Raw genomic sequence first — 576716 nt, forward strand, 5'->3', positions numbered from 1 at the left:
AGCATTTTGTGTACCAAGCCAGGCATGTTTACAGCTATTATCTGTGTAAATAACTGACTATAAAGACTACTCCCTAGATATCATATTTCATGCTAATTCCATGTTAAACATCTCTTTTATTTATTGTAGATAGCTTTTAAAAGGGCACATGGCGCAGACATTCAATCTGCGTTCAGACTGATGAATTGCTTTATGACCACACCTTATTTTATGGCCTGGATTACTGAAACCTTTTTAATTATCCTATTGCAATTTCCATTTCTGTTAAGCCCTGGTATGACATACATCACAAGGACTGTATAATTATCAGAGCAGCTCAGTACCTAGAAACACAATTAAGTCGTAGAATTTGCTCAAAACTGTTTGATTTGATGTACAGGTATCACGTTATTTAGATATGGCAAATTACTTGCAACTGCACGTTGATTCCATTTAAAGAGACAGAAAAGAAGTCTGTATTTTGAGTGAATTTAATTGAGAAACACTAGATTAAACCCTGTTCATAGCACCTACTACGTAAGATTCATCCATTCACTCCTGAGTTTAGCACTAGCTAACTCCAAGATTCCAGTCTCAGCCCGCTCTTCTACCTGTAGCAGCGGCCTTTGGCTTCGGGTGGAGCACTCCGCTACTCCAGGGAGAGAGTTCTGGACAAGCAAGGGAATCAAAAGTATATGGAAAGGACGGAGAAGCAGTTAGTATAGTCAGGAAACAGGCCAGGTGAAACCACACAAGCAACGAGGTCTCAAGGCAAATAACAAGAGCAAGGTCGGGTTCACAGGCCAAGGATCGATATCGGGAAGAACCATGCAGTACCAAATCAGAATAGTGGTCGTGAAACAGGCAGCAGGAAGGCAAGGTCAGGAACAGGCAAGGGTCAATACACAAGAATAGTAACCAGGAATAAACTTAGAACGTACCCAGGAACTTGGAAGGAACCTTTACATTGAGCACTGACAATTGGCGCCTCGTATTTAAATATTTAAATTTTGTGCGCATGCACAATGACGTCACCCGCTCTGCTCGCTTAAACCTGGAAGCGAGTGGCACAGTCAGCCCTTTACATTGCGCATCGGTGACAAAGAGGAAGGACACGGTGGGCGGGCTATTGTGCCGAAACGCTGGGAAGGAACAACACTGTACCAAATCAGAAGAGTGGTCGTGAAACAGGCAGAGGTCAGTTCAGGCAGCAAGAAGGCAAGGTCAGGGACAGGCAAGGGTCAATACACAAGAATAGTAACCAGGAATAAACTTTGAACATACCCAAGAACCTTTACATTGAGCACTGACAATTGGCACCTGTGCCTTTAAATATTTGAATTTTGCGTGCATTCACAATGACATCCCCCGCTCTGCTCTTTTAAACCCAGAGGAGAGCGGCGCGTTCAGCCCTTTACATTGTGCATCGGAGCCAAAGGGGAAGGAGGTGATGGGCAGGCTATTGTACCAAAACGCTGGGGTATTCTCATTCTCCGTTGATCTGTGTTTTTGTTTAAAAAATGATTTGCCATATTTTACACCTACATTTTGTCCTTGTCTTTACAAAAATGTCACACTGTCCTCTGTGAATATTATTATTAGTAAAATGAAGAAGTTGAAAATAGGTGTTGTGCCTGTGACAGGCCTTGCACATGCCGCCACAGTGTAACATTAATGCTGCAATGCTTAACCTTGTTATTAACACTGTATTTCAAAGTTAAACTGACTCCTGTGCTATATACTTTTGAGTACCTGAATCATAAGTTGAATTGGTAATTTCAACTGCATACCTCCTTCCTAAATCACAAAACAAAGGGGGGTGTTTTGAAGAGCTACATTTTAATCCAACATTTTATTTAATTAATCATAATGCAGGAAGGAAAATACAGAAGATGAAAAGTTCTTCTAAGAGGAGAGTGACAGATGACGTAGTCCAACTTTACTTCCCTCTTTATTTTCTCTTTAAATATTAGAACCCCCCCTTTTATTTATGGAAGGGGCTCATTAGAAGGGTAGAGCTCTTAATGCCTTTTTGCACTGCCCGCACAGGGATAATGGGTTTCTGCACGATAGTTCCAACAACATCTCTAATATTTCCATGGGATATGTCCTTACTGTAAAAGTTTGTAGTAATAAAGTGCTACCTGCTAAGGAGATGATTAGCCATAAATGTTCATAGCCGGTTACCTATCATGTACTGAGTATTTATAGTTTATCAGCAGGAGTGGCTGTGAGTCACTTACAGCTTCATTTCATCCCGCAGAGCTTCCCATAATTTGCTCTGTATGATTCGGTATTTGCACTCATTCCAGTGTTTTATTATAGATACCATTTTATTAGCCTGTTTTTATCCACACTGGTTATATATAGGGTATGGGGGCCCATAAATATCAGTGCGCATAAAGTGTATGCATACTTAACATTTTTCTTGTCTATTCATCATGACTACAACCCAAGTGTCCTACCCCAAGAAATTGCGAGCAAAAAGTAAAAGTACAATATTTTATTAGTTAAATAAAGTTAAGCTGGAGGAGAGAAGGAAAAGTTACTTATACTACAAGTTTTGCTACCCTCTTAACCTTTCTGATTTTTAACCAGGCATCACATCACCAGAGTAACACAGTAAACCATAAGGTTGTAATTGTCACGCATACTCTGGGGGCTTATTTATCAAAATCCAAATTTTTCTGACTATTTCAATAAAAAAAAGTCCGACCAAACTAGAATCCACAATTGGACCTTATTTATTAATAAAAAAGCACAATTTAATCAGATCGGCGATCTAATTTTTCCGCACTTTTTCCTGAAAAGGCCACATTTTTGGGATTTTTGCTAATTCCAGCGCAGACCACAGAAACTTCCAAATAGGATAGGGACTTCTCCCATTGACTTACATACAACCGTGGTAGGTCTGAGATGCTGGATTTTCGGATTCAGACTTTTTCCATCTTCAGGGTATAAAAAAATTGTGAAAAATGTTCCACTAAAAATTCGGATTTTATTGTTAAATATAGCCTCAAATTTTTGGTTACGGATTTCGATAAACAACCCCACAGTGTTGATATACAGTACAGACAGATACAGAACTGAACTCACACATTCTGCACCCATTAAGGATATTGTGTAAACTATAACGTGAATATCACATAGTTTATACTTCCCAACATACCTTGGATATTGAGAGGTTTTATGCCATGTCACTAAGCTACGTTAGTTGCCAGCAATTTCTCAGTAAGGTCCATTACTCGGGATGCATGATTAGGAACGATCCCACCTACATAGGAACAGTTGAGAAGTAGCCTACACATTCCGAAAGAATAATAGGGTGAAATTAATCCCAACTGCAGCACAGCAAGTGTAACCAATGTGTGTAAATAATACCATGCACGTAGAGCCAGCCAGGTAATTAGGCAAAGTAAAGATGAACATTGAAGTAGGAAGCACAGTGAACCGAGAGGCTGAATAAAATGTTACCCAGTGAGTAAGTGGTTAAGGCGGGGGGATTAATGCTGCCACCCAACTATACGGTTTGTTGTTACAAGCTAAAGTATTTCCAAAGGATTAATCTGTATCAGGACTGATGTACAAATTAAAGTAGGGTGTATTTTTCCTGAAGATCAATTTATTAGGGATTGTGAAGTCAGAGTATTCCTAGGACTTCAGAGGAAAGTGTTGAGGCAATTAAAAATAACAGTAAATAGAATGCTTTCTGTCTGAAACTCTAATGAAGATTTCCAACTTTCCTTTTCTTGAGCTATGGTGGATTTCTGAAAAAGTAATTAATCTATCAGGCAGGACTCACTGGCGTAGAACACACTGGTGCATTGATGTGGACCTCTACTGATAGGTCTGCATAAGATTCTATCTTTTGTCTGGAAGCCAAACAATCAAATCAGATCTCAGTAATGTAACTAGAGGGGGGTGGGCCCTGGCGCGGGACGTGCAGCCGGGCCCCCGGCCCCTCTGAACGCCCGGAAACGGCCGAAGAACTCAGTGGCGTGCGAGCTGCCGGGGGGCCCTGAGGGGGTGCGGGCCCTCGCCCAATCGCACCCACTGCTCCCCTGGTAGTTACGGCACTGTCAGATCTAATTTGGAGTGCAGGGCTGCCATTAGGATGAGACACAGGGGGCACAAATGTACCGGGCCTGGTAGTTTAGGGGGGCCAGGGCGTCTGTTAGACTTGCCCCCTAGTCGCCAAACGCCACCAGTTGGACCTAAACGCAGCTGATTGGATGCAAAAGAGGTCGATTGAGCCTGAGTGCCGCCGATTAGACCCGAGCGCCGCCGAAAGTCCACAAATGGATCCGAAGAATAGGAGAAGCTGCCAAAAGTCAGCGAATAGATCCGACGAAAAGGAGAATGAAGAAGACCTTTAAAGGTAAGTTCCACTGGAAACCTATGGTCTATTTTTTTTAACCCCTGGCCACCAATTTCTTTTTAAACTTTTAGGAAGGACCCTGGCCACCAATTTTTAAAAAAACTTTTTTAACTTGTGGGGGAAGGGTCTAACCACCAAAAACTTTTTATTACTCGGGGGGCCCTCGCCATCAATGTTTTTTTTTTTTAACTCATAGGGGGGACCCTGACCACCAAAGGCTTCTTATAACTTGGGGGGGCTGGCCATCAAGATTTTTTTTTAACTGGTAGGGGGTGGCCTTGACCATCAAAGGCTTTTTTTTTACCTTGGGGGGGGGGCCTGGCCATCAATGTTTTTTTTTTTAATTTAGAAATTCATTTGGTCTTCCTGATATGCCTCTTGAAGGGGCATGTTTGGTTCTAGATCATCATCTGTTCTAGAACCATCTGATGATAGGTCAGGTGTAAGGAGCTGTCCACGAGCGCCTCACACTACACAGGTCTCAGCCGAGGATGAAACACAGGGCTGGTGAGCTGAGTAGATGATAGGCCAGTGTACCAATTGTGGTCAACATATCCAGGACTGGGAAAGCAACAGAGATTCAGTACAAATTAATCAGAGAGGCCACAATCAAGCAGCAGAGATCAGGAATAAAACTGAGTCAGCAACAAGAGATCAATCCAGCAGTTCCAATGAGAAATTAGTTCACTATGGGATCCCGAGATATCCAAGCAATAACTCAGGCTTGTGGCATCCTTTTAAAGGAAAAGCCCATTGAGTACACCGGTGCTACAACTTGTGCAATATGGGCCAAAAAGTGCTATTGATTATATCACAGCATGAACAAACACAGTCCAGCACTTCAGAACCATGTGCACAGATGTAGTGGAGATTGCAGCAGAATAACCTTACACTAATGCTCAGAAATACAGAGGAATGAATGATTAATTGGAGGCAAGAGATGGGAGAAGAATCCACTACAAATAATTAGTTCCTGCTCTGAAATATATTTTTCTTTTTCCGGAAAGAAACATTATTCTATAACTCACCATTTAATTATTCTGTTTAAAACCATTAGCATGCTACACTGTACCTATATTTTCTCTCCCACTTTTGACGCATTGTTTATTATTCCTTTGAGATGCAGAGCCTGCATGTACTTTGTTTTTGTATGTGAATTGTTACTGCCATCTACTGACTATATTGAGTTATACACCTAGATTTGTTTGCCAGATAATTATGCTCTAACTCAGAGACTTTCTGTCTTTTTAATTCAACATTTGGGGTTATATTTATCAAAGAGTGAAGTCTGAAAATGCCAAAGCCCGCTAGAGTGAAATTTTTATTGGGAATTATGGGAATTTTAAAAGAGTATTTATCAATCGGTAAAATACGCCTTTAAAAATGCCATAGAAATAAACGTTGAGAGGCCGAATTTCACTCTAGCGGTCTGTGGAGATCTCTAACTTGATAAATATACCCCATGTTACAAAGTACTGTAGTAAGCATCCAAGTAGATACAATGTACAATGTTAGGCTGATCTGCAAGGTTGTATAACAAAGTATCAATTCAATAGAAACAACTGGAGTTAGGACAAAACACTCAAATAGTCTGAGCATAGGTTCTACCAGCAACCCAGTTCAGAATGCCTGTTTATGTGACTTTGGACTCTGATCCAGCACAATACCATAAAATATAACTTTTAATGGAAATATTAATCAAAATATACCATGCACCAAACCCACTGCGTTTAATAGCGCAATGCTGGACCGTGTCCATAAAATACATATAGCTAATAACTGCAACAGGTGGACAGGTGATGAGACCTTATAAGTATATGAATGTAACCTGAATGTTAGAAAAGCCTTTACATTTAGGCAAGTGACGAGCCATAGTGGGCTGCCCCCCTCCCTTCCTTTCTCATATGGCGCAACCCGCCTGTCTACGTTGGGAGCGATAGGAGCTACTCTCACCACCATCCATCTATGCCGCCTTGCCCTAGGCGTTTCGCTGCGTGAACGGCTTCCTCAGGGTTTGTTAAGGTGTGGTAAATTGTTCACGTTTGGTGCATTGTATATTTTAATTAATATTTCCATTAAAAAGTTATATTTTAGTCCGAAGTTGTCACATAAACAGGCGTTCTGAACTGGGTTGCTTGGAGCTAAATATACCCCATTGTCTGGAACCTCTTAGCTCACAACAAACTTACAAAAACACTATTCTATAACTCATTAGGCTTCAATAACATCTAAGGCAGCAAATAAGCCTTCCCCCCTCATTTCACCGTAAATGATATGCAGTATGAGCTCCCCTGCCACTGCTTCAGGACTTTACTTTTTTAAATTATTTGTACAATTTCCTGTTCAGAATCTATTACCCATATATAAATTCAAAAATTCGGTGCCTCAGCTGCTGGTGGCCTATTGTGATTTCTTTCAGATATTGAATATCAATTTTGTTTGGTAACAAAAATTCTATATCGATTTTATTACAATCATTGTGCTGTTTCTGTTGCCCCTAATCCTTCTTACTTCCTATTAATGTCCTCCTGTCACTCTAAAGGTGGCCATAGACGCACCGATATCATACAAAACAAACTTTCATACAATATTCGGTGGGTGTATGGTGGGAGACAAGACGACCGATATTGGCAGAAGACTTGGATATTGGTCGGCTCGTTGGTACCCGGACATCGGCCATTGTTAGTGCTGAATTGTCAGATCCAGGTAGAAATCTATTGTTTCTCCCTGTATATATAACGGTTCTGCAACTACATGTCTGTGTTGAAACAAATGAACTTTTCCAAGAAAGATCGAAATTGTTATGGCTATGGCCACCTTAAGGGCTAAACTACACAGAAGATTTTTGTAAGATCTTACAAGCCGGATGTAGTTGCATTGGGTCAACATATAATGGAGCCGATTAAAAAAATTTGATGTGTAAACTACGTGGAAGACACAACACACCTTTTTGGGAATGCTGCATGGTGCCCTTGACAATCAAGTTAAAAAAGGGTGTTTTACTACCACTAGTGAAGTGAGCAAAGTGCAATTTTTAGCTTAGACATCGTTTTGCCAAAATTGCAAGGGGGAGTGCAGCTGACAGTTGCAGCCAATGCATAAAACCAGAGGCAATTGTGCTCACATATTGTAAATCAGATGCAATTACAAATCTGCTATTTCCAGTGTTCGCTGTGAGAGTAAAGTGTGAGCCGTTCTTTCTTTAGCAAGTGCGCTCCTTGATGCAGGGTGCTGAGGGAACCCTGGATCTACTGTCTGGTCCCGAGGTAGCTGCAGGGTAGTTCCGCATCAATAGCTGCAACTGTGCTTTGAGGCAGGAGGGACTGAGCAGTGTTGAGCTCAACTATTTAGAAGTGCAAAAAGTGTATTTTGAAGCAAGTACTTTAAATGAATGGGGTTTTATGCAAATGGACTGTAAATGTAACTGGACTTGTGTTTGTAAATCACCCTTAAAATCTGAAAAAGTGACAGGACAATAGAAACAAGAAAAAAAAATCCTGTGACCTTTGAGTGCACAAAGTAAGATGAAATGTAAAAAGAGTTCATTTTCCATTCATAGCATGTACTGTACATGCCCACATTCTTTACTTGTTCTATCTAAAGTGGATGCCATAGTGCTTGGAGACCATAGTGCCAGAAATGTCACCATCAAGGAGAGTGAGGACGTTTATACAAGATTTACATATAATTCTCTTTTGCATGACACTGACAGTAAGCATGCGAGTTTAGTAACAAGCATGGGAAATGCACAACCTAAGAAAATAAGTGAGGTGCCAATCCACTGGAATCAGCCCAAAAACAACCCCAAACCAAAAAAAAAAAAAAAAACAACCCCCAAAGGATTGCACAAAATTCTTTATTCAAACATACAAAATCAAAGCACATTGACCAATAATATTCCTGTACCCCATGTTTTATTGGTAGTTCATTCTGTGCAAGGACATATATATATTTTAGTTCTATATTGATATTTTTCATAGTCTGGCACCTCCCTTCTTGGTTGCCTTTCTTGGGAAAAGTGTCTTCCAACCAAAATTAAGAGAACAACAAAAACAACAATTTTTAAAGCCATAAGACCACAATTATAGGGATGAGTATGGGGGACGCTACAACCACTTCTGGCCAGTGAACATACAATGGGAAAAAGTCATCGTTTATGAATATACTTAGAACTACTTAGGAAACCAGTACCTCAAAATTTTCGAAAGAAGTTTTGGTTAAGACCTTACCCTTCTATATGAGCATCTGCAGGGAGAGACCATTTATTTGCATCTTCCAAAACTCAGCTAATAGTGGATCAGCAGGTTTAATTTTCAGTGGCTTTTTTTAGCATAGTAAAAATCAAAGGCTAGATCAAATTGCAGAGATGGGAGCTAAGAATAAGGGCTGGCAAATGAGATTAGTGGAACAAGGATAAAGTAATTTGTCCTTGTTCTACACCAATCTGCCCCTTTTAGAGTATTGTAGAGTCCAAAATTATAGTACTCTGGTTCTTAAACCTATCCTGATGCTAGTTATCCTAGCAGGTTTATCACTTCGTTATCTCTAGCTTAAACTTATTGACCAGAAAGACTGCATATACTTTCCAATATAAGCCTCTTAGCCAAATAACAATTTTCTTTACATACAGTGGTGTGAAAAACTATTTGCCCCCTTCCTGATTTCTTATTCTTTTGCATGTTTGTCACACTTAAATGTTTCTGCTCATCAAAAACCGTTAACTATTAGTCAAAGATAACATAATTGAACACAAAATGCAGTTTTTAAATGAAGTTTTACGTTATTAAGGGAGAAAAAAAACTCCAAATCTACATGGGCCTGTGTGAAAAAGTGATTGCCCCCCTTGTTAAAAAATAACTTAACTGTGGTTTATCACACCTGAGTTCAATTTCAAAGGTTATAAAGCCATTTCTAAAGCTTTGGGACTCCAGCGAACCACAGTGAGAGCCATTATCCACAAATGGCAAAAACATGGAAAAGTGGTGAACCTTCCCAGGAGTGGCCGGCCGACCAAAATGACCCCAAGAGCGCAGAGACAACTCATCCGAGAGGCCACAAAAGACCCCAGGACAACATCTAAAGAACTGCAGGCCTCACTTGCCTCAATTAAGGTCAGTGTTCACGACTCCACCATAAGAAAGAGACTGGGCAAAAACGGCCTGCATGGCACATTTCCAAGGCGCAAACCACTTTTAAGCAAAAAGAACATTAAGGCTCGTCTCAATTTTGCTAAAAAACATCTCAATGATTGCCAAGACTTTTGGGAAAATACCTTGTGGACCGACGAGACAAAAGTTGAACTTTTTGGAAGGTGCGCCCCCCGTTACATCTGGCGTAAAAGTAACACAGCATTTCAGAAAAAGAACATCATACCAACAGTAAAACATGGTGGTGGTAGTGTGATGGTCTGGGGTTGTTTTGCTGCTTCAGGACCTGGAAGACTTGCTGTGATAGATGGAACCATGAATTCTACTGTCTACCAAAAAATCCTGAAGGAGAATGTCCGGCCATCTGTTCGTCAACTCAAGCTGAAGCGATCTTGGGTGCTGCAGCAGGACAATGACCCAAAACACACCAGCAAATCCACCTCTGAATGGCTGAAGAAAAACAAAATGAAGACTTTGGAGTGGCCTAGTCAAAGTCCTGACCTGAATCCTATTGAGATGTTGTGGCATGACCTTAAAAAGGCGGTTCATGCTAGAAAACCCTCAAATAAAGCTGAATTACAACAATTCTGCAAAGATGAGTGGGCCAAAATTCCTCCAGAGCGCTGTAAAAGACTCGTTGCAAGTTATCGCAAACGCTTGATTGCAGTTATTGCTGCTAAGGGTGGCCCAACCAGTTATAAGGTTCAGGGGGCAATTACTTTTTCACACAGGTTTGGATTTCTTTTCTCCCTAGAATCCTAGATCATAAAAACCCTCATTTAAAAACTGCATTTTGTGTTTACTTGTGTTATCTTTGACTAATAGTTAAATGTGTTTGATGATCAGAAACATTTTGTGTGACAAACATGCAAAAGAATAAGAAATCAGGAAGGGGGCAAATAGTTTTTCACACCACTGTATGGTGCAGGAAATGCAAGATATTTGTTGTCTCTGTACATATATATTTACATTTAATAGTAGATACCAAGAACTATACTAGAGGCTTCATATGAAAAACTTTTTTAGGTTGTACTTTTTTGGGGAAATCCTATATAATAAAGTTGAAGTGTCTCTGCGTCCAGTCCCTGTGTCCGTGGGATTGTGCTACTGCGCATGTGCCCCACGGACCGTCTCTGGCGAATTTTCTACATATGTTCTAGCGCCCGTTAATTTAACGGGCTTAATGTCTAGTATTGAAATAATTTTCTGCATGGATTTGAACACATTAAATCCATTGACTGTTAAAAGGCAACTAGAGCCCAACTAGACTTCAGCCTGTACATTATTTGAAGGACAGTGTTATGCTTTCCCATCCCCAGTTGAATAATTTTCTGAAGCATAAGAGCATATTTAGTTTATACTTATTCACTAATGACAAAGTGATTGTAATATCCTTTGATAAGATTGTCAACATTATAACCAAGGCCAGTCTTATTCTTATATATAGCTATGCAATGTGTGTGTGTCCCTGGTAGGATTGTGCAGCTGTACTGGCCTCCTTATGTCTATAAGTGATACTACAAGTTGCATGATGTTTACCATGAGTTTTGCAAGAGTAAAGGGCATGTAATGGCAAAAAAATGGCAAAATAAAACATCTTTATATAGTTGGGTGCGTTTGGGCCGCCCAAACGCACCCAACTATATAAAGATGTTTTATTTTGCCATTTTTTTGCCATTACATGCCCTTTACTCTTGCAAAACTCATGGTAAACATCATGCAACTTGTAGTATCACTTATAGACATAAAGATAAAGATATTTTATATATTGAGGCATTTTCCCATTAGAAAAGAAAAAAACACTTTTCACTTGCAACTGAGGTTCTCTCTATTTAACCATGTCCTTTGAACATTTGTCGCTTCCAAACACTGTTAAACATTTGCCCAAAAAATGCCTTACACCTGGCCTGCACTTGTGAATCATTAAAGGGGATCTATCCTATTTTGGCATAAACCAAAATAATTAGCTGATTTAAAGTTAGGGGCAGATTTATTAAAGGAGAATTCAACACAAAAGTTAAAAAAACCCTACCCCCCTACCCAATATAGACCCCCCTCACTCCAGCCTTGCTGCCCCCGGGCAAATGCCCCTTACTCTTTACTTACCCCTCCATGCAGATTCTCTCCAGCGGAGTTCACAGGCACCATCTTCTTCTCTTCGGTAATCTTCGGAATGATGCTGGCGTATCGACGCATGCGCAGTTGGAGCAATTTTCTGTTTTGCGACAACAGCGCATGCGCTGAAACTCACGAAAACTGCTGGTCTCATTAGGAAGATTAACGAAGCGGCTGAAGATGGCGCCCGTGAACTCCGCTGGACAGAATCTGCACCGAGGGGTAAGTAAAGAGTTAGAGGCATTTGCCCGGGGTAGCATCTAGGCTGGGGGGGGTCTATGTAGGGTAGGGATTTTTTAACTTTAGGGTTTAGTTCTCCTTTAAGCATCAAATTATCCAAACTCGAATCTAATTATAATTTCAAGATCAAACCAATACCCTGGTAATAATTTAAATTCAACTATGCACCACCTTGAACCAGCCAAGTTCATGTATAAGTCAATGTGAGAGGTCCAGTGACCAATTTGAAGATGTTATTAGCCTTCCTGTAAAAACTCAACTTGAATAAATCAAATTCGATTCGTATCTTCAGGTCGGTAAAATTCGTTAAAGTTTTAGATATCTGATTTTTTTCTTAAATACCCTCCCAATCGAATTTTGAGTATATTTGAATTTATAGCAGTTAAAAAAAAAAAAAACCTCACATGAATTCGATAAATGGGCATCCCTAAGTGCTCCTCTGACTTTCAAAGACTGCTGTTCTGCAGAATGCCCTGTTTTAGCAGTCCCAAAGTTAAAAGTCAGGGAGGGTCTATGAGAGATGGTATTTAAGGATTAAAAATAACTGAGCTATCAGAGATTGCCTATGACTAAGTGCTAGGTAAGCACGAAACGTGTTAGGCTCCATGTGGGGATTGTTTGACATTTTAAATTATGTAATAAAATTATAGTTTTTATCTTAAAAAAAGCATGCTTTTGGGATTTGTTGTACAATATGAGGCTATACCTCTATTTGGTCACTAGAGGACCCCAGCATGCAATTAAAATATTTACATATGTCTACCTCCAAATAATCCAATCACAAAGCAAATGAAAGAAGTACTCTTCACATGGTCACATCTGCCTACTACAGGCTCCTAAGACAACCAAAATATATACGGTTTAGAATATAAAGCAGCACATTGTGTGGGTCACTTCCTGATATGGGATGAAGTTCTCACCTTTGGGAGACTTGACCTTGCTATGGCAAAAAAATGAATTTTTTTGTCATTTAATTCTATATTGTACAGCATCCGGGAAACATAAATCATGGTAACGACTGTTAGAACACAGTTCTCAAAGCCATATTCAATGGCACTGTATTCATACAAAATGTCAACTCAAAGATTCTCTGGAAATGCTTCATAGGTTCACTTGGCTAAATCCGGGCCTTATAGCTGCCACACGCTCAAGTCTCGACTGGACCTGTAAAAGAGCAAAAGTCAGAAAGTATTTTCTGGTCATTTTTTTTGAGAATATATATGTGCACATGTTGCTTTGCCTCAAGTAATGTCGTATTATTTCTAAAGGGCTATCTTTACACTGAACTGTCGTTTCAGCATAAATGTTAAAAAAAAATAATTGTAAATATGATTTTCACGTGACATCATAGAATGAAACGGGTGTAATTATGAAATTTTATTATAAGCTTCATCATACTGAAATAAGACATTTTCTAAATATAATTAATTAAAAATGGGTACAAATTCTGAAATCAAGTTTATCTTCATTGTCCCTCTACCAGCATCTGTTTCTCTTCATTCTCTCTTCATGCAGCAGTTGGGTGTCAGATACTGAATGACAGTTAGATCCAATATATCTTATGGGGCTTCCTTTCCTAGCAGATGAATTAGAGCTCACTCAAATAACTGATTCCAGTACAAACAAAATCTATTATAACAACTGCCTTTTGCACAAATTCTGCATGTAGAGAGACATAATGTCTGGTGATTTTAATAGAGTGAGCTCCAATACATCTTCTAGGCAAAAGGAGCCCTCCTATAAGATATATTGGATATAACGGTCAATGAATATCTGACACCCAACTGCTGCATGAAGATAGAATGAGGAGAAACAGATGCTGAGAGGGACAATGAATATAAACTTGATTACTCCAGAATTTGTACACGTTTTTAATTGATTATATTTAGAAAACGTCTTATTTCAGTATGATGAAGCTTATCATAAACATAATAGATGCTGAGAGAGGAATAGTGAATATAAACTTGATTATTTCAGAAACAATACACATATTTTTTAATTGATTATATTTAGATAACTTCTTATTTCAGTGTGCTGAAGTTTATATTACATTTTTGCAATATTTCCCCTTTAAGGTATGGAGATCCAAATTACGGAAAGACCCCTTATCTGGTAAACCCCTGTTGCCAAGCATTCTGGATAACACCTGTATTTAGCAAATTTCTTATTTTAGCCTGATGAAGCTTATATAAAATTTTAATTTTCACAATAGTTCCCCTTTAAGGAAGGAGCACTAGTAGTCTCTGTGGTCGGATTCCTGGCTGTGAATATAAAAGAGAACACCATGAGCACCAACAACTCACCTCATTGAAGCTTTTGTTCAGTTTTTTAAGGGCCACATTGTGTTCTCTGACTCGTTTGGAATGTTCTCCCAAAGCAGCTGCTTCGCTGGTTAGCTTTTCTTTAAAAACAAATATTGGCAGATTAATGGGGTTATTTATCAAAAATCTAATTGGTGAGGTTTTGGGAGTTTTTGCTAACTCGAATAAACTCAAAATTCAAAAAATGTTTTTGAATGTCTGCTTATTTATTAAAAAATCTGAATCTAAAAACCTTGATCGAATACAAATGTGAATAAAACTAAAAAAAAAAAAAAAAAATAATTTGTGTGTTTACAAGTAGGGATGGGCGAATTTTTTCGCCTTGTTTCGCCATGGAAATGACGGCCATAGACTTGTATGTCGCCGTGCAACAAAATTTTTTTGACTTTATGGGCGTCGGCGACAATTTGCCAGCGGCGAATTTTTGGTGAAACGAAACGGCTCAAATTCGCCCATCCCTATTTACAAGCTCAAAAAAAATATAAAGTTAAAAAAACCCTCAAAAAAAATAGCTGCAATTTTGCCTAGGATAACTCCCATTGACTTCTACATGAACACGCGAGCTTTTAGACGCAGACGTTTTACATTCAAGTTTTTTATGCTTATTAAATACCAAACATTTTGATCCAGTTAGTCTGACGTCAGCGGAAGGAAAGCTTTTTGAAGGGTTGTTAAAGGATCAGATACTGGACTTTATAGCAAATCATAATACTATGAATGTGTGCCAGCATGGTTTTATGCGTAATAGATCTTGCCAGACTAACTTAATTTCTTTTTATGAGAAGATAAGTAGAGACCTCGATTCTGGGATGGCAGTGGATGTGATTTACTTAGACTTTGCTTAAGCATTTGATACAGTGCCACACAAAAGGTTACTGGTTAAATTAAGGAATGTTGCCTGGAACATAGTATTTGTACCTGGATAGAGAACTGGCTAAAAGATAGACTACAAAGAGTGGTGGTAAATGGAACATTTTCTAATTGGACCAGTGTTGTTAGTGGAGTACCGCAGGGCTCTGTACTAGGTCCCTTGCTTTTCAACTTATTAATGACCTGGAGGTGGGCATTGAAAGTACTGTTTCTATTTTTGCAGATGATACTAAATTGTGCAGAACTATAGGTTCCATGCAGGATGCTGCCACTTTGCAGAGTGATTTGTCTAAACTGGAAAACTGGGCAGCAAACTGGAAAATGAGGTTCAATGTTGATAAATGCAGGTTATGCACTTTGGAAAAAATAATATAAATGCAAGTTATACACTAAATGGCAGTGTGTTGGGAGTTTCCTTAAATGAGAAGGATCTTGGGGTTTTTGTAGTTAACAAGTTGTCTCATTCTGGGCAGTGTCATTCTGTGGCTACTAAAGCAAATAAAGTTCTGTCTTGTATAAAAAAGGGCATTAACTCAAGGGATGAAAACATAATTATGCCTCTTTATAGGTCCCTGGTGAGGCCTCATCTGGAGTATGCAGTTCAGTTTTGGACTCCAGTCCTTAAGAGGGATATAAATGAGCTGGAGAGAGTGCAGAGACGTGCAACTAAATTGGTTAGAGGGACGGAAGACTTAAATTATGAGGGTAGACTGTCAAGGTTGGGGTTGTTTTCTCTGGAAAAAAGGCGCTTGCGAGGGGACATGATTACACTTTACAAGTACATTAGAGGACATTATAGACAAATAGCAGGGGACCTTTTTACCCATAAAGTGGATCACCGTACCAGAGGCCTCCCCTTTAGACTAGAAGAAAAGAACTTTCATTTGAAGCAACGTAGGGGGTTCTTCACAGTCAGGACAGTGAGGTTGTGGAATGCACTGCCGGGTGATGTTGTGATGCTGATTCAGTTAATGACTATAAGAATGGCTTGGATGATTTTTTGGACAGACATAATATCAAAGGCTATTGTGATATTAAACTCTATCGTTAGTATAGGTACATATAATTTATATGAAAGTATGGAGGGGTGTGTATGGATGCTGGGTTTTTATTTAGAGAGGTTGAACTTGATGGACTTGATGTCTTTTTTCAACCCGATTTAATTATGTAACTATTTAAGTTTTTGAAAATATCATTTGAATTTGTGAGCGGATACTTTCATTTTCCATCCTTTTGATTTTGCAGAGCATTTTGAGCAGGAAAATATAGTTAAATTACCAGTACAGAGAGAAAACCCCTACACAAAATTAAAGGGGTTGTTCACCTTTAAATGAACTTTTAGTATGATGCAGAGAGTGATATTCTGAAACAATTTGCAATTTTTATTAATTGTGTTTTTATTCAACAGCTGTCCGGTTTGCAATTTCAGCAATCTGGTTGCTAAGGACCACATTACCCTAGCAACCACACATCGATTTAAATCAGAGACTGGAATATGAATAGGACAGGGTGAATAGAAAGATGAGGAATAAAAAGTAGCAATAACAATAAATGTGTATTTGTTTTTAGATGGGGTCAGTGACCCCCATTTGAAAAGCTGGAAGGCGTCAGAAGTCAAATAATTCAAAAACTATCCAAAAAAAAAAAAAGGAAAGAAAATTGAAAAGTGGTTTAGAATAAGCCATTATATAACAAACTAAAAGTTAATATAAAGGTGAACCACTCCTTTTAGGGCAGGGGCACACGTTGAGATTCGGGGAGATTAGTCGCTTGGCAATAAATCCTTCTTAGGGGTGACTAATCTCCCCGAACTGCCTTCCCGCCGGCTAGAATGAAAATCGCTGGCAGGATGGCAATCGGTGCACTTAGTTTTCCGAAGTTTTCCGAAAGTTGCCTCATGAGGAAACTTCGGGCGACTTCGGAAAATGAAGCATTCCGAGTGCCATCCCACCCGCGATTTCGATTCTAGCAAGCGGGAAGGCAGTTTGGGGAGATTAGTCGCCCCGAAGAAGAGGAGATTTGTTGCCGAGCGACTAATCTCCCAGAATCTCACCGTGTGTCTCTGCCCTAACTCTTCTTAATCTGTAAAACAAAAGTAAACACAACTAGGAGGGAATCTAGGGAGGGGCTTGTTTAAACAGAGATCATCTCCCTCTCAGCGATAGTCAGGGCCCAGCAGGGACGGGGATTAAAACAAAACAATGACCAAAAGCGCAAACATGGAGCATAAGGGTTGTCTTTCTCTGTCACTCAGTAAATCCCTAATCTTCCTATGTAGAGGCCCATGAGCCTTCTATCCAGATCATACCGCTGACATTGCTTCCTCCTGTACATTACCAAAGGCAGCTGCCAGGCCTCCGTACACTTTGACGGTCTCAGCGTCCAGCTTCCCTTCCATTTCGAAGTACCCGCTTAGAACGAGATGACGTCACCACGTGAACCAATCAACAGCGGTTATTTCACCGGCAAGAACTATTCAGTAAGTCAGCCCGGCGTCACCTGCTCCCACCTCCACCAATAACTAATCAGTAAATGGACTGACGTCACCACACGTTGCGCCTTTAGAACGTCCACCCTCTGTAAAGTCAGCTGGAAAACCAGCTTCTGATTGGCTGGCTTGTTGCCGTGGGGAGAGCAATGACAACAGAAGCTGGCGCGGCACTGGCAGCTGCAGTACAGAATGGAAAACGTGGGAGATGGCTCGGCTGCGGCTCCTGTGGACAGTTACAGACTGACAGAAGAGATACAGCTAGAAAAGAATAAGAAGTGAGCCCCGCAGCTCTTATAGCAAAGCTTGGGTGTTGGGACTACTAAAGCGTCTGTTAAATTGATGAGGAGCTCAAGGCTTAATATTTAATTTAACCAAAACTTTAATTAATGATATAATCAATATACTTGTCCCTGTGGTGTTCCTCATGGTTATACAGCAGTGTAATATGTGTATTTTATACAGGTATGTCATCAAGAATGGGGTTTTCTGGATAACAGATCTTTCTGTAATTGGGATCTTCATATACTAAAAATCATGTAAAAATCAAATAAACCCAATAGGTGGGTGTTGCCTTCAATAAGGATTAATTATATCTTAGTTGGAATCAAGTACAAGCTACTGTTTTATTATTACAGAGAAAAAGGAAATCGTTTTTTAAGAATTTGAATTATCCGGATAAAACATCTATGGGAGATGTCCTTCCCGTAATTCAGAGCTTTTTCGATAATGCGTTTCCTGATAACGAATGCCGTACCTGTACTATAACACACGTAAATAAATAAAGAGAAAGGTTATATATAAATATTTTTTACATAGGGAGTGCTGGTCCTGAGGTCACTTTTAGATATACCAGTAAGTTAATTTTGTAGTATGTAGTTATTAGGGTTGCCAGCGGCTAAACCCGAACAAAGGGGGCGGGGCAAATAGCATTGGGGGTGGGGAAGTGATGTTGGAGTGGGCATGATGACCTCAGAGGAAGGCACAGTGATGTCAGAGCGGGGTTAGTGCATCACTTAGACACAAATGGGTTGAATTCTGTTCAGCTTTCTGAATATTTTAAACCGGACAAAAGTTTTTAACAGGCAGCCCTTTGATAAACTGAGATGTCCAGTTCAAAACCACAGGGTAGCAAATCTATCTTTATCTCTGCCTGATGAGTATTTACAGGTATGAGATCTATTATACAGAAATTGTTATCAAAAAAGCTCTGCAATACAGATATGCTAATTTAGAAAAACAATTTCTAATTTTTGAACCCAACTCAACTATGTAACTATGATTTGTTTTTTTTTGTTTCTGTAGTAATAAGAAATTAACTGCACTTGATAATAACTAAGTCATGTTAAAGGGGACCCGTCACGCAAATCCAATTTTATCATGTTAGTCAAGCAAAATAAACAGTAATAACTCTGTATCAATTATTTGAATTTTGTTTCCATCAGTCTGGGAAATCATTTTAGCAAGCAGGCAGGAGCCATTTTGTAAACACTGTTATTAAGACAAGTCTTGTATCATCTCAGAATCTTGTTTGTACACCAGAATGGGGGACCTGATGTCCATCCCCATGCCCTGGTTACATAATTAAATGGTGAAGAGAACGGGGGAATATGAGGAGAGCAGTGACATCTAGAAAGTGCTGAATGGAAAGTGAAAGTAATTGCCTAAGGCATAGAGGAGGGACAGACAATATTTGATTGACAGCTGAGATTTTTAAATGAGTTTTCAACAGCTATGAATCCTTTAATAAAAAAATTATTCGGATTTCATGTTTAATTCGAAAAGGACTTTTATTATAGAGCTTTTTATGTCTGTGTGACAGGTCCACTTTAAGGTGAGTATCTTAGTATTGAAATGTTTTTATTTATCGGCCAAATTATTGTTCGGTTTCACAAGGCTGAAAACCGAACAGAAAGTTGAGACCCAAACAGGCCTTAGAAAAACTGAACTTTTCAGGTCAAAACCGAACAGATGGCAACCCTAGTAGTTATAGTCAAGATTTTTATTTTCTTTTTACTAGCAGACTGTTTATTGTGGTTATACAGTGTCTAATGTCTGACAAGACATTTCTGTGCCCAATCCTCTCTAGTTGGTTGTCCACAGAGGCCAGCATTTGGTGTTTTGGGCCATCCAACTAGGTAACTTCTTAGCACCAGAAAGCCCTCAGTCATGCCCAGTGTAACTGGCGATTTGCTTTTTTACTTTCCCCTACTACCCGGCTCTGCAGAAATTAGTATTAACAACCAGAGATCTTGGCTGTGCTGGGGCCAGGACAAATTGAGCCATTGCTTTAACCTGGGTCATCAACTGCTATACGAGCCGTAATGTAGGGCAGACCTTTGACTATAATAAAGTTCATCCTTGTTGCTACTTCCCCTTACTTGTGCATATTGTGGTTGCCAACAGACTACTAGAAAACCTCCAATTGGGCCTTCAATTTAACCCACCCATTTGCTTTATATACCATGGACATTCCCCATCAGAGGAGAAATAGAGGGAAGGATAGATGATAGTATGTAAAGAGAAGACTAAGAAAATACGTTTGGTGAGAAAGGACGAAATATTTTGAGTGTGCCTGTGTCCTAAGATTTTTTGTTGGGCCTCTGGCACCTCATTCTGACAATGGTTGTAGCGCCCCAAATAGCTGGTACCTCTTGCTGTACCTTGAAATAGATACCTTGTTCAAATGCCATCTAGTTGTATGCCACTGTTAAGGTTCTGATTTATAGACAAGTATTTTTATTTAAGTTTTTAAATATCCAGTCCTGGATTTTTATCTTACTGATAGCATGGGCAAACAAGCGCAAAGTTTTCTGCAACCCCAAATTAATTAGAAAACACTCCTTTTATTAAAGCAGCCCACGGGTAGCCAACATCCATAAACAAGGCTTTAAAATCTCAGGAGAGATTTTACAATAGGGCCCACATATGAAAAAAAACCCAGATATTTAGATACTTAGGATATTTAGATATTTAGGCCACGTTAAGTAAAATGTTGCTGTCATTTAAACATTTATAAGAGCCAATAGGCAGTCAAGGGTTTATAATAGTTATGCACCATATCCACTATTTTGGATTCGGCCGAACTCCCGAATCCTTCCTGAAAGATTCAGCCGAATAACGAACCAAATCCGAATGCTAATTTGCATATGCAGATTAGGGCTGGGAAGGGGAAACAATTTTGACTTCTTTATTTTGTTACAAAAAGTAAGGCGATTTCCCTCCCTGACCCTAATTTGCATATGCAAATTCGGATTCGGCTCGGCGGGGCAGATGGATTTGGCCGATTCCTGCTGAAAAAGGCTGAATCCTGTCTGAATCCCGAAACGTATCCTGGATTTGGTGCATCCCTAGTTTATAAATTCCTTTGTAATTTAATGTTTCACAACAATATAAACAGTATTAGATTTCATCTTATGTTTATAGCGAAATTGGCCTTTTTGTATCTTTTACTGTCCCTTTAAATATTATATCTACACCCTACTCAGGGAAATGCTGCAGATGTCAACATTTGAATTGAAGAATACAATAGCTGAACTGGAACAAAGACTAAATAGTGTGGAAGATGAAGGTAAGGCAGAAAAACCTCAAAACTTAAATGAAAATGAATGCATTTGAAGCATGTTATATTGTGTGTTTCACTATAGTGGTAGGATATAGTTGTATGATTTGTGATTTTAGTCCCTGTAATGTAGACTTTTTTTTTATTCTTTCTTTATTTTTAATCAAGTTACTTTAGTAATTTTATAATACTTCAGATTTCACATACTGCCCCAGTAGTGTATCATGTTTTTCTAACACAAGTTGTAGTTGCTGTGTATATTTATCTCATTTAATATTGCATATAGTTAGGGGGTTATTTACTAAAGTCCGGTCGGGCTTTTTGGTGCAAAACTCAAATTTTTCGTTTTTTTTTTTTTAAACTCAAATTGTATCCAAAAAATCCGAAAATCCACCATCTCAGACCTGCTGAGGTTGTATATATAAGTCAATGGCAGAGGTCCCTTTCTTATTTGGAATTTCCTGTGGTCTGCGCTGGAATTAGCCTGAAAATCCATCTATTTCTGGCTTTTTGGGCATACATCTGAAAAATGTGGGCTTTTCGGGAAAAAGCCTGGAAAAAATCGTACGATTAGGCAACAACCAACAAAAAAATTCGTACAATTCCCTTGATTTTATCAAGTTTTTCCCTATCCAATTAAATCGTGCTTTTTTTCATAATAAATAGTCAAATCATGGATTCTAGTTTGGTCAGACTTTTTTTAATTTAAAATTTTTTTTCTAGTTTAAAATATAATTTTTCACTATTACTAGCTGCAAAGCAGGAAGTAGTGTTTTGGCTAATATATTAGATATACAGTAACTCTGGTCTTTATACATTACATTGTCTGTATTGAAACGCTTTTATGTTGCACAGCCTATCTTTTTAACCAGTTTTTACACTGAACAATTCCTGTAAAGAATTTGAAACAGCAGCACTGCTTGCTGGTCATTTAGGCCAACTGGACACATAAGAAAATTAAGTCGGTGAGAGAAGTTTTGTGATGTTGCACCACTCAGAAAATGAAGTTAGTGAGTCATCTGATGTTTTTCTGGTCAGTTATGAAAAGTGCAACATCACAAGACTCATTAATGTAATTTTGTGCCAACATACATACCTCCCAACTGTTCCGTTTTCAGCGGGACAGTCCCGCTTTTGACAGCTCTACCCCCTGTCCGGCGTCTGCACTTTAAATTCCTGACTTTCTGAACAGGGGGGCGGGAGCCGGAACCTACAGAGTGGTGCTTTAGACAGTGTCTGAAAGACGTGCCTGGATGGGCTCTTTTAATTCTAAACTGTGTGTGTGTGTTACTGTGTGTGTGTTACTGTTTGTGTGAGTGATTGGTACATTTGCTGCTGTATGTGTGATGCCAGCTGTGCCCAGACTCATGCCCCTTATCCCCACTCTATTCACACAGTGCCCAGGCAATAAACTCACTCTGTTTTACCATTGGTCTGACATAAAAGTTCCAGGAGCAGGTTCTTCTCTCTCCCCACTAGCCCTGGGCCAAGGCTGTAGCTCTCTGGGTGTTGGTGCTGGGAGTTTTAGTTCAATAAACTGTGTAGGGAAGCCAGTTGCACTACAACTTACTACATCTCCTTAGTAGGGACTGACATACAGCTCTCCCTGCCCATTTAAAGTGGGCAGTCATATTTGTAAAATGGACATGGTAATCAGGGGGTGTGGCCACAAAATGGGCGTGGCCAAAAAAATTGCCATGCTACGCGCAGCACATTATTTTTCCCCCTTTTTTTTATTTACAAAATGTTGGGAGGTATGCAACAATAATAAACATTGGGAGGCTGTGTTGTTTCAAAAGTATTATATTAGCAGAGCGATCATTACTAATGTCTCTTTAAAAACCACTCTGAGCAGTTGTACATTAATTTGATTTTAGGTTTTACATGTGATTGCCATTAAATGACTGTATCCAGTTTGATTGCATCTCCTACTTCTACTGATGGTATTTGAAGAGACCAAATCAAAACTAGTGAAAAAATAAATGAGGTTTGATATTTAGTTACACTTAAATGTTTAATATAATCTACGGGGCAGATTTATCAAGGGTCGAATTTTCGAAGGAGAAAAAGCTTTGAAATTCGACCATCGAACGTAGTATTTCATCCATCGATCCAACGATTTTTCTTCGACTTCCAAAAATAGTAGAAAAATGCTCTAGAAGGTCCCCATAAGCTAACATAGCACTTCGGCAGGTTTAATTTGGAGTTTAAGTTTTTTAAAAGAGAGAGTACTGCGATTATCGAATGGTCGAATATTCGAACTATTTTACGAATCGAATAGTCAAATTTTTTTACTTCGAAAATTCCCTCGAATTCACTTCGACTCTTGATAAATCTGCCCCTACGTGTTGAAACAGGCATGATAACGGGGGATTGGGGCTACATGGTTCCTACTCTCACCTACTTTGCCCTCCCTTTGGCTTAGGGCCCGCAATATAAAATGGGCTGGTTACTCATCAGGCAGGCAATGCATAAAGATTTACCAGACAATTATAGCTCTGCTAAAAAAATAACAAAGATACGACTTGTCTTGTGACAAATCCTTCATCATGTTATTAGTATTATTACCAGTGTATCCTCATGGGGAACTTTATAGGCTGTAAAGTTCGGATGTGGCTTTTGCTTTTTTTTTTTTTTTTTAAGGAACAGTAACATAAAAAAAGTGAAAATGTTTTAAAGTTCAGTAATTAAAATATAATGTACTGTTTCCCTGCACTGGTACAACTGGTGTGTTTACTTCAGAAACGCTATTATAGTTTCTGTCTGCTGTCCAACTTCTGTGGTACCAAGGGCCAAAATTTTACTGGGCTATGTGGTGGAGGGCCGATAATAGAAGTCAGTGTTGGCCACTCCCCCTTTTAAACCACACCCACTGTAAACCACACCCATGTTACCACAAGAACTTTTAAGATCATGTCAACATTAACGGTGTTAGCACACCAAAAAAACAAATGGTTGGTGCTCACTGCAGGGAAATCCCTCATCGCTCATATGTGAAAAATTCAAGTCATGTTAAAACATACCCTTAAATCCATATGGGCAAGCACAGAATGGCAAACACAAGTAGCACTGGGCAAGCAGAGAATAGCACACACAAGCAGCACTGGTAAGCAGAGAATGGCACACCCAAGCAGCACAGAGTAAGCAGAGAATGGCACACCCAAGCAGCACTTGGCAAGCACAGAATGGCACACACAAGAAGCACTGAGTAAGCAGAGCATGGCACACGCAAGCAGCACTGGTAAGCAGAGAATGGCACACCCAAGCAGCACCGGGCAAGCAGAGAATGGCACACCCAAGCAGCACCAAGTAAGCAGAGCATGGCACACACAAGCAGCACTAAGTAAGCAGAGAATGACGCACACACAGGCAGCACTGGGTAAGCAGAGAATGGCATACACAAGTAGCACTGGGCAAGCAGAGAATGGCACACACAAGCAGCACTGAGTAAGAAGAGAATGGCACACACAAGCAGCACTAGGCAAGCAGAGAATGACACACAAGCAGCACTGGGCAAGCAGAGAATGACACACAAGCAGCACTGGGCAAGCAGAGAATGGCACACGCAAGCAGCACTGAGTAAGCAGAGAATGGCACACACAGGCAGCACTGAGCAAGCAGAGAATGGCACACACAAGCAGCACTGGGCAAGCAGAGAATGGCACACACAAGCAGCACTGGGCAAGCAGAGAATGGCACACACAAGCAGCACTGGGAAAGCAGAGAATGGCACATCCAAGCAGCACCGAGTAAGCAGAGAATGGCACACACAAGCAGCACTGGGCAAGCAGAGAATGCCACACACAAGCAGCACTGGGCAAGCAGAGAATGGCACACCTAAGCAGCACCGAGTAAGCAGAGAATGGCACACCCAAGCAGCACTGGGCAAGCACAGAACGGCACACACAAGCAGCACTGAGTATGCAGAGCATGGCACACACAAGCAGCACTGGGCAAGCAGAGAGTGGCACACAAGCAGCACTGAGTAAGCAGAAAATGGCACACACAAGCAGCACTAAGTAAGCAGAGAAAGGCACACACAGGCAGCACTGGGTAAGCAGAGAATGGCACACACAAGTAGCACTGGGCAAGCAGAGAATGGCACACACAAGCAGCACTGAGTAAGAAGAGAATGGCACACACAAGCAGCACTGGGCAAGCACAGAATGGGGCACACAAGCAGCACTGAGTAAGCAGAGAATGGCGCACACAGGCAGCACTGGGCAAGCAGAGAATGGCACACACAAGCAGCACTGAGTAAGAAGAGAATGGCACACACAAGCAGCACTGGGCAAGCACAGAATGGCCCACACAAGCAGCACTGGGCAAGCAGAGAATGGCACACACAAGCAGCACTGGGCAAGTAGAGAATGGCACACACAGGGACGGAAGGCAGAACAAAGCAGGAGACAGGGAAACCTATCATTCTAATATGTACTACATACAGTGACACAGTGCTGATGCCCCATTAGCATTTTGAATAAACTGTGAACAGGTGAACAATGTGGGCAGTTTCAGTCTGGGTCTCAGGTGTGAACAGTACAGGGCTTTAGGATATAAACAATAGAGGTGTCACAAATGGGTACAATGCAGGGGGATCACAGGTGTGAACAATACAGGGGATGAATTTGAGGTTTAAACAATGCAGGGGCCAGTTAATCTCTGTAGTGATACCTTTTAAAGTTTACATATGGTAAACAGCCACAGCATGTGGGGGGGCCACAGAAGGGGGGGTGCGGCCTGTGGGCCACCAGTTGGACAGCCCTGGTTTATGTAAATAAACCTCTGTGTAGGCATGGGGGCAGCCATTCAAAGCACAGGTTACAAAACTGTTGTACTCCCATTGTATTCTATTACAGATCTTATCTGTTATCTGCTAAGTAACCAATACCTTTTCTCCTTTTTTATCTTTAATGGCTGCCCCCAGGTCTACACAGTAGCCTATTTACAGAGACTATAGTTGTCTTTCTAAAGCAAACCCATATCTTTTACCAGTGCATAGAAACAGCACATTATATTTTAAGTACTTTAAAATGCTTTTATTTTTTGGTGTTACTGTCCCTTTAATGTAACCAGTGTAACTAATTTTGGGATCAAGGATCTAATGAGATTTTCTGTAATTATTTCCCAGGTAATGAATGGAAAACAAGATATGAAACCCAAATTGAACTCAACAAGCAGTTAGAAAGGCAGATTTATATTCTTAGAGAAAAGTCTGAAAATATTCGTGGCAATCCCACAGGTGAGACTATATAGATTACCAAGAAAGTTTAATGTTTTCTATGTCTTGCATTATTTGTCCCTAATACTTATATTCATGTAATAAAGATTACCATCCTTGGACTGACATGTGAGGGCTACAGAAATAAAATATAATGTTTCTCTATAATTTCTCAATTCTTTTTATTGCTTTTCTTAAATTGAAGTATATGAAACATTAAAGTTTTAGGGGGCTCATAGTTTCCTTGGTCCCAACTAAGGGGCAAATTTACTAAAGGGCGAAGGGACTAACGCTGGCGAAAATTCACTAGCGAAGGAAGTAGACTGTAGCGCTACCTCTCACTCTAACGCCAGGTGAATTTTCTCTCTGGCGAATGGACGTAACTACGCAAATTTACTAAAATGCGGATTTTAATGAACGTTACCTCTTGCACCAGACTTGCCTTCGCCACCTCAGACCAGGCGAAGTGCGATAGAGTACATAGGAGTTCTCAAAAAAAAAAGATTGAGAATTTTTCTGAGTCTCAAAAAACGCTGGCGACTTTTCAGGTTTTTTTTTAGGGCACCCAGCTTCCCCCCCTACATTTCCTTACATATGGCACATAAACTATACACTGGGCACATGTGTAGGGCAATATAACAACTCTATTTTCTTTTATTAAGGTTCCTTGGGCTTGTGTAGTGTAATGTATTTGCTGCTACATATACGTCCATTGAAATTTAACTTCCCGTCGTATACAAATTAGCCAACTTTAGCGCAACTTCGCTTGCCGAATTAACGCTAGCGAAACTTTGCCATCGTTTGACGCCCTGGATGCAACTTCGCATTTTAGTAAATTAGCGTTGTCTTGGCGAATTTTCACCTGGCGAAGTGTGGCGATGTGAGCTAAGCAGTCACTGGCGAATTCCCGGAGGTTAGTGCTCCTAAGAGAGAATACAATTCTGTGTATGCAGAATTTCCCAGAAACCCCCCTGACCTGACCTAGCCTTGGTAGTAGTACATTGACTTTTAGGAAGAACCATCTCATTGGTTATTTGGGCAGTTCATTGTTTTTCTGTGCTGTGATATCTCTATGCTCTCACAATGGTAACACCCTTTTATGCCTATAAATTCATATATCATAGGTTCTTACATTTATAAAAACTCTGTGATTTCTTTGTTCAGGGCTCTGACTCTTTGTGAGTTCAGAATCCATGGAGCTTGTGTCAAATAAACGTTATCCTTTTTAACCTTAAGTAATCTCTGCTATGTGAACACCACCATTGGGATCTTCCATCCCCTTGATTATGAGAGGTTGTACAGCACTCCCCAATGAAACAAATTCTAAGTCAGCACAGCACTGGTGCACATTCCATTGTGGAATCCACTAGATGCATTCACTTCAGCAAGGGAAAGACCTTATCACGAGTTAAAAAGCCTTTATTATTTCATTGCTTAGACCAAAGCAGCAACGTTTCAAGCTGCTCCCCAGCGACCCAATAGTAAACATTACTGTTAATTTTCAGGAAAAGATTAGAGACTAATGAACAAGATTCCTTTTTGGAGGTATCTCTTACAACTATTGTATTTATGTGTGTATAAAGTTATTGTATAGAGTTATTGTAAAAAAAAGTATTTGACTGTCTGATATGTGTTCTACAGTGTTGTGGTGGGGGTTACAGTATACTCATTTCTTCCATAATAAAATTATATTAACATGCTGATAATTCTCTGATGTTTCAATTTAGATCGACTGTCCTCCATCCGTTCCTTAGATCAGATGCCTGTGGTAAGTTCTTTCTTTACTTTCACTCATTACTTAAAGGGATTCTTTCATGATTTTTATGGTGTAGTTTTTATTTCTAAATTACACTGTTAACACTGCAAATAATTCAATCCACCATGTAACATTTCTTTCGTAACCCAAAAAGTGTATTTTTTTTTTTTATAATATTGGTCTGTAGGCAGCCATCCATTTAGCCTGGTCATGTGCTTTCAGAAAGAGCCAACACTTCAAGATGGAACTGCTTTCAGGCAGGCTATTGTTTCTCCTACTTAATATAACTTACGGTGTCTCAGTGGGACATGGTTTTTACTATTGAGTGCTGTTCTTATATCTACCAGGCAGCTGTTAGCTGGTTACCTTCCCATTGTTCTGCTGCTGGGTGGGGAGAATGGGGGCAATGTCACTCCAACTTGCAGTGCAGCAGTAAAGAGTGACTAAAGTTTAGAAGAGCCCAGGTGACATGACTGGGGGTACCTGGGAAACTGACAAAATGTCTAGCCCCATGTCAGATTTCAAAATAAATATAACAATTTTTTGCTCTTTTGAAAAACAGATTTCAGTGCAGAATTCTGCTGGAGCAGCACTATTAACTGGTGCATTTTGAAAAAAAAACATTTTCCTATGATCCATAACATAAACATTTAAATAATTCGCATTTAGAATCTGCAATTAAAACATTTCTAGACAGCAAAAGGTACAAGAAGGCAAAGAGGCCCAGCCCTGCCTCTGTTTATAAAATATGCATATATATTATTTTTATCATATACGCAAAGTGGTAAAAGAGAGGGGGTTGTTAATACAGAGCTCATTATATCTCTTTGAACTAACTTGGCATTGTAGGAAGAGAGGAGGGGCTTTAGTTAAGGTAAAAGAAAAATGAACATGGCTAGATTTTAAATAAAACAACAGTACTGTCTTGCTTCGTTGCTGGAATTGTAGATAAACACGATGGTTCATTGGAACATTACCTTAAGGGTCCACCAGAGAACCTGATATTTAGTGCTTATTCTCACCACAGTTACATAGTTACATAGTTAAATTGGGTTGAAAAAAGACAAAGTCCATCAAGTTCAACCCCTCCAAATGAAAACCCAGCATCCATACACACATCTCTCTCTACTTTTAATTAAATTCTATATACCCATACCTATACTAACTATAGAGTTTAGTATCACAATAGCCTTTGATATTATGTCTGTCCAAAAAATCATCCAAGCCATTCTTATAGTCATTAACTGAATAAGCATCACAACATCACCCGGCAGTGCATTCCACAACCTCACTGTCCTGACTGTGAAGAACCCCCTACGTTGCTTCAAATTAAAGTTCTTTTCTTCTAGTCTAAAGGGGAGGCCTCTGGTACGGTGATCCACTTTATGGGTAAAAAGGTCCCCTGCTATTTGTCTATAATGTCCTCTAACTGTTCTCAGATGTAAATAGCGTTACATATTGTAGGTGTTATATAGCATTATGAAAACTTCTGGTACTCTGGCATTCATGTATGATCCTGCTAAGGTTTACAATGATTAAGTCACAAGGTCAGGAACAGAAATGGTAAATTTGAAATACAGGTATTGGTATTGGCAGTTGTGAGACATGTGGGATAGACATCCTGGATTCTGGACCGAAAATGCAAATTAAAGGGGAACTATCGCCCAAATGAAAATTTAATATAAGCTTCATCATATTGAAACATTCTAAATACAACCAATGAAATATTTTGTACCGTTTCGGAAATAATCAAGTTTATCTTCACTAGTCCTCTCTCAACATCTGTTTCTCCTCATTCTGTCTTCATTCAGGCGTTGGGTGTCAGATGAATGATCAAATATATATCATAGGGGGCTCCTTTTGCCTCGAAGATATATTAAATTTAAATTTTTGCATTAGTTCCCCTTTAAGAAAAATAATTTGTCTGGGTAGGGCTTCTGTACTTAGGTGTTGCTACAGCAGGTCTCAAACCATATAATGCTAGATTATGGATAGTGAAAATGAGGTGCACAGTCTGCAACAATAGGGGAAGCAGGAGTATATTGTGCCTAGTGGAGCCCTGAGTGTTATTCTGAGTGATACCACAGTGACTATAGTAGTTCTTCTTTCAACTTTGGATGGTCCTAAAATCTAATTGTAAAACCATTACTTATTATTCGGAGAAGAGGAAACAGGATTTGCATAGGCTGTTATTACTGTGAAGTAAAAGGAAATTAGTCAATGTTTTTAAATGTCCAGTTGCTACAGTAATTATGTTAAGGGTAAAGTTGGTAAATGCAGGAGTAGATGAAAGGGAGAGGCATTAAACATGATTGGCATATTTGTCTAATAAGCACAAATGAAAACATAAATGTATTATAAAGATACAGGGATGCTGATCCCAGGTGCAGCCAAGCAACCCAGTACTGGTTGGGAGCAGTGAAAATTAGAAAATGTCTGGCCTTGAATTATAAAGGGTTGTCCAATAAAGGGACACATTTACTTCCCTTCGAAGTTGCATCAGTGTTAGCTTTGCCGTACTTCCCCAGGCGAAGTTTCACCAGGGCTCTGCTAATTCACTAAAATCCGAAGTTGCGATCAGGGCGGTGAAAGGTAGCGAATTTGCACTAGCGTTAATTCGTCAAGCAAAGCGAAGTTACGCCAGCGATGCCTAATTTGCATACGGCGCCAAGTACAATGGACGTATATGAAGCAGCAAATATATTACACTACACAAGCCTGGGAAAGCTTCATAAAATAAAATAGAGTTATTATTTTGCCCTATACATGTACCCACTGTATCGTTTAGGTGCCATATGTTAGGAAATGTAGGGGGGGAAGGAGGGTACCCCCAAAACAATTTACGATCTTTTTCAAACTCAAAATGTAAAAAACCTTGAATGTTTGTGTGTTCATAAAAAATATGAATGGGAAAAAACTTGAGTGAATACAATCATGAAAAAAACTTAAAATACCTCGAATTTTTCCAGTTTATAGGAGTAAATAACTCGAATTTGTGAGTTTCCAAACTTAAAAACTCAACATTCTCGAATTAAAAAATTGGCTTGAATTTTGCCTAGGACAACTCCCATTGACTTCTACATGACCTCGCCAGCTTTTAGATGCAGATTTTTTTACATCCGATTTTTCGAGGGTTTTTTTGCTTAATAAATACCAGACATTCGAGATTTAATTTGAATTATAAAAATATAATTAAAACGTGTTCATTTTTGTGCAAAAAAATTTGAATCATGACAAAAATTCAAAATCACCCCCTATGTGTACTGTATATTTTAAACCGTTCTTTAAGCTCAGTAAGTGACAGCAGCACAGAGCATGTGCAGTGAATCAGCAGAAAAGAAGATGGGGAGCTACTGGGGCATCTTTGGAGACACAGATCTTTACTGCTAAAGGGCTGTGGTTGCCTTGGGCTGGTACAGAAGCCCAAAACATAATGTACAAAATTTCTAGCTACTTCTTTAGTTAAGCTTTAGTTCTCCTTTAACGCATTGGTTGTCAGATTTTTCTTGGGTCAAGCTTGTCTTTATGGCCAGAACTAGGGGTAGGCAGAAGAGGCACTGGGCATGTACCATTTCCCTCCACTTACCCCTAGTTCAGGCCCTCTTCCACACACTGGGGTCATTTATCAACACTGAGCAAATTTACCCATGGGCAGTAACCAATGGCAACAAATCAAATAGCTGCATTCATTGTTCTACTTGCAACTAGCTTTAGAAAGCTAATGACTGATTGGTTGCTATATGTAACTGCCCATGGGTAAATTTGCCAATTGTTGATAAATAATCCTCACCATTTGTATATGTGAGCTGTCTGGCATCCCTGACAGGAACACACATGCACAGTTGACGTCAGCACACAAAGGAGCTTTTGCACAAGGGAGGTGGCCGCCAGGTAGCTTTGGGTGCCTGGCCCGCTTGGCCAAGCTCTGCTTGTCTTGCAGGACTGATCCTTGTTCATGGCCTCCTTAGCTCATAACAAGAACACACATTTAGGAAAATCATCAGATCAAGAATATCTAGGGGAGCATATGAGTGTTTACTTCAAACCGTGGCTTTTATCTGGCTTCACTGTATCTAGGAGAGCAAATAGTCAGAATCTCAAACTTCAGGCTAAATCCCCATGCTTATGTTCCGTATCACCCCCCCGGGGGGGTAACTCCATGATTTGGAAAGTTTTACAATAAATAATTGCTCTAGGGATGCACAGAATCCACTATTTTTGGATTCAGCCGAACCCCGAAATCCTGGCCGAATACCAACCCGAATCCTAATTTGCATATGCAAATTAGGGGTGGGAAGGGGAACATTTTTTTACTTCCTTGTTTTGTGGCAAAAAGTCACGTGGTTTCCATTCCCGCCCCTAATTTGCATATGCAAATTCCGTTCGGTCGGGCAGAAGGATTCGTCCGAACCAGAATTCTGCTGAAAAGGCCGAATCCTGGATTGGGTGCATCCCTAAATTGCTCCCTTATGAAATGAATGCCATTCCAACACAAACACTGGGGAAATAATGTGCACTGCAATTTGTATGTGGTTTATCAAACCGATTGTAATTTGCCTCCTATTTGTGTATTGTATTCAAGTTGTGGTAGATGTAACCTAGCATTTGCCCACAAATATAAATGTGCGCTGTCTTCATAAATGAAGCATTAATCATCTTAATTTTACTGGTTATGTAATGGCATGATGAGTCCCATGGACCAATGTTAGGCACAATTCTTGTATAATAATAATAATTCTATGTAGACCCCTTTCTTGATGTGAGAATTTTAGGAAAGTGTTCATAATAATGATAATTCATTGTAATCTTTTGTTGGGGTTTAGTTGCAGGTAGCCCACTAAGTTTTACAGTTATTGGCTTTTTACAATTGCGGCAAATAGCTGAATAAACTTCTCCTCTGATTTAATCCGACATCGTATTCTTTTTCATAAAACCTGAGCTGGTGTAAATATAAGTACAGACACAAACAGACAAATAATGAAATAACTATCTCATTCTGTTGGACCGTTTTACTGTAGCACATTTATTAGGCAAAGCTTCAGCTCCTGATTGTGCCGACAAATGGATTCCTCTCTCGGTACAGTGATAAGGTATGATGTAATTGTAATGGGGAAAAGACTGACTTGTACAAGGAGGATAATAGCCTGCACTATAACCCTCACAGCTCATACAGCAATTATAGCAATTATAGCACTGAGCTTGTGCAGCAGTAAGGTCACAGAGAGGAGAGCGGATATATTAGTGTGTGTGTACTTATTTCTGTTCACTACTCACATTTGCTCCATTAACAGGATGTCCTTTTAGACCATTGTTAAATAATTCCACATGATTTATTTAGGTGTAGGTAACGCCAGGCTTGTATTACGTTAGGTTGCATTTAGGTGATTGGTCACCAGGTGGCGTATGTAAGCCCTGCATGCCACAATGTATTTTTCAAGAGAAACACTGCAAGTCCAGTTGATTTGACTTATTACTACAGATATTATTATTATTATATTATTATTATTAAGATTAATAACATTTATTTATAGAGCACCAACATAAAGTAAATGTGTTTATACAACTAAATCACATGAATTGCATACGTAGAACATATGGAGTTACATACATCACAACCAATACCAGTACAAAAGGTGAGGAAGGCCCTGTGCAAAAGGGCTTACAATCTAAATGGAAAGGAATAAGACACAAGGTATGAGAGTGGATAAGATCAGAATGATGTGGGTGAGAGATGTAGTACTGTATGTGGTATTGCGTTTGGTACTAAGCAGAGTGAGGGTAGGCTTCTCTAAATAAGTGTGTTTTAAGCAGAAAGGTTGGGAGAAAGTCAGACAGACCATGGAGGAGCATAGTAAGAGGTTGGGTGAGTATATATAATATAATATATATATATACATGACCTAGATGAAAGTGAATCTTCACAAACGTATTGTACAGCAAATGCCTAGATAATAGTCAACTACAAAATAAAAAGAAAGCAGTACAGGTATGGAGTTGTGGACAAATCAGGCTAAAAAAACGCAGAAGTTTTGCTGCAAGGTTTATTCAACACAACATGTTTCGAGCATTGTGGCTCTTTTTCAAGTGTTCACACTTGAAAAAGAGCCAAAATGCTCGAAATAGTCTACTATAGTACTATTTAAACATTAAATGAACCCAATAAGATTTTTTTGCATCCAATAAGGCTTAAAGGGGAACATTAGTAGAAATGATTCCTCATGCCAAAATAAGAAAGTTTATATTCACTATCCCTCTCTCAGCATCTGTTTCTCTTCATTCTGTCTTCACGGAGGAGCTGGGTGTAAGCAGATGAATTAGAGCTCACTAACTAAAAATAACTGATTCCAGTACAAACAAAATCTAACAAAATATCTGCCTTTTGCACAAATTCTGCATGTAGAGAGACATTATGTCTGGTTATTTAATAGATCTTACATCTTCTAGGCAAAAGGAGCCCCCTATAAGATATATTGGATCATTCATGTGACACCCAACTTCTGCATGAAAACCGAATGAGGAGAAACAGATGCTGAGAGAGGAATAGTGAAGATAAACTTGATTATTTCAGAAACGGTACAGAATTTTTTTGTATTTACAAAGTTTCTTATTTCAGTCTGATAACAGACATTTTAGTTTTGACGATAGTTCCCCTTTAATTATATCTTAGTTTGGATCCAGTACAATGTACTGTTTTATTATTACAGAGAAAAATCTGGATTATTTTAATAGAGTCTATGGGAAACAGCCATTCCGTAATTTGGATCTTTCAGGATAACCGGTTTCTGGATAACGAATCCCATACCTGTATTGCAATGTTTGCGCACACATTTATTTAATGGATTAGATACATATTTATATAGGATGAAATATGCCTTGTCTAATGTGTATCATGATAACAGATCGTTTTTACTGCTTCTGAAAACATATATGGGGTGATGTTATTAAAAGTTTGCTCAGGAGCAGTAACCCATAGCAATCCAGGAGCAGTAACTCATAGCAACCCATCAGCAGGTAAAATTTACTGATCACCTCTTTAAAGCAAACATCTAATTGGTTGCTATAGGTTACTGATACTAGGCACACTTCATGACTTTTATTGCATATGGTGAATAAAGGTATTGGATTTCTGATCCAGAAACCTGATATAAAAAAAAGCTCCAGTTTGCAGGAAGGTCATTCCCTTAAGAGTCCATTTAAGCAAATAAAGTTTTTAAAACGTTCCTTTTCTCTTTAATAATAAAACAGTAGCTTGTACTTGATGCCAACTAAGATATAATTAATCCTTATTGGAAGCAAAACCAGACTATTGGGTTTATTTAATGTTTACATGATTTTGTTGGTGAAGGAAAAGCAAATTATGGAAATAGCCCTTATCTGGAAAACCACAGGTTTTGAACTTTCTGCATAACAGGTCCTATTATGCTGAAATATATAAACCCAAGTATATCATCTTGGCTAATTGTAGGTAATGAGTTCCTTGGTGTATTTATTCTGTGTTTGACTCTTGGTGGGAGATTCACTAAGATTCGTAGTTGCGCTCAGGGGTAGCGTAAGGTTGCGAAGTTGTGCTAGCGTTGATTCGCCAAGCAAAGCGAAGTTACGCTATCGATGGTTAATTTGCATACGGCGCCAAATTCAAGTTACAATGGAGGTATATGTAGCATCACTACACAAGCCTGGGAAACCTTCAAAACAGCAAATAAAATGTTTATTTTGCCCTACACATGTGCCCACTGTATAGTTAAGTTGCCATGAGTTAGGAAATGTAGGGGGGAAGGAGGGGAGCCCCAAATTTTTTTTCGATCTTTCAGCCTATCACCCATAATAAAGAAAAAACGCAAGAGTTTTTTGCGACTTTTTAACTTTTTATGAATCAATCCCTATCTACTCTATTGCGCGTCGCCTGGTCTGAGGTGGCGAAGGAAGTCTGGCGTAAAAGGTAGCGTTCAGAACAATGCGCGCGTTAGTAAATTTGCGTAGTTACGTCCGTTGCGCAAATTCGCCAGGCGTAAGGGTGCGAAGTAACATTAGCGAAGTTACGCCAGCGTCCGTTAGTGAATCGGCGAAGTAACGAAAATGCCCAACGCTAGCGAATTCACGCTAGCGTTAGGCGCTTCGGCGCTTAGTGAATTTGCCCCTTGGTCTGTTCCTGATTACTATTTGTTTGCAGCCTTCCCTGACCTCTTGCCTGACTTTGTATTATGTTTTTACCTTGGTACCTTGATATTGAACTGTATGCAATTCCCTTCTTCGGTTTCCTCCTAAGTCCTCACATCCTAGTCCTGATGGCTTTGTAGTCTGGTTGCTAGCCACCTAATGTGTTATAGTTGCAAAGCACAGTGGGAAAGAACTTAAAGAAGAACTAACCCTTAAAAATGAAAATGGCTAAAAATGTCATCTTTGGAGGCACAGGTCTACCCTGCTAAAGGGCTTGTACAAGAGTCCCGAACATAATGTATAACATTTCTAGGCTACTTCTTTAGTTAAGCTTTAGTTTAAGCAAATGCTGCTTTCAGTATAAATTGGTTTTTAAAATAACTTAAAAGCGATTACCGGTACATTTTTTAATAAATGTATTATGGTAAGTTGCTTAGAATTATGTTTTTTTTATTAGGCAAATTTTTATTTTAATCTGAAGCATGCTGTGCAACTGGCTGGCAGATGCTAGAAACTAGAGGTGTATTGTTTAAATGGGTGCATTTTTTCCAAATCGGCTCCCGAACAGGCAACAAAACCAACCAAAAGTTCCATTCAGCTGATGCAGGAATCGCCAGATCCATGATGGCTGCATCAAGTAAATGCACTAAAAAGCTGAAGGAGGCATTTTCATTCACTTTGGACTGTGGGTTTTCTGCAGTTGTGCACTGCCATGACATCATGGTTCTCCTGTTTTTAGATAAGTGTTTTTTCATCATTTTGTACTTGCTCAGACCCACCCAACAAGCTACATACATGTTCTGCCAAAGCTAAGGGTTTTGCCATACTTATTCTACAAAGATTAGAGGAAAATAACAGACATGTTGTACTGTCATTATATCAAGGATCTGTAAATCATCTATATATTAAACATTTTCTGTGTTATCCTTATTGATATCAAATGAGTTGGCAACACACTTAGTGCTTAGAGAAGGAAAGGTTCCTGAAGAGCTATGTGTAACGTATGACTAATGAATGCATTAGTCCAACTAAAAGGCATAGGGATCATTGTACATGTACAGTAAACTTGCCAATATTCTGTGTGCTGACTTGATTCTAATGTATATGTTGTGCCAGCGAGTGACCTCACAGCACTTAAGCACAGCAAGCATCTGATTTCCACAATTTCATTTGTAATCCCTAATGCAAGCCATTCACATACAATATGAAATATTTCTCATAAATGGACTTCTGGAATCCCTTCAAGGAGGCAAATACCTGAATGTGGGAGAAGTATGCCTAGTACTAGAAGGTCTTTTGGACAATGTTCAGCTTATTTGTAGTAGGGGTTCATTTAATATTGCATAGGGGCAAGTGTTAGCTTGTAAACAGTCCACAATCAAATAATTAGTGCCTGTCCACAGTGGAAAGTGCATTCTGCTGCTAAAGCTGGTTGTTTCTTTGTTTTCACAACATGTGCAAGGCACATCGAACCCTAAAATTAATGCCCTCTGGGCACTAAAAAATTAGTGCCCAGAGGTTTAAAAAAAATGGTGTTCGGCATGGTTCGGCTCCTACTTTGGTGCAACTTGGCTCCTACTTCAGCGCAACTCTGCTCCTACTTTGGCGCAATTCAGGTCCTACTTTGGCGCAACTTGGCTCCTTCTTCGGCGCAACTCGGCTCCTACCGGGGGCGACTCGGCTCCTATTTGGGCGCAACTCTGCTCCTACTGCAGTACAACTCGGCTCCTACTTCGGCCCAACTCGGCTCCTACTTACAAGGGGGGGCCTGGCTACTCCAGGAAACACAGCACTACCGGGCCCCCTTAACATATACAGTAGAAGTCATCGGGCCCAGAACAATTGTCCCCCCCAGTGCCCCCCTGATGGCAGCCCTGAGTGTGCATGTGCATGCCCGTTGGATACTCCATGTGTTGCCCTTTATGTACAGTAGTTAAAAGCTGCTATTGCCAGAGCATCATTCTATGCCAGATACAAATCTTTGTGCCCCATGCCCAAGGTGCAAAGTGCAAAGATAGGCTTCTTCCAGTGAGTGGTCCAAAAAAAGGGACCAAGTTGAATTATGATTAAAAAAAAAAACCCCATGAAGCTTTGTGTCTATTTTCTTGCAATTAGCCCCCTTTTTTCAAGTTTTTTTGCTTTCTTGTTTTAAATTTGTATATGTTTTGGTAAATCCCTTGCAAGTGGCATGTAGGAATGGCATCACACACAGAGTTAATAATAGTGCTAGTATTTACCCAAGATCAGTTGACTTGCAACAAATGAATGGAATTCCAGCGTTATAACCGATGACGTCACTAAGCACCGTTTATAAGGATATAATTTATAGGATATACATGGCTATTGTGTATTATATACGAATAATATATAACGTAATCATTATATTTAATTGATTCCAAGTATTTAAAACTTGATTACAGGGCAGGTGACTGTCATAGTTTAACTGGCAGTAAGCGACAAAGGAGCTACAAAGGGTGTTGGTACAGTAAATAGAGAACAAAGGAGGTTTTCAGTAAAGGCCCAATTAGTAGGACTTATGTTGGTCATAACATGTTTATTCCATATTAAAGGAAAACTATACCCCTCAAACAATGTAGGTCTCTATAACGATATATTGCATAAAGCAGCTCATATGTAAAACCCTGCTTCATGTAAATAAACCATTTTCATAATAATATACTTTTTCATTAGTATGTGCCATTGGGTAATCATAAATAGAAAATTGCCATTTTAAAAAAATAAGGACAGCCCCCTGAGATCGTAGGATTCACGGTGGACACAAACAAACTATATATGTTAGGTCACATGAACCAGTTAACAGACAGAGTTGTGTCTTTTGCTTCCACACTTCTTCCTGTTACACTTAGAGCTGCAGTATTTCTGGTCAGGTGATCTCTGAGGCAGCACACAGACCATCATGAAATGGTGGTTCAAGGCAAGAGATGTAAAAGGTCAATATTTACTTATATATATCGGTGTGACAAGATTCTTTAATATGCCACTTAATTTCATATAAACTATCTGTATTCATTAGTTTTCCTTTAAGTGTCCTGTCTCTTATTATTATTACAGATATAGGATCTGTTAACCGGATACCCGGTATCCAGAAAGGCTCCATTATAATGAAAAAATCCTAATTTTTAAAAAAGATTTATTTTTTCTCTGTAATAATAAAATGTTTCCTTGTATTTGATCCAAACTAAGATATAAATAATCCTTATTGGAGGCAGAACCAGCCTATTAGGTTTATTTAATGTTTACATGATTATCTAGTAGACTTAAGGTATGATGATCCAAATTACGGAAAGATCTGTTAAACCTGGAAAACCCCAGGTCCCGAGCATTCTGGATAACAGGTCCCATACCTGTATAAGATATTACATACTAATACATATAACATACATTATACACGTTCATCACAGTATTTTAGAGACAAACCATTGCAGTTCTGTTATTGAAACGCTGTTGTTACCAAACAACTTTCTTATTCCAATTTCTCTATATGTGTTTATGTCTCTATAATATGCTGGCTAATCACTTCAGCTGAATCCTTGGTCTCAGTCTATTAACTCCCAAAGTCCCCGGTGATTGAATCTAGGTAGGGGGGTCTGTTTCACTGCTCTCATGCCCCCATCTAGCAGCACTCTGTCACAGGCACATTTTATCATTGAATACAGAGGCAAACTAACAGTCTTATCATTCATAATAATAGCTTTGTTGAATGCAGTTCAGAACAGTCTAAAAGGCACACACGCAAAAAACAAATACATTAGCCATCTCTAGGTGAAGAACATTCCATTTCTTTCAGCCCACCATACATTTCCTACATTCTCAGATACAAACCCAATGCAGCTACGTTAATTTGTCTTTTTATTGCACCAATTAGCCTTTCTAAAGCGTTACACCTACTTACAGAAGGCTTTTACCATATTAACATTCTCTCTTCTATACTTCCTAACAGCTCTCCCAGCAGCAACAGTATGATAATCTGTTCATTTAATCCCATTTATACTTATACTCAGGGTAGCAAGATTCACCTCTCATGTTCTTCATCCTTTTAAGCATATGATTAAACTGTATTTTACTATTAAAGGGGACCCGTCACCCAAACAAATTATTTAAAATCCTATTTTATCACATTAGTCAAGCAAAATGAACTTTAATTACACTATATAAATTAATTGAATCTTGTTTCCTTTGGTCTGGGAATTTATAATGATAGCAAACAGGCAGGCGCCATTTTGTTATTAAGACAAGCCTTGCATCATCTCAGAATATTGTTTATACACCAGAATGGGGGACCTGATTTCCATCCCCATGCCCTGGCTACACAATTAAATGGTGAAGAGAACAAGGGGAATGGGTGGAGAGCAGTGACATCTAGGAAGTGCTGAATGGAAAGTGAAAGTAATTGTCTGCCCCGCCTAAGGCATAGAGGAGGGGCAGACAATATTTGATTGACAGCTGAGATTTTTAAATGAGCTTACAACAGCTATGAATGCTTTAATAAAAAATAAAAATTGGAATTCATGTTTAATTTGAAAATTACTTTTATTATACAGCTTTTTGTGTCTGGGTGACAGGTCCACTTTAATGCCCTTTTATATTGACATGGAAACGTACGCTTTTAGCATTTAGACCCAATCCATATCATTTCCCAGTTACTTGCTGGGCTTCTTTTGATAATATGTAGAATAATTGCATGATTAGAGCTGATATCATGTGATAAACCCTCAGTGCTTTCTTCTAAAGTAGTTCTCCTTTACATTATATATTTTAGTATGATGTAGACATTGATATTCGGAGGCAAGTTGCAGTCGCTTTTCATTTTTATTTTCTTGTTTTTATTTAATCATTTATATTTTGTTCAGTAGCTCTTCAGTTTGAAATATTAGCAGCAATCTGGTTGCTAGGGTCCAGTTTAGCAAGTAGTTTGAAAGGACTGAAATATGAATATCAGGGGGGCTAAAAAGAAAGATAAGTAATACAATAAAATGGAAATTGTAGCCTCACAGAGTAATTGTTGACTGCCAGGGTCAATTACACTCCTTTGAAAGATGGAAAGAGGCAGAAAAGAAGGTAAATTATTAAAACACTATACTATAAAATTATGACCAATTGAAAAGTCGCTAAGAATAGGACATGCTTCAATTTAACCACCACTTTAACCTATGAAGATATTGGTTACAGTTACAACTTTTCTTAATCATCTTTCTGCACATTCATATCTGGAGTGGAAGCATCTCTCGTATCCTGGTAGAGATATTCTCTGAAGAACCACAATTACTGAAGAATCTACAAACTGCTGTTTTTCTATAAAGTATTAACTGACAGATTTTTTTGCAATCATGAATGTGTCTAATTTACCCAAGTGGGTTCAGGTGTTGTTCCTACTGCTAACATTGGTGCTTGCTGGTGCTTTCCACATAACATTGGCTAAAATCTTACTCTTATTAAAGGAAATGTGAACCCATAAAACAAATTAATGTAAAATTGTTCTCTTCTGAGCACCTTCGTACTTGCACTTTACCCTAATTATGTTTTTGAATCTAGTTTTGAAGGTATTAGTAGTTTTTACACTGGTAATATAATTCATTGGAAACAACAGTGCCACTTGCTGTTGATTTTGGCTGAAATTTATGTGAGAAGAGGAAAGTCACTCTCGTCAGATGACTCTTCTCTGTTCACTAATTTAATTTTATGAGCAGAGAAAATCACAAGACATTTCTTTTCTCACTAATTGAATTCTCTACCAACTCTGGTTGGCGGAAATGAAGAGCAGATGGTGATTTTTTTAAATTATATTAGCAGTGTAAACATTTCTAATATCTTAAAAACTAGAATTTTTTTTTTATAAATTTGAGAATGCTCAGAACAGCAATTTAACATTAAAGGGGCAGTATACCCCCTTGTTCAACATGAGTGCAATGAATAGGGCTTGTGCTGAACATACTCTTTGCCTAATGTTTTAATTATTAGGCAAAGAGTATGGAGAGAATTCCAGAGGAGGGGTGCAGCCCTTGCAAAGTCTTGAATGTGAGCATGTGAGGAGGTAATGAGAAGAGTTGAGTAGCAGGTCAGTAGAGGAGCATAGTATGCGGTTGAGTGAGTATATAAAGATGAGTTCAGAGATGTAGGGAGGGACAGAGTTATGAAGTGCTTTGAATGTCAGTGTCATTAATTTAAATTTTATTCTGAAAGGTAGTGGAAGCCAGTGCAGTGATTAGCAGAGTGGCATGGCAGAGGAGGAGCGGTTGCTGAGGTGTATAAGCCTGGCGGCAGTGTTCATTATGGACTGGAGAGGTGAAGGCCAATTAATAGAGAGTTACAGTAGTCTAGACGTGATATGATGAGAGAGTGAATAAGAATATTGGCGGCATCTTAGGTGATAAATGATCGTATTTTGGACATGTTCCTTAGGTGGAAGTGACATGATTTAATAAGTAACTTGATATGAGGAGTGAAGGACAGCGCAGGATCAACGATAAACCCAAGGCACCGGGCCTGGGGATATGGGGTGATAACTATGATAGATACTTCTGGGATATTACGGGTATTATTTGGGGGAAAAAGAACCATTTCTGTTTTAGAGAGGTTTAATTTAAGGTAGCGTTGTGACATCCAAGTAGAAATAGCGGACAGGAAGGAGGGACAAATTACAAAAATCATGTATTTTTTATGATTAAAACAGTGGGCAAAATGGGCAATTGTGCTCCTTCTTCATTGGACTAATGTTGAACAAGGCATTTTTCTGCCACCTCAGTTTGTTTTGAGAGTTTATGTTTCCTTTAATTTCACTTTATATCATATTTTTTATAGCAGTAAACCATAACTGTTTATTACAATAACTTACATACTTTTGTTTTTAACCTTCTTTAGGGAGCCTTAAACCAGTTTGTTAAACATCTTGATGACGAAAAGATACTTTTGGAAAATCAGCTGAAGAATTTTGAGCTCCGAATAGAACAAGAAGCAAAGGTTTGTTAATTCGATTTTTGAGACAAAAATAATATATAAACCGGTATGGGATCTATTATCTGGATTGCTTGCGACCTGGGGATTTCTTGATAAGGGACTGTAATTTGGATCACCATACCTTAAGTTTGCAAAAAAAAAATTTAAACATGAAATAAACCTAATAGAATATTTCTTCCACCAATTTGGATTCATGCAGCTTGGTTACCCTGAAGTACAAGGCACTGTTTTATTATCACAGAGATAAAATAAATGTAAAAATGTAATTAATTAAAATGGACTCTATGGGAGATGGACTTCCCGTAATTCAGAGCTTACTGGTAATAGGTTTACTGGGAATTTTTTTATTAGATCAAGTTAAAAAAAAAAAAAAAATATATATATATATATATATATATATATATATATATATATATATATATATATAAGTTTCAGAAAGTACCTGCACTTTAACCCTCTCAGTTCGTGGTGGGTGCCCGGTCAAGTGGTATTATGCAACTTGTCAAGATGGACCAGCACTCCAGTTTGTTCAATCAAACGTGAATATTTATTTGAATAGTCACTCTCGTGTCCAACGTTTCGGCCCACATCTGGGCCTTTATCAAGGGACTTGATAAAGTCTTGATAAAGGCCCAGATGTGGGCCGAAACGTTGGACACGAGAGTGACTATTCAAATAAATATTCACGTTTGATTGAACAAACTGGAGTGCTGGTCCATCTTGACAAGTTATATATATATATATATATATATATATAATCAAAAAATCGCTTAGTTTCCCGAAGTAGCCCCACGAAGAAACTTCGGGTGACTTCAGAAAGCCGAAATGTTCCGAGTGCCATTCCACTGGTGATTTAAATTCTAGCCGACGGGAAAGCATATCGGGGAGATTAGTCGCCCGAAGAAGAGGAGCTTTGTCGATGGGCGACTAATCTCCCCGCAACTCTACATGTGCCACCACCCTAAAGTGATTGAAAATTTTAATTAATCATCCTTTGCATGTGTAGAATTTTAACCATCTCTAGGCCTTTTGTAATATATATCTTGCCTCTGAATTTCAGGCATACTATAAAGTTAACAATGAAAGAAGAATGTACATCTCTGAAATTGCTCAGGTATGTTACAGATACAGTCATTTGCACATTCAAACCTATGCAGCATGTATACTCAGCTTATTATTTCCTAAGGGCTGATCATATGTCTATGTATACGTTATACATTTTTTATTAAGGTTTCCAGTTAATTCATAAATTTGATTTTTGAATCTTAACACTTAAAGGTCCTAAAGGAGAACTAAGCCCCTGTTAAGCGAAAACCCTCATACCCTTCCCTCTATTGGCCCCACTCCCTGCTTTTTCCCACCATAGTACCTTTCTTGAAAAATATTTCCCTGGCATTAGCGTTAACATATCCATGCAGAATAGCGAAGTGGAGCTTATGGGCGCCATCTTCAGTATCTTCAGATTTCTCGTGTCAATGAGCGCCGATACTGAGCTTTTTTCTCACTCATGCTTAGTCAAGCTGGTATTTGTGCCGTAAAGCTCAGAAAATTGCAGAAGAAAACGAGGATCTGAAGATACTTAAGATGGTGCCTATGAGCTTGGTTATGCTACTCTGCATGAATATGTCAACGTTAATGCCAGGAACACTTTTTTCAAGGAAGGTATTATGGAGGAAGAATGCAGGGAGGGGGGCCAATGGAGAGAATAGGGTTTTAGCTTTCCTTTAAAGTACTTTATCCAAAATCCCAAATTATCATTGGTAACGGCAGCTAGAGTCTTGCAGCGGGTCGTGTATCCGTGGGTTTCCTGCAAAAAAAGCAGGTACCCTGAGGATCGAGGGTAGGCTTTTTCAGGTGCGGGTATTGATACGGGCCTGAGAGGTCATGGGTCACTGTCGGGTTGCGGGTCTCTTCTTGCTGCAGCTCTCTCCCAGCAGTGCGCTCCTGTCCCTCTCAGCTATCGGGCACTTTTGATGATTTCACACCGGTTTGCAGCAACACCACTTCCGGTTTGCAGCAACATCAGTTCCGGTTTGATGGTCATTGGCGGGTCGGTTGCGGATAAGGCAGTTGCGGGTCCGGGTCGTGGATCAAAGTGAGTAAATATGTGGGTTGCGGTTCGAGTCGCGGGTTTGGGTCGGGTCCGGGTCTTAGAAATTGGTTCCGCGCAGGACTCTCATTCTGTGACAGTATTCTTATTTCTTTAGAAAATAAAAGATAATTCACATCCTGTTAAGTGCTACCAACATACTGTACTGCAGCTGACGGGGACATATAATTAAGTAAACCAAATAATTGGTTTGACAAATGGTGAGCAAATTACAACTTCCTGTGTCTTGCTAACTGAGGAAATTTGGAGTCTGGTACCATTTCATCCATTTATAGCATAAGGGTGACTATCTTTGGCTATGTCTCTATGGCAGATATTACCTAGGGCTGGAGGTGATCTCCGGGGTCAGGTATGTTTATGTTTTCATGTGCCACTGTCTTTTACTTTGTTGATTTCACCTGACTACCGTCTGCTCTGGATTAAAAGTGGTACCGAAGGCTAGTGTGCCATCCATGTTTCTGTATTTTCAATATTCAGTGTTTCAATTGTTGCTGCCCTAGCTGGGACATAGAACATATTAAAAGAGAATTAAATGCTCATTTATGAACACACAAGTTCAGTCGTGCAAAAATGGACAATGCCAGTCATTCACCCTTCTTGCACTTGCATGTTACTGTTCCAGGCCTCACTGGGCCGGCCCAGTCTGTCTGATGTATCACATGGTAGTGCGTCTATTGGCTTAGGGACCTTGGAGCTACCTCCACCCTGAACATGGGAGTAATTCTAGAGTTCCCACTTGTGCCTAAAGAATTGTACAGATGTGTTTTGAGATTTGAATGCAGAGCACTGGACATGGTGATATCCCCACTTTTTGTCTTTGTAAATGGTCCCTTTCATGTTGCAAACAAAGGGGCAAATTCACTAAAGGGCGAATTTTCACCAGCAAAAACAAAGGGGCAAATTCACTAAAGGGCAAATTTTCACCAGCAAACGATCCACCACACTTCATGCCACTTCACCAGGCACAAATTTGCCACCACTACGCTAATTCACTAAAATGCAAAGTTGCTGACTGGCAAACGAGGTAACGTGAATTTGCGCCGTAACAACCGTTCAGCTGAGCAAGAATTTGCCTGCCGATAGGGCGATAACTGCGCTAGCAACAGTCTTTTTCGGAATCGTCCTCTTCGTCTGTTAGTAAATTGGTGATGTCTCTGCGGATGAGATTTCTGGCAAATTTTTACTAGCGACGGCCACTTCACCGTTTAGGAAATCTACCCCAAAGTCCTTATGGTTTCAGGGCATAGCACCGCTGCTTTACTTCCCAGTTACAACAAGTTTAAGTTAATATTTAGTATTTTATGGAAAGTTTGCCTTTTTTCCTTTTTAGTTGGCCTGTACTTCCTCTCTCCAACTTTCAAATGGAAATGACTGACCCACCAGCAAAAAATCTAGTGTCTCTGTAGGGCTACAATAGATTTTATTACTTACCTTTCTGTTCCCTCTCCTATTCATCTTCCAGACTCTCATTTAAAGCACTGCCGGGTTGCTAGGATAAATGGGACCCTAGCAACCAGACAGCTGCTGAAATTCTAAACTGTGCACAAATATGGACTCTTATTTATTTAATGTGAGTAAATTATACATTTCTCAGCAAGAGCAAGTGTGACTGCTGTTTCTTGTGTTTTTTATAAGTTATATTCATTATTAAAGGGAACCGTGGGTAAATGGACTGATTGTTGCAGGTGTAATGGCTAATGCTGCATTGAGTGCATCAAATCCACATCTGAAATAAGACAGCACAGACTGAAGAAGCATGTTTATATATAAACTGAATCTATGATACCAGTGTCAGACTTGGGGCCCAGGACCCACCGGGCTTCCAGCCTCAGGGCCTCTGCACCCAGCCGCGGTCTTCTCTTCGCTAGCGCCTCCCTCTCTCCCCAGCGCGCACGTGTGTGTGCATAGATGTCGCGTTAGGGATGCGACTGGTATCAGGGAGGTGAGCATAAGGAATCCAGGGAGTGGGTCTGGGTCGACAGAGCCCCAAAAGGGCACACCAGGTTTTTCCCGGTGTCCCGCTGGCTCAGTCCAACCCTGTATGATACCAATAGAGATGAAAAAGCAATGCCCTACTTTCCACATGTCCAGTTCTTGTATCATTAATCCTCTGCTTTTTTTGTTGATCACAGAGTAAGCCGGATACTTGCGTTAGTGGGCATCAAATGGAATATCTGTTTATCATTGTTGCAATACATGTTTTTTGCTGCAAAAAAAACTTTTTTTTACTGCCTAGAACAAAAAAACAAAAAACAAATGAATTAAAATGAAATGATTTACATCGTAATTTGTATGACCTTCGAAAATCCTTAAAGGGGAAGGAAACCTCCTCGGCGCTAACCCCCACCCCCTCCCGTGTATTGCCCCCCCTCCCTCCTCCCCCTGGCCTACCCTCTCCGCTGGGCAAATGCCCCTAACTTGTTACTTACCCTTCTGCGCAGGTCCAGTCCAGGGAGTTCACAGGCGACATCTTCTTCCACGCGATCTTCTTCCTCCTTTGACCGGCGCATGTGCAGTATGATCATTTCGCCGGTACGATCTACTGCGCATGCGCGTGACTTTTGGCGCATGCGCAGTAGATCCGTACCGGCAAAATGCTCCTACTGCGCATGCGCCAAAACGCCGGTCAAAGGAGGAAGAAGATCGCGTGGAAGAAGATGTCGCCTGTGAACTCCCTGGACTGGACCTGCGCAGAAGGGTAAGTAACAAGTTAGGGGCATTTGCCCAGCGGGAGGGGTAAGCCAGGGGGAGGAGGGGGGGCAATACACGGGAGGGGGTTAGCGCCGACGAGGTTTCCTTCCCCTTTAAGTTTAGTTATTAAATGTTCAATTTACTAAGAGAAGGCAAGAGATGCTGCAAGCTCTCAGAATAACAGGCTCCCTGCTGATGCTAATTGCCTTTTACTATTTAGGAGACAAATTGGTTTGGTAACTACTTCTTTGTTTCCTGTGCTGTGCCCTAAGCAGAGAGAAGCATCGTCTTTCCCATGTATCCCAATATTGATATTTTACTCTGCAACATAATCCTCATCTACACATTTATGGGCAGATTTACTAAACTTCAAATAGTAAATTAAAATTTTTGCATTTTTTTTGGGTCAAAACTCACAAATCCGAATTTAAAACTAACAACTCGAATTTGAATGTGAGATTTATCACACTCGACCCTTGAAACAGTCCTAATTCGACTATTCTCCACCTAAAGTTGAAAGTTCTTTTAGAAGTCAATGTCAGAGGTCCCTTGAACTATTTGAAGATGTTAAAACTAGTGATGAGGCAAAAAAAAAAAATTCACTTTGAAAATGACGCCCCATAGACTCCAATGGGATAAAAAAATGTCGTGTGTCAAAAAGCGACCGGTCAAAAAAAAAATTAATGTCCAAGAGATGAGGGTTTTTTTCTATGGATTTCTATTCCAGTTTTCGGGTTGGGACTATTTGATAGAATTTTAGAGCTTGAATTTAAAATGCACATTATTATTATTACCCCCATAATATAATTTATTTGGGGGCTTGATAAAAATGGTATGTTTATCTGTCTATTTACAGTAAGTAGGGTAGAAATTTTGTAATGGTACAGTGTTATTTATTTTTGATGGAGGGTGGGTTGGGTTGGAGTGAAAAATAATGAAAGAATTCCCTCCAGTTGCACATATATAGCATGCCAAAATCTCCCTGGAAACAACCTAAAAATGGTGAGAGGTAAAAACTATTTACATGTCCAGCTTTAAAGCTGGAGTGACTGGATGTCTAACATAATAGCCAGAACACTACTTCCTGCTTTTCAGCTCTCTTGGTTTCCACTGATTGGTTACCAGGCAGTAACCATGGGTCGCATGGGTCATATCTGTTGCTTTTGAATCTGAGCTGAATGCTGAGAATCAATTGCAAACTCGCTGAACAGTTATGTCCCATGTGGCCCCCCTTAAAGTTGCTGACTAACTCAGAGTTAGAGAGCTGGCTATTATGTTAGACATCCAGTCACTCCAGCCTTTATACATTTTTGGCTAACTAACTACATCAGAAACATTTTTTATTTTACACAGTTTATCTATTTACCCAGTTTTTATTTTTACACTGAACAATTCCTTTAAATGTGTACTTTTGAGAAAAATGTGGTGTTTGCTGTGCATGCTGAGCCTCTGTGGAGCTTACAGTAATCTTGTCTCTTCAATTTTAATTGCAGACTTCCGTAACTCAAGAAGCTGCTAAGAAACAGCAGTCCGATCCAGCACACGCCACACGGGAAAAGCCAGCTTTTAAGTAAGCAGGTTTTTTTCAACATAAAAATGATTATAATTTTTCCTTAACACTTTGCTCAGACCTTAAAGACATGAAATAATTTGCATCTTCATTTTATGGCCTCATTAATTGTGCTGCATTGGGCAGAAGTGAAGGCATTTTTTGATACGTCTGTCCATGAGTTTAATAATTGATTTTAAATACTGGAAAAGCATTTCATTCTAGGCAGGAGAAATGACAGAATCAATTGAATTCAGTGAGAAATTATTTCTACAGAAGTTGTTTGTTTTTTGTTTATTTGCAGAGCAAAGTATAATGGTCCTGCAAAAAGAAGGACAATGACCAAAAGAAGAGGGGAAATGACAAAAGGAAGCCACCCCTCAAATATGAAGCATTAACTTGAAGAAAAGCACTCTGTTTGTAAATATTGGCCAGCATTTTCTATTACAATTGGTTAAATATCTAATTTCCTTTACGGTTGTCCATGAAATTAAAGATTTTTGTGAAATTTCTATGAGGAGAAATCTAAACCATAAGGATTATCCAACTCATTGCTAACGGGTTCCTATTTTATTAATTGAAAATATAAATTTTTTTAATCAAATGAAAATAGTTGACTTTTTTAGTCAAATTCGAATTATCGAAACTCGATTCAAGTCTTTTTTAAAATTCCAATTCGATTTTAGAGATTTATCAAATTCTGGCCCTTTAAGAATTCAAATTCAACTATTTGCCACCTAAAACCTGCCAAATTAATGTATAAGTCAATGGGAGAGGTCCAATGATCAATTTGGAGATGTTTGTAGCCTTCATGACATTTGAGGTTTTTTTCGGAGAAAAAACTCGAATTGAGTTTGGCTCCAATTCGAGCGAGTTTTCGTTTTGGTAAAATTAGTCCGAGTTTTAGATACTCTATTTTATTACCAAATAACCACCCAGTCGAATTTCGACTATATTCCAATTTAAGCAATTTTTAAAAAACATGAATTCGAAAGTCGACCTTTGATAAATGTGCCTCCAACTAAATCGTGCTGCAAGTGAAATAACTTATGTCTGAAATGCAGCAACTTTCCTATGAAGAAGGAAGTGGAGGACACATCATTTTAATACATTGAAATGTATTAATCTTAATTGCGCATTGCCCACTTTTAAGAAGTGTTTGAAGGTGTCGCAGTCTTTTGGAGCAAACATAACTTTTTCAGTAAGAAGTTTTATTCCATTAACCACGCACTGGGCAAACTATACAATTTGCAAACCTTGCACTGTTGGATGTGGTCGCTAAACAGATTCCTGGTTCGCAAAAGCTATATTAAGTTTGCCAGCGGAAAATTTGTTCGCCCAAAGGCATAACTTTTCGCATTGCGAATATTTTTTCCATTATCGACTTTTATTATTTTCCCCCATAAGAGACCATGTTAGGATCAGACAGTGTAGACAGTTGAATGCTGGGTGATAATGTGCCAGGGGCACTATATTTGGATCTTTAGGGGGGGCTGCAATGTTACTGTAATGTAAAATATCCAAAAACCAGAGCTAACTCCAAGGTTCCAGTCACGGCCCACTCTTCTGCCTATAGCAACCGCCTTTGGCTTTTGGTGGAGTCCTTCGCTACTCAGATGCCGCCAGGTCTTATTGTGGGAAACCAGGGAGAAATATGTACCAAGCGGATATCAGAAGCAAGGTTGGGGTCACAAGCCTAGGTCATACACAGATAAGTAGCGAAGTACCAATCGGGATCCGGAGAGTAGTCAAAACAGGCAGAGGTCAGTTCAGGCAGCAGGATGGCGAAGTCAGGGGCAGGCAAGGGTCAAACACAGAATCTTAGACAGACTAGAGCAGGGGTCCCCAACCATTGGGCCACAGACAGTCCTGAATTGGGGCGCTGAGCCTAGCCCGTAATTAACGATGGCGTGCAGAATTAGATGCCTGGCATTCCCTGGCAATAAGGTTGTAGACAGAAAGTTCCCAATTCCCTGATTGTGCGAGCAGTCTTCAAGTCCCTGCTTGGGTACTTGGGATGGTTGCAGGTTTGAATCTCCCCACCTCTTTGATTAAAAACAAAATTTCCCCCTTGATCTAGTTGAGCTGCCTCCAGAGTGACATCACTCCTGGTCAATGGTGATGTCACTTTTTTGTTTTGTGTATCTCCAGGTCAGGTTAAAGGTGAAGGTAGTGTCGGGTAGCAGGGCCAGGGTGGGTATATTGTGGGGCTGGCCAGCAGGACCCACTCTGACTTGCCCCATCCACACAGAGTCAGCAGCTTATTGGAATATGAATATAGGCCTGCTAATGGTCATTAAAGGACAAGCATTTTACAATTGGTGTGCCAAAAGTTAGGTACCCCCAAGTGACTATTTTTACTTACCTGACACCCCAGGCCGGTGCTCCAGATCAGCAGAAACCCACACCGACCCAGGGTTTTTCTAGTGAGCACCACTGTGAGATCCTCTTCCTGCTTCATCGGTTTTCAAATTTCCTGGGGCAGACACATGCGCAGTAGAGCGAAATAGCCAGATTTTTCGTTAAAGTCCGGCTCTCTGCTCTACTGCGCATGTGCAACTGCGAGACGACCCGAAGAAGCAGGAAGAGGATCTCTCCATGTTGGTCGCTAGAACCCCTGCAGTTTTCTACTGATAGGAGCGCCGGCCCAGGGTGTCAGGTAAGTAAAAGTAGTCACTTGGGGGTGGCTAACTTTTGGCACCCCAATGTGTAAAATGCTATTCCTTCTCCTTTAATCAATATACAGCCACAAACTGGCCATATTGGGCAGAGATCTGCTTTATTATTGTCCTTCTCTCTATGGCCAAATTGATCATCAAGGTACACGGCCAGCTTGTGCGCTCAACATAATTTGATATTAGAACTGTTTGCCAACAAGAATATCAGGCTGGGAATCGCACTCCGGTAATTACATTTTCTCCTCCGGAGAACTAAACCCTGAAAACTAATATGGCTAAAAATGTTGCATTTTATACACTGAACTTATTGCACCAGCCTAAAGTTTCAGCTTGTCAATAGCAGCAATGATCCAGGACTTCAAACTTGTCACAGGGGGTCACCATCTTGGAAAGTGTCTGTGACACTCACATGCTCAGTGGGCTCTGAGCTGCTCAGTGGGTCGTCACTAATTATCAAGCAGAAAATAAGGTTGGACTGTAATATAAGCTGATGCTACGCTCATTAGAAAGCTGGAAAGAGTCAGAAGAAAAAAGGCAAATCATTCTAAAACTATAAAAAATAAATAATGAAAACTAATGGAAAAGTTGTGTAAGATTGGCAGTTCTATAACGTACTCAAAGTTAACTTAAAGGTGAACCACATCTTTAAAGGAAGGTCCCATTGGAAAATTAATTGGGGGTGATTTTGTGTGTTCTGTTCCTTGCCCATGGAATGCAAAAATGCAGAGTAATATCAAAAATTTGTTAAACTGTTAAGTGCAAAATACAGCTAAAAATATGACTTTGAGTACCGTAATGGACTGTTTTTCCATCTGAAATTGTCTACAGCTCATTTAGATTTGGCCTGTCCTTGATTGACATTTTATTCAGGCTGCAGCACTGATCTCTGGGAAAGCAATTTGCAATCCCAGAATGACTTGTATTATAGTCACATGTATAACTTGGCTTTGATGTGTTCCAGAATATTCAGCTTTGCACTTATCCCTGATAATGTTATTTTATTACTGTATGATGCATGTTAGATTACAAGTTTATTGCAGGGTCCTATTTATAAAATCAGCTTCTTCTGCCCCCCCCAGCTCTAATTATTCTTTCTTTGACTTAGGAAACATTGGCCTAATCCGAGAAGAAGTGATCATGGGAAGCATACAGTTATTTGCCATTACAATACAGTAACATTAGGCTTGAATATGTCAGGGATTCTGCTTCTGCTTTAGAAGGTGAAAAATGAAACATTGTTATCTTTGTCCCTGCTGAGCTGAATCCCTGAGTTTCATTAAGGGCAGAGACACAGGCTGCTATTTCGGAAGATTAGTTGCCCGGCGACATATTGCTTCTTTTCGGCCGCCTAATCTCCCCAAACTGCCTTCCCTCCGGCTAGAATGTAAATCGCTGGCGGGATTCATTTTCCGAAGTTGCCTCACGAGGAAACTTCGGGCGACTTTGGAAAACCGAATCGATCCAAGTGCCACCCCGCCGGCGATTTACATACTATCCGGTGGGAAGGCAGTTTGGGGTTATTAGCCACCCCGAAGAAGAAGCGATTTGTCGCTGGGTGACTAGTCTCCTGAAATAGCAGTGTGTGTCTCTGCACTAAGGGCTGGCATGGCCGGCGGGGAGATTTGTGATCCATGGTAAAATTCACTGCCGCAAGCGACAATTCTCTAGAAAATGCTTTTACCAATAACTGAAGTAACCGATAAAAACAACAAAGCGTGTAGGTTTTGCCACCAGCGATTTCAGTTATTGTCGATGGAGAAGCATTTTTGGGACATTGTGGGCGACAAATCTCCCTGTCTGCCACAGCCCTAAAGACAGCTGTTAGAATTGATACAATAGTTGCTAATATGCCACAGATACTGCTGAGAAATGTATCAACTAAATGTAGCAAATTGTAACAATTCGGAATCTGCTCCTGCATCACTGAGCTGCCAGACTCCAACACCAGAGACATGAACACCCCTAGCTCCGGCCCAGTACCCCATGAACCTACCTCTAGTTCTGGCCCTGATAATAATCATTTACTATTTTCATACTAATTGATGAGAAGTCATGTGTGTGTGTGTATGTGTTATATATATATATATATATATATATATATATATATATATATATATAATATACCCCTTCCGAATATTTCGGCGGAACCTCTTTTCTTCTAATCGAGAATGGGTGACCTTGTGTCAGCTGGAAAGACCTACTGGTAAATAAAGCATTAGAGAGATTATTATATGATCCCCTTATATATTTATACATTAGTCATCATATCACCCCTAAAGCGCCTCTTCTCCAGCGTGAACATCCCCAATTTGGCCAGTCTTTCCTCATAGCTAAGATTTTCAATACCTTTTAACAGCTTAGTTGCCCTTCTCTGTACCCTCTCTAATACAATAATGTCCTGTTTGAGTGATGGAGACCAAAACTGTACGGCATATTCTAGATGGGGCCTTACAAGTGCTCTATACAGTGGAAGAATGACCCCCTCCTCCCGTGACTCTATGCCCCTTTTAATACAGCTCAAGACCTTATTTGCCCTTGATGCTGCTGACTGGCATTGCTTGCTACAGCCAAGTTTATCATCTACAAGGAGTCCAAGGTCCTTTCCATAATGGATTTGCCTAGTGCAGTCCCATTAAGGGTATAAGAGAGGGCCGAAACGTTGGAGATGAATTTGTGAATAAAGCACATTGATTTATTTTACCAAAATGAAGGAGTGCGGGTCCATTTACTGAAATATATATATATATATATATATATATATATATATATATATATATATATATATATTATATGTATAAATATGCTACATAAAAACTGACAAAAATTCTGCTTGTTGTCAGAGCATAATTTATATAGAAGGTCCCCATAAGCCTGCAAATTTCCTTCATGGGGTCCAAAGCACTGGTGATTGGCTCACAGAAAATTTAAAAAAACTATCAAATCTGGGCCTGCTTGTTTTCAATTTTATTAATAGGGCAGAAAAGGTGGCAAGCAACCCTAGCTGCAAAAAGAAGGGAGAAGTCCTCTTCTCCCTGGAAAATGCAATATTTTGTACAGAAAAAGCCAAATTTAAGCATTCAGTTAGTAATCCCACGTGTGCAACCTTTAGCCGCCCAAAACCAAAAAAATCACTCCCCGTCTATCAGCAGATGGCAGTTTGATGGGTGCTGTTATGCAATACTTCACAGTTTCTCCTGCTCATGTACATTTATTATTACTGTAGAGAAATACACAGTATAATTTATATCATACACAGGAGAAAACCATGGATTGCCTTTCCAGTCCAATTACTCACTTGCCACCGATTTCAATAAAGTAGATGCCATCTGGCAGAAGTTTGAAGATTCAAAAGGCTGAATGCAATAAAAGGAAAACACTAATGAAAAATGTTAAGTCTTCAGCTTCTTAGGGTTAATTAGAGTGGGTGGAAAGGAGGAGAGAATAAAGATTACTAGGAAAAGACATATGAGTATGTATGAGTGACTAGACACTGATCGCTACTTCTCTGGCAGTTTTCAAAGGCAAATCGCCTAAAAGAAAAAAAAAGTCAAACGAAACTAGAATCCATGATTTGACCTTATTTATTATTAAAAAATCTTGATTTAATTGGTTTGGGTAAAAACGCGATAGCGAAAAGTTTTTTCCCAAATTGCTAGGATTTTTGCCGAAAAGCCAGAAAAAGTCAGATTTTCAGGCTGATTCCAGCGCAGACCGCAGAAAAGTCAAAATAGTATAGGGACCTCTGACATTAACTTATACACAACCTCGGCAGGTCTGAGATGCCGGATTGTCGCATTCCGTTTTTTTTGCTGCATTGCACTTTAATAAATCTCAAAAAATACGAAAATTTAGAGTTTTGGCCGAAGAAGCCAGACCGGAGTTTAGTAAATAACCCCCTTAAACACACAGCATCCTATTCCTAGTTCCCACCCCCCAAAATACATTCTACCGCTCACAATGCCCCCGAAGCCTCCAAGATAATTAAAGGGAACACTGAATACAGGTACAGAATGAAGAGAGAATTTTTTGCCTGAAACTACTTCCAAATACAACTCCAAATCTAACTGGAGAATCAATGGCTCTGTTGTAATTGTAAATACTATATACCCGGGCCTACAATAATCCCCTGCATTCTTACATCATTGTGTTGAACTTCCAAAGAGAAAGTGTAATTAGCTCTTATATAATAAGACATCTGGGTGGAAGTGATTAGCAGCCATACAGTGCTAGCAAGCACATTTTCATCCATGAATTTTCAGCCAGATCTAAATCCAATCTGGTCAGTTGTGCTTGAATTAATCTCATCTTGTTGCTTTCTGTGAACTATATTGGCTAGAAGTCTAAACAGGCAATAGGAAACCGATGCAGATAATATTGGCTATGGGTCTGACAGACTGGATGACATTGCCGTGAGCTTAGGAACTTGTGTCATACATTTTTGATTACAGTTTAATGTGAATTATTATTATTGATCCCTGTGCAGTGGCATTTGAAGACGTGAAGAGCAGCTTTTCATTAAATCTACAGCTTCAGGCCAAACCACCTTGGTTCATATAATGAGGATGAGAGTTAATAGATATTCATCCACCTGCTGCACGGATAAGATTGCCACTTTAATATATTTACAGTCCTGGCTGGCCTACACACAACGTCTCAAAGGATGTTGGCTGTGGATACATATCGACAAACTTTATTTGTCCTGTTGAATGCATGTTTAACAATAGACTTTCTTATGAGAACGGGTGAGTTTAATCTCCCTTTGGAAGCTCCTCAATTAAATCATAAATATACAATATAACAAAATAAACCTGCAGCCAGATAATAAACAACAGAATGCAATAAGTTGAAACTCATAGCAACCAATCAGTAAGTAGTCTTGATCAGGCCATATGATAAAAGCAAATTGAGTCCCTAAGGCAACCCAAAGGCAAATGGGTGTTTGAATATATCATATGCTTAGTCTCACCTTACTAGGAAGACAAGAAGAGTCACCTCGCACACCCTGGCCGTCCGTATTTTGTGAAACCTGGTGCTCGATGCTTGACAAAGGGGTACGCCCCGAAACATTACATCCGTAAATAACGAGCAAGGGTTTTCCTGCTAGAAATATCCTGTTGTGCCGGTGATTTTCTACTTCTCAGTCTCACCTTACTACATCTACATGTTTAAAGGGGATATATTGGACTAATTTATATATATATATATATATATATATATATATATATATATATATATATATATATATATATCATCATCATTTATTTATATAGCGCTGTCAAGATACGCAGTGCTTTACTGCAGTTATAGCAAACAGGGAATAAATGGTGGATAACAGACAAGGATTACAGAGTACAATAGGGTTTACAAACTAAAAGGTTAGGGTACAATTGAGACATTAGGATTATATAAACACTTTGTCATTTTTGATACAGCAATGATTAATTAAGGTACATCGAATAGGCCTCTTTAAACAGATCGGTCTTTAAGGAGCGCTTGAAAGTTTGGAAGGAAGGAGAAAGTCTGACAGCTTGTGGCAGAGAGTTCCAGAGAAAAGCAGAAGCCCGAGAGAAGTCTTGTAGACGAGAATGGGCAGAAGTGACCAGAGGTAAAGTGAGGCGAAGATCAGAAGCAGAGCGTAGGTTTCGTGAAGGATTGTATTTGGAGATTAGAGATGAAATATAGGGAGGGGTTTCATTATTAAGGGCCTTGAATGTGAGTGTAAGTAATTAGAATTTGATTCTAGAAGAGATTGGGAGCCAGTGAAGGGACATACATATGGGAGCAGCTGATGTTGAGCGGCGAGCTAGATGAATGAGTCTAGCGGCCGCGTTTAGAATAGATTGGAGTTGTGAAAGGTGACTTGTTGGAATACCTGTGAGGAGTAAGTTGCAGTAATCAAGGCGGGAGATGATGAGAGACTGAATCAGTGTTTTAGTTGATTCTGAACTGAGATAGGGTCGTATTCGAGCAATGTTGCGCAGTTGAATACGGCAAGATTTTGCAAGTGTTTGAATGTGTGGTGAAAAAGACAGATGAGAGTCTAAGATGACTCCTAGGCAGCGTGCCTGTGTGGTGGAATGAAAGGTGGTGTTGTTTACGGTGAGTGATATCTGAGGGACAGGGGAAGATCTTGGAGGAAATATGATGAGTTCTGTTTTAGAAAGGTTCAGTTTCAAGTGGCGCTGTGACATCCAGGAGGAGACAGCAGAGAGACAGTCTGTGACTTGGGAAAGGACAGAATTAGAAAGATCAGGAGTAGACAAGTAGAGTTGGGTGTCATCAGCATAAAGGTGATACTGAAGTCCAAATGACTGAATGAGTTTTCCTAGTGAAGTTGTATAGAGCGAGAACAGCAGGGGGCCAAGAACAGAGCCTTGAGGAACTCCAACAGAGAGTGGGAAAGTAGTAGAAGTAGAGTTAGAGAAGGAAACTTTAAAGGAACGGTCAGACAGATAAGATGTAAACCATGAAAGAGCAGTGTCCCGAATGCCAGAGTGTAGAATGTCAAGGAGGAGTGTGTGGTCAACTGTGTCAAAGGCTGCAGAGAGATCTAGAAGGATTAGAGTGGAATAATGACCTTTAGACTTTGCCAATAGAAGATCATTGGTTACTTTGGTGAGTGCAGTTTCAGTCGAGTGTGATGGGCGGAAGCCAGATTGCAATGGGTCGAGAAGGGAGTTGTGAGTGAGATGCTGGATCAGGCGTTTGTAAACAAGCCTTTCTAGTAATTTGGATGCGAATGGAAGAAGGGAGACCGGTCGATAGTTAGTGGAAAACTGGGATCAAGGGAAGGTTTTTTGAGGATAGGAGTGATTAGTGCTTGTTTGTATAATGATGGAAAGGTACCAGTAGAGAGTGAAAGATTGAATAGGTGGGTAAGTGCAGGAGAGAGTGTATCAGAGATACGAGAAGGGAGAGAGGGTATGGGGTCAAGGGAGCAGGTGGTGGGTTTTGAGCTGGCTAGAAGTTTGCTAACTTCATCTAGAGTTGCAGGGGTGAAGGAGTGCAAAGTAGATGTGAGTGGACTGCACGTTGGTCTGAGATTGTTGTCGGATGGTATGCTCAGCCTAATGAGATCGATTTTTTCATTAAAGAAATGAGCAAGGTCTTGGGCGGTAACATTAATAGGTGGAGGAGGTGGAGGGGGGCATAGGAGTGAGTTAAATGTGGCAAACAGCTGCTGTGGTTTGGAGGACATAGTAGATATTAGATAAGAGAAGTATTGTTCTTTGGCTAATGATAGAGCTCGGTTATAGCAGGAGAGCATGAATTTGAAGTGGATGAAGTCAGGATCAGTTCGTGACTTTCTCCACCTCAGCTGATCTACCGTGCCGTGTTACACCAGTGTGCCAGGGTTGGGGTTTAGCGGGCCGGCTGTGACGGGTGGTAGAAGGTGCAAGGGAGTCAAGTGCTGTTGAAAGGGCATCGTTGTAGAGATATATATATGTATATGTATGTATATATATATATATATATATATATTATATATATAATATATACAGTCATATGAAAAAGTTTGGGAACCCCTCTTAATTCTTTGGAGTTTTGTTTATCATTGGCTGAGCTTTATAAGTAGCAACTTCCTTTTAATATATAACATGCCTTATGGAAACAGTAGTATTTCAGCAGTGACATAAAGTTTATTGGATAACCGGAAAATATGCAATATGCAACATAACAAAATTAGACAGGTGCATAAATTTGGGCACCCCAACAGAGATATTACATCAATACTTAGCTGAGCTCCTTTTGCAAATGTAACAGCCGCTAGACGACTCCTATAGCCTTTGATTAGTGCCTGGATTCTGGATGGCGGTATTTTTGACCATTCATCCATACAAAATCTCTCCAGTTCAGTTAAATTTGATGGCTGCCGAGCATGGACAGTCTGCTTCAAATCATCCCATAGATTTTCCATGATATTCAAGTCGGGGGATTGTGATGGCGAATCCAGAATATTGTACTTCTCCCTCTGCCTTTGTAGATTTCCAAATGTATTTAGAGTTATTGTCTTGTTGGAATATCCAACCCCTGCATAACTTCAACTTTGTGACTGATGCTTGAACATTATCCTGAAGAATTTGTTGATATTGGGTTGAATTCACCCAACCCTCAACTACACTTGTAAAGGATCCTTGTGATCCGAAACATGTAGTGATTCAATAAATAATTATTTGCGGCAGAGACTGCGTCTTATGTGCTCCATCCATACCTTTGTTTGCTGAAAGTCCCTGAACTAGCTCCACAGCCCCACAGCATGATGGGACCTCCACCGAATTTTACAGTAGGTAGCAGGTGTTTTTCTTGGAATGCGGTGTTCTTCTTCCACCATGCAAATCGCTTTTTGTTATGACCAAATAACTAAATTTTTGTCTCATCAGTCCAAAGCACTTTGTTCCAAAATGACTGTGGTTTGTCTAAGTGAGCTTTTGCATACAACAAAACCTGAGCAACTCCCTGTAACTCCTGGTAACTTTTGTAGTTCCATGTAGCAAAGGATACAGTCACAGATACAATATGTTTTCTTGCAGCAAAATAACTGGTCCATTAACAGTAAACAGTTGAAATGAAGGAATTTACAGGAACTTTGATATACCGTATATATATATACCGTATATACTCGTGTATAAGCCGACCCGCGTATAAGCCGAGGTACCTAATTTTACCTATGAAAACCAGAAAAACTTATTGACTCGCGTATAAGCCTAGACACAACTCAGAAAAGTCTCAGAAATATCAAACAGTCGGTTTAATGTTAAAAATCAAGCCATGATGTGGGGAAGAGCGAGAGTTGTAGTTGAGGAGGAGCCACAGGTTGCAGACATGAGGCATGGCCTCCCCATACAAATACATTGTTCCTACACCCAGGCACCTTCCCCCTCTCTTACTTCCACCTCGGGCCCTGGGGATTAACAGTACGAACACCGGGACATACCGTACTCACAGCTCCAGAGCCAAGCTGCGAGCACGGACACTGGGGAACCCGCACTCACTGCAACATGGCGAGGGAAACGACGGCGACCCGAGTGTTCTATTCTCCCTCCTCCCGCTGGTGCGCACTGCAGCCTGGGAAAGACTGGCACCTCCTCACTGCAGCCGCTACCTGAGCCTAGCGCCATAATAAACCCTCTGCACCTAAGCAATAAAGTAACAGGGTAATACCATGACTTCTGAGGAGGGGTGGTAGGAAATCATCAGGTGCTTGCTACCCCCTCACATCCCAGTATCCCCTTGGCACCCCCCCCCGACTTTGCCGAGATCCACAATAAACCAAGAGCACAGACCCACTACTACACAGTAGTAATAAAGTCTCAGGGACATACCATGACTCTTTGGGGGGATGTTTAGTAAACTGTAATGCTCAAGTGCTGGCCCTTTCTTTTACAATCCCCCCCAGGCATCCCCACTTACTTTGCTGAGATGAATTCCACCTCCAGCATTTAGCGCTCTCCCTGCAGCTATTGATTCCAAATGGAATGTCCCATTCACTTGGCTTCATTCATCTCCAGCTGCAACAATATTACTTTCTATTTCGCACAGTGTATGGGGACTGATTTGAAGGGGCGGGGCTGGGAAGCGATGACTGACGGCGCACCTCAAGCACGGGTGGGCGTGGTCGAGTTGGGTTCCTCGTTTCCTCCTAATAGGTCGGGTTCGGCGGTGGGTGGACACAGTGGAACGGTAGAGGCAGGAGCTGTGGATGTGAGAAGCGAGCGGCTGACGTCATTGCCAACCAATCGCAAGGCTCCCCCAGCCAGACTAAGCCGGCGCGAAGCAGCTGCTGGGTATTTGCCTGTTGTGAGGGGATGTGGTGAGGTCCCGCTGGCAGTGTGTGCAAAGGGCTTGTACTCCTCGTGTGTCGTTGTTGTACTGACTGACTGACACACGTCTGATACCACAACCCACGTCACAGCTTCACCTTGTTGAAACTTAGGTGCAAAGTCACTAAGCGCCAAACGCTGGTGCGCACTGCAGCCTGGGAAAGACTGGCACCTCCTCACTGCAGCCGCTACCTGAGCCTAGCGCGTATTCACTTCCTGCTCCTCCCCTCCCACTTATTGTTATACCTCCCACAGACCGCGACGCCTCCTAGCGCTGTTCTCTCCTCGCTGCTCTTCCAGCTACTTCATGTGGGATTCATCAGCAGCTGACCCGCGTATAAGCCGAGGTAGGATTTTCAAGCACATTTTCGGTGCTGAAAATCTCGGCTTATACGCGAGTATATACGGTAATTCAGTGTAATGATAGAAAAATCTCTACCAGTGGTGAAATAAGCAAAATATAGGTTACCGCATTCCTGGGGCAATTCCTCCCATTGATTAAAGCTTTGTGTATAATTATCCTCAGCCTGGGGTCTTGTATTTTAGCACCCTGAGTCCTCAACTCACCCACTGAAGTCCCTGCACTAGTGGTGGTCTCACCACGGGGTCCTAACCCCACTATTTCTCCTTGTTGGAGTGGAAGCTGCTCAGTATCTTCCCTGAGCCTGCCTCTTGCTCCTAGCGCAACTATGACAAAACTTACTAGCACTATAAAACTCTATCTAACTTTTACCAAAACTGCAGCCATGGGCCTGTAACACCTCCCAGAGAAGTGAGGTCCCAGGAAAGAACCTGAGCACATGGGACTATACCCTTTTAAATTCTGCCACCTATTGGTCAAACCATGAAACAATATGGACCCAGGAAAAGGGACATAGCTGCCTGGGTTACTAAAGGACCACTTAGGTGTCCAAATACAAAGGGGACTGCCGGAGTTGCTACACCTAAAACTCAAGGTCCCTACAGTAACATGATTTGTGTACCAGACCCGTGTAAGTACAACTTTGTCTCTGTACATAGCTTTTAGGATTGCAGCAGCCTCTGAACCCACTTTTCTTTGCATTTTATTTAGCTACTATTAATACTTCTTGTCTAATATTAATACTACTTGTTAGCAACCGTGACATTGTCACACACTGTAACATTTTGGGCCTACAACACCCAGTGTGTAAAGTGACAGGCACTTTCAAAGTCAGTTGGTATCTACTTGGAAGGGGGGTGTAGTGGCAGGGGACATTTTCCCACTGGTGAACGTACCAACTGACTGACTGCCACTGTGTAAACGGGTGGATTTCAATACAAAAATGCACACAGGCAGCAGCAATCCACTGGAGTGGCATGGAGCAAGTACCTGCTGGTATAAAAACATCTTAAAGAAAATGCACATTAGGGGTTATTTATGAATACAAGTGCAAAGTGCAATTTTGGATGCAAATTGCCATGTTTTACCAATTGTGTCTGATGGGTCAAAATTGACACTATTGGGTTCTGACAACAATTAGGTTCAATTTCTGTCACAGTATTTTCAGAAAGGGGGAGTTTCGTTACTTCTGGAGCGTTGGCTCCATGGATTAAATGATAGCTCCGTCGACACCTGAGATGATCACAGCGTCACGTCAGATGCGCCGATTAAGTAAGTATAGAATGTCAGACGTTGTCGCTGCATGATCGACGGGCGATGTCGATGCAAATGATGTGCGCTATCCAACGTCGTTGGTCCGAGCGACAGCGACATTCCTATCTATTTAGATCGCGCATGCGTGACGCCTCGATCATCTAGGGTCGGAAACCGAGCTGTCACTAACGCCTGTGAGTCACCTTAAGAAGCCAGAGCAGATTGCCCAGGTGTACACAGACAAAAAAAAAAGACATTTTTAATGTTTCTGAAGTGCAACTCTGAACATGCATCTGCCAATAGATGACTTCTGGGCGACGAAGTTCACAGCAACTGAAGAGCAGCAGCATTGGCGTAACTAGATATTACCAGGCCCCACTTTAAATTATTTTTCAGGCCCCCAAATTGTCGAGAGGCAGGTCACACATGTGATCTGGGATTTTCTCTGCATTACGCCTGTGTTTTTTCTGCTGGTATTTATATAATAAAAGCAGAGCTGGGATTATGTAATTGTACTTGCTTTACCCCTGCAATATACAGTGGCAAGTCCCAAATCAAATTACATGATTATTATATCAATCCCCTTCAAGTGCACGTGTCCTGGTTGTGTTGTGACTTGGGGGCAAAATACGCCAGTTATTTATAATCCAACCTGCAGCTCTTTAGAGGATTCCGGGTGCTGTAGTTTTATCAAAGACTGGCAATAGTGTGTTAAACAACCCTGATGTACAGTACATGTGTAGCCTCCCTATACTCATTATGCTACAATTACAGCTTATTCCCAGCATGAGTTTATATACTGTCCCTCTGTGTGCATCTTTGGGGACCCCGTTTAACATAGAGCCCAGTGCAGATCCCCATTTCTGCAGCCTGTCTTTCCTTTAAAGGGAGAAGTAAATGCATGGGTACAATGCTCTCATTAGTATTGTATGGGTTTGTATGTATGTCAGTTATGTGCAGGGCTGCGGAATATTAATACATTTTATAAATGCAATATTAATAATAATAATACTAATAATGGCTGTTTGGATGAGTGCTTGGGACAAAGCTGAGAGCTGTGCAGGTCTGCAAAGGCTCCAGGTAATTCCCCATGGGCCGGGCTGAAGGCAGAGCACATATGTGATGCAGGAGATAGTAAGGGGGTGGGATGGGTGGCTCACAGAGGACATGGTGGATGGTGCTGGTGTGAGGAGGAGAGCAGCAGCATTTCAATGAGGGCCGGGCTAATGCAAATCACTGCAATAGCAGCAGAAGGAAAGCAGCTGCAGCCTCCACTCAGCAAGATCAGCGGCAGCTCATCCAGTCAGGGGGCCAGGAGATACACAACAAAGACCCTCCAGCCTGTCTGCCAGCACAATACCATTAACTACAATCACACAGGAGACATTTACTGCCTGAGCCCTTTAATATACTCAGAAATCCAATCAAGAACACGCTGACTGAGGGATCCCTAGGAAGGCAAATTGGTAAGTCTATTTCTAGTAACCAGTTGGGAGTGTTACCAGTCATCTCTCTCTCTCTCTATATAAATATCTATACAGCGCATATAAAATGCACTATATTGGGATTGTCCTAATTGGTGCAGCAGCAAGTCACTGTATAAACTGAATGGGGTTGAATACTTTCCTCCTTGTCTCATTCTACACATTGGTGACTGCACCAAAGCAGCCAGGAGCTCAGCATCTAATGTGGGTCTCTAAGGGCTGCTCTCCTCCCCGATTAACCCATCCATTCATTCCGCCAGCCTGATTTAAATGCAATTGGGAACTGTGCCTGTTTAGCCCGTGTAACATTATGGTAGTGGGGGGATCTTGCATTGTGCCTCGTGTGTCTGCTCATTCCATAGGCACGAGTGTTATTATTATATTATATTATAGCGCAGCCATATGTAGCTTTCATTTGAGGTGGCCATCTATCTTCAGAGCATCTCCCATCAAAAGTGATAATGTATCCAGGATGTGGGTTTATTATGTCCAGCCTCCCCCCCATCCTCGTGAGCAAGTAATTGCTCCTGGTGGGTTGGTGACTGTCCATATAATGGTACAGAGCAGTAAAATGACATAGAATTCATTTTCACCCTAATGCACAACTATAGTTAGAAAAATACTGTATAGGTCTGTGCTAAATATTAGGTGCATCCGGGTGTCTCAGTAGCTCCTGCAGACTTTAACCCTTGCATGCCGGGGTGATCATCATGTTATCAGCAAGCCTACTGGCTTCTTTACAACATGGCAGGAAATCAACCGTCTGGGTGCAAAATGCTGACACCTTATTCTCCTTAATGAGCGTCATTTACTTGGAGCAATGTGTCCGCATAGGGTGCAATTTAAACAGAAGCGGTACAGTTGCAGTCCTTCCTGGGCCAAATAGGCTTCATGTGACTTCATAACAGGTCCTGTTACCTCGAGGGGGGGGGGCAGGTAGAAGAATGAGATCACTGCTATATTACTGTGTTCCATATTTTGGCACACTTTCTAAATGTAGATTATGACTGTATATAGGTATACTGGGAATACGTGCAGTTTCAGGGCTGAACGTTTGTCTGCTGTGGCATTTACCTGGGGATGAAAAGTGAGCAAGAAAAAAAGGGAGTTGTCCTGTTAAGCTGCTCTATTTTCTCTGCACCCGTGCCATGCTCTGTATACTGGCTCTGTGCTCATTCCAACTGAGGGAGACAGTTATTGACTCTCATAGGGATTGACCAGACTGCCTCAGTAACAGTGTCTGATACCCAGCTTGGAACAAGGGAGCCCTATTCATTCTGCTCAAGTTTTTGCAGAATTTCCATTCTGACATATTGGCTGCTGCAGGCTCAGCATATTCCATTGAAAATGAGTCTGTATAGAGCAGGTGCTGCTGCCTCCAATAATGTATTCATTTGCCCTGCTTCCCCTGTTTCTTGCTTATTATTTAAAGGACTGTCAACCTAGTGCGTATTTTTTGGGTGCCATTAGGCAGTATTGAGCTAAAATATCTAGGATTTGTATTTGATGAGCATAAACAATAATATGGCTATTTATACTGCCAGTTGATTTACTTAATTTTATCAATCTATATTGCTAAAATATCTCTATATCTACAACTCCCAGAAGCCTCTTGCAACCTGACATGGGAATTCTGTCGTTTTTTTTAACAACCAGAGTGTCAAAGATTGTGCATCCATGGTCTAGGTTAAAGGTAATAAAGGCTGTGAAGCTGCCAATTAATGCATGCTGTCCATTGGAAATCAATTACAGTGCTGGGCTGCAGTTCCAATATGCTGTCCTTGGGTTAGACATCAGGTCTGTAAGTTGTTCTGTCACAGACAATGGGATATGGAGAAGGGACTTGTTTAGTGCAATAAGCGTGTGCTCATTTTAAGGACTTTGATTTTCTGCAGTCATTGGCCCAAAGAGCCTTGCCCACAATCCTCATTTATAGGCACATACAGTATAACTCAACTATAACTTCTAGTATCACCTTGTCAGCTGTTGGTTGGGACAAGGGCTTTGGGATCTGCAGACTAGCAACCGCTGGAGGGCGATAGCTTTCTAGGTACTTAGGGTCTAGGTTTATAGGTCTCTTATTTTAAACCATACTTTTCGCACACTTCTCAGTTCATGTCTGGTGTGTTCTGCCATGACTTGCTGCCAAAATAAAGGAGTCATCTGCTACTTTGATTCTCTATTATCCTCCCAACATATAAGTTGGTTTCAGCCAGTGTGGTTGTGTTTCTTGGATCAATATAAATAATATGTATCCAGTCTGCAAACTCCAGCTGGAGGGCCCCATAATGTTCAAGCCCGACCCAGATCTATCTCTCCTGTGGAACTGGATTGTCCATGTATGAATAAGTATTCTGTTAGCAAAATAGTCCTAAAGGCAACAGTAGGACCAATGTAGGGGATCTAAGCTCATTCTATTGTAGTATATTAAAGTGTGTCATCCCAATTCTTGCGGCTGTTGACCAACAATGGTGCAAGTTTCAGCGGACTGCACATATTAGCGATGCAGCTAGTATTGGCTTGCAGAGTATCTTGATTGTGGGAAAAAAAAGTTTCCGATCCTTGAGGAATGGATCTGAGATCCGCTGTTTTTTTAGAAAAAATATTCTGATATGCTACTTGTCCATAGACTGTTTCATAGAACATCTTTATAATGTCATTCAAATTAACCTGTGTAGTGTATGGGCAGGTTGGGGGCCATAAAATACCTTGGACTGTTCTGATCTTGGACTGATCTGACCCATGGGCCTCATGGTGGACAACCCAGATGTTGATCATGCCGAATTCAAAGGAACTTAGTTCACTGCAGATCTTCCAGACGCTGATTTGTGCTGCAGATAAGTTTGGTACCTTTTTACCTGCTGCAATTATCATACAGGAATCAGGTACTTACAGTCTGGACATTTAATAAATAATTTAATAAATGGAATAAATGTTTTGCAGGCGACCTGCTGGAGTTCATTTTCCTTTTTTATTTTTGCATGCTGTGATTAAATGTACAGGTATGGGACCTGTTATCCAGAATGCTCGGGACCTGGGTTTTGCTTCCAATAAGCATTAATGATATCTTAGTTTGGATCAAGTACAAGCTACTGTTTTATTATTACGGAGAAAAAGGAAATAATTTTTAAAAATTTTGATTATTTGGATAAAATGGAGTCTATGGGAGACAGCCATTCCGTAATTCGGAGCTTTCTGGATATTGGGTTTCCAGATTAGGGATCCTATACTTGTACAAGCTTATGGGTTTATATACCCGATGCTGTGGTTGCTCTAATTTGCTAATCAATGTTTTCATGACATGATACGGACACCAATAAACAATTGACCTTAATAATTACAATAAATAAATAACAAATCAGCAACTTGCCAAAATTCATGAGACTCTTCAATGTTTGTGTGAATAACTCCAGTTATCCGATGACAAATGAAACACTTTAGCTTAAACTTGCATTTGGTGTTACAATAATTCATGGCATTGATCGGCCACCATTTCTCAGTAATTTTAATCCCCTTTATTTAGTAATTGGATCCCTCAAAATGCATCCTTCTTTTGTTATGTAGCTACCTAGTCAATAGGCTGAAAATAAAAGACATGTCAATCAAGTCCGTCAGTTTACTGACAAAAACATCTTCGTCTCATCAGCCAGTCTTCAGTGAGGCATACAATAACACTTGCTTTCTTTAGGGATAAATTGACCTTGAAATTTGGTACTGGAGGGATAGCGTCCTTTAACAAACCAGCTGTTTTGTGTGAATAACAGCTCTAAAGGGATACTGGGAATTGTAGTTTTGCAATACCTGGAATAAGTGTTGTGCAAGCCCACCAAGCAACACTCTGAGTAGGCCCAGGTGTCAGTAGGCCCTCCTGCTTTCCCAACCATTTGGCCATATGCACCAATACTGTAGGCATTCCCTATTTCTTTATGAGAACTGGAGCATACCATAGATGAGAGTGTTTAAGAGAGAGAGAGAGAGAGAGAGAGAGATGTGATAAATAGAGAGATAGATAAATAATTAGATAGTTAGGTAATGATAGAAAGATACGATAGATAGATGATAGATAGATAGATAGATAGATAGACAGGCAGGCAGACAGACAGATAGATTAAATAGACGGACAGATAGATACAGTAGTAGATGATAGATTAGATAGATAGACAGACAGACAGAGAGATGATAGATAGATAGATAGATGATATATAGAGAGTTAGAGGTATAGATACGTGATAAATAGAGAGATAGACAAATAATTAGATAGGTAATGATAGAAAGATAGATGATAGATAGATAGATAGATTGGCAGGCAGACAGATAGATAGATTAAATAGACGGACAGATAGATACAGTAGATGATAGATTAAATAGACAGACAGACAGACAGACAGACAGACAGACAGACAGACAGACAGATAGATAGATAGATAGATAGATAGATAGATAGATGATAACACATAACACAAATGCAATGCTTATAAAGTAATCGCTATTAAATCACTACCTATCTGTCCCTTTAATGTTCCTTGCCTTGCCGGTTCTGATCCAACCAAGATTCCAGTTCCCACAATGCCTTGCATGTTTCTTTGATGATTATCATTACAGATCCATTTATCAGAGAACATGTAAGGCAGGCATGTCCAAAGTGCGGCCCGGGGGCCAATTGTGGCCCTTTTTCAAATTGACACCGGCCCTCAGCCTCCATCATGAAATTAATAATCAGCACAGTGCGACAAATTTGTGCGATTAGCCGCCGGCAAATAAATTTGCGAAACGCCCGTGAAAATTCCCTGGCAAAAAATACAGACCCAGCATTTAAAACAGACGCTGGCATCAAAAACAGACGCCGACGTCGAAAAAACGGACACCTGCGTCAAAAACGGATGCCGTCGCTGTTTTGCAATTTTCTCAAATTCGCCCATCACTAGTCAATAGTATAGTAAACTAAAGAAGTATGGCGTCACTATGTGCCAGTACATGTCTATTACTAACACCTTCAGCACACAGGCAGCAGTATAGAACAAGTGGCAGATCATTTCACTAATGTGCCCAAATATTACTGCTACGTGATTCCTGTAATTTAATGTTAATGGTTCAAAGAATGTCGGGCTGAATAGTCGGCCCCCACACATTGTCACCTCACCAAATCGGGTCCTCGTTGCAAAAAGTTTGGGCACCCCTGATGTAAGGTGTTGTGGAAACAGAAGTGTAGGCTGCAGGAGAACTGAATCTCAGTGCATAGTTTCAAGGGAATGTGTCAGCAGGGCAAGAAGTAACAGTACAGTTTGTATAGGCATGTATAATTGTTATGAATCTGTGCACCTATTACATTTCCTTATTTATCTTTGCCATCCCATATGGAAGCATAAAAGCACCTGGTTATATTGCTCTGTTGTGCCAGGTGCCCTCATGGTGCCCAGAGACCAATCAGAAACCTCCAGCATGTGCCACTATGTGTTATATATTCTGCAGCACATATAATGCACATTGTACTGTGTTCCACACAATCTGCCAGTGATTTAACACTTTCATTCTACCATATTCTTTGTTAAAATTGGTAAAACCTACCACTCCAGCAAATTGTGTGTTGCCCTTCTCTGTTTAAAATTTTTAATAACTTAATTTCTGAGCATATTACTAGGATTCGGTGTCCTCTTGTACAGCTCTCCCCCCCCCATCCTCCATATGGATCCCCTAATGCTTCCCTTTTCCGGCTGCACTTTCAGCTCTAAACTTCCCTCAACTCCTTTATTTATATCTGTCATATTTTACATTCCTTTCTCACCCTCTCTGCTCGTCCCACAGCTCGTGCATTGCACATTATTCATGTAGCATGCTATGTATTGAGATTGTGTAACGGTTAGGAACTGGGTCTCAAGCAAAATAACCTTTGTGTCCTCCTTGTTTATAATTTAATGTGAATCTCTTTAACTGTTGCAATTGCACTACAACTCCCAGCATGCCTTTGATATCATATTGCCTTACTACACCCTTTGTAGTACTTGTTGTTGCAGAAAAGACATACATAACTTGCTCACAGAGTCACAGCCATGCAGATATTCAGTGTATAATACTCTGAAACATAATTACTGATCCTTATGGGACTGGCCACACTGGAGGAGATGTCAGATGCAGATGGCCAAAGGAATGGGATTGAATAGACAACATTAATACATGTGCATCTTTTCCCCACTGATACATCAATCTGCAATTGTGATCTGTTCATGTTTAGAGGCATATATCTTCATTCTACATTATTTCTGAAGAGACCCAGTGGCTGCTGTCTATGTAAAGGACACCTATGTGCCGTCTCCTATGAGAACTGTATGAAACACATGCTAAGGCAGTTACCATGTGAGCTGCATCGTATTGGCCCTTGTTACTAGATGCTAGTTACTACTACCCAGACTACTGATACTGATATTTATAAAATGAGTCTATGGAGCAGCATGGCAAAACTCTAAATTCAGTTGGCTGATTAGTAGACTGAGCGGTTAGCAATAGGGAACTATTTGTGGGGCATAAATGTTACCATTCTTCAGAGCTCAACATTAATGAGTATTTTTTTATTGTAACTAGTGGTGCATATGGAACATGGGCTGTTTATATTAACAGGGGAGTCTCTGCAGAGTCAGTGTCAGAGGAAATGGAGATTAAACAGATCAGAATCCCTCTTCTTAATAAATGGGACTAATTTATAAACACGGGCGAATTTGCTCCTAAACAGTAACCTATAGCAGCCAATCTGTAATTAGCTTTTTTTTTTACAGCCAGCTGCAGGTTAAACACTGTAATCACCTGATTGGTTGCCATGGGTTACTGCCCTTGTGCAAATTTGCCTGGTGTTTATAAATGACTCCCATTGGGTCTAACCTGATGAGTATGTAGGGAGTACACACGCAAAAACATGATAGCAATTTAGTGGGTGTTGTTGCACCAAACCAGCACCAAAGACATGTAGGCAGCGGTACAGCTTGTAGTGTGAAAGAGGAAAATGACAGTTTAACTTGAACCTCAGTTATAAATAACCCCCCCATCTTCACTTTACTTTTTCTCAGTGTTCCTTTGCTCTCAGCACTCGTTTGCAGTATTCTATAAATATACAATATTATTGTTTAATGCGATAATATCCTGGAATAGACTTGGTTATTATAGGGAAGAAGATAAGATATTTCTGAAAGGAGAAATGCTATATATAATATATATATATCACCCCATTCAACCAAAAGAAGGCCAGATTTGTGCACTTTTGGGTTATAAGACAAAAGCTAGTAAGTGTAGGTAAATATATAAACTAAAGGTGGCCATACACGGGCCGATAAAAGCTGCCGACAGTCGGCAGCTTATTGGCCCGTGTGTGGGGGCCCCCGACGGGCTTCCCCGATCGAGATCTGGCCGAAAGTCGGCCAGATCTCGATCGGATGGGGTTAAAAATCCCGTCGGATCGCGGCCGCATCTGTTCGTTGATGCGGTCCCGCGATCCGACCGCCCGTTTGCGAGCGTGAAGGATCCGATCGTTGGGCCCTAGGGCCCACGATCGGATCAGCCCGATATTGCCCACCTCAAGGTGGGCATATCGGAGGGAGATCCGCTCGTTTGGCGACATCGCCAAACGAGCGGATCTATCCGTGTATGGCCACCTTAAGCCTTTGCAGGGCTTGCTAATAGAGTTTAAAAGCCTCTAGTTACAACTCATTCATGAAAGAATTATAACTTGTGAATAAACAATGAGGAGGCAGGTGAGTGCATATATTTTATGTATCAAGGGATCGCAATCTGATCATCATAACGCTGCATTGTTGTAAATCTGCAAGGCCGGTGCCAACACAAATTTTATATATGAAATAGCCACATTACGGAAGAATGTAAGCATAACGGAGGCACCTATAGAAAATAGACCTGAAAACGAAGGTGTGTGTATAAAAAAAGTGTCATGCACCAAAAGAGTCAATGCTGTCCTTTTATGCTCCTTATTTACTCAGTGTGACCCCTTCCTATCATGCCAGCTGTAGTGCCAGCTTACTAGCATCCCTCTGTGCACTGTAGGTCATGACTTCTGGCAGATTTAGCACAGGAAGCTGCATGCACTGCTGCAATTCTGCCAATAAATCACCAATTCTGCAGTGGCAAAGATCTCTTTTCAAAGTGAGGGAATGTGCAGTGCAGTTGCAAGTACATTGTACATTCTGGATGAACATCACCGTAACTTCAATACAGGTAACTTCAATCCGTTATCCAGAAAGCTCTGAGTTATGGAATGGCCGTCTCCGATAGACTTCTTATTATTCAAATACAGGTATTGGACCTGTCATCCAGAATGACGTATATTAGGTCTACTAAAAAATCATGTAAACATCAAATAAACCTAATATGCAAATTTTGCTCCCAATAAGTATCAATTATATCTTAGTTTGAACAAAGTACTGTTTTATTATTACAAAAATTACATTAAAATGTTGGGTTATTTGGATAAAATGGAATCTATGGGAGGCAGCCTTTCGTAATTCGGACCATTGTAGATGCAGGTTTCTGGATAATGGATCCCATACCTGTAATCCAAATTTTTAAAAATGATTTCAGTACCTTGTACATGATCCAAACTAAGATATAATTAATCCTTATTGGAAGCAAAGACAGCCTATTGGGTTTATTTAATGTTTACATGATTTTCTACTAGACTTAAGGTATGAAGATCCAAATTACAGAAAGATCCATTATCCGGAAAGCCCCAGATCCGGAACATTCTGCATAACAGATCCCATACCTGTACATAAGGGGTGCTAAAGATGAACATCTGTCACTATCACTGGATTATTTTGTAGTCTGATGCCCTTTTGTTTGGGATCCCAGTGTTGTGATTGTCTCCTGTGTTGCATTGCTGTCAGTGTTGTAAAGTGCCATGTACGTTTTGCCATATGTACATATGATATTTACATACATATCTGCCAAACACTGTATAATATTCACAAGGAAACTTTGCTTTTTGGTGGGAGTGGGTCCTAATAATATATTTATAATCATAGGTTAATTTACATCTATGCAGTTAGTCACATGGGACATTACAAGGTACGCAGCGCTACAAAATATGTTGGCGCTATATAAATACATGTTAATAATAATAATAAAAGGTACAATAACTTTCTAGGACAAATATAAGAAACTGCAGTGTTATATGTACCATTATCTTGCTGGGGTTGGTGTCTCTGTTTTGTTTATGGAAATGTAATAAATATGGTATAAAGGCAAGGGTGGGTGGTGGATCCAGTAGGCTTTTGTGATGGACCCACCCCATTTTATCATCACTTGGTACAGAATATAATCAGAGCCTTGTCATAGAGTGGTTTTTAAAATAGTTAGAAATGTGAACATGATTAGTTATTGGTACATCACAAAATCTATACCGGTGCCCAATGCTTTGCCTGGTTTAGATAGAATTTTGATATTTTCCAGTTGTTGCTTTGCATTATGAGTAGCGATGGGCGAATTTGTCGCGCTTCGCTAAAATAATTGGTGGAAAACAGCAAAAAATATGCGAAACACGAATTATGACACCTGCGTCAATTTTGAAGCTGGCGTTAAAGCCAATGAGTGTCCAAATAATGTTGATGGGCGGCAGTTTTGACGCAAGCGACTTTTCCAACATGAGTGAAAAATGTTTTGACGCTGGCAAATTTTTGCCGCCGAATTTCCGCGGCAGTTTCGTGAATTTATTTGCCGGCAGTGAGACGCAGAAATTAGCCGCAAATTCACTTCTGGAGAATTTATTTGCACATCACTAATTATGAGTAAGGAAATCATTTTTTTTTATCTGTTGATATTTAGTGATGGGCGAATTTATTTGGCAGTTGCAAATTTTTTGGCGAATTTGCCTGTTTCGCCGCCGGTGAATAATTTTGCGAATTTGCGGCAAAAATTCGCTGGAGAGTATTCATCGGCGTCGAAAAAAATTTGATGCCGCCGATGGTTTTGATGCCGCCGATGGTTTTGACGCAGTTTTGCTAATTTTTCGCCAGTTTTGCTAATTTCACGGGACATTCACAAAATTTGTGGCAAAGCGAAAGTGGGGGAAATTCGCCCATCACTACTGTTATTTCAATTCTCTTTGAACTGTACTTTATTGTGCATGCTGTCAGTGTACCTATTGTGAGCTTCTTCCATAAGATCGGCCAGTCCTTTATACTTTCTTCTAAGGTGCTGATCCTCTTCCCAAGTATGTCCAGTGATGCATATGCACCAGCCAAGGGTGTTATACGGGATACTGGGGGAAAAGAACAAAGTGGGCGGTAAAAGAAAGTACGCAAGTCTGGTTGAATATTTATAGAAGAGGTGCACTGGCAATGGCAAAGGTTGAGCCAAACAAATTGCCACTCTCTCCAGCGGTTTAACATTTAGTTCTTCTTTTTAAAGGGGTGGTTCATCTTCAGGTTCACTTTTAGTATGTCATGGAAAAGCCTATTATTAGCAACTTTTCAACTGGTCTTTATTTGTTTTTTTTTAAATAGCTTCTGACACTTTACAGTTTTCAGGTGGGGGTCACTGATTCCAGTAGCCAAAAAAAATATTGTTATGTAAGTCTACAATTTTATTGTTACTTATTATTACTTATCTCTCTATGTAGGCCATCTTCTATTCATATTTCTGTTTCTCTTTCAAACCACTGCCTGGTTGCTAGGATAAATTGGACCCTAGCAACCAGATAGCTGCCAAAATATCAGACTGCTGAACAAAAAGCTAAATAATTAAAAAAAAAACTCAGATAATAAAAAATGAAGGCATGGTATATCTAACGTAAGTCATTCTAAAACCACTGGACTTGCCGAGTAATCATTGAAATTGAAATTCAGTGATTACTCAGCAACTCCAGTTGTTTTAGAATGACTTATAATACACAAAAGCCATGAATATCCTGTAAATTATATCCTTATACACGGTGAGTTCTGATGTCATCAGTTATAAACGGTGAGTTCTGATGTCATTTCTGTCACATGACTCATTGAAATTTGTGTATTATAATAAATAAAGTACCCCAGTTGTAAAATATGAGGATATTAGAACTTACCTCGGAGTTCCATGACCTGTATAAAAACACTCGGCCTTCGGCCTCGTGTTTTTATATGGTCATGAAACTCCTCGGTAACTTATAATATCCTTATATTTTACAAAAGGGGGTACTTTATTCACTATATATTAGATAGTAAATGAAGACCTGTGATGGGCGAATAAATTCGCATGGCACAAATTTGCGGCAAATTTCAGTGTTTCGCTGCCAGCGAATAAATTTGCGAATCTCCCACGAAAACCTTCAAATTTCACTATTTTTATGTGAAATCCTTTCAAATTTCCCGATTTTTTAGTGAAATCCTTCAAATTTCAAGATTTTTTATTGAAAACGTCCGAATTTCAAGTTTTTTTGTGAAAACGTTCGAATTTCACGAATTTTTTGTGAACTTTACAAATTCATGATTTTTCGTGAATTTTTCGCTGTTTCGTGAATGTTTCGCCGAAGCGAAACTGGAGCTATCCGCCCATCACTAATGAAGACCAATTGTCTCAGAATAGCACTTTTTACATCATATGAAAAGTTAAATTAAAGGCGAAGAACCCCTTTAACTTAGCACTTGCCAGGTAGAGAAAGAAGAGACATTTCAGGTATTTGCCTTGGTCTCATACAAACCTCTAACAACAGAAAAAGCTTAAACGGCACAAGTTGGATGAGCCAGGTGTACAGACCCTAGAAATCTTCTGCTGAGGACCAGTAACATAAACACTAGCTGTATCTTCCATTACATGATTTGTACCACCCTGGATGGAAGGACGTGCCCCTGAGAACTCGATTATCTTCCACCCATGTTTATAATTCAGCATAGAAAATCCATTATGGGCATATAATGCAGGTAGCCGTTTTGTCTTATCTTAATGGATTTGCTGTGCAATTGCTGGCTTTATTAATGCTACACACCGTGTCCCAGCTAGTTAGGAAAATCCCTCTGCTCCCCAGCCTGAAGACATGATAAAGAACAATAAAATTCACTTGCACTTCTCATATAAAAATATGTCTCACCCATATTAACACTCATAAAACACACATACCTGTATTAACACACATAAAATCTAAATGTGTATATATATATATATATATATATATATATATATAAAACAATTTAACAGTCACTCAAAGGTTAAAATCCAAGACCTTAAAAAAATTATTTGTATATCGTTATCCTTAAAGGGGTGGCTCACCTTTAGGGTAACTTTTAATATGTTATAGAATGGCCATTTCTAAGCAACCTTTCAATTGGTTTTCAATATTTATTTTTTATAGTTTTATAGTTATTTGCCTTTTTTTCTGACTCTTTGCAGCTTTCAAATGGTGCGTCGCTGACCCCTTCTACAAAGCAAAAGCTCTGTAAGGCTACAAATGTATTGTTGTTGTTACTTTTTATTACTCATGTTTCTATTCAGACCATTCATATTCCAGTCTCTTATTCAAATGAATGAATGGTTGCTAGTGTAATTTGGACCCTAGCTACCGGATTGCTTAAAATGCATATTTAAGAGCTGCTGAATAAAAAGCTAAATAACTCAAAAACTTTACATCATAAAAAATGAAAACCAATAAAAATTGTGTCAGAATATCCCTCTCTACATCATATTAAAAGTTATCCCAAAGGTGACCAACCCCTAAGTATCCAAATGTATAACCTTATCCTTATACATAATTGCAAAAACACACAGGATCCATAACCGTCAACTAGTGATGGGTGAATCTGTCCTATTTTGATTCACCGGAAAAATTTGCAAAACTCTGTTAAAATTTGCGAAACAGCGAATATTTTTGCGAAACGCAATAATTTTGATGCGCAAAATTTTGACACTGGAAATTTTCCACTGCCAATTTTCGCCGCTGCTTTGCGAAAACATTTCCGGGCGGCGAAAAGTGGAAATTTCCTGCGAATCCATGGCAGGCGAATAAATTTGCCCATCACTACCATCACCGTAAACTTCTACAGAATCTTCACGGATTTTGTTTCTATGTTTATATCTATAATTTTGTGCATTTCCAACTGACATTCAGACGCGACATTCAGAAAAAGGATGACAATCTGGCTGTTTAGGTGAAAATGTCAAATAACATTTTTAAAGGTTCAAACACTGACTGAGAGACGCAGATATGTGAAATAAGTGAGATGAAAAAACAAGATGCAAATTTATAAATAAAAGATAAAACTCTGCTTTATGTAAAAAAAAAAAAAAAGGCTTTGAGAGGGGACTATGTGATTAGTGTGGGGTTTTGGTAGATAATAAATCTTGCAGCAGCCTTTGCGCTTGATGAAAGCCTTATCGGGGGTTGATGAGAGGGCAGGTAGCCCAGTGGGCTCATATAAAGCTGAATGGAACATATGGCAGATGCACAGATGTGAGCCTCTAATAAAGACAACATCCATTCTGCAAGTGCCAGTCAATAGGAATGAGGCATTGTGAGCTGAGCAGATGTCACAGGGATCACACTATATAAAAATATATCCTTTGTATGTGTGTGTGTTTAGGGGGGAGGTTGTTGTCCCCTGTTTTATTGTTTTTATCCCCTACTTCATTTACACATTTGCTGTGTCGTGGCACCAAATCAATTCCCTGCTAAACATCCATTAGCATTTTAATGTGTTCAGCGGCTCTAAACCATGTTCTCATTCTAAGTCCAGCTTAACTGTTATTTCTAGGGATGGGCGAATTTGACCCATTTCGTTTCAACAAATCCGCCACCAGCGAAATGTCGCTGACACCCATAAAATTTTTGTTGCGCGGCGAAATTGCGCATCTTTTTTTTTTTTTTGACGCATGACGCCATACAAGTCTATGGGCGTCATTTTTGAGGCGAAACAAGTCGAAAAAATTCGCCCATCCCTATTTTCACTATCCATTCAAGATACAACTAAAAACAACTACAATTTCCGAACGATGCATTAAAAGAAAAATCTAAATATACTCAATTAGTTGTAAATTTGAAATATAGCAATGCATCTTGAGTGTACGTTTTTAACATAGAATATTCTTCTTTTTTAGGGATGCGCCGAATCCAGGATTCAGTTCGGGATTTGGCCAGGATTCAACCTTTTTCAGCAGGATTTGGATTCGGCTGAATCCTTCTACCCAGCAGAACCAAATCCTAATTTGCGTATGCAAATTAGGAGCGGGGGGGAAATCACGTGAATTTTTGTCACAAAACAAGGAAGTAAAAAAAATGTCCTTTTCCCACCCCTAATTTGCATATGCAAATTCGGATTCAGTTCGGTATTTGGCAGAATCATTCTTGAAGAATTCGGGGGTTCAGCCGAATCCAAAATAGTGGATTCGGTGCATCCCTATTTTTTTTACCACTTTGTATACTGTGGGGAAAAGACAAAAGATGCTTCATTAATATACATTAATATATGATGCTCCATATTGTTGTATTTAATGGATGCCAGTGCTGCTAGATGTAACTTTGCTCACTGTACTGCATTGTGTAACTCATACCTCCTAACTGTCCCGTTTATCGTGGGACAGCTCAACCCGCAGTCCCGGATTGTTAGTTAAATGTCCTGGTTTTCTCTTTGATCTCCTGCACTGAACAGCTACAACATTTCTAACTTAATTGGCTTTTGGCTGAGAGCCCAGAATAGATACTTAGATACTTTTGTAACAATTTAAGATAAACAAAGAAACACATGTAACAATTTAAGATAAGCAGGTCTCTTGGGGAAACTGTGACTTGCATCTTAAAGGGCAATTTGCCTTCAAAACTGTAATAACACATAAAAAAACAAAGAAATGTGTTCAAACTTTCTTAACCTGCCAAATTTTGTAAAACGAACATGGTAATTAGGAGGTGTGGCCACAAAATGGACGTGGTCAAAAATGTAGCCTCGCTGAGCGCAGAAATTTAGAGTGAAATAGAGTGATCAAAGATAATTGCTGATGAATGGGGGAGGGGCTGAATAGGAAGAGGAGTAATAAAAAGCCGCAATAACAATAAATGTGTAGCCTTACAGAACATTTGTGTTTTTAGATGGGGTCATCTAAATATAAATAATTGAAAAACTATTAAAAAACTAAAAAATCAATTGAAAAGTTTTTTGGAATTAATCATTCTATAACATACTAAAAGGAAACTTAAAGGTAAACCACCTCTTTAAGCGATAGACAATTATAGGGCTCATTCATGGCTGCAATTGTAGTGTGAAAGTGCAAATGTGGACACAAATCACTGTTTATTTAACCAAAATGCAGCATTTTCCCCATAATTCCAAAGTAATTGCATTTGCATGGGGAGTTGCACCTTGCACAGTTGCATCACACAGGTGTACCCATCAAAACACTCATGCAGTCGTGTAACTAGATATTACATGGCCTCACAGCAAATTAATTCTAGGGCCCCTACAATATCCAGAGGTTTTTCTTTTTTTACCAATACATTGCTCATTATTTAGGGCCTTATGGGGCCCCCTATACCTCCTGGGCCCCTGCTTCCTCTGTAGTTACGGCCCTGCACACATGAATGTGGAAGAAAATAGGAGTTGGATGTTAAAAAGAGATTTGCATGAGATTCTTTTGGCACATCTCACCTGCACCTATTGATGCAGCCGCTATGAGAATATTATTGGCATGTTCAGGGTTGGTGGTAGCTCCAGGGTTCCACATTGTTATTAGGAATTCTTGAGCACGATTCAGCAGAAAAGTATGGATGCAATGGCACATAGCACAAGCAAGTGCGAGGAGTGTGTTGGACACAAGTACCAGACTTATCATTTTCTTAAATGAGTTCTTATGTGTGAGTTTTATAGTTCATTTACTGAATATTTTAGAGGATATTATAGGCAGATACTGTAGCGGACCATCTTTTCCCCAGTAGAAAAGAACAAAGAACCAGGGCCCACCCCTTCAAACTAGAGGGAAAGAACTTTCATTTGAAGCAACGTAGGGGGTTCTTCATAGTGAGGACAGTGAGGTTGTGGAATACACTGCCGGGAGATGTTGTGATGCTGATTCAGTTAATGCTTTTTAAGAGTGGCTTGGATGATTTCTTGTATACCAGAATGAATCCAGACCCACACATCCTGGCCTTCAGGTTCTTAAATGCCCGGTGCTCAATGATAGAGGGATCGTCACTCTCCCAATCCAATAGGTAAGAAAAACTTTTTGTCCAAGAAATCATCCAAAAGGTAAGAGAAATTCACTGGCACACATGGCAAATGCAAGCATGGCCAAGCCCTTGCAGTTTATTAGTGAAAATGCAATGTTTCAGGGTAATATTCAAAGGGGTGTTACCCAGAAACATTGCATTTTCACATATAAACCGCAAGGGCTTGGCCATGCTTGCATTTGCCATGTGTGCCAGTGAATTTCTCTTACCTTTTCGGATGATTTCTTGGACAAAAATATATTCCAAGGCTATTGTGATCTTTATATCTTAATATCTATAATTAGTTTAGTATAGGTACGTGTGTATGTGTGTAACGATCGCCGCCCGGAGCAGGCCCAGGAGCTCCGGGCGGCGCGTCCATCTTCGCCGGCGTCGCTCCCAAAATGGCGGCGCCCATGGCCGCCACGTGGGTAGCGGCGCCGGGCGATGACGTCAGCGCGCCGACGTCGGCGCAAGAGCGTCAATGACGTCAGAATGGCGCCAAATTTGAAAATAAAAACGCCAACTAGACGCCAGAATGGCGCCCAAGAATAGGATTACTTTCCTGAAGCATATCCTGGGTTTCCTGTGTGCCTTATTGCCTAATCTTGTTCCTGCCTTGTATCCTGACCCTTTGCCTGGACTTTGGACTTTGTTTGTATTCTGCCTGCCTGTGAACTCTTGCCTGATCCTGACTATTCTCCGTTTAACCCTTTGGATACCGCGACCTTGTTCCCTCAAGAGGGCTTCCTCCTTGATCCAGACAACCTCCCTGGAGGGAGCTCCCGGCTCCCTGCAGTTTCCAAGCGAGCGTTCCAAGGTGGGTATGTGATGTCTCGATTGGAAGGCAAGCCACTGGAGTGGGCAACGTCTCTTTGGGAGAAGAATTCCCCGCTGACTTTGATGTTAAAGACTTTCTCCAAGCTTTTCGTATAGTCTTTGATGCTCCAGGTCGGGTTGCGAACGCCCCTGCCCGTCTCTTGCAGCTCCGGCAAGGAAGCCGCAGTGTCAATGAGTATGCTATAGACTTCCGAACACTGATGGCGGAGACTTCCTGGTGTGATGACGCTTACAAGGCTGTATACTACCAAGGCCTATCCATCCGCATCAAAGATGATCTCGTCTCCAGAGAGACTCCTGACACCCTGGAAGGGTTGATCGCTCTATCCATTAAGGTGGACACTCGTCTCAGAGAGCACCAGGTGGAGAGAGAGCGCAGTAGACGATTTTCTCCCATGTTGGCCCCTCGCTTTCAAAGGCCGATTCTGCAAACACCCGCTGTTCCTGTGACCCATGTGTCGACATCTCCCTTGGAGGAACCCATGCAAGTAGGAAAGACTCGCCTCTCGAGCAGGAAAGACTCCGAAGACGTATAGCAGGTCTCTGTTTATACTGTGGTGGGCATTCCCATTTTGCCAACGCCTGTCCTGCCAAAGCCAAGAGTTTTGTACCCCGAGGTATGTCTCAGGTTTCTCATGTAGGGGGCATCACTCGAGGTTCTCTGGAGAAGTATCAAGAAAATTCACGCAGGCTTCTCCTTCCTTTGCAGATTCACCTGGCAAGTAAGTCTATCTTCGAAAGGGCCTTCCTCGACTCCGGAGCGGATGGCAATTTCATGGATGCCTTTTTGCCGAACGCATGAAGATTCCTCTGCTTCCATTGTCTTCTCCCCTGCGAATTACTGCCATAGATGACAAACCCCTGGAGTTTGAATTCGTCACAAAGTTCACGGCGGAACTATCTGTACAAGTTGGGGCGCTGCATCAAGAAAAACTTTCATTCTTCATCATCCCCTGTCCTTCTACTCCAGTGATATTGGGTCTTCCATGGTTACGTCTGCATAACCCCACCATAGACTGGTCCACTGGGCAGATCTCTCGTTGGAGTTTATTTTGCCTGCAACATTGCCTTCCGCCAAAACCCCTCGAGAAGGTGAATGTCTCCTCTGCGGAATTAAAGACTTTGCCCTCCACTTACAAGGGATTTCCGATGTGTTTTTGTAAAAAGTCTGCAGAGTTCCTTCCCCCACATCGCTCCTACGACTGTCCGGTTGAACTCCTGCCTGGAGCATGCCCCCCAGAGGGCGCACCTACCCTCTCTCTCCTGCAGAGACTACCGCTATGAAGGAGTACATCCAAGAAAATCTCCAGCGGGGGTTTATCCGCCCTTCTACCTCTCCTGCAGGGGCTGGGTTCTTCTTCGTGGAGAAGAAGGACGGAGGCCTTCGGCCTTGTATAGACTATTGGGGTCTGAATAAGATCACCGTGAAAAACAGATACCCTCTGCCCCTGATTGCCGAGCTCTTTGACCAGCTGAAAGGGCAAAGATTTTCTCCAAGTTGGATCTCCGGGGGGCCTACAACCTCATTCGCATCCGGGAGGGTGACGAATGGAAGACGGCATTCAACACTCGGGATGGGCACTATGAATATCTCGTTATGCCCTTCGGCCTATGCAATGCCCCTGCCGTCTTCCAGGAGTTTGTGCATGATGTGTTCCGAGATCTCCTAGGAAGGTTCGTAGTCGTATACTTGGACGACATCCTGATCTTTTCCAAGGACCTTGAAAGTCATCGCTCCCAGGTGAAGGAGGTACTCTCTCGTCTGAGGAAGAACTCTCTCTTCGCCAAGTTGGAGAAGTGTGTTTTCGAGGTATCCAAGATCCCCTTCCTAGGATACATTATCTCTCCAGAGGGATTTGAGATGGACCCCGTGAAAGTGTCGGCCATCCAGGAGTGGCCTCTCCCACTGAGTACCAAAGCAATCCAGAGATTCATCGGATTTGCTAATTTATATCGACAGTTCATCCGGGGGTTCTCTTCCCGCATTGCACCTATCCTGCCCTCATCCGAAAAGGGGGTAAACCCAGCCTGTGCCTCCATCTGCTATAGAAGGCCTTTCAGTCCTTGAAAGAGGCCTTCACGTCCGCTCCTGTTCTTCGACATCCCAATCCTGCACTACCCTTCTGCATCGAAGTTGATGCTTCTGAAGTCGGAGCCGGAGCTATCCTGTCTCAGAGACATTCCTCTGATGGAAAATTGCACCCCTGTGCGTTTTTTCTCCAAGAAGTTCTCATCCGCAGAGCAGAACTATGACGTCGGGAATCGAGAACTCTTGGCAGTCAAGCTTGCCCTTGAAGAATGGCGTCACCTCCTGGAGGGTTCTGAAATACCTGTCCAGATTTTCACCGATCACAAGAATCTGGAGTTCATACAGTCCCTCAAGAGGCTAAATCCCAGACAAGCCAGGTGGGCCCTTTTCCTTTTCCCGATTTAACTTTGTTTTGACTTATCGCCCAGGTTCCAAAATCTGAAGGCCGACGCCTTGTCTCGTAGCTTCACTCCGGTGGACCGTGACCCTGAGAGACAGGAACCAATCATTCCACCAGTCAAGATCATTGCCTCTCTGTATCCCCAATTTGCCGACCAGATTCTGGCTGGCAGTCCTCGCTCCTCAAGATACTCCGATTGCATGGCCTTCGTCCCTCCAGAACTTCGCCTGGGCCATCCTGCAACAAACCCACTGCTCCAGGCAAGCTGGACATCCTGGTTCGGCTAAGACCCTTGAACTCTTGAGGCGCCTAGTCTGGTGGCCTGATATCCGCAAGGATGTAAAGGACTTTGTGGCTGCTTGTAATGTCTGCGCCACTTCTAAGCCTAGCCATTCCCGCCCCAGTGGGTTGTTACAGCCTTTGCCGGTACCCTCTCGTCCATGGACGCACCTCTCTATGGACTTTATTGTCGAACTTCCTCCCTCCGGTGGGAATACTGTGATCTGGGTTGTTATTGACCGCTTCTCCAAAATGGCCCATTTCATCCCTCTGAAGAAGTTGCCTCTGCGGTGGAGTTGTCCCAGCTATTTATCCAGTACATCTTCCGCCTGCATGGTTTCCCGGTGGAGATCGTCTCCGATAGAGGCACCCAGTTTACTGCCAAGTTCTGGCGTTCCTTATGCAAAGACCTGGGAATTGTTCTTCAGTTTTCATCTGCATACCACCCGCAAACGAATGGGGCAGCTGAACGTGTCAACCAAGCCCTGGAGCAGTTCCTGAGGAACCACGTATCCCTCTGCCAGGATGACTGTCTGATCTCCTCCCATGGGCGGAATTCGCTCATAATAATGCTTGTCATTCCTCTACGGAAGGTCTCCGTTCATGTCGGTGTATGGTCAGCATCCTCAAGCTTTCCCCCAAGACTTTGTGCTATCTGACGTCCGGCTGCATGACGACTCCGCAGCCCATATGTCTGCTATTTGGGCTGCGACCAAGTTGAACCTAGAGAAGAGTGCTCTTGTTCATAAGACTTTCGCGATCGTCGTCGAAGATCCTCTCCTCTCTACAAGGTGGGTGATAATGTCTGGCTCTCTTCCAGGAATATCCGGTTGAAGATACCATCTCCAAGTTGGGTCCAAAATTCGTGGGACCATTTCCCATCTGGAAGATAATCAACCCTGTGGCTGTCAGACTCCAGCCTTCCACCAGAGATGAGAATCCCCAACGTGTTCCACGTGTCTCTGGTGAAACCCGCCATCACCAACCGGTTCTCTGGCGGTCAGTCTCCTCCTCCTGCCATCTCAGTGGAGGGTCAACTCGAGTACGAGGTGGAGAAAAATCCTAGACTCCAGAATCTCCAGAGTGACATGTGATATTGTAAATAAAATACACACCGCTATAAAAGTGGGGCACATTTATCAACACTGGGCAAATTTACCCATGGGCAGTTACCTACAGCAACCAATCAGTGATTAGCTTTTTGAAACCAGCTGCAAGTAGAACAATGAATGCAGCAATCTGATTGGTTGCCATGGGTTACTGCCCATGGGAAAATTTGCCAAGTGTTCATAAATGACCCCACTGTATAATTAAAATATATATATTAAGTTGGCATTTAATTTTCAAGCTCATAGGCTCATGGAAAAAAAGGAATGTGGCATCAAATTTGAAATTTCCTAGATATATGTGAATTGTAAACTCAATTTTGCCTGAATAATGTAAAGTGCTATAATTGGAAAGGATTTGCATAAAGCATGGACTTGCTCACCTGGAACATAAAAGCATAGGAGACTGGAGCTGCGGCACAGTTCGCTTGCTCTAATATCTTTACTTCATTGAGTTTAATTGCCTCATGATCCCATCATTTGACTTTTGTGTATAGAATTGGTGTTTACTCATCCTTAGTTCAACATTAACAAATGCGTAGCTGAATCCAAAATGCTGTCTATTCACCTGCTTCTCCAAAACCAGAATCTGATAAACAGCTTATTGATAAAGGGTAATATGCCACTTTGTATCAGATCAGGCGGTACTTTGTTGATTGCTAGCTGAATCACTAGGTGCATAAATTATTGCAAAATTGCATCTATTGAAATACGTACACAACATGCTTAAGCCTACTTGTTCTCATCTATATTAGCTGTGCTGGCAGACTTTCTGCTTGTCCCACCTTTGTTGCATAAGAGGTGAAGCAAAACACGTTTTTTTGCAGTTTACAAAAGGGCATGAGAAGTGAAAGTCAATGTATTATTAGAGTCAATAAAAAGTACCTTAAAGGCGAACTCCGGCTTCCAAACCAAAATTTTATAAAGAGGCCCACATAACACAGAAACCCCTAATATAGCCACCACAGTTACCTGTTTCTTCAAAAGGTATGAATAAATGCCATTTTCTATGCTGAAATCCAGCTGTGTAACAGTTCTATTCTTTCTGTATAATTTGAAATCCTGGCAGGGAAGGAGAGACTAAACACTGATGTTACAAATTGTAACAACTTCATTTAGAGGATACAGGCTAAGGACAGATGGTTGTTGATACAAAGTAACAGTAGTCAGCCAGCTCAGCAAACTAGTCAGACAGATCAACAGGAGGACAGGGGGCTAAGCTTATGGAACTGTTCTAAACCATTAAAAATCATGACAAGTCTTATTTTTAAATTGATGTTTATTGCAAAGTTGCTTCAAATTATGTTTACTTTTCAAAAATCGTAAGTTCTGTTTGTGTGGAGTTCCCCTTTAAAAAGATCAGTATCATATTTATAGCTGTGGAAATGTAGTGTAGCACAAAAATGTTGCCATCGGGCAATAAGCTAATGCATTTTCAGTTCCAGGAAATATGGTGTATGGCTCCTCACATATTATTTCCTCCTGCTGATGGGTACCATAATGTGTCATTTATTCCTATTTTTACCTACCTTACTGTGGCTTTGTAGTGCACATCAACTATTTTGTTTCATCTCTATTCTTACATAGAACCACAGGTATAGGGTCTATTATTGAGAATGCTCGGGACCTGGGGGTTGCCGGGTCAAGGATCTTTCTGTAATTTGGATCACCATACCTTAAGTCTGCTAAAAACAAAAATTAAAATAATTTAAAAATTAAATAAAACTCTCTGGCAGATGGCCTTCCTATAATTCAGAGCTTTTTGTGTAACATGATTCCAGATAATGGATCCCATATTTGTGTTGATTAAACACAGAACTGGACATACTGGTAGAATAGCGAGACCCTGCCCCATGGAGCTTAAACTCCTATTTTTGTTGCCTGAGGTTTTTTTAAATCAGGCTTCCACCAGATGCACCAATTATCACCAATATGTTTTACCAATCTGTAGGATAATTTGTCACTGTGTGAGTCCCAACACCTTCTGCATATTTCAAAGTCTGCCTGTTTGTGATGTCATTGCCTTCCCAATCACCCTCATTGACTTGACTCAGACAGTACTAACTGCAGTTTACTAATAAACTTTACAAAATAATAAAAGGGTATGTAATATATCACCAAGTGCTGAAGAACAGGGAGGTGGTTTGAATGAAGGGGATGCTCACGATTAGAATCATGATCTGGCGCCTAATGCCCCTTTATGGGGATATGAATATAAGATGAACCAATGCCGCAACACACAAATGCATATTTGTTGAATGCACTGTGTTATTACCTTAAGACTAATATCGCAAAATAAAAACTAATATCTCTTTAGCTTTTAGATTGGGAATACATGGTTATGGAAGATAGTTCATCGTACAAGTTGATCTAGTCCCATTACCCTGTTGGAGTCAGGAAGGAATTTTTTCCTGATTGGAGAGGCTTCAAATGGGTTATTTTGCCTTCCTCTGGATCAACTAGCAGTTAGGCAGGTTAAAATAGAGTTAAAAGGTTGAACTTTATGGTACTAAATATTCGGAAGGGGTTTGTTACAGTGAGAGCTGTGGAGATGTGGAATTCTCTCCCTGAATCAGTTGTACAGGCTGATACATTAGATAGCTTTAAGAAGGGGTTGGATGGCTTTTTAGCAAGTGAGGGAATACAGAGTTATGGGAGATAGCTCATAGTACAAGTTGATCCAAGGACTGGTCCATTGCCATTTTGGAGTAGGATGGATTTTTTTCCTCCACTGAGGCAAATTGGAGAGGCTTCACTTCAGATAGGGTTTTTTTTTGCCTTCATCTGGATTAACTGGCAGTTAGGCAGGTTAAAAAAAAAAAGTCAAAAGGTTGAACTTGATGGACGTGTGTCCTTTTTCAACCTAACTTACTATGTTACTATGTAACTTACTATGTAATGTGTAGTATATTGTGTAAGACAGATGAAAGTTATTCATCACACAGACCAGAATCAATATCAGGTAAAATACCCTGTGTTTCCTTCCTTGTTTGTCTACGTACAATGTTGAGTTCGAAAACCCTTGATCACTGTTTCTAAAATACCAATTCAATCATTCTTTGTTGGCCAGTGTCTTTTAGTTGATGTGTATTGTAGTCCCACACATCATGCCGAACCTGAAATTAATACTTCCCTCCCCGCTGCTATAAACCAATCAATATGGGTAGTGCTGATAGTGACAAATGAATAGAGACAGCAAATATACCATAAGATCCAATAGATGCTGTGGGAGGGCAGGGCTTTAGATAACCCAATGGAGTTCTGAATGATAGGCAAGTTCTGGAGCCCAATAACTATTGACCAAAACCACTAAATGCCCCACTAAGGATACCATATCCCCCTGTGTATCTAGTAAAATACAAAATTCAAGCTGTTTGTTGCTGTGAGTATTATTTTAGAAAGATTGAACTTGACATCTCTGCCCTCAAAGCTTACTCAAAGCTACAAAGTATTCCAGGAAATCAGAAATGTGTGGAGGAGCTCACGATGCATTTGATTTTAATGAGAAAGTTATTCCGTATGGGATGACACATCAGCACTGAAAGGCGTGTTAGTCACACAGTGGGTTTTAAATAGCAACATTTAGAAGAGAATGGCTATTCATTATAATTCACCAGAAGCATTTAAACTAGTAATATGACAGCTGTTATACTGTATGTCTAAAAGAATCTCTTGCCATTGAATAATAATATCTATCTTTTTCCATTTCTTTCTAAAGAATCCTTAAAATGTCCTTGGGGAGAGATATGGAACTTGAGCATTTTGATGAGCGCGATAAAGCTCAAAGGTACAGCAAAGGATCCCGGGCGAATGGCTTGCCAAGTCCTACCCATAGTGCCCACTGCAGTTTCTACAGAACTCGCACGCTTCAGGCCCTGAGTTCTGAAAAGAAAGCCAAGAAAGTCCGATTCTATCGTAACGGAGATCGATATTTTAAAGGCATCGTGTATGCAATTTCCCCAGATCGATTTAGATCTTTTGAAGCTCTTCTGGCTGATCTGACCAGGACTTTGTCGGATAACGTTAACCTACCCCAGGGAGTGAGAACTATCTATACTGTGGATGGATGCAAGAAGATAACTTCTTTGGATCAGCTGGTGGAAGGTCAGTGTGTTTTGTTTTCTTTCATAATTATGTAGGGATGTGAAAATCGTAGACACCTTTACACATTACAGACAGGCACATCCCTGTAGTTCACACAGTGTACACCAGATGGCACTGTGCCAGAGTATAAAAGGTTTAGGAGCCATGAGCTCTGGGTCCATTGCTTTAGCCCAACCAAGCAGGCTGGAAGGGAATGGGTAGTGTCAGCCCTAGACGCCTTGGCCCTAGTAATTAGACAGCTATACTCAATTATCTAGGAGTGATAGAGAGGTTATTTAGTTGAGCAGCTCAAGGCTCCACAGAGGAGATTAGAGGGATTAAGATCCCAGGGTATTACTGACCCGGAGTAAGGACTAAAGTGTTGAGATAGGGATGATAGGAATTCCCCTAGTCTGCCACTGGAAGATATCCTGAAAACTGGGCAATACGCATCGCATGCTGTCAACTTACTCTCTGCTGTATATTCCCTAGCCTGTGGGGATTCAGCCTATACGTGCTGTGAGTATATGCTTCCTTTATGCTGCTGTGTATGTTCTATACTCCATTGTGGATCAATGTGCTAAATGATCTCTGTGCTATTGTTCAATAAATACAGTTCTATGTTCAACCGTTAAAGAACTACTGGCGCCCATCATTGTGCTATCGCACCCAGTTACAGTTACACTACACCCTTGCCTCCACACCGTTACGAGGGCTTACCCCTGAGAAAGAGAGCTCATCTGTGGTCTCAGCCCACAAAGGAAAGTAGCTAAAACTGCCCTCACGCAAAGCAGTTTACTATAGCGCTACAATTACTAGAATTATTCTTGTTGGTTACTTCATGTTACTACTTTATCTTGCTAAAGTTTATTCTTTTCTAGAAATAAATGTATGGTGGATGCCCAGACATTCTATTAGATGGCTTGTATAACCATGCTGTTTATTTGAGTCTCATACTGTGACACAAGTTATCATAATTATCCTGTTCAAGCTAATCAATCCTGGGTACACTTTGAAATACCCCAATGCTGTAGACTGAACTTGAAAGTAACTACACTGCAATTGTATTACTAAACAACACAATAAATCCCCTGTTCAGTGTGGGCACTGTAGGCTGAGATTTACTGAAAAGCCGTTCCCTTACTCCATTGCTCCTAGTTATTTGCACAATATACATCTTAAGTTGCAAATTATTGGGCAATTTTGTGAGTGGACTATGAGCAAGTCAGTGGAAATGCATTCTCTCCTATAAATGGCATTATTTATCTAAGCCATTCACACCGCTGGCAGTATGCTGATTGGAGGATGGTATTTGCTAAAAATAGTACTATAATTATTGCTGTTATAGTATTTGTGAGCATAGGTAACATAGGTAGGAAAGGAGATAAATACGAGTGGGAGAAACATGGTGGTACAGGACAGAGGTTGAAAATAAAAGGAAATAGAAATAGTTGTATAAGTCAGACAGTCTATCTAGACAAGCAGCATGTTGCACACCAACCCCTTGGCTGTTGCTCTTAGTGACCTCAAAGCAGGTTTATATTTTTGTATTTCAAGCTTGGAGGCAAGTTTTGGTTGCATAAAAACCAGGTGTACTGTCAAAAAGAGCCTCCTGTAGCCCACTAGTCCATACAGGGGCTACCAAATAGCAAATTATGATACTTACTGGGCACCCCCAGGACTATTTTCATGCTTGCTTTCATGAATGTTTCAAAGGTTGGGGAATCAGATGTAGAGTATAAAAGGCAATGTAGGACAAAAGGAAGAACGTATGGTAACTTTATAAGTTGATTACATTAATATGTTTGATACGTTAGTAAAATTAACCTTGAGACATGGGTTTTGTCAGCATTCTGGTCTGCGCTATAATGTGATTATCACAGGGCTACTGAAAGTGTAGAATGGGACTGCCAGAAAATCGTAGTATTACAGGAATTGCACACGCACACCTGGCCTCTTGATAAATCCACGTATAGTGCTTGGGGTACAGGAGGACGGCACCTCCACCATTAAAGTAAGAAAGTAACTACAGCACATGTAACTGTCAGAAGAATAATTTTAATCTTTAAGAGAATACCAAATTGTATTATAAAATGCTTTGAATAGGGGGTCAAACTGAGTCAAACGTCATAAAAAAACGTGAGTAAGCTATATTAGCGGTAATATAGGGGCACAGCTTGGCAGTCCAAACAATAATTAGGTTATAATACATGAAAGCCACGGATATCTTGTAAATTATATCCTTATAAATGGTGACTAGTGATGTAATCAGTAGTGATGTCATTTTTGTCACATGACTCACTAAAGTTTGTATTATAATAAATAAAGTACCCTTGTTGGAAAATATGAAGATATTATAAGTAACCTCGGAGTTCCATGAACTTCTAAAAGCACTCAGCCTTCAGCCTCATGCTTTTATATGGCCATGGAACTCCTCTGTGACTTATAATATCCTTATATTTTACAAATAGGGGGTACTTTATTCACTATATATCTGTATCGCCCACATTTTGAACTGTGTGAAGAGCAACAATTAATTGGTGAAAGTGCCTCCTTTAGCTTACTCACTTAGAAACGGAATCAGCTCTAACTCCCGGTTCATTTGCATTCTTTTTCTAAATTAGACCAGTAGTAATTAGCTCGCAGCTACACTTTATGTTTAAACAACTGGAAAATTATTCCACTTTTTCCTCTTTGACTATTCAGTTAATTTAAATACTGAGTGATTTTCCATTACTTGTAAAAAAGCTTGACTTTAAGAATTTAAAGTTTATGTTTCTCTTAAAGAGAATTTAAGAGAAACCTAAAAACAAAATAGAAACCTTGTGGCTTCAAAGCCACAAAAATAGTACAACAGTTGGATAACACTTGTGTGAAGCAGCAGACACAATTGTTGTAGATATCCGCTGAGAATTTAGGACTATTGAACAACATCCCTAAAGATATTACCAGCATGCACACACATGCAGCAAAATACATACAGTTATAGACATGTATATGTACCTTATAATTTGTATCTGCTGAAGAAAGAGGGCTCTTCCGCTTTTCTCTGATACTCTACTGTGGGATATACAACCATACTCTTCTATGCCCAGTTATGTTTTGAGGTTCTCTCTGAGAGTACTGCTGCAGTTGGAATGGTCTGTGTGCCATAACACTAATTTTTCTGTATATATTGCTTTTGATGTTTAGTCAATAAGCCTATGTGTGTTGTGTAGCTTCTAAACTACATGTAGCTGAGAGACTAACATCAAACTCATATCTCCTTCTTTTAAATGTTGAACATTTTAGAAAAAATTGTATTGAGCTTGGTAGGGCCTCCATAGAGCTGACTGATCATGAAGGCATGAATTACCTTATGTTCTTAGAACTAAATTACCATAAATAATTCAAGGGTCTAAGTAAGATATATGACCTGATGGGTACAGAAGTGTTAAGATATACAACTACATAGCGAGATGGATAGTCAGGGTTGGCCAGGGAATATCCAGGTGGGTCCCACTGTATGACAAATTCCATCAGCTCTTTCATTTCTGCCAGAGAACTGTATAACACAGATACTATTCAGCACTTTTGATGGAGCATAGAGCAGGCCCTAGCTGTCACATTCTCCGGTAGGATCTAGGAGCCCCAGTGTGATGGTGCAGAAGAGATGTAATATTAGAGAGTATTGTTTGTACAGGTATAGGTTCCCTTATCCAGAAACCCGATATCCAGAAAGCTCCGAATTACGGAATGGCTATCTCCCATAGACTCCATTTTATCCAAATAATGCAAATTTTTAAAAATGATTTCCTTTTTCTCAGTAGCTTGTACTTGATCCCAACTAAGATATGATTAATCCTTATTGGAAGCAAAACCAGCCTATTGGGTTTATTTAATGTTTAAATGAATTTTTAGTAGACTTAAGGCATAAAGACCCAAATTACAGAAAGATCCGTTATCCGGAAAACCCCAGGTCCCGAGCATTCTGGATAACAGGTCCCATACCTGTAGGATAAAGTCTGTTTCTATTGTTTAGAATGATTTTGGAGAGAGGTAGTTATTGGAATAATGCATCATCCTGGATTGGACAATAAGTAAGATGTTTCATTGGGAAGATCCTTCAAATATCACAGCACCAGAATAAGCACTGTTGCTAAAGTGGGTTAAGCAATGGTAATTTATATATATAGGGCAATTCACATGAAGGACCCAAAGGAATTTTCATATTAGAAATTACTTGAAAATATAGAGTATTTTTTTCCCAAGATATCTGTGGAATAAAAATGGGAGCTGTGAAGATTAAAGCTTGCACCATACTTTCCATCTAATGTTGTTCATTAATGGAAGTGAGTAGTGTGACCTGAAGGCTGCCAACTTCCAAGATATCCATCAGATAGCAAGGAACCTGATCATGGACAGGCATGGGACCTGTTATACAGAATGCTCGGGACCTGGGGTTTTCCGGATAATGGATGTTTCCATAATTTGGATCTTCATACCTTGTCTACTAGAAAATCATTTAAATACTGAATAAACCCAGTAGGCTGGTTTTGCTTCCAATAAGGATTAATTATAGCTTAGTTTGGACCAAGTATAAGGTACTGTTTTATTATTACAGAGAAAAAGGAAATAATTTTTAAAAATTTGGATTATTTGGATGAAATTGAGTGTATGGGAGATGTAAATCAAAGAAAGGAAGGATCGGCACACAGGAACAGATGCAATGTGGGGTAAACCCCTAAGTGTTTATTGTGTCATAGGAGATGGCCTTCCCGTAATTCAGAACTTTCGGGATAATGGGTTTCCGGATAACAGATCCCATATCTTTTATAGGTTAAATGGCATGCCTAGGTGTTCCAAATATTCCCAGCCAAAGTCTCTATACTCACCCCCCCCCTACCTTGAGTTGTGAAGAAGAAGTGTTACAGTTGTGTAGAAGTTTTTTTGTGGTCAGAGTTTCATTTGAATAAAGAACCTCCTGGCTATAAACACATTGTGTGACCAGCAATAATCCATTTTGCAGCAAGGTTCTGCCTTGTACCTTGTCTCCTACACACATTTAACACTTTTGTTTTATATAGCTGTATAGCTGATCATGTATTGATGCTGAATATCAATGTTAGCCATACAGTATATATATATATATATATAAATATATATATATATATATATATATATATATTAATTATTAGGTATTAGTATATAGAGTAGGTATTATGCAGGAAATTTATAATGGCAAAGGACTGTGTCATAAGTAGGAGCATTAAGGGCAACCTGTGCTTCATTGCAATTCCCAATAAAGGTGTTGAATATATCAATCAGCTCCAAGCTTTGAATAAAACCATTATGCTTGTATATATGTGTGCTAATAATAATATTAATACTAACAATACTAATACTAATAATGATAATAAAAAAATTAGAGTTCTCTCACCCTAAATGTCCTGTTTCTTTCTAGGATCCTATTCAAAGAGCTAGTACATTATATATTGTTAAATGCAGGGTTGAATGGATCCCTCAGCAACAGTGAATCAATAGATAACCCAGAAACAGTTCTATTTATACCACTGACCTGGGGGCAGTACTCTAAACCTGATAGCAGTATAAATATATTCCTAGTGCTCCCAGGTAGCAGGGTTTAGGAACAAAAGCTCAAGAAATGTGCACAATCATATTAAGTTGTAATTAAAATATTCTTCTATTTTGAAGACCAATTCACTTTTATGAGCTAGCTTTAAATAAAAAGATACATTTTATTCTCAACAGTGTCCTTTCTATTCATGATATTATTAAAAACTCATGATTCACATGTTTTTTGTGATAGATGTGGCTTGTGAGGTTGTTGATGCTCTATATTTCCAAGTAGTGCAAAGAAATGACTTTCCTGCCCCTCTTGCTAGGCCACTGCGAAGATAACAAAGTGATTTACTGACACTTGAATGAAAATATATGGTGGAAGGTGTGCCTCTGTGTGTGTGTGTGGAGGAGGTGGTTTTAATTACCAAAAAACTAAAGAGTTTTATAAAGCAGAATTAAAGTCAACCAAATTCATTCACATCACAGACCTCCTGCCAATAACAATAGGATACTATGAATTTTCAATTAAAGTAAAACCTGGATAAGAATCTTAGCCAAAACATGAGCCTTGGACCAAAAATGTAGAATATCACAATTCTGACATTGATTTTAATTTTCCAAACTGGTAAAGACAGATGATTTGTTCATCGGTTTTGTACAGGTATGGGACCTGTTATCCAGAATGCTTGGGACCTGGGGTTTTCCAGATAAGGGATCTTTCTGTAATTTGGATCTTCATACCTAAAGTCTACCAGAAAATCATGTAAACATTAAATAAAACCAAAACAGAGAAAAAGAAAATCATTTGTATTATTTTATTATAATAGAGTCTATGGGAGACAGCCTTTCTGTAATTCAGAGCTTTCTGGAAAAGGGTTTCCTGATAAAGGATCCAATTGCCATACAAACATGCTCAGTTATAGAACACATATTAGGTGCCATGATCTTGAAGGTCTCTGAGCTTGTGGTGTGTTGATTTTGGTCATTGTAGAGATGCCTGTCTACCTGGAGAGGATGAGGTGCGAGGTTCAGTCTATTTTAGCACAATGAAATCCTCAATCTAACATCTAACTTGTTAATTATACTATATTTGGTAGTCTAACATGAAATAGTGACTCACCAAGTGATGGAAGAAGCCCAGGTGCTCTACCCTGAGCCTTCAGCGTGGGGAGCGGTTCAAACCAGAAAATTTTAGAGCAGGCACTCAAATGAAGGCAATCTTCCACCAGGCAAATAAATATAAGTAAAATTATTTATTATGTCACATACAGTATATAGCCTATGGGGCTATAGAGACTATATATGTGGCATAATAAATAATTTTACTTATACAGTATTTATTTGCCTGGTGGAATAGTGCCTTCATTTGAGTGCCTGCTCTACAATAACATCTAACTTGACCAGGAAGTAAGTAAATGGCTTCCTTTGCATGTTGTGTCAGCTGAAGCACATGGAAGTGAAGGGTTCATCCCTAAGAGATGGATGTTGACATGGTTCTGCTATCTTGACAGTCAAGGAGTGGTCAATTAACAACGCTGAGTTAATGAAGAGTCAACCAAATCTCTACACATCCATATAATGGTATTTTACTTTTATATGGACAAATGTAATTAGAAAATGTATATGAAAGGGTGATTTCTCTACAACAACAACAACAACAAGCAATCTGTATTTAAAAATTGTGCCTATTATATATATATATATATATATATATAATATATTATATATTGTGGCAAGCTGGCGGCTTGAACACGTAACTTTTAGGGGGATTAGTCAGTGGTGAGCAGGCAGCATAGGAAAAAGGAGCATGAAGACAGGGACACACAGCTTCTTCAAGGAAAACACGTTTATTTTCCTACTTTTCACAAACACAGTGTATTGTCCACAGACACAGGGGTGACCATTTTATCATTCAAACAAATAATAAAATAAAAACCTAGCCCATTGGGCACTACCTTCACACCTTGAAGCAGTCCCTGACTAGGCTGGGCCCCCTGTGGACTACCAGCAAACAAAACAATTGTTATGGCTCACCCCTGTACTCATAGTCTTGGAGTGAACCTTTTAGCCTCCTGGCTTTTCTCCAATGTCCCACACAGACAACAACTCTGGCTCTTAGTCACAGCCACAGGCTCCCTCTGCTTCATGCAGGATCAGGCGGCACTCCCAGCTCCTCTGGAAGTTCCTAACACAGCCAAGTCTCCTACCTGCTGTGCCCTGCTGAGAGACACACTCTCCCATTCTAATTAACTTTAAATAGCCTTTCCACAGGACAGCTTTCCTGTGGAAGGTGAACTCCAATCTCTGGACTGGATTTGTGGAATGGAGTCCCTGGCTACTAAAGCCTTGAAACCGAGCGCTGATTCTCTGTTTAATAACTCCCTTCTTGGAGCCTAACTCAGTACCTGGGGAGAAATTAAAGGCTAGAGTGACCTTTTCCACCTTTTCCTAGTCACTCTACCAAACTAATAATATATTATTATATTAAATATATATATATATATATATATATATATATATATAATATATAAATACATATATATATATTTATATAACAGTATTATTATTATTTTCACCCTGTCATAATAAAACAGTACCTTGTACTTGATCCCAACTAAGATATAATTAATCCTTATTGGAAGCAAAACCAGCCTATTGGGTTTATTTAATGTTTACATGATTTTATAGTAAACTTAAGGCATGAAGATCAGAATTACTGAAAGATCCCTTATCGGAAAACCCCATGTCCCAAGCATCTTGTATAGCAGGTCCAATACACTATTTAGATGCGCCCATGGTCTGTCTTCCAGTGGTATAATTATAATATGAATTTATCTCATTGGCTTGTTTAAATTAACATATTACCTGCCCCTCCTATTTTTCAGGGGAAAGTTATGTATGTGGATCTATTGAACCTTTCAAAAAACTTGACTACACAAAGAATGTAAACCCGAACTGGTCAGTGAATGTGAAGACCACCACCGCCCCTCGTTCTGCGCAACCGCTTGCTGCTCCCAAACCAAACATCACTGAGGCAAGAGAGAACAAGGATTTCATTAGGCCAAAGCTTGTAACCATCATCAGGAGTGGCGTGAAGCCCCGAAAAGCTGTTCGGATTCTACTGAACAAAAAGACAGCTCATTCCTTTGAGCAAGTCCTTACCGATATCACTGATGCCATAAAGCTAGATTCTGGAGTTGTGAAGAGACTGTACACACTGGATGGAAAACAGGTATGTCGACACTGGTAAATTAAGAGAAATGATCTTTGTTGCTTTTCAGAATTGAGGCTGTTGAATTGGTTATTAACCTATAATACACAAAAGCCATAAATAGCTTGTAAATTGTATACTTATAAACGGTGACTAGTAAAGTCATCAGTTATAAATGGTGAGTAGTGATGTCATTTTTGTCAAATGACTCACTAAAACTTGTGTATTATAATAAATAAAGTACCCCTTGTTGGAAAATATGAGGCTATTAGAAGTTACTTCGGAGTTCCATGACCTGTATAAAAGCACTCGGCCTTCGGCCTCGTACTTTTATATGGTCAAGGAACTCCTCGGTGACCATAGGGGGTACTTTAATCACTATATATTAGGATATACCTGTTTATAGTATGGACGCATGCCCAGGGGAGTGCTGGTGGTTGCAACTGATGCATGCCCAGGGCCGACACCAGGAGGATTTGGGGGAACTGCATTCAGGGGTCCTGAAGTTAAAGGGGACCCTGAGATGGAAAAGCATTTACTGTTACAAAAGGTGTGTATCATGTGGGTGTAGGGATTTGGCATAATTGGGGCATAGTAAGGGCAGAATAGGATTGTAATTGTCCATGCAAAGTGCATTTTTCTTGTTGGCTGGACCCACCACCCAGGGAGCTCAGGTAACCAGTGGGCTAATTATAGGGGAAGGACCCTGTGTTAGTGATGGAAATCCTATATGTTACACATAAGAAAGAAGGACATGAGTGGCCCAAAGAAGCCCACATACATATCCCCTTACTTATACATTATTTGTGAGACACAAAGTACATCAGTATGTAACACCTGCTCAAGCAGATGATAAGTTAATGGCTCCCTTTCTCGCTATTGTGATCTGCACATCAGATCAGCAAAGGTACGACCTGGTGCAATTGGGCACCGCACATCATTTGAACCTGTGCTTATAAATGAACCCCTAGAATGCTTTAAATAAAAAATCTATACCTCTCAATTCGTCCCAAGTCTGTAAATGTGAAATGTCTCTTTGCTTAGCAAGTCATGATACTTGTAACAGAGATCTCCCCATTTGGTGTAGGTTGGAATAAATATAGTGCTGATTTGCTCCAAAGAAAGTAATGTCAGAAATGTTAAACGGAATAGGGAATACTGTACATCAAATTAAGCATTGTAATTATGTGTATCTAACTGATCCTTTAAAATTACAGTAGTTAAAATAAAAATAATAGCAGCATATGCAGCTTGCCACGTATCCATTTCAATGGGGAATATGTACAGTATATAGTTTGCATAATTTAACTTATGAAGCAAATTTTGAATACACCTAAGAAATCTATTGATTAATTAAAAAAAACCTTAGTTCTGGGCTGTTCTGAAAACACAGGCACTGTGCCGTCTACCCTTCAAAGGCGAACAGCTGTTTAAAAGGCATCCTGCTTTAATAAGGCTAATGAGCCCAACTTATTGAAGCCAAATGAATGGAACCCCCATTGTCTGTCTATAATCAATCTCCAATAATGAAGAATGCCAGACTCTAGTGATGGGCGAATCTGTCCCCTTTTGTTTCACCGAAAAAATTTGCAAAACAGTGAAAAAATTTGCAAAACGGCAACAAATTTGTGAAACACATTGAAGTCAATGGGCATCAAAATAATTATGATGCACGTCAATTTTGGCGCGAGCGTCAATTTTTATACGCACGCACGCATGTTTTGTCCAAACGCATTAAAGTCAATGGGCGTCCGAATAATTTTGATGCACAACAATTTTTATATAATTTTAGTTTTTTTAATGTGGCAAATTTTTCGCCAGCAAATTTTCACCACAGTTTTGCAAATTTATTCGCGGGTTGGCGTAGCTCAGAAAATCACCACAAATCCATGCCTGGCAAATTTATTCTCCCATCACTACCAGACTCTTGTGCAGGACTCAATATCCCACACAATGTATTTTCAAGATGACCCCCTTTATCAAGAGACAGTAATACCTGTAATTGCCTAATTTAAATGCCCCAAATTAAGCCCTACCTGTCTGTGACATCATCGTCATATAAAGAAATAGACATTTCTCAGAATTCAAATTCTATAGGTATTGCAAGGTAGCAAGGTATAAACTACTACTGACATATGATGGGGGTGTTAATATGTAATAGAAATTTAGCATGAGAGTTGGGGAAGAGATTCTTTTTGCATTGTTATTATGATGATTATGTTATTTCCTTGGATTGTTTAGTAAAAGTTACACCTTCTTTGCCAAGTGAGCAGTTTTGAATCAGCCATGGCAGCTCTAAGAGGTGTAGTGGCTCATGGCAAGTTATTCACTTTTTGCACTTTTGATGGAGTAAATAATGCCTGTGATTCTGCAATCAGTGTGTTGGCACATCCAACAACATCAGGCATATTTGCTAATACCCACTATGTACAGGCAATGAGCCCAAGCAAATTCTTGTGGTTGGGAAGATTTCAGCCCTGCTGGAGCAATGCACTCTGGATGGCTGCCCAACCCCCCCCCCGTATAACATGTGCTGCTAAAAACAGAGAAAATGAAAGTTGCTGTCTATTCTTTTTTTTCATTAGAATTAAAGCTGGAGTAATTTCAACCAGATGATCAAATCCCCCTAAACATGACAATCGGATAAGCACGTGTACAGAGGAGGCTTTGAACAAGTGAATGCAAGGCTTAGTGCTCATTCATGGCCTCAACAGCTCCAATGATTTGTTTAGCTCTGCATTAGAATGAGATTAGTTGATTAACAGGGATAATAAAGGGAATCAAAGTGGCATAAACAACAATGTGTCTGTTTTTCATTCAGTTACATGCCCAGAGATAACAGGCACACGTGTCAGTATAGGCGCTTTTTCAAAGAGTTATACCTCCCATTAAATAAAGATTTTGACTCTGATTCAAAATCCAATATGCATCCAATATTTCTAATGTTTTCTCTGTTATGTGCTGCTCAGCTATGTGTATATACGAGGCTCTTTGTGTTAGTTTGATTAAACAGTGATGTAATTAAAGCCCAGTGAGCCCCAACGCTAATGTTGCATCTGGACCCCTGGGTTGGCGGGAACTTTGTCTATGCCACATACACATTTAGATTCCCAAGAAGTGATTGCTAAGTAGGAACTGCACACTGAAATCCAAGGCCCAATCAGGTTTCATACTCCTCCTTGACATTTACTGCCAGACAAATATGGTACTCGCCAACCTTGATCCACCAAATTGGAAACAGAGCAAGGGCAAAGGTTGGCTATCATCCTACCTTTTTTTAAATTATGATTTAGACATAGCAGGTATGACATCCCATATCTGAAAACCTGAAAGCTCTGAAGAATGGGAAGACCATCTTCTATAGACTTAATTTTAAGAATATAAATCAAGTGTTTAAAAATGATTTCTTTTTTCTCTGTAATACTAAAACAGTAGCTTGTACTTGATCCCGACCAAGTCACGTGAATCCATATTGGTGGCATAACAATCCTATTAGTTTTATTTCATGTTTAAATATATTTTAGCAGACTCAAGGTATGGAGATCCAAATTATGGAAAGAATCCTTACCTTGAAACCTCCAGATCCCAAACATTCTGGATAATCTTACACCTGTAGAAACTTCATGGACAGGTACAAGTCCATCCTATGCATGGTAATTTTTTTTTTGTGTTTTTATCCTTTGCACAAATAATCTTTCTTACCTTAGTCAGTCTGTGAAGGATCTATATTCCTCCAATGAAGTGAAGACCACTATGGTCTGAATGTTCTGTAGTAAACAGAGGATAGGTAGAAATCTCAGCCCCAAAGTATGAAAGATGCATAAAAATACAATCAGGGTCCCCACCGGCCCAGGCCTACTCACTGATGCTGTCAGAGCCTTGCTCCTTCCTGCCGTCCCCCTTGGGGGGTGAGTAACGGGGCCAGAGTGCTCAGGGGGATTTGTGGCGGGGGGCCCTTGTGGGCGGCAGAGCGGGGTCGGGGGTCTTGTCAGTGGCAGAGAGGGGTTGGGGGCCTGTGCAGGTAGTGGAGGAGGGGTCAGGGGCCAATGCAGGTGGAGGAGGGGGAGTCGGGGCCCGGGGGATGCGGACCAGGTGGGTCCAGACCCCCTAAAGGTGGTCATAGATTTTCGTACGATATTCAGTGTGTGTATGGTGGGAAAAGAGCCAACCGTTATCGGGCGAAGACTTGGATATCGGCTATCGGCTCATCAATCGGGCTGGACGGAAAATTTTGATCGGCTGCCTTTGAAGGCCTCAAACATCAGCCATTGTTAGTGCTGAATCGTCAGATACTGGTAGAATTCTATTGTTTCTACCTGTATATCTACCTGTATATTGGATGATTCAGCTCTACTCGTGTGTATTGAAACAAACGATCTTTCTTGGAAAGAACTTTTCCAAGGAAGATCGTAATTGTTACGTCTATGGCCACCTTAAGTCTGACGCTGAACACAGTGCCTGAAATTCCCCAATTTACCATGATTCTAAAAGTGATTTGTTTTTTGGGTTGGGTTCTTTGTGCTGGGGCAGTGGGACATATTGTACTCTGTGGTACAGCTCTTCATTGCACTAAGGATTCCTACATTGTACAAGTCCATCAGAAAAGACAATGTTTTGCTTAAAAAAAGCAATAACAGATACAAAAAAAGATTTGTAAACTAACCATCATATGTGTAGGATGTAAGTAATATGACATGTGTTCCCAACATATGGATTATGCTTTCTTCCCTTTTTCATCATGCCTGGCTGGTCAGTGTGTGTGAAAAATGCCAAACACTTATTCCGTTTGGCTGAGCAGAATGACCTGCGGTGCATGGATGGCAAAAGAAGAGAGATGTGTCTTTAAGCTATGTACTATAATTATTTGTAGCATGTTCAGCTTGATCAAAATGATTGAGACACTTTGCTGCTTAGCCAGTTTTCTTTATGAAACAGATGCCCTGTAGCCTTCCCTATGTTTTATATTTACCTGGGCACCTGAGCCAAGTGATGGTCACCCCAGTGCTCCTTACAGGCCTGTTAGAAAGAAGAATGAAGCTTCATTTTGTCAATCAATAGATATCAACATCATTCTTGGCTCAAGATAATGGCTGTAGTTCCAACCCTAAAATTTATTTTATTTTGCTTTTAAAAACCTTAACTTCAAGTTCCAACTCTGCAAGAAATGAGATTGAGACTGGATTGGAATATTTCACTAGCAATAGAAAAGCATAACCAAAGCCCAGTGCTGAATTACTGGCCCAGTTAGGTGACTAGTGGGAAAGAAACAATACAAAATAAAGGAAGGAAACCATGTAAAATAGAATCAGGATGGAATGGCAAACTAGTTTAGCCTAAATATTCAAAGAGAACATTAGGAAAATGTGTTATTCATTTGGGAATGTATTTCATGGCTCACTTCACTGGCCTTAAATCTTTCCTTAACTCTGCTTCTGCGCTCATGTTCTGGCACGGCACAAAGCTACTCCCCGGTGACATTTCAGGGCACCAGATGGGAAGTCTGGGAAATGGTACTGTTTCTGTGGCCTTGAAAGCTGAAAATTAATTTAAGAGTGTAAACACAAATGACAGTGCCCAGGTTAATTATACACTGCTGGAATAATTATTTTCAATTACAAATATGCACTATGTAGCCTTTGTGCAGAAGTGTGGGAACTGCCTGAAAACAATGGACTACATGGCAATTATGGGACCTGACATGGCAGAAAACTGTTTTAGAGCTCACCAAACAAATCTTGGAGATAATACATATATAGTTATTACACATTAGTGTAACCCCTAACCTAAGAAAATCAAAAGATAAAACGAATTAGCCAAAGCTGCTTTCCACCCTGCCCCACCCAGTTTCTCCCAGATATGCCTCTGATCCGCCCCAAAAAATATCCACTTTCTGTCCCATCTAAATTGGGGCCATTGTGGGGTAAACATCAGTAGTGGCTTCAACTGGGCTCTAGTTGTAGAAATCCCAGCAGCCTCTGGGTCTTCTGCTTCTGTTCACATGCTCTTAAAGGAGAACTAAAGCTTAACTAAAGAAGTAGCTAGAAATGTTGTGCTTTATGTTTTGTGCTTCTGTACCAGCCCAAGGCAACCACAGCCCTTTAGCAGTAAAGATCTGTGTCTCCAAAGATGCCCCAGTAGCTCCCCATCTTCTTTTCTGCTGATTCACTGCACATGCTCTGTGCTGCTGTCACTTACTGAGCTTAGGGACCCACTCACAATATACAGTACACATAGAATATAAATAGTTGATTAATAGTTAATAAAGAGAATTGCTACATGACAGCTTAGAAGCCAATGCAACTAGCATCAGCATTTTACAATCAGACCTGTAGCATCAGCTTTTATTAAAGGCCAACCTAATTTTCTGCTTGATAATTAATGACAACCCCTAAGCTTAGCTTCTCAACAGCTGCTCAGAGCCCACTGAGCATGTGAGTGTCACAGACACTTTCCAAGATGGTGACCCCCTGTGACAATTTTGAAGTCCTGGATCATTGCTGCTATTGACAAGCTGAAACTTTAGGCTGGTGTAATAAGTTCATTAAATAAAATATGCCATTTTTAGCTATATTCATTTTTAGGGTTTAGTTCTCCTTTAAGGCTCAAAGGTTTTGAACAAAATTTTCATGGATTTTCCTACATGAAATAATTAACAGTGAATTAGGAACACCTATCCTTATTCTATCTATCTATCTATGAATGTCAAGTATGTAAGTATGTATAAGCATTGAATGATTGCCGTTCTTGTTAGAACAGCAAATTTCAGTTTTTTGGGATAATTTTCTTTCACTGCCAAAGACGGCTTTTCTTAACCTTTCTCCCTCCGTCCCAGCAAATGGAGAAGAATGTGGGCTGATTCTCCAGAAATGACAGTGGCGCAGTGATATATTATCTGGATTAGTTCTCTTGTCAGGTCTGTAACAAATACTATAAGGTGCACTATAAAATAGTTCACTGATAGTGATGGGCGAATTTATTTGCCAGGTGCGAATTCGCGGCAAATTCCCGCAATTTGCCACCGGCGAATAAATTCACGAAACCAGCATCACAAAAATGGATGCCGGCGTCAAAAATGAGATGCCGGCGCCGTTTCACACATTTTTTGCCGTTTCACAAATTTTGCGGGAAATCCGCAAATTTTTCGGCAAAGTGAAACGCGCCAAATTCGCCATTCACTATTCACTGATTTAGCATTTGTGAGTGGCAACGTTAAATAGAGATCCTATGTGTTTATTCTAATTCATTCTCCTTACTTTTCACTTGCAGACATGGAAAGCTTAACCAATGTGATCCTTCTTAATCAATTTGTTTAGCTATTCAAGCACAGTAAACTGAGTTTCCTTTTGCTGGGGCAAATAAACTAAATGCACACCCACAGGTATATTTTTAATTTTCAAAAAGAAAGTTCTCTTTCAAGAGGGCTCATGTACAAGTCATGTATTTTGCCCACAATACATCTCCACATACAGCTCCACATACAGAAGGGGCATCAAACAGGTATCCCCTGATGTGAGTTTTTATTGTGCTTTATTCAGGTGGTGCAAAGAAAGACTGGCAGGTACATAAAGTGACCTGGAGCCCTTTATTTATTGCTTGCCCAGCAGAGGCATTCAGTACAGGGGGCCCCTTGTGATTGTAAAGGTGGCCATAGACGCAAAGATCTGCTCATTTGGCGACATCGCCAAACGATCTGATCTTTCCCCGAAATACCATTAACGAGCATGGCTATATTGGGGGTAATCTGAAAGTTTGGCTGTATGCCCGAACGATCCAATTACGATGCGCAATGGGCTTCGGTGGAATCAGTCGGGTCTAAATCAAACCTGTCCGATTGACCAAACAACCGATCTCCGCCGGACGAAAGATGGCGGCACTCTCCACACACGATCCGAAAATTGTACGAATCCTCGATTCATACGATAGGATCTGTTTGTCTATGGCCATCTTAGGAGCCATAATCTGCACCTTGGATCTTCAATATGGAACAAGGCAATGGATTACTTTCTATGGACTCTGAGGGGAGCAATTTCCTGCACTTGTACCCATAGTGAATAAGCCCTCAAGACTCATATTTTTAAAAAAGTTGACATTCAATTTAACTAACAAAGGAAATCAGAATTACAAATCAAAATGAAGCAAATGTTGTGCTCTCATTTTCTTCTGCAATTTCCTTTTGCCATTTAGCCAGTTTCTTGTCTCCGCGAAAGGTTACATTTTTCTTCTGTTCGTGAGGTTGTTGCCGGCTCCACTCCCTACATTTTTTAGTCTGTCAGCGCTATCAAATCTCCCTGGTAACCCAATTGTCTGCTGGTTGCCAAGGAACAGCCACGGAGTACAAGAACAGAGCTGATTTTTAAATCTTGGCAACGCTACATTGCATGTCGAGGAGGTTCTGGAAGCTTTTTTAATTTGCCTAATGACACAAAGAAACATTTGTTTAAGAGTTTTCATTTTGAAAGATGTGTGTTCTCAATGCCCTCAAAACCATTGTAATGGGTTTCTTTTGTGATTGTTAAATTAATATAGAAAAGGCCCCAGATAATCTGGCCTTTTAAACACTGTAGTTTTTAGGGTGTTTATCACTTGAATTTGAAGTAAGAGCCCACAGAATGCAAAGTGGCAGCTGAATACCTGTCTTTATTGTACAGTGGGCCTTGACTGAGTATGCCTTGAAGCAGTGAGCATGTCCTTGGCCAATCCCACCATAGTGGCTCCTCTATACTTGCACCAGCCTTGAGGAGATACAAACTCTCTCGGACATCGACTGCATGTTCCTTCCTCATTATCCAAAACAAATCAAAATGAGAAACATTACAAATACAGTAGGTGGACAGAGAAAATACATTCAAGACTTAAAGCAAAAATTAGGGATTTTATTATATAGGTATTTAACTCTATTTTAGACCCATCAACTCCCTTGGCATTCGTCAGGAGTCTCCCAGATTTGAGCCCCCTTTCCCCAGTAAAATGTATGTCTCTCATTAATAGTAATTTGTCCCCGTAATCTAATCTACTCGCTCCATTAAATTAAATAGAACAATAAATTGTTACCTGAAGTCCTCTGATTCCTTAAAGCAGTGGATCAAGGAGAAGGTTGAAAGAGCCAATGACAGGTCCCTTGCTGTACTTTTCCCCTGTTATCACTTGTATAAGAGTCTCTCTGTATAATCAAAGCTTATTTAATTATAATTTATACAGTAACAACTAAGGGTAAAAAGGTAGAGAAAAAAATGCTGAACAGCTTTGCACGGGACTGTTTAATGATTACATTAAAAAGGGAACATCAAAACTGGAGGATCTTTAGGGCTGCAGAGGCACCAGCTTACTCTGCAAAATCATCCCATATCTTAATTACTTTAACATTTAATTTAATTTAACATTCATAACTCAACAGAAATACCTCGATGACCTTGATTTTTGTGGATTTCACTCCAGGCAAAAAACAGCATGACATTAGCATTTATATAGAAAGCATTACACCTAATTACTTGCTAACTATCAACTCCTTTTCCCATAGATTGCCAACCCTTGACATTGCATAAATGTTGATATACAGCAATTCCATGATTATAGTGTATTGGGAATAATGTACCCCCTGTTGTAAAATGCAAAGATATTATAATTTTCCATTGCCAAATAAAGACACATGGGCAAAGGACAAGAGCTTTTATACAGGAACTCCAAGGTGACTTCTAAATTTCCCAAGTGAAAACTGACATCATCTCAGATTATTTCTTTTTAGTTGACACTTGAAAATGTAACTTTTAATATGTTGAAAACCTATGTGTTCACTTTTCCTCTGTATTTGCATGACATTTGCAAACATTATTAGGCTATCAATGCTATAGTCTTGAAACTCTGTACTGCCCCAAATCCCCCATAACTATTTAGCAGTGAATGCCTGTATTCTAGTGATGTGCGAATTTATTCGCCAGACGCGATTACACTGAGTACTTCCGCGTTTCGCCACTGGCGAATAAATTTGCAAAATTCCATAGAAAATTCGCTGGCGACGTCAATGTTTTTTGACGCCGGTGATAATTCCGACGCCGGCGTCAATTCAACTAACCTTAAGTTACATGGGACATGGCATATAAGACAGGGTTGGGGCTCATTTATCAACATTGGGCAAATTTGTCCTTGGGCAGTTACGTACCTATAGCAACCAATCAGTGATTAGCTTTTTAAAGCCAGCCGCAAGTGGAACAATGAATGCAGCAATTTGAGTGGTTGCCATGGGTTACTGCCCAAGGGCAAATTTGCCCAGTGTTGATAAATGACCCTCACTGTCTGTAGAGATTCTGGCTTCTGAACTCAAATATTGCTTGGAAGATACAGACAGGGGCATATGGGACAGTGGACATAACCAGTTTATATCTATTTTCAAAGCCGGAATTTCATGAATGGGATTATAATGTATTCATTCCTGTCTGTTAACTTTCCTGCCAACTTTCACTTTCACCATCTTAATAAATACAAATTATGGCATGGATGGCAATATGATTTTTATTTGCTGGTATACTAATGGCTGGTTAGTCACTTTTTCAAGAATATTGCAAAATACAACACATAAATGTAACATTTTTTTAACTATCCATCAAATATAAACATAAAATGATTTAATACTGACTATATTAAAATCCTTCAGTTTAACAAACACAAAGCAAACGTGGGGGTTTACAAAGGAATTATCATGTGGATTAGTGTGTCTGAAAAAAATGCATGAATATTTATAACTCATAAGACACCGACATGCCAGTGTGTTCTGATGTGGAATAGAGTGTCTATAAGGAGTTCAATGTTATTGGAGATGCTCAGTACTCCTGGAACATATCACAAGCTTAATGACCTGCCCTTAGTCCTGTGTCAGGATGTGTATACTAGTCCTGGAGGGGGCCCTCATCATAGGGACAGAAAGTCTTTCTGATGTGTTTCCAACATGGGCCTGGATTCGTGCTGATTGTGAAGTGTACCCTTTCAACATGTCAGCACCCTGCTATTTGTATGCTTATCCTTCTCCCACTCAACATCTTGGCTGCCTTCCAGTACAGTAGTTTCTTTCCCTAATCAGATTTGTGTCTGGCGGAACACAGCCTGCTGTTTGCCCAGGACACATCATTCCATCTGATCACACTTTCATCCTTCTAGATCCTCACCTCCCAAAATGTATTGAGATCAAAATCATATCAAGGATTCCCAAGAAAATGTCCTTCATTGTGCTAGCAGAAACCCAATCACTTTGCAATGAACCTCTATTATAGGAAAGTAATTTTTTATGGTTGTAAAAGCATTATTTACTGTTTTATAATAGTGCCCCATCAACTGTTGCTAAATGACATCCTACAGGAAGAATTGTGTGGGTATTTGTTCTTTATGAATGACCTGAAGCTGAGTTATTTTATCACTGTAGCTGCAGCCAATAGTATCCTCCATTGAGTCATCTTATCCTAATTATACTCTGGAATGCAGTTTAAATCATTATGGCAGAATTATCTCATATTTCATTTTTGGGCATCTCTTGAATACATCTGTATGTTAGAGAAATTAACCCCCTACTTATATTTAAAGGGATACTGTCATGTGAAAATTTTTTTTTTCCCAAAATGAATCAGTTAATAGTGCTGCTCCAGCAGAATTCTGCACTGAAATCCATTTCTCAAAAGAGCAAACAGATTTTTCTATATTCAATTTTGAAATCTGACATGGGGCTAGACATTTTGTCAATTTCCCAGCTGCCCCAAGTCATGTGACTTGTGCTCTGATAAACTTCAATCACTCTTTACTGCTGTACTGCAAGTTGGAGTGATATCACCCCCTCCCTTTTCCCCCCAGCAGCCAAACAAAAGGACAATGGGAAGGTAACCAGATAGCAGCTCCCTAACACAAGATAACAGCTGCCTGGTAGATCTAAGAACAGCACTCAATAGTAAAAACCCATGTCTCACAGAGACACATTCAGTTACATTGAGAAGGAAAAACAGCAGCCTGCCAGAAAGCATTTCTCTCCTAAAGTGCAGGCACAAGTCACATGACCAGGGGCAGCTGGGAAATTGACAAAATGTCTAGCTCCATGTCAGATTTCAAAATTGAATATAAAAAAATCTGTTTGCTCTTTTGAGAAATGGATTTCAGTGCAGAATTCTGCTGGAGCAGCACTATTAACTGATTCATTTTGAAAAAAAAAGTTTTTCCCATGACAGTATCCCTTTAAGCTCTCCAGAACAGTGCAAGCAGGTTAGGAAGTCATCTATATACCATACATTTAGTATAGGGTTGACATCGTAATGAGATATGTTTGGAACTCCTAGCTCTATCACTGCCAAATGGACATGGGGAGAGAAGTTTCATGGGTAAATTGGGACATCCATAGGAATGGCTTTAGACTCACCCTGTGGCCCTGTAATTACCGACAACTCAATGATACAATGAAGGGACCATATCAGGCCAAAGTGTGACTGGTGTTCATTGAATACCACTAAAAATTTAATCTGTAAACTCCAATCTGTTTGGAGTCTGAGTGGTATTTAAATCTATTCATTGATCTTATTATTCACATTATTATTATTGATTGAAACTGGGGTTTTTTGCTGGTAGAAATTAAACTTCTAAGATATGTTTTTTCAGGCCTAGCTTCTAGATCACTGCAAGATCAAAACCTAAAATAAGGAAAAAGATTTACACAAATCTCAAAGACTCCTATTGACCTTATAAGCTTACATACCTGGATTTCATGTGGATTCTTCTTTTTTAAAAACAGTAGCCGTAGAACTAAGGTTCTTACAGCATTTATATCAGAGCCACAAGTCACTATAGAAGATGTACATATGTCTGGAAAGGCTTGTTTATGTCTGTAGACTTCAGAGCTCTTTAGGTCAATTAGTCGAATAAAATGGAAAAGTCAGCTAAAGCAGGAATGCTTTATGACATTGGAATTGTGCAATCCTGTAATAATCCAGAAGAAAACCATATAAACCTGTGGGTACAAAATACAGGACTATAGAAATGTGAGTCTTTCTTAAACTATCCATGGTGGAATATTTACAATACTTAATCTCCCTAGTATAGTGAGACCATTATTACCCTTTGCTGTGACTAAAATGCTTTTAGCTTAAGAGCACTAGATATATAAATATTATCAGTTTCTGTATTCTTGTGCTGGGTTTATTTAAAATAAATGCCATTACACAAAAGACAGTAGCACTTTGATGAATATACAGCATCTATATGACACAAGTACAATGTAAGATCATATCAGATAAGTGCACGGCATGCAACCAAGGTATATTTATATTTCAGTGTGGGTAAGAGCTATGGAAAGCTTGGGGCTATAAAACTGGCCATATGCTTACCAATAAAATTGTATTTAAAAGTTTTTCAGAATGTGAGTAGTGTCTGGCAATCAATATCTCTCTCTCTTTTCAATGGATATTGGTTGGTTCATCGATCAAACATGGTGGTAAATGTTATTTGCCAGTGCAACATATGTGCCAGTGTATGGTGCATGATTATATGAGGAAGAGAAGCCTCGGCCTGAATAAATGGAACAGTAGAAAGTCGGCCACTCATATCCGATCATCCCACTGGCAAGTTGGTTGAATACCTGAGAGTATCAGCCAGTGTAGGGTTAAAAAAGAATAGGCACAGTAGTGTTTAAATATATTATATTACAGGTATAGGAAAACCATTGAAACCATGAAAACTCAGAATTACAAAAAGTTTATCTCCCATAGACTCAGCAATACCATGTCCTTAAAGGAGAAGGAAAGGCGCTATTTACTTGGGGGTGCCAAAAGTTAGGTTTCTATCAGCAGAAGATGGCACCGGCCCGGGATTCTTCCAGCGAGCACCATGGAGCGATGGGCTTCCGGCTTCTTCTTTCTTTGCACGGGTGCGCATGCACAGTAACATGAAAAGCCGAACTTTAACAAAAAAGTTGGCTATTTCATTCTACTGCGAATGCGTCTGCCCCGGGAAATCAGAAGAAAGAAGAAGAAGGAAGCCAACTGCTTTATGGCGCTCGCTGGAAGAACCCCCGGACCAGTGCAGTTTTCTCCTGATAGGAGTATCAGCCTGGGGTTTACGGTAAATATATATAATACCTTGGGGGTGTCTAACTTGTGGCACCCCCAATTAAATAGACCTTTCCTTCTCCTTTAATACAAACTTAGCATAACTCCATAATGGTGGTAAACAATCCAGTTTGGTTTATGTTTAATTTTTTTTTTTTTAGACTTAGGGGCAGATTTATCAAGGGTCGAAGTGAATTCGAGGGAATTTTTGAAGTAAAAAAAAAAAATCGAAATTCTAAGTAATTTTTTGGATACTTCGACCATCGAATAGGATACTACGACTTCGAATTTACTTCGAATTCGATTCGAAGTAAAAATCGTTCGAATATTTGACCATTCCATAATCGAAGTACCGTCTCTTTAAAAAAACTTCAACTTCAATACTTCGCCAAATTAAACCTGCCGAAGTGCTATGTTAGCCTATGGGGACCTTCAACAACCATTTTCTAAGTCTTTACACATCGAAGCAAAATCGTTCGATCGTATGCTAAAATCGTTTGATTCAACGATTTAATCGTTGATCGAACGACTTTACTTTGATCGCAGGATGGCCAATTTTGCTGAAAAATACTTCGACTTTGATATTCGAAGTCAAAGTATTTCAATTCGATGGTCGAATTTCGAAGTATTTTCTACTTCGAAATTCGACCCTTGATAAATCGGCCCCTTAAGGTATGGAGATCTAAATTGCAGAACAAATATAGGTATGGGATCTGTTATCCGGAAGCCTTTTATCCAGAAAGCTCTGAATTACAGTACAGTACAGTACAATACCTAAACTGAGATAGAATTAATCATTTATGGAAGCAAAATAATTCTATTGGGATTATTTCATCTTTAAATAATTTTTTTTAGTAGACTTGAAGTGTGGAGATCCAAATTATGGCAAGTTCCCTTATCTGGTAAACCCCAGGCCACAAGCATTCTGGATAACAGATTCAATACCTGTAATAGATACCTGTACTTTTCTTCAATTAGTAATTATTATGAGTTTCTGAAACACAATAATAGCAGATATTATACCTATTTATTTTTTTACTGTAAAACATATTTAAAAATGGGATACATCTGGTGTTTATTTTAATTTCACATACAGCAATTTAAAAGAACTATTTGGGGTGGTTTTATATAGTGTTTGAATTTGGTCCGATTTTGAATTTCTTCCGACACTTTCTGCATAACAAAATCTGTTTTGATAGAAATGTTTTCTTTCTAAAATTCCCATTGCATTTCTACTTCAACTTTTTTTTTTAAATTGAAGTTATTTATAAAGGATATCAACATCCTTTAGATTTTATAATATAGAGGGATAAAAAAATGTGTTTGTGGTTCATAGAAAAAAATATCAGAAATTCTTCTGCCCTATAATTTTTGTTATTAAAATGTCATTAAAATTGTGGAAGCACTGTGTAAGGTGCAGGCTTTCCGTTGCATAGGGGACCTAGGTCAGTGATCCCCAACCAGTGGCTCATGAGTAACATATTCCTCATCAACCCCTTGGATGTTGCTTCCAGTGGCCTCAAAGCAGGTGCTTATTTTTGAATTCCTGGCTTGGAAGTTTTGGTTACATAAAAACCAGATGAACTGCCAAACAGAACAATACTTTAATCCATGTGTGGAGCTGATGTAGGATTTATATGTAGGTGATGCTCTATTTTGTAACTCTGCAGCTTATGGAGGTAATATGCACATATATTGCAATATTTCCAAATGACACTCACATGACACGATTGGTCTAGTTTCATTCAAGATCCCAGCAAAAGTTTTTGGGCAACTCCCTTCTTCAAGAGTACTTGCAGTCTCATTTGAAAATATTGAGATGTACTGCGAAAAAAAACCTCCTATAGGCTGTCAGTCCACAAAGGGGCTACCAATAGCCAATCACAATTTTTGTTTGGCATCCCCAACCACTTTTTACAAGCTTGTGTTGCTCCCCAACTCTTTCTACATTTGAATGTGGTTCATTCAAATGTAGATAAAAAAGTAAAAAAAAGTAGACGACCCCTTTGTGTTACACCTGCCTTGACCAAATGCTAATGATAAAGCTTCCTTGTTGCATGAATGTCCAGGTCTAAACTTCTGCAACTTGCCCCCTATTTACGTTTCAGATGCAACTTTGTGCAGCCTCCTGCTCTCTCGATGTTGTTGGGCTACTACTTCCATCACTTTCTGATTACATCTGTCATGCATTAATGCTCTACTATAAATAAAAAGAATATGACCTGTACTTGGGTCAATTTCATTTACTCAAGTGTTTTACCATAGTAATATGGCCCCTCTCTTTTATTGGGTTTTACAAAAACAAGCAAGATATAACATTGGTCCATTGAAGGACTATAACACAAACTTGTACAGTTTAGAGAGTTAGGTGTCGTAGAAGAATGATAATTATCCATTTGATGATGGAGAATACACCTAAGCAGCTGTTATTAGAGCTAAGTAAGAAAACTAAAGTAAAACAAAACATTTTAACCTAAAAATGCTCAGCTAATCTTGAAAGTTGAACAAGAAAGATATTAAGGATATGCCGGAACATGTAAGTGACCACAAACACATCACAAATGTAAATAAACTTTTTGAAATGAGTTACAAACTACAATTATAAATGTAGCAATCCAAGTGAACGGAGTCAAAAAAGTCCCAATATAACATCCAATTGTTAATGAAATCTTGTTTAAGGTGAGGATCAGCAGTTTTAATCCTTATCGCTTCTTGCCAGCATAAGTGATTTAGGGTCAGGCCACACAGGGCGTTTTGGAGAGATTTGGTCGCCTGGCGACTAATCGCCTCGTTTTTGCGGTGACCAATCTCCCCAAACGCCTTCCCTGAAACTGCGCCGGCTAAAATGAAAAAACGCCGTCGCTAATCACACGCAGCAATTCGCTTTCTGAAGTTTGGGCGACTTCGGAAAATGAATCGGCACGTGTGATTAGCACCAGCGTTTGTTCATTTTAGCTGGCGAGATTCAGGAAAGGCGTTTGGAGAGATTGGTCGCCGCAAAAACGAGGCAATTAAGATGGCCATAGATGTTGAGATTTTTAAAAGATCCTATCCTCATCGTGAGACCACAATTTTCTCGGAACGATCGTACGATCATACGAATTGACCATCAACTAAAAAGACTAATTTGCCAGGAAAACAAAGGGGAGCTGCCTGCTTGGCCCTGCAAACATAGATACATTGCACTGGGAGCTGGCCGATCAATTTCCTGACAGATGTCGGCCGAAAAATCGTAAGATGTACGATCGTTCGAATCCCACTAACTTCACGATAATTTCGAAGGATTGGTCGGACTTCTCTAAAATTGGTAAGAAGAAGGCGACCAATCCTCCCCAAAACGCCCTGTGTGGACTAACCCTTAAGAGGGACAAGATATCCTTTATTGAAGGTGTAGATACAGATAACCCGTTTAAGAATAAGAATTTCTTTGTAGCTGCTGTCAACAATGTAATCACGTTGTTAAGAATATTGAATAAAGATTTTGGGTGTGGCTTCAAAGATGAATCAGGGTAATTCAGGTGTAGCAATGCCCAAACTGGGTTTAGTTTGATATAGAGGTTAAGTTTGTGATTCAGAAGCTTTTCCAGGGAGAGACAGACACAAGTAATGAAACCAGTCAACATTTAATTGAGTACATTTAGGACAAAAGGATTGGGTGCTTGAACCTGAAAACTTTTTGAACATTTTCCCATAGCCAGTGTTACTTTAATCCTCCAAAAAAGGCTGCAATGCAGTAGTCAGGCTTGGGCAGTGCATCAGCCACCGCAGCCAAGTGAGAAAAGCTCATAGAAAAGAATGCGAATGCATTTTGTCACCTATTAATGACCATCTTGGCGTCCTTGCATCCATCAGATAATTGTGAGGTAAATCCCATTAGTCATCTTGTTCCCTTCAGTTTCACAGCTGTACATTATATTAACAGGATTTATTAGCACCGTGGTGTTGCTGCAGTCTTCTCTCTGCTGTATTGCTCAGTGGCACTTCGGTTGGATGGAGTGAAATATAATTACTTATACAGAGCCGGCAGCCAGAATTGCAGTTGCTTAAAGGGGATGTCCACCCAATTATTTTTTCTTGTTGCCTAATGAAAGAAAATGTAATTCAAAGCAGTTTTCCTACATACATTGAATTAGTGATTCATTAATTTTAAAGCGATTTAGAAGTGCAATTTAGTAAAACCAACCGGCTTTCCCATTTTTTCTGGGTACCTCACTTAATTACACCCAAAAACAAAGGCCCCAGTATGACTGTTCATTGGAGTTCAAGCTGCTATCTACTTATCTTCTCTATGACTTCTATAAATATAAATTAAAGTGTTGAAGTGATTAGCCTCTAGGTAGTTCTTCATGTTGGCACTGTATCATTGTGTTTGTCTAGACAAGGCATATTCCCTTATGAATAAGGAACTTATTTAATGTCTTTAGGGAAAGAGCATTAAAGTGTGAGGAGAAACCTGTGTGATAAATAGCGCTTTGCTTTGCAATGACTACTGAATACTGTCATCCCTAAACTCTTAATTTCTTCAAGAAAAAAGTAAGAGTCTACCTTTTGAACCACTAGAACATTAGCCTAGTCCTGTCCCTACTGACTATGCCTTACCTTGTGCACTTTTTCATCTCCAATTTGTGCCTGTATGTTAGCCTCCCATCCACTTAGATTGTAAGCTCTATGGGGCAGGGACCTCCTTCCCACTATGTCTCTTACCACATAGCACTTAAGCTATTTGTCCTGATCTCCCCCATGTATACTTTTATATATATTGTACTTTTATGCACTGTACAGCGCTGCGGCTCCTTAACATTGCTTTATAAATAAAGTTATACATACATTGTATAAATGTGGCCAGGTCATCTTTATTACAGCAAAGGGTAAAAGACTTGACTACAGACCAATTATTCTCTAGATATACAGAGCCCTAAACACTTAAGTAATCACATATAAAAAGATCAGACATTCATATAGCACTAAAGCACAATATCCTTGTATGACACATTGTAGGGAAAGGGACGTGATCCAGAAGGGAATTCAAGTTGACAGGTTCCCTTAAGCATTGCCTGTCTGATTATTTTTTTATTCTTGTTTTTTTCCAAGGTTAAGGTTATTACTGCTTGAAAGCTGCCAGTATATTCAATCACACAAAAGTAATGATATGAACCCGAGCTGCAAGGGGCAAGTGGAAGAGATTTGAAGTGGGCACATTTACTAAGGGTCGAATATCGAGGGTTAATTAACCCCTTTGATATTCGACCATCGAAGTAAAATCCTTGGACTTCGAATATCGAAGTCGAAGGATTTACCGAATCGTTTGAACGAACAATTCGAAGGAACAATGATTCGATGGATTTTAATCCATCGATCGAACGATTTTCCTTTGATCAGAAATTGGTTAGAAAGCTTATGGGGAAGGTCCCCATAGGCTAACATTGGTGCTCGGTAGGTTTTAGGTGGTGAAGTAGGTAGTAGTTTTTTTTAAAGAGACAGTACTTTGACTATCGAATGGTCGAATAGTCGAACGATTTTTAGTTGGAATCGTTCGATTCAAAGTCGAAGTCAAAGGTCGAAGTAGCCAATTCGATGGTCGAAGTAGCCAAAAAAATTCAAAGTTTTTTCCATTCAAATCCTTCACTCGAGCTTAGTAAATGTGCCCCTTAATGTTATGCCTCCCCCCCCCACACCTTTTACTTCCTGTAGATCCAAACTTTAGGCCCATTGGATGAATGGAACTATAATAACTAGGATTCCCCTATCATGGGAATCGTAAAATAAATGGCCACTTGCCTAGTGTACAAACACCTTTAGATCATACCTCCCAACTGTCCCGTTTTCCGTGGGACAGTCCCGATTTTGACAGCTCAACCTGCAGTCCCTGGTTTGTTACTGAAATGTCCCGACTTTCTCTTTGATCTCCTGCACTGAACAGCCAGAAAAAGATACAAAATTTCCAACTTAATTGACTTTTGGCAGAGAGCCCAGAATAGATACTTTACAACAATTTAAGATAAGCAGGTCTCTTGGGGAAACTGACTTGCAGCTTAATAGGCAATTCACCTTCATTAGCAAAACTGTAATACATAAAAACTACAGAAATGTGTTAAAATGTTCATAACCTGCCAAATTTTGTAAAATGGACATGGTAATTACTAGGGCTGTGGCCACAAATATGGGCATGTTCAAAACAACCTTTTTGTCACTCTTTCTATTTAAAAAATGTAGGGCTGTATTCCTTTAGATTGCTTAGATGCTTCAGTGCTAACTTGTATAATCAGACAAAGAAAGCATAAAGGAGAACTAAAGCTTATAAAAAAAAAAGAAGGAGGACAGAAATGTTGTACATTATGTTTTAGACTTTTGTAGCAGCCCAAGGCAACCACAGCCCTTTAGCAGTAAAGGTCTGTGTCTCCAAAGATGCCCCAGTAGCTCCCCATCTTCTTTTCTGCCTATTCCCTGCACATGCTCTGGGCTGCTCAGAGCCACTGAGTATGGGAGTGTTATGAACAAATCCAAGATGGACAACTTTAAAGGTCTGGATCCATAACTACTATAGAGATGCTGAAGCTTTAGGCTGGTTAAAAAGTTCATAATATAAAATATGGCCTTTCTAGCCATATTCATTTTTAGGGTTTAGTTCTCCTTTAAGGCTTAAGCACAATGCACTGTGGCTGTGTAAGGATCGGCGGTGTTGCAGTTTATGTCCTTTTGCATCTCTAAACTTGCATCTGAATGACAGGTAGGTAAGTGGAACAGGGTGGGAAACCTACATTTCTTTCCCTCCCTTCCCCTCATACTACAGCAATGCCAAATGCAAATGTTTTGCACCAGTTTTTGCCCTTTGCACCCTATTTTGCACTTGGTAAATGACCCTTGGGTCAAATACTTTTGTTTTGAAATTAACTGTAATTGCCTCGTTTTTGCCAGATGAATCACGTACCCTCTTTAAAATGCAGAAGAAATCACTTTGCAATGTTTGGAGGCATGTGCTGCAGAGCTATAGGGTCTGTGCAATACACTGTATATATTTGGGTTGCAGATTAGTTAAATGCCTTTAAACAAAAGAGAAAATAAACCATGAATAACAAATGAGTCACTGCTCCAAGTCAACACCCCGGGAAGCCGCTCACGTGCACGTTGCTTTGTAGCATCACACGGTCCCACACAATTCTTCACGCTCTCCCATTTACATACAATTTTCCTCTGTGAGGTCTATCATTGAGCTTCTGAGAAGTAGACCAAATATATTGATGCGAGACACAAATTGTGCTTTTTTTCCTGGTGTTCTTTCTTCATAATGATGTATCTCTCCATGTGGTGTGTGGGTGGTTCCACTGGGCTGTCAGTCCTGCTACACATTGCCTCCACTTCACTGTTCCATCCCCTGCACCTTGATCCATCTGTGCTTATTTTATTTCTGATAATTGAAAGTGACATCACTAGCATTTTGTATTCCAAGTCCATTTCTATTCAGTTAAAGGAGCAGCATACCCTCTCTTCCAACAGGAGTTCAGTGAATAGGGCTTGTGCCGAACGTAACTTTTTATCCATTGTTTTGTTTAAGAAATATATATATATGTGGGTTTTTTATTTTTTCTCTGAACATGGCAGATTGTTATTGAAACTTCTTTCACTCTGGTTCTTGTGAGCAATGGTAGCAGAAGGAGGAGGTATTCTAAACAATTCCCTATTAAAGGAAAACTATACCCCAAAATGAACACTTAAGCAACAGATAGTTCATATCATATTAAGTGGCATATTAAAGAATCTTACCAAACTGGAATATATATTTAAGTAAATCTTGCCCTTTTACATCTCTTGCCTTGAGCCACCATTTCGTGATGGTCTCTGTGCTGTCTCAGAGATCACCTGACCAGAAATACTTCAACTCTAACTGTAACAGGAAGAAGTGTGGAAGCAAAAGACAGAACTCTGTCTGTTAATTGGCTCATGTGACCTAACATGTATGGTTTGTTGGTAATGTTTGTGAGTACAGTGAATCCTACGATCCCAGGGGGCGGCCCTTATTTTTTAAAATGGCAGTTTTCTATTTATGATTACCCAATGGCACATAATACTAGAAAAGTATATTATTATGAAAATGGTTTATTTACATGAAGCAGGATTTTACATATGAGCTGTTTTATGCAATATCTTTCTATAGAGACCTACATTGTTTGAGGGGTATAGTTTTCCTTTAAGTTCCTGGTGTTATGAGTAGTGATGGGCGAATCTCGAAATGGCGAAAAATTTGAGAAACGTATTGAAGTCGATGACGGGCGCCAATATTGACAAAATGCATTAAAGTCGATGGGCGTCCGAATCATTTTGACGCGCGAAGATTTTTATATGCGTCGCCAATTTTGACAATTTTTTTTGTCACTGCTAAATTTTCAACGCCGAAACGCTGAAATTCGTCGCGACCCCATGCCTGCTAAATATATTCGCCCATCACTAATTATGAGCTCTTCCTTATTGGAAAGTCTGACACAGACTTGCATCATGGGGAGGGAGGGGTTTGTTTATACACTGCTCATTATCTCAATTTAAACAAACGATCCTAATTACAGGCGTTAAGAGGGAGAGGGAGTAATGGTAGAAACAGAACAATATTCGTTCTTTATAGCAGAAATCAGGATTATAGTAATCAAAGAATAGCTAGCAATCATTTCAATACAAGTCCTATTTAATTTGCTTAAGTTTAGGTTTTCTGAATAGTGATGGGTGAATTTATTCGCCAGGCATGAATACGTGGCGAACTTGCGCGATTCGCCACTGGCGAATAAATTTGCAAAGTGGCCGAGAAAATTCGCCGGCGTCAAAAAAAAATGACACTTGCGCCGTTTTGCGAATCTTTCACGGTTTCACGAATTTCACGGGAAATTCGTGATTTTTTTGGCGAAGCAAAACGGCGCAAATTCGCCCATCACTATTTATGAACTATGTTTGCTTTAGGACTATTTTTCAAGAGAAATTGATGTTAGTAGTACATTTATAATTCTGTCCGTCATATAGTAATTGATATTAATGAAATACTTAAATTTCCTGGCCTATAAGCAATGTTCCCTATAATTGCTTTTCAGCAATGTAAGCTGAAAAAATTATTTTGTGCACACATTTGTAAATTACATGTGCAGTTTTTTTAAGTTTTCACACGAAATTCTGTGCGCATTACAATTTTTCGTGTGCGCTGGTTTTAAAATTTGTGCGAATGAGCACGAGGGAACATTGCCTGGAAGTCTCGGAGAGATAGTTTGTTGGCTAATAAGTATAATATGAAGAAGGACTGTGAGTACATTGGGGCCTTATTTATCAAAATCTGAAATTTTCGGAATAATTTAACAAAAAAAGTCTGACCAAACTAGAATACATAATTGTGGGGAATTTATTATTTAAAACCACAATTTAATTGGATCTGGGACAAACCTAAAAAAAATGAAGCAAAAATCCGAAACATGCGATTTTTCCGGAGTTTTTTTTCACGCTTTTCCCCAAAAACCCAGAATTTTTGCCTGAAAAGTCTGAAATAGTTTGATTGTCGGGGTAATTCCAGCACAGACTACAGAAAATTGCCAATAGGATAGGCACCTCTCCCATTGACGTAATAGGGATGCACCGAATCCACTGTAGTAAAACAAAACAGAGGCGCCAAAAGGATAAAAATAGCTAAAAGCACTTAAAAACCCAATGGGTAATTCAGAGGAGGTAGTAATAAACTTACCTCCTCCAAGCAGACACCAACAAAAGTGGTAATTTTCAGTAGTAGTTTATTCACAAAACTGTATTGCAACGCGTTTCGCAGGCATTTCCTGCTTCATCAGGCAATATGGAGGCGGGAGCAAAAACCAACTAAAAAAATACAGAGACAGGCAAATTTATAAAATATTATTATATACAGCTGTTCAGATTATGGGTAAGTGTGCATACTAAGTGATGCCCTTGGGCCAAGGATATGGGAGGGAGGGAAACAAGGGGAGGAGAAATAGTTCACAGCATGGGAAACAAGTGCTGATGGACATGGGGGATAGGCTACTAGTATATATTATCTAAATTGGGAACCAAGTATCTTGGTGGGAGACATAATAGGGGACATACAATAGTAACATAATAAAGAATGTAACCTAAGGTATATTTAAAACCAGGGGATGTAGCACAGATGACTAAACCAACAAAAGAAATCAATGAAATTAAGATAAAGTGAAAAAAACTTACCAGTGTCTTTATATAAACACGCCAGGCGCCTCTGTGCTGCTTGAGGACGCCTGAGCGTGTTATATAGTGTGACTAATTAATGGGAAGTATGTGGGGGAAGGGAAAACAAGGGAAAGAGGAAAAATTCACAGCATGGGGAAGCAAATGCTGATGGATATGGGGAATAGGCTGCTGGTATATATTAGTCTAAATGAGAAACAAAGTATCTGGGTAGGAAACATAAAATTAAACTATGTGGGAGACATAAATTAGTGAACTAAGGTATATTTAAAACAAGGGGATGCAGCACAAATGACTAAAACAAGGGGGAATCAATAACTTTTAAGAAGGAATAGCTATAATCTTACCAGTGTCTTTGTATAAACACCACCAGGCGCCTCTGTGCTGCTTGAGGATGCCTGGGCGTGTTATATAGTGTGACTAATTGGAGGAAAGACAAACAGGAGATGGTGTAGCCATATTGGTAGTGGAAAATAGATCGTGGTATAAACGACCATTTTGGTTGGGGCTAATAAAGTGTCATAACCAATGAAAATGCAAAGGAATGCATATAAATATATGAATATATACATACACACATGAAAAATACACACATAAAAAGAACCTGATATATGAATTCTAAACAGCATTGAATGAAAAAACCTGATGTAAAAACTCTAAACAGCGTTGAATAAAAATAATGTTAAAATATAAATACCTAGACCGATTATAAAAATAATGCATAAAAAAATTATGCAAAACTATGCAGGCTATAATCGGTCATAAAAGCATCAAATAAATGCAATAAAACTAGATAAATAGGCTACTAAAAGAGAGGACTAATAAAACGGAACAATATGGCATATGGAATATTATAAGACGAATTAATAGACTTTTTCTAAAACTTCATTGAGACCCTCAGGTACCAGGGTCCTGAGGGTCTGGATCCAGTACATTTCTCGTTTTTTTAAAAAATCAAAGGCTGCAGAATCTGCAGAACTGATGGAGTCGATAAGTGTGATAGAAAAGGTGTCGGGGCTGCTGTTATGTGCTCTGTGATAATGACGTGACACGCTGTGCATAGGAAATTTATTAATAATGTTCCTTTTATGTTGGCCTATACGGCTCCGGGCAACTTGTGTTGTCCTGCCAACATATTGGAGACGGCATGGACATGTTATGAGATAAATGATATATTTGGATTGGCAGGAGATGTGACTATTGATGGTATATTGAATCTTGGTAGTGAAGGATGAGAAAGTGGATGTATTGGTAACAAAAGGGCAAGCTAAACAACGGGAATGGTTACAGGAATATGATCCAGGTATAAGGGGAATAGGTCCTACTGGATTGTTATAATTCCTTTCACGTAATTTGCTAGGGGCTAAGATGTTGCGCAAACTGGGTGCTCGTCTGTATGTAATTAGAGGTTTTGTAGGTAACAAGGGTTTAAGGAAGGGGTCCTGAAGTAGGATCTCCAGCGATTGTTCAAAATAGTCCTAATGTTCTGATGTTCCTTGGTGAATTGTGTAATGAACCGGATAGGTGGGTTGTCGCTAGGTGTAGGTGCGGGGTTTTTTTGAATAGTGGATTTCGCCTTCATGAACGCATCATTAACCAGTTTCTTTGGATATTTTCGTGCTGTGAATTTCCTTTTAAGTATTTTGGATTGTCTAGAATATTCATGGCTATCTGTACAATTTCTATGGATTCGTCTAAATTGGCTATATGGTGTGTTATGGATCCAGGGCTGATGATGGAAGCTGTTATAATGAATGTAATTATTTGAATCAACTGGTTTAAAAAAGGTTTTAGTTTTAATGGAGTTGTTTTCAGTAAAAATGGTAAGATCAAGGAAGTCTATGAAGTTGGAGTGGTGTTGTGACGTGAACTGTAAACCTGCTTTATTATTATTGAGGTATTGAATGAATTCAGGGATTAAAGATGTGTTACCCTTCCAAATAAAAAACAAATCGTCTATGTAGCGTTTATAAAGGATAATATTGTCTGAAAATGGATGATTAGGAAAAAAAAGTTGTGATTCTATAAGGCCCATGGTAAGATTGGCATATGAAGGCGCAAAAGAACTTCCCATTGCAGTACCGTTGATTTGGTGATAGAATTTATTGTTAAATGAAAAAATGTTATTATGGAGGATGAATTCTATGCACTGTAATAAGAATCGTTGTTGTACGAGCGGCATTATAGGGATAGTGGTCAGGAAGAATTGAATAGCAGACAAACCAAATTGATGAGGAATATTTGTGTATAAAGATGTAATGTCACAGGTGAGCCAATGATAATCTGTGGACCAGGATATGGAGGATAATATCTGTATGAGATGGTGAGAATCTTTGAGAAAGGATGATAGGTTATGGACTAATGGCTGAAGATGTTGGTCTATGAATTTAGACAGGTTACTTGTCATGGAATCTATTCCAGAAAATAATAGGTCTACCAGGAGGCTTGTGAAGGTTTTTATGTATTTTTGGCAGATAATAAAAAAAGGGGGTGTTTGGGTGATGATTAATAATGAAATTACGTTCATGTTTGGTTATGATATTCTGGAAGAAAGCCTGGTTAATAAAGTCTTTGAGGATCTTGTTAAGGGGAAGTGTGGGATCTGAAGACAGTGTGTTGTAATGTTTAGGATCCTGTAAAAGTCTGAGAGATTCCTCTATATAATCTAATCTGTTTAATACTACGATTCCACCGCCTTTGTCGGCCGGCTTTATAACAAGTTCAGTGTTGTTAAGGAGGGATTTAAGGGCAGATGATTCTTGTGGAGTGAGGTTAGGTTTAACAGTAGATACGTGGGACTGTAGGGTTTGTAGGTCATCCAGAACCATAGAATAGAATGTCTCAATGAAGTTACCTTTTGAAGCTGTGGGGTAAAAACGGGATTTACCTTTTAATTGTGTTATAATACATTTCTCTAGATTAATCTCATTGGGGTTAATGAATACTGTAGGTAGGGAATCATTATTGGTAAGGATAATGGAAGTGGATGGGGGAAGTGTCTGGTTCTTTTTAATTGTAAAATGACGTTGAGTGTAAGTTTCCTGATGTATGAATTAAGATCTGTGAACAGATTGAACATGTTGGTGGAATATGTGGGGCAAAAAGACAGTCCTTTTTCTAAAAGGGAGGTTTCGTGTAATGTGAGATTAATCTAGAGAAATGTATTATAACACAATTAAAAGGTAAATCCCGTTTTTACCCCACAGCTTCAAAAGGTAACTTCATTGAGACATTCTATTCTATGGTTCTGGATGACCTACAAACCCTACAGTCCCACGTATCTACTGTTAAACCTAACCTCACTCCACAAGAATCATACTGCCCTTAAATCCCTCCTTAACAACACTGAACTTGTTATAAAGCCGGCCGACAAAGGCGGTGGAATCGTAGTATTAAACAGATTAGATTATATAGAGGAATCTCTCAGACTTTTACAGGATCCTAAACATTACAACACACTGTCTTCAGATCCCACACTTCCCCTTAACAAGATCCTCAAAGACTTTATTAACCAGGCTTTCTTCCAGAATATCATAACCAAACATGAACGTAATTTCATTATTAATCATCACCCAAACACCCCCTTTTTTTATTATCTGCCAAAAATACATAAAAACCTTCACAAGCCTCCTGGTAGACCTATTATTTCTGGAATAGATTCCATGACAAGTAACCTGTCTAAATTCATAGACCAACATCTTCAGCCATTAGTCCATAACCTATCATCCTTTCTCAAAGATTCTCACCATCTCATACAGATATTATCCTCCATATCCTGGTCCACAGATTATCATTGGCTCACCTGTGACATTACATCTTTATACACAAATATTCCTCATCAATTTGGTTTGTCTGCTATTCAATTCTTCCTGACCACTATCCCTATAATGCCGCTCGTACAACAACGATTCTTATTACAGTGCATAGAATTCATCCTCCATAATAACATTTTTTCATTTAACAATAAATTCTATCACCAAATCAACGGTACTGCAATGGGAAGTTCTTTTGCGCCTTCATATGCCAATCTTACCATGGGCCTTATAGAATCACAACTTTTTTTTCCTAATCATCCATTTTCAGACAATATTATCCTTTATAAACGCTACATAGACGATTTGTTTTTTATTTGGAAGGGTGACACATCTTTAATCCCTGAATTCATTCAATACCTCAATAATAATAAAGCAGGTTTACAGTTCACGTCACAACACCACTCCAACTTCATAGACTTCCTTGATCTTACCATTTTTACTGAAAACAACTCCATTAAAACTAAAACCTTTTTTAAACCAGTTGATTCAAATAATTACATTCATTATAACAGCTTCCATCATCAGCCCTGGATCCATAACACACCATATAGCCAATTTAGACGAATCCATAGAAATTGTACAGATAGCCATGAATATTCTAGACAATCCAAAATACTTAAAAGGAAATTCACAGCACGAAAATATCCAAAGAAACTGGTTAATGATGCGTTCATGAAGGCGAAATCCACTATTCAAAAAAACCCCGCACCTACACCTAGCGACAACCCACCTATCCGGTTCATTACACAATTCACCAAGGAACATCAGAACATTAGGACTATTTTGAACAATCGCTGGGAGATCCTACTTCAGGACCCCTTCCTTAAACCCTTGTTACCTACAAAACCTCTAATTACATACAGACGAGCACCCAGTTTGCGCAACATCTTAGCCCCTAGCAAATTACGTGAAAGGAATTATAACAATCCAGTAGGACCTATTCCCCTTATACCTGGATCATATTCCTGTAACCATTCCCGTTGTTTAGCTTGCCCTTTTGTTACCAATACATCCACTTTCTCATCCTTCACTACCAAGATTCAATATACCATCAATAGTCACATCTCCTGCCAATCCAAAATATATCATTTATCTCATAACATGTCCATGCCGTCTCCAATATGTTGGCAGGACAACACAAGTTGCCCGGAGCCGTATAGGCCAACATAAAAGGAACATTATTAATAAATTTCCTATGCACAGCGTGTCACGTCATTATCACAGAGCACATAACAGCAGCCCCGACACCTTTTCTATCACACTTATCGACTCCATCAGTTCTGCAGATTCTGCAGCCTTTGATTTTTTAAAAAAACGAGAAATGTACTGGATCCAGACCCTCAGGACCCTGGTACCTGAGGGTCTCAATGAAGTTTTAGAAAAAGTCTATTAATTCGTCTTATAATATTCCATATGCCATATTGTTCCGTTTTATTAGTCCTCTCTTTTAGTAGCCTATTTATCTAGTTTTATTGCATTTATTTGATGCTTTTATGACCGATTATAGCCTGCATAGTTTTGCATAATTTTTTTATGCATTATTTTATAATCGGTCTAGGTATTTATATTTTAACATTATTTTTATTCAACGCTGTTTAGAGTTTTTACATCAGGTTTTTTCATTCAATGCTGTTTAGAATTCATATATCAGGTTCTTTTTATGTGTGTATTTTTCATGTGTGTATGTATATATTCATATATTTATATGCATTCCTTTGCATTTTCATTGGTTATGACACTTTATTAGCCCCAACCAAAATGGTCGTTTATACCACGATCTATTTTCCACTACCAATATGGCTACACCATCTCCTGTTTGTCTTTCCTCCAATTAGTCACACTATATAACACGCCCAGGCATCCTCAAGCAGCACAGAGGCGCCTGGTGTGTTTATACAAAGACACTGGTAAGATTATAGCTATTCCTTCTTAAAAGTTATTGATTCCCCCTTGTTTTAGTCATTTGTGCTGCATCCCCTTGTTTTAAATATACCTTAGTTCACTAATTTATGTCTCCCACATAGTTTAATTTTATGTTTCCTACCCAGATACTTTGTTTCTCATTTAGACTAATATATACCAGCAGCCTATTCCCCATATCCATCAGCATTTGCTTCCCCATGCTGTGAATTTTTCCTCTTTCCCTTGTTTTCCCTTCCCCCACATACTTCCCATTAATTAGTCACACTATATAACACGCTCAGGCGTCCTCAAGCAGCACAGAGGCGCCTGGCGTGTTTATATAAAGACACTGGTAAGTTTTTTTCACTTTATCTTAATTTCATTGATTTCTTTTGTTGGTTTAGTCATCTGTGCTACATCCCCTGGTTTTAAATATACCTTAGGTTACATTCTTTATTATGTTACTATTGTATGTCCCCTATTATGTCTCCCACCAAGATACTTGGTTCCCAATTTAGATAATATATACTAGTAGCCTATCCCCCATGTCCATCAGCACTTGTTTTCCCATGCTGTGAACTATTTCTCCTCCCCTTGTTTCCCCTCCCTCCCATATCCTTGGCCAAGGGCATCACTTAGTATGCACACTTACCCATAATCTGAACAGCTGTATATAATAATATTTTATAAATTTGCCTGTCTCTGTATTTTTTTAGTTGGTTTTTGCTCCCGCTCCATATTGCCTGATGAAGCAGGAAATGCCTGCGAAACGCGTTGCAATACAGTTTTGTGAATAAACTACTATTGAAAATTACCACTTTTGTTGGTGTCTGCTTGGAGGAGGTAAGTTTATTACTACCTCCTCTGAATTACCCATTGGGTTTTTAAGTGCTTTTAGCTATTTTTATCCTTTTGGCGCCTCTGTTTTGTTTTACTACCATATCGAGTCCACCCGAGTGGAGGGGTATCATCCCCACTTTCTTCTTTTACAGAGAGCGACTTCTTATTCCTGAGTGGGGTCAGGATAATTTCCCCACCTGCCTATACAGTGGTTGCCTAGCGGTAACCCTGGTTTGTGAGTATTAACTTGTTTACTCTACCATTACTCCTTGTTAAAACATATTACACTATTGGGGCTCTTGGTGTTCCTTTTTGTCACCAAATCCACTATTTGGGATTCAGCCGAATCCTTGGTGAAAGATTCGGCCAAATACTGAACCGAATCCTAATTTGCATATGCAAATTAGGGTCAGGAAAGGAAAAAGTGGAAAAAAATCTTCGTTTGTGACAAAAAGTCACTTGATTCCCCTCCCCTAATTTACATATGCAAAAGGATTCGGCCGAATCAGAATCCTGCTGAAAAAGGCCGAATCCTGAACCTAATCCTGGATTCGGTGCATCCCTAATAATAAATCTCTAAAAAAAATTAATTTTTTTCCCACTAAAAATTCAGTTTTTGGCATTCGGTCTTTAATAAATAACCTCCCATGGGTCAGACATTGTATCCCATTATAACCTTGGAGTTATTGTCACCTTCAAATCAGGCAGCAGCTCCAGGATTCCCAAAGCAACCTGGTCAGTCATCGCAATGCAGTTGTGTCACGTCCCACAAACAGGACTGGAAAACTTTCTGCACAATTGCGTCCAATGCACATCTCCCTGGCGGCTGCAATAATGCTCAAATTATGGGGGGAAACCCTGTGTTGTGGGTAAAATAATATGTGATTGCCTCCAAAATTGCACTGCGGTAAATGACCCCTATTGTGTTTTGCACCAACTTGTACAATTTTTTTCTTATTTGCTGCAACATTCCTTTATTATGGGATTTGTTTCTCTATATCTTTATTTTTTCTTATACCTGGTTTTTCCAATTCAAGATCTGTGGGCGCTCTCTTAGAAACTGCTCCTCGTATCTCATTATCATTATGTTACAAACTTTCCCCCGTGCAGTAACCCCTAGCAACCTATCAGTCTAGTACAGTTATTATAATTAACCCAATAGTGGGACTGATTGCTATCGGTTACTAGACTGAGATAAAATCTACATACATACTGCATGTAACCTTGAAAATGTTGTTCCTTATAGAAATGGAAAACTACAAACGGAAGAGAGGAATATGTTGCTGTTGGACTATTTACTATGATAAAATGCAGCTTAGGGAGATTGCAGAGCAGAATTAGGTTTTGGGCTCAGTTGAACTGCATATGTAGTGTATACATTAGATCCTGAAGTTTATAATTCCTGCCTAGAAGCAGGGTCATCCCTGACATGGATTTCAGCCGGTTTGCCAAAATGAGCAGCAGAAGGTGCTGCTGTTTCAAATTCATTACATTAGAAGTGTAAAAAACCGCTAATATCTTCACAACTAGAAAAATAATAAATGTAAATAGCAAAATGCTTACAAGAGCTCCCTGTCGTTTTAAGATGTTGTACCGTGTTAGCCATTGAAAAATGCAGAAAAAGTAAAGTTTGGTGATACCTTTTATTGGCTAACTGAATAAGCAAAATTATATATACAGGTATGGGACCTGTTATCCAGAATGCTCGGGGCCTGGGGTTTTCCGGATAACGGATATTTCTGTAATTTGGGTCTTCATGCCTTAAGTCTACTAGAAATTCATTTAAACATTAAATAAACCCAATAGGCTGGTTTTGCTTCCAATAAGGATTAATGATATCTTAGTTGGGATCAAGTACAAGCTACTGTTTTATTATTACAGAGAAAAAGGAAATAATTTTTAAAAATTTGGGTTATTTGGATAAAATGGAGTCTATGGGAGACAGCCATTCCGTAATTCGGAGCTTTCTGGATATCGGGTTTCCGGATAAGGGATCCTATACCTGTACTGTTAGATCACTGAAAAGAGGTTTATGGGCAATAAATTAGAAAGTTACAGATAGACAGAGATAACTTGCAGAGATAATAAAAGTAATTAGGGTGGGTTGTAAATAGTCCAGGGGTCTGGATTCAGTCAGGTCACGTAGTTTGAACTAGACCAAGACAGAATAGGGTAAGGTTAACACACCAGTGCACAATTAGGAATTAGACAAGAAAAAAATCAGAGATACAGGTAAGGGTTCCACTAGGTGGATTTAAATATGGAACCAGAACTTTTCCACTTCACACGTCCATGAAACATAAACTACAAATGGGAATTGTGACCTGTAAAAATATGACAATATTTCAGCACAGATATTGATAAGCCCCCATTGGTGAGTACTTTAGCTTTAGTCAAGGAATCAAACACTAGTACAGTCAGCATCTTGTTGTGAGGTGAAGTCGACTTAAGGAAAGTGTCTTTTAAGGTGTAGACTTAGCTGTGTTCTTTTCATCTCACAACAAGATGCTGACTGTACTAGTGTTTGATACCTTGATTAAAGCTAAAGTACTCACCCTTGGGGGCTTATCAATATCTGGTGATCTAACAGATATTCATTTGTATTTGGCCTGACAAAGGGTCCTGTGTGCTCTGAAAGCTTGCAATTGTTACTTACTCAGTTAGTCAAAAAGGGTATCACCAAAACCAAGTTCAAACTTTTAACTCTATTTTAACCTGCCAGTTGATCCAGAGGAAGACAGAAAACCCCATTTGAAGCCTCTCCAATTTGCCTCAGAGGGACTCCAAAATGGCAATCGGACCAGTCCCTGGATCAACTTATACTATGAGATACAGGCCCTGATTTATGGAAAGGCCACTTAGGCCCGGGCCTAGGGCGGCAGGGTTTTAGGGGGCGTCATACTGCACAATCACACTCACATTGGTTCAAAAACACTGGGGATGTGCTGGTGATACAATCATTTTTTAAATTTCCTGTGTGTCAATCCCCATTGCTCCAGTCCCCCTGGAGGGGACAAGGGCGACAAACGATAGTGGGCCTATATCTCCCATAACCCTGTATTCCATCACTTGCTAAAAAGCCATTCAACCCCTTCTTAAAGCTATCTAATGTATCAGCCTGTACCACTGATTCAGGGAGATAATTCCACACAGTGGCATAGCTATATGTTACTGGGCCCCACAGCAAATTAATTTTAGGGCCCCAACATATCCATAAGGTTGTCCTGTTTTATCAATATTTATTGAAATTGTATATGAACTAGAGCCTCATGGGGTCCCTATACCTCCTGGTCCCCCCTGCAGCCGCAGGGTCTGCTTCCTCTATAGTTACGCCCTGATTCCACATCTTCACAGCTCTTACTGTAAAAAATCCCTTCCGAATATTTAGGCAGAACTTCTTTTCTTCTAATCGGAATGGGTGACCTTGTGTCAGCTGGAAAGACCTACTGGTAAATAAAGCATTAGAGAGATTATTACATGATCCCCTTATATATTTGGACAGTTGGTTGTAAATTGGTTCACACATTAACGTCCAGGCTCCAGTCCCCCAAAATGATGCCTGAAAATGTACTGTAGTCCACCCTTTCATCACCATGAAGTATCACCCGAATGCCCAAATACAGCCTAGTCAATTGCATAGAGTTAAAGCCTGGAGCATTAATACTCCCAGGGGCTCCGTTATAAACACCAGGCAAATCTGCACTTGGGCAGTTACTCATTTCAACCAATAAAAGGAGTTTTTCTCAGCCAGCTGGCAGTCGAACAGCAAAAGCCAACATCTGATTGGTTGTCGGAAATGATTGTCTATGTGCCAAATTGCTCAGTATGTATAAATGACCCCCACAGTCTCCCCTGGCAGTGTCAGTTTAGGTAACCCTGTTCTGTTGGGTGTCTAAGGCATTTTACATGAAATGTAAAAATACTAATCACATAGAGATTGCAAGGTTATCCTATCATAAAAAAACCCCAAATATCTAAATACTCTAAATTCCTAAATGAGATAGTCTTCCTTTGTTACGCTGCTGAATATGGTTGTATACAGAATTACATCAGGTTAAATACACAGAGCTGCAGCTACAAATTTAAAAAAAGAGTATTTCAGGCATATTGGCAAAAGATGTGTGGTGTCACTGCGCCATCATATGTGTACAACTGGTACTGCACCCATGAAATAAAGTGTTCAGGTTCATACATATATGCTGGCTTTCATGCGGAAATGCTTGGTGTGGCTGTATCTGTATCCCATTTTAGTTTTACAAAGCTTTATAAATAGGGCCTTTTAATTTAAAATTCAGAACCTCTCCATCTGACTATACACAGAAGTCCCACGTCTATTCAGTACTACATTAGCCATATTAGGGCTCATTTACTAAAGGAGTGCAAAGTGCAAACATAAGCCCTATTTACTCACAATGCAACATCCTAGAATTCCATCTTATCGCTGCCACTGCAGTAAGGCCCGAGTCTTTGGCAGATACTGCAAATGCTAAGAAAGGGGCTGCATGCAAGTGGTTAACTTACTCTGCTAAGTAGGGAGACAGAATTTTGGGGACAGATTGAGTTTTTATTATTTGGGTATAAGGTACAGTTGACAGCAACACCAAAAAATGAAAGTGTCTTAAAGGAATGACAATATAATGTAGTGTTGCCCTGCACTGGTAAAACTGATGTGTTTGCTTCAGAAACTCTACTATAGTTTATATAAAAAAGCTGCTGTGTAGCAATGGGGGCAGCCATTCAAGCACAGGATACACAGTAGTAGAACAGATAAGTTCTGAAGAATCCCATTGTATATTACAGAGTTTATCTGTTATCTGCTGTGTATCCTGTGCTTTTTTCCCTTTCATTTCCCTTCAGCTTTGAATGACTGCACCTATAGCTACACAGTAGCTTGTTTATATAAACTATAATAGTGTTTCTAAACACACAGCTTTTACCAGTGCAGGGCAACACTACATGATATTTTCATTATTTTAAGACACTTTAATTTTTTGGTGTTATTGTTCCTTTAAAGATTAAGAGCTGAGATCCTTGCCCCATAGAGCTAATAATTTATGAACTAAATCAATGTCTTTGGGTACAAAATTTTTTCATGCAAACACATACTGTACTGTATTATCTACAGATAAGATTAGAATTAAAGTGATAACTAAATGTACAGTAAAATGAGATCCACAAAGAGGACACCTGTCAGGGGAAAAGTTCATTAGTGAGTGAAGAAAAAACTTCACCTGCACCCAACACGAACTGGCACATGCCCGACCGCGCCTGCCCGCTAGTGTGCGCCAGCCCCATACCTGCAGGACCCACTGGTTTACCACTGGGTTGGGCAGGTTCAGGCAGACCTCGCACTTCTCTTCGCCGGTGGTGGACGGCCATCTTCAAATGCCAGCTTCCTTATACCAGCTTCTGGCTTTATAGCCACTCACCTGCTCGCCCCACCCCTTTTGTGACATCATCTGCGGGGCGTCTCGGGTCTAACCCAGACTGTTCATACCCTCGAGATGACATCACAAAAGGGGCGGGCAGGAGTGCGCCTATAAGACCTGGAAGTTGGAAGCCGGTAGTGTAAGGGCCGTGACCCACAAATGGTGCAGCGAGGTCGGCTCGAGCCCACCCAACCGTATACCTGCGGGTCCTGTGCATATTGAGCTGGCCCTCACCTCACTACAAATGTCTAAGTCGCAAGTCCCCTATTCTGTATGAGAGAAATGAACACAGAGCCAGGAATGGCCTATGACTCTTGTTTATCTGTGTAAGAACCAGTCCCATTGTAGTGTAAACATGTCCTATAGCTTTATTTCTGCTTAAGTGTCTGCCCCACAGCTGCTTATTTGTGTATAAATCTTCAGGGTCAGACTGGCCAACCAGGACACCACGAAAAATCCCGGTTGGGCCCCGATCCTTTTAGGCTCAGCTGCCACCCAGCCGTCACTGCCCCCTGCTCAGCTGCTGTGCTTTAAACTGTGGAATGAACGCTCATCTTTCATTTTTAACAGCAAAATAAGTAGCGCTGGGAGCAGTGGCTTTGTCTAAGGGCGGAGGTGGGACAGCGGGACTGTTAGGTGGGCCCTTCAGCAGCTGGATGGTGGGCCCTGGGTACCCCAGTCAGAGTCTGTAAATCATTGTTGGGTTTCTGCACAAAACACAACATCGGTAGACAGTTTCGTTGTATTACAGGCAACCTGCACCTATAAATGCTTTCATGAAACAGTACAGAGTCTTGGCCAGCAGGTGACGTTGTTGTACCATAAAGTCCAGCACAGTTACCTGTAAGTGTTTCCATTAGAAAATGAATATAATCCAATGTTTTATTTATACATTAAATACCCCCAAACTGTTATTCCACCCTCTCCTTACTGAGTGGAGAGAGTAAACCAAACCTCCTACAGTCAGAGATTATTGTTAACGTTTCCATACCCTCTAACAAACTGAAAATCTATGTGAGATCGGCTTCTCTCCACCGAAAGCGCTTTAGCTCAATATCACACTGTTGTGCATTTCCATAACAGACAAAAGCATCTTAAACACAAAATTGGCCTCATACTGCAAATATAAATATCCCAAACTCTATTAAGCTACCGAAACCTTTATACCCGCTGCTACTGTTCTTTTGCTGATAGTGTGCTTGTAATTCCTTGTGTGTATTTGTGTTAATATGTGTATTTCTCTGCCACACAAAAATAACAACAGGTATGGGATCTGTTATCTGGAAACCCATTATCCATCTTGTGCCTTGTACTTGATCCCAACTAAGATATAATTAATCCTTATCGGAGGCAAAACAATCCTGTTGGGTTTATTATTCTGTTGTCACCCTAAGAAATAATTCCAAATTATTTTCTACCATGTTAGTTGAGCAAAATAAACTTTACTTAAACTATATTTATTGTTTACATTTTGTTTCCTTTAGTCTTGGACTTACACTATCACGGCAACTGGCAGGAGCCATTTTGTGGACACAAATTGTGTATCACCCGAAAATTGTGTGCATGCACCAAAATGGGGGAGCTAATGCCCATGTGCAGTGCCCTACGCAATTATAGAGCCTAAGGAGGGAAGGGGGAATGTTAGAAGTACAGTGACATAAAGGAATTTGCTGAATGGAAAGTGAAAGTAGTTGACTGCCCTGCCTCAGGCATGGCAGATAATATTTGATTGACAGCTCAGATATATAAACACCTTTATAACAGGTATCAGTGTTTTAATGAAAAATAATTGTGCAGATTTTTATGTGTAGGTGACAGGTCCACTTTAAGGTATGAAGATCCAGATTACAGAGAGATTAGTTATACGGGATACCCTATTCTGAATAGCAGGTCCCATACCTGTATTTATTACTGTGGATGTGGATATGGAATTCAGAGTTATTAGTTAGAAAGGCTGGCACTTGTACCAGAAAGGGCAACACTAGACATCTATTTCTATTTCTACAGTAGTTATATACACTGTATGGGCAAAACTATCCAAACACTGGCCTGACATCTCGTTCCCAAACAAGGGTGTTAATGTGAAATTGGCCCTTTCTTTCCTGCTATAATTTTCTATTTCACTAGATTTTCGAACACTGTTGGTGGTGGGATTTGCTTCCATTCAGCCACAAGAGCACTAGTGAGGTTGGGCAGTGATGTTGGGGATCAGGCCTGGCATTCCAATTCATCTCACAGGTGTTCAGTTGGAGGGAGATGAGGGCTTTGTGCAGGCCATAGACAAATACAACGGAAGGCACTCCAGTAAAGCCTATGAGTGTCCCAGTGACATGAAACGTGTAAGGCAATCAGTCTGATCTATGCATGACCTATCAGAGTGCCTTGCTCCAACATTTTGTGTCTCCAGGCACTCCAGTAAAGTCACAGCTGTGTATTCAATTGAGCCGAAACGCGTAAGGAGTAGGAGGCGAAAGCACTGGTCTTTTACTGGAGTGCATTAAGTTGTATTTGTCTACAATTGGGTAGAAACATGAAATTAGGGTTGTCACCTGACCAGATTTGGCCTAGACAGTAATGTTTTCAGATGGAAAACCCAGGTCAAGACAGTCTGCGTGGTTTTCCAAAAATGGAAAACCTGGCAGGTTCTCCCCAGATTGACACAGAGTATACTGAAGCGCTTGGGGAATTTACAGCAAATGCCACAAGGAGGCACATTTTGATTGACATGTTTCTTGTGAATGAACACTGTGCAGACCAGTCAGTTCCTATGCTGACATTGCTTCCGGAGACAATATGGAACTCAGCAGTGAGTGCTCCAACTGTGTATGATATATTGCATGTGGGGTCTGGATGTTTGGCCCATGTAGTAATACTTGTACATAGGCCTCCTGTATGAGTTATTTGCATTATCAGGTTATAGCTCAGAGCCTGTGTGTTACCTACTAGATGGGCAGTGTCTCTCCCTAAAACTGAAGACATCCGCTGATAAATTGGCTTTCTACAATAACGTTATTCCATCAATGAATGACTTGTTCTCTGAATTCCTGTTAGAAACAGTAATGGGTAGTAATTGGCGAGTACTAGTGATAACTGACTACTAGGGATGGTGAGACAACATAATCCAACCCTTATGCTTTACACACTGGCAGCATAGCCGACATTAGCTGGTTTAATGGCCTCTCCGCCCTTGGCCAATCATAGTTACAATATGGCTGCTGGCCAACGCAAGAACTACAACTATGACAGAAAAAAAAATCGTCAGCGTTTACAAATTGTGTTTTCTGTTTTTCGTGTACAAATTGTAGCCAAATATAGCCTATAGCTGCCATTCAGCCTTCAAAACAGGCAATTATTATAAGATGTATGTCAATTGGCTGGGACTTAGAAGCTCCTTGTTTTCTCACTAGAGCTTATGAATTAAGGGGAAGTGTCCCATGGTCTTATTACTTAGTTACATTGTCTACTACACTACATACTTAGAATGCTCACAAATAGTGTAGGAAGGTAATTATTCACAGGTGTTTGTTTGTTGACTGGCTTAAAAGCTCCCTGCTTTCTCACTAGAGCTTCTGAGTTAAGGATAAGTGCACCGTTGGTCTTACTACTCACATTGGCTGCTGGGGACTTGATTTTAACTGCACTACATACTTAGAATGCTCACAAATAGTGTAGGACTCTTGTACAATGAGGGGCCTTAGCGTGGCACGTGAGCTTACATATTTTGGCCAAAGTGTAGTACTAACGGCTCAATTTTTGGAATTATTTTTAAAGGCAAACCGTGCGCTGCCAATTTTTTTTAATTAGAATTATAAGCAGCTCTACGGGGGAACCTCTATAAAGGATGGCATAGATTTTCATGTTTAGTCCCCTGATGCCTTCTGGGCAATGTACTGTAACCTCTGACATCTCTGGGCCTCTGGCTTCCACCAAGCTCTGCTTAAAATCCACCAGTGATTTTTTGTGACATTTAAAAGCTTTGAAATTCCCTCAAGTTATATATATTATACAGACATTTATTGCAGTATTTTCTTTCTCAAAGACGGGAAGTTATACAATAAGTGCTGTTCAGAAAGGGGTGGAGAGAGTAGAGAGCAGAGCAATGGGGGCCTGTGGAAAAAGTTATGTGAGTTGTGGGTGAGCAGGTGGGAGGCAGGTTGGCAGGGTACCAGATCAAATAGTATTGGATAGACCACCGATACTACCTTGCCTCTTTCTGCACAATATCTTGATATACAGGGGCCCTACACAGAGTTTGTTTATTCTCTCTGTTTTTTTGAAGGGTTCTTCTGGTTTCTCCCTCTACCCAACACCACATTGGTAGGTTAATCAGTTCTCCACAGGAGCAAAGGCTATGTAATAAAAACCGTACCTGGTGGTCCAGTGGTGCGATGGGGACGCCCGCTGTGCCGCTCCTCTTCAGCCGCCATTGCGGCTACTTAGGGTGCGCGCGCCTCATTAGTTATATTGACGTGGGCGCGCTGGCGCATTGGTGCGAGTTTCAAATGGGTATTTAAGGGAGCTCATTTATTCTATCATTGCCCGTTATTGGTGTTTGATTCCTGTTGTGACCCCTGCCTGGCTTTTGACTATTCTGACCTCTGGATCCTGACCCTTGCCTGTATACCGACTACCTCTTCTGCAAAATCCCTTCTAATTGATCTTCCGGTTTGACTTCGCTTATTCTCTGCCTGCCTCGACCCGGCCTGTCCTGACTACGATTCTGTCTTACACCTTGTACCACGACCTTCTTCCAAAAAGACTTTGCTTACAGTTGTGCCTCTTCGCTTGTTTAGAACTTTTTGCCTTGCACTTCTCGTTTTAAGACCTGGCGGCATCTGAGTAGCTGAGGGCTTCTCCCGAGGCCAAAGGCTGCTACAGGCAGACGCACGAGCCGAGACAAGGGTGCTTGGCATTGGTTCTAGATTCAGGGTGCCAACCGTTACAGGCTCTCTATAGCCAATAAAATAAACCCCCTCCTGCTATCCCTCTTATTGTTTCCAGCAGCAATACAAACAATCACTTCCATCAAGCCAAATTAACTGTAATTTTATGGCTCTGATGCATCGCCTCGCTCTGGCAGGATGTTTACCTGGTTCTACCGAGATTTTAATGCCATTTACTGAGGTCACCGGTTTAAGGGAAACATTATTATTATTATTATTATTAAGTTGTACATATAACTGACACATGCTGAGCATCATTATGAGGTAAGAGTTGCCATGGAAATCTGATTTCTACGAAAGAGCGTGGATTGTGAAGAACTGCTTCGTATGCTGCTGTGGTACGGGGACGGAAGTGACAGGAAGTATTTAATTGGCATTTAATAAGCTGTGCCAGAGCATTCCACTCGCACATTATTATTACTAGCTGCTCAGCCTGTTTCCTGGCGTGAAATTACTTTTACTGGAGCATTATATGCAGATGTTATGGTTTTATAGTACAGGTGAGCTGTAGGAGTATCATTTGGGGCAAAATCGCTGATAGTGGATCTGTATAGCTGATCTCCAAAGGTAAAATAATTACTCACCACAAAGGGGAAGTGGCCCAGGTCTTGTTTCCAAAATTTGTATTCAATTGTCTTTGGCTCCCACGGGATGCTGGCAGTCTGGGTCTGAGAAATAGTCACAGGTTGTGGATTATTGTGTTAGAAAATAATGTTTAGCATTATTCTTCTTTATTAATTTACAACCATGGCTCCAGGGTCGGACTGGAGCCTTGGGGGCCCACTGGGGCTGCAAATGAAAGGCCCTCCTGGCAGTCCCCGAGGGCCCCCTCCCGAGCTCCAACTCCCTGGCCTGCCACGCACTGTTCACGCACGCGTGGACACATCATGCTGCTCCTGAATGCACAGCTCGCGCATGTGTAAAAATGGCGTACACGCTCATTTCTTAATGGCACATCCGGTGCGGGGGTAGCACGTCTGGGCCGGCGGGGCCCACCGGGTATTTTCCTGGTTTCCCGCCAGCCCAGCCCGACACTGCATGGCTCTAAATCATGGCTAGAAAAGCTGTAGAGAAATAGCAGCCATTCTATAGCCAAGCTGTTTAGGGGACCCACCCCTGTTTTATCTTACTAAAGTGAAATAAGGTGTTTCAGAAGGAGATTGAGCATAGTTACATTCATAGTAACATAGTAAATTAGGTTGAAAAAAAGACACATCCATCAAGTTCAACCTTTTAAAGTGGACCTGTCACCTACACATAAAAAAACTGCATAATGAAAGTCCTTTCCAAATTAAATATGGAACCCCAAAAATTTTTTTCATTAAAACATCCATACCTGTTATAAAGGTGTTTAAATATCTAAACTGTCAATCAAATATTACCTGCCCCGCCTCTATGCCCGTGGCATAGAGGAGGGCAGTCAATTACTTTCACTTTCCATTCAGCACTTCCTACATTTCACTGCTCTCCTTACATTCCCCCTTCCCTCGTCAAGCTCTATATTTGTGTAGGCACTGCACATGGACATTAGGTCCCTCATTCTGGTTCATATACAAGATTTTGGGGTGATACACAATTTCCCTTGATAACCATGTCCACAAAATGGCAGCTGCCTGCTTGCTGTGATTGTATAATTCCAAAACAGAAGGAAACAAAATTTAAATAATAAATACAGTGTAAGTAAAGTTTATTTTGCTCAACTAACATGATAGAAAAGAATTTGAAACTATTTCTTAGGGTGACAGGTCCCTTTAACTCTTTTTTTAACCTGCTGAGAAAATTCCTTCCTGACTTGAAAATGGCAATCAGACTAGTCCCTGGATCAACTTGTACTATAGCCTTTGTTTAAATACATATATTGTATCATTCAATCAATCCATGATATGAACTACTAATGTAGAAAAAAATGGATGTATTTATAGCCAAGAGTGTGTCTCTCTCTCTCTCAAGTCTGTGATTTCCCAAATCTGAAGTCTGTGCTCTTATGAAAACACCCATTAAAGCTCGTTGTTCTTTATCCGTGAGAAGGCGCTCAAGCCATTTTACTTGTTAATATTGTAAGCAGGGATATTATAACCTCATAGGGTCACTGACATTAAAAGTGAGGCAGCTGCATCAGAAGTGTCATTAATCAAGTAGGTAGCAAAACAGACTGGAATTATGGGAAGTTAAGAAGCACACAAGTTCTTCAGTCACTACATTCTAGACTAGAGGTTTCAGACTTTTGAGATTTGAGAAAACACACCCAAAACTAAGAAACCTCTCTTTTGCAAATTAATGCTTTAGGTCTGTATTGGTCTTAACAAGTGAACGGCCAAATTTTCAATGTGTTCATCACTAGATCTAGTATAGGTACGGGATCCTTATCCAGTAACCCATTTTCCAGTAAGTTCCAAAGTCCAAGAAGGCAATCTCATATAGAGTTTTTTTAAAGAACTAAAGCCTAACTAAAGAAGTATCTAGAAATATTGTACATTATGTTTTGGGCTTCTGTACCAGCCCAAGGCAACCACAGGCCTTTAGCAGTAAAGATCTGTGTCTCCAAAGATGCCCCAGTAGCTCCTCAAAAGAATGACATTTTTTACGTTAAACAGATGGTTGGCTGAATGGCTTTGTGCAGGTCACTGGAGAAGTACCCCTGTTGATTTCATTAAGTGTGATATTTTATTCAGGCCATGGGTTTTTGTAAGGGATTTGAGTTATTACAGAACACAATTCCATGATAAAATGTAACTTCTCTTGCAGGTGTTGTGCCTCCTGGATTTCTTTGGAGACGATGATATTTTTATTGCTTGCGGACCAGAAAAGTTCCGTTACCAGGATGATTTCTTGCTAGATGAGAGCGGTAAGAAAATAATGAAAAATATGTTTCAATGCTCAAGTGATGAATTAAATAATTGTTTCAAGGCTTGCAATGTCCATCCAAGTTTGTGTCAACGTAGCCATATAGATGAGCCTCACATCCAAGATCAACAAATTATTCCTGTTTCTGTATTGAAAGCAGATGAGAATCCTGTAATGGAATTAAGAGTCAAACCACTTGTTATGTTTTGGGTAGCCGAGGATGAGTAGAGTATAACAGTGCTTTATTAGCAGGCTCATGCAGGCATTACACATGCAGCCATTACACAACAGTAACTTTCACTTTCATGTTTAAGCTGACAGGAAGCATGCACAGTATAAGTATGAGCACAGTGACATCTACGGGCCATTTGTATAAACTCCACACCACTAGCTTAGAAAAGAATGGAAATGGTAACAGTTAGTGGTAAATGGTGCTGACTGCATTATAGTATAAGGACAAGCCAACTTTCCATTCACTGCCTCAGGGGCTACAAGGCCTACATTCCCTAGCCAGTATATGGAAAGGGGCAAATGTTGCAGAAGTAAGAAATTACAAACATGCAAAGCCAGACAGTGGATAGAGCAGAGTATGTATCCTTGATAGAGGCATGGAACTGTGAATGCAACTCCATAAAGCTGGGAAGTAGCCTCCTGACTCTACCCCAAGCATGAGCAAGAGAGTAACCTAGCTGTACATGAGCATGGAATTTATGTTTGGTCTTCACCAAAAATATGCAGATATGCACAGAACAGCAAAAACACTTACAAGGAAATCCACAGACCATCTACTAAGTTAACAGGGCCCTCCCCTGAGGGTGCCCCAATTATTAGCCAACCATTCACCTGCCACCCTGGACACTGGACCCTGCCAAAAAACAGAATGAGACCCCAATTAAAAAAATGTGTCCAAGGCTTGGCCACCTGCCTGATAATATACAAACTCCACCCACTCTCACATACACCTTGCCCCTATGCGACTCGCTAATTGATCCCATCTGTAGTACCCCCTGTACACTTTGATGGTGGTTAAACCTATTAGGTATTTGCCTATTGTAGATGAAACAAATGAAAGTTAAAACCTTTTTATAAAAGGAAGGCATATTTATTTTATACTGCAGAATTGTTCCCCCTGAAGAATAAATGAGAACAGAAAAATCTGATATATGGAATGAAAAATGACATCAGATTTATAGTCTGAAAATGCATTTCCCTGTCTCCGAACCAGTTGTTATGGGGTTACTGTGCTGCATTGCTGCGCTGGAAGCAAATTAGGCTATAGGTTATTATTGGCAGCACTGCCGGACCCCAACTGCTTGTATGTCTTATGCACCATGGCAACTGCAGATATTCCGAATAAAAAACAACAATCCCAGATTTAGGAGCAACCACACTGTCAAGCTCTTCCCCTTGTCTGACATGAGCTGAGTGCAAAGAGAAAGAGAAAGCAATGTGATGTTTTGTCTAATATACATACAATAAATAAACAGTGAATCTTATTCTTGGTATACAATGTAAGGCAGGTACCTCTCTACTCTCACACAAAGCTATTCTGACATCATAAAAGACTTGGGCACCTATCATTCTCATGCTCATGATTTATGGCTAGATCTTTTCTTGACCAATGGGAAAATGTATAGAGTGCGTCAAGATGCTGAAATATAAAAATGAGTGCGTCAAGATGCTGTCAGGGGATTGTGGGATAGTGTGTATTTGTAAGGCAATATCATACCTCCCAACATTTTGGAAGTAAAAAGGGGGAAACATTTTTTTTTTTTTTTAGAACAAATTTTGAGCACACCCCTTTCTGTGGCCACACCCCCTGATTACCATATTCATTTTACAAGATTTGGCAGGTTATGAAAGATTGAAAATATTTCTCCAGTTTTTGTGTGTCTCAAAATTGTTACAAAGTATCTTTTTTGCACCTGTTAGCTGTTCTGTGCTCTCTGCTAAAAGCCAATTAAGTTAGAAACTTTGTTTATTTTTCTGGCTGTTCAGTGCAGAGAAAATAGGGACTTTCCAGCACAAATGAGGGACTGCAGGTTGAGCTGTCAAAAGAGGGACTGTCCCTCTGAAAAAGGGACAGTTGGGAGGTATGCAATATGCGGCTAAGGAAACAGGATGTATCTATGGAATGGTGTAAATTTTAAGGCAAAATGATGTTTAACTGTGGTTTATTGTGCTTTGAGACAACAATGGTTTTAGGGGAGGTGACTATTTTTGTGATAGTTTGTATAGTAAGGCATGTTGTCATTGGAAGGTAAAGTAATGTCAAGGTAATCCTTGAGGGATCTTTGCTAATCTGATTTAAGTGGGACCCTTTACATTGTTTATGAATATATAAGATCCACTTTAGCCTAAACTCTTTTTTTCTAATTAAATGCTATTCACACTTCTGCCTCCTCTCTTGCACCCCTTCTGTTCCTCCTCCTACTCTCTAGTGCAGGCAGAAACTTTATCACACACACCTTGTGACTTTCACCCTGTGTCCCACACGCAGCCTGGGGAATGGCTTTTTTCCCACCTCCATAGCTAAAATACAATGACATAATCTCTTATACATTCTCTATCTGCAGCTCCCTACTTTAATTATCTTTTAGCATTTTGAAATTAAAGGTCCAATCAGCTAAAAAACACAACACCTCTTGATCTGCCAAAGGTTCATTGTATGGAGAAATGTACCCTTCTCTGACCCACGGCTATAAATGTCTATGTAGTATCAAGTTTACTGACTATCATGGTCACAAACCACAGATACACATTGTAGATGTCATGCTTCAGATCCATGATGAACATCACAAGGATGTGTCGAATGGGGGTGGTGGTTCAGAAAGATGTGTGGCCAGTTGGTGGACAAGGGCCTGGACTACTGTATGCAACAGAAGAGTTATGTGTCTAGCTCCCTTTCACCGTTCTGTACTGTCAGGGCCTTGTGGCTCAGTACGAGAAGTCCAGACCAAGAGAACATAGGCAGACAGTTGCATAGCAAGGGTAACAGAGGCAGTCAGAAGGCAAAGTACACAAGGCAGGTGGCAAGGATCATAGTCAGAGTCATAGCAGGGGTCAAAAGTCTAGAATCAATAATAGATTTAGTAGAATAGCACCCAGGAACACCAGTAATGGAGACCTATACTTGGGTATTGAACTGGTGTCCTGAGCATCTTTTTACTTAAAATTTTCGTGCCAAGCGCAGCGTCATGACATCACGCCTCTATGCACCAACGTCATGATGCCAGCACCACAACCTGCGTGGCGCCCCAAAGGCGCTGCCATCTTGGACTTGTGTAAAGCACCCAGAACTACCTATGAGATTAATGGTGAGAAAAAAAGAGTCCTAAGCATCCTTGAAATTCAACATTCACTCCATGCACCCAGCACATGCATCATCGCCTCTCTGGCCCAACGCTGTGCAAGACATCATATATCGTGTGTGGCCAAATCTATATTATATTATAAAATATATATATTATATATTTATTTGAGAGAGAGAGGAGAGAGAAGAGAGCAGAACATGCTTAGAAAATAAGCAGTTCATCCGAGTAGCAACAGAATGAAGCCGAGCCTGGCTGAGCTACAGTACAAAGAGAAAAAATAACTTTGCCAAGCCAGAAGCCTGTAGCTGGTCTGTCTAGCAAACTGGCAAGAGAAAGCTTCACTAATACAAAGCCAGTTTAATAGATGTACCCTACGGTGCAAACATTTTTCTTCACGGTGCTTACGTATTCCCAGGCAATGATTCCTCCATCCACACTGCTGAATGGTTTCAATTCTAGTTTCATAAATATCAAGATAAATTCAAACACTTTCCAACATAAACCTTCATGGAGTAGTTGTCATCATGGAGCTGGTGTCTCTCTTTGTGGTGAGAGATCTAATATCCATTTAGACAGACATGAATTGTAGTAGAACGGAGGACACTGGCAAACTCCATAATAAGCAGGATTTGTATATACTAAGGGTTTGTATTGTTTTGCAGAACCCTGGTATTTGTATATTATGTGAAATATGAAGCAAAAGCATTTTTAAGGAAAATAATGAATGGCTCAAATATAGAATGTTCATAATGGACTATGGTCACTAAAACCTGTGGGTGGGGCTGGCCTATAAGAAGAACCAACTTGTAAACAACTTTGGATATATGCTAAAGTCTTGTATTCTTAATGGCTCACTTATAGTGAGAAATATTGTATAATATAGCAAAATATATTTTCTTCTGTAATCCTGTTATGGAAGCATATAGCAATCTATCTGTATGACTAATATAAGACTAGCGTTCTCCCTCATTTCTCCCCAGTTGTTTGTTATCAGTAGAACCACAAATATAATATTTTCTTAATATGAAGTTGTCTCTGTGCATATCCTTTACATTATCGGTTAACTCTGGGGAGTGAAATGAGCTCCTGATATGTGCAAATAGCGAGATGGGGATTGTGGCCGGGCTTTGATACGCCTCGCATTGGTTTTCTGGCTAATCGGAGTTCTTATCAACAGCTTGCAGAAAGCTTAGCGTGTCCAAAGATAAACCAGGCATGCCTGTTAATGAATGGAATCCAAAAATTGCATTCCCTCTAAACTACAGCAATTCTACTACTGTTTGCCATCTGTGTGACAAGATGGAATGAGGTTTGCAGGCACTGTCAATACCATCAGCCTTACATGCAGCGTATTTATAAGGGAAATCCAAAACATGAAATCCTTAAAAAATTCTGAGCAGATCTCAACATAAACAGATCCAGTAAGAGATAGTACAGTTGTTATACAATTATGGTTATACATGTAGGGTGATTGTGTAAGCTGTATTATCTCTCCGTATTATATGTTTCTGGGGAGCACAACTGTTTATTAAAAAATATAAAAAGGAAAAAAGTACCAAACTCACAGAATCTGCTCAAACACCAAAGTGTTTGAGTTATAGAAGTTCCTACAATTCGAGCAAAAAGTTGTTCTTTTCCTCAGGGACAAACAAACTGGTTTGTGCACAGAAGAGTACAGTCTGTGCTCAAAACGTTGGAACTTCTTGCAAATAAAACACAATTTTTTCTACTTCTTAAAAGGGTTGTAGTACAAAATGTACATACTGTGTACAGTCATTAGAGGATGTAAGAAAAGGGGCTCAAATACTAATGTTGGGATGTAAAGATAAACTGTTGGTGAGCACCTTCCATCAGTGATTGAGAACAGTAAATGGTGTGCAGGGTCAAGTAGGCAATAAAATGTGAAAGGAAGAGAAAAATAACTGAACCGTATTGCTGCACCCTCCCATCTATTGCATCAGAAGTCTCATATAGAAAATTGATTAAAACATAACTTTAAATGACTTTTAATTAAAATAAAGTTGGTTAGGCAGGGTGCCGCAAAAGACCTAGTTAAGGGGCAGCTATCCACTATCCGGGAGGGAATACTCTGTGGGTGAAGGGGTTGACGGTGGAGTGGATCTTTGGGTAGTGTTTTCTTAGGCACAGCATATTTAAAGTCACGGATAAACCAGACACTTGGTGTCGATTTGCTTATCTATTATCTGGGAGGGGATTCTATGTGGGTGAAGGAGATGGTGGTGGATTGGAGCCTGAGAAGATTAAGGACTTGATCTCCTAAACCATTAACCATTACCAATAGATGCCTGCGGCTGTCGTATAGTTTACTGTATCGGGCAGGTTTATCAATTCCCCAGATACATCATAAGTAGCTGTACACGTGACGAACCCACTGTCTCTGGTCAATTAGTTTCCCTGCTACTAACCCTGTTTTTAATTGCTGAACTCTGGACAACCTTTTTATTTTAATTTGGTCATTAAAAGTTATATTTGAATCAATTTTCTATATAAGACTTTGGATGCAATAGATGGGAGGGTGCAGCAATATGGGTCAGTTCTTTTTCTCTTCTTCTCACATACTAATGTTGGGAGCAAGCACTATGAGTGGTTATGGGCGTGCAATACACTTCATGGCACTGGTCTTTGTCCCTGTGCTGGCTGCACCTTAGTGCTCACAGATGGGTATCCTCTATCCCTGTTCCATCCTTTCAGCATTGGGGGTGAATACCCACGTACCCTTGTGTGCCTCTTCTTCACAGATAAAAGTGGAACCACCAGGGAGAAATGTGCATTGTGACAAAAAAATGGCTCCTCTTCCCACCCTCCAGTAATGAATGAGCCCTGTAGTGTCTCAGCCAAATAATATCATCATTATCTTGACTGAGAGTAACTTGGATATGATTAATTACCAGCAGAATCCATATCGGAAAACTGCTCTGAGTTGTTGGGTTATAATTACTCAGCCAGATAAAGGAATTAAGTGTTTTGGGTCACAGTTTTCGTGATTCTAATTTGAAGAGTCAGTTAGTAATGAAAACTCCTTGCCGAGCAGCTGGCTTTTAAGTTTAGTTTCATCAAAATGAGAGGAGAGGTCTTTATAGTGTCAAAAAACAAACAGAAACAAATTCATTATGTTGAATACAGTCATATTTGCAAAAGGATATCCATTTCTACCCTCAGAATAACTAACAGATATTGGTTTGAAGGATCCCTCATAGGCCAACTCTTAATTGACACCCTAAGAAGATAGTTCTTACTGTATTAATTGTTTCTTTCACGCAAATATCATATATACTTTTGCTCTTATTGAGGTTTCCATCGAATAACTTACAATATATAAATTCTAATATTCTGATGGTTTGTCACGTGAACCCAGAAAATGTGCTTAGCTGTTTCAGACACATTGGTCACTTTCACACACTTTAAACTGGATTAAAATGGAGTACAATTAGTGTTTATGTTAAAAGCAATATAAATTTATGGTTTGACATACTTGAGCTCAGGGCCGCCATCAGTAAACATCTGGCCCCTTACTACTAATTTATCAGAGTCCCCAATGAAAATAAGTCATTTAATTCTGTCATTGAAACTCTCCATGTAAGTCAAAACTCTGCCCCTGATTCACACATGTGAACTGTGCTTTTCTACCTCTGCCCCCCTCATTGCCACAGAAGCCCTGACTGCAGTGACCCTAATGGCAGCCCTGCTTAAAGGAACAGTAATGTCAAAAAAGAAAAGTGTTTTAAAGTAATGAAAATATAATGCAGTATTGCCCTGCACTGGTAAAACTTCTGTGTTTGCTTAAGAAACACTACTATTGTTTATATAAATAAGCTGTGGTGTAGCAATGGGGGCAGCCATTCAAATGAGAAAAAGCTCAAGTTACACAGCAGATAGCAGATAAGCTCTTTCTTTCTAATAGTGTTATCTGTTATCCATTAGTTAACCTGTGCCATAAATCCATTTTTCAATTTCCGCCATTGCTCCACAGCAGCTTGTTTATATGAACTATAGTAGTGTTTCTGAAGCAAACAGATCAGTTTTACCAGTGCAGGGCAACACTACATGATATTTTCATTACTTTAAAACACTTAAATTTTTTGGTGTTACTGTTCCTTTAAGCTAGCTATACATGTAAAGATACACTTGTTTTGTGAGGCACCAAATGACTAGACCTTTGCCTGATATACACAAAACTTGAATAGCAGGCACCACTCCGGAACACCAAAATCAGTCAGTCAGTAGAATCCAGGATCCCAAATTTTAAATAGTACAAAAAAATCTTTATTTTACATTATGTATAAAAGATAAAAGCCTGCCACATTTCGTGTCCCCCAAGGACCCCTAATCATAGCCTATGGTGTTTTTTTCATTCTATTCTAACACATTTTTTTTGTAAACATTTTTGATGTTATTGGTCCTTTAAGTACCCAGGTGAATCCTGGGTATCTCCTGGATGAAAGTAACAGCAGTCCAGGTTAATTGCGTCAAACAAATAAATTCTTTATTGGACAGAGGCAGATGACATGTCTCACAGCAGTCAGGCAGTATAGCTCTCCAAGTACAATCACAGCACATAGTGGAAAACCTTCACACTGTCTGTTATTGCCAGTAGATCCCTCTCAGGTTGTATTGCAGTCTGTCTTGCTCCTTGGCACTTTCCCTGCTCCTGAGTTCACCCACTCATGTTCCTGTCTGGCGGCTTGATCACTGCAAGGGTATGAACCCCAACTACTTGCCTTGTTGGAGCCAGAAAGCCACTTGCTAAAATAACTTGCCATTATCTTTCTATTCTAGAGCAACTATTACATAAACTCCTACCACTACTTTACCTAACTTGGGCCTGACACTGTCCAGACCCACTACTGTACCCACCTCCCAGCAAGGTGGGATCCAGGAAGAGCCCTGAGCCTATGTGTGTTCTCCCTTATAAACCTTTAAACACTGTGCAAACCTTGAACTAAATTGGACCCAGGAACAGGGATATAGCTGCCCGGGTGAATCAAAGGACCACTTAGGTGTTCAATACAAGCGGGAAATGCCTGAGTTAAACATATTTAAACCTCACGGTCTCTACAGATATATTGATTTTGCCTATATTTGCTTGACACTCAACTTTGTCTCAAAGTCATACTCAAAACATCAAATATCAATGACTATGACAGAGCAAAGCCTTGGTTGCACTCATATATTCTACAGGCTGAACATAAAAGGTAAGCTGATTTCTGTCTTCAAAACAAAAGAAGCCCCCCACCCCAATTCTTTGGAAAAAATTGGAGACAGTTTCAAAAAAAAGTATTCTTTTTACCTCCCTCTAGATCTGCTGGAAGGTATGTAGCACAGGGTTGTGCTTGATATTGTCTATTTTTACCCTCAATACTATGTTGTGCTTTAAGAAGCAGAAAGAAGACAATTATTAACTGAAAAGGAAGGTACAGGAGAAGGAAATGTCACAGAGCAGCCTACTGATGATTGTTTCTTAGTGTTTCATCTAAACCCATTCTGCAGATGTTGTGTTTGGCAATTTCACATTCATACAAAGGATTATCAGATATAGCAGATTACTTAGATTATTTATGTCAAGGGTGAGTTTACAAATTGTTCCGGTACTTTAGTGAATTCTACATTGCCTATGTTCCCCCTTTATTCTTTTCATCTATCCTGTTTCAGTTGAAGCCATTTAGGTCATGTATTTACATTAGATCTATGGTGCCTTCCTGTGGAATTTGTTGAAACCTAGGGATGTGTTTATAGCCATGCTGAAATGTCTGGTACATGTATGGCATCTACTGTCACCTTAATACAGCAATATTCTACATGGTTCCCCAGCTAAACACATTTACTTGTTTTGGATTTATTTGCTTTTGGTAACTTGTACCTTATGATAACTAAAGCTGGCCATAGACGCAAATATGTAGTCATCATCATCATCATCATCATCATCATTATCATTTATTTATATAGCGCTGTCAAGATACGCAGTGCTTTACTGCAGTTATAGCAAACAGGGAATAAATGGTGGATAACAAACAAGGATTACAGAGTACAATAGGGTTAGAAGGACCTAGAGATTAGAGATTACAAACTAAAAGGTTAGGGTACAATTGAGACATTAGGTTTATATAAACATTTTGTCATTATTGATACAGCAATGATTAATTAAGGTACATTGAATAAGCCTCTTTAAACAGATGGGTCTTTAAGGAGCGCTTGAAAGTTTGGAAAAAAGGACAAAGTCTGACAGCTTGTGGCAGAGAGTTCCAGAGAGAGAAGTCTTGTAGACGAGAATGGGCAGAAGTGATCAGAGGAGAAGTGAGGCGAAGATCAGAAGCAGAGCGTAGTCATCCGAATCAAAGTTTTTTAACAATTTTCGGAACGTGTGAGAATTGTCCCAACATTTTTCATATTATGGTGATTGATTTTTTAGTCGATCAGACATGTTAGAAGATTTCTTTCAGCTAAATATAATATCTCAGAATGCATTGCCGATCTGACGATATCAATGGGTGACTGTCGCTGCTATTTGTCGGACATAACTTTCGTATGATTGCTGTCACAGGCAGAACATCGTCTGATTTGTTCTTTTATTACTTTATTTAATCTGAATGTTTAGTGGCAGGTTGATAGATTGCGACATCCGATCGTTCGTCGGATACAAGGGTAAAATCTGCACGTCTATGGCCATCTTTAGAAGCATATATCCTCATTAATAAAACACCAGCATTCCAGAGAATAAATTCCATACTTATTTCTACCCTGTGTCAGATGCTTACAGGCTCATTTTGATACATATTTAGTGCACCTGCAGCACAGATCAAACGTGAGTCCAAATAACAATATCTATATCAAGTGAACTTGTCTTGAGTGCTAGACTGATTTGTATGTAGTCACAGTCAATTGAATTTACTAGAGCATAGCGATGTGAATACTGAAATGGCTGGCAGCTCATAAGTAAAATGATTTTGGTTAGGCAGTTTGGACAATTTTAACCATGTATATCAGGTTGAGGAAGGTTGCAACAGACCATAGTGTGATTGTTTCCCTCATTTCTAATCTTCTTATTTGCCATATTGGGGGCTGTATTGACAGATAAGAAAATAGAGAGAGAAGCCACAACTTTCTGCAGTTCCAAAGAAAAATGTTCAATTGCTTGGATACCTTGGGTCCTGATCCTAAAGGGAAAGTGGTATTATGAACAAGCATTTTTTTAATAAACACACAGGGTACAAGAAGCAATGCCTCCCTTAATCCTAAATAGCATGTGCCTGTTCTCATTGGGAGGAGACCACACCACTTCTACAAAGCATAGGAGCTGTCCAAGTGCTGAATTAGATCTGTTCCTTTGTCCATGTACTGAAGTTAAGTTCTAGCCTTGGAAATGTACTGAACATTCTAATCACTGATATATATTACTTCTACTTGATCCTTTCCTGAAAATTTGTGTAATTATATAAAATGTAAAAAGCAAATTACTTCAATTTACAAGGCAGTACATTGAGCGGTCAGTACAAACTTTGTCATTTATGGGACGACTCTGTGTCTAATAGGCTGAAAATGACTAATGAGTAGGCAAGGAAGGTATGTCCTTGGTTAGCCAGTGCAAAGTCAAATCTAAATAAGCAAACAAAATAAAAGCTTTTGCCTGGATGTTTTGAGTAACTGGATTTTGTCCTGTGACTAACAAGATCGGCTTGATTTCAATATCCATTAATCCTGTTTGGAGATATAACTAGAGGAAGACAGCAGAAGATAGGGAATTCAGACTTTGCAATTCCCTATCTGGGGTTTTTAACAGCTACAAATTCATGAGTGTGACTTGTTTGAATCCAAACTGTTGCACTTCTCATAACATTCTGGCAATGTTGAAATGTTCCACTGGAAGCAATATTGCTCTGCTTGATATAAGCATATAACACGGACATTTCTCTTAAAGGGGACGTCCACCTTTGGTAGGACTTTGCAAAAGAAGTCCTTTCCCAAATACATTGGCATAGCAAAAATCTATTATTTGATTAATATTAATAATTAAATGCCCCACTCAACTATTCCCCCCAGAGAAGGGTGTCGCTAACCCCCCTCTGCAAAGGTGTAAATGCAGAAATCTGCAGTTGGTCTAAATCTTCTGAAAGAACAGGGCAGCTTTAAGGGCTACTGCGCATGCCCGGACTGTATGTCACTGCCTGGTAGTCAATCGGACGAGTGTAGCTCAGGCATGTGTAGTCAGGGCAGCCATCAGGGGGGGGGACAAGGGGGAGAGTTGTAGGGGGCCCGAGGGTAAGGGGGGCCCTGCCACCCCACACTTACTTGATTAGCCGGGCCCCCCATCTTTCTGAGAGCTGCTGACTTCAGGAAGGCATGGACGTTTAAGGGGCCCATGCCCAAATTTTATTATAATGGGGGGGCCTGGCCACCAATTTAATTTTTTCTCATGTTGGGTCCTAGCCATCAATATGTTTTAATGGGGGGGCCCTGGCCACAAATGTTTTTTTATGGGGGGCCCTGACCACTACCAATACCTTTTTATTTTTTATTAGCATGTGGGAAACCTACCCACCAATATTTTTTTTGTTTTTTTAATGTGTGGTGGGGGGCGGACCTGTGGGTGGGGAGGGCGGACCTGTAGGTGGGGCTTGCAGTGGGCGCAGCCCAGGGGGCCCAGGAAATTTTGTCGTATGGGGCCCTGTGATTTCTAATAGCGGTCCTGTGTGTAGTTGCGCACAATGTCTTGCAGTCCTCTAAAGACAAACACAGAGAGTAGCGCTACACAATCAATCTCACCGCTTTTTGAAGTGTTGTGTGCCGACTGTGACTCTGTCTGCTCAGGTCCAGTTCCAATTCCAATACAAATTTCAGCAGCAATCCGGTACAGTGAAAGATCATTTATTTGTGCAAGTGAAGCAACGTTTCGGGCATAACCAGAAGCTTGATAAAGGGCTGATTTTGCCAAAAACGTTGCTTCACTTGCACAAATAAATTATCTTTCACTATACCGGAGTGCTGCTGAAATTTGTATTGGAATTGCAGTCCTCTACAGAAGATTTTTTAACCTCTACAGATCTTTGTACCTATGGAAACTTTAATGACTAATACTATTCAAATGATCGCTTTTGATGCAATGTATTTGGGAAAGTACATCTTTAATGGGACATTGCAAAAGCTGAATATCCTCTTTAAAGACGCAATAGCTTGAAAAACTTGGAGATGTTAACAAAGGAGGAATGTACGATCAATACTAGAGCAATCAATGGTTTATAATGAATTTTTTTACCACCTTGTGTTCGAAGGCATTTGCCACTATCAGGGACAGTGTTAGAGATTACCCCACCCAGTGGCACAATATAGAATGCAACATTGTACATTTTATTAAAAATTGTAGATTCACCCCCCATCTCCCCAAATCAGCTCTTTCAAAATTCCAGATCAATTCCAGATATTGCAAACAAATAATTGCTTAGTTGTTCTTTAAAAACCAACTAAGAGTTGCTCTCTAGTCTGCTTGTCTCACATATAACCATCTGATTTTTTAGTTTTTAGACCAACAACAGCCCAGAGGCAGCGCTGTGTTTGACCTACTTTCAGAGTATTAAACAGAAACAAGAGGGTTGGGTGTATAGCAAAACAAATGAAAATGCACAAAGCAGTAACTTGTATTCTGGTCTTACACAGATTTGGAATCGTAAAAAAGCTTGACTTGAATGTTAGTTGAATTCAATGCATTGCCAGCATTGTGCACTGATTCCCAGACTTCCCTCGGGGGCCCCGAATGCTGGAAATGGGCCCAGGAAAGAGGCCACTTAAGGTGAAATTTGGCATGAATGTTTCATATATCTGTGAATTCATATTATATGTAACATTCATGCCCACATTTCACCCTAACTGGAATTATAGAGTGATTGGTACAACCATATTCTCACATCTTTACCTTGTAATGGGCTAACGGGGACCCAACCAAAGACCTGCACCCAAAAAGTTTCATTTTGTGGATGCATTTTGTAGCTGTCGATATAATTCCGTCAATTTTGTAATGGTTCTGGTGATTACTTTTCTAAGTCCTAATTAAAAAAATCCTGGAAGCAGATAATAGATGTGTTTAATATTTCTTGGCTTCTATCCCAGATGCTGACTACAAGAGGAGGCTGCAATAGCACACAAGCCGTTCTCTGAATCAGTCTAATCCCCGCTACGACTGCTGACGATCTTTAGATCCTTAAGCACCCGGATAGCAAAGTGCTAGTGACGCAATCATGAACCAATTACGTTCTCTAAAGGTTTAATACCTATTCCCCTAGAAAATCTCACTTTAACTGTAAAAATTATGCCTTTGATTATAAACACTGAAACATTCAACTTATAGCTTTGACTGGCAGTATTATTAAAGGAACATTAACATCAAAAAAGTAATGAATAAATAATGTAGTGTTGCCCTGCACTGGTAAAATGGGTGTTTTTGCTTCAGAAAGACTATTATAGTTTATATAAACAAGCTGCTGTGTAGTAATGGGGGCAGTCATTCAAGCACAAGACAAATAACAGATAAGCTATGTTGAATTGCATTGTATATTGCAGAACTTATCTGTTATCTGCTGTGTAACCTGTGACTTTTATGTGACTTGTTTTTTTGCTGATATGCAAATAATACAGGGCAGGCAAGATAATTAAGAGCACGATCAGACTTTCATTGGATTCAACAAAGACAAGGAACAAATTGATAGCAAATAAGCGAAATGCGTGACTTTTGCCAACAGACAGTAAAAAATGTTTTCCCCTTCCCACCCCTAATTTGCATATGCAAAAAAAGGCACCAGCCTATACATATGCAAATTAGGGTTTGGATTCGGTTCGGTATTCGACCGAATCTTTTACTAAGGATTTGGGGGTTCGGCCAAATCCAAAATAGTGGATTCGGTGCATCCCTGATTTTACTATATATATTTTAATTGAATACACTTTCATTTGTTGGTTTTACTGATCCTTTAAAGAGTTTCTGGTTTACTGTAGGGCATGAAACCTGGATTATATGACTTTAATTAACTCAGGTTTCATGCATCACCCAGGGACTCCCAGATTCAAAATGCACACTGGCCAGGCCTCCAAAAAGTACCATTTCCTTATCCCTTTACCCTTTTTCTTCCATTCTCATTATTCTTATATTTTGTATCCTGCACATCTTTGCAGAACTGGTGGTTCTTTTCTGGACAATTTGTGACCACTAAATGCAGGCCCTTTGCATTAGACAGGCTCTAGGCTGGTGCCTTTTTTGCCAGAAACATAATATGGCCTTGGCATAGCCTATAGATCGTAGCTGCAAAAACGAAACACTAATGATGCTGCAAAAGAGCCACATAGTACAGAGCAGGGTTCATAGGGCAGGGTGACCTCAATTGGCAGAAGCAAATGTTTTCTTCAGTAAATAAATACTCCCATACCACTACATCACTTCCAGCTATGGGGTTGAGTGATATGCAATCATATAAGACATAGGGTTCCATTTACCAAGCTATCTTGTGGTGCAAGGTACAAAAACATGTGCCGTTTTACATCCATAAAAATAAGATATGTGACTGCTAATTAATCTTTAGCATTAGCCTTGTTACACCTAACAGGCCTATTAAATGGGTGAATTAATAATTGATAAAGAAATAATTATGGATAAAGTGAGAGGTTTTATTAAAGATACCTCAGTGGTCATAATCAGAGCAACAAAGTATCAAATGAATCACTCAGGGGGTTATATATTAAAGCCCCATTTTTTTATTTTAAAGGGGAAACCCATAATTTTTTCGTAGAAGAATAAAGTTGAATTTTTAAACCTCAATGGTGTTAAAAGTCTGAATAAAAAAGTACTCCAACTAAGACCTGCCGAGTTCATGTAAGAAGTCAGTAGCAGATGCCCCGTTGACATTTGGAAGATATCCTGATCTGCGCTGGGTTTAATTTAATAATCCAAATTTTTCATGGATTCGTCCAAAAAATGTTTGGGTGTCATACCGTTTTGGTGGCAACCTCTAAAAATCTTACGGTTCGGATTTTTTCATACTTTTATCAAGTTTTTTCCCGAACAAGAGATTTTCTTGAAAATGTATTGGTAAATCGGCTGTGATAAATAACCCCCTCAGTGTAACTTAGTGAATTACCAGTATCCACCAAAGCATAGGGTGAAATATAGAAACTTTCAATAGGCAATAGGTACATTGATCAGAAGATGCAGAACAGATGCAATGGTGCTTGGAGCAACTCTAATGATGTGCAAGGAGCATGTTTGAACAAAAGCTTTAATGAATAGCATCAGTCAGCTATGGATAACATTTCCATCCATCCACTGCACTTGTGATTCCTTAGATTCGGAATCCATTACTTATTATATGAACTTTTGGATCTTATAGGAACTGGGGAATAATAAACCTTGGGGGACTAATAACGCTACCAATCAAGAAAATTTGAATTCAGTGTTTGTTTGACTTATATTCTTGAAAATGTTCATTTTAGTAAAACGACACAAACCTTCTAATTGTTTATAACGATAAAAAACACATTGAAGGGAAAGGCAGTTCTTTTTATAATGATATGACGCATTCTTTGAAGGCTAGCCCCATAGATTTGTACATGAACAATGGCTTTGCATTTCTTTAGCTTTCCCTTTGTGTTTCATTACCTTATCAATAATGTATGTTTGCCAGTGACGCAGTTCCGTGGATTTAGTGTGGGAGGGATGAGAACCAGGCACTTGTACCTTATTTTTTTTTTCATTAGCAGATTCCACCCATGTGCCTTCTAATCTTGTTTTAGTTTACTGTGAATGCACAACAGAATGGTCACTAACTTATCTTTTCAACTGATAGTGTTTATGAGATATGCCTCAACCTAAAATAAAAGGTAAAAGGAGACAACTCTGTACATTGCTGTCATTTATGTAGTTCATTTAATCTTTGGGAACCCTGGAAATTCCTACATTTCTATAATTTATGCCCCATATCCAGAGGACTGTCTTGCAGAAAATGCACTTTCTATGAAAGACAGGGGGGCCACATGTCTCATGGTATTAAAGGGATCCTGTCATCGGAAAACATGGTTTTTTCAAAACGCATCAGTTAATAGTGCTGCTCCAGCAGAATTCTGCACTGAAATCCATTTCTCAAAAGAGCAAACAGATTTATTTATATTCAAATTTGAAATATGACATGGGGCTAGATATTTTGTCAATTTCCCATCTGCCCCCAGTCATGTGACTTGTGCCTGCACTTTAGGAGAGAAATGCTTTCTGGCAGGCAGCTGTTTTTCCTTCTCAATGTAACTGAATGTGCCTCAGTGAGACATGAGTTTTTACTATTGAGTGTTGTTCTTAGATCTACCAGGCAGCTGTTATCTTGTGTCAGGGAGCTGCTATCTGGTTACCTTCCCATTGTTCTTTTGTTTGGCTGCTGGGGGAAAAGGGGAGGGAGGTGATATCACTCTAACTTGCAGTACAGCAGTAAAGAGTGATTGAAGTTTATCAGAGCACAACTCACATGACTTGGGGCAGCTGGGAAATTGACAATATGTCTAGTCCCATGTCAGATTTCAAAATTGAATATAAAAAAATCTGTTTGCTCTTTTGAGAAATGGATGTGCAGAATTCTGCTGGAGCAGCACTATTAACTGATTCATTTTGAAAAAAATTTTTTTTGCCATGACAGTATCCCTTTAACTTTCCATTCACAGCTTTATTTTTGGAAAATAAAAATGAAACAATACTACTAAAACATGTAAACAACACACACTAATTCTAGTGACTTTTCGCCAGCGTTATCAATCTCAGCGACATCGCCAATTTACTAACTGAGACCGTCGCTAGCGTTCACACTCTCTGTAAATTCATAGCTGGACTTCATCAACTTCTTCTTCTGCCAAATTCCTGGCAATAGAAGCACCCCTGAAAAGCTTGAAGTTTTACATTTCATTTGCCTATTTTCCTCAAGGTCATTGTTTTTGTTCATCATTAATCCCAGTCGTCTGTCTCGGAATCACAATACAAATGGTTTTTAGCACCGATCAAATCTTATCTCTAATATATTCCAGCTCTTGGGGCTGTTGCTGTGCAACAATATAGTCTCTAGCTCCAAAATTAAGATAAAGCATCTTACGCTGATATTTCATTATTTAAATGCATTTCTATAATTTAGCCGTGCCCAATAATAATGAATAAAATGACTTGCTTTATTCATGCCATCCTTTAATCTAAATCAGAAGGAAGCAGATCTCTTAAAGGGACAGATACTGGCCACATGTTCAACATCAGATTTCAGCAAACGAGCAGCATGATAAATATGTATGATAATATACCCCGGCGTCCTTGAGCATGAATAACTATTCTCTTCAATTTGCAGGTTTATTGTGCAATAAAGGCATACATAACAGTGATACGTTGCATTGAAGAAACTCACAAAAAAGCCTACATATCAACATCGCATGCTATACAGATTGAGGTAACACAGTGAAAATAAAAGATAAGAATAGCAAAACCAAAGTAGAAAAAAGAATACAAACAAAAGAGAGAAAGAAAAATAAATAAAATAATACACGGCAGTACATGGCAAACACTCAGGCAAGTAAAAAATCACAATAGAACAGGGCATTTAGTAGGCTGTGGGAAATCTTAGAAGCAGAGTCATTCAAATACAATGAATCAATCAGCTGTAATGGGGTGCCACGGGTCCCAGATTTGAGCACACTTAAGCTTAGCATCCACAGAACCAGCTGCCATGCGTTCCATAAGTTCCCTGGAGTCTAGATGTTGCAGTAAACAGGATATGGTAGGGGTCACATTCAGCTTCCATGTCTGCGCAATTAGCGTGACCGCAGTATTAAACACGTGAAATAGTAATTTTGGGTTATCATAAGAACAGTTATCAGGGTAAATCTGCAATAGTCCTATTTGGGGCTGGAGGGGAAGGTCGCAGTTCAGTCTACCCTTAACCAGAGCAAACACTGCAGCCCAAAATGGTTGAACTGTAGGACACAACCACCACATATGCAAAAGGGAGCCAATCGCACCGCAGTTCCTCCAGCAAAGCGGAGAGTAGTGGGGTGATATTTTAGCTATTCGTTGTGGAGTAAGGTACCAACGGTGTGTTACTTTCGTATGAGTTTCCACATGATTAGTACAACATGAGGCCCCTTTCGAAGCCGTGAGGCATCGTTGCCATTGATGTGACGTAAATTGGGTTTGTAAGTCTTCCTCCCATTTTAGCATATAAGGGAATTTAAAGTCTTCCGGCAACTGCAATTGCTGTTGGTAGCAGTCCGATATAATCGCTCTACCATTCCATGCTGCGTGACAAAGGTATTCAATTCTGGTACGAGGCCTCATGGTTTTAACGTTGGGAATGTAGGATTGCAACAAATGAACAATTTGAAGATAAGCATAACATTGATTTCGAGGGAGCTGATATTTGTTAACTAGATCATCAAAACTCAACAAGGAGGAAACAAAATATAGGTGACCAATAGTAGAGATACCCTTAGAGTCCCAGAGATGCAAATTGACATTAGGAATAACGTATTTCAATGCCAATATAGGGGTGAGCGGGGAAGGAAAAGTGGTGAGCCCTCGATTTTTATTTAAAACATCCCAAATACGTAGGAGGACTGTGGTCGTTGGTAATAACCCTAAGTTAGGGGGCCGAGAATGCTGGGGAAGCCAGAACAGCTGTGTCAACCTGCCATCTTCAGCATAGTCTGCTTCCAAATCAACCCAATCTCGTAAAGCAGGTGGGGAATGCAATCTAACAATCACTTCCAATATGGATGCGTGATAATACATTTTAATATTCGGAATGCCAAGCCCTCCAGAGCGTCTTGGAAATTGTGCACATTGAAAAGCTATTCTAGGGGGTTTACATGCCCAAATAAACCGATTGAGGACCTTCTGTATCGTCGGACAAAAATGAGGAGGTAGGACTATATGGAGAGTCCTAAAAAGATACAATATCTTAGGAAGGAGGTTCATTTTTATTGTAACTATCCTCCCCAGCCAAGAAACACATGTTGTTCTCCATCGCTCACATTCCGATTCCGTGAGTCTCAGGAGGGGCTGATAGTTCAATTTGTAAACGTTAGCCGGGTCTTTAGGAAGTCTAATGCCTAAATATGTTATATAGGACTCCCTCCAATCAAAGTCATACACATGCTGCAAGCCTTGCAGAGCCATATGTGGAACATTAAAGGGGAGAGCCTGGGTCTTAGAGTGATTAATTTTATACCAGGACACACTCTGAAATTCAGCTAAAACTTTAAAGAGATTAGGGAGAGAAACAGCAACATTTGTAAGTGAGAGTAAAACGTCGTCCGCAAACAAACCAATCTTATGTTGTTGTGACTTAGATTGCACTCCTGTAATATTAACATCCTCTCTGATCCTTTGAGCCAATGGTTCTACCATCAATGCAAATATCAAAGGGGATAGTGGGCATCCCTGCCTTGTGCCATTAGTGACAGAGAAAGCATTCGATAGGGCGCCCGCCGTACAGATCCTGGCTGTAGGGCTGGAATAAAGGGGAAGCACAGCTTTAATAAAGTTCGGACCCAGATGATATTGCCGGAGAGTTTCCGCAAGATAATGCCAGTTCACCCTATCGAATGCCTTCTCGGCGTCCAAGGATAATAAAATAGCTGGAGAGCCTTGTTTTCTAATAACATGTATAAGATCATGAAACCGACGTGTGCCATCCGAACCTTGTCTATGAAAGATGAAACCAACCTGATTTGGATTTATCAAAGAAGGGAGAATTTGGTTAAGTCTAAGGGCCAGAATCTTAGCATAAATCTTGAGATCAGTGTTCAGGAGTGCAATCGGGCGATAGTTTTGGCATTGATCAAGTGGTTTCCCTGGTTTGGGAATGGTGACAATTTGGGCCTGGAGATATTCTTTATTTATCATACCCTTGTCCATAATGTGTTGAAACAACTGTAATAATTGTGGGGCAAGTATATCCGAGAAGGTTTTATAATAGGTGTTAGTAAACCCATCAGGTCCCGGGGCTTTATGAGTTTTTAAGGATTTGATAACTGTTACAATTTCCTCTAGCGAAATTTTTCCGTTCAGTGATTCTAATTGAACGGGAGTGGGGCGTGGGATAGCAAGTTTACTGAAGAATTCCTGAATATTAGCCAAAGTAGGTTTAGGGAGGGAGTCGTCATCCTTCAAATTGTAAAGTTTAGAATAGTAGTTAGCAAACTCATTAGCGATTAGCTTGGGATCTGTCAACCTACCCCTTCCACTGGTAATATGAGTAATTCTATTATGGGCCTGATGTCGCTTAAGTTGAGCTACCAACAGTTTATCTGCTTTATTGCCTTTAGTATAATACAATTGTTTAAGGAGTTTAATGCGGTATGCTGTTTTGGCAGCCAAAATCTCATTAAGTTTTTTCCGGGTATCTGTTATTTCGTGTAAAAAAAGGGGGTCATTGCGTTGGTGAAGTTGCCTCTCTAGATCATACAGTTTTGTTTCAAGCTGCAATTGGGATTCGCCTCTTAAGTTCCGAACCTTACGTGCCAAAGAAATAAATTCCCCTCTAAGAACCGCCTTATGAGCTAGCCAAACTACTTGTGGCCCCACATCGCTATTGTTATTAATCGAAAAATACTGAAGGAGGGCCTGTTCAATCAAAAGCTTATTGTCATCCCTTAGGAGCAAACTGTCGTTCAATCTCCATGGCAACTTATCATACAGGGAATTGCTATCTGGGAGATGAATAACTATTCTCGAGGGTTCTAGAGATAAATTAAATGTGATTCATAGAACAATAGCCAGCAAGGCTATGCATCTTATGAATACCTGAGATATGGTTAAAATGACAATTTTTTAAAACATTGAAGAAAAAAAAAAAAGAATTTCACATGTACAGTATGCCATTAAATGGGATTGGAAAAACAACAGAAACACATTTTCGTCACTCATTTCCCGTATGTACAAATGTTTTGTTTTCAAAGCTGAAGTCCTATTTTTATTGCAGAGTTTTTACATTTAACCAGGTTTTTTTTTAGTCCTAGAAACATGTGTCTTAATATTCTGTGGACTTTCTTGCCTGGGTAATAATGTGTCCAAAAAACAGCAGCAGTGGCCAAAATAAATTTGAGCCAAATAGACTGTTTGGGATAAACCCATGAAAAACAATATATATGTACACACACACACATGCAAATATATACATACTATATATGTATATATATATATATATATATATATATATATATATATATATACATGTCATGCTTATTTTTCAAATATTTAGGACAATCCAAAAATAACTATGTTTTTCCAGATACCCAGCACTAGAGTTAGTTATGTATTAGTATTGGCCCAAGATATACATCCCACTGTAACCTGCATGTATGATTGGACCTTGCTCAATACCTTACTCAAGTGATTTTCATTAGCATGCTAAATAATTAAAGCTAATGGGTATTTAAGGCAAGGGTTGAGTATAGGGCTCTCTTATGCCTACAATGGTGCATTTTGCATCTCATTCATAAAAGTTGTTGCTATATCTTACTGTATTAAAGGAGAACTAAAGCTTAACTAAAGAAGTAGCTAGAAATGTTGTACATTATGTTTTGGACTTCTGTACCAGCCCAAGCCAACCACAGCCCTTTAGCAGTAAAGATCTGTCTCCAAAGATGCCCCAGTAGCTCCTCATCTTCTTTTCTGCTGATTCACTGCACATGCTCTGTGCTGCTGTCACTTACTGACCTTAGGGACTGACTCACAATATACAGTTCACATAGAATAGAAATGTCACAATATAAGTAAATAATTCAGATTATTAGTACCCGGCAGCACAGAAACCAGCCCTGTAGCATCATCTTACAGGCCAACCTAATTTTCTGCTTGATGATTTAAGACGACCCCTATGTTTTTGCTTCTCAGCAGCATGTGAGTGTCACTGACGCTCCTAACAAAATCCAAGATGAGAAACTCCTGTGACAGCTCTGAAGATCTGAATCATTACTACTATAGAGATGCTAAACTTTCGGTTTATAGAATATAGCATTTGTAGCCATATTCATGTTTAGGTTTTAGTTCTCCTTTAAGCATCACAAGTTGGACACTCAATTTAAATTAGCATTCCACTAATGTTTACTGTGTTCCATTTCTTATGGATGAAAAATGGTGCCGGTTTGTGCCTATAGCATCACTGCTTGATGAATGAGGCTCATAGGGGCAAATTTACTAAAGGCGAAGTGACTAACGCTTGCGAAAGTCATTTCGGGACTTTGCCGATTTACTAACGGGCGCTGGCGTAAATTGGCTAGCAAAGGAGATAGACTATAGCGCTACTTCTCACTCTAGCGCCAGGTGAATTTTCGCTCTGGCGAATGGATGTAACTACACAAATTCACTAAGATGCGGATTTTAATGAATGTTACGTCTTGCGCCAGACTTGCCTTCGCCACCTCAGACCAGGCGAAGTGCAATAGAGTAGATAGGAGTTCCGCAAAATTTTTTTTTACATTTTTCTAAGTCCCAAAAAAGCTGGCAACTTTTCAGTTTTTCAGGGTGATAGGCTGCAAAAGATTGTAGTTTTTTTTAGGGTACCCGGCTTCCCCCCCTACATTTCTTTATATATGGCACATAAACTATACACTGGGCTCATGTGTAGGGTAATATAACAACTCTATTTTATTAAGGTTCCCAGGCTTGTGTAGTGTAATGTATTTGCTGCAACATATATGTCCATTGAAATTTAACTTCCCGCCGTATGCAAATGAGCCAACGCTAGCGCAACTTCGGTTTGCTTGCCGAATTAACGCTAGCGAAACTTCGCCATCGTTCGGCGCCCAGGACGCAACTTTGCATTTTAGGGAATTAGCGTTGTCCTGGCGAAGTGAGCGAAGCCACCGCTGGTTAAGTTCCGGAGTTTAGTGAATTGGCCCCTAGTGTTTGTTTTGACATGATTTGGATCCAACCTTTCAACACATTGGAGAGTACCCAAAAATGAACACAAAATAACATAAAATTCTTCTTTTTTTACATTGGTTTTATGGGCTCTATAAGTCCATTCACCCCCAAATTTTACAGGTTGCGTGAAGTTCATGCTCTGTGTGGCATAGGGAGCACAGTTATGACATCTATACCAAGTTAGAAACTGGCAAATGATGCAGAGCTTCACCATGTTGAGTTGTGGCATATGAACCATCCAAAAGAACTTTAGTCTACTCTTCTGAGTTTTAATAATGCTCTTCTGAAAGAACCAATGTTTTAAAGTAGGCAGTCTGAAAGAAAGCTACAGTATTATTACATTTGGCCTTCACAAATTGCCATTTTGTGTCAATTACAAGGCTTTGTTTTGTCATTTCATCATATCTCATTGAGCCCTCATTTATTCTTTCCCGTGAATGACAGAGAAGAGTACACCGCGGTGTAAAATGAATAACTGTCTTATGCATTCAGAAGCTTTTATCCTTTATTTAGGATGAAGTGGAATGGACCAATGTTCTGGCTTGTGATTTATGTCACTACTGATGTCCGCTAATGGATTAAAAACAAAGCCACCAGGGCATTTAAAGACAAAAGAGCAATCCGAATAAATTAGCCAGTGCATTTTACAGAGAAGAGTTGCTAGTTTATTCAGCCTCCCTTGTTATTTTTTTTATGTGGAGCCAATTTTATCCAATTATCTTCCATGTCTTGTGCACCATCTATAATGGCTTTCTCTTGCCAGGGAAATGCAAAGCTGGGCCCCTTAATTATTATTTTGTATAATTGATGGGCATTACAGATTTTTTTCTGGTTATAACTATGATTATTAGAGGACACTGGACTTCATAGAGACTGAGGCACAAGGATAGCCAGTAACATTGATTGTCTGTTACAACAGTGTGTAATAAAAACTGTAAGTGCATAATTTTTCAGCTGGATCCCAAGAAGCTACATGGACAGGGTTGAAGAAAATGTCTATATTTTACTGTGATAGTTTGACTGATTCTCAGTAGGCCTTCATTAAGGGCGAAGCCGAACACCTATCCGTTAAACTCCCTGCAGCCTGGAGTTTCACACTCCTGCATTAAACCATTTTATATAACCTTTAAACATTTCATTAACAATATTTATTCAATGGAAAGTGGAGGGTCTTTCAGCCATAAAACATACAGTGAACAAACAATCCAAAAAACCTCTGACCTTTCAAGCACTCCGGGAACAATTCCCAATAGTACACTCACATAATATGGCATTCACACAACTACAAAGTTACACAAAAAAGGTAGGCACTTATTTGTCGGACCTAGACTGGGACAACCCCCTTGATAGACATTTGGAAAAGGGAGCAATTTCCCAATATTAAAAGAGAAACTTTGATCTATACGATTATACCAAAGGAGAGGAGGGTGCTGGCATAAATTTGCTAGCGAAGTGGACCTACTCTAGCGCTACATCGCACCCTTACGCTAGGCGAAGTTGCGCTATGGTGAAGGGACGTAACTACGCTAATTCACTAACTTGCGGATTTTACTGAACGTTACCTCTTGCGCCAGACTTGCCTTCACCTCCTCAGACCAGGCGAAGTGCAATAGAGTAGACAGGGATTGCTTCAAAAAAAGTTGACATTTTTTCTAAGTCCCCAAAAATGCTGGCATCTTTTACTTTTTTAAGGTGATAGGCTGAAAAAGATTGTACATTTTTTTGGGGGTACCCTCCTTCCCCCCTACATTTCCTAACATATGGCACCTAAACTATACAGTGGGCACATGTATAGGGCAATATAACAACTCTATTTTATTTTATGAAGCTTTCCCAGGCTTGTGTAGTGTAATGTATTTGCTGCTACATATACGTCCATTGTACTTTAACTTGGCGCCGTATGCAAATTAGGCATCACTAGCGTAACTTCGCTTTGCTTGACGAATTAACGCTAGCGCAACTTTGCTACCTTTCGCCTTCCTGAGCGCAATTTCAGATTTTAGTGCAAAGTACGGCAAAGCCAACGCTGGTGGAACTTCGAAGGTAAGTAAATTTGCCCCTTTATATCAAAACTGTCTCAAATGTTTAATATGGACTGGATTGAAGCCTCTATGCAAAAGGAAAAGCTTGTTAAAAAATTCTTTGAAACATGGGAGAGTTATATCACAACATTACCTAAAGAAAAACAACAAGCACTGGCGCAGGGCTTACAGGAGATCTCTTGGGATAAAAAGAGAATAATCCTGCAAGATCCCCCAATTGTACCATTCTAGTTCACATCACGCACTACTGAAAAAATCAGCAAAACAAGAGACGGAACTTGACATATATAATATGCACTGAATGTAATAGCAAATTGTCTCATAAATGGGAAAAAAAACATTTTACCATTTTATTTATAGTGTACACTGTCTGGGTCATGGTGATGTTCTCCATTGCTATATGATACTGTACCATCAAGGAGAGAGAAGAGAACGGGGGGGGGGGGGGGAAGCCCATAGGGATGTTATTCATTACACACTGTGAAATCATTGAGCTGTCAAATGTATGAACCTGTACTGCCTATGACTTGTAAAGCCTCTGTCTGTTCATCAATAAAAAAATGTTAAAAAAAACAAAACAATATTTATTCAGCCACAATCAGTCCAAGCAGCTGTGATGTCATTGTCAAAATGCCTTAAAACGGGTAATTGATCTTACTTTGTTTTTTCTGCTTCTCTGGTCTTGAAAGCATACCTGTACCTGTACCTGTATCTGTAAGTGGGATATGACCACTATGTATAAATATGTGATATATAAGAGGGTTGTTCACTTTTGAATTAACTTTTAGTATGATGTAGACATTGATATTCTGAGACAATTTGCAAATGGTCTTCTTATGGTGTCTCTTTTTGTTCAGCAGCTCCCCAGTTTGGTATTTTAGCTGCTATCAGGTTGCTAGAGTCTTATTCACCCTAGCAACCAGGCAGTATTTTAAAGTAGAGACTGGAATGTGAATAGGAGGGGGACTGAATAGGAAGTTAAGACATAAAAAGTAGGAATAACAACAATCAGAGCAATAGTTTTTGGCTGGAAAACTGCAGAAGATAAAGACTAATAATTCTAAAACTATAAAAAAATAAATCATGAAGACTAATTGCAAAGTTGCTAAATGTACTAAATGTTAACTTAAAGGGGAACTACCCTTTTAAGCTATCTGATGCCTTATTTACCAGTATATATTTTCAGAGGACACAAGGACTCCCCTTGCAGCATGTGTTGATTTAGCACCACAGTGTTTGCAGTTCGCTTTGGTGCCCAATAAAAGTAACAAGGGTATTAATAAGAACATTGAATCTTGTTCCATGACATCATGGCCTGTGGTCTATGGATCCTTGGAGTGTCTTCTCTGGGGCATCTTGATGACCGGTTGCCATTTGAGAAGCTCATTGTTTGTTACCTTTCCCAACATGTGTACATTTATTTATGGTGTATAACCTGTGCATGTTCTTGTGTTCTTGTAACTCTGTGGTTATTTTGCAAACTTAGACTAGATGAGGATAGAATATGCATATAACTTTCACATGTTCTTTTTCAGAATGCCGGGTTATAAAATCCACGTCATACACAAAGCTTCCCGGTGTGCCACGGAGGAGTACCACCAAGAGTCCTGGTCCATCCCGCCGCAGCAAATCCCCTGCATCCACCAGCTCAGGTATGACGTGTAGGATTTCTGATTTCCATGGGCTGACTTAGTAGTATTTATATAGTAATAACTGCCTGCCAGGATTCTAGAACTTGTTCCTGTCCACCAGGAACATTGAGCCTACTGTATCTCATGTCAACAATTGGTATGAATAACTTCATTCTTCTTTTAAAATGTAAAAAAAATGTTGCCCCTTTTATTACATTGTGTCTCTTTACTATTGTCACACAGTGACACAGTGATGTATGTATCAACAGAACTGTAGGATATTTCATGGGCTGTTTATTGCATCTGATACTCTGGTTTCCCCCTCCACTCCAAAAACATACAGGGAGGTAAATAGGCTATTGATCAAAGTGATAACAGGGACATTAGATTGTAAGCTCTGCTGGAGCAGGGACTGATGTACATGATGTATAACCTCAGTACAGTGCTGTTCGCACTACAGTTAGGCCCATAAATATTTGGACAGAGACAACTTTTTTTCTCATTTTGGTTCTGTACATTACCACAATGAATTTTAAGTGAAACAACTCAGATGCAGTTGAACTGCGGACTTTCAGCTTTAATTCAGTGGGTTGAACAAAAAGATTGCATAAAAATGTGAGGAACTAAAGTCTTTTTTTAACACAATCACTTCATTTTCGGAACTCAAAAGTAATACTTCTAATACTTGGTTGAAAACCCTTTGCTGGCAACGACAGCCTGAAGTCTTGAACTCAAGGACATCACCAGATTCTGGGTTTGCTCCTTTTTAATGCTCTGCCAGGCCTTTCAGTTGCTGTTTGTTTGTGGGCCTTTCTCTCTGAAATTTAGCCTTCAACAACATGCAGCTCAATTGGGTTCAGATCAGGTGACTGACTTGGCCATTCAAGAATATTCCACTTCTTTGCTTTAACTCCTGGGTTGCTTTGGCTGTATGTTTTGGGTCATTATGAAACCCCTCCCAATAAATATGACTGCATTTAGCTGGATTTAAGCAGACAGTGTCTCTGAACACCTCAGAATTCATTCGGCTGCTTCTGTCCTGTGTCACATCATGGATAAACACTAGTGACCCAATGCCACTGGCAGCCATGCACACCCAAGCCATCACACTGCCTCCATCATGTTTTATAGAGATGTGGTATGCTTTGGATCATGAGCTTTTCCATGCCTTCTCCATACTTTTTTCTTGCCATCATTCTGGTTGATCTTGGTTTCATCTGTCCAAAGAATGTTTTTCCAGAACTGTGCTGGCTTTTTTAGATACTTTTTTAGATGTTTTTTTTTTTAGCAAAGTCCGATCTAGCCTTTCTATTGTTGATGCTTATTTGTGTTTTGCACCTTGCAGTGCACCCTCTGTATTTACTTTCATGCAGTCTTCTCTTTATGGTAGACTTGGATATCGATACGCCTACCTCCTGTTGTTCACTTGTTTGGCTGTTGTGAAGGGATTACTCTTCTCCATGGAAATAATTCTGCGATCATCCACCACTATTGTTTTCTGTGGACGTCCAGGTCTTTTTGTGTTGCTGAGTTCACCAGTGCTTTCTATCTTTCTTAGGATGTACCAAACTGTAGCTTTTGCCACTCCTAATATTGTAGCAATTTCTCGGATTTATGGCTTGTTTCACCTGCATGGAGAGCTCCTTTGACCGCATGTTGACTATTCACAGCAGAATCTTCCACATACAAGCACCCCCCCCCTCAAATCATCTTCAGGGCTTTTATCTGCTTCATTGATAATGCCATAACAAAGGAATCGCCCACACCTGCCCATGTAATAGCCTTTGATTCAATTACTTTTGAACCCCTGAAATTAAGTGATTGTGTTAAAAAAAGGCCTCGCATTTTTATGCAATCTTTTTGTTCAACCCACTGCATTAAAGCTGAAAGTCCACAGTTCAACTGCATCTGAGTTGTTTTGCTTAAAATTCATTGTGGTAATGTACAGACCCATAATTAGAAAAAAAAGTTCTCTGTCCAAATATTTATGTCCCTAACTGTATATAAAGAGAGAATAATATGTCAGTCTTTGAAGAAGTACAAGCTTACTTAATAATGTAGCAGCATAATACACATTTCTTGATATCCCAGCTTTAAAGACTGTAGTTTGAGGCAGTTCTTTGTCCACTCTACTGATTTCCCTTCCCCTAAAGCTGGCCATAGACACACAGATCCTATCGTACGAATCGACGATTCGTAAGATTTCCGGATCGTGGGTGGAGAGTGCCGACAGCTTTCGTCGGCGGAGATTGGTCATTTGGTCAGGTTTGATTTTGACCCGACCGATCCCGCCGGAGCCCATTGTGCATCGTAATCAGATTACCCCCGATATAGCCATGCTCGTTACTGGCATATCGGAGAAAGATCCGCTCGTTTGGCGATGTTGCCAAACGAGCGGATCTTTGCGTCTATGGCCAACTTTAATGGGCATATCATAATCCATAAGTATTCCCCAGTTAAAATTTTACTAAATCTGCCTCAATTCCTTCTAAGACACCGGGGTCTGATAATGATATTAGGAAATGCAGGTTCTGTTATCTGGGATGATAAGAGTGAATTGAAATAAGATCTTCAGGATTAACATAGTATATATGAAAGTACAGGTATAGGATATAGTATCCATAATGCTTGGTACCTGTGGTTTTCCCGATAAGGGCTATTACACAGTTTGGATCATCATACCGTATATGTGCTAAAAACTAAAAAAACATCACAATGGAACAAAAACTTGTTTTTTTATAGAATTGAAAGAAATACGTAGATGAAGCTCACTCACTGAAACTCATCCAGTATCTTCTTTCAGCCTTGACTACTGCTCTGCAGTTTACCATTGTATTTGTGCTGTACTAACAGCCCACAACCAATGCCCCATAAATGAAAAAAAAAAGTTATCTTTGTTTTCCTTGACTATATCAAGCCCAGAACATCAGGTATAATAGAACACGCTGAGTAAGGCTGAACTACTGTGTGACCTTTCAACAACAATGAGAAGCAAAACTGAAATATCATGGGGAGCATGCAGGAGTGCAATGATTGAGTCATGCCCAACATTGTTTCCAAAAGTCAGCAATACAAATAATCAGTGGTTGGCAAGGAAAAAACAAAATGCAGGCAACACGAGGTAAAATTTACCATCTCAGTGCCAAGGCATGCTCTGTCTCTAAATGGATCTGCTGTATCAATAGAAGGTGAAGGCTGGGAGGGCTGTTGCCTTTATATTCTTTATATATCAGTACCTATACTGGCCCACTGAAAATGGAGCAGCATTGTTCACCGACAGGCTGCCTTTTTCTGCAAGTTATATTCAGATTACCGAGGGTTTCTTAACCTTTTTTTTTTATATGGACCCAAATTCTGTAATTTAACCCAAGATTTGAAACAGAATGAATTATCAACCTAGTTTTAAAGGACAAAGAAAGTGTAAATCACTGGGGGGGTGGAAATGTGTTAGGCCCAATTGCCAGCCTCCAACCTGGTGCTCCTCTCTGCTAAACATCACATCATCCTAGGGTATATTTCTGCCAGTGCTGTGCTGCTATGTTCTGATTTGAAATATTTTATTTGGTTTTCACAATAAACCATAAAAATCAATATGATAACAAATAGTATGCAGAATAAGAAGATTACTGCCATGTTCTGAAAGGTCCCTGATCCCTTGTGGTGCTCCTGAACTGTTTGCATTGACAGTTTTATAAAAATGAAAGATGTTACTGTATTGTGCACTTGGTCCTGACAGCCACAAGACATGGCGAGTACCACTGACAGACATACACCACAGGCGGGTGTGATATTCAGTGAAGAGGAGCACCAGCCTGGGGTTTAACGCTAGTGATTGCAATCACTGAGGGAGCCTAATATATTTGCAGTACCCAGTGATTTACCTTGTCCTTTAATTATTATAAAAATAAACTACACTACGAATCCACCGTAAAAAGCACAGGGACCCAATGACAAGATTATATGAAGACCAGGTTTAACCCAGTGATCCCTTATCAATCAGATCTTGACTGACCTGATCATTAAGAGAAGAGACCTCCGGCTGTAGCAGATCCACAGCGTGTAAGTGTATGTGGGACCATTTCCACCTTCTTCCTTTTCCCAAAGTGTTTGCACCATAGGCAGGTGCCCCCCTCTATCTCTGAGCCTCTGGAGTAAACATGTAAGCAATAAACGGCATTACTTTATCAGCAATAAAATACACCATGCTCAACATTGTCAGGAAAATGAATTGAAACAGTATTCTATTATTGATCAAAATGGTCTATGACCATGACATTTATTTACCCGCCCGTTACCACTTAAAGGAAAACTATACCCCCCCAAACAATGTAGGTGTCTATTAAAAGATACTGAGTAAAACAGCTCATGTGTAAAACCCTGCTTCATGTAAATGAACCATTATCATAATAATATACTTTTTTAGTAGTATGTGCCATTGGGTAATCATAAATAGAAAATTGCCATTTTAAAAAATAAGGGCCGCCCCCTGAGATCGTAAGATTCACTGTGCACACATACAAACCACATGTAAGGTCACATGAGCCAATTAACAGACAGAGTTCTGCCTTTTGCTTCCTCACTTCTTCCTGTTACAGTTAGTGTTGTAGTATTTCTGGTCAGGTGATCTCTGAGGCAGCACAGATAGAGTCACGAAATGGTGGTTCAAGGCAAGAGATGTAAAAGGGCAATATTTATGTAAATATATATTCCAGTTTGGTAAGATTCTTTAATATGTCATTCAATTTGATATAAACTATCTGTTGCTTAAGTGTTCATTTTGGGGGTATAGTTTTCCTTTAAGCAAATAAAATGTTATGAATGGTACTTTCATGAGGTCTTCTCATTTCATGTGCATTTCCACCACCGGCAGGGAAACAGCACAGACCCCCCCCCACCCATCACACTTACAGAAACATCTAGAGCTCCGCAAAGTTCCAAATACTCCATTATTTACAGTATGAGCAGCAATGTGTGGGATTGTTATGATTAAATGCGACAAAGTAAAGGCCAATGGCAGAACAAACAAATGCAGAGTGAAAACTCCCCCACCATTTGTTCCAGGAGCTTTGTAAAAACTAGCACTGATTCATTCTCACTTGCTTCTTTATTATTCTGCATGACTGTGTTAGGGCTTTAGAGAAGGAAGTTACGTTTATATAGGGTTCCTATAAGTTTTATGTAAGCATTTTGTTACGTATCAAGAATTACTGGGTGGTTCTAGTGATGGGCGAATAAATTTGCCAGGCACGAATTTGCAGTGAATTTCCGCTTTTCGCCAGCGGCGAATAAATTTGTCAAACTGCAGTGAGACTTCACCGGTGAACAAGCTGGTGTGGCGAAAAAATTTGGGCTCGTGTCAGAATAGTCGTGCGCATAAACATTGTCACGCGTCAAAATTATTCAGACGCCCATTGACTTTAATGCATTTGGCCAAAATAGGCACATGTATAACAATTGTTGCAGGCGTCGAAATTGACGCTTCTCAAAATAAGGTGTAAATAATAGTGTAAGGTGGTCATACACAATAAGATCTGCTCTTTTTGCGTGGTCGCCATCTTTCGTCCAAATGCCCAACAGCAGGGTGATATCGGGTTAATCCGGACGTTCAATCCTAGGGCCAAGCAATCTGATTATACGAAGGAAATGGACCCCGATGGATCATAGGACCCCATGAACTTGCCAATATGGTCCTCGATCGCAGGAAAAATCAAACCTGTCCGATCGATACCAAGCCGATTTTTGGCCCGTCGGGCTCCCCCACACGCGGGCAGATAAGCTGCCGAATCAGTCTAAAGGACCGATATCGGCAGCTTTAATCTGCCTGTGTATGGCCACCTTAAGGTGGTTAACTAAACACCAACAAACCAGAATTTTTCTCCAGGAAATTAGTATCAAGGGAACCCAAGACATTGTGTCTTACTGGTTCCCATTCTAGACCATAAAAATCACTGCACACAATCCCCTCTGCCGTTTGCCAGAATCTACAGATTGCCAGTCCAGGCCTAGACTGATGCACATCTAAACAACTGAGTAGGCATCTCCTGTGATAAGGCGGCTGTCAGCATTTTCTGTTTAGGTTTGTGCATTATGGGAAAGGATCTTTGGAAGTTGGTTGCTTTTTGTTTCCACTATTTTGCAGACAGATTTTATGTTGACAAACACTTCCCAATACAATGTGAAAGGAACTATTCCTAGTGGGATCAGTTGAACCAAAAGGAGAGAGAAGCCCAAAAAATAATTCTCAAGTAGAGACCGAGCAAACCAGCAGTGCAACTAATGCACACTGAGCCCCTCAGCAAAAAAATCTTTGAATGGGCCAAGTGCTCAGAGATTTCCCCACCGACCCCACCACCTTCTAGCCCACTGCCCGGAGCCCTGCCAGCGTTTTTCACTCGCTGTGTCCTCCCACACTGCTTGCGGGTAGGAAAACTGCTGGGGAGTTTGGTATGGACACTCTTGCTCCCCAAGCTTCCCCCGTAAACATGTAGTCTATTTCCTCTATAGTTATACCACTGGAGAAAAAGATTAACAAAGATCTTTTCCCCATCAAAATTATATAATTGTCATTGTGAGCACTGTAATATAAAACAAACAAAGTTTTCTCCATCTATCGTGGCAAAAGCTTAATTACGGACATAGGGGAGCTGATTCAAACACGGGTGCAGAATAAAATTGGAAATGATTGGTTGCTACTGGCAACTGCCCTTCAGTAAGTGTTATTTAGTAGGTAAACTAGTTGGGTGACTAAAACCTGGAAGCTTAAAACCAGGATCAGTTAATGTAGGTCCCGCTTGGCAATACAGGAGGGCAGGGGGTCAATACTGAAAATATCTAGCAATTGTTACACAATTTAATGTGCCCATTTGTGATTTTATTTGGATTTTTCAAACAAATGTAATTCTGGGAGGCCAGAACACATATCCCAAACTTCTATAAAGCTCATTTATCATCAGCACATTCTGGATTGTACGCTTGCCCTGTGGTTTTAAGCTTGAGTGAGAATAAATTGATTGCTGAAGAAAAATCAGATTGAGAAATCTCTTTGTACGCTTGAATGTCGATCTTAATGTCGGTAGTGAGCTGGATGGAATATTTTATATCCCAGATGAAAAGAATTCATATAATAATTTCCAAACCAATCATTGCAGCAGCCCATACACTAAACTTCAGAGCTGATAGCAGAATAGTTAATGCTCTCATTTATGCCGCAATCAGTTGTCATTGTGTTGGAGCTGGATTGTAGATGGAAAGGCCAACAATGTGTCCTAAAAACGGTAACGATCTTGTTAAAAAAGGAAAATAATGGCTGCCGGGAAATGACACCATTTAACATTTTTATATCTCATATTCATATCTACAGGGCAGCAGGAACTTCTGAACTTCTATGTGCAGATCTCTTTCTTGTCTATATTCAGTTCCAGCCACAAGAGGGGTGCAATACCTTTAAGTGCCCAAATTTGCATATCCCACTCTCCATCAAATGAACATGGGGTAGGAAATGGTTTGCTCATGAGGATTGTGACATGATATACTAATAGTGAAAATAATACTGAAATATGATTGTACCCCAGATCGAATGGACTGGAATAAACACCGGGCAAGATTATCCTTTTGCCACTCTCAGCAGGCCCGGATTTGTGGCGAGGCCACATAGGCCCGGGCCTAGGGCGGCACATTTTTGGGGGCAGCATGCCGCCCAGCCGCCTGTGCTCCCCAGTGCTTCGGCGCTCGCACCTGGTGCTTTTGCACCTAGGGGCGGCCGCCCAGCGAATCCGGCACTGACTCTCAGTATTTTTCTTCCTCTACTCACTCAACCTCCGTTCCCCTAGTCTCTTGTCTTTACATACTACAATCTATTATTGCATGGCCATGAAATAGGACAAAAGTTTATAAGCATAAGGGCCCACTGACACCTCTGCCCCCTCTGGAGTTTTCCCAGTGGGCCAGTCCGACACTGAGGGCAGTGTCGGACTGGCCCACCGGGATACCAGGAAAAGTCCCGGTGGGCCCAGGTGCCAGTGGGCCCTCATGTTGCTAAACATTTGGCCTATTTCATGGCCATTACCTATTTCTGTGAGAACAAAGAAGCTTAATAGATGGAATAATGGATTATAGTATGTAAAGAAAAAAGACTAGGAGAATAGAGGTTGAGTGAGGAGAGGAAAAATAATAGCACTGAAAGTGGGCCCCTGGTCTGAGGTTTTTTGTTGGGCCCCTGGTGTCCCAGTCCGACACTGACTAAGGGGCACACAGTGTAATGAACAAGCAACACTTCTTTATTCCCATGTGTAGGAGGTGCAAAAGCATAATTGTATTAACTAGCGTGTTATGAGCAGAGTCCTATAACTACTAGTACTACAGGTCTCTCCCTACATCATTCCCCTTGGCATTAGCCAATTCACAACACGGTGCAGGTAAATAAAATAAAGTCAGAGCAAGAACATCTTTATTAATGTGGCCATACACAGACGTACCTTGTCCAACTGGCGTAACTGATGTTATTTTGTGATTTGGCCTTACCCATAAAGAGTGTGTATCTGTAAGTGAAATATTCATTCTGTACTGTGATCCGATAGGATTGAGGGGGAATTGTTGGTCTAAAACTGCCCATCATTTACCTTATATGTCTAAAAGGCCAGGCAGTAAGGTGGTACAGGTATGGGATCTGTTATCCGGAAACCTGTTATCCAGAAAGCTCTAAATTATGGAATAGCTGTCTCCCATCGACCACATTTTATCCAATAAATCCAAATTCTTTAAAAACGATTTCCATTTTCTCTGTAATAATAAAACAGTACCTTGTACTTGATCCCAACTAAGATATAATTAATCCTTATTGGAAGCAAAACCAGCCTATTGGGTTTATTTAATGTTTATATGATTTTCTAGAAGACTTAAAGGGGTTGTTCACCTTTAAATTAACTTTAAGTATGATGTAGAGAGTGATATCCTGAGACATTTTGCAATCGGTTTTCATTTTATATTATTTGTGGTTTTTGAGTTATTTAGCATTTTATGCAGCAGCTCTCCAGTTTGCCATTTCAGCCGTCTGGTTGCTATGGCTCGAATTACAATAACAATACTATTTGTAGCCTTACAGAGCATTTGTTTTTAGATGGAGTCAGTGACCCCCATTTTGAAGCTATAAAGAAAAAAGCAAATAATTCCAAAACAATAAAAAAACATAAAAATGAAGGTCAATTGCAAAGTTGCTTAGAATTAGCCATTCTATCACATACTAAAAGTTAACTTAAGGGTTGAACCACCCCTTTAAGGTACAAGATCCAAACTATGGAAAGATCCCTTATCCAGAAAACCTCAGGCCCTGGGAATTCTAGATAACAGGTCCCATACCTGTAATTGGCCAAAAGGATCAACCGAAACGGGCCATGTTTAGGCCCACTGTAGAAGCCACAGTCACTCAAAGCAGAAGATCATATAAGAATATACTTTTATATAAAGCTCAAAAAGAATTCCCTAAAATATCTTCAGAAATGCTATGTACGCACCATCCTCAGGCTGCCTCTTATTAAAGGGAACCAGATCAATTGTTATTGAGCATGATCCCCTTGACATTGCCAGTATTTGCCCTAGGCAGCATATTTCCTAGTCATTGATCTGGAATTGATACCAACAGTGAAGAGAGTTTTGACCCCAGTGAGAGTGTTTATTCCTTTCACTTAATGGACCAAAAAGTATACAATGTAGTTTTGCCTTAATGGCTGGATTTCCTATTTCAGCTGAATAATATTTTCTCTCTGTGCCTCATTCCTGTCACTGAAAATGTATTTCCCTTATGATTTCTCAAGTGGTGTCCAGAGGCTCAGGTATTAATCATAATCCATTAGATGCGGCTCTAGCTGTGTGTGCCAGCCAGACGATGGATGGGGAATTTTCTGCCTCTGGCATCGTCTTCAGGGCTTTTCTTTTTTAGCTTTATTTTATATGTCTTAATGGCCCTGAATATATTAGTGTTTAAATCCAAAGATATCTTCCCTTATAAAATAAAATATAGCTGTAGATATCTATCTATCTATCTATCTATCTATCTATCTATCTATCTATCTAGCTATCAGTCTGTCTATCTATCTATCATCTATCTATCTATCTGTCTATCTAAATATCCATCCACCCATCTATTTTCATCTATCTATCCAGCCATATCTATCTACAGTATCTATCTATCTATCTATCTATCTATCTATCTATCTATCTATCTATCTATCTATCTATCTATCTATCTATCTATCTATCTATCTATCTATCTATCTATCTATCTATTTTATATATATATATATATCTATATATATATATATATATACAGTATATATATACATTATACATTTTCAAACTGTATCTGCTTTTATTATGTGTATTGCTGGCCAGGGTGGAAGCAATGGTGGCCATACATGTAGAGAATCATTTGGTGATTCCGTGATGTCGGGCTGATCCCAACGAACGGATCATAATTAGGGATGGGCGAATTTGACCCGTTTCGTTTTGACAAAATTTGCCGGCGGCAAGATGACGCCCATTAAAGTCTATGGGCGTCAAAAAAAATATTGTTGCGAGGCTAGTTTTTTTTGACACGCGTTTTTTTTTTGTCGCACAACGCCATACAAGTCTATGGGCGTCATTTCCGCAGCGAAACAAGGAGAAAAAATTCGCCCATCCCTAATCATAATGTAGCCAATACGGGCGGTCGGATTGCAGGATGCGGGGCTTTTTCCAACGGGATTTTTAACCCTGCCCAATCGACATCTGGCTGACTTTCGCCAGATATCGATCTAAGAAGCCCCACACATGGGCCAGTAAGCTGCCATATGGCTAGCTTAAGGAGTTGGCAGTAGAGGCATATGCCTTGGCGGCAACTTTGGGGAGGGCAATTAGATAGAAAGTAAGCAACTGGTGTCTGGGCGGTCCGATTGTCAGGGGTTTGGTGTACAGGTACAGGTGGCGGGGAGGCAAATGCAGACCGAACTGCAGAATGGCCAAGTAATATTGTTTTAGGGTGCCAAGTTCTGCTGTTAGTTCTTATTGAAACAACAGCAGAAGGCAGGTGAGTAATAGAGCTGTAGGGATGCAAGCAGAAGGAAATTAGATTCCCAGTGCACAGAAGACCTTTTTGCATAATGGACTCCTGCAAACAAAACAGTCACAGCAATGGGTGTAGGGTTGGGGTTCATGTACTGGGAATCTAATTATCAGCCTAGTGGGGACCTAACATGGTGTGGCTGCAGTATCCCTGTTTGCCCTGTTTAGCTCAAGAAATGACAAAAGATTAAAACAATAGGCAAAAAGTATGTTCAGCACAAGCCCTATTAATTGCACTTATGTTGAGCACCAATCTGCAGTGGCGGAACTAACGGGGGAGCAGGGGGTGCTTGCCTCTGCAATATTCCATAGAGATAATTTACAGTTCCAGGTAAAATAACCCATAGCAACCAACTTTTATTTTCCAGCAGTAGACTACTAAATGCTACCTGCTCATCGGTTGCTCTAAGTAATTAGAACTAGAGCAAAATTATCTTGTTTTTACATTAGATCTTTTCAAGCTTCCTAAATTTAGCCAAAATAATGGGGACCTCACAAAGGATATTTTTTCCCAGCCAGCATTTATCTGGCATTTTATTCCTGTTTTTTACATTACTGGATGACCAAATGCAGAGATTGTAGGTGCGCTAACTCTTTTCATCAGTATGCAATATATTTCTATTCATTTTTATTTTTGTTATTTTGTACTACAGAAGAACTCCCATGTTATGTTTTTCAGGGAACCAGAAATCAATGGTATAAAGTATGGGAAAATGTAAAATCTGAGAAATGCATTATGCTGTTATCTTAGCGGGACAAAAAGAAAAAAAAATGAAGATGTAGTATTGAGTTTTCTCTGTAATTGTTTCTTGATTGGCTTTTGGATGAGCAGCAGGTGGAGAGGTTCTGCTGAGTCGAGTCCGTATCCATGTCACTGTTTGAAGGTAGAAGTGACATAGCGTAGCCCCATTTCTCCAACTGATCTTTAATTAATAATGAAATGCCTGAGGCACAGTATTGTCTGCATAAGCAACAAACCAGGGTCTTTTAGAAGAGTTGTCTGGTATACTGTCTGCTTATGTCATAAGTAGGTCATTATGTATATTACCTAAGGCATTGTACTAGCTTTTAGTATCTCTGTATTTTTTTTGTTTGGAAAACTCAAAGTTAAGGCGACATTTATTTTTCATTTAAAGGGATATACACAAAATGTTCAGTTACATACCAGGATGAGATCCCATCTGCTTTCCAATATTCTCACCACTTTTGGGGGTCCATTAAAGTAAATTGGGACCATGGAGAGATATGTATCACCACCCAAACATCTGACCAGGGCTGTCTAACTGGATGCCCGCAATCCGGCTGTGGCCTTTACAAGGATTTTATGGCCCCATGTCTGCTTAAAGGCTCCATGTACTTCACTGTATAACATCATTATTTTAATCTAATCTGGCCCTTGAATGTGCTATATGATAAATAACTGACCAACTACATTTTGGACCGCATCAATCTAGATTATCCAGTGGTCCCCAACCAGTGGCTCACAAGCAACATATTCCTCACCAACCCCATGGATGTTGCTCCCTGTGGCTTCAAAGAAGGTGCTTATTTTTGATTTCAGGCTTGGAGGTTTGGTTGCATAAAAACCAGGAGTATTGCCGAACAGAGCCTCCTCTAGGCTGCCAGTCCACATAGGCAAAATAGCTACTCACAGCCCTTATTTGGCACAACCAGGAACTTTTTTTCATGCTTGTGTTGGTACCCAATAGAGATGTCGCGAACTGTTCGCCGGCGAACTTGTTCGCGCGAACATCGGGTGTTCGCGCTCGCCGGAAATTCGCGAACGTCGCGCGACGTTCGCCATTTTGGGTTCGCCATTGTTGGCGCTTTTTTTTGCCCTCTCACCCCAGACCAGCAGGTACATGGCAGCCAATCAGGAAGCTCTCCCCTGGACCACTCCCCTTCCCTATAAAAACCGAAGCCCTGCAGCGTTTTTTCACTCTGCCTGTGTGTGCTGAAGAGATAGTGTAGGGAGAGAGCTGCTGCCTGTTAGTGATTTCAGGGACAGTTGAAAGTTTGCTGGCTAGTAATCGTTTTGATACTGCTCTGTTATTGGAGGGACAGAAGTCTGCAGGGGTTTGAGGGACATTTAAGCTTAGGTAGCTTTGCTGGCTAGTAATCTACCTTCTACTGCAGTGCTCTGTATGTAGCTGCAGTGGGCAGCTGTCCTGCTTCTGATCTCATCTGCTGACTGCTGCAATAACAGTAGTCCTTGTAAGGACTGCTTTTATTTATTTTTTTGTTGTTTTACTACTACTACTACTACTACTATAAGAGCCCAGTGCTATTAGTCTAGCAGTGTTGGGGAGTGGGACTGGTGTGCTAATCTGCTGCTCCTAGTAGTTCAGCAGCACCAACTTTAATTTTTTTTTTTTAATATTCATTTTTTTTTTATTTTACTTTTTTTTATTTTACTACCGCTGTAGTAGTGTATAAGTTGACCTTTTAGGCATTATTTGCCCTGTAGGCATTATTTGCACACTGTTTTCTTCAACCCGCCATCTAGCTGTGTGACCTTGTTCACATTCTGTCTAAATATCCATAATATTACCGTCTCCAGAAAAAACACCGGAGTGACTTTTTTCAAGCAGCCATAATATATTTTACGTAATCCGTATCCACCGCTGTAGTAGTGTATACGTTGACCTTGTAGGCATTATTTGCACACTGTTTTCTTCAACCCGCCATCTAGCTGTGTGACCTTGTTCACATTCTGTCTAAATATCCATAATATTACCGTCTCCAGAAAAAACACCGGAGTGACTTTTTTCAAGCAGCCATAATATATTTTACGTAATCCGTATCCACCGCTGTAGTAGTGTATACGTTGACCTTGTAGGCATTATTTGCACACTGTTTTCTTCAACCCGCCATCTAGCTGTGTGACATTGTTCACATTCTGTCTAAATATCCATAATATTACCGTCTCTAGAAAAACCACTTGAGTTACTTTTTTTCAAGCAGCATTCTATATATTTTACGTAATCCGTATCCACCGCTGTAGTAGTGTATACGTTGACCTTGTAGGCATTATTTGCACACTGTTTTCTTCAACCCGCCATCTAGCTGTGTGACCTTGTTCACATTCTGTCTAAATATCCATAATATTACCGTCTCCAGAAAAAACACCGGAGTGACTTTTTTCAAGCAGCCATAATATATTTTACGTAATCCGTATCCACCGCTGTAGTAGTGTATACGTTGACCTTGTAGGCATTATTTGCACACTGTTTTCTTCAACCCGCCATCTAGCTGTGTGACCTTGTTCACATTCTGTCTAAATATCCATAATATTATCGTCTCTAGAAAAACCACTTGAGTTACTTTTTTTCAAGCAGCATTCATATATTTTACGTAATCCGTATCCACCGCTGTAGTAGTGTATACGTTGACCTTGTAGGCATTATTTGCACACTGTTTTCTTCAACCCGCCATCTAGCTGTGTGACCTTGTTCACATTCTGTCTAAATATCCATAATATTATCGTCTCTAGAAAAACCACTTGAGTTACTTTTTTTTCAAGCAGCATTCATATATTTTACGTAATCCGTATCCACCGCTGTAGTAGTGTATACGTTGACCTTGTAGGCATTATTTGCACACTGTTTTCTTCAACCCGCCATCTAGCTGTGTGACCTTGTTCACATTCTGTCTAAATATCCATAATATTACCGTCTCCAGAAAAAACACCGGAGTGACTTTTTTCAAGCAGCCATAATATATTTTACGTAATCCGTATCCACCGCTGTAGTAGTGTATACGTTGACCTTGTAGGCATTATTTGCACACTGTTTTCTTCAACCCGCCATCTAGCTGTGTGTATTATCGTTTCCAGAAAAACCAACTGAGTTTTTGTTGTTGTTGTTGTTTTTTAAAAATAATGCCAGGCAAAGGCAGGCCGCCACGCAGAGGCCGTGCTAGGGGCCGTGCTGCTATGCAATCCTGTGGCCCTAGCAAATTGCCCAGTTTTAAAAAGCCAATGACCCTGAACTCCCAAAATGCTGAAGAGGTAGTTGACTGGCTTACACAGCACACCCCATCCTCTACCGTTTCTAACTTTACCACAACATCCTCCTCATCCTCCACTGCTATGGCCACCCCACGTAACACTTCCTCCACCACCGGTGCCCCTTCTTCACTGGGGTCAGAGGAGTTATTTTCCCATGAGTTTCTTGAACTGAGTAATGCGCAACCATTATTGCCAGAAGAAGATGAAGGAGATGAGGACCTTACACCAGATTTAATTCTGGCAGAGAACACGATAGAGATGGACATAATGAGTGATGAGGAGGAGGTCCCGCTGCTGCTTCCTTCTGTGATGTGTCAGAAGAAATTGATGCATCTGAGGAGAATGATGATGAGGAGATTGATGTTTTGTGGGTGCCTAGTAGAAGAGAGCAAGAGGAGGGTAGTTCAGATGGAGAGACGGAGAGTCAGAGAGGCAGTAGGAGAATAAGACTTAGAAGAAGCAGGGAGGACAGCCCGCAGGGATCAGTAGGGCAACAACATGTATCGGCACCTGTGTTCAGCCGGCCAACGCACCCGCCATTGCCGCCAATACCGCCAACTCCGCCAACTTCTACTGTTACCGCCAGATCGCACACTTCCAAAAAGTCAGCAGTGTGGGATTTTTTTAATGTGTGTGCCTCTGACAAAAGCATTGTAATTTGCAATGAGTGCAGTCAGAAACTGAGCCTTGGTAAGCCCAACAGCCACATAGGTACAACTTCTATGCGAAGGCACATGAGCGGCAAGCACAAAGCACTTTGGGAGCAACACCTCAAAGGCAACAGGCAAACTAAAAGCCACACTCCTTCTGGTCCAGCATCTTACTGCTCTACCTCTGCTCTCCTTGACCCGTCTGAACCACCTCCACTCCGCCTTCCACCTTGACCACCTGTTCCCATTCCCAGTCATCTGCCACCAGCCAAGTTTCTGTGAAGGCCATGTTTGAGCGTAAGAAGCCAATGTCTGACTGTCACCCCCTTGCCCGGCGTCTGACAGCTGGCTTGTCTGCACTCTTAGCCCGCCAGCTTTTACCATACCAGCTGGTGGACTCTGAGGCCTTCCGCAAATTTGTAGCAATTGGGACACCGCAGTGGAAGGTACCCAGCCGCAATTTTTTTTCTAAAAAGGGAATACCACACCTGTACCAACATGTGCAGAGCCAAGTTACCGCATCTCTGTCACTTAGTGTTGGGCCAAAGGTCCATATGACTACTGACGCATGGTCCTCCAAGCATGGTCAGGGCAGGTATGTCACCTACACTGCCCACTGGGTGAACTTGGTAATGGCTGGGAAGCAGGGAATGGGTAGCTCAACAACAACAGTGGAGTTGGTGTCACCGCCACGGATTGCACGCGGTTCTGCCACCACCTCTACTCCTCCATCGCTCTCTACCTCGTCTTCTTCTTCTTCTTACTCTGCTGCTGGGTCCTCCTTCTCCTCCTCCACACCTGTGCACCCCAGCTCCCCTAGGCTATTCGACGTGCCAGGTACGCCGTTGTCACGCTGTCTTGGGGATGACGTGCCTGGAAAGCAAAAACCATACCGGATCTGTACTCCTGTCATCTCTGCAGTCACAGGCCGATCGGTGGCTGACCCCACACCAACTGCAGATCGGAAAAGTGGTGTGTGACAATGGAAGCAATCTGTTGGCAGCGTTGAGACTAGGCAATTTAACACATGTGCCCTGCATGGCACATGTGTTAAATTTAATAGTCCAACGTTTTGTCTCCAAGTACCCAGGATTCCAGGACGTTCTCACCCAGTCCAGAAAGGTGTCGGCCCATTTCAGACGTTCCTACACAGCCATGGCACGCCTTGCTGACATTCAGCAGCGCTACAACATGCCAGTCAGGCGTTTGATTTCTGACAGCCAGACTCGCTGGAATTCAACGCTCCTTATGTTGGAACGTCTGCTGCAACAACAAAGGGCCGTCAACGAGTACCTTTTTGAACTGGGTGGTAGGACTGGATCTGCACAGCTGGGGATTTTTTTCCCCCGTTACTGGGTGCTTATGCGCGATGCCTGCAGGCTCATGCGACCTTTTGAAGAGGTGACAAATATGGTCAGTCGCACCGAAGGCACCATCAGCGACCTAATACCCTTCGCTTTCTTCCTGGAGCGTGCCGTGCGACGAGTGACAGATGAGGCTGTAGACCAGCGTGACGAGGAGCTGGAAGCGCACGATTTCTGGTCGGAATCACCAGAACGAACCCAGGCACCTGCTGCAACGCAGGGAGAGGTGCCAGAAGTGGAGTCAGAGGAGGAAGGTGGCTTTGTGGAGGAGGAGGAGGAGGACCAACAGGAGCAGGCTTCCCAGGGGGCTAGTGGTGACCTTTTGGGGACCCCTGGTCTTGTACGTGGCTGGGGGGAGGAGACCGTGGATGATGCAGTCCTTGATAATGAGGAAGCGGAGATGGATAGCTCTGCATCCAACCTTGTGAGAATGGGGTCTTTCATGCTGTCATGCCTGTTGAAGGACCCCCGTATCAAGAGGCTTAAGGAGAAGGACCTGTACTGGGTCGCAACGCTACTAGACCCTCGGTACAAGCATAAAGTGTCAGAAATGTTACCAACATACCACAAGTCCGAAAAGATGCGGCATTTACAAACCAGCCTGCAAAACATGTTGTACAATGCTTTTAAGGGTGATGTCACTTCAGGAACTCATCAACATTCCAGGGGCAGAGGTGCCAGTAATCCTGCCACGAGCACACCTGCAAGGACAAAGCCCTTTGGCCAGTCTGTAACGTCAGACATGCAAATGTTTTTCTGTCCAAGGCAGCGCCACAACCCTTCTGGATCCACCCTCAAAGAACGCCTCGACCGGCAGGTAGCGGACTACCTGGCATTAACTGCAGATATCGACACTCTGAGGAGCGATGAACCCCTGGACTACTGGGTGCGCAGGCTTGATCTGTGGCCAGAGCTGTCACAATTTGCCATGAACCTCTTGTCTTGCCCAGCCTCAAGTGTGCTCTCAGAAAGGACCTTCAGTGCAGCAGGAGGGATTGTAACTGAGAAGAGAACTCGCCTAGGTCACAAAAGTGTCGATTACCTGACCTTTATTAAAATGAATGAGGGGTGGATCTCGGAGGGTTACTGCACGCCGGAAGACTTGTTCTGACTTCTATGCAGCTGTCCTTCTCTTCAAGCCTCATGACTCCACACACAGCTGTCCTTTAGCGTCCTCCTCCTCCCTCCGCCACCGTTACAAACTAGGGTGCAAACCCTACTGGTTTAATTTTTTCTGGCCTCTGTGCTTCAGTGGCTGCAACCAAAAAAACTGGGCAAACAATGTCTACAAGGTCAACGTATGGCAAAAAATGACTATTTTCAGCATTTATATGGCATATTTTTTCTGGCAACTGTGCTTCAGTGGCTGCGTCCAAAAAAATGCATATTTTCTGCATTTATATGGCATAATTTTTCTGGCAACTGTGCTTCAGTGGCTGCGACCAAAAAATGCATATTTTCTGCATTTATATGGCATAATTTTTCTGGCCTCTGTGCTTCAGTGGCTGCAACCAAAAAAATTTATATTTTCAGCATTTATATGGCATAATTTTTCTGGCCTCTGTGCTTCAGTGGCTGCAACCAAAAAAATTTATATTTTCAGCATTTATATGGCATAATTTTTCTGGCAACTGTGCTTCAGTGGCTGCGACCAAAAAAATTACTATTTTCAGCATTTATATGGCATATTTTTTCTGGCCTCTGTGCTTCAGTGGCTGCGGCCAAAAAAACTGGGCAAACAATGCCTACAAGGTCAACGACGTTGACCTTGTAGGCATTGTTTGCCCAGTTTTTTTGGCCGCAGCCACTGAAGCACAGAGGCCAGAAAAAATATGCCATATAAATGCTGAAAATAGTAATTTTTTGCCATACGTTGACTCAACGTATATGGCAAAAAATGACTATTTTCAGCATTTATATGGCATATTTTTTCTGGCAACTGTGCTTCAGTGGCTGCGACCAAAAAAATGCATATTTTCTGCATTTATATGGCATAATTTTTCTGGCCTCTGTGCTTCAGTGGCTGCAACCAAAAAAATTTATATTTTCAGCATTTATATGGCATAATTTTTCTGTCAACTGTGCTTCAGTGGCTGCGACCAAAAAAATGCATATTTTCTGCATTTATATGGCATAATTTTTCTGGCTTCTGTGCTTCAGTGGCTGCAACCAAAAAATTTTATATTTTCAGCATTTATATGGCATAATTTTTCTGTCAACTGTGCTTCAGTGGCTGCGACCAAAAAAATGCATATTTTCTGCATTTATATGGCATAATTTTTCTGGCCTCTGTGCTTCAGTGGCTGCAACCAAAAAAATTTATATTTTCAGCATTTATATGGCATAATTTTTCTGGCAACTGTGCTTCAGTGGCTGCGTCCAAAAAAACTGGGCAAACAATGTCTACAAGGTCAACGTATGGCGAAAAATTACTATTTTCAGCATTTATATGGCATATTTTTTCTGGCAACTGTGCTTCAGTGGCTGCGTCCAAAAAAACTGGGCAAACAATGCCTACAAGGTCAACGTATGGCAGTTGTTTAAAGAGAACAGTAGATTACTAGCCAGCAAAGCTACCTAAGCTAAAATGTCCCTCAAATCCCTGCAGACTTCTGTCCCTCCAATACAGAGCAGTATCAAGCAGATTACTAGCCAGCAAGCTTACTATCATCTGTCCCTGAAATCACTAACAGCTCTCCCCCTACACTATCTCTTCCAAGCACACACAGGCAGATTTTTCAGATACATTTTTGCCCTTGATCCCCCTCTGGCATGCCACTGTCCAGGTCGTTGCACCCTTTAAACAACTTTAAAATCATTTTTCTGGCCAGAAATGTCTTTTCTAGATGTTAAAGTTCGCCTTCCCATTGAAGTCTATGGGGTTCGCGAACCGTTCGCGAACCGCTCGCATTTTTGCGCAAGTTCGCGAATATGTTCGCGAACTTTTTTTCCGACGTTCGCTACATCCCTAGTACCCAACTTTTTTTTACATTTGAATGTGACTCATGGGTAGAAAAGGTTGGGCAATGCTGATCTAGACCATAGTCACTGGGACTTATGTATCAACACTGGGCAAATTTACCCATGGGCAGTTACCCATGGCAACCAATCAGTGATTGGCTTTTTAAAAATGAATGCAATAATTTGATTCACTGTCATGGTTTACTTTCTATGGGCAAATTTACCCTGTGTCAATAAATGACCCCCAGTACTTTGCTTGACTACGGAGAACATGGAGGTTGTGTTGCTGCACATTCTTCTCTGTAGGAGCATGCAGCTACCTGGGACCTCAGGCCATCAGACCAGTATTTTCAGGTTGTTGCACCCATAAATATATAGCAATTTGAAAAGAAGTGCTCTCTCTCAGTATATGGTCCCTGAGAACAGAACTTCTGAGATATTTAAATTGGTATTGGCAGGGGTCCCCCACCTTTTTTAACCCTCAGTCACATTCAAATGTAAAAAGAGTTGGGGAGCAACCCAAGCATGACATCCCTGGGGATGCCAAATAAGGACTGTAATTGGCTATTTGGTAGCCTCTATATGGACTGGCAGCCTACACGAGGCCCTGTTTGGCAGTACCAAAACTTGCCTCCTATCCCAGAAATCAAGAATAAGCACCTGCTTTGATGCCACTGGGAGCAACAGCCAATGGGTTAGTAGGTTAAGAAGTAAGGTCAACCTTTTAACTCTATTTTAACCTGCCTAACTGCCAGTTGATCCAGAGGAAGGCAAATAAACTCCATTTAAAAGCCTCTCCAGTTTGCCTCAGAGGGTGAAAAATTCCTTTCTGATTCCAAAATGACCAGTCCCTGGATCAACTTGTACTATGAGCTATCTTCCATAACCCTGTATTCTCCCACTTGCTAAACACCATCCAACCCCTTCTTAAAGCTATCTAATGTATCAGCCTGTACGACTCACGAGTCATGGAGAGAATTCCACATCTTCACAGCTTCACAATTGATGAGCAACATGTTAGGGCTCACTGGTATATGGCATTTGCTGAACATACTTTTTGCCTATTGTTTTTGTCATGAAAAATCTATATTTTTGTTATAAAGTGCAGATAAGCATAAGTCCATTTGCTTGCCTTGTGCCTCCTGAATGAACCTTTGGAGGAACTATTTGTGCACAGTCTCTCTTCCACCATTTAATGTCGCACCATCCTTGGATTGGTGTTTTTTTAAACTACACAAAAATCTTTAATTCTTTCCCTTAGGAAAGCACTAAAGCTGGCCATAGACGCAAAGATCCGATCGTACGAATCAACGTACGATCGGACTTTCCCATCTCCCGACCCTCCACTAACCATTCAGATCAAAGTCCTTACCATTCCGATCAAATAAGAACAGATCACCCAATGTTCTGCCCCTGACAGCAATCGTACGATACTTATGTCTGACAACACTAGTGACAGTCTCCCACTGAAAATCGTACGATCGACAATACACGCAGAGATATTATCGGCAGGCGACAGAAATTTTCTAACCTGTCCGATCGACCAAACGACCGATCTCCGACGGACGAAAAATGTCGGGACTCTCCACACATGGTCCGAAAATCGTACGAATCCACGATTCGTACGATCGGATCTTTGCGTCTATGGCCAGCTTTAGTCCTTACAGCAATTTGGCATCTCGTTGCTGAAAATATAAAGCAGGTAACATAAGGTATTCTTAGGGGGTCACATTGTCTCTTCTTTTTGGCATCTCTGCAGCCCTAGCCACCCATTTGCTGCTTACTTCCTTCAGCTGCTGTTCTGTTGGCCACTTCAAAATTGTATTTGAGAATGTTCTTTTCGTAGGCACTGTGTCTTCTCCTAGTGACAGTTAGTTGATAGCTAGCAATGCTTAACAATGTCCAATGCTGATTTAAATGAACAGACCTGTTCCAGGAGTGCTACACAGGCCTTCATAGGTTTCTAATTAGTAGCCTGTAACATACAGAGCCTACTCCTGCATGTCACCCAATGAAAATACCCAGCATATGCTACTTTTTGCTATAATGCAAAAATACATATTTGACAGTAAGAAAGAGTCAATGCCATAGCAGTCTGTGTGCTTTAAAAACTGCAGTGTCTGCTAAACCCTGGACGAATCTAAGTCTGTGCAGAGTAAGAAAGAGAATGACCTTTTCTGTATTTCTAGCAAACAATTATGCCACCTCGGCTGTTGGTATTAAATGAGGAATTAATTCTACACTTTCCTGCTCTTTCTTAATAAGTTCATCATGAACTCCTCCGGCAGTTTCATTAATCCCCTCCTAATTCACATCAGAAGGTGGGCAGTGAATCCATGGCTATGACAACGATAACAAAAGGAGAACAGAACAGTCCAGATTTTAGGCTCTTGACCTTCACTAACAATGTCCTACAGCAGGGAGTATGAATACACAAGACTGAAATGCAACTGAGCATTCTGGAAGTTCTTGCGTACAAGTACAGGACCTTCTTGCTACAGTAAATATTATGTGACTGTAAAGAATGTCATTTTTATGGTATCATTTAAAAACATAACCTTATATTATACATGTTTCCAAGTTATAGGAAGACCCGAGTGTAGATAATAAGGTTTATATATTTACAAACTGTTCAATTAGGCCCATTTATGAACTCAAACACTAAAATAAAAGGTAATTTTTTGCAGTGAGGCCAATGTACACTTTCAGCTTGGCCCTGGAGGTAATTCCATAACTGGTTGTCTCAATAGCCACAATTGACGGAAGTACACAAAGGCAGTAAGAAAAACATTCATTCATATTGGTGCATTGTAGAAAAGTTATGGTGGCAGCTACCTGTACTTAGGTACTTACGCCAGAATTTTGTGAAAATGAAGCCCCTTACACCCTACTAAAGTATGAAATCTTGTTGCTGCTTTTAAAGTAGACACCAAAGCTTGGAGTGGAACCATCCTTCTGTTGGACTAGGCCTCTGGCAGTGGCTGAACTACGGGGGGAGCGGGGGGGGGGTGCAATGGCAACAGCCCTTGGTAGGCCCACAGGTGGTTTGTGCCCCGGTGTATCCACCAAGAACATCGCTTATGGAGGGGATGAGGCCTCGGCTGTATGGCCTGCACCCAGGCGCGGCACTGGGTAGTTACTTTATTGACCTCTGCTCTATGATTTATCCTCTTATTTTGGTGGGTAATTGAGTTCTGTATCTAAAGTGAACCCAGTACTGCTCATGCCAGAACAGGTATCATTTAATATCTTCATATTGCTTTCTTTTTGGGGGTGGGGGGGGGCACCACTAGCAGCAATAAGGGGGCTCTGTTTTGAGTTAACCTTCCTTTGTGTGAGGCTGATAAATGGCCCCAACACATATACTTGTGATTAAGTTGTTCTTCACTTTCTTAGATATACAGAACAAGGGACATTGTCACCAGACATGAATTTTGCATAATATACTCAATAATGCTGCTTACTTAATCTACTGGACTTTTTTTGTTATGCAAAACAGCAATACTCCACATTTTATTGATGACACTTATCTCTGCAGGCAGCACTTGCACTGATTAGAGTTTATTACAGAAATGTTCCCTCAATTAAACAGCTCATGACTCGGTATGAGCTGCTGTTTAGAATTTTAAATAAGGAAAAGGCTGATTAACTTCTGTTTTTTGCTCTGTAATGATGGTATGGACTTTTATTCCCAGCCTATGGCCACAAAAGACATAGTGGCTGCCTGAGACCCTGGGCCTGTGCTACTAAAAGCTTCACTGGCCTGATGTACTATTGTAGAAGTTCTCGATCATCATCTTCTTCCTCTTCTTGGATCTTCTTTATGGGCTTGGGCTGGGTGCACATGCACAGGAGAGTAAAAATGTAGATTTTTCATCTACTGAAAATTCAGCTTTTCACTCTACTACCCAACCAGACTAGGCTGTAGAAAGAATCTAAGAAGAAGAAGATGGCAAAATGATGCTCCTACAGAAATACTCCTGGTAGTTTTCATTGAATAGAAGCACTGGTAATTGATTATCATCGCTTGGCAGTGCTTAACTTTTGGCAGCCCATAGTCATTTCTCCCTTTCTTCTCCAGCTGACTTCCCCCTCTCTGGACTCAGTCAGTAGTTTATTGGCCTGAGTATAGGAACAAACCAATGGCCTGCTGAGCCAATATCTGGCTGAAAATGGGAAACACAAACATATACACATGTACGCACATACATATACATACATATTCAGCTAGGTAAAGAACAAATAGGCCAGTTGATGCCGGTGTCTCTAGCAACAAAAATCCATAGGTCCTTATTATAATACAGTTGTTATATACGATTTACGGTGAGCAAGGTTTAGTCTGTGATTAATTAAATGTATGTGATCCATGTGAACATTTTTTGCAACAGTTAAAATGTCAGGCACGACAGAAGTATAGAAAAAAAATATTTTTAGCTTAGACAGTATGAAATACAGATACGGGACCTGTTATCCAGAAAGCTTTGGACCTGGACTTTTCAGATAAGGAACCTTTCTTTAATTTGGATCTCCATATTTTAATGGAGAGAAAAAGCAATTCATTTTTACAAATTTGAATAACATGATTAAAATGGAGATGGCCTTACCATAATTTGGGCTTTCTGTATAAAGGGTTTCCAGATAACAGATCCCATACCTGTATAATAAATTGGTTTGCATTGTGGCAATCTATTGAGAAACTCATGGACAGAAAAGACACATCAGAGTTTTTAGAGCAGGATGTACAGAGAAGACAAGATGGTAATTAGATTCATAAGAGGGGTCAAGGCTTTGGCTCTCAAGAAATGACCAGATTCAGACCTGCTGAAATCGACTGAAAATTGGAGGTTAATGAGGAAATTGAACTAAAATTGACAGGTTGAAAGCATAAGGGCCATTCTAGTTGAGAGATTATAAACAGCTTGTACAGGTGAGTGACAGACGAGTGGCAGGAGGGAGTATGATAAGTGTCAAGTATAAATCTAACACAGGAAGAAATTGGCCTAATCAGATCCAAGTGATTGAGTCAGAGGCAGCTCAGACTCTACTGAACAGATGTAAAGTTGGTGCCTGAGGTCTGTTTTAAGAATGTTTTGTTTATGGAGTTAAACATGGTTAAGGCAAGGAAATCATGGGTCTGTATTCATAGACAGCACACAATGTTTCCGTTCTTTTCCTACAGAAATCATTTTCAAAATAAGATCATTTCCTTTACATGTAATGTGCAGTAGCATCATGTATTACATCAAGCATTACATTTATTTACATTTTCAAAAAGTGTGTAATTCTTCTCACATGGAAATTGTCATCTTTTCTGGAAATTATGCTGGGATGCAATGTTACATCCTTGACTGATGAAATGCCTTAGTAGGATAAACAGTAGGTACATGGAAAAGTCAATATTTTGATTTCTGTAGCACTCTCAAGGCCTAAAGAGTCATAGAATTTCCCACTAGGAGCCGAGCTACTTACCCTTCACTTAATTGGGACTGTACCTGCTGTTAGGTTTGTATATTGCTGATGGAATTGTGTCCTCTGCTTTCCTGCTCAATCACCGTCTAGTGTCTTTCAAAGTTATGAAAAGCTACTGACAGCAAATGTGTGTTTTTTTTATTATAACACTTCTTCTTCAGTCCTCTAATTAAAAATCCCACATGCTATAAGTCTTATGGTTTTCTCAGCACCTCAAAAATGAATTGTATGTTGTCCACCTTCCTTTGACTTTAATATATTGTTGTTGTATTGTACAACTTTAGTTAGAGCTGACCGAGAACATCAAATTCAAAGCTTTCAGTAAAAACAAGTCATGAAATCTCTAATCTCTAAGAATAGTTCAAAGAAGCACATCACTGAGAAGAAACCGGAGCCATGGGTAATTGGACAAATTCTATGACGGTCTGAATGTTTGTTGCTATAGGTTGAGGTGACAGATAAGAAAATGGTAAAGCTTTCAAAGAGTATTTTAGAATGACTTTGGATGCAGAAGACAAAAAACCCCAATAACAGGAGCAAATATATATTCTGCTAAATAAAATAAATCCTTTCTTCTGCTACCTGACGTTGATAAGATGTTGTTTATGAAAGGAAAGAGAAAAAAGGTTAGAAGAATGACAAACATAACAAAAAAAGGAAGAAAATTTTTTATAATATTAATGTAAAGGACAAGAATGGTCATAAATAGAAAAAGTTTCAAAAGGACAATTGACTGGAACATATGTGTAATAGTAGGGAGAATAACTGGATATTAAAATCAAGAACGTCAGAGACACAGGGGTAGTCAGTGGTGGCAACTGAAGCTTCTTTCACAAATTCAGAATTAAAACAGAGTTAGAAGGTTGAAGGAGCTGAGTAAAGAGCAGACGATGTACTGATGTTTCAAGTAAAGTGGTGCTTAGAAGAGAAGTTTTAGAAGACCACCTAAGAAGAAAGAGTATGGAAAAGCAGTCATGGAAGACAGCAGCAACCATTAAAATGCTCATTGAAGGAAACATAAAACTAACATATGAACTAGTAATGTTCATATCAGAGTAAAGCAATATACAAAATGAGATTAAGGTAGTAATAAAACATATAGGAGTATCCTTAAAATGGTTTGATGAAAACCTTAGGTTTCCTAAATGTCTATGGCATATACCAACATAACGACACCAGAAAGGCTGTCTCCCATAGATTCCATTTTATCCAATTAATACAATGATTTCCTTTTTCTCTGTAGTAATAAAACAATAACTTGATCCAAACTGAGATATAATTATTCTTTATTGGAAGCAAAATCACCCTATTGGGTTTATTTAATGTTTACATGATTTTTTAGTAGATTTAAGGTATGGAAAGATCCATTATCCTGAAAATGCCCAGGTCCTGAGCATTCTGGATAACAGGTCCCATACATATTGTATCCTTTAAGGTAGTTGTGATAACAAGCATGAGCCAAAGAGTATAAGTATCTTTTGCTAAGATATTCTATCCCTGCAAAGGTCACATTTATTCACTGGCTATACTTTAACCAAGATTTTATACCAACAGTTTGCCATTTTGAATAATGATCTGTTTTACCAGTAGCTTGACTTTTAAATAAGGCAGAATTTTCACTCTTGCCAATGCTACTCTAATGACATCTGACTCACATAATAAACTATAATTTCAGGTTACTGCCGTAGTCACATTTAATTGTAATGCATCAATGCACCTCCAACACCCTTATTTACAGTATCTACTGTATTAACCCATGTGCCATTTATAGCACTGCTCCAAACCATCTAAGTTGCTAGAATCCTGGATCAATACTTTACACCAGAAGTCTTCACACTATTTTGGGTACGCCCTACCTTTACAATCCAACACTTTGCAAAGCCTATTAGCACATAGCAGTCTTCTAGAGCAGTGATCTCCAACCAGTGGCTCGAAGTAACATGTTGCTCCCAGAGGCCTTAAATCAGATGCTTAATTTTAAATTCCAGACACAGTTTGGTTGCATAAAACAAGATGTACTGCCAAACAGAGCCTCTTGTATGCTGCCAATCCACATAGGGCCTACCAAAAATGGCCAATCAAATCCTTATTTGGCACCCCCTGAATTTTTTCATGCTTGTGTGGCTCCTCAACTCCTCAACAATTGAATGTGGCTCAAAAAAAAAAAAAAGGTCAGGGACCCCTGTTTTAGAGTACAAAAGAAAAGATCTGATCCTTCACCCTCCTATAGTTCTAGGTATAATTAGAATTCTCCTTAACTGGACCTAAACCTTAAGGCCCTTTTAGAGGGTCAAGTGCTTGTCAGAGGCCTGAGGCCAGTTGGGTGCCCAAACTACTATCAAATGGGTTGAAATTAGAAGTGGGCTGGGTTTGTAACAGGTTGGGAGTGTGTATGGTCATAATGGGATATGGGCCAGCTGGACCTATAGGGCTTCATGTTTTCCAAAGGCAGCCCTGCAACACTAAGGGGCATATTTATCAAGGGTCGAATTTCGAGAGTTAATACACTCTCGACTTCGACCCTAAAAGTAAAATCATGCGAATCAAAAGATTCGAACGATTTTAATCGATCGATCGAAGGATTTTTATTCGATCATAAAAAACTTAGAAAAGTGCTGGGGAAGGCCCCCAGAGGCTAACATTGAACCTCGGTAGGTTTAAAGTGGCGAAGTATGTAGTCAAAGTATTTTTTAAAGAGAAAGTACTTAGACTATCGAATGGTCGAATAGTCTAACGATTTTTACTTTGAATCGTTCAAATCATTCGATTCGATCGAATTTGACCCATTTGATGGTCGAAGTACCAAAAAAAATACTTTGAAATTCGAATTTTTTTTCATTCGAATCTTTAACTCGAGCTTAGCAAATCTGCCCAAGAGTGCTCATACCACTGCCTTACCACAATTATTGCTTAGAGTTTGGATGCTCGCTTGGTGCCCACTTGATACAGTATGCCTTTTTTAATATCAAAATGCTCTCTTCCATAAGCAAATCCTTATTCATAAATACAAATAATATTAATATATACTGACTAGCTTCCTGAACCTCAGTGGCTCTTTATGGTTATTGCCTTTCCCTTGTCATTTCATATTCATCCTCCCCAAAGAGCCCAATCATAATTCACCACGTGACATATGAAGTTCCAGATGCTTTGGGGTGGGGTATGTTTTTCATTTGGGGGGTTTATTCTCTATATGGCAACAGTGTGTTGCTCAAGCGGCACCTTAGATGTAGCCCTAAGACATCACCTGCACCTCCCACTGCTGTTGGAAAAGACGTCAAACTTACGTATAAAAGACATCTGCTTATGAATCCAGCTTCTCACTCAGCTCTGTGTGAAACGGGCTGGTTCCCAAGCTTTCTTATCATAGCTCTGCTTCCTCTGGGCTGAGACGTATATAATCACAAAGCAGGACTGACATTTCATTGCTTTCCCTCTTTTTGCCTGTGCACTCACAAAAACCTCATCCATGTTAGAACTTATAGAAGGTAAGTCATGCCTTATTTCCTATGCAGTTAACCCCCAAGAAGATTTTGTTTTGTCGGAATCACTCCGAGCAGTAATGAGATATGCTGCTGCCTTTGTTATATATTATGATCAAGCAAGTGGCATGTAATGCTTTCCTCTGCATGTGTTCCCTAGGAGCTTGATAGTGATTGGAATCAAAATAAAAAAAATGCTCTTAATGGATCTGTTATAATATATTAAAATAGCGGGTCAGGAATTGAAAATGCATCTTTGGGTTTCAGTTTTGTGTAACTAAAGCTTCAGTAAAAAGCTGGTGTATTCCAGCTACAGCCCAGTTATTATCCACTGTGCTAGAAATCCTACTACTTCTGTCTTTCTCTTTTTCAATAAGATTAGATTGTGAGCCACGCAGGACACACATGATGATTATAGGTTCCGGTTACCTACCATTAAAAATGTTTCCTGTAAGGAATGTTTGCTGTTTGCATAATTGTGCTCTATAGATAATTGTTATACAGGTATGGGATCTACTGTATTATCCACAATGCTTGGGAACTGGTGTTTTCCAGATAAGGGATCTGTCCTTAATTTGGATCATTTTACCTTAAGTCTACTATAAAACATTTAGACATTAAATAAATCCAATAGGATTGTTTGCCTCCAATATGGATTCATACAGCATAGATTTGATCAAATACAAGCTACTATCAAATCGTTGGTAAAAATTTGAATTATTTGCATAAAATGTACTCTATGGAAGATGACCTTCCTGTAATTCAGAGCTTTCTATAAGCGGTTTCCAAATAAATTAAAATGTACTCATGACTACACAAACAAGCGTATGTTTCTTAATGATTCTTAATGAAATAAAAATAATATTTCTGTAGTCTAGCAATATGGAGCAACTGTATGTGTAAGCACAGCCGACCATTCAGATGTTAAACTACAGCTACTAAAATGCAAAGGTGTTTATGTTTGTGGTTTAAACTGCATATCGGGCTAAATCCTGCAGCTGATACTATTTCTCCTTCATGCTCACTAGAACCAACATTCCATTTATGTATTTTAGACATATCAATAGTGATTTATATATTTTGCTTTGTTTTTTTTTTGTTCCTAGTCAATGGGACCCCAGGGAGTCAGCTGTCTACCCCTCGCTCTGGAAAGTCGCCAAGTCCATCACCCACCAGTCCGGGGAGCCTGAGGAAACAGAGGGTACACTTTTATTTTATTTCTCTTCTTAATATAAGTCAAGGTACATTGCAAGCGATCATGTATCTATGCTGTTCAGCTCAATGCCAGTCCTATGCTTCCCATTCTGTCCCAGTTCTGTCAGTCAGAAAATCGTATTGTGTCGGAGAGAAAAAGGATGGCTTAAATTATTAATCTCTCATCACCTTGGGTAATAATGACAGTTCAGAGGACAGTAGGTAAAGAAGATTTCAACACACACATCAGTTCTGTAAAGGCTCTTCTTTTAATCTTTGAATGTGCAAAAGATTCTGTACCTCGGGATAACTGGGAAACACATGTTTCTCTAAGTGCCAAACAGTGCCCCTCTGACACTCCATGGAACAACCAAGAGCATTCTCCATTGCTACTAATACCATTACTGGGGCTTGGTAGCCCTTCCCACTTCTGCCTGGAAGAGATGTAGATAGTTCCTAACCAGAGGGAGCTCCATCAAATATATGTCTGGCCAAATGGCAAAGACAAGACTGGAAATGAGTGACAGTTGTTGGCTTTGGCACATTAGGCAATTCAATATGGACATACTGGGCATAATTAAATCATGGCATGCCATAGCTGTTTTGATTGCCCGCCAATACACCTAGGTTGTCATAGTTTTTCAACTGATCACATAAATCAGCTTTCTTTAAGGTAATGTACTTTTTCCTATATACCTGTGCCGGCACAACATTATCTTTTATAAACAATGTAATGCACCTTTAAGGTAGTAGCGGTGGTCAATATTTGTGTAACTGAGAATCATTAATTTAACATATATACACAACAGAAATGGGACTATAACTCCCTCCCCATGTGACCCCCAACTGCTCAATTGTAAATAAATGCTTCCAAATATATAAAAGGCAATATTTATTGTTCAACACCATGCCATGTATCAAGTTAAAACCAATTAAAACCAAACTAAGCAGCGCTGCATGTACAAAGGGATCCCTTGTAATAATATCTAAATATATCACAGCATAAATAGCAATTAATATGCTGTAATATGAAAGTGGCGTATCTGGAACCAAACCATAGCGCTCCAATCTTATGCCACAATCTCAATCTGTTGAGAGAGTAAACAGTCCCAGACAATCCGGTGTTAATGTTCAATTGGTTGTGGCCAAAGCGTAATACTCAAATGTCCCCAGGTCTAAGATGTGCCAAAGTCGCCAAATATATGTGAGGCACCCCTCCAGCGTGAATCTCCTCAAGATATCGGTGTACTAACCCCGTTAAGTATTAAGGGGGGTTGCACCTGCCGTGTTAGCCGGAACCTTCACGAGGCACCCAATCAGGTGTGGGTGAATGCAGATGTTTGGAATAACCAAAGGATGGGAGTTATAGTCCCATTTCTGTTGTGTATATATGTTAAATTGTTGGAGGACACCCCAGCCCATCTGCCCCCACATACATCAGCATTATTGCATTTTGGTGCCCACACTGCACTTATAGCTTGTTGGTGTTGTGAGCATCATTAATATTATCTCTTCTATCTTGATTCATGTTAAAAGTTGGAAACTTTGCTGAAAGCCAATCAAGAAGCAGGAAAGATAACATGTATGGGGGTTTGGCATGGGTAGAAGCTTGTGGCTAGGAAAGCTATTTGGTACACTATTCAACACAAGCTGTAGCTCATTACTAAGAAACATTGCTTTATTTACCATAGGCCAAAGGCACAATTACTTTATACAGGTATGGGACCTGTTATTCAGAATGCTCGAGACCTGGGGTTTTCCGGATAACGGACCTTACCGTAATTTGGGTCTTCATACTTAAGTCTACTTGAAAATCATGTAAACATTAAATAAACCCAATTGACTGGCTCTGCTTTTGATAAGGATTCATTTTATCTTAGTGTGGATAATGTTGGATAATAATTGTTTTATTATTACATAGAAAAAGGAAATCATTTGAAAACATTTTGATTATTTGGATTAAAATGGAGTCTATGGGAGACGGCCTTTCAGTAATTCGGAGCTTTCTGGATAATGGGTTTCTTGATAACAGATCCCATACCCGTATCATTTTAATAATGCAAGATCAGCTTGGGGTCCAGAAAGATGCTTTGTATGCAATAAACCAGGTAGATCCCAGTTTCAGCACTAATAATGGACCAGTAACTTTCACATTTCCAGTCCCCAATATTACAATTCACACTGGGCAAATATTGAGTCAATTTTGCTAGCAAGAATAAATTATATATATATATATATATATATATATATATATATATATATATATATATATATATATATATATATATATATATACACACACCACCCATGAAAGTATCTGTAATTTTGCAGTATGGTTGATTTTTCCTTTTCATAGACCCAAAACTCAAACAGATCCTGTCACTTCCAGCTTGGCCAATGCCTCATAGATTCACAAAGAACATATGTAAGGTGGCCATACACGGGCCGATAAAAGCTGCCGACAGACCGAGTCGGCATCTTATTGGCCCGTGTATGGGGGCCAGATCTCGATCGGATGGGATTAAAAATCCCGTCGGATCGCGGCCGCATCTGTTCGTTGATGCGGTCCCACAATCCGACCGCCCGTTTGCGTTCACTAGGATCCGATCATTGGGCCCTAGGGCCCACGATCGGATCAGCCCGATATTGCATATCGGAGGGAGATCTGCTCGTTTGGCGACATCGCCAAACGAGCGGATTTCTCCATGTATGGCCACCTTAAGCAGATCAGATTATTTGTCTATGTAGGACAACAGCATTTTGATTACAGATGTGCTTATCAAAGCTTGAAAAGATATGCAAAATGTTCATAGATTCACATCAGGGGTGTAAAAATTCAGCCAGGGACACCCAGCCCAAAGCTAGGCATTCATTAATAGATGTGATCAAAATGATACTGACCTAATTGCCTGACCATATCTTTGAATGATGTGCCAGCTTTAGGTTGTGCATATCTGTCTGACTTTCTCTGATCCTGATGGTGGGATGAAGGCATGTGGTGGAGAGACTATGACTAGAGTTGAACACATCTGTTTGTATGAACTGGACTGACTTACATTTTACAAATCAACATATGGGTCATAAATTGCAATTCTAATTGCCACAGTAATATGCCAATTGATTTGATAATAATTTGTGTTGGCCAAGCGCATTCAAGCCATCTGCACGGTTGAAGTGATGTCTTCCAGTGGATTAGACCACTGGGCTCTCTTCAGTAAAGCCCTCCAACACTTCCGACATTCTTTCATTGGCTTCTGCTAATGTTGACATTTACTGTAAGATCCCAAATGCCAACAATTGACTCATAATGAAGCTGATATGGACATTAGTGATGGGCAAATTTGCCGGCGGCTAATAAATTCGCGAAACCCCTGTGAAAATTCACCAGCAAATTTGCGCCGGCGTCAAAAAACGGACGCCGGCGTAAAAAAATAAAAAAAAACAGATGGCATCAAAAACGGACGCCGGCGCCGTTTCATGAATTATTTGCCGTTTTCGCAAATTTTTCAGCGAAGCGAAACACCCCAAATTCAACCATCACTACTGGACATCACTAAGTGGAATTTTCTAACTTTAATGACAGCTGCTACTGGTTGGGCAGGCTGTCGGGAAGGTTCCATACTGTACATGCCAATAGGCCATTGATGATCAGTTTGAAAGATTTTGCAAATCATACATGGATAACTTTACTGTGAAAAATAACATATCTCTCCCGGTGTCTTTATAAATGAGCCTTATAATGAGCCTTTATTTTTTTCCAAAATAACCCAAAAATTTGGATAATGTGTATTATATTTTTGCTTGCCCTAGGCATTACCAATATAGTAAATTGAATTTTTGCCTGAATGTTTTGGGTACATTAATGCTTTAGTTTTGCTAGTAATAATTGTAACTTACAGTTTACGCAAGTAGGTGTGTATTTATTTGCAAGTCCATTTGTATGGAAGTACGTTTTAGATGGGAAGTGATTTACTTAACTAACACAAAATCTAGTAATAAGGGAGTAGTAAACAACTAACGTGAAATGAAAAAAGTGCAGCAACAGAGAAACATAAGAGGGAGTCATTTAACCCCAGAAAGCTTGCAAATAAATGAGATAAAACAACAAAGCAAAACAGCTTTCTTCGGTTTAAGAGAATGGTAGTTTGAAAGTGTTGTGGAACTTCAAGAACCGGAGACCACTTGAGGTGAAAAGAGTTTATTTAACACAAGCTCCGTGAATTCTGAACCTAACTATCAATCTGGATGGGTGGCATCTGCAATCTCGAGCCTGCGCGCATTCTCCACCATTTGTTGTGGAACTTCAAGAACCGGAGAGCACTTGAGGTGGGAAGAGTTTATTTGACACAAACTTCGTGGATTCTGAACTCACAAAGAGTCAGAACCCCAAACAAAGAAATCACAGAGTTTTTATAAACGTGGAAACATGTGACATAAAAACTTACGGCATAAAAGGGTGTTACAATTGAGAGGGCATAGAGATATCTCTTCAGAGCACAGAAAAACAAAGAACTACCTCAAGTTCACGGTAGTACTACCAAGGCTAGCTTAAGAACAGAATCCATCCAAGTCAGCGGGCTCCCAAGGGAATCTGCATACACAGAATTGTATTCTCTCTCAAAAGCAAGGGGCCCCACTAAGTGCAAGTGCAGGGACACAATGCCATGTATATACTGACAGAAGATAAAAGAGTTTTGACCTTGGATGTGTCAAGAAGACCGGCCTAAGCAGAGCATGAAGAATATGAACTTGTGTTGGAGAGATTAGATCAATGATGTCCTTACGCCCAAGTGATTAAAGGACAAGGAAAGTTAAACTAAAGAACTAGGCTAGAAATGTTGTACATTTTTATTACATTGGGCTTCAGTACCAGTCCAATGCAACCACAGCCCTTTTATCAGAAGATGCCCCAGTAGCTTCCCATCTTTTCTGCTGATTCACTGCACATGCTCTGTGCTGCTGTAACTTACTGAGTTTAGGGACCCACTCACAAGATACAGTACACATAGAATAGAAATGTCACAATATAAGCAATTAATACAGATAATTACTACATGGCAGCTCAGAAACCAGTGCAACTAGCATCAGAATTTAATAATCAGCCCTGTAGCATCAGCTTATATTACAGACCAACCTCATTTTCTGTGCTGGATAATTAGTGACGACCCCTAAGCTTAGCTTCTCAACAGCTGCTCAGAGCCCACTGAGCATGTGAGTGTCACAGACACTTTCCAAGATGGTGACCCCCTGTGACAAGTTTGAAGTCCTGGATCATTGCTGCTATTGAAGCTGAAACAAGTGACTGTAGGAAAAGTCATTTCAAGATGAAAAGCCAGTGAACAAATGGTGAATTTTTTCTTAAATATCCTTTACTTTATTTGTTTTTCAATTTCCAGGTCCTTAATCAGAAACCAGTATTGATCTTTAGAGACCCATGATGCATTTTCCTGCTTAGGACTAAGCATTGATTTTTAGCAAACCTAGATTAATGGACTGTGTTTCTTCGACAGGGTTATATTTTTACTATGTTAAATTTAATCAATTTCTTATCATTCTTTGTGTCAATGAGCATTATTGTGAAGATGATTTATAGCAGTGAATTACAGACATTTTGTGTACAAGCCTTTATTTATCAGCCAATGTTTTGATAGGGCACCTTAACCTCGTAGCTAGTGATGGGAGAAAAATTCTCGAAACCACAGCGAAAATTCGCTGACATAAAAAACGGACACCGGCGCATTTTCAGCGGCGAATGTGCACCGGCGTCAAAAACGAGGCCCCAGCACTGCTTCGCAAATTTTTCACCGTTTCGCGAATTTTGCGGGAAATTCAAAACATTTTCGGCAAAGCAAAACGCCCCAAATTCGCCCATCAGTACTCGTAGCATATGAACATCCTGCTGTAACAGAAACCTAAAACTCTGTATGTCTGGCTTTATGGGCTAGTAATTTCTTTTTGTAAGACAACAAAAATACATAAAACCTCATATTCATTTGACTTTTTCTTGTTCCCCTCACTCCCCCAAAATTCCACAGTTTAGGAAAATATGCTGTACAGATTAGGTATAGCTAATATTTACAGTATTTTGCTTGTGTGGAATTTATTTGTTTGCATGTATTAATATTGTTATTTATATTAAAGTTTCATTAAATGCATGAAAAACAAAGAACTAAAGGGATTTGAGATCAGAAATTAAACTCAATGAAGTTTTTTTGAACAATCATGATTTTTTTTCTTAATTGGTAGCATTTTAATAAAAAAAAACAGAAAAATATAATAAGTTGCAAACCAAAAATAAACGAAAATCACATGTGACTGTTTAAATAGTCTCGTAACTTGAAAATACAATGCTCATTGACGCTCAACAGGTTTTATCAACTTTTCATGTTGGAATTTGAATTTAAAACAATTGGAGATTACAATTTTATGCAGCAAATATTTTGAAAAAGGTAAGCTAAGCTAGAGTGATGGTTCGAATTTCAAAAAGTTAGAATTTCGAAGTAAAAATTTGCCTTTTCGACCATCGAATAGGCATATTCGACCATTCGACTTCGATTCGAACGATTCGAAGTAAAAATCATTTGACTATTCGACCATTCGATAATCGAAGTACTGTCTCTTTAAAAAAACTTCAACTTCATACTTCGCCAAATTAAAGCTACCGAAGTGCAATGTTAGCCTTTTTTGATCGAATAAAAATCCTTCGATCGATTGCTAAAAATCATTTGATTCGAACGATTTAATCTATTCGATCGTTTGATTGTTTGAATACTCTAAAAATCCCTCGATTTCCATATTCGAAGTCGAGGGATTTCAATTCGAGGGTCGAATTTCGACGTTTTTTTAAATCTGCCCCTTAATACCTGTAGCAATATTTAGGGAGAGATTTGTTAAAATACAAACTGGGTAATCCTAAAGGATCCCGAGGAGTTCAAATTATATCACAATTATTCTCAGTTTTCCTGACATCTCAGGAAAATATTTAATCAACACATTTATCAAAGCAGATGAATATGTCAATTCCTTAGGTTGTTTGATTGCTTTGAGCAGTTGAACACCACTCTGTGTTGTTAAACCTGACTGGATAGATATTTTTTTACAGAGTAGCCCCTGTCATTTCCACTCAGAAAAAAATGATGATAATTTTTTTAAGGAAATTTTGGATTTGTTAAAAAATAAAGGTTGGGGAAACTTATTTTAGTTATTGCAAAAGGAAAGTAAAATAGCTTGCGGGATCTAGGTGTTCAATATTGGGTTAATTACCAAAGAATGATAACATGTGAAGGTCCTCTTTCTAGATTATATTATTCCATGGACTCTAAAATTTAAGGTGTGAAAACACTGCAGTGTGACTCATAGAGGCCAATGTTTTGTTTTCTCATCTCAGTTGCCACCATGTGTCTAATTAGAATATCTGTTGGAGATTTGGGAAAAAGAGAAGTCAATTGACAATAAAAAAACATGATGTTATTATTACAGAGTTGGCTGGTTCTGTTGAAGGAACCTGTCCACTAGCGATGGGCGAATTTTGACGAGAGCGACAATTTTTATACGCGAGACTATTTGGACCAAATGCATTAAAGTCAATGGGCATCCGTATAATTTTTTATGTGCGACAATTTTTATGTGCACGCCAATTTTGACACGCCTGATTTTTAGCCAGCAAATTGTCGTCGCAGTTTTGTTGCGAATTTGTGTCTGGCAAATGTATTCGCCCATCACTAGTGTCCACCAGTTTGCTTTTCTTCTGGTCTACATGTGTTCTTTAAAACCAAATTGATCAGTTGTGGTAGTTAAACATAACAGGTAGCATCACATCCAAAATTGCCGCAAGAGTATGCTTTTAAATTTTTACATTAGTTAAACTTACCCTCAAGCACCAAGTGACCTACTGAGCATAAAACAGATTTTGTTTGAAGTCACATATAATGTGGTTCATAAAAAATGTTCCTAAGGTAACCCAGTTGGAAAATAGACATGTTCCATTTTTTGCTTGTTCCCGCTGAGAGCCATGACCAGGGAGAAGGCTTCAGATCTTAGCTCAGCGTCACATTATCATACATTCTCTTTGTAACCATTGAAACAAAAAGCTATAGTGCTTATACTGTATCCGCCCAAGGCATAAGCACATTCAGCGATAGAATAATAAACCTTAAACTGTTTTTACCCAAGGACATAACTCAAATGAATTTGCAAGCTGTGTTACTCATCTCTTAATCATCTCTAGATTCCATTTTATCCAAGCGATCCAAGTTTTTAATAATGATTTTCTTTTTCTCTGTAATAACAGTAGCTTGTACTTGATCCCAACTAAGATATAATTAATCCTTATTGGAAGCAAAACCAGCCTATTGGGTTTATTTAATGTTTACATGATTTTCTAGTAGACCATGGTATATTGCCATTAGAGGAGGAGGAGACACACAGTAAGGCTAGTGAAAATGTGACTTCCAGACCGGCATAAAGCAGTCTAGGTTTCCTCCAAAATTGGTTGGGTATAAAATGATTTGAGATAAATCTTCCTAGTTCAAGTTAAAGATTTATCAGTCTCAAAAATGTGTGTCATTTTTTGTTCTCAGCTAGGATTGCCACCTTTTAGTTCCGGTCCTACCTGCTGGTGATGTAGAGGGTGGGGGGGGGGTGCGGACAGAAAGGGTTGGGGTTGTGACATTTCAGGGGCGGGGTTATGAAGTTTCAGGGGCGAAGTCATGGAGTTTGGAGCCCTTGGTTTAGGGGAGTAGGGGAACGGGGGAGAGGAGCGGATCTGAGGCGGGTCAGGGGTGGAACAATAGGGATTACAAATTTACCGACTAATACACTGATGGTAAATTTGTAATACTGGCCCAGCTTTGGCTGGTATTTTGCCTACAAGGCAGGTGAGATACCAGCCAAGTGGCAACCCTATTCTCAGCACCCTTCAATATGATACACCAAAATATGTCTCAGTTTTTCAGATGTCCATATCAAATTTAAATAAAAAAAATAATTAGTAATAAACCAGAAACTGCAACAAACAAATACCTAAGGCATTCTAAGTATGAAAGCTTTGGAACATTTCTTGACTGATAAGTAACAAATTGCTAGGGGAATGGAGACTTTTTGACCATTCATGTGCATTTCCCTTAACAATTCATCAATCTGTAACCATTAACTACTTGCCATTCTTATTCCCCTCGTTGTTGGTTGGCAGTCAAATGAAGAGCCATAACAGCAGGGTGCCTACACTTCAAAGAGAATTGTAAGAACAAAGACATTTACTGTTTCTTATTTAAAAAATCCAAAAGGCCAACGTTTATGGTCTAATAATATGTTTAAATGTATCTCCTAGGACAGTTTAGTTTCCCATTTTATGCTATGTTTCCCAATATGCTATCCTTCTCTTCTCCTGTATTTGTTTCCTACTTGGCGATTGAGGGGCTTGTGCATCACTATATATAATACAGCCATTTGAATAATATAGTATGAATGTATAATATGGCATTATTGTTTCAAATATATAATTGTTAATGTAACTATGACTTAAGGAAACTTTTTTTCCCTCTTGCCTCCCCTCAAACAGCCAGACTCATCCCGCTGAAATGTGTTCTGCTGTTTATCCTCTGTTATTGCCAAAAATTAAATGTGTTGTCTAGTCTCCTGTGCCACCTATTATAGAAGCAAAACAGTTTATATATTTAAATGTATTAATATGCAGTTCAATAAATGTGATATTTATTTGTGCTCTGGAGAAACTCTTCATATGTATATAGTGGGGGAAATCTATTTCATTGTTTACTGGTGTAGGGCATCCTACACCAGTTTTTTTATTCTTTTTTAGTATTTTTTAAAGTGTTTCGTTTGGTGGAAATGAATACACTTTTTTCACCATGAATCAGTTGCCTGAGAACGTCTCGTTACAATTAATTGACTTGAGCAAGTGCACTAATTAAAGGAATGAGTTGCTAACCTATGTGGTGCCTAATGTAAGGGCTTATCAGCTTAAATGTCAGGAACTTTGATGTGTAGCCAATCAGAGCATATGAATAGTAACAATTCAAATGTAAAATTCCAGCTGCAATAAAGTGTTATAAATAGAGTTTGAAATGTCCAATTTGTCTCTGGGAGTTCTTAAATTTTATTTTATACTTGAGTCTTTTTTGAGGTTGATCTACCAATTAAATTTTTTTTAGGTTAGAGGGATAGTGACACTTTCCACGTTTATCAGGAATGTAGTTTGAGTCCTATAATAAGTTGCCTGGTCCCAAACTTTTCATTTGTGTCCCACCAACCTCTCTTAAAACCTTTGTCACAGATACTATGTTCAGGAGGTGATATTGAACTTGGGAGGTGATTCATCCTTCGACTATTGAGCCTTTTACCTACTTCCCAAACCTGATGTCAGTTCCATGGTGTGGCTATTCCTTCAACCACAAAGAATCTGTATAGAAAAATACCTGAAAAAATGTGGTCAACTTAAATGGAATATCCACCTAAAACTGTTTTGTTTTTGCACAATATCTAAGCATCTTTCCAATATAGATATTTGTTCACTTTTTTGTTACAGATATTTTTAAGCTCTGATGGGCTGCAGGTTGGATGTAGACTTTCTTACTTGAAAGTGCATATACCCATTAAACAGGGTGTAAACCCAAAAATAAAAGTTTTCATAATAAAAGGAATGTCATTCTACAGTAACCAACTGGACAACAACACAATTGGAATTTTATTTATTAATATAATTATCATTAAAACTGTATTTCTCTTTTCCTTTCTGAACTGCTGGTTCTGACAATGTAGAAGAAGGCAGTTCTTCTCCAGCCAAGACTTTAATTCCCATTTTGCAAAGCCTTAATCAGCTGGCTGTCTTCTACTACAGTTTTCTTCATGAAAGGTTTGGCTGAATCCTGAAACTGAATACAAACCCAACTTCCTTGTTTCTGTGACAAACATCCCATGATTTTAAGGATTCGGAATTGGTTCAGCCAGGCACTTGAATTCGGCCAAATCTAAGTCCTAATGAAAAAGACCAAATCCGAAACTGAATCCTAAATTCTGTGTATCAGTAGTCAGAACCTGTTGTGGAGAATAGCATGGGATAGTCACATAATGATTTCAATTGTAATTAAGTTTACAAATAACTAAATGATATTAAAATTAATATTGGCTTTATATTGTACAATTTGTAATAAGCACATTGTTTTCATTATGCAAATTTTTATTTATTTGAAATAGAGATTGCTATTTAAGAAAGTGAGTGTACCCTCAGTTATTTTAAAAGAGTATACAACTAGGTGTATATATCTCATTCATACTTTATTTTGATGATACATTGAAACTCCTTTGCAGGCAGGTTTGATTTTTCAGTATGTTTTCTGATTTTTTAGAACAGGCGTGCACTCAAAGCTGTGTCTATGGGCATTAAAGGCTGAATGTGTTCAGTACTACATTAATTCTGTTATTAAATCTCAGTGAAGAGGGCTATAAGCTTTATTGTGATGCTGAAAGCCATTTCCACCTCCTCCCAAATGGATTTTCCAAATGTCCCTCTCTAGCACTTTTCTTTGGTGTATATATACATATATAGTATTTGTTACTTTAGACATTCAGTGGATGTAAAATGGGGGTTCTCCTGTAGTTGCAATTCTCAAGGTGCTCATCAGATAACTTGGTTCTAATTTTACTCTTTGTGTGTTCATTCTTGAAAAAAGTTGCTCACAAATGTAGGCACTGCATATATCCCTAGCATAGCGGGCGATGCCCCTGCTTACCTGCCTTTGTAAGTAACTGAACGCTCACTTGTTAACCACTTTTCCTGCTCTAGGAAGCCACACACCGTGCACCCCATGTAAAATTTAAAGCACACATGCACACAATGAGCGACCGCGTACATACGCTCTCTATACATGATATTGCAACATGATGTTTCCTGGATTGGCGGAAGTTCAAACTTGGCCGCATTCATATCCATCCTGGGCCGCATGCAGCCCTCGGGCCACGGGTTGGACACCCCTGGTTTATCTTTATCTATCTCTCTAAACATATAAATATAAATGTGTGATTAAAATTGGACTTATCACAAACTACCCTTATCAATAAATCTGGATACAGTTTTTGTAAGACCCAATGAGTGTAGTCTTTTTTTCATTTTATATTGGTCATCACTTAGCACCGGGGCAGGTTTTGGTGGCAGGAGTGCTCCTCCTGGGACTATATGTCTGCCTATAAGTCAACTCCACTGAAATATATTAAACTGCTAGATAAATATGATAGTACTTTATTTTTCCAGACACCTACCTGTCCAGTGGAGACAGTGATGTCCAGAGAACTTGCCATCATTAGCTCATTATAGTATAAAAAAAGCAATGCAAATGCTGTGAAAAATATATGCATTCTACCAGGTTGCTTAGCAACATGAGCTGAGAGATCTGTGGCCTTTATTAAGCACTATGTGCCCCAATTTTTTCAGACTAGGATTTACTTTGCTGCTGTAGTGTTAAAAGAGGTCTCAGCCGATTTGCTTTGACGCAGTAAAACTGCGATTCAAAAGAAATCCACTTGCCAGACTTTGATGTCAGGGCTGTTTTAATGATAGCTACGCAAGCCGGCGCTGAATCCACATGGGAATATTAAGCCTCCTTGGTCCCCTCTAGCATCAGCACACTTTCTTTAATGTACTCAAGTAATTACACACTTGGAAAGTTTCAAGATAAAATAATTAATTCAGCTCTATAATAATTTTCCTCTGTAGTCAACCTTTTCCTACTGATAGCAAGGAGATGTTCAGGACATACTGAGCTGAATTTATATTTCCTTTTAACGTCAAATTTGTGACCTCTTCCATGTAGAACTTGTATTTATTTCATATACACAGATAACAATGTTTCTTGCTTCAGACTCAATAATTCAATTATGAATATCCCTCCCTTTGATTATATACTGGTATAGTTATCCTGAAAGCTCAGAATTATGAGAAGTCATCTCCCATAGACTCTATTTTAATCAAATATTTATATTTTTTTAAATTGATTTCATTTTTCCTTGTATAAAGGATGCAGAACTCTGTCTGTTAATTGGCTCATGTGACCTAACATGTATGGTTTGTTTGTGTGCACCGTGAATCATAGCATCCCAGGGGTCGGCCCTTTTTCTTAAAATGCTAATTTTCTATTTATGATTATCCAATGGCACATACTATTAAAAAAATGATATTATTATGACAATGGTGTATTTACATGAAGCAGAGTTTTATTATGAGCTGTTTTTATAGAAACCTACATTGTTTGGGGGGTATAGTTTTCCTTTAAGATCCTAAAATGCAGTGAAGACCCAGTTGCCTATTATTTTGGCTATGGTGGGCAAAGAAATTGACCTCAATGACTTAAGGCATACGAGGGTTTTTGCGCAACATTTTTAGTGTAGTGCCAACATTCCTAAAGTTGCTTTCTGCCATTGGGTTGAATGCAAAACAACCAGTACACACACCATAATTCAACACTTGTTCTTTGAAAGTGTAGATAAAAAAAAACATTTCCACACAGCCTACAGGAAGCACCACAGATGAGGTTGGTTTTCTTTGGCTTGGATTGATATGTTTAAATATTCTTGCATCAATTACTTGAAGTACAGAACCACAAATCTTTCTTGAATGCCTTCATTTGGAACACTGGTAGGACCTGGATAATCCACCTGCTTATCCAGGTCCTGCCAGTGTTACAATAAAGGCATTTTTATCCAAGAAAGATTTGTGGTTCTTTAATTGATGCAAGAATATTTAAACATGCCAGAGGATTGGAAGGTGGCCATTCAGATTATGTGCACCAGAAACCCTAGATTTAAAGAATTAGGACCAGATTCTACCAAACAGATCAGTCTAAACATGGAAACACAGGTCAGTCTTAGGGGCCGATTCACTAAATTCGAGTGAAGTATTTTTTGGGCTACTTCGACCATCGAATGGGCTACTTCGACCTTCGACTACGACTTCGAATCGAAGGATTCGAAGTAAAAATCGTTCGACTATTCGACCATTCGCTAGTCGAAGTACTGTCTCTTTAAAAAAAACTTCGACCCCCTACTTCGGCAGCTAAAAGCTACCGAAGTCAATGTTAGCCTATGGGGAAGGTCCCCATAGGCTTGCCTAACTTTTTTTGATCGAAGGATATTCCTTCGATCGAAGGATTCGAAGGATTTAATCGTTCGATCGAAGGAATAATCCTTCGATCGTATGATCGCAGTATTTGCGCTAAATCCTTCGACTTCGATATTCGAAGTCGAAGGATTTCAATCCCCAGTCGAATATCGAGGGTTAATTAACCCTCGATATTCGACCCTTAGTGAATCAGCCCCTTAGTGTCAGTAAATATTTGATATCATGTCATGACATACATGACTATCCACTGTCATTCATTGCAATATGACTAAGGCAACCCATTCCCCCTTTCAGAGCAGAGTGAAAGTTTAGGAGTAAAATTTGATTTCCTTCCCAGAATTCCTTCTGTATGTCATTTTTTTTAAATATATGCTTTACAGTTCATCTTCCTTTTGCATTTAAATAGAAGCATGATGTGACATAATGTATACTTTACTGTAGAAATAAAGGGGTTGCCAAATAATCATTTGGCTATATATATATATATATATATATATATATATATATATATATATATATATATATATATATATATATATATATATATATATATATATATATATATACTGTATATATATCAGAAAAATAAACCGCACCAACAGAGTCGTTACATAAATTAATAGCAAAAATATGGACTGTGATAGCTGCCTGTGGACTGTCCAGATTTTCTTGAAATACACTGCTGCATAATAACAGGGTTACCAGAAAGGAGTTTGAGTTAAGGCAGATCAGGTGTTTGTGTGTGTGTGTGGGGGGGGGGTTATTTGCCAAATTAAATTGTTCTGGGGGATTACAGTATTGTTGGAATGTTTCATGGTTTTCGAATTTTTTTGTGGATACTTTGACAGAAGTTATTATAAATATATATAATATTTACAGACCATTCAGTCTAGAGACACTGACAAATTCAGGTTAGATCAAATTAGCAGCTCGATTTGGACTGATGGCTGAATATGATTGGCTAGTTCTGCTGCCCCAACCAAAACTTATACAGGTATGGGACCTGTTATACAGAATGCTTGGGACCTGGGCTTTTCCGGATAACCTATCTTTCCATAATTTGGGTCTTCATGCCTTAAGTCTACTAGAAATTAATTTAAACATTAAATAAACCTAATAGGCTGGTTTTGCTTCAAATAAGGATTAATTATATCTTAATTGGGATCAAGTATAAGGTACTGTTTTATTATTACAGAGAAAAAGAAAATCATTTTTAAAAATTTGGATTATTTGGATAAAATGGAGTCTATGGGAGACAGCCATTCTGTAATTCGAAGCTTTCTGGATATCCGGTTTCCAGATAAGGGATCCTATTCCTGTACTTATGTTTAAGTTCAGAAGAAATTTCCTGTTTCAGGGCTAATTGGAAAAACTATTATGGGCCTGTCTCATTTCAACATCAACAGCAATGAGATCTTCTTTATTGTATACATGCATGTTGTTATTTACAGTATATAGCACAACGGTGCTTTTTATGTCCCAACTCAATATATGCATGATAGCTTTGTGCTTGTCCGAGGATTTCTTGCACTTTCATGTTTCTATGGTGAGAGGACCCCCTGGGATTCCTACTTCTTTACTTGAAACATCAGCCTATTTTTCTTATACTTTCTCTGCAAAACGCCTCCCTTTCTATGCAAAAATAAAGATATCTCTCAGATCTGCTCAGTTCAGGGGTTTAGCCAAACAATACAAACATTCAATGAGTTTGTATTTGTTTATGCAGCACTGACTGTACTATTTATTGGCATCTGGTCTATAGGAGAGAAGTTTTCATTCTACAGAGAGCCATAAATGGTGCTTGACTCCTGTTTATCTTCCTGTGTAAGATATAGACAATATATACACATATATGATTAAATACATTCAATATATGGGCATAGCTATACCCCCATTTCTTTGTCTGTCTCTTGTTGCCATGTCTGCCATATGTCATTCCACTAGAGAACATCTGCACAGTAACGTCTGTCTCTCCCCCGCAATGTGCAACCGCTAATTGATTTTTTTTGTACAAGTAAGACATGAAAACATCACAGGTAAAACAAATCTATAATGCACTTCATCTTACAGGACCTGTATCGTCACCTGTCATCGGATGCTTTGGATTCAGTAGGAGACTCAGTGTAAAAGAGAAAATGGAGCAGTGTTTATGGTTTGTGAGTCGGTGATAGTTCATTCTAACTGATTTCATTTTTTAGCTAAAAGGAAGTAAAGCAGAAGGTGCCTTTGGTCCATAAACTATCTTTGTGGGTTCACAAACTGTGTTGTTGTGTTAATGCGAATACTGTTAGTATTTATATTGTGTGACGTTTTGTAGAGATACAAAGAGCAACATTCTCTTTATAGACTGTAAGATCCAAGATTTGAAACTACAATGCATTTACTTTAAATTCACTCATAGTCATTTTTAAGGCTTGGCAGCACATATCTTCTATACATGTATTTGCCATGTTATTTTCCAAACCTTAGATTGAAACAATAAATTGTGAGAGCAAAGCTTATTATACGTACAGACTATTACTGTTGATATTTTTACCATGCTTTAGATATGACATGTCATGTCTCTAATACTCACTGGGAAATGTTCCCATTGAATAGCAATATCACCCTTTGCGGTGCCTGGGTTCTTACATGGAGAGCAGAATGGTTTATATGTGTAATTATAAGTGAGTAATGAGGCCATGATTCGTCTAAATGCTGCATCATTTATTGTCTTTGTAAGGGGTGATGTCTATGAAGGTTTTCATTCATGCAGGTCATGGTATAACTGGTAGAATCTAGAGCAATTGGATTTGCTGAGTAATGAAGATGTTTCACTACTTATCCGAGCAGCTTCTTCAGTTCAACTGATTGGTATGAAATTCCTCTGCATATAAGTGTATATCTTTATATGCTGAGGGCTTCCTGTACCAGTCAGTTGAACTAAAGAAGTTGCTTGGATGAGTAGTAAAAAGTCTTCAATGATTACTCTTCAAACCCAGTGGCTCTAGATTTAATTCTGCTAGACTTTGGAAGTGCTGGGAGGCTATAGCAGTTGGTATTGACATGGCGCCATGTCATGAATTTATCATGTGCTCAGTTCCCAAAGCAAATGCTGTTGTGGAAATAGGGGTATACTTTCCCTTTAAGATTAGCATTCCCTTTAGGACCTTCTAAGTGCCGTTGCAGCAATTTTCAATTTATGGCTAAAGATAAAATGATCACCCAAGCATTTTGAGCAGAGTTTCCAAAGATGATCTCATCATGACAGCATTTAAATCCACAGACTTATTTGGTAATGTTTAGGCTCTTATCCAGGACTCTAAAATCAGGGAATGTGTCCTTATTAATACTGTATATGCAGTTTTCTGCAGTATTTATCATAAAAACAACATAAATCACCCTGCCGGGAAGAATTGAAGGACACACTTTCACAAAGCCCATCTGCAAAAACAGTACTTATTGATGGACCAAATAAAGCACAAGAAGATGCAATACTCAGGAAATTCCTCCATGAGCATACTTAGCTTTTCAATGGCTGAAGCCTCGTTGCAGCCATGGCCTTTATTTCATACCTATAAAGCTTCTACTTTCTACAGGATACTCATGGAGAGGTGCATGATGGGGCAGCTAGAAAACATGAATGCACCTAAAATGTGGCATATTAAAATGTAAGATGTTATGTGATCAATAAGTTCTCTTGTATATTATATTAGATGTACCTTTTAAGATAGGATAAGGCACAACCATGCAATCGTATGATTTCATGAACTTTATCGAATGAGTTAGTATCAATTGGAAACAACTTTCAAATTACTTAAAAGCTTAAAACAATAATGCCAGTATCATTGCATGGTGCCTTTGGAGCACTAGATCCCTCTGCTTGACTTCTAGCCACCAATTATTACCACCATACATCAATGATCACAGAGATGATGCTCCTGCCATTAGTTCAATGCCACATCAGGTCTGCTTTAGAAATACTGGTGGGATATTGGGTAGATGTGACCCTGAAACTGTGAAACCCTGAATACTCGTAATGCTGCCCCGTTTTATAGATCATTGCATTGGCAATGTTGGTAAGTCTAGAAAGCAGTGTCCTAATATGCCATTAATGACCAGGACTTGCCCACCTAATCCTCTGAAAAAGCAATATAGGAAATAAATTCCACTGATAAGCAGGTATCTGTCTTAACATTCTGCTTATGAAGGTTGGAGACATATTGCAGAATTCCATTTACTGGTAAAAGGTTTTCCTATTTCCAGTTTACATGAATAAAGTCATGCTAACCTAAAAACCTTCTTACCCTAATTGTGTCTGGAAGAAGGACAATGTATTCTATGCATGGGCAAAAGTATGTGTATAATTATTGAAAATAATCTTTCTTCAGAATTATAACCCCCTCCCTGCTCAAAGTAAAGTCCATACAGAATAGGAATAGTCCTAGGGGCAAATTCAGTAAACGACAAAGCGCCTAACGCTAGCGTTAATTCGCTAGCGTAGCGCATTTTAGTTTATTCGCCGATTCACTAACCGATGCTGGCGTAAATTCGCTAGTGTTACTTCGCACCCTTACGCCTGGCGAATTTGCGCAACGGACGTAACTACGCAAATTCACTGACGCGCAAATTATTCTGAACGCTACTTTTTACGCCAGACTTCCTTCGCCACCTTAGACCAGGCGAAGTGCAATAGAGTAGATAGGGATTGCTTCAAAAAAAGTTCAAATTTTTTCTAAGTCCCAAAAAACGCTGATGTTTTTTCTTTTTTTATGGGTGATAGGCTGAAAGAGATCGAAATTTTTTTTGGGGCTCCCCTCCTTCCCCCCTACATTTCCTAACTCATGGCAACTTAACTATACAGTGGGCACATGTGTAGGGCAAAATAAAAATTTTAATTGCTGTTTTAAAGGTTTCCCAGGCTTGTGTAGTTCTGCTACATATACCTCCATTGTAACTTCAATTTGGCGCTGTATGCAAATTAAGCATCGCTAGCGTAATTTCGCTTTGCTTGGCGTATTAACGCTAGCGCAACTTCGCAACCTTACGCTTCCCCTGAGCGCAACTTCGGATTTTAGTGAATTTGCGTAGCGAATTGGACGCTGGCGCAACTATGAAGCTTAGTGAATTTTGCCCCCTAGCCTCAACCCCTCTGAATACATGTGGGATGAATAGGAATGCCTATATGATTTCCAACTTCAGTGCCCAACTATCAATGTGTTAATCAAAGCAAACTCTGACCAATCTAGTGGAAATCTTCCCATAAACGTAGAGGATAAAAACTGTTTCAGGTGCAATTTTATTTTGATATCCTTAATTTTAGAATGAGATGCTGAATAGACTGGTGTACGGACACTGTTAACCATATAGTGTAGGTTTACGTATTTCTCTGTTTAGTCTTTATTTGCATTTCCAAAACCATGTACCAAAAGATGCCCAAAGAGAGGGATATCAAAAATGCGCTTTCCATAAGTTGTTAACTACAGTGTACAGTCCTCTCTTATTATCTGGTTGGCAGCTAAGGTGCAATAAAAGCCTAGTTTGACATCTCTTGAGATGGAAGGAGTAATTCTTTCTAAGTGACACTGTACCCATAAGCCATTTCACCCATAAACAAATACTTTATGGACCAGACAGGCAGCTAATGTCTTTTTTTCTCTTTTATCTAATGTCTCTGGTATTTCTTTTGCATTGAACAACAATATGTTAACTAAAAAAAACTATTTCCAGATTTGTCCTTTGTGACAACCAATCATGTTCAAAATCATTACTTACTGCATTTGCTCTAAATATTGTTGTGACCTTTATTTTGCGGCAATCCATATATGTGTGTTATCTTCTATCTGAAATGTTAAAGTTGAGATATGTTCTGTGCCAGAGAGAAGTGCAAATCCTTGGGATTCTCAGTTGCTGCAGAACCTACAGATCTGTGTTTTACTAGCAGTGGTTGCTGGGAATTGTATGCATGCAGCATATGGAACACTGAAGACTATGCAGAAATCAGTGTCTCATAGTCCTTTACCTGCTTGTCCCTTTTACCTGCTTTACCTGCTCCACAGAGGATATCTGCTATTACCGTGGTGAATATTTCCTCAATAGAAATGTTTGTTTTTACTGAATACAGGGATAGGGTCTGAGATACGGAAATGTCATTCCCCACAGAGTCTTATTTAAACAAACTGTTCTTTATTTTTGATTGATTTGCCCCCTTTTCTGCAATAATAACCATTACTTTATACTTGATGATATCTAAGATGAAAATCCATGGTGGAGGCCAAACACTTCTTCTGGATTACTTATATTTTTAATTGTTTTTCGTAGCCTTAAGGCATTGGCTAAATATAACCTGTCCATAAGATCCCATACCTGTATAAATAAAACTACATCAATGAAACTTACACAGTTAGATACATAGTTAACTCGGGTTGAAAAAAGACCCATCAAGTTCAACCCCTCCAAATGAAAACCCAGCATCCGTACACACACCCCTCCCTACCTTCACATAAATTGAAAGGAGGGGTGTATGTATAGATGCTGGGTATTGATTTGGAAGGGTTGAACTTGATGAACTTGTTGTCAATGTGTTAATAATGCATACGATTGTGCGCTATCAAGCTGATGTTCTAGATAGAATCACCTACAAATATCTGGTCTAATACATGGGTCAAACAAAGCCCCTATATATGTTTGCTTGGATGTAGTATTTCACCTGGTGCGTTTAATTCTAAGGGCTCTGCTACATGTATACGTCTTACATTGTAATTTGCTGAATAAAGGACACACAAAATTAGAATCTCGAAAACATTTCAGGTTTTTCAAAAAACAAGCATTTCTATGATGATCGGGCCAATTTATAATGATAACGTTCTGTAATACAAGTAGAACTACCTACTACATTTAGTTAGTCATTTTCCAGGAGTCTGATATCTTCCTGATGTGCCAGGGTGACTATGAAACAACTATTTATCCTTAGATTAATAGACAACTTTTGCAGAATATGACCAGGGGACAGAGTAATGCAAGTCTCTGGTGTGTGATTACAATTGGTCTTTTTGTTTATAGCTGATTGAGGTCCCAAGTTGCAACACTGCAGACCTTGTGTTCTTTGCAATGTCCAAGCTCCATCTGTTTATATTAATCACTGAATTATCTGGAGACAACGATTATATTACAATTATAATGCCCTCGTAAAAAAAAGTCTTAAAAATCCTCCTATCAGTAGGGCATATCAAAATATTTTGTTCTTACACGAGTAATAATATTATAGATTTTCAAAATTTTGTGTGGCAGTGTTCCTTACAAAGATAGTTAACTGCTCTGTTTCTGGTACTTTATAATACACCCTTTCAACAGGTTATCTCATAGGGTGGCATACTGTATATTCACAACTCTCTTAATATAATGTATTTTAATCCTTGATGAAAAGGCTAGGGGTAGTACTCAATCAGTACTGAGTTAAAGGGCACCTATCACAGCCAAAATCAAACACATATTAACAATCTGACCAGTACAAGCTAAACACATTTAATCAAACTACATATACCTATAGTTTTTTGAAAAAACTGCAGGTTTTAAAAAAATCCCTGACTTTGTCAAATGGGTTCTTTCACTGAGGGAGGCCATACTATGACTATAACAGAGACTCTAATATGCAAATTTCAGGAGCATGCTCAGATTGTAACACTGCTTTGAGTATTCTACCCAGAATGCCTTGTTTAAGTAAACTCCTTTAATAGAAGTATCAGGAGATTTCCCTATCTTGTCCCCTGCTGGTAAAGTCATTATGCAAATGAAGGACACACAGTAACTTCCAGCAGGTGGCAGCACTACTGAACAGCAGCTAACACACAGGTTTGGCTGATTTGAAAATAGCTTAGAAGGGTTGATAAGCAAGCAAGGAATTTCAACTGAGCATGTGCGAGATTTCAGAGCTACAGTTGGCTGGGAAGATATAGGTAGGAGGAGCCAGTGAAATCCAAGATGGCTCCCTCAGATAGAACTGCAGGGGAGATAGGGGAGATCTTGCAGAAGGAATAGTGAGCTGATCATTTACATTATACAAACAATTCTAACTGTTTTAAAAATCGGATTTCTTGAACTTTCACATAGTGTATTTACTTAGTAAATGATTTTGGTCATGATTGGTGCCCTTTAAGGCGCTCATGTTGGTGCTCCTCTTTAGATCTGTCCCCAAGCCAATTCACCTGTGTTTGTAGGCGACACCTTGGTGAGTAACTCTTCTGCTCTCCTTGGTGGATGCATGCTCTAATAACTTTCCACTACTAAGCACTGCTTGGTAAATATATGACAGCTAGAGTAAGGTTGGTGGACATTAACTTCTTAAAGGAGAACTTAAGCCTAACTAAAATATGTTTTGGGCTTCTGTACCAGCCCAAGGCAACCACAGCCCTTTAGCAGTAAAGATCTGTACCTCCAAAGATGCCCCAGTAGCTCCCCATCTTCTTTTCTGCTGAATCACTGCACATGCTCTGTGCTGCTGTCACTTACTGAACTTAGGGACCAACTCACAATATGCTGAATATACAGAATACAAATGTCGCAATATAAGGCTGATTAGTAATTAATAAAGATAATTACTACTTGACAGCTCAGAATCCAGTGCAATTAGCACCAGAATTTAATAATCAGCCCTGTAGCATCAGCTTCTATTACAGACCAACTTCATTTTCTGCTAGATATTTTGTGATGACCCCTAAGCTTAGCTTCTCAACAGCTGCTCAGAGCCCACTGAGCATGTGAGTGTCACAGACACTTTCCAAGATGGTGACCCCCTGTGACAAGTTTGAAGTCCTGGATCATTGCTGCTATTGACAAGCTGAAACTTTAGGCTGGTGCAAAAAGTTCAGTATGTAGAATATGGCATTTTTAATCATGTTGATTTTTAGGGTTTAGTTAAAGTTGGCCATAGTTGCAGCAACACATGAACCAACCACAGCTTTTATCTTAAACCCATTTGAAATTTAGCCACCAAACTAATGTTTAAAAAAAACAATAGACGTCTACTGCAATTCCTAATTGATCACAAAAATGAACACTTGGTGGCACAATGACCCCTATTAACATGTACATGCGATTGTTGTCATTGTCAGACCAGCAAAAGAATGCACTCTTGTTAATACTTCTAAAATTGTTGATCATCACACTTTGGTTGTGTTGTGGTCTTTCTACATCAACCATATAAGCATGCATTTAATCTCTCTCCAACAAGGAATCTCAATTTAAGTCTTACAATCACAGTTATGCAATTGAGACTGAAAGTATGAATTTATAGCGTTTATAAAAGTTGTCTCATGATCACATCTGGCAACCAGGAAGATCTCACAATAACATACATTTTTGATGAATATTCTGCGACTGGTGGTGGTGGGGAAACATGGTGCCTTGCTGAAAGTTCTGAAAAATCTTTAAAAACTGCATTTAAAATGAATGTGAATAACCAAATGTGCTATGTCTTACAATGACCATAATGGAAATGTTAAATAAATGATGTGATGTCCTTGTGAATGTGACTTTCATTTCTCTATGTCCATGTATGACTTACATTGAAACCAGGGGGCAGTACAACTGAACCAATATCTTATTGAAGATAAAACTCACTTTTCCGAGCTTTGTAATGACCTGTAAATCCTTCTGGTAACGAATCGTTCATATTTTTATATTTCTATAAGGGCAATTGAGATTCATAGGGTGTATGTTATCTCATTCTGCTCATCAATCATACATTCTCTGCATTTTTAAATGTATACATTTACATTGAATTGGGCCTTCCATATTGCCTGCTCAATCAAGACATTGTTCTTCTGTCTGCTGAGGAGGCAATAGAAAGGCTGGTTAAAGCATAAGTAAACCTTTAAAATAAGTGAATGTAAAATTGATGAGGGGGCTATTCTAAGAACGTTTGTAATGTACATTCGTTATTGATATTCTTTTTATTCCAAGATATTAAGGCATACATGTACTGTTAATATGAATGAAATTGTTACAACAGCACCACCTGCTGGTCAGTTTCCCACCAGTCTGACCATAAAGTAGTCAAGGAAGATGTCAGGAGAAAGAAAGAGGCCCTGTGCTCTGAAGTTCTTCTCTAAAGTTCTTCTGCTTAGGAATAAAATTAGAAACAGGGTCGGACTGGGGGGCCAGGGGCCCACTGGGACTACTGTCCAGGGCCCCCCTCCGACCCTCCCGCCCCCTACTGTGACGCTCCGAGAGAGTGCACATGAAGGCGCGCGCAGGGCCGGATGTACATAGTGGGCGCCCCTAGGCCCACTGCCGTTCGTCGCCCCTGTCCCCTCCAGCGGGACAGGAGCAATGGGGATTGGCGCATGGGAAATTTAGAAAATTATTGTATCTCCAGTGTATCCCAGTGTTTTTGAACCAATGTGGGTTTGGTTGGGCAGCATGCCGCCCCCCTAAAATCCTGCCGCCCTAGGCCCACAAATCTGGGCCTGGGCGCGCACCTGTGTGAAGGCGCCGCTCGGCGCTCCTTGGTGCGCATGCACAGAAGACGCTGCGCAGCGCCTAAGAAAAACTTTTTCCCGAAGATCTGAAGAGGGGTCTGGCCCGCCGGGCCAGTCCGACACTGATTAGAAACCTTTCTCAAATCTTTCCTAAGCAGAGGAACATCAGAGCAGCCTCTTTCTTCCTCCTGACAACTTCCTTGACTACTTGGTGGTCAGACTGGTGGGAAACTGACCAGCAGGTGGCGGAGTTGTAACAAAATTCATTCATATTAACAGTACATGTATCCCTTAATATCTTGGAATAAAAAGATAATAAATAATGAATGTAAATTACAAAAGTGCTTAGAATAGCACTCTCATCGATTTTACAATGACTTATTGTAAAGGTTTACTTATCCTTTAAAGCACACGACTGATGTACGCACTATTTCTTGCATTGATAGTAAAAGGAGTAAAGCATAAACCAGGGGTACATTTTCTCCTTAATCTTCAACAAACTTTTCGTCCTGGGCATTTAGTGCAAAATGACAAAGGCCAATCCTGTAATTCTCATTATTTATAATGCACTAGATATATGTATACACCTGCTGTTAAACATTACAGGTAATAGTCCCTTTGATCAACAATTTAAATGAGAGATTTGCAATCTCGCAATTTAGTCTGTCCTTTACTAGATTCGCACATATTAAATCCATTATTCCCTTATAAGTAAGGTGTGTCATGTATGTTCATCGTACAAAATAGTATTGCAGTAAGAGAGAGACAATTCTGAGCCTTACAGAAAAATAGAAACAGTACGGAGATGTCAATGTTCTTTGCCATTAATCCATGACCTCGGTGAGAGATGTGCAATGCTGTGCCATAGAGAGTGGGACATATTGTTTACTTTATTGAGCATTATAGTTGCATTTTGTACCTGAATGTATTTGATTATGCTGTACTACTAGTCTGTTTTCATTTAGTTCTCATGGAAAATGATTGAATTATATTGAATAATAAAGATATAAAGCGAAACAGAAATGCTTTCATGTCATTATGGAGTTTTACTGGTATATATATATATATTTATATATACATGTTTAAGAGCCATTTAGTTATTGATAATACTTCACAACAAATGAGGAACCAAAAATGAAAATGAGAGAAGTGGGGGGGCTAATATTCAAAGAGCGGGATAACATTATTAGACGTAATGAACTTAGGAAGGACTACTTATCGGAATTCGAAATTGAGTCTTAATGCAAAAAGATTTGCATCACTGGTAAAATGCAAATTTAACCGTTGATAAATCACCACCTTAGAGTAAAGAATTGAAATAAGAATATCAGCCTTTGATGAAATTGAGGCACAGTTGAGATGGTAAAATTATATATTTTATAGGATTTTATAGGTATATAACATACAATTATTAGTGGTGCATCTTGGAATGTATTAAGTTCCCGGTTATCCAACAAAAAAAAATCTTTCTTGGGCCCATCCAACTCAGTCCCCACTAACTACTCAGACCCTTAGCCCCTGCACGGGACCCCCTTGCAGCCAAAATAGTTGCGCCATAATAATACTTAATACATTCCAAGCCTCACTTTGTCCTGTGGCCTTCCTTCACCTGTAGAGAACTCATTGAGGCTTGTAATCTCTAAACACAGACATCTTCTATATATATCGATATAACATCCAGCCTTCAGCATTCAACTCTCTCTAACTTACATGTCCTTTTCAGCTTGTGTGTGTTTTTATAAGATCATTTATTATATTTTATATTGACTTAAAATATATCCCCCCAAATCTTCTCATGGGTTCTGCTGTCTAATGACAGGTGGTAAAAAGACACCAATACCTTTTGGATTAGTTTTGCTTTAACTGCAGAAGGTTATGAGTAAAATAAGTATCTCAAACATCTGTTCAATAAATTGCTCTTTATTATCCTTTATTTATCTTTCTGCATCAGTAGAAAGAAAATTGACGATAAAATAACATACAAAAAGAGAGCAAGATGGGAGGCCCTGATCACTTCCTTTTAGAACTTTTAGGGGGATTAATCAGGATCTCCACTGGGCTTTCTGTATTATTGTGTACTCCTTCCCATTTGGGATTATTGTTATGGAAGAGCTCAAAGTTACATCATGGATCATTTGACCCAATATAACACAGTGTCTTTCTTTAAAAATGTATCTACCCCTCTAGCTGAAAACAAACATTCGCAAGCCTTGAATCTAGCAATGAGTTTATTGCAAGGACACTCTGTACAATCCATTCAGGTCACTTTTGAGAGCAGTCCAGGTGCACAAGTAGACTTCAATTACAATATGTGCCGTCAGGGGTAACATTTGTCCTTGTCCAGTAACCTATAGCCATAATGAATATTTGTAAACACTGAACATAGACAACTATGTGACAACTTCCTTCAGATTTTCCTTCATCAAATCACTTCCCAGATATGGATTCTTGGTATATTTTGTATATTGTAAGGAAATGATAGTTTAGTCTGCCATCATCCCACATTCTAAAAGGTGTTTCCTATTGGAGAGAGATTCTTCAGTATCAGCATCTTTATTCTGACTTGGCAAGTTCTGAAACATTGTGTTCTGGTTGGTTCTCATACAAAGCCCTGTTCATGTGTTTTAATAATGTCGCCCACAACACAGCATCACTAACAGCATTAGAATGTATTGGACAATTAGAAGACTGCAAGCAACGCATCTGTAACCTCGTTTTCATCTTACGTGATTACATTTCATCCTTCTGCTAGTAATCCATTGCAACATTAGCGTACCCATCCATTGGGCCAGATTCACTAAAGGGTAAATTTACGGCAGCGATTGCTTCGAACACACATCGCACCACTTTGCCGGGCGCAAATTCACTAATATGCGAAGTTGCACCCTGGGAGCCGAACGCTGGCGACTTTTCACTAGCGTTACTTCGGCAGTGTGAGCATTTCATAGCGAAGATGCGCTAGCGTTAGTTTGTGCCTATCGAAAATTCGCTACTGATCTTGCACTTAGGTCAATTTGCATACGGCGGGTAATTTAAAGTTGCAGGGACGTCTTTATTATAAATGTTGGTGCAAATGCTTGAAGTTACTACTTTTTATTACACATGTCCAGGGAACATTAATAAAGACAAGAGAGTTAATATAATGCCCTACACATGAGCCCACTGTAAAATCAATGTTCCATATGTTTTAAAATGTGTGGAGAAAACCAGTTACCCAAAAAAAGTCTAAGTTAGGACTTTTGCAGCCAATCCTGCTTAAAAAAAGGAAAAGTCGCTAGCATTTTTTGAACTTTAATGCATTTTTGGCTCACAGGATATGATGTAAGTGACAGAAGATTGAGGAAGTTCTAGCTTCTTTATAGCACTTCGTCTAGTCTGAGCTGGCGAAAAACTCGACTCTGGCGAAAAAGGTAACGTTCAATAAAAAATTTAAACTTTTGTGAATTTGCGGAGTAACAATCGTTTGCCAGAGTGAAAAGTCGACCGGTGATAGAGTGCGAATGAACGCTATCGATGGTCCCATTTGCTAGCGAATTGGCACCTGTGCCTGTTAATGAATTGCCGATGTCCCTGCGTTGTTAGCCACTTTGCCCCTTTAGTGAATCTGCCCCATTGTTGTTTCGTGAAGTACATTTCTACTGCAACATCGTTCTCTTCAGAATAGAATATAATTATTTACACAGATGAAATGAACCTTCACTGTTATCCACGGAGGGTCATGTAGTGCAACAATTGCTGCTGGCACAGGAGGAATTTGAAATAAACTTGAGACTACTTACCCCAAGATGTTTTTTGCTGGAATGACCCTAATAGAAACATTATAAAATGAATGTCACATTTGTTCAATTCAGATAAATTATACATAATTTTAGACGAGAAACCAAAATGTTTATGTGGAATGAAAAGTAACTTGTTCAGAGTCAATATTCCTGCTAAAATGTTATCTCGCTGTGTTTTCCGTCTTACTTGCAACTCCCTATGCCAAAGAAATAACTCTTGATTTTTCCCTTTTCTCAGTTGGTTTTTATAGAAATGTCTGTCAAAATAAATGTATTGTCTCTGATGCTATTCATTGATGAGTTTCTGAGTTATATAATTATAATAATTACATTAGTTAGAAAAAAAAACATTACTCGTAGTGATGCCACAATACAGTGTTTTGCCGTTTTTGTCTAGTAAATTACATATTTGAAAAAACACCACTTAACACTCCACTTAATGCTCTTCTAATGGATTATAATAAGTACTTATTCATTCTTGGGTTACACCTCTACATTGTAAGAACTTTGATCCAGGAGACGGGGTTCTGAGGGTATATAGATGTTTATGTAGATAAATTAAATTGTAAATAATCAAGCCTATTACCACTAAAAGAAAATTTCATCAAAACTGTATTAAAATCGTTAAATGATGCTCTGTATTGATATCTGCATTTATCAGTGGGTGAAAGTGAGAATTAACCTTTTGATAAATCGGTCTTTAAAAATTCGGTAGAAATGAATAAAGAGCAGAGGAATTTCATTCTGGGGGAGATGGCAACAGATTAACAGGTATGGGGACCTGTTATCCAGAATGCTTGGGACCTGGGGTTTTCTGGATAATGGATCTTTCTGTAATTTGGATCTTCATACCTTAAGTCTAATAGAAAACCGTTTAAACATTCAGGAAACCCAACAGGCTGGTTTTGCTTCCAATAAAGATTAATTATATCTTAGTTGGGATCAAGTGCAAACTACTGTTTTATTATTACAGAGAAAAAGGAAATCATTTTCTAAAATTTGTATTATCTAATTAAAATGGAGTCTATGGGAGATGGCCTTTCCATAATTCTGAGCTTTGTGGATAACAGGTTTCCGCATAACGGATTCCATGCATGTTATATATTGTAGTAATTTCAGTAGAAATACAATCTTTTATTCAAATATAGACTTTAAACTGATGCAGAAGAAACATCACTTGAATCAATACACTTTTATATACATTGATACCCGTAAGAGTATATTTTCTTAATTGCAATAGTCATTCAAATAATCCAATATCTTCTTTAAATTATTTAGAGTATAACCTCAGTTTAAAGCTATTTTTAAAGCTCTTTTTTGCTCTAGAAAAATAAAATGGTAAAAAGAACACAGGGGGGCAGATTTACATAGAGTCGAATATCAAGGGTTAATTAACTGTCGAATGTAAATCCTTCGACTTCGAATATCGAAGTCGAAGGATTTACCACAAATAGTTTGATGGAACGATTGAACGAAAAATCGTTCAATCAAACAATTAAATCCTTCGAATTGTTCGATTCGAAGGATTTTAATCCATCGATCGAACGATTTTTCTTCGACCTAAAAATAGTTACAAAGCCTATGGGGAACTTCCCCATAGGCTAACATGGCACCTCGGTAGGTTTTAGGTGATCTACCTAGAGTAGTAAAGGACTTAGCTCTGTGGTTGGCAGAGACCTTTACTACTCCATAATTAACTGAAGGATTATAAGTACTAAGAAACTGGTGTTAAACCATTCGTATGCCCAGTTGGGGCTGTGACCGGCCAGGTTGCCTAGGGCACTGTTGGTGTGTAAAGTTTTGTCTTGTGATCAGGGGTGATCCTGGCCCCTCCGTCGCCTGAGGCAGCAGCATTTCCTGCCGCCTCCCCTGTGCGCTTACCTTTTTGCGCCTGAGCGGGTCCAGGTGTTCCATGAGGGTTGCAGAGGGGGCCAGTATGCTAGCGTAGAGAGCCTAACTACGCTCTCTGCGCTAGAAGAGCCGAATTTCAGGTTAGAAAACCGGAAATTCAACTCTTAAAGTACCAGGAGCTGCATTTTTGCCGCCCCTGGTACCTAGTGGGGCGCTGCTGCCTGAGACGACAGCCCCAACTGGCCTCATTGGCAAAGCGCCCCTGCTTGTGATCAAAATAAAACTCTTCCTCAGGTAACTATAAGCCTGCTGACTTAACATCTGGGTTAAGCTTTTAAAAGGGGTGTTAAGCCATAAATAAGTAAATGCTTAGATCCTGGCAGATAAGTAGATCCTGACCAGTAGGTGAGCATTATGTATCCCTTAGGGCAGGGATCCCCAACCTTTTGAACCTGTGAGCAACATTCAGAAGTAAAAGGAGTTGGGGAGCAACACTAGCATGAAAAATGTTCTTGGGGTGCCGAATAAGTGCTGTGATTGGCCATTTGGTAGCCCCTATGTGGATTGTCAACCTACATTGAGGCTCTGTTTGGCAGTGCACCTGGTTTTTATGCAACCAAAACTTGCCTCAAGCCTGGAATTCAAAAATAATCATCTGCTTTGAGGCCACTGGGAGCAACATCCGAGCTACTGGTTGGGGACCTCTGCCTTAGGGGTTACAGGTATATGATTTGCTGAAGCGTTAAATACAGAAAGTTACTGATTAAATAAAGGAAAGGCCTTGACTACACTATTTTTACTTACGGAGAACTGCCTAAAAAAACTGCCTGAAAGTGGTAATCAATGAAATATTTTCTAAAGGAACCTGTGTTGTTAGTGGAGTACTTGAGAACTCTTTCCTTGGTATATTGTTTTTAATTTATCCTATATTTTCATTTATTCATACGTGACCTTGAAGCTGGAATTGTAAGTATTGCCTCTGTGTTTGGTGAATGGTGATGACTCTAAATGGATTATACCAAACTGTGCAAAACAATAGTTTCCATCCAAGATGTTTCCACTTATGCATTTGTACAATAAATTGTACAATTTCTTAATTGATAATGGTTCAAGGATGATTGCGGACAACAGATGTTGCAACTCTAGGCACTGACAGTGTCTGCTAGCGCTAATAGAGCTGTTTTTTTGTTTATAAAAGTGTATTGACCCCAGGGTTGAAACTGAATATAGATCCTTTCTAAGACCTTGTGTATATAGTACAGTTTTGGTACCAGTACATACTGTATTAAGGATATTAATGAACTTGAATGAGGGTAGAGACAGGCACATGAAGTGGATAAGGGAACCTAGTGATCAAATCAGATTTGGGTTTGTTTTGTCTGGATAAGATATGATTGCGAGGGGACAGGATTACAATGCATTAGATAACAATACAGACAAATAGTCGTGGATATTTTTTCACAAAAGGACAAGAGGCCACCCCTCCCAACTAGATTGGGATTCTGAATCATCTAAATTTCTTAATTGCACCCAAGTATTTTTTTTTAATCAGCCTCTTATTGGAAATGTCTTATGGAATGAATATTTTTATACAAGTTTAATGGAAATAACGCATGAATTTGAGTATAAGGCCAATAAATTGTATGGTGGGAGTTCAGTTCAGTAGTCACACACCTTACAATATTTTGAAATGTTCTGTCATGCCCAAATTCACAGCTTTTTCGTTGTACTTACAAACCAAATTGTATCCATTCATGTATGTGATTAAAGTCAAATCTCCATAACACATTCTGCCTGAAGCATATTTAGAGAACTGCCGGTAAAGTAAGTTATAAAAGTTAAGACGGCAGCAGAAAAGTGCAACTCTATGTTAAAACAGCTTAAAACATCAGTGTCCCAGTTTGAGACTGGCTGTGAGGCTCCATAGCAGCTTGCCAGACTTACTGCATGTAGCCAATTGAATTTTATGTGGTGCTAAAAGTAGAGTTTTTTAAAGAATTTTTTACTCTGTGTTCTGGAAAAGAAGCTTTTTACGTGAAAAAATTGTGTGTGTGCCATTAGTGAAGCCAATTCACAAAGAAATACTTTTTTTGTGATTCAGTTATTACAGTTTGACTTATACACGTTTTTAAATCCATTTGCAATAATATATATTTCACACTAAAAATTAGTCAAAAAAATAACTTGCTAAATGTAGAACATGGTCCAGGTGCATCAAACCCAAATCCACAGCAAGAATAAGGGAAAGCCATGTACTGTATACCAAAAAAGAGAGTAGGTACTTAAAGGAGAACTAAATCCTAAAAATTAATATGGAAAGTGTCTGTGACACTCACATGCTCAGTGGGCTCTGAGCAGCTGTTGAGAAGCTAAGCTTAGGGGTCGTCACTAATTATCAAGCAGAAAATTAGGTTTGCCTGTCATATTAGCTGATTCTACAGAACAGTTCTGTTGGTAGTTGCACTGGTTTCTGTGCTGCCATGTAGTAATTATCTGTATTAATTACTGATCAGCCTTATATTGTGACATTTATATTCTATGTGTACTGTATATTGTGAGTGGGTCCCTAAGCTCAGTAAGTGACAGCAGCACAGAGCATGTGCAGTGAATCAGCAGAAAAGAAGACGGGGAGCTACTGGGGCATCTTTGGAGACACTGATCTTTACTGCTAAAGGGCTGTGGTTGCCTTTGGGCCGGTACAGAAGCCCAAAACATAATGTACAACATTTCTAGCCTACTTCTTTATTTAAACTTTAGTTCTCCTTTAAGAGAACTGTGTGGGTCACCAAAATATTTAAACAAAAATCTAAAAAAAAATCTCACTTGCCTTAAACATTTCTGCTCCAGGAGCACTTAGTCATAGGCTATTCCTTATGGTTTTCATGCTCCCAGAGGACCTATGCTATATTAGATATGGTTTGTAGTGATGGGTGAATGTCTTTTTTTTTTTGGTGAAAATTTGCGAAACACATTGAAGTCAATAGACGTCAAAATAATTTTGACACGTGACAATTTTTATTCGTGCAACAATTTTGACGCGCAACAATTTTCTTTGCCACAGCGAAAACATTTGCAGGCGGTGAAATGTAGAAATTCGCCGCAAATCCATGCCTGCCGAATTTATTCGCCCATCACTAATGTTTTGGCCTAAGTTTACCCCCATCTTGTGTGAGTATATGAGGAGAGCGTGGGTTGAGAAAAAAATATATGATCCTCCTCACCTTGCAAACAGAGTTATTGAGTAAGGGGTCAATGGTGGCACCTCTTTTTCTTTTTTTGTGTGGAAGACAAAGGAGAATCAAAAGACTTTTTATATACTTTACTGGGTGAGCCAAAGTCCACACTGTAGTCCATGTGCAATATTTCTAATTAACCTAAAGGACAGAAATCTGGTACTTGGATGTGCTTGTTCAGTTTGGAAAATATGGTAGCCCATAAATCCATGAAAGTGTCTGTGGATTGACAAGGAGGTGGATTTTTTTTCTCTGCAAAGGGAAGGAGGGAATTTTACCCTCTGTGGAAAATTATGTCATTAAAAAAGTGTCAGTCAGATGGGGTCACAGAAATCATGGCAGCTATCTCTGGCCTGCAGGTCTCCAGTTGGACAGCCCTTACAATACAGAATCCTGAATGCCCTTAATACTCTATGTAAGTGCTGTCCAACTTCTGTGCTACCGAGGGCCAGAATTTTTCTGGTCTACATCGTGGAGGGCCGATAATGAAGCCAGTGTTAGCCATGCCCTGATTTAGACCACACCCACTTTAAACTACACCCATGTTATCACAAAACCATGTCCACATTAATAGCATACCAAAAAACCAAATGGTTGGTGCTCACTGCAGGGATATCACTTATCACTCATATGTGAAAATTTGTCATATTAAGACATACCCTTAAATCCATATGCCTCCTCATCCCCTGAGGATAACACAGCATCCCCAGCACATGATCAAACATCTTAGGGGCCCCTAACAATAATTTTGAAATGCTAACAAACCCCCAAAACAAATACCAGGCTTATGTTCCGCAGGCAGAGTATGGCACACACAGGGAACATAGTGCAGGCAGAGTATGGCACACACAGACAGAGTTTGGAACACCCAAGTGGAATAGGGCAGACTAAGTATGGCACACACAGTGAGCATAGGGCAGACAGAGCAGGAGACCGGGAAACCCATCAGGACCACTCTAATATGTACTACATACAGTGACACAGTGCTGGTGCCCCATTAGCATTATTAATAAGGAGTGAATAGGTGAACGATGTGGGTAGTTTCAGTCTGGGTCACAGGTGTGAACAGTACAGGGTTTTAGGGTGTGAACAATAGAGGTATCCCAGGTGTGAACAATGGGGGGGGGATTACAGTCTGAATTTGAGATTTAAACAATGCAGGGGCCAGTTAATCTCTGTAGTGGTACCTATTAAAGTTTACACAAGGTAAACAGACACAGCAGGCAGACTTTCTTGTGGAGGGCCACACAAGGGGGGGACACATCTGGCCTGTGGGCTGCCAGTTGGACAGCTCTGCTCTATGCTAACTGGTAAATTATTTTCTTAAACAATGAAGAGAATGCTAGTTCAACAAAGAGAGTGCCACAATCTGTATATTCAGCTGTGCTCAGATTTCCAGAGGCCAGGCACAGACACTGTGCAATTGATAAAGCCCCATGGCACTGTTATACCTCTATGGAATAATTTATTTTTGTCTGGCACAGCTCTGTTAGCCGACATTTCTTCCTTTTGTCCCCATGTCTATAGAGTGTCTTTATGAAGTCCTAAGCAAGTAAGTTCCCCACTAAATTATCTGTCTGTATTCGAATCTTGCCTCATTTACATTTAATCTGCCTATAAAAACACCTCCTTTAGCAAAAGAGACTTAATAAGGAAAGTCACAAACTGTATGTAACATAGCCTTGTGGCCTGATAATCAATTTATAATCCAGCCAATGCAGGTCTAAGGGCCACTTCCTTTTTTTGTAATCTAGAATATTTCACATGTTAAACTGTACGTATTTATTTCCAGTATATCATTAATGGAAATGTAGTAGCATTGTGTAAGACAGTGGTCAGGAAGCATTTGGCCCCTTTTGCCTGCAATTTTCCTAAAATGGAGGATAATTTTCACCTTCCAACCATGATTATCATGTTCACCCCCAGATCCCAGCATGCAGGAAATGACTCTCACAATAAAAATACTGATGTATTTTGTATCTCGGCTCACCACTTGCTATGTTGCCTTCTTATAAGGTGCTGTGTGTTTTTGTGCAATTCCCAGGGCTCTCAGCACAGCGGCTCTTCTACCTCATTAGCATCCACCAAAGTCTGCAGCTCCATGGATGAAAGTGATGTGGTAGTAGAAGGTAAGATATCAACAGACATATCTTATTATTTCCAGACAAAAGGTCTTCTACATTGCACCTATTTTCCATCCTGGTGCACGGGTATAATGAAATTCAAGTTATTTTTATTATTTCAACAGTCAACTACTTCCCTGATAAGTTGACTGCCAACTTAAGATCAGAGGACATTTACCATTTACCATAAATCCTTTCCACTATCTGATCCAATATCATTCAACCCTGGCATTCTGAACTGTTCTCCCGCTGCAGTTGTTAGCTTTGGTGGCGCCATGTAAGAACAAGTTCAAGGTTTCGCTATATTTCAGTTGTGAGTGGATTTCACACGCAGTACTTACACGTGACGTTTTCTCTTGCACGCTGTACGAAATGACTCTAATTCTGAAATATATCTCCATGGATCTTACAGATATTATGGATGAAGGTTTCCAGGTACCCATTTCCATATCCGAGCGGTATAAGGTTGGCAGGACCATAGGAGATGGAAATTTTGCAATTGTGAAAGAGTGTATAGAGAGGTGAGTAAAAGTTGCAATGGCATTGTTTCTGCTTTTGGGAAAAAATAACCTACTTTTTACAATCCCAACAGGATCCTTTAGGAGTCTCCCATGTTTGTACCCTAGTTGTGCATGTAGATGGTATGGAAATAGTCCTGTGACTTTTTGGAGCAGGATGGTCACAATTCCAGTTCTCATTCTGTGCCACCAAGGAAAGGGGACAGGACTTGAAAAATAAGTGTTAGAAGGATAATTTATTCTACAGTTGAGAATCATTTAAGCTTTGTGTTTTGCTTGTTTCCTATTGCTTCTCTGTCCAATGGAAACAGAGCTTTGGAGAGACATAACAGATTATTTCTGAGACATTTATATGCTCACCTAAAACAAAGATTTTGTGAGACAAAACCAGCTTTTGCCAGTCTGATAGTGTGACTGCACGTTCAAGCTGTGATTTAATTACATTACATTTTAATTACTGCATGAGCAGAAATATATGGGCCATTTATAATTAGTCTCTCACATCCAGTCCCCTCTTAATTTAGTTCATTAACTTGGTACTGGTTTATATTGTTTGTTGGGCTTACATGCAGTAAGGGGATAATGGAGGAAGACTGATAATTATAAAAATAAGGGGGCAAGAAGAAAGGTACAGATGGGGCTTCCTTCTCACTGAGGTCATGAATTGGCAGCCAGCCTCCTGGGTGAAACCCTTTGCCGAATTTAATGGACTTCTTGTCCAGCACCTTCTGACCCAGCAGCTTCTAGATGGCACCATAGTATAGAAAGCCCAGGAGAGTCGTTACTAGGGTGCAATGTCTATATATATATATATATTTGTAAAAGAGATTATGTTCCCTGATGTTTGGAGAAAGCTTGGCCCAATCTATCTTCCACTTAACCAAAAAGCCTATAAAGCCATTCATACACACAATCTGCTCATCTCACCAGGGTGCAATTGGATCTTGGTGGTGTTTTACTTAAAACACTTTTAAGTTAATATCAGGCATTGAACATAATTGATCTCCTGCCTTTCCTCTATCAAGGTATTTCATGGCCAGTCCTTTAAAACTCGCTTTCCTTTTCATTTAACTATTCTCTCTTTATGTTTAGTTACCCTTTAGGTCTGACGGCACATTAGGAGCCAAGACTTGCTTGGTGCGGGATCATTTTGAATAATGCTATAGAATCTCTTGGGACTAGTGATAGACGAAGTTGTCCCGTTTTGCCGTAAATTCGCAAAGCGGCAAAAAATTTGCAAAACGCCATGGCGTCTCATTTTTGACGCCAGCGTCCGGTATTTAAAATGTGCCATAGCCCAAAAAACGGTTCCGGAGTCCATTTTTTTGGCGAATTTTTGCAGCAGTTTTGCAAATTTATTCAGTGGCAGTGAATCGCGGGAATTCGCCGCAAATTTGCAACCTGGCGAATAAATTCGCCCATCACTACTTGGGACTGGTCGAGTAATCTACGCAATTACCACAGGTAGAAAATAATAAAGGAAAAAATGCAAGAGCACAAGCACTTAAATGACATTTTCCCCATTATTAAGTATTAGTTGCCATTTCTGTGCAGAGCTGAGCTTCTTGCTTGTTGTACAGAGGCTGGTGGGATATGCTGCCGATTTGCTCCTTCATGTTAAAATGACGATTCTCTGTATTATTTCTTCTGCTTTCTTGCTTAGATCCACTGGTAGAGAATATGCACTGAAAATCATTAATAAAAGCAAATGCAGAGGAAAAGTAAGTTTTTGTCTCCATAAAGTCATGGCAGAACCCCTATAGATTAGAAATGTCACACTATTTCATGTTTAGTTGATACTTAATAATTGATAACCCTTAATTGCTGAAATATTTTCTGAACATCACCTTACCCTTAACAACCCCACAGGAGGTGCTGCCAAGTATGCACACTGCATTTTGGCCATATTTTTTACTAAACTATGGTTGAACATTAACAGGGTTGGCCCTCAGTAGAGCTCTGACAGTGTTGGGTCCCGTCTCCATGTTTATTCCGTATTTACAATTTATGTTCTTCCTTGTGACACTTTCCAGTCAAATCTATTAATCAATGTCTTCTCCCTTTGAGGGAAGTGAGTGTAACATTTTATTTGCCCTGTTACAGGAGCATATGATTCAGAATGAGGTTTCTATACTGAGGAGAGTGAAACATCCCAATATTGTTCTGCTTATCGAGGAGATGGACATGCCCAGCGAACTCTACCTGGTCATGGAACTTGTGAAAGTAAGTGCTTTATTTATATACATTTTGGCAGTGACCATAAACTGGTATCACTCCACCTACTTATGTACTGCAACTCCCAGCACCCTCCCTGCTAACTGAAGGAAAGGCTTTGGCTGCAGTAAGAGGTACATGCTTCTTCTTGTGACATTATTATGGATGATGATGTTGTATTGAAACGCCCATAATTGCACCAGCAGCCCACGACTATGGTGGGCGTCAGGGAGTTATAGTTGAACAACTTTGCATAGACACTAAGATGCCCAAGTGAATATTACTATTGCACAAGAGAGTCTCGGTTTTTCCATTAATAGCACAGGAATTGCAATTTAATTGAGCAGCATCACCTTCACCTTCAGTGATTAATATTTTATTATATTTTGTTCCTACCCATGTTGTGTCTTTCAGCAACAATTACAATCTTATAGAAAGTAACTGCTGCCATCCAGTGGCCAATTCTGAAAGCTGTTTATGGCGTTCAGTCACAGGGCTACAACTTGCATGCAATTTATAGAAACCCTATTGTTTCGAATTGATGATGGTTATGCTTTATATCATTAAAATATACCGTATATCTATTTTATTTGTGAATTGGAACCAGATTGTTGAAACTGCAAATCAGAGAGCTGCTGAGTAAAAACCTAAATGACTTAAAACCATAAATAATAAAACAAAATGAGAACTAATTGCATATTGTCTAGAACATCACTCTCTACACCATACTAAAAGTTAATTCAAAAGTGAACAACCCCTCTAAGAAACAGTGATTTACCCCAACTATTTTACAAATGTTCCCTATGATATATTTCTTCACATAAGCCTAATATTTAAATTAAAGCTGGCAGTGTTTCAAACCTAATTTAGACCTGAGCGTGTGGTGCCACCTGACTGTCACATTGTGCTTAGAGATGAAAGCAGCTGGCAACTCAATGTTCTCCTGTCTGAAAAGTTAAGAAGAACGACATTGGCACAAAATGAAATGCCCTCCACAGTGTTTAAAGGCAACTAATATAAAAGTGCCATTGTACAGTAGACATGTTTGAATATAAACTTGTAAGCTGTGCACCATATGGGGGCAGTTAACTAGCAGTGGGTCAATTAGTGGCCATAAACCAAAAGAAACACAGAGTGAGTAGGGGTGGAAAGGTTTCCATTATCTGGGGGCACTCGGCCGGCCCCAGTCCATATGTCTAACAACAAATGTGCTGGAATTATTATTAGCGCAGGAGGTGAAGCTGCTCTCTGCTGAAATCTGGCTCGTTAGGGAGCACAAGGGAACAAGGCAAATATATCAACACTGTATTAATGGGCTAAATATATATAAAGGAGAGGAATGCAGAATTAGAGAAGAAATTTATAGAGAATTCACAAGCAAGTTCTAACATGTCCTGTTTGCGTCCAGGGAGGAGATTTATTTGATGCCATTACTTCTACCAACAAATACACTGAGCGTGACGCCAATGGGATGCTGTATAACCTCATGAGCGCTATCAAGTATCTGCACAGCCTCAACATAGTCCACAGGGATATCAAGCCTGAGAACCTGCTGGTAAGAAGATGTCTTGTTCAGAGATTAATATAAATTGATAGCAAGTGGGTGCTGGTACTGGCGATTATGTAACAGTGTAGGAAATGTGTCCATTCCATTAATATGTCAATGCACAAAATGGCAGGGACTCCCTTCCCACCAACTCACAGTCTATGTTATAAATCCTCCAAATCCCAGTCTGATGATTAAACAAATACCATTAATGCCATTGGCTCAAGACTCTCCTTCCAGGTTGCACCTTTGGTCAAGGCCCCTCTTTCCACATACCAGGTTTTTCAATATCTGTATTAGCCGTTCAGTCATAGTGCCAACAATATACAGAACAGGAAATAAATGTTCACCCTCAAATGCCACTCTTTGTCCTCCATGTTAAGATTCCAGTTTAGGAGACCAAATAGAAAATCTACTCAAATCTCATCCTAAGGGTAAGGCACACGCTGCTATTTTGGGAGATTAGTCGCCCGGCTTATCTCCGCGAACTGCCTTCCCGCCGGCTGGTATGTAAATCGCTGGCGGGTGGCAGTAGGATCAATTCAACTTTCCGAAGTTGCCCGAAGTTTCCTTGTGAGGCATCTTTGAAAAATTAAGCAATCCGAGTACCATCCCACCAGCGATTTAGATTCTAGCCGGCAGGAAGGCAGTTCAGGAAGATTAGTCGATTGAAGAAAAAGCGATTTGTCGCTGGGAGACTAATCTCCCAAAAAAAGCAGCGTGTGCCATTACCCTTAATGTAACTGAATGTGTAGCAGTGGGACCTGGATTTTACTATTGAGTGCTGTTCTTAGATCTACAGGGAGCTTTTATCTTGTGTTAGGAAGCTGTTATCTGGTTACCTTCCCATTGTTCTGTTGTTAGGCTGCTGGGGGGGGAAAGGGAGGGGGGTGATATCACTCCGACTTGCAGTACAGCAGTAAAGAGTGATTAGAGCACAAGTCACATGACATGGGACAGCTGGAAAATTGACAATATGTCTAGCCCCATGTCAGATTCCAAAATTAAATATAATTTTCTCTTTTGAGAAATGGATTTCAGTGCAGAATTCTTCTGGAGCAGCACTATTAACTGATGCATTTTGAAAAAAAAATTCCCCATGACAGTATCCCTTTAATATTTTGTACATAAAGTATAGCATTTACAGTTATTCATTTTGAGGCTTTAGTCCTCCTGTAATAGTTGGAAAATAAATGCCTGTCTGCTTCAGGCTAAGCCCCCCCCCCCATTCACTGCTCCAGGCCCACACCAAGGGAGCTAGGCCCACAATTTGGTAGCTACTGTAATCATTGATAAAAAAAGAAGCACCCCTGCTGTTTTCTGCAGTAGCGATCCTAGAGGGGGTGGGTCCTGGTGCGTGACGCGCAGCCGGGCCCGCCCCCCTCCGTACGCCCGCATTTGGCCGCATTTTCAGCGGCGAACGGATTGCCGGGGGGCCCTGAGGGGGTGTGGGCCTTGGCACGCTCGCACCCCCTGCTCCCCCGGTAGTTCCGCCACTGGTTTTCTGCTCTACAATGGAAACCTGGAACATTATACCACGGGGGCCGATAAAGTTATTTTTTTTTGTACAAAAAAGCTGCTGTGAAAGTTTTTGAACAAATCTGTCTGTGGAGCTGAGGGTTGGGGGCAACCTGTAGGCCATAACATCAGGGGCTGCTGACTAGGGGACAGTGTTAAGTCCAGTGCCTAGGGTGGCACCAAACCTAAATACTGCACTGATGGAAATCTTAACTTGCCCAGATTGCATTGCCAATACTCCATTTTTATTTTCTTAGTGCCTTGCCAGGATCAGGAGTTGTCTTTAGTGGGTTCAAAAAGTATCATCTGTCTAGGCCCCTAAACACAGCAGAATCCCACAGAAGGTAAGAGAGGGGGTATAGATAGGTGTATAGTGAGGCAAGATGGCAACAGTAGTGCAAAATGGGAACATAATACTTTATATCATGTTACCAGCCTAAACCAGTTGCTGCAAAGGGTATCTCAAAAACAGATGACAGACTTTTTTCACATTAACAATGGGATCCCCCATAAAGCTTCTCATCACTATTGAAATAGACACAGCCAGGACTGTACAGGGGATCTAGTGAAATGTTTATGATACTTTTAATGCTAAATGAGATGGACATAATGCTCAGATACAAACCTCACGTACCAGCAGAAAGCACCTATTGCTCCTCAACACTAATCACTTCTTTAATATACCAGTAACAATAGGATCACTGAATACGTCGCGATTGTTAGATTCACATTATCACAGAGTTAAGTTCCCTTCTCTTGAAGGTGGTATATGATCTATAATATGAGGCTGGAGAATATATAAGGCTAAAATGACAAATCTCAGCAAAACCATGTTAGTGGCAGTGCATAATAACAAAGCTCTGACTCACGTTTGACATTGAGGTTTAGAGAACTCTTCCAGCCCTCCCCTTCAATTGTATATTTCTATACCTGTGGGGTTGCTGATAGGGGGATTTATGGTAGAGCTGTAGCACTAATGTCGGGATTCATTACCATCGTTGGCTGGAATGTGAAATGTATTCTCCAAGGAGCAGTCGTTCCACAGTATCCAGGATTGACAGCTTGTGCCTGCAGTGTGTTTTAATGCACTGACAAATGGTCGGCAAGCAGTCATTCGCACAGCCATTTCTCAATACTCAGAGTTTTAGGTTCAATCAGTAACCCGAAAATCATATATATTAGCCAAGGAAGTAACAAATGAAAAAAAAAAAATCACTTCTGATAAATGAGTGACTATATTCCAATTAAAGTCGTGTTCTGGTAAGTATTCCAAGAATGACATACTATTGGTAAGTGGATAGAAGGTGTTTGTGCTGATATATATTTATCCCAGCGCTAACGTTAATATTCACATGGATCTTTTATGTGCAAGCAAAAAAGTTAGAGGTATAGGCTCAACACATTTGTAGTACAACTAGTATTTATTGAGCTCACAAATGTTTTATCTGTTAGTGAAAAAGGTTACATTTCCACTTTCTAGATCACTGATGAGACCTCAGCTGGAAATACTTCCGTTCTGGAGGCCTTGTTCATAGAAATCATTCATAAAAATGACACTAGTAAGAAAGGGGCTACTGTGGTGGACTGTAGTCTACATAAAAAGGGATGTGAGCAAGAGCCTTAATTTTAGTAAAGTGTTCCCCAAAATGTGGGGACATTTGGGAGGGTTATGTACTAAACTCCTAACGCCAAAAATGTATTATATATTTATTATACCCCGAGGATGGAAAAAGTCAGAATCTGAAAATCCGGCATCTCAGACCTGCCTGCCTAAGTGGTAGACTCTTTTCTAAATGGTTAAGCTTTGGTGCATCTGTAATGTGACCTTTCCTCATATTGGAAGAGGGTTCACACTATACAATTTAATTACCCATGTTTGTGTGAGTTTGTCAAGGAAACAACTAAATCTGCTAAAGTGGAAGGTCTCATCATTTGCCAGGCCAGGGCTTTTTTGTAGACTATAGTGGTTGTTAAAGGGCACCTGTCATCCTAAGAAATAATTTCAAATTCTTTTCTATCATGTTAGTTGAGCAAAATAAACTTTACTTACACTGTATTTATTATTTAAATTTTGTTTCCTTCTGTCTTGGAATTATACAATCACAGCAAGCAGGCAGCTGCCATTTTGTGGAAACGGTTATTAAGGGAAATTGTGTATCACCCCAAAATCTTGTGTATGCACTAGAATGGGGGACCTGATGTCCATGTGCAGTGCCCTACACAATTATAGAGCCTGAGGAGGGAAGGGGGAATGTAAGGAGAGCAGTGACATGTAGGAATGGAAAGTGAAAGTAATTGACTGCCCCTCCTCTATGCCACGGGCATAGAGGAGGGGCAGGTAATATTTGATTGACAGTTTAGATATTTAAACACCTTTATAACAGGTATGGATGTTTTAATGAAAACAATTTTTGGGGTTTCATATTTAATTTGCAAAGGACTTTCATTATGCAGCTTTTTATGTGTAGGTGACAGGTCCACTTTAACAATCACTGGGAGAAGACAAGAGCAGTTACCACTTAGTGACATGGTGTGCCCTTTTTTGCCTTCCTAATAGTAAGTGACTCCATATAACCAATGACACAAAATACCTACATCCACTTTCCATATTTCATTGTAATGAGTTTACATTGTACAGATTTCAATCCAATTTATTTTTTGGCCTTAAGAATTCTGAAATCTGATTCTTCCCAGCTGCCAACATTCCCATTTTGATTTAAAGAGGTGGCAGTTATCAATATTTACTCCTACATGTAAATACTCTTTTTTTCATTTCTTTCTCTGCAATATACAATCCAAAGGTTTTAATGTGACGGTTTTCTTCACTAAAAGCACATCCGTTTGGTTTAATAGCAGAATATTTTTATTGCTGTACAATGACCTGCAGCAACCAGATTCTAATCGGTTCCCATCTGTACAAATGTTTATGAAACCTTTAAAGTCTTTCGAGTAACAGATCACATATGCCCAAGCCCAATTATATAGAGAATGAGATGCCGTCAATTATTGGTGAGCCGTTATGCCGTTTTATTGCTGTGTGAGGTCAGTGCACTCGCTACACAGTAAGTTACTTAAATTAAATTCTTTTTTGCTTTATGGGGCTTACTGCAGTGTAAAGTGAACAATATGGGAGTTGTTTATTGGGAACACAATGCTAGACATGGCATTTGGTCTTGTTCATCTGCTGAGTTATTTAGGTGATAATTATCAAAATGGTTCATTAAATTGAAGTATTTGTTGCCTTTGTTGAAAGCCCATTTAGAAAGCGATGATGCCCCATCGAAAGTTTCGCATATTTGCTAAAACAATGGAAAACGATTTCTCTTTAGCTCCATTTACTTCTTAAAATGAACTACTAAGCTGAAAATAAATGTTTTCATCACATATTTTATGGTGATGGGCAGGATTTCTGCTGTTCTTTTAATGGGCAGGATTTCTGCTACTTTGGAATTATTCTTACTCCTTATATGGTAGTGCTTTATTAAAACAAGAATTCTGCATTCAACTTTTTATTCCCGGCATCCATAAAAATAAAACCTGAACACTGGCTGGAATTTACCACCTGTAAGATGACAAACATTTTCTCTGAAGCTAAATGCAAACTGTGAATATTCTGATAAATGTTTTTCTTAAATAAAGTAGTGCTCCTGGAAAAAAAAATGTTCTCCCCACTAACTCAAATTTTGTGTTTGAGATGCTTTGTCTGTTTTTTATGCAATCAAGGTTTTTTTTAACAAAGAAGATACAGAAGATATTTTAGGTTTTTTAATTTAATACAACTTGGAAATTCCATTTTTGATACATTTGCATTTAAAGAATAGGTTTGTGTACCTTCTGAGGATTCCTTCAAAGATTTATTGGGCTTTGTAGTACAACAATGGTGTTAAAGCTCAAACATAATCCTCACAAACAAACCAGTTGGGTCCTCAGGGCCTCTGGTCCTTGAATCTACCTTTTCATACAGGTCAGAGGTGTCCTATGTGGGGATAGGCTAGGACCTGTTATTTCTGGGTCCAGGATCATCGATGTACCCACCACTGTGACATATACAGTAGAACCCCCATTTTACATTTTTCAGGGGACTAGAAAAAAATGATGTAAAATCCAGAAAAATGTAAAATCAAGGAAATGTATTATGAATAATATATAGGTGGGACAAGAAAACAACAATGTATATTGAGGGAAAACTTAAAATCAGGGGATGTAAAACTGAGGTTTCACTCTATTTGAATTCCTTGTCATTTGAATCATGTAAATGTCCTAATATCAATATGCATACAGCAGGAACAGAACCAAGAATAAATTATGTTGCAAATGTACAGGTATAGGATCCGTTATCCAGAAATCCGCTGTCCAGAAAGCTCCGAATTACAGAATGGTTGTCTCCAAAATAATCCAAATTTTAAAAAAATATTTCCTTTTTATCTGTAATAATAAAACAGTACCTTTTACTTAAGGTAGACTTAAGATATGAAGATCCGGTATTATGGAAAGATCCATTATCCGGAAAACCCCAGGTCCCAAGAATTCTGGATAAAATAAGAATTTTTCTATATATCATCCATTACAATTTCTGAAGTATGAAGATCCAAATTATGGAAAGATCCATTATCTGGAAAACCTGAGGTCCAGAGCATTCTGGATAACAGGTCCCATACCTGTACTATATCATTGCCACATTAGCATGTCCTCTGTTAGTGAAGAGGATGTTCTCCCCTAGCAGTACTCTCGAGTTCTTTGTGTTCTTCCTTTGGTTGTTAAACGGTTCTGTCAAGGCTAAGCTCCCCAGCCGAACAATCCTAGTGAGCTTCTGTGTATAGTAAAATTCTGATTTTATATGACTTTTCTTCAGCTTGTTTTATTTCTTTCTGGCAAAAAAACCCTCTATAAACATTTTCCTTCTCTCCACAACTGAAAATAAAGAGGCTTCTTTTCTGACAATGCACAGAAATGGATCCACATGTTCTGTAGAGACGAGAGTCCTGCTGACTATAGAATTTTCAGTTTTCAAAGGGAAATTTCATGGCGAGTGTTGCAATTGTCTCTTTTGGCAGAGCTAGCAAACTGTATGAAATTTCAAAAGAATTGTAATTGGTCTTCCTTTGTTGAATGTCATCCTTGCAGACACCCCCATCCAACATTGGCATTAAAACAGACAACTGTGGATCATGCCAAAAATCAGTCTAATAGATATGATGGAATCCAGTTGTACTCGCTCATTAAAGGAAATTTTGGAATGCCAAGAACTGCATCAGCCGTACATGAACTGGTTTGCTCTCTAGGCTGCAAGTGGAATATGATCAGAAAAAAAGCAGGCAATAAAACAAATATATTAACCCTGTTTATAATGTATTGGAGGGACTATTTTATATAATTCCACTATCATAAAGGAAAACCACGATAGTCTACTTGTGTTGAGAGGGACCATTTCCCCATACCCCTTAGGCTCACAGTGTCAAGCAATCACTCCTTGACCCTGCTCCATTATGAGGTGAATGGATTTAAAGGGGCAGATTTACTAAAGAGCGAAGTGGCTAACGCTAGCGACTTCTAGTCAGCATTGCCATCCCCAGGGACATTGCCAATTTACTAACAAGCACAGGCGCCAATTCACTAGCAAAACAGACCATCGCTAGTGGCCATTCGCACTCTATCGTCAGACGACTTTTCGCTATAGCGAACGGACGTTACGCCGCAAATTCATTAAAATGTGGATTTTAGTGAACGTTTCCTCTTTCATTAAATTTTCCTTCGCCACCTGAGACTAGACGAAGTGCTATAAAGAAGCTACATCTTCCTCAATCTTCTGTCACTTACATCATATCATGTGAGCCAAAAATGCATCCAAGTTCAAAAAACGTGTGATTGCCTGCAAAAGTCTTTTTTGAACCATTTTCCAGACATTTTCTAACATATTGAACATTCATTTTACAGTGGGCTCATGTGTAGGGCATTATATTAACTCTCTTGTCTTTATTAAGGTTCCCTGGACATGTGTAATACAAACAGGTAACTTAAACCATTTGCAGCAACATTTATGCAAATTGAGCTAAGCGCAAGATCACTAACAAAGTTTCGCTAAGCACAAATGAATGCTAGCACATCTTTGCTATGAAATGTTCGCACAGTCAAAGTAATGCTAGCGAAAAGTTGCCAGCGTTCGAGGCCCAAACAAAACTTCACAATTAGTGTATTTGTAGAGTATTTGCGCCTGGTGAAGTGGTGCGATGGGGGCAACGCTGGCAAAAATTCGCCCGAGTCCCTCTGCTTCCCAAGAACCTGTGCACTATCCAGAGGGACTTCAAATCCAGTCCAGTCCAGAATTTAGTGTCACAAATCCTTTATATAACAGAGATGGACAATATGTGTCATTTTAGGAGCTGATGGGAATAAGACTAGACCAACATCTGGAGAGCTTCTACATAGTAGTTGATCATGCCTGGCGTACAAAATCTGAACTGACAATATATTTCATGAATGGCATTGAAATCCAGTGTAGGGGTTGGCAGAGAAGCAGTTTGCAAGGTACATAAGTCTGAGCAGTGACATTCATGATGGACTATAGTGGTGACCATTTGCGGTAAAGAAGGCCAAAAAGTGAGAATTGCAATAGTCAATTTGTTAAGTTAAGAGAAATAAATGTTTTTTGAGAATAATGACCATGTTTGAGAATTCAGGACACACAACTATAGATGAAGCAAGCCTTCAACTGCTGGACAGCCAAAATGTACTTGGGTGAGCAATTGATAAGCAGGTTCAGTAGATGTTTATGAATAATGCCTTGAATGTTTAGGGGGGGCAAAATGATTTTTATGGAGAGCCCAGTAACTTCTAGTTATGCCAATGTTAGAATTATTCTATACATTGTACTGGGGTGGAAAAACAAATTTTAGTGATCTACAGTTCTTAAAATGTCCCAGCAGAAAAGATGGTCCTTGTTAATGATATACAGTTAATATAATTATACTTCACAAGATTCATAAAGAATATTCCAGCAGCTTTGAAGTTCATATATCATATTATGCTAACTTCTTATCTGCCAGAATGTCAAACATTATTTGCACGGATTTACTTCATTCACTGTGTATCCATTTCAATCACTTTGCCAGATATGCAATTTGCAATCTAATTCGTTGGGCTTAATTGTGATTATATAACCCTGTTACAAACACATGTGTCCACATACTTGAGTCTCATAATTAGGTGAATTGAAGGTGAATGAAGTACTGTGTTATATCATCACAACAGTTCTATAGTTCATCTTTGGACGCTGTTTTCATCCCGCTTAATGATTCAAGATAAGCTAAGTTCAAATACAGAAACAGTTTAATGCCCTCAAAGGGCCCCAGTTCTAACGATATGTAAAATCAATAGACAAAACACTACTGCATAGTAAAGTTGTGTGTATTTATAATTGTGTGTAATAATTTGGAGCACAGGGACCGGCGTTATTGGGCTCCCACCCAGAGAACCGGGTGCAAAGTACAAAAATACTTGCCCTATGCTCCCTGATCCATGTTTAATAATTACTGCTTGAGTGTTTGTGAGAATTTATATAAGAGTACAAGTAATGGAGGGCACAACCTAGTGTACAGATGGCGGCCCTTAATAATTTATTTTTACATAATAGGGACTTGACTGTGGGCAGCATATTCTATTCACGAAATGGAAAAAAAAAACACATTGAAGTCAATGGGTGTCAAAATTATTTTGACACGAGTCAATTTCGACTCCCGTGACAATTGTTATACATGCGCCTATTTTGGCCAAATGCATTAAAGTCGATGGGCATCCAAATCATTTTGATTCAGGACAATGCTTATGTGTGCAACTATTCTAATGTTTTCGAATCAGCGGATTTTTTGCCAGTGAATTTTCGTGAATTTATTCGCTGGCAGCGAAAAGCGGAAATTCGCCCATCACTACCTATGAGCTCTGCATCCTCTTTGTTTATTGGTTTGTTGGAATTACAGACTTTATTATTATTATTAACATGTATTTATATAGCGCCAACATATTGCGTAGCACTGTAAAGTAAATGTGATTATACAACTACATCACATGAATTACATATATAGAATATATGGAGTAACAAACATCACAATCAATACAGGTACAAAAAGGTGAGGGAGGCCCTATGCATAGGCATACAGTCTAAAGGGAAGGGAGTAATACACAAGGTGTGGGAGTGGGCAAGATCGAATTAAGTGGGTGAAAAATGTGGTACTGTATGTGGTGTTGCGTTTGGTAGTTAAGCAGAGTGAGGGTAGGCTTTCCGAAAGAAGTGCGTTTTCAGAGATTTCTTAAAAGCAGAAAGGTTGGGAGAAAGTCGGACAGACCGTGGGAGAAAGTTCCAGAGGAGGGGTGCAGCCCTTGCAAAGTCTTGAATGCGAGCATGTGAGGAGGTAATGAGAGAAGAGTTGAGTAGCAGGTCAGTAGAGGAGCGTAGTAAGCGATTGGGTGAGTATATAGAGATGAGTTCAGAGATGTAGGGTGGGGCAGAGTTATGAAGTGTTTTGAAAGTCAGTGTCATTAATTTGAATTTGATTCTGAAAGGTAACGGAAGCCAGTGCAGGGATTGACAGAATGGCGAGGCAGAGGAGGAGCGGTTGCTGAGGTGTATGAGCCTCGCAGCAGTGTTCATTATGGACTGGAGAGGTGACAGTCTCTGGAGGGGGAGGCCAATTAAAAGAGAGTTACAGTAGTCTAGAGGCGATATGATGTGAGAGTGAATAAGAATTTTGGCAGCGTCTTGGGTGATAAATGATCGTATTTTGGATATGTTCCTTAGGTGGAAGTGACATGATTTAATAAGTGACTGGATATGAGGAGTGAATGACAGGGCAGAATCTAGGATAACCCCAAGGCACCGGGCCTGAGGAGAGGGGGTGATAGTGGAATTGTTAACTATGATGGATACTTCGGGGATGTTAGCTGGAGGAAAGAGAACCATTTCAGTTTTAGAGAGGTTTCATTTAAGGTAGCGTTGCGACATCCAGGTAGAGATAGCGGACAGGCAGGAGGAGACGCGAGTTAGGAGTTCTGGGTTGAGATCAGGAGATGAGAGATAGATCTGAGTATCGTCAGCATAGAGGTAGTAGTGGAAACCATACGAATTTATTAATTTGCCAAGGGAGGAAGTATAGAGGGAGAATAGTAATGGTCCCAGGACATAGCCTTGAGGAACTCCAACAGAAAGAGGTAGGGTAGAAGATGCTACTCCGTTGTAGGAGACACTGAAGGAACGATTGGTGATGTAAGAAGAGAACCAGGACAGGGCTGTGTCACGAAGGCCAAGCGACTGGAGGGACTGGAGGAGGAGAGGGTGATCTACAGTGTCAAATGCGGCTGAGAGATCGAGCAGTAATAGTAGTGAGAAATGATTGTTGGCTTTAGCGGTTAAAAGGTCGTTATTTAGTCGAGTCAGGGCGGTTTCCGTGGAATGTTGTGGCTTAAAACCAGATTGTAGGGGGTCCAGCAGGTTGTTGTCAGAGAGGAATGAGGTTAGTCGGTTATAGATAGGCGCTCAAGTAGTTTAGAGATGAAAGGTAGCAGAGAGATAGGTCGGAGGTTGTCAAGATTGGAGGGATCAAGAGAGGGTTTTTTCAGAATGGGGGTGACAAGAGCATATTTTAGTTGAGAAGGAAACAGTCCAGTTGAGAGAGAAAGATTAAATAGGTGAGTTAAGGCTTTGATTAGACAAGGATTGGTATTGCGGAGAAGTTTTGAGGGAATTGGATCAAGCGGGCAGGTGGTAAGGTGAGAAGAGGCCAAAAGTTTTGAGACTTCCTCATCAGTGACAGGGGTGAAGGAGCACAGGAGAGACTGGGGAGTGTGGAGGGAGGGTGGTGGAAGTCTAGGGGGGTTGAGTAGTGTAATGTCCCTTCTGATAGTGTCAATTTTGTTTTTGAAGTGCTCAGCAATATCTTGAGCAGAGACAGATGTGCATGGAGGGGGTGGAGAAGGGGAAAGGAGAGTGTTAAAGGTGGAGAAAAGTTGTGCTGGTTTTTTAGAAAGGGAGTTAATGAGTGAAGTAAAGTAAGTTTGTTTGGCTTGGAAGAGGCTGGTGTTAAAGGAGCGCAGGGCAGATTTGTAGCTCCAAAAGTCTGATTCTGAGCGGGATTTGCGCCAGCGACGCTCAAGTGCACGTGAATGTCTTTGGAGCGCTTTTGTATGAGCAGTATGCCAAGGTTGAAGTGGTTTGGGTCTAGAACGTTTAGTTTTTATAGGAGCAAGCTCATTTAGGGCAGTGGTGAGAGTACTATAGTAGACAGAGGTAGCCACATTAGGACATGAGATGGCGGAGATATTAGAGTGAAGCGAGTCAAAGGAAGAAGAGAGATGTGACACGTCTACAGCTTGCAAGTCACGGTAAGTACGTGTTTGGGGAATAGCAGGGGGTGAGGAGGGAGTTAGTGAGAGTTGAAATGTGAGCATATTGTGATCAGAGAGGGGAAATGGTGAGTTAGTAAAATTGGTAGTTGAACAGAGTCTGGTAAATATGAGATCCAGAGCATTACCATTGGAGTGCGAGGGGGAGTCTGGGCACAAAGATAAGCCAAGGGAGGAGGTTAGTGAAAGAAGTTTAGAGACAGAAGAGTTGTTAATGTTGTTAACGGGTATATTAAAGTCACCTAATATGATGGATGGGATGTTAGATGAAAGAAAGTAAGGAAGCCAGGCAGCAAAGTTGTCCAGAAATGTTGCAGTTGGTCCTGGTGGTCGATATATGACAGCAATGCAGAGTGAAACAGGAGAAAAGAGCCTAATGCAGTGAGCCTCAAATGAGGAGAATGATAAAGAGGGAATAGGTGGAAGAACTTTAAAAGTACAGCGGGGAGAGAGAAGCAAACCTACCCCACCTCCAGGTCTGTTACCAGGTCTGGGAGTATGAGTAAGGTGTAGGCCCCCATAGGACAGGGCAGCAGGTGAGGCAGTGTCAGTACGAGAGAGCCAGGTTTCAGTAAGTGCGAGTAGGTTAAAGGAATTTGCAATGAAATGGTTGTGTATATTGGTGAGCTTGTTGCAAACAGATCTGGCATTCCAGAGAGCACATGAAAGATTAACTGGGTTTTTGGGTATAGGAGTAAGTGTTCTGTACTGTTTGAATTTGCTCCGGAGAGAAGGAGCTCGTGGCCCTATTATAACTGGGATGGGGTAAGGGACTTGAGCCCATTATATGCATATTGCTAATAACTGCCAAATGGATTTTTGGAAGGTTTCACTAATTTTGCTCCATGCCTCCATTCAAACAGAGGTGCATGAAACACAGTAGACTAGAGTGTATAGTTGTGAATGTCTCTCTAGTCAGGATAAGTAATAAAAGGCACTAAGTTTGCCCAGGAACAGTAACTTATGGCAACCAATATGATGATTGCGTTTAAACAGTGTGATCAGTAAATGCTTACTGCTCCTGGGCATATAAATTAGTGTCTTTTATTTCATCACCCCCTCAGAATCTCAGGTAACTGTATTGCATAGTGTCAGGCACAAAGGGAGCTATTTGGTGGTGGATGTGGTCCAACATTTCTAGAGATACTCTAGATCAGGTATCCCCAACCCTTTACCCATGAGCCGCATTCAATTGTAAAAAGAGAGCAGCACAAGCATGGAAAATGTTCCTGTGTGTGCCAAAAAAGGACTTTGTTTGGCTATGTGGTAGACCCTACATGCACTGGCAGGCTGTTTCGCATTGTGTCTGGTTTTATGCTACCAAAACTTGTGTCCAAGTCAAGAATTCAAAAATAAGCACCTGCTTTGAGTCTACTGGGAGTAACAGCCAAGAGGTTGGTGAGCAATATGTTGCTCATGGGCCACTGGCACATCAGTGCCTTAGATGAATAAATGAGTGATGAGCATCTGAAGTGCAAGAGCATGCTGTTCATTTACCATTTTTTGAGAGGCTGGACCTGACCCTATCCATGATTTTATTGCTAGCTCAACCCCATGTGTGAATTCCTATAACTTTAAGAACCATGTACCCTCTTATTAAAACAGCTAATCAATTATCAACAATCATGAACACTCAAGTTGTATCGAAAACATATGAAAACCCATTAGACTCCAAAATGGTGATCCTGTAGTTAATTGGTTCCCGTCTGGTGTCGGGTTTCAATGGCTGAAATATTCATGCAGCAGAGAGTCCCTCGCCAAAACCAATTCCTCCTTCTGCAAATTATTACCTGCATTAGTCATTAAAAAAATATTTTCAGTATATTTCTAGACAGTCTGCTTGACATATGTTTCTCTGTCTAGTCATATCTTAGAATGAACAATATCAAGGCAAATCAAACACTTTAAAGTCTATCAGCAGTCATTCAGTTGGGTTATGGCTGATTGCCCTATGAAATTGTGCTCTTGATTAGATTATATTGATTTGGTATGAAGGAAAATATTCTAATTATACATGGACAACCACCAAAAACTCTTAGGCCCTCTCCAACAGTAAGGGAAGTCAAGCATGAAATTTCACATTGAGGCAATCCTTAAAGGAATGAGCTTATATAGTACAAGCTGTGGTGTTGTACATTTTACTCTAACACACTGGAACTGAACAAAATGTATTAAGTAAAGTCTGACTAAAAATCTGGGAAATGGGCAGCATTCTATTAGTAATAAATGTGTTACTTCCATGTTATTCTAGGTTTATGAACACCAGGATGGAAGTAAATCACTGAAACTTGGAGACTTTGGACTCGCGACTGTGGTTGATGGACCTCTTTACACTGTGTGTGGAACCCCAACATATGTAGCTCCAGAAATCATTGCTGAAGCTGGGTAAAATATATTTTGTGGTCTGTAGCCAAACACTCTATACGGGAATCAGATGCCATCCAGTATTAACCTGGGACCAATGTTTGATTTAGTCTACTATTTGGTGAGGAACTTTATTTTCACCTTAATGAGCATCATATACTAAGAAATTACTAAAATCCTATAGGAAAAACTTAGGGGAAAATGTGACTATGGAAATGTTTTCCTTTTTGAAGGTGTGACATTTATTAGGCCCCACTATTTAATAAAGTTGGTCCGAATCCAGGCATGGGTGCAGGTAAGCTTTGCCTAATATCTCACTCCCTCTTCTTTTTCTTTAGGTACGGCCTGAAAGTGGATATATGGGCGGCTGGTGTTATCACATATATACTGCTTTGCGGCTTCCCTCCTTTCCGTGGGTATGTACAGTACTGAAAAAATGCAATATGTATTTTTATCCCATACACGGCCAGGCAGACATCTGTTTAACTGGAAGCCCAAATCCACCATCTGTCTCATTTTCTTGATTGCCATTTAATTGAACTAAAACGTTCCAATCTGACAAAATGGCAAAAGTTCAAGAAAATTTCTGAGGGGCCTCTATTGCAATCTAACTCCCAAAGATCTATATTTTCTAATGAACTTTTTCTGTTGGCCTGAGCCAATTTCACATAAAAATGAGTATTATAGTATGTTGCATATAGTAGTTATATTAGAAGCTTTTCAATATTTGTTTATTACCCTATCATTTTAAATTATATTAAATGGATACTTGAGTTCGCCAAGATTCTAAAATGTATATTAATGTTTGGCTATTCTGGTATATAAAAAAATAATAATAACAGCATTTCAATCCTGTTAATCTTATCCACCATGATAGACAGCGGGTAAAATAAGTACTGAACACGTCTCAGTAAATATAATTCTAATGGTGCTATTGACATGAAATTTATACCAGATGTCGGTAACACCCCAAGTAACCCACACATACAAAGAACTGGAAACAAATCAATTAAGTTATGTGTAGTAAAGTGGAATGACACAGGGAATAAGTGTTGAACACATGAAGAAAAGGAGGTGCAAAAAGGCACGGAAAGTCAAAAAATCTGTTTGGAAGCAATCCTGTGCAAATTAATATCAGCTGGTTTATTCCTAATTGATGGCCTATAAAAGGTTTCTCATTACCAAGGTATCACACAAAAAGCATCTCATGATGGGTAAAAGCAAAGAGCTCTGTGAAGATCTTCACAACCTTATTGTTGCAGAAATATATTTACTGAGAAAAACATTGACATGTTCAATACTTATTTTCCCTGCTGTGTACATGTTCCCTTTCTCCATGACATTTATGTTCATGCTACAAGCACTGGTCACAACAGTTGTTGCTTCTCATTGTCTGATCCTCTTCAGCCCACGAGAAGCCACAACAGTCGTTTCCAGTGAATGCAGCTTGATACAGATGGCCATTTTGATTTCAACTTGATTCAGGTAAAGCCAGTGTTAGGACTCCTAGGTTGGGATGGTTACTTTTTAGTACCCGCAAACATTACATAAACATGTGTAAAGATGAAATGCATTCACGGCAGAAAACACTTCTTTATTTTTGGGATGTTAAACGTGATAACTAGTTATTTCCTCTTTATATTTTGTAGAAGTGCCGATGACCAGGAGGTACTTTTTGATCAAATTTTAATGGGAAACATGGATTTCCCATCACCGTATTGGGATAATGTTTCTGATTCAGCGAAGGTGAATATTCCTTTTTTTGTATGGTTCTGCTATTTTATTCCTGCTATACACTGATGTCCTTCTTGCAGCTCTGCAACATTTATATTTACATAGTTACATAGTTAAAAAGCCATTCTTAAAGGCATTAACTGAATCAGCATCACAACATCACCCGGCAGTGCATTCCACAACCTCACTGTCCTGACTGTGAAGAACCCCATACGTTGCTTCATATGAAAGTTCTTTTCTTCTAGTCTAAAGGGGTGGCCTCTGGTACGGTGATCCACTTTATGGGTAAAAAGGTCCCCTGATATTTGTCTATAATGTCCTCTAATGTACTTGTAAAGTGTAATCATGTCCCCTCGCAAGCGCCTTTTTTCCAGAGAAAACAACCCCAACCTTGACAGTCTCCCCTCATAATTTAAATCTTCCGTCCCTCTAACCAGTTGCACTTAATCTCTGCACTCTCTCCAGCTCATTTATATCCCTCTTAAGGACTGGAGTCCAAAACTGAACTGCATACTCCAGATGAGGCCTCACCAGGGACCTATAAAGAGGCAGAATTATGTTTTCATCCCTTGAGATAATGCCCTTTTTTATGCAAGACAGAACTTTATTTGCTTTAGTAGCCACAGAATTCGACAACTTGTTATCTACAAAAACCCCTAGATCCTTCTCATTTAAGGAAACTCCCAACACACTGCCATTTAGTGTATAACTTGCATTTATATTATTTTTGCCAAAGTGCATAACCTGCATTTATCAACATTGAACCTCATTTTCCAGTTTGCTGCCCAGTTTTCCAGTTTAGACAAATCACTCTTTTTTAACACTGGTTGTTAAACTTGCAATGTGATACATTTTTCCTCTATACCAGTATTTTTTTTATTTTATATGTTTTTCAAAAGTATATAGCAACCTTCAATAGTAAAGACTGCAACTTTTTTAGAATAGGACAGGAGAGAGCCAAAGCAGATATGACTGCAAAGTGTGTTTATTCACACGAAATGTTATGGGTGTAAACCCCTTTATCAAGTTTTTCTTTGGCTCTCTCCTTTCATAATCTACATAAGTTGCAATGGCATTGGACGTCTGGATGGGACGTGAAAGCAGAAGCCTTGCTGGAAGGTACTAGTTGTGAATGGGAAAGCATCTCCAATAAAGTAAAGATGCTTGTATCAATGCACAGTATACATAATGATACTTCTTAATAGAATATCATTGCTTTATAGCAATACATGTAATATGCAAATAAAAATTTGCCATTAAAATGAATAATATTATAATGCAAAATGTGATTATTCTAATTCCTAATCTTATTAATGTGTAATTCCATTATTACTACATTCCCCCAAAAAAGGAAACTAGAACCTGTTAGCACTTTTACAGTCCGACTGCAACCTGAATACTGATGTCAAAATCTGATTGGCCACAATAGCTTACTACATCATGGCAACCTTGGCTCTTGTTGTAACATAACCCCCGAGGATAAATATATTGTGTATAATACATATTTTTCTCTATATATCGGATCTATTTATTAAATAATACCTTATGCTTGACCTGGATTTCTTCATTCTTTATTAAACATAAATTGAAGGATTTATTGCATCCCCAGGATCTAACCTGGGTATCATTGTATCTGTAAAGCTGATATGACAAGGGCGTTAAGTGGATGCTGGATGCTGATTAGCCCCAGTGGTTATCAGTTGGAAACACTTTATTATACTAACTAGCCTCTCATTGTCTGATAATTAACATTCTAATGGAGGCGTTTAGTCATCTTGGTTTTAGTGCTGGCTAATAATCTGTGGTGTTATCATACTGGGTCTTGATCTGTTAAATTGCTTATTAGGTGAACCCATAAACATATTGTGGTGCTTTTCTGTTAGAAATTGCCACACTGAAGGAAAAATTGTTCTGGAACTGTCAACTGTAGGATACATTTAGTTTTACTTGTCATCCACAATTGTTTCTGCAACTATCATTTGTGTCAGCTCATTGCATTTCTTTTTTTAGTGCTTTAAAGGTCTCTTGTTATCATGGAACAATATTGAGAGTTATAACCTTGCTCTGGAATAAACACTGCCCATATCTCTTGCAGGAACTTATCACCATGATGCTTCAAGTAGATGTGGACCAACGATATTCTGCTCTGAAAGTTCTTGAACATCCCTGGGTCAATGTAAGTCTCAATTCCACAATAAATGGTGACACAAGACTATTGCAATCCTACTTATTATGGCGGTAATACTGGGTTTAAATGTTTTCTTAGTTTCTAGGACCTTTATTCTAGAACAGTGGCTCTTGAGCAACATGTTGCTCCCAGTGGCCTCAAGGCTGGTGCTTATTTTTGAATTCTTGGCTTGGAGGCAAGTTTAGATTGCATAAAAACCAGGTGTACAGCCAAGAAGAGCCTCCTGCAGTCCACATAGGGCAGGCATGTCCAAAGTCAGGCCTGGGGGCCAATTGCAGCCCATTTTCAAATTTACACCAGCCCTCGGCCTCCATCATGAAATTAATAATAATGTGGCCCGCCAGCATAGTACGATCAGGAATCACGTAGCTGTAGCAGTAATATTTGGGCAAATTAGTGAAATGATCTGCCACTTGGTCTATACTGCTGCCTGTGTGCTGAAGGTGTTCGCAATAGACACGTTCTGGCACGGGGTGACGCGCCGCTCTCGCATACTTCTTAAGGGCTGAAGGTGTCAATAGACGTACTGATGTGCCAGTACAGTAAACTAAAGACGTATGCGAGAGCGGCGCATCACTACGTTCCAGTAAGTGTCTATTACTAACACCTTCAGCACACAGGCAGCAGTATAGACCAAGTGGCAGATCATTTCACTAATGTGTCCAAATATTACTGCTATGGCTATGCGATTCCTTGTTTAAATGAGTTAAATTATGTTACTGGTTCAAAGAATGTCAGACTGAATGGTCGGCCCCCACACATTTTCACCTCACCAAATCTGGCCCTCGTTGCAAAAAGTTTGGACACCTCTGACATAGGGGTTACCAAATAGCCAATCACAGCACTTATTTTGCACCAAGGGAACGTTTTTCATGCTTTTTACATTTGAATGTTGCTCATGGGTAAAACAAAAGGTTGTGGGAGCAATACAGTAATGTTAAGTCCTACCCTAGGGAGAGCTGAGCATGTAGTAGGCATTAAAGGCTGTCTGGACAGCTAAAGCCTGACACTTGGGCTGACCATGCTTACAATTATGATACTTTTGTACCAAAATATACCTTAATGTGGAATGATGAAGTGCACAAATATGTTTGCATGTGGCTATGTTCATTTGTACTCTGGGTAACACAACATAATAAAGTATTATTTTTTGAAAATCATGTTTGTTTACTTCTATTTCCATCTTTATCCTGTTGCCTCCATCAGTATATTTTTCTTGTGTTTCGCCTTGTAGGATGATGGGTTACCAGAGAACGAGTACCCCCTTTCAGTGGCTGGAAAAATCAAGAAACATTTCAACACGGGCCCTAAACCAAACTGCACCTCTGCTGGTGTCAACGTGATAGCAGTAAGCATAGAGATTATTGTACATTATACATTCTACTTTTAGGTCTTTAGTTTCCTAAAGGAATTTGTACCATTACTATGACTCCTGATACACACACACACAATGGTTATCAAAGCAATTTCTTTAGGGAATTAGAGTAGAAAACCATAACCCTTACAAATGCAGTTTTACTACATATACAGTTACAAATTCTACTCTATAATCAGTTATTATTATTATAAATAAATTTTTTCCTTGCCTATATTAAGCATTTTAACTAAAAACACATTTATATTAGAATCCACATTGGAAATAACAACCAATGGCAAATACATACCTAACACAAGTATTTCAGGCAGCTTCATCAACAGATTTAATATACTGTGTGCAATGTGGCCCAGTGAGCTACTTTATAATCTATCCCAGCCGGGAATGACCAGGTCCCATGGACTCATTACTGCTAATTGTGCTATAACCTTACTGGCCCAGTAAAAAGTAGAATACAGACATGAAGTGGAAATGTGAAGAATAAAGTAGTCATTTTATAACGTGGCCTTATATACACTCTACCTTGCAATGTGTACATTAACTGGATGCACATGCTATTGCACCTGTACATACTATTGTACCACTACAGATAATGACAGGAAACTACAGTATAGTGTTTTAAGGATACCCACCTAGGCATTCAGATGAAGTGATCAATAAATGTCACAAATTAGGCAGCTGTTTCTTATCAATTTGCCTATGCTACTGGTGCATTCATTGTTCCAATGGCCACTAACCCAACCATTCCAATTGCTGCAACATCCACCTCCTCTGCTGATGTTATGACCTGTGTTCCAAATTGATATTCCAGCACTAATAGTTGCTAACTGTGCCACCCATGTTACTAATTGAGCCACCTATTTCTAGAAGCAATCATGCTGCAAACTCAGCTGCTTGTTACTAATTAAGCCAATCATGCTTATAACTAATCTGCATGTGCTACTGACTGACTGAGCTCAAAGTGGTACGGATATGTCCAACTGGGTCACAGACTAATGATCTGTTGGACTGATTTACCTGAAACCCTGTTGGATCAATTCTGTCTAAATGGTGGGCCACTGGTTTTATGTAGCCCTCCAAGGTTGGACAGTCTTCTTGTTTTGTGTCTTGAAACATATACTTTTTAAGGCAGAATGTTTGTCTGGGGGTAAAGTGGCAACTTTGTGACTGTGGAGCAGCAAACTGGTGCTGTTCTATCTGCTAAAATAAGTGTCAGATTTGGTTTTGTATTCATGTTTTGGGAAGGACAGGCAATTAACCAAGTGTGAAAATGTTGGTTTGAATGCAACCCTACTAGCCAACAAAAACAGGTTTTAAATTCTGATGATTGAAGGAATACCAACACAATTTCAACAGTTTCCTTATGCCATCCTTATAACCAGATATGATGGTATTTACTTTTTCAAAATTGCCATATTTCCAAGGCTGCAGCTGCCTGAATATCTAGTCTGAATTTTGGAAGTTGGGAAGTTGTTCCCTTCCATAGGGAAAGCAGCAAGCCAACTTCTGGGGTAGCTGTTAATACAGGTTAATATATAAGGACTTTACAATTCCTGGGCAAGTGTGGGCCTGCTGCCTGAGACCTGAAAATGATACTTTCTGCTCACAGGACTTATCTCCTATATTTCAACTGGGAAGAGGGAAAGGGAAGATTTCCTAATGTGGCTTTTTACCACCTCTGGTAAAGTGCCACCTGGGGAGGAAAGGTGAGAACCATAACTTTGTGACTGAATAAAGTTCAAGGCAATGACATTTTTAAGATATATGAGAGAATGCAAAGTAGACTCAACATTAATTAGAAAAGCCACAAGGGATCAGAGAGAAAGAGTTGCCGCTCCAAATTACTGAGGGGAGTGACTCTGATTTTTGGTGTCCCAATAACTCACCAGGTGCAGTCTCCTCCGGCATTCCAAACAGTATTTGCAGACAGAAAAAGAAAACCAAGGTCTCCGCCCTCTCAGGCTTAGGTTGAAAGCAAAAAGTCTTTATTGCAAATTAGTAAAAGGCACACAGCAAAATTATAATTGTGATGCCCGAAACGCATCAGGATTATGTTGCCAGTTGGTATCTTGTATGGTTGACTTTTAGAAGTTGAGAAGTTGCTCCCTTCCATAGGGAAAGCCAAGAAGCAGGACAACTTCTGGGGTAACTGTTAATACATATTAATATATAAGGACTAATGTTCTTTACAATTGTGGGCCTGCTGCTTGAGACCTGGAAATGCCATTTTCTACTCACAGGACTTACCTCCTATATTTCAACTGAGGTGAGGCAAAGGGAAGATTTCCTAGAGTGGCTTTTTACCACCTCTGCTAAAGTGCCATCTGGTGAGGAAACTTTGCTTCAGGAAGAAGCGGCTCTTTTACAAAATGAGGCATTCCTAATAAATAGCTAAGCTACATGTGATGCATTACTTTAAGGTAATATTTACCATGGCAAGACAGGTTGGTGAAAAGTTTTGTCTTATAGTTTGCTTATACTATATTATATATAAGCCTTGGAGTGCTCCCTCAATTCTCTCTGCAAGACTCTAAGTGGCAAATTTACTTACCTCTGAAATTGCGCCAGCGACGGCTTTGCTAACATCGCAAAACTCTTTGACAGGCGTAAATTCGCCAGGACAATGCTGCCAATTCACGAAAATCTGAAGTCGCGTCCAGGGTTCCGAACGCTTGCAAAGTTGCGCTAGCGATAATACGATAAGCAGTTCAAAGTTAAGCTAATTAGCATACGGTGTGAAGTTAAAGTACAATGAATTATATGTTACAGTAACTACTTTACACTACACAAGGCCAGGGAAACTTCATAAAATAAAGTTGTTATATTGCCCTACACATGAGCCCAGTGTATAGTTTATGTGCCATATGTTGGGAAATGTAGGGGGGAAGGAGGGAACCCAAAAAAAATCTACAATCTTTTTCAGCCTATCACCCTGAAAAAAGTAAAAGTCGCCAGCGTTTTTGGGGACTTAGAAAAATGTTCAACTTTTTTCAGTCTATCACCCTTTAAATAGGAAAAAACGCTGTTTTTTGGGACAGAAAAATTTTAAACTTTTTTTCGAGGAAATCCTATCTACTCTATTGCACTTCGCCTGGTCTGAGGTGGCGAAGGCAAGTCTGGCGCAAGAGATAACGTTCAGTAAAATCCGCATCTTACTTAATTTGCATAGTTACGTCCATTCGCCAGAGCGCAAATTCGCCTGGTGTTAGAGTGCGAAATAGTGCTACAGTCTATCTCCTTCACTAGCAAATTTTTGCCAGCGTTAGTTACTTCGCCCTTTAGTAAATTTGCCCCCAAGTCTGAATGATAGCAGCAGAACTCACTTTGTGGCCCACAGTGCAGCTATTGCAAATTTTGGCCCCAAGACCATATTAAAGGGCACTTTTAAACGTAACTGTGGTTATCTATGATACAAAAAGTGTAAAATGGCTGCCAGCACGTTTGTGAGACCCACCATTCCTTCCAAGTGTTAAAGGAAATCAGTATTATCTAAATCCCAACTGAATTATATTTACTGTACAATATATAATCTATGGATTAAGGTCTCTTGCAGGAGAAATGGCCCATGTTGGAATTATCTGTTGAAAACTCCTCTGTATTCTATGAGGAAAGTCATGTATCTTAATCTAGCCCATAATATAACATTCGTTGTTTGTGTATCAAGGACACATTTTGCTTCAATCTCTTTATTTTGGAATGAATTGAAATCGTGGCACTGACATTCCCATAACGGATATCCTGTGGGTGACATTTTATTTTCATATTACGCTCTTTCCAGGCCTACAGCCCCCTCTAGGCCAGTGTAACTACAAGAAATATTCCCTTAATCTTTTTCTTGTGTGTACACTTTCTAAACCTGTGTGCGCAGTTTTCACATTGGGCACAAATATTCTCAATCGGCTCACAAATGAGACAAGGTCATTGTGTGCAAAAATATAGTTGACGGCAATTTAGATTCACGATTGGGAAAAATGTTGTGAATATTTTCTTTGCCACCAAAGTCATGGCATAAACTGAGTATGTGCATAAATATTCTCAATATGTGATTATATTATATTTAAAACGTCCTTATGGACATTCACTGTGCGATTAACAAAAAATCACAATTCCATTTGCACATTAAATATACCACTCTTATCCAGCTTTATAAATCTAACCATGCGCAAAGCAAATATATTCACTGTGCGAATCATTCTACGTTGCATTTGAGTCCCACTGTGTGCTGGTCAGAAATGACATGTTCTCACACAAAATTCTTTGTGCGCACCACAATTTATTGTGTGTATGAGCACACGGCTTAGAGGGAACCCTGAAAACAAGGCACCAGAAGTCAGGTTACTACCTACTTTTCTCTTTGTGTAGCTCTGATAATAACAAGACGTTCCAGGATACTTGCTTCTGGGGAAAGAACACCAAACACTTCAGTGGAAAAAAGATTCCACTTGTTTTTATTTTGCTTTACGGATGTGGCACTTAGGGGCCGATTCACTAAATTCGAGTGAAGGATTCGAAGTAAAAAAAACTTCGAATTTTGAAGTATTTTTTGGGCTACTTCGACCATCGAATGGGCTACTTCGACTTCGAATCGAAGGATTCGAAGTAAAAATCGTTCGACTATTCGATAGTCGAAGTACTGTCTCTTTAAAAAAAACTTCGACCCCCTAGTTCGGCAGCTAAAAGCTACCGAAGTCAATGTTAGCCTATGGGGAAGGTCCCCTTAGGCTTTCTAAGTTTTTTTGATCGAAGGATATTCCTTCGATCGTTGGATTAAAATCCTTCGATCGAAGGATTCGATCGTATGATCGCAGTATTTGCGCTAAATCCTTCGACTTTGATATTCGAAGGATTTCAATTCATAGTCGAATATCGAGGGTTAATTAACCCTCGATATTCGACCCTTAGTGAATCAGCCCCTTAGAGTTCATTTTGAACCAATATAGGCACTACTATTATCCTTAAGTTGTGTTTAGCTATGAATCCAGGAGACCGTATGAATAATTTATATATAAGTGTTATGTAAACAACCACTTTATACCATATACTTAGTTTTATTTGATTTATCCCCTATGTTTAAAAATAGTTGCATTAAAGACAAGCAAAGACGGTGCACTCTTCTCCTAACTCAATTAACTGACATGGAGAGGCTAATCTTAAATGACGCTGACCTCCTCTATTTACATTATGGCTGTCATCTGTCACTGGTTCCAATCTTGCGGTGTCTATTGCAACAGGAATCGTAGTGTCCATCTCTCTGGCCTCGCCGTACTTTAGTTAATGGCTTCATTGTAATAAGTTTTATTTGTAGAGCGAAAGTCCATAGATGGAAGCATCTTCTTCTGGGTTATGTTGTATCCATTATATATCATGCATACTTACATAAACTCAGGTCTAAAATGTACAGAATAATGTAAACCATAATAGTAATAAAAATTTACAGAGACGTACCATTAACTGTATGCCTGTATAAAGTTCAAGGCAATGACATTTCTAAGATAAATTAGAGAATACATTCATAAAAAGAAAACCAAGGTCTTCACACTCTCAGGCTTAGTTTAAAATCAAAAAGTCTTTATTGAAAATTAGTAAAATGCATATAGCAACATCATATTCCTGTAGCCCGAAACGCGCCAGGATTTTGATTCCAGCTGGTATCTTGAATGGTTGTAGACTTGGGTGGTGTAGCCTTATAAAATATATGTATAGGGCTTTTTGATGTTATATTGTGATAGGGTTGGCACCTTTTGCATTGCTACACTCCGGGCAGGGGTCGGGACAGAGACATTGGGGTAGTTGATTATCGGGGGTGGGTTGGTTGCATCAAAGGCCAGGGTAATTACATGGCGATCCACAATTGGCTGATCGCCATGTTATTAACATCAACGTGCTGCCCGGATTTCCAAATTAGGAAGTTTTCACCCAGAGAGCCCTTCCGGGTTGTCCTGGTGAAAAGCGGACAGGTGGCAACCCTATGCGCTGAGGTCTTCTTCTGAACTTGGTCCAGTTTTGAAACATGATATTCTGCACATGTGATGCCACTGATTTTCTAGTAGTGCTGTATGTTATTATTCTTTTGTTGGTGGGGACACTAATATGGAAGGTAGAGTTCAGCCTTGCAGTGTCCTAGACATTACTGTAGCAATTCAAAAATTAAAGGGGATGGTAACAGGCTTGTTGTAGGGTTACAACACTATAGGAGGGGTTTTAGGAATGATAAGGAAGGTTGTGCAAGACAGTCTGACAAAATGGCAGTTTATACATGAATGAAAGAGTCAGTGAGACTTTTATGGAGGCTAGACACTCAACGAAGAGTGCATAACGTGGGCCTTGCTCATTCAAAGAGCAGTCCACGGATCTCTGCACCCTAAAACAGAGCACAGAAGCCTGTGGCTGTTTGCACAATGCCCCACTCAAAGTGCAAAAAAAATGGCTGATTGCAGAACTTTTTTGCACACTTTGTGGAGTATTGTGCATGAGCCATAGTGTATAGTTTGAACTTGCATATTAAACATACTTCAAACATATTAATTACAGATACATTTTTCATTAATTTGTCCATTGTACATTTATATACAGGTATGGGACCTGTTATCTAGAATGCTCGGGACCTGGGGTTTTCTGGATAACGGATCTTTATACCTTAAGTCTACAAGAAAATCGTGTAAACATTAAATAAACCCAATAGACTGGTTTTGCCTCCAATAGGGATTGATTATATTTGTCAGGTTTGGGTGCTGATGAATGGAGCCTATATGCTGGATAACCCAGGTGATACACATTTACTGCAGGTTTAACAGCAAAAGCCATGTTATGATAAAGGAGTTTTTAATGGAGATGAATGAAATATCAATAACAGTATAAACTGAAAGATACAACCTGGGTAAAGGCAAAGCAAAGTCCAATAAACAGGCGGAGAAGGTCTGGGCAGGCGGCAGGCAAGCAAGGTCCAAAGAGAAGGCAAGGTCAAAGGCAGGCAGCGTTCAAGCAGGGTCGAGATAACAGGCCGAAGGTCAAACCAGAGAATCCACAGAGAAAGGAATTAGGAACCAGGTGGGAACAGGAATCAGGAGTCGAGGCAGGAACACAGGAACCAGGCAGGGGACACAGGAGTCAGGAATCAGGAGTCGCAAGTAAGGGGCTGGATCGGGCTCAGGAGCTCAGATAATCAAGCCAGGATCTTAGGGCAGGGACAGGCTTATAAAGGGTCATTAATTGGGAATGGAAGACACATGTGGATAATGAGGCAGGGGAGAAAGAATATATTTCAAGTCTGTCCAGAGCAGTGTCTAACATGAGGACAGAGATCCTCCAGTGGCTCACCCTGGTAATGCAGAACCTCCCAACAACAGGGACCAGGGTTCGATTCCTGGCTGTTCCTGACAATATTTTAGTTTGGATCAAGTACAAGCTACTGTTTTATTATTACAGAGAAAAAAATATATAGATTATTTGGAGAAAATGGAGTATGAGGAAAAAGGCCTTTCCATCATTCTGAGCTTTCTGGATAATGAAGCCCGTATCTATTCAAGTAAATCAGCATTCATCAATATGCTCATCCCTTACATCTATACTCCTATTTATTGATTATAACCAGGGCTGCTCTAAGCCATGAACCATTTTTACTGCAATTACACTTGACTGAAGCATCCCCTGAAATGGCCTCCCATCAGCCATATTGCCTACATTGCCTTATTTTATTTTGTATTTATTTTTTACTTTTGTTTTTTTTAGAAGACAATTTTAGGCTTTATCTTTATTCCCCTTGAGCAAATAGTGCATGTAAAACTTTACTTCTCAATTTAGGATTTGCTCTTCTCTCCACCACAATCATACTTGGTGGTAGTGGTCCATTAATATTAAAAGCAAAGTACTGGTTCTGAAAGTAAATTTGGATGTTCCATTTAGTCACCCAAAAACATTATTCAAAATCCTATTTTATCACATTAGTCAAGCAAAATGAACTTTAATTACACTATATAAACTATTTGAATCTTGTTTCGTTCAGTCTGGGAATTCATAATTATAGAAAGCAGGCAGGAGCCATATTGTGGACACTGTTATTAAGACAAGCCTTGTATCATCTCAGAATCTTGTTTGTGCACCAGAATGGGGGACCCGATGTCCATCCCCAAGCCCTGGTTACATAATTAAACAGTGAAGACAACGGGGGAATGTGAGGAGAGCAGTGACATCTAGGAAGTGCTGAATGGAAAGTGAAAGCAATTGTCTGCCCTGCCTATATGCCACAATATTTGATTGACAGCTGAGATTTTTAAATGTGTTTACAACAGCTATGAAAGCTTTAATTAAAAATAGAAATTGGATTTCATGTTTAATTTGAAAAGGACTTTTATTATGCAGCTTTTTGTGTCTGGGTGACAGGTCCACTTTAAGGATTTTCTTACATGCAGCCTGGGGAACACCAATGGCATCCTTGCCCTGGGCCCACCTGTGCTCTAAAGCAATGCCGATCACCAGTAGAAATAATGACAAGGCCCACTAATATAACCCTGATAAAAAAAGCTCCCAGATCATGTACACAGAATAGCTGGGTGTATATTCAAAGGCTGTATTATATTATTTTGCTTTCTATCCTGCCATACTGCAGATTATCTTCCCTTTAAGAATGTACTAATAGACGCATTCTGCTAAGGTTATGTGAGGTCTGAAATCTTGGCTAAACAAGAACATCCCTTCTCTGCACTCACAAGGCTTGCATCATATAAACAATATACCTACATGACTGAATAGATTATCATTACAATGTGAAAACCCTCTCCTGTCTTTGACCTGTTCAAATTTTCTGGTACAGGAAGGGAAACCTAAAAGGCAAATCTCTGTTTTATACATAAAACATACTACAAGTGTTATTTCCTATTCATAAAGCGAGGGTCGCGGCTGTCTAGCGCTTAGATGGGGATCACAGATAATGAAATCACCATATAAAATAAATGTCAAACATTACATCTAAATATAATAGGGGCTATACATTTACATGGTAGCTATGCTCAAGTTTTGAAGAATTTCTAGCTTAGCTTCCAATGTCTATTATAATACAGAAATCCCATGAGATTGCTTCCAAGAACATCTCTCTCTCATGCCTAATTAGGATGTGCTTACAAAGAGATGAGGAACTTTATCTGTATTAAAATTCCAAGGCACTGAAAAAGTTGGGTTGGATAAAAGGAGCAGATCTCCCTAGAAAAGGGGTTTAATGTACTTTAAAACAAAGCTTTAATGAGTGTACAGGTATAAGATCCGTTATCCAGAAAGCTCCAATTATGGGAAAAACATTTCCCATAGACTCCATTTTCATCAAAAAATTCGAAATTTCCTTTTTCTCTGTAATGAGAAAATAATGCCCTGCACTGTCTCCCAACTAAGATATAATTAATCCTTATTGGAGGCAAAACTATCTTATTGGATTTATTTAATGTTTAAATTATTTTTAGTAGACTTAGGGGCAAATTCACTAAGATTCGAAGTTGCGCCAGGCGCAACTTCGCCGCACTTTGCCGCACTTCGCCAGGCGTAGTTTCGCCAGCGCTCCGCAAATTCACTAAAATCCGAAGTTGCGCTCAGGGGTAGCGTAAGGTTGCGAAGTTGCGCTAGCGTTGATTCGCTATGTAAAGCGAAGTTACGCTAGCAAAGGCTAATTTGCATATGGCGCCAAATTCAAATTTCAATGGAGGAATACGTATCAGCACTACAAATGCCTAGAAAACCTTCAATTCATCCAATAAAAATTTTATTTTGCCCTACACATGTGCCCACTGTCTAGGTAAGTTGCCATGAGTCAGGAAATGTAGGGGGGAAGGAGGGGAGCCCCAAAAAATTTTTCGATCTTTTTCAGCCTATCACCCATAATGTAGAAAACACGCCAGCGTTTTTTGGGACTTTACTTTTTTTGAAACAATCCCTATCTACTCTATTGCGCTTCGCCAGGTCTGAGGTGGCGAAGGAAGTCTAGCGTAAAAGGTAGCGTTCAGTACACTGCGCAAGTTAGTGAATTTGCGTAGTTACTTCGCTAGCGAAAATTCGCCTGGCGTAAGGGTGCGAAGTAACATCACGCTAGCGTTCGGCGCTTCGGCGCTTAGTGAATTTGCCCCTTAAGGTTTGGAGGTCCAAATTATGGGATGACCCCTTATCAGGAAAATCCCAGATCAGGAACATTCTGCATAACAGGTCCCATACCAGTTGTCTCTTGTTCCTGGTAGTGATTTATAGGCTTTTTGCTGTTTAATATGTTTGATATTTGTTATTGTCTATCTATCTATCTATCTATCTATTATCTATCATCTATCTATCTATCTATTATCTATCATCTATCTACTGTCTCTATCTATCTATCTATCTATCTATCTATCTATCTATCTATCTATCTATCTATCTATCTATCTATCTATTATCTATCTCTCATCTAGCTACTGTATCTATCATCTATCTATGATCTATCTATCGATATCTATCTATCAATCTATCAATTATCCATATATCTATCTATTATCTAACTATCTATCTTTCTATCTATATACAGAAGAACCCCCATTTTTTACCAAAACAATGGTGTAAAATCCAGGGAAATGTATTATGCATGATATATTAGTAGGACCAGAAAAAAAAGACATAAAATGAGAGAAAACTTAAAATCAGGGGATGTAAATTTAGGTTTCACTGTATATGATGTATAATGTTTTGGTTTGCTTTTGGTGTGCATAATCATAATTAAAATACATGAATGAGGGGAGAGGATATACATTTCCAACCAATCTGACCACCAAGTAGCCAAGGAAGTTGTCAGGAGAAAGAGAGAAACTGCTCTGATGTTTTTATGCTTAGGAAAAAAGAAGAAAACATCAGCCTTTTTCTTTCTCCTGACAACTTCAAGACAACTTGATGGTCAGACTAATTGGAAACTGACCAGCAGGTGGTGCTGTTGTAACAAAATCATTCATATTAACAGTACACATATCCCTTAATATTTTGGAATTAAAAATAAATTAATAATCAATGTAAATTCCAAAAGTGCTTAGAATACCACCCTCTTCAATTTACATTCACTTATTTTAAAGGTTTACTTATCCTTTAAAACCTTCACAGTTGAGAAGTACTTGCCTCAACTGCAACAGTAACAAACTATGCGAGAAACATTATCCTCATTATGAAAGGACATTTACATATACAATATATCAGTCTTGATCTTAAAGAACATATAGCATGAGAGATGTATTTGTAAATTGAGCACTTGTTTTCATGGGAATGAAAGTCCGTTTATGAGATGTTCATTTGTAATTGTAGCAGCTCGTCCTTTGGTCCCAAACGTAAGCATTTCCACGCTTACCTATTCTTATTCCCCTGAATTCTAAAGGGTTTCATACAGTTAATCACATTTTGAATCTTCATAACTGTAGAACTCAAGTGATTCCAAGTCAACAGCGATTGTGATCCTCTTAAGATTTTCCCAAGTACTTTTTTGACTTTGCTGGCCTCAGTGGGGCTCATTTATCAACACTGGGCAAATTTGCCCATGGGCAGTTACCTATAGCAACCAATCAGTGATTAGCTTTTTAAAGCCAGCTGCAAGTAGAACAATGAATGCAGCAATTTGATTGCCATTGGTTACTGCCCATGGGCAAATGTGCCCAGTGTTGATAAATGACCCCAATCCAATCGAATTATTTAATGCAGTGTTAAGGCAATCAACAATTATTTTCATTGACTTGCTTCTGCTGAAACATGATAACATACCCGGCCCATCGCTTACTCCTTCCCATACCCCATTGCATGTTTCCATGTTGTCCTTTGGTTCACTCATGTCCATTAGCCATTATCACCTAACTTTGGGAAAGATCCACAGCTTGTAATTCACAGAAAAGTCTATATGAGACACACTTAAAGAACTGTTGACAAAAACTATGAGTGTATGTGCGGTTGGTGATACCTTTTATTGGCTAACTTAGTAGATCAGGAAATGCAAGCTGTCTGGACTACATTGGTTCCTGCTGCAGATATTTCACAGAGGGTTTAGGAAAAACGGCTTAAAGTGGCCTTCAATTTGCCCTTTACAATTTTAAGACCCCTTGAATGGTTCCCTACTGTCTGGAAAGCCATTTATTACATGATTCAATCAGAGCAGCACGGCATAGTCCACTATCATGGGCCAGGCTGGTTTACTGTTTATGGCCTTTACGCTTGTGTTTACATTTCTACTTGCCACCTAAAACCCCCAGTGTCAATTAGGGAACAGTGAGACCTGTTATAACACAACTACTATATTGTGGTGGTTTTTGTATTGTGTATTAAGACTCAAACTATACACAGCTGACCTCAGTTTTAGATTTAAATACTAAGGCCATTAATACTTGCCATGGTTTAAATACAGTTCAGCTATTTTATACCAGTACCTAGTCATGTATTGTAAATATCAGGCAGTTGGGTAAGTATTTACAAAGCAATGTTGTTCAGAGTCTAAGGGACCCATTCAAATTAAACATTCGAATGTCTAATTTTTTTCACAAATCGATTTCTTTTTTCTAAGAGTTTTCTAAAAACTTTTTTCTAAAAATTTTCAAAAATTCGTTTTTTTTATTTCTCTATAAATCCAAGATTTATAAAGTGTAAAAACCATGAAAATCTCGAATTGAAAACTCTGACAAATAAAAGCAATCAAGGTCCTATAATGGGGAATGGGAGCTGCGCTAATTCTATTAGATCTTTTTTTAGCCATTGGAGGTTTTTGGATTTTTATTTTTCTAGTAATTGTCAGAAAGGCTAGTTTTTTGGGTGGTTTTTGGCGGATCATTCAGTGTTTTGGGTTTTTTTTGTTTGTTTCTATTCGGATCTTTCATGGTATTTGGGGTTTTAGAGAAAATGAGTTTAATTGTGGTTTCAAAAACCTTAAAAAACACACTAATTTGAATTTTGATAAATGGGCCTCTAAATGCAACTGTTGAAAACTCAGAATGAATGTACATGTGGCAGGAGAGCTAATGTTGCCTATTGATGAGTAATAAAAAGGAAGACATCTATTAGGGATTTTACCTCTTTGTGTCCACTAGTGACGGGCGAATTTGTCACGAAAAATTTGCAAAACGCATTTAAGTCAATAGGCGTCTGAATAATTTTGACACACGACAATGTTTATGCATTCTGATGCGCACACAAATTTTTCGATGTGGCGGATTTCTTGACGGCAAACTTTTGCTAATTTAATCGCCGGCGGCGAAACGCAGAAATTCGCTGTGAATTTGCGCCTGCCAAATTTATTTGCCCATCACTAGTGTCCACATAATTATATATTTTTTATTCATTTAAAATGAGTTATAATTTGTCCGTGTATGTTCAGGGCACAGTCTACACAGTTATCCAGCGGATGGCAGCATTGTACCATTTTAGGTAATGGGAAAAACCTTGCCGAAATTCCAGTTTTAGACAAAGAACAGTGTGGTTTAAATAAGAGTTTACCCATTTGCCCATACAAAAAAACCCTAATACACTATTATTCTGAATTAAAATGTAGAAGATAAACATCTTATTGTCTGGAAAGAAACAAAAGAAAACCCCTGACCCCCCCTATACAGTTCATTGTTTACTTTTCTAATCTAAATCATTTCCACATAGACAGTGATTTTTTTGTCACTCTAATTTAATCCACACATGTAAAAAGTTATTTAACCTGTATTTTTTTTGTTTTGTTCATGAAATAAATACAAACAAGATACAGAGTGGCGCTATATATATATATTGTAGAGCCCCTCCAGTCCTGGCTGGGAACACGTGTTTATTGTAGGCCCTACTGTTATTGAAGGGGGAATAAAGCAGAAACGATGCCATTTTGGAAAAGTCGTTTTGGAAAGGAGTCTTCAATCTTTAGCAAAATGTTGATCCACTGAGTTGCCCCATTTCTCTCTGCTCAGCTGGACCACGGGTTTACCATCAAGAGATCAGGGTCATTGGACTACTACCAACAACCAGGAATGTATTGGATAAGGTATGAGATGGTTTCAGCAGCATCAGTCAGTGTTTCCATGGCAACGTGCTGCCTGCCTCCATCAACCAGTCCCGTCCCTCCCTTCAGTGGATACACATTCTTCCTCTGAACCGTCAACCAGTCCATATGCTGCTTTATGAGTTTAATCTTGTCCTTTGTTGAGATTATGCCACCCCCCCCCACCACCACCACCATTTTTCCTTTATATGTCCATTATCCACGCTAACATTGCCGGCTTTTCTTCATCGTACATTGCTTACAATATTCTGTAGTTTAAAAGACAGTATGTATATATAGATATATATATATATTTTTTAAATAAATGTTGATGTAAATATGTCATATGTAGTCCATTATACTTAGCAGATATTTAGTGCTATTGCTTGGGTATGCATGAAGAATTGTACTTATAAATGTCAAAATAGGTTAAAATAAAAATAAAATACAAATAAAAAACAAACAATATATATATATACTGTCATTTAAATCTCTGTGGAACAACCCTTACCTTATACCAATTGGCAATGCATAGGAGAACGATGCATTGAACATTACGATTGCTATAGTGACCATGTGCTATATAAAAATGTAATGTGTTTAACTTTTCTTTTATTCTTGTAAATATTTATTTTTATATTGCATGTACAGGTATAGGATCTGTTATCCAGAAACCTATTCTCCTGCAAAGGTTCCAATTAAATCACCGTCAATTCTTTATTTTACTCATTTCTTTTTTCTCTGTAGTAATAAAACAGTACCTTGTACATGATCCCAACTAAGATATAACTAAAGGAATTGTTCAGTGTAAAAATAAAAACTGGGTAAACAGGCTGTGTAAAATAAAAAATGTTTCTAATTTAGTTAGTTATCCATAAATGTAATGTATAAAGGCTGGAGTGACTGGATGTCTAACATAATAACCAGAACACTACTTCCTTTCTTGGTTTACACTAACCAGTTACCCTGGTTACCAGGCAGTAACCAATCAGAGATTTGAGGGGGGGGCACATGGGTCATAACTGTTGCTTTTGAATCTGAGCTGAATGCTAAGGATCAATTGCAAACTCACTGAACTGTTATGTCCCATGTGGCCCCTCTTAAAGTAACTGACAAACTCAGAGTTAGAGAGCTGAAAAGCAGGAAGCAGTGTTCTGGCTATTATGTTAGACATCCAGTCACTCCAGCCTTTATACATTACATTTTTAGCTAATTAACTATATTAGAAATATTGTTAAATTTTGCACAGCCTATTTACCCAGTTTGTTTTGTCACACTGAACTGTTTATGCGGAGGGCTTATTTGTGAAAATCTGAATTTTCTAACTATTTTAATTAAAAAACTCTGACCAAACTAGCATCCACAATTGGACCTTATTTATTTATAAAAAAAAAAAGCATGAGTTTGTTCCCGAATTGCTTGATTTTTCTGAATTTTTGCCCGAAATGTCCAAAATAGTTGGATTTTCATGCTAATTCCAGCACAGACCACAGAAACTTCCAAATAGGATAGGGACCTCTCCAATTGACTTATATAAAAACCTTGGTAGGTCTGAGAGGCCGGACTTTCAGATTCAGACTTTTCCGAAAATCCGGCTTCTCAGACCTGCTGAGGTTGCATATAAGTCAATGGGAGAAGTCCTGAAGATATCCTGATCTGCTCATGATTTTTTGGAGTTTTTTTCCCAAACAGGGAATTTTCAGAAAGATTTATCGATAAATAAGGGGAAAATACCCATGCGGATTTGGTCGGAGTAGCTTTCAGAAAATAATGAGATTTTTTCTTTTATCAGAATTAAGGTATTGTGATCCAAATGAAAGAAAGACTCATTATCTGGAAACCCAGGTCCCAAGCATTACAGATAATAGATCCTATACCTGTATTTTGTTTTGTTTTCTACGTTTATTTTCTATACAAAGGTACTTAGGTAGTAAAGGATGCTACATTTCTATAATTATAAACTGCTAAGCCATTGGACCATTGTATCGCTCCAAGCTCCTAAACTGCTATTCTATTGGTCAGTTTAACAATCTTCAAACCTCTCCCTTTAATATGTAAGTACCGTTTTAAAACCAATATAAATGCATTGTATTTTAAACCGTGTTTATATTAATGATGTTTCATATATTGTAGTTGTATGTGACTGAGCGGAATCAATGCACGTCTTGCTTTATGTAGCACCACAGTATACACAGCACTGGGCAGTGATTAAATATACATAATAATATAGGGGAACTATTGCAAAAATAAAAATGTAATATTAGACTCATCATATTCAACTAAGAAACATTTAAAATAATCAATTACAATTCTGACCTGTTTCTAGAATAATCACGTTACTCTTTGCTATTTCTGATTTTCATTGACAGGTCTTACAATGTTTTTGGGGGATCCTGTCTCGCTACATGCAGGATTTGAGCCAAAGTCAGTTCTTTTTTAGATTGTGTTTGTGCTGAAATCAGGTATTTGGATGAGCTCTAGTACTTCTGGTAGAAAAGAGAGCCCCCTAAAGATATTAGATCTATCAAAAGCTCATCTCCTGCATGAAGAAAGACAGATGCAGAGGGGATAGTGAAGAGAAAATGATTATTTCAAAAAACTGTACAGACATTTTAATTGTGGACACAGCTTTGGAATCCATTATCTGAAAACCCACTATCCAGAAAGCGTCTAATTAGAGAAAAGCCAAAAACTAAATTTTTTCCAAATAATCCAAATTTTTGAAAAATGATTTCCTTTTTCTATGTAATAATAAAACAGTACCTTGTACTTGATCACAACTAAGATATAATTAATCCTTATTGGAAGCAAAAGTAGCCTATTTCGTATACATTTATTCGTAGATTTATTAAACTCCGATTGTGTTAAAAGTCTGAATAAAAAAGTACTCCAACGGAAACCTGCTAAGTTCATGTAAAAATCAATGGCAGATGTTTATATTCTGATCTGCGCTGAGTTTCTTTCAATAATCAGAAGATTTTGTGGTTTTCAGGCGTCTGAAAAATTTGCTGTTTTCGGCAACAAATCCAAAAAACTCATGCTATTCTGATTTTTGCCATGATTTTATCAAGTTTATCAAGAACTTTTCGGAAAAAAAATTATTGATAAATAAGGGGAAAAGTCTGTGTGGATTTGGTTGGAGTAGTTTTCAGAAAATAGTGAGAACTTTTCTGATTTTGATAAATAACCCCCTCTATATCTTTATAGTTGACGAACATTATTCTTTTTTTTACCAGCTGCAAAAAATAGTTTTTTATAGCCCTGTAAAAGATAATTGTCTATCCAAGTTGTGTATTATGCCACTAATGCAGTTTGTATCAACCTGTTATCTGTTAACCTGTCCCATAATTAAAGCACTGGGTGCTCTCAGCAGCACTGTATTCATGAGGGTTGGGTGAGGGAAGGCACATATTGATCCCCCTCCTGCCCCTACTCATCTGCTAACTTGTATGTCTACATGAACTGCAAGTCAGGGAGCACCAATGGGCACAGGCCACAATGGAGCCTTGTACTTACCATCTGCACTATGGGAGGTGGTAAGGGCAGGGCCACCTTGAGCCTCATGGTGCTACCTCACTTGCACGTCATATAGACAGAATTTTTAATCTGGCTGTATAAATGAACATTTAGGGGGTTATTTATCAAGCTCCGAATATCCGAACCTCAAATAATCCTAACTACAAATTTTTCGAGATTTATTAAAGTCCAATGGTCTAAAAACTCCAAATCTGAAACCCCGCCATCTAAAAGCTCTCAAGGTCCTGTATAAGTCAATGGGGAAGGTTCCAGTGTCTGCGCTGATGTTCGTACCGATATTCAATGATGTCGGGGGTTTCGGCGCAGAAAACTATGAAAAAAAATCATAGTTTTTGCCGAAAGCTCCGAAGTTTGCCCGACCTTATTTTTCAGGCTTTTTTCTTCATAAATAAAGTCCATTCAGGAATTCTGAGTTGCTCGAAGTCTGATATTAGAAATACTGAGATAAATTTGGACCTTGATAAATAACCCCCATAATATAACTTTTACCACACTGAAGTAAGAAACTTTCTAAGTTCAGGTATCCAGAATGCTCAGGACCTGGGTTTTCCAGATAACAGATCTTTCAGATCTTTTGGATCTTCATACCATTCTACTAGAAAATCGTATAAATATTAAGGTGCAGATTTACTAAGGGTCGAAGTGAATTCAAGGGAATTTTCGAAGTAGAAAAATTCGAAATTCGAAGTAAATTTTTTGGATACTTCGACCATCGAATAGGATGCTACCACTTTGAATTTACTTCAACTTCGATTCAAAGTAAAAAACGTTCGAATAATCGACGATTTGATAATCGAAGTACTGTCTCAAAAAAACTTCGACTTCAATACTTCGCCAAATTAAACCTGCCGAAATGCTATGTTAGCCTATGGAGACCTTCTACAACCATTATCTAAAGGTGGCCATACACGGGCCGATAAAAGCTGCCGACAGACCGTGTTGGCAGCTTATTGGCCCGTGTATGGGCCCCCCGACGGGCTTCACCGATCAAGATCTGGCCAAAAGTCGGCCAGATCTCGATCGGATGGGACAAAAAATCCCGTCGGATTGCGGCCGCATCTGTTCGTTGATGCGGTCCCGCGATCTGACCGCCCGTTAGGCATCGTTAGGATCCGATCGTTGGGCCCTAGGGCCCACGATCGGATCAGCCCGATATTGCCCACCTCAAGGTGGGCATATCGGAGGGAGATCCGCTCGTTTGGCGACATCGCCAAACGAGCGGATCTCTCCATGTATGGCCACCTTAAGTCTTTAGAGGTTGAAGGGAAATCCTTTGATCGATCACTAAAATCGTTCGAATTGTTCGATTTTTATTCGACCGCAGGATTGCCAAATTTGAATTCAAAGTTTTTTAATTCAATGGTCGAATTTCAAAGTTTTTTGTACTGAAATTCAACCCTTGATAAATCTGCCCCTAAGCGTTCATTATAACAGATGACATCACTAGGTTTACACATACTGTTTCCAGATACATTTGACTTGGGTTTTTTGTCTAATATAAAGGACTATTTACCTGGGTATTACTAACTTCAGTGGACTTCTATATAAATATATATATATATATATATATATATATATATATATATATATATATATATATATATATATATATATATATTGAATATTGTACCTCCTAGTGTAAAATATAGGGATTCCATGACCATAAGATACAGTTAATGGAACTCCGAGGTGACTTCTAATATCCTCATATTTTACAACAGGGGGTACTTTATTTATTATATTACAATAGTTTTCATGAGTCATGAGACAGAACATGTGACAAAAATGACATCACTACTCACCGTTTATAAGTGAAGACATCAGAACTCACCGTTTATAAGAATATAATTTACAAGATATTCATAGCTTTTGTGTACACAGGAGTCTGCAGGCCTAATGCACTTATATTACTCACAGAACTCTTAGGTTTTGTTTGACCAAAAAGTCAAGGAAAGGTGCCTCTTTGTCAAAGACAAGAATAGCTATTATAAAGCTGTGATCTGTTGATACATAAATAGAACCTTGTAATTTTGGTTTGTCCACTTTGCTTTTCCTTATAGCAGAAATATGTGTATAAGATTATTATGTCTGATGCTCGCTATTGATGGTGTGATCTGTCCATTAATGTGAAGCTATTGTAGGTGTCCACAACAAGAAGGTTTGTGTAGAGAGAAAGGAAGGCATCAGTGAAATCAGTAGGAATAATGCACCCCCTATAGTTAAATATAAGGTTAGAAGTCAACGAGGAGTTCTATGACTAGTGCACGGGTGACCTATCTTGCCAAACCGATGCAATGTAACGATTAAGATAACTATAATTAAACACCACCACACACTCTGTACCTGAAGTTTTAGCCCAACTCAAACCTTCTCAAGGAGGCGGATGTTTTGGGTCCATGGATCAATCCAGTTATCCACTTTGAAGCTTTGGTCTTACAATATTGAGAAGGCTGACAAACGTGATCAAACAGTATGACCATTGTAATGACCATTGTAATACTTTAGCATTATCTTCACAAAGGAAATTCTCCTGGCCTGCACTTTCCAGCTCAACGGGGGTCACCTCAGTTGTGGGGCTGCAAATTTGCAACGCAGTTAGTTGCATGAAAAATCCCATTCCTTAAAGGTACTTGTATCAACACGTTCTCTTTGCACACCCATATAGTTGTACTTGGTACTGTTGCCTTCCTCTTGTCTCCTGTTCTGAACAAAGTGCAAGTGCACCTATTGACTCAGGGATAGTAATGGGCAAATCTGTCCCTTTTCAATTAGACGAAAAATTTGTGAAACAGTGGAAAAATTCGATAAACAACAAAAAGTTTGCGAAAGGCATTGAAGTCAATGGCCGTCAAAATAATTTTGACGCACGACAAGTTTGACACAAACGACAATTTTTATACGTGCGACTATTTTGTCCAAGTCCAATTGGCGTCTAAATAATTTTGACACACAACAATTTTTATGCGCGCTACAAATTATTTTTTGTCACAGCACATTTTTTGCTGTAGTTTTACGAAAATATTTGCGGGAGGCAAAACACAGAAATTCAACGTGAATTCATGCCTGGTGAATAAATTCACCCATCATTACTCTGGGAACCTGGAGGTACCACCACCTTCAAACCAGGAGGTAGGTCTAGGGTTAACACAGCCAGGACCGCCATCAGAAATCGCAGGGCCCCGTACGACAAAATTTCCTGCGCACCCTGGGCTGCACCCATCGCAAGCCCCACCTTTATTGGTGGCTAGGGTTCCCACATGTTAATAAAAAATAAAAAGATATTGGTGGTCAGGGCCCCCCATATAAAACATTTGTGGCCAGACCCCCCCCCATTAAAAAATATTGGTGGCTAGGACCCCACATGAGAAAAAAAAATTGGTGGCCAGAATTGGTGGCCAAGGCCCCCCCCCCCACATTATAAGAAAATTGGTGGCTAGGGCCCCTTAAACGTCCATGCCTTCCCGAAGTCAGCAGCTCTCAGAAAGATGGGGGCCTGACTAATCAAGTAAGTGTGGCGTGTCCGGGGCCCCCCTTAACCTCGGGGCCCCCTACCCCCCCTTGATGGCTGCCCTGAACACAGCAGCCTGTATCAATTTAAGCAACACAGTTGAAGTAGAAGGTTCATGTGTTACTCTTGCACCAAACACCAGAAATGCAGTGCAATTGTGCCTGATTGGCTTTCCGAGTGCAACTGATGCAACATCACAATTGCATCAGATACATCTCTTGGTCACATTCACAATTACACCGTTGGGAAAATTCTGCATTGTGGGTAAAAAAAACATTGCAATTACATGTGAAATTGCACTTTGCACACTGCTGTGCAGTAAGTAAATATCACATAACGGTTTCCACCAATAAAATAATATTTTGTTGTTCCCCAACTGTTCCTAAAGAGCAAGTATAAAAATAAAACCTTGATTTTTAAAAGCAAAGGGAAAGCTGTTCACTAAGACTGAGCGATCAAGCTGCACTTTTTTGTATGGCTTGTAACGATTTGCATGTTATTCGCAGGAGGCACAAATAAAAATGAATAATTTCGACACTTGCGCGGAACTAAACAGATCCTAAAAAGGTGGCATTTTCTTGGCAATTTAGGAATTCATCCGTCAGTGTGACAAGCCAGACACGCAGAGATTATGTACCAGGTGACAGTACTGACGGGCACAAGACTGACACATTATTGCTGTTTGTGTACAGAGAGATATCGCTACAAATAGAAAAATAGCAGATGAATAATAATGTCTGCAATAAAACAGATTACCCTGTCAGGGACTCAGACATTCCTATGCATAGTCATCACAAAGGAACGTTGTTGTCAACATAAACAGAGCTCTTTACTCGCCATTCAGAGGGAATGTCTAATGTGCGCACTCAGCACTGCAATGGAGCTCTGTATTAGAGACTGCGCCAAAATATTGTCACAGGGGTGTTTTACATTCAATTATTTTACTCTTTCGCTGTGGTCTGTTGCACTTTATGCTCTGCAGATGCATTGCAATGGGGATTTCCAAGGGGCTGTATGCACATTTAAAGAAGACCTTACAAACACAAAGGGGATTATTTCATCTCATCCTTTAAATATTTCTTGTATGGAAATTATTAGATATAGTGCATAACATCTGCAGCCTTTTAATTCATTTTGAAGATGGTTTGGCTGTTTTTGTGGTGCTGAGGTTCACCCAGCTGATAAAGTCCAGGCTTCAACAGAGTATGTGTCTATGCGGGGGTTGATTGAGGACATTTTGTGTTCACTGGAAATTTCCAGCACACATTGGCGAATTTACCACGAAATTTGCAAAATGGCAAAGAATTTGCAAAACAGCTAAAAATTAATGGGTGTCCGAATAATTTTGATGCGCGGCAATATTGCCAAATTTTTTTTATTGCGCCACATTTTTCGCAGGCGAATTTTCATCCTTAGTTTCGGAAATTTATTCAATGGCGGCGAAATGGGGTATTTTGCCACAAAATCGTGCCTGCTGAATTTATTCACCCATCACTACACATTGGCAAAGAGTCTCTGTTCAACCTATATAATCTGATTTAACGGAAAAGGAAAAGTTAAAAGTAAGTAAGTTTTATCAGAAAGGTCTATATAAATACACCAGTAAAAAGTACTCAAAGTAATGTTGCTCTGAGTCCTCTGTCAAAAGAAACACAGCATTTCTTTCCTTCTATTGTGTACACATGGGCTTCTGTATCAGACTTCCTGTTTTCAGCTTTGAGCATGCTCAGTTTGCTCCTCTCTCCCTGCTGTGAGCTATGAGCGAGCAGGAAGAGACTCAGGCAGGAAGTGATATCACACCAAGTTAATATGGCAGAAGTGATATCACACCAAGCTAAAATTGCCAGCATCAAAAAAATTTGCCGTCCATAGACTTTAATGGGCGTCGGCGAAATTTCGTAGGCAGCGAATGGGTCAAATTCGCCCAAGCCTAACCCTGACAAAATATTAGATAATGAAGTGAGGCATGAAACAAATAGTCTTGCATTGTGAATAGACTGTGTCTGCTCTGTGGGAACAATATTCTCCTGCAAAAGCTGCAGTCGTCAACAAAACCTTTATATTAGGGACATATAACATTGGCCATTGTGGGATGCAGGGATTTGCTTTTCCACAACACCAGAAGGGATGAAGGCGACCTATATCTTTTTTACAAATGCCCAGAAGCCAATGTAGGGCATGTCTGTGCACGCTGTAATGTTGATGAGAATGGTTCTGAACATCTCTGAGTCACCAGGAGAATATACTTTCTGCATCTGCCGTAGTTTACCATTTTATAAATAATACATTCATGGATGTGCTTGTGCTTTAGAGGCTGCTTACGACTTTAATTAGCACATGTTTGGTGTTGTTTTTCACAGCAGTAACACTGTGGGAATATGTGAATTCTCTATTAACAGTCATTGGATTGATTGGTTTACTTGCAAATGGTGTATTAATGCTACTCGGCGCTTGTGCATCTGTCCCTTTAGCAGGCCTTGCCATTTTATGGAATAAAATCATATTCAGAGTTGCTTTGTGAGAAAAGAATGTGGCAAATGTAATATTTAGTAGATTCAAATCCTACTGGACATGTCATTCAAAGCAGAGTCCATGTTAGTGGAATTAACATCCACACAGGAAAAAAAATATTGCTTTTTCTCTAAAAACCTAGCAGTGAATTTCAGCTTCTCAGCAGGGTAACCTTGGTGAAGACTACAATGGCTCGTTCTCAGTCCAGATCTGCTCCCAGCAATAGCAAAGAGATGTACAGTGACCCCAAAAGGATCTGATTTAAATCTGAATCCAAACAGCCAGAAGGAATTTGGCTCATCCCAGTTCACATCTGGTTTTATATGAAAATGGAGCCGCGCATTGAGATCCCATGTTAAAATTCGGAGAAAAGTACAAACACGCTATTTAAATGGTTTGGTTTGCTGCGATTTTAACTCTTGAAATGACTATATTCACTCTTGCCCCACCTAGAGAGGATACTGCCATGACATGTTAACTCTATGTAGCATGAAATAACAATGCTCGCAGACCGTGATGGGCAAATTTGTCCCGTTTCCCAATTTTGATGCCCACGTTAAAGTGAATGGGCGTCCAAATAATGTAGACTTACGACAGTTCTGACGCGATCGACTATTCTGACTCACATCCAAATTTTTTTTGACGCTGGCGAATTTTCACTACAGTTTCGTGAATTTAGTCGCCGGTGGCGAAACGCGGAAATTCATCGCAAATTCTCGTCTGGCGAATTTATTTGCCCATCACAACTGCCAGATGCAGTGACCTATTCATAGTCCCTTCTCCTATTTCTCCTTCACTTCCCTTACTGTTTATGAACAGTAATGGTATTAACACTCTAGAGACTGTCCTCCAAAAAGTGTGCTGTGAGCAAAGCTTCCTCCATTCTCGAATTTCACGATATATTGTACACTTTGCAATGAACCAAATGGATAAGATCTTTGTCTTATATCACTATGTCAAAGTGCCTGGCACTTCCGGGTCAGCAGTTGTCCCACTATAATGACTCAATTGTGTGACTAGTTAACCTAGTTATTTTGTCTCATCCGAGTGATCACAAAAGAGTTGAATGGGCAAATTCCTTGATGGTGAGTCTATGGTGAGACCATATGACCTGAGTAGAAGTTGCTCGTCTTAGTAGTGGCATCAAGATCACATTTCATTCATGAGTAGGTCTTACTTGGGTACTGCTCTCATGATTATCCTGATAATGATACTAGTAATACTATACTAATACACTAGTCATATATTAGGTATACTAAAACATTCAAGCATGTATGTTTTCTAGATGAATACCTCTAGAGTAGTTCTGAGCATGAGATCAGTAGGCATGGACATAAAGATCCATTAATATGAAATAAAAGACTTCAATGCAAAAATGACTCCATTCACATTCAGTGCTTCTAATCAGAAATTGTACAAACATATTAACTCTAATAAACTAATAAACTCTAATAAATGAACATAGCCCAGCTCCTGATAATTCCAGAGCCTGCCATTTCTTGTATATAAGTCCCGCCATAATATCAGCCAGGACCAATTTATCCGAAGAACGGGGGTGATGGTTTATGTATAACTTATTTTTGCTGGCTTTTCCAGAGGTGAAAACCAGCCAATCAATTAAAGGTTGGGGCTCTGATCTTAGTGGGGGGGGGGGGCTATTACATTATGCACTAAGCCAAGGGAGGTGGAAGATTTGATTACTGACAACACATCTCTCTCTCTCTCATGCGACTTCCCTTCCCACCCCTAATTTGCACATGAAAATTAGGATTCAGAGGGATAAATTTATCAAAGAGTGAAGTTCCGCCACTAGAGTGAAATTCCGCAGCTCTCAATTCATTTCTATGGGATTTTGAAAGGCGTATTTATCAATGGGTGAAGTGAAAGTTCACCCTTTGATAAATACGCCTATAAAAATCCCATAGAAATGAATGGAGAGTGGCGGAATTTCACTCTAGTGGCGGAACTTCACTATTAACTTCACTCTTTGATAAATATACCCCAGAATCGGTTCGGCTGGGCAGAAGGATTCGGCGAATCCTGCTGAAAAAGGGCAAATCCTTGCCGAATCCCGAATCCTGGATCCGGTGCATCCCTAATATATATCACTGGCATAGATATTCAGCTTGCATATATATATGTAAACCCTTGGCATTAAATTCAGCACTTCATTCACTGTATATAATATAATCTACTGTTTAGTCAAAACAAGTGATTATTTGTTGAACGGAATACTTGGCCTCATACTAGATTGTGGGTTTAACAGTAGGTATCTCTGATACTAGTGATTTCAATAGCTTCAAGGCTATTATTAGTCATTTCTACAAATCCGGATATTGCAGTCCTGGTTTAGTAATTAGTGCTGTAACCTTGAGGGCGATATTTTTTTTAATTTAAATATAAGAATTAAAAAGAAATTGCTGCTTGAATCCATTGTGACGTGGATATCACGCTTACCATACGTTGTCTAAGCATGTGATTCCCCCCTTTATTCAGTTGTCATCTTTCCTTAGTTAACCACGTTATACCCTTCATCATCATCACATGCAAGAAATATTGTATATGAAAATACATTGTTTGAATTTGAATGGTTTGTATCCAGTCGGCATCCCACTCACTGACACAGGAGAAGCCCCATTTAGTGAACGTGTCCTTTCCAAACAATGTATTTTCTGCCGCACTCTCTTTAATTGTGAAATATGACAATCAAAAATTTACTGAACTCTTTTTTTATTTTATGCCCCTGCCAGACCACCGCTCTTGATAAGGAGAGGCAGATTTTCAGACGAAGACGCAACCAGGATGTGATGTACAGATATGGGTCACAACAAGCGGCACCGGAATTCACTTCAGAGTCCGAGGACTATTCACCAAGCTCATCTGAGACTGTTCGCTCACCTAATTCACCTTTTTAAGGAAATTCTTTAAGCATATATGTATGGGCTTAACCCTCCAAGCCTCAGAATGACAACCATCTAGATATCAATTGTGGACATTTGGGGGGGGGACTCCGCTAACGGTTTTAGGTGTGAATAAGAGAACATATTGTGAATTAACTGTAAAGAAAAGTCTGTTATGCTAAAAGGGTACACAATTTAAAGAAAAATATGTGCAAAAGAGTCTTTTAATTATCATTTTTGGCACATTGTTGATAAACCTGGTTTGTAAATACATGTCATAATGTACATACAGGCCTTCAAGTGGCGTTTTCAGATTTATTAAGGGGGGCATAATGAGAGCAGAATAGCAAAATTGATGGAGATTGCCAATAACAGCACCGCTATGAATTAATGTCCAATAATAAGGGCAATAAAGATAAGGGGAGAAAAATATACTCACAGTTCACCCCAGTCCATGGGTGCAAACACATGTAACAGCAACCAAAAAAGTTGTGAGTTTTTCTCCAAAAGTAATAACCAAAAGTAGGACATACAAACGCGTTTCGTGCCTATTGGGGCACTTACTCATAGGCTGAGTAGATCCCCCAATAGGCACAAAACGCATCAGGCCTTCACCCTATGTAATAAACGGTTTGAACTTTTAGGGGCAGATTTATCAAGGGTCGAATTTCGAGGTAAAAAAATACTTCAAAATTCAACCATTGAATTAAAATAGTTTGAATTCGAATATCGAATTCAAACTTTTTTCATTGAATTTGGGTATTCTGCGGTCGAAGTAAAATCGTTCGATCAAATCCTTCGAATCGAACGATTTTATCGTACGATCGAGCGATTTTACTTCGACTTCCAAAAACTTAGAAAAATGCTGTAGAAGGTCCCCACAGGCTAACATAGCACTTCGGCAGGTTTAATTTGGCGAAGTATTGAAGTCTAAGTTTTTTTAAAGAAACAGTACTTTGATTATCGAATGGTCGAATATTGAAACTATTTTTACTCAAATCGAATTCGAAGTAAATTCGAAGCCGTAGTATCCTATTTGATGGTCGAAGTATCCAAAAAATTACTTTGAATTTTGAATTTTTTTACTTTGAAAATTCCCTTCGAATCTGCCCCTTAATTCTACTTTTGGTTATTACTTTTGGAGAAAAACTCATAACTTTTTTGGTTGCTGTTGCACAATGAGAGGCCTGTGACTCATGAATTACATCTCTAAAATGGGCATTATGCAAACATCCTGCAAGCTGCAAACAACAGTGAAGACTTGAATTAGGTAGAGTTACAGGTCAATATGGGTTTCTGATGACCACATTTAGAAGACTCTTCTAAAATGACTACTTTTTATTTATGAAAATCAGGCATACTTAAATGTACTTTTATACAGTATTTCTGGAGTGACAAATAAATACACAAGATTGTTATTTTGATTGTAAGAGTGTAATCAAAGTAGAAAAGTACACAATACCCAAGGGGTTATTTATCTAAATGCGATTTTTTTTAAGTAAAAAAAAGTCTGACCAAACTAGAATCCATGATTTGACCTTATTTATCATTGAAAAAACTCGATAAAAGTGGTTAGTAAATTTTTTTTAAAAAACTCAGGTTTTTGTGAGAAAAAAAAATGCATTTTCCAGGTTTTATGCCTGAAACGCTCAGATTTTTAGTGAAATCGTTCAAAACCCCTGATTTTTTCTGATTTTTGGCCCAAAAAAAAGTGCAGACCATGATATCTTCAAATTTGAAATGGACCTTTGCCATTAACTTCTACAGGACCCCGACAGCTTGGAGATGGAGTATTTTCGGATTTGGACTTTTAGCAGCTTCGGGGTATAATAAATCTTGAAAAATGTGAGTTTTTTTCCACTAAAAATTCAGATTTTCTAAAAAAAAAAATCGAAAAAATTGGAATTTTTGGCATTCAGACTGCAATAAATAACCCCATAACCCCCTTAGTAACACACATACACACACACACACATATATATATATATATATATATATATATATACACACAGCTATATGAACATGGTTCTTAGATCCACCTAACATTCCATAATTTTTCGCACAAAGGTTTACATTGATTTGCAGTGTACAGTATGTAGAATATGATAATGCTGAAGATCAAAAACAAATTAAAGTGACCCATGTTCTCTGTTCGGACGACAAGCAGCTGCTAAAGTGATCCTTGAAGGGTTAAGCCTATTTTTGATTTTTGTACAACGAAAAAAAAAATGGAAAACATGGGCAACGAATGTTTATTTCATGTGTTGAGCTCGGGTATGCGACATTCATGTTAGCAAATGTTATCCCTCTGAGTGTTTCCAGGAAACGTGGACATTCCTGAATGACTGATTAGATGTTGCTACTCATTTTTGAAGACCATTTTAAACTTTACAGAATAAAAAGCAATTCATTTATAAGACTAGAAATTGAGATTGGGTAGGAAGGAGCACTTTGCAAAATAATTTTTCTACCATATGCATTTTTTGAGACACATCATAACGTAAGGCAAAATTCTACCAACTTTTTTTTTTTCAGTTAAATGTATTTTATAATAATTCCCTCTAACGGTCAGTGAAGTATTAAAGCATGGCTAAATTAATGCACAACTTATTGCTTTTGCATACAAACGTATACTGCTGGCATCTGCTAAGAACAACTCCTTCAGTTTACGCCTACTAGATGGCGAGGTTCTACTAAAGTCTACTAAGACTCAAGGCATATTCATTCAACTGTGACGGTGCAACAAAGGAATTCCAGATAGTGATTGAATAAAATTTTAATTCTAAGGAAGACATTGCCTTTAACATACGGTCATGATTTCATACCTTGATCTTCATATCTGATATCCATGAAGTAAAATGTTCTATTAGAAAAGCATATTGGAACTCATTGAAGGCAATATTTTGTGTCTATTTTCTTGCCAAATGTCTGAACTCCTCCAGTGTGGAAATTAGGGATGCACCCAATCCACTATTTTGGATTTGGCCGAACCCCCGAATCCTTCGCGAAAGATTCGGGCAAATACCGAACCGAATCCTGATTTGCATATGCAAATTATGGATGGGAAAGGGAAACATTTTTTCCTTGTTTTGTCACAAAACGTTACTTGATTTCCCTCTCCACCCCTAATTTGCATATGCAAATTATGGTTCAGGTTTGGCCGGGCAGAAGGATCCAAATCCTGCTGAAAAAGGCTGAATCCTGGCTGAATCCCAAACCAAATCCTGGATTCAATGCATCCCTAGTGGATATAAACGACCTAGCCTTTTGTCTTTCTGAGAATTAGGGTTCAGCAATACTACAGAATGAAGAACTGTGGAAAACCACTAAGCAGCTACCAATAGAAATTCAGTTAAGGAAAAGGAAGTGGGGTTGGATAGGCCACACACACTCAGGAAGGGAGAGGAATCTATAGAAAGAAGAGCCCTAGAATGGAATCCACAGGGATGGGAAGGGAACGGCCTTGAAAAACATGGAGAAGATCAGTGGAAGAAGAAATTTTAAAGATGGGAAAAACATGGAATGAGATCAAGAGAATAGCAACAAATAGAGCTGAATGGAGAGTCTTCACGGATGCCCTATAGTCCACTGGAAGTCAAAGGAACAGATGATGATGAATATTACCGAAGCCTTAGAGTGAAGGATTCCCACTGGGGTTCCTGACTGATGTACAGTTAGTCTTTTCTCTAAGACTCACCATGACTGTTAATAAATCAGGCTGTGGGACCCAATGACTGGTTGTGTCATTGTGATTTTCCCATCTATATATTATTACAATATCCTTTTTGACCAGGACCACGGGTTTTACGTTCACTTTAGTATTAGAGATGTCTATACTATTATTTCTTCCATGTGGATTCCTTACCCAGGTCATTTTCTATAGGGTAGGGTAGTAGGAATGAAACAAAGTTCAACACCAATGTGTGATGTAACAATAGGGGGGCAGACCCTGTAGTTTTAGGGGGAGCTTGAGTGAACAGCTGACTTGATAAGAGCCAGATCCTCCCATGTGTGCTAGGGGGGAGGACTTTTTTGCTGGCGAGTTCATGTTAGCCTCTGCCTTTAATACTTTAAAGTCAAGACCTACATTTAGTTCAATAGATTATAGTCTATGAAATGTTTTACAGAATGCCATAAACCTGTTGTTTTTGCAATAATGTATTATGTAACCTTCATTTTTTTTAAAAAAAAATAACACGATTTTCAACTAAAGTGTAAGAAAACACTCAGAGGGTTAACAGCAAAGCACAAGGCATGCTGGTGTTTCAGAATTGCATTGCTTTAGAGGAAAGTTCAGACAAAAAAAAAAGTTGAATTATTTAAAGTGTTGATGTTTAAGGGATTTCTATAACCAAATAAATATAAATCTTATTTGAAGTTTTCCTTATTAAGGGATCTATGTACAATTTTTTTTTTGCATAGGGCATTCTCTGAATTGATTCCACGGTTTTCCTTCTATGATAACATCCCATAGGTGGTGACATAGGTGACTGATAATGTCTTTGTTTTGCTCAAACGCCAACCACCATTTTCTCAAGAGAGCATCAATAAAGGTTTAGCTCTCCAGTAGTGCAATAGTTGAGAAAAAGCTCATTTACATCCATTGTGTAAGCCATTCAAAAAACAAAACAAGAAAAAGTTCACGCCAATGAATTTAAATCTTGAAACTGTAGCAGCGATTGGTAATCAACCAATACATTTCTTGCTTCAGACTGTTAGAGGGAAGAGTGAGGTTTTCATGATAGGAAATGTCATTATTTTACAGTAGACCTCATGTGGTGCATACTACATTCAGCAAAGCCAAACCTGTGAATAAACTTTACTGAAAATGTACCTTGTGTAGTGTTTCTTCAGTCTGAAGTCATTTCTCTTGGGCTAAAATCCAAAGCTATGTTAACAGTAATATTAAAGGACAAGGAAAGGCAAAAAAATACAATCCCATTTTTACTTACTTTAATGAAAAAGAAACCTATCTCCGATATACTTTAATTAAAAAATGTGTACTGTTTTTATAAGAAACCTGACTGTATGCAGTGAAATTCTCCCTTCATTTACTGCTGTGGATAGGAATTGTCAGACGCTCCCTAACTGCTAGGGATGTAGCGAACGTCGGAAAAAAAGTTCGCGAACATATTCGCGAACTTGCGCAAAAATGCGAGCGGTTCGCGAACGGTTCGCGAACCCCATAGACTTCAATGGGAAGGCGAACTTTAACATCTAGAAAAGACATTTCTGGCCAGAAAAATGATTTTAAAGTTGTTTAAAGGGTGCAACGACCTGGACAGTGGCATGCCAGAGGGGGATCAAGGGCAAAAATGTATCTGAAAAATCTGCCTGTGTGTGCTTGGAAGAGATAGTGTAGGGGGAGAGCTGTTAGTGATTTCAGGGACAGATGATAGTAAGCTTGCTGGCTAGTAATCTGCTTGATACTGCTCTGTATTGGAGGGACAGAAGTCTGCAGGGATTTGAGGGACATTTTAGCTTAGGTAGCTTTGCTGGCTAGTAATCTACTGTTCTCTTTAAACAACTGCCATACGTTGACCTTGTAGGCATTGTTTGCCCAGTTTTTTTGGACGCAGCCACTGAAGCACAGTTGCCAGAAAAAATATGCCATATAAATGCTGAAAATAGTAATTTTTCGCCATACGTTGACCTTGTAGACATTGTTTGCCCAGTTTTTTTGGACGCAGCCACTGAAGCACAGTTGCCAGAAAAATTATGCCATATAAATGCTGAAAATATAAATTTTTTTGGTTGCAGCCACTGAAGCACAGAGGCCAGAAAAATTATGCCATATAAATGCAGAAAATATGCATTTTTTTGGTCGCAGCCACTGAAGCACAGTTGCCAGAAAAAATATGCCATATAAATGCTGAAAATAGTCATTTTTTGCCATATACGTTGAGTCAACGTATGGCAAAAAATTACTATTTTCAGCATTTATATGGCATATTTTTTCTGGCCTCTGTGCTTCAGTGGCTGCGGCCAAAAAACTGGGCAAACAATGCCTACAAGGTCAACGTATACACTACTACAGCGGTGGATACGGATTACGTAAAATATATGAATGCTGCTTGAAAAAAAGTAACTCAAGTGGTTTTTCTAGAGACGGTAATATTATGGATATTTAGACAGAATGTGAACAATGTCACACAGCTAGATGGCGGGTTGAAGAAAACAGTGTGCAAATAATGCCTACAAGGTCAACGTATACACTACTACAGCGGTGGATACGGATTACGTAAAATATATTATGGCTGCTTGAAAAAGTCACTCCGGTGTTTTTTCTGGAGACGGTAATATTATGGATATTTAGACAGAATGTGAACAAGGTCACACAGCTAGATGGCGGGTTGAAGAAAACAGTGTGCAAATAATGCCTACAAGGTCAACGTATACACTACTACAGCGGTGGATACGGATTACGTAAAATATATTATGGCTGCTTGAAAAAAGTCACTCCGGTGTTTTTTCTGGAGACGGTAATATTATGGATATTTAGACAGAATGTGAACAAGGTCACACAGCTAGATGGCGGGTTGAAGAAAACAGTGTGCAAATAATGCCTACAGGGCAAATAATGCCTAAAAGGTCAACTTATACACTACTACAGCGGTAGTAAAATAAAAAAAAGTAAAATAAAAAAAAAATGAATATTAAAAAAAAAAATTAAAGTTGGTGCTGCTGAACTACTAGGAGCAGCAGATTAGCACACCAGTCCCACTCCCCAACACTGCTAGACTAATAGCACTGGGCTCTTATAGTAGTAGTAGTAGTAGTAGTAAAACAACAAAAAAATAAATAAAAGCAGTCCTTACAAGGACTACTGTTATTGCAGCAGTCAGCAGATGAGATCAGAAGCAGGACAGCTGCCCACTGCAGCTACATACAGAGCACTGCAGTAGAAGGTAGATTACTAGCCAGCAAAGCTACCTAAGCTTAAATGTCCCTCAAACCCCTGCAGACTTCTGTCCCTCCAATAACAGAGCAGTATCAAAACGATTACTAGCCAGCAAACTTTCAACTGTCCCTGAAATCACTAACAGGCAGCAGCTCTCTCCCTACACTATCTCTTCAGCACACACAGGCAGAGTGAAAAACGCTGCAGGGCTTCGGTTTTTATAGGGAAGGGGAGTGGTCCAGGGGAGAGCTTCCTGATTGGCTGCCATGTACCTGCTGGTCTGGGGTGAGAGGGCAAAAAAAAGCGCCAACAATGGCGAACCCAAAATGGCGAACGTCGCGCGACGTTCGCGAACTTCCGGCGAGCGCGAACACCCAATGTTCGCGCGAACAAGTTCGCCGGCGAACAGTTCGCGACATCTCTACTAACTGCTGAGCATGGAAACAATCATACTTATGAACAGCAGGTGGAGCCCCCGCCTTACTTCCCAGCCATGCCGAACTCAAGCAGCTTTATGACGATCCCTAAGCAGCCCAGACCACACTGAGCATGTGCACTTTGTCTTAGTCTTGCAAAAATGTTTAACAAAGTTACAAGATGGTGACCCCCTGTGGCCAACTTTGAAAGCATAAATCATTTGTTTGATTAGGCTTGTGGTGCAGTAAGTTCATGTTTATGTTTAGTATGCAAAATACAGCATTTCTAGCCTTATTCTATTTTAGACTTTCCTTGTCCTTTAAGATAGTTGCAATAGAAGAACTGAGCACTTATGAGAGGCAGGAAACCTTGGGATTGAGGTTTGAGTTAATTTATAAGGGTGTTTCATGAAGAAAACCACAAGTCCATCTGACTAATAGTCACCCAGGTTAACCTGGATGGTTATTGGTTTCTCAATTAGTTTCTCAAGTCAGATATTGGCAAACTTCCCAACATTTTGGAAAGAGGGACAAAAAGATCAGCGGCGCGTAGCTTGGTGAAATTTTTTTGACCATGCCCATTTGTGGCCGCACCCCCTAATTTGAAGTCAATGGGCGTCAAAATTATTTTGATGCGCTTCATTTTCGACGCCAGCGACAATTGTTATCCGCACGCCTACTTTGGCCAAATGCATTAAAGTCAATGGGCGTCTGAATAATTTTGCGACTATTCTGACGCGCGCCGAAATTTTTTCGATGCGGCTGATTTTTCACCAGATAATTTTTGCGCCAGTTTCGCAAAATGCAGAAATTTGCTGCAAATTCACGCCTGGCGAATTTATTCACCCATCACTATAAATGATCCCCGGAGACTCAAACAGAGGGTTTAATTAGGATTTTCTAATAGCTGCTTGCAGAAAGGGTGGATGGGTCTTCGAGCAATAAAGTCAATTGGGTTCTCTTGCAGAGAATAGGAAATGACAATTCAATATTCTGTAAAAAATGTAACTGTCTAGTTTTCCTTCAAATAAATTAGTCAATTTATGCAATCTTTATGTACCTTCTCAAGCAGCTGGATCTGGTTTCCAAGTAAGCAAATTGATCTTGTATAGAAATTTGAGATCTCTCCCATTAGGCTAATGTCACCCGTTGAGATTCATCGTTTCAGGCTGCCAGACCAGCAGTAAAATAGGGGACACTTCATAGTAATGTAATTATCAAGGTCACATTGATTGTGTTTCATTTTATAATAATCCTCCCCCAATTGTCCAGATCATCTGTTTATATGTAATGTGATATGATATGGTGGCTGCTACTTTCTGCCAGTTACAAAAAGGGCTCATTGGTTACAGGGTTGGAAGACTCAACTAGGTCTCAGGCAGTAAGTTGTACATAGATACTACAAACCAACAGCATGGTAAGAACATCCTTAACATTAACATAAGAGGCTATGGGCCCTGGGACAGACTGTTGAACAGAAAGACTTACAACTTACAACTTGGAACATTTAATCTGTCAGTAAATGTTAGTCTTTATTCTAGAAGTATTTTGAATGTAGTTAAAGTAGGAAAATGTTGCCAAAATTCCATTATTAAAAAGCATTACAGCAACTCAAGATCAGGTAATACAATTTGGATGATTTTCATATTGGGATTGGGCCAAGCCTGGGCTACAAGTCCTTTCAGTAATACCTTGGTCAAAGTCATGGCAAGTTTTGCTATGAAAAAGACAAAAGTCATAAGAAAAACAAACCGGCATTTCTGTCCAAGGTTTCTAGGGGGTTATTTATTATAGTCCGAATGGTAAATACTCAAAAAATTCTAGTTTTTTCACTAGAGAACACAAATTTTTAGAGGAAATTTTTGTTTCGAAATGTATTATACCCCAGTGCTGCAAAAAGCCCGAATTCAAAAATCCGCCATCTCAGACCTGTTGAGGTCCTGTATAAGTCAATGGGAGAGGTACCTCTCTCAAATTTCAGCTTTTTCGGGGGTTTCAGGCAAAAACTCGAAAACTCAAGTGATTCTAGAAAAAAAAAATTCACTCAGTTTTATCGAGTTTTCCCGCGATCCGATCAAATCGAGTCATTTAATAAATAAATAAGCTAAAATCCAGCAAGGGAATTTGTTTGTGGTTTTTTAATAAAATATGAGATAAATTTGGACTTTAATAAATAACCCCCTTAATATCAGGTAAAAAAACGTCAACAACAACAAAAAAGTCAACTTCTTTGGGCCCTACTTAAAGTGCCAATGATTCATTTTAAATGGACACATAACTTGAAGTTGTGTATTGCCAGAAACATAACTATATTTGGCACTTCCCTCAACAAAGTACAAAAAAAGGCACAGGCTTCAGGTAAATAAGCATGGATTTGGCCAAAAGGAGTCTAGTCTAGTTGTGAAATCTTGTATTTTTTATGTGACCTAAAACATCATCTGATTTTCAAAAAAGTCCTAAAGGTAAAACTAGTTTAACAAATGTAACACAAATTGCTCATGTATTTATTGAAAATAAAATGATCCAATTATCCAATAACAGGGCATTTCCCAGAAACTACAACAATATTCAAGGTAAGGAGCAGGTATACAACATATATTTTTTGCCCCGCACTTTACATTTTCCTGGAATTAGCGTTGATTTTTTGCGGTCCCCCGGTAAGACATAGAAGTGGGGTTCTACTGTATTGTGATCATGTGCTGCTTAGAAAATGAAGTTTGTGAGCAGAAAAGCGTTGCCTGATGTTCGTCAGTTTTAAGCAGAGCAACATCACAAGACGTCCCTTTTCTCGTTAAATTAATTTTCAGCCTACTGTAGCTAGTTGGCCAAAATGAACAGCGGGTGGTGCTGTGGTCTCAAATTCATATTAGCAGTTTAAAAATTATCTTGAAAACTAGTAGAAATGTGAATTGCAAATATGCTAAGAAGAACAATCTGTGCAATATAACATTCATTTGTTTCGTGGTTTTACAGTACATTTCCTCTCAAATAAAAGGACAGTTTTTTGTCCTGGAATTTCTTCGTGTACTTCAAAGTAGCAGGGGGTGGGATTTCCTTGTGTCCCACCCTCTGATACACTAAAGACCACAGAGAAAAAAGGCTGCAATCAGTAGTATACAAGGCTTGACAGAAACAGCAAATACAAAAATCTCCTTTTACAGTGTTAATATTTCTCAGTGGCGTTACTATAGAGGAAGCTTCCTCTACAGCCAACAGGAAACCCTCCTTCCCCAGCCACTCTCTTACCTGCGATGGGGAAGCACAGCGTGTCAGCACGGGGCAGATAGTGGGCGGAGTCTGGGTGGGTGGGCGGAGTTTGTGTGGGGAGTGGGTGGATTCTGGGTGGGGAGTGGGTGGATTCTGGGTGGGGAATGGGCAGAGTCTGGGAGAGGAGTGGGTGGGAGGATGGGGAGCAGAGTGCGTTGGGCCCCTCTGAAGATTTATTTGCAGGGGGGCCTAGCGCACAGTAGTTACGCCACTAGTATTTCTCCTAAAAAAAACTCCAGATGAGTTATTCATTGAATATGAGACACCTTAACGCTTTACAATAACTGTCAAGCGTTAAATAGTCCTTGTTAGGACTATAGGGCTCCTTCATCAAGTTGTTCAGAAAGTAAAATCCTTGCTCAAATCACCATGCATTTTAATTCACTATCAATTTCTGTCTTCCCAACATAATTGTGCGCAGTACATAAATCTGCACCAGAGAGTGAGCAGCTCTCATTAGGGGGCAAGTTGCTGCCATCTAGAGGCACCATGGCATGGACATCCACATAAATGGCACAGTTGGTGCAAGCTGGAGCAGCTATGGGCCTCTAAATGATGGGATTCATGACTTAATATTCAAAATAGGTTGTGAGATTGGTTATTTAAAACAAAAGTTTAACACTTACTCGGAAACCCATCATCCAGAAAGCTCCAGTTTATGGGACTCCATTATAATCAAATTATTAAATTTAACACCGATGAGCACACCTAGCTCTTGCACCTACATACAAATACAGGGGCGCTATTGGACCCCAGACACCTCTTTTATTAATAACACATGGTGGAACCTTTTATTAACAAGCAGGGATATACACAGCACATGGCATCCTCAGCTTGGTATAGTTGTATTCAAGTATAGTCTTACCACTAGCTTGCCCCCCATGCCACTTATATCTTCTCTTTCTTTATAATCTGTTTCCTAGTGCCAGTTAATTAGTGGATATATTTCAATATGGAAGCTTAGCACAGCAAATTAAAAAACAAAAACTTTAATATCTGTAATTTTATCAAAATCGGATACATTTTCTAGCATTAAACTGCTCAACACTTACTGGAAATGCCAGACAATAAAAGAGAAATGTTAAAATACACAGCAATAGTAAAATAGTTCCTGACTACAGAATGTCTGCGTCTGTGGGAAATAATATATTATTGGAACTCCTAATTATTTCATAATCTGCAAGGATATTTACCGCCTGACAAAGTTGGGGTTTGTCCTCCCAAACATAAAGGGGTTATTTATTATTTAAGTCCAAATGACAAAAAAAATTAGTTTTTTCTACTCTTAAATCAAATTTTCAGTGGCAAAAAAAACTTTTTGAGATTTATAAAACCCCGAAGATGGAAAAAGTCAGAATCCAACCTACTGAGGTTGTGTATAAGTCAATGGGAGAGGTCCCTTTCCTATTTGTAAGTTTATGTGGTCTGCACTCGAATTAGCTTGAAAATCTAACTATTTTGGACTTTTTTGGGCAAAAATCTAAAAATTTGGTGTTTTCAGGAAAGAGCCCGCAAAAAAACAAGTATCTGGATTTTCAATACATTTTTTCGTGTTTGTCCCCGATCCTCTATAGCCTTTTTTATGGGTAGTTTGCTGGTCTGAATAAATACTAAGCCAGGGGGCTTGAACCTGAAAAGAAATGTTTTTTTCTCTGTAATAATAAAACTTTACCTTGTACTTGATCCCAACTAAGATATAATTAATCCTTATTGGAGGGGAAACAATCCTACTGAATGTATTGAATACTTCCATTTTTTATAGTAGAGTTGAAGTATGGTGATCCAAACTATGGAAAGACCCCTCCAGGTCCCAAGCTTTCTGGATAAATGGTCCCATACCTGTACAGATTACGGAGTCCAAATCCAAGTGCTAGATAAAATAAGGGTAACAAATCCGCATCTCCTTATTGATCAGTCAGTAAGCAATTCTTTACAGATTTTGTGGATTTTAGAGCAGTAAGAACAATTGCCTTTTAATAGAGCAATATTTTTTTTGAAGCGGCCCTTTAAATACTTGTTGTGCCGCTAATTATTCTGCATCACTTTAAAATATATTGCTAGCTCTGATGGACAAATTGCATTCCTCAAAACTTGTTTCAAGTCCAAACAAAACAGACTTTGGGAGTACGAAAATGAAAAAAAAAAAAAAAAATAAAGGGTAATTTATCATTTCTGATTAGAATTTGGCTTTGTCTGCTCTGGAAAAAAAAATTCTTATTTCTAACTGTCAACGGCTGAAGACATCTCTTTATGACTTATTTTATTTAATTAGGGAATTAATAATGTTAGCCTTTTATATGCAGTTTGAAAGAAAACTGTTAAAGGATTACTTGAGTGTGAAATTAAACGACACTTTCTTCTTGCAAGCCAAAGAGACGGCCGAGGATCATATAAGAATTGAAATGCGTTTCTCGGTGGACTCGCCATTGTCTAAGGCGAAATTCTCTCTTTTTTTTTTTTAAAAGATCAGACCTCACAATAAGCTTTTGATTAAAGGGACACTGATTGAGGCTTAATTTTCTAGAGACTAATTAAATAACCTAAATATTTATAATCTCCTAAAACATGGAAATTTACATTTAGTGGCAAATTCATCAAGGGTCGAATATCGAGGGTTAATTAACCCTCGATATTCCACTGGGAATGAAAATCCTTTGACTTCAAATATGGAAGTCGAAGGATTTTGCGCAAAAAGTTCGATCGAACGATCAAAGGAATAATCGTTCGATCGACTGATTAAATCCTTCGAATCGAACGTTTCGAAGGATTTTAATCCAACGATTGAAGGATTATCCTTCGACCAAAAAAACGTAGCCAAGCCTATGGGGACCTTCCCCATAGGCTAACATTGGGTTCGGTAGGTTTTAGGTGGCGAACTAGGGGGTCGAAGTTTTTTCTTAAAGAGACAGTACTTCAACTATCGAATGGTCGAATAGTCAAACGATTTTTAGTTCGAATCATTCGATTTGAAGTCGAAGTCCTAGTCGAAGGTCGAAGTAGCCCATTCGATGGTCAAAGTAGCCAAAAAAACACTTCGAAATTCAAAGTTTTTTTACTTCGAATCCTTCACTCGAGCTTGGTGAATGGGCCCCTTAGTTTTTCTCTGAAATACTTACGTTTTCAGGGTCAGACTGGGGGGCACTGGCCCACCGGGGTTGTTGTTTTAGGTTCCCCCACCGACCCCCCCCCTCCAAAACCGACAGATGATTAATTTATTATTGGTCAACGACACGTGAAGAGGCAAAACATTTTAACCCTGTTGGACTGACTGTTGGGACCGTGTGGTCCAAATGATCTTAAGTCTTACTATTAGTGATGGGCGAATTTGCCCGGTTTCGATTCAGCACAAAATTGGTGCATTTTCCACGTATTTCACGAAACGGTCGAAAAATGTGCGGAACGCGAATTTTGACGCAGGCGCCAATTCCCCAGTGGCAAAATTGACGCTGGCGAATTTTCGGCAGTGAATTTTCACAACAAATTTGAGATTTTATTAGCCGGCGGCAAAAGGTGAAAATTTGTCGCGAATTTGCACCTTTCGAATAAATTCGCCAATCACTACTGATTGTTAGCACCCCTTCAAAAGTAGACTATTTTATCAGATCCTCCTAAAATCCTCCTAAAATTTACCTGCGTCCGGCCACCTTAAGAGTCTTTTTTTATGAAGAAATGTAGTAAAAGAGCCAGAACTAGGGGTAGGCAGAAGAGACACAACACTAGGAGGGAACACCAGGCATTTACCTCTTGTCTGTCTTCTTAGTCCAGGCCCTCCAGTTCCGTTCATGATCCTCAGGAACATGAATTCATAGTAACATTGTAAATGAGGTTGAAAAAATGACACCAGTCCATTAAATTCAACATTTTGCCTGAAACCTGCTGAACTTCTAGCTGATCTAGAGGAAGGTGAAAACCCCCACCCCATCTGAAATTTCAGAGGGGAAAAAAATTGCTCTTGAGAGTAGTGATGAGCCAAATTTTTCGCAAGTTTCATTGCGAAAATGACTGCAATGGGAGAAAAAAAGGATGTGCAGCAAACAATGTTTGAAGCCCATAGACTTTAATGTATTTCGGCGAACCGTTTTGGCAAAGCGAAATGGATCAGATTTGCCCATCACTGCTCTTGACTCCAAAGAGCAATATTGGACCAGTCTCCAGGTATGGTGCATGGAATGATTTTAAAACAGATTTGTCTAATATTGTCTATGTACACCACTTTCTCCATTAAAAGGCCAAGGGGCACCTGTGTTCAAAATGAGTTAAATAAATTGGTTGTGTTGGAAGTGCATTCTATCCATTGTCTTCACTACCAACACCTGAGGTTTTAAATTATTGCACTGAACAGGGAAGAACTTTCACCTTCAATTCATCCCATCTCCTTTGTTCTTCAGGTCAGTTGTAGGAAGGAAAGAAGGGAGTTTATCTTTTTTTCCCTTCCCACTAAGGGCAGAGACACATGCTCAGATTCAGGTAGATTAGTTGCCCAGCGACAAATCTCCTTTTCTTCGGGCAACTAATCTCCCTGAACTGCCTTCCCCTGCCTTGCCTGTGAGATGGCACTCAGAGCGGTTCATTTTCTGAAGTCGCCCGAAATTGCCTCACGAGGAAACTTCGAGCCACGAGGTGACTTCGGAAAACAAAGCGCTCAGAATGCCATCCCGATTTACATTCTAGCAGGCGGGAAGGCAGACCAAGGCAGTTTTGGGAGATTACTCGCCTGAAGAAGAGGTGATTAATCGCCGGGCGACTAAATTTTTCTATAGGGGAGGTAGGATAGAGAGATAGTAAAAGTAAAACCAAAACAATGATGGCTTTGTCATACAGGCTATAAGCCCTCAGCACAAGCACTATTTATTTTCCATAGGTGTTTATTGCTCTTATAATATTCTGTGTTGTTTTTAGAATTCTATGTTACAATCCACACATTAGCACCAGTTTCCTGTTTGTGACTAACATTTAAATAAATAACAAAACCCAGAATTATAGGAATATATTATAAATATTCAGCAACAAGAAAACCGAGCCAAGGACTCACGTGCTTATGGCTCTGTCACCGTTTCAACTGCTCTGGGCCGACACACTGTAAATATCAGCCAGGCCTTTGGGGTAAATCTGTTCTATGCTCTCCATAGAGAACGGCTTGATAACAGCATTTAGTTTAACTGTGTATTCTGAATGACACTTTCCTTTTTTTGGACTGCACAGAAAAAAGTTTTAGGCTGGCATTTGTATTTCTATATTGCAGTGATCAGAGGGTATCCATAGTAAATCTAAGCGCCAGCATTTACAGCTAACCCTGAGGTTACATTTCACAATAACACTGAAAGTCCTTTTTAAGCCATATTTTGTGTTCTGCTCTCCTTCCTTACTGTAAATAGAGCAGCCTCCAAACTCACTGTGTATTACGTACAGCGAATGGTCCATATACTGATGGTTCTAACACACTAAATAGGAGACCAGTCATGGAGCCTGCAGCTGCAACCATTGAAACAAACAGACATATAAGCAGCTGATACTGAAGCCCCAAATCAAGAACTGGAACCCCCAATTGTGGCTGCAATCAGGAAGTTAAAGGTATTTGGAAGAGGAACTGGGGTGCTAGTCCAAAATTTCTCAGGTTCACGCCTAAGCCTAAGGTTCACGCTCTAGGTAAATGTCCCTAAAAATGACTGACTTTGTGCTAATTGCCACCTCCCTCACTCATCCTTTAACAAGTAAGACTCGCAGGGTCCACATTCCTCAATGCCACTGAATTTCCTACCAGAAAGTTGGATGGTGCTTGTTGGAGTTGTGCTGACTGTCATTGCATTTGTTTTGCCTCTTCCATTGAATCATTTGCAAGTGCAGCTATTACGACCATGGACCTAAAGACACCCTGAAATGTTGTGGTTAGTTCCAGGGCTGTCATAGGGGGTTGCATTAATAGGTGCACCAGACTTATACCAAAATGATCACACCTTCATAGCGAGCACCAGAAATGGCATTAGCACCCGCTTTGCAAATATGTAAGTACATAAATGTGTTCATATTGATGCATCAGTTGCATCTGTGACAACTTTCTGCATGGCCACAATTACAGTATGCATGAATTCTTTAAAAAGGTTCAAGGGTCTAGTGCACCAGAGGAAGGGACCTTTTAGTCCAAAATATGTATGCACTACACTAAATTTACCCATAAATATGGCAATCCTCATCCCATTGTTTCTCATACTAGTGATACAAGGCTTCCATAAGCACATTGCTCAACTAGGACTGGGCCATTGTGGCCCTGCAAAAAATATAACCTGGCCTTTTAGTATAGATAAGTAACGTGTGGAGTTATACCTCATTCTAAGAGATACCATACCTGTTTCAGTTTCATTAGAAGGAAGGACTCATATCTAATTACAAAACTCATTATGAAGGCACTTCAAAATTCTGAGTAGGTGTTTCTGAATAAATTGCTAAAAGATGATGATGATGATGGTCGCTATTGACTATAACTATTTGCCCAAGTTCAAAGGATTGACTATCGTGTGGCGAGAAAAGAGTGATATGAATACACTAGGAGAAGTCTGTTGTGAGATGTACCTTTCAGCATCATATTATGGGGGTTTTTAGCAATAAATGTAGGTGTAAATAAGATGTTGTCACTTGTTCATTTTGTTGAGCTTGATTTGTTGTAGATGTTGAGAATAATGGAAACACTCTATTGTATAATAACAGTATCCAAGAGCCTCTCTTGCTTCTTTCTCTTCCAGCCAGTCAGAGTAGAGTTTCAGGAATTTTCCAAATAGTTTATATGTTTTTATAGAGTTCATTTACATACTGTAGCTGATTTGGGTTGAAAAATGACAAAAGTCCTTCAAGTTCAAGTTCATAAACACTATTGTATGAACATGCATTTGTTTCCAGTAGGGAAATAATAACTACCAGCCTTAGACTGATCCACTTGGGGGGGGGAAGTCACCCCATTTTCACCAGTGTGTAGTAGATGTACCTTAGCATAGTGCCTTTGTACCTTTACATGCTGCTAACACAGCCTGGTGAACTGCAACTCCCATCAGTGGAAAAACAATTTAAAACCAGTAAAAATAAAAATAACAGCCCGTTTACAAATTGCCTTGGAACACATCTAAAGAACCTACTAAATTAAAGTAGACTTCCTATAATCGGCTTAATATAAGGGCATATAAGGATAATAAATCCATATTTGCACCTGACAGAGCTTTTGTGGCCAATCCTTTCTGAGCACAGATGGATGAGGAATAAGAAACAAGAGAGCTGAATAATAACAGGAGGTGCAAGGGCTGCGGCTATTGGAACTGAGACCTGGGGAAATACGAATATAATATTACTATTACGTTGAGCTGGTGGAAACATGTATTTTAAATGAAAAGGAAAGGGTGTGGCAATATACTTAAAGGGGTTGTTCATCTTTCAATTAACTTTTAGTATAATGTAGAGGGTGATAATCTGAGACAATTTGCAATTGGTTTTCATTTTCTATTATTTGTGGTTTTTGAGTTATTTAGCTTTTTATTCAGAAGTTCTCCAGTTTGCAGTTTCAGCCATGTGGTTGCTAGGGTCCAAAATCCCCTAGTAACCATGCATTGATTTGAAAAAGAGACTGGAATAGGAAAAGGAGAAACCCGAATAGAAAGATGAGTAATAAAAAGTAGCAATAACAATACATTTGTCGTCTTGGAGAGCATTTGTTTTTAGATGGTGTCGGTGACCCCCATTTGAAAGCTGGAAAGAGCCAGAAGAAGAAGGCAAATCATTGAAAACTATAAAACGTAAATAATGAAGACTAGTTTAAAAATTGCTTAGAATTAGCCATTCTATAACATACTAAATGTTAACGTAAAGGTGAACCACCACTTTAAATAATAATAGCAAACTTACATATAATCTCTTCCTTTATCCCAGCCTTGTATTAAATTAAACCTGGACACCTGTGATCTACAGTGCTTAGACTTTGCTAAAGTTTTGTTATACTACCACACTTACTGGTTATTGGTTAAGGAATATTGGCCTGGAACATAATATTTGTTCTTAGAAAGAGGACGGGATGAAGGATCGAACACAAAAGGGCAAATTTACTAAAGGGCAAAGTGGCTAACACTAGTGATGGGCGAATTTATTCGCCAGGCGCGAATTCGCGGCGAATAAATTCGCCAGTGCCAAAAAAAATTTTATCGAAAAAACGGATGCCAGCGGCAAAAACGTGCGCCGGCGTCAAAAACGTGCGCCGGCGTCATAAATGAGACGCCGGCGCAGTTTCGCGAATTTCGCGCGAAATTCGCAAATTCGCCCATCACTACCTAACACTAGCGAAAAAAGAAGTAGAGACAATTATACAAAAATTGTATAATTAGTGAGCTATGACATCAGAGTATTCTAATTATACAAATACTCAGTATTACTTTCTAGTTATAGAAAATCAGGTTTTATTATATATTATGATTCACTCTATATAAAAGACTTTAATGACTCTCTTCTAAAAAAAAACAAATATATGCACATAATATTTTATTTCTGTGGCACTTACTGAAAGTGTCTCATGAGAAAGTCCCATTTGATAACAGTATTGCCAATATGGATCACATGGGTATTTCTGCTTAAAGTTGTTATGTGGAGATGAGTTGGGTAATTCAATTGTTTCAGTACTTTGAGGAGTTGCAGACATGCCACTGGCACAATAACTTCTCTAGGTTTTCTCTTCCCTCCCAGTGAGTTCCATACGCACTGACAATAACCAGGACATAGGTTTGCACAATTACACCATGATTTTTCCTCCTGTTAATGCCTAAATGACATCAGAAGGTTATTGGATTAGGAAGCTAATTACTGACAATAAACATGGCAGCCGTTACCAGAATTGTTCTTAAAAGTGATAAAACCCCCAAATCAAATTGTGCCTCATGAGCAGGGCAGCCATCAGGGGGGGACAGGGGGAGAGTTGTAGGGGGCCCCAAGGGTAAGGGGGGCCGGCCACGCTACACTTACTTGATTAGTCGGGCCCCCCATCTTTCTGAAAGCTGCTGACTTCGGGAAGGCATGGACGTTTAAGGGGCCCTGGCCACCAATTTCCTCATAATGTGGGGGGGGGGCCTGGCCACCAATTTTTTTCTCATGTGGGGTCCTAGCCACCAATATTTTTTAATGGGGGGCCCTGACCACAAATATCTTTTTATTTTTTATTAACATGTGGGAACCCTAGCCACCAATATTTTTTTTTTGTTTTTATACTGTGTGGTGGGGGGCTGAACTGTGGGATGGGGAGGGCGGACCTGTAGGTGGGGCTTGTGGTGGGTGCAGCCCAGGGGGCCCAGGAAATGTTGTCGTATGGGGCCCTGCGGTTTCTGATGGCGGTTCTGCTCATGAGCATATGAGAATATCAACTGCTTCTTATAACAGAAAAAATGGCACTGGCTGTATTAATGTACCTCTTACCCTCTTCAAAGATGCAAATTAATCAGCTCTAGCACAATAAGCCAATCAATGTTGGTCAGATAAACCTTAAATATTTTGTTAATGTTAAAGTTAAACTGGCCAGTATTGTGTACACTGTTTTGGAGCTTAACCCAGCAGTAGACCATTTTTAGGTTGTTCTAGTGCCTCAAGCTGCAGCTGTATCACAAGATAAATTCTTGGGGTCGGGTTTTATCTACCAAATGGCCCATGAGCAGTTGCCCCTTTTGGACTATGGACTTGGGAATAAATCTTCTCCTATAGACTGGATGTGCACCAATTCACTTAGAGGGGAGGAGGAACTAGGGTTTGCTTTGACTATTTAGAGGTCATTATGGTCACGTGACAAAGGGACTTGGGCCAAAACATGCATTTCAGTAAACCAAATGTCTTCAATAAACCAAATTGCCGCATACGTACTGTTATAAGTCAGCAAACCTTCTTATTGAGGAATAACTTTAAATGCCAAAAAAATCCACATATTATTACTATAGTGGATAAACAGTAATCAATTTTATTGTTTTTATTAGTATTATTTGGTTTCATGTTTTTCCCCTCTCAGGTTAGTGTCTGTTTATAACAGAATTTAGGCTTTTCCCACCAATGGTGAAACAGGGCCAAAGCTAGAGATATAACTGTATAAAATGGCAGGCCGCGCAGTCAACTTTTGCAAAAGCAGTTGGTGTTCTGGGCTGAGCCACTGCCATTGTATCAATCTTTGTGCAAGTATACAGTATATTGGATTGGTATCATGTGCTGTGTCACAGCCATGTGCATGTATAGTAAGAAGACTTCGATTTACTGGTTACATTAACCCTATGTATATAGTATGGGGTCACTCTGAGTATGGGTCAATTTGGATGGGAGCGTCAATTTTTATATGCGCAACTATCTGGTCTAAATGCATTAAAGTCAATGGGCGTCCGAATAATTGTAACGGGCGAAAATTTTTATATATTTAGTTTTTTTAAGCAGGGCATTTTTTGCCAGTGAATTGTTGCCGCAGTTTCGTCGATTTAATTCTCTTGAGGCGAAACATGGAAATCTAGAGAAAGGCAAAAACCCCATTTGAAGCCTCTCCAATTTGCCTCAGAGGGGGGAAAAATATCCTTCCTGACTCTAAGATGGCAATGGTATGAAGATCAAAATTATAGAAAGATCCATAATCCAGAAAACCCCAGGTCCCCTCCCCAGCATTCTGGTAACAGGTATTTCGCTGGGGGTATTTCATAGTTCCAAAGGCAGGCAGGCTGTATGCTGCAGAACAATAAATGAACCCTGTGCTGAGTTTGATTAGTAAACTCTTTATAAATCTCCCTTGCAGCCTTACTGCCACTTATATAAATATGTTGATCTCTCTGTAAGAGTCACAGCAGACACTGGGCATATTTGCACATGGGCAGTAATCTATAGCAACTAATCAGCGATTGAGTTTGTTTTTGTTTTTTTCGTTTGCCTTACATCTAATATCATACAGTATGTAATACACATGCTAAACTGAGGATTTATATATTTTCAACAAATTTTCATTTTCAAGAAACACTGTACAATAAATGGAGCATTTCACATATACAAGGGAGTAAGAGGCCTAGATCTCTATATATACTAAATCCTTGCAAAGGGTTTATATTGAGCAAAGCTGTTTGTGCTTGCAGGAGAGTGGGATGCAATGCAAAGAGGTACCAGATGAATGACAGCATTGGCATCTTTTTTGGGATTAATAATACATTACAAACTGCCAGTTCACCTGGGGTGCTGATGACAAGAAAACATCCAGGTTTTACTATTGACAGCGCTAAGGATGCTCCCCAAAGAGACTAGTTTTGAGAAACTTTTCCCTCCTGCCTCTCAGCACACTTCTACTGCTGCAACGTGGAGCTGATGAGGTGGAGTCGTTATCCCATATTGTTCAGTAACCCTTCCACTTCATGCACAGCCGGGCTTTGAATCTGACAAGCATGCCGTGCTTATATGCAGAGGAGTTCAGCAAGCAGACAACCGGAAAAGGCACAGGAACAGAACGGGAATTCACATGGATGCCAAAAAAAATCCCAGGGATATTTTAACCTTGGGCAGACGTACGTAAGTCCATTACATGTCACTCGCTCTAAGTGGGGCCAAGGGATCACAGTACCTTATATACATTTGCTCTGGTTGTGAACACGATAAAGTTGTTTGGGGTTTAAATATTAAAAATTCAATAATGAGGTTAAAGGATAATAGAGAAGAAGTGCTACTGCACGTGCAGAATAGTGGCATTTTAAATGAACAGTATACAGCCCTTTTCAACATGAGCTGAATGAATAGGATTTGTGCTGAACACACTTTTTGCCTATTTTTTGATTAAAGGAAAACTATATCCCGAGAATGAATACTTAAAGGGGTGGTTCACCTTTAAGTTAACTTTCAGGGGCAGATTTATCGAAGGTTGAGGTGAATTTTCAACGTTAAAAACTTTGAATTTCAAGCTATTTTTTGTGTACTTCGACTAGGGAACAGTCCAAATTCGATTCGAATTTGAAAAAAACTTCGAAATTCGAAATTTATTATGTACTGTCTCTTTAAAAATTAGACTATTCGCCATCTAAAACCTGCCGAAGTGCTTTTTTTGCATGGGGGACCTCCGAGAACCTTTTTTGAGTCAATTGGTGGATTTGGATTTTGAGAAATCAAAGTTTTTTGGGGGGAAAACTTTTAATTGAATACGATCGAATGCGCTATTCCTTCGATCGTACGTTGGTCTTTTTGATTTCCAATTTCAAAGTATTTTCAATTCGAAAATTCGACCCTTGATAACAGGGCTGGTCCTATCACATGTGGGGCCCAATTGGGACCATGTTGGCGGGGCCCCTAGACAAAGTGTTGCTGGCTACTGACACACCAAGTATTTAGGAAAATAAGGGCATACAGGCACAAAATAGAAAGGAAAGGGGCAGACAAGGTAACATAATAGGGGCACACAGGGTAAGAGAGAGAGGGAGGAAATAGGAGAGTGGACTGGGCCAATTAGTTTGAGGCTGGGCCGATTCAGCTTGGAAGCAGGCTTGGTTGGATTGGGGGCAGGCAGGGCCTAGCAAGGTTGGAGGAAAGCTGGGCCTATGAGAGTTGGGGGCAGGCTAGACCTATGGATTTGGGGATGGGCTGGACTCTCAAAGTTGGGGGCAGGCCAGGCAGCATCATGTGCTGAGGGAAATATTATCTGTGGTGCGGGGCCCCCCAGAGGTGCGGGGCCCAATTGGGCCCAATTGGTCCAATTGGCCTAAGGCCGGCCCTGCTTGATAAATATGTCCCTTAGTATGTCATAGAATGGTCAATTCTAAGCAACTTTTCAATTGAACTTCATTTTTTATTTTGTATAGTTTATGAATTATTTGCCTTCTTCTTCTGACTCTTTCCAGCTTTCAAATGGGGTCACTGACCCCACCTAAAAAACAAATGCTCTGTAAGACTTTTTTTTTTTTTTTATAAAATTGGACTTTTAAAAAATTAACAGAAAAAATCAGATTTTCAAGCAGCAATAATTGTTTGTGGTCCAGTCTGTGCTGGCCTGTTCTTGCAAATTTGATCAAGCGATCATCCCAGAAATTGACCTCAACTGCGCATGCACCGAAACTCTGCTCAGATTCTGAAGAAGACTGAAAAAAGAAGATGGCGCCCGTGAACTCCCGAGGCCAAATCTGCACGGAGGGGTAAGTAAATAATTAGGGGCATTTGCCCGAGGGGGGCAGTTAGGCTGTGGGGGAGGATGATCTATGCAGGGTAGGGGGGTAGGGTTTTTTTCTAGTACGGGTTTGTTTATCCTTTAAACTATCCAAGGGACATAGTTCATCTTCTATGTGAAACTATGGGCAAACTCTAGGCAAGAGCAGGCATAAAGGGAAAAATCAAATGATCGTATAAAGAGATTTCATACTATAGAGCTCAACTGACCAATTGCAATTGTCAGAGAAAGTTTGCACAAATTACAGGATATAGTGGTGTTCATTATTTTACCAAAACTCATACAAATCATCATGATGCCGACTGAGCTATAAACTACTGTATTTTTTATCAGCAAAGACCTGGTTGCCTAGAAACAGGAGCTGGCAAACTCCCCATTAAAAATGGCAGCAGGGTTTTCCTTCTAACACCAATTTCTGCCTTGTCAAACTGGCTTATAGGACGGTTAATTAAAATATCTGTCCTGTGCCATACCAAGCTCAGATGCAAATGATATCAAAAGTGTTAAAAGAAGTGCTATGATTTCATACGGGGCCACAGTCTGCTTCTTAAGGTGAATTCTTGGAGTATTTGCTCTATATCACACTGTCAACAACTCACCGAAATTGATCATCTTTTTATTTTTTTACAATAAATTCAACTGTTCAAGCAGTCACTCAATTAAATCCCTACATACTTTATAGTCAAAGAGACATTATGTCAGAATTTAAAATTTTTACTTTAGAGTTTTTTCCCCGTAAAGTAGAAATATGCTGTTGGGGGTTGCAATTTATGGCATCTGGAGTCATTTTTAAATACTTATATCAAATATGATTTATTAGATATCTTGCTCCAGTCAGTATTCATTGCAAACAAGGGTTGGGTTAGGTGAGATACAATATAGGTTGCTTCCTTGGACCCAGTAAGGAATAGAGGTGCCCAGCACTGCTCATCCCTTCAGCATTTTTGTAAGCAGGTAGAAAGCCTACTCTGCAGGCATCAAAGCAAGTTATTACCAACAATAATGGAAAGCAGAAGCCATGGACAGTGAGTCTGATTGACCATGGCTAACTGCAGTCGTGACTGCTAAGATTCAGCTGGAATGGTGGAAAACGTGGAATTCTTCAGGATTAGAGATGTCAATCCTTAGCTCTGCATCTTGCACCTTGTGATTGTTCTTCCAGCACACAATGTACTTGCTTGCTTAAAGATGAGTGGGATACTGCATGCACAATTAACCAGAGGATCCTGCACCAACATCATTTGCTTTGCGCATCTTCAGGATTTTAGCCCTGTGAAAGTGGAATCACCAGACGCCAAGAATGGGACACTCTTATTCACTTATGAAGGCAGTTGGATAATTACCTGACATAATCATAAATATAAAGAAGAATTGTCTTTGAACGCCATAAACATTAGCTTTTCTGCATGCCTTTGGTTAAAGAAGAAGTAGAAGTTATTGTAAGGCAAACGCCACTACTCAAATTGGTGCAAAAAGTGCTTTTCTTAACCATGACCCTTTTTAAGCAACTCTCTTTTAAACCACACACTACTTTTTTTAAGAACATACTAACCCAGTGGATTAAAGTGCAATAAAAACCAGCACCTACATCCCCAAAAGATACTGGCTCTGTGTTAATCGCTGAACCCACTGTCCCAGTGTCATTTATTTGCCAACAATCAGCCCCAGAGTTTATGGAGGAAAAAAAATGAACAGACCATCTTGGAGATCAGTAATGAAGGATTCACAACATTAAGAATAGCCATGAAGACTATAAAAGCATCTACCTTTACATTAACAGCAGCACCAGTTACAATTCTAAATGGTCTAGACTCTAGAGGAACTAAGAAATACCAGGGCATTGGAGTTTCAATTGTTGGCCACCAAGATATATTTGATAAGAAAGATACTTAAATCTCAGTAACCTTCTCCTGTTCATGTGGCTTCAGGTTTAGCCCTCCTGTTCCTGGCTGTTGCCCAGAGTCACCATTTGGGATTTATGGTGCCCCATAGCACTAAGTTAGCATGTCCATCTTTCCAGGGAGCCCTAGTTATTAACATATCCATCACCTGGGCCCCTATGTGGAAGGCCCTGCCAAAAGGTAGAATGGAACCTATTGAAAAAGGAATGTTCCTTGAACACACAACCCCCCACCCCCAAATCATTATGTAGTAACTTGAACCACAATCCACCCAACCATTCCCACTATATGAAAAGCCAAGTCCATTCCCCAGAAAGCCCACCACTAACAACCCCTCTTGGGTCTATTTTTGCCATATATCTTTTATGAGGCCCTGGTGAAGCCAGGGCTTAAGCACAGGGTTAAAATCACTACTACTTCTCTCTTGCCACATGTATCTGTGGACAAGGACTGGAAAAGGCAATAAAGCCAAAGAAGAATAAATATGGACTGAGTAGAGAGGTTCATCACAGTTCACAAAAACAGGAAGGAAATGGGCAAGGCAACAAAACGCACCCAGAAACACACCTTAACGGTGACCTACAAATGAGCAAAGGTCTGGGGTGGTACCAGAAGACCACATAACAAGAAGCTGCATCACTTTCAACGAGACTGTTCAATGAGAATGTTTTCTTTAAATTTCTTCAAATTTCCTTCAACATTTGATTTCAAGGAGGCAAGTTTTTTACACTGGGCTCAGTCCATGGACAAATTCTAAAATGACACCCACATTTCCTCCTAATTTCTAACACAAGTTAATACTTACATCTTACTGGGCAAAATATGATTTGGGCAGGGGACGTGTTGTAAAACAAGATGAAAAGAGTCTGAAGCTTTTCAACTTTTATTTCTTCCTTATAACTATTCAATACAATTTTCCATTTCTACATAAGCTCTTCCTGCGTCCTTAAATAAAATATCTGCTTTATAGATCACTGAAATAGTTGCAGAATATGTTTTACCGCCTTTCTTTTCGTGCTTTATAGCTGGAAAATATTTTCCTAACATGTCAAATTAAAACTTTTTAATGTTTGTCGGAGATAACGAGTCGCCCACACTCCATTCTAGGCTTCTTGTTTCCGAAAGGAGATCTTTTTACTTCTTATTCCCCAAACATCAAGTTTGATCAAAGAAAAGTATCTGCGTTTTTGACATTTCAAAGGATTTTTAGGCTCACACGCAGATAAGATATTTTTGAATTAATATCTCCGTATAATAGTGTTTACTGCTGTCTGATAAAGGAGAAGGGTGTTTATATGAAGGGTTGAAAAGGAATATAATGAATGAGATAAAACCAAAGCCAAAACAAACAAAAACAAAATCACACAACAATTGCACAGGACACATAGGGCATTATTTTTCAAAATTCGGATTTGTGTAATTTTGGAGGATTTTTCGACTTTAAATAAAAATTGTTTTAAAAAAAACAAATGTTTCCTTATTACAAAAAATCCAAATGTAAAAAACTTGAATGAATAAAATTGTTGGGAAAAAAATGGAATACCTCAAATTCAAATTCAAAGCTCAATAAAAAATTGAAGAAATAGTTTAAATTTTGCCTAGGTCAGCTCCCACTGACTTCTACATGACCGCGCCAGCTCTTAGATAATGAAGTTTTACATTCAAGTTTTTTTTAGTATAATGAATATGTGATTTGACGTTATAATGTGAGTTAGTGAGTTTTAGCCCACAAAAATTCCAATCGCAGGTAATAATAAAAATCAGCCCCACGCATTTCACTTTGAGGTGTACACTAATGCAAAGAAGACACTTAGCAGTAAAACACAGTCATACGAGCAGACGTCAGGTCACTCTTCAACCTCTTCTCAGTTACAATAGAATTCTATCGGCTGAGTTGCTTGCTTATCAAGGTAGAACTTTCTGGCACTTCTGCTATGGTGTCGATGCCTTTGCTTGGCATCGTTTAACTCTATGTATCCTCTATGTCAGTCTAACAAACCGTCAATAGCAATAAAGCCAAGTCCTTCTTCCTAAGGTGGAACATTACTATACAGAGGAATCATCCTGAATGAAAATGCCCCCAGGGAATGAGTTGTCAGGAGGGTCTCAATGAGCAGGAAAATGATGCAAAGCACATGCCATGGGCATCCCATTACTCACACTTCATCACAACTTAAAGGAGAAACTGGAGCATCACCTGAGACACATTCCTCACCATCAACAAAACATCCACTGGTAAACAAGAATTACCCATGGAAGAACCGTGTCGTGTCCCTACACTCATGTACACATGTACATATGAAGCAGTCTATTATTGTGTGTTACGATGTGTTTTAGTTACTCTGGTTCCTTAAAGGAGAAGGAAAGGCTAAAACTAAGTAAGCTTTATCAGAAAGGTCTATATGATTACACCAGTAAACCCTCACTGCTGCTCTGAGTCCTCAAAAGAAACAGAGCATTTCTTTCCTTCTATTGTGTACTCATGGGCTTCTGTATCAGACTTCCTGTTTTCAGCATAAACCTCCAGGGCTTGGGCTTGAGCATGCTCAGTTTGCTCCTCTCCCCTCCCTACTCCCCTCCTTGCTATAATCTGAGCCCAGAGCTATGTGTGAGCAGGGAGAGACTCAGGCAGGAAGAGCTGTCACAACAATCTAATATGGCAGCTGCTATCCTAAACAAACAGAGCTTCTAGAGCCGTTTACTCAGGTATGATAAAGCATTCTGCCTCTTTTATCCCCCTTTACAATAACAAATAATCATTTTACAGTTACAAGTCAAAAAGTGATCACTTATAGCACACTTTTGGAAAATCTGGCAATATAATAATGACACATACAGTACTGTGCAGGAACATTTGATCAGATATATGGTGATATACAGGTATGGGATCCATTTTCAAGAAACCTCCATATTACAGAATGCCTGTCTTCCATAGCCTCCATTTTAATCTAATAATTAAAATGTGATTTGCTTTTTCTCTGTACAGGTATAGGGTACTTTGTCCGGAAACCCATTATCCAGAAAGTTCCAAATTACAGAATGGGCATTTCCCGTAGACTCCATTTTAATCAAATAATTCCGATTTGTAAAAATGTATTCCTTTTTATAATGTATTATTTTTTAATCCTTTTTGGATTCCTTTTTATATTTTATTATAAATAATCCTTATTGGAGGCAAAACCAGCCTATTGGGTATAACCAACGTTTGAATGTTTTTTAGTAGACTTCGGGGCAGATTTATCAAGGGTCAAATTTCTAATCGAACGATTCAAAGGATTTCAGCGATCGATCAAAGATTTTTCTTTGACTTCAAAAAACTAAGGGGCACATTTACTTTGCTCGAGTGAAGGAATAGAATAAAAAAAAACCTACAGAGGTGCAATGTTAGCCTATGGGGAAGGTCCCCGTAGGCTTTCCTATGTTTTTTTGGTCGTAGAAAAATCGTTCGATCTATGAATTAAAATCCTTCGACCTAATTGCGGTAAATCCTTCGACTTCGATATTCGAAGTCGAAGGATTTACATTCGGCAGTCGAATATCGAGGGTTAATTAACCCTCGATATTCAACCATATGTAAATCTGCCCCTAAGTCTTCACACATCGAAGTAAAATCATTCAAATCGAACGATTCGAACGATTTTAGCGTATGATCGAACAATTTTACGTCGATGTGTGAAGACTTAGAAAAATGCTCTAGAAGGTCCCCATAGGCTAACATAGCACTTCGGCAGGTTTAGCTTGGCGAAGTATTGAAGTCGAAGTTTTTTTAAAGAGACAGTACTTCGATTATCGAATGGTCGAATATTCAAACTATTTTACTTCAAATCGAAGTTGAAGTCGTAGTATCCTATTCGATGGTCGAAGTATCCAAAAAATTACTTTGAATTTCGAATTCTTTTACTCGCCAGCGAATAAATTTGGTGTCAAAAATTCGCCCGCGATCGACTTTTTATAGGCGTGTCCAAAATTGGATGCGGGCATAAATTTTCAAGTTTCACAAGTGAATTTTTCAACATTTCGTGGGAAATTCACGATTTTTTTGGTAAAGCGAAACAGGAGCATTTTGCCCATCGCTGATGGAGATCCAAATTCTTGAAAGATCCCTTACCCAGAAAAAAAACAGGTGCCAAACATTCTGGATAACAGGTCCCATACAGGCCCGGACTGGTAATCTGTGGGTTCTGGCAAATGCCAGAGGGGCTGCTATAAGGTCCCATAGAAAGTCAGTATTTAGTGGGCTGGTGGGGGCTGTTTGGGCCTCTGTGTGGGCTGATTGGGCCTCTGTGTACCTAAAATGGCAGGGCCTATTTTAATTCTCAGTCCGGACCTGGTCCATACCTGTAATAATAATAATAATAATAATAATAATAATACTGTGCTTTCGCTTAATCCCAACTAAGATATAATGAATCCTTATTAGAGGCAAAACAACCCTATAGGGTTTATTTTATTTTTACATGATTTTTTTTTTTTATAAACTCACAATTCACAGAAAGATCTCTTATCTAGAAAACACCAGGTCCCGAGCATTCTGCATTACAGGTAATAATGTAACTTACATTTTTGTCTGGAGCATCTGCTTTATGATTTAGCGATATAATAATATGTAACACATGACTGTCAGTAAGCTGACACCCTGCAAGTGATACATGGAATTACTGTACAATTGATACTGGCGCATTTCCAAGATGAAGAAGGTGCGTGTGTATAGATGTAAGGATACAAATGCTGTATTTCCCCGTATTAGGTAAACATCTTCAACCTGTCAAAACCTAATAATCCCCTAAAGCTCTGTACAAACGGTAAGGTCAGACGTTGGAACATCCCGAGACTGATAATATCATTCAGGTTCCACCACGTCATTCATCCTGTGACATTCCTTGTGGTTACCAGAGTCACACCCATGTAACAGTCACAATTAATTCATGTACAATATCATGCCTTGATGCACACGTGACAAGACAGAGGGGAAAAAAACTGTTAGTCAGTACAGAAAAATATATATCTAATGGCCTGAGCTTAATATAATTCTAAACCAAAGTTTGAAATTTAAGAATAATTTATAGGAGAAAGACAAGTTGACAGGGGTTATTCACCTTTAAATTAACTGGTAGTATCATCATCATCATCATCATTTATTTATATAGCGCTGTCAAGATACGCAGTGCTAGTATGATGCAGGGAGTGATATTCTGAGACAATTTGCAATTGGTTTCCATTTTTTTATATTTGTTGTTTTTGAGTCAGTTGGACATTTCAGCGATCTGGTTGCTAAGGTTCAAATTACCGTAGCAATCACACACTGATTTGAATAAGAGACTGGAATATGAATAGGAGAGGCCTGAATAGAAGGATGAGGAATAAAATTGGCAATAACAATAAGGGGCAGATTTATCAAGGGTCAAACTTAAAAAACTTCAAAATTCGAATTCAAAAAGACCAACCGAAATTAGGTCAAAGTTTTTTTTTTAGCGAATTTTTAAGACAGATAATTGAATTTTTGTATTTTTTTCAAATTCAAATCGAATTTGGACGATTCCCTAGTCTATAACATACCAGGGGGCAGAATTACATAGGGTCGAATATTGATGGGTTAATTAACCCTCAATATTCGACTGTTGAAGTTAAATCCTTCGACTTCGAATATCGGAGTCGAAGGATTTACCGCAATTAGTTCGATCGAATGATTAAATTCTTCGAATCGAACGATTCAAAGGATTTTAATCCATCGATTGAACGATTTTTCTACGACCAAAAAAAGCTTACAAAGCCTATGGGGACCTTCTCCATAGGCTAACATTGAGGTTCGGTAGGTTTTAGGTGTAGGGGGTCGAAGTAGGGGGTCGAAGTTTTTTTAAAGAGACAGTACTTCGACTATCGAATGGTTGAATAGTCGAACGATTTTTAGTTCGAATCGTTCGATTCAAAGTCGTAGTCGAAGGTCGAAGTAGCCAATTCGATGGTCGAAGTAGCCAAAAAAAAAACCTTTGAATTTCAAAGTTTTTTGCATTCGAATCCTTCACTCGAGCTAAGTAAATGTGCCCCTAAAAGTTAACTGAAAGGTGAACCACAAATGAGGGGCTGCTAATTGGGAAAAATGGTTTCTTGGCTAGATTGGGGGGGACGGTTAGCAAAAAAAATACTAGGGTAATAGGGCATTACACCAATTCTTTTTGAGATCCCATGGCCTGGAAACCTTTTTGCAAGATTTTAAAGAAAAATGTTTCAGGATGGAAATGCATTGCGGGGCTTGGGGAGGTTGCTTGGCTGGTTATGCAAAAGGAAAAAAGAACTAGTACTAAAGATCTGATGGGGTTGGGGGATACATTCTTAATGGCCAATCATTTCCTGCCTTTCCCAAAGAAATAAGCAGTAGAAAAGGGCAGTTCAATAGGAACTGGGGGCAGAATCTCATAGAACAATGTATCTACAATGTATTCTATTCTCAGTTTATAGCAAATGTCCTACTCACTTGCTGGTACTGTGGATAGCACTGGGGGGCGGAAGAATAGTACATCTTTTTCTGATTTTTTTCCTGAATCTCTTGATTTTTTTAATGCTTTTTCCTGAAAACCCCAAATTTTTGGGATTTTTGCCCAAAAGTTTGAAATATTCAGACTTTTGGGATAATTCCAGTGCAGACCACAGAAACTTCAAATAAGAATAGGGACCTCTCCCAATGACTTATATACAACCTCAGCAGGTCTGAAATTCTGGATTTTTGGATTCTGACTTTTTGCAGCATCAGGCTTTAATAAATCCCTAAAAATTCAAGTTTTTTTTCACTAAAAAATTGGATTTTATAGTAAAAAAAAACTAGATTTTTTTCCGGACTTTAATAAATAACCCCCATACTGTACATTATCCATCCCAATAATAACCCAACTGGCAGTCCCTTGCCTACAAGTTACACCGCACGTCCTGCTCATTATTAAAGCCTTTTCATACATCTATACATTTATATTAGAAAGAAGTCAGTGGGTCTGTGATCTCATTAGTGCTTTCTTTCAAGGTATGTTTACATCAGGGAGTTTTTTCTGAGTTCAACCTGATTCGTGAATTAAGAGTTGTCCTGTAAGGCATGAGGGATCTATTGACATGTGCGCACTCCATGAGCTTATTAGACACTGCACTTACAATGTAATGAGCCTTGGCCCGTGCCAAGAGTAATAGCTGAAACATATTTCACAATGACCGAAGGGAAGATAAAAGCACATGTGACATTATCAGATCTATAACAGAGGTACACGTCAGTCAATAGCTCAACAACAGTTAGAAAAAAAAAAAAACCCCAAAGAAATGCTGGTTGGTGAGACAAATGAACTGGCATCCGGTTTCTTGAAAAAAGTGTAATTTTATTCGTGCCTCAAGCTAAGCTTAGCTTGAGGCACGAATAAAATTACACTTTTTTCACCATAATCGGAGTGCTGCTGAAATATCTTCTTGTCCCTTAATCATAATGATTAAGGGATTTACTCCCGAAACGCGTCAGGTGTTGTTGGTCAGTGACTTGTTGGAATAAACCACCTTCTTTTAACCTGATTGCCACCTTTTTGTCTTCTTGAGCTAGTACGGATAGGCTACTCACATTAAGAGGTCCCTCTAGGAGTGACAGATAGACAGCCTATTAAAATGAGCAGCTTGAGGCTCCTCTGAGGAGTGGGATTATGATCCCGGGTACCAAGTGCCCAGTAGTAGGGACTAAGTGTACAGACCTAGGCTTGTGAGTTTCCTCTCAGGTTCCACTTAGGGAAAAGTCTGAAAGCTGAATGTACCCGGAGCAGCTGCTGTTTACATGTTCTCATCCCTGTGGGGACAGCTACTGACCAAAGGTGCTGTGAGTATATGCCTATCCACTTTGCTGTATGATCCTGTTTGCTCTGTATGTACCCTCCATTGTGGATGTTCTTGTTCAATAAATATGTTCTCTGGTTAAGTTAGAAGAACCACTGGTGCCCAATTATTGTACCCTGCACCCAGTTACAGTTATACTACACCCTGCCTCCACACCGTTTGCGAGGGCTTACTCCCTAAGAATTAAGGTCTATAGAGGTCTATAGATAGAGAACGGTGCACTCAGTTTACTATAGCGCTACATAAAGATCAGTTGAGGAGCTGCTAAGAATGAATACACTGCACAAAGTCAGAGTAAATCAAGAATAATAGTACACTTTTACCCCTCGTGAATGCTCATCTGCCCTTTAACCTGGCAACTCAGTTTCTGGATCTCTCGGTATCATTAATCTTTGCTTATCATCCTCTCTCAGTTCATCACCTGCTCTGTTTCTGCAGCCAATACATCAGCCTCTGTGTTTCCTTTCTTATGAAATACATCAGTTTTTGTATCGTTGTACCAATAATTCATCTCATCCTCTGACTCTAGCCACACCTGATACATCAGCCTCTATATCTTCCCCCATGTCAACTAAATTCTTTTGATTCTTCTCACCTCTCCAGTACATTCTACGCACTCTCTTCCCCTTTCCACTAGTAAAATGGCAACTCTCCAGAAACCCTTTCCAAAAAGCCATGGTATTTCTGTGCAACGCTATGAACCCTCAGCACCTCTTACTCTCTAAAGCAGAAATTTGCTATTGATCTAGGAAATCATTGTAACAATAGTGCACTGGATTTTAGAACATAGGTTTGTAAATACAAGATTTAACTAAACATTGGTACAGGTATGGGACCTGTTATTCAGAATGCTTGGGACCTGAGGTTTTCCGCAGTTTGGATCTATATACCCAAGCATTAGTGAGGGTGAATCTGTGGCGTTTTGCCAAAAAATTTGTTAATTTACAGCAAAATTTGTTGCACGGAATAAAAAAACCCCAATAAATGGGCATCAAAATAATTGATGTGATCGACAATTTTTATATGCGCAACTGTTTTGTTCAAAGGCATTTAAGTCAATGGGCGTCCAAATTATTTTGGCGTACAACAATTTTATGCACACGACGTGCGACTATTTTTATTTTGTCATGGCAAATTTTCACAGCAGTTTTCGCAAATATATTCGCTGGCGGCAAAACGAAGAAATGTGCCGCAAATCAATGCCTGACGAATTTATCGCCCATCACTACTAAGCATATTAAAGGTATGTAGATCCAAATTAAGGAAAGATCCCTTATGCAGAAAAATATAGTTTATTAATTAGCCCTTAAATACAATCTTACATTACAAAAAGTTACTTGCCTGCCTGCATATCACAGACAGGGCTTGGGTATCTGGACTAATGGGAGGCATTTATATCTATTTAATTTTTACCTTCTGCCATTTTTATTGATCACCACTGGATCAGACTGTGTTGGGGGGATGTATCTAATGTTGTAACTTGCTATCGCTATGGTCATAATAGTCTATTGTTCATTTTCACGGCTTTGTTGGGTAGACTTGCGCAAAGGTCAAGGAAAGATTAAAAGGGTTGTTCAACTTTGTATTTAGTATGACATAGAGAGGGATATCATGAGACAATTACAATTGGTTTTCATTTTTTATTATTTGTGGATTATTTAGCTTTTTATTCAGCAGCTCTCCAGTCTGACATTTCAGCAATCTGGTTGCGAGGGTCTAAATTACCCTAGCAACCATGCATTGATTTGAATAAGAGACTGAAATAGGAGAGGCCTGAATAGAAAGTTTAGTAATACAAATTAGCAATATCAATAAATGTGTAGCCTGGAGTGACTAGATGTGTAACATAATAGCCAGAACACTACTTCCTGCTTTTCAGCTACCTTGCTTTTAACTGATTGGTTAACAGGCAGTAACCAATCAGAGACTTGAGGAGGGGCCACATGGGTCATATCTGTTGCTTTTGAATCCGAGCTGAATAGTTATGTCCCATGTGGCCCCCCTTCAAGTCGCTGACTAACTCAGAGTTATAGAGCTGAAAAGCAGGAAGTAGTGTTCTGGCTGTTTTATTAGACATCCAGTCACTCCAGCTTTTATACATTACATTTTTGCCTAATTAACTATATTAGAAACATTTTTTATTTTGCACAACCTATCTATTTACCCAGTTTTTATTTTTATACTGAATTGTTCCTTTAAATTAAAAGTGCAAAAATGCCAATAGTTTTGCCACTGAGTTTATAACCCCAAATGCTGTAAATTCATTCTGCTTCTATTTTTGCTTTTATTCATTAAATAGGGGAAGTATGGAATGTGTCCATAAAAAGAACATTTTCAAAAACACATACAAATGTATAGATTTTGGTGTCGTTTTTGAGGAAATTCACTCATTCAATACATGGAGTTGTCACAAGAGCATTATATATATTATATATTTTTTAAATTCTTTATTTCAGAAGAATTGTGGGGGTACAGAAAATAAAAAAGGGGGAGGGGGGAGTTTGTATAAAAATGTTCAGATGGTATCCATTCTGAATATATACTTATGTTTCATGTAGCTATATTCTGTTATTACCTCCCAAAGTCCCCTAAGCAGATATGAGAATTCCAATCAGACCATAGAATTATGTCGGTTACTACAAACCTCACACACAAAAGCTAAAGGAGGATAAGAGACAAGAGAACTGCTAACTGCACGGACATCAGTTCCTCCTCCTTCTTGTAGAATATTTTCTTCTTTCCACAATCACAAATAATTCAAGTTCTGTTCTCTCTCTCAGTAATTTGACCGTTTATTCCGTTTCTCAGAAACACTTCGGCTTTTAGTCAGATATGACCATTGAACCAAGATGTCAGTTTTATTGGAAAAGTGTCTTTTAGACCAAAGTACCAGTTGTAAATGGTCCAGGATTCAGTTCGGGATTTGGCCAAGATTCGGCCTTTTTCAGCCGGATTCGGCCGAATCCTTGTGCCTGCCCGAACCGAATCCTAATTTGCATATGCAAATTGTGGGGAGGGCGGGATTTCATATGACTTTTTGTTACAAAACAAGGAATCCAGGATTCGGCTCGGTATTCGGACGAATCTTCCAAGATGGATTCGGGGGTTCGGCCGAATCCAAAATAGTGGATTCGGTGCATCCCTAGTAAATGGCGTGGGTTTTGAAACCAGATGTTTCCACGATGGATGTGGACTTTGAATATTACTCTTAAAAAACAAATATTTGAATGTAAATTTCCTGATTAGATTTGGAAATATCTGTCAATTTTTTAGACCAAACAGATAAAAAAAAACACACGGAAACACGAAAGGGGCAAATTAATTATTTGCATATTTTATTTCTTTTTTTTTTTTCTTTTTTTATTTATTTCCAACTGAACACATCTGGCATATTTTACATCTTTGCAATAAAACATGGTTACAATAGCTCAAGGAATTGATAAATCCAAAATATCTCACCATGATCTCAAGATGAAATGAACTAGTCCTCCAGTGTTCAATATCCTCCTATTCTAAGCTACAACTCAAAGATATTGCTTGACAGACTGGTGATAAATAACTTAATATTTACGTTGATTTTTAAAAAAAAACGTTTTTTCTTTAGAATCATTTTTTTTTTTTGTATTTTTGTTTTGTTTTAAATACAAACAGCAATGTAGAAGAAACTCGGTGGTAAAACTTACGAATACAAGGTGAAGAAGAAAAAAAATCACGTCAATAAATAATGATATGTTTCTGGTGCAAAGTGCCAATACAAATAATTCATTATTTTGTTTGACTCTTTTTATTTATTTTTTCTTTCATTTTTAAATAAATGGCTGCAAGTGAGTGTCAATTCGGAGAAAATTACATTCCTGATACATGCTTTATAGCCCTACCGACACAATATGTACATCTATGACAATACAGTCACCAAATATACAAAGAAGAAACATGTGTATTTACCCCTGGGTGTGTCTTTTTTTCTTAAATCTTTACCAGTACATTGTGCAGGGAATTATTCCGACAGTCATCACTGCTGTACGGTAAATTGTAAAGCATCTCTGCGTCTCTGACTTACGGGGGAATGTAATAAAAGTCGGTAATGAAAAAACTATTCTCAATGCAAAAAGTTATGCCTGTGCACGAACAATTTTTGCTTTGCACGAATTTAATATAGCTTTTGCGAACCCGGAAACTGTTTAGCGACCACTTCCGACAGTGGAAGACCGTTTGCGAATTTTATAGTTTGTGCCAATGCGCAGTAAATGTAATAAAACTTCTTACTGAAAAAGTCAAGTATGTTTGCTCCAAAAGATTACGACACCTTCAAGCACTTCTTAAGAGTGCGCAATTAAAATTCGCAATGCGGTAACAGTTTAAGGAACAATATTATATTGCGAGATGTGGATTTTTATTCTTATTGGTGCCAATTGTTTTTCTTTTTGCGACTTTAATTACATTCCCCCCTAAAGCTGGCCATAGACGCAAAGATCAGATCGTACGAATCGAGGATTCGTTCCATTTTCGGAACGTGTGTGGAGAGTCCCGACATTTTTCGTTCGGCGGAGATGGGTGGTTTGGTCGATCGGACAGGTTAGAAATTATCGGCTGCCGATAATATCTCTGCGTGTATTGCCGATCGTACGATTTTCAGTGGGAGACTGTCACCAGCTTTGTCTATCATACAATTGCTGTCAGTGGCAGAACATCGGCTGATCTGGACTTTATTTGATCGGAATGGTAAGACTTTGATCTGAATGGTTAGTGGCAGGTCGGGAGATGGGAAAGTCTTTGCGTCTATGGCCAGCTTTGAACAGGTTAACACTAATCCTGTTACACCAAAGCCCAAGTTCTAATTACCGTATATACTCGAGTATAAGCCGAGTTTTTCAGCCCCCAAAATATGCTGAAAAACTCTAACTCAGCTTATACTCGGATCAAGCGCAAAAACGGTCACCGGCGTCTAAAAATAGTCGCCGGCGTCCAAGAATAGTTGCCGGCGTCCAAGAATAGTCGCCGGCGTCCAAAAATAGTCTTCAAGAATAGTCGCTGGCATCCAAGAATAGTCGCCGGCATCCAAGAATGGTCGTCGGTGTCCAAAAACGAGACGCCGGCACCTCCAATGGGAGCAGAAACGCTCAATTTTTTGATTGAAACTTACCAGAAGCTGCTGCATTGCTCACCCTAGGCTTATACTTGGCTTATACTCGAGTCGATAAGCTTTCCCAGTTTTTGGAGGTAAAATTAGGTACCTCGGCTTATACTCGGGACGGCTTATACTCGAGTATATACGGTAACAAAGCAAAGAACAGAAATGAGCCAAATTCATGACCCTAATTACCTGCTCAAGGTAGGAAGAAACTGAATGTTCTCCCCAGCGTAAAGTCATTCGGCACCTTGACATTTAAGACCTTTTCTACTACCGGGGTTTTTTCCGCATCTGTTCTCCTTTGTTGAGATAAATAAACAAGTGAAGAGAAACAGCAACTATATCTCGTGAAAGAATAATGGCAAACCATGGCTTCATATCCCTAGATTTTGAAAGACTGAAAAGACTTTTCTTCGAAGGGGCGTTCTCGGTGAGAACATTAGGTTTACTGGTTAACCCCACACATTTCATCGTTTGCAACAAGCTGCAATTTGTTTAAATTATGTTTCTTTCAAATACCCGTTCCACCAAGACATCGGGTGTAAAGTACAAGCACATTGTAGCTCCATGATAAAATTAAGAAACTTTTTTTTTTTTTGTTCTTTGTACAAGGTTTTACTCTTTTACAAAAGTATCCCTTTTTAAAGTTAAGATGTAAAAAGTATCAAACATATAGATTTTTTTCTTTCTTTCACAGCTTGAAAAGAGGCTGGAAACGGGATGAGTGATTTGTGGACTAAACACCGTTACAGCTGAACGTGAGGTTCTTCGTCGTTACTGAAAGTCTCTTTGTAATGCATCCTATCACCATTTTATTTTTTCTTAGATAAATAAAGTATGATAGAATTACCAAAACATCTCCTAAACGCCATATTTTACATGAGACAAGCTCGCCTTTTAGCAGCTGGTGTTCAGTTGTGGAAATAACGCACAAGAAAAATGGTTGCTGACTACAATGTACAGCTATTGCTGGGTGTTATGGAATGTATAACAGAGATCAATGCAGGCTTGCTTCTTCTACCAGAGATGACAACCCCTTCTCACTGCAACACTTGTGCTCTCGGCCCAAACTTGGCTTTCCCGTCTTCAGCCAGCTCAGTATCTGTTCTGGTGCTCATAATGCCACCGGTTAAAATCTATATTAAAAGCTACAATGCTACCAGAAGCCATTCCAGTAATCAGAGTCCTATAAAGAAGCAGAGAAGAAGAATCAAATCATGGTTAGTTCAACAGATTAAAAAACAAACTAATAATTGTTGTTTCAAGGGACACTGTCATGGGAAAACATGATTTTTTTCAAAACGCGTCAGTTATTAGTGCTGCTCCAGCAAAATTCTGCACTGAAATCCGTTTCTCAAAATAGCAAACAGATATTTTATATTTAATTTTGAAATCTGACATGGGGCTAGACATATTGTCAGTTTCCCAGCTGCCTCAGTCATGTGATTTGTGCTCATGACAGAACAATGGGAAGGTAACCAGATAGCCCCTCCCTAACACAAGATAACAGCTGCCTGGTAGATCTAAGAGCAGCACTCAACAGTAAAATCCAGGTCCCATTGAGACACCTTCAGTTACATTGAGCAGGAGAAACAACAGCCTGTGAGAAAGCAGTTCCATCCTAAAGTGCTGGCTCTTTCTAAAAGCACATGACCAGGCAAAATGACCTGAGATGGCGCCTACACACCAATATTACAAATACAAAAACATACACTTGCTGGTTCAGGAATGAAATTTTATATTATAGAGTGAATTATTTGCAGTGTAAACAGTGTCATTTAGAAATAAAAACTGCATCATAAAAATCATGACAGAATCCCTTTAACTACTATGTCAATGTGAAAAAAATACCCAAAATATTTGAGTTTGAGAGTTTTCTTACACGTATTCTAGACTAAGGCTATTTGTAACTAAAATAAATTCTTTGATGATTTTGCCAAAATTTCCACTTATATATTAAAATAAGTAATAAACTTCTCAATGGAAAATCATATTAGAAGCCATAACGAATAAGCAAAAACCAAACACCAAATGAGCAGACAAAAAGGGAGGCCCATAAAATGTGCGCAGGCAATTGGGGGAATGTAATATGTTTTGTTAGCGCAAAAACCATTCGCAAACATCACGCCATTTTTGACCGTTGAAAGACCTCAACGACTTCCTCGCAAAGTTTGCGACCGAATTGCTGTAGCGACAAAATATTTAACGAAACACCAGAGCAGGTGTTAGAGGTTCGCAATGCGAAATTAAGATTTGCAATGCGATAAAAGCTTAACAAAGAATATTACATTACAACAGGCGATTTTTTATTCGCAAAGTTTTGCTCTTTGCAAATGTTATTACATTTCCCCCCAATGATAGAAAAACAAAGGCAGATGCAGTCATTAGCTTCTCTGAAAATCAAACCTCACAAAATCAGATCATACACAGACTTTTATTGACCAGGGCTCACACAGTGTGGGTGGATCGGCCCACGCAGGCGTCACTTTGATCACCACTACTTGTTCTTGGACAATAATAAAGGTGAAGGCAATCCATAGCACTTTGCATCAATGCAGATGGGAAGCAGCCCATGTCCAGTATTGCTCTAATTATGTCCTTACAAATCCATAGGATCAAAGGACTAAGTGAACTATTTCCCTTTAAGGGGAACAGTCAATATCTGCACTGACTAATGTTACTGTCACATTGATAATTCTTGGGGTCACAGAAATATCCACTTAAAACAGTAATTATCACAATATGCAAGGTGCACTTTATATCTAATATTAGTTAGTTCCATATAAGAACAAAATTACACCAAAGAAAAGATTATAAATGCAAGGTGGGATATGTTTCCATTGTAACTCACCTCTGATCATGTGACAGGTCCATGGCTCTTATTCCAGCATCACAGCCAGGGTAAATGTAGAGCTGCTTAAAATCACATGCTTGCCAAACCTCCACTACACCGTTATCTCCACCAATCACAAGATTCTGCCCATCACTGCTCAGAAGTATGGCCTTGGTAACAAAAAAAAAGATGCCATGGATTAAGAATCACCAAGAAGCTTTATTGAACAATTCCATGCCACCTTTTCCAGAAAAAAATACCGGCCTTGCTATATATATTTTTTTTCCCCTATTAATAACCTTGGCCGGTTAAATACCAGCCAGGTGGCAATCCTACCTGGACCTTGTGTGATTTTGTTGCCGGGATTTTATGAGGTTGGAAGGGGGTTACATTGGGTAATGTTGGAGGGGGGAAATGAAGACTTTGACGCTGCCCCAGTCAATGTATTATTACACTTACCCGAGTGGAATCGTTGACCTCCATCTGGCCCAGAAGTTTTCCGTTAATGCTGAAATTGCAAAATCTGCCCCGTTCATAATATATAATACAGTGGCCCTCGCTGGAAACTGAAATTAATCTAGGATAAAGGCAGTGGTCTGGTCCCTCCAGGGCTCTTAGCAGATCTCCAGTGATGGTATGAACTAAACATGGGCCTTCTGCAAAAAAGAATGAAGACATGGATTTCAGCAATGCAGTATAACAATAACATGGTATGGGGTACTATTGCCAAATAAGAGAAGACAGGCAGGGAGATAGTTGAATTGCTAAAATATGAACATCCGCTTGGTGAAAATAACCAAAACTTGCAACATATGCCTTTTTTTTTTTTTTTTTTTTTTAGAGAGTTGGAAAGCTGGTTCACAACAATTTTATATTATCACACAAAAAGTCTAGTGCCTTTGGGAAGATATGGCATTATAATATATTGGACAGTAGAATATGGCTCCTGGACCTCCAGATAGACATTTCTCAAAATGACATTGATATTCTGCATAGCAGTGGTCCTTACATGGCTAATTAAAAAATGCCCATGATTAGACTAAAGATTGGTATCTTGTGCAACCCCACTTGAAGCAGTAGTCTTGGGACACCCACATGGAGCAACAGTCGCCCAGTTTGTTAGACTATTACTAAAACTGCGGACAATATTGCAACTCATGCCTTGATTTAGAGCAGTGATCCCCAACCAGTGGCCCGCGAGCAACATCTTGCTCACCAACCCTTGGATGTTGCTCTTTCAGGCTTCAAAGCAGGTGCTTATTTTTGAATTCCAGGCTGGGGGCAGGTTTTAATTGCATAAAAACTAAGTATACTGCCAAGTTAAGCCTCCTGTAGGCCGTCTTTCCACACAGGGGCTAGAAAATAGCCAATCACAGCCCTTATTTATCATCACTCAAGGGACATTTTTTATGCTTGTGCTGCTCCCCAACTCTTTACATTTGAATGTGGCTCACAGTCAAAAAAAATGGTTTGGGGACCCCTGATTTAGAGGCAGAGCAACACTGACTTGTGCTTTGGTCTAAAATGGGAAAGATGATTCCAGACCATTTTATAATAATACACAAAAAAAGTCTGGAGCCTTTGGGCAGATTTGGCTAAACAAGAGGCTCAAATGGCCTGGAAATCATCTCTATTAACTCACACTAAAGCACAGGGTTCAGTGTTGCTAACACTGCTAAACACTGCCCCTGGACCTCCAGTTGGACAGTTTTTAAACAGTTCAACATGACATATAGATATTTGTGGTTAGAACACCGATTGTAATTTTGTCTGAATACGCACAAAGATGAACAACAAGAAAAATGCTAAATTATAAAAAGCAAAAAAGACATCTTCTAAAACATGGCAACATAATCCATACCATGTATATGCATAAGAGAAAGTCAGTAAAATGGGTGGCAACACACATCTATACACACAAATAAAACCAAATTGGGGTTGAGCTCCATTGACCACATCAGCAACAGCGTCTTGTGTTTGTGAACATCTATGAAGATTTCCTCAGCAAAAACAAATGGCAGCTCCATCTTATCTTTAAATGCAACTATGATATCCTTTACATCCAATAATCAGTGCTCTTATATGTAAATGGAGCATATTTCTTTGTAGCCAGCCAATCTACTGTAAAAGAGGAAATAAGGAAGTGGAAAACAACAAATTGCTTTGATCATTAAAAAAAAATCTCTATAGTTAATCAAGCATTCTTTCTGTTTACCAGCAAATCAAATTACTCTGTTTTCTATAAATCAGTAGGCTTCAATTGGACGGCAGCCGTATGTGTTATCCTTTTGTTAATGCCATTCAAAACGTCTGCAGGAGATCATCACATGTGTTTATGAGATACAAGACAATACCAGAGGCACTAGCTGCCGACATCTTGAGCACAAAGAAAAGCTAAATTATTCAAAGCAAATTGTACGATATTCAGACAAGGTCACCGGGCTCTGGAGGACCATGTCCTACACGTATTCACTACAAGAATCCAAGGCAGCACTCGGCAATAGTCAGCCTTTGCCTTTGAAACCAGGAACACAGATGTAAAGAAAATGCAGAGTTTAAGGATGATTGCCCCTTTTGTTCCTCCAGTGAAACATACATTACTTACTCATGGCTGCACCTAAATGAGTGTAATTTGGCATCTCAAAAAAAGTCACAAGAGGATAGTAATATTGTTCCTAGGGCACCATTGTTGTGAAGGAAAGATACACGAGATCCCAATATTGTGTTAATTTTATGGCATTGTCCCACTGATGTGCCGCTAACCAAATGTTAATGAAGGTCACTGTAAGAAACCCAAAACCGTAATCATCGTGAGGCTCCAACTTCATATTATGAACGTCCTTGAACGCATAGAAGTACATATGGTTAATGAGCTCCCATTTTCAACAGAATTTTGTTAGGATATCAAAGCAATCTCGTTCTCACTTTAATTTATCAGTTGCTTCCCTAGAATGTATACAATGATTTAACATCACAAGTCATGAACGAATAAAGTATGTCATTAGTAAAACTGCACAAATCAGACCCTGCGGCTGCATGTGGGCCCAGGAGGTATAAGGGGCGCCACGAGGCCCAAATAATGAGCAATTTGAACATTTATTGGTAAAACAGGACAAACTCTGGATATGTTGGGGGCCCTAAAATTAATTTGCTGTGGGGCCCAGCAACATCTAGTTACTCCACAGCTCACACCATGGGCAAAATGAGTTGGATTTACTTGTCTGGCTAATGACAGAATCACGATAGGAACCCCTTAGGAGAGGAACGTTTTATCATGCAATTTGGTGCCTGTCCAACAGTATCTTTAAAACCTGTTTTCCATGTTTATTTAAAGGAGAACTATCACGGAAATGAAAATTTAATATAAGCTTTAGCATACTGAAATTTTCTAAATATAATCAACTAAAAATTATGTACCAGTTCTGAAATAATCAAGTTTATCTTCACTATTCCTCACATCTGTTTCTCCTCTTTCTGTCTTCATTCAGGAGTTGGGTGTCATATGAATGATCCAATATATCTTATAGGGGGACTCCTTTTGCCTAGAAGATGTATTAGAGCTCACTCTATTAAAATCACCAGACATCATGTCTCTCTACGTGCAGGATTTGTGCAAAAGGCAGTTATTTTGTTAGATTTTGTTTGAACTGGAATCAGTTATTTGAGTGAGCTCTAATTCATCTGCTAGGAAAGGAAGCTCCCTCTATAAGATATATTGGATCTAACTGTCAATGATTATCTGACACCCAACTGCTGCAAGAAGACAGAATGAAGAGAAACAGATGCTGAGAGAGTCAACATAAACTTGATTATTTCAGAAACAACACAGATTTTTTAATGGATTGTATTTAGAAAGTTTCTTATTTCTGTATATTAAATTTATTTTCGCCATAGTTCCCCTTTCAATATTATGTCACAGCATTTCTCTTAAAATGATCAGAAAAGCATAACAAAATTGCACAACCACAGCTTTTATATGTGGAACTTAGTGGCATAAAACACTTTCTATATCTGTATAGGATCACTTACACTTGAAACAAATGCTCTTAGTGCTATTCTAAACTGCAAAGTAAATGATTTATAAGGGGAACTCTGAGTATGTGACCCTATATAGATATAAAAACAGCTCTGTGAGCAGGAAATAGACATATAAAAGTTTTTATTGTGCAATTGTTTTTATTCTTTTCTGATCATTTTAAGAAAAATGCTGTCACATCATCTGTTTGTATAATGGATTTCATAGTTCTGTCTGCTCACCCTGAAAATATTGTGTGGATATTTAAATAAACCTGAGAAATTTACTATTTATTAATGTGCGGTTTTCTGAGATAAAGAAGAGCTAACCTGGCAAATGGCACATTGTATTGTTGGAGTTTGTATAAAGTTTATATTCTATTAAACTCGTTAGTATCACTAGGGAGAGGCTCAGCTTTCCTAGAACACACTGATTAATTGTACATATAAGTTTAGCGCAAATTGGGTAAAGGTGGCCATAGATGTTACAATTATTATCTTTCCTGTAATCAATTGTCATTCATTTTCAATACAGATGTGTAGAGCTGAATGGAATGATATACAGGTAGAAACCCGTATCTACCTGTATCTGATGATCCAGCAGGTCAATGTCCAATCAAAATTTTCTGACCTGCCAGATGGACGATAAAACAGATTAGGGTTGCCACGTTTTGGCCCGGTTTAATCCAGACAGGGGGCAGGGCCGTGGTGCAATGGGGGCGGGGTTGTGATGCTGCAGGGGGCAGGACTATGCCGTGGCCATAGACGATTTGCGAATCACCGCATCAATCAATCATAGGGAAATCTGTCTGATCCCCAACATGATATCAGGTGGGCATGGCATATACACACACGCACATTATATATACAATAATATACTGACATCCTGGAGTTACTGAGTCAGCAGCCAATATCAGCCCCTGTATGGCCAGATGAATGCCCAATTAAACAAAATTAGATAGAAACAAAAGAATATTTTTAACTTTAGTTTAACTGGTCCTTTAAAGGATGAGCAGACTTTAATTTTAAAAAAAAAATGATGATTGCGCTGTTGGTTTTTACCTATTCAAACCCAAACAAAAAAATAGAATCATTATCAGTGTATCCATATAAATAATTCAGACACATGCGCTAAGAACTGAAAGGCAAATATGCATTGGGCTGGGAACCTTTCAGAGAGTTATTTGATGGGAGAAACCCACAGACAGATTTCTCAATGTCAAGGAAAAATGCTGCTGCGCTGGAAGTTGATTAAAAGGTAAAGGCGTACTATTAGGTCAATAATATGAAGTCTATTATTGTCAGCGAGCTGCTAACTTGAATATATATTTTATTGACAAAGCCATTTGCTATGAAAGGTGGGCTGTTAGCAGAGAAATGAATGGCGATCTAGAAGCAATTGGCTAATAAAGATTACTAAGGACGGTGAGAGGAGAAGGTATTTCTTGCAGTAAGTGGCCGGCAGCTTATTATTCAAGCTAGAGGTTTTTCTCAAGTATTTATGACATCTGTCTTCCTATTCGGAGAAATACTAAATGAAACAGTATCCTGAGTATACAGTATACCACAGAGAAAATCCGATCAAAGTCTGTATGTTCACTCATGTCAGGCGGGGAGAAATCGCGTGTAAGCTAATCATCTGGGAAAAAGCATGTAAATCCAGCAGGCTGCTTTATATTTTTCACTTTATGGGGCAAAAAAAAGTAATTAATGTAAAGTAAGCTGCTGCAGATGTGCTGGTGTGGTTTATGGAGAGCTCGAAAGCCCTTTTATATGCCATAGTTTACCGGAACAACTGGATAGCACTACGCAGATGGAACATTACACCAGGCTCATATGGGTACATAGCTGGTCTTTAGTAAGAAACTAAAGTCAGGGCACCCAAATGTTTACTCTACAAATGAAGCTTGCTTGGGCTGCACTTTTGAAAATCTGGCACCAATCCAATAAAGGAACATATTTTTATTATCCAGTATGAATATGTATTGTCATGAGCCAGGCATTCAATGTAAAACACTAATGTTCCTACAAGAATTGAGGCCATTCCCAAACCTATGTGCACCCATACATGTTCCTAAAAACCTGCAGTCAACTCCACTATACCAGCTCAGTCTGCACTGATGACTTAAGTTGGCCATACACGCAGCAATATTATCATACAAAACAAATTTACGTACAATATTCTGTGTGTGTGTGGTGGAAACGAGCCGGCCGATATCGGCAGAAGGCTCATCGATCGATCTCGGGGAAAAATTTTGATTGGGTGCCTTTGAAAGGGAATTGAACATCGGCTACTGTTTTAGTGGTGAATCATCATATACAAGTAGAATTCAATTGTTTCTCTCTGTATATCCAACGATTCAGCTCTACACGTGTGTGTGTGTGTGTTGGAACAAACGATCTTCCTTGGAAACATCTTTTTCAGGAAAGATTGTAATTGTTACGTCTATGGCCACCTTTATATAAAAGTGAGTACAAAGGCACAAGGGAGCCCTGAAATTACGGCCATCTTATATGTGGCAACAATTACAGGTTTCACTAACGTGTCAATAGCTACTACTGAATTGCAGAAAGCAAACTGGATGCTGATGCCAAGCACATTGGAGTAGCAGAAGTAACAGCAACCCCACTCAAAAATGTCTACAGCAACTTCCCTAGACTTGACATAAAGGGCTTCCACTTTTACACTTCATAGAAAAGTGAAGCAAATAAATCATATTCATTATTTGTTTTACTGGTCCTTTAATACTACTTCATATATAAGAATATAAGTTCATACCCTTCATGGTTAAAGGGCGGCTGGGTAAGTGTGCAAGTGAATATGGTGCTTTAAAGAGTAACTCTAAGGGGCAGATGTTATGTGAATTTTTTTTAACTCTAATAAATTTGAGTGTAAGCACAACTCAAATGGGAGGTTTTTTATGAAAAAACTGGAACGTCTAATATTTAATTGGATACAAATGACCTGAAAATTCAAAACGAAGTTGAACTGAGTTTTCCTCCAAAAAAACCTTGAATGTCAGGAAGGTGATTAATATATTCAAATGGTTCGACAGACCTCTGCCATTGACTTCTACATGAACTTGGCAGGTTTTAGGTAGTGAATTAGAACTATTTAAAGGGACGAGGCGTGATAAATCTATCATTCTAATTTACATTCAAGCAAGTGATTTTAAATTTGAATTTCTGAGTTTTGACTGAAAAAAAAATGATTCAATATTTCCCAAATAAGCCAAAAAGAATATAGGGCATTATTTTTAAATTAAACAAAAAAAAAGAGAGTTAACATTTATTCTCTGCACATTTGGATTTATATATGATTAAGTGCTGCCAAGTAGCGGGGATGCGGCCTTCTAAACAGGAAAAATCAGCTGAAAGCTCTACCCTTATGATCAAAGAGGGTGCTCTTGATAGTAAATCATTTGGACAATGCCAGGGCAAAATCACACAATTTGGCAATGAAGTATCTAAAAGCACCTAATAATGTTGCTCATTTGCAGCCATCACATGTATACTGTGAGATGAACGGCCTGAAGGCCGTCTATAAAAGTCTATATATATGAAGTCTATATATATATGAAGGCCACAGGAGTAATGGAGGCTGCAGGGGCAACAATGGTGATCACATTATATGAATGCAATGCAAACAGTGTTGAGACATGGTCGATGTCTATAGTATCCATTTAGGTGGCTATACATGCCCAGATATCAACATGTAACTGAAGAACCATCAAGATCATTCAGTCCATGAATGATGAATTATTATTATGAAGACTGCTGTCTCAGAAATAGGAGGATACATCTGCATGTGAAGACACCAGCCAGGAACATCACCCTTGCCACCATCATTCTATTCAGTTCCTGGATCCGCATTCTACTGGGTAAATATTAAAACAAGAAACAATTCTGCAAAGCCAACTGTAATGTTTTGCACATACAAACCCTCCTCTTCATTGAGTCCTAACCAACACACACACAAATATACAACTAAGGTATCTCCAAAGAGCGAATTTATACTTGCCTGCCTTGGATTTAAATTGATTCAAATAATATAAAAAATGATTAAATGTGAGAAAATGATAATGGAGTAGTGTATGGCATGTCTATCACTGTCAGTCAACTCATGCGCTGGAAACTGGGTGAAAATAACTTTTATATTAAATTCTCTGGTATAAAAGACAGACAACAAATAACCTAAGATACAGCGTTGTACCCATAGACGATGTGCTTTAAGGGAACCATTTGCTAATTATTATGGCTGCCCATTGATCCTTATATGGTCTGATCAATGTACTTTATTGTATATAAAGGAAACATTATTGCTGCCTTTCAATAGCAGTATGTTATTGTTCATATTGTATTCCTGATTTTTGTGGTTTTAATTCGGGTGCCATTAGATGTAAATTCTGACATACAGAGTAAATGTCACATACAATAATGTCAAGCATAGGCTGAATTATGTTTTCAGATAAGGAATTTGTGAGGATCTCTTGTGCATCCCAGAAGCCCTTTCTATTACGTGAGCTATTAGGAGATTTCAAAGGCTATAAAAGCAGCCTAAGATACGTGGTACTGACCTTTAGCTCCACTGATAACAAGGCCCAGTTCAGCACACACAGACACACAGACAACCTCATGATCATGGCCAGTGAGGACGGCTCTCGGAGCTGGGTAATCACCTGCAAGTTTAAACAAAGAAGGAAGTTAAATACCAGTACATTGGTCCAACATGTTGTAGCTAGGTGCAGCTAGAAGCGATTGCTATATTATACTTAAAGGAACAGTGACACCAAAATTGTTTTAAAGGAATGACAATATAATGTAGTGTTGACCTGTACTGGTAAAACTGATGTGTTTGCTTCAGAAACACAACTATAGTTTATATAAACAAGCTGCTGTGTAGCCGTGGGGGCAGCCATTCAAGCACAGGAGACATAGTAGATAACAGATAAGTTCTGAAGAATCCCATTGTATACAACAGAGCTTATCTGTTATCTGCTGTGTATCCTGTGCCTTTTCTCCTTTTTCAGCTATGAATGGCTGCCCTCATGGCTATACAGAGGCTGGCCTCACACATGGTAAAGTAAACACTTGTACAGTTTGAGAATTAAATTCCTTTAACCCATTTACGGGGGAATAGAATAAGTTTCATTAACGCAAAAAAAGTTCACAAGGACCGCTGCGAATGAAAGCGGCCATCTTTGCATCCTTTCTGACCGATTACAGACTTCAATGACTTCCTCCCAAAGTTTGCGACCAAATGGTTTTTGTGAACATTCACAGTTTATGTAAAAATATTTCGCAATCGCAAAGTGAGAGAAAATACTTAATGAAACTTCCAAGCAGGTGTTAACGCTGACTTTTTCTTAGCAATGTAATGTTTGCCAGAGAATTATTTTACATTGTGAGCAGAGCTAAACATTCAAACAAAAAAAAACATTTTACTGCAGCGCTGTACAGTGCATAAAAGTACAATATATATATATATATATATATATATATATATATATATATATATATATATATACATGGGGGAGACAAATCACATAATAAATATATACAGAATCATAGGACAAAGAGCTTAAGTGCTATGTGGTAAGAGAGGTAGTGGGAAGGAGGTCCCTGCCCTGTAGAGCTTACAGTCTAATCACTTTTATTACATTCCCCCCTAAGTGCCGCAAATTACAGAATCCATTGCACTGACATGAAAGTACCAGTGTAGTACACTCTAGGTACTGGTATCCCTAATTGGAAACAAAACCCACTGGGCTGATTGCTGGGGAGTACAACTAACAGTACTGTCTATAGCCCCAGTGCCCCTTGCTAGCATCTATCAAGTGCCAGGGGACTGCAGACAACGCTGGAACTAGAAGTAGGGAGAGTAGGCCACTGCCAAAGGCACAACGGCATGGAGTGGGCAACTTGGAAGTCAGTAAGTACTCATTGGTGCACATGACATGAATGAGGCGGCATGTACTAGTCACTTTAATATAGTGATGTCATTCCTTAATTGGTTGGTTATCCTTGGCTATTTATACCTGATGAAATGTGAAGTGTGGTTGCCTTGATAAAAATCCCGGAGTTGACCTAAACGTCAACTCCGGCATTTTTTACACAAAAGTGTGTGTGTGTGTAAATCCTCAAATGCCTGGGTGCCGGTGAACACATTAGTATAGCAGAAAACAAACAAACAGCACTCCAAGGACTTTGTGTCTCAAAAGCCAAATGAAGGTTTATTCTTAAATGGGGTTTTCCGGATAACTGATCTTTCTGTAATTTGGATCTTTATACCTTAAAGAAGAAACAAATCCTTAATAAAAAAAAACTCTACCCCCTACCCTACATAAATGCCCCCCCAGCCTAGCTGCTACCCTGGGCAAATGCCTCTAACTCTTTACTTACCCCCCTGTGCAGATTCTGTCCAGCGGAGTTCACGGGCACTATCTTCAGCCGCTTCGGTAATCTTCGGAATCAGACCGGCGCTCCAAATGCGCATGCACCGATCCGCCGGTCTCATTGCGAAGATTACCGAAGAGAGAAGAAGATGGCTGTCGTGAACTTCACTGGACAGAATCTGCATGGAGGGGTAAGTAAAGAGTAAGGGGCATTTGCCCGGGGTAGCAGCTAGGCTTGGGGGGAGGGGCATCTATGTAGGGTAGGGTTTTTTTAATTAAGGGTTGTTTCTCCTTTAAGTCTACTAGAAAATCATGTAAACATTAAATAAGGCCAATAAGTTGGTTTTGCTTCCAACAAGGATTCATTATATCTTAGTTGGGATCAAGTACAAGGTACTGTTTTATTATTGATTCATTTTGATAAATTTGGATTATTTAATTATAATGGAGTCTATGGGAAACAGCCTTTCCCTATTTCAAAGCTTTCAGGATAACGGATTGGTATTAAGGAAAGAGAAGAGACAATAGAACACACGTAAGCTTTAGGGAAGGGAGTGCTTTATCATTTCAAGGGGCAGATGCCAAGCACTGCAATCATTCAAAATTCAGCAACACTCTTGACACATTTTAAATGATAGATGTAGCATAGGGCTAAAGGCTAAGGAACAAAGGGGGCTTCAGGTGAAGAAGCTGCACAGGGAATTGAAATCGTATTGCTGAACACAGAACTGATTCAGCAGAATTCCTTCCATCCAACTATATTAAACATTAAACAGGGACCTAAAACAGTAAGATATTCACAAGCAGTGGAGATAAAGCTCAGTGGACTACCTTGAACTCCGAAGATAATTAAATTGCTACTTTCCAAAAAAAATTTTTTTCTAAAATTCTAATTTTGACAGTGAAAAAGAATGCGTAGACAATGAAAATCTAGAAAACATAACACAGCAAAAAAAAAAAGAGAGAGGCTGTAAAGCTACGGGGAGATAGACTTGTTTATCTGTATATGGATAATGAATATTTTGCAGAGAGACTATAAAGCCCCACACCTTTGGTGACTACCCTGTTGGAAGGCGAGTAATGAGAGATGTCAGGTGAAGTCCCAGGATCAATAACATTTAAGAGGCAGGGGACGCAACATGAATAGCATTGATTCTTTTAAAGAACATCAGTCAGACCTAAGGGTAATATATTGCACAGAGACACTCAGGAGGATAACGCAGGCGATTCCAACATACCTACCTGACAAAAAATTCAATCAGGCTTTAGTAAAAGCTGTTGTACCTCGCTCAGGCAGGAGACTGCTTCCAATTAAACTGTGCAAATTAATTTTTATCACTTCCAAATTAGTTTCTGGATCTGAGAAAGGCAGTTTGCAGAGAGAGCCTTTGTTCCACTCTTCCCTACATCTAGATCATCTGCTCATTGTGCTGCACTAAATCGTTGGTTTAAATTGTCTTATAATGCAGTAGCCTGCACAGAGTTGTCGCTTCTACAAGAAATATTTCGCTTTATATTGATGTAGTGCACAGACCAGCCTCTCAGTGTTTAGCTGACATGACTGCAGCTCAGTCACATATATGACATTTCATTTGACATCTGGGCTTCAGAACATAGACAAATACAAGAGGTCTTCTGCACTCAACCCATTATCAATATATTAAGGACATTAAAAAATTTGTGCCTTACCCTTTAAACAAAACAGGGATTGTTTGTCCATATATTGCAATATATTTAAGCTGGCCAACTACGTCAAAGTCATCCCATATCTGGCCAGTCCTACAGTACGCTCAACTTTCATCTTATTCATTAAGTATCCTATTTCTTTACAATACATTTTACACAGGGACTAGGTTTTACCTGCAACTTAGCTGCTTTCAAAGTAAAACTCCCAAACATGGTTGCCATTCTGCTGGGCTTCAGAACATAGTGCAGTGTGGGAAAGGTCAATACATGCAAAACTGTAACAAATATGTGAACATAAACATGTCTAAACTACATATCTATATTATGTTGACCTGTTGAATTCTGTATAGTAAGTAAACTGCACATAAAATATTACACATTTAACCTTGAAGGGCAGATATAGCAGCCTCTATCAGGCAGACACATGTTGGATGATGTTTGGAAGGCTCATCCCTTGTACAATCAACACATACAAACTCCTTTCTTAATAGGTTTTGTTAATATCTTACCGGTTTATCTTTTACTTGGCTGGCATTTATCAGACCTAAGGCAAACTCAACCCTTGCTAATGTTGTTTTATTCACAAAACTTTTCACAGTCAGGAGAATCATCAGCGCTATAAGGAGTGTTATCGTGCAAAGTTTTTAATGGCTGGTCATTTTTCACAAACCCTGTGCATAATGCAACTAATAAGGGAAATTATCACACACAACCCTATTTTAGGTTTATGAGCTCACTATAAAACCTGGCTGTACCCAAGTGTCCTTCATTTTGCGAATACAAGAACTGCTCAAATATCCCTCAAAGCCAAGGTGATAATGGTACCTTTCTGCTCCATCATCCTACCATGGTTCCTTTTTATTGCATGCCTGCGTTATTATACATAATACAGTAGGAGTCTTAAAAAAATTATGTTTTTCATGATACAGACATTAGAATGGAATGAAAGACAGAGGGGCACTGCATTGGCAGCAGACCTCTTAGAAGAAGCAATAGCTTAAAGTTATGTGCATTTGAGATGTAGCTGTAGTGTAGGGTGCTAAGATTTAATAATGATTTCAATATGTGGGAGGTTTGGCCCTTTATTCCTCACAGCCACAGGGGAAAATTATTGCTGACTATAATAATCAAGAATCCCAATGTGTCACCTAAACACCTTCCTACCAAATTTCTTCACATTCCATCTTCCTTAAATGATTCAAACGAGGCACTAGGACTAAATGTAGTAGTGGCTGCACTGCAATAGGCAAATGCTTCCAAACAAATAATCTCCAACATTCAAAAACATAACCTTAATACAAGCAAACCAACATATTCACATTACCCACAGCTACAAAGGTGCTACTATATAATGTCTGTGAGTTGACTATCTGATGGAACAGTTTACCTTTGCCCTAGTAACTCTTGGAAATGGTCCCAGGAGCTGCACATTAAGGTGGCCACAGACGCACAGATAATTTTGTACAAAACAAATTTTCGTATGATATTTGGTGTGTGTATAGTGGGAAAAGAGCCGACCGATATCGGCAGAAGACTTGGATATCGGTCGGCTCGTCGATTGGGCTGGAAGGAAAATTTTGATTGGGTGCCCAAACATCAGCCATTGTTAGTGCTGAATCATAAGATACAGATAGAATCGATTGTCTCTACCTGTATATCTGACGATTCAGTATTTTTTGTAGTATTTCTAGGAAAGATCTTTTCCAAGAAAGATGGTAATTGTTACGTCAATGGCCACCTTTACCTTCTAAGGGATTTTTGTGTTGATTGTCCAACCTTGTGGTTTAACAAAAAATGTTGTATAATATTCTGTTATAAAACGGCTCATGAATATCTGGTGCCATGGATAACTGGTGAGCAACAAGGAAACAGTTGCCTGTTCTATACAAATTAAGAACTACAAAGTAAAGGTCCCAAAAAAGTCAGAAATCCAAATTTTGTTAGTGTATGAAAGCACTGTTAGCAAAAGCTTTCAATATAATTTTGATAAAAGATTAAAATGTATAAAGGCAAAGGTGGCAGATTTACTTGGGATCAATGCATCATGAGTTTAGAATTTACCAACTCAAGTAATATTTTACATCAAATTAAGTTAGACTTAGAATGTTTCCTAACTGATTTAGGTAGCAATATTCGCCATTGCTCCAGTTCATTCAATATGGATTGAATCCATGGGATATTATATCCACTAGTCTCAGATATCCAATCCCTGAAGGCTCAGATGAAAATTTCAATAGTCCAGTTTGATGAAATTTTAAAAATGTTTTAAATTTATTTAATGCATGGCGAGTGTTCAGTTGTTAATCCAGTTTATATGCTAAGTTGACCCCTTATTTGGTCAGTGTATTTCAGTTTTGGGCATCCATGCAATTTGAATTTGGAGTTTTTAGTAATTAAGAAGACTAAGAAATATATGCCATAACACAGAGTACTCTAACAATACCTACTTGGGCATATGGCTTGCAGCCTAACGGCAGGTTAGAAACTCCTTCACGACTTGCACCCAAGAGACATCTACTCAGCTGTCCAGGTCATTTCCCCCACAGTCCCTTAACAGATGACTTATGTTGGCTTAAATGCCAATGTTTATTGATCTTGGAGTTACCTACTGAGGCAACCCAAAAAGTCAATATTCATTTACAAACCAATTCATCTTCATAGACTGTTAATACAATCACACGGCGTGTAAGCCAACAGATATTAAAAGCTGCACTACAAGAAAAACAATGTGATTGAGCATGAATTATAGAGAACATTTTAACTGGGTAAAAATATCAGGTATTCTGCTAGGTCTTCAGTCTGACTGTGGATCATGGCTCCAAATACTTAAGGTTGTTTACTAACCCTTTTCACAAATATAATGGAAAGGATATACAATAAACCTATTTGTTATGGATATTTTTTTTTATCTATTAAAATGGGTAAACTATATATATATATATGAAAAGGCTTATGTGCTATGGATCTAACTTTGCAGGGATTTCTACCTGGGCTTCTTCCTACTTCAAGAATGTTCTAGTTGTATTAAACGTCTGGATGGGACGTGTAAGGAAAAGCCGTGCTAGAAGGTTTGGTTGTGTATGGGTAAGCAGTTGACTATGGATCTAGGATTAGCTTTGATGGTAATTCTATGCCCACCACACATCAACCTTAATGGCCTTCAAAAATATCTTGGGGAGTAAATAAGCATTCACCCTACAGCTAACAAGTCTGTGCAAATGTGGGTCCCATACTGGGAAATTACTGACCCAATTGATTACCAGTTATCAGGACACTTTTTAGTAATGCATAAATATATGGGATAAACTGGAGAAAATGGTAAATTTGTGGTTATCTACAGTAACGCTAGAATAATAAAGGAAGATAAAATTAATTGAGAGAAAAAGTCACTATCACAACTATAACAAATCATAAGTTCTTCATACTGATCCAATTAGAATATTTTAATACATATACTTATCATAGTCATTTGTTCAATTAGCCCTCTTCTGGCAAGGGAACATGATAAGCATTATGGTGTTATAAATTAATTCGTAACCAGCATCAAAGCAGCAGCCTACACAAAGGGCCACAGTAAGGGAAGTGTATGAAACGCAACAAAAAAAAACCTTATTCTATTGAGATAATAAAAATATTATACTATACTAGCCTTATAAATACATATGATTACAAATGTACAGGTATACAGTTTATAATTATCATTTTTAAAATCAATTATCATTGAATTAAGCATGTGACAGGTTAAAATAACGCTCAATGCTGAAATGAAAAAAAAAAAAATTCTTAAAAGAAAATAATTGGATGCACTAAGGCCTAGCACGTGAGCCAGTTAATTAGAGAAACTTGTTTTTTCTCCTGTTTTACCTTTTCAGTATATTATTTGCACCACCGGGTGACAGCTTCTGATTTTATTTTTAGCGAGTGTATCATCAGTATTTTATTTGTAATATACAAATTCTAATGACACCAACTAATTGGCTTTTACACTTCACTGCAAAATCAACAATTATTTTTGTCTTTGATACCATAAATGTTCTTTACTAGAGATGGCATGATGATATTATATACTCAAATCTTTGTGCAGCTACACTTGAAGGAGAAGGAAAGCTACCAAGGCAGTTTATTGTCAATAGATTAGCCACAACAGTGCAATCTAGAACGCTATATTTATTCTGTAGAATGCTTTGCCATACCAGAGTAAACAACTGTAGACACTGTCTTTGTTTGTTTAGGAAGGCAGCTGCCATATTAGCTTGCTGTGACATCACTTTCTGCCTAAAGGTGGCCATACACTAAACCCAATATGCCCACTAATGGCTGGACGATATTGGATGAATCCGAACGTTCGGGCCTGAATGGGCTCCGACAGGTCGCAGGACCACATCAACTAGCCAATGCAGTCCTGGATCGTACAGAAAATCAAACTTGACCAATCGATATCTGGGCGATTTTTGGCTTGATATTGATAGGGAGGACCCGTCAGGAGCCCCCACACATGGGCAGATAGGCAGAGACGGAACTAGGTGGGTAGGTATTGCTGAAGCATGCCGCTCATTACCACCTAACTCTCAACCACCAGCCCACCCGCAACCAGGGAACATCTGCAAATGTATCCACTTCTCCAGCATCCTAACCGTCCCCCCAATTGCAGAGCAGTCCAGACCACCTTTGCTTGCCCAGGGCAGGCAGGAGGATAGAGAGTACACAGTATTTTTTTATAATTATGCCCCAGGCAGCTGCCTACGGCTAGTTACGGCTCTGGAAGTGGATGTAATGCAGCCAGACATACAGTAGCTGCTAACCCTGATGTGCTGCTATTTGTTCAAAGAGCAGTTCAGGCAAAAGCAGCAGCATCTGGAGCAGCTATTGATGTGGTTAAGAGGTGGAAGGGTGGACAATATTTCAAACAGGGTCATAGGGGTTTCATTGTCCTTTCATTCTATGTGGAGCACAACATATTTCTTGTGTGATATACTTCCCCCTTTACATTTGTAATATTAAAAAGACCCACAGGGATATTTTACTGCCATAGTATTACACAAATGAAAACAAGACCTTTCTTTGTTTCCTCTCTAGCACTTACTGTTATTTGGGTTGTCTCCGATGATATGATGCCTTCCACTCCAGTACCAGAGAAGGAGAGTAGCATCCCGTGACCCCGAAACAATATAGCAGTCACCCCCAATGTAAGACTCTGATCTTGCCAGGCAAGTAACAACATCCCAATGTCCGAATACAATCTGAGTTAATTTTCCTGCAAAACAACAGATTCTTTTTTTATAGCTTCTAAGATGTAAGACGATATACATTTTAATTCTTATTCATATAATGTCTAAAACACAATTCAGATTCCTTTGTACATATGCAAGCTGAAAATAAGGAAAATTCATTTATTAATAGGGAAATTTCCCACAGTGCAGATACCTACAGAAAATCATCAGAGCTTGGTTTACATTATTCTACCTGCAGTACTTTGCTAGGAGTCTATTGGATGCTGGACTGGGAACAACTAGTTACTTACTCTTCAACCATTTCAACCCCTAGAAATTCAAGGAAGAAAAATCTACGGATATTTTAATTGAGGTTCTGCATGGTTCTCTTATTTCAATTAGGAGGTTCTGTTTCCCATTGCATGTTTGTCTGTTTATCATCATTGGTAAAGAAACAAGACATGTTCAGAAATGTCAGGTAGCGACAGAATGGCTTCTACTTCTTGGAAGGAGCAGAACTGAAATATGTAATGCTGCTGGCCATTCCCAGGTAAAATGTTACTAGAGAAATGAAAAATTTGCAACATTACCTGTCTCGGTTGAATATACCCGGAAACTTTTGTCCCAGAAGCCACAGACAAGAATGTAGCGATTATCAGCAGTAACCACAAAGCAATGTGCATTAATTTGTATGCTCTGATCCACAAGGTCTGTAATTTGGCGCTTGTTGACCCCAGAGTTGTTGGCTGCAAAGAAGAAAAATGAATAAAGACTTTTATATTTACGTAAAATAGGCATACAAAATGTCTAATATTTTAGTTTTTGTGAATTACAACCTTCATTAACCATAGGTCAGCCTGTACTGTACTTTAATTACAATATATTTCGTGCAATCCAAGCAAACTGGATGAGCCAGATCATATGAAGATCTATTAGTGTGTTGGAGACAAGTGTGGCACTTTCAAAACTAAACGAGTATGGTGGTTTGCTATGAAATCAGCTGACAATCTCTCTCTTTTCAGGAAAGCTCATTAAAATATGGATGGGCAAATTAAACCAATCGGAAACCGACAAGCAAGTATATAGCAACTCGGGGAGGCCCATTTAACTCCGATTTTATTAACAAAAGTTTTCCCGAAAATTTTGTTTGCGGGAAAAAACCTGAGAAAAACTTGAAAAAAAACGAATCATGCAAATTTTTTCTGATTTTTGTCTGAAAACCAGGAAATTTTTGGATTATTGCATGAAACCCAGCACAGATCAAAATATTTTTGGGACTTATCCCACTGACTTATATACAATTTCGGCAGGTCTGAGATGCTGGTTTTTTGGATTCTGACTTTTTCCATCCTCGTGGTATAAAAATCCCCAAAAATTTGTGTTTTGTTACCCACTAAAAAACATGATTTTTTTAGGTTTTTGGCATTCAGAGTTTAGTAAATAACCCCTTAATAGTATATACAGTTAAAGGGACATATTCCTATAATCCAGCGCTAAAGTTGGGATTCTTGTTGTATTACTGCATTTTTAATAAATAGAGGCTATTTTGGATGTGGCAAGCAACATTATTAACATGTGTTTTTAGGGATGCCCCGAATCCACTATTTTGGATTCAGCCAAACCCCCAAATCCTTTGCGAAAGATTCGGCCAAATACCGAACCGAACCCTAATTTGCATATACAAATTAGGGTAGGGAAGGGGAAAAAAATTTTACTTCTTCGTTTTGTGACAAAAAGTCATGTGATTTCCCTCCCCACCCCTAATTTGCATATGCAAATTAGGATTCTGATTTGGTTCGGCCGGGCAGAAGGATTCGGCCGAATCTGAATCCTGCTGAAAATGGCCGAATCCTGAATGTGCATCCCTAGTATTTTTAAAACGCCAACATAATGTGCAACATTCTAGTCTTCAACACCAGATGTCTGGTGGTCTTAGTAAACAGATGCATAATAGGTACTTTCGACTTACATTTGGCTTGTTCCATGCCCCAGGTGGCTATTATTTCCATTTGGGGTGCATGTCCTCTGTGTAGGAGGAAATGTGCCTCATGTGACTTCATCTCAAGTCAAGGAAGACAGATTTATTGAATAACTGACAGCAGTTCATAAGGTTCTGCAGTTACTAAACTCTCCATATGTTGATCCACAGATTATTTGCTCACAAACCATGCAAAATTGCCTGCCAAACTGACTATGTGCAGTGTCCAGTACTTGTCTTAGGCGCCAGGGAATTAATGATGTGCCACATCCCAGTCACTACATAGCAATTGTGCTATCCGTACTTACCAATCAATGAATCCATTTCAATGGGCAGATGATGTGCTTGATCCAAAGAGTAGCCTGGTGCACCTCTCAAGCCTATAAACAATGGCAAGATGCTAAAAATCTTCACAGGTGCAATGATTTTTGTTATATGCTATTACTTTATCTATGTATGATAAGTAACCACTAGATATTCGTTCTTGATAAAAACAACCCAAAACATTTTAAATATTGAAAAATGATTGCATGTTATATGATACCCAATGGGGGATCTTTTTTATGCAGCAATCTGTCTGAGGTCAAAGTGCTGTATTCATTGTGTGTATGCATTTGTTAGCACATAAGCTCAACCATATATATATATTTATCAAAATGTATTGAATTATTAAAAGAATTTGTTCCAAAATGAAATGATGTAGTAGTGTTAAAGAAGAGATGACCACATTTATTTTTTTATTAAATTAGTGTAGACCTGCAAAAACTCCTGCAGGTTTCAAATAATTAAATTCATGAAGACCCTCTTTAATTATTGAATAAACACAGCATGTCTTCTGTTGTCATTTATATGTATTCAATGCAACCAATGACAAGAGTTCAGAGACTGGTTTACATTCTACTGACCTTTACGTCTATGGATTACGATGATAATGAATGCCATGCAGATACCGTCAACACCTATGAGTATACATTCACACGTCCATTGGATTTGGACAGAAAATCCTGTACTTACCAACAGTATTGTGCCATCTATTTACGGCAAATAGTCTGCTGCAGGTCACGGTGACTACTGCGGGGACAGTAAGGTGAGGAAGGGTGTTGGCTGCAACATGCGTGACTGGAGAGTTGGATGGAAATTTCAGCACCATTATGACATCTTGTTGCATCTGATCTTTAAACATAAGAGGACTCTGTGGTAGGAAACACTGGAGAGTAAAAGAAAAAGAAAGCATAATATGGTTATGGAAAGCAAATCTAGTTAAAATGTCATTAAGAATGTCTACTACTGTAGAATTGTATAGACCTGTAAGCAAAATAAAACATTAGCTTGTGTGGTGCCAGAGTGAACAGGCAACATCAGGATGAGGGAATAATGGAATATAAAGCTATAAAGTAGAAGGAAAGGCATTGTACACTTGGGGGCAGGACAGCCATCAGAAATTTCAGGGCCCCATACGACAATATTTCCTGGGCCCCCTGGGCTGCGCCCACCGCAAGCCCCGTCTACAGGTCCGCCTTTCACACCCCACAAGTCCGCCCCCCACCACACAGTAAAAAAAAACAAAAAAATATTGGTGGCTAGGGTTCCCACATGTTAATAAAAAATAAAAAGATATTGGTGCTCAGGGCCCCCCATAAAAAAACATTTGTGGCCAGGGCCCCCCCATTAAAAAATATTCGTGGCTAGGACCCGACATGAGAAAAAAAAAACGGTGCCCAAAATTGGTGGCCAGGGTCCCCCCCCACATTATAAGAAAATTGGTGGCCAGGGCCCCTTAAGCGTCCATGACTTCCTGAAGTCAGCAGCTCTCACAAAGATGGGGGGCCCGGCTGATCAAGTAAGTGTGGCGTGGCCGGCCCCCCTTACCCTCGGGCCGCCTGCTTGGGGTTGCTAAATGTTAGGCACCCCCAAGTGATTGTATAGACTTACCTGAAATCCTGGGCCAGTGCTCCTATCAGCAGAAAACTGCACCGGCCCTGGGTTATACCAGTGAGCACCACGGAGCGATCCTCTTCTGTCTTTCGCCTTCTTTGCGTGGCTGAGCATGTGCAGTAGACCAAAAAGCCAAACTTTAACTAAAAAGTCGCCTATTTCGTTCAACTGTGCATGGCTTTGCCCTGGGAAATTTGAAGAAAGAAGACGCTGGAAGAGGATCGCTCCATGGTGCTCACTGGTATAACCCTGGGCCGGTGCAGTTTCCTGCTGATATGAACACAGGCCCAGGGTTTCAGGTAAGTAAATACAATCATTTGGGGGTGCCTAACATTTGGCACCCCCAAGTGTACGATGCCTTTCCTTCTCCTTAAATAAGTCCTGACAACAATGAAAAAAATCTTGACAATATTTTATATTCCATGCAAATGAATTGACTTTTACGTGAGATTCCAGTGATCCATATCATAAAGGAAGAGTCACAGCGTGATCAGTGATTCTGCATCGACACAAAATGCCATTGCTTGTAGAATGAAGAAACATTAGGGCTGTGATTAATTTGCTGAAATCCGGCTAAATTAGGTTTCATTAGTCTCTATCAACTTTCAAGTAACAGTTGCAGCAATTTTGCTTCTTGTTATTGATCTTTGGTGCAGTTGTACTAAAGTCAAGTCCTGTATTCTATTAACCAGTTATTTTTATTTTTTTTTGCGTCTAGCCTCAATACACCTGTGCCTGTAATTAAAAGGCAGCGTAAGTGCCATTGACCAGGCAGAGACCAGTAGCTTTGCCACCGGATTTAGCCACAAGTATCCAGCTGCAGGATGGTTGGATTTTTTACTTACCATATAGGCACTAGAAAGCCACTATCCAAAATACTGCCACCCTAGGCACAGGCTCATGGATACCTATATGGTAAAATTGGCCCTGCAGGGGACTTGCCAAGACTGTTGTATAACACAACAGAGAAGCAAATAAAGTACAACTCCTATTTTACGATTTTCAAGGGACCAGGAAAAAATTATGTAAAATCCATGAAAATGTAAAATCAGGGAAAAGTGCTAAAGTTTATTTTTCTTCAAGTACTGAAAGCTATATATAAGTATAGGAGTCAGTTTTACTTTGAGATACAATATTTACTGTATTAATAATAGTGTTAATGTTACACTATGGGGGCATGTGCAAGACTCTTTGTCAGTCACATACACAACCTAAAGCAATAAGTGATTGGTGCAGGACTGTATAAGGGGCAGACTCATTGCAATTGACAATTTACAGGCAGAACCGTGGCAAAATATACATCTGGTTACTGTTTATTTCACAAATAATAACATTAATAAAAGAAAAAAAATTTTTGGGAACATCAGGACAAAAATTTGATGTAAAATCTGGGAAAACATTACTTAAATCAAGGAAATGTACCCACTGAAAAGCATTATAAATTGGCAGGACCACAAATAAAAATTATAAAAATCGGGAAATCAAAGTTTCACTGTAGCTCAAATCACCTGTAGCTAAAATGATACCTTTACTATTAACAAAACAGATTTAGTGTTAAAAGTTTTCAAAGCACTTTGTGATCACTGTAACTATATTTTTTGCTAACACTAGGGAACATTTCTGTGTCGAAAAATCGTACTAATTGTTAATTTTTACATTGTTTGCCGGTTGCTGGAATGGGACAATCCCAGTGCCATGCAACCCTGCTGCAGTGTAGGGAAACCATTTAGGGATCCTTTCATGGGAAAACATGTTTTTTTCAAAACGCATTAGTTAAAAGTGCTGCTCCAGCAAAATTCTGCACTGAAATCCAATTCTCAAAAGAGCAAACAGATTTTTTTATATTTCATTTTGAAATCTGACATGGGGCTAGACAATTTCCCAGCTGCCCCAACTCATGTGACTTGTGCTCTGATAAACTTCAATCACTCTTTACTGCTGTACTGCAAGTTGGAGTGATATCACCCCCTCCCTTCCCCCCCCCCAGCAGCCAAACAAAAGAACAATGGGAAGGTAACCAGATAACAGCTCCCTAACACAAGATAACAACTGCCTGGTAGATCTAAGAACAACACTCAATAGTAAAAACCCATGTCCCACTGAGACACATTCAGTTACATTGAGAAGGAAAAACAGCAGCCTGCCAGAAAGCATTTCTCTCCTAAAGTGCAGGCACAAGTCACATGACCAGGGGCAGCTGGGAAATTGACAAAATGTCTAGCCCCATGTCAGATTTCAAAATTGAATATAAAAAAATCTGTTTGCTCTTTTGAGAAATGGATTCCAGTGCAGAATTCTGCTGGAGCAGCACTATTAACTGATTCATTTTGGAAAAATGTTTTTTTCCCATGACAGTATCCCTTTAATGTAACTGAATCTCAGTGGGACTTGGCTTTTACTATTGAGTGCTGTTCTTATATCTACCAGGCAGTTGTTATCTTGTGCTAGGGAGCTGCTATCTCGTTACCTTCCCATTGTTCTGTTGTTAGGCTGCTGGGGGAGGGGTGATATCACTCCAACTTGCAGTACAGCAGTAAAGAGTGACTGAAGTTTATGAGAGCACAAGTCAAATGACTGGGGGCAGCTGGGAAACTGACAATATGTCTAGCCCCATGTCAGATTTCAAAATTGAATATAAAAAAATCTGTATGCTCTTTTGAAAGATGGATTTCATTGCAGAATTCTGCTGGAGCAGCACTATTAACTGATGTGTTTTGAAAAAAACATGTTTTCCCATGACAGTATCCCTTTAACTTAAAAAGATTTGTAATTATGTAATGAATTTAGATAATTATTTCAACAGGAATTTCCAACCGAGCTGTTGTTTAAATATCTATAACAATCCAGAATCCTTTTACTCCCAATGTTGAAACAATACAGTCTTTTAAATATCCCGTTATAAGAGCAAATATAAGATCCGGGAGCAGATGAGAATTTATATATAGAAATGCCTTTTCCAATAAGCAGATCTATCTCTCACCAGGTGCATCGCTGAGCTTCGGGGTGGATGTGGCTCGATAAGCAACTGAGATGGCGTCTGTCCAAAATTGTATATCTGTGCCTCCATGGCCTGCAGGGAGAGAAGAGTGATTGTCATAATCAATATGCATCAAAGAGATAGGTCAACACACTATTTGACAATGCAAGCACATCCCAAGTCAGCCATGAATAAGTCCAGGAAATTCACCGGGTGCTCTTCTCCCAGGCTGCAGACTCATCCAAGTGTTAGTATTTTTGTAGACAAGCTTTGTTTTTCCTTTCTCAAACATGCTTACGTTTAATAACCACTCACACTACAGGATGCACATTATATGTAAGAATGTTAACCTGTGATGACATGCAGTTAAAGACTGGAGGATCTCTCAGTCTCTCACATGACATACATGTATAGGTTATTATCTTCTACACTGCATACGCAGATACCTTTATAAAATCCCTAGTCAGGAGAAAAGTGCGGGGATCTCTAATAAAGTATGCCTCTGGGATCTTCAGAAATGGGAAAAATACTCTTGTTAATAGGAGAAAATAGAAGCACAGTTTCACAATAACATACAGAGTCTGATATAAAATGAATTTCAGGAACAGGGATGTGTGACTATAGGTTTCAATAAATGGCAAACTAGTGATGGGCGAATTGGTGGCGTTTTGTTTCTCGCAAAACTCCGAAAAAATTTGCAGATCACACTGAAGTCAATGGGCGTCAAAATAATTTTGATGAGCAAAAAATTTTACACTTGCAACTTTTTTGTCCAAATGCATTAAATAATTTTTATGCGCATGACAATTTTTACACGTGCGATTTTTTTTTGTCCAAATGCATTAAAGTCAATGGGCGTCAAAATAATTTTACTGCGTGACAATTTTTACATGCGCAGCAAATTTTTTTAGCAGCGAATTTTTGCATCAGTTTCACAAAAAAGTTTGCATGAGACGAAATGCGGAAATTCATGCCTGTCAAATAAATTCGCCCATCACTACTGTTAACATATTCTGAATCCCAGTCATTACCAAGGGCCAGCTAAGTTCTTTCCATGTGTGGTTTTCAGACTTTTCTCAGAGAATAAAGGACCAGCCTTTGCTGAAGGCATCCCTTGGCTCACAACAGTGTTATATACAGTATTTAGGCAACATTGGTGTCTCTCTCATTTAGCCATAGTTGTAGGAATACCTAGGAGACAATTGGGGTTTCACCCTAATCTGGACCTAAATTACCTTTAAAGGGATTGTTCACCTTTAAATTACTTTTAGTATGATGTAGAGAGCGGTATTCTGAAACAACATGTAATTGGTTTTCATTTTTTATTGTTTGTGATTTTAGGTTATTTAGCTTTTTATTCAGCAGCTCTCCAGTTTGCAATATCAACATTGTGGTTGGTACGGTCCAAATTACTAGGGAGGCACCGAATCGAGGCTTCGGTTCGAGATTTGGCCAGGATTCGGCCTTTTTCAGCATGATTCGGCCGAATCCTTCTGCCCGGCCGAACCGAATCCGAATTTGCATATGCAAATTAGGGGCAGGGAGGTAAATTCTGTGACTTTTTGTCAGAAAACAAGGAAGTAAAAAATGCTTTCCCCTTCCCACCCCTAATTTACATATGCAAATTAGGATCCAGATTCAGTTCGGTATTCGGCTGAATCTTTCGCAAAGGATTCAGGGGTTCGGCCGAATCAAAAATAGTGGATTCTGTGCATCCCTACAAATGACCCTAGCAACCATGCGGTGTATTGAATAAGAGATTGGATTATGAATAGAAGAAGGCCTGAATAGCAAGATGAGTAATAAAAAGCAGCAATAAAAATAAATATGTAGCCTTACAGAGCATTTGTTTCTAGATGGGGTCAGACACCCCGTTTGAAAGAGTGAGAAGGAAAATAATTCAAAGACTATAAAAAAAAGAAGACAAAACTGAAAAATTGCTTACAATAAGGCAAAATACTAAGGGGCAGATTTACATAGGGCCGAATATCGAGGGTTAATTAACCCTTGATATTCGACTGCCGAATGTAAATCCTTCGACTTCGAATATCGAAGTCGAAGGATTTAGCGCAAATATCGAAAAATCGAAAAATCGATTAGAACGATTTTAATCCATCGATCGAACGATTTTTCTTAGACTAAAAAAACATTGCACTTCGGTAGGTTTTAATTAGGTGGCGAAGTAGGGGGTCGAAGTTTTTTTTAAAAGAGACAGTACTTTGACTATCGAATGGTCGAATAGTCGAACGATTTTTTAGTCAAAGTCGTAATCGAAGGTCGAAGTAGCCAATTCGATGGTCGAAGTAGCCAAAAAAAAACTTCGAAATTCAAAGTTTTTTTTTATTCTGTTCCTTCACTCGAGCTAAGTAAATGGGCCCCTGTGTGTTAACTTAAAGGTGACCCACCCCTTTAAGGTGGGCTTTCAGATTTATCTAGTAGAGGAAAGTATTATACCAACTAGCTTTCAGCTCCCATTGCTACTGCTCTAGCAGCCCAGTTTGGGAACTACTGCTGTAGATGGGCAGCCTTTTTTTTTAACTTTAAAAATGCTACAGGTTACTAGTCATCTTTATATACATCTATTTTAACTGTGACTTAGGTCTTCTGGACTGGAAACAGCACAATTTAAAGTCCTACATACCCATTCCTAGGGGGAGACTTACTAAGGTTCGAATGGTAAATTCGAATTTTCAAATTTTTTTTTGGTCAAAACTCACAAATTTGAATTTGAGATTTATCACAGCTCGACCCTGAAAACAGTTTCAATTAGAATATTCGTCACCTAGAATCTGCCAAGTTCATGTAGAAGTCAATCATTTGGAGATGTTAATAGTAGGGATGAGCAAATTTTTTTTGTAGCATTTCGCCACGGAAATTACCCCATATGGGAGAAAAAAAATGACGCCCAATGGGAGAAAAAAAAATGACGCCCAATGGGAGAAAAAAAAATTACGCCCAATGGGAGAAAAAAAAATGACGAATGTCAAAAACAATTCGCCACACGTCAAAAAAAAGTTGTCGCCCATAGACTTTAATTGGCAAAGTGAAACGGGGTAAATTCGCCCATCCCTAGTTAATTGCCCTCCTGATATTCAAGTTTTTTTTTTTCAGAGGAAAACTCGATTTGAATTTGATTCAAATTTTCGGGTCATTCCTATTCGACTGAATGTTGGCCTTTCGAGTTTTTTCGAGTACATTTTTCTAATTTTTTAGAGATAAAGAAAATTCATATAAATTTGAAATTCTCCCCTAGTGTCCAGCAAAAGCTGATGTTGGTCTTATATGTTTAGCCAGGCATAGATACCTCTTATATCTCTTATATTAATTAAATATTGAACTCAATAAAACTTTCTACGCAATTAGCACAGCAATGCAAAGAAAGCAGTTCTGATTTCCCCTGAAAACAAAATGCATAATCAAGTGTTTAGAATTTGCTTACGCAAAGGCAGGGCAGAAAGATAACAATTACCCACAAGATCTCTTGTAACAGGAGACTTGTCATTGGAACCAGTTCCACAGGGTGCCAGGCAGTGAATACAGAGATATAGCTAGTATTCTATATCCATAAACACCAGAACAAAATAGCTGCTCAACCTCTTCATGGCCAAAGAATCAGGCAACTTTCAAGGATCCACCTATTTCTTTCTTTGGGTAGACAAGTGCTAAACCTTAGCCTTCAATTAGGGGCAAATTCATCAAGGGTCGAATATCGAGGGTTAATTAACCCTCGATATTCGACTGGGGAATGAAAATCCTTCGACTTCGAATATTGAAGTCAAAGGATTTTGCGCAAATACTTCAATCGAAGACCGAAGGAATAATCGTTCGATCTAACGATTAAATCCTTCGAATCGAACGATTCGAAGGATTTTAATCCAACGATCGAAGGATTATCGACCAAAAAAAGTTAGGCAAGCCTATGGGGACCTTTCCCATAGGCTAACATTGAGTTCGGTAGCTTTTAGGTGGCGAACTAGGGGGTCGGAGTTTTTTCTTAAAGAGACAGTACTTCGACTATCGAATGGTCGAATAGTCAAACGATTTTTAGTTTGAATCCTTCGATTCGAAGTCGAGGTCGTAGTAGAAGGTCGAAGTAGCCCATTCGATGCTCGAAGTAGCCAAAAAAACACTTCGAAATTCAAAGTTTTTTTTCTTCTATTCCTTCACTCGAACTTAATGAATGGGCCCCTTAGTGTTAATGTCCTTTTGAGGGTTGCCTTAATACATAATGAATACATTACGTCTTTGGAGAAACTAAGCTTGTAATGGGCTAAAACTTCATTATTTACAAACTACAATGAATGTCGTCAGCGGATGAGATGGGATTATTACAGAATAAGACTACTCTGAGCAATATCTTAATACCTGGCACAATCGATGTTTACATATTAGGAAGATATCCAGCCTTTGTATCCAGAGTGTTCTGTCATGTTTCACCACAGGAGAAGACAGTCACTGTAAAGTTCATTATAAATTACAGCTTTACAACTACAAGAGAGTTAAACTGTCATCGTTTTCCCAGCCAGAGATCCCATGCTGTCAAAGAGTGTCAATTTTTAATCTGACACAAGGAAGAATATGATTTGTTCCTTTGACCTTGTGATATTTTAATGCTATAATTGCAGTGCTTAGTGCTGCAGCCATGATTTCGCCTGTCAAGCAGGACTGAATCAATACCCTCAAGCATGTGTTCACATTTGTTTCTGCATGCGTGTTTCATTAAACCTGAGACGGGTTCTTCCTACACACCTGCACAAAGAAACTCAAGTGACATAAAAAGTGTCACCAATATAAATATAGCAGGAGAAAGGACACAATTATAGCTGCAATCCTGCAATGCTGACAACCAAGAGACATATCACTCTGTTATTTTAACTTTATACTGACAAAACAATCCCTACAATTTACTGCAGTTAAAAAGATTCCATTTACTTTGAGCCTAACACCCACCAAAACCTAATCTGCCTTCCATCTGCTCATCCTCTGACCCTGACAATATTGTGAAGTCAACCAATGCCATTATCTCCTTTTTTGACACATCCCAAGAATACTTCCCAGTCTTGTCGTGGCTTTTGTACACAATTGCTTCGGCTGCAGGTTTGTTTCACTGGAGAGATGCTTCAAATTTAATACAAATGTCAGCTATATTACTTCGATTTATTGCTATATTTAACTAAACCCGACATTCCATTATATGTTTACAAGGGACTTCTTACTTTACTATCCCCACCTTCACTGCATGGGAAATAATCCTTAAAAGCTTCAGGCCGCTAAGAATTCCAGTGTGTGCATTAACATTATGTTCCATTGGATTGTGTCGGATGGGAATTCCTAAATTTTGGCACCAAGTGACATCAGTGTGCATTTATCACACATTGGACAAAAGATCATATGCTTCTAATATATGGAATATATAATATACTATATAGAAAGGGCATTTTTTAGTGAGGAACATTTCATTCATGTACAGCTATATGTTTTAGAACTTCTGATTTCAAGTCAAGTCAAGTCAAGGAATACTTCACTATTTTAGGTAGTATTGGACTGGCCCACCACTAAAAAAAACTCCTAGTGGGCCCAAGTGTAGTGGGCCTTCCTGCTTCTAACTATGTGGCCTATTTTGTGATCATTTACTATTTCTGTATGGGAGGCTAAATAGAATTTGCAAAGTAAAGAGACTAGGATATTAGTTGAGTTCTGGTGGACTAGTGGCATCTAAGTCAAACACAGATTTAAAGTGAAAAAGAATTCTAGTGGAAAACAAAAGGCCTGAAACACAAGGCTTTAAAACAAATCATGGAACAATAAACTCTTATGTAATGACTTGATAACTACATTAATAAAGAGGAACATCAAGGGGTTGTGTGTAGTAGCAAAGTACCCAAATGCTTGCAATAAAAAAAAATCCTTGCTTCACATATTTCCATGTCAGTGGAGAAACACTTTCACATGACGTCCATAAAGTAGAGAAGTAACAAGCCCGCAGCCTTGCAATGTATAAATTATGATTTATTTTACATACACCAGATGGTATATCTTGGGGAATGAAGGAAGGCAAGTGTATCTCCCACATCCAAAAAGAAGAACTCGTGTAACAGCTGTTGCACTTTTTTCTTTACTTTCTACTATATTTTTAAACCTTCCACCTTCGTGCTGAAAGATTTTAGTGACATTAAGGGGCAGATTCACTAAATTCGAGTGAAGGATTCGAAGTAAAAAAAACTTCGAATTTCGAAGTATTTTTTGGGCTACTTCGACCATCGAATGGGCTACTTCGACCTTCAAATTCGAATCGAAGGATTCGAACTAAAAATCGTTCGACTATTCGACCATTCGATAGTCGAAGTACTGTCTCTTTAAAAAAAACTTCGACCCCCTACTTCGGCAGCTAAAAGCTACCGAAGTCAATGTTAGCCTATGGGGAAGGTCCCCATAGGCTTTCCTAATTTTTTTTGATCGAAGGATATTCCTTCGATCGTTGGATTAAAATCCTTCGAATCGTTCGATTCGAAGGATTTAATCGTTCGATCAAAGGAATAATCCTTCGATCGTACGATCGCAGTATTTGCGCTAAATCCTTCGACTTCGATATTCGAAGTCGAAGGATTTCAATTCCTGTTCGAATATCGAGGATTGATTAACCATCGATATTCGACCCTTAGTGAATCAGCCCCTTAAAGTAACCAGAAATCATGACTTAGAATGAGGTAAAACCTATATATGATATTAAACTCAATTGTAACTTCCAGAGCCCCCAGTAGAATTCTAGGGGTTGTAGTACCTGAACACAGCTTTAAAATTGATGGCCTTTTTCTTTTTACAGCAGGTAAGAAACCAGGCATACATTGCAGGCAAGAAGGTTCCTTTATGTCACAATTTCCATGTTTCTAGTCTATAAACCCCTGTAGTTTCTGCAGCAGGCAAGGTAAGGCTATCAAGTCATCAAGAGAGTGCAGTGAACCAGAAGACTGTTCTGTAACACACATACCTCACGTAGCACAGGATCAGTGACACTGTCCAAGTTTACAGAGCCTTCATACGTAAGATAGTGAAAGACATTTAGGGCTCGCACTGCTTCTGGGCCTCGCTGCTTGTAGCCAAAAATGAGATCAATCCACTGATGCAGTTGACAAGATACAAATTCACTTTCAAGAGCCTGAAAGACAGAGAATCAAGTTAAATGAACATCTGCATACATGCAACTCTTTGACAACTTATAAATACTTCACATGGCATTTAATTTGCACCTTATTGCCTTCTCAGAGGCAGAGCTATGAGCCAAGAGACACGTTTTATTCAGGTATAACAACTGTAATATATATGAGATTTATTTTTTTTATTTTGTGTGACTCATTTTCCCATTTGGCATAGAACAATCTAATAACGTTATATTTATCTTGTGCAGCAAGTTTATGCAACACTGCAATATAAATAAATTACATATATACATCAACATAGAGACAAATAACCTGTAAAATATAGTCTTATAATAGAGTGGTGCTCAGACATTTTTTGCTTGAACTTCCTTTATTTGAGGTTCAAAGTTGGTCAGGGCCTGTGTTTAACAAGTATACAGACATTGCTAAATCAGCTATATACTGTATCTAAGAATATCTAGTGCACTATAAATGTTTAAATATGGGCCTAAGGCTGACTCACCTTTCCTTAAAGGAGAAGGAAAGCTACAGAGGCATTTTATTGTCAATAGATTAGCTGCAATAGTGCAAGCTAGAATGCTATATTTATTCTGTAGAATGTTTTACCATACCTGAGTAAATAGCTCTAGAAACTCTCTTTGTTTAGGATAAGAGCTGCAGTATTAACATGGTGTGACATCACTTCCTGCCTGAGTCTCTCCCTGCTCTGGGCTCAGATTACAGCAGAGGAGGGAGGGGGCGGGGGAAGAGGAGCAAACTGAGCATGCTCTTGCCCAGGGCAATGAGGTTTAAGCTGAAGGCAGGAAGTCTGATACAGAAGCCCATGTGTACACAATAGAAGGAAAGAAATGCAGTGTTTCTTTTGACAGGGGACTGCACTACTTTGGGGGTTTACTGGTATATTTAGATGGACCTTTCTAAAAAGGCTTACTTAGTTTTAACCTTTCCTTCTCCTTTAAAGGAGAAAAGTCAATTAGCACTTGGGGATGCCAAAAGTTAGGCACCCCCAAGTGAATGTATTGACTTACCTGAAATCCCGGGCCAGTGCACCTATCAGCAGAAAACTGCACCGGCCTGGAGCATCACAGAACAATTCTCTTCCGGCTTCTTCTTTCTTCAAATTTCCCGGGACAGACACATGCGCAATAGAATGAAAAAGCTGACTTTTTAGTTACAGTTGGCTTTTAACTTTAATGCGCATGCACAGCCGCATGAAGAAAGAAGCCGGAAGAGAAGCGTTTCGTGGTGCTCGCTGGTATAACCCTGGGCTGGTGCAGTTTTCTGCTGATAGGAGCACCGGCCTGGATTTTCAGGTAAGTCAATACATTTACTTGGGGGCCTAACATTTGGCACAAGTGCAAGACGACTTTCCTTCTCCTTTAAGCCACAATTCGGTGATTTCCTAGGGGGCACCATTTCCACTGTTTGGAAACCTTTGGGATTCTTAGTGACTTCTAATATCTACACTGCAAGGTATATATTGTCCTATAATAAAAGTGGTGCTACTAACCCATATAATTCAGTCAATATCTCTGACCCTTCAAAAGCTTGTGTCGCTTTTTACTCCCTGTCCTTTAGACCTTGAAGTCTGATGTTACTGTTCTCTAACACAGAAAAAAGGTAAAGTAAAAGGTAGCCTTACAGAAACTATATCTCTGACACAAATCAAGATACACTGCTTTGATACACTAGGGCAGGGATCCCCAACCTTTAGAACCCGTGAGCAACATTCAGAAGTAAAAGGAGTTGGAGAGCAACACTAGCATGTAAAATGTTCCTGGAGTGCTGAGATTGGCCATTTAGTAGCCGATATTTGGATTGTCAACCTACATTGAGTCTCTGTTTGGCTGTGCACCTGGTTTTTATACAACTAAAACTTGCCTCTCTGGAATTCAAAAATAAGCACCTGCTTTGAGGCCACTGAGAGCAACATCCAAGGGGTTGGAGAGCAACATGTTGCTCATGTGACACTGGTTGGGGATCACTGCACTAGGGTATATATAAAGCATAACTGGTGTCAGCATAAAGCTGCTATAATAATATATGCAGAGATTCTTGCTCTTTATCTAGTATAGTCTGAATGATTTATACAAGCCTGAAAAAGCTCTAGCATTATCTAATTATGCACATTAAAGAGCAGGGTTTCTTGGTGGCTAGAGGAGGCTGAATTATTTTATTTTTTCCTTCGTCAGCTATTTCCGCCTCTCTACTTTCCATATGATTTAAAACATCCGTTCATCCCATACATAGAGAGCATCTCCAGTGGTGAATGGGAAATGTCTTGTATCTGGGGCCCCTCAATAGGGTCCCAATGCAGTGGTGATACCTTCGGCCTCTTTCTCTATGCAATGCTTTGCTGGTGGATAACCAACTAAAATATATATGTCATAAGAATCCAAAACATGTAGAATCTATGCATTCATGTAACTCCTTCTTCAAAGTTATTTTCAATTTAACCATGAACTTTCCAACGGACAGTTCTGCATTCGCTGTAGCACTAGTTGGGTGGGAGATTTCAGCCGTTTTGAAAAACAAAAAAACAATTTGGTAGAGCTAGAGGGTTGATTACAGTATGACTTGTACCGCATTGTTCTATGTATGCTCTTGGGCATGATATGATCAGTATAATACAAGGTATGTCAATTTTCAGGTATAGGTATGGGATCTATTATACAGAATGCTTGGGACCTGTATAAGGGGTCCTTATATGCGTATGCAGTCAACTCATCTCTCCTCTTTTTTTATGCTTTAATAGCGAGGAGGATTTTGCACTCCTGTTGCATTTTCATTTATCCTCTTCTACAAATAGAAACTATAATCCCAAGTAAATAATTCAAATTGTTTCAAAAGTTGTCCAGAAAGCAAACAATTTGTAACTGGATTAGAACAGACAGAGTTTTAGAAAAAAACATCCACCAAAGCAGCCCTTGCCTCTAACTTTAATTGCATGTTGGCATTTGCCCTTCATGTTGCTTAGATTTTAATGATTTTGGACACATTCAATCACAGCGTCAAACAGTAGATCCGCAGGCATTTTTAAAAACCCTTGAGACTACAGATATCAATCCTACTTGTGGTTCATTAAAACCACCCTGTAATGTGATTTCAGGGATCAGTAATATGAATGACAGATATGTTTCACCACATTTATTTCACCTTTTTTATTAACAGTTGTCTTGTCCTGTCTGAGATGATCAAAGAAATTCCCATAAAAATTGTTTAGCAAATACAAAGGATCAATTGATATTACTTTGCACCTTCTCCCAAAAATAAAAGGTTAAAAACAATACCTAGATCTGCATGATGATTTTATCCAGTGCTCAAAGACTTTGCAAATATGAACAGAATGGTTTTGAGCAATTATATTTAAGAAAATGAGAATCTATGAAAATACTATTCTGCCAGGTATCTGCCAGGTATCTGTATGGTTTGCATTAAAATATCAGTAGAATGTTTTGCCATTGACATGGGTTTACACTAGTTCAGTTAACATGAAGTACAAACTACAGGCATGGGATTCCTACTCCGGAAACCAGTTATCCAGAAACGTCGAATTACAGAAAGGTAGTGATGGGCAAATTTATTCACCAGGCGTGAATTCGCGGAGATTCACCACCGGCAAATAAATTTGCGAAACCGCCACAAAAATTCACCGGCTTCCAAAAAAAAATGGAGGCTGGCGCATTTTCGCTGCCAAATGTGCGCCGGCGTCCAAAAACCGGACACTGGCGTAAAAAACAAGAATTTTTCGCGGTTTCGTGAGTTTCGCAGGAAATTCGCAAATTTTTGGGCGAAACGCCACAAATTGGCCATCATCGCAGAATGGCCATCTCATATATATGCCGTTTTAATAAAATAATTCTAAATTTTAAAAATGATTTAAATTTTATCTGTACTTGATCCCAACTAAAATATCAGGGAACCAGAAATTAAGGCAACGTTTTAAAGGTATATGGTCCATTTATCTTAGAACAATAAAGGCCAATAAGAAAAGGTTTATTTTAAATTTTATTGATTCTGGGGAGAATTCCTTTCTTTTGTAATATAAGCATATTAGCCAACACATTCATACTGAGAGTGTAGTAACTGTGAATTCATTATTACTTTAAATAGAATTCGAGCAGAGATATTTTCATTTTCATTTTAGTCTTTAAACGTTAATTTTAATTTTAAGTTCTAATTCTATTCAAACTTTAAACTTTAATCTTATTTCAGGTTTGTTATACCTTGATTTTATTTGCATTTACGGTGTTGTAATTTACATTGTTTTTATTTAGACAATGGTTAGTATAACATCTCACATATTATGACATCACCATGTTTACTTAACTACACAGCTTAATTGTTGAATTGGTACTGACAAATAACTTACTGTAATGTAATCTGTTGTTTATGATCAATAAAAAGAGATAAACCCAACTTAGATACAATTAATAATTACTGAACTTAACAATGTTATTTCACGTTTAAATTATCTTCTAGTAGACTTATGAAGATCCAGATTACAGGAAGATCCCTTATCTGGAAAACCCCAGGACCCAAATATTCTGAAAAACAGGTTCCATATATTTACGATTTGTGTGATCCAGCTGGAAATCCTGTTGGCCATTGGCCACATAGGTGTGTTGATGTGATCTACAAAGGCTCGCAGTATTATCAGATCATTGGCCCACGGGAAAAAAGTTTGGAGCAGCTCAATTGGACCCAGCACGCGGGTGTCTAAATTTGAAATGATCTTCACGTTTAACAACCTCGACTCAAGTGTATGGACAGCTTATGTTAAGAATTAATCATTGGACAATATTGAAAATTAGAAACGAGTGAAAATATTCGCCAGGTTTCACCCCAAAAATAAAAGGACGACTACAATGGGTGAAAAAAATTGTTGTGTGCACTTGATGAATTTTCCGCCATCTCGCGAATTTTCAGCGAAACGGATCAGATCCACCCATTACTACTGAAAATGACACTTCTGTATTTAAGAACTTTCTAGTTAACAGGCTTCCAGGTAATAGATCCCATATTTATACTAAGAAGCAGCTTAATTCCGGCCATGAGAGAAATACTTGTTTTTATAAATCACAATCACGCTTTACATGTTCTTAGCAACTATAACATTCATAGCTTGAAAATCTTATTTCATGATGTTAAGACAATAAGCAGAACGCTGCATTAACTGCCCAAGTCACTTTTGTTCTAAATTCATTTATCGAGTATACAGGAATGATGTTCTAGGGCAGCACTTAAGTTGTAGTGTCATTTAAATATCATTTGTGTAGAGCAGCTCTCCCTTTCAATTTCCTGTTTAAAGAACGCTATTGTTTTTGTAAAACAGACATTTGCCTTTGTGTGTCTGAGCTATTTTCGGCTTCAATACTGTAGGGACCGAGAGAGTGGGCAAGGCTGCAGATGTGCATCTGTGAAAGCTTTCTTTCTGCTGGTAGATTATGATTGATGAACCTAGCATTAGGGTAATGTTATCAGGGACTACTTACTGCTTCTGTCCTCCGTGACATCACTGAGGTCACACCATAACCACGTTAGCATTGAACACAAAGCTTTATTAATGTTGCATGAGTAAGTCTGCAATCGGCATGTTGTTTTCTGAGCAAAATTCAAGCCAGAGCAATGTTCTCTGATGTAGAAATTGATTATTTAAAATATCAAGGATATTGTCCCCCAGATCACAGTATACACTGGCGTGCTGCTAAGCTTCAAGAGTGGCCTTTGTTCCTCTTAAATAACAGTTCATTATGCTAATTCTGCCAGAATATAACTGCATCCACTCTGGAATAGAAATGCCTCAATATTTAAGGATTCAAGAAACCTTTTAACCAAAGCAAGTTCATCTTTCAGATATGTTTTAATTTAGATATATAACTGGAAATTCAAGAGGTCAATAATACAACATTCTTATAAGGCGATATAGAATAATGTAAAGGTTTGATGCTCTATTTAACAGAGAGTCAAGGAAGGGTTGAAGGATACACGAGAGTCAAAACAGAACTGCTTTAAAGCAAATTATAATATAATCTTAAATTGGTGAGCAACGGCATTGACAATGTGCATCTTTCTAGCTGTTATTGACCTCCTTATATCCACATACATACATTCCGTAAGGAATCCTCTCTTAATATCTTCAAGAAAAAACTAAGAGCCTGTTCTAAAACATTAGCCTAGTCCTGTCCCTACTGACTATGCCTTACCTTGTGCACTTTTTTATCTCCAATTTGTACCAGTGTGTTAGCCTTCCATCCACTAGACTGTAAGCTCTACGGGGCAGGGACCTCCTTCCCACTGTACACAAGCTCTTTGTCCTATGATTCTATATATATTTATTATGTGATTTGTCTCCCCCATGTATACTTTTATATATATTGTACTTTTATGCACTGTACAGCGCTGCAGCTCTTTAACAGCGCTTTACAAATAAAGTTATACATACATACATACGTACATAGTAAATTAGGTTGAAAAACGACACACGTCCATCAAGTTAAAAATTTTAAGTCTAAATATAACCTGCCTAATTGCTAGTTGGTCCAAAGGAAGGCAAAAACCACTTCTAAAACTTTTTGCAATTTGCCTTAGAGGGGAATCATTTCCTCTTGACTCCAAGATTGGACCAGTTCCTGGATCAAACTTGTACTATGAGCTATCTCCCATAACCCTGTATTCCCTCACTTGCTTTTCCAACCCCTTCTTAAAGCTATCTAATGTATCAGCCTGTACCACTGATTCAGGGAGAGAATTCCACATCTTCACAGCTCTCACTGTAAAAAACCCCTAAAGAATATTTAATATTTAATTCAACTGACAGATAGTGAAGGACTACGGGTTGCTCAACTATGTTCTGGACAATTAAGGTCTAAACCACACAAAAAGGCAGAACAATAAAAGTCTTACCATTCTGTTGATCCGGACAAAGTCTTCTGGGTTCTTGGCCCATGGTGGCAGGTCAACATCATTCACTACCACACTGTCATCTCGAATGCCAAAATTATACCCGTTGCTGTTGACAAACATCTCTGGCAGGTAGTAGAACTCTGGAATTAACTCCTGCAATGAAACATTTACATGTTTAATTATAAAAATATTTTTAAATACTTAACATCATTGTTGTAAATAAATGTAACACAGACTTTTTATTTCTGAAATCCAACATCTTGTAAAAACAATTTTTAATTGTTCTGCATTTTCTATTTTGGTGTGCTTTTTTGCTTAATTATTTACATTTGGTTCTAAAGACCTCGAGTTTGGAATATAAATGTCTGTTAGGGGTAAATTTCATAAGAAAGCACGATGCTGTATTGGAAGCTATATAGTATATAAGACCTTAAAAGAAATATACAGGATAAAAGTAAGAATAACTGGTAGGGATGCACCGAATCCAGGTTTTTGTTTGGGATTCGGCCAAGATTTGGTCCTTGAAAATTTAAGAATTTTCCTTGCAATCCTTATATTTACTATGTGTTATTTTATGATTTTAGCTAGGCTGGCCAGACAATTTTTAATTGGAATAAAAATAAAAAAAAAGTCTATGAAACAGTGAATCTCAAAACTTGTGGAACCAAATAGAATGTTATATAGAGAAAAGATGAACATGTGCAACTACCACAAATGCCTGAGCCCTACATTGTCTAACCAATAATAAAAGAACAATGGCTTTTAACAGACACTAATGTTTTACTTAAAGGGGGAGTACTGCAAATATATAATCTCTGTTTAATGAAAATAAGAGACTTAGAGACTAAATATAATACATTAAAAATGTATGTACAGTTTCTGAAATAACCAAGTTACTCTTCACTAACCCCATTTAGCAATCTGTTTCTCTACATACAGCTTTGTGTTGATTATTCCTAAACAGTAACTACACACACAAACAGACTCGGTTATCTAAGCAATGCACAACTATCAATAACATATAGTAAATATGTTTTAGAGAAATAAAGTTCAATAGTTTTGCTGAAGGAGATAGCAGTTGGAAAGACAAGGCCAACAGCAGAAATCCACCATAGACCGTGACACTGATAACTAAGCACACTTCCATATTGTCAAAAATTGAGAACATTCGTCCATACAAAATGAATATTTAGTCTTCAACGATGATGAATGAGAATCAAGAGGAAAATTCCTGAATAACTGGGATTTCAGCTACAATAACTGTCCCATTTTAAGCAGGCTTTCAAGTCTCATGTTTGGGAGGAGGAAATCAAATCGTCTTAAAAAGGTGTTATATACTGTAGCTCACTCCACTCCTGATACAGTAGGTCCACAGATTCATATGAAAGTGTGAATTTCATTTTGGGTGGACTATAAGATCGAATGCCATGGCCGCCTTTTTATCAGTGGTACACAGTATGTAAGATGTGGAGTCCACAGACAGTTCCATCCTCTGGATTATACAACACTTACTACTAAATATTGAGAGTGGTATGAGGATATCTAGATCATTTTAGACCTTCTCTAAGTAGCTTGCAGAACTTAACATGATTAATTCAGCTTCCACACTTCATCAGTGATCACTATCAAGTCATGCATAAATGGCAACCCCCCCCCCCAGGATTTAGGGTGGGTTTGGTTGCAGATTCACTCTCTCAATAAAAATCAATGAACATCTTACACCACAACCTGCACTGCTTGCAGAGTTTTGGATGCATGTATTCATGGGTGTAATAGAGAAGAGTAAAGATGATCAACATAAGAAACAAAACACTTTTTTTTTGTATAATTAACCTTGGGAGTTGGCCTAGCTACCTCAGTTAAAGGAGAAGGAAAGGCAAAAATAAACTTCAGCTCTATGTGTTGCCAATGAACAGAACATATCTTTAACAGCAAACATTCCCTCATTAGTTTCTTCCCCAATATAAGGGCTGCAATCGATTTAAAAAAAAGTTTAAACATGTATGTAAAATCATACCCAGTTTGCAGTCCGAAAATCACTCAGAATAGGGCACACGCATGCGCAATAGTTAGCAGCAGTGCCCTGCGCATGCGCACTAGAATCTAATGTGTTCCTGGTAGAGATGACGTTGCGGTCATGTGATGGAGCCGTACGTCATCACTGACCTCGCTGACCCCGCCTCATTCGTTCTACCTCCAATCGGGATCCTGCTTCTTAGGACACTCAGTGAATCTTTGAAGCTCCTGCGCTCGCTCTGGTTTTAATTTACAGCTTGTCAGCGAGCGAGCGCAGGAGCTGAGGAGCTAAGCTGTACTCCAAAGATAAAAAGCAATCCAGCGAACGGGTATGTCTGACTGAGGTCTGCAGTGATAAATTATAAAAAAAATTAAAATACGCAAGCTTTTATTGTTAACTGTAAAGCGCTGGGCGCATGCGCAGGGCGTAAGTGATGCACCAAATGGCGGCGCCAAACTTTACACCACGGCAAAACTTCAAGACACTGGTGCCCATAAAATCAAGAAATGTCAGTTTTCAATGCGGCGTTTCAGGAGGGAGCCTGATGACGCACAAAATGGAGTAGGTTATATTTTTTTTGTTTCCTTCTCCTTTAAGGAATAACATATAATTGATCAGTACTATTCCTTCTCAGTATCACAAAGAATTCAACAGTTATGTTCAAACTTCTAATGTACCTTTTCTGACATCTATAAACCAGATGCTGACAAAAAAAATGCAAAACCAACTCAACAAAAAGCCAAACATACACCCCTGTAGCTTGCAATGACATTGCTTCAGTGAGGCAAGAATTCTTCGCTGAGGCAGTTTCTATAAACTTATATGGCATCTAAATTGTCGCATTATTCACCTGGTTTACTACGCTACTTATGCTTCACTATGGCATAAAGTACATAAGAGATTGCCGTTGTGGCTTTTGGAAGTACTTTCTTTAACTCCCAGTTTCAACTCATACTGATTAATCACATGCCATTTTTGGTTACTGTTGATCTGTGAAGATCACACTAAAACTGGTTTAACACTTCTAATTGTTTTTATAAATACACGTTCTCTTGCCAGTTTGGGAATAACAGCAAAAAGGTTGTTCACCTTCCAAAGACTTTTTTTCAATTCAGTTGTTTTCAGATTGTTCACCATAAACAAAGACTTTTTTTAATTGATTCCCATCTTTTATTTTTTAGCCATTTTCCCAAAATCTAAGTTTAATGTTCCTGCCTCTAGTGTCTCAGTCTGGCAGCTCAGTGATTCACGTGCATTCTGAAATGTTACAATTTGCTACATTTAGTTGATACATTTCTCAGCAGTATCTGCGGAATATTAGCAAATATTGTATCAATTCTAACATCTGCCTTTAATGAAACTCGGGGATTCTGCTCAGCAGGGACAAAGATAACAGATGTATCAACTAAATGTATCAAATTAAAACGGTTACCGAGTCACAGCCCCGCCCACTGATTGCACCTTGACGGCATACACCCCATATCCCTGCCCAAAACTGCAACAGCCAAATGGTGACAATTCTAGACTAACTCGTAGGTCTCATCGTTCTTCACCCTTCAGTCGGGTGATCCCTGTGGTTTCTAAAAAATGGGAAAACCATTTGGTAGTTTTGTATCTTAGCAAAGGAAGCCACAGGTAAATCATGGTCCCCGAATGAAAGTGATTGAAGAGGTGAATGGCATATTATCTAGATTTAACACCTTGTGATAGCTGGACAAACAATTCCTGTATTGTTAATTGGGAAGGGAGTTAGATTGTTTTTTGCATAAAATGTTTTAATTAGGGATGCACCGAATCCACTATTTTGAATTCGGCCAAACCACCGAATCCTTTGCAAAAGATTTGGCCGAATATCAAACTGAATCCGAACCCTAATTTGTATGCAGGATTCGGTTCGGGATTCGGCCAGGTTTCGGCTTTTTTCAGCAGGATTCAGATTCGGCAGAATCCTTTTGCCCAGCAGAACTGAATCCGAAACCTAATTTTCATATGGAAATTAGGGGTGGGAAGGGGAAAACATTTTTTACTTCCTTGTTTTCTGACAAAAAGTCACACGATTTCCCTCCCGATTCGGTTCGGCTGGGAAAAAGAATTCGGCCGAATCTGAATCCTGCTGAAAAAGGCCGAATCCCGAACTGAATCCTGGATTCGGCGCATCCCTAGTCTTAATGTCATTAAATAGATCATGCCACATGTGCATTTGAGAAAAAATACACTATTAAATGGGTTTACATTCACTTGAGGTTTTTATGCAAATAATGAATTGCTCGTTCATCCCTATTTATCCTTATGTCAAAAATGTACCCTTACTTGACACAGCAAGAAAAGCTTCATGATTGATTATAATAGTCCTTTAATGCACAAGCCTGCTTCAGTTAAATGCCATAATCAGCAGCTGGTAACTTTGCTCACCACTCATCCAGTCCATGAACGCTGGGCAAACCATTCAAATAGGATGCAACAAAAGGACTCAAAACCTCAGTGTTGCTTTTGCCTTTTCCTTATATCTTGCGAATAACCCCACATTAAAATCCCACATAACGCAGCTCTGTGTTTCCATGTTTGTAGCTTACAGCCCATGATTAAGTGGAAAACCAATAGGTGCGAGTCACTCCAAAAAATCATTCAAAAGTTTATAAAAATACAAAATTGTTTATAAGGACATAGTAAATGGAGGCCTAACGCATTTCGTGCCTATAGGGGGTGCCCCTATAGGCACAAAAGCGTTAGGCCTCCATTTACTACAATTTTATATTTTTATAAACTTGTGAGTGATTTTTTGGAGGGACTCACACCTATTGGTTTTCTTATTGCTATGCACCCATGGACTGGGGTGAACTGTGAGTATATCCTCTTTCCCATATTTCAACTTGTTTATACATATTATCAACATCCTAATTATTCTGGTAGTGTTCACACTGGTCCCAGGCAACTACTCTATTTTTCTACCCTATTTTCTTCCATGATTAAGTATCCCTGTGGGTACAAAACACGTAGGGCCCATGGAGATCCAAGTATATTTTTAACTTTGATTAATAAAGTAATTTTTTAACTAATAATTTGGCCCTGTGGAATAATTTGGCCGTGTGGATTCCTCTGAATAGGGCTGGATAGCCCTATTTTTCTTGTCGTATATCTTGGTTTTGAGTTTACCTGCCACAGAGTGTACAGAAATCTGTCCCATACCTAATTAAGCTAAGCACAGACATCTAATCCTAAAAATCGATATAGTGTTGGTTAGTGCAAGTATAACGTAGACATCTATGTCTTTACTAGTGTCTAAAATGTAACAAGGTCATTCCTTCAACACACAATAAATGGGCCATAACTCTCTGCTCTGGACTGCAACATCCCAGAAGCTATAAAATGTAAAAAAAAATTGTTTTTTAGAAATACAGATCACATAGAAACCTAAAGGGATCTAGTACCCCAATCCCAACATACTGTGTCAAGGTGCAGAATTAGCTACTGAGATGAAATCAAGACAATCCACATCTATAAATGTGATCCCAACTTCAATTCTCCGTTTTCTAAACGCTCGTGTATAGCTAATGGCTCAAGCTAGGAGACATCCTGAAACACATTTCTAATTTACAGGTCTCTGACAGGCCCAAGCTGTTGAGAAATTAGAGAAACTTCTAGAAACGTCTCGGAGTGATAAAAGGCAACTATTAACGCTATCAAAACTGTATACCTCCTGAATCAAACCTGACATTTCATTTTAATACATTTTGATACAAAAAGCCTACTGTTTTTACGGGCACCCTGTGAAATGAAATCCTTTGGAAGCATTTTTCATTCTCCGAGCAATTTATCATGAAGGTTTTATAGCTGCCATATTTCTCTTCTTCAAAAGTTGATCCCTTGGCATCTATTAACTTTGAATGAGCCTTACCATGGGTCAGTAAGTCAGTCCTGGTCATCTCCATTAACTGTATTAATTTACACTATGTCACCTTAATGACTTCTTGTCACAACTAACCTTTCAAACAACAACAAATTACATCCAGAAAGTATTATAACAATTTTGAAAGGCTTTGGGCCACAGTAGTGTTCATCAGTAGGTTCTTTAAATGTTATTTGCCACAGAAAATGCTAGAAGGGGGGTAGGGACAGCAAAACCAGTTAGATGACCGACCACATTAAGGTCGTTTCCGGGTGACTTCCTTCTAGAGAAATCATTCTGCAAGCAATTCTTCGTCTCCATCTTGTTCTCATTAGTGATAAAAAGAGGTGCATGTGAAAGTAACTGCGAGTTTCATATGTTTGTTCTTAGAGATTAACTACCTGTATTTATGGGTAGTTGGGTAAGGCCCAATCAAAATGCTACAGAGAAACACATTTTGCACAAAGTATAGTATAAAAAAGCTTGTATATTTGATATAGAAATTCAAGCAATGCTTTAACGACAGCCCTTGCATATACAACATATCATTTTAACTGCCAGATTCAGCACACTCTTTAGACTTTAGTAGCTGTAAGTATGAGTGCATAGGGGGAAAGCATTGTGAATTATTAAAAGGGAATGTCAACCCAACAAATAATGTTTTGTCTAGTAAAAGAAAACATAACTCTAGGTAATTTTGCAATATAAATTTATGACAAACTGGTTTGTCGCTAAATGCCCCCCATTTGTCATGGGATCACTTCTTGGTTCACCCAGTTGTCTGGCAACACCACTATGCTGGTTATCACTTTTGCATGTATAATGATCACTGTGGTAGACCAGAGCAGAGAAAGATGTGTATGGACCATGGGATTGGGAGGCTGATCCTAAAGGACACCAAGATTAGCTCATTAAATAATTTATATAAAGCATTGGTTCCCCTTACTTCAACCTATTTGGTTTATTGTGGGAACGTTAGTATCACCTGGCTATGCAGTTTGGTAGGTTAGACTAAAAGTTCTACAAAGCTATGCAGAACCAACAAAAAGAAAAACAAAACAAAGAGGATAGCGAAAAAGTTCATACCATATACGCTGCCTTGCAAAAGTATTCACCCCCTTGGCTTTTTACCTATTTTGTTACATTCCAATCTGTAATTTAAATGTTTCTTAATCCTATTTTATGTGATGGCTCTGCACAAAGTAGTCTAAGTTGGTGAAGTGAAATGAGAAAAATATATATAAAAAATAATTTAAAAAAAATTAAAACTGAAAATGGCATGTGCATATATATTCACCCCCTTTGCCATGAAGCCCCAAAAAAATCCTGGTCCAACCAATAACCTTCAAAAGTCCCATAATTAGTGAAATGAAGTCCACCTGTGTATAATCTAAGTGTCACATGATCTGTCAGTATATATACACACCTTTTCTGACATGGTACCACAACAAACCTGCCAAGAGAGGGCCTCCCACCAAAACTCACAAACCGGGAAAGGAGGACATTAATCAAAGAGACCAAAGGTAACCTTGAAGGAGTTGCAGAGTTCCACAGCAGAGAGTATCTGTCCATAGGACCACAATAAGCCGTACACTCCATAGAGCTGGACTTTATGGAATAGTGGCCAGAAAAAAAGCCATTACTTAAAGTTAAAAATAAGAAGGCACGTTTTGAGTTTGCCAAAAGGCATTTGGACGACTCCCCAAATGTATGGAGGAAGGTGCTCTGGTCAGATGAGACTAAAATTAAACTTTTTGGCCAACAAGGAAAATGCTATGTCTGGTGCAAACCCAACACATCCCATCACCCCAAGAACACCATTGCCACAGTGAAACATGGTGGTGGCAGCATCATGCTGTGGGTTGTTTTTCAGCAGCAGGGACTGGGAAACTGGTCCGAGTCGAGGGAAAGATGGATGGTGCTAAATACAGGGATATTCTTGAGCAAAACCTGTGTCAGTCTGCCTGTGATTTGAGATTGGGACAGAGGTTCACCTTCCAGCAGGACAATGAGCCGAAGCATACTGCTAAAGCAACACTCGAGTGGTTTAAGGGGAAATATTTACATGTGTTGGACCTCAATCCAATTGAGAATCTGTGGTCAGACTTGAAGATTGTTGTTCATAAGCGAAAACCATCCAACATGAAGGAGCTGGAGCAGTTTTGCCTTGAGGAATGGGCAAAAATCCCAGTGGCAAGATTTGGCAAGCTCATAGAGACTTATCATCATTCTCCTTCATAAAGAAACAAGTCCTTGATAATTATATTAGATATCTACTTTCCCTGACCTCAGGTACAAGTAAAGAACTTGGGTGGGCACACTTTATTAAGGGTCAAATTTCGAATTCATGGTAGTTTTTTTTTTTTTAAAACTCGAATAAACTCGAAATTCGACCAGTCCAAATGTATTAATAAAACCAAATTTTCTTGGACGAATTGAATCGACTCGAATTAAAAAAAAAAAAAAAATGTCAGGAAGGCTACAAACATCACCAAATTGATCCCTGGACCTCTCCCATTGACTTATACAGCAATTTGCAGGTTTGTGGCGGTGAATAGTCAAATTCTTAAAGGGCCACTGTATGATAAATCTCAAATTCTAATTAAATCTCAAATTGAGTTTGCATAATTCACAACTGGAATTTTGACAAAAAAAAATTTCACTTCGACCCTTAATAAATCTGCCCATAGCGATTGTTAAACAACTGGTGCCTATTCCTTATGTCAGTCTGGATAATACTAAGCACCATCAGAGCACATGCAAATCACTTTTTTTAATATGTTACCAGTGGCCCCATCCTTTGGCGATGCTATATGCTAAAATGTAAAGCTAAAACTGTTGGGAATAAGAAAACACCTATGCAGATATTATTGCATGGAATATCTCTGCTAGGCCACAACTCCTGCTGATTACCTTTAGACAAAAATAAGTTTAGTCACTGGTGGTGCCAATTTGTTAGGCCCTCCTATAGGTTATAATCACTAACTTGGAGACAAATAAGGCAGGTGATTGTCTGATGAAAACTGCACCAGCCCAGGGTACTATAGTAAAAAGCACTGCATTTGACAATGTTCTTGCCTTGCTGATGCATGCAGAACAGAAGCAAAATGGTGGTGTGGAACTCCCTACCATAGCACCATGACCAGTGTACTTTTAAATGAAGAGGAGCAATAGCCCAAGGTATGAAGTTATTGATTAAAAATATGGGGGGTGGGTGCCTTACAAAGAGGTACCCCTGCATCCTTAAAGGAAGGGATAAGGAAGATGAGAGAAGTTTGCGGCAGATCATCTAATGGAAGTTTTAAGGACAAGGATAGTCTAAAATAGAATAAGGCTAGAAATGCTGTATTTTGTATACTAAACATAAACATGAAATTACTGCACCACAAAGCCTAATCAAACAATTGATTTATGCTTTCAAAGTTGGCCACAGGGGGTCACCATCTTGTAACTTTGTTAAACATTTTTGCAAGACTAAGACTAAGTGCACATGCTCAGTGTGGTCTGGGCTGCTTATGGATCGTCATAAACAAAGCTGCTTGAGTTCTGCATGGCTGGGAAGTAAGGCGGGGGCTCCTCCTGCTGTTCATAAGTATGATTGTTTCCCTGCTCAGCAGTTAGGGACCGTCTGACAATTCCTATCCACAGCAGTAAATGAAGGGAGAATTTCACTGCATACAGTCAGGTTTCTTATAAATACGGTAAACATTTTTTAATTAAAGTATATTGGAGATAGGTTTCTTTTTCATTAAAGAAAGTAAAAATGGGATTGTATTTTTTTGCCTTTCCTTGTCCTTTAAGCAAGACCGACACTGCAAGCAGAGTAGTATCTTCAAGGAAGCTACAAAAACTAAAGTCAGAAGAAAATATTAAATAAAGGCCTTAAAGGACATGTAAACCCCTCAACAACTAATTAATCAGTGAACAGCCTCTTTGAAATGTATAGATACCTTTGTTAAAAGGTTAGCAGTAAGGCTGCAGCATCCCCTTAATCACTTAGAATTCCTTCTCCTCCTCTAACCCACTCTGCCCCCTCCCTCAGGAATTTACTTTCGCTGTTGACTTCTGAGCATGCTCAGTTCTTCTCAGCTTAGATTACTAAACACACCCTCCAATGTAACAGCCAATGAAGAGATAACATTGCTGTTTGCCATAGAAACTCTGTCTGAACCTATTTTTTTTCTCCTAACCACCTCTCCTGAGCTCAGCTTAACCATTACAGTGTTCAACCCCAGCAATTTTTTTTTAACTAAGTATGTTGTGTCTGTGTAAAGCTGCATTCTGCATTTCATGAGCTTTACAGCGTACATGTCTCAATGTCACTGATGATGTGTCAGGGGCAAAATGGCCACGGGTAAAAGCTGCTATTTGTTTTAGGAAAATATGATGGTGCTGGCAAATGGAGGGAGTACATGCTGTACAAATTGTGTAGCTTGGGTGAGGAAGACATGTCCAACTTACATACATGGTAGGAAATTGTAAGCTTTACATGTCCTTTAATATCAATACAAAAAATTCCAACAATTTCAATGATTACAATGAAATAAAAAAAAGTATCCATATACCCCAGTATGTTGTTCTTTTGTTTATGTTGAAGACCAGGCTTCCTTTTCATTCCCATATGCACAGTTCTGCAGAGTATACATGTGGCTATACATTTTCTTAAGTGTTGGATTTTCTTAGCCTTAATTCTGTAGCCAATGGCAGTCTATTGCACACTTTTGTCTTTTAGCTGCACTCTACAAAAGGCTATTAACCATTTCAAAAGGTATAAGAAAACTACAAAGGCCCCTATCACCTCTCATGTAATGCAGGTAAGCCAAATAAGATAAATAAAATAAACCAAAGGACTGCCTGTCGTTTAGAGGTTATAATTGTGTATTATTCAAGCGGCTCAATTTGAAAAAAGCAATAAATTCAACTCTTTCTTTGCTTTGTATTTGTGGGATTAATCTAATGTGTGTTGTGCATAGTACCCCCAGGCACATGCAAGGAAAAGCTCCAGCTAAAGAGAAAGGCTTACATTTTAAATGGATTTTGTCATTAATGCTTTATTAATTGCCCCAGGCTACTCAAACTCAGTGCTGGGTGAGCTGTAACAATATGACACTTTAAGGTCAAATCCAATTCCTGCTGTGTTTTATGGAGTAGACAGCGGGGAAAGCAAAATTTATAGGGCCCTTCACCGTCACACAAACATTTGAACTAAATTAAAGTAGAATTTTCTACTATAAGCACAAAACATTTACTGCTGAGCATCAAGCAACATCAGTGCTTTTTCACATGTGCATTAAGGATTGTTCAGGCTTTCAGCATTGGGACCAATAAACTGGTGGGTCACATTACGCTAATGACACAGAAGCAACATTGCCTACATTATATGTTGTTTGCATTGTAAAACATTCAGGCTCGTTATTTACCTATTACAGAGAGTATCAAACAGCAAAGCATAAACATAACGTTACCATAAATATATCAAATGAGTTGCCTGAATCAGAAAATCAGTAAGCTCAGCTGGAAAATCACTAAAATGCATCAAGTTAAAAGTGAAATAAAATACACTGTTTATTATTTTACAAAACATCAGTCCTAGACACATTATGACATATCCATGGCTATTTCTAAGGGGATAACTAATTAATTTGCTCTATACCAGGAGAGCCCATAATTTACTAAAGGTGGCCATACACGGGCCGATAAAAGCTGCCGACAGACCGTGTCGGCAGCTTATTGGCCCGTGTATGGGGCCCCCGACGGGCTTCACCGATCGAGATCTGGCCGAAAGTCGGCCAGATCTCAATCGGATGGGACAGAAAATCCAGTCGGATCGCGGCCGCATCTATTCGTTGATGCGGTCCCGCGATCCGACCGCCGTTAGGATCCGATCGTTGGGCCCTAGGGCCCACGATTGGATCAGCCCGATATTGCCCACCTCAAGGTGGGCATATCGGAGGGAGATCCGCTCGTTTGGCGACATCGCCAAATGAGCGGATCTCTCCATGTATGGCCACCTTAATGTGGGGGTCTACTTTTAGTGATGTTGTCCCATTATGATCTATATCCATAAAAGCATTCTGTTCCTTGGAAAATATTAATTAAATATGTTATTGATTTATGAGAGAATTTATAATGCTATAATTAAGAAACAACTATTTCTGCAGAATAAATATCTGAATGAAAAGAATGAATCAGGAGGGTGATTTAGACAAGCTGTTTGTTGATAGTGTCTTGAGATCTACTGATCACCAGCTAAAGGTTTACTGGTATATCCCGATCTACACCTTCTCTATACATAAAGCCATTAAAGGGGTTGTTAACCTTCCAACACTTTTTTTCAGTTCAGTTGGTTTCAGACTTCACCAGAAATGAAGACTTTTTCCAATTACTTTCTATTTTCTATGAGTTTTTTTTTCTAATATTGAAGTGTAAATCCTTTCTAAAGCAGCTCTGGGGAGGGGAGTCGCCGACCCTCTAAACGGTTCTAAATTGATACAGTTAGTTGATACATTTCTTATCTTTGTTCCTGCTGAGCAGAACCCCTGCGTTTCATTAAAGGCAACTGTTAGAATTGATACAATAGTTGCTAATATTCCACAGATGCTGCAGAGAAATGTATCAAATAATTGTATCAACTAAATGTAGCAGATCACTGATCTGCCAGACTGAAACAATAGAGACAGGAACATTGAACTTTGATTTTGGAAAAACAGTAAAAAAACAAAAAATGGAAAGCAATTGAAAAAAGTTAATTTCTGAAAATAACTCAACTAAAAAAGTGTTTGGAAATTGAACAACCCCTTTCAGTTCATGAGTGGTGATTCCCAATATAATGTTACCTGTATGTGCCACTATCCGAGAGGTAAAACCTACATTCGGGAAGTTGTAGGCAACAGTCGGATGCTTCAACAATACTCTTCAAATGGGATAAATTCCTCAAGCGAGTAAATGACCACACGCTAAGTAAAGTAGTTATGTTCTTCCTAGGGAAAGGCTTCTTATGGAACATCACTTAGAGCAAGATTATTAGTAAGTAACCTAACCATGTCACTAGTCACATACAGCTCTACTAACCAGTTTTGAACATCTGACTCCAGCCAAAAGTACTTCCAGCAAAATATTATTATTATTATTATTATTATTATAATATTATTTTTCAAATAGGTTTTGTATTTACATTTAGGTCCAATTTCATTTTACTAGTACAAAAGTTATGTGCAAATAGCTCATCATTGGCTACACTTGCTAGGAGGACCACAGCAGTGGCAGGAGCTACATACTGAAGACCAATAAGGGAAAAACTAGATGAACTCTTATGGGCTAATTGAGATTTTACTGGAGCTACAGTACAGTTCATTTAGCTACATTATGTTTTTTAGTACAGTAGACAGCTTGCAAGCCGCCATGAAATGTATCAGACAATGTTGCACTGCTTTTGCAATCTAATTTTACATTTTATCCTGAAGAAGCCGAATTTTTAAAGGGATACTGTCATGGGAAAAAAAAAAAATTCAAAATGAATCAGTTAATAGTGCTGATCCAGCAGAATTCTGCACTGAAATCCATTTCTCAAAAGAGCACACAGATTTTTTTTATATTCAATTTTGAAATCTGACATGGGGCTAGACATATTGTCAATTTCCCAGCTGCCCCCAGTCATGTGACTTGTGCTCTGATAAACTTCAATTACTCTTTACTGCTGTACTGCAAGTTATCTACCCCCCCAGCAGCGAAACAAAAGAACAATGGGAAGGTAACCAGATAACAGCTCCCTAACACAAGATAACAGCTGCCTGGCAGATCTAAGAACAACACTCAATAGTAAAAACCCATGTCCCACTGAGACACATTCAGTTACATTGAGAAGGAAAAACAGAAGCCTGCCAGAAAGCATTTCTCTCCTAAAGTGCAGGCACAAGTCACATGACCAGGGGCAGCTGGGAAATTGACAAAATGTCTAGCCCCATGTCAGATTTCAAAATTGTATAAAAAAAAATCTGTTTGCTCTTTTGAGAAATGGATTTCAGTGCAGAATTCTGCTGGAGTAGCACTATTAACTGATGCGTTTTGAAAAAAACATGTTTTCCGATGACAGGATCCCTTTAAGGAAGATATCCACTATAATGAATGAGAACCGTACATCTCTACGTTATTTTTTGAAGTGGTGATATAATGTTGGAGTTACATTTGGAAGTTAGGCACAAAAGATTATAATGACAAAAAAAAAGCTATTTTTCAAGTTTGCTTCTTTATCTATTATTCAATAAGGAAAGAGGTTGCTTACCTTTACATCTGATGTGTCTCTTTGGCTATTTCTCCATGATCTCGCAACCGAAGAAAAAGTCCTATCTGAATGGTCAAATTTGCTGTCGTTGGCATTGAGGAGAAACGTAGTAAAAGGCTCCTACAAAATAAGCACAGAAACGTCTCATTCCTGCTCTTAGTACTCTAATCCTGTAATAACTATATCAAAATAATTCCAAGGCCATTCATTACAATGTAATAAGCAGCAACCAATCATATTCTTGACATCAAATGCATTTGATTGATAAACAGTAATAATTCCATTAATGTTAGTCAATAAACAAATACAGTAATATTTCCCATACAGGATCGTACTGGCCTAGTAAGATTTAAAAAAAATTTTCAGGTGTCAGGAATCTGACAAGGCTGTGAACCTGGGATGCTACAGCAGTTTAAGGATGAGCTTAATCAATGCTGGTCTGAAACACACATGCCTAATCAATATTGCCCGATCAGAAGAGTCAACAGTGCACATAAGGATACACAGCAACTAAGCACAGCACAATATTCCACTGCAGGTAAGTTACATTTTAATTAAACTCCAGAACGCTCAAGTCAACAAACGTAAATCATGTTATAGCTGCTACATTATGTTTTTTAACCACAGTTGGCGGCAGATTATCCCAGCATGTTTTCTGAATGATCTGCTTACAAATCCTTTAAATAATAAATCTTATTTACTCAAACATGCACAGCCAGCACTCGCCAAGTATTAATGCATTAGACTGAACACATTAGCAATTAAGAGATAGGTGAAACAGCATAAAGTTTAGGGTCAGGGCACATGCTCAGATTCGGGGAGATTAATCGCCCAGCGACAAATCTCTTCTTCTTTGGGGCGACTTATCTCCCAGAACTGCCTTCCAGACAGCTAGGATGTAAATCGCCGGCAGGATGGCACTCAGAGCAATTCGTTTTCCGATGTCGCCCGTAGTTTCCTCGTTAGGCAACTTTGGGCAACTTCGGAAAATGAAACGCTCTGAGTGCCATCCTGCCGGCGATTTACATTCTAGCCGGCGGGAGGCAGTTTCCCCAAATCTGAGTGTGTGCCCTGACCCTTATGTGGAGACATCTCAGTCTTTCCAAGCCTTCCAGAACTGGTGTGAATATTTAAGTATCTACCAATTACTGGTGTGACTGTTGTGTACACAAATACAAACATTAAAGGCTTTAAGAAGCAACATATTTTTTACCATAGATGGCCACCAAGGAAAGTCAGGATGTTCAGACCATAAGTGTGGTGTCACCCAATGAATAGTACTCTAAACTCAAAACAGAGTTGGTTTTCTAAAAGAGGAAATCCTGACTAGCCAATAAGTTCCTTCAACACTTAGGCTAGGGCCTGAAATCTTCCTGTGTGGCCTAGCCCTTAAGAGTGATCATCAGCCAACCAGAAATAGGATGAAGAAATGCTTCTCTAGGGCTTATCAAATAGGTCAGAGCAATTATCCAAAATAACAATGCAAAATAACATAACTTGGTGATCAAGTAATGGTTTTGATATTTTTAAACAGTATCCAGTTAGCAAAAGGAAGAAAACGAAGGCCCCTGGGTGATGTATAGTGATGAGTAGAATTCGAATGCAGGACAAATCCACAGCAGTATTCTTAACTGCAAAAAATTTTATTGGGAATGCACAACACACAACATGTTTCGGGCTAGGCCCTTTATCACTTGATAAAGGGCCTAGCCCGAAACATGTTGTGTGTTGTGCATTCCCAATAAAAGTTTTTGCAGTTAAGAATACTGCTGTGGATTTGTCCTGCATTCGAATTCTACTGATTGACTCTATTGGGGGATCAACACAGGATACCCCGCAGGATAACCTATCAAGCAAACAAACGGTGAGCTGCAGTCCATTTCTTTATATAATAGACTGATGTATAGTGATGGGCGTTGTGTCGTTTTACCTACAATTCGCGAAATAGCAAACATTTTTGAAGCACATTTAAGTCAATGGGCGTTAAAATAATTTTGACACGCGTCAATTTTGATGCTAGCGACAATTTTTATACACGTGACTATTTTGTCCAAATGCGTTAAAGTCTAGGGGCATCCAAATAATTTTGACGCGCAACAATTTTTATGCAAGCGACTATTTTTTTTTCTCAGAGGATCTTTCGTCACAGTTTTGCAAATTTATTCGCTGGCGGCGAAACTCAGAAATTCGCAGTGCATCCATACCTGCCAAATTTATTTGCCCATGACTAGTGATGTAGAAAGACTTGCCTCTGCCTTAAAGGGGTGGTTCACCTTTAAGCTGACTTTTAGTATTTTATAGAATGGCCAATTCTGAGCAACTTTTCAAATGGTCTTCATTTTTTCTTTTTTATACTTTTTGAATTATTTACCTTCTTTTTCTGACTCTTTCCAGCTTTCAAATGGGGGTCACAGACCCCATCTAAAAAGCAGATGCTCTGCAGGGCTACAATCTTACTGTTATTACTACTTTTACTTACTCATCTTCATGTTCAGGATCAAATTCCAGTCTCCTATTTAAATCAGTGCATGGCTGCTATGATATTTTAGACCCTAGCAACCAGAGTGCTAAAATTGCAAACTGGGGAGCTGTTAAACAAAAAGTTAAGTAACTCAAAAAACACAAATAATAAAAAATGGAAACCAATTGCAAATAGTCTCAGAATATCACTATATCACTACATCATACTAAATATTAATTTAAAGGGTGAACAACGCCTTTAAGGCTACGGCTTCCCCTATATCTTGCAGTCTAACTTGAGCAAATACTAAAAATATCTCAGAACTATGGAATCATTGTTAAGAAAGGCAAAATGTAAATCAGGGATCCCCAACCAGGGGCTTGTGAGAAATATGTTGCTGTCCAACCCCTTGGATGTTGCTCTCAGTGGCCTCAAAGCAGGTGCTAATTTTTAAATTCCTGCTTTGGAGGCAAGTTTTGGTTGTACAGCCAAACAGAGACTCAATGTAGGTTGACAATCCACATAGGGGCTACCAAATGGCACTTATTTGGCACCCCAGGAACATTTTACATGCTAGTGTTGCTCTCCAACTCCTTTTCCTTCTGAATGTTGCTCATGGGTTCGGGACCCCCGACCTAAATGAGTAAAGGCTGGTGTCACCCACAACCCACACAGCTGCTATTGTGGCCATCAGGAAAAAGGTTTTAAACAAACATTTACAATTTTTTTATTGGGCAAGCATCCAACTATTTTTTCACTGGAGGCAATGTTCCATTGTAAAGTGACGGATGCTGGGACTTGAAGTCTCCCCTCTTTCCAGAGAATCTGTGGACCACGGAAAGCAGAAGGTCTTCGAGTCCAAGAATCCATCACTTCACAATGGAAAAAAGTTGGAGTAGGGAGGAGTTGCACGACACTGTGGGCTTAATGGGTAATGGTTTGTACAAGTCAGGGAGAGGCTTAGCTAAATGAGTTCATGAGTTTAACCTTCTCTTCATGCATGGTCGACAAAAAATAGTGGACCAGCACTCCAAAACTGTATACGATATGGTATTCCACATCACTGTGCATCTAATGTTTTGATACAGTGAAAATAAATATATATATATACACACATATTCATTTTGGAATGCTGGTCCCTTATGTGTATGTGCATATGTATAGACACAGTAAACAAACAGATAATGAAATTGTATGACCAGCATACATATATGATGCATAGTGATGTAGCTTTGGGTCTAGGACGTTTTTGGCCATTCACTATGAATAAAGAATGAGCTAAAAATCGGAATCTTTTTCCTGCCGCCCTTGTATCCAATACTCCCATATAAACAAAGTCTCATTATTGGCCGGGGCTTTATTTTCTTTAGGAAACGTGTGGATAACATTACAAGAGTATGTAAAATCACAAGGCACCAATGTATAGCCACCTTGTCAAATAACAAATGAGCACAGTTTTTCGCCCGAGACGTAAAACACGTCATGTTTTACTGAATTACCCAGCAAAAATTAACTGACAAAATCAAAGTCTGTGAAGATAAATTACAGTATAACTGGGAGAAGTTTATGCAAATAACTGACAAAGCCAAGGAAACACTTGCGTAAATAAAGGATACAAAGTATATTGAAAGCAGGTGCTTGGACACAGGTGTGGTTCCTGGGTTAATGAAGCCTTTATATTTCTATCATACCTATAAACAAGCTGGTCATGGTCAGGACGATTATTTTGTGTTATTGTCAATTGCAAATCTATATGATTTGTTATAAAATAACTTGTTCATATTAAAGAGGTGGCTAGGAGGTATAGAATTAAATCTTAAACAATAGGCAAGGTCAACCCACATAGATATTTACTGAACAGGGCTATGAAAGTTATAAATGAATATCTGTTAAGACAGGAGCAACAGAAGTTCCACCATTAGAATAGTAAGGATTCATTATTAATATGGTGAATTTTAGAATTACAGGTATGGGACCTGTTATCCAGAATGCTCGGGACCTGGGGTACTGCTGATAACAGATCTTTCTGTAATTTGGATCTTCATACCTTAAGTTTACTAGAAAATCATGTAAACATGAAATAAACCCATTAGGCTGGTTTTGCATCCAATAAGGATTAATTATCTTAGGTCAAGTACAATTTTATTATTGCAGCGATAAAGGAAATCATTTTTTAAAGTGGAACCGTCACCCAGACACAAAAATCTGTATAATAAAAGTCCTTTTCAAATTAAACATGAAATCCATTTTCTATTTTTTATTAAAGCATTCATAGCTGTTGTAAACTCATTTAAAAATCTCAGCTGTCAATCAAATATTGTCTGCCCCGCCTCTATGCCTAGGCATAGAGGCGGGGCAGACAATTACTTTCACTTTCCATTCAGTACTTCCTAGATGTCACTGCTCTCCCCACATTCCCCCAGTTCTCTTCACCATTTAATTGTGTAACCAGGGCATGGGAATGGACATCAGGTCCCCCATTCTGGTGCACAAACAAGATTCTGAGATGATACAAGGCTTATCTTAATAACAATGTCCACAAAATGGCTCCTGCCTGCTTGCTATAATTATGAATTCCCAGACTGATGGAAACAAGATTCAAATAAATTATATAGTGTAATTAAAGTTCATTTTGCTTGACTAATGTGATAAAATAAGATTTTGAATAATTTTTTTCGGTGACGGGTCCACTTTAAAATTTGGATTATGTAGATAAAATGGAGTTTACGGTTTCCAGAAAACAGATCCGATACCTGTACCTGCTAAATTAAAGATTTCATGGTGACTCAAAAACTCATTGCATGTGCACAATTAAATTGGCCTGCTTGCGCTTATGTTATCATTGCTGCTTTGCTGTGTTGAAGTCTTTGCAGGACTTGATTTAACCTTGGTGAAATCCTAGGTCTGGGTTTGCTTCTGCCTCTCCCTATCCCATCCCCAAAGTGCAACTGGGGCAGCAGGAGATTAGACAATTTGCTAATGTCTCCTACCCTGGCTCATACTGCAACCAAGGGAGTTGCACTAGGAACCAGACATACTGTATGGCAGTTGTTTGAATCTCCTGCTCAGTCACCCATGTGGCTCCCTTGTTTGAAATACTAGCGAGCCAGCAAATGTGCACTTGCCACTTGCAAATTCACTAACCTGCGGAGTTGTGCTAGCGCAGTCTTTGCCGCACTTCGCCAGGCAAAGTTTCGTCAGGGCGCTGCTAATTCACTAAAATCCGAAATTGCGCTCAGGGAGGCGAACGGTATCGAAGTTGCGATAGCGTTAATTCGTCAGGGAAAGCGAAGTTACGCTAGTGATGCCTGATTTGCATACGGCGCCAAGTTAAAGTACAATGGACGTATATGTAGCAGCAAATACATTAAACTACACAAGCCTGTTGTTATATTGCCCTACACATGTGCCCAGTGTATAGTTTAGGTGCCATATGTTAGGAAATGTAGGGGGGAAGGAGGGTACCCCCAAAAAAATTTACGCTCTTTTTCAGCCTATCACCCTTAAAAAAGGAAAAGACGCCAGCGTTTTTTGGGACTTAGAAAAAATTTCAACTTTTTTTGAAGCAATCCCTATCTACTCTATTGCACTTCGCCTGGTCTGAGGTGGTGAAGGCAAGTCTGGTGAAAGAGGTAACATTCAGTAAAATGCACAAGTTAGTGAATTAGCAAAGTTACGTCCCTTCGCCATACCGCAACTTTGCCTGGCGCAAGGGTGCGATGTAGCGCTAGAGTAGGTCCACTTCGCTAGCAAATTTACACCAGCACCCGTTAGTAAATCGGCAAAGTAACGAAATGACATCACGCTGGCGAATTTGCGCTAGCGTTAGGCGATTCGCACTTTAGTGAATTTGCCCCATGGACTATTGCAGAGTGGGCGTCCTGCTGCTCTTGCTATCTTGCCACCCTAGCCCCAGTCTTTGAGGCCTTTCCCCAAATTCAGGCCTGAATACTTGGCAAACACATCAGTTTTACCAGTGCAGGGAAACACTAAATGATATTTTCTTACTTTAAAACACTTTCATTTTTTTATGTCACTGTTCCATTAAGTTCGCCCCGGGCATTAACTGCATTAAGTTTGCACAGGCGCCTCCCATATGTGGAACTCCTAAAATTTCTGTTGTATCCTCCAGTGCTCCAGGAGGTTAATTGGTGTCTCATGAAATTAACCTTAATGAATGTTTGCGGCAGGGAAATTAGGCCGCAAGCTCTGTCGAGACAGGGACTAAAGTGAATGATTGTAGCATATGTTGGTTGGTGATATATTAAAAAAAATAAATAAAAGAAAGCAAAGCTTAACATGGGCTACATTTTCATCTTCTATTGGTTAAACAAAAAACATATTAGGAAATTGAATGCTAAAGGCTCCAGATACCATGGCATGTTCTGTTATAATTCACCTTCATTTTAAACCCACACAAAAGCCAGTCCTACATCTTGAGAACAAGTCCAATAGCTGTCGCTGCCTTAATGAATATTCTTCCTACATCTATCTAAATGGATTAATGTCAGAGCTGTGTTGCATGTTCTCTTTCTGAGAAAGCTATAAAGGATTTGAGGCAACAATGCCTCGGGCAGATCATTGTGAATCCACTGCTAGTCATAGCATCAGAATTCCTAATAGTGCTGAAATGAATAATAATTCACACTGGGCTGGGGGAGTCATTTGGTTTTCTGTTTTCTTTCTGTGCATGAGGCTTACATCATTTGTTAAAGACAAAGAGAACAAAAAAATTTCCGAGAGATATGTTAATAATATCTAAGGCAAAAATATACATTATTCATAACAGATACATGTAGGAAGAGATAATATATATTTGTATGCACCTGAACAGTAAGCTGCCGTTATACATTATTCCAAAGTGTAAATCACCAAATATAGAAAAACCTGAAAACATGGCGAACCCAATTACATTTGTGTCCCTTAGTTCACAATGTAAATGCCTGAAGAAGAAAACCAAGCTGCAGTGCAATGTATGCACATGCTCAAAGTTGGAAAAAAGGCTCAGTTCATTTAAATTTAGGGATGCATTTTTATGTTACCAAGGGATGCATTGTGTTACAATTTACACAAAAAGTAAAAGCAATTTGAATTTTCATTAAATTAAAATTCCAATGGAAAAAATGTGTTACAATTTAGTAAATCTAACCTTACATTGTAATAGAGGATAACAAGACCATCATAACACCAGGTTAAAGGAAAACTATACCCCCCAAACAATGTATGTCTCTATAAAAAGATATTGCATAAAACAGCTCATATGTAAAATCCTGCTTCATGTAAATAAACCATTTTTATAATAATATACTTTTCTAGTAGTACGTGCCATTGGGTAATCATGAATAGAAAATTGCCATTTTAAAAAATAAGGGCCGCCCCATGGGATCGTAGGATTCACTGTACTCACAAACATACCAACAAACCATACAAGTTAGGTCACATGAGCCAATTAACAGACAGAGTTGTGTCTTTTGCTTCAACACTTCTTCCTGTTACAGTTAGAGCTAAAGTATTTCTGGTCAGGTGATCTCTGAGACAGCACACAGACCCTCACGAATGGTGGCTCAAGGCAAGAGATGTAAAAGGGCAATATTTACTTAAATATATATTCCAGTTTGGTAAGATTCTTTAATAAGCCACTTAATATGATATGAACTATCTGTTGCTTAAGTGTTCATTTTGGGGGTATAGTTTTCCTTTAAAGGCAAAGATGGCAAAAGCCTTTCTTTTTTATTCCAGCAGCCTTTAGGCACAGTACAGAAAGGCCCTGATCTGGAAAACCTCAGGTCAAAAGACTTCTGGATAATTTATCCAATGGCTATTATATTCTAGAGACTGCACTGTTACCAGATTATTATTAAAAAAACATCCCTTTGTATTAGGGATGCACCAAACACAAATCCCGAATCCTTCATGAAAGATAAGGCCGAATGCCAACTAAATCCAAATGCAAATTAGGGGAAGAAGGGGCGAACGATAACCCCATGCCGTGCGCGTGGTTAAACATTTTTTTAATGTCCTTGTTTGTGTGACGAAAAGTCAAATGATATTAAGGATTCGGTTTGGCCAGGCACAAGGTTTCGGCCAAATCTGAATACTACTGGAAAAGGCAGAATCTTGGCCGAATATTGAACCAAATCCTGGATTCGTTGCATCCCTTTATATATAAGTAGGGATCTATATGGGAATATAAAAGATTAACATATTCCCCTGTTTCAGGGCTTTTCTTAGGGTTTATAGAAAAGTTATAAACTCTGGTTTAAGATCTGGCTAAAAGAAATTTGGAGTGGTAAAGTCGAATTATGGACCAGGAAGCAACTGAGGCTTCCTGGTCCATAATTCGACTTTACCACTCCAAAGCCCTCCTGTCAGCTCTATCCATGTATTTTGCAAAATGGCAGATCAGCATTATGGCCATTATCGTCTGGCAAGTGGCGGCAAAGACCAGTGCATCTCTGATTTGGGCAAATGTCAGAGGAATTGGCAGATTTATTAAGGGTTAAATAGTAAATTTGAATCCGAATTTTCAATTTTTTTTTGTGTCAAACTTCACACATTAGAATTTTAATCCACCCATTCGAATGTAAATTCAAATATGAGATTTATCACACCTCAACCATGGAAACAGTTGTTATTCGAATAATCGCCACCTAAAACCTGCCGAGTTAATTTACAAGTCAATGACAGAAGTCTGTTTAACCATATGTTAATTGCCTTCCTGACATTCCTGAAAACTTGATTTGAATTCGATTAAAATTTTTGGATCGAGACTATTCGATCGAATATTAGAAGTTCAATTTTTTTTCTTAAATAACCTCCCACTCGAGTTGTGAGTACATGAGTAAATTCAAATTTATTAGAGTAAAAGAAAATTCACAAATTCGAAATTAGACCTTTGATAAATCTGCCCATATATCTATCCCCTGCTACTATGCTAAGATATCTTTTTTTTTTTTTTTTTAAATATAGACAGTGAAGCTAAATTACATTTAGATGGATGAGATTATCTCAAAATTTCAACTTTGTGTCATTTCCATGCACTTTTCATTAGTGCTGGGCAGTTTCTTATGATGAATCAGATCCAGTTCTACAAAAAATTACATATAAAAATGTAGTGCCTTGCTTAATTTAGCCATTGAGGGGCAAATTTGTAAGACAACTCACGAACCCATGAAGTGATGGGTGAATTTATTCGCCAGGATCGAATTTGCGCGATTCGTTGCCAGCGAATAAATTCACAAAATGGCATCGGACCCCGTCGCAGTTTCGTGAATTTTTCGCAGTTTCACGGGAGATTCGCAAATTTTTTGGCGAAGAGAAACATCACAAATTCGCCCATCACTACCCATGAAGACTTAGCATTTTCCTATGCACACACAAAATTGAAATCAGTTTTTCTTAAAAGAAAACACTTTCCACAAAACCACTTCATCTCATTAAATATTACCTATTTCAATAATTACCATTAGCGTTATTCCTGCTTAAAGGAACGGTAACACCAAAACATGAAAGATTTTTTAAATAATGAAAATATAATGTAGTGTTGCCCTGCAAACTGGTGTGTTTGCTTTAGAAACACTACTATAGTTTATATAAACAAGCTGCTGTGTAGCCATGGGGGCAGCCATTCAAAGCATAAAAAAGGAGAAAAGGCACAGGATACACAGCAGATAACAGATAAGCTCTGTAGTATACAATGGAATTCTTCAGAACTTATCAGTTATCTGCTGTGTGTCCTGTGCTTGAATGGCTGCCTCCATGGCTAATTCTAATTACAATTTGTATTAAATAGGGGAATGGAAATAAAACATGAAGCTGAAAGTATAATACTTACAATTCGCACAAGCCAACATAATGTAAACATGGAGGTGGAGTAATGGGTGTTGTAGTGATATGGTGGGGTCTGTTCATCCTCCCAGGTTTCATAGCGATCTGCATAAAAAACTGCTCTCTTTGGATTCAAAGCACCAATAGGCTGAAAAGACATATAAAGTGTTATCAGTTACAATAAATTAACCATTAAGAAAAGAAGCAATTATATTCCAGACGCAACATACTTTTTTTTAATTAAAGGGGAACTATCACAAATCTGAAAACCTGATATAAGCTTCCCCTCATGAAAATAAGAAACGTTCTAAATATAATGAATTACAAATTCCGCACTGTTCTGAAATAAAAAAAGTTACTCCTCACTATCCCTCTTCTCGGCAATCTGTCTCTCTACATGCAGCTTTGTGTTAGAGTCAGATTTTCGTTGACAGTTAAGTTAAATATATTGTTATGTGTTCCCATGGCCTAGATAATGTATTAGAGTTAACTGTATTATAAAACAGCCAACACAAAGCTGCATAATGAGAAAATTCCAGCAACCTTATAATTCCAAGCAGCTCCTGCAGTGTTTGCAGAATGATATGATCGTTTTCATTTGTTGGAATGTATATACATTGCAGATAGACAATATAAACTCAATAAAAACAATCTCTCCCCGACAAACTAATTTTTTTCAAAGACAATCTGATCCAGAGGCAGTAAGAGAAGGACAAAACTGACACTGGAATAAGGGCGGCAAAGAAAGTGTTGTAACAATATGACACCATTTAATGCCTTTGCACCAGTGAATATCACACTTACTTAACTATATAATTATTCTTTGTGACAGAATAGCGGAGTGTAAAATTCTGTAACAATTATTTGAAAGAAACAGTGTAAAAAGAAAATAGCATTTTTGCTGTCACTTTTTACAACACTTTTCAGGCTAGAAATTCTTTTCAGGCTCTCCTGAAATTTACACTCCGCTACATATATATCAGAATTCATTACACATCTTTAAAATTAAGCGTGATTTTACACAGCTTAATGTGGTGTTAAAGCAGTGATTTCTGATTTTTTTAAAAATATTTTTTAATTTACACACCGCTGGTCTCGGACTGGCCCACCAGAATACCAGGAAAAGTCCCGGTGGGCCCAGGTGTAAGTGGACCCTCATGCTGCTAAACATTTGGCCTATTTCATGGACATTCCCTATTTTTATGAGAACAAAGTGGCTAAATAGATGGAATAATAGATTATAGTACAGGTATAGGATCCCTTATCCGGAAACCCAATCCAGAAAGCTCCGAATTACGGAATGGCTCCCATAGACAAATAATCCAAATTTTTAAAAATGATTTCCTTTTTCTCTGTAATAATAAAACAGTAGCTTGTACTTGATCCCAACTAAGATATAATTAATCCTTATTGGAAGCAAAACCAGCCTATTGGGTTTATTTAATGTTTAAATGAATTTCTAGTAGACTTAAGGCATGAAGATCCAAATTACGGAAAGATCTGTTATCCGGAAAACCCCAGGTCCCAAACATTCTGGATAACAGGTACCATACCTGTATATAAAGAAAAGAGACTAGGAGAATAGAGGTTGAGTGAATAATAGTACTAAGAGTGGGCCCCTGATCTAAGATTAATTGGTGGGCCCCTAGTCAAAGGTTTTTGGGTGGGCCCCTGGTGTCCCAGTCCAACACTGCACACCGCCTATTCATATTTGTAGAAAATACAACAAAATCTGTCGATACATATGTAGAGCACACAGTATTGTGGCATCACAATCCTATTTGTTTTAGGGAACTTTGTTATTGATACTAATGTAAAAAGTCAAGTAAACTAAATGAGCTGCAAGTAACACCTGTAAGTATGCCTTCCTATATTACTTTTGGTTTTATAATCATATAGCAGCAACCTCATTTGCTAACATTTTATTGGGGAAGAAGTGTAACAGAGGACCTACACTTGCATGTGTATTGCTACCAAAAATAATTACCACTAAAAAGAAACATGTTTGTGGAATAAAACTGAATAGAGCAGTACTAGGAACATTTTCAGTCCATTACATTGTGCTATATATGCAAGGAAGGGGGAAATCAGATATACTGCTTTTGCACATATAATATGTCATTCGGAAAACCTGCACACACAAAATCATAGTGCAGTTGAGAAGTTTTAGTCTTATTTAATACAGATTGTGGTTTATAAAATAATAATAATATAATAAAACAGGTATGGGAACTGTTACCCAGAATGCTCAAGACCTGGGGTTTTCTGGATAATGGATCTTTTTGTAATTTGGATCTTCATACCTTAAGGGGCAGATTTATGAAGGGTCGAATTTAGAAGTGATAAATACTTCGAAATTCGACCCTCGAATTGAAATACTTCGAATATCGAAGTTGAAGGATTTTTCACCGAATTTGGCCATCGAACGATCAAAGTCAAATCGTTCGATCAAACAATTTTACTTCGATGTGTAAAGACTTAGAAAAATGTTCTAGAAGGTCCCCATAGGCTAACATAGCACTTCGGCAGGATTAATTTGGCGAACTATTGAAGTCGAAGTTTTTTTTAAAGAGACTTATTCGAATATTCAAACTATTTTACTTTGAATCGAATTCGAAGTAAATTTGAAGTCGTGGTATCCTATTCGATGGTCGGAGTATCCAAAAAATTACTTCGAATTTCTTTACTTCGAAAATCCCCTCGAATTCACTTCGACCCTTGATAAATCTGCCCCTTAGTCTACTAGAAAACATTAAATAAACCCAATAGGCTGGTTTTGATTCCAAAAAGGATTAATTGTATCTTAGTTTGGATCAAGTACAAGGTTTTATCATTAGAAAAAAGGACTCGTTTTGAAAAATTTGGATTATTTTATTATAATGGAGTCTATGAGATACAGCCTTTCCGTAATTTGGAGCATTCTGGATAACGGGTTTCCGGATAATGAATACCTGTAGTAATAATAATAATCATAACAATAATAATCATAATATCTACTGATTCACAGGAAGCCGCCATCAGTTAAATTGAATTAGAGAAAATCCCTAAATGCAGACAATCCTTTTCCAAACGATTAAAATGGAAAGTGTAAGGCTAGAAGCTATTTTGGAAGGTTAAAGGGGCCTATTTATCATGCGGCATACCTCTGTGTAAGATTCTGGTGTTTAACTAAGCAGCTGCTTGAAAATGCAATGGCATTTATCTTTGCATTTTTACGGGTTTCTTTTTTCCCAGAGCGACTTTCGTTGGAACGTGACACTTAAATTTTTCCCACTATTGCATTATACAAAATCGGAAGTGGTGTAATAAAATGGTGCCAAATGCGGAGTTCGGGCAGTGTAAAATAAAAACACACCTTGCCATTTATTTTACACCTCTTCTTACACTAATCCTTCAGAGTAAATTGTTTTACACAGCATGATAAATATGTCCCTTAATGTAAAACTGAATAGCTAAAAATTGTATAAGAACAGGGGCATTTGAATGGTTACAAATCTGTTTTAAATGTATATATTTCTGGGATTTAGGAAGATATATAATCTTGGGATTTTAGCAATAAAAAAAGAGAGGTATTTGGGCAAGAGCCATCAGCAAATCATTATTAGGCAGTCATGCAGTCAAGTGTTAAACACTATGGATTATCAAGGGCAGGAAATCAGAGCCTCTATCTAGGCTAGTTGCCCCGGGCCTGGAATTCTGAGCGCAGCCTTGGGAGAAGTTGTACCTCGACTGCCTTCAAACCTAATCAATATGTCTGCTGAAGTCATCACTGCAATAACACATCTAATAGAATTTGACTTTGGCTCACACAGGATATTCTGTAAACTACATTTAATGATAGAAACAGGTCGTAGGGAACCGATGGTGGTGTCTGGTGACACTAAGCAGTTCTATCTCGCACTCAATAAATTATTTGTTCTTGCTCACAAAAGTAAACACCTTCTCAGAAAACAGATTACAGTCTCAAGAGGGATGTTATAGCAGAGAATACTGTGGTTAAACGGGACTTAATTGGAGGAGTGAATGAACTACAGCGAAATGTCGATTTTAAAGGGATACTGTCATGGGAAATTTTTTTTTTTCAAAATGAATCAGTTAATAGTGCTGCTCCAGCAAAATTCTGCACTGAAATCCATTTCTTAAAAGAGCAAACAGATTTTTTTATATTCAATTTTGAAGTCTGACATGGGGCTAGACATATTGTCAATTTCCCAGCTGCCCCAAATCATGTGACTTGTGCTCTGATAAACTTCAATCACTATTTACTGCTGTACTGCAAGTTGGGGTGATATCACCCCCTCCCTTCCCCCCCCCCAGCAGCCAAACAAAAGAACAATGTGAAGGTAACCAGATAACAGCTCCCTAACACAAGATAACAGCTGCCTGGTAGATCTAAGAACAGCACTCAATAGTAAAAACAGGCACAAGTCACATGACTGGGGCAGCTGGGAAACTGACAATATGTCTAGCCTCATGTCAGATTTCAAAATTGAATAAAAAAAAAAATCTGTTTGCTCTTTTGAGAACATGTTTTCCCATGACTGTATCCCTTTAAGTAACTTCATCTTAAGTTTTTATTTGTGGTCCCACCAATTTATAATGCATTTCAATGGGTACATTTCCCTGATTTTAAGTAATCTTTTCCCGGATTTTACATCAAAATTTTGTTCCCAAAAACTATGAATGTTATTATTTGTGAAATTTTGCCATGGTTCTGCCTGTAAATGGTCAATTGCAATGAGTCTGCCCCTTATACAGTCCTGCACCAATCACTTATTGCTTTAGGTTGTGTACAGTATGTGACTGACAAAGAGTCTTGCACATGCCCCCCATAGTGTAACATTAACGCTGCAATGTTTAACCCTTGTTATTGACACAGTAAATATTGTATCTCAAAGTAAAACAGACTCCTGTGCTTATATCCTTTCAGTACTTGAAAAATAAGATACTTTAAAACATATTTATTCTTGGTCCCCTTAAAAAATGTAAAATGTGGGTTCTACTGTAATTTTAAAACACAGGAAAACTTTCCATTAAACAGACACTACTTTTTCGGTTTCCAAGCTCAATCTGTGCACAGAAAAAAATGTACCCCTCTATGTAAGCCTGAATCTTATTTACTCCATTATAGCATTAATGCTCACATTCATTGCTGCCCAATTGTCCTATGTAGTGGTCCATCAAAGAATACATGCACAGGTCAGATTAATGGTGGTATCATATAAAGCAGTCTATCACTCCTCTGGACACTCTAGAGCTATAAAAATCTATTTTAAAGCCTTTATTTTGCCGCAGGCCTCCCCATCACAATGAGAGCTGCTAAAGCCATGTTCATTTACTCCCCTGTATAAACAATTATTATTTCTGATATACCAGACAATGCATATGCGCAGTAAAGTTACAAAGCAGTTATAAAGGAATGAAACACATTTATAACATGGCAAATAGTGTTTTTATTAAGCCACGGTTATGTTAAGTCTACTAGAAAACATTAACTAAAACTAACAGAATGGTTCTGCTTCCAATAAGGATTACCGTATATACTCGAGTATAAGCCGCCCCGAGTATAAGCCGAGGTACCTAATTTTACCTCCAAAAACTGGGAAAGCTTATCGACTCGAGTATAAGCCGAGTATAAGCCTAGGGTGAGCAATGCAGCAGCTTCTGGTAAGTTTCAATCAAAAAATTGAGCGTTTCTGCTCCCATTGGAGGTGCCGGCGTCTCGTTTTTGGACACCGACGACCATTCTTGGATGCCGACGACTATTCTTGGAGACTATTCTTGGATGCCAGTGACTATTCTTGGAGACTATTCTTGGACGCCGGCGACTATTCTTGGACGCCGGCGACTATTCTTAGACGCCGGTGACCGTTTTTGCGCTTGATCCGAGTAAAAGCCGAGGTAGAGTTTTTCAGCATATTTTGGGGGCTGAAAAACTCGGCTTATACTCGAGTATATATGCTAAGTATACCTTAGTTTGGATAATGTAAAAGGTACTGTTATTATTAAAGAGAAAAAATTAATTATTTGGATAAAATGAAGTCTATTGGAAACAGCCTTTCCGTAATTTGTGGCTTTCCAGATAACGGATCCCATACCTGCATTATGAGTGTGCACCCTTTCTACATTAAGCCTCCCGCGTAGCCTACTGTTGTTTTATACAGCTCAAGCATGTCAAACCTTTATCCTTATGACAAGCCAAAGGTGTAATAAATAGATGTTTCCAATGAAGTATAAAGATGTTTTTAATGAAGAAAGTTTTGGAAATTGTACTGCATTAGTGAGTGCCAAAAAGTTTTATTCCCTACGAATAAACATCCACACTCTACTGAACAAGTGATAGGACGCTTGGCAGGATTACATTGATTTTGCCAGACGTATTCACACTTCAGTAGCCTCATTTGCATTATTACAGTACGGAGCCTGCAGGCATTATCACTTCCTGTGCTTTCAGCAGCACCATAATTTGGAACAAAAATGTTCTGCTTATCTTCTGCCACTCGGCCAAATTGACTATTAAGAAATATAATTTGTATAAGTTGCTCCGTCAAAGGGAGTGTAGGAAGCCACATCCAGTATGAGAATCAGTAAACTGTGCGAATTCCATGTATAGAAAAGAGCATAAGCCAATTAACAATAACCATCCTTTAAACATCTAAAGATAAAATATTATCATTAATCATATACTTCCAACATGACACAGCAATACTATACTTGTGTCCAGTCTACTGAAAGGATACTGCCACTGTTTTGCTTTTCCCAGGTCTCAATATCCTTGGATTGGCCTATTGTTTTTGCAAAACTCTTCATTTTCATACTTAATGACCCCTGAACCCTTCATATAAAAAAAAAAACTGGGTAAATAGATAGGCTGTACAAAATAAAAATGTATCTAATATAGTTAGTTAGCTAAAAATGTAATGTATAAAGGCTGGAGTGAATGGATGTCTAACTTAACAGAACAGAACCCAACCTCCTGATTTTCAGATTTTTCAGCGACTTTAATAGATAATTAATGGGACATAATTGTTCAGTGAGTTTGCAATTGATCCTTAGCATGCAGGTCAGATTGAAAAGTAAACAGTTATGAACCATGTGCCATCCTCAAGTCTCTGATTGGTTATTGCCCGGTAGCCAATCAATGGAAACCAAGAGAGCTGCAAAGCAGGAAGTAGTGTTCTGGCTATTATGGCTTCACGAGAGAGAGCAGCACCTCGATGATGCCCAGCACCCTAGCACGGGGAACTCTGAGTTCCCAATGCAGTTTAGGATGCAGTGGGGTGGCATGCCATCCCTAAAATTTTGCCGCCCTAGGCACGGGCCTTTGTGGCCTAGCCACAGATCCGGACCTGTTTAGGGCTACTGTTGCCTTGAATATATGGTGATGGTAGTGATGTGCGGGCCGACCTCACACCCCCATTTGCAGATGGCGAGGTCAAGCAAGGCACGGGTGGAGGGAGCACCGTGCAGGTGCGGTTTGGGTAAAAACCTACACGTACATCACTAGTTGATGTTTTATTTTTTCATTTTATTTATTTATTTTTATATAAAGAGATAAAGAGCCACCCTCAGGAGATAAAGGTGCAGGGCCTGGCACAGCAGTCAGTGGTCCTTTAAGGTCGTGCCCTGGGCTGCTAAGAATCTCATATAATCAGAGCACATGTAAGAGGCGTTTGTATTTTAACAAAGCCATTTACTCTACATAAAAATCAGCCAATGTTCAAGGTTTTATTTATATTTCTAAGAACTTTTTGCAATGTTATAAGAAATACAGCAAAGCAACCCAGTATGAATATAATGTCATATAATGATCAGTATAAGAAATTCATCTGGGGGCCTTGAATAGAAAAACATGTCATTACCCACCCTCTGTAAAATGAGCGTATTTAGAAGAATCCATGAATTCTGCAAAATATAATGTTAATTGAACTAAATGTATAGCATATTACACTTTTCAGTACACAACATTACCTTCGAAAGATCCCTGAAGTTGCCTGGCAGAGTTAGATCTAGCTCCTCAGATTCATAATTCGTCAACACCCATGGAAATACAGGATACTGATTCAAATCATTGTAGGTTCGTCCTGAATTAAACGATATAGCAAAACAATTAGCAAACTATACATGACTGCTACAAAGGAACATGAGCGGAAACTATTACAGGAACAAACTTGCATTAAGGTATACACTGGCACATATACATAGAAATAGGTAAAATACAACCAATACACTCCTTACTCATTTACTATCAAGGAAGAGCTATAAAATAGGACAGGGTTCCCCAACCTTTTGAAGCCGTGAGCAACATTCAGAAGTAAAAGGAGTTGGGAAGCAACAGTACCATGAAAAATGTTCTTGGGGTGCCAAATAAGTGCTGTGATTGGCCATTTGGTAGCCCCTATGTGGATTGTCAACCTACATTGAGGGTCTGTTTGGCAGTGCACCTGGTTTTTATACAACCTAAACTTTCCTCCAAGCCTGGAATTCAAAAATAAGCACCTGCTTTGAGGCCACTGGGAGCAACAATCAAGGGGTTGGAGAGCAACATGTTGCTCAAGAGCTACTGGTTGGGGATCACTGAAATAGGAAGTATAGCTATAGGGAAGATTTATTTCCAAGCTACTCTCAGTAAGATTTAAGCAGTTCACATGTACAGTTTGTATTACATGTCATAAACACACATTAGTCTAGTCTCTCCACCAGTGAGAAAGCATGGTGTGCTGACTGATCCCATATTGCTTCCACCCACGAAGGAAAAATGGCACCTAAAAACTACATTATAGTTGTTGAGAATATAGAACAATATGTAGAGTGGTGAGAAGGCCTTATTCATCAGTTTATAGTCTAGAAGGATACGAGAAAAGGAACATGTTTTTCAATTAGACATTGAAGTACACAGAGTAGTATGGTTTCTAGTTTCTCATTACTGAAAGAAAGAACTAAAAGCTTTCCAAGGCTAACTTTCCCAATGATTTAATAACTGCTTAGTGGCTGGAAAATCGGGTTAAGCCTGACATGTGATAATTCCATCCTTTTAACTATGGGAATCATATTTTCAGAGAAGTTATTTAAAAGCCTGCTTCTCTAATAATTAACAATGAGAAGAAAACATTGACTCACAGAAAAACAATATTTCCTTATAATAGTATCTAGTAAAACTGCTTCATAAACCTTAACGCCAATCAATTTTGTTTTCAAAAAGCACCCGGGATTAAATAAAATATTCACTGTGTTTTAATGACTTCAACGTATCAAAAATATTACAAAATACATTAATATGAATGTTTCCATTTGAAGATAGGTTCTGATTTCATAGCAAAATGACAAATAATGCATTGTAATAGTAATGTTTCATGGAACGGGTTATTGTGACCTAATCACACGGTGCTTGGGCTGGCTAAAAGCAATTAGGGTTCACCAAGTCAGAATCAAAATTGCCATATGTGCTAAAATAATTCCATTTTAGTAAAAAAAAAAAAATGAACTTAGTACTTAAATTAATGTAAATGTATTTGACTGCGTAAAAGTAAACTTTCCTCTGTTCTCTTTTGCACCACATGCTTCCCCAATCATCGCAAAACAATCCAACAGTGATGCCATCGTTCACACAAATTTTTTTAATCCTTCCCTCTATTCCTACTTCAGTTTGTCCTATTGCCATTGTACATGTATTATATATTACTCCTTTGCCTCTGGCCTTTGCCCTACTGACTGCTCTGACTTACTCAATTCCCTTTATTTGTCAGTCCCAGGTTAGCTGTTAAAGGGATACTCTCATGGGAAAAAAATCCATTTCTCAAAAGAGCAAACAGATTTTTTTATATTCAATTTTGAAATCTGACATGGGGCTAGACATATTGTCAATTTCCCAGCTGCCCCCAGTCATGTGACTTGTGCTCTGATAAACTTCAATCACTTTACTGCTGTACAGCAAGTTGGAGTGATATCACCCCCCTCCCTTTTTCCCCCCAGCAGCCAAACAAAAGAACAATGGGAAGGTAACCAGATAGCAGCTCCCTAACACAAGATAACAGCTGCCTGGTAGATCTAGATCTAAGAACAACAGTCAATAGTAAAAACCCATGTCTCACTGAGACACATTCAGTTACATTGAGAAGGAAAAACAGCAGCCTGCCAGAAAGCACAAGTCACATGACATGGGGCAGCTGGGAAATTGACAAAATGTCTAGCCCCATGTCAGATTTCAAAATTGAATATAAAAAAATCAGTTTGTTTTTTTGAGAAATGGATTCAGAGCAGAATTCTGCTGGAGTAGCACTATTAACTGATGTGTTTTGAAAAAAACATGTTTTCCAATGACAGGATCCCTTTAAATTGATTCCAGATAGGTATCTCAAGTCACAAAAACTGCTTGCTGCTGATGTTTGCAGGTTTCATTTTACAAACACATTAATAAACAGCTAGAAATCCAAAACTGGGGAAGCACCGAATCCAGGATGAAGATTTTGGTGCATCCTTATCGAAAACATGCGTATAGCAGGAAATGTGCCTATCTGAGTTGGGTATCATGTACAGAAGTTAAAGCTTTTTGAAAAAATAACACATTGTATTCATACTTTAACGTCTTGATGAGCTTTCTAATCTTACTGGTATATTGATTCTACCAGCCCAATAAATGAGAACATTATTTTTTTGGAGGAAACAATTATGTACAGGATTCCTTGGATCGCTCTGTGTGGCATTGCTAATTGAGCTGAGCCATTTGTTAAGCTTAATTAGAAGCACGGCTAGTTCCCACAGAAAGCCAAGCTCATTGTGGTATTTTTCTACAGCTGAGTACCGAGTATGGAATGGATCCATAACCACAACCACAATGTGCTGAAGGGCAGGCAGCAACAAATAGAGTGAAAAGCCCTGATCATGCAGGGAAAGCTGGTATGGCTTTCAGTGAGTCATATAACACCCACCATTAATGATCTGGTTTGGGAGTTCCGTTGCTACAAACGAACATAAAAATATTTTTCTAAGCAAAAACGGACAAAAAAATAGCATAGGTTATCGAGCCCCCAGACTGGCAAGAGATTTACAGGTCTGTCGTACAAGAGTTTCCTTCTAGATTTTAATGATTGCTGCAGACCTGGAACAGCAAACAGAGCTTCCCTTGTTCCGCCTACGTTCAGCGAGGACTATCCCAACCTCAGCAGACACATTCAAGAATGAGCAACTGTTCAGGTTTAATGCCATAAGCAAAAACAAGGTGAAGGGTTAATTGCAGATATTCGCATATGGTACAGGATTGTAGTTCACAAATCACTGACATGGACATTGCAAAAAAAGAACAGTTTTAAAAGAAACATGCAACAAATATGCAGATTGCAAAGGAAAGAGAAAATAATCTGATTTCTAGGGGCATAGAATCAACTAGAGAGGTCTTCTTCTTATGTATGGCACATAGCAAATAAGGCTCATTAATTTGGTTTGTTTTTTCTGAGTGGTCAATACGTTAAAGGGAACCTGTCACCCAAAAAAAATATTCCAAATCCTATTTTATCATGTTAGTCAAGCAAAATTAACTTTATTTACACTGTATAAATTATTTGATTCTTGTTTCCATCAGTCTGGGAATTCATAATTCTAGCAAGGAGGCAGGAGCCATTTTGTGGACACTGCTATTAAGGCAAGCCTTGTATCATCTCAGAATATTGTTTGTGCACCAGAATGGGGGACTCGATGTCCATCCCCGTGACCTGTCTACACAATTAAATGGTACAGATAGAGGGGGAATGTGGGGAGAGCAGTGACATCTAGGAAGTGCTGAATGGAAAGTGAAAGTAATTGCTTGCCCCGCCTCTATGCCTAAGGCATAGAGGAGGGGCGGACAATATGTGATTGACAGCAGAGATTTTTAAATGAGTTTGCAACAGCTATGAATGCTTTAATAAAAAAAGAATTTGGATTTCATGTTTAATTTGAAAAGCACTTTTATTACACAGATTTTTATGTCTGGGTGACAGGTCCCCTTTAACAAAGCAAGATTCTCAAAAGGCAAACCCCAGTCCGACACTGATGTGATAATATGACCATGCAGACTGTAAAAGAAAAGCAAAATATCTTCAGTTATGGAGATGGAATGCTCTATGCACTGGCAGGGAAGGTTAATATACTGTAGATCTAACCCTGTACTCAGAAAGAGCACAAAAAGCAATAGAGTATGTAAATACACATCTACATTTCATAACCATTCCATTACCTTTAGAAATATGCAAATAAACATTTTGCATTTTTAGCTGCAATGTCAGGCTAGGCTTCTTAGGGCCCACCAGGGATATTGAGAACCTAATCTCATAACCATTCAACATATTAACATATTAAACACTAAATTAAATAGGTGTCACGTAGGACTGTAGATATGGCAAGAAAAGGAAATATTCTTACTCTGGTGCCACCAGGAAATTCGGTGGAGCTCAATGACCCTTTTTAGATGCATCTCATTTAGGATGACCAGTATGATTAACTTGACTCAGGAGCTAAGGGACCCAGGAAAGTCTGTCATTCACTGAGTGCTGCTGGTGCTCAGCCAATGAGACTGCAGACTAGTGGTCTAAATATGGTTACCATACAGACTACAGTTCATATTCTTGTATACGGCTGATATGTAAACATGATTTTCAATTTTATTGAGATAAAAAATATTCATATTACTACAAAACCTTTGCATAGCTTTACACAGTTTCAACATCAATGCAGAATACAAGTGTGAGGTTCTATGCAAATTTCATTTTAAAGCCAAATTAAAGTCAGATGCGGCTTTACTGCAACAAACATAAAAAATATTTTGGCATTTAAACATTTTACCGGTTTTGTGAAACGCTTTCGTTCTAAAAGGTGAAGTTGCTCAGGGACAGCTGACAGACAGAATTAGGGCTGCAATTCCTTGGTGATAACGTTAATGACAGCAAAATATTGTTTAATTAGATGATTGCGGCATCTGGATTAACACTCCAAGAGCGATATTCCTATGCTTGTCTGCTTCTTCACACTTTACAGACATTTTGTCATCTCTAGGTCATTAGGAAGGAATTTTTAATGATTTTTAAGAGGCGAGCAGTACAAGTTACATCTAATTACATGACAATAATAAGCCCAACGCAATCGCTAGCTAAATATTCACATAATTAGTTGGTGAAACTTGCATATCACAGGGTAAAAAAAGTGGGGGAAAACCATGCTAAAATGTGAAAAGGGGGGAAAGGTTCTTCTGAACTCAAAAGATAATTAGGATTTCTGAAGCCTTTGTCATCTATTTTTAATACAATAGACATAAAAATTCAAAGAAAAGAGAAGATTTTTTTTTTTTTACTATAGATGCTGGGCTAGCATAGCATTTCAATTTAAAAAGAGAGGTTTGGCTGCACGTTATGGACTATAAATCTCACAAATTTTTCCAGTTATACAGTGTTTTGTTTAACATTATAATTTTGCCCATGGACCATCACGTTCGATGAATTGAAACAAATAGATGTCATTGGGTGCAATGGCACTAGTGGAGCCGAATTTCTGGGTTAAACCCCGGAAGTTCGGCTCTTAAAGTTACAGGTGGCTTTTTGCCGCCCCTTGTAACTGGCCGCTTCATGCTGCCTGAGGCAAGGATCTCACCTTGTCTAATGGCAGAAGCGGCTCTGGGTCTACACAGAGCAGTGCAAACAAGGTCAGATGTGCAGCATGCTGCAATTAGGGTTGCCACCTTTTCTGGAAAAAAATACCAGCCTTTCTATATATTTTATCTTTTTTCCCTATTAATAACATTGGGATCAGCCATCATTTTTACCGGCCAGGCCGGTAAAATACCAGCCAGGTGCAACCCTAGCTGCAACTGTGCCACACCAGAGCAAATACAAGGCCACTCCAGTCAATAGGAGGCAATTATTACTCTCAAGAACGCTCTTCATGTATCACGTATACTGTATGCCTTGCAAGTTCATAGTGATGGAGAACCAACAATGTGTTTCAAAGAAGGTTCTACTAACGACTGTTTGTCACATACTGTACAACCATAAGGGTTTACACAATATTACTGCCTGATACTTTTATCTTAATAATAGTCTCTAATCCTTCTAGCCCTTTGCAATCAAGGGTTCAGGCGGGTAGGCTTATACCCTTCTAGAAAGCCACCTTTCTAGTATTTCCTCCATGAGATCAAGCTCATGGGAATGATCTTTGTTACTCCATACAAAAGCATGCATCTAATGCAGAAGTTTACTAAATCATGGAAATAATCCAAATCCACGTGCAAATATGCCGGATACACTGCACCCCTATCTTGAATACATAAAAGCCTCCTTACAGTATAATTCCTGAAATTATCCACTCTTTAGCTATCCAGTTAGAAATGTATTGTACAAAGGAGAAACTTTCAGAACTGTGTATTACTTTGCATAGTTCTTCTGAACACTGAGAGGTCTTATTAACTGTAATTCTATTAATTATATTCTTAAGCCAAGCTAAAGTATTACAGATGGCATTAAACTTTTGTCTTTAAAATGCACAATGCATCCTCTGTGTAGTGTTATATAAAGAACGTTTCCTACATAATCTATACCACATATACCAGAAGCACCGAGTTTCTATTGATTCTATTCTATTCTATTCATAAAAAGCTGTAGTTTCTGATGATCTACAGCACCCATCCTTATAGCCCCCCTTTGCCAACATCGTTTTACAAAATCAGCTTCTGGCTAATGGTTTCTTAGAGTGATAGTACAAGCTCCAGTTACAGATCTTACAGATCTTAAATGCATGTATGCTATTTGTAAGTTAAAAAAAGCTACACATTTCAGATTCAGATATTTTATCCTTGGTGAAACCATAAAAGCATTATACTTCATTAGAGTCAATTAATGAGATCTAATTCTTACTTACCAGGACATTCAGCATGGCACTCTCAATTCATATTAATGAACATGGAGCTTTAGAGGCATCCTAGCTGTATATACAGATAGGCTTGGCAGCCCAGTACATAATCTGCTTTCTAGCCTAATACTTTGAAGCCTTTTTTTGCCCTTAAATAGCCATTTTAACATTCTACCAATTATAGAATTTAGGACTCCTACTTTTCAATGTTACCAATCAGTTAAAATGCTATATTAAAAAAAATATGTATTTAGCTCTCAGGAGGAAATGGCAATGCATTTGGCACTTCCTCATACTTTATTCATTTTTACTGATAATCCATGTTAAATCCAGCACTCACACAGAATGGTTTATATTTTGTAGAGCCACTGTGCAGAATAACCAGCTCTTTAAGGGTAACTATGCAGTAGTTTTGCAGAAATGGTTTGGGCTCATTCTTTGAGGCATGTTCACCCTGCGGTTGTTGGATGATGCTTGGGCACTTTCATTTTTTAATAGTAACACACACAGTAGTCTCCGTTACATTGAGAACAGGGCTTTCACCCGGTGACTGCAGGATGCTCACCCTTTTTGTCCTTCGGCCACACTCCATTGTTACGCTGACCTTGGTTTGAAATATGAACTTTTTTCCCAGCATCAGTTTTTAGCAGGTTATAATTAGGGATGCACCGAATCCAGGATTCGGTTAGCGATTCAGCCTTTTTCAGCAGGATTAGGATTCGGCCGAATCTTTCTGCCAGGCCGAACCGAATCCTAATTTGCATATGCAAATCCCATGACTGTTTGTCACAAAACAAGTAAAATTGTTTTCCCCTTCCCACGCTTAATTTCTATATGCAAAGATTCGGATTTAGTATTCGGTTGAATCTTTTGCGAAGGTTTTGGGGGTTCGGCCGAATCCAAAATAGTGGATTTGGTGCATCCCTAGTTATAATAGGATCTCTTGCAGTATATCCCTGTTATTTCACTCCCTTTTTAAAAAGTACCTCTCGATGAAAAGCAGCCCCTCAACATGACTCAAAGCCCACAAATTTCACTGTAGTAGGGTATGTTATTCATTAAGATGGGATAACTGGCCAAGACTCATTATTCTTCTACTCATATCTTGGCTAAAGCTGTTAAGCCCATGTTCCATGACGATACTTATCTACGGAAGATAAAGAAGCAGGGCACTCAAACTGATCCACAAGACCAGAGATGCTCAGTTAAAAGATAAATTTATTGGTAGAAAAATTAAAAATATAGCTTCATCTCCATCCACCCTACGTGTTTCACACCCTTCAGGGTGCTTAGTCGTGAAACGCGTAGGGTGGATGGAGATGAAGCTATATTTTTAATTTTTCTACCAATAAATTTATCTTTTAACTGAGCATCTCTGGTCTTGTGGATCCGTTTGAGTGCCGGTCAGCCCTGCTTCTTTATCTTCTGCTGTACCGCTCCCCAAAGTTAGGGGTCTGGGGCTGGTGCACCCGGACCACTTTCACTGTTTGGTGAGTAACCTTACAACCAATTCTGGAGCACCTTGCCGTCCTCTAACCATTTGGATACTTATCTACGGCGTATGCAGTAATTCAAAAAGTAAATGATACATTTATATCTTTATTGCAGGCAGACAGATACCATATATCACGCTAGGCTTTATAAGGAAGGCTGCACCCAAAAATCTTTATTCAGCACGAAGTGCAGTCACCGATTACAGGGAAGGGAATAAAACATGGTTACCTAATCATGCCACACTCCAGGTGACATCTGTACTAGGCAGGATCCTGTTGTTATTCCCCTGTCTGGTTGCTGTTGTTGAGAATGACGAAGTAGTAAAATTACATTTCCTCCATTATTATTTCTAGACAGTTTCTGGCAATGGTTTGTTGCCTCTAATAAAGCTTCAGACAGAGCTGTCAGCAGAGGAAATGGCAGGAGAGTTAGGCACAGCCTCCATAAAATTAATATAGCGAAAGCCTTGGTGATAGGTTGTGCATTGCCTTATCAAATTTAATGCAAGTGCTTCAGAATCTATCATAGGGCTGCAACTGAATACCCAGAGGGATAAACGAAGCAAGCTATTGCGCTTACAATTTTGACAAACAAACATATTAGAAAGGACTGAAGAGTGAGAGAAGCCTTACCTGCTATGGTATTAAGGAACATCAAGTATTCAAAGTTTGAGATCTCCCGGCGCTGCCAGCGTTGAGTCATGTTGGAGGATTTAAATAGCTGCCTGGGAGTGGCCAGAGATATTCTCCTATAAATAAATTAAACGAGAATTAATAAGCCCAGCATTTACTTTTACTAATATAGAATTTAAAAAAAAAAATGATCACAAAGGCAAGCTGAATGCAAAAGTTTTAGCATTCCTAGAAAATCACTATTATGTTCCCAAATAAAGAACATTGTTTTTTTTTTTACTTTGTTTAAATAAACAAAGCAGTTGGCAGCTGTACTTGTATATTGACTTGGTAATGTGTCACTGAAGCAGTTTAATGACATCACTAACATCTGGGAAGAAGGCTGAGTACCCGAATGATGGACTGCTGCAAAGACTGATTGACTGTCAGCTCTCCCTTTATCGTGGCAGTTTGCAAGACTTATTAGCTGCTTGTCAAGAATGTCTTTACATGCAGGGTGTAAGGAAGAGACAGGCCTCACAACAGAGCGCCTAGATGTAACAAGTATTCCAGAGCAACATAAAAATAACTTCTGTTAGTGGTACAAATATAACGAGTGCTGAATAACAAAGTGGACATACACCAAAAAAAAAGCGTGTATAATAGAGAAAACATGTCATTTATATTAAGGATGTTCAAATATCATCCTCTTTCCTTTTGTGAACGACAGTTCCCAGCATCTTAACTAGTGATGGGCGAATTTATTCGCCAGGCGCGAATTCGCGCGATTCACCGCCGTCAAAAAAATTTCTAAAAAAAACGGATGCCGGCACCCTTTTCGCAAATTTTTCAGCGCAAATTCGCCCATCACTAATCTTAACCACACCGCAGCAGCACAGTACACTGGACACTCATTGTACAGTTTGCAACCCTAGAATTTCTCGCCATTGGTTTTTAATGGCCAAATGAGGCAGATTATAAAAATGCTAAACAGAGATAGTGATAGGACTGAAGCCACTTGGGCTTAGGAGGAGAGAATATACTTAGTACATATACTCAGAACTGTCCAGTATGCAAGGAGCCTACTTCCCCTTTTGCAGGACTGACCAGGGGCAGAATTGGGGGGGATCATTGATGTCTGGGGCGGTGATTGGCCGATCTCCATGTCAATCTAATAGCGTCCGAAAAAATCAGAGTTTTCCGGCGTCACGTGTGGAAAAAAAAAGCGTAGGATTTGGATTTTTACAAGATTTTATAGAGTCTTTTTCCAAACCAGATTTTTTCACATTAATTTATTGATAAATAATGTAAAAAATGTGCACGGGAGTTTGGTTGAAGTGGCTTTAAGAAAATAGTGAGACATTTTTTGGATTTTAGTAAATAACTCCCTTGGTTTTTTTAGTTTGTGAATACCAGAGTTTTGACTCTTTAGCTTTTTCAGGGTCGATGAACCTAAGGAACTTTGCAGTACCTACATGGGCCGTTAACCCTAGGCTAAGACTGTGACCCCTGAAAGAGAGCTGCTGAAACAAAAGAAGCCTAAGTGCCCAAATGAGCACTCTGAGTAATTTTACATTCATTCTCTATTTGGGCTTAGATCCATTTTTAAGCAAACTCTACTTTCACATTAGATGGAGCCAATGGGCAATGTTGATCCCCATCGGGGCATGTAAGGTCACCTAATGCCTTTGATTCCAAAGGACTGCCGTTGGTCTCTTCAGGCAGAAAATTTTATCTGTTAGTGTTCTCACCTTGACGTGGAGGTCCAATAGCCTAATTACAAATGATCAATCAATAGATAAATTCAATTAGGTCTTCTGGTGGATAAAAGCCTGTGTATGGCCTTGTTTGGTGGCTTGTTTACTAATTTAATCTCACCTAGCCATAGTTTGTTATAACCTCTCCAACACATACCCATATACACTTCCCTAAGGGCAGAGACAGACAAGAAAATCCGGGGAGATTAGTCACCCGGCAACAAATTTTCAGGCGACTAATCTCCCGGAACTGCCTCCCCGCCAGCTAGAATCTAAATTACCAGCAGGATGGCACTCAGAGTGCTTAGTTTTACAAAATCGTACCAAAGTTTCCTCGGATAGTGTGCCATCCTGCCATCGATTTCGATTCTAGCTGGCGGGGAGGCAGTTCGGGGAGATTAGTCGCTCGAAGAAGAGCCGATTTGTCGCCGGGCGACTAATATCCCCAAATCTTCTCGTCTGTCTCTGCCCTAACTGGCAATGAGGATGACTCACTCTGTGCTCTGAGCAAATTCTCTGGTTCTACATATGTAGCAACATAGGCAGAAAATTACTTTGACAGTACTCAGTGCCCAATATTTAGGAAGGCATCTAGCTAAAGAAAATAAATTAAATTATGTTTATAAGAAGACTGTTGCAAATGTATTATAAAAGTCACAAATTCACAAGTAATTATTGTAGATCACAAATATAACCCGATTGTAGATAAAGAAAACAAATTGCACATTTTTAAACAAGTTTTACGAAGAAATGCATGGCTATTTAGGTATACTGCAACTTTAGCTTGAGAAACCCAAACAGTACAAGGGATAACTTAATAGACATCTCTTCATGTTATGCTTAGGTTATTCACAGAAATGACAATTATTTTATAAGATTCAATTAATCTGAATGATCGTTGGCCAGGGAGGCTCTGTTTAGCATATGATCAAGCAAAAGGGAAAGCTGACTCACAACAGCACATAATCAGGGTCATTTAACAAAAGGACAGTGGGGCCCACAATTCCACATTTAGTACTGGTAGTCCCTCTGCATATGATAGGCAATAAGCAGATTTTGGGACCTGTATATTACCAATATTAAACTCTTACCTGGCTTGTGGTAAACCATAACTGGTACCCACTCCAACACGAGGTAGGCTGTACACAACTTTTTTAACTGTGGCCTGATCCGGAAAATTGAACATAACCGAAGCTATAGGAGGACAAAGACATATTTAGTATGTGTTGCTACAAAACCCCACTAATACAGAAAAAAGTCTCCTGAGTCACAGTATCTCAGTTAAAGTTAAGCTAAGCCATAGGTCTGTACAAACCAGCAAAAATAAAAAAGTATATCTAACCTGTAGCCCTCCAGCATTGCCCAATACAAAGACAAACTTTAGTAGTTCATTTGCTGATGTCTAAAGGTTTGACATCCATGTTTAAATGTATGTATGTATGTATGTATGTATGTATGTACGTAGCCCATCAGAATTCCATGTGAACATTCCTGAGATTATATAGTGAATAAAGTACCCCCTCTTGTAAAATATAAGGATATTATAAGTTACCGAGGAGTTTCATGACCATATAAAAACACGAGGCCGAAGGCCGAGTGTTTTTATAAAGGTCATGGAACTCCGAGGTAACTTCTAATATCCTCATATTTTACAACTGGGGGTACTTTATTTATTATAATACACAAGTTTCAGTGAGTCATGTGACAGAAATGACATCAGAACTCACCGTTTATAACTGATGATATCAGAACTCACTGTTTATAAGGATATAATTTACAAGATATTCATGGCTTTTGTGTATTATATAACACACAAGATCTATGACTATCCTGTAAATAATATCCTTATACAGGTGTCATTAGTTATAATTGTTGCTGAGTGATATCATTTGTATGACTCACTGAAATGTGTATGTTATAAAAAAAATAATGTACCCCCTGTTGTAAAATATTAGGATTGAAAAGCCACCTTGAAGTTCCATGATATGAATAAAATCTCACGGCCTTTAGCCTTATACTATCTGTCCTATAAATTAGAACCCCCTATTATAGATTTTTCAGGGGGCCAGAAAAATTGTGTCAAATCCCGGAAAATGTAAAATCATGCAAATGTATAATACATAGGTGGTACCATGATAAAGCAATGTAAAATGAGGGAAAACTTTAAAAGAAGGGATATACCGGTAAAGTGAAATGATATTCTCCATTACCCTTGCACTTAACTTAATAAGAGAAATGAAAGTTGAACTCACTGCGGTTTGCCATAAACACCTCCAGTGCAGTATTTTGCAGGAGATAACGCCTGGAGAACACAGCTCGAATTTCGCTGAACATCCATTTTCCATGTAGACCTTCTGTATACCCAAGAACCTAAATGGAAAAACAAAAGCATATATTTTACTATACAAGCAGATTTTTCTGGTGAGTTAATATAAATGGACTTTCATCAAAGACCTTAACTCTTTACTGAATTCATTATCATCACTTAATATAAGAGATTAATTAAAAAAGGTTCGTCCTGGAGGATTAGCTGCTTTGCACTACAACAGGAACCTATGGGAAATAAAATATGAAGACAATCTGCAGTGATTGAATGGTCTCCAAGGACAGAACTCATCAGACGTGTTTGAATAAAGTTTTCATTTAATCACATTGCTTTGTGTTGTCCCGCCATCTTCCTCTCCGCACACAAAGAGATAATAACAATGGTTTGCAGGAAAACCTAGAACACAAATCTAAACGCATTTGGATTGGAACCAACCTTTAAAATTGGGGGGGGGAAGCTATATGTACAAATGTACAAATAGCATACTCATTTTAGAGGCAAACATACAGCCAGAGTAGTAGTAGACCGAAGTAGTAGTAGTAGACCGAAATAGTCCCTAAAGCTTGTATTTTAGAATGCCCTGAACTAGCCAATAAAAGGTATCATTTACTCTATATTTTCTGGCTTTGATCTATCACGATACAACACTAATTTCACTATTAACACTCACCAAGAATCGACACTGCTGGTGGCCTGCTCAATACGCAGATACCGTATCAGGGATATAATAAGGTTTTTTTTTTCTAATCTTTCACCCTAACTAGAACAAAATAGTAATTTGCATCTCATTACAAGGCTCAATCAGATTATTATAGTTCAGTTTGTTAAATACACAGTGGCTTATTGGTACAAGGGAGATATAGTCTGTAAATATATATATTTTGGCTAGAGAACTTTTTTTCCCCGGTTAAATAAAAAACATTCTCTAAAAAAGTGTAATTATAGTGTTTTTTTAATGGTTACAGTGTTTTTTCTTTAAGGTTGCAGAAAGAGACCCATAAACAGACTGGTTTTGAAAGTGGCCTTTTGAATTCAGCAAGCCCCAGAGAGTTTTGGTATACATTACTGCATCTGACAATCAATAGCTGACATGTATCAGGAACGTTGATTGGATGATTGACTGTGTTCTGAACTCTATGCATTTACTATAGATACACAAAAAGCCACGTGTTCTTAATGCCAAGGCAGCTCAGATACTCTGGAGACTTCATTCTAAACACTGCAAATCTGATGCTACCTGGCTGTGTTTTGATTGTACCAACTAGCTTGAATACAAGGAACAATCTGTGGCTGCCCCATTGACAAAGACTGGGCACCACTGACTTATTAAAATAATTGCCAAAATAGGGCATTTCTCAGGATTACTATAAACCATAAAGTGTGCAGTTGTTGGAGGGACAAGAAAGACACCAGATCTTGCGTAATAGGACATGTGCAACCATTTCCAATCACTTTAGTGACTTTTCTGTGACTTCCCGTTTTTTTAGATTTCCAGCTATATTCAACTATACCAAGTAGTGATGGGTGAATAAATTCGCCAGGCATGGATCTGTTCCACGTTTTACCGCCACGAATAAATTTGAGAAACTGCAGCGAAAAATCTGCAGCGACAAAAACAAATTGTCGCACATAAAAATTATCGCGCGTCAAAATTATTCAGACGCCCAATGATTTTAATGCATTTGGACAGAATAGTCACGCATATAAACATTTTTTGATGCCCATTGATGACTTCAATGTGATTCGTGGATTTTCACAGTTTTGCAATTTTTTTTTGCCGTTTCGCGAATTGTTTGGCGAAGATGCACCCATCACTAATACCAAGTATTAAAAATCATTTTTGTGGGTGATTATACTGTTTCTTCAAGCCTATAATAAAGACACCGCAATACTGCAAGAACCGACTGGGGTTTCTTTGGAACAGTCTGGCAGACTTTCATACTAACAGTACAGCTAGACAAAATACTAGGATGAACAAGATGACCTGCATTACTAACAGGAAAAATACACTATACAAACTATTTGATGGTAAAGGAAGTGCATTTGTTAATTCATCTCATACCTAACGCAGCCTAGTTATTCAATGAAATATTTAACTTAAAACTAATAAGGAAAATTGTTATGAGAAAAAAAATTCCAACTACTGGAAGAAGGAATGTGCAAGTGGTTAAGTCACCTTGACTTGGAATTGCATGAGTTCCCTTACTGCCATTACCACCTATATGTTTCATTCTTTACGCTTGATTTTTAGATTTGAGTCTTGCATGTTTTAACATAACCATAAAATATTTCTTAGAGCTTTATAAATTAATATAAATTATAATCATCATGTATGGATACTCTCCACAATAAAACATTTATTTATGTCAGGCTATAACAGTTCAGTGAAGACCCCTAATAGAAACAACAGGCCAGCAGACCATATGAAATTCAGTATGTATCATTTTGTGAAACAAGCAGCAACCTAATGATGAAACAGCACTGAAAGTTGACTCTTCCAAAGCTCCCTCAGGGAAAGCTCCTATTCTTTCTATCAATTACTACTAATAGTAGGGGCTCTTCCCAATTAGAGAATCGTAGAAGGTGTTCTCGTGTGGTTTTTTTGATATATAGCTCTTTTAACATGACAGGAGAGAAAAACAAGTTTAAGCACAAGCACTGCGGGATAATCACAGGTTGGGGCTATCCAATTGGTTTGGCTGCTATTCTATTAGGAAGTAAGAAGGAAGGGGGATTAAAATTGATAAGCACATCATCGTCCTTCTGTTCAGTTTCTCAGACAATCATGGCACAGTTCAGCTTGCTTCTGGAAATTAAACAGCAGGTACAGACAATTGAAAACAAATTAACAAAAAATGAGAACATATTCTTGGAGGAGATGAGGCTCTCAGCTTTTCTTTGCAAAATGATGATATTGGCAAGATGATTCCAGATCAATGACTTGGGGGCCCATTCACTAAGCTCGAGTGAAGGATTCGAATGAAAAATACTTCGAATTTCGAAGTATTTTTTGGGTACTTCGACCATCGAATGGGCTACTTCGACCTTCGACTACGACCTTCGATTCGAACGTTTCGAACGAAAAATCGTTCGACTATTCGACCATTCGACCATTCGATAGTCGAAGTACTTTCCCTTTAAAAAAAACTTCGACCCCCTACTTCGGCAGATAAAACCTACCGAAGTCAATGTTAGCCTATGGGGAAGGTCCCCATAGGCTTGCTAAACTTTTTTTGATCGAAGGATTTTCCTTCGATCGTTGGATTAAAATCCTTCGAATCGTTAGATTCGAAGGATTTAATCGTTCGATCGAACGAAAAATCCTTCGATCGATCGAACGAACGTTTAGCGCTAAATCCTTCGACTTCGATATTCGAAGTCGAAGGATTTCAATTCGAGGGTCGAATTTCGAAGTATTTTTTACTTCGAAATTCGACCCTTAGTGAATCTGCCCCTTGGTGTCACCATAGGAAATAAATGACTTGTTCAAGTATAACTGGCTGATTAAAACACCTAGGGCAGATTTATTAAGGGTCGAATAGTAAATTCGAATTTTCAACATTTTTTTTTTTGGTCAAAACTTTCAAATTCGAATTGCGAATTATCCAAACTCGATTTGAATTTTAATTCAAATTAGAATTTTAATTCAAATTGAATTTCGAGATTTATCAAAACTATACCCTGGGAATATTTCGAATTTGACTACTCGCCACCTAAAACCTGCTGAGTTCATGTATAAGTCAATTGGAGAGGTCCAGTGACCACTTTGAAGATATTAATAGCCTTCCTGACATTCAAGTTTTTTTTCATAGAATTTGATTCGCGTTTTCCGGTAAGTAATATTCGTTCAAGTTTCAGATATTAGATTTTGTTCTTAAATAACCTGCCAATCGAATTAAGTATATTCGAATTTATTAGAGTTAAAAAAACAAAATTCGACCTTTGATAAATGGGCCGCACCGTATTTTCGGTGCCGTTACTTGTGAAATACCTTCCAAAAGTAAACTTTACGGTATTTAGATCCTTGGCAATTACCACATTTCTAATTAGAGTCTCAGTGATGTGCGCAGCATGTTTATACTAAAATTAAAAGAAAAAAAATGGGCTTTTCTTCATTAAGCATCGCATTTAAGAGTGGTTGTTAAAAATAAAACACCACCATGCTGCAGAATACCTTAGAGAAAAACAACATATTGCTAGAGCAGTTAAGCAGCGTTTGGTACGGGGAGAGGAGAGAGATGTTCCAAAGGAAGGTTAAGCCTGTTGCTAATGCTTATTTAAAGCACTGACAGTGTGGAGGAAAGTCATGCCGGGATCCTTTAATTTCTCTCCGGAATAGCTCTCTCCCACCCTTCTGCAGCACATCAAAGTCTCTTGAGTTCAATTAAAATTGAATTACATTGAAATGCTCCATCCATGGGACTGGGTATTCACTAACACTTTTCTCCGTAATACTCCAGATGACAGTTACCCATCCCAATTTAAACAGTTGTCATAGAGACCATGCTGCAAAGCGGCAGCATCTTATACTACAAAGAAAAGGTAAGTAGGAGGATTTCAGTGAATGAACTGCATATTGCTGTAATGCTGCTAAGGGAGCTCTATCGCAAGATCAAGATTTATTTTTCATTTAGACACATTCTTCTAGGGGTGAAAATATAAATTTAATATAAATTTCTGGGCTATGTCATTTCATAAGACTGCTAATGTAATAATACGGGCAGGGCCGGATTTGCATACTGGGTGCCCCTAGGCCTACTGAGCAATGGGCACAGGAAATTTAAAAATCGATTGTATCTCCTCGTCATTCCCAGTGTTTTTGAACCAATGTGAGTGCGGTTAAGCAGCATGCCGCCCCATTAAAATCCTGCTGCACTAGGCCCGGGCCTTGGTGGCCTTTCCACAAATCCAGGCCTGAATACGGGGTGCCAATGATTCAACCTAAACAGTGTGGATTCCGTCCCTGCGATTTATTTAGGTCCAAGAATAGTGACCTTCTATAAAGTCATAGCATGGGGCAGTAAGCAATGGTCATAAGTTTTCAAAGGCAACCAACATGCAGAGACCTGCTTAATAGTTGAGGGTCTTTTTTAAGATACTGGGCTCATTTATAAACTTTGCGCAGGGCCGATTGGTTCGCACGGTGAATATATTTGCCTTGCACGTGGTTACATTTATAAAGCCGAATAAGAGTGTGCAAACAGAATTGCGTGGTTTTTTTTTTTTCACACTGAGCTTTTTAAATATGGCAATAATCGCAAATTGCGAATATTATGTGCACACTCTGCGTTTGAATTACACCACAACTTTGATGGCGGAGAAAATATTCGCAGAACAGTTTTGCAAATTGCGAATTTGAGTTACTGTCAACGCTATTTTCGCGCACAACAACCTCACACACTGGGCGCACTCACGCAAACATACTTCTCATTTGCAAGCTTTTTGCGAAAATGTATTCTCAATGCAGATTCGCAAAAACCGGAAAGACGGGCACAGCAGTGCAATATTTTAGCTTTCAGGAAAAACATGGGCAATACAACCATTTGCGAATAAATGTGCTGAGCGAACTTTATAAATGACTCCCTCTGTGTTCTAAGTTCTGCCTATTTAGAGCCCACTCCTGAATTCAGGGGTTCTGAGGCTGTGGATGGTAATGCCCAATCTGAAGATCAACTAGGATAAGATTTGTAGGTTACAACTTATTTGTCCGCCTTAATACTTTTATTCCAAGCCAAGAGTAAACACCAGTCAGGGCTGATATGACATAGTTAACAAACATCTGTAAACATGTCATGGGAAAAGGGGGGCCATTGGCCACAAATAAGGGGGAATTCAAACCCAAAATGTGAAAAAAAGACCCCACTAGATTAAAGACTCTGTATCTTGCAGTGATACCTCCAGATTATGCTATGACGAAGCAAGTGGAAATTGAATTTACCTAATCAGATGCCTCTGCAATCAACCAATGGAGATATGCAGATATAAATAACTGTTTCCAACAGGAGGGGCTACTAAATATAAAATAATCTGAAAATAGTAGATTTAATTGCATCAAAAATTAGTCTTTAAAAAAAAACAAAACAAAAAACAGAACAATATTATTATTTGCAGAAACATATGCATAAAAAAATCAGATTCAGTTGTTCCAATAAATACCAGAGCTAACAAGACTTGTATGAGCATTTAAGGTTGATCGGAAAATGCAGTTAGCATTTTAGGACAATACTTATTAGTACAGGTGTAAACAAGAAAATGGCGGTTAATATTGCCAGTGGTTCATTTTCAGCATAACAAGGCAAAGACTTTTTAATTGCTCAAATTATCTAGAATGAATTCCCCGGGGAGCAATGCTATTAACATTAATGGCTGTAGATTCCCATTTTAGATATAGCCTATAAAGAACAAATGGCAGCGGATCGTTTATAACCACAGTATCAAATGTCCATTAACAAACCACGGGTTGATGCTCAAATTACATGGGGGCAGGCAGCTCATTTAGAAAGACTGGAAAGATTTTTAACTAGAAGGGTAGAAGCCTTTAAAGACTATGCATTAAAAAGACCCATATTTTTCAGTAGCATAATGAAAGACTAACTTGACTAAGAATGTCCAGTAATTGATTATTCCTATTCTCCATTCTTCTCCCCTCAATCATCAAGATCCAGAGTTACAGGTCTTTAGCCAGCTGTGTGTCATACACTTGAAATTTATGATCTGCACCTTATCTGGATCAGGAAGCATTGTGCCAAGCTTTTACAGCTGCTACAACATTTCTACTCTATTTCCATGCCCATAGGCTCATAGAACAGTGGAAGAACATGTGGCTTATGGGACGCCAAGAAGACCCTGACAACGGCACTCATGTGGTGACCGCAATTACAGTATACAAGGCACATTTGGGGGGCCTATACATACCACACTGTTGGGTATGTCTATGCATATTGGTCATCAAACCTTTATTGATCAAGGACCCCTGGGCATGCACATTTATGCTGTTTTGTCTTTATAACAAATTCATGCCCAAGTTTTAAACCATTTTTTGTAATTTAATTAAAAGTACCAAATTTTGCAAACGTTTGTAGTTTATTAGTTTGTATTAGAGCGACATTAGGCTTTCCATTACAAAGCACGCAATTTCTGCTGTGGTGCTACAAAAATTGTAAGGGGTTATCCAAATCAGTATTTTCATATTATATATATATATACACATTTCTTTTTTCATACCTTGTTACAGAACTGAATTACAGAAAAATTAATGCAGATTTGGAAAGCTTTGCATGGATTACTAGGCAGCGGTATGATCAAATAAAGCTTTTTTTTCCCAAACGCGTTTCATGTGGTATCACACATAGTCTTAGGCTTGTCTATGACTATGCCAATGTCAAAATATAGCTGTTTTGATCTTACCTCTGCCTGGGAGTACGTGGAGTGCGTGTTGCAATTGGGCTGATTGTTTGGGGTTTCCCCTTGCTGTGGGTTCAGGGCACTGCCCCCTGACCACCGGTTGGGGGTGGTGAATAGCCTGTGCTTTTAAGATAAAATAAATGATTATCTCAAGAGCAAGTTTCAGGCATGGGCACCCAAACCTACTCATTAACTGGTTGAGTGGTTTAGAGTAACAAAGTCATTGATGTTCAGATTTAGTTAATTTCCACGTATTTTATTTGTACTGTAATAGGAATTGGGCTTCAGCATTTCTGATAATGTTTCTGTATTTTGGACTTTGTTAGTCCTAAACACTAAACGATCCCCCTAGAATGACTCTACAGTGAGACTGCTTAAATTATTTAAAAATCAGCTGGTATTTAACTCAAATAAAATGTACAAATGACTGGCACTTGACAAGTTAAAGGAATCTACCACATTTATTTTAAAGTGCAGCACAGGACCAAAAATACAATGTCAGGCGTTATAAATTAATCTTCAGATAATGCTGTTCTTTGGTATATATTGCTGGGCCAGTGCTAGCTGCTCAGTTTGCAGCCATAACCTCAAGTGTGGTGGAAGACCTACAGAAGACACTAGAAGACACTTTGATGCTTGATGATTTACTACACCACTTTTTGCTCAGTCCTAAACCATAACTACTCAGCTATATGAATATGCACACATTTACACACTTGAAAGGAGGTGTTAAAAAACAGTTAATTGAAAATTGCAAATCTGTGGCACTTTGTCACGCCACTTCATCAAGATGTTCTTTATTGAAATTATGCCACCTTAAGTGTTACACTGCTGGCCTCTGAAAGCAACAATGTCACAACATGGATTTTTATAGAAAATCAGCAGCACGCAAGGGTAACATAAGTCCAAAATTACATCATACAATGACAATTCCAAGTTTGTTACTTTGTGTCAATACTTTACGAGCCTTTCCTGTTTCAGCATGACATGCCTCCACGCACCAGAACTGGTTTGCTAAAACAGGAGCGGAAGATTTTGAATGGCTTGAGTTGAGCCTTGAACGCAACCAAATCGAACACCTGTGAGATGACCCAGAACAATAACAAAAACATATGTGCTCAACATCACTAATGTTTTATTGCGAAAATGAAAATTTAATATAAGCTTCATCATACTGAAATAAGAACATTTCTAAATATAATTGATTAAATAGTCTGCATTGTTTCTAAAATAATCAAGTTTATATTCACTATCCTTATCTCAGCCTCTGTTTCTCTTCATTCTGTCTTCTTGGGTGTCAGATATTTATTGACAGTAAGATCCAATATATCTTATAGGGAGGGCTTCCTTTCCTAGCAGATGAATTAGAGCTTACTCAAATAACTGATTCCATTACAAACAAAATCTAACAAAATAACTGCCTCTTGCACAAATCCTGCATGTAGAGAGACATGATGTCTGGTGATTTTAATAGAGTGAGCTCTAGTACATCTTCTAGGCAAAAGGAGCCCTCCTATAAGATATATTAGATTTAACGGTCAATAAATATCTGACACCCAACTCCTGAATGAAGACAGAATGAAGAGAAACAGATGGTAAGAGAGAGATACTTTAGATAAACTTAATTATTTCAGAAACGGCACAGAATTTTTAATTGATTATATTTAGAAAACTTCTTATTTCAGTATACTGAAGCTTATATTAAATTTTTATTTTCATAATAGTTGAATGGGAACGTACTCCACCATCAATGTATGGAACAAAGCCTTTTAAGGAGAGAAGAAGCTGCAGCAGACCAAATTAATATCAATACCCTTGTTTTCGAAGAGAAATGTTGAAAAGGCAGGTGTCAAGATATTTTTGGTTCACATGTCAAGCTTTCAGTGTAATACAAATAGCACCAACTCTAGCCTGTTACATATTATGGCCCTACTACACAAGGGAACATGTAGAAGAGGTGGCATATTTCTACTGCTTTCTATGGACACGTGTATGAGAGAGATTAGCAAGTGAGAAACAAGACAAGATTTTAAGGCCATTAGCAAACATGTTTGACTGCAGATACTGAGGCAAGACAATGGACAAGCTTGATGAGAAGAACCCCAACTCACTGTGTGTGTAGGTGAGAATGAAATAAAACAAAGAGGAATAGTAAATACTGACCAAAAATTGTCAAAGCATGCGCTTGAGTTTAAGCAGAAAATAAACAGCAAGAGATGCTCCTCAGTGCCTCACTGAATTATATGCCTCATTTTTTTTTATATATATATTTTTAGCTCAGCTGTAGAAAAAGCTATCTAATGAACCTGTCTGGGGCTGCTGTCCCCATCCTGTCAGAAATGTCAAGAAATGACAAGCACAGGGGACAGGCCACCGCCAGTCACAGACAGGCCTGCCAGCTGGAGAGTTCAGCCCCAATCTAATCACACCACCAGAAAATAACTTTCACGCTTGCAGCATGACAGGACGGGCTGGAGGCAGAGAGGGGTGGAAGAGAGAAAAAACGATGGGAAAAATGCTTTTTGTTTCAATTACATACCTATTCACACAGTAATTAAATGGCGGCACTGCCAAATCTAAATTTGACCTTGTAAGAATATTATAATAATTAACTATCGCAAAAATGTTATATAAGCTTCATCATGCTGAAGTAAGAAACTTTCTAAACACAATCAAATATATATTCTATATTGTTTCTGAAATAATCAAGTTTATCTTCACTATCCCTCTTCCAGCATCTGTTTCTCTTCATTCTGTCTTCATACAGCAGTTGGATGTCAGATAGTCATTGACAGTTAGATCCAATATATCTTATAGGGGGGCTTCCTTTCCTAGCAGATGTATTAGAGATCACTCAAATAGCCTATTCCAGTACAAACAAAATCTAACACAATAAATGCCTTTTGCACAAATTCTGCATGTAGAGAGACATGATGTCTGGTGATTCTAATAGAGCGAGCTCTAATACATCTTCTAGGCAAAAGGAGCCCCCCCAATAAGATATATTGGATCATTCATCGACACCCAACTCCCGAATGAAGACAGAATGAGGAGAAACAGAAGCTGAGAGAGGAATAGTGAAGATAATGTTGATTATTTCAGAAACAATATAGAATATATATATATATGATTGTGTTTAGAAAGTTTCTTACTTCAGGATAATGAAGCTTATATTACATTTTTAATTGAATGTATTTAGAAAGTTTCTTATTTCAGTATGCTGGGGCGAATATTAAATTCTCATTATCGTGATAGTTCCCCTTTAAAAAAACAAAACAAAAAAAAAACCTAAAGGGGCAATGTCTTGCACTCGGAATTGAACCGACCAATGCACTCACAATGAAATAAATGGTCAGTGAAGAATTCTATAAAAGGATACAAGGGGGTTTGAGAAAAGAACTCTGCGGGCCATGCAGAAAGTTTTGGAGGGTGTTTCGAGTAACAACAATGGGGAACAATGGGGACATTTCGTCTCTATTCACTGGCAGGAAATGAACTGTAAAGAAGCACCAATTAGTTACATTGCAACGGGCATGGAAATGTTTCAATTAGAAGTTGGTTTTAGAGCTGTGATAACTCGCGTCAGATTTATGATCCCCCACAAAATGAATTGTTCTACTTTTATAGAAGACTCAGTACAGAGTTTATTATTGATTGTGCATAGAAAACACTTTAAATGAATGTCTGAATCATACTGCAGCAATTAGGAGCACTTGACTGTTCAACTACGTGGCATAGAAATGTAAAATAAATGATAGATCAGCTGTATAACAAGCACAGATAACACACAAGGCATGTGAACAGTCCTCGTGGTTTAACAACTGCCGTCAGCAGCGCCCCCAGTAATCAGCAGATTAGAGGTAAAGGCTGCAAGGGTGGAGGCACATATTCCAATCATTTTCTTGCTGTGCTCATCTGTGTGTAACAAATTATGGAGCTGGGTTATAACCAACTTGTAGATAATTAGAATGTTTACAACAGAAACGGTAACAGACCCATCTGCCAAATGCATAAGTAACACCTTTTAATAACATTAAACAAAAGGATGCATTAATGCTGGCATAAACTTTTTTCACATTTCACGCTAAAAAAATGTAAAGAAAAATTAAAGTGGTTTGAATGAAGCACAATATACTGTACTGTTGCCCTGCACTGGCAAAACTAGTGTGTTTGCTTTAGAAGCACAACTATAGTTCATATAAACAAGCTACTGTGTAGCCATAGGGGCAGCCATTCAAGTACCAAATACATAGTAGATAACTGATAAATTCTGAAGAATCCCATTGTATACAACAGAGCTTATCTGATATCTGTGTATCCTGTGTCTTTTCTCCTTATTCAGATTTCAAAGGCTACACACCAGCTTGTTTAAATAAATTATAGTTATGTTTCTAAAGCAAACACACCAGTTTAACCAGTGCAGGGCAACACTACATTATATTGTCATTCCCTCAAAACACTTTCATTATTTTGTGTTACTGTTCCCTTAACAGGTCCTACAATGTGCATATATTTACAGAACATCTAACCAACAAGCAGCAAGCTGGGAGCCCATTCAGGGGGACCATATGGAGTCACCTCTTTCTCATATTGTTAATACATGCAATTTGTTAAATATTCTAAAAACGGCTCTCTCTTCAACAATCTGAGTTCCCCTTACCATCACCAACATAAAATGACTACACTGGATGAATAACAGAATACAATTTTAAATAAAATAGTACATTTTGCGGTTTCGTGTTATCCAGTTTTAGTTTTTTCCTCTTCTTTAAAATAAACGGACAAACAGTATGAGCAAGTATATTCCTCTGGTACCAAGAGTATGTAAGAAAGGGGGATGAGGCGGCCACACTTTGAGATGGCAAAATCTGAGTAGTAAAAAGAAACCAGAACAGTTGACATAATAAAAATGTCTGATGCTTTTGCTTTATTTGAGCTCTCCATGATTAGATTCTGTTAACACTGATTAGATATTAGCATCAGTCGCTAGATTACTGTATAAACGCCATGTATGAAAATTTAGATGGAACCAGATCCTCTATGCTATGATGTACACCAGCATCCAGGTTATGGAGATTAACATATTAACTATATGGAGAGTTTACTGACTTAGACTGCAGATGTACGTAGATTAAACACCTATCCTAAACAAAATATATTGCTTACAAAAGAAAATAAAGAAGAAGGAAAGCTTGGCTATTCTCCATTATGGTTGCTTGAAATTCTTGCTTAATTCCTAGGCAGCAGTAGTTAATTTTTGGAAATAATTCACGTTTAAATTGATTTTCCAGATTATGCCATTCCAGGTACTGCATCCTCTATAGCAGGGATCCCCAACCTGCAACATTCAGAAGTAAAAGTATTTGGGGAGCAACACTAGCTATGAAAAATGTTCTTGGGGTGCCAAATAAGTGCAGTGATTGGCCATTTGGTAGCCCTATGTGGATTGTCAACCTACATTGAGGCTCTGTTTGGCAGTGCACCTGGTATTTATACAACCACAACTTGCCTCCAAGCCTGGAATTCAAAAATAAGCTCCTACTTTGAGGCCACTGGGAGCAACATCCAAGGGGTTGGCGAGCAACATGGTGCTCATGAGCTACTGGTTGGGGACCACTGCTCTATAGGAATGTTGTCCATCGGATGTAAGAATATAATTGATTTAGTTAATTTTCTTAGCTGAAGAAAAGTCATTGTTGATAGGCTTCTAGTTTTTTTTTTGGTAGACCAAGAATAAGGCTACACACATCATCCGCAATAAAGCAGAACTACAAATCACAGCTTCTCTCTGTGCACCTTATTAAGGAATGGAGGGCATTTCCGTTCTATAATGCAGATCTGGCGAGTGCCAATTCAACAGCTACCAACCACATATTAGAATATGCATTAACCATTCATGGGTTTGTTTTCCTGGTGGCAAATAATGATTCAAACTCTGACGCTATTACTTAGTGAGAAGACATATTCCACAACATTACAAAAAAACGGATCAGCGCCTCTGGCAACGGAGAAAACAAACAACAAAAAAGCAGAATATAGTGTAGAATTTTTTGAAAATTATCGACTTAACTACTCCATATTCTCTTTTTTTGTTTTCTCCTTTGCTAGAGGCACGCTTTTTTGTGAAGCAATATTACAGTTGAGAGACTGAGGAAGGACCGGCAGGAGTTAACAGGACTAAGGGGACTAACTTTTTTCATTTCTTTTATATATTTTTATGCTATATTCCACACCTTTGCTATGTACAAGGCATATCGTAAATTGGGAATCATCCCACCAATTGGCAGCTGTAAAAAAAACTTCTAGATATATCAGATTTAAGAATTTGATTGTGTGATTAAGACAAACGTGTGTCTCTTAAGATTGCGTAAGATTTAAACTTTAGACAAAGTGAAATTTTGCACTACAAAATGTAATTTGTTAATTTACTAGGATTCTAATTCCTTGCAGCTCTTCTTCTACTTAAAGCAAATGTGACTATATTGGTTAAATACTAATCTAAAGTATTGTGCCTAGACACCAAATTTTACTAGTTTTTGATATAAATGAACATGTATCTTGTATAACAAAAACAGTTATTCACTTTGACAGAAATCAGAGGAAACAAATAACTCATGTAAATTAGGCCTAACAAAAAGGTTAAAATTAAAAAGCAACATAGAAATGTGAATGGCAGATCACTAGCATGAAGTAAAAGCCATCTTAGTGCTGTTTTTTGAGGGTGGAGCTTTCTGTAATTGCTTGTGCAAAGAGGAAAAAAATAGGCTAGTGTTTGTAACAGATGGTTCCTGCTGTGACAATGACCTGCTGAATGTGAGCAGCCAGCAGCACCACAGTATTGCTCCATTATTCTGCTTTGGATAACAATTTAATGGACAAAGGGTGAGTTTTCCTCTCAGACCTAATGGAGGAAAAACAGACCTCCCTCAACAAATATTGAATTAGCATGTAAGTGTATAACCATATTTCAATTCGATTTCAAGAACATGTATTAGGTAAGAGTGCCATTATATTGTGCTTCTGCACTCTGCTGATTAAAGGCTATATCATATGTCAAGTCAAATCAAGTTTTACTTACATGCAAATGTAGAGATCCTGAAAAGAAGCAAGGGCTACAAGAGAAAAATTAAAGGTCATCCCATCACAGTGATATCCCAAATTAAATTCGTCACCCAAGTCATGGTAGGGAGGTTTTCATTTTTTTGTGTTTTTGTTACAAGGGCATTCTTTCCAAAGCCATCTGATGAGAAGGCCCACGAAACAGTTAACACATTGCCGCTTCTAGTGGCCAGATAGGTCTCATCATATAAAAATATAAGCTGTTCAGCACTCAATTCTAATAGAAGTATTTAGTACCACACTATACCTAAGATACCAAATGTGACACAAACAGGGCAGGTTGTTATTTAAGGACAATATGAAGAAGTAGTAAATGGTTTTTATTCTATAAATTATTTAGTTACCTTAAAGCAGTGATCCCCAACCAGTGGCTCACAAGCAATATGTTGTTCACCAACCCCTTGGATGTTGCTCCCAGTGGCCTTAAAGCAGGGGCTTATTTTTGAATTTCAGGTTTGGAGACAAGTTTTAATTCCATAAAAACTAGGTGTACTATCAAGCAGAGCCTCCTGTAGGATGCCAGTCCACATAGCAGCTACCAACTAGCCAATCACAGCCCTTATTTGGGACCCCCATGGACTTTCTTTATGCTTGTGTTGCTCTCCAACTTTTTAAACATTTGAATGTGGCTCATGGGTAAAACAGGTTGGGCATCCCTGCCTTAAAGTAATACTAATATGTCATAAAGCTTGCCGAGCTGTGTAAAACCCATATCTCAGATGTGTTTCCATGAAAGTTATCACTTGGTAAAACTATGTACACTTTCTAGATTACCGGATTCACTGAAGTTGATGGACACATTTCATTGATGTTTATTACAAGGATAAGTGCACAAGATTCTCAGTATGAAAAAAACAGAAATAAGGGTTTGTAATAATGCAACAGCCAATCAATACTGTATTTAAAAATAGTATTTAAATTAAGAAATCAAATCCAGAGGATTTGGAAAAGGAGGAATACTATACCCAGTAGTGAAAATGCTGTGCTTTTTGGATCACTGTAAAGTAATATATGCCTGCGTTGACAATAGACACATTTAGGGCTTCATCCATTGAAGACAACTGTGTATTTGGACCACAGTTTCTCCAGCAAGACCCTAGCTGCTGCTATCTACTGTAGTTTGAGTTGTGTTTAAAGGGGATGTAAAGGCAAAAAAATAAAATCCTATTTTTACATTCTTTAATGAAAAAGAAATATATCTCCAATTAAAAAATGTCTACCGTTTTTATAATAAGCCTGACTGTATGCAGTGAAATTCCCCCTTCGTTTTTCTTGCTCTGACACTTCAGACGGTCCCTAACTGCTCTGCAGGGAAACAATCATACTTTCAAACAGCAGGGGGGAGCCCCCAACCTTACTTCCCTGACCTCGAACAGTTTTGTTTGTTTCCCTATAAAGCAGCTGGTAACTGTGTAGAGATTTGCAGACCCAGTGCAGTCTGATTATTTATCAGTCTTGCTGTATCTGCTTCTATGGCAGATATTATTTGACTTGTGGTCTTTTGATAATTTATGACAATCCCTAAGCTTAACTTCCCAATTGAAGCCCAGACCACTCTGAGCATGTGTGCAGTCTTGGTCTTGCAAAGATGTTTAACAAAGTTAAAAGATGACATCCCCCTGTGGTCAACTTTGAAAACATAAATCATTGTTTTATTAGGCTTCTGATGCAGTAAGTTTATGTTTATGTTTAGTATACAAAATACAGCATTTCTAGCCTTATTATATTTTAGACTTTAGTCCCCTTTAAGGTAAGCATGGCCAAAATGGATTGAAGCTGTGCTACAGTGGGATACCTAAGCTGGTCCTTTGATTGGGTCACAAATATCAAGTGATATATCTGTATCTTTTAATTACATAGTGCCAATATTTAACAATGCAGTAATGAAAACGCTGCCCCAGGTAAGATTACTGGTTAAGGCCATAGGATGTATGTAAAAATACTAGCCTACATTTAATCAGGAGGCCATTAACCTGCCTGTATGCATTTGGAGTATAGAAAAAAAACGGAAAACCTTCAACACACAGTGCCGTGGTCAGAATTGAGTCACACATGTGGACCTCTCAAACAAACCAAAACCTGACCAATGACTTGATTGATGCTCCAACCAAGCTACTGTATGTCAAATACAATGAGACTAATCATGTCATGGCATGAGAAAATCTGTATAAAATATGATTGGTAAACAATATCTAATCATGTGTTTGGAGTGTTTAAACTGCACCCTATTCCCTGTTCTCATCCCACCAAAGCAATGCAATAAATCAAACCCCACCCTCTGAGGTTCTGCAAGGGACAGACTGCATAATACATTTGTTCAGACGTGATAGGGTCATATCGTAATGAATAGATCATATTCAATCTTTCTCTGAATATAGACCAAAGAGGATGTAAAAATAATCTGAAAAATAAACAATCATAAAAGTCCTGTGTGCCACATGGAAAAAAACATCTGAATAAATGACCTCATTTTTACTGAAAAACATTAGTGTTTAAGCCATTAAATAACCGACTAACTTGTGCCAAAAGGGTTTAACCGAGCAATCGGGAATCTAGCTGCAAATCCCATGTTGTTTAGATATTCTGAATTCCGAGTATAGATTTCTATTGGACAATTTAGAGGAAACTTCACCCCTTAATATTTGAATTATTAAAAATAATTGTGTTTCATTGAAGGGCCACTGTGTACATTGCAGCAAATCATGGTAACTGAAAACAATTATGAGCAATGAAAGGCTCACCACTCCTCAATTAATCTTGTCTTCCTACCTTTGCCTTTGCTTTTCTCTCCACTTGAAGGTAATAATGACACCCTCATCCATTATCCTTTTATCCCAGTTATTCATGTGAAATTGCTTAATAATATGTTACAGATTTGTCTCCGGCCGCATAATTCTTCCTGTCATTTGCACTATATCATCAGGCAAACATACAGCCCACTTTTGCTGGCCACTCTATGAAGATTATTGCCGGTGACATCTTCAGGATGCGCTTGGAATCTGGAGCATCGTTTCTATTGTGTAGGGGAATTACACTATACTTATCTGCCTGCACCAAAGCACAACAAGCAATCTGGGGCTACTGCATAGGTAAAATGGGCTTTTATCAGCCAGCCAGAATACAGGCTTCTTGTAAACGTATGCTAATATGTCCCTTTCATAGTGTAATCACCTACTTAGAAAGATATCCATATTCACACACTGGTGGTTCGGTTATCTGAATCGTGTTGTGATAGGTAATTTGTAACGGATATATGTGTAATTACTTCACATTTTCATTAATACTAATCACAGTGCACCCCTGGTATAAGCTGAACAGAGAACTGTTCAGGCAGGTGTGGGCTAAGCAAAAGCAGATATAAAATAAAATATTCAAAAGCAGTTGCCGCGATGTTCAGTCTATGAATTCATTGTTTTATCAAGAGCATTAAAGGGAAGTCTGGATTACTTTACTGCAGATGAAGGGGGTATAACATTTTTTTACAGGAACTGAATTGATGGGATCACAAATGTACTACATATATTTTATTATGCTGTGTCCATTGTTTATGTGTTGCTAATACAAACTATATTCATCCCTCAATATTTCAGTTTATATTCACTAATTCTAATTTATAAGGAGGGGTGAAAAACAGAATATAACAGATTATCGGTACCCTCGTTTTGAGCTACGTGGTGCAGACCAAATGTATGACCACAAAGGGGCATCTGAACCCTATAACTGTGAAGGCTATTGCTTCAAGGTAAAGGCTGGGGCAAATATCATAGTGTAAATGAAAGTGCTGAGTGTGCAAAAGTGCCCTGCTACACCAGGTGTCCATCTGGCATCTGCCATTCAAGGCCTAGGGAGCCATCTCTGGCTCCATCAAGTGCAAGCCTTAGGCCAGAGGACCAAGTGCCTCTCTTTCTCAACAGTGAAAGAACAAAATACATCCTCCCTTAGCTAAGAGGTACCCCCTCCACCGGATAATACCAGATACCACATGTGATCTTAGCGAAAAGGCCATTGCACAGTTGCACATGGTGATCTGACCAACAATACTTGTGATGTGATCAAAGCCCCACTTCCTTCCACAGGTCTCTTTCCATTCACAAAAGAAAGCACCATGGGCCCCACAGCACACGTGAACAATATAGACTGCTCAAAGTTATTTGCTTACTCCTTGTTATGGGGACTGTGCTGAGCAAAATTGCCCAGCATTTGTAAATGAGCCCAAATATATTTGAGAAAAGATTTATAGAAACACAAAGGGGGTTATTTTCTAAAACTATAAAAAGAACAGAGGCGCCAAAAGAATAAAAGGATATAAACGAGTTAAAAAACAAAAACTTGGTAATCAGAGGACGCAGTAGTGGACTTAACTTCCCCAAGAAGACACAAAACGACTGTAATTAAGCAGTCAAAATTTATTAACGAACTCCAATCAGTACAACGCGTTTCACGGGCTCAGACCCGCTTCTTCAGGCAATAAACATAGGAGTTACAGCATCTGGCAGTAGTATACACCACACTTAGCCACAGCTTAGAGGCGCTAAGTGTGTATAATACTGCCAGATGCTGTAACTCCTATGTTTATTGCCTTAAGAAGCGGGTCTGAGCCCGTGAAACGCGTTGTACTGATTGGAGTTCGTTAATACATTTTGACTGCTTAATTACAGTCGTTTTGTGTCTGCTTGGAGGAGGTAAGTCCACTACTGCCTCCTCTGATTACCAAGTTTTTGTTTTTTAACTCGTTTATATCCTTTCATTCTTTTGGCGCCTCTGTTCTTTTTATACAATACTAAGTCCACCCTGGGTGGAGGGTTGATTCCCTTTTTCTATCTACAGAGAGCGACTTCTTAATCCTGAGTGGGGTCAGGACAATCTCCCCACCTGCCTTTACAGTGGTTGCCTATTGGTAACCCTGGTTTGTGAGTATATGTTATCTACCGTATATACTCGAGTATAAGCCGTCCCGAGTATAAGCCGAGGTACCTAATTTTACCTCCAAAAACTGGGAAAGCTTATTGACTCGAGTATAAGCCTAGGGTGAGAAATGCAGCAGCTTCTGGTAAGTTTCAAACAAAAAATTGAGTGTTTCTGCTCCCATTGGAGGTGCCGGCATCTCGATTTTGGATGCCGGCGACCATTCTTGGACGCTGGTGAATATTCTTGGAGACTATTCTTGGCAAAAACGGTCGCCGGCATCTAAGAATAGTCGCCGGCGTCCAAGAATAGTCGCCGGCAACTATCCTTAGACGCCGGCGACTATTCTTAGACGCCGACGACTATTCTTAGATGCCGGCGACTATTCTTAGATGCCAGCGACCGTTTTTGCGATTGACCCGAGTATAAGCCGAGGTAGAGTTTTTCAGCATATTTTGGGGGCTGCAAAACTCGGCTTATGCGCGAGTATACACGGTACTCTTATTTCATTATCCCTTACCAATACATATTACACTATTGGGGCTCTCGGTGTTCTTTTTGTTTATTTTCTAAAACTAAACTTTTTCTCACAGTTTGGCAAAATAAAAAAATTTTTTTTTACCAAACTCCCAAACACCCTTTATTTACGAATAAAAGTTTTTTATGCGAATAAAACTATGCATCAAAATCAAGTGTCAATTTGAATTGTGCGACTTTATCAAGTTGTTGCCAAAAAAACTCGAAACTTATTAGATTATTGAACAAAAACCAGTGCAAACAGTCTGAAACTCTCAAGAATCCTGAAGGTAAATAACATGTTCCAAAGGGACCATCTGCCATCGACTTTTACATGGTTTTAGCTGAAGTATATACGGATTTCAATTTTTAGCAGCTTCATAGCATAATAAATCTAGAAAAATTCTAGTTTTTTTTATCACTCTATAAATTTGGATTTTTTTGCTCTTTTTTAAGAAATAGACCCCAAAGTGCTAGCAGTAGGTTTGTCTATACAAATAGGTGGGATAACTTATTGCAGGCCTGTAGCATTTCATTTCAGCATGTTATTTATATACAAGTTATAAAAGTCATTCTCCTTGGACACCTACTAGAAGCATCAGTGGTGTTATACACATACAGATGATGTTGTCAGACAGTCCCTTCCTTGGTGAGACAGCTACTGCTATATATAGTAAATTCATGCAGATAAAGAAAGTTCGGTGTACATAATAAATCATATGTTCACATTTTTCAAAATGGATTATAAATCCTGCTCTAAACAGAGAGCATTCTCCCTTAAATAAACAGTTTATAAGCAGCTATTCCATTACATTATGTGCAGTAGGTCTTTTAAGAGACAATCCACTGAAAAAATGAAAGTCTCATATTACTTGCTTACAAACTGATTTTTAGTCCATTGAGCACAAGCTCCTTTTCTGCTGCATGGAAGAACCTCATTGGCCATTATTTTTCTTAGTAAAAACAAAGTTCAGTAGGGGTTCCATTGCCAACGGTGTCAGTTTGCTTTCTTTATCAGATGATCAGCACAGATACAAACAAGTGATTCTGCATGATCCAGGGTGGTGCTCCAGAGGCACTCTGGGTATCTAGCTTGCACGCCAAATCTGACAATGCATGACAAGCTGGTCGGCGTGCAGTAATTTGACTAATTATACCGGATTAGAACATATTAATGCAAGCTGTTCTCCCCCTAGTTAATGACCTGCTGACTGGGTTCGGTAAGGCCCCATTTGGTTTGTAGACAGAGGAGGGGGAAAAAAGTGCTTTCTAAGCTCTCGTCGTTTCACATCAGCAAATGAGTACATCAAACTAGTGAGCAGAGAAATGCAAGCGACATTTTGTCTACTCTAAAGCTACACAGGCTTCTTTAACTTTCCACATCAAGGATTCCTTTGATGAAAAATTAAAATACCTTCAGTCTAATCTCCGGTCTCCAGAAAGAGGCAGAAATCCATACTTTAGTTGAGAGCTGAACTAGATATTTCCATTATGTTCATACTCATGGTGGAATATTAGAAAAAGAAAGAAAATAATACTTTACTGAGAAACTGAACCATAACAGAACTTGTCTATGTACAATATGTGTGCGCCCGAAATCAAGTACAGGTCCAGCATTACGTATATTTATAGCTCAACATCTGCCAGTAGATTTCTGGTAATCAATAAAGGTGCAACCAACCCACTTATCTTTACTAGGGATGTACCAAATCCAGGATACGGTTTGGGATTTGGGTGGGATTCAGCCCTTTTTCAGCAGGACTGGTGCAAATCCAAGTGCCTGGCTGAACCAAATCCTTAAAATCATGCGACTTCACTCAAACAAGGAAGTTGCAATCTTTTATTCCCACATGTAGCTCTTTTTACCCCTCCTTTACTCTAATTTGCATATGCAGAATTGATTTGACATTTGTCCAAATCTTAAAATAGTGGATTGGGTGTATCCCTACGCTTTACTGAGCTGCTCCTAGGAAACATGATAGGGTGGAATATTAAATGTTAAACGTAAATAATGTCAAAAATAAAATGATTCAAAAAAAAAAGAAGGAAAAAAAAAAAGTAATTTGGGGCATACAATTTGAAAATGAAAAGTGTTTTGATGTGAATTTCCCCTTTAATTCTTCAGTGTTATTCCAGGAACATGAAAAGTTTCAAGCTGTTGCAAACTACAACACCCAACATTCTTTATTAACAAAAATGATTTAAATGCCTTCCCGTTGAGGATTAGCTTTTAGTGCTCTGGTAAAACCAATTACCAACATTTGGATATGAATTTTGTACTATAATATATACATTTTTATGTGCTGACTTATACATTATACACATTTCAGCATTAGAATGTAATATCATATACTTTATCCATATTCCAGTGAAAATGTATACAGGTACAGGAATGGTTATCCAGAATGCTGGAGGCCTGGGGTTTTCTGGATAATTTATATCTTCATACTGTAAGTCTATTAGAAAATCATGTAAACATTAAATAACCCCAAAAGGCTTCCAATAAGGATTAATTATACTTTAGTTTGTATCAAGTACAAAGTACTGTTTTATTATTACAGAGAATACTATTTTTTCTATAATTTGGATTATTTTGATATAATGGAGCCTATGAGAGACAGCCCTTCTGTAATTCAGAGCTTTCAGGATAATAGGTTTCTGGATAATTGATCCCATACCTGTATTTTTTTTCATACTACATAAACAATGCATAATATATGCAAAGTGTCTCCCCAATAAGAGACTCTATATATATATATATTTAATTTTACAAATCAAAAGTTTGAATGACGTTAAACGCTATTCTTTTGGTGCATTTTGGATCTTTGAAAACAAGGGCTTAAACAGACTAACAGCATTTTGTATTAACTCTAAGTGAGAAGGTAAAAGATCCTGATCTGGTGTAAAATAGTGGGGTAATGATGATAATAAAACAATATTCTGAAAGGGGTGACAATAACAGAAGCACAATGAAAGGGCTTATAGCACTGACTCTATTAAACATTCTGCTGGTCGCTCTCATGATAGGACATAAGCCGTAAAAAAAAAAAAAGTTGAGTCTTTGAGTCAAACATTTGTACAGAAGTCACATCAAATTAATACAGACGACCATTTAGAGCCTTTATGCTGGAAATAAAAAGCTTTTGAAAATGGATTAAAGTATGAAAACGTGCATGATCCTAAAATACAAATTAATGGGTTTAAAAAGGAAAAGGAACAATAGAAGGTTTTATTTGGGATAAATCACTACTTTGTGTTGAAGGCTGGGAGGAATAGAGCTCAAGCTCCATCTCTTACACATTCACTGCTTAAAGAAAAGAACTTCCTAAGGGGAAAAACATCTGAACAATCTGAACTGGCTAAAATGGGAACATTGCAGAATTGGTAATTGTCGTGATTTTTTCCTGAAAACACATAAAACTGAGAAGTGTCCACTTTTGTTATCTACTGAGATTGAGTCAACAGAATCAAATGCAAATATCACGCTAGACTATCACAACTATGGTTAAAGAGCTGTCTAATGCACTCATTATTTCTAATAATATAATAATATGTATAATATTCTTTTATAAACCACTGCAGGCTCTGACTTGTCTGAGCAGATACTGTATATAATTTTCCCAAAGGTCTGGGTCATTTCAATCCCCCAAGAATCTATGCTTGATCATTACAGTTTGTGCTAAACAGGATTGTCTAGACTAGAGCCTCACACAAATTGCTTACATACATTTTGCAGCTTAGGCAAACATGCTATGATGGAGCAGCTCAAAAGTCTAATAGATATAATAAGAGTACGTAAAGCTCAATGTATAATATACATATATTTCTATGATATTGCTCCTCCCAAACCAACTTACACAAGTTTAATCTGCCAGTAATTGGTTGACTTACAGTTCAATATGAATGTGTGATTTTCTCTCACAAATATCTTATATAGGATTTGGCTTATGTAAAGTCGGAATTTCATGCAAGAAATATTGTTGCTTGAGGGGAGATATTTAATGGGAGCGCCTCCAATTTCAAAATGTTTACTCTTGGTCCAGAGAAATAGGTACATTTGTAGAGATCAGTGATCAGGTAGTAGTCATACAGACAACATTAGACTGGGTGGATTTAATACAGTAAAAATATACATAGAAAAATGCAGGAAAAAAACTGTTTTATATAGTTGTATATCTCTTGTGTTATATAGGTCTCCCTGAGCTGTACAGGGATGTAGTTACATGGGCAGAGGCCTTAGGTACAAAGTCCCATGACACAAAGGGACATTTTTCGGTTCATGTTGCACAAGGATACAGAAGTTATGACGACAGACACAATTGCAATCTTCATTCGGCATATTGCTTAAAGGGATATTGTCATGGGAAAAAAATGTTTTTTCCAAAACGTATCAGTTAATAGTGCTGCTCAAGCAGAATTATGCACTGAAATCCATTTCTCAAAAGAGCAAACAGATTTTTTTAATCTTTAATTCTGAAATCTGACATGGGGCTAGACATATTGTCCGTTTCCTGGCTGCCCCCAGTCATGTGACTTGTGCTCTGATACACTTCAGTCACTCTTTACTGCTATACTGCAAGTTGGAGTGATTTCACCTCCCTCCCTTCCCCCCCAGCAGCCCATCAGCAGAACAATAGGAAGGTAACCAGATAGCAGCTCAATAACACAAGATAACAGCTGCCTAACACAAGATAACAGCTGCCTGGTAGATCTAAGAACAACACTCAATAGTAAAAACCCATGTCCCACTGAGACCCATTCAGTTACATAGAGAAGGAAAAACAGCAGCCTGCCAGAAAGCATTTCTCTCCTAAAGTGCAGGCACAAGTCACATGACCAGGGGCAGCTGCCTAGTAGATCTACAGGTGGCCATAGACGTAGAGATAGGGCAATATAGGGCTGATCAATTGGATCATAATGGATCAGATACACGCAGTTGGACCGCATAGACGCACAGATGCGGCCACAATCCGACGGGATATCGATCGGGGAAGCCCGTCGGATGGCCCCACACACGGGCCAAAAAGCTGATGACTCGGTCTGTCGGCAGCTTTTATCGGCCCGTGTATGGGGGCCTTAAGAGTAGATCTCAATAGTAAAATCCAGGTCCCACTGCGACACATTCAGTTACATTGAGTAGGAGAAACAACAGCTTGACAGAAAGCAGCTCCATCCTAAAGTGCTGGCTCTTTCTGAAATCACATGACCAGGCAAAATGACCTGAGATGGCGCCTACACACCAATATTATTACAACTAAACAAAATACACTTGCTGGTTCAGGAATGAAATTTTATATGGCAGAGTGAATTATTTGCAGTGTAAACAGTGTAATTTAGAAATAAAAACTACATCATAAAAATCATGACAGAAATATGTATAAAATAATCCAAAAAAAAAATTTTTTCTGCTCACGTAATGTTATTTTCTGTTCTCTTTTTAGGGCCTCTAACTGGATAGTGAACAAATTATCAACACAAAATATATGGATCTTAAGCATTTTTAAAAGTCTTACGGATCTATAAAATATTTTTCAATTGCCTACAAAAGATGCAACAAATTATAAATTCATTTAGTATGTGAAAAATGTAACAAGCGCAGTTCTCCTGCGAAAGTTGGAAGCGGTCTGAATCGTAATTGCATGAACTGTCATCATATCAAAAATAATGAATGCTCCAGAGATTCCCAACTGTATATATTTTAAGCTCTGTGACCGGTAAGAAAAGGACTTACAGGGTGAGATAAGAGTGCAGAACATGTCCTTCCCTATTAGTCTTGGCTAATGCCTGTAACAGCAAGTAACAATGGAACAGCTAATCCTACAAGACAACAACCGTAGAGCAAACTAATAATGAAGCTGCTGCTAGCCTGCTGTGCCACCATCCAACTCACTCACATGTACAACATGGTAGCGAACAGATCTTTTCCACATTCCCATTACTAATGCACACAGTTTATATATATATACCCTAGTTTATTCATAGTCTTCTCTTATCTGTTCAAACTAGGGAACATGCCCAGTGTTGAGCACCCAAATAAAAATACAACGTTCAGATGGTTGTCCTTAGAGCCCCCAAATTAATGTTCTTCTGTAAAGAACAAGTCAGAGACATACTGGCTGATACAAATACAAGTCATATTGTTGAGCCAAAAGGCTGATATAAGAAGTCTGAAAATGTCAATATCTGTATATCTGAAATCGCTAAAAATAGAAAATTGAGGTCAACTGTAAATGTGCTCAGAAGAACCACATGTAAGAACATTAATTCATTTTATTTGGGGTTTATATTCCATTTAAGAAGCATCTGTTAAAAAATGCAAATGCTTCAATATCTTTAACAGAATTATATCAAGGGCAAAAAAGCAGTGGCGGAACTACGAGGGGGGGTAAGACTGCACCAGGGCCCGCCTGCGGTTCTCACGCACGCAAAACTGCTGCAAAAAACGGCTCGGGAGAGGGGGGGGGCTCGGCTGCATGGCCTGCACCTGGGCCCCACAGGGTATAGTTACGTAATTGAGCAATAGGAAGCAGAGCTTTACTGTATGCTACCAATTAAAGGAGAACTAAAGCATAACTAGAGTAGTAGGCTATAATTGTTGTTCATGTTTTGGTCTTAGATACCAGCCCAAGGCAAACACAGCCCTTAGCAGTAAAGATCTGTCTCCAAAGATGCCCCAGTAGCTCCCCATCTTCTTCTGCTGATTCACTGCACATGCTCTGTACTGATGTCACTTACTGAGCTTAGGGACCCACTCACAATATACAGTACACGTAGAATAGAAATGTCACAATATAAGGCTGATTAGTAATAAATAGGGATGCACCGAATCCAGGATTCGGGCCTTTTTCAGCAGGATTCAGATTCGGCCGAATCATTCTGCCTGGCCGAACTGAATCCAAATCCTAATTTGCATATAGGCGGAGAGGGAAATCGTGTGACTTTTTGTCACAAATCAAGGAAGTAAAAACATGGTTTCCCCTTCCCACTCCTAATTTGCATATGCAAATTAGGATTCGGATTTGGTTTGTTATTCGGCCAAATCTTTCGCAAAGGATTCGGGTGTTCACCCAAATCCAAAATAGTGGCTTCGGTGTATGCCTAGTAATTAATATAGATATTTACTACATGGCAGCTGAAAAACCAGCAATTAGCACCAGCATTTAATAATCAGCCCTGTAGCATCAGCTTATATTACAGACCAACCTCATTTTCTGCTGGATAATTAGTGACGAGCCCTAAGCTTAGCTTCTCAACAGCTGCTCAGAGCCCACTGAGCATGTGAGTGTCACAGACACTTTCCAAGATGGTGACCCCCTGTGACAAGTTTGAAGTCCTGGATCATTGCTGCTATTGACAAGCTGAAACTTTATGCTGGTACAATAAGTTCAGTATGTAAAATGTGGCAATTTTAGCAATATTTATTTTGAGTTTAGTTTTCCTTTAAGTCCTTTATCCAAACTGCCTGCTCACTGTGGCAAATGGCACAAGTAGCAGCAGCCAAAGTCGAACCAAGCAACTTTCTGTATAGAGCTTATTTAGGGAAAGATATAGCACACAGTGGAATTTTTTACAAGCAAGCATCAAGGGGGTCATTTACATGACCCCACTTCAATTGGTTTCTATGGGCTGAGCCTTGTTGACAAGTAAGTGTAAATAACTATCCTTAATACAACAACAAACACTGACCCTGCACTCAAAAACTGCCAAAAAAATTGGGTATCAATACTTCCAAATGACACATTTGCACTAGTCCAAACAATCAGCAGAAATCAAAAACAAACACATTTTTCCCAACTTGTGGTTAGTAAGGGAGGGAATACCTATAGTGGTTATATACGCCTTTGTCCAATTATGGCTTTGTTGCTATGAAAGACAACTTTGCCCAAGTGTCTCCATAATAGAAAAGAACCTTGGAGTCCTTGTAGATGATAAACTTGGCTGTAGCAAGCAATGCCAGTCAGCAGCATCAAGGGCAAATAAGGTCTTGAGCTGTATTAAAAGGGGCATAGAGTCACGGGAGTAGGGGGTCATTCTTCCACTGTATAGAGCACTGGTAAGGCCCCATCTAGAATATGCCGTACAGTTTTGGTCTGCAGTGCTCAAACAGGACATTATTGAATTAGAGAGGGTACAGAGAAGGGCAACTAAGCTGGTAAAAGGTATGGAAACTCTTAGCTATGAGGAAAGTATGGAAGTATGGGGAGCAAGACTCTACAGAGGATAGTGAAGACAGCAGAGAAGATGATAAGTGTCTCTCTTCCTTCCATCACTCTCTCTTCCTTACACCACTCGCTGCATCCGTAAAGCCACCAGCATTGTGGCTGATCCAACACACCCCTCACACTCACTGTTCACACTCCTGCCATCTGGAAAAAGGTACCGAAGCATTAGGGCCCTCACTAACAAACTGAGTAACATTTTCTTCCCCGAAGCCATAAGGCTCCTGAATACTCAGGGACCAGACAGATCTCACTCACACACACACTCCATCTGACCTTACTATTTACCACAACGTTACACAGCCACTGTACGCCATTGTATAAATAAATAGCCATTGGATACAATTGTTCTCTATGAGCACATCTGCACTTTATCATGTTCTTACTACTGTCATATCCCAATGATACACCCATCATGTCTGACGTTTAGCATTATTTACTTAACATATTACATCTGCTGAGTGTGCACTGTCTTGTCCTGTCCCTGCACTTTTTGTCTGTTGTCCGGTACATCTATGTTGTGTGTAGCACCATGGTCCTAGAGGAACGTTGTTTAGTTTCACTGTGTACTGTACAAATGTATATGGATGAAATGACAATAAACTCACTATTGACTTGAAAGACTGGCCAAATTGGGAATGTTCACGCTGGAGAAGAGGCGCTTAAGGGGTGATATGATAACTATGTATAAATATATAAGGGATCATATAATAATCTATCTAATGCTTTATTTACCAGTAGGTCTTTCCAGCTGACACGAGGTCACCCATTCTGATTAGAAGAAAAGAGGTTCCATCTAAATATTCGGAAGGGGTTTTTTACAGGGAGAGCTGTGAAGATGTGGAATTCTCTCCCTGAATCAGTGGTACAGACTGATACACTAGATAGCTTTAAGAAGGGGTTGGATGGCTTTTTAGCAAGTGAGGGGATACAGGGTTATGGGAGATAGCTCATAGTACAAGTTGTTCCAGGGTCTAGTCCGAGTCTGTTAAATTGGGAGTCAGGAAGGATTTTTTTCCCCCTCTGAGGCAAATTGGTGAGACTTCAAATTGAGTTTTTGCCTTCCTCTGGATCAACTGGCAGTTAGGCAGGTTAAAATAGGGTTAAAAGGTTGAACTTGATGGACGTGTGTCTTTTTTCAACGTAGCTTATTTTGTTACTATCTCTAGGCCTGTTGGCATCTTCCAAGGGTAGCTAAACACTGCAAGAGGGGCCGTGAGTGGTGCTAAGAAAGGCTGTGAGAGAATTGCTGCGTAAGTCAGTAACAAGTTTATGGGAGCTATGGAAAACCAAGCAGTAGCAAAACAATTACACAATCACTTCTCAAAATGTTACATTAGATAAGTACAACTTCCTTTATAATGACCTTGAAATATTTTTAGTAAACTCAAACCATCGAAACTGGAGAAGAAAGGGTGCACATAAACACAGACAGGTGTAAAATACCCCTGCAGTTATATAGAAGCTCAAATTAGATTATGGGCCTGAGGCTAAGAAGAGAAATATACACAGACAAAAGAGAATGGCAAATAAGTAAAGCAAACAAAATAAAATGGCCTGGATGTGTAAATTAGCCAGAAACAGGCTAGAAAAGCCTCTTTCCTATTATTCCCCGCAAGTGAATGGAGCAGCTGAGCATGATCAAGAGCAGCAGTGAAATGAATCACAAGAGTGTCAGCCTTGCACTCTCTAGTCACTCACTCATTATGTGCTGAAGTGCTCTTGTGAAGTGCCTCTTATACCTGACCTATCATATTACTTCTTCTGTAAACACATAATCCCTTCTTGTTAGGTGGTGTCAATACTGGCATTCATTCAGCCTTGTAGTCTTAGCTCTTTTTTTTTTTTCTTCTCTCTCAACTTAGACACTTTAGAAAAGCTGCCAAAACACTGTCACTTGAATCTAGCAATTTGAATTTCAACCAGGTAAATAGATCTGATGATTTTATGGGCTAAAGGCTTCATGCATGGGTGCTCGCTAGGCACTGGGACACTTTCTTTTTTAAATTTGTTCTTGATACCAACACTTTATTACAAAAATCTCTCGTGGTTATGGTGGAATGCCACTGCTGTAAATGAGATGTTGCTTCAGGAGCTCATTTTCATATGAAAACGTTTGGGAACCCCTCTCAGCCTGCAAAATAATTTACTCCACTTTCAACAAAAAAAGGTAACAGTTGTATGTTCCCAGGAACACTTGAGTAATGAGGTGTTTTCTGAACAAAGATGTTTAGTGAAGCAGTAATTAGTTGTATGAAATTAAATCAAATGTGAAAAACTGGCTGTGCAAATATGGGTACCCTTGTAATTTTGCTAATTTGAATGCATGTAACTGCTCAATACTGATTACTGGCAACACCAAATTGGTTGGATTAGCCTTGAGCCTTGAACTTCATAGGCAGGTGTGTCCAATCATGAGAAAAAGTATTTAAGGTGGCCAATTGCAAGTTGTGCTTCTGTTTGACTCTTCTCTGAAGAATGACAGCATGGGATCCTCAAAGCAACTCTCAAAAGGTCTGAAAACAAAGATTGTTCAGTATCATGGTTTAGTGGAAGGTTACAAAAAGCTATCGCAGAGGTTTAAACTGTCAGTTTCAACTGTAAGGAATGTAATCAGGAAATGGAAAGCCACAGGCACAGCCAATGATAAACAAAACTCCAAAGGGTTTCCAAACTTTTTCATATGACTGTATAACTATATATTGAAATGCTGCAAAATCAAACTTTATTTTAGGCTGAATTGTACATTGTATTTGCTTTTACAAGAATAGACTGTGCTTATGGAATAAGTAAAGGCATGGGTTAAAGAACTGCAGTCTCAGCCAGATTCTAGAGGCCAACAAATGTGACCTTGGGTGATCACTACTACAATATTCTGACAGGGTGGTATCAGATATCAGAACACTGCTTCACTCTAAGTTATTTGGCCAATGATGTATCTGCCTGCTAAAGTGCTTTTCAGATCATATTCTGCATTTCCATGGGAGGCCTTATTTATCAAAATCCAAATTTTTCTTAGTATTTAAATAAAAAAAGCCAGACCAAACTAGAATCCGCATTTGAACTTATTTATTATTAAAAAAGCACAATTTACCTCCCATACATATATGCTCAGTAATGTTCTGTCAATATTGTAAAAATTATATGTTGACTATCCTACTAAGGGAGTTATTTACTAAACTCTGAATGCAAAAATCACGAAAAATTTGTGATTTTTTTTTTTATAAAAATCGGACTTTTAAAAAAATGCAGAATTTTTCAGAATTTATTAAACCCTGAGGATAGAAAAGTCTGAATCAGAAAATCCGGCTTCCCAGACCTGTCAAGGTTGCTTATAAGTCAGTGGGAGAAGTCCCAATGATTTTTTGATGTGTGCTGGGTTTCGTGCAATACCGCTAAGTTTTCGGGCAAAAATCTGAAAAAATCGTGAAAATCTGTTTTTTTCCCACAAAGCAATTTTTCGGGAAAATGTAATAATAAATAAGCGTAAAAAACCCGAGCAGATTTGATCGAAGTTTGTAGCAGAAAATATTGAGATAATTTCTGACTTTTATAAATAACCCCCTAAATGTAAATGTAGTGAGAATCTAAACGTTATGATTTTTTTCTAAGTTTTTTCACCGAATTGTTCTAATTTTTTGGGCTTTTTTCAGAATTTTTCAGATTTTTGCAGAAAAGTATGAAATAGTCGGATTTTCGGGATAATTTCAGTGCAGACCAGGGAAACTTCCAAATAGGGGAAGGAGGATCTGGCTGTATCCGAATGCTTCTGAAAAAGGCCGAATCCCGAACCAAATCCTGGATTCGGTGCATCCCTACTTCCCATACAGAAGGAAAACTACGGAGGCATTTTATTGCCAATAGATTAGCTGCAATAGTGCAAGCTAGAATGCTATATTTATTCTATAGAATGTTTTACCATACCTGAGCAAAAAGCTCTAGAAACTCTCTATTTGTTTAGAATAGGAGCTGCAATATTAACATGGTGTGACATCACTTCCTGCCTGAGTCTCTCCCTGCTCTGGGCTCATATTACAGTAGAGAAGGGAGGAGCAAACTGAGCATGCTCTTGCCCAGGGCAATGAGGTTTACGCTGCAGGCAGGAAGTCTGATACAGAAGCCCATGTGTACACAATAGAAGGAAAGAAATGCAGTGTTTCTTTTGACAGGGGACTCAGAGCAGCACTACTTTGGGGGTTTACTGGTATATTTAGATGGACCTTTCTGATAAGGCTTACTTAGTTTTAACCTTTCCTTCTCCTTTAAGCTTCACCAACACTAGAATAAAGCAAAAGATCATATACCCTGCTCTTGTATTACAGGACCCGACTGAAGACAGGGTTAAGCTGGTGTTTCCAGCAGTTTGGCAGTGCCAGGTGTAGGAATGGTTTTGTATAACAGATGCTCAGACTCTTCCCCAGGCCCCAAATGCAGTTTAATAATAACTTATCTGCTGCTATCTCAACTTCAGCCAGCAGATGGTAATTAAAAGTTGCTCCATTTGGGACACTTACGGTAATATTTGAGTTGTGAACTGTAAACGTGGGTGTAGAGACAACAACATTATTAACTTTGCTCCTGGTAGTAAAACGGTTTCTTCCTTTGACACACTGACTACACCAGGATACTCCTACTAGTTGCTGAACCACAACTGCCTGCATCTCACTAGTTCTCTCGATGTGCAGGACTGATCAACATTTACCACAACGTTTAGTTACAGTTATTGCTTCACAGGGGGGGGGGTCACACCAAATACTGAGAGAAAGTGAATATGGATTTAAGATATGTTATTGGATAATTTTTCCAGTAAATACATGACCAAATATAATAATTTGTTTTTGTTTGTTTAACTGGGTTTTCTCAAACTACTTTTAGGGCTTGTTTGAAAATCAGATGATATGTTAGGTCACATTCATATAAAATTATATATTATATAAGATTTTTTAAGTTTTTTTGCATAGATGTAAAACAAAAATCTATACTGTAAACTTGTGAATTTTCACAGATACATTAAGGGGCAGATTGATCAAGGGTCAAATTGAAAATTCGAAAAATCTAATTTTTTTAAGGTCAAAACTGTCAAATTCGACTAGGGAATTATTCAAATTCGATTAGAGTTTTTTAAAAAAATTGTAATTCGATTTTCGAGATTTATCATATTCTGGCCCTTTAAAGTGGTGGTTCACCTTTAAGGTAACTTTTAGTATGATATAGAATGGCCAACTTTTAAGCAACTTTTCAATTGGTCTTCATTATTTTTTTTATTTTTTTATTTTTAAAAAATAAAATAAAATTTGCCTTTTTCTTCCGTCTTTTTGCAGCTTTTAAATGGGCGTCGCTGACCCCATCTAAAAAGCAAATATTTTGCAAGGCTTCAAATTTTTATTCATATTCCAGTCTCTTATTCATATGCATAATGCATGGTTGCTAGGGGAATTTGAACCCTAGCAACCAGATTAGCGAAACTGCAAACTGGAGAGCTGGTGATTAAAAAAAGCTTAACTCAAAAACCTTAAATAATTAAAAATTAAAATCAATTGCAAATTGTCTCAGAATATCCCTCTCTACATCATACTAAAAGTTAATTTAAAGGTGAACAATCCCTTTAAAGGTAATTTAGGTCCAGATTAGGGACTCAAATTAGACTGGGTATATAGATAGGCTGTGCCAAATCAAATATGATTTCTAACATAGTTATCCAACAGTAGACATCCGTTCACACCAGCCTTTACAGACTATAATAAAAGAAATTTAATTTCGCACAGCCTATCTATATACAGGTATGGGAGCCGTTATCCGGAAACCCATTATCCAGAAAGTTCCAAATTACGGAAAGGTTGTCTCCTATAGACTCCATTGTAATCAAATAAATCAGATTTTAAAAAAAAATGGTTTCCTTTTTCTCTGTATTAATAAAACAGTAACTTGTACTTGATCCAAACTAAGATATAATTAATCCTTATTGAGAGCAAAACCAGCTTTACATGATTTTCTAGTAGACTTAAGTTATGAAGATCCAAATTATAGAAAGATCCTTTATCCAGAAACCCCATGTTCCAAGCATTCTGGATAACAAGTCCCATACCTGTATTCCACACATAAATGCTAATAATATACAAATTGCTTTACTTCACTTGTTGAACAGTTTGAAAAAAATGCCTACAATGCACATAAGCACTTGTTTCACGTTTTATGTGGAAATTAATTGCTCAATTTGCAATCATATTTGTCATATCTTTTCCTTAATTAGCCCTAGAAACTCTAAGAAAAATCATAAAGCAGCACACCTACGTGGATGACAGCAGTTATAAATGTAGCCAACTGCAATGCCACAGTTAAATCTGGTCTAATTAAAATGCTTTTACAATATCATGATATGCACCTCCAATTATATTTCACCAAGTTTAATTGTTGCAAGATGCCCTTAGAAACGTGAGACATTCGTTTCTTTTAAAAACTGGCAGCAGGCTACATTTAAAAAAATACAACAACAAAATGTTTAAACTTGTGTAACAGAAAACATGAAATGAAAGGGTCTTTCCATCAAAGAACGTTTAGCAGTAGATGTGGCCCCTGGGTCTTATACAAATAAATATGTGGGTTGGCTCATTGTTATAAAATTGGGACAGCTGCATTTTTTTACTCCAATCTAGAAAAAAAACTAAAAACCTATTTTTTACCATCAGATAGAACATTTCACTTATTGTTTGTTAACAGGCAGTGCAAAACGTGGCTGCCTTGGGATGAATAGAAACCTAGGAGGTCTATTGCAAATATACTGTTTCCTTCTATACAGCCACCTTTACCAAACATCTATACCAGGGGCATAACTAGAGAGAAAGTAGATCCTGTGGCTGCAGGGGAGCCAGGAGATATAGAGGTCCCATGAGGCCCTAATTAATGAGCAATTTTATTGGGAAAACAGGTCAACCTCTGGATATGTTGGGGGCCCTAAAATTAATTTGCTGTGGGTTCCAGTATCATCTAGTTACGTCACTGATCTATACTTAACATTATACAGGTATAGGATCTATTTTCACTAATGTTTGCGACCTGGGGTTTCCCGACAAGGGATTTTTTTTCATAATTTGGATAACCCCACCCATACCTCCCAACTGTCCCGTTTTGATCGGGTTAGTCCCACTTTTGACAGCTCAACCCACAGTCCCGGATTTGTATTGATATGTCCCGAGTTTCTCTTTGATCTGCTGCACTGAACTGCCAGAAAAGATACAAAGTTTCTAACTTAACTGGCTCTTGGGAGAGAGCCCAGAATACATACTTAAGATACTTTTGTAACGGTTTTAGATAAGATAAAAACTGAGTCACAACTTATAGGGCAAAACTGTAATAACACATAAAAACCACAGAAATGTGTTCAAACTTTCATAACCTGCAAAATGGACCTGGTAATTAGGGTGTGTGGTCAAAAAATTTCACCACACTTTTTGTCCCTCTTTCTGTTTCTAAAATGTTGGGAGGTATACCTTAAAGGAGAAGGAAAGTAATTTAGTATTTGTTGGTGTTTAGCAAATGTTAGGCTCCTGAAACCCCAGGCCAGTGCTCCTATGAGTAAAAAACTGCACCAGCCCGGGGTTATTCTAGTGAGCACCATGGAGGGCTCCTCTTCCGGCTTCTTCTTTCTTCAAATTTCCCGGGGCAGATGCATGTGCAGTAGAATGAAAAAGCCGACTTTTTAGTTAAAGTTCGGCTTTTCACTCTAATGCGCATGTGCAGCCGCGAAGAAAGAAGAAGCCGGAAGAGGAATGTTCTGTGGTGCTTGTGGGCCACAGCACCCCCAAAGGTCTCCTTTAACCAAATCATAATAAACCTGCAGTTATTTCCCCCATTATTATTTTCTACATATTTTAAGCAAGGAAGAGACAAGCCAGCTAGAGGGTCCCTCTATCTAAGCATACCTAGAAAATCTTCTTACAATGTGCCAAGGAGAAGAGGTTCCTAACTGCAGGGTTATTGTTCTAATAGTATTTCCATGCATTTACAGCAGTTAGAAGCAGTGGAATGCCTGGAAAATTATTGGATAACAAAAGGGAGCCTCAAACCAAGAACATGGAAACTCTAAACGCATTAAATGGCAAATGACCTCGCCTCAGTCGGCAGCGGCAGTTACATTTCCAAGGGCGGCAAAAAGCCACTCCTGTACTTTTAAGAGCCAAATTTCCGGTTTTGAAACCGGAAATTCGGCTTTACTCGTGCGGGACAGCGCAGTTGCACTCTCCGCACTAGTGTTTCTGCCTCCCCTGCAGATGGGTAAGCCGGCGAGAGGGGCGGCATTTTGAGGAGCCGCCTCGGGCGGCTTCTTCACCAGAATCGCCGCTGCAAATGACGAAAGTAAAATACAGTTTTCCTTTTAAACGTACCATAAATAGATGTATGGTAACTAAAATATAGGTTAACCACTGACTGTTAAAGACTAGGGTCCATTCGGTATTATTATCCATCAAATAAGCTAAACAGAATGGACACATGTCAGTTGCAAGAGGCAGACAATGGATTAGACAATTTATACACTCTTTCACTCACAATGGGAGTCCATTAAAAACTGGTTGTTGCATTTCAATTCATTTGGTGACATATTCTCAAGCAATGGACACCAGATGTAACAGGGAAAATGCAAACACAGAAAGGGGGTCTTTTGTATAGACTCATGACTGAGCACAGGATGGCTGTAAGTATCCCAGGGTGTTAGCCAGACTAAAACAAGAAACTGGTTACAGGAAGCAATGCATGCCGATCTCTAACAAACCAACAAAAATAATATGTTTATGTCTCTCTGGGCTTAGACCCTAAATGGACTATGAGAACATAAATTAACATAGTTCCAATAAAATAAGGCATAGTTTAGGGAAATCATAGTTACAGATCGCAACCTATTTTCAGGTTCATCTGTGGCTAGCGATGTAAAACATTTCACTCACATGCAGAGAATACATAAAACTCTTGCAGGAAATCACGAAATTAGAACAGAACAAACAGAAGCAAAGAAAATTACCCGCATAAGCCACAGCTTAGCACTGCGTTGCTTGAAAGAGATTTTAGGTTATTTGTAAAGATACAACCAATGATGCCGAGACCATCCAAGTTGATCATTTCACTGTGACATGAGTTAAAAGGTTAAATTAGTATCTGAAGGGTGGTAAACTAGCCAGCTTTGAAAGCAGCCAGCAAACAGTGCAATCTGCATCCAGAGGGGAATTTGTCATCATTAGCTGAAAAGTGACAGCAGGCACCCACCGTGTCCTGGATTCTAAAGAGTAGAATAGAGAGTGTGTGCTGATCATAGGTATTGTGTGCCATGAAATCATGCTCATGGGGTAACAATTTCCTGCACTCATGACATCACTCCGGATAAATCTAGGCTGCATTTTATTACATGTTAACAATGAGATTTGCATGTTTTAACAAATGCAATATGCAGCAAACTATAAAGGAATGCAGAACACCGAGGGGCAGATTTATCAAAGGAAAACTATACCCCTCAAACAATGAAGGTCTCAATAAAAAGATATTGCATAAAACAGCTCATATGTGAAACCCTGCTTGATGTAAATAAACCATTTTCATGATAATATACTTTTTTATTTGTATGCGCCATTGGGTAATCCTAAATAGAAAACTGTCATTTTAAAAAATAAGGACAGCCCCCTGGGATCGTATGATTCACGGTGCACACAAACATACCAACAAACCATACATGTTAGGTCACATGAGCCAATTAACAGGCAGAGTTCTGTCTTTTGCTTCCACACTTCTTCCTGTTACAGTTAGAGTTGTAGTATTTCTGGTCAGGTGATCTCTGAGGCAGCACTCAGACCATCACTAAATCGTGGTTCAAGGCAAAATATGTAAAAGGGCAATATTTACTTAAATATATATATACTCCAGTTGGATAAGATTCTTTAATATGCCACTATATTTGATATAAACGAACTGTTCCTCAAGTATTAATTTTGGGGGTATAGTTTTCATTTAAGGGTCGAATAGTAAACTCGAATTCAAATTTTTTTTTTTTGGTGTCAAAATTCACACATTCCAATTATAATCCCCCTATTCGAATAAAAATTAGAATGTGAGATTTATCACATCTCGACCATGTAAACAGTCCTAATTTGAATACTTGCCACCTAAAACCTGCTGAATTCATGTACAAGTCAATGGCAGTGGTCAGTTAAGCCATTTGGAAAAACGCGATTCATAAGATTCTAATATGATTCTAATATGATTCAAATACGATTAAAATATGATTCAAATTTTCGTGTCAGAACTATTCGATCAAATATACATTTAAATTTTTTCTTAAATAACCTTCCAGTCGAATTGCAAGTATCTTCGAATTTATTATAGAAAAAAGAATTCACATGAATTTGAAATTCGATCTTTGATAAATGGGCCTCTGAGTAAGAGGCAGAATACATGATGCATTTATCTAACTTAGTGTTACCAACAATGTGAACTAGGCCCTCTACTATTGGTTTCATTTTGTTAACCTTGTTTGCAAAATTGTTGTATTTCTTTAATATGCGATAATACTAAGGGGAAGCACTGTGAACACTGCTGGTGCTTGATAAAAAATAGTAATTAATTCTGATTTCAATAAAAAATTATTAAGAACCGGGAGTTCAAATCTTTAAAATAGATTGAAAATCTTAAATTTTGTATCCAAAGGAATTCACTTATTTAAAATGGATAATTAAGGAGAGAAATCTAATGTTTATAAAATATACCACAGATAAGATGGTCCTTTAGTGCTGAAGCCGCCTTGTCATTATGTAAACTAGTTTCCACTGAAATAAGGCTAATTTTGGTGTTAATGGGAAATCTATGTAAATCATGGGCGCTCATTTATCAGAAAAGCTGACAAGCATTCCATATTGCAAGTGAGAAATGAAAATGCCTGAAAAATACGGGCCAATTAATTAGCTTTATATTTTGTATCCAACTTTCTCCAGGCATAACTAAATTAGCCCTACAGGAAAAAAAAAAGAAAGAAAAAAAAAATTGATTTATTTTTTTAAAACATTTAAACACATATGGCTTTTGCCTGCTATGCTGCTCCCCACAAGGTCTGTAAGTGCCTGTGGCTAAATTGTACACCGGCAGATGCACACCAGGGAAAATAACGCATGTGGTGCACAAAACAAATAAGGCTTGATTTCCACAAAGTGGGTTGTTTATAACAAAAACACCCCATATGGTTTAAATGGTATGTGGGCATGACAAATTAGTACACACACATGCACATGTGCACAGAGAGGATGAGTTAAATCCTTTTATAATGGAATAGATATTTCCCTTCCTATATATTATTACATATAGAGTTTTCTTTGCTTTCTTTGTTGTGTTATGGGTTCAGCAAAATACAAGTCTTATAGCCAAGCCTAGGGCTCAGTAGCCTTTTAACACCATCATTGAAGGGTGGAACTATGCACAAGGCAAGCAGTGTTTCTGCTGGTAGAGTTATTTAGATACAATGAATCCAAAATTTTACATTTCCTAATTTCATTTTTTCCTCTTATAACACTCATTTTTGAGGTCCCACCTTGGCCCTTTAAATATTTGAATTCAACTATTCACCAGCTAAAACCTGCTCATGTATAAGTCAATGGGAGAGGTCCAGGGACCAATTTGAATATGTTACTAGCCTTCCTGACATTCGAGTTTTTTTGTTTTGTTCTTCTCCCAGCTGGTTAAGTGTTGATTGCAGGAGAATCCAGTTCCTTTTGCCTTGTCAATGCCTTGTCCAACTGCCATTTCTAAGCACTTTTCAAATATTAGCACTTCTTTCTTTGACTCTCTTCATTCTATCTTGGCTAGGGATGGACCAAATCCAGGATTCGGTTTGGGATTCGGCCTTTTTCAGCAGGATTCGGATTTGGCCGAATCCTTCTGCCCGGCCGAACCAAATCCTAATTTGCATAGTGGGGAGGGAAATTACGTAACTTTTTGTCACAAAACAAGGAAGTAAAAAATGTTTTCCCCTTCCCACCCCTAATTTACATATGCAAATTAGGACTCGGTTTGGTATTTGGCTGAATCTGTCCTGAAGGATTCGGGGGTTCCCAAAATAGTGGATTCGGTGCATCCCCGATCTCGGCCATCTCTTGTCCTAATGTGGCTACCTCTGAAAAAGCTTGATTCGAGTTTAGTCAAATTCGATTTGCGTTTTCGGGTCGGTAACATTTGTTCGAATTTTACATATTACATTTTTTATTTAAATAACCCCCCAATAGAATTTCGAGCATATTAGAATTTATTACAGTTAAAAATATTTCACATGAATTTGAAGTTCGACCTTTGATAAATGTGCCTCCCCTTGTGTAAATGGTGGGGGAATTGAGCTCAAATTTATCTCATACGGTCAATATTTATAATCTAGCGCATGACCGTATGGTATGCTGGATAATTTATTTACCACCTATATTTAGAATTGCTCCAGTTACATTTGCATGGATACTTGTAATAATAAATGGTTACTTTATATGCCAATGGCAACCAACATAAGTTGAGTTTTGCCTCCAATAATCAAGTTATATCATGTGATACACACACACACGCAGATTAAAGATTGTTGTGCATGGTATGGAACACAGTACTATTAGAAAGCACTGATGCCTAACCCATAGTCATTACGTTGTGTAAAACCAAAGTGAAATGTGGGTTTCAGTAGTATCAACATATAAAACGGCTTCTAAAAACAAACAGTCCTTCTGGCAGAGCTGCTATACTATATCAGTGCCTTTCTAGCAAATGTGTATAAGTGACACCCGGACTAACTGTGTTATTTATTGATTTAAAGCTCACAATTAAATCAATTTAATTCTATCTGGCTTGTGAGTAACTTTTTACGGTCAGCATATTGACTTCCGCAGTTACAAAGATGCATATTCCTATAAACCACATACTGAAGTAAAGAGATTGTTTAAACAATACTTTATCCATTAGACACGTAGCAGATGCACAAGAAAGTACAAGATGCATTGTGTGCACAGCTTCCCTGGGGAAGATAATAAATGCTACCTCCTCAGAGCAAGTTATATGGCAGACCCACTAACTAAGGATACACTGAATCCATACTTTTTGGATTACTACAAAGACTGAATCTACCACAAAAGTATTTGACTGAATACCAAACACTAATTTGCACTTTCCAATTTGAGCAAAGAAAATTGTGTATCTATCATTCAGATCAGACATAGCATTAAAGACATGGATTTAGCAGAATCCAAATAATGCATTAAATTATAGGATCCTAGAATTCAGCAGAAAATACAGGATTCAGCGCAAAACTACAAAAATACACATTAGTTATCCAGAACACCCTTGTTCAGTCTACTTTATTCTTTAATTGTATTAAATGCAATTTGTATAATACTGACTCGTGTTGAGCAAACTTTTTTACCAGGGTTTTCCATGAAAAAAAAAAAAAACACTCACAGACTCTAATGGGTGAAAAAATTGTAAAGTGTCAAAAATTTGTTGAGTCAAAAAAAATTTTGTTGTCCATTGCATTTGCCGAAGTTTTTGCCATTTCACAAATTTTTGGCTAAACGGGTCAAAATCGCCCATCACTAATATTGCCCAATAATCAGAGCTTGAAATATTCTGGCCATCAATCTATAGGCATGCAAAGAATGGGTAAGTATGAGATTGTGTTTTGATCAATTTTGTTATAGGCATGGGACCTTGGGTTTTCTAGATAAGGAATCCTTCTATAATGTGGAACACCATACTTTGAGTCTACTAAAAAAAATCATTTAAACATGACATAAACCCCAAGGATTGTTTTAACTCCATTAAGGATTAATTATATTTTAGGATCAAGTGCAAGGTATTGTTTTGTTATGACAGAGTAAAAGGAAGTTGTTTTAAAAAAAATGTGAATTGTTTAATTAAAATGGAGATGACTGTACCATAATTGTAGCTTTCTGGATAACACATCCCCCGCCAGATTTTTTTTTAATGTATTGCCTGATACAATTTACATAATTAAAAAGATTCTCCGTTAAAAAATATCCATAATTGTCAACTAAACAATAACAACAAATGTACACAGACATATTTAAAATTTAAAAAGTATGTACTGTATAATTAGTCAATTACCACTGTAGCCAACGTGTGGACAGGATTGAAAGAAATGTTTCCTGCAGTTAGAAGAGGATATAAAAAGTATAAGCACTGTGTCCTAATTAAAAAAGTAATGCGAAACGATTTAAATTGCAGATTTGCCACTAATTGCAAAAACATTTACGAATAACGGCTAAAATAGTCATTTAAAAATGTGACATTTATAATCTCTATTCAAAGTGCATTAATGAAAAATGTACAAAAAACACATTTACAAGTAAAATGTAGTAAATACACAATCAACACATTATATTTAATCTGTTTAATTGGATATATTTCTTGAAACTAAACACTAGTCCAGCAAACCTCATATTGTACACTAATAATTCTGAAATATATACACATAGATTTAAATTACGAAAAAAACAGGCATATTATTCTGTCTTAATGCTTGAAATGCAATTTGCTGGGAGTCCAGTGTGACCTGAATTGGCTAAATTGAATTTTGTGAGTATTCGAGAGCTGCTGCTTCCACCCTCTCCAAATCACTGTATCTTTTCCTCCAGCAAAAGTCTCTTGCCTTATTGTTTTCCTGTCTGCCGAGTTGACCTTACTGCCCCTTTCTCTGAAAATTGTTTCCTTTCACCGATAGTCAAGGCAGTTGTTCTTTGCCTGAGCCTCACTGCCATTCAATGCTGCTATTAATACTATTAAGAAACAACGTGTCAGTTTTACAGTACTAGATATTTCCAACTAAATTCACATTTGGGGGGGGCGGGTTTGTCCTAATTTAAACTAAATCTGCCTTCTGATTAAAGTTGATACAAATTATTGTGATTTTTAAAAGAAGAGATATACTGTATATAAATGGCTGCTCGTTAGGGAGGCTGTTTCTGTTGTTTTTTTAACTGCAATTGGATAATCTGCCCCAGTTACATTTCTCTGTTTTTGGCATCCTGTATAAACGTTTTATAATCTATTTTAGCGTTTCTTCCTTTGCCTATCCGAGAGCTCAATCATCTTGTGTTAGTATTCTGCATTATATAATACACAGTGAACGTGCCTTTATACAAATACAATATGCAAAAATGGCCTGGGAGCCATTCCTTCCCATTTGTTTTCTATTTCATAAAATGACTTCATATGACATTTGTGGCGCTATAATGGAGGCGTTGCTAGGCAACACAGCAAAATTGGCTCCAGGCAGTTGAATTACAGATCTCAAATTGTGAAGGCAACTTTTCACTAGGGCACAAAAAAAGTAGAAGGTTCTATAAACAGATTTATGGATTTTAATATTAAATATTATTGTGTATATGTTGTCTTATTCACACAAGCTAACAGATGTGTGTATTACATTTTTTTATTGCCATCTTCATGTTTATACTGTGTATTTGTGAAATATAGGAGGTTCTATTATATGGAAACCAGTTATGCAGAACTTTCTGAAATGTTCCTATTTGAACAATTCTTATGGGTTTTTTTTCTCTGTATTAATTAGACAGTACCTTGAGGGTAACTAAGCTGCATGAATCTATACTGGTGGCAAAATAATCCTATTGGGTATATTAAACGTTTAAATGTTTTTACTACTAGATGATCTACATTACAGAAATACCCAAGTAAGTGGAAACCACCACGTTCCAAGCATTTTGGATATTAGACCCTATACCTGTACAGCAATAAGTACAAAATGAGTCTTTAAATAGTTTATACATTTTCCTGAACCAAATGGACTTTGTTTAATTATCACAACACAAAGGGGGGGGGGAAGAGACACTAAAATTCCTGGAAATACAAATAAATGCAGCAATAAAAGGAATTCTGGTAATTTTCCTGCAGATATATTTGAATGTTGCAGAAAAAGGAATATGTCTGTAGAACTTTGTGAGCTTTATTCCTTCAGATTTGCACTTATTTTCATTTTCAGACCATGATAAATAACTTCCCAGTGGCACATAGGTTTCATATTAAGAAAATATAAAGCGGTCTAATATACAAACCCATGGTGGTATAATAAAACACAGAGAAAAGAACAGAATACATTATATTTGCCGTTTTATCCATATATAAACATATAGCCCCATGGCACCAGGGGACACACGTCTCAGCCGTGGAACTAATGGCTGTGAATTGGTTAAAATGGAAAATACAATTTATTTGTAACAAAAGTGATTTAGACATTGTTTACACAGCAAACCAAAGAGATAGAGGCCAGTGCTGAAGAACATTAGCAGGTTTATTATTGGATGCACATAAACATGTATATGAATGTGAGGTGCAGAACAGCTGCTAAAAGGGGGTAAGCCTCCTGGGATCAGAAAAATGGAGTTAGATGCAAATCATGACAGGAAACCAGTCGAAAATGGCGTTTATTTTGAAAAACATAAAAAAACCTGAGAGAGCATAAATGTAAATGTTTAGACTGTTACTGTACAAATCTATTATACGGCACTACATTTCCCAGCATCCCTATTCAAAGCGTAAAGCCACGGCCTCGGGCAACGCGGTGGCCCGGCTGCTTGTTGCTAGGAGACCGCCTGCTGATAGCGGGATACCCCTGGAGCAGAAATGAGAGGTAGGGCACGTGACCCCGATCTAATACAACAATAGGACAGCGGGTTAAAGAAAAGCGCGCTCTGCGAGAACCACTAATAAGCCGCGCGCGCTGGCATCCTCCAGTGCAGTCCAGTCCCACATGTATCTTTCTTGTCTCCTTCTTGCTCCGACTCTCACAGTCTGAACTACATCCCAAAAATATCCGAGAGACCTGGAGAAGGTTTGTGGGAGTTGTAATTGTGCGGTAATTGTGATGACGCGTCGGAAAGCCTTGCAGCCTCCGCAACACGGTGCCAGGGAAATGCCGCGGCAATTACACTTGTCATAGTACTGACCACAAGGCCAACTAGCAGCTTTTCGCCTACAAGTTAATCGAAAACCTATTTGTGCGAGAGAAACAGCGGCGCGCAGTAATCACGGGCAGTCATTTGTAATCGCGCAGCAGCCGAACACTGTTGTCACCTCAGGATCAAATCGTGTTGCCCTTTGGAGCGTTACACTGTTCCCAGAATCCTCGGCGGTGCCCAGAGGCTGCAGGTGCAGCAGGGTCTCTCCCAGTCCCAGCGGGCTCCATGTGACACCGTTCCGCCAATCCCGTGACCCTCCAAGTGCAATGTGGCACGGGACACGGTGCTGCTCTATAATGAGCCCGCTAATGCGCTGTGCTGCCGGATCCTGCACAACGTGAGCCACAATGGCCTCCAAACCCTAATTATAACTGCCTGGTAGCCTCCTGGGCACAGTGCTTTTATACAAAGCCATTCCTCATGATATTATATACATGTACCTAAATTCAACTACAGACTATGAATGCACCAATAAATTGTATTTATCCTCTGCGTGTTGCTACAGTGCCATGTCCCCTACAACTATACATAATATAGAACTAACAGTGATCTACAGGAATGTGCCCCGCCCCCTCCATACTCACAAGCCCCGCCCACACAGGGGCAACATACACTTCGATATTGCCTTCTGGGGCTGCAACCGGAACTGATTATTCCACTGATTCCTTCCCACATACAAAGTATCAGTATCTCTTCATAAAATACCAACTCGCCTCTCTGTTATGTTACATAAACCTACACACACTGATATATTAAATATACATCACCCACAGTTATAATAGTGACATACTTGTACAGATGTATAATGCACAGCCAGACATAAGGCAGCAGCTATACAGAGTAATAGAAATGCACACTGGATATAAGCCACCTAGATAGATAGATATACATTATATATGTGTGTGTATATGTATATGTACTTCCAAATGAGTATCCGCACTCCAAGGCCAATAGCTTCAGCAAAGGTAGGGGTGCATGGTAATTTTGTATACACCAATTATTCTGAGACCAGGACTCCCTGGTCCCACCAATTTATAATGCATTTCAATGGGTGCATTTCCCTGATTTTAAGTGATGTTTTCCAGGATTTTGCATCAAGTTTTTGTCCTGGTGTTCCCAAAAACTGCCTTTTCCCCCCTCTATGAATGGTATTATTTGTGAAATAAAGAGGTATAAAATACTAACCAGATGTATATTTTGCCCTGGTTCTGCCTGTAAATGGTCAATTGCAATGAGTCTGCCCCTTATACAGTCCTGCACCAATCACTTATTGCTTTAGGTTATGTATGTGACTGAGACTTGCACATGCCCCCATAGTGTAACATTAACTCTGCAATGTTTAACTCTTGTTATTAACACAGTAAATATTGTATCTCAATGTAACACGGACTCCTGTGCTTATATCCTTTCAGTACTTGAAAAGAAAAAAAAAACATTTCCCTGATTTACATTTTCCTGGATTTTACATCATTTTTTCCTGGTCCCCTGAAAAACATAAAATGGGGGGGGGGTTCTACTGTACATATAACTGAATGAACCATTAGCTTGTATGGCAGGAAAATATATACAGATTGTCAGTGGCTACTCAGATAAGGAGCCATATATACTGTAGGTGCAGATAGGCTATAAGGCATATATATATATATATATATACACACATACACACACACACACACACACACACACAGTTATACAGTTTTCACTCGGGTAAATGGCAGTTAGACACATACAGAATTGACACTCAGATATAAGGTAGAGAGATTATATATATATATATATACACACATATACACACACACAGTTATACGGGTGCAGCAGATACATACATGTATAAGGCACATATACTGTATATATAGAGAGAGAGAGAGAGATAGTTCTATAAGTGCACAGTAGGATATAGGGCAGACATTAGTACAAATAGAGGGCCCATTGTCTCACTGTAAGAAATTAAAAAAGAGGAAAAGGTACCCCACTAGCTTCAAACTTGCTCAGCAGTCTCTGGTAGTTTAAAGCTACCTAATTATTATAATCTCAATTGCTTGCAAATTTACTAATTACAAATATGCACGCAATTGAGATTATAATAATTAGGTAGCTTTAAACTACCAGAGACTGCTGAGCGAGTTTGAAGCTAGTGGGGTACCTTTTCCTCTTTTTTAATTTATTAACTTGTACTGACTAAGGTCAGACCTCTGCTTCTACCGCAGGATAAATCTATTTACTAAGGGATCACTTTTTTTGTTTGATTGTCTCACTGTAAGACTCACTATTAGCTTTGCAGCACCTGTGCCCTATGAGAATAGACAGACCAGTGCCAGGTGCCCCCATATAGCAGCAGCGCCTCACCAGGTGACAGTCAGTCACGTGACAGAGGCCAAGCATAGTTCTTGCAGAGGAAGGCGGAGACGTGAGGCGATTGGCTGCCCGTCCGGCCCTCCCTTTATATTTGTCCCAGGAGTACATGAGCTGTATAGTAGCGAGAGCAGCGCAAGCCTTACACACTGTATATCGCCTGCTGAGCCCAGGGCCGCATACACTCGCTGCTCTACAGAAGGGGTGTGTGTGTGTATGTAAAAGCTCTGTCACTCGTTCCATGCCGCTGTCCCCGGCCATACCATCATTAGCACCCCCCCATAGCATCATTAGCACTCTGGACTATTTCCCCTCAAAGTTGGCTCCTGCCCCAGCAGCCGCCTTGGATCCGTCAGCTTACTGTGAGACTCCGGTGTACAACCCGGATCTCTGCCCGAACATGGTGGCGGCCCAGGCCAAGCTGGTGTATCACCTGAACAAGTATTACAGTGAGAAGTGCCAGGCGCGCAAGGCCGCCATCTCCAAGAGCATCCGCGAGGTGTGCAAGGTGGTGTCGGACGTGCTGAAGGAGGTGGAGGTGCAGGAGCCGCGCTTCATCAGTTCCCTCAATGAGATGGACAATCGCTACGAGGGGCTGGAGGTGATCTCCCCCACTGAGTTCGAGGTGGTGCTTTACCTCAACCAGATGGGAGTCTTCAACTTCGTGGACGACGGTTCCCTGCCGGGCTGTGCGGTGCTGAAGCTGAGCGACGGCCGGAAGCGGAGTATGTCCCTGTGGGTGGAATTCATCACCGCCTCCGGTTACCTGTCAGCCCGCAAGATCCGCTCCCGTTTCCAGACTCTGGTGGCGCAGGCGGTGGACAAGTGCAGCTACCGGGACGTGGTGAAGATGGTGGCGGACACGAGCGAGGTGAAGCTGCGCATCAGGGAGCGCTATGTGGTACAGATCACCCCCGCCTTCAAGTGCACCGGCATCTGGCCCCGCAGCGCTGCCCACTGGCCCCTGCCCCACATCCCCTGGCCCGGGCCTAACAGGGTGGCGGAAGTCAAGGCCGAGGGCTTCAACCTGCTCTCCAAGGACTGTCACACGCTGGCGGGGAAGCAGAGCTCGGCCGAGAGTGACGCCTGGGTGCTGCAGTTCGCCGAGGCCGAGAATCGCCTGCAACTGGGCGGCTGTAGGAAGAAATGTCTGTCCTTGCTCAAAACCCTGCGCGACCGACACCTGGAGCTGCCCGGACAGCCGCTCAATAACTATCACATGAAGTCCCTGGTGTCCTACGAGTGCGAGAAGCATCCCAGGGAGTCGGACTGGGACGAGTCGTGTCTGGGGGACCGGCTGAATGGCATGTTACTGCAGCTCATCTCCTGCCTCCAGTGCCGCCGCTGCCCGCACTACTTTCTGCCCAACCTCGACCTCTTCCAGGGGAAACCCCACTCCTCCCTGGAGAACGCGGCCAAGCAGACCTGGAGGCTGGCACGGGAGATCCTCACCAACCCCAAGAGCCTGGAAAAACTCTGAGACCCATCCGAGCTGCCTGGGCTACAAACTGCCACCGCGCATGGATCTATACTCACTGCCAACCTGCTGCCCTCCAACTGCCATTCAACTGCAAAGCCCCCCATTCCCGGATGTGGCAATTTACCTGTCTAGGGGAGTTGTAGTTGTACAGCAGCCGGCGGGCACAAGGCTGGGTCTCGTTACACTCTGATGGATACAAACACCCATCCTCGATATAAGGAAAATCCTCATTGCTCTAAACACAAACTCATTTTTTTTTTAATATAAATTATTTAAAGAACTGGGTCGTTGGGGAGAACAAAAAAAACTCTGTTTAATGTGCACTCGGCCTGTTAGAATAAAAATATATCAATACAAATCATTTCAAGGAAAAACATTCACCTTTGGGGATTTTACATCAAAACCCAAATTCAGATCTTGCCAACTGAACAAGAATTTGTTGTTTTTTTGTAAGAACGTTTTTTTTAAAAAATATTCTTGACTCACTTTGTCTTGAAATTGTGGATTGTTCTGTGATTGGTATAAAGAAATGCGATTTCCACGGTGGCTCCCACAGGACAGATTCTGCTATGGAGAAACCATTTCAAAGGTAGTTTTTTTTTTTGGTTTCAAGATACTGGTCTGAAAAAGTGTCAGAACTTTGAAGTTTACATTTTTTTTTCCGTTCTACTCCCAACATTCCATAAATATACTTGAAATGTTATTTAAATATATTCAAAGGAAAAACATTTTGAATTTTGCTGATATGATGGCGCTTGGATATTCCAATTCTATATTTGAAAATGCACTTGAACTACACTGGATAAAGACTTTTCGTGATTTTAAATTTTAAAATCGTTGACAATTTAATTTAATGACGATCTAAATAAATAACATCAAAATAAATGACTGAAATGTGTGATTATTTACCCAGAATTATTTTTTGTTCCTTAAAATTATATTTCGCATTAAAAAAAGAAGGGTGAGGATTAGGGAACTGTACATATAAACGAATTATGGAAATGTGTACACAAAAGCTACATTGTAACACTATTTTGTTATTAAATGTCATGTTTTGATTGCCAAATAAGGATACATTTTAGTCCACTAAAAATAAACTTATTGTAAACGTTATCAATTTAATGAAATGCATTTATTTGATCATCTACAGAGGAAAATATCTTAAACTAAACCCTACATACTTTATGGTAAAAGATTGTACATAAATAATATTTTATTACAAAAGAAACAGGGTCCTCCATATAATTCATATGAATTAATATATTAATAATACATATTAATAATATATTAGTATAGAACTGAGAATTAAGAATTTAAAAAATCAACAAGTGTTAAAAAGTAGGTTTTCTGTCCCAATTTAAAATATTCAACAAAATAATTCAAATATCAAAAGCTACAGTATTTTAAAAAGAAAAGCCTTATCCTAATAAAGATCAGTTTAAATACGGATGCGTAAATAAGATATTTGTAAGAAAACTTGTTGGTTTAATTTGAGAGTGAACGAATGTAAACCCAAATAATGATTTTTGGATCGAAGAAATCCTAATTGTTATTTTGAATCATATTTTTAGCTGTAAAAAAAAGCAGATTTTCGTACCTATTTTACCAAATGAAAAAACACTGTAGTAGCAGCAACATTAAGGCAACAGATAGTAGGATAAAAAAAGCGTTTTCTGCTGAGGATTTTTTTTTTTAGATTAATAAAAATGTTTAGATTGGAAAATTATATTTCCAGTTGCTAAGACACCCACTATAGCTGCCATCTTTTTAATAGCAGTATAAAAATAATTAAAAGCGCCTTGTGTTGTATATGTATTATATTAACGACAATATCCAATATCGTTGCGATTTTTTTCTGAAACCTGTTTCCCCACGTGTAACACAAACTGACAGTACCCTAAGCATTATCAGTGTCTGTGATGATGGAAGCGGCAGTTGTGTTGATTTAGGTATAAAAGAGAAAGTGACGGGCTGGCAGAAGCGATAAATAACGCGCGCGCGCACGCACCTTTGGGTCGATCTTTTTGAAGGCCGGGTCTTCCTCATCCACTTCAAAGTAGATCTCGGTGGTGGTGATTGAGAGGGTGCCCTTGGCCACTATAACAGGTGCAACGAGCTGGGCAGGGGTGCTGAGCACTACAGGACCTGTAAGAGACAGAAACAGAGAAAAAACGCTGATCACACCGACCGACAGCCTCACTCTTTTTCTAGGTGTCACTGCGGGGTTGGCAGACACCAAACAATTGCCCTGGGCACTGGCAGATACACTGTGACCTTGGCCAGATTGCATGGGCAACACAGTCATATTCATTTCAACATACTGTATTTTTTATTTTGTGGACCAAACCAAACGCTGTGGCTGGGAGCGCTTGGCATGAGCGATTTCTTTTGTTCTGTCAGTGGCTAGTAACTGCCAGGGCCCAGTGGTTTGGTGGGTCTCACTTTTCCTGGACAAAAGCCAGTGCCAAGAATTCAGCCTCTACTGCAGATCCCCAAATACCGAGCAGTAATACATCTGTACACGAGACAACCAATACTGTGGTTTATGGACCAGAGCACAACAGTGAATGGGAGCAGTCCTGCAATTCTCTGTATTAAGGGGAGGAATCCCTTTAGGATTAGAATTATAGTAGTGTACGATTATATTATTATAATTCTATCTATAAGGACTGTTCGCAGAAAGCCAAAGCCCTACAGTACAAGGCAGAGCAGAGAAAGAGCAGCAGGCACGAAGATCAAACTCAGGGGAGATTACGCACAGGAAAAGCTGCGTGGAATAATCCCTTGTTAGCGCTTGAAATTCTCATGCTCTGCCCCTCATTGCTCTCTTTTGCCGTATCAACAGTAAATGGGCAAAGGCTGTGGGGCAGATCGGGGTATTTTATTGGCACACACCCGATCTAGTTGCAACAGATCAGATCTGCGCACTGGGTGCAGTCACAGCATTGCGCTACAGGGCAGGGAATGAGTTCGATAATGAGCGCTGCTTATTCTGGGTTACTAAGTGACCCTGATCGCCTGTTGGTTACCCTGATCTCCCCCTTCTCCAGCAGATGTCAAGATGAATCTCCTATCAGCAGACCCTGGAATAAGCTGTCAGGAGAACCAGACAAGGGATTTTGTGGTTTAACCTCTTATGTGCCACCTAGGAACCAACATCTCCTTGCACTGAATTCTCTCTTTCCATTTAACTTCTCCTTCCCATAATGGATATAGAAACATATAAAGCGTTTAATAGGTAGTGCCTGGATTTTAAAGGGGAACTATCGACAAATGAAAATTTAATATAAGCTTCATCATACTGTAATACGAAACTTTCTAAAAAAAAAACCCAAAAAAACTACTCTTCAAAATATTTTTGTACAAAAAATTTACCTATAGGTCATGCTGATCGTTTTCCGCAGACAGGGCTGCTTTTTATAGGGGAACTTTTGCGAAAATGAATTTATCTTCACTATCCCTCTCTCAGCATCTGTTTCTCTTCATTCTGTCTTCATTCAGGAGTTGGGTGTCAGATACTCATTGACAGTTAGATCCAATATAACTTATAGGGGGGGCTTCCTTTTGCCTAGAAAATGTATTAGAGCTTATTCTATGAAAATCACCAGAAATCCTGTCTCTCTACATGCAGGATTTGTGCGAAATGCAGTTATTTTATCAGATTTTGTTTGTACTGGAATCAGTTATTTGAGTGAGCTCTAATTCATCTGCTAGAAAAGGAAGCCCCCCTATAAGATATATTGGATTTAACTGTCATTGAATATCTGACACCCAACTGTTGCAAGAAGACTGGATAAAGAGAAACAGATGCTGAGAGAGGGATAGTGGAGATAAACTTGATTATTTCAGGAACAATACAGAACTTTTAATTGATCATATTTAGAAAGTTTCTTGTTTCAGTACAATGACGCTTATATTACATTTTCATGATAGTTTCCTTTTAAGATGCTTTTTTTTGTAATGCTATTGCATAGTTAAAGAAAACAACCCAGAAAAGACCAAGATAAATTCAATCAGCAAAGTAGTGATTCCTAGCAGGGAACCCAAGGGCCCCAAACCTGTTTGGTATTCCCATTGGCTACTAAATAGTCCCCAGCATTATGTTACATCTTCTTTTGGGACGTATTAGTTCTATTATGATAGGGCAATTAGGGGCATATTTATCAAGGGTCGAATTTCGAATTTGAAAAACGTCGAAATTCTAATTCAAAAAGACCAACCGAAATGAAGTCAAAGATTTTTCTAATTTGAAAAACATCGAAATTCTAATTCAAAAAGACCAACCGAAATTAAGTCAAAGATTTTTTTTGGCTGAATAGGTCCGTATTCAGTTGAATAAATCAAATCGAAGTAATAGTGCATTCAATCGAATTGGAATTCGATTTTTCACAGTCCACCAATTGACTCCAAATTGGTTCTAGGAGGTCCCCCATAGGCTAAAACAGCAATTTGGCAGGTTTTAGATGGTGAATGGTCTAAGTCGAATTTTTAAAGAGACAGTACATGATAAATTCGACATTCGAATTTTCTAACTTTTTTCAAATTCGAATCGAATTTGGACTATTCCCTAGTCGAAGTACACAAAAAAAAGCTCAAAATTAGATTTTTTTTAATTAGAAAATTCACCTTGACCTTTGATAAAATTGCCCCTTAGTTTAGCCATGACACTGTAGATACCATAATAATGTTCCTAAATCTGAAATGCCATTTACCACTGTGTATATCGCTAATCACTGTTCCTCATAATATATTAATCAAGCACAATTCCAGCTTCACGGCAGAATAAATGCGATTACTTTATTGAACTCGTTTTAGTAGATTTTAGACATGGTCTTCAGTTTTATGAAAATAGATCTTACATGAAAAACCTGTGGCCCCAAATATTCTGGATTAGATGCCACAATTAATATCATCAGGGATGGCGACTGGTGATATAAATGTTCCTGCATCAGATAACTTATTTGCACATGCTCATACTGCTGGTACAGAGTTTTCCTGCAAAGAAAGTCCTTTATTATTGAACCTACAGCTAATTAATGTGCCTGGGTTCTAAAGACAGGCGCCTGGACTATACTTGCTATGATCTGGTATGTATCTGGTACAGAGAAATCTTATGATATAAATATAATATTGCACATATTGCAGAGTTCAAGGGAAGGCGTTCTTGGTGCAGCCTAAAGGAGCAAACACTTCTCAGAGAATGTGAAGCTAATCCACTCCAGCCATAGAGAGAGGATTATGTTCTAATCCCCTCTGGGAGATGCTCTGGACTACAGATCCCATATTAAAATGTTTACACAAGGTTTAATCAAAATACTGCAGATTTTCCATGTTACCACTTACACTATTTCCTCTTAACAAGCCTTCCTGAAATCAAAAGGACAGCTTGGTTTTTGGAGGTAAATATGAATATATTAATCTGTATTACTGGGACTTGTATATGGCACACAGGGCTGCATTAAATGAGGGGTTACATAGTTACATAGTTAAATTGGGTTGAAAAAAGACAAAGTCCATCAAGTTCAACCCCTCCAAATGAAAACCCAGCATCCATACACACACCCCTCCCTACTTTTAATTAAAATTCTATATACCCATACCTATATTAACTATAGAGTTTAGTATCACAATAGCCTTTAATATTATGTCTGTCCAAAAAATCATCCAAGCCATTCTTAAAGGCATTAACTGAATCAGCATCACAACATCACCCGGCAGTGCATTCCACAACCTCACTGTCCTGACTGTGAAGAACCCCCTACGTTGCTTCAAATGAAAGTTCTTTTCTTCTAGTCTAAAGGGGTGGCCTCTGGTACGGTGATCCACTTTATGGGTAAAAAGGTCCCCTGCCATTTGTCTATAATGTCCTCTAATGTACTTGTAAAGTGTAATCATGTCCCCTCGCAAGCGCCTTTTTTCCAGAGAAAACAACCCCAACCTTGACAGTCTACCCTCATAATTTAAGTCTTCCGTCCCTCTAACCAATTTAGTTGCACGTCTCTGCACTCTCTCCAGCTCATTTATATCCCTCTTAAGGACTGGAGTCCAAAACTGAACTGCATACTCCAGATGAGGCCTTACCAGGGACCTATAAAGAGGCATAATTATGTTTTCATCCCTTGAGTTAATGCCCTTTTTTATGCAAGACAGAACTTTATTTGCTTTAGTAGCCACAGAATGACACTGCCCAGAATTAGACAACGTGTTATCTACAAAGACCCCTAGATCCTTTTCATTTAAGGAAACTCCCAACACATTGCCATTTAGTGTATAACTTGCATTTATATTATTTTTGCCAAAGTGCATAACCTGCATTTATCAACATTGAACCTCATTTTCCAGTTTGCTGCCCAGTTTTCCAGTTTAGACAGATCACTTTGCAAAGTGGCAGCATCCTGCATGGAACCTATAGTTCTGCACAATTTAGTATCATCTGCAAAAATAGAAACAGTACTTTCAATGCCCACCTCCAGGTCATTAATAAACAAGTTGAAAAGCAAGGGACCTAGTACAGAGCCCTGTGGTACTCCACTAACAACACTGGTCCAATTAGAAAATGTTCCATTTACCACCACTCTTTGTAGTCTATCTTTTAGCCAGTTCGCTATCCAGGTACAAATACTATGTTCCAGGCCAACATTCCTTAATTTAACCAGTAACCTTTTGTGTGGCACTGTATCAAATGCTTTAGCAAAGTCTAAGTAAATCACATCCACTGCCATCCCAGAATCGAGGTCTCTACTTACATTCTCGTAAAAAGAAATTAAGTTAGTCTGGCAAGATCTATTACGCATAAAACCATGCTGGCACAAACTCATAGTATTATGATTTGCTATGAAGTCCAGTATCTTATCCTTTATTAACCCTTCGAAAAGCTTTCCTAATACTGACGTCAGACTAACTGGCCTATAGTTTTGAGGCTGAGAACGGGATCCTTTTTTGAATAGAGGCACCACATTAGCAATTCGCCAGTCTCTTGGCACAATGCCAGATCTCAATGAATCCTGAAAAATTAAGTAAAGAGGTTTGGCAATCACAGAGCTAAGCTCGCTAATTACCCTGGGATGAATACCATCTGGCCCTGGACCTTTGTTAATCTTAACCTGTTCAAGTCTCTTTTGAATTTCTTCTTGTGTGAACCATGCATCATTAGTTGTATTACTAGAATTGGGAGTGTTAAGAAGGAAACCTTCACTTACTGGTTCTTCATTTGTGTAAACAGATGAAAAATACGAGTTCAGAATCTGCGCTTTTATTTTGTTTTCATCAACCAGCTGATCCCCCTCTGATAGTAAGGGTCCCACCCCTTCCTGCTTCATTTTTTTACTATTGACATATTTAAAAAATAATTTGGGATTTTTTTTACTGCTTGCTGCAATATCCTTTTCTATAGCAATTTTAGCTTGCCTTATAGCTTCTTTGCATGATTTATTGGCCTCCTTGTACCTTATAAATGTTTCGGCTGTACCAGCTAACTTGAAAGCCTTAAAAGCACGTCTTTTCTTACCCACCTCAACACCAACGCTTCTATTGAACCAAAAAGGTTTTGCTTTGCAACGACGTTCCTTGCTTACAAGTGGAATATACTGACAAGTATATTTATTAAGCAGCATTTTAAAGACTTCCCATTTTTGTTCTGTGTTTAACCCTGTGAAAAGCATTTCCCACTTAATATGTTGCAGAGATGCCCTTATACTGTCAAAGTTTGCACGTCTGAAATTTAGTGTTTTAGTTACTCCCTTATAGAATTGCTTCTGCAACAGAATCTCAAAGGAGACCATGTTATGATCACTATTCCCTAAATGCTCACCCACACAAATGTTAGAGATGAGTTCAGTATTGTTAGTTATTACAAGGTCCAAAAGAGAGTTATTCCTAGTAGGTTCTTGAACGAGCTGGAATAAAAAGTTGTCATTCAGCATATTTACAAACCTACTAGCTTTTTCTGTCTTAGCAACCCCATTACCCCAGTCAATGTCTGGATAATTGAAGTCACCCATAGCAACAACTTGACCCAGCTGTGAAGCCGCTTGTATCTGCAAGAGTAGCTGGGCTTCATACTCGACACTTATACGAGGTGGTTTATAGCATACACCAATGATAATTCTTTTTGATACCTTTTGCCCAGTCGAAATCTCTACCCAGAGTGATTCTACACCCTCACCAGTGCCAGCTATTTTTATTTCTTTAGCGCATGGCTTTAATTCAGGCTTTACATACAAACCCACTCCTCCACCCTTTTTAATCCCTCTGTCCCTCCTAAAAAGGGTGTAACCATTTAAATTCACAATCCAGTCACGTTTCATCCCACCAGGTCTCAGTGATACCAATTATATCATAATTTTTAGAGCATGCAATTAATTCTAGGTCTCCCATTTTACCTGACTAACTCCGTGCATTTGCCAGCATACAGCGGAGGTTACTACTTTTACTTTTGAAATGTGCATTACTTAGTGAAGAATTATACGTTAAGTTAGTATTATTCTGTTTTCCTTGTAACAGAGGGACCTCCTTAGCTGGTAAACTGTATGCCCCCTCACTCCTCCCCCATGACCCCTTACTAACCCCACTACCCCGTCTACACTAGCTTCCCCATAATCCTTTATCTCACCCACCCCCCCTTGCCTAGTTTAAACACTCCTCCAACCTCTTAGCCATTCTTTCCCCTAGCACCGCGGACCCCCTTCCATTGAGGTGCAAACCGTCACGGCTATATAGGTTGTACCCCAACGAAAAGTCAGCCCAGTGCTCTAGGAACCCAAACCCTTCCTTCCTGCACCAAGACTTGAGCCACGCATTAAGCTCCCTAATCTCCCGCTGTTTTCCTAAACTTGCACGTGGCACAGGCAAAATTTCAGAAAAGATTACATTGGAAGACCTTTCCTTGATCTTAGAGCCTAGATCCCTGAAATCATTCTTTAAGGTCTTCCATCTACCATTTATTTTGTCATTAGTACCGATATGCACTAAGACAGCTGGGTCGTGCCCAGCCCCACCCAATAATTTGTCTATCCGATCAACCACATGCCGAACCCTGGCACCAGGTAGACAGCAAACTGTTCGGTTGTAGCGATCCGGACGACAAATTACCCTATCCACTTTCCTAATAATTGAGTCCCCTACAACCACAATCTGCTTAGGCCTGACTCTACTCTCCCCCCCACCACTACTAGAGAAACTGGTCTCCCGGCTGTTAGAGAGATCAGCCCCATCTAGAATTGCCAATCCAGAGTTCATACTCCCATCATCTTCACACAATCTGGCAAATTTGTTGCGATGTATAATCTCCGGATCAGCCTCCATTTTCCTTTTGCCCACCTTAGATTTTCTAACTGTCACCCAGCTAGCTGCCTCAACATCCTGCTGCTGTTCTGTTCCCCCCAAACTATCTGACCCCGCTAGGTCCTGCTCAGTGAGCAAAAGACTCCTTTCAAGATTGTCAATCGACCGCAGTGTTGCAATTTGTTGCTCTAGTGCTCTAACTTGAGCCTCCAAAGTGGCAATTTGCTCACATCCACCACAGAGGTAAGCATTTTGGATCTCTTGTTCCAAATCTGCATACATATGACAGACTGAGCACTGAGTCAGACCTTCAATCTTGCTAGCACTCATTATCCCAGTTACAGATCAAACAGGAAAAAATATAAATAAATATATAGAAAAAAAATGAGGGTTTAGAACAAACTTTTGACCTACAGTAGTTTGAACCTCCTTTAGTTTTCAACTCCGGTGTTTGTAACTCCACTTACAGATCCCCCACTTTAACTCCGGTGTTTGTAACTCCACTTACAGATCCCCCACTTTAACTCCGGTGTTTGTAACTCCACTTACAGATCCCCCACTTAACGAGCAAACACTTAAGAGAAGCTAACACTAGAGCAAGCTCCACTGGAGTCCCAGGGGTTCTATTTATACAGTCTGTTCAGGTGCAACTAATCAAACCCCACCCCCTCAAACGGAGGGAAAACTGCAAAGTAAAGCAGGTTGTGACAAACTTGCTGTAAGCACACTAGCACACCAAACTTTGCTGTTTAGCACCCAAGACAGAAAAAAAAAAAAAAAAAAACCTTTTAAAAAAAAATTAAACCACAGTAGTTAAATATAAACCTTAATATAAAAAAGCAGTTAAGAAATACTTATCCTTTTCAGATGATTTGTTTGCTTTAAGTTGCTTTAAACCTGTCAGCAGCCTGATTCAAACAGGTTGAGGGTTGCCTCATAATAAGCAATAACAACAATCCTACTAAGTATAACAACATGAAAGCAGAATGTGATCAGTGGTGCATACGAGTTATGCATTAATAGCATCGAGCCAGCTATTGCTTAACTACAACTCTCAGAATCCCACATGGATCTAAGGTTGTTGGGGATTATGGTTCAACTGCAGCTAAAGAACCCTAGCAGTGATTTGGAAAGTGTACACTAACATATGCTGTACTGGTATCCTAAGGCTTAGGGGCATACAATGTATTGGTATATTGAGGTTTAGGAACATAAGTTGTACTCTAAGGTTTAGGGAGGACTGATGTGCATTTATACCCAGATGTAAGTCTTTCAGCATTGTGAATTGTAGAACTGCACTCACAGCTGACATGGAAGTATAAGAATGTCAGCGCTACAGATTTCAGATTTCAGCACAGGTTACTGTATACTGCATTGTACTGTAATGTACTGCACTGTAGTGTTGTACTGGTATACTAAGTCTCATGGATCCCCTTCCACCTGTGTCTCCTAACACGTGGCACACAAGCCATAAGCTGGTGCTTGCTCCCATAAATTATGCTGTAACACCCTAAACATACAATCTATATCACTGGGGGGGGGGGGGGTCCCTTGTCAGAGACTATTATCCCACTGTTACTATAGGCACCATCTCTCCCTACTATACCTGCTATCCCACAGTTACACTCCCTTCCCAGAGACTATTATCCACTGTTACTATAGACACCATCTCTCCCTACTATACCTGATATCCCACAGTTACACTCCCTTCCCAGAGACTATTATCCACTGTTACTATAGGCAGGGCCGCCATCAGGGGGGGACAGGGGGGACAAGCGTACCGGGCCCGGGCATGAAGGGGGGCCCGGCAGCGCTGCATTTTTTTGAAGATCCGGGCCCCCCTTACGAGCGCCCGAGCCGTACGTCTTGCCTCTTCAGTGCCGAATGCGGAAGTGCCGAAAAGCCGAAGCCGATGCGACGAAAAGACCCGAAGTCACGGAAAAAGCCGAAGTCACGAAGCGCCGAAAAGACCCGAAGTCACGAAAACAGCCGAAGCCGAAGTCCTGAAGCAGCGCAAAGACCCGAAGTCACGAAAACAGCCGAAGCCGAAGTCCTGAAGCAGCGCAAAGACCCGAAGTCACGAAAACAGCCGAAGCCGAAGTCCTGAAGCGGTGAAAAGACCCGAAGTCACGAAAGGAGGCGAAGTTGAAGTACTGAAGCCATGAGTTCAATTCTACTGAACACCAGTTTGTGTTTTTTTTTTTTAATCCCCTGGCCACCAATGTATTATTTTAATATTCTATAGGCCCCTGCCACCAATCTTTTTTTTAAAACTTTTGTTTTTGGGGCCCCAATTTTTTTTTTAACTCGTAAGGGGCCCCTTGCCACCATTGTTTTTTTTTGGGGTTTTTTTTTTAAAAAAAAATTAATTTTCTTTTTGGTGGCCCCAAATTTTTTTAACTTGTAAGGGGGCCCCTGCCACCAGTTTTTTTTTTTTTCAAAAAAAAATTATTTTTTTTTTAAATTTTTTTTGGGGCCCCAATTTGTTTTTAACTTGTAAGGGGGCCCCTGCCACCATTTTTTTTTTTTTCAAAAAAATTTTTTTTTCTCCAAATTTTTTTTTTGGGGCCCCAATTTGTTTTTAACTTATAAGGGGGCCCCTGCCGCCAATGTTTTTTTTTTTTTCAAAAAAAAAATTAATTTTTTTTCCAAATTTTTTTTTGGGGCCCCAATTTGTTTTTAACTTATAAGGGGGCCCCTGCCGCCAATGTTTTTTTTTTTTTTCAAAAAAAAATTAATTTTTTTTCAAATTTTTTTTTGGGGCCCCAATTTGTTTTTAACTTAGAAGGGGGCCCCTGCCACCAATGTTTGTTTATTTTTTAGTTTTTTTTACATTTTTTTTTGTTGGGGCCCCAAGTTTTTTTTAACAGGGGGCCCCTGCCACCAATGTTTTTTTAAAAAAAAAAAAATTTAATTTTTTTTTTTTGGGGCCCCAATTTTTTTTATAAGGGGGCCCTGACCATCAATAGCTTTTTACAACTTGTGTGGGGGGGGGGTTACTTTTTTAGCGCTGATGTCTGTGTGGTCTTTTAACTGCGATGTGGGCGGGATATGGGGCGGAGCTTGGTCGTCAGTGTGGGCGGGGCCCAGGGGGCCCCAAAAATTTTGTTGTACGGGGCCCCGTGATTTCTAATGGCGGCCCTGACTATAGGCACCATCTCTCCCTACTATACCTGCTATCCCACAGTCACACTCCCTTCCCAGAGACTATTATCCACTGTTACTATAGGCACCATCTCTCCCTACTATACCTGATATCCCACAGTCACACTCCGTTCCCAGAGACTATTATCCCACTGTTACTATAGGCACCATCTCTCCCTACTATACCTGCTATCCCACAGCCACACTCCCTTCCCAGAGACTATTATCCCACTGTTACTATAGGCACCATCTCTCCCTACTATACCTGCTATCCCACAGTCACACTCCCTTCCCAGAGACTATTATCCCACTGTTACTATAGGCATCATCTCTCTCGACTATACCTGCTATTTTTGCACAGGGATGCACAACCTTGAACATGGTTGAAAGCACTTCCCATTTGTTTGAAGAGTAAAAGCACTGCCTGTGACAGACACTGGCTCAGTTAGGTGAGGATTGCTCATAGATGCCGACATGCATTCCTAAAGGAACAGTGACATCAAAAAATAAAAGTGTTTTAAAGTAATAAAAATATAATACAGTGTTGCCCTGCACTGGTAAAACTGCTGTATTTGCTTCAGAAACACTACTATTGTTTATATAAATAAGCTGCTGTGTAGCAATGGGGGCAGCCATTTAAAGGAGAAAAGGCTCAGGTTACACAGCAGATAAGCTCAGTAGAACATAATGGTGTTATCTGTTATCCACTATTTAACCTGTGCCATATAGACTTTTTTTCAGTTTCCGCCATTGCTACACAGCAGCTTGTTTATATGAACTATAGTAGTGTTTCTGAAGCAAACACATCAGTTTTACCAGTGCAGTATGTATGTGATGTATAGAATGTGTGGCCTTAGATCGTAAGCTACACTGGGGCAGAAACTGATGTATAATCTCTATATAGCTCTTTGGAATATGTTGGTGTTCTATATGGTGTTCTATAAATAAAGAATAACACTAATATTAATTTTAAAGATTCTTTCTTGTTACAGACAGATGCAGACCTAATAGCAGAAAACCAGCATGGAACCCTGGCATAATAATGAAACAGTCTGCACCACTCTGGTATAGAATATGCACTAAGCAGAGCTTGCATGCTATCAGCATACCTCCCAATATTTTGGAAATAGAAAGAGGGGCAATAAGATTTGCTGCATGGAGCACAGTGACTTTTATGACCACACCCATTTTTGTGAGCGTGTTCATTTTACAAATTTGGCAAGTTATTAAAGTTTGAACACATTTCTGTGGTTTTTATGTGTTATGACAGTTTTGTTAATGAAGGTACATTGCCCTTTAAGCTGCAAGTCACAGTTTCCCCAAAAGACCTGCTTATTTTAAATTGTTACAGTTGTTTCTTTGCTAATCTTAAATTGTTACTAAAGTATCCAAGTGCACCTGGCACATATTCTGGGCTCTCTGCCAAAAGCCAATTAAGTTAGAAACTTTATGGGGCACATTCACTAAGATCGGGTGAATGAATAGAGGGGAAAAAAACTTGAATTTCAAGGAGTTTTTTGTGCTCCTCGACTATCGAATTGGCGTAAATTTGCCTGAGTAGAATGATTCGAATAGATCAAGCGAAAAAACGCTGCGACTATTCGCCCATTTGATAGTCGAAGTACCGTCTCTTTTAAAAATCATTCGACTGCCTACTTCGCCAGATTAAACCTACCGAATTGCTTTAAAAGCCTATGGGAAAGTCCCATATGCTTTTTTTCTAAGTTTTTGATCGAATAAAAAGGCATTCGATCGAATGAAAATCCTTCAATCGAATATTCGATCACTCGACTATTCGCCGGGCGAATATTCGCCCATTCGACTATTCGCCAGCGTGTAAATTCGCCCGAATTCCCTATTCGATTCTATTCCCCAGTCAAATTTCGAGGGATTTAACCCCTCTAAATTCGACCCTTGATACATCTGCCCCTATTTCTTTTTCTGGCTGTTCAGTGCAGGAGATAAAAGAGAAGGTCGGGAAATTTCAGCAACAATCTGGGACTGTGGGCGAAGCTGTCAAAATTCGAAATGTCCCTCGAAAAAAAAAAAAAATAGAAACATCCGTTTAGGACTAGGAAGCACTAATAGGCTAGGCATAAGGAAACTGGTGTATTTTATGCCATATTTGTCTATTCTCTGTCTGCTTATCCATAGGGTTCTCTCATTCCTAGTGCTGGTGACTGAGCTGGACTTTGGAGGGAGAGAGCACCATCACTGAATACAGCACAGTGTTCTAACAGCTAATCATCCTGCTGTGCAGAAGAGAAAATAGTAAAGTGATACGGACAATAAAAAACTACTCTTCAAAATATTTCTGTACATTAAAATTTACCTATAGGTCCTGCTGACCGTTTTCCGCAGAGAGGGCTGCTTTTTAAAGGGGAACTTTTGCAAAAATGGAAATTTAACATAAGCTTCAGCATACTGAGATAAGAAACTTTCTAAATACAAACAATTACATATTCTGCATTGTTTCTGAAATAATCAAGTTTATCTTCACTATTCCTCTCTCAGCATCTGTTTCTTTTCATTCTGTCTTCATGCAGCAGTTGGGTGTCAGATATTCATTGACAGTTACATACAATATATCTTATAGGGGGGCTCCTTTCCTAGCAGATGTATTAGAGCTCACTCAAATAACTGATTCCAGTACAAACAAAATCTAACAAAATAACTGCCTTTTACAAAAATTCTGCATGTAGAGAGACAGGATTTCTGGTGATTTTAATAGAGTGACCTCTAATACATCTTCTAGGCAAAAGGAGCCCCCCTATAAGATATATTGGATCTAACTGTCAATGATTATCTGACACCCAATTGCTGCATAAACACAGAATGAAGTAAAACTGAGAGAGGAATAGTGAAGATAAACTTGATTATTTCAGAAACAGTACAGAATTTTTAATTGATTATATTTAAAAAAAATCTTATTTCAGTATGCTGAAGCTTATATAAAACTTTCATTTTACCGATAGTTTCCTTTGAAGTAATTGTTACTTGAAGTTCCTAATTGGGACTGTTTTGCCAACCTTACTGTCCCTCCTCAATCGTCAGTTATAGCTTCTAATGCTAACAGACACATATATGGCAGCCCCCTCAAAATTGGGGCAGGGATCAGACAGGTAATGTAAAAACACCAGGCAAATACAGGCAAAATTACATATAACATGCAAAGGCAATGTTAAGATATATGTTAAAAAAAATTCTGTGGTTGGTATCTGTTTAAGAATAGAAAAGCATCTGCTACTGACAATGTCAAAGGTAGTGGAAGATTAGAAGTAGTAGGCAGGGATAACCCCTTAAATTTAGAAGTGAAAAAGTCATTTGTTTCTTTTAAAACAACAGCCATGGAGGAGAGTGCCACAGAAAAACAGAAAGATAAGTGCAGAGAGCAAAAGACATTGGAATACAATGCAGGATACATCACAATGAAAATATGTACATTTATATTTTGGAAAATATATATATATTCTTCTAAGAGTTTACACAAGGCAACAGATTCATTTTTTAAGTTAATATTACTCTTAAAGGAGAAGGAAAGCTACGGAGCCATTTTATTGCCAATAGATTAGCTGCAATAGTGCAAGCTAGAATTCTATATTTATTCTGTAGAATGTTTTACCATACCTGAGTAAAAAGCTCTAGAAACTCTCTGTTTGTTTAGGATAGCAGCTGCAGTATTAATGTGGTGTGACATCACTTCCTGCCTGAGTCTCTCCCTGCTCTGGGCTCATATTACAGTAGAGAAGGGAGGGAGCGGGGGAAGAGGAGCAAACTGAGCATGCTCTTGCCCAGGGCAATGAGGTTTAAGCTGAAGGCAGGAAGTCTGATACAGAAGCCCATGTGTACACAATAAAAGTAAAGAAATGCAGTGTATCTTTTGACAGGGGACTCAGAGCAGCATTACTTTGGGGGTTTACTGGTATATGTAGATGGCCCTTTCTGATAAGGCTTACTTAGTTTTAACCTTTCCTTCTCCTTTAATGAAAGGAAATCATTTGTCATTAAAAATTAAGGTTTTAGCAAAATCACACTGTTTAATAGGGGATAAACCGTTAGTTGATTTTATGAAATTCCCTATCGGTAAATTGTGATTTAATTTTCTAGATCTAATCATTGAAAAGGGTCTGGACCATAGCCAACTTGCCTCTTGATGTGAACAGCCTGGGAACCAAAGGCTTTACAACTGAAATAGAAATGTTCAAAAATGTAACTGTTTTGGGTACAAATCATGCATTTGCAGACCGGTTGGAAAATATCTTTTAGTTCAGAGCAGAGTTGGGGTACTCACTTTGGAAGGGTGTCTTGCCAAATGCATGGACTACCCACAGGTGTAAAAAAGGGTTCCCACTATTTATTCCTTTCTGCTTCAACATGTGCAAAATCCAAACACGTAGATATGAAGAGCACCTACTAAACTACTTGTTTAGGAGGTGCTCTTCATATCTACTAGTTTGGATGGGGTGAAGGTGCAAAGTTTGCTCAGGTCTCATAAACCAGAGCCACCAATGTGATTCCCTTTTTTCCAGCTCCCTAGCACCCTGTCCCCATATGTAATAAAAGGTACCAAGTCTGTCCAGGAGCAGTAACCCCTAGCAACCAGTAAGATGTTTGCATTTAAACAGATGACCAGTAAATGCTTCCTGCTGATAAGTTGCTATAGGTTACTGCTCCTGGGCAAATTTATTACATAACCCCATTTGTTAGTTGTATAGTTGTATAAGCAATTCCACTAAATAATCCCTAGTGCAAACCAGGGGTGTAACTACTAGTGATGGGTTAATTTATTCGCCAGGCGCAAATTCGTGGCAAATTTGTGTGTTTTGTTGCCGGCGAATAAATTCACGAATTTGCAGCGAAAATTCCGACAACAATTTTGACGCTGGCGTAAATGAAACTGAGGCCCAATGACTTTAATGAGCGGCAGCGTCGGAATTGTCACTGGCATCAATTGCCACAAATTGATGCCAGCGTCAACTACGCATTTCGCAAATTATTCACCCGTTTCAAAATTCACTAATTTCGTGGCGAATCGAAACGGGACAAATTCGCCCATCACTAGTAACTACAGAGGAAGCAGACCCTGTGTTAGTGGGGGTGGGCGGATGGGGGCAGGAGTATAGAGGGCTCAGTGAGGCCCTAATTAATGAGCAATTCCAATAAATATTGAGAGAATAAGCCAATTTACCACTGTTTTGGGGCCCTAAACTGAATTTGCTGCGCGGCCCAGTAACATCTAGTTATGCCACTGGTGCAAACATTATATTTTGTGTGTTACACAGTTTGGGGGTTATTTATTCAACTCTGAATGACCAAAACCAGAAAAAATTTAGTTTTTTTGATCAAAAATTAAAATTTTTAGTAGAAAAAAAAAACCAAGATTTTTTCAGAATGTACTATCCCCCGAGGATGGAAAAAAGTCTGAATCAGAAAATCCGGCATCTCAGACCTGCCGAGGTTGCTTAGAAGTCAATGGGAGAAGGAGAAATGTGTTTGGTTTTGTGCAATAATCTGAAGATTTAGTGGTTTTCGGGCAAAAATCCAAAAAAAACGTATGATTCGTTTATTTCACTATTTTTTCATTTTTTTGGGGAAAATGTGTTGATAAATAAAGGGAAAAAGCCTGTGGTTGGAGTAGTTTTCAGAAAATACGGAGATAAATTCAGACATTGATAGAGCTGCTTCACCCTGGCCCCCAAAAGAAAACAATGATGTGCTCCAGTGTTCGCACATGCGAGTGGGGCCCTTGGAAGTTTGGAACCCGGTGGGCCCCCAAAGCTCCAGTCTGACGCTGGTCACAACAGAACTACCGTATATACATAGATCGAGTATACTCAGAATGGTAAGTGAATATGGGTTACCTGCCAGGTTGTCTATTTCTTTCTCTTGCAACAGACTAACGGTATCGTCGTCCCCTTCCAGCATTAGCTCTGTTTCTACATTCTGATTAACAGCAGCCTGGCTTCGGAAAGCCTTCTTTGATTTCATCACATCTTCCTCTGTGTCTTTGGTACAGACAAAAACAAACACCGATTATCAGCAAAACATTGCATCAGAGCACATTATCCAACTAGTGTGCACACAGTGACCCAGCAGTCCTAAAATTACAGTTCTCTTTAATAATAATAATAATAACAATAATAATTTAACATTCAGCCCAATCTATTGCTGCATACACGCACTGGCTGCTTAGAGATTGCCAATGCTTTAGTAAAAGACAATTGTGAGAAGAAAATCCCAAAATCCAAATAGTGAAGCTTAAACAATTAGGCTACACACAGGGTTGCCACCGGACTGGTATTTTACTGGCGGATAAAAATCAGACTAGATGCCACACATTTTAAAGGCAGGGTTCACCTTCATGTTAACTTTTAGTATTTACAGAATGGCCTGTTCTCAGCAATGTTTCAATTGATCTTCATTTTTTATAGTTTATTATTTGCCTTTCTCTTCTGACTCGTTCAAGCTTTCAAATAGGGGTCACTGACCCTATCGGCCAAAAATTATTGCTCTGTTTAGTTAATTGTTTTTTCGGTTTTTTTGTCAACATTTTTATTGTATTTCAAGTAGTGATGGGCGAATTTATTCGGCCGGCGCATTTTCGCCGTTTTGCGAATTTCGCAGTAAATTCATGAAATTTTCGGTGAACACCCCAAATTCGCCCATCACTAATGTCAAGATAAACATAAAAAAAGAATATACATTGCTGCATGACATATCAAGGAATTGAACAGATAGTACATATACTTAAAGTCAAAAATCCCAAAGGAAAATAGATAACATAGCAAATAAAATAAAAGGGAGAGAAACCATAAATAAACCAAAACTTCACTTAGTGGGTTTACAGATTTAAGTGAAGAGAGCTAATTGTTGTTACTGTTTATTACTTATCTTCCTTTTTAGGCCCTCCTTGATTCTTATTCCTGTCTCTCTTTCACCCACTGCCTGGTTGCTAGGTAAAATTGGACCCTAGCAACAGGATAGCTGCTGAATTTCTAAACTGGAGAGCTGCAGAACAAAAAGCTAAGCGAATAGCATTCTCTTCATCATACTTAAGGGTAATTTAAAGCATAAACCCCTTAATAGGGAACAAAAAAAGAACGGTGTTTTTCAGAAATATAGTAACCCAAGCAAAGTATTACCAGATTCTTGGGTTTTTATCACTTGACTTACCTTAGGGTCCGATGCACAATATACTTTGTATATACGCAATATAAAATTCACATACAAGGCTAATCAGTATTTAATTGAGATTCTCATTACACGGCAACTCGTAAGACCAGTCCATTCTGCGCCAGAATTTAATGATCAGCCCTATAGCATCAGCTTCTTTTGAAGACAAAGCTCATTTTGTGTTTGCTGGTGATTTGTACAACACTTAAGCATAGATTCTCAGCTGCTGCCCAGATTATACTGAGTAAACGGTCACTCAAAATCAAAAGCTGGTTTAAAGGAAAACTATACCCCCAAAATGAATACTTCAGCAGCAGATAGTTTATATCAAATTAAGTGACATATTAAGGAATCTTACCAAACTGGAATATATATTTAAAGGGATACTGTCATGGGAAAAAAAACATTTTTCAAAATGAATCAGTTAATAGTGCTGCTCCAGCAGAATTATGCACTGAAATCCATTTCTCAAAAGAGCAAACAGATTTTTTTATATTCAATTTTGAAATCTGACATGGGGCTAGACATTTTGTCAATTTCCCAGTTGCCCCTGGTCATGTGACTTGTGCCTGCACTTTAGGAGAGAAATGCTTTTTGGCAGGCTGCTGTTTTTCCTTCTCAATGTAACTGAATGTGTCTCAGTGAGACATGGGTTTTTACTATTGAGTGTTGTTCTTAGATCTACCAGGCAGCTGTTATCTTGTGTTAGGGAGCTGTTATCTGGTTACCTTCCCATTGTTCTTTTGTTTGGCTGCTGGGGGGGGGGAAAGGGAGGGGGGTGATATCACTCCAACTGGCAGTACAGCAGTAAAGAGTGATTGAAGTTTATCAGAGCACACGTCACATGACTTGGGGCAGCTGGGAAATTGACAATATGTCTAGCCCCATGTCAGATTTCAAAATGAAATATAAAAAAAATCTGTTTGCTCTTTTAAGAAATGGATTTCAGTGCAGAATTCTGCTGGAGCAGCACTATTAACTGATTCATTACAAAAATGTAATGTATAAAGGCTGGAGTGACTGGATGTGTAACATAATAGCCAGAACACTACTTCCTGCTCTTCAGCTCTCTTGGTTTACACTGACTGGTTACCGTGGTTACCAGGCAGTAACCTTCAGAGACTTGAGGGGGGGGGCACATGGGTCATATCTGTTGCTTCTGAATCTGAGCTGAATGCTGAGGATCAATTGCAAAGTCACTGAACAGATATGACCCATGTGGCCACCCTTCAAGTCGCTGACTAGCTGACGCTCTCTGGTGGACCCCTGGGCTCACGCTCTCAGGTGGGCCCCTGGGCTCATTCTCTCTGGTGGGCCCCAGGTATCACATTCCGACATCGATACCTCACAGTACCAAGCAAAAGAAGAAATTCAAGAATACATGATCATAACAGCATCTTTACAAGCAGTATAAAAATAAAATACAGGTAACTTTGGGGCTGTAACATAGATGTATTTTTATATTATACGCTAATAAATATGTCTGTATTCAGAATGACTTTCTGGCTCGGCAGCGTGGGCGTTTATGCATTTGCTCCGCTCAGATGCAGGGAAATTGATTTTAGTGCGGATCCGACACAGAACTAGGTCACACGTATTTTGTGGAGGTATGGAACAAACATTTATCTAAATGAATGGCTGGACTAGAGGACCTTTTATGAATTAAAGGCACATTAATCAATATAACAAGCACAGGAGGAGTGAGGTCTCCCAAGGGCGGTCTCATTACATGGCTTGTAAAATACTGTCCTCCCACAACACTGCTTTAACACTCAACAAATCAAAAGCTGACTGGAAAGAGGACTTTGCTGGTTTATTATGCAAGCAGGCCAGTGCTAAGCACAGTGCCAATTATACATTAACCCCCTGCTCTCTGAGAATAAAGGCTGTTTTATAATAGATGCACATATACATTTAGATCATCTTAAAACCCTACCTCTGGGGATGGTTATCCAAATGACGATGCATTAGTGGACCTGTCTATGTATTCCATAGCTAGATGGGGCCAAAAACATTCCTTATATGAGTCCTTCCCACAAGCTTGTAGTTGGATTTTCCTACCCTAGGTGAAAGTGAAATTTATTTTTCTCTGTTCCAGATTAGTGGAAGAAGGGGAAAATACAGCCCCCATGGCATCACACCAATCACTCCCCCCCAGCAGTGCTGGGGTCCTGAGTTTGATTCCAGCTTGGACTCTATCTGCAAACAGTTTCTGTGTAACCCATGTCCATGTGGGTTTCCTCCAGGTACAAGATTGAAAGTTTAACTAGCTCGTGATAAACTGATTGGGTCTACGTGGGATGGGTTTTTTTTCTACAGGGTTTCCTTCTCCTTTAAGCTGCTGGGGGGAAAGGTAGGGTGTGATATCACTTCAACTTGCAGTACAGCAGTAAAAAGTGACAGAAGTTTATCAGAGCACAAGTCACATGACTGGGGGCAGCTGGGAAACTGACAATATGTCTAGCCCCATGTCAGATTTCAAAATTAATTATAAAAAAATCTTTTTGCTTTTTTGAGAAACGGATTTCAGATGCGTTATGAAAAAAACATGTTTTCCCATGACAGTATCGTTAAGTCAAGTGAAAATATTTTAAATTGGAAAAATCTAAAGTTTTCTGCAGCAAAGAAAAATGGCAAACACATTTACTGTTGACTTCATACAGTTTGGAATCTGGCACTTTTATTTTGCGTATGCTGTAGGGCCTCTCTCACATCAGCAGATCTATAACTCATTTCTGTGATATTAATACTAATGGGACTGCAGAAAATTGCAGTGACCTAACAGACTTCTCCTTGCCTGGTAACAAGGCCACTTTTTGTCTTTTGAAAATTATCCGCAAGTCATCCATCTCCATTAGTTCTCAATATGGCGCAGGGAGTTTCTTCTTGAAAGAGAAACCAGGATACACCCCAACTCAAGGAAACAATTTCAATCAGAGCAGAGACACAGGATAATTGGAGCGGCTTTGCAGCTTAATCACCACATAATTTCAGCCCTTGGAGCTCCGGCGGCAGATGGGAAAGAAGTAAAAACAGCACAAAAAATAAACTGGAGGAGACAGATAGAAGCTGCGTCCTGCGTTATATTCTTGGTTTTACAATTAATGTTATTCAGTTGTGCAGACTAGTTCACACATAGGTCAATTTGCTTTCTGCCGTGTCTGAAATGTAGAAAAACAAAAAACCTTGAAAAGACGCCCAATTTGTGGAATTTCGTGTTAAAGTCTGGAGTCAGCTTTAGAGATTAGGCAGGGCTTTTGGTCGTTTTGCAGAAGAGAACATGAAATGAGCATCACTTAGGTAACTGCTAGATTTACGAACCACAGAAATCCCATCCGCACGCTAATTATATAAGGCGCTTTTTAGTTTAGTTAGGCAGGGGGTTTAAAAACTAAAAACTAACACGGCTTGTTACAGGCCTCTGATCTGCAAACGATACCGGGAGGGACGTTTTGTGGATGAAGGGGAGGGCGAACAACGGAGCCTTGCGGGGGTAGAATTGGGAAGGACTTAAGAATACCACAACGTGTTTGGAACTAATACACTGTGGGTCAACCTTTGATGCCACTTTGTTTTGACATCTGGGGGGGGGGGGTGTTTGTGAGGGGAACCTGTTTTTGTTGGCTGCGAAGTGTGCAGCAGGATGGCTCTAAATGTGGGTCAGTGACCATTATTAATGTTCATACACTCAGTGACACAGTCCTCACCTGGGAGGGTTGAATTGGGATTGAAGGGGTGGATGGTTAACTGAGGCAGTTACTCAATGCGGATTGGGCATTCTACCCACTGCTTCTCAGTTTAATTGTTAAACTATCCTCATTCCTACCCCGTGGTCATCCCAAGACCTATTCCTCTACCTCACTGCCCGCATACATCGCACATTCCTATTATAGTCCAGTTTTTCCCCCTGACCTCAACAATTCTTTTAATGTTTTCCTGGACTCATATTTTTATGTGAATCACCAATAAAAGTTAAGTTTTAAGTTTCGATTCGTTCTGTGAGCCATCGGATCCAATGGTGGGGAGGTGCACTACGTAGGGTTAACTTTCTCTTTTTTCTTTTTCTTTAATTATATAAATGCACACACATTTGCTGGTAAGGTATAATTGTATAATTGCATATGTAAACAAGGCACTAGAAAGAACAACGCCACAATGCCGCTTTACAAAGGGAAGCTATTTGTGCCGGAATGCGATTGGGCCTTTTTGCTGTGCCACGTTGAATGACAGATAAGGCAATTTATGCAGTGAGCTGTTTTTCATTTTCAGGAAAGCCTGGCACAAGGGAAAGTTAACCTCGTCCTTGTGTTACCTAAATATATTCACAGGAAATCCTAATGTCCCCAGATGTTTGCAAAGCACTTTTTTTTTTCAATTAACCACTTCATTGTCTGGGGGGAGTTCTTTTCTGCTAGATCCAATTTTCCTTTTACTGTATGTTAGGGAACAGACAGACATAGGGCACTATGCAAGCCAATTTAACACAAAAATACATTAATTTGGCATTTCCAACAGGGATGTTCAATCTGCCGCTTTTATTATGTTATACTGTAGGATCGGGGAGAACTCAACCTGGGAAATATTCCCTTTTGAAAGTGCTGGGTGCTTTAACAGAAGACCCCTCTTTTGCACAAGGTGAAGAGTCCTCACTACCTCCCACCTACCCTTTAAATTGGTGGGGGGTTGGAAGCTGGAGATTAAAACGGCTTGCATTTCCGCAATTTCTCCAAACAGAAGCATTTCAATGATCTTATGTCCAAAAAACAAGCTGTTTGTGTCTGCTTTCACATTGTAACCTTTAGTTACTAAAAACAAGAGCCTATAACGTAATTGTATCACTACGTGATCGGAATTGGCTGTTGGATATACAAAGCATCACTTTTAGTTGAATAAGCCTGGTGTGGATATTATTTGCAGATGTTGCCCACAATCAGCCCCCCCCCCCCCGATTAAAATAAGGGAACTACCATTTTCTGGAGGTACACTGCTCAGTAGTACAAATAGGTACCATAGATTTCTAGTTATACTTGCTTCTTCCTATAGGGCTGTAATGAAATGGCACCAAAAAGTCTGCAGAAAAGTTACATCTCATGTTTGCTATAACTGAAGGACTAAGCACCTACCAGAATTTAAGGTGAGACAAACCCCTTCAGCCATGTTTGTATTTATGTATGTTTCATGGGTTGAAGACATGTTTTGTAAAATACAGTGTGTATTATACATAAGGGTATGTATTACTGCACTCACTGGACTTAAAAAAGAAATGAAAAAGGAAAGATAAAAGTTTATTGTTCCAAATTGAGCCCATATCATTCAGTAGACCCAGGGCCGGAACTACGGGTAAGCAGAAGAGGCCTTCCTCTAGTTCAGACCCTTGTCTTCCCCACGTGCAGCAGCAACCTTGCATTCTGGGCACATACACTCTACTGCACATGTGCACCCATGCGTCTTCGGCTCCTCTGCATGAGGAGGGGGCGACATAGTCGGCAAGGTTGCCTAGGGTGCCCGGCCCAACTGGCCCTGCACCAAATTAGATGTGACAGCCCCAAGCTTTATAAATATATAATAATAATAGTTTGTCCTGCCCCCTTTTATCAACTGATGTGAGCGCTGGTTCATCCAGATGTATGCATTGAAATGGGCACTAGTGATTAAAGATGTGGGGCCAGTCCGAAACCCACAGTTTGAACAGGAGAGGTCGGCAAACACACATCATTGGTGGGTCATATTGTGGTCAGCTTGTCATTATGCCCACATTCTCCTTCCACCACTGCTATTAATATACGCAGTTCTGATTCTCCTTAAGGTGGCCATACACGGGCCAATAAAAGCTGCCGACAGACCGTGTTGGCAGCTTATTGGCCCGTATATGGGGCCCCCCAACGGGCTTCACCGATCGAGATCTGGCCGAAAGTCGGCCAGATCTCGATCGGATGGGACAGAAAATCCCGTCGGATCACGGCCGCATCTATTCGTTGATGCAGTCCCGCGATCCGACCGCCCGTTAAGGCATCGTTAGGATCCGATCGTTGGGCCCTAGGGCCCACGATCGGATCAGCCCGATATTCCCCACCTCAAGGTGGGCATATCGGAGGGAGATCCGCTCGTTTGGCGACATTGCCAAACGAGCGGATCTCTCAGTGTATGGGGACCTTTAGAGGAGAAACAAACCCTTAATAAAAAAAAAAAATCCCACTCCCCTACCCTACATAGACCCCCTCCTTCCTCCATTCCGGCCTAGCTGCCCCCCCTCGGGCAAATGCCCCTAACTCTTTACTCACCCCTCCATGCAGATTCTGTCCAGCGGAGTTCACGGCAGCCATCTTCTTCTCTTCGGTAATCTTCGCAATGAGACCGACAAAGCGGCACATACGCGGTTGGAGCAGTTTTCTTTTTTAGCGACAACTGCACATGCGCCGAAACGCCGGTCTCATTCCGAAGCTTACAGTTACAGAGTTTTGGGCATTTGCCTGGGGGGGGGGAGTTAGGCTGGGGGGGGAGGAGGGAGGTTTATGTAGGGTAGGGATTTTTTTTTTATTATTGGTTTATTTCTCCTTTAAGTTGCCTGCTTGAGTGATGAGGTCTGAGATGGGCAGGTCCACCACAGCTCTATGTACTGAGAATTTGTAGGGCTGAGTAGTGATGGGTGAATTTATTCGCCAGGCGAGAATAAATTCGCCGGCGTCAAACGAACGCTGGGGTCAAAAATGGGCCGCGGCGTCAAAAACGAGACGCCAGCGCTGTTTCGCGAATTTTTCGCAGTTTCGTGAAATTCGCAAATTTTTCGGCGAAGCGAAACGGCGCAAATTCGCCCATCACTAGGGTTGAGTAGGGTTAGGGTTGGGATCAAGTTGACTATTTGTAGACCTGCACATCACTACTGCCCATCAGATATGTGACGCATACAGCATCATCTTGTGAAAAAACCCAGAAGATAACCCAAAAAAAGTAAAACATTCTGCATTTCCAAAACATCATATGAGAACAATGAATCATGTTTTGACATCCGTCATACACAGAGAATTCCAGAGGAAGATTAAAGGGGTTGTTCACTTTCCAACACTTTTTTTTCAGTTCAGTTGTTCTCAGAAGGTTCACCAGAAATAAAGACTTTTTCCAATTACTTTCTATTTTCTATTTGTGACCATGTTTCTAATATGGAAGTGTAAAGTTTCACCTTCCAAAGCAGCTCTGGGAGGGGGGGTCGCCGACTCTTCAACCATTTTTAATTAATACATTTAGAGGTACATTTATAAATATTAGAATTTTGTTTTTCATGTGTTTTTTTTTTAACTCACATGAATTTGATTTTACTCAAAAATCTAATATCTTAAACTCGGATGGATTTTTCAGAATCAAAAACTCGAATCGAATTTGAAATTAATTCGATCAACTTCATACAAGCTTTTTCTCTGAAAAAAAACCTAACATGTCAGGAAGGCTACAAACATCTCCAAATTGATCCCTGGACCTCTCCTATTGATTTAAACGGTAATTTGGCAGGTTTTCTGTGGCGAATAGTCAAATTCTTAAATGGTCAGAGCATGATAAATCTTGAAAATTCAAATTCAATTTTTTTTAAAAAACCTCTAATCGAGTCTAATCGACAGTTTTGACCATAAAAAAAATTGAAAATTCAAATTCTTAATTCGACCCTCAATAAATCTGCCCATTAGTTGATACATTTGTTATCTTTGTCCCTGCTGAGCAGAATCCCTAAGTTTCATTATATTACAGTCCTATATAAGGGGGGACTATTCACGGAGAGTGCAGGAAGCAACCTGCTGATCAAGCAACTCTATTTACAAGGGATTCAATAATCCATTGTAATAATAATAATAATAATAATAATAATAATTTTCCCATTAAATAAAGATTCTCATCTGCCCCTCTCCAGTCTTCAAGCAATACCTGGATTATACCTGGATAACCTAAGGAGTGGTCTTGCTGGAAAAGGACAGGAGAGAGATTTGCAATGGAAAAGCTGTAATTAATTCCATGAAGTAAAGCAATACAGTTAAGTAAAACGGAAAAGAATGTTTTGAATCTTCTGCATTAATAAATGAAAGATTAGGTTTGAGGACAAAATAAACTATTGCTTGGGGGGGGCAGGGGAGAAGCCACATCAAGGACACGTTGAAGGAAGAGAAATGGATCAATATGAGCAAATTTTCCATTTCATGCTTGTACAGCTTGGAAGTGCTGACAATATAGTCTGATTATGTGAGTTACCTCGGTGTAACACATCGAAAGGTTATTAAGGAAAGCATGGGAAATGAAGTGCAACTCTTTATATTGACAGGGCGGCTAATAGAGTTTACTCATTTTCTAAGTCACATAAAGCATTTTCACAAGTGGGTTCTGTGGAAGGTTTTTTTCCCTCTCCAAATCCCCAATTTACATTTTTTTAATGTCAGCAGTATTCCTGTGTTCAGCTATTCTATAACCCTATTAGAAAGCAACATATTATTAGAAAAATACTTAGAAATTGTAAACTGAACTGATCTCCAAGAGTCTTGTAAGGGCTAGTCCACACGAGGAGATTCAGTGAGGCAACTTCGGGCGACTATAGAAAACGCATCGCCACGTGTGCATTAGCGCAGGCGACTTTTCATTCTAGCCTTTGGGGAAAAACGATGAGGCAGTTCAGGGAGATAGTCGCTCAAAAGACGAGGCGATTAGTCGCCAGGCGACAAAATCTCCCCGAATCTCGTCGTGTGGCCTTACCCTAAAGGGTGCACGTTATTCCAATATAATAAAATGCTGTGCCAAGATGGAGAGAGAGATACTGCGCTGGAGATTATGCATTGTGGCTAATATAAAAGCGCATGGCCATAGATGTAACGTGCCTCTGGCAATGGAAAAGTGAAACTGCACATTTATTTACACCTGATGCAAAGAGACGGAGTTCATTCTTGTACCAACCTGATATAGTACATGTAATCATAATGGGCCCACTGTACATAGTATATGTGTAGCTATTAATGTAGGTTCTTGTAGACATAGGAAAGAAAACATATGCTGTGGGCAGAATTCAGAGTATATGTGAAGATAATGGAAGCGCATGGGGACACAGGATACATTATCATTACAAATACTCTCTTTTCGCTCACTTTCTTTATTCTCTATCATTTCTCCTTAAATCTGTCATCTATCTTGTCATCTATCCATCCCTTCATTTCTTTGCTTTGCTCTCACGTAGAATTGGGGAATGGCCATGGTACAGACATACAAGCCCAATGGTTGGGTGAGAGGGAGGACACACGGACACCTGGACCCACCAAAAGTTTTCTGAATACACTGGTGGTCCAGTTTGACATTGATCTGCAGCCAGGAAAAAGCATATGTGTGGAACTAATGCATGCATAGTGTTCTCATGGGAAATCGTTAGGAAGGCCCCAAACCCTGCTTTTCAGGGTTCAGCCGAACCCCTGAATCCTGGGAAATGGATTCGGACTAAACCTTCTTCTGCACTACAAAAGCTGTCACACAGGAGGAAAGACCCAGTGCACCAGCGCAGATAGGGTTCGGGTTCAGTTCAGCCAGGCTCTTGGATTTGGCTGAATCCAAATCCTGCTTAATATTGCACAGATTCGGCCAAATCCCAAACCTATTCTGGGATTCATAGTGTCCCTATAAACAGTACTAGCAAACACTTAAAACTTTTGAAAAGAATAGAATAGTATTTTTTAGCAAAAACCCTAAAATGTTGTGTATCTGGCCCTCAGTATATCTAATTTTTCTACCACATCCCTACCTATGAATGACCAAAACTAAGGGGCCGATTCACTAAATTCGAGTGAGGATTCGAAGTAAAAAAAACTTCGAATTTCGAAGTATTTTTTGGGCTACTTCGACCATCGACTACGATTTCGAATAGAAGGATTCGAACTAAAAACCGTTCGACTATTCGACCATTCGATAGTGGAAGTACTGTCTCTTTAACTTTGACCCCCTAGTTCGCCATCTAAAAGCTACCGAAGTCAATGTTAGCCTATGGGGAAGGTTCCCATAGGCTTTCCTAAGTTTTTTTGATCGAAGGATATTCCTTCGATCGTTGGATTAAAATCCTTCGAATCGTTCGATTCGAAGGATTTAATCGTTCGATCGAAGGAATAATCCTTCGAACGTACGATCGCAGTATTTGCGCTAAATCCTTCGACTTCGATATTCAAAGTCGAAGGATTTTAATTCCTAGTCGAATATCGAGGGTTAATTAACCCTCGATATTCGACCCTTAGTGAATCAGCCCCTAAATGTGTGAGCTGCAGCATGTCCGCGGAACTAAAGGCTAACCTTGGTGTTGGAGAAGTAAATAATGCTGTGCGTCCAGATATGGATTTCTAGAGAAGATAAAGGGCAAGAATCCTATATTAGGATGGACAGTGTATACAGCTGGCTGATTCTGTGTCTGGGGGGAAAGTGTAACTCAGAGATGCAAATAGATTATACACTACTTAGATATCTCAGACATTTTAAACTTAACACCTTTCTAAAGAGTACAAGGGCAGCTGTATGGAAAAGGAAAATGTCAGCAATAAATCATTTCTCCGACACGATTACATCTGGAATGAGTCTCTGTTCTAACTCGAAAGACTGCTATTAAACATACAGCCTTGCTTAGGAGCACAGAGCTGACACTCTCGTCTCAAGGACAGGTAATGAAACGTCTCAAAAACTGGAAGAAAATGGCCAACATTCCGTTGAAGCTTTCCACCAATAAGATAAGATAATAAAACCAGTATTTTTTTAATGTGAAGAGGCCGTGTGCAAAGCAAACGCTATTTACCCAATAAATACCAAATGGACAGAAAGCGACAAAATAAATGGAATCATTCTCTGCAGACCAAACGTCATTATTCAGGTGGCAGAACAAGCCGGGAGCTTATTAGGAGCTCCGTGCACTCGGAGCCTTGTGCTTTCTAGGTAAACTCTGGGCACAGTAGTATGTTAGACTGATGTACGTGGCTGAGGCTCCCTGCAGACCAGATTTCATTTCCCTGATACCGTATCAGTATAGTTGCCATGAATACACCATCAATACTGATTTAGCTCTTGACTAGCTGTTGGAGAAGTATTTTTCACTTCAAGGTCATAACAAGCTAGGCAGGCACACATCCACACTGCAGAAGTGCTGTCAGCGGGAGTCTTTGCTTTACCTCTTTACTGCCAACCAAATAACTGATTAACTTTGTCATTCTAGCTCGGTGTTTTTGCTAGCAGAAGCTGCCTTGCTCTCCACTGAAATACACCATCACACTTGCTTAAGCTGATGGCTTAAATCATTGACACAGAGGAGATGGCTGACTTCGGATTCGTGCATTCATTTTTTATTGCAGTTTATGCACAAAATGTGATCTGACAATTTGGCTCACGAGAAGACGGCTAAGCGGTTTGTTTTTCCCTGAAACTTGGTAAAACCCGAGATGCTCTCCCTTTTCATAGTGCCTGGAATACAGAGGTCTCCTAGAGCAATACTGAAATAAAATCAAGATCTTATTTGCTGGTACTGCTGGTAAATTCATGTTTGTATAGATAATTTATTTGGGGTATATCTATTAAAGGTGGTTCACCTTCACGTTATGTTAATATATAGTCCTACTCCTAGCAGCTTTGCAACAATAGGTCTTTATTATTTATTCTTTGCAGTTTTTGAGTTATTTCTCTTCCTCTTATACCTCTTCCCAGTTTTAAATGGTCTGCTTGTCGAGGAAAATTAGACTCTCAATTTTACATCCCCTGATTTTAAGTTTTCCCTCATTTTACATTGTTATTTTGTAGTCCCACCTATATATTATGCATAATACATTTCCTTGATTTTACATTTTCCTGGATTTTACACCATTTTTTTCTGGTACCCTGGAAAAGGTAAAATGGGGGGCGCCACTGTACTTGGATCTTTTTGTGCTGCCTCCAAATGAGCTCTAAAGGTGGCCATACACGGGCCGATAAAAGCTGCCGACAGACCGCGTCGGCAGCTTATTGGCCCGTGTATGGGGGCCCCCGACGGGCTTCCCCGATCGAGATCTGGCCGAAAGTCGGCCAGATCTCGATCGGATGGGTTTAAAAACCCCGTCGGATCGCGGCCGCATCTGTTAGTTGATGCGGTCCCGCGATCCGACCGTCCGTTTGTGAATGCTAGGATCCGATCGTTGGGCCCTAGGGCCCACGATCGGATCTGCCCGATATTGCCCACCTCAAGGTGGGCATATCGGAGGGAGATCCGCTCGTTTGGCTACATCGCCAAACGAGCGGCTCTATCCGTGTATGGCCACCTTTAGTATTGAAAAACTTTACCATAGCATTAGGAGCCTCCACAGGTTAAGATCAGCCTACATTTAGGGGCAGATTTATTAAGTGGTGTAGAAAAAAACTGTGAAATAATTTGCCAATTGTTAGGCATTACCATGTAAAAAAAAAAACAGCATAAAAATGGTGTAAATCTTTTATGCAGTTTTTCTTTGAGCAACTTCTACTGGAACTGACATACAAAGGTCTGGAGAAGAGTAAAATAACGGCGTCAAATCTGGCGATAACATGACGTAAAATAAAATGCACCTTGATAAATTTGCCATCTGTTTTACACAGCTTTTTAAACAGCATAATATATAGGGCCTTTAGTTTCATCCCTTCAAAGAGGGATAACAAACTCTCCGTGCCCCATGGTGACCTTTGGCATATTATACATGGATAATGCTGAGGTTAATATTCAGATGGTAGATATCCCTGATATAAGACGTTACACCCAAGTCCCATGAGCTTTGATATATAGCAGTGCATAATGCATACTCTACTGAAATGATGATGTCTTTGTAAAAAAAACACTGAAATCTCTGAGGAGTATACTCATTTTTGATCCTACATAATCACCCAGAGATTTCTTAATTTACTGTACATTATGGGCTCATTGTCTATAAATCATGTGACCAAAATAGAGAAAGGTAACTCATTCTGTAGCTTTAGGACTCAGATACCCATGGAGTACAAATTACTAAAAGACCCTTCAGGTTATAGGTACCAGATGAAAGAGGATCATTATAGAATACGTATGTTCAATATACAAACCCATTTATTGTACACAGGGTTGGACTGAGCAGGTGGGACACCGGGAAAAAACCCGGACCTGCTCCCCACAGCCGTCAGCTCTTGAGCTACTTCCGGACCAACCCCACCGATTGAATGTAGAATTAATGTGCAACAAGAAGAAAGTACATGCTGGGGGGGGGGGGTTAAGGGGGACAGACGGATGTTTGCTGTTTTTTTTTGCAATTTCTAATTGTAGTTAAAAGTCACAGATGTCTTATTCAAATGGGATAAAGAATTAATTTACACAGTAGTCATATCCCAGAGTACCCCCAGTCCAAGGGTTGTACATAATTAAGTAATTTCAAAAGGCAAAAATCGGGAAAGACTTACTGTTTAGTGAAGACGGAGCCAAAGTATTATAAAAATGAAAAATCTTTATTAGGAAATACTCTTGCCGGACGCGTTTCGTGCCAAATGTGGCCACTTACTCATAGGCTCAGTCCTAAACTGATTTTACAGTGCTATGGAATATGTTGGCATCTTATAAATAAATATTATTAATAATAATAATAATAATAATAATAATAATGTAGGCTTAAAAGACATGTCAACCCAAAAAATTATGTTTTGCCTAATAAAAGAAAACACAATTATAAGCAACTTTCCAATATAAATTTTTTAAAACTTGTTAGTGCTTTAAAAGTTATTTGTAAATGTTATTGCTGTTGAAATCAGCATTTGCTTAACTCCTGGTTGTTACTTTTTAAACAATGTTGCAAAAGCCAATTTCCTCCAGCAAGACAGGCCTGTTAATCCATTGGTTTGTGTTACTTGTTTCAATAGCCAGAGCCACCATGGCAGAGAATGGAAAGGGACAGACAAATACTGATTTCAATAGCAATACAAGTACAGGTATGGGACCTGTTATCCAAAAATGTTCAGGACCTGGGATTTTCCAGATAACGGATCTTTCTGTAATTTGGATCTTAATACCTTAAATCTACTAGAAAATCATGTTAATATTAAATAAAACCTATAGGCTGCTTTTGCTTCCAATAAAGGTTAATTATATCTTAGTTTGGATCAAGTACAAGGTATTGTTTTATTATTACAGAGAAAAAAGAAATTAATTTTAAAAATGTGGATTATTTTATTATAATGGAGACTATGGGGCAAATTTACTTACCTTCGTAGATCCACCAGCGTGGTCTTTGCCAAACTTCGCCAGGATATCGCAAATTCACGAAGATCCGAAGTTCCGCACAAGTTACCGATCGTTTCCGAAGTTGCGCTAGCGAAGTTACGATGAGCTGTTCCGAAGCTGCGCTAGCAAAGGCTAATTTGCATATGGCGCCAAATTTGAATTTCAATGGACGTGTATGCAGCAGCGCATACAGAACACTACACAAGCGCAGGGAAACTTACTAAAAGTTTATTTAGGTGTTCTAATGCCCTACACATGTGCCCACAGTATAGTTAAGGTGCCACAAATGTAGGGGGGAAAGTGGGCACCCTAAAAAAAATCTACTCTATTGCACTTCACCTGCTCTAACCTGGCGAAGTAAACTCTGGCGAAGGAGGTCACGTTCAGAAAAAGACCAATGTTAGTAAATTTGCGTATTTTCGCCCCCTTCGCCAGAGTGCAACTTCGCCAGCGTTAGGGTGCGAAGTTGCGCTAGGCTATCACCATCGCTGGCGAATTTTCGCCAGGGTGACAGAGTAAATTTGCGAAGTTGCAAAATGACTTCACGCTGGCGAATTTTCGCCAGCGTTAATCACTTCGCCCTTTAGTAAATTTGCCCCTATGGGAGACAGCCTTCATTTCAGAGCTTTCTGGATAATGGGTTTCTGTATAACGGATCCCATACCTGTACAAATAACTTCAAAACCACAGAAAATTTGTAATGAACGTATTTTCCACAGTTGCTTAGAATTGTGTTTTCTTTTATTAGGCAAAAAACTTTTTTTTGGCTTGACATGTCTTTTAAAGAAAAGCAAAAAGGCGGATAGGAGTCCATGATCACAGGAGTCCACCCTAATAATGCAGTGGCAGCTTAAAACACATTTTAAAGAAAATTTGGCACTGAAAAGAACTGGGGGGAACAGAGAAGCGTATAGATATTTCAGTGAGCGAGTGCTGGAATCGCTATCAGATACTGGGCACCCAATAGTGATATGTCACTGGATTCCCTTACTATGATTAAAACTTTTTAATTAATACAGCCAACATGAGTGCAACTCAAACCATAAGAACAGCAATGGTAACGTCCCTTTCAGTATTGGCCTTAATGTAATAAATATTCAATGAGAGGTACCAGCTGTGAGTGTGATATTTATAGGAAGTCGTACATCTGTATGCCCAAAAGCATTGTCTCTCAAAATAAACTATTGCAGTAAAATTAATTTGCAGTTGAATAATTATTCTTTTAAAGACTGCACAATGAGTCAGAAACACCATATACATACTGGGGGGCAGATTTACTTAGGGTAAATATTGAGGGTTAATTAACCCTCAATATTCGACTGTCAAAGTTAAATCCTTCTACTTCGAATATCGAAGTCGAAGGATTTACCGCAATTCGTTCGAACGTACGGTTGAAGGAAAATTCGTTAGCTCGAACGATTAAATCCTTCGAATCGAACGATTTTCCTTCAATCAGAAAATTGCTAGGAAGCCTATGGGCTAACATTGCACCTCGGTAGGTTTTACTTGGCGAAGTAGGGGGTCGAAGTTTTTTTAAAGGGACAGTACTTCGACTATCGAATGGTCGAATAGTCGAACGATTTTTAGTTCGAATCATTCGATTCGAAGTCGAAGGTAGCCAATTCGATGGTCCAAGTAGTCCAAAAAACGTTCGAAATTTGAAGTATTTTTTCTTCTATTCCTTCACTCGAGCTAAGTAAATGTGCCCCTAAATGTATATGTGCGCACGCACACACGAGAAATAATGTTTGGTTAGTAATTGCATTCCAACAGCAGACGCTGAAAGTACATCAAACTGCACCAAATCCTTTTCACATGACAAGCTCATAAATTATTCAACTCATTAGTATTACCAAGAGGAATAGAAACAGCATCGGTGTAAAGGACGTACTTAAACAGAAAAGGGTCATCCTAAAGTTTTCAATGCTCTGCATGAGGCCAAACTTTGGAGAGAGGGAGGGGAACGGGACAAATCTGCTGAAATGTGAATTTGAGCATTAAAGAAATATCTGCCGTTATCAAGCTCACCCGACACCTGTGCTTAAATACAACCAAGTGGTGCTTAGTGAGAATTCCATTAATGTGCCCTTATAGAGGAAAAGAAACTCACCATATTCAATGGCAGATTTAAGTCGAGCCTCTGAATGAGTAGATCCGAATGCATTGCGTACAAAACGCCTTCTCCGGCGCAAATCGTCCTCCCAGTAATCCAGTCGCCAGAAGTCATGAAGTTGGCTACAAAACCAGGACAAGATACTCGTTAGAACATATGTTTGTAGCAAATGACATTTACATGGTGGCCGACATATTTATGCAAAAAGACTGGGGCTCATTTATAAACCTCGCGCAGGGAAGAATGATTCGCACAGTGAAAATATGTGCCGTGTGCCTGGTTATATTTATAAAGCTGCAACCAGATTTGCAAATTTGTTTTTCACACTGCGAATGTCTATAAGAGCAAATTGCGAATATTTATATGTGCACACTCTGGGGGTCATTTATAAAGTTTGCGCAGCGCATATTTATTTGCAACTGGTTGTATTGCCAATTTTTTTCCCCTGAGCGCTAATATATTGCCCGTCTTTATGGTTTTTGCGGATTCAAATTGAGAATAAATTTTCGCAAATGGTTCGCAAATGAGATGGGTGTTTGAGTGTGTGCGCTCACTGTGCGAGGTTGTTGTGGGCGAAAATAGAGTCGACACTAACTTAAATTGGCAATTTGCAAACTGTTTTGCGAATATTTTCTTTGCCATCGGTTATGTCGTAATTCAAACACAGATTGTGCAAATAATATTCACAATTTGAGATTTTAGCCATATTTACAAGCTTTTAAAGGAGAAGGAAAGGTTAAAACTAAGTAAGCCTTATCAGAAAGGTCCATCTAAATATACCAGTAAACCCCCAAAGTAATGTTGCTCTGAGTCCTCTGTCAAAAGAAACACCACATTTCTTTCCTTCTATTGTGTACACATGGGCTTCTGTATCAGACTTCCTGCCTTCAGATTAAACCTAATTGCCCTGGGCAAGAGCATGCTCAGTTTGCTCCTCTTCCCCCCCACCCCTCCCTTCTCTGCTGCAATCTGAGCCCAGAGCAGGGAGAGACTCAGGCAGGAAGTGATGTCACACCACATTAATACTGCAGCTCCTATCCTAAACAAACAGAGAGTTTCTAGAGCTTCTTACTCAGGTTTGGTAAAACATTCTACAGAATAAATATAGCATTCTAGCTTGCACTATTGCAGCTAATCTATTGGCAATAAAATGCCTCCGTAGCTTTCCTTCTCCTTTAAGATTTTAGACATTCACAAGGTGAAAAAAAAAATTGCAATTCTGTTTGCACACTCTTATTCAGCTTTATAAATGTAACCATGTGCAGGACAAATATATTCAATGTGCGAACCAATCTGCCCTGCGCGAAGTTCATAAATGAGCCCCTTTGTGTTTGAATTACGAATTATGTGGCGGAGAAAATATTCGCAAAACAGTTTCACAAATTGCAAATTTCAGTTACTGTTAACACTATTTTTGCACACAACAACCTCGCAAAGTGTCTGTGCTCACGCACAGACCCGTCTCATTTGCGAGTCATTTGCGAATTCGCAAAAAACGTAAAGATGGGCACAGCAGTCCAATATTTTAGCGTTTAGGAAAAAGCAAGGGCAAAACAACCATTTGTGAATAAATATGCACTGCACAAACTTTATAAATTACTCCCACTAATTGCACAAGTTAGAGGAGTAGAAAATAAATGAATGTTTTTGCTTACTCTGTTTAGATGTTGTAAGGGCAGCCATATTTCTTTTAACTAAAGGTAGTCCTCGAGTTACAAACATCCGACTTACATACAACTCACACTTACATAATAATGTGTCTTCATTAAGGTTCCCTGGACACATGTAATATAAACCGGTAACTTAAACCATTTGCAGCAACATTTATAATAAAGACCTCCATACAACTTTAAATTTCCCACCCTATGCAAATGGACCGAAGCGCAAGATCACTGGCAAAGTTTCGCTAGGCACACATGAATGCTAGCGCATCTTTGCTATGAATTGCTCGCACAGCCGAAGTTAAACTAGCGAAAAGTCGCCAGCATTCGAAGCCCAGGATGAAATTTCGCATATGGGTGAATTAGCGTATTGGTATCGTAGTTGCACCTGGCAAAGTGGTGCGATGGGTGCGAAGCGGACGCTGGCAACAATTCACCCTTTAGTAAATTTGCCCCCTTGATATAATTAATTGGAGGCAGAACAAACCTACTGACTTTATTTAATGTTTAAATAATTTTTTGGTAGACTTAAGGTATGGAGATCCAAATTATGGAAAGAGTTCTTATCTGGAAAACAGCAGGTCTGAATAACAGGTCCTTTACTTCTACAGGCCATCTCTCACCACCATTTATCCAGGCTGAGATGTCATCAGCCACCCCCAAGTGACAACACCACCGTCCCCCCGAGCTGTGAGGGGTACATACAAGATATGGCCAGTTTTTACATTCGGAATGTTGGGAGGTTTGGAATCATTATTACTGTGTCCAAACGGAATGTGAGAGCCTCCAAAAATAAGAAAACAAATGTAAAAAGTAGAAAATTTATTAGGATATGAAACCTAACGCGTTTCGTGCCTATTGGGGCACTTACTCATAGGCTGATGAGTAAGTGCCTTTGAGTAAGTGCCCCAATAAGCACGAAACGCGTTCTAATAAATTTTCTACTTTTTACATTTGTTTTCTTATTTTTGGAGGCTCTCACATTCCGTTCGGACACAGTAATTTTGATTTTGCACCTTGGGACTGAGGTGAACTGTGAGTGTTTTCTCCTTATTCTTTACTTTATTTATTTTTTGATTCAATACCTATTTATAAAGTGGTACCACAGTTATTCACTATGATGTGGCAGTAGCACAAACCTTGTTTCTATAGCTTTGGAATCATTCCTATGCATTTCCTTCACCTCAAATAATTAGTTCTGTCAAGAAACGACAAACATTCAAATGCCAACATGTAAATATTATGAAATATTCTCACACACTGAGGCAACTTGTAAACTGGCAGTTGTGTTCATTTAAATGTCCTTGTGCTCTGAACATTAATCACCGGGAGCCCATTTACTAAGGCAGCATCATATTACAAGTATTAATGACACGGCTTGCTTTCTTTTCCAGAGACTTTAACAAGGCTTACAAATCAAAGCGCAACCTCTCCTATAAACAGCTCGCCTTTAATGACTATGGCTCCTTCGCCGGCTGATTATAAAAGCATAAAATATTCCGCATTTTGTGGAAGCGTGATTAAAATAACGTGCTGAAATATTCAGTGGAAAGCCTCCGCGCTGCCCCCCAGCAACCTACGAAAATTGCAATTTTATTCATTATTAATAACATGGAATTAAAGTTGCAAAAACATTCCGGCATGTGGTAATTGTCAGGGTGAATTATTATCTCAGTGCTAACATAGTGCTCCCGTGATTTTATGGCTCCTAGCAAATAAAAAACCATTACCATCCATGGCTATTTGCAGGTTAAATTGCCTTTGTTTTCCTTGCTCGGGCCAGGCTCAGGCGCTTTCAGAGCAGCTTGCAAATCACAGACAAGCCCTTAAGGGATAATAAATTAAAAACAAAAATGGGGTTTGCTTTTATTTTTCTGAAAATATTCCTGGGAAATCATGAAAAATACATGAATAAGAGCTCATTCACAAATGCACAGGGCCCTTAGCAGAAGGGCTACATCAGGCCCAGGCCCTTGTACTAAAGCTCATCTATAGCATATATATTGGTGCAGATTAAAAGATATACCGGGTAAGTAAGAATTTATTTTAGTTTAATTAGAAGTTACTGGGCCCTACAGTAAAATATTTTAGGGGACCCAAAAAAGATGATCTGTCTTGTGCATATATCCTAAAATGATGCACCACATGTGGTATCAAAGAACTTTTGAATGAATTACTCCTCTTCCAAAAAAGAATGCACCAACCACCTTAAACATTTCCCTTATTAAGGCAATTTCGGGGCAATGTAATAAAAGTCGCTAACGGAAAAACAATTCGCAATGCCTCTGCGCAAACACATTTTGCTTTGTGCGAATTTAATATAGCTTTTGCGAGCCCGGAAACTGTTTAGCGACCACTTCCGACAGTGGAAGACCGTTTGCAGATTTTATAGTTTGCGCCAATGCGCAGTCAATGTAATAATACTTCTTAAAGGGGAAGGAAAACTAGTCAGCGCAAACCCCCCACCCCCCCTCCCGTTTGTTGCCCACCCTCCCTCCTCCCCCCTGGCCTACCCCTCCCGCTGGGCAAATGCCCCTAACTTGTTACTTACCCTTCTGCGCAGGTCCAGTCCAGGGAGTTCACAGACGACATCTTCTTCCACGCGATCTTCTTCCTGCTTTGAATGGCGTTTTGGCGCATGCGCAGTAGGATCATTTAGCCGGTACGGCTCTACTGCGCATGCGCCAAAAGTCACGCGCATGCGCAGTAGATCGTACCGGCAAAATGATCCTACTGCGCATGCGCCGTTCAAAGCAGGAAGAAGATCGCGTGGAAGAAGATGTCGTCTGTGAACTCCCTGGACTGGACCTGCGCAGAAGAGTAAGTAACAAGTTAGGGGCATTTGCCCAGCGGGACGGGTAGGCCAGGGGGGAGGAGGGAGGGTGGGCAACAAACGGGAGGGGGGGTGGGGGGTTTGCGCTGACTAGGTTTCCTTCCCTTTTAATGCAAATGTCGTTGTGTTTGCTCCAGAAGATTACGACACCTTCTTAAGAGGGCGCAATTAAAATTCGCACCGTTTAAGGAACAATATTGCATTGCGAGATGTGGATTTGTAGTCTTATTGGTGAGAATCGTTTTGCTCTTTGCAAATTTGCAATTTCCCTAAAAGTGTCTTATTTAAAATCTCACCAAAGCACAGCTTACAGGAATCTCCTGTAATATTGATATTGGAGTAAATGAAGGCTCCCAATATCAGTCAAGACCATTAACAAACACCATTATTTAGGTGGTAGCATCTGGAGCTGTTGGGTGCTTGGGAGGATTGGGCCCAGCTAAACCTTGTTTGGGATGACCAGGACTACTGGTGTAATGAACTTGAAGTGGAAGGGATAATTTCTAGTGAGCCAACAGCTTTCCGCTCTTTCTCTCCGCTGGGGCTGGTTGGGAAGGGAATATATTTGGAATTTAGACAATGGAAGTTCTTAGTTTTAATTAATCATGTCTGGAAATACAAGGTACATTTTTTTTAAACAGGGTTACTGTACTTGAAAAAATAAATATGATGACAAAAGTACCCCAGGGACCATGAAAGCATAGGAAGATACAGAGCCAGGAGGAATGAATGAGCTTTCCATGAGCCATAAAACGGAAAAACAAGATTTAAAAAAAAAAAATAAATAAATTATATATATATATATATATATATATATATATATATATATATATATATATATATTTACACCTATAGTTTCTCCAAATAATCCATCATGTTACAGATATAGTATAAAAGTATTAACAGTTTATCATCATGTTACGCTTGTTTTGCACTGCACGGAAGCCTGGCTTGTTCTATTTACACCACATTTTGCGTTTTGGTCAAATGAACCAAGCGAAGGACTTGCAAACATTGGCCATTATATTAGGAAACACACTATATAGAATGTTTTCTAAGACTGGGTTACTGAAATGTAGATTTAAAGTGGTGGGAATCTGAGGCTATTGTTTTGCAGCTATCTTGGCAAGGCTTTTATAAGGAGAATGGCAGACGGGGAAATTGTGAGTGTTTTGTTGTCCAATTTCTTTGTATTATGTGGAGTTGGGTCAAAATACTGGAAATCCCTGAAAGGACCCGGCTAGTGACAGCCATGTATAAGCAGAAATGTCAACTCACATATTTCTGAGTCACCCTAATTTTGCCCTCCCAACCTGGTCATCCGCAGTCAGTAATTTGCACCTGAATGTCAGTTAGCCCCAATATAAAGTTGCCCAATTTCTTAATAGCAGTCAGATCATGAAACACTATCATGGAGGTGTGGCTTGGGTGAAAGAGGGTGTGACTGGGGGAGGAGCATATGTGGCCCAGGTGTCCCCAGAGCTGAAGGGGTCTGGGTTGGTGTATCTTTATGCAGCACCGCATTAAAGTGGAAGAGGTTGGTGGTTATGGTGGAATTCTCATTTCCAAGGTGCCAAGGCAACACTGGAAGGGCTTTCAAGAAAGGAAGAAAATATCAGGCCTAAATTCCTGACTTCATCTCCTCCCATTTATCCACATATGAAAAAAAAAGAGAAATCCTTAAATGAGAAGGAAAGGCTAAAACTAAGTAAGCTTTATCAGAAAGGTCTTTATAAATATACCAGTAAAGCCTCAAAGTAATGCTGCTCTGAGTCCTCTGTCAAAAGAAACACCACCTTTCTTTCCTTCTATTGTGTACACATAGGGGCAAATTTACTAAGCGGCGAAAATTCGCCAGCGACGGCTTGGCAGGCAGCACAACACTTCGCAAGACGAAAATTCGCTCAGACAACGCTAATTCATTAACAATCAAAGTTGTGTCCAGGGCGCCGAACAATGGTGAAGTTGCGCTAGCGTTAATTCGGCAAGCAGAGCGAAGTTGCACTAGCGTTGGCTAATTTGCATACGGCGGGAAGTTAAAGTTGAACGTATATGTTGCAGCAAATACATTACACTACACAAGCCTGGGAACCTTAATAAAAGAAAATAGATGTTATATTGCCCTACACATGAGTGTATAGTTTATGTGCCATATGTTGGGAAATGTAGGGGGGGGAAGCGATTACCCCAAAAAAATATTTTTGGGGACTTAGAAAAATTTTCAACTAAATTTTGAGGAAGTCCTATCTGCTCTATTGCACTTCGCCTGGTCTGAGGTGGCGAAGGCAAGTTTGGCGCAAGAGGTAACGTTCAGTAAAATCTGCATCTTAGGGAATTTGCTGCGTTACTTCCCTTCACCAGAGCGCAACTTCGCCTGACGATTGAGTGTGAATAAGCTCCAGCGTCAGTCTTTTTCATTAGCGCAGTTACGCCTGCCCCCGTCAGTAAATCAAGTACCGAAGTACTGAAATGACGTCACAAACCAGTGGCAAAACCAGTGTTAGTCACTTCGACCTTTAGTAAATATGTCCCAGAGGCTTCTGTATTAGACTTTCTGTTTTCAGCATAAATCTCCAGGGCAAGGGCTTGAGCATTCTCAGCTTGTGCCTCTCTCCCACTCCCCCTCCCTGCTGTAATCTGAGCTATGAGTGAGCAGGGAGTGACTCAGACAGGAAGTGATATCACACCAAGCTAATATGGCAGCTGCTATCCAAAACAAACAGAGAGAGCTTCTAGAGCTGTTAACTCGGTTATGGTAAAGCATTCTACAGAATAAATATAGTGTTATAGCTTGCACTATTGTGGCTAATTTATTGGCAATAAACTGCTTCTGTAGCTTTCCTTCTCCTTTAAGAGCATGATGGAACAAGCATTCCAAGATGCAAGCAAAGGGTAACACTGATACAAAGGGTCCCAAACAAGTGAATGAAAATCCCTTTCCCAACTGTAGGCAGAGCTGCCATATACTGATAACCAAATATTCTCCATATTATCTACAAAGGCAGCTCATCATTCAGAGTGTTGTTTCGTTAAAACAAAAGCAAATGCTTTAGCAAAAAATAATAAGTGCATTAATGAAACATATCGGATAGCACTTTGCAAAGATAAAGTGCACACTTTAAATGGGAGACTGTGAAGGAGGCAGCTTGCAGCTTATCACCGCAGGTGTTGATATGACCAAATGGGTTCCCATGAAACTGAAGAGCGAATTTAAATCCAAGTCATTTTTCAGTCTGAGCGCTTGATGGTATGAGCATTCATTGTACAGACTTCCCCTTGTCTTATTTCAATCCTGGCAAACCTTTTGTCTCTAGCTCATATCGAACACAATCAATAAGGCTTAAAATGTGATATTAGATATGTCAACCCCAGTATATCTCCATGTTAAGGTTCTCCTATACATCTTGCATGGACCTGCCAAATGTGTTCTCAGAGGTTACAATGTATTGTAGTTGGATTCAGCATCTGCCAGAGTTTGTCCATTAGTGTAATCTTTGTTCTGTATCCCCAGAAACCCCTGCCACCCCGGGTACTGTACTAACCAAAGACTCTCAAGTATGTCTCTTTTTAAGGTTACAAAGAGGAATGATACAGAATCAAGGTACGGCAGGACTGAATAGAAGCACAAGTCAGTATGAACATCATCATTTATTATACAGGACCGGTTATCCAGAATGCGCGGGACCTGGGGATTTGCAGAGAAAGGATTTTTCTGTAATTTGAATTTTTATTAAGGGGTTGTTTCTCCTTTAAAGGAACAGTAACACCAAAAAATTAAAGTGTTTTAAAGTAATGAAAATATAATGTACTGTTGCCCTGCACTGGTAAAACTGGTGTGTTTGCTTCAGAAACACTACTATAGTTCATATAAACAAGCTGCTGAGTAGCAATGGTGGAAATTGAAAAAAGCCTATATGGCACAGGTTAAATAGTGGATAACAGATAACACCATTATGTTCTACAGAGCTTATCTGTTGAGTAACCTGAGCCTTTTCTCCTTTGAATGGCTGCCCCCATTGCTGCTACACAGCAGCTTATTTATATAAACAATAGTAGTGTTTCTGAAGCAAACACACCAGTTTTACTAGTGCAGGGCAACAATATATTATATTTTTATTACTTTAAAACAATTTCATTTTTTGATGCTGCTAAAATCCTTTAAAAATTAAACCCAACAGGATTGTTTTGCCTCCAATAAGGATTAATTATATCTTAGTTGGGATCAAGTACAAGGCATTGTTTTATTATTACAGAGAAAAAGGAAATCCTTTTTTTAAATATTTTATTACAATGGAGTCTATGGAAGATGGTCTTCCCATAATTATGAGCTTTCGGGATAATGGGTTTCCAAATAACTGATCCTACATCTGAAAAATACACATCAGTGCATGCGATATACAGGTATGGGACTGGTTATCCAGAATGCTCGGGACCTGGGGTTTTCTGGATAAGGGATCTTTCTGTAATTTGGATCTTCATACCTTAAGTCTACTATAAAATCATGTAAACATTAAATAAACCCAATAGGCTGGTTTTGCTACCAATAAGATTAATTATATCTTAGTTTGGAACAAGTATTTTTTTTTTATTACAGAGAAAAAGGAAATCAATTGAAATAGTTTGGATTACTTGGATAAAACAAAGTCTATTGGGAGATGGTCCAGATAATGGAGCTTTCCAGATAATGGATCCCATACCTATAAATGTAAAAGATAGACATTAGTACAGTTACAGAAACTATACTAATGTGCACTCTTTCACTCATTATTTTTATATATATATATATATGCTCCTGTATAAACTATAACAAACAAGGGAAAGTTGTGGGTTGAGTGCAGAGGACTCTTGTATTTGACTATATGTATTTTGTGGTCACAGCCTCATTGCACCCCCGCCTAATGTTTTTTAAAAAATAGTGGTGAGCACAACTTTCCCTTGTTTGTTATAGTTTATACAGGAGCAGTGACCAGCTCCATGTTGTAGCTCCCACCCTTCCCAGCTATAGTCAGGTGATCCCACTGGTGTCTAATAAAAGGGCAGCCAAGTATGGAGGTTTACTTTGAAAGCAGCAAGTTAAGTTGCAGGTAATACCTAGTCCCTTTGTAAAATGTATAATGAAGCAATAGAATTCTTAATGAATCAGATAAAATTGAGCATAGGACTGGCCAGATATGGGATGACTTTGACGTAGTTGGCCAGCTTAAATATATTGCAATATATGGACAAACAATCCCTGTTTTGTTTAAAGGGTAAGGCATTTTTTAGTAGCAGTATGCACAAAATGTCGCTGTCTTAAATATATTGATAATGGGTTGAGTGCAGAGGACTCTTGTATTTGACTATATGTATTTTGTGGTCACAGCCTCATTGCACCCCCGCCTAATGTTTTTTTAAAAAATAGTGGTGAGCACAACTTTCCCTTGTTTGTTATAGTTTATACAGGAGCAGTGACCAGCTCCATGTTGTAGCTCCCACCCTTCCCAGCTCTAGTCAGGTGATCCCACTGGTGTCTAATAAAAGGGCAGCCAAGTATGGAGGTTTACTTTGAAAGCAGCAAGTTAAGTTGCAGGTAATACCTAGTCCCTTTGTAAAATGTATAATGAAGCAATAGAATTCTTAATGAATCAGATAAAATTGAGCATAGGACTGGCCAGATATGGGATGACTTTGACGTAGTTGGCCAGCTTAAATATATTGCAATATATGGACAAACAATCCCTGTGTTGTTTAAAGGGTAAGGCATTTTTTAGTAGCAGTATGCACAAAATGTCGCTGTCTTAAATATATTGATAATGGGTTGAGTGCAGAGGACTCTTGTATTTGACTATATGTATTTTGTGGTCACAGCCTCATTGCACCCCCGCCTAATGTTTTTTTAAAAAATAGTGGTGAGCACAACTTTCCCTTGTTTGTTATAGTTTATACAGGAGCAGTGACCAGCTCCATGTTGTAGCTCCCACCCTTCCCAGCTCTAGTCAGGTGATCCCACTGGTGTCTAATAAAAGGGCAGCCAAGTATGGAGGTTTACTTTGAAAGCAGCAAGTTAAGTTGCAGGTAATACCTAGTCCCTTTGTAAAATGTATAATGAAGCAATAGAATTCTTAATGAATCAGATAAAATTGAGCATAGGACTGGCCAGATATGGGATGACTTTGACGTAGTTGGCCAGCTTAAATATATTGCAATATATGGACAAACAATCCCTGTTTTGTTTAAAGGGTAAGGCATTTTTTAGTAGCAGTATGCACAAAATGTCGCTGTCTTAAATATATTGATAATGGGTTGAGTGCAGAGGACTCTTGTATTTGACTATATGTATTTTGTGGTCACAGCCTCATTGCACCCCCGCCTAATGTTTTTTAAAAAATAGTGGTGAGCACAACTTTCCCTTGTTTGTTATATATATATATATATATATATATATATATATATATATATATATATATATACACATACACACAGTTTGTGGAGGGACTGAATACTGCAAAGTCAGACTCTGGCAGCTTTAGCAGTAATTCTGATATTAAACATCTATATTTGCAACAATATATAATATAATAATTCAGATTCCAAGGTATAAATACATAAACATAAATAAAAGCTTCCAGATATGAACATACAATATTTGTACAGGTATAGGATCCCTTATCCGGACACCCGATATCCAGAAAGCTCCGAATTACGGAATGGCTCCCATAAACTCCATTTTATCCAAATAATCCAAATTTTTAAAAATGATTTCCTTTTTCTCTGTAATAATAAAACAGTAGCTTGTACTTGATCCCAACTAAGATTGGAAGCAAAACCAGCCTATTGGGTTTATTTAATGTTTAAATGAATTTCTAGTAGTCTTAAGGCATGAAGACCCAAATTATGAAAAGATCCGTTATCCGGAAACCCCCATGTCCCGAGCATTCTGGATAACAGGTTACATACCTGTATAATATAAGACTTTTGCCAAATAAAGTAATGTTCAGGGTAACAAATGTGCTTGCTAATAGTCTAGTGCAATTATGTGTTTAATTTCTGAATTTTGCCCAGTTTTTCCCAAAACACAAATATTTGGAAATACAGTATTACGGTTAGGTGCTCTGTTAAAATACAATCAGGCCCGGATTTGTGGAAAGGCCACCAAGGCCCGGGCCTAGGGCGGCAGGATTTTGGGGGCGGCATGCTACCCAACCACACCCACATTGGTTCAAAAGCACTGGGGATGTGCAGGAGATACAATCATTTTTTAAATCTCCCCATTGCTGCGGTTCCAATGATGAAACTTTGCATGAATAAAGAGGAGGGGACAGAGGTGACAAACGGCAGTTGGCCTAGGGGCGCCTGCTATGTAAATCTGGCCCTGAATGCAATATTCAGTGTGTGTAAGTTATCCAAAAACAACAGAAATAGGCTTTAGCCTGACAAGCATCCAGACTTATTCAGTCATTCCTTACAGGGTTATATGGTATAAACAGAAAGGTAACGTGTCAATACGGGTCAATTGTCATTACAGTGAACAGAATTCCTCTAAACAAAGCAGAGTGGCCTGGAATGTGCTACTCGCACCGCAGCCGTGCAATTGCTGTTTTCAATTTTAATTACAAGGCGCAGCTCACAATTGCTGTCTTTAATAGCAGTATAATTAGAACCTGTTCATTAAAAGAAAAATATACTGGCAATTAGGGAAATTTCCACTACATTTCTTTATGTATAAACCTCCTTGTGCTCCGTTCTCCAGTTTCAGTGCACACACACAAGCAATCAATTCACGAGATACATTCGACTCCCCGTTTAACTTCTGCCATAAATACGTTGTCCGTTGCCAAATGAAATATGGCTGTCGCGGCCACAAACAAATTACAAGATTGCTTTCAAGCAGTTAGCTGATGTGTGATACAAAGACTTCATTAGAAACAACCCAGTTTGTACTAATTAGGAGAACCACATTTTACCAACAAAAATAAACACTAACAAATTGGGTGCAAACCACGATTTTCTGCAGTTAACTGCCCCCAGACTAACATGAAGCACAGTTAAAGGGGAAGTAAAGTCTAAAATAGAATAAGGCTAGAAATGCTGTATTTTGTATAATAAATATAAACATGAACTTACTGCTCCACAAGCCTAATCAAACAAATAATTTATGCTCTTTCAAATTTGGCCACAGGGGGCCACCATCTTATAACTTTGTGAAACATCTTTGCAAGACCAAGACTGTGCACATGCTCAGTGTGGTCTGGGCTGCTTAGGGATGGTCATAAATTATCAAAACAGCAAAAAGTCAAATAATATCTTCCAGTAGCCGATATAGCAAGACTGATTAATAATCAGAATATAAAGACTGCACTGGGTCATGTAATATAATGTTTGTTTAATACAAACTTTCTCCAACTTTGCATAACCATTGACTAAAGCAAAATAATCCTCCAAATATAATCCCAATTTATCTGTTTAAATCTGGCTCCATAATTTTTGTCATTGCAGCTGGAGTTGGAAACAGTAAAGGGGATGTAAAGGCAAAAATAAAATCCAATACAAATCTCTACACAGTCGCTGACTGCTCTACAGGGAAACAAACAAAGCTGCTTGAGTTTTGCATGACTGGGAAGTAAGGTGGGGGCTCTCCTTTCCGTTCATAAGTATGATTGTTTCCCTGCAGAGCAGGTAGGTACCATCTGACAATTCCTATCCACAGCAGTAAAAATTTCACTGCATACAGTCAGGTTTCTTATAAAAATGCACACACATTATTTAATTATAGTATAGTATATGTTATATATAGTATATTGGAGATAGGTTTATAGGTTTATTTTTCAATAAAGAAAGTAAAAATGGGATTTTATTTTTTTGCCTTTTAAAGGGAATGTCAACCTAAAAATGTTTCTTTTAGTAAGCAAAAAATATTTTTAATTCTACGCAACTTACATTTACAATAATTACAAATTGTCTGATTTTTATGATAAGAAAGTTGCTTAGAATAAGGTTTTCTTTTATTAGGCACATTTTTATTTTTGGCCTTGCCCTTTGAAGACACAGATCCACTTGTTTGGGCAGTACAGGTTTGGGATGCGTTATCCAGAAACCCATTATCCAGAAAGTTCCAAATGGCGTAATGGCTGTCTCCCATATACTCCATTATAATGAAATAATCCGATTTTTTTAATAATAAAACAGTAGCTTGTACTTGATCCAAACTAAGATATAATTAATCCTTATTGGAAGCAAAACCAGCCTATTGGGTTTATTTAATGTTTAAATGATTTTCTAGAAGTCTTTTGGTATGAAGATCCAAAACCCAGATCCCGAGCATTATGGATAACAGGGCCCATACCTGTATATTTTATATGTAAGGGAGGTGCCCTCCCTGGTCTGTCATGTTCCAATGAGGTGCATACCTGCTACGGTAGTCAAACAAGAAAGGCAAAATCAACCAAACCACCTATTTTTCAGTATTAGTTCAATGAATAGGACATGGGATGCATAATCGTGTTTGCCTATTGTTTTTTTATTAAAAAATGCTATGGTTTTTGTTATCTCATGCACTTAGCATTTGACAAAATCTAAAATTGAAAGTAAAGTCACATTCTACTTCCTAATCCATATAAGCCCAATCAAAACAAATCAACAGCCCACTGAGCCCAGCTCTATGTAGAATAAGCGGCTTCTTATCTCACAGCCTGACAGGCTGCAGCTGGGGAGGGACAGTTCCTTTTACAGTAAAATGCTGATATGTTTTGATAGTTCTCGTACAAACAGGAAGTATATTATGACTATAATAAGACTACAACTGAACAGTGTCCCTATGTCCTGTGGGACAATGAAGAGACGTGTGAGACTTGACTGGCAGAGTAACAGGGAACTTTCTGGTAGAGTCCTGCAGCGTGTCGGGTACCCGCAGGTACCTGTGGGATATAGATGTGGGTTGCGGTTCTCCGGCTTTTGGGTCACAGGCAGGGGCGCGCCGCCAATGAGGCGAGCTGAGACGCTCGCCTCAGGCGGCAACGCCGAAGCGGTTTCCAGGGGCGGCAAAAAGCCGCTCCTGCACCTTTAAGAGCCGAATTTCCGGTTTTTAAACCGGAAATTCGGCTTTACTAATGCGAGAGAGCGCAATTGCGCTCTCCGCATTAGTGTTCCTGCCTCCCCTCCCGACAAGTAAGTCAGCGAGGGGGGGCGGCATTGCAGGAGCCGCCTCAGGCGGCGCTTAGGTCTGAATCGGCGCTGGTCACAGGTCCTCTCAATAGCAAAGTTTTACTCCTTTCTTTCTGATCATGCCTACACCTAATGATGTCACTTCCGGTTTACAATGACAGCACTTCCTGTTTTACTCCTTTTTTTCTGTTCATGCCTACTTCTAATGATGTCACTTCTGGTTTACAATGACAGCCTTCCTGTTTCTTGATGGTCAGGATCGGGTTGCGGATAAGGTACTTGCGGGTCAGGTAGTGAGTCCAAGTTAGAGTCCTGCGCGGGTCCATTTTTTGGGACCCCGACCCGTACCCGCAACCTGCAATCCGCAACCTGCACCCCGCATTCTTACCCGCTTGGACCCGCAACCCGACCCGCAAGTACCTTCTCTGCAACCCGGACTCGCGACCGGCTGACCATCAAGAATCAGGAAGTGCTGTCATTATAAACTGGAAGTGACATCATCGGAAGTAGATATGATCAGAAAAAGGGGAGTAAAACCGGAAGTGCTGTCACTGTGTACCGGAAATGACATCATCGGAAGTGGACGTGGCCAGAAAAAAGGAGCAAATATTGATATTGAGAAGATCCACAGCCCGACCCGCAACCCGCAAACCCGCCGACCCGCGGTTATACCCGCACCTTGAACTTCGGGTTTAACAAATTGGTTCCGTGCAGGACTTTACTTTCTGGTGGAAGATGAATCTCATCTCAGTCAAAAAGTGCTTTCTGAATAATGGTTACTGGCTCTAGGGGGACCAGGTAAACACTGGGCACCTAAGGTAAATTACAGTAGTAGGGCAATAATGGAAGACAGGTTAAAAGAAAACAATGTGACAATACTAGAACATCAAAGTATTTTATATTACTGTGCTCACCCATGTGAAATAGAAAATAATTATTGCTACAGAAAAACAATCTTCAGCAGAAGGATACAAATTAGTGCCACACTGGATAGTCACATGGTAAAGTTCATTAGAGAATATATATACATACATACATACATACATACATACATACATACATACAGGGGTGTTTAGCCATTATTAACGGACATACATTTTATAGAAAGGAAATCATTACTGCTGTACCCCAAAACTGTGTTTGAGCCGTGTTTAATACTACATATAATACACAAAAGCTATGAATATCTTGTAAATTATATCCTTATAAACGGTGAGTTCTGAAGTCATCAGTTATAAACGGTGAGTTCTGATGTCATTTCTGTCACATGACTCACTGAAATTTGTGTATTATAATAAATAAAGTACCCCCAGTTGTAAAATATGAGGATATTAGAAGTTACCTCGGAGTTCCATGACCTGTATAATAACACTCAGCCTTCGGCCTCGTGTTTTTATATGGTCATGAAACTCCTTGGTAACTTATAATATCCTTATATTTTACAAGAGGGGGTACTTTATTCACTAAATAAATTACAGATCATGAAGTAAAAAACCCGTTTCCAATTTACTCCTATAACAGACAAATCCCCCAGAATCCAAGTTCCATTTAATGTTACATTTAGGGGCAGACTTATCAAAAGGTGAATTTAGAGCTTAATAAATAAAAACCCAGCCACGTTCTTTTCATTCCAATGAGATTTGTAGAACTGTATTTATCAAATGGTGAGTTCTAACTTTCACCCATTGATTAATACAATTCTAAAACTCCCATAGGAATGAATAAAACGTGGGTGAGTTTTTATTTATTAAGCTCTAAATTCACCTTTTGATAAGTCTGCCCCCAAATGTAACATTAAATGGAACTTGGTGCCTGTGAACTCCACGGGAGGGGACCTGCGCCGAGGGGTAAGTAGCAACTTAGGGGCATTTGCCCGGGGGGGGGGAGGGGTTTTGCACCAAAAGGTGTTCCTTCTCCTTTAAAGGCAGAGATATTAGCAGTACAGAAACCAAATGCAAGAATGCATAACTCCCGTCATAATCTCTCAATGGCATTTGGCTCTTTGGAGATTCTGGGATTTTTAGTTAACATAATAAGGTCCTAGAAGTTTGAAGGCTGGCTGTCAGAAAATTACTATATAAAATAACTATGGTTTTCGTCTGTGTTAGACGAGCATTGATTTCACTTTTCAGCTGTGAACAGCAAAGGCCCAGCTGTGGTCACAATAAAGGCTGACTTGCCAGAAAATGGAAGACTATTAGGGATTATACTGAGGAGGGGGGAATAACTCATATTTCAGGTATACTGAGAAAAACAAACATATTCCATTACCCGATAAGGGCAAATGCCGAAGTTTGTTTATGCCGAAATAGGAGTTTTCACACATAGAGAACCAGTACTGCAAGAACTGAACATTTACAAAATATATGGTACCCTGCGGTCATAAAGAAAAACATTTCACTTCGAATTCCCAGATGTGTGGACAGGAAATTTATGACAGAGTACTGAAAAGCAAAGTCCCTGCTGGAAAAACGCTCGCATTTATTTGGCTGAAGACAATCATTAAAGCTGACCTTTCCGCAAACCTTTCTCAGCTGTGCTAAAAAGCATCTGAAACTATTGCCAGATTTTCTTTAAATAACACTACCCCTCTTTGAAAGAAAAGCACGGAATCGACTATGTGCAACACTGGATCACTAGATGTTAGAACATCCCTACATGGAAGGAACCCCTGTAGTGGCTAGAATGACTCTATGTGCTAGAATGTCTCTAGACTAACATTTGTTCTACCAGACTAACACTTGTTCTACCAGCAAACCAAATGATTTGCCAATGGTTGACTTTGCAGCCCATAAGTACACCAGAAAGTCCCACAATCATTTGGTTCAGTTCCATAGCTCTACAGGACCCAGACTCCCACAGTGAAGGCTTAGCAATCAGTGAGCTACATAAGGAAGTCTGTGGACAAGTGTAAAGTAAAACTTTAAAATATAAGCTTTCATCTCCATACTTTTGATCAGTAAGCACCTGCCTAAAGAATTGGGCACACGTCACCCACACAATGAATGCTGGATATGACACCGGACTTGAAAAATTGTGTCTAATTTACGGAAAGTGTAAAAGCAATTGCATTCATTTTGATGCATCAGACTAGGGTTGGACTGGGCCAGTGGGACACTGGGAAAAAAACAGGTGGGCCCCTACTCTTTTGGTCCCAGTTGGCCCGGATTTGTGGAGAGGCCACCAAGGCCCAGGCCTAGGGCAGCAGGATTTTAGGGGGCGGCGTGATGCCCATCCACACCCACATTGATTCAGAAACACTGGAGAGGGGCAGGAGATATGATGGTTTTTAAACTTTTCTGTACACCAATCTCCATTGCTCTGGTACCGATGATAAAAATTTGATTGAATAAAAGGGAGGGGATGGGGCAACGAACAACAGCGGGCCTAGGGGTGTCTGTTATGTAAATCCAGCTCTGCGACCGGGTCCCTCTTCTTTCTGGTCATAATGTAGAGCCGGAAAAACGTATGAGCGCGCTTGCACTCCGGGGATGGGATGCAGGAGGTATCAGCACTGAAGAGTTTGCAGCTGGGGGGGCCCAGATGATGGTATGGGGGGCCCCTGAGGCTGCAAGCCCAGTGGGCCTCAGGCCCCACTAGTCTGACACTGCATCAGACACAAATGTGCTAAGAGCAACTCCCCCTTGCTTCCACAACAGCGCAGGAATTCTGGGTAAAACTGCAAACTCTGCAGTGCTGATACCTCCTGCACCCCATCCCCGGAGTGCGCTCATATGTATTTACGGCACTGCATCGTGACCAGAAAGAAGAGGGAGTACAGGACCGTTTCTGGGCTGCCGGGACGGATTTACATAGCAGACACCCCTAGGCTCACTGTTGTTTGTTGCACAGTCCCCTTCCTTTTATTCAATCAAATTGTTATCATCGGGACCAGAGCAATGGAGATTGGTGCACAGAAAATGTTCCTGCATTACAAAAACATATCATTTGTGCTCAAAATTGCACTCTGCCCACTGCACTGCACATGTAAATGAGCCCTCTTTTCTCAATTTGCACATTTTATTATTTAGCCATTTTTGATAAGGGTAAGTCCATAAAATGCAGGACATGTATTTTAAAGCTTTGCTACATGGTAGCAAATTGGGTTAAAACACATGAATTACAAACATCTCAAAAAACGTACAGCAACTTCACTTCATCTGAGGATATTTATCTGTCTGCTTCAGCTTGGTAAATAGACAGAGAAGTGGAAAAATACATCTTCATTCACTTGTTTATAAAGGGAAACCTAGAGCAAATGTTTGCAGTGGATAAATATGGAATTAAATAAACACCAAAAAATATTCACTTTTTCTAAAAAATCACTATGTACTAGGCCTTTTATGTTGAACATTTGTGTTGGAGGGGCTTCAACTAAATGGTCCGAAGTAATGTGTATTTTACAACCATGTCCCTACCAATGTGACATTAAGAAAACTAATATCATACAGAGTTTTTACTGCTGTAAAATGGCCAATTTCAACTTTTTCTAAATATAGATCATTAAAGTTCAATCCAAAGCGGCTAGTCACACATTCATTTATAAAACACAAACATCTCACTGTGTGACTGGGATCAAAGCGAACGACACAATAAACACAAATAAAAGTGCTGAAAGAGAAGGACAGAGGGTCCTGTTCACAAGACGTCACAATTTAGAGGCATTGAATGATGGTTAAATGAAATGCCGATTAACCGATTAATTCCCCGTAGTCTTTATTACAACCTCCCACATAGGGTTTAACAGAAAACAAATGATTAAACCTTTAATAGAATATAGAATTTACATTTTTTTTTTTTTTTTTTTGCCCATTCACAATTTAGTACAAGGGGCAGCAGATTAAAAAAAAAACATGCTTAAAATATTTGTCAATCGTTAGAATAACAATTGGAAAAAAAAGCATTGTTCCACATTCATATTTATAAATGTTTCCATTCAATTTTACAAATGTGACTGTTTAAAGGGGTGGTTCACCTTTAAAGTGATACTGACACTAAAAAATTATTAATGTACATCAAAAGTTACCTATAGCTCATATTGATCGTTTTTCACGGATAGTTCTGTTTTTGTAAGTAATTGTTACTTGAAGTTCCTAAACCTGACTGTTTTGTCAACCTGACTGTCCCTTCTCAACATGTTAGAGATTCTAATGCTAACAGACTGCTGAAGCTTAATTATGGCAGCCCCCATTATAAATAACATGGGAAGACAATATTATGATAGGTATAAAAAAAGGTTTAGTTTTTGGTGTCAGTATCTCTTTAAGTTTACTTTTAGTATGTTTTAGAATGGCCAATTTTAAGCAACTTTTCAATTGTTCTTCATTATTTATTTTTTATAGTTTTTGAATTATTTGCCTCCTTCTTCTGACTCTTCCCATCTAAAAAGCAAAAGGTCTGTAAGCCCACAAATGTATTGTTATTGATATTTTTTATTACTCCTCTTTCTATTCTGGCCCTCGGCTGTTCATTTTCCCGTCTCTTGTTCTAATCAATACATACGTAATTTGGACCCTGGCTACCAGATTGGTGAAACTGCACACTAATATAAAAATCCAAATAACTCAAAAACCACAAATAATAAAAAATGAAAAACAATCTCAAATTGTCTCAGAATATCACTCTCTACATCTTTAATTCCAAAAAGATACCAGCCGTTGACTTCTGTAATAGCTTGCCATGCTTTAGTTGGTGAATTTTTATTTTTTCATTTGAATTTGCATTTTATTTTGATTAATCAATCTTGAAGACTCAAGTTTTAAAGTGGACCTGTCACCCAGACACAAAAATCTGTATAATTAAGACCTTTTCAAATTAAACATGAAATCCAATTTCTTCTTTTTATTAAAGCATTCATAGCTGCTGTAAACTCATGTAAAAATCTCAGCTGTCAATCAAATATTGTCTGCCACTCCTCCATGCATAGAGGCGGGGCAAGAAATTACTTTCACTTTCCATTCAGCACTTCCTAGATGTCACTGCTCTCCCCACATTCCCCCGTTCTCTTTACCATTTAATTGTGTAGCCAGGGCATGGGGATGGACATCAGGTCCCCCATTCTGGTGCACAAACAAGATTCTGAGATGATGCAAGACTTGTCTTAAAGGGGAAGGAAACCTAGTCGGCGCAAACCCCCCACCCCCCTCCGGTTTGTTGCCCACCCTCCCCCTGGGCAAATGCCCCTAACTTGTTACTTACCCTTCTGCGCAGGCCAAGTCCAGGGAGTTCACAGACGACATCTTCTTCCTGCTGTGAACGGCGTTTTGGCGCATGGGGTAAGTAGGAGCATTTCGCTGGTACGGATCTACTGCGCATGCACCAAAAGTCACGCGCATGTGCGAAATGATCCTACTGCGCATGCGCCGTTCAAAGCAGGAAGAAGATCGCGTGGAAGAAGATGTCGTCTGTGAACTCCCTGGACTGGACCTGTGCAGAAGGGTAAGTAACAAGTTAGGGGCATTTGCCTAGCGGGACGGGTAGGCCAGGGGGAGGGTGGGCAACAAACGGGAGGGGGGGTGGTGGGTTTGCGCCGACTAGGTTTCCTCCCCCTTTAATAACAGTGTCCACAAAATGGCTCCTGCCTGCTTGTTATAATTATGAATTCCCAGACTGATGGAAACAAGATTCAAATAATTTATATAGTGTAATTAAAGTTAATTTTGCTTTGCTAATATGATAAAATAGGATTTGGAATATTTTATTTTGGGTAACGGGTCCCCTTTTAATACATAGGCCTCTTGGTTTTGGAAATCATCTGGCCACCAGCAAATAGATGTGACTTGTAACATATAAAGAGCAACAATGTCCCAGTGACCGCTTCACACCATGCGAAGAAGATTATTAAACTGCCAATATGTTCGGTCAAATGACCTGAGAGGCTCCAGGTCTGTAAACCTGCTTTTAGTATATAAGTTAATGTCGATTCTCTGCTATTTGGCCCAGTGTAGCTAAAGGTTTGAGCCATGATTTCCAGTTCTACCCTGGCCGGTTACTACAAACTGACATCACGTGCACTGAAAACAGAGATGTAAAAGCAAATACAAAAGAGTTGGGGTGTTTGCCGCCTGCCATGCAGAACTATAGGTCTAAGGCGGAAAAATGGAAGGATTTGTTCTGGGAGACTAGGGCCACTCTGTGGCATTTTATTTTTCTAGTCTGGCACACGTTGCTCTTTAAAGACAATGAGACCTGCCTTATTCCATGAACTGATTAGGCCTGTAAATCATGGCCTTCAGATGGAGCTGATTATGGTATCACCCTTACACTAAATGGGAAAGGAGCAGAGAGATTATTTCCACCAGAAAGCAATTATGCCAAGGCCCAGTGTTACCATTTATCATGGCTGAAAGATGACACTCACGGCCAGCCAAGGGAGACCGCTCTTCAACTGCCTCCTTGCAGATCAATACGGAGCACATTTCCTCAAGCAAGAAGTAATTATAAAGCAGCAAACTTCCCAATCAATAACCAGTCAAACCAACTCTGGTTCTGTGGTGCCGGCATGAGGGGAAGGCACTCTGTCAGTGACTAAAGCTAACTGGCTCCCTGCGAGAGGCACGAGAGAGATATATTTGCTCCTATACACTCAGCTCAGTGGAACAGTAATACACAGACACACAAGTAACATTTAAACAACAGTCACAAGCATCCAGTTATTCAGAAATGTGCTAAATTATATGACCGCATAGGATTTGCTCACTTATGTCCAATCATATGCGACAAAATGGTAAATTGTCATCATTCAAAAAACCCATGCTCTGTTTTAAATACAGAAAGGGCCAATTATTGAAATGGAAACCACAACAAGAGCAGCAGCAGCAGCAAGGGATCTGCTAGGCAAGTGCTACTGTGGAACCCCAGGCAGATGATTCGCTCTGTGTTCTCAATGAGATTCACAGCAGTCACAGACACCCTGTCATCACTTTCCTTTCAACAGAATGTAAAACCAGGGTATCCTGCAGGTTCTTGGCTTTATTGGATATATTTTTTTCAGACTTCTCTAATTTTGGTTCTACTTTGTTGCACTGCATTAAGTACCACTGAATCATTGGCTGATGTCATTCACCTTCAAGTTAACTTTATGCTATAACGTGTCCTATTCCTAGCAATTGTTTTTTTTTAGCATTTTACCATAGTTTTTTAAATTATTTTCCTTCCTCTTCTGTCTTTTTCCAGCTTTCAAATGGGGACCCTTACCCCAACAGCCAAAAAGTATTGCCCTATGAGGCTACAAACGTATTGTTATTGTTACTTTGTTTCCTATTCTTTGTAGGCCCTCTCCCACTCATATTCCCATCTCTTGTTAATGCCTCTACCTGGTTGCTAGGCTAAATAAAACATTAACTTGATAAACTGCTAAAAATGGAGAGCTGCTGAACAAAAAACTAAATAACTGAACTAAACCATAAAAAATGGAGAAAAATTATAAAGTGTCTCAAAACATCAATGTCTACATGATACTTAAAGTTAGTTTAACTACAACTTTAATTTGAACTTCAGTGCAAGACAGTGCAAGTCCTACTTCTACCCTATTTGTTTGTTTTAAAAGGTTTGGATGCTTGGCAAGGCTGACTTTGTTGACCACTAGCCATACCTTACTTTAGCCTGTACAGGTATGGGACCTGTTATCCCAAATGCTCGGGACCTGGGGCTTTCTGGATAACAGATTTTTCCGTTGGTTAATTTGGATATTCATACCTTAAGTCTACTAAAAAATCATGTAAACGTCAAATAAACCCAGTAGGCTGGCTCTGCTTCCAAAAAGGATTAATTATCTCTTAATTTGAATCTTGTACAATTATTATTACAGATAAAAAGGAAATCATTTTTTAAAATGAGGATTATTTGGAGTCTATGTGGGACATTCACTAAGATTTGTAGTTGCGCCAGGCGTAACTTCGCCAGGCGTAGTTTCGCCAGCGTTCTGCAAATTCACTAAAATCCAAAGTTGTGCACAGGGGTAGCGTAAGGTTGCGAAGTTGCGCTAGCGTTGATTCGCTAAGCGAAGTTAACTAGCGATGGTTAATTTGCATACGGCGCCAAATTCAAATTTCAATGGAGGAATATGTAGCAGCACTACATATGCCTGGGAAACCTTCAAAACATCAAATAAAATTTTTATTTTGCCCTACACATGTGCCCACTGTATAGTTAAGTTGCCATGAGTTAGGAAATGGAGGGGGGAAGGAGGGGAGCCCCAAAAAAAGATCTTTTTCAGCCTATCACCCATAATATAGAAAAAACCGCAACGTTTTTTGGGACTTAGAAAAATTTTAACTTTTTTTTGAAGAAATCCCTATCTACTCTATTGCGCTTCGCCTGGTCTGAGGTGGCGAAAGAAGTCTAGCGTAAACGGTAGCGTTCAGAACAATGCGCGCGTTAGTGAATTTGTGTAGTTACGTCCGTTGCGCAAATTCGCCAGGCGTAAGGGTGCGAAGTTACACTAGCGAAGTTATGCCAGCGTCCTTTAGTGTATTTGTGAAGTAACGAAAATGCCCAATGCTAGCGAATGGACGCTAGCGTTAGGCGCTTCGGCGCATAGTGAATTTGCCCCAATGGGAAACAGATTTTCAGTAATTCCGAGCTTACTAGATAATGGTTTTCCGGATAACAGATCCCATATCTGTATTTTGGCTACTCCTCTTTTTGGCCAATTGACTGGCTGACAGTAATCACCACACTTACAGTACTTTGTGCTTAGAACTGTTAATGTCTGATGCACAGATAATATCGTACAAAATAAATTTTCGTACGATATTCGGTGCGTGTATGGTGGCAAAAGAGCCGACCGATATAGGTAAAAGACTTGGATATTGGTCGGCTCATCGAACGGGCTGGATGGAAAATTTTGATTGGGTGCCTTTGAAGGCACCCAGACTTCGGCCATTGTTAGTGCTGAATTGTCAGATACAGGTAGAATTCTATTGTTTGTACCTGTATAGCTGGCCATAGATGCAAAGAGTTGATCGTACGAATCTCCTTTTCGTACGATTTTCAGTCCGTGTGTGAATTGTCCTGTCGGCAACCAATAATATCTCTGCGTGTATTGCCGATCTAACGATATTAGTGGGAGACTGTCACCAGCTTTTGTCGGACATAACTTTTGATACCATTGCTGTTAGGGGCAGAACATCGTCTAATCTGTTCTTTTATGGCCACCTTATTTCTGATGATTCAGCTGTAAAAGTGTATATTGAAACAAACGATTGTAATTGCTACGTCTATGGACACCTTTAGTCTCAGACCTGTCACCCTTTCATCTATTTTCCACCCTCATGCTAGATTTTGGTTCCCTGCTCCTCCTTGAACACACACACAATAACAACAGAATAAAGTGTATTTACCAATACTGGATTTCATGGGTACTTAATGCTATAGCTAATAATACTTGTTTATGCAGGTTTGTTTTGAATCCCCTAAAATCAAATGAAGCAATTTTCCATGGGTCACAACCTATTACTCATAGATCTTCGCAATGTAAAAAAGCTGCTACCAAGTGTCCAAGAAAGCCGACCTCTCACAAAAGCCAAAGAGATAGAGAAAACAGGTTGTATTTGTTACTCAATTACAGCAATGCTAAAGCACTTATAAACCAATTCAGCAGGTCAGTAAAGGTTAAAGTGCAAAGGGGGAAAAAACCTCTATATCAGCGGTGAAAAACTGACATCCAATTTTCAGGGTGATTTATCATTGAAAAAGTAAAATTGATATTTGGGCATTATAGGGCTGCGTGCAACATGAGAAAGCTGTTCCACTGCCTCGCTTTGTTGATTTAGCCACCGGGATCAATACAACCCTATACTGTTTCAATTTTACAATTATTGATTTTCTAATAGAACTAGGGCAGGGGCATTTATCTTCAGGTATAATGATATCGAACGCACATATTTCATAAAGGCCACTTTATATTTTATTTACTGTGCTTTAGACATAATAGCAAATACTTATTTGCCGCTTCTTTCATTTAATATTTCAATAATTGATTGAAAGAACCCAACATGTTAAATACATTCAGGTGTTTTGAGGCACCAAGAAAAGCGAAGGAGAGAGGAAATTAGATTATTCTGTGTGTCAATGTTAACTTGAATCTCAGTTTAATATTACGCAGACTAAGTGCATTGTGGGTATAACACATCATACAAGCAAGGGAGGAGATTTCAGCATTCTAAGAATATGTTCTGTTATTTCTTGGCTTATAAAGATATAGTGCTGGGTGTACACCTAAAAATAAAACATTTTCCACACTAGAACAGCAGAATTATGGTTTTAAAACATGCGCTTCTAAGAATCCCTCAGGAATGAATAGAAAGTGGGTGACTTTTTCAGCGGCGAGTAGGGATGATCGAATAATTTCACCAAGAAAAAACACCCACAGACTCTAATAGATAGTACAACAAACGTTGCATGTTTGAAAAATTGTCGCACAAAAGAAAAACAAAACTCCATTTGACCTTAATGCATTTGGCAAATTTATGGTGAAACAGGTCAGATTAGCCCATTACTAGGGGTAAACTCTAGTTTCACACTTTGACAAATCTGCCCCTTGAGTTCTGGAGATCCAAATGACTGAAAGTTCACTGATCCAGATAATCAACAAATTAAAATTTCATGGCAGCTAATGGAACCAGTGCTTTATGTATCATAATATAATTATCAGGTCAGTAGCATCAGTGGAGGGGGGCGTCTGGGCGGGGAGTAGGGGGGAGTCTGGGAAGGGAGTCGGCAGAATCCAGGCAGGAAGTGGGCAGAGTCCGGTAGGAAGTGGGCAGAGTCCAGGCAGGAAGTGGGCAGAGTCCAGGCAGGAAGTGGGCAGAGTCCAGGCAGGAAGTGGGCAGAGTCCAGGCAGGAAGTGGGCAGAGTCCATGTGGGAAGTGAGCAGAGTCCAAACAGGAAGTTGGCAGGGGCGGGAAGCAGGCAGGAGGATGGGGATCAGAGTGCGCTGGGCCCCTTTGAAGATTTTTTGCATGGGGGCCCGGCTAGGGTTGCCATCTTTTCTGCAAGAAAATACCGGCCTTCCTCTAAATTTATCTTTTTTCCATATTAATAACATTGGGATCAACCATCATTTTTACCGGCCAGGCCAGTAAAATACTGGCCAGGAGGCAACCCTAGGCCCGGCACACTCTAGTTACACCACTGATACAAGTACAATACCTAGAGCTGAATACTGCTGCTCACAGGCAATGAACACTCCCCATTTCGCTGCTCCTTTGGTGTTACAAGTAAAGAGGGAGAGGGTATAATCTTGTTTATTGCCCGGGAGCAGCAGTATTCAGCTATAGGTATTGTACTCACACCTGAAAACAGAGTTGACACCACAGACAGGCAGTAAAAGGAGCAGCAAATAAAGTAGGTCTCTTGTGGATTCATTATGTGAATTTGGTAAAAAGATTGGTAATTGTGCAAAGTTTTGAATGGCAATTGCACCACCTGAAATTGCGGATGGATGATGAAAGATATAGAAGATTTCTTCCTATCAAAATAAACTATTTTGATTTCAACATTGTGCCACATACGTAATATATAATTTATGCAATAGAATTTTTTTGAGAAAGAGAGAAGCCTACTTGTATAAAATGAAGGTTACAATCTATAGAAGCTTCCTGTGTGAGCTTCAAGCAGTGAAGCAGTTAAAGAGTGCTTTAACCTTTGCAGCCACGCATCACTGGAAGCAATTCGGTGGCATTTCCAAAGGTTAATCTAATTTCTGCAGTTTCGGTGATCAACGTGAAACAGAGGGCTAAATTAGTTTTAAAAGACATGAATCCCTGTTAAACGCAAATAAAAGCAGATGAGTAAAGCCCACCAAAGTTCTACAAATTGGAAGAAAAACCTCTCCCACGTGCTCTGGATTAGTTTTGTATAGTGCTAATTCCCAGCTTCTGGATTCTGAGTCTGCAGGTAATGAACTATCTATCTCCGTGACACCATTCATTAGGGCAGTTGTCCCCACACCATGGACCACTTTAAAGCAAGACAATTTTTCCAAGGACAGTATTTTGGTCCTTGTCACAGTCAGTAGAAAATTTCCTGGGCTTTATCCTGCTGTTGTCATGACGATGGTGCATCAGGGAGCTGAGATTGCAGGGAATTGGGGCCTTTTTAATTGTTTTTATAGACTGCAGACCACGGCCCGGCACCGTTCCTCGTCTAAGTGGTAGGGGACCTCTGCATTAGGAGGTATGGAAAATGAAAGTTTTTTTTATGGGATGCGTTATCCGGAAACCCGTTATCCAGAAAGCTCGGAATTACAAGAAGGCCATCTTCCATAGACTCTGTTTTAAGGAAATGATTAAAATTTTTAAAAATAATTTCATTTTTCTCTGTAATAATAAAACAGTACATTGTACTAGAGTCCTGCAGCGGGTTGGGTACCTGCAGGTTACCTGCAAAAAAAGCAAGTACCCTGCGGGATAAGGGTAGGATTGGGTATAAAGGTCTGTGGGTTTCCTCTATATTTCATATCTTATGTTATAATGTCTGTATTTAGTCCTTTACAATACTTTTTCATAATGCTGCCCACTTTTGATGATGTCACTTCCCGTTTGTAACAGCATTTAATGTTGGTCGGCGATATGTGGATAAGGCAGCTGCGGGCTAGGGTCGGGTAGCGGATCCAAGTGGCTAAATATGCAGGTTAGGGGTTCGGTCAGGTCTGGGTCTCAAACTGGTTCTGCTTAGGACTCTACCTTGTAATTGATCCCAACTAAGATATAATTAATCCTTACAGGAGGTAAAACAATCCTGTTGGGTTTGTTTACTGTTTAAATGATTTAAGAGCATGGAGATTAGTGATGGGCGAATTTATTCACTAATAGCGAAACCGCAGCGAAAATTTTCCGGCGTAAAAAAAAATGGATGCCAGCGTCCGGTTTTTTCACCAAAAACAAACGCCGCCATCAAAAATGGCAGCCGGCGTCAAAAAAGGAGACGCCGGTGCCGTTTTCGCCATTTCGCGGGAAATTCACCTATCACTAATGGAGATCCAAAATATGGAAAGATCCGTAATCTGGTCCCAAGCATTCTGGATAACAATTAAATTATTTAATTGTAAAACATTTTATTTTTCACTTATACTTATTTGTGGGCCATTTAAGCTTTTTGCGCATAATTATATAACAATGCAGGATAGCATGGAATATATTTAGTTTTATAAGGGAGAATAGTCTTCTATGGATTTTACAGCACTACAATTTAGGGAACGCCTGCATAGAACTACAATATAGTGAAGCTTGGCATGTAACTTACTCAGTACTACAATGTACAAAGCCTGTAGTTTACATAGTAATGTATGGTATCATGGCATAGAACTTATACAGTACTACAGGGTAGAGAAATCTGCCATGAAATGTATGTTGTACTGCAGCGTAGGAAAGCCTGGCATGGAATATACTCAGTACTATATTATAAAGAATTTATACACATGCTCGTTACTCCATTCTAACGCACTATTTGCACAGTGGTGGTTAACAAGGAAAGGTTTTGCAGTGAAGATGAATTCCACTGAATTGTTGGCTAAATACATTGTACACAAAGTTGGGTGAGACACAAAACACAACAACTCAAGGTAATAATCCCCCCGATCATATTCTGCCAGTGATAAGCTGCTCATTTTTCCTTTGTAATCAGCCAATCATACTGAGCCACCTGCAACCAGTGATGGGTGAATCTGACCCGTTTCGCATGGAAAGAAAATTTGAAACGCAAAGTCAGTGGTCGTTTTTTCACATGACAATTTTTTTTTTAACAATGTGACATTTATTTTACTGTCCATTATAGTCTACAGCAAAATATGTCGCTCTTCCCTACCAGCAACTATTATTCTTCTACCCGCCCCAAGAGGCTGCGTGTCCCAAAGAAAATACAGTGTGAATGTTTAGAAACAGAAATAGGAAAAATGTGTCAGGACAAGCCAGCCAACATTATATTTACCACAACGCAATAAAGACAAAGACATCTCAAAGTTGTCAGTAACATTAAAGAGAGGTCAGGGTTTCCTTCAGTCCCTTGATAAATCACTGTGTGTCGGACTCTGCTACAGACTAAAAATTTCACTCTGTATTTTCAGCTTTTATATCACATAAGGTACTCCAGCAGCCAAAACTGCATTTAGCCTAATATTTCATTTGCTTCCTATAGCAGTGCCTAAAATACTACCCTGAACAAGCTTAAAATAACGGACCATAAATTAGCAGCAGCCGGGGAAGCCATTACTCAAGCGCGCAGCCCATTGTTTCCTTCTGGTACATTTGCTGCAGGTGCATAACAGCAAGGGACATGGAGCAAACTCCATCATAGAGGAATCGCTCATATTATAGCACTGTCACTAAATGGCACACACATATGAACTGTGCTCTGCACTAAATAGGCCCCTTAATCCTGTATACTCCTCCCAAAGGTAAAGGCTTCTCTGTGCCAGAAGCAACGCAGAAATCTCCTTGGCAAGGGCAGAGAGTTATGTAACTACTGGCTGTCTGAGGACACAAACCAGGTTGGAAATTTGTTAAGAAAACCTTACCATTCAGTGTTCAGTATCTGAAATGGGTTAAACACTAAAACCATTGTACTCTACGGAGCTTATATGTAAATTGTGTGCCCTATTTCAACGTGAATGGCTGCCCCCAACGGCAACGCAGCAGCTTATTTAAAATAAAACATACAGGTCTGGGACCTATTATTCAGAATGCTGGAGACCTGGGGCTTTCCGGATAACTGATATTTTTGTCATTTGGACCTTAAGGGCAGAGACATACGCTCAGATTTGGGGAGATTTAGTCACCTGGCGATAAACCGCCTCTTCTTCGGGGAGACTTATCTCCCCAAACTGCCTCCCACCGGCTAGAATCTAAAACGCCGGCGGGATGGCACGCTGAGCGATCCGTTTTCTGAAGTCGTTCGAAGTTTCCTTGTGAGTCAACTTTGGGCGACTTTGGAAAAAGAAGTGCACCGATAGCCATCCCCGCCGGCGATTTACATTCTAGCTGGCGGGAGACAGTTCGGGGAAATTAGTCGCCCCCAAAGAAGACGAGATTTGTCGCTGGGCGACTAATCTCCCTGAATCTGAGCGTGTGTCTCTGCCCTAAGGGGCAGATTTATTAAGGGTCAAATTTTTTTTTATGGTGAGAACTGTATATTCGACTAGGGAATTATCCAAACTCGATTGAGTTTTTTTTTTAAAAAAAAAATCTAATTTGATTTTCAAGATTTATCAAACTCTCGCCCTTCAAAAATTCTACTATTTACCACGTAAAACCTGCTGAATTCATGTATAAGTCAATGGGAGAGGTCCAGTGACCAATTTGGAGATGCTTGCAGTCTTCCTGACATTCGAGTTTTTTCAGGGAAAAAAACGCAAATCGAGTTTTCGGGTTGGTAAAATTATTATTATATTCTATTTTTTATAACATAACCCCCCAGTCAAATTTCGAGTAAATTCGAATTTTACGAAAGTTTAAAAAAAAAAAAATCTCATTAATTTCGAAATTCGACCATTGATAAATGTGCCTCTAAATAATAGTAATAATAAACCTAATAGGCTGGTTTTGCTTCTAATAAGGATTAATTATATCTTCGTTTGGATCAAGTACAAGGTACTAACTTGACTCTAAGACCCAGGCCTATGGGACACAAAAGGGTTATAAAATTCCTTACTGTTCTGCGCTGAAATTGGGAATCTATAACGGATCGATTAGATGCAAACAAATTCCCCATGCCCGCCACCTGAAAAATTATACTATGTATTATCTGGCTATAAAAGTATGTTTTTTCCTTTGTTTCTGTTTTAATTAATGGGAAATCATACACAGGGTTGTTTAGCTTCTATCACTACAGACAAATTAGTGTTCCAAGTTCCAACTGCAGATAGACTACTAACTAGAACCTTTTCATTTGATCTGAATATGATCATCTGCATTACATTACTTGTGTGTTTTGTGAAATTAGATTTTTTGCAGTGTAATTCGTCACAGAGTCCACAACCTTGAGAAGAATGTTTCTTGCTGTTTGGCCGTCAAAACAGATGCTTGTTAAGACTCTGTACAGAAATGCCTGTTTGCACATTTATACATGCAGAGATATACACTTATAGATACCCACAAATCTCCTCTTCTTCGGGGCGACTAATCTCCCCGAACTGTCTCCCCGCCGGCAGGATGGCACTCGGATCGGTTCGGCTTTCCGAAGTCACTCGAAGTTTCCTCGTGAGGCCATCCCGCTGGTGATTCACATTCTAGCTGGGAGATATGGTATTTTGGGGAGATTAGTCGCCCGAAAAAGAGATTTTTGGCCGGGGGCGACTAATCTCCCCCAAATAGCAGTGTGTGACTCTACCCTTTGGATGACTTGGGAAAACGAAGCGATCCAAGTGCCACCCCGCTGGTGATTCACATTCTAGCCGGGAGATATGGTATTTTGGGGAGATTAGTCGCCCGAAAAAGAGATTTGTCGCCGGGGCGACTAATCAACACTTGAGTAGTCATATGAAGTGATACAAAAAAAAAAATCAACTGCTGGGTCAACACAACTTAAAAAATTCACAGAAAGACACCCTGAACTAGGCAGAGAAATAAATACAGTTTGAAGGGCTAAAAATTCCTCAACCCAACATTTTTCCCCAACTGCAACCAACACATTCATTCTGTGAGTCAATGACAGATTTCACCTGCTCTAATTGGCTGATACTGGCAATCTGCAAGGCCCTGTTGTCAAACAGAATGGTTGGGTTAGTGGCAGTAGGAAAAAGTTAGGCCGAGGAAGCACACTAATAAACCATTTAGATCTCAATAATTTAGTAGCAGTACAGTTAAATGAGGTTTTTCTTTTTATAATTGTGAAAGGTCCCCTTTAAAGGTAAAAGATGTACAGGTATGGGATTAGTTATCCAGAAACCCATTATCCAGAAGGTTCCAAATTACAGAAAGGCTGTTTCCCATAGACTAAATTTTATCAAAATAATCCAAACTTTAAAAAATGATTTCCTTTTTCTCTGTAATAATAGAACAACACCTTGTTCTTGATCCAAACTAAGATATAATTAATCCTTATTGGAAGCTAAACCAGCCTATTTGGTTATGTTATATTTACATGATATTATAGTAGACTTAAGATATGAAGATCCAAATTACAGAATGATCCATTATCCAGAAAGCCCCAGGTCCCGAGCATTCTGGATAACAGGTCCCATACCTGTACTACAATTATTTCTAAAGTATATATAAGAAAGTTTTTATAACTTTCTTATTCTTTTTTATTTTTTTACTGTTACAAATAATAAACCAAAAACAAGCCCTAATTTGTATATTTAAATTATGGCAAGGAAGGAGCACAGCGTGCAGGGGAAAAGAATTGTAATTTCCTTGCAATCCTTCTTGCAACACAAAGTCATGAGATTTTAAGGATTCCATCAGGTTTGATTTGCCCGAATCCTGGTCTAATCTGAAGCCAAATCCTTAATTAGTTGTATCACTTGTCTAAATCTCTTTATGATATAAATACACCAATAGTTGTTTTTTCCCTTTGATCCGTTAGAAATAAGCTTACCTTTGAGATATGGCACCCCAGGCTCCATGTTTGTTCGTGAGAATATTAACGATCTTCTGCTTTAGCTGATTGGCTGTAACGTGATCTCTGTGTTTGGCAGCGCTGATTAGATGGTCACACATCTTCTCTTCTTCTCTTCGGTCAGCAGCATACTGAGCACACTGGGACTGAAAATGTAAACACAGTTACAGTCAGTGACTCATGGGGGCAAATTTACTAAAGAGCGAAGCGGCTAATGCTAGCGCCAATTCGCCAGCCCGTCGTCATTTTGTTACTTCGCCGATTTACTAACAGGTGCTGCCGTAAATTCGCTAGCGAAGTCGACATACTCTAGCGCTATTTTGCACCTTTACACCAGGCGAAGTTGTGCTATGGCGAAGGGATGTAACTACGCTAATTCACTAACTTGCGCATTTTACTGAACGTTACCTCTTGCTTTTACTTCGCCAGGTCAGACCAATATTGTATTGTTCAATACAATAGATAGGAGTTTGTCCAAAAATAGTTGAAATTTTTTCTAAGTCCCAAAAAACGCTGGCGTCTTTTACCTTTTTAAGGGTGATAGTATGAAAAATAGCGAAAAAAATTTTTGGGGTACCCTTCTTCCCCCCTACATTTCCTAACATATGGCAACTCAGCGATATAGTGGGCACATGTGTAGGGCAATAGAACACTTTATTTTATTTTCTAAAGGTTTCCTGGGCTTGTGTAGTGTAATGTAGTTGCTGCAGCATATAAGTCCATTATATTTTAACTTTTCGTCGTATGCAAATTAGGCATCGCTAGTGTAACATCGCTTTGCCTGACGAAGTAACGGTAGTGTAACTTCGCTACCGTCCCTGAGCGCAACTTTTCATTTTAGTGAATTTGCGTAGCGCTGGCGAAACTACACCTGGTGAAGTGCCGCGAAGTTGTCACTGGCGCAACTTCGGATCTTCGTGAATTTGCACCATGGACTCAACTTTTGGCATTTTTGACATTTCTAGAGAGGTTTAGTTATAGAAATGGTACAAGGAAAAGACAAAATTCCTGATAGGTGTAAGAGAAGAATATGAAAAGGATGAAGCAATAAAAGGTTGCCTTTGTGTACATTATTATTTAGAGGCTGGAAGTTAGTAAGTTCTCAGCAATAGAATTATATTCCAAATTCAGGATTCTAGGCTGTACAGCATATTAAAGGAATTGTTCAGTGTAAAAATAAAAACTGGGTAAATGGATAGGCTGTGCAAAATAAAAAATGTTTCTAATATAGTTAGTTAGTCAAAAATGTAATGTATAAAGGCTGGAGTGATTTGATGTATAATATGTCAATCAGAACACAACTTCCTGCTTTTCAGCTCTCTTGGTTTACACTGACTGGTTACCCTGGTTACCAAGCAGTAACCAATCAGAGACTTGAGGAGGGCCACATGGGTCATATCTGTTGCTTTTGAATCTGAGCTGAATGCTGAGGATCAATTACAAACTCACTGAACAGAAATGTACCATGTGGCCCCCCTTCAAGTTGCTGACTAACTCAGAGTTATAGAGCTGAAAATCAGGAAGTTGGATTCTGGCTGTTTTATTAGACATCTGTTCACTCCAGCCTTTCTTTATATATTACATTTTTGGCTAACTAACTATATTAGAAACATTTTTTGTTTTGAACAGCCTATCTATTTACACAGTTTTTATTTTCACACTGAACTATTCCTTTAAGGTTACTATTTATGGGGATTTACTTATATTCCTAATCTTTCTTGTAAAAATCACTTAGTCATGAAGGGTGAAGTATTAAAAAACAAAACAAGGGTTTGGATTCCAGCACAGCTCCAGCTGGAAAAAGCATATACTAATATTGCATTTACAATTCAAAAAAAAAAAAAAATGAACACCCCAAAATTATTTATGAAGGAACAATTCCCCATTATCCAAAGCAAGCAGTACGATAAGAAAAAAACAAATGAAAATGAATTCATTCTTTAAATATATCATCCAGCAAAAGCAAATTGGCAATTAGTACAATGGTTTCCCTTGGTAATGAGGTTAATATTTCATCTGTTAATTGGACTGTAAGATTTCGTTATCATAAATCAATTTGACTAATAGTGGAATAAAAATTAACTATTTATTTAGAGAACAGAGAAACAATTTATAAATTGACTGTCTAGAGGAGTAAATGAAGTTACATTTTATGTTGTTATGCAGTTATACATTAATATACATAGAGGGACAGACAGACAGAGATTCTGGGTATTTGATTTTAATTCTCTAATGCCCTCGTCTTGTCCATGGCCACTGGCACATTATCTGAAACAAACCAGAAATTATACTGACAGCTATGCATACATGCTGCACGGATTTCCATTTGGGTAATGCTCTGCTTTGAATATATATCACAATATAACTATTTCACTAAGGGGCACATTTACTTAGTTCGAGTGAAGGAATAGAATAAAAAAAACTTCGAATTTCGAATGATTTTTTTGGCTACTTCGACCATCGACTACGATTTCGACTTCGAATCGAACGATTCGAACTAAAAAACTACGATTTCGACTTCGAATCGAGCGATTCTAACTAAAAATAGTTAGACTATTCGCCCATTCGATAGTCGAAGTACTGTCTCTTTAAAAAAAACTTTGACCCCCTACTTCGCCACCTAAAACCTACCGAGGTGCAATGTTAGCCTACGGGGAAGGTCTCCATAGGCTTTCTAAGCTTTTTTTGGTCGTAGAAAAATCGTTCGATCGATGGATTAAAATCCTTCAAATCGTTCTATCTAACTAATTGCGGTAAATCCTTCGACTTCGATATTCGAAATGGAAGGATTTACCTTCGCAAGTCGAATTTCGAGGGTAAATTAACCCTCGATATTCGACCCTATGTAAATCTGCCCCTAAGCGTATACAGAGACACTGAACATATCTAGTTGTTACTATATTTACACAAAATGAATGAATTTATTAAACCTTTAATGAAAACTAGTGAAATGTATGTCGATTCTATTTTTGTTATTGAAAGATTCTTGCATTATCAGGCTGATCCGCACACAACGATGGACACAGGCCGTCATCAACCGTCAAGAACAGCATCAATGAGCCCAATGTGGTCCTTATCCGTTTAAGATTTTTAAGCGTGCCTGACAATTTTCAGCCAGATATTGGGAGGGCAGGCCAGTCCAGTTGTAGTGCCCATACACAGGCAAATAAGTTGCCAACTCAGTTAGAAGGGGCCAAATCATCCATTTAATTCTGCCTGTGTATAGCCACATTTAGACAAATTGCTGTATTTTCAACAAATACCCATTTCTCCCAGGAAATCAGTCGGAACACAAAATAAACAATGGCCAAAATATGACCCAACCACTTGATAACCCAAGGGCTTTCAAAGCTGGCAATAATCTGACCATGTAGATCTACACATAGTTCAAAATGTGCCAAGGGGAAGCATTCTGGACACCCATGCCCAGCCCCGGACTGGCAATCTGTGGGTTCTGGCAAATGCCAGAGGGGCTGCTATAAGGTGCCATAGAAAGTCACTATTTAGTGGGCTGGTGGGGGTTGTTTGGGCCTCTGTGTGGGCTGATTGGGCCCCTGTGTAAATGAAATGGCTGGGCCTATTTTAATTCTCAGTCCGGACCTGCCCATGCCCTCCTCTTTATGCTCTTCTGGTGGACAGTTTAGGCCTCCCACGCAGGCAGTAGGCTTAGGAGAGCTGTATTTCTGAGATAAACCCCTCATCAAATCTTCCCATGAGCTGCCCGACACCTATTTAACATACTGACATAGTCCTATATTTCTTTTCTCTGCATAACGCTGCATATCAGCTGCATAGAGTAAGTTTCCATTCACATTTCTGTTTTTCAATTAATAAAAGCTACAAAACTTTAATCTTTGGGCTGTCTTCTTCTTAATGAAATGAAATAACATTGGTATAAATGCTAAGAATAACTAAAAAAGTAAAAAGATTTGGAAATTATTTACTTATGACCGACTACATAAATTATAGTGCCCCTATTTCTACTTAGCTGATTAAAGGAGAAAAACTTGTTACCTATAAGTAATGCTTACAGTTATCTGACTGCCGACTGCCAGTAAAACAAAGTCACTTTACATAGGAGCCCTGTCTATTTTTAGTTTATTTAACTTATTATTTAATCATATCAGTATTAGAAGGTAATATAACAGAATACAGAGACTCCAGGTAAAAAGCACCGCTGCTTTCCAAAGCTTTTCCAAGCAATACCTTAGGAATAAAGCATCTCTCAGACATAGGGGCAGATTCCCTAACAGACGAAATTCGCCAGCTTCGCAGCCATCACAACACTTTGCCAGGCGTAAATTCGCCAGGACAACGATAATTCACTAAAATGTGAAGTTGCATCCAGGGCGTAGAACTTCGGTAGAGTTACTTTGGCAATCAAAGCGAAGTTGCACTAGTGTTGCCTAATTTGCATACATCGGGAAATGATAAAGTTACATGGAAATTTAAAGTTGAATGGACGTATATGTTGCAGCAAATACATTACACTACACAAGCCCAGGGAACCTTAATAAAGAAAATAGAGTTAATATATTGCCCTACACATAAGCCCACTGTATAGTTAATGTTCCATATGTTAGAAAATGTATGAGGGAACCTGGTTACCCCAAAAAAATGTTACGGACCTTTGCAGGCTATTACTCTGGAAAAAGGAAAAGACGCCAGCGTTTTTTGGGACATTTTTCCACTAAAAATTGAGCAAGTCCAATGCACTTCGCCTGGTCTGAGCTGGCAAAGGCAAGTCTGGCGAAAGAGGTAACGTTCAGTAAAAGCCGTATCTTAGTGAATTTGTGGAGTTACATTTATTCGCCAGGGCGAAAATTCGCCTGGAGTTAGAGTGTGAAGCAACGCTAGCGTCTATCTCCTTTGTTAGTGATGTGATGCCTGCGCACATTAGTAAATCGGCGAAGTGCCTGAATGACGTAACGCTTGGCGAATTTTCCCATAGTATCCGTGTTCTACTAAGGAAGAATAAACTGCATGAAATTGCAATTCATATTTGGGCAGTATAATTCCGCTTTAGCAGTAGTACAATGTTACTTATGTTAGAGTAAGTCCAGACCCACAGGACTTCTAGTACTTGACTTAGGTGTTACATCTGCAAAGATTATACCGTAAATAGCTACCACATGGCCAAAAAAGGTGGGATAAAGTAAAATGCAAGGTGGAGTGGTACATGCCATTTTATGATGCCCATGCTAATGGGGTTCAATGCACAACAGAACAATAGGATGTTGTTTGGATTGAATGCACAAGGTTGCTGTAAATGATTGTATTGGACATTTCTCTCTCTACTGTACATCATTCTTTCTTCTGGACAAATAATCTTGTGGCAAATGGCAGCAGAGGAGACACTCTGACTAAGAATGGGGCAATTAGAGGTAAAAGCAGGGCTGGATTTACATAGCAAGCACCCTAGACCTGTTGATGTTCATTGCCCCCATCCCTTCCCCTTTCTTTGTGCACATCCACAAATTTTCAGCATGGGGTACTGGGGATTGGTGCACAGGAAATTTTTAAAAAACTTCTGTTTCTCCTACGAATCTCCAGTGCTTCCAAAACAACGTGGGTGTGGTTGGATGGCATACTGCCCCTTAAAATTCTGCCGCCATAGGCCCGGGCCTTTGTGGCCTTTCCAAAAATCCAGGCCTGGGTAAAAGCAGCACGACGGCAACTAAAATCAGAGGCAGCTTACCAGATAAACTTTAAATAACATTACCCCTCTCCTCTTAGAGAAGCTAATAATAAAGGTGCATCTGAAAACTTTCTTGCGATGAAGGGATTTCTTTCTGCAAGTTGTAAAAAAGGGAACAAGAATATAAATTGCTTCCTTGTGCCGGACATTAACCAAAGCTTTTCAACTGAACTGAATGCAAGCTCCTCATACTCCAGTAAGAAAGGCCCCTGTATGGAGTTACGGGGGGAAGTGATGACTGATAAAAAGCAGAAAGGCTGTCCTTTATCAACATCCTCGCTTACCTCAAACTCCGCGTGTTTGTGTACATCTTCCGCTCTCTGTCTGTTTAAAATGAATTCGGCCTCATTTGCCACCCGCACTATGTGGTCTTTCATTGCATGGCACAGGAGTCTGGAAAATAAGGTTAGCAGACATGGAGAGGAAGTAGTTATTTCCTGTTACTGGCTTCTTGCTAAATAAACATGGCTGACAGGGAAAATAAAAATACTGAAATAAACGAGGCACTGTGCTAATTGAAATGCAAGACTAATTAAACGTCATGTCAGACAGGAAAAAAAAGGTGTGGGATTTACCATGCCCAAGACAATATTCACAGAATACCTGTAGCCAGGATTTTCAGTTATGGTGACATACACAGACGCACAAAGCCAGACTGAAACACATAGAAACAGTATCACATAGTATCGCACACATTTTATTAAAAAGTGACTGATACGCAACTCGTAAGTTGTTCAGCCAATGTAGATTTAGATCGGATAATGACCAGCACATATCAGTCGTCCTAATTTCTGGTTTTAGCTGGTGCAGTCTCAAGAAAGTCGGTCGAAGCGACCAAGTTTGACAAAAATACGAAACCCAAGTATGTTGCCTTTAATCAGTACAGAATAGTCAGTGAGAAACCCTGATATAAAGATCACCACCTTGTTTAGGACCATTAACTAGTGGAACAGAACTGAAATCTGCAGAGAATGTTTATGGAGAACTCTTCTCAAATGGAAAGAGATGTTCAGAACACAACATAGGTAAAGTCCAAAAACTTTACGGTTTAATTGCAGAAGGTAAAAACTACCTGTAACCATTGAATAGTTTAGCATTAATTCTGTATTACACCCTATGAAGCTGCAAAGGGTTAAATATTTCTGATGAAGGGATAAGAACATACAAAGGCCTGATTTCTTCGCGAGGGTCTCCTTCCATGGATACATTATTAGAAAACAAATGCGTAGCCACATATTAAAACCATACCTCCCAACATTTTGGAAGTAAAAAGAGGGACAACAAATTTTTTCCCGCACGTAGCGCAGCAATTTTTTCGACCACACCCCTTTCTGTGGCCACACCCCCTAATTACCATGTTTGTTTTACAAAATTTGGCAGGTTATGAAAGTTTGAAAATATTTCTCCTTACACTGTGTTTTTGTGTCTCAAAATTGTTACAAAGTATCTTATTTGCACCTGTGGCTGTTCTGGGCTCTCTGCTAAAAGCCAATTAAGTGAGAAACTTTGTTTCTTTTTCTGGCTGTTTAGTGCAGAGAAAAGAGGGACTTTCCAGTACAAATGAGGGACTGCGGGTTGAGCTGTCAAAAGAGGGACTGTCCCTCCGAAAAAGAGACAGTTGGGAGGTATGTAAAACTACATTTTCTGAAAATTGGTCACTTTACTTTGATCAAATATAACAAACACAAAACTAAAATTCAGGAGCTGTTACAGATCCAACTATCCTAATGTCTGGGCAACAAAATTAAATCGGTATCTACATGATATTTAGAGTTATTATAACTCCACCATGCAAGGTTTAGATTTGTTTTAGTTGTATGTTGCTTTTGTTAGCTTATACAGTAGATCTAGTTACTAAACTTTATTGTATGGGTCAAGGGACTCATTACACTAATATAAGCCATTTATTATTTTCATGTTTTCACAATGTTATTATGCCTTTGTGTTGTAAACAGCATGATGTATGCATGCAGTTCAATAGCTTAATCACACTCAATTTGCGCTGTGATAAGTAAACCTTGCTTGTTTTTGGAAAACTCAATAAAAATGTTGAAAAGAAAAAACAAATGTGTTAAAACCAATTAAACAAAAGGAAGCAGAAAGCCTCAAAATAATCAAGAGTTCAAAAAGGCTGGCTTTACATTTTGAGTGCCTTAAGTGAGAAACAGGGGATAGATACGGACATGTGAGTTTTACTGTTTTTAATTTTGAGTTGGCTGTTTTCTGAAATGCAGATGCCAAAAGTTTGTAATGGCATATGGGGAACAGTAAAAAATCAGAAAACAACTTATTTAGACTGCCGAGATGCTACCAAAGGCTTGGCTGTATCTCTGGAATATATTCACCATTCCTCACCTCCCTGGCAAGATAAGGTTTTAAAGCTGAATATATGAACTTCCTTTATCTGGTTAAATTCAGATTCGAATTCTGGAATCCAGATATTAAGGTTCAGGCATTACAGGCAATTTTACATCCCATTACACTTGCTTTGTTTTAATTATAGCATCCCTTTGTTATAATATTTTGAACGATCTACTTTATAATTTCAGACTGTCCTTGGGAACACTTTAATTTAACTGCCCATTCATCAACTGTTTATGTCCTGTTAATTGTTGACAACTGCACAATTACACACCCCGGCTATGATTGATGAACTGCATTCACAAGTACGGCGGCTGAGGAGAATAAATATTTATAACGATGTTCCCCTCTTCGGATAACTTTCTGAATTCCCAGTAGGGTTTAAGGAAATAGAACTGGTAAAGAGGCTCAAGGATCTCTCTCAAGGGCCAACACAAAGTCACTAAGTCACAAAGTCACAGTAGCAAAACTTCCAGCTCTGTAGATTAAGACAGAACATTCAAGGGGGGCAGCACGGGAGTTAAAAGGGATACTGTCATGGGAAAACCTGTTTTTTTCAAAATGCATCAGTTAATAGTGCTGCTCCAGCAGAATTCTGCACTGAAATCTATTTTTCAAAAGAGCAAACAGATTTTGTTATATTCAATTTTGAAATCTGACATGGGGCTAGCCATATTGTCAGTTTCCCAGTTGACCCCAGCCATGTGACTTGTGCTCTGATAAACTTCAGTCACTCTTTACTGCAAGTTGGAGTGATATCACCCCCCCCCCAGCAGCCTAACAAAAGAACAATGAGAAGGTAAGGAGATAGCAGCTCCCTAACACAAGATAACAGCTGCCTGGTAGATCTAAGAACAGCACTCAATAGTAAAAGCCAAGTCCCACTGAGACGGATTCAGTTACATTAAGTCGGAGAAATATCAGCCTGCCGGAAAGTCGTTCCATCCTAAAGTGCAGGCACAAGTCACATGATTGGGGCAGCTGGGAAACTGACAATATGTCTAGCCCCATGTCAGATTTCAAAAATGAATATACAAAATCTGTTTGCTCTTTTGAGAAATGGATTTCAGTGCAGAATTCTGCTGGAGCAGCACTATTAACTGATGTGTTTTGAAAAAAACATGTTTTCCCATGACAGTATCTCTTTAAGGAATATGGGACAAAAAGAGCAAGAGAGAGAGAGAGTTAACAGAGAAGATAACAGATAACATTGCACTTATTGTTAAGACAAGTAGCAGAATAAAAAAGGACATTTATTGGAATCCCTGACGTGAACACCGAATCGAATTATTATTATAACCTGTAATATTATGTTATTGGTGGTTTCAACAAATACATAAGGGGCTTGTTTGAGGTTGGGGATTAACTGTAAACAAGAGCCAATAAACATGGCTGACACAGGAAGACATTCTTACTATAAATGTTTTTCTTTCTTTTCAAATTCTTTTATTGAATTTTATATTAATCCAGCAATCAACAATTCATGTAATAAATTGACTTGTCAATTTTCAAGTACATAAATAAAATAATTATAACTATAAATGTTTTTAGTTGACATAGAAAACTGTTTGGTTTTGCCAACAATCCTGTTTTTTCCACAGAATCAGGCTAATTTGGCTGACAGTGGGTGCATATTGCTCAGCTCCTGGAGCAGCACCTTGGACAGCATCAAATCTTTCAACTAATATTCTCTCTTATGAACTGCTGATTGCACAGACGTGTAAATGCGGCAAATGGGTTTAACCGACCCAAAACAGATGGTACAGCAGATGGATTTACAGACTGTTTTCCCTAGATTCTCTGTGTGAAACAGCCATACGGGACTAAAACAGGGGCCAAATCTAGGATAAACATTCTAAACCTTTAATACCTCCTTGTTCAGCGTGCAGGTTTCCCAGGCAATTAAAAGTGCAAACAATGCATAAAAAGAAAACAAACAATATGTTGAGGCACAAGTGCATTAGTTAAATAGAGAAAATAAAACCAGAATATGATTTCTAAATTTGCTAAATCACTTGGGGGTTCTTACCTGCCCTCGTTGATGAGCTCAATGAAAGCAAGTCCTGCATTCTTCTGAATGGAATTTTGCCATTCCTAGAGGGAAATGAAACAACTAATAAGTGCTTTTGTTTATATAACATGTCTATCCGCAAAGCTTTAAGCGAATGAAGGCAATTAAACATAAAAGAGGCTGCAATTATGATAGGCACATTTTTTGTGCCACTGAAATGTTTATATGAATAAAGCTCTAGTATGATGTAGGCATTATATATGGCTGACAATTTTGTGGTTTTTAAAATACAACATTGTCCTCCATATGTAAGAGGAGTGATCTGAACAGTGGCTGATCCAATCAGGGGATGCTTTCTCAGATCTAATAGCTGAGGAACAAGGAAATTTCGGGTGACTTTGGAAAACAAAGTGATCCGAGTACCATCCCGCTGTTGATTTTACATTCTAGCTGTCGGGAAGGCAGTTCGGGGAGATTAGTCACCCGGCGACAAATCTCCTCTTCTTCGGGGCAACAAATCTCCTCTTCTTTGGGACGACAAATCTCCTCTTCTTCGGTGCGACTAATCTCCCCGAACTGCCTTCCCGCCGGCTAGAATGTAAAATCGCCGGCGGGATGGTACTCGGATCACTTCCTCGTGAGGCAAATTCAGGCGACTTCGGAAAACGAAGCACTCCGAGTGCCATCCTGCCGGCGATTTTTCATTCTAGCCTGCGGGAAGGCAGTTTGGGGAGATTAGTTGCACCGAAGAAGAGGAGATTTGTCGTCCCAAAGAAGAGGAGATTTGCCGCCCCGAAGTAGAGGACATGTGTCGTCCTGATTGTGTTTCCCTTTTCTTTGGTGTAGGTTTTCAGCCTGGTTTCCTCTACAGTGAATGCTAAAATATCTTAGGGTCTGGCCACACGAGCAGATTTGGGGAGATTAGTTGCCCCAGCGACAAATCTCCTCTTCTTCTGTGCGACAATCTTCCCGAACTGCCTTCCCCCTTCTGGCTAAAATGAAAATCACCTGCAGCAGTGCACATTCTGCGCTTTGTTTTCCGAAGACGATCAAAGTTGCATCACGAGGAAACTTCGGGCGACTCTGGAAAGCAAAGCGCCGCATGTGCATTGCCGCAGGCGATTTTCATTTAATTTTATTTTTTAGAAATATAAAAAGCAGAAACTTTGCTTTTTTAAAACGCTTTGCTGACTCCTTTAAACCTAACAAATCAGTGTTACATCTAGACTGACCAAAGTAACCCAGTACGTTTGTGATTAGTGATGGGCGAATTTGACCCATTTCGCTTCACTGACATTTTTCAACAAATGAATTGAAGTCTATGGACGACAAGTTTTTTTTTTCGCTGTGTCCGTTCTAATGTCCGTTTAGAATTGTTTCACCCATCTGCAGTCTATGGGCGTCTTATTCACGTCAAAACCAGGCGAAACATTTCGCTAGCCAGTACTGAGAGATACCATAAATACCAAGCTGTTTCAACTGCTGGATTTTTCTGTCGGAGGTATCTCTGGTGCAAGATATTTTGAACTCAGCAGCATTTGGAGCTTTGCACAATTACTGAATTAAATAAACACATTTTATGAATGTATCTATAAGATCTATAAGATGTAGACTTGATAGATATGACTTTAAAAATACAAGATATCAAATTTAGAAAAATAATGCAAAATACATTTATACATTATGGCAACCCACCCCCTTCCTTAATGTGCTGCGACAGATAAAATATCACATTTTAGTTCACAAGTGCAAAAAAAAAAAAAGGTTAAATAAAATAAATTAATATATTTATTTATTAACTTTGTCGCAAAGAAAGTCTCTAAGTTAGCTACTCAAGTGAGCTGAGAAAGAGAAACAAATGTGGGAGATATTAATTGGTGCCCCTGGGCTGCAATACTACAGGGAGCAGCAATTTGTTTTCCAACTATACACTGTAAGCACCTATTCAGCTATTATTTGTTAGTAATTTAATACCATGCCTAGAAGTAAAATGATTAAAAAAAAAAACATAGGCTGGGATTTATTAAGGCGAGTGCTCAGGGTCAGTGCTAGTGAATTAACTCACTGCTTGCCAGAAGCTTTGGCTATCTTTGACATATGGGGCACAGAGTGTCTGGCTCTGTTTGGAGTTATGAAAGCAGATGGCAGTTACATTTTACATATGCACTTTTAAGGTGATAATATATTGTTCTTATAGTTCTACACCATCTTATTTAGTGAATGTTTTAAACAATAGTGAAGATATTATGCCTTACTTCATCAAAGGTAATTAAAATGCTATCCATTTAATGGTCCCCATTCTGCAGTGAATACGCATATTCTGTTGATAGGCAGTTCGGGAAGATTAGTTGTCTGAAGAAGAGGTGATTTGTCGCCGGGCAACTAATCTCCCCAAATCTAACCATGTGTCTCTGCCCTTAAGATACTCTAGGAAGCCCAGCCTGAAGGTAATTTCAAGTGGGATTTGGAGGGTAAACACTTTTTGCCCTTGATGGTTTTGCCACTATGGTCGATAAAGTGATGATTAAATAGGTTTGTAACTTATACTTCGAGTAACTAGTATTGTAACTAATACTTCGAAATTCGACCATCGAATTGAAATACTTCGACTATCACAGTCAAAGTTTTTTTTCATCAAATTAGGGTATCCTGCGGTCGAAGTAAAATCGTTTGATCGAACGATTCAAAGGATTTCAGCGATCGATCGAATGATTTTACTTCGACTTCCAAAAACTTTGAAGTTCGACCATCGAATTCAAATACTTTGACTTTGAATATCGAAGTCGAAGGATTTTTCACAGAATTTGGCGATCGAACGAAAATCTTTCGATCATACGATTAAATCGTTTGAATCGAACGATTTTCCTTCGACTTCTAAAGACTTAGAAAACTGCTCTAGAAGGCCCCCATAGGCTAACATAGCACTTCGGCAGGTTTAATTTGAATCAAATTTTTTTTAAAGAGACAGTACTTCGATTATCGAATGGTCGAATATTCAAACTATTTTACTTCGAAACTAATTCGAAGTCATAGTATCCAATGGTCGAAGTGTCCAAAAAATTACTTCGAAATTTCTTTACTTCGAAAATTCCCTCGAATTCACTTCGACCTTTGATAAATTTGCCTCTAACCATAACACATTTTTTTTTAACAATTAGTAGATATTTTAGGAACATTTATATTTAGAAATGCAATTATGTATAAAACTAAAGAGAATAATGCTACTGCCACATAGGGTGGACCACACAATTTATATATTCGTTATAAATAGGTGGAATTCTGGATAGTTTGTTGCACTATATATATTTTGCAGGAACATAAAAGGGGAAATATAACCTATTTTCCTGCGAGTTACCCACCTCTCAAGCAGGAAAAGTTTATCGGTTTTGATGTTGCAGTATGAGAGTTAAGAAAACTATCCACCAAATCATCTGAACAAAATCTGGAAATAATTACAAGTAACAAAAAAGCCCTGTCTTCCTTCAGATAACTTTTTCTTTTCTTTTTTTAAAGCAGATCTGCAAGTCATCAAAGTAAACATGAAATGAATTTCAGCATGGCTGGTTTTGAAAATTCACTCCTATAGACGGCATCAAAGCTATGACAGACTGGGGAGACCAATGACAGAAATTGCCAAGAATAATAGATCTTTATTTAACACTTTAAGGGCAGAGACACACGGAAAAATTCAGGAGATTCAGACGCCCTACGACTAATCTTCGGGCGACTAATCTCCCCGAAAAGGCTTTCCGCCGGCTAGAATCGAAATCACCGGCGGGATGGCACTCGGAGCAATTAGTTTTCTGAAGTCACCCGAAGTTGCTTAACGAGTAAACTTCGAAAAACTAAGTGCTCAAAGTGTCATCCCACTGGCGATTTAGATTCTAGCCGGTGGGAAGGCTTTTCAGGGAGATTAGTTGCCCGAAGAAGAGGCGATTTGTCGCCTGGCGACTAAATCTTCCTGTGTGTCTCTGCCCTAATGAGTACATTTTGGGGACGCTCTATTGCAACTAGCTGCTCTTTCCATTATCATCAGTGGGACGTAACTGACCGTGATTTATTGTGTTCTGATCACTAACCCATAGTGATGACCAAGGTTGTCTCAAAGCAACAGTAACACCAAAAATTGAAAGCGTATTACAATATAATGTACTGTTTTGCTGCACTGGTAACACTTTATTTGCTTCGGGAAAATCAACCATAATTGATATAAAAAAAGCTGCTGTGTATCCATGGGGGGAGCCATTTAAAGCTAAAAAGGAGAAAAGGCACAGGATACACAGCAGATAACAGATAAGCTCTGTAGTATACAATGGAATTCTTCATAACTTATCTATTATCTACTGCAGAGATCCCCAACCAGTAGCTGGTGAGCAACATGTTGCTCACCAACCCCTTGGATGTTGCTCTCGGTGGCTTCAAAGCAGGTTCTTGTTTTTGAATTCCGGGCTTGGAAGCAAGTTTAAATTGCATAAAAACTAAGTATACTGCCAAGTAGAGTCTACTGTAGGCTGCCAGTCTACATAGGGGCTACCAGATGGGCAATCACAGCCCTTATTTGGCACCACCAGGGACTTTTTCATGCTTGTGTTGCTCCCCAAATCCTTTTACATTTGAATGTGGCTCACAGGTAAAAAAAGGTTGGGGATCCCTGATCTATTGTGTGCTCTATGGCTGTCTCCATGACTACACAACAGCTTGTTTATATAAACTATTTTGAGGCAACCACAGCTGTTTTACCAGTGCAGGGCAACAGTACATTATATTGTCATTCCTTATAAACACTTTAATTTTTTGGTGATATGGTTTCTTTAAGGACGGTGGTCTTGGTGCAATTGTTTCATCACCGATGTAATAACGTCCGTTTAGACTGTTTAAAGAGAAGCTAATCATAAAACTATGAAAAAAAGGGTCAAACTTGGTCCTTTTTGTAGTATGAGTGTCGCCAACCAACCAACTATGACAATATCATTACTGGCGAATGAGAGTTTGAATAATCTACATGTGATTTACTAGTCAAATATTTATTTATCAACTAAAGGTATGTAAAGGAAATGTCAACATTTCTTACCCTTCAACTAGATTTTTAAACAGGTAACTAATCAGCGCATACTTGGAAATTCCCATCCCCGTGGATGATTGTGTATGTTTGTATACAGACAGCCCAGCACTTAAGCAGTTAAGCATAACAAATGGGCTTCAAAATGTGATTGCAGTGGATATCCATTTCTTGAACTCATTTCATTGTAAAGCCACATATGGGAACCATAATGTGAAAAAACAACAAAATCATTTTTAGATAATGTTTTGCAGCCCATGCTGGCATTATGCTTTGCATATCATGAGGACGCGGTCGTCAAACAAAAACATAAGTGTTTTAAATCCAAGGAACAGACGGGAGCAAAATGAAGGGGCGATGGCCAATGGCTTCATACAAGGGTTTCCAAAGTCTTAAATACATATATTAAGTGACCTATAATTCCTCTGGGTAATGGTGCCTTGATTGCATAGCCTTTAGAGTCGAAACAGCCGCCCATATGAACTGAATTATCTATGACATGTACCTTCGGACGTTCGTAATCTGATATTTCATGTAAATTTAGACCATACCTCAGATGGGAGCCTCTGGCAATATTACATTTATTCAGGAGCTCAGATAAGCAAAAGAGAAAATCTGACATTTTTGCTAATCTCCAGTCGTTAACATGGAATTTCCCATGTACGGGCCATAAACATATTTCATTTGCTGTAGTAAATGAAAGAAAAACAAACTCTGCATTTCCACTTCCTTTTTTGTATGTATACAGAAACTGGATTCCTCCTCTTATGGGCAAAAAAAACTGTATAAAGCGATACAGAAACTCTTTAGACTGTCTTAAGTCATTGGAAAAACCACTGCAAGATTTATTTTTCAGCTATAAGCAGATGAATGATGGAACCTGCCCCCACAAAACATCAAATATCTTAATTGCAGATCTAGTTATAAACCTAGGGCAAAGGTTTTTAGACAGTTTTGGCACGAGCCTCCAACATTTAGTCAGAGCCCCACTTAACTCATAACAAGGTTCTGGTATATAAAAACATTATATCATAGTTCTAAGCATATATTACTAGTGATGGGCGAATTTATTCGCCAGGCGCGAATTCACGGCAAATTTGCGCGATTAGACGCCAGCGAATAAATTTGCGAAACGCCCGCAAAAATTGCGGCAAAAATTCGCCGGCGTCAAAAAAAAAAAATTTTTCCAAAAAAACGGACGTCGGCGTCAAAAACGGGCCCCGGCGTCAAAAAACGGGTGCCTCCGTCAAAAACGAGTCGCCGGCGCCGTTTCGCTAATTTTTCGCCGTTTCGCGAATTTCGAGCAAAATTTTAAGGGGCAGGTTTATTAAGGGTCGAATTGAAAATTCAAATTTTTTTTATGGTCAAAACTGTCAAATTCAACTAGGTAATTATCCAAACTCGATTTGAGTTTCTTAAAAACATTCAAATTTGATTTTCAAATTTTTCAAAGTCTTGCCCTTTAAGAATTCAAATTAGACTATTCGCCGCCCAATTACTGTACAAGTCAATGGTAGAGGCCCAGTGACCAATTTAAATATGTTTGCAGCCTTTCTGACATTCAAGTTTTTTTCGAGTTTGGTAGAATTTGAATCTCAATTAGTTCGGGTTTTATATTTTAAATTTTTTTAATAAATAATCGAATTTTCAAATTTAGAGCCAAATCGAATTCATGTGAATTAAAAAAAACTCACATGAATTTGAAATTCAAGCCTCGATAAATGAGCCTCTAAGGGTGAAGACACACGGAGCTACGAGTAGCAGCTACTTTTATACGGCTACAAAACACCAGAAAATACCCTGCTATAGACAATGTTGAGAATTGACTCTGCTAAAACCCACATAGAGACTGTGATCAATAAATTATCAGCATTGTCTATTTTTGTAGCCATGACAAGTAACTGCTACTAGTAGCCCCGTGTGTCTTCACCCTAAGGGCTTCACCCTAAGGGCTGTGGCCGACGGGGAGATTTGTTTCCAGTGATAAAAATACATGACTGCAGGCAACAAATCTCCCAAAAATGCTTCTCCATCAGCAATAACCAAAATTGCAGAAGGTAACACCAATACATCGCTTTGTTCTACTGAAGCAGTGTCAAGCTGCCTCTGGGGGAAACTACACCGGCGATTTCAGTTACTGCACATGGAGCAGCTTTTCAGGAGATTCATCACCTGTAGTTGTGCATTTTTATGGCGGTTGACAATCTCGCGCATAAGTTCAGCTTCCAAAAGTATCTAGGAGAGTAAACAGACATTCTCCCAAAATCTTGGCCTCACTGGTCTTGAGGCTGCTTCTTCTCAACATGCCAATGCTCTGAACACCGTAAGGGTTCAGTGATGGACCGTTCCACTGAAAAACTCGAAAAACTGTGCAATTTTGCAAAACAAAGTAAAATTTGCGTAACGCAAATTTTGATGACCGTGTAAATTTTGATGCTTGCATCAATTTTGATGCCCGCATTGACCTCAACGGGCGTCCGAATATTGTTGACGTGCGCCAGTTTTGAAACAAGTGACATTCCAACGTGCGTCCAATTTTTTTTGACATTGACGAATTTTCACCCCAGTTTCGGGAATTTATTTGCCGGTGGCGAAACGCAGAAATTCAACGCAAACTCGCGCCTGACGAATTTATTCGGCCATCACTACTGATGTTTACTGATTCACTTTCTTGCCACTGCTCTGCCAAAAGTTTCTTGGCTTTATGTGTGTTTCTAGTGCTCATTGTCATTCAATTTCAGTTCAGTATTTTTAGTATGTTCTGCTAGGGAATTAAAAAGATGTGAGAATACAATAAAATGCTGTATAACGAGTTGCTTTAAGCGTGAATGCCTGAAGACTTGAATGCTGGGAAAGTGTGCTTTGCAATTGTTGACATGCAGCGGGCCAGGATATATGGAAATGATGTTGGCTGATACTAAGTAGGCTCTGAAGTCTCTAAACAGATTGTGGGCCATAAAAGTTCCTTGTCCACCAGGGCCTGCTGGTTCGGCCCTTATGCAGATCAATAATAATGGAAAGGTTCAGGCACAGGGCTCTGGCCATTTCTTTTTTCTTTTTTTTTTTATGATGGGTGCCCCAACAGATGATGCTCCTTCTCATGATATGCAGAAGAGATGATGACTGAACCATGTCCTACTAATATTATAGGGCATTGTGTTAATCATATATGCAGCTTGCAAAAATAGCTCAAAAGCAAGTATTTTCTTTTTCAGACTATGGGGCTAATCTATTAAGCTGCAACATTTTTGGTTTGAGCTTTTTGACGCCAAAAATCCAATAAAAAGTTGTGGGGGGGGGGGAAGTGTGACTTTTTCAGGATTTACTATGCAACAAAACTGCAACAATTCCGAATATAAAAATACTCCAGCTAAACTGGTCTAAATCATGTAGAAGTCCATGGCAGATGTCCCTTTTACAACTGGAAGATCTTTCTTTGATTTGTGGTTTTAGAGGTTTTTGGGTGTTTTTGACGCTGATATTTTTGCAACAATACAAATAAAGTTGTGGTTACTGTTCGACAACTCAAAAACATTGCAGCTTTTCCCTCTTTTTCAGTTCAGATGTTTAAATACATTTCATGATCTTTCTGGTTTTAGAGAATGATATTTTAGTTAAGGTTTGAAAAAATGAGAATGTTGCTAAAAAGGCCTATGACTGCAGGGCAGCAAACTAAGCTCAACAGGAGGTCCATAAAGTTAACCAGCCAAAATGGGGTTCAAGGTAAAAATAAATGAATAAAAAAGACAAATGTTGAATTCATTAAAGGAACAGTAACACCAAAAAATGAAAGTGTTGAAATGGAATGACAATATTATGTATTGTTGCCCTGCACTATGTTTGATTAAGAAACACTACTAAAGACACAGTATATAACAGATAAGTTCTATAGAATCCCATAGAATACAGGGCCGGATTTACATAGTGGGCGCCCCTAGGCCAACTGCCGTTCGTCGCCCCTGTCCCCTCCCCTTTATTCGTATCATCTATGGGGATTGGCGCACAGTAAATTAAAAAAAATGATTGTATCTCCAGCGCATCCCCAGTGTTTTTGAACCAATGTGGGTGTGGTTGGGCAGCATGCCGCCCCCTAAAATCCTGCCGCCCTAGGCCTGGGCCCTGGTAGCCTTTCCACAAATCCGGGCCTGATTGTATACTACAGAGCTTATCTGTTATCTGCTGTGTATCCTGCGATTTTTCTCATTTTTTTTTAGCTTTAAATGGCTGACCCCATGGCTACCCAGCAACTTTTGTATATAAAATATTGTAGTGTTTCTGAAGCAAACAATACAATATCATACCTCCGAACTGTCCCGTTTTCAGCTAGTGATGGGCGAATTTATTCGGCAGTCGCAAATTCACGGCAGATTTCTACATTTCTCTGCCGAAATTCGTGAAATTGCAGCAACAATTCGCTGGCGGCAAAGTTTTTTTGATGCTGTTGACAATTCCGACGTCGGCGACAAGTAAACGGACGCCTATTTACTTTAATGCCTTGACCGACGTAGGAATTGTCGTTATTTCCAAAATGTTGGGAGATATGCTATATATTGTCATTCCATGAAAACACTTTATCATTTTTTTGGTGTTACTGGTCCTTTAAAACAAAAAGTGTAGCTTTAATCTTTGAATGTCTAAAGTTACTATTTAGCATTACTTGTGCTTGCAGTGATATTCTTGTGCTTTATTAATAGTACTGGCTGGAGAAGAAAGGCAGCGCTGGCTATGATTTAAGCCGTAAGATAAATGTTACTTGAAATACAAGGACAATGAAACCCAGATACAGGAGAGACTCAATTTCAAGAGACATAATTATGCCAATACTTGTAACTTATTAAACTAATGAAAGGAAAAAAAAAAGTGGCATAATGATTAATTGTACCACTGTATCTCTTTACAGTTTTGAAGCATTAATTTACTTTAAATAGCTTTGCATTAATGAATGGCCAACAAGGAATGCAGCTATGGGATATTTTATACAGAATGCTCAGGACCTGGGGATTTCTGGATATGGGGTCTTTCTGCAATGTGGATCAACAAACTTTAATTCAGCTAAAAATAATTTTAACATTAAATAAACCCAATAGAATTTAGGAGGTTATTTATCAAAATTTGGATTTGTGTAGTTTTAAGGATGCAAGGAATCCACTATTTTGGATTCGGCCGAACCCCCAAATCCTTCGCAAAAGATTTGGCCGAATACCGAACCCTAATTTGAATATGCAAATTAGGGGTGGGAAGGGGAAACATTTTTACTTCCTTGTTTTGTGACAAAAAGTTGCACGGTTTCGTTCCCCTAATTTGCATATGCAAATTAGGATTTGGTCTGGCTGGGCAGAAGGATTTGGCCGAATCCAAATTAGAATTTGTTATATCTTACTTTAGATCAAGCTTAAGGTACTGCTTAATTATTACAGAGAAAAAGTAATCATTTTTAAATATTTGGATAAAATGGCATCTATGGGAGACAATCTATCTGGATAACAGATCCCATACCTGTACAAGGTAGTGTTTTATTCTTACAGAGAAAAAGGAAATCGTTTTTAAAAATGTGAATTATTTGATTAAAAAAGTCTACAAGAGATGGCCTTCCCATGGTTCGCAACTTTCTGGATTACATGTTTCCAGATAACAGATCCCATACCTGGATTTCACTATTCCACCTTAATTTATAAAATGGAATTTTCTGCTATTTTTTTGCTATGTTATAAAGCAAGTCCTGTGCTCCTTAGAACTACTGTATATTGCCATTTTTTTTATACCAACATGGCAGCTGGTTGCAAAGGGCAAGTAATAAGCAACCAAATGGCAAAAGGGCTACTAGTTTTATTAATTCAATTCAGGACTGTTTAACAGAAGGAAGGAGGGACAGATTATGGCCCCAAGCATGCCCACGATCTACATAGACACTTTCTATGACATTATAGATAAGTATCCACCTTTCGAACATGAAATAGCAGACGACTGCACCGTTCCCTGGAATTAACTTGGACAGAACTGGTTATTTAGCATATCTATTGTAACGGTAGACTTGCAATCATTGCCTTCCTTTACTTGAGAGCCAAAAACTGCAACCTTTTAACCTTGCTAGAACACCTATTGGAAGTATCGTATCATTTTTCTATTTGCGAATCAACAAGAACTGTGATATTCGATATATACGAAAGACTGGATATTTTTTTAAATGAAAACCATTCACTTTTCTCCTTTATATCTTCAAAACATGCAATATGAAAACCCATTAGCTGCAATGGGTACATAAGGTTCTGGTAAATGTTGTTTGGAAAAAAAAGCACTGTAATAGGGTTTCAATTTCTCACTCTTTCCTTCAATCAATAGAAGAGGCAACATTTCATCTCTTGGGCCACTAATGGCAGGATCTGCTGGAGCCAGCAATGAGTAATGCTAGACCTCTGATTAGATGACGAGGCCATCACAAACCTCATATTACACTGGCCCTTTTTTTCATGTAAACTGTAACATTCTCCTCTTCAAACCAAAGGCTTTTGAAAACTGGAGGACGCAATCCAGCATGACATAAAGGCCATCTTGGAATTTTCTCTTGAAACTGGGGCTTCACCAGTAGGCAACAATTTGTGCCGTGCAGGAGATAGTTTGAAGTTAGAACCACATTGAGGATTCCTGCCAAGGATTTCTATATTTTTTAAACTTCTTACAAACCAATATTAAACCAAGCTCGAAGAGACCGAGACAGGACCTAATGGTTTCCTTATGGGAAGAAGCAAGCAGCTGGAGATACATGGGCATGAAAACAGCAGGTAAGACAATCCTTCATTTCACTAGTCTCAGCAGTAAACTCAAATAAATCCAATCATTTTCAGATCTGTGCAGCAATAAAGTGGAAGGAAGGAATATAACAAATTTTACCATAAAATTAGCAAGTAATGCTGAATTTTCCCGTTTTCTAGTCATTTAAAGCACATAACAGGAAACATAACTCATTTTCACATGTAGAGTTTATAAATAACAAGCACAGGGAACATATGTAACAGATTACCAGCAAGCAATGTCTCTATTTCATCCAATATGTGAGTATTTCTTGCTGGATATTCACTATAAAATTCTAATTTTGTCAAGGTAAAAATAGGTGGTGAAATATTAATACTTAAATTACTGGAGATAATATGGCCCCGAGGCACAGATATTACACAATAAAACTGAACAGTCAAAAGGAATAGAGAGACTAGAATCATGTCATGCCTAATACTATTCTAAACTATATTGGTTTCCTATTGATACATTATTTAGAAATAATAAATGACTGACAGATTTTATTTTAAAGAAAATTCAAAATAAAAAAGAATATGCTTATAAATCATTGTATTTTACCCAAACATCACCACGAATGAAGAATGAGAACTGCATAAAATATATGAAAGGAAGCATTAAGCATTTTTAAGGTATTACTATAGGACCTCAATGTTAAACTTTTCAAGGGGGTTTTTAATTTCAAGGAATTCAAGGAAAACACACATTCATTTTGGGACCTCAAAAAGGTATGAATTCCAGTAAAATGTAAAATCAGGAAATAAAAAATGGAGGGTCTTCATTGTAATGTTGAAATAAAGGTACAATGAATTTGTACAAGTGATAAAAAATGTACACGTTCTCGTGTTACTGTTATGTCCAGACTGCTTGATTTTAAGGAAGCCTTAGGAATCAAGCAGTCTGGACATAACAGTAACACGAGAACGTGTACATTTTTTATCACTTGATAAAAAAGATATATATAGATATATATATATAGATATATATATATATATATATATAGATAGATATAGATATATAGATGTATATATATATATATATATACACACACGGGTATGGGACCTATTATCCAGAATGATCAGGATCTGAGGCTTTCTGGATCTTTCCATAATTTGGATCTTCATAATTAAGTCTACTAGAAAATCATTTAAACATTAAATAAACCCAATAGGCTGTTTTTGCTTCCAATAAGGATTAATTATATCTTAGTTTGGATCAAGTACAAGGTACTGTTTTATTATTACAGGGAAAAACTAAATTCATTTTAAAAACGTGGATTATTTGATTATAATGGAGTCTATGGGAGACAGCCTTTCCGTAATTCAGAGTTTACTGGATAATGGGTTTCTGGATAACAGATCCCATACCTGTACAAATAAGGATTAATTATATCTTAGTTTAATTAATGGACAAGCTACTGTTTTATTATTAGAGAGAAAAGGAAATAATTTTTAAAAATTTGTATTATTAGGATAAAATGGAGTCTATGGGAGACGACCTTTCCATAATTCGGAACAATATATACCAATATTTTTTTTATAGATATATATATAATTTATGGAGCCAAACAGTAAACGACTCTTCAATTACAGCAGGTGCGGATATATAGAATCAAAAAAGGTGGTTTATTTCAACCTTTTTGGCTTCAACTTCAGCTTGCACGCAGGCAGTTGCTGGTTTTAGATTTCTAAGTGCACCAGCTCAAACTGTATATATATATATATATATATATATATATATATATATATATATATATATATATATATATATATATATATATATATATAAAAGCCGCACATCTCAGGACTTGTAAAAAATTTACGTTCATCTTTATTGGACACAAACTTTGTCCTAAGATGTGCGGCTTTATTCAGCTAAATGTTTTGAGATTAGTTGAAAACTGCACCCAGGCATCTGAATCACTGATTTTTCATGAGTGCCAATATTTAAATTTTTGATATATATATATATATATATATATATATATATATATATATATATATATATATATATATATATATATATATATATATATATATACACACAGAGCTTAATTCTGCCAAAATTAAAATACACTTTTGGAAATAACTTAGCATTAAACTAATGCTGGTCAGTTTCATAAATATGTGTGTATTACAAGTAACAGCTTCTTTTAAAAGTAGTAATAGGACAAAAGTGTGTTTATGCATATCATTTATATGGTATTATTTCTACCTGGAAGTGTGACTAGAGAGATGTTTATTTCTGTGATATCAGAGATACTTTTTTTGCGGAAACTGGACTTTCATCTCTGTGAGCAATTATTTTAATGCTTAGGTGTCATAAATACCAAAGTATAACTATCTTTACAGCTGTTGGCATTTTATGTAAAATGATAATATATATACAGACATCATTAGACTGTGGAAGGCTTCTGAGCTGTTGCATATAGTGAAAGTATCAATTTGACTGCAGAATCACCCCCAAAAAAAACCCCAATAGTTCATATAACTCACCTGCGAGCAAAGCAGCATAACCAACTCAACCACCGAGGTGCTCGACTTCATGCAGACTAGTCCTGTGTTGAGATAGGAAAGATCATGTTAGACAATGTAATGGATTATAAAATGCACACCTCCCAATTGTCCCCTTTATAGCGGAAAAGTCCCGATTTTGACAGCTCAACCTGCAATCCTGGGTTTGTTACTGAAAAATGTTCCGACTTTCTCTTTGATCTCCTGCACTGACCAGCCAGAAAAAAAGATACAAGGTTTCTAACTTAATTGGCTTTTAGCAGAGAGCCCAGAATACGTACAGGTGCATTCAGATAGTTTTGTAACAATTTAAGACAAGCAAAGAAGCAATTGTTACAATTTAAAATAAGCAGGTCTCTTGGGGGAAACTGTGACTTGCAGCTTAAAGGGCAATTAGCCATCATTAGCAAAACTGTAATAACACATAAAAACCACAGAAATGTGTTCAAACCTGCCAAATTTTATAAAACGTAAATGGTAATTAAGGGGTGTGGTCACACAAATGGACGTGATCAAAATGTTTGCCATGCTACGCGCGAGAGAACTTTTATCCCTCTTTCTATTTCCGAAATGTTGCAAGGTATGTAAAATGTAATGATACAAACGTTAGCAAACAACTGTTCAGCTCAGTTTCAATACCACTTGCCAATCTGCTGCTGTGTAGGTTCAAGAATATTCTACAACTCACCCCGTATACTGCATGCATTTTCTAACTCAATTTTGTGGCGGCTAATTATGAACCATCGTTCCATTTCCATGATATACAGATGGAGTTCACGTGTTTCAGATTACTCATAAGCAATTTAAATTTAGAGAATAATAGGAAAAAACAGATTCCTGTGGATTGCATAAAATAAAAAGAGAGATGGCAGTTTACCACAAATCAATAATATAATTAGCCCGTTAATTGGTTCTTATTCTGGTGGAAATCTGGGGATCAAGTCTGACTCATTTATAACTAAGAGTGGCCATACATGGGCAGATTAAACCTGTCGATATCCTTTAGACCAATTCGGCAGTTTATCTGTCCGTATATCGGGTGTTCAGACGGGTCTCCCTGATCGATATCAGGCCAAAAATCAGACAGATTTTTTTTGCCGATTGAGGATTTGCAGATTAACCCAATATTGTCCTGTCTTTGGTTGGGATTCTGGCGACCTTGCCAAACGAGCAGATCTTATCGTGTATGGCCACCATTATTTATTCTATGTGTGTCCACAAGTTATACGCCCGCTTAAGGTGGCCATAGATGCAAAGATCCGCTTGTTTGGCGACATTGCCAAATGAGCCGATCTTTCCCCGATATGCCACTCAGGCATGGCTATATTGGGGGTAATCTGAATGTTCGGCCCTATGGCCAAACAATCAGATTACGATGAGAGTGCAATGGGCTCCTGCGGGACGGTCGGGACAAAATCAAACCTGTCCGATCGACCAAATGACCGATTTCAGTCGGACGAAAAATGGCGGGACTCTCCACACACGGCCCGAAAATCGTACGAATCCTCGATTCGCACGATAGAATCTTTGCATCTATGGCCAGCTTTACATCTATGGGAAAGGGACCTTCTTCCTTGACTCTTTGCCCTTTAATGTGAATGTAATTGTATTCTGAGCTTACTGATATATGATTATTGTATTAAATTCTGTTTCCACTGATGAGTCCACAAGAAGTCATATAATATCTACATACATTTCCTTTATCATCAGCTTCATTTTGATCTGATATATATACAGAAATAAGTACGAGTCTCCCCAGCAGTACCAAGCACTTCCAATGATTTCTTCATTAAGCACAGGACACCTAGGGGCAAATTCTCCAAGGGTAGAATATCGAGGGTTAATTAACCCTCGATACTCGTCTGGGAATTAAAATCCTTCGACTTCGAATATCGAAGTCGAAGGATTTTAGCGCAAATAGTTCGATCGAACGATTAAATCCTTCGAATCGAACGATTCAAAGGATTTTAATCCACCGATTGAAGGATTATCCTTCGACCAAAAAAACCTTCCCCATAGGCTAACATTGGGTTCGGTAGGTTTTAGATGGTGAACTAGGGGGTCAAAGTTTTTTCTTAAAGAGACAGTACTTCGACTATCGAATGGTCGAATAGTCAAACGATTTTAGTTCGAATCCTTCGATTCAAAGGCGAAGTCGATGGTCGAAGTAGCCCAAAAAACACTTCGAAATTCGAAGTTTTTTTACTTCGAATCCTTCACTCGAGCTTGGTGAGTTGGCCCCTTAATGATGCTTATTGAGAGAATGAAACAGAATAACCAGCAGAGAGTTTGATAACTGCTCGACTGATAAATGGGCATCAGTCCCCAGGAAGTTTACACTGTATTTACTTTCATTTACCCAAGAAAGACCTCAGCGCCATTTATCTTCCCTTGTTCCTTATTAAGTGACTTAGTACAGCTTCTCATTTGCTTGTAATCACTCACGTTGGGAAAAACACCAATAGGCAACATAATTACAAAAACGGGGGCATATGTCTAAATCTGTGTTAAAAATAAATGGCATAGAAATACAGCAAAACATCCGCACCCCAACACCATGTAAAATCTCCTGTATGCAATGATTTGATGCATGTGTGTAACCGACTATAACTATTATAGCTTAAAGAGAGGGAAAGAGCCTTGAATTTTTCTGCTTTTTACTCTACAAAATCTTGCTGACTGAGTTTGTCCCATTGAATTTAATGGGTTACACCGGGCCTGAGGTATACCACAATAAAGGTGCAAATATAGTGGAATAAAACAAAAATCTTTAAAAAAAACTACAGTTGATCCCTGCTGGTTTCAGCAAAGGCAACCCAGAGCATTATATGTTTCAGCAAAGGCAACCCAGAGCATTATATCACCCATAAGGAGAACACATGCCACTTAATTTACAATGTATACAAGTATAGGGTCTATTATCCAGGATGATCAGGACCTGGAGTTTTCCAGATAAGGGATCTAAACATAATTTGGATTGCCATAACTTAAGTCTGATAAAAATTGGTGGATTGTTGTGCCACCATTTATGGAATCATGCAGTTTAGTTACATCAAGAACAAACTACTGGTTTATTATTACAGAGAAAAAGGAAATTAGAATTACAGTAAAACTGCACCGGCCGGGGGTTCATTCAGCGAACACCACGGAACGATCGGCTTCCTTCTTCTTCTAAAGTTTGTGAAAAGCCAAACTTTACCTAAGAAGCCGGCTACTTCCTTCTACTGTGTAAGTGTCTCCCCCGGGAAATTTGAAGGAAGAAGCCGATCACTCCATGGTGCTCGCTGGAAGAACCCCCGGATCCCAATAAAATATGCCTTCCGTCTCCTTTAAAGGAGAACTAAAGCTTAATAAAAAAAGTAGCTAGAAATGTTGTACATTGTGTTTTGTGCTTCTGTACCAGCCCAAGGCAACCACAGCCCTTTAGCTGTAAAGATATGTGTCTCCAAAGATGCCCCAGTAGCTCCCCATCTTCTTTTCTGCTGATTCACTGCACATGTTCTGTGCTGCTGTCACTTACTGAGCTTAGGGACCCACTCACAATAACAGTACACATACAATAGAAATGTCCCAGTATAAGGCTGATTAGTAATTAATACAGATAATTACTACATGCCAGAAACATAAACCAGTGCAATTAGTGTTAGAATTTAATAATCAGCCTTGTAGCATCAGCTTATATTACAGACCAACCTCGTTTTCTGCTGGATAATTAGTGACGACCCCTAAGCTTAGCTTCTCAACAGCTGCTCAGAGCCCACAGACACTTTCCAAGATGGTGACCCCCTGTGACAAGTTTGAAGTCCTGGATCTTTGCTGCTATTGACAAGCTGAAACTTTAGGCTGGTGCAATAAGTTCATTATATAAAATAAGGCATTTTTAGCCACATTCATTTTTAAGGTTTAGTTCTCCTTTGAGCAATTAGTGGGGAAAAAATAAGGCACTTTCACAATATGAGGAGACAAATTTATTAGTTTTAGTTTTATCATGAATTTGAATAAATCAGCCCATTAGGGCACAGAGGTTAAAAGAGTATCTGTTTATTTCTCTGTTGATGAGAGCAGCCCAGTCCATGCAGCAGGTTACTGCTTAATAGTTACCACTTGTCTGCTTACAGCGGCATGTCAACCAAATCTCAGCCATGTCGTACATCATGCAGCGCTGAGAGTAGGGAAATATGTAAACAATAATTCTTATTCTGACTTCAAGCACTTCCGTGAATCAAAGGCAAAATTTGACGGAGTAGGATCACTAGGTCATTTAGCAACAAGTACTCCGTATGCTAATGGAGCGCCAGTTTTATAATGTTTTTAGATTCCTACCGCACACCTCCAATTCACCAATCCTGCAGTAGTGGTGCGTCCTTCCGTTGACCAGGCCGGGCCACCCAAACAACGTGTATTTTTGAAGAAACGGATCCGCACACACAGATTGTTGCAGTCGGGGAGTATCCCCTTTTATTTGCCACCAAACATTCAATGTTTCGGGGGGGCACACCCTCCCTTCCTGATGAAGGGAGGGTGTGCCCCCCCGAAACGTTGAATGTTTGGTGGCAAATAAAAGTGGATACTCCCCGACTGCAACAATCTGTGTGTGCGGATCCGTTTCTTCAAAAATACGCGCCAGTTTTATAAGCCAGACTTAAGATTTAAAAAAAATCAAGTAATTTGATATTTTTAAAAATTTTATTTTTTTTTGTGCTTTTTTTTCTTGTCAATAAAAATTAGGACTACAATCTGCTGTCTGCCATAAAATATGTTTTTCTCCTGATTAAAACCAGATAATGGATATTTTCTTTACTGCGAAGCGAAGCAAGTATACTACTAATTTGCAGGGATTACAATTTATAAGGACAGACGTTCAAAAAGTAGAAAAATGAAGAGGATTTTTCATAGAATTTTTACAAAGTCTACACTAAAGCAAGAGATGTTCTACTTTTTTGCTCTGTAGAACAGAAGGCTGTGATTTTCCTGTTTGAACAGACTAGATTCTTCATGTCTGTGTTAAAGTGGACCTGTCACCCAGACACAAAAAGCTATATAATAAAAGACCTTTTCAAATTAAACATGAAATACAATTTCTATTTTTTATTAAAGCATTCATAGCTGTTGTAAGCTCATTTAAAAATCTCAGCTGTCAATCAAATATTGTCTGCCCCTCCTCTATGCCTATTACAATTACTTTCACTTTCCATTCAGCACTTCCTAGATGTCACTGCTCTCCACGTTCCCCCGTTTTTTTTCGCCATTTAATTGTGTAGCCAGGGCACGGGGATTGACATCAGGTGTACAAACAATATTCTGAGATGATACAAGGCTTGCTTTAATTACAGTGTCCACAAAATGGCTCCTGCCTGCTTGCTATAATTATGAATTCCCAGACTGAAGGAAACAAGATTCAAATAATTTCTATAGTGTCATTAAAGTTAATTTTACTTGACAAACGTGATAAAATAGGATTTTGAAAAAAAAATTTTGGGTGATGGGTCCCCTTTAATAATAAATTAAGGCAGTGCTGAACTTCTTGCATGTTATTTGAAGGACCTATGTTTTATTAAAAATGTGGTACAGGTATGGGATCCGTTATCCTGAAAACCATTATCCAGAAAGTTCCGAATTACGGAAAGGCCGTCTACCATCGACTAAATTATAATCAAATCATCCAAATTTTAAAAAATGATTTCCTTTTTCTCTGTAATAATAAAATAGTACCTTGTACTTGATCCCAACTAAGATATAATTAATCCCCACTGGAAGCAGAACCAGCCTATTGGGTTTATTTAATGTTCACATGATTTTCTAGTAGTAGGTATGAAGATTCAAATTATGGAAAGCCTCATTAACCCGGAAAACCCCAGGTCCCGAGCATTCTGGATAATAGGTCCCATACCTGTAAGTCAATGGACAGACTAAGGTCCATAAAAATGCCTTAGAGGGCCACATCTTGAGTGCGGGCCTCCAAATGGACATGGTAGGAAGAAATGATGAAAAGCCTTGAATTAGGTAGACTGGAGCTATATATGTCTGTGGGACACATTTACTTAGCTCGAGTGAAGGATTAGAATATAAAATACTTCAAATTTCGAATTATTTTTTTGGCTACTTCGACCTTCGACTTCGAATCGAACGGTTCGAACTACAAATCGTTTGACTATTCGAACATTCGATAGTCGAAGTACTGTCTCTTTAAAAAAAACTTCGACCACCTACTTCGCCACCTAAAACCTACCAAGCACCAATGTTAGCCTATGGGGAAGGTCCCCATAGGCTTTCTTGGCAATTTGGGATCGAAGGAAAATAGTTTGATCGATGGATTAAAATCCTTCGAATCGTTCGAACGATTTTTCGATCGAAGGAATTTTGCTAAATCCTTCGACTTCGATATTCGAAGTTGAAGGATTTAACTTTGAGGGTCGAATATCGAGGGTTAATTAACCTTCGGTATTTGACCAATAGTAAATGAGCCCTATGTATTTGTTCTTCCAACATATGCAGACGGGGATTATATATGTCTATATATTTCTCCTTGCAACATACATGGCAGATTAACAGGAAACAAAATGTTGCAGACTACTCAATTGATGGATAATTAAGGTCTGCACCATCTGGATGCTTTAGGGTCACCACCCCCTGGACTAGTACCTCCCAATCAGAGCTGAAGTCTTAGTGAGGCAAACTCTAAAAATATACAAAAGTCATTCATAACCTGTAAAATATATCCTTATACACAATAATATGTATGCTCTCATACAACGCCAGATGGACTCATACACCGGGTGCTTAATTTCCCCCCATACTCCAGGCAATCACTGACAAAGAAGAAGAATCACTGCTGCTTCACTCAGAGAACATCATGATTTTATTCCTGGCTGCTCCACTTCACTTCCCCAAGACTGACTTTCGGATCATTCATCAGTTTGTATCATAAGAGCCTGTGATCTGCTTTCCAACTATGAATCAAGAGATCAGGTTTAAAGTTCTCTGATCAGCAAATGTGTTTTCATTACCAAAAAAAAAAAAAAGTCTAATAAAAAAAACATTCTATACCAATAGAAATCGCTTATGTTAACGCATTCAAAGTCCCGTGTAAGAATACAGTACGTAGACTTTTAGGGTCATATTGACTTTGAATTTTGAGCCTTTAAATGGGGCACATAGGGCATGACCTTAGCCAGTCTGGGATGAATTGCTTGCAGCTACAATGAAATAAATGCAATGCCTTAAACTAAAATAATTAACTGAAATAATTACTATCCATGCGTAAGTTATATTGCTTATTAATAAAAAAATATTCTATAATATGTGAATGATAAACAGAAAAAAATGGAAGTTGCATATTAAATTGCATTTAACCTTTAATTCCACTGGGGCTCCCTGTAACATTCTGAGTGTTTACCTGCTGGCACTGAAGGCGTTAAAGGAAACCCCCTATCCATATGAAGTAAGAGCACAGTTTTGATCCGTTTTATTTTTATTGCTACAATATGTGTAGGAGTCTAGCAGGATACCACAGTCATTTTGTCTGGACTCTATCAAGGTTTGTCTACGTTTTCCTTTGAGTGATTTCCCTTTGCACCAGCCCAAAAAAAAACCCTTTGCACAACTGGTATCAATTGTAATCCAAGCACAGAAAACTAAATTATAATGTTTTGTTTGCTTGGATTAATTTAGAAAAAGAAACTTTAAAATTGGCCTAATTTGCAGAGCCAGCCATCGTATTTGTGCTTTCACTTTAAAAACATATTTAAGAAAAGAAAATCGCTTCACAATGTGGAATATTTTGCCATTTATTAAAAAAAGTATCTTATAGTATTTATATTTACACACACGTATTTAAACACAATGCTTGTTTCTAACCTAAGTCCTGTCATTTATATTAATGGTCATTTATAATAGTCAAGCAGATGTTTCATTATGGTTGGAAAAGTAATTATTAATTAAAAAAGCAAAACAGTTTACCCTTAAGTTCTTCTCTTTTGAGACAGATGTAAAGTAGCACATTTGTGGTCAAAGTTGTAGGCCATTAGTATACTCCACTGTCGAGTTCATTGGTAGAGCTACAAAAGTAATGATGGGCGAATTTGTCCCGTTTCGCTTCGCCACGAATTTAGCGAATTTCAAAGTTGACGCCGGCGCCCATTAAAGTCAATAGTCGTCCACTATCGTTGCCGTTTATCGTCGCCTAAATTGGCGCCAGCATCAAAATAACTTTAATGCCGGGGTCGATATCGTCGCCGGAGTCAAAATGTTTACGAGGCTGGCGAATTTTCGCTGTAAATTCGCGAGTTTATTAGCCCGTGGCGAAACGGGCAAATTCTTCGCAAATTCACGCCTGCCGAATAAATTCGCCCATCACTATACAAAAGCATTGATAGTTGATCAGGCACTATGAAAGAAGAGGGTCAAAAAGACCTGGAATACTAAGCTCATGAGCTGTATTTGCACTAGAATTAGGTTTGTCGTCCTTCTGATTTTGACCTGGATACACCGGTTTTCAGAACTGCTGTCCAGGTCATAATCAAACCAAACCAAATGAGGAAAAATGGGCAGGATCCCCCTCAATTGACATGGCGATCAGCCAATTGCTTATAGCTACATCATAGCCCGGCCCGCCCAACTGACCTGCCCCCATGACATTACGGCCTGTCCAGATCTATTAAGAAGGTGACTTGAATATTTTCAAAATTAGATCGATAAAATGATAGATAAACAGACAGACATAATACAGGTATGGGACCTATTATCCAGAATGCTCAGGACCAGGGGTTTTCCGGACAATGGATTTTGCCGTAATGTGGATCTTTATACCTTAAAGGGGTGGTTCACCTTTTGGTATGTTATAGAATGGCAAAATCGAAGCAACTTTTCAATTGGTTTTAATTATTTATTTTTGATAGTTTTATAATTATTTGCCTTTTTCTTCTCTTTGCTGCTGCCAAATGGGCGTCACTGACCCCCATCTAAAAAACAAATGCTCAGTAAGGCCTCAAATGTATCGTTATTGCTACTTTTTATCCCTCATCTTTCTATTCAGGCCTCTCCTATTCATATTCAAGTCTCTTATTCAGATCAATGCATGGTTGCTTGGGGGATTTGGGCCCTAGCAAACATATTGCTTCAAATGCAAATTTTAGAGCTGCTGAATAAAAAGTTAAATAACAAAAAAAAACACAAATAATAAAAAATGAAAACCAATTGCAAATCTTACTAAAAGTTATCTCAAAGGTGAACAACCTGTTTAAGTCTACTAGAAAATTATGTAAACATTAAATAAACCAAAAAGGCTGCTTTTTCTTCCAAGCAGGGATCAAGCACAAGGTACTGTTTTATGGTTACAGAGAAAATATTTTTTTTAAAAATTTGGATTATTTTGCTTACTGATTAATATAATAATATAATTCTTAGCTTTCTGGATAATGGGTTTCCTGATAACAAATCCCATACCTGTATAATCATTTTCTGTACAGTGCCAGGAAAGTTCCATAGGATTGTATTGGAAGTATTTTCATCTTGACAGTATGGGGCTCATCCATCAGTGTTCAAATTAAATTTTTTTATTGATATTAACATTTTTTTGCTAAACTAAACTCATGAACTTGAATTAGGGGTTTCAAACGCGGACGTTCAATATTTATTATGCAAAAATAAATAAATAAATGTAACAAAAACTCATGTAAAAATGTGGCATCCAAGATCTAGTGAATTCACGTAAAAGCCAATAGGTGTTGTCTATGACCCAAATTCACTAAGCGCCGAAGCGCCTAACGCTAGCGTCGATTTTCTATCATTGGGCATTTTCGTTACTTCGCAAATTCACTAACGACCGCTGGCGTAAATTCGCTAGTGTTACTTTGCACCCTTACGCCTGGCGAATTTTCGCAACGGACGTAACTACGCAAATTCACTAACCCGCGCAGTGTACTGAAGGCTACCTTTTTCGCTAGACTTCCTTCGCCACCTCAGACCAGGCAAAGCGCAATAGACTAGATAGGCATTGCTTCAAAAAAAGGTTTTCTATATTATGGGTGATAGGCTGAAAAAGATTGAAATTTTTTTTGGGGCTCCCCTCCTTCCCCCCTACATTTCCTAACTCATGGCAACTGAACTATACAGTGGGCACATGTGTAGGGCAAAAAAAAAAGGTTTCCCAGGCATTTGTAGTGATTCTACGTATTCCTCCATTGAAATTTGAATTTGGCGCCGTATGCAAATTAACCATCGCTAGCGTAACTTCGCTTCGATTAGCGAATCAACGCTAGCGCAACTTCGCAACCTTACGCTACCCCTGTGCGCAACTTCGGCTTTTAGTGAATTTGCGGAGCGCTGGCGAAACTACGAATCTTAGTGAATTTGCCTCTAAGTATTTAAAAACATCATGGACCACATACGAACTAAAAGGGGGACCTTGAGTACCTAGTAATGCATCTAAAAACCTTAGAGAAGGGGGTCAGGTGCCGTATTACCCCCTTATACACAAAATCAGATTTAATCATTTTCAATTCTGAGCATTTTATGAAATCAGACTGTGCAAAACTTGATCAAGCTTTTCAAATTGAGCTTTTTTCAAAAAATACTTACTACAGATCTCAAAACTCTGTTGCCTTAAACAACACATAATTGCATTAATGCATTTTATTTTTATTTATTTTTTTAAAACTACAAATTTAAAATGGCTTGAAAATTGAAAGAAACCCTCTGTTGATATTTTTTATATATTTTTTTTGTTTGAAATTTTTTTTTTCATTATTGAAATTGAATTTTGAAAACTTGAATTTAATAATAATCTTATTTTATTACGATTTTCTGGAATTGCCAGATAAAATGCAAGCTTGAATTGTAATATATCAGGCCTTTAGTCTGTACACTTTAGAAGCATTAAATTTTTATTCTACAGCAGTTTTATTCTATGCAGTCCATGAAAAAAAATTATTATAATGTAGGAAAGATCCAGTACAGGGAAAATACAGAAGCAACCTCTTCTAAAGAAGGACTTTTTGCTTCTTTTTATTGGTCTTTTAAGAACATCACACACCCACCCCTTAGGGCAGAGACACACGCTCAGATTCGGGTAGATTAGTCGCCCATCGACAAATCTCCTCTTCTTCGGGACGACTAATCTCCCTGAACTGCCTCCAGCCGGCTAGAATGTAAATCGCCAGCGGGATGGCAATCAGTGTGCTTCATTTTCCGAAGTCGCCCAAAGTTTGGGCGACTTCAGAAAACAAAGTGCTCCATGTGCCATCCCGCCGGTGATTTAGATTCTAGCCGGCGGGAGGCAGTTCAGGGAGATTAGTCGCCCCGAAGAAGAGGAGATTTGTCGATGGGCGATTAATCTCCCTGAATCTGAGTGTGTGTCTCTGCCCTAAAGATGAGAGGATCCAGGAAACCCTAGTTTTTGTATGGCTGGTACTTGCAAAAGGGAAAAAAAATCCTTAAAATGCTGGAATTGCAAAGGCGAGATCTTCTGCAACCTTCCACACCATTGATAAACCAACCATGGAAGCTTTGACATGGAAGCAAGCTTACAGTTAATGGCGCAAACAGCATTTTATCCACTGCGGTCAACCAATGGAGAACAGAGGTGGACACAATGCCCATGTTAATGCTTTTGATATTATGAAAAGTGGCCTGGCTGATGCACATGGAGTGGTGACTGAAGACCTCCATTCATACGTCTCATGTGTGCCAGCCATAACAGCAGGACTGTTGACTAGATGAGAAAGGTGATTTGACCAGCGCTGTTTTCCACCAGCAGCAGCAGTCAAAATTCCCCATGTTAATCAAATCAAATAATAATTTATAATCTACAACTTCTACATTTATAAATACAAACACAGTTTCTATGGGTTATGCACTCAGTACTGATATATACAAATCACTTGTAGGGTAGCAGCCTCCCATAGTACCGCTACAGGCCTCCATAACCCAAAGTAAATATTTAAGGACTTTCTTTTTGGCATATTCAAGCAAATACCTGAAAAAGATGTATATTGTGAATGAAACAAGAGTTTAAAAGACACATCAATCTTCTAAAATAACCCATAGTCATGCCACACTGTCAATTAAGAAATCAGCCTTAAGCCTAAATGAAAAGCAGATATCCTGAGCCGCTGACAAATTACATGCAGGATAAGTGTTTTATGTTGCAATATATCTTTTTCACTAGACATAATAAGATAGGAGCTCAGGGAAGTGGCTGTTTTTTTGTTTTAAAGGCATTTGTTCATAAATCATACACACAACTGCTTACTCTGACTCTGAAACCCTTCCGCTTGGTATGTTAAACACAATACGCAGAACTATATTGTATTTCAAAGAGGCAAAGCTGAAGCAGTTTGACGTCCTTCTGAGCCAAATGGAAGTGTTGGAGTTTCAGGACTTAGTAATCAAGTTTAACTATTTTCCAGATTTAGTGGATAGGTTTTTTCTTTATAAACACATTTACTTGCACAGCAAAGACCATATTAAATAAGCTTTTCTAGAACAACTATATATATACAAGGAATAAAAACCTTCATAAAGTCTATGTGTAACATCCGCCGTGTGCCAGCGCCTAAATGCTGGCGCGCATCAACTTAGGCGCCGGCGCATAAACGCCGGCGTGCATCAATTTAGGCGCAGGCGTCAAAACGCCGGCGCACGGACCCTCCCGCCAAAACACTTAGGTGTAATGACCTCATAATGGTGCGTCTATTCTCCTATTGGCTGTTGATGTGCCTGTCCTTCCTCAACCTGCTCCTGATTGGTTCCTGCTCCCTTAAATACCTTCCTCCTCTCATTGCCCAAGCTGGCTTCAGTTTCTAGTGTTCCGCAAAAGCCCTGGTTGTCCGTGTTCCTGTTTGACCCTCTGCCTGTTTTCCTGGACCTTCGAACCTTCGCTACCTGAAACCGACCTCTGCCTGAAACTCGACTACGCTTTTGTTTGATCCCTTGGTACCTCGCTTCTCTGACTTCTGGAACTGACCTTGCCTGAACTTGACTACCTTCTTGCCTGATCCCTTGTACTACGCTTTGGTAACACGCTTGGCTCCTTTGCTGTCTCCGCCGCAGAAAGCCCGGGCCCCAAAAGGGCGTCAGTGAAGACCGGAGCCATAGAGGAGTTCCCGTTGCCACCAGTCCTCCGTGGACCAGCCATCTTCCTACGGGATCCCAGGTAACAGAACGTTTCACTATGGTAGTAATATCCTCTAATGTTTCCCCAGTGCACAAAAATAATCCAACCAATCAGATGTATGTATGCTTTCATTATAAGGGTGCCACACGAGGAGATTCGGGGAGATTTTGTCGCCTGGCGACTAATCGCCACGTCTTTTGAGCGACTATCTCCCTGAACTGCCTCAGCGTTTTTCCCCATAGGCTACAATGAAAAGTCGCCTGCACTAATGCACATGCGGCGATACGTTTTCTATAGTCGCCCGAAGTTGCCTCACTGTGTGCGAGAGCCGACTTTCTTGCAGAGTCTATATATTTTGGCCAGGTTCTGAGCGTAAGCTCCAGTGGGCAGGGCGCTTGCTATGCCCTGTTCAACACAAGTTCAACTACATCTGTGGGGCTGCAGCTCACTGTTACTGAACTCGAATAACATAAAATGAATGAGAACACAGAGGGTTTCCTCCAACTATGCAAGATGAAGTTTTTAAGAAAGATTTTATTTAAACACGCATTCATTTTTCGGTAGAACAATAATAAAAAGAAACAGTAAATATTTACCTTCAATTAAAAGCTCTTGTCCATGGCTTCCAAGTAATGTCCGGGACAGAAAGGGGGCAAAATCAACAAATATTTCCCGCAATAGAGGAGCCACCTTCTCTAAAGCTCTTTCAAGTTTGGCTGTAATACTGTGAAAAATAAGAATACATTTATTCTGTTTAGGTTACTCACTAATTGATATTCACAGACACATAGAGATCTCATTTGAATGAATCAGGGATGGGGGGATATGTTCAGGTGCAGAAAGGGATTGTAGGGGTAAAACTAGCAAAGGCCAAGGTCATTCCTGTTCTGCATTCCTAGTCCAGTCTACTACCCCTTACACAATGATACTAGCGCAGTCATGTAAAGGTAGGCTAAAAAACTGCTGCCCTATGTCTTTAGGCCATTCTGACCTTACCACAAATAAAGAACTGATCCCCCCTACATAGACTATTAACGGATAAGTTAACTTTTAAAATAAGTGACTGTAAAACTGATAAGAATGCTATTCTAAGCACTTTTGTATTTTACATTCATTATTTATTTTCTTTTAATTCTAAGATATTAAGGGATACATGTACTATAAATATGAATGAATTTTGTTTCAACAGCGCCACCTGCTGGTCATTTTCCCACCAGTCTGACCACCAAGTAGTCAAAGAAGTTATCGGAAGAGAGAAAGAGGCTGTTCTTCTGCTTAGGAAAGATTTGAGAAAGGTTTCAAATTTTATTCCTAAGCAGAAGAACATCAGAGCAGCCTCTTTTTCCTGACAACTTCCTTGACTACTTGGTGGTCAGAATAGTTGGAAACTGACCAGCAGGTGGCAATGTTGTAACACAATTCATTCATGTTAACAATACATGTATCCCTCAATATGTTGGAATTAAAAGAAAATAAATAATGAATGTAAATTGCAAAAGTTCTTAGAATAGCATTCTTATCAATTTTATATTCACTTATTTTAAAGGTTTACTTATCCTTTAAGAAGGTTTATAGACCCTGAATAACTGCATTTCATATTAACCCAGGAAGGGTATAACTGATGCACTGTACTTGCACTGCTTAACACCATAATGTTTAAGAGTTATGTCCTTTGTTCAGAACACAAATTTGAATAAAAGAGAATCTGGCTTATGAAGATTCTCTTAGAAAATATGGAACTAGCAGGGACAATAGGAGTGAAGCAGCTTAGCTTTCTACTGCATTAGACCTTTACATTTAAAAAGTCCTGTTCTTTATAACTTTACATTACACCAGCATAAATCATAATATACACTTATGCATACACAAGGTATAGAGCCTTAAGAGGGAGAAGACTCAATCACTATGACGAGGCATTTAGAAGCGGCCAGATGGATATGCATTAATTACATGCCAGGCAAGTGATATTCAGCAAGGGGTCTCTCATATTCAGTGGTGCATGGGCAGAATATATTATTCATTACGGGCATATGTCCATACATTATGCCATCAGCTAGCGTGCCTGGCATGCCTACAGGAACTTGCTGATATCAACTCTCCATATAGCCAGGTGTTTGGAACACAAATGTAAAAAGCTATTGGCTTTAGCAGGCGAACCGTTATCGACCCTGAAACATTTACTTTTTCTGGTCTAAACACCCAGTAGTAGAGAGATGTTCTCCAGCATAAGAGATCTGGTCTCCATACACACATGGGATCTATTATCTTCAATGTTGGAGACATGGGGTTTGCCGTATAAGGGGACTTTTCAATAAGGTGTGATTCAAAGGGGGCAGATTTATTAAGGGTTGAATTGAAAATTCTAATTTTCCGATTTTTTTATGGTCAAAACTCTCAAATTCGACTAGGTATTTTTTTTAAAAAAAATTCGAATTCGATTTTCTCATACTCTGGCCCTTTAAGAATTCGAATTCAACCATTCGCCGCCTAAAACCTGCGCTTTCGGGTAATTTAAATTCGGAAAAAATTTGATTTTATTAATAAATTTCCCCAAGTTAAATTTTGAATTCATTCAAATTTAAGGGAGTTTTAAAACAAACTCATATGAATTAGAAGAAATTTAACCTTTGATAAATGTGCCTCTAAGTCTACAAAAATATAATACAAAGCTTTATTGCCAAATACAAGCAGCTACAAGAGAGAGAGAGACATTGCTCACTAATTAGGACCCTCCTGATCCATCTACACTACTGGGCCCTCTACCCTCCTGATCCATCTACACTACTGGGCCCTCTACCCTACTGGGACCTCAACCCTACTGGGACCTCAACCCTACTGGGACCTCAACCCTACTGGGACCTCTTAGCCTACTGGGACCTCTTAGCCTACTGGGACCTCTTAGCCTACTGGGACCTCTTAGCCTACTGGGACCTCTTAGCCTACTGGGACCTCTTAGCCTACTGGGACCTCTTAGCCTACTGGGACCTCTTAGCCTACTGGGACCTCTTAGCCTACTGGGACCTCTACCCTACTGGGCCCTCTACCCTACTGGGACCTCTACCCTACTGGGACCTCTACCCTACTGGGACCTCCACCCTACTGGGACCTCCACCCTACTGGGACCTCCACCCTACTGGGACCTCCACCCTACTGGGACCTCTACCCTACTGGGACCTCCTGCAACCACAGGGTTTGCTTCCTCTGTAGTTACCCATTACAAGAGCAAAAAATGTTTCTACTAAGACAAATAAGGCTTAACTTGTACCCCCACTAAAGGCTTTCCAAACATTCCTAATAGGGAGGCCTCTGGCATGCATTTTTATTAGCTCTTTGCACATAAAACATAACGTGGCCATGTGAGCTTTTCTAAAGCTTTATTTTTATTTCTGTAATGTGTCTATGAGACCTGTTGCTAAACTACACTTTCCCGAAGCAGATATTTATTTGAATCGGTTAATCCGCTTCCTAGCATATTGAGGGGAATAAGCAAAGAAATATCTAATGTTCGCCTTTCCCAGTTTCTGCTTTGACATCCCTCACTCCATGAAAGGCCGTTTCCTCCACTGACATGGATTCCTGGGAAAAAAGGAGGTGAGGGAAATAAAGTATGGCCATACTGACACCAAGTGATGAAAATTCTTTCCGCTGATTCTTTATTAGAATAACATCAATACATCTTATTTGATCTGCATAATGAGAGCAGATCTTCAGAGAATAATCAACTGTCAGGCAAAATGTTTTATAAAATACACACACAACATGCACAGTTGTATTATACTGCTAACCACCTGGCAAAGAAATGTATCATGATCTCTGATTGGATCATATGAGAATTCTTCCTAATCTTGTACAAAATCTTGGTATTTGCCTCCTAATGAAAAACATATTCCACACTCCCTACATTGCAGTAAATGTCTCTCTCTAAAAACTGAGCATCAGGCATTATACATCTCAGTCATTAAGTGGCTGCTAAAGAACTAACTGTTGCACCAGTTACCATTAACCCAAAGTATTCATACTGTGCCCTCTAAACTCATGCCCCTTTCCTATTACATCATACTCAGGTGAACTATTGGATTTTTAAGAAACATTACTGTCTTTGCATAGGGGTTCTGTCTGTAGGAGCTGGTACATCAGTGCTATACATGGCTGCTAACATAAGAAATGCATAACAGGTCAGGGCAATAGTTGTCCTTTAAAGAGTAAGCTGCAGAGTGGAGGGTTTTAGGAGACCGGATTTTCCCTACTCTACTGCTACTCACAAACTGGCCCCTTTTTTCCCGATATCTTAGATGTCCTATTTACTGTGATGGCCACATTGCGATGACTACATGGATCAGTCAATAGGCTGAACTAGAGTCCTGCGCAGGTTCATTTTTTGGAACCCGTACTTGACCCGTACCCACAATCCGACATCATTGGAAGTAGGCGTGATCAGAAAAAAGTAAAAATCGCTATTGAGAAGACATGCGGCCCGATCTGTGACACGCAAACCCGAAGAACCGCCGACCTGCATCTATACCCGCACCCGGAACTTCTACCCCCAACCCGCAGGATACTGCAGATTTTTGCGGGTAACCTGTGGGTACCCGACCTGCTGCAGGACTCTAGGCTGAACAGTCAGATAGATATGTAAAATTACTTGTGTATTGTTACCTACATTTAAGCTTAATCTCGTCATACATTTCCATTTGCACTCATTTGGCTTCACCAATGTCACCAAAAGCGCAGATCTAGTCCAGATTTGTCCACCTAGACATTGGGCTGATTTGATCGTTGGCCCTGGTTGTGATTGGATCACACAAGGATCCAATCACACAGGGACAAACAGTCCAGTTGGATGAGAACTAAATCAACACACCAATATGGTCCTCAGTGGACAGGAAGGATCCAACCTGCTGAGTTGATATTTGGCCAGATATCGGTTGGGGTCGGCCCATTGTGGACACCATGCACGGGCCAATAAACTGCTGACTTGGACTGAAAAGACCAAGTTGGCCTCCTTCAAAACCAAAGGTGATTGCATTCTCTGTGGCCAAATAAACCTGTCTGTGTGTGTGTCTGTGTGTGTGTCTGTGTGAGTGTCTGTGTGAGTGTCTGTGTGAGTGTCTGTGTGAGTGTCTGTGTGAGTGTCTGTGTGTGTGTCTGTGTGTGTGTCTGTGTGTGTGTCTGTGTGTGTGTCTGTGTGTGTGTCTGTGTGTGTGTCTGTGTGTGTGTCTGTGTGTGTGTCTGTGTGTGTGTCTGTGTGTGTGTCTGTCTGTGTGTGTGTCTGTGTGTGTGTCTGTGTGTGTGTGTCTGTGTGTGTGTCTGTGTGTGTGTCCCCACACTGCAAATCAGCGATTATAGAGATACCCTGCCACGCATCGAGGGAAAGTCGGTACCACTGGACGCTGTCATAGCACTTTTAAATCCACCTTTAAATCCAAAACATAGACCTTATTGCTTGGAAAGAAAATGAAATGCACTCATTACTATGATCTGTCCAGACAGGTATAACTGAGCAAGCCAATGCTCCAATATATTCAATATAGATCATTTCATAACACCCAGCATTCTTTTGAAGGTTTGCATACACTATAATGACAGAGGTGCACTGCATCATTGATAAACTGCATGAAGACCCTACTGTATTATAAATGTGAGCCCAAACTGGGAATTTCATTCTAATGCTGGATGGTATTGATAAGGACTCCCTTGCCTGTTTACAAAGAAAGCCAACCCCCTGCATTATTAACCACTTGCTACACCAGGGAATAGACCCGACACTAAAAATACAAAAGCATCAGAAGCACAGCGTTGTTAATCCACTAATACAATACCTCATACTCTCAGCTGAATCCTCTGGCATTGGGGCCACAGGCTGCACAGCCGGAAGGTTTTTACTCGTTGCACCATTCACAAAGCTAGAAGATGAGGAGGATGAGGAGGAAGCAGAATCCACAGCACCTATGACAAAGAAAAAGTTTTAACAAATCAAATATCCAGACTGGAGCGTGAGATTTAACACTCAAGTTCTGTGTTAGTCAATTGCATCCATATCCCAGGTAGCAATGCACTTTAAAGTAAAAACTAAAGGCAATAGCATTAAAACAGGAATGGGTAGGTTTATCCACTCAGAATTACCTTATCTTTTCTAAACCTAAATTAATTTAAGATCTATTATAAATCTATTATAAATGCTTGTGCATTAGCATTCAGTGTGGGCAAAAACTAATTTACTTACCCTATTATGGGATAAATGTATTAGTGCAGTACGCATACCTCCCAGCATTTTGAAAATAGAGAGAGGGACAAAAAAGTTTTGGCACATGTAAACAGGCAAATTTTTTTGACCATGCCCATTTCTATGTCCCCGCCCCTTAATTACCATGTCCATTTTACTAAATTTGTCAGGTTATGGAAAGTTTGAACGTATTTCTGGTGGTTTTAAGGTGTTATTACAGTTTTGCTAATGAAGGTGAAATGCCCTTTAAGCTGCAAGTCCCAGTTTCCCGAAGAGACTTGCTTATCTTAAATTGTTACAATTGTTTCTTTGCTTATCTTAAATTATTACAAAAGTGCACCTGCCAGTATTCTGGGATCTCTGCCAAAAGCCAATTGAGTTTTAGAAACTTTGTGGCTGTTCAGTGCAGGAGATCAATGAGAAAGTCGGGACATTTCAGTAACAATCCGGAACTGCGGACTGTGCAGTCAAAATCGGGACTGTCCCATGAAAAACGGGACAGTATGGAGTCTCTTCACAAGCACACAGGAGTCAGTCCTGGTTGAGACTTGGTATAAATAAATGGCAAATACTTTTGCACTGGATTCACATTGTGCGTTCTTCAAAGCAATCTGTGGTTTTTAGGGACCAACATTAGCATTTTATTTATGGGCCCCTGGGACACTACTATTGCTGCCAGGACAGCAGATTGTTTTAGAAATGAAATGATGTAATGTGAACATTTCCAGTTCCTTAAAAAGTTCTTTTCAGGCTGACATTAAATCTGGGTACATGGCTTCATTGATAGGCAAACAAAAGGGAAGGGCCGCACTAGCTCACCGCTCTCCCCTCTAATCAGGTGCACAGTCAGACAGTGACCCCACTGTGTATACGACAAGACATTCGACGGCAGACGGCACTTCTGAAAAAAGAGGGTTTATTGGAAATCCTGCTGGAATACAGCAGGATTTCCAATAAACCCTCTTTTTTCAGAAGTGCCGTCTGCCGTCGAATGTCTTGTCGTTACATGGCTTCATTGTTTTGTCTACTTGGGGTTTGAGGGAAGAAAGTAATGAAAATCAAAAGTCCATAACATTTTTCTATGTCACTCCCCTAAGATTAACACACTAATGGGAAATTGTGTAATGCACATCACTAAACTAATGTATTTTAACGTCTAAACATAGTCACCAGGTCATGTCAGAATCCTATTAGTTTTACCATCTAAAAGATAGACTACAAAGAGTGGTGGTAAATGGAACATTTTCTAATTGGACCAGTGTTATTAGTGGAGTACCGCAGGGCTCTGTACTAGGTCCCTTGCTTTTCAACTTGTTTATTAATGACCTGGAGGTGGGCATTGAAAGTACTGTTTCTATCTTTGCAGATGATACTAAATTGTGCAGAACTATAGGCTCCATGCAGGATTCTGCCACTTTGCAGAGTGATTTGTCTAAGTTGGAAATCTGGGCAGCAAACTGGAAAATGAGGTTCAATGTTGATAAATGCAGGTTATGCACTTTGGCAAAAATAATATAAATGCAAGTTATACACTAAATGGCAGTGTGTTGGGAGTTTCCTTAACTGAGAAGGATCTAGGGGTTTTTGTGGATAACAAGTTGTCTCATTCTGGGCAGTGTCATTCTGTGGCTACTAAAGCAAATAAAGTTCTGTCTTGTATAAAAAAGGGCATTAACTCAAGGGATGAAAACATAATTCTGCCTCTTTATAGGTCCCTGTGAGGCCTCATCTGGAGTATGCAGTTCAGTTTTGGACTCCAGTCCTTAAGAGGGATATAAATGAGCTGGAGAGAGTGCAGAGACTAAGTGCAACTAAACTGGTTAGAGGGATGGAAGACTTAAATTATGAGGGGAGACTGTCAAGGTTGGGGTTGTTTTCTCTGGAAAAAAGGCGCTTGTGAGGGGACATGATTACACTTTACAAGTACATTAGAGGACATTATAGACAAATAGCAGGGGACCTTTTTACCCATAAAGTGGATCACCGTACCAGAGGCCTCCCCTTCAGACTAGAAGAAAAGAACTTTCATTTGAAGCAACGTAGGGGGTTCTTCACAGTCAGGACAGTGAGGTTGTGGAATGCACTGCCGGGTGATGTTGTGATGCTGATTCAGTTAATGACTATAAGAATGGCTTGGATGATTTTTTGGACAGACATAATATCAAAGGCTATTGTGATACTAAGCTCTATAGTTAGTATAGATATGGGTATATAGAATTTAATTAAAAATAGGGAGCGGTGTCTGTATGGATGCTGGGTTTTCATTTGGAAGGGTTGGACTTGATGGATGTCTTTTTTCAATCTGATTTAACTATGTAACTATTTAACTTTGTACCAGGCCTAGTGCAAGGAATGCATTTGGGTCCAATGGCCCTGTATTAAGTGTATGGGAAACAAATAAAAATATGAAAAACATTGTTAATCTGCTATGATTACACATGCAGCCTGTAAGGCTGATAAATCTGATAACTTGATATAAATAGGGCAAAAGCAACTAATGCATTTTTACCATTTGCCAAAGGAGAAAAACTGATTCTACAAATCCCTATGTAAATGAGATAATGATGCAATTAGACACCCTTTCTAATGACTGCACAAGGACAGTGACTTTGGAAATCATTTTTTTTTTTTATAGCCTAATTTCATGCTATAGGAAGGCACAGATGTGTCTATGAAAATGAAAATGGCAGCAGGGTATTTTCATACTGTCCAGTGTGGAATCATTAAAACAAATCTAAGTGTCTGAGGCATTATATGAAAACTGTTTTTAAAGGAGAAGGAAAGCTACCAAGGCAGTTTATTGCCAATAGATTAGCCACAACAGTGCAAAATAGAACCCAATTTTTATTCTTTAGAATGCTTTTCCATACCTGAGTAAACAGCTCTAGACTCTGTTTGTTTAGGATAGCAGCTGCTATATTAGCTTGCAGTGACATCACTTCCTGTCAGTCGCTCCCTGCTCACTCATAGCTCAGATTACAGCAGGGTCTGATACAGAAGTCCATGTGTACAAAATAGAAGGAAAGAAATGTGGTGTTTTCTTTGACAGAGGACTCACAGCAGTATTACTTTGAGGGGTTATTGGTTTATTTATATGGACCTTTCAGCTAAAGCTTACTTAGTTTTAACCTTTCCTTCTCCTTTAAAGGTAATTTTTGAGGTATTAGCTGTATCTATTAGAGCAAATTGACATTGTTGATCACAGAAGTGATGTCCAAAATTGGGCTTTTTTCAGGCCAGAATTTGTGGAAAGGTTTGGGCCAAGGGCAGGAGAATTTTAGGGGCGGCATGCTGCTCAACTGCACCCACATTAGTTCAGAGACACTGAGGATGCGCCGGAGATACAATAGTTTTTAACATTTCCTGTTCACCAATTTCCATTGCTCCTGTCCCGATGATGAAAATTTGTGGGAATAAAGGGGAGGGGATGGGGGTGACAAATGGCATCGGCCTAGGGACTGTAAGGAGATAGAAGTTACCTGTAGTATTGATCATACTCTTGGGAGTCGCTCCAGTAGCAGCAAATATGTTTGGTGTAGTGCTCGGGGTAACACCACCACCACTGGCAGCTCCAACAGTATTTACAGCTAAACTGCCAGGGGGAGGTTTTTTCACAGGCACAACAACACTTCTGCAAAGGAAAAAAAAATGTAGTGAAGCAAAGTCAGACATCACAGTTTCTTCTGTA

At 39.2% G+C, this 576716-nt stretch overlaps 4 protein-coding genes and 1 long non-coding RNA gene across 12 annotated transcripts in view; 3 read left to right on the top strand and 2 right to left on the bottom strand.

Moving 5' to 3' along the window:
* Positions 1–12038: 12038 nt before the first annotated feature.
* On the bottom strand, positions 12039–17543 carry LOC108709941. Its single transcript, XR_001934717.2, has 3 exons — positions 17388–17543; positions 14163–14260; positions 12039–13023 (listed from the first exon to the last, which is right to left on the bottom strand). It is a non-coding gene; the product is annotated as an uncharacterized LOC108709941 (long non-coding RNA).
* A 48-nt stretch (positions 17544–17591) lies between these two features.
* Positions 17592–49975, top strand: ccdc169.S (coiled-coil domain containing 169 S homeolog). Of its 2 annotated transcripts, XM_018250239.2 has the most exons (8): positions 17592–17816; positions 21027–21109; positions 26232–26342; positions 28049–28089; positions 43114–43212; positions 44270–44323; positions 49504–49580; positions 49864–49975. In XM_018250239.2, exons 1-8 carry the CDS (start codon positions 17731–17733, stop codon positions 49955–49957), a joined length of 645 nt encoding a protein of 214 aa, XP_018105728.1. In that variant the 5' UTR covers positions 17592–17730; the 3' UTR covers positions 49958–49975. The 2 variants fall into 2 exon arrangements, with proteins under 2 accessions (XP_018105728.1, XP_041440431.1); XM_041584497.1 differs by lacking the exon at positions 26232–26342.
* Positions 49976–64825: 14850 nt separating this feature from the next.
* LOC108709942 (serine/threonine-protein kinase DCLK1) lies at positions 64826–286577 on the top strand. 4 transcript variants are annotated; one of them, XM_041584499.1, is made up of 18 exons: positions 64829–65139; positions 89686–90071; positions 98498–98844; positions 142767–142866; positions 169696–169812; positions 199927–200021; positions 235507–235591; positions 235998–236106; positions 237767–237824; positions 238207–238326; positions 239726–239872; positions 254025–254158; positions 254476–254553; positions 255787–255883; positions 257967–258047; positions 259294–259407; positions 273348–273421; positions 285725–285887. In XM_041584499.1, the coding sequence occupies exons 2-18, from the start codon at positions 89696–89698 to the stop codon at positions 285780–285782; spliced, it is 2190 nt and encodes a 729-aa protein (XP_041440433.1). In that variant the 5' UTR covers positions 64829–65139; positions 89686–89695; the 3' UTR covers positions 285783–285887. The 4 variants fall into 4 exon arrangements, with proteins under 4 accessions (XP_018105730.1, XP_041440433.1, XP_018105729.1 ...); XM_018250240.2 differs by lacking the exon at positions 273348–273421 and having other exon boundaries at positions 285725–286577; XM_041584500.1 differs by lacking the exons at positions 64829–65139; positions 89686–90071; positions 98498–98844; ... (1 more) ...; positions 169696–169812; positions 273348–273421 and adding an exon at positions 198533–198826 and having other exon boundaries at positions 285725–286577.
* Positions 286578–325253: 38676 nt separating this feature from the next.
* Positions 325254–576716, bottom strand: part of LOC108709943 (neurobeachin) — a 444274-nt gene continuing 192811 nt past the window's right edge. For all 4 annotated transcript variants that reach the window (XM_018250245.2, XM_018250244.2, XM_018250243.2 and 1 more), the window contains 27 exons: positions 576508–576659; positions 572625–572751; positions 567402–567529; positions 553674–553735; positions 539349–539413; positions 535243–535351; positions 529240–529406; positions 496066–496190; positions 478414–478557; positions 462135–462271; positions 411067–411184; positions 409906–410008; positions 407079–407194; positions 398053–398165; positions 390089–390229; positions 379794–379913; positions 365610–365762; positions 358535–358702; positions 351550–351639; positions 347649–347841; positions 346943–347014; positions 345247–345402; positions 344530–344700; positions 335943–336044; positions 327811–328007; positions 327370–327521; positions 325254–325704 (listed from right to left, as the gene is read on the bottom strand). In XM_018250245.2, coding sequence (XP_018105734.1) covers positions 325614–325704; positions 327370–327521; positions 327811–328007; positions 335943–336044; positions 344530–344700; positions 345247–345402; positions 346943–347014; positions 347649–347841; positions 351550–351639; positions 358535–358702; positions 365610–365762; positions 379794–379913; positions 390089–390229; positions 398053–398165; positions 407079–407194; positions 409906–410008; positions 411067–411184; positions 462135–462271; positions 478414–478557; positions 496066–496190; positions 529240–529406; positions 535243–535351; positions 539349–539413; positions 553674–553735; positions 567402–567529; positions 572625–572751; positions 576508–576659 — 3472 coding nt within the window. In that variant the 3' untranslated portion in view covers positions 325254–325613. The remainder of the gene's footprint in view (positions 325705–327369; positions 327522–327810; positions 328008–335942; positions 336045–344529; positions 344701–345246; positions 345403–346942; positions 347015–347648; positions 347842–351549; positions 351640–358534; positions 358703–365609; positions 365763–379793; positions 379914–390088; positions 390230–398052; positions 398166–407078; positions 407195–409905; positions 410009–411066; positions 411185–462134; positions 462272–478413; positions 478558–496065; positions 496191–529239; positions 529407–535242; positions 535352–539348; positions 539414–553673; positions 553736–567401; positions 567530–572624; positions 572752–576507; positions 576660–576716) is intronic.
* Positions 458751–461011, top strand: mab21l1.S (mab-21-like 1 S homeolog). The gene has a single exon (XM_018250246.2). It carries the CDS (start codon positions 458756–458758, stop codon positions 460124–460126), a length of 1371 nt encoding a protein of 456 aa, XP_018105735.1. The 5' UTR covers positions 458751–458755; the 3' UTR covers positions 460127–461011.

Source organism: Xenopus laevis, chromosome 2S, assembly GCF_017654675.1.
Source record: "Xenopus laevis strain J_2021 chromosome 2S, Xenopus_laevis_v10.1, whole genome shotgun sequence".
Lineage (NCBI taxonomy): Eukaryota > Metazoa > Chordata > Amphibia > Anura > Pipidae > Xenopus > Xenopus laevis.

Excerpts from the sequence above, each read along its gene's own strand:
- ccdc169.S (XM_018250239.2), top strand. The coding sequence starts at position 17,731 with ATGGAAAACGTGGGAGATGGCTCGGCTGCGGCTCCTGTGGACAGTTAC. Across the intron at positions 28,090-43,113 it reads CCTTAGATCAGATGCCTGTG|GGAGCCTTAAACCAGTTTGT; the intron begins GTAAGTTCTTTC and ends AACCTTCTTTAG. Across the intron at positions 44,324-49,503 it reads ACATCTCTGAAATTGCTCAG|ACTTCCGTAACTCAAGAAGC; the intron begins GTATGTTACAGA and ends TTTTAATTGCAG.
- LOC108709942 (XM_018250240.2), top strand. The coding sequence starts at position 89,696 with ATGTCCTTGGGGAGAGATATGGAACTTGAGCATTTTGATGAGCGCGAT. Across the intron at positions 235,592-235,997 it reads AAGTGATGTGGTAGTAGAAG|ATATTATGGATGAAGGTTTC; the intron begins GTAAGATATCAA and ends TGGATCTTACAG. Across the intron at positions 255,884-257,966 it reads ATGTTTCTGATTCAGCGAAG|GAACTTATCACCATGATGCT; the intron begins GTGAATATTCCT and ends TATCTCTTGCAG.
- mab21l1.S (XM_018250246.2), top strand. The coding sequence starts at position 458,756 with ATGAGCTGTATAGTAGCGAGAGCAGCGCAAGCCTTACACACTGTATAT.